Source organism: Lepidochelys kempii, chromosome 17 (genome assembly GCF_965140265.1).
Source record: "Lepidochelys kempii isolate rLepKem1 chromosome 17, rLepKem1.hap2, whole genome shotgun sequence".
Taxonomy (NCBI): Eukaryota; Metazoa; Chordata; order Testudines; family Cheloniidae; genus Lepidochelys; species Lepidochelys kempii.
In genome coordinates this window covers 11,682,230-12,241,335 of record NC_133272.1, presented here as the reverse complement: position 1 = coordinate 12,241,335, position 559,106 = coordinate 11,682,230, and the positions used below count along the sequence as shown (strand labels likewise).

At 42.2% G+C, this 559,106-nt stretch overlaps 7 protein-coding genes and 1 pseudogene across 34 annotated transcripts; 6 read left to right on the top strand and 2 right to left on the bottom strand.

Annotated features, from left to right (window-relative positions):
* Positions 1–3,776: 3,776 nt before the first annotated feature.
* On the top strand, positions 3,777–29,873 carry SLC13A5 (solute carrier family 13 member 5). 7 transcript variants are annotated; one of them, XM_073315282.1, is made up of 13 exons: positions 3,777–4,011; positions 7,435–7,491; positions 7,807–7,935; positions 9,903–10,039; positions 11,984–12,198; positions 14,492–14,663; positions 15,854–15,976; positions 16,674–16,886; positions 18,810–18,931; positions 19,648–19,766; positions 21,795–21,956; positions 25,575–25,712; positions 26,902–29,873. In XM_073315282.1, the coding sequence occupies exons 1-13, from the start codon at positions 3,907–3,909 to the stop codon at positions 27,028–27,030; spliced, it is 1,821 nt and encodes a 606-aa protein (XP_073171383.1). In that variant the 5' UTR covers positions 3,777–3,906; the 3' UTR covers positions 27,031–29,873. The 7 variants fall into 7 exon arrangements, with proteins under 7 accessions (XP_073171383.1, XP_073171377.1, XP_073171379.1 ...); XM_073315276.1 differs by lacking the exon at positions 7,435–7,491 and having other exon boundaries at positions 3,823–4,011; XM_073315278.1 differs by lacking the exon at positions 25,575–25,712 and having other exon boundaries at positions 3,823–4,011.
* Positions 29,874–49,169: 19,296 nt separating this feature from the next.
* Positions 49,170–57,530, top strand: MED31 (mediator complex subunit 31). Of its 2 annotated transcripts, none has more exons than XM_073315778.1 (4): positions 49,170–49,267; positions 51,351–51,428; positions 52,205–52,301; positions 53,557–57,530. In XM_073315778.1, the coding sequence occupies exons 1-4, from the start codon at positions 49,258–49,260 to the stop codon at positions 53,747–53,749; spliced, it is 378 nt and encodes a 125-aa protein (XP_073171879.1). In that variant the 5' UTR covers positions 49,170–49,257; the 3' UTR covers positions 53,750–57,530. The 2 variants fall into 2 exon arrangements, with proteins under 2 accessions (XP_073171879.1, XP_073171878.1); XM_073315777.1 differs by lacking the exon at positions 49,170–49,267 and adding an exon at positions 49,279–50,112.
* On the bottom strand, positions 57,267–60,285 carry TXNDC17 (thioredoxin domain containing 17). Its single transcript, XM_073315776.1, has 4 exons — positions 59,922–60,285; positions 58,824–58,905; positions 58,119–58,194; positions 57,267–57,591 (listed from the first exon to the last, which is right to left on the bottom strand). The coding sequence occupies exons 1-4, from the start codon at positions 60,268–60,270 to the stop codon at positions 57,523–57,525; spliced, it is 576 nt and encodes a 191-aa protein (XP_073171877.1). The 5' UTR covers positions 60,271–60,285; the 3' UTR covers positions 57,267–57,522.
* On the top strand, positions 60,207–96,258 carry KIAA0753 (KIAA0753 ortholog). Of its 7 annotated transcripts, none has more exons than XM_073315773.1 (20): positions 60,207–60,321; positions 61,371–61,413; positions 61,748–61,876; positions 61,980–62,128; positions 62,754–63,351; positions 64,174–64,280; positions 64,566–64,628; positions 66,485–66,700; positions 68,924–69,137; positions 70,529–70,755; positions 72,529–72,698; positions 75,720–75,836; positions 80,534–80,623; positions 80,776–80,863; positions 81,286–81,369; positions 82,343–82,513; positions 83,609–83,690; positions 87,863–87,983; positions 88,170–88,397; positions 95,626–96,258. In XM_073315773.1, exons 4-20 carry the CDS (start codon positions 62,039–62,041, stop codon positions 95,741–95,743), a joined length of 2,784 nt encoding a protein of 927 aa, XP_073171874.1. In that variant the 5' UTR covers positions 60,207–60,321; positions 61,371–61,413; positions 61,748–61,876; positions 61,980–62,038; the 3' UTR covers positions 95,744–96,258. The 7 variants fall into 7 exon arrangements, with proteins under 7 accessions (XP_073171874.1, XP_073171871.1, XP_073171873.1 ...); XM_073315770.1 differs by having other exon boundaries at positions 61,728–61,876; XM_073315772.1 differs by lacking the exon at positions 61,371–61,413.
* A 25,322-nt stretch (positions 96,259–121,580) lies between these two features.
* Positions 121,581–479,238, top strand: PITPNM3 (PITPNM family member 3). Of its 11 annotated transcripts, none has more exons than XR_012155383.1 (22): positions 121,581–122,055; positions 225,160–225,255; positions 271,139–271,246; positions 317,034–317,084; positions 360,656–360,732; positions 365,252–365,487; positions 398,522–398,711; positions 402,868–402,987; positions 415,189–415,370; positions 418,749–418,921; positions 425,927–426,097; positions 436,900–437,094; positions 439,090–439,238; positions 444,555–444,671; positions 446,026–446,142; positions 453,233–453,381; positions 456,286–456,435; positions 457,370–457,553; positions 458,704–458,832; positions 459,677–459,953; positions 460,646–460,782; positions 479,179–479,238. XR_012155383.1 is itself a non-coding variant. In XM_073315264.1 (22 exons), exons 5-22 carry the CDS (start codon positions 271,177–271,179, stop codon positions 459,983–459,985), a joined length of 2,769 nt encoding a protein of 922 aa, XP_073171365.1. In that variant the 5' UTR covers positions 121,581–122,055; positions 198,901–199,060; positions 225,160–225,255; positions 233,752–233,837; positions 271,139–271,176; the 3' UTR covers positions 459,986–460,127. The 11 variants fall into 11 exon arrangements, 10 of the variants coding, with proteins under 10 accessions (XP_073171365.1, XP_073171359.1, XP_073171362.1 ...); XM_073315264.1 differs by lacking the exons at positions 460,646–460,782; positions 479,179–479,238 and adding exons at positions 198,901–199,060; positions 233,752–233,837 and having other exon boundaries at positions 459,677–460,127; XM_073315258.1 differs by lacking the exon at positions 479,179–479,238 and having other exon boundaries at positions 460,646–466,016.
* LOC140899925 (small nucleolar RNA U3) lies at positions 446,272–446,365 on the top strand (annotated as a pseudogene).
* PIMREG (PICALM interacting mitotic regulator) lies at positions 466,493–480,496 on the bottom strand. 5 transcript variants are annotated; one of them, XM_073315273.1, is made up of 6 exons: positions 480,184–480,496; positions 474,807–475,143; positions 472,431–472,786; positions 471,459–471,554; positions 469,828–469,874; positions 468,193–468,281 (listed from the first exon to the last, which is right to left on the bottom strand). In XM_073315273.1, the coding sequence occupies exons 2-5, from the start codon at positions 475,092–475,094 to the stop codon at positions 469,844–469,846; spliced, it is 771 nt and encodes a 256-aa protein (XP_073171374.1). In that variant the 5' UTR covers positions 475,095–475,143; positions 480,184–480,496; the 3' UTR covers positions 468,193–468,281; positions 469,828–469,843. The 5 variants fall into 5 exon arrangements, with proteins under 5 accessions (XP_073171372.1, XP_073171370.1, XP_073171371.1 ...); XM_073315271.1 differs by lacking the exon at positions 469,828–469,874 and having other exon boundaries at positions 466,493–468,281; positions 474,807–475,124; positions 480,184–480,494; XM_073315269.1 differs by lacking the exon at positions 469,828–469,874 and having other exon boundaries at positions 466,493–468,281; positions 480,188–480,494.
* A 5,650-nt stretch (positions 480,497–486,146) lies between these two features.
* LOC140899858 (F-box only protein 39-like) lies at positions 486,147–489,376 on the top strand. The gene is made up of 3 exons (XM_073316026.1): positions 486,147–487,160; positions 488,302–488,478; positions 489,248–489,376. Exons 1-3 carry the CDS (start codon positions 486,147–486,149, stop codon positions 489,374–489,376), a joined length of 1,320 nt encoding a protein of 439 aa, XP_073172127.1.
* The last annotated feature ends 69,730 nt before the right edge of the window (positions 489,377–559,106 follow it).

Below are 559,106 nucleotides of genomic sequence, written 5' to 3'. Positions count from 1 at the left end.
GGGCTTCAGTGAAGTTGGTGGGTGCTCATCACTCCTGCAGGTCAAAGCGTTTAGTGATGTGCCTAACCCCGACTTTGGAGCCTAATTTTAGGCATCTAAGTTTGCAAACACAGGCCTTAGTTCTGCTGTGGGTGCCTGCCTTGTTAGATTGTGTCTCTGGCTGGCTTCTGGCAATACTGCAAACCTGATACTACCTGCCTGTTAAAATGGTATTAAGGCAGATCTGTGTTTTTGTTCTGGCCTGTGGGAGATTGGGTCTGAATTTTATAGCTGGCCCCTCTCTTCCCCCAAATTCAGCGGTGTCTGGACTCAGGAGTTTGGTTCTAAGCTCTCTCTCTCATTCAGCTGCATCTGGTCAGGCAGCAATTCAGCCCCTTCATAAACTCCAAGAGTTCTGGTAAGGTCACATCTTTGCAGGTGAATCCATCTGTCTAGATTACTCTCTGCCAGTTTCTTCTTTTCATCTCTTTTCCTCCTCATCTGTTTCTCCCCACAGGGATGCCACTGCCTCTCTCCTTAATTTTTTCCCCTCTCTGGAACTGCCCAAGACCAACTGCGATCCAACACTGCAGGGCACTTTGTGCTTCCAACATTCCTTCCCTTCCTATCCTGTTAACGACATAACACTCCATTTGCTAGTCAAACCACTTCAGATGAGAGGATCATTCCATTGTCTGTATGTCTCCTTTCGCATATCTTGTACCTCTTGCTCTGATCTTCCATTGGTCAATCAATGAAGAGCCCAAGTCTCAATTACTTGGGATTTTTGATCCTTTTCATGGAATACATGCAGTTAAATTATCTAAGGCATGTTGAAGATGGGTTTGAATGAAGCCTCAACACCCCTCTGAAGTAGATAGGGAAACTGAGGCATGGGTTGGCTAAGTGACTTGCCTAAGGCCATATGAGGACTCAGTGTCAGAACAAGGCATGGGCGCAGCCTCCTCAACCAAGATTTTTCCCTTTTATTGATTTAGCTAGTCCATTAAAAGGCATCTCCCACTGCTTGGTTGATTTTGTCTTTTTATTCTGTGTTTACTGGGTGAGCACAATTGCTGACTCTCCACTGAAGCCACAAACCAATTAACTATGTTTGCATTAGTTACTTGGGTACAGCAAACAGTACAGCTTCTATAAGGAGTTACCTCTTTACAGTTACTTACTTGAGAGCTTCTGACACTTTCATCTGCTGCTGAAACCTGAACACATGAATGCAGGTTTGAGCTGATTCCAGCTCCCTTTCAGCCTCTCCACCTTTGTGGAATCTTTTCTGGGCTCATTATGTTACCCAGAGGAGCTGCTGCTGGGGCTCCAGCCTGCTACTCATTTCCTTTGTGGGCATTCGTGTTAGCCAGCAGAACAGAGCATCTCCTTTTGTGACTCTGAGCCTGGAGTGCCTGGTCACTAGAGGCCAAAACCTGCCAACGGTACCTTAAGTCATCAGCACAGCCCTTACCCAGGTCGTGCAAACCGTTACTCACATGAGCAGCCCCAGTGACTTCACTGGCCCTGCATCACAGTTTGCAGGATCAGATCCACAAGTCCTTGCTCCCCACAGCAATGCACTTCAGCTTGGTTGTTGACACCTGTGTGTGAAGCAGGGAAAATGCCACTCCTCCAGAATTCCCCACTGTCTCACGCCAGTGGCAGTGTTTTAATGCCCACTTTGCCCAGGTGTGATTTACGCGTCAAGGTGCAAAGCAGTGGAGAATCAGACCCCTTGGTCTTCACTTGAGCAACGCTCCGCTCCAAGTGAAGAGGATCTGGCATGGCCCTAGCAGAGGCATGTTTTAGCGCAGTTGAGCCTTGCTCATACTGGAGTAGAGCTCATGCTAACTGGAAACATGTTTAAGCACCGTTCTTGCTTGCAGGATTGTAGCCCAGTTTCCATGAGCAATGTGGAGAAGGTTTTTCTTATAACTGTGTTATAAATGACAGCCCCCGATGAACCAGCAGAGAGCAGCTAGAGAGCATGGCTTTATAACATGAGCTGGGATACACAACGTAACTCCTCTTGTCAGGCCGCTAACAGGGGTAACGTGATTGTACTCCAGAGCTTTCAGTGGGCGGTCGTGCAAGTAGAGAGAGAGAGTTTCTGCCACAAAGACAAGGTGTATGAGCTAATCTCTTTTACTGGACCAACTTCTGTTCTGACCTGAAGAAGAGCTGGGTGTAAACTGGAAAGCTTCTCTCTCTCTCCGCAACAGAAGGCGGCCCAATAAAAGAGATTATCTCACCCACATTGTCTCTCTAATAGCCTGGGACCAACAGGACACCACCACTGCATACAGAGTTTCTGCTGTGCAGCCAGGAGGGGGCCCTGGCTCCTTCTTACCAGTGTCCCTGTAGGGAAGAGAGGCAGGAAAAGTGGAGGGGGGGAGTGGGGAGCCGAGGAAAGGAGAATATGGAGGGGGGGATGCCCGGTTGCAGGAGGAGGAGAGGGCTGGGAAGGGTGGTCAGAACAGAGGATGGGGCTGGTAGGGAGGGGGCTTAGAGTTGCCATGCTGGGCAATCAATGCTTTGTACTAATAACTTGCTCGGAGGAGTTTGATCCCAGTCCCTGATCATTCCCCAGCGGAACATTTAGGAGCGACCAAGACAACTCTGGACTCTTCTCCGCAGGAGCCAGAGGGCAGCCAACCAGCCTGGGCAGAGAGCCCTCTCCCGCCCCAGCAGTCAACCAGCCTGGGCAGAGATTCTCTACCCCCCCCCCCCAGCAGCCACTAGCCTGGGCAGAGATTCTCTACCCCCCCCCCCCCCAGCAGCCACTAGCCTGGGCAGAGATCCCTCCCCCCGCCCCCATTACTGGGCTGGGAAATGAGGCCGGTGCAAGTTTCCTTCATGCAGCACTCTCTGCTGGTGGCTGCATTTCCCCTGCTCCCAAGTCCCACCGCCCCAGGGTTACGGGTGTGTGTGTGGGGGGGGGGGGTAGTGTGTGAAAGCTGGGGCTGGGCGGGGGGAGGCCTGACTCAGGATCCCCGTCCCGTCCTGGGACTGCCAGGGGCACAGGGGGGATGCGTGGGGTAGGGGCTGGCGGGGACTAGCTGGGTGCCTGGTTGGTAGAGTACATGATTCCCCGCCCCACACGCTGCCATTGGCACGGTGGGGGGGTGTGTATGGGGGGGGAGTCTGGCACATGATCCCCGCCCCACGGGCACAGGATGGTGCTGGGCGGGAAGGGGGGAGCTGGGGGCCGTGTTGGCGTTTGACACCTGATCCTGCCACTCCCCCCGGGGGCTGTGAGTGGCCCACAGGGATGGGTGGGGTAGACGGGGGACAAGGGGGGGGAGCTGTGAGTGGCTCACAGGGAGGGTGGTATAGGGGGGCTGTCAATGGCTCGGGGGGGGGGCTGAGAGTGGCTCACGGGGGGTAGAAGGAGGCTGTCTGGCTCACGGGGGGGGGTGGACATGGGGCAGCGGGGGGGAGCTGTGAGTGGCTCGGAGGGGTGGACATGGGGCAGCGGGGGGGGCTGTGAGTGGCTCACGGGGGTGGACATGGGGCAGCGGGGGGGGTAGAGGGAGGCTGTCTGGTTCACGTTGGGGGGGGGCTGGACGTGGGGCAGCGGGGGGGCTGTGAGTGGTGGGGGGTAGAGGGAGGGTGACTGGCTCACGTTGGGGGGGGGCTGGACGTGGGGCAGCGGGGGGGCTGTGAGTGGTGGGGGGTAGAGGGAGGGTGACTGGCTCACGTTGGGGGGGGGGGCTGGACGTGGGGCAGCGGGGGGCTCCCTCTGGTGGCAGCGGCCGCCGGCACTGAGGTCGCCGCGGCGCAGTCCGGCGGGGGGGGGGGCGGCCCGGCCCGGTGTATTTAAACCACCCTCTGCAGCCAGGTCCCTCTCACTCGCTGGCTGCCCGCCGCCTGCCGCCGCCGCCTGCCGCTGCGCTGGGCTCGGACCCCCCCCGCCGGACCATGGCCCCGCCGTGCCTGAGACCCCTGCTGAGGTTCAAGTCCTTCGCCGTCCTCTTCTGCACGCCGCTGCTGCTGCTGGCGCTGCCCCTGCTCGTCCCCACCAAGGTAAGCGGCTGGGGGGGTCCGGATCGCTAGGAGCTGCCGCCTCGGGACCGGCCAGCCCGGGGCGGGGGGGGGGGTTCAATGCACAGATCACTTTTCGCTGCTAGCAAAGCCCAGATTTCTCCGGGTTTCCCTCCGGGAGAGGGACCCCCCCTTCCCCTTTGTTAATTGCACCAGCGATGCCCAAGGGGATGCTGGAGTCTAGGGCTGAACATCTCCTGCTTGCCCCCCCCCATTTCAGCTCGCTAGCGCTATGGGGGCTCCCCCTGTTGCTGCTCCTTGCCCATGCCCGCGGGGCTGGCAGGGACTTCAGACCGAGCCGGGACCACAGCCCGGTTGGGGCCACGTTTTCACAAGCGCCCAGCATCAATCCAGGGGAACAAGCTGCATCCCTTCCACCACCAGATGGGACTTCTGGCCATCTGGCCGGGGGTGTCCTCACTGCGGGCATGCCAGCTCCCAAGTTATCTCCCAGTCCCTGTGTCACTGCAACCTTTCATTCACTGGAAGGACAACGGATGGATTTCTGCCGAGAAATCCGGAGAAGGGTTTGTTTAAATAAATCCAATCAGTTGACTCAAACAGTTCAAATGGTGGGGGGAAAGATTAGTGGTGGTGGTTTTTCACCTTTTACTTCCTGAAATGTAATTCCTCTTTGGGTGATCAGGTTAGTAAATGTAAAGTTTTAAGGACTAGATTAGGATCACTTGCAGGGTAGCCCTCAAACAAACACAAACAAACAAACAAAAATGGTATTTATGTCCCAGGCTATAGCTCAGTCTAGGCAGTAAATGTTACAAAAAGAGCCTCTGAAGTAGAATGAATGCAGACACAAACTGGTTATAAGAAACCCTGCAGTGCCAGGATCTGGCTCACCCACAGACTCAAACATGAAACATGCCATTTTTACCTTTGTTGTCTTACAACTTTGATACCAAGTTTTTGATCCACAAAGACATTGTTTCAAGTTTTGGTCCATGTATGTTGGTTTTTGTCAGAAGCATCCGCCTCCTCTCGTGGTTAGACCTGGCTTTACCGCTGACTTGCTGTGTTGACGCCTCTGTGCCTCAGTTTTCCCATCTGTGAAACGGGCATGACACAGGCATGTTATGAGGTTTGATATTTGTAAAGCGCTTTGAGATCCTCGCATGAAAAGCTATGTAGGTGCACACCATTATTATTAACTTGTGAGAAGTAAAACATTGTGCCCGATGATTCACTGCTGTGTACCCTGGTGTAACTTGATTTCAGTGGAATCGTGCTAGTGGCTTTTATCTTTTTTGTCTTTTTGGTAAAATCTGAAACCCATGTTTGCAGCAAATATTAGAGTCTGGCATAGCTTTTAGGGTCTGGTCTAATTATAATGTGACAACTATTCATTTTTGATTGACCTACATTGCTCGACATATTTTAAACTTCAGAAAAACCTCAGGCATGTTTGTCAACAAAAAATGCCACCCCTTCTGGTTTACCTGTCTAATAACAGCCCTGCCTTTTGGTCAGCTTGAGAGACTCCAGTGGAAGAAAAGGAGGACGTGTGGCACCTTAGAGACTAACAAATTTATTTGAGCATAAGCTTTCGTGAGCTACAGCTCACTCCATCGGATGCAAGTGAGCTGTAGCTCACGAAAGCTTATGCTCAAATAAATTTGTTGGTCTCTAAGGTGCCACACGTCCTCCTTTTCTTTTAGCAGATACAGACTACATGGCTGCTACTCTGAATCCAGTGGAAGAGAAATTCCTATGAGTTGGGGTTGGGGAGGGACTTCACTGATGTGGTTTAAAGATTAAAAGCTCTAGATAGATGGTAAATATTGTAGGATCAATGCCAAAGCTTGTGATAGGGCTGTGGTGTGCAAGAGTAGCAATACAGACTTCAATAAAGAAGTTTGTAATTATAAAATTTATAATTTAATGACAGGTTTAATGAGTGTCTAGTGAGGTATTTTGTATTCCTCTGAAACATGTCATCTTAACAGGAGCTTACAGGATTGCATAACAGTTTACTAGAATTCATCAATGATCACTTTCACAACTGCCCTCCAAGAGGACAGATTGTTATGTTTTCTGTCCCTGTTCAAAGAAGCAAAACCAACATTCTACAGTTATTAGTGGTAATCATGACTATATTTTTCTAACCTTAGCGTTTGCTTTTCAGTTTTCTAAACCGGACTGTGCTTGAATTGGCTGTGTCTAGAAGAGTTAATTTATAAGCATTGTTGTCTTTTTGAACTTTAAGTAAATTATTTACTCCACATTCTAGTGCTTCTATTGTGAAATTTGTTCAAGAGTAGTAATTTCTTTCAGACCCTCACAGCTGTTTCTGTTTTTCACACAGTGGCCAAATGCAATCACATGTGATAAATTCTAACACTTAGCTACTGCTGCAAAACCTAGAATCACATTATAAAGTCCTAGAAACCCTAATTAAGTCTCTTCCCTTGATATCTCTCCTGTACTGTAGCCTATGCAGAATTGTTCTTTACAGAGCATACTCAGTAAATAACCTCCTTCTAACTTGATAAACATTTCCAATTGCTTGTAAATAACATCTTCTGCTCATATAAAGAGCTTCTCAGCAAAAATAAGCAACACATACCTGCTTATAAAAACACCTTATAGCACATTTGTGAATATCAACTTCCTGCCTGTTTGTTTTGCCCCCCCCCCCACAAAAAAATCCTTAAGACCCTACAAACTGTTATTATAAACACAAGCAAATTGTGAACTATGGAGCATTTACACCTGAACCAAAATAATGTTTACAGTCAGTTTATGAATACTTACTTCTCATAAGAAAATTGAATTTACAAACTCTAGCATCACTAGGCTATAAAAATGTCTCAACAACAGTTTAACTGGACATGGTCAGAGATTTCTAATCCAGACAACCCCCATGTTAAGAAAACATTATCATTTCAGAGAAATAATTTAATACCTATAATATAATGACCTTCAGTCAGATGAAGAAAGATTTTTCAAGGGACTACTAGCGATTTTTGGTATCTCAATTGTCAGGCGTCCAACCTGAGACAACTTAAGGAGGCCTTATGTTCAGAAAGGCAGCGTCGGTCCTGTGAAAATCAGGCCCCTTTTAAGTGTCTTAAGATGAGCACCTGAAAACAGAGACATCCAAAATCATGAATCGCTTCTACACATCTTGGCCCGTAGGCATGGAAGCTCCTGCTTGAATCAAATGCCAGTAGGACAGCTGAACATTTAAGTTAGCCATATGTTTGCATTTCTATGGAAATTCTGGTTTTTCCACCCGCTCAGCTTTGGCCTGCAGTCCTTGTGCATTTAAAATGCCCCTAGCTTTGCCCATGCATTGTTTTCCAGGCCAGGCTTTAGGATGTGATGTGAATGTTCACTTAAGCTAGTTTCTGAATAACTGATTGAGCTGTAAAGATCAAATGTCTCTTTCAGGATTTGGCTTCTTGTGGAGATGGCCTGGAGCCAATTAAATCCAATGGGGAATTGCAGGTATTTGGCACCACTCAGGATCAAGCCCAAAATTCACTTCAGGAGTGAAATCCTGGCCCCATTGAAGTCTGTGGCAAAACTTCGATTGAGTACATTTTTGCCTTTACAATTTAGCAGATTGTACCAGCTGGGTGTCTAAGACTATTTTCTTGGAGAAGAAAACAACACTCCTATTAAAAAGCTCTTTTCCCTCCCCTAAGAGACCACTTGATTAGAGCGCTGCCATTTATATCCTGGGATCTACTGGGAGACCCTCTGCATTCAGCTACTCACTTGATTTCCTGTCGCTTAAACCCTTGTTTGCTTGTATTATAGGAGGCCAAGTGTGGCTATGTCATCATCCTTATGGCTGTGTACTGGTGCACAGAGGTCATCCCATTGGCTGTCACAGCTCTCCTGCCTGCTATATTATTTCCGATGTTTGGAATCCTGGAGTCTAAAAAGGTAAGGATTGATTCTAGGTCAGCCTAGGTTTACTCATAAACTTCAGGGGCCCAGACCATCTTAGACCAGCATACTCCAATGCACCAATGTTTCTGTGCTTATCACATTGGCTGAGTTGCTTTTCATCATGAAGGTAGCACTGATAATATCACCTTGTGTGGGTTACACTGCTGCCCCTAAGTTCTGATGCAGGTCAGGATCTGGATAGGTTTCATCTCCGTGCTGGTTTTATTGAGAAGATTTGAGCTGGAGTGAGTCAAATCCTGGAAGCAAGTTTTTAAAACGACATTCTAGCAATCGTATGCAATGTAGCTGTCTCGGTCCCAGGATACTAGAGATACAAGGTGGGTGAAGTAATATCTTTTATTGGACCAGCTTCTGCTGGTGAGAGACAAGCTTGCCAGCCAGACATGTGGCTTGAATGCTTGTCTCTCTCACTGACAGAAGTTGGTCCAATAAAAGATATTACCTCACCCGCCTTGTTGTTCTAGCTATTAACATCCCCTCATCTGTATATATTGGACATAGGATTCTTTTTCACTTCCTACTCTTAATGGTCATGTGGTGTTGCTGTGTGCTGTTAAATGACCACTGTGCTCTACCCTAGAGGTGGCTGCACTTTGTGGTGAGTGAAGGGATTCCTCTGTATATAGTTTGTAAAGTGCTTTGGAATCCTTTGAGATGAAATGTACAACATAAGTCTGATTGCTTTCTTCAAATTATTATTTATATTACAATAGCACCTGAAGGCACCCACCAAATTTGGGGAACCATTGTGCCAGGTGCTGTGTAAACACATGGTAAGTGGTAGCCCTATATCTGAGGGGCTTCCAATCTAAACACACAAGATGGATGGGGAAACAGAAGCACAGAGAGGTGAAGTGACTTGCCCAAGGTCACACAGGCAGTTCCTGGCAGAGCCTAGACCAGAACCCAGGCCTCCTGGGCTGGGACTCAGTGCTCTATCCCCTGGAGACACTGTCTTTTTAGAACAAGCTCTACTGCATTTTGTAAGGAATTGTTGCCTTTCATAGTGAAATAGGTGTGCTGCTGGACACATATTGGACTCTCCCACCTTAACATCCATCCCCTAAAGCTCTTTCACATGCCAACCTCAATACTCAGCAAACAAACTTGATGGTGAAATTCTACAAAAAGATACAAAACCAACTACATGGTGTGGATTGTGTCCTTCTGTAGTAGCTGGTCCAAACATAGGAGAATAACCTACTACTGCTGCCACCCATGGAGTTATTCTTTCAGTGGTAGAGATCTGTGCTTTGGTGCTGAAACTCCTGAGTTCAGACTTCTGAAAAGCCAAGGGATCATTTCAAAAGTGACTCCCGATCAGGGACTCATACTTTGGGAGATCTTAGATGCTTGAGACAAGATACTTTTAGCAGGGGATGTATGTAACATGCTGCCAAAGAGTGTGCTGTGTCCTCCTTTAGTAGCTGATTGACATAGAGGATAACAGCCTACTACTTTTGCCAGCAAATGGGCATACTACTCGAGCTGGAGTGGTGGAAGTCTGTGTTTTGCTTCTGAAAGTGCCGGGTTCAGGACTTGCTGGTGACCTGTTGGGGTAGGATTATGGGGCTGATTTTTAGAGGTACTGAGTGACCTTCTGGGCCTTAACATCTCTGAGAATCAGACAGCATACGTGCAATACTTAAAGCTACTATACTTCTTATAGTACATGTGAGCAGTTATTTATATTTCATTAGCATCTAGTGGCCCCAACCATCAGAGGCCCCTTTGCGGTAGGCACTGTGCAAACCAGATAAGAGACAGCCCCTGCCCAAAGCAGCTCAGCATCTAAATAGACGAATGGAATTGAGAAAATGTACAGGGTTTGCTCCTGCTCCCACTGACGTCAGTGGGAGTGGAAAAAGGGCCAGAATACCTTGGCTGTTGACAAACCCACTTGTGAATCAGACACTGATAGGCAGTTCCTCTCATTGCAGGTGTGTATGCAGTACTTGAAGGACACCAACATGCTGTTTGTTGGGGGGCTGGTTGTGGCAGTAGCCGTGGAACACTGGAATTTGCACAAGCGCATTGCACTGAGGGTCCTGCTGATCGTCGGAGTGAAGCCCCCACTGTAAGAGGCCCTGTTACACCTGCCTTTCTATCTGTCTGTTATCTGGAGCAACCAAGCTTAGCAGAAGCGTCTTCAGATGCCAGGAGACGAGGGGGAGAGCGTGAGAACTGAGTCACACAGAATGAAGGCGACAAAAGCCTCAGTTGTTTCACTTCCAGAGGTTGTGTATGACCGCAGGAATGATGCAATGTTTGAAAGCCCAGGATGGCTGCAAAGGAAGACGCTCATCATTCAGCTTCCATTGAAGTCAATGGGAGTCTTTCTGTTGAATTAATGGGAGCATGGTTCTGTTCTACCCTAATCTGTACAGGTTCTTTTATTACACTCCTCACTCTAGTATCTGCTCAGGCCCTTAGTGCCTTGGTCAGTGTGGGTTTCAAGTGCCCAGTGAAGCTCCTAATGCTAGGTGTTCGCATTTCCCATTTGGGGACACGGTGCCCTTGGATTGGACGTTCGGTTCCTGTTTGAGTTTGACTCTTTGGGGAGCCAGAGTAAAACCACCACAAGCAATAGACTAGAGGTCTCCTGTAGGCCCAACCTGGGCCTGAACCAGACCCAAGCCCACCTTGAGGGGGCTAAGTCATTTTCCGACCTGACCTGACCCTTCCCACGAACCTGAGGCAGTGCCGCCATGGGTCAGCAGGGTGGTAGCTGCATGCACTGGCGACTGCATGCCCTGCTCCTGCCGGCTGCCACCTGAGTAAGAGGTGCTGGACTCCTCCGCTCCTGTGGCAGCTGAGAGGAGCAGGCCGCGCAGCCACCGCCATGCCAGCCCCACAGGCAGGAGGAGAAGAGCTGACCCAAGCCTGAGCGGGTCCAGGAGTTTTCCCACCTGCCCTGCCCCAGATCCGACACTGGTGGTCCGGTCCCTGAGGGTTCAGGTTGTGAAGGGCTCTAGAACAGAGCTTGTAAGTGTGAGGCTGAATGCCCTGATATCCTGTTAAGGCTCAGATCCTGCCCACCTCCCACCCCCTATGGCTCTTAAGTCCCACAGAATTGTTGTGCGTGGGAGGCAGGCAATGGAGAGATCACCCAGGGGGACTGAGCTCAGCCTGTAAGCTGGGGAGCTGCCTTCCAGGGAAGCTCCTTCTTCGTCTGCACAGAGTGAGCAGAGGGCAAATGCATAAGCCCCAGAAGGGGCAAGGACATGCCCAGTGGGACCAGCACAGCATAGGAGGAGTGCAGGGGTAACCGCTGCTGCTACAGCCATGGGCAGTAATAGTGGCTATAAAGTGACTGTGGTGATGCTGCTCAGTCCGGGGGGTTGCGGGGATGGTTTTATTCCCCATGACACCAGCAGAGATCATCAGCGCAAATCCCCTGTGCTCAAGACACCAGGATTTGGCCCCCGTATTTAATCAGCATATCCATGATGCCGAGATCCCTGTCGCCATTTTCATGAATGCCAAAAACCCGCACCCTGCTCCAGCCAATTATTAGCCGAGTGGAAGATGTAAGTGGGCCCGTTCTATGTCTTATTTACCCTGGTGCTGACGTTAGTGAGGGAGCAGCCGACACCACAGCTGTTCCATGTTAGCCAGGATCCACCTCCCAAGTCGAGCTCACAATATCAGAGAGTGCAATTTTCCAGATTTCCAACAGTAATCAGAAGAGAGAAAGGCAACCTTGCTTGTGGTTCGCTATTGTGAAATGGCTGCTTTTACGCTGGCTAAATAAGTGCTTCTCGCTAGGGCTTACATGACAATGGAGTTTCTCACAGGGATCTGCGTGGGGCTAACTACTCTGCTGGAGTGAGTCCAATGAAAGCAATGCAGCTGCACCAGCCAAAAATTGGGCAATGGTTTCCTTTTCTGGAACAGGTAGTACATGCCAGAGTGGGGCCTGCTATACAGGGTTGCATGGAAGTAGATTGCGCTGTCTGAAAAGCCCAGAAAAGCTTTCATGGTTATTTTTCTTTCCTTCCTTCTGTTTCTCCACGTGCAGCCTGATGCTGGGCTTTATGGGAGTCACCGCCTTCTTGTCCATGTGGATAAGCAACACAGCCACTACTGCCATGATGGTCCCTATCGTCCAGGCTGTTTTGGATCAGATGAACAGCACAGAGCAAGACCGGACGATTACGGACCAGCCTAACGGGCAAGTGAATTCAGCAATCGAGCTGGAGGAGAAGAACGTTATGAGCCTGACGTCTGTGCAGGGTAAGGGGCCTCCGAGCGGGCTTAATCAGAGTCTGTTTCAATTGCTGTATAAAAGCCTGATTCAGAGCCTGCTGACACAATGAAAAGTCTCATACCGATGTCACTGGGCTTTGGCCCAGGCCCTAGGAAAGCCAGGAGCGGTATCCAGAAAGAAACCCATTAAATACATTAAGGCCCAAATTTTCAAAAATGGCTCCCAGTTCTGGGTGCCTCCCAGCTTTGGGTGCTCAGCTCTCGACACCTGGGGCTTAATTTTCAACTGTGCCAAACACCCCTTCAACCTCAGTGGGTGTTCAGTGCCTCTGACAATTACAACCAATGGATAACATTTTCAAAAGCACCTAAATGACTTAGGAGCCGAAGTCCCATTTTCAAAAGGGATTTTGGCACTGAGGAACCTAAGTGTCATTGAGAGTCAAGGGGATTTAGGCTATCAAGTCATTGAGGTACATCTGAAAACTTTATCCACTCTCTTTTTGTTTTGTCCTTGATCAGTGGCCGTTTCTTTATGAAGCAAGTTACGGGGGAAATGATTAAATAATGAGAAACTGGTCCAGCGTTGATCGAACAGGAGCTGCAGCTTCTCAGTGAAGCTGAGCTGGTACTTGCACCCCCATGAAATGTATTCTCCCCCCTCATGGGGATTCTTTGCCTCTCCACATTTGACCGTCTCTTTCTTTGTATTTTGGGAATTTGAAACCCTGATCCTGCAATAGGCAGGATTTTTTTCTGCATAGGCAGAACCCTGCACCCTTACTGAGTCCTAATGTCTTCGCAGGCACAGAGGATCACCCATGCAGAGCTCATTATAGGATGAAGACCTAAAGTGCTTTTCAGGGGAGGAAGGACAGTCTACTTTAGGGGGTATGGCAGTAGATTGGGACTCGAGAAACCTGAATTTAATTAATCAGAAAGTGAATCAGCCCCAGATTCTGTCTGACTTTGGGTAAATCACTTTATCTCCCCCGTGCCTCAGTTTCTCATCTGCAAAATGGGGTTAGTACTTCCCTGCCTCCCAGGGGAGTTGGGAGGATAAAATCCATGAATGATTGTGAGGTGCTCAGATACTGTGGTGATGCAGGACATATAAATGCCTACACAGATTTCACTTGGTGCTTTGTAATAATGCTACCCATTTCTAACTTCAGAGCTGTTGTAATGGCAATAGATTTTATTTTTGTATTCAGTGACCCACTATTAATATGGGTGCTTAATAAAAAAAAAAAAAAGTGGGGTCAACTGGTCTCAGTTTCCATGGTGATTTCATGTCCAACAACATAATGTGTGTTTCCAGATTAGGTCCTCATCCACAAGAAGCAACAGGATGGACACAATATTACTAGAGCAAATACAGGCCTGATGTAAGCAGACACAACTCCATTGATCTTAGCGGTTCTGCCAAGACTGAATTGGATCCTATGTTTTCTCTGGATCTATTGGAAGCCTCCAATGTTAGTTGTGGGTTTCTGCCCTGGTATGTGAATAGCACCATCACTGTAATATCTGAGCAGCTCCCAGATATTAATGAATTCACCTCACAACTCCTCTCTATGGTAGGGAAGTGTTGTTACCCTCATTATTCAGAGCAGGAAACTGAGGCACAGAGGGTATGTCTACACTGTATTGTAAACCCAGGTCTGTGTGACCCGGGCTTGTGGACTCAGAGTTTCCAAGCCCATGCTTGAGGGTCCACACTGCATTGTAAACATAGGTTTACAATTGCTGGACCCAGGTCGCACAGCCACACTAACATATCCATTCTCCACTACACAGACCTTTTGACTTGGGTCTGCGGCTTGACCTGTGTCCACACTGTAGAATGGCAGGTCTTGGACCAGCGTCACAGTGGAACTTGGCCTTTGACCTACCCCCACTAGCAGGGTCCTAGGACCTGGGTCTTGAGCACTTGCCGACCCGAGTCAGATTGATTTGTGTGTAGACGGAAGGGGCGTTTGGGCTCAAACCTGAGTCGGAGCCCAGGCTTATCATGCAGTGTAGACATGCCCAGAGAGGCAAAACAACTTTCCTAAGGTCTCACAGAAAGTCTGTGGCAGAGCCAGGAATCGAACCCTAATCTCCAGAGTCCCAGTTCAGTGCCATAGCCACAGGACCATCCTCCCTTCTCTTTGCCATGAGCATTCTTATAAAATGATATGCGGCTATAGTCAACATAGCTTGGCATTAATTAAAATAAGAGGCATAGACAAATTGCAGCACCAAGAACATTGCCCCGGTTCTGAGCGTTGTGTCGCCACTGTTTTACGAAGGGCAAGTTCGTATTTGTTGTTTCCAGCCGTAGGTGGTGGCCACGTTCCTGATGAACCCAAAGCTCTTGGTGATCGGGAAGTGAGGAAACGCATCAGTAAGGGGATGACACTGGGTGTGTGCTATGCTGCTAGTATCGGAGGAACTGCAACGCTCACCGGAACGGGGCCAAACCTGGTTTTGAAAGGCCAGATGAATCAGTAAGTTGTTCTTACCACTTCTCCTTCAGCCTCTTAAATGGTCTCTCTCCGCTTTTTGACCAGCACAGCTGAAAGTCTCAGTTGGTGGCTGCTGATGTTGGTTCTAAGAGTTATCTGTGTGTATGTCATGTGCTTTGCCTCATCATCTTCTGCTCAGGCACAAGTGAGTCGTTTGATATCTAAATCAAAGTGTCCCAGTCTGTCATTGTAGCCCGCTGGGTTTAAGTCTACACTGCATTGTAAACCCAGGTCTGTGGGACCCGGGCTTGTGGACGAGGTGTTTCCAGGCCTGTGCTTGAAGTGTCCCCACTGCATTGTAAAGCTGAGCTCGCAATTCCTGCACCCAGGTCTCTCAGCTGATTTCTGCTGGAGAACCAGTAGCCCCAGCAGTCAGTAGACCACTAGGTTTCAAAAATCCATCTGGCCCAAATGGAACCAGTAGAAAATGTGCAACTGATATTTACAATAGAGTCTCATCCATTACTGACTCTGAATGCAAAATTCCAGGCACAAAGTTAGAGACTGTTTTTAAAAATGTGTCCTAACTCTTTAGAAACTAAGAGACAAACATAGGTCCCATCAAAGTGAATGGAAGTTTTGTTGTTGGTTTCAACAGAAGCAGGATCATGCTTTAAATTCCTGTCTTCTTGAAGATCCCCTTAGTTCTAAAGAGTTAGGGGAAGGGAATGCTGAAAGCATAGGTGGTTGAGCAGATTTGTTGCAAGCAGAATATTGCCCAAGGTTTTTGATAGGGCACCTGTGGGTCTTTAAACTGGGTTTATGTAATACAGGTCCAAAATAGTCAAACCCAAGTTATTTGGGCTCAATAAATGGGTAGCTGGATGAAATGCAATGAGCTATGATATGCATGTATTCAGACTAGATGATCTAATGGTCCCTTGTAGCCTTAAGCTCTATGAATTATGAAAAATAGCAACATGGGCTGCTGTGTGCAATTAATGTAAAACATTCGATAAAGAACAGTGGAAATTTCAGTCATGGCATTTACAGTCTGAAGTCCATGAGAGTCTCTCCACTGACTTCAGTTGGCTTTGGATGAGGCCCTTACGGGTGAGCGATGGATGAGCCCTGAGGCTCTTATAATATTCCAATTAGCGCATGTAGACGGGAGAATATACTCAAACAGTTTGACCTGGGTACAGAAACCATTGTTTGTTTTCTCTCTTCAGACTGTTCCCTGAAAATGGTGATGTCTTGAATTTTGCTTCCTGGTTTGGATTTGCATTTCCAAATATGCTTCTGATGTTGATGTTATCTTGGTTTTGGCTCCAGTTTTCATTCATGGGGTTCAAGTAAGTATAAAAATATAATGTTATGGGCCAGATCCTCAGCAGGTGTAAATCCGCTGTGAATCTGGCCCTCTTGGTTTGTCTTTTTATCATGAGATTACATGATGCCTAGGTCTACAATCTGGAAGCACAGTACTGTATAGACAGGGAATGACATATGTCACATAACATTATATCTTAGTAGAAACTTCACATATGTACAACCGTCTGTGGTGAGATTGAACTGTGCTTGTTACAACCACATTTGTAATTAGTGTTTATTTTCTCGTAGAACCTAGAGTCCACAACTGAGATTGAGGCCCCATTGTGCCAGGCACTGTACACCCACTTAGTGAGAGACCGTCATTACCCCAAAGAGTTTATAATCTAACTAGGGGAGGGAAAAACGAGGCAAAGAGAGATGAAGTGATTTGCCCAAGGTCACACGGTAGATCTGTTGCAGAGCCAAGAAAAAATCTAGCTCTCCTGACTCCTAGTGCAGGGCCTGGCCCCCAGACACACATCTCAGCAAGAGATGGTAACCAGTGGCAGCTATGTGCAAAGGATAAGACAGGGGTTCACTTTATAGCACACTGCAGCTGTAGCCATTCTAGGCGATAGGTAACATGGTTCTGCACCCTACATGGCGAGTGTCAAAGTGGATTCACTGGTAATTTTCTCTTGCAAGCAAATATTTACAACTTTTTTTTTTTTTTTTAAGTTTTAGGGAAATGTGGGGCTGCGGGATGGAAAGAACTGACAAAGAGAAAGCTGCTTTCAATGTGCTCAAGGCAGAGCACCGGAAACTAGGCTCCATCTCCTTTGCTGAATTCAATGTCCTCATGCTCTTCATTCTACTGATTCTCCTGTGGTTTAGCAGAGACCCAGGCTTCATTCCTGGCTGGGCCACCTTCCTCTTCAATAAAGATGAAGAGTAAGTTTGAATCCTGCAGTGTTTTAGCTGACTTAGTTATACTGTATATGGCTCTACTCCCGTTTGATCCTTAGGGGCATTTAATTCAGATCCTGTCTCAAGTCACACATGGAAGTTGTTTGATAGGTCTGATATCTAGTTCTCGTTTGTTGCATAGCACCAAACCACCGGATAATTGACAATCTCTGCTCTGAAGAGGCACACCTAGCAAGCGGGCCACAGCCTAAGACTGGCACAGCCAGTGTGAGGGGAATTCATGCTGTTTGTGTCTCAATCCAATTTGTTTATTCATTTCTATTAGCCCTTCAATTTTATGAGTTAAGATCAGATTGAACATCATTTTAATATGCAGTAAATGTCATGTGCAAAGGAAATCTATCCGGCACCCACAAGAAAATTGACTCAGAGATTTGAAAGGCTTCTCCATCTTCCTCCTATGCTCCTAACCTTGCACCCTAGTTTTAAAGGGAAACATAATTAAGACCATTTCTTGCCATACCCCACCCGTGCTGCAGTGTTTGAATTCATTTGGCTGCCTGTCGAAGTGTCTTTACTCATCTCACATGCACCAGTCTCACTTGTGAGCTGATGTTTATGATGATTTTGTTTATTAAACTGCTTGTTTATTATTGTTTGTTTAAAAATGCACCAACTACACTAAAGAAAATATATGCATAAGTGAGACTCTTTTCTTTGAAATATGAAAGAAACATGTTAAATATCTATGCCCTGGGTGTTGTTTTGAGGACTTGGTATTTGCTAGGGTATAACAGTTTTCAAAAATACATAAGTGACTTTGGAGTCTAAATCCATTTTCAAAAGTGATTTAGGACCTCCCAGCTTAGATGCCTAAGGGTAGGTCTACACTGTAATCGGAGGTGTGATTGCACCATGGGTAGATATACGTGAGTCAACTTTAATCTAACTAGCTTGGGTACCAATAGCAGTGAAGCCAAAATAGCTTGGACTTGGGCATAGCCTAGCTACCTGAGAAAGTACCCATGTACAACATGTGTTTCAGTCACACCTCTGATTGCAGTGTGGATGCACACTAAATCCCATTGACCTTTAGTGAGACTTAGGGCTTGTCTATACTTACCATGGATCGATGCTGCGGCGATCGATCCACCGGGCGTCGATTTAATGGGTCTAGTGAATACTTGCTAAATCGACCGCTGATTGCTCTCCCATCGACTCTGGGAGTCCACCGGAAAAAGAAGCATTAGGTAAGTCGACGGGAGAAACTTGCAATACTCTAGATACTGCAGTAAGTCGACCTAAGCTATGTCAACTCCAGATACATTATTCATGTGGCTGGAGTTGCATAACTTAGGTCGACTTAAACCCGCAGTGTAGACCTTCCCTTAGACTTGTTAGTGCCCAAGTCACTCTTGAAAATGGGACTTCAGCTCCTTAGCCACTTAGTCTGCAAAGGAAATATTTTCAAAGGGCCTAAATCCAAGCAGGGTTCTAGTCCTGGCATTCATTCAACCTTTGACCTTTGGCAAGTTAATTAGCATTCCGTGCCTCAGTTTCCCCTGGATACTAGGAGGATGATAATTCTTCCCTACTTAACAGAAGTGTGGTAGAGAAGACACTTTGAGATCTTTCAATGGAAGGCATGACGGAATTGCAAAGTGATATTAAGTAAGATGATACAAATGTGGAGTTTTGCAAGTCTGGATATCAGAATCTGCAATATCAGGGTACAAAATGTTGCTAAATTCTTAAAGACCGATTAGAGAGATTGTACAGACAAAAGCAAAAAGGACTTACGGGTTACCATGTACTAGGACAATGGTATGGGTGTGTGCTGGATGGATGCCATGTACTGAGACAACAGTACACATGCTGGATGCGTGCCATGTCTTGAGACAATGGTGAACCATATCCTGCTAACCTGCCCTCTGCTTTTTCTTTTAGGTACGTTACTGATGCCAGTGTAGCTCTCTTTGTTGCACTACTACTGTTCATAGTTCCTGCCACTAAACCCAAATTCAGCTGCTGTAGTCAAAACAGCTTTAGCCCTGACCAGAACAGAGAAGGTAATGGAAGGAGAAATTGACAATATTGATGCTTGTCTTGGAGCTTCCCCCCTGGCCAGCCCAGCTTTGTGATTCTGTGGTGAGATCACAACTCACCGTGCTGAGATTGTGAAGCCATTCCTCAGCTCCCGCTGATGGCGCTAGAAGAAGTGCTCCTTTGTGACTTAGGGCTTGTCCGCAGGAACCATGAGCGTACTGCAGACTGGGGTGTAAATCTACCCTAGGCCAGCCTGCCATGTGCTGTCTGTGCAGACCCTGCTGCTGCATGCTAAATGTTCCCTAGTATACACTGTCCTACTCCTGTTTCAAAGCAGGGTAGATCAGAGTGCGCTGCGAAACTTTCAGTGTGTGTCCGCATGGAGCCTGGGGACAGTGAGTGTGCAAAAGACTAGTGCAGGGCAGATTCACACTCCAGCTTGCTGCGAACTAAGTGTTTGTATAGATAAGCCCTTAGTGTGTGCAGTTCCTGGGAGCTAATCCCACTTAGTTACTGCTGGCATTTGACCATAACCCTTGTATATCACTGTTCACCTGAAATGGGCAGTTTTCTCACTAGCATGCCTGTCCTGGGCTATCGCATACACTGTGTGTCATTGGGTTTTAGCGCTTCCTTTGCACTGGGGTGGTAGGAAGTGCACATCCGAGTGGATAGCCTTGGAAAATGTAGGTGTCTTCATCTTCTCACAGCATTCTTGGCTCTGCTTTTATCTTTTTAGTGATGAAAGAGCCCTTTTTCCCAGCCCCGTTGCTAAGCTGGAAGGTGGTTCAGAGGAAGATGCCCTGGAACATCGTGCTGCTGCTAGGAGGAGGATTTGCCTTGGCCAATGGAAGTGATGTATGTCCTCACCTCTAGGCGCCATTGACTCTAAGGGTGACCTTTCTGCTCTGCTTTTTGGTCCCTTGTTAGTAGTAACAGGTCCAAACCAAAGCGGCATCTGAACCAATGCTTAATTTGTGCCAGGGCTGAGCCCCGCCACCTCTGGGCTTCATAGCCCCAGCACCACTGGGCTTGCTGCGTCAGTTATGAATGCAAACAAAATTGCTTGAGAGACGGCATCTCTTTCATTACAAATTAAGCACTGATCTGGACGGTAACTTGAACCATTTAGCAGCTCAGCCCGTTCTCTATTTATTAGCGTAATTGTTCTCTGGTTAGGATGGGTGTGCCTCAGGGATTGAACTCCAGGAGTTCAAGTGCTTCTCCAAAACACCTGAGCCTCCAGAATCTGCAATATTGATAGGAAATCTTCCTTGAGGTTTCCTTAGCACAAATAGCGGGAGAGCGGCCTTCCTTGTTGTCTATTGTCACCCCCAGTTCTACTCCTGGCCAGACAACAGAAGTGCAGCAATGCATCTAAGAGTTTCAGAGCTGTTCTGGATTTGTTTAGAAGAGATGTAAATCTTCATACTTCAGGGCATAAACCAAATACTTACTGAAGGGATTAAGGAAGCCTTTCTCTCTCTAGGGGCAGGTTACTCCATAATCATCCACTAGGGCAGTGGTTCTCAAACTTTAGCAACCTGAGGACCCCCATTTTGATTTACATTTTTCTGGGGACCCCAAAGCCCCCTGCTCAGCCCCAAGGCCTCACTCCTGCCCACCTCTTCCCACCCCCCCACTCACTCCATCCCCCCTCCCTCCATTGCTCGCTCTTCCCCACTCTCTCTCACTTTCACCAGACTGGGGTAGGGGGTTGGGTGCAGGAAGGGGTGTGGGTTCTGGGAGGGAGTTTGGGTGCAGGAGGGAATGAGGGGTGCGGGCTCTGACTGGGAGGGAGTTTGGGTGTGGGAAGGGGTGCGGGCTGTGTGTTCTGGGAGGGAGTTTGGGCGCATGCGGGGTGCGGGCTCTGGGAGGGAGTTTGGGTGCGGGATGCGCTTTCTGGGAGGGAGTTTTGATGTGGGAGTGGGTGTGTGCTCTGGGCTGGAGCTGGGGTGCGGAAGGGGGTGAGGGGTGCAGGCTCCAGCCAGACGGTGCTTATCGTGGACCCCAGTTTGAGAAACGCTGCACAAGGGGGTTTCTTGACCCTTTCTTTGAAGTGTGTGGTAGTGACTGCCATCAGAGAGAGGACACAGGACTCGCTGGGCCACTGCTCTGATCCAATGTTCCAAACTTCAGAAAACATTCAATTCCGCTCTAGAAATAGGCAAGGATTTGCAAGAACCCTGACTCCATGAAACCTGTTCCACGCATCCCTGTTGAGATGGGTCTGATCAGAACCCCAGATCCTCAAACTGCCAAGCTTTGAGGAAGTTCACATACTGATCCCAAACTTTGTGGCTGGGCTGTCCTTAAATGATAGGCCAGACCAAAGCCCTAGATTGGAACATTGCCCAGGCATTGGAACAGGAGGATCCAAAGTATGGTGGTTTTGGACTGCATAGCAGAAAACCTTTGTAAGCCACTGGAGTTAATCTCTGATAGTATTCATGAAGGAAAACACAGTCAATCAATTCAGTGCCTTCAGAAGCCTTAGCAATTCTTTCAGTGATTCCTCTGAGCAATTCATTAAATGTTTGCAGTTGTGTGGCTTCCTTGGTCTCTGGTATAACTCAGTATTGAACTTCTATGTGGCAAAAATGTGAGTACTTTCTGACCAGAATATGAGGGAATAAATCCGACTTAATTTCCAACTGGCAGGGAATCTCTTTCATTATTATTATTATTTTATTATTTAAGAAAGATCACAATACCTGTTCTATAAATGACCTGGTTTGTTTGCTCTTGAATGATCTAACCACTAATGTCAATGGCGTGTTTTCATATGTGTATTTGGATTTGGCAATACATTCCATGCAGTAGGAGCTACTATGGATGGCCTAGAGTTCTGTGTCTTCCTGAAATGCTCCTCTTGATTTTTGTCAGGCTTCTGGTCTGTCGAAATGGCTGGGTGATCAGATGACCCCATTGCATGCTGTCCCACCATGGGCCATTGCAGTGATACTTTCACTTGTTATTGCTGTCTTCACCGAATGCACCAGTAATGTAGCTACGGCCACCCTTTTTCTACCTGTCTTTGCGTCCTTGGTAAGATTTTTTTTCTTATTGGGTTTTCTCACTGCTGATCTGGAAAATTGATTTAAAAATCCAGGAAAAATTGATAAAGTCTTTAAAAATGGAACAATACCACATGTAGTGCCATAAGCCAAGGGACTTTGTATGCAAATAGGGTTACTCCAGAAAGCATCTAGCAAACAACCCATCAGATAGCAAAGCTGGCTCTAGTGCTGGGAAAAAAAAGGCCAGACTTGCAGCTCTGGAGTCCTTTATTTATCCACAGGATAGGTATCAAACAGGCAGCGGCACTGCAAACTTCCCTGGCACTGCCCTGCCACTGTGTATCAACCTTGATGGTCCAACTCTTGGAATGAGAAAGTAATTCAGCCTCCTTGGCCCCTCTCCTGAGATTGCCTATCAGGAGGCCAGTTAATGCCAACTGCAATGGTGGTTTGTGTGATGCGGGCACTTGTCCGCGGGAAAGTGGACTGAGCCACCAACTCATTTAAAATAGCTTACCCAACACCAGTCAGCTGGTGAGGATTTTTGGTCACTCGAGCTGTATTCAACCAGCAGCTTGGAGGTTAAAAGTCCTATCTTGCATCCCCCCCTATGCGCTCGGGAGTCCCCACCAAAAACATTTCACTTCTTTAGTCTTTCTTTCAGGGGCGCATCACTGAAGTCAATAGACCCTAAACACAAGCTTAAAATTAAGCGCGTGTGAAGTACGTAACCGTATGCATATGCTTAAGTGCCATTGAAGCCAATAGGGATAGACTTAAGCATGTGCATAAATGCTTTTCTGCCTTGCCTTAGAGAGGGGCATGTTTAGTAATGAGGGCTTGGTTTTTCCATTGCCTTGCACCTTGTATGCTCATTTACCCCTGTGCAAAGTGAGTATAAAATGTGTGTAAAGCCCCACTATTCTGAGTTTAACACTTTACCCCCACTTTGCACAGGTGTAAATGATGACCCAAGGTGTAGGGCAATGGGGCCTTGAACCTCGACTGTATATAGTTGGTGAAACACTTTAGGATCTCTTGGGATTACAAATGCCATGTACATGTAAAATGTTGTTTTTCTCTGCTGTGACAGTCTTCCTGCAGGGCTCTAGATTTTTTTTTTTCGCCTAGATTTTTGTTCTCCTTTGTTAAAATCCAACACTCTTCATTCATTTCCTTGGATGTTTCAGCCATCTCTGTCTCTTTTGCTAGAGCACTGAAGACAAGAGCATCCTTATAGGGTTCATTGCGCCATTTCTGCAGAACAGAATATTTTTAAACTCTAAGACGACACACAAGGAGAGGAATAAAAATGGTCACAGCCTTTTTTGAGCAGAGTTGGCACCACAGCAAATAGATAGTTTTTTCTTTATTTGTAAAGAGTTTTAGTCTTTTCTTTTAAGTAAAATTATCCTGACCCAGGCTGCTTAGCTGGCAGTGACTTAAATTGACACACAAGTTCTGGGGACTGGAGAATCCCACAAAACAGGCATAATGTTTAAAGTCTTGCTCTGTGAGCCTAGTAATTACAATCAAGTCCCTGTGTCGCTCTGACAAACCCTCTCAAAGTGTTGGTAGAGATCAAACAAAAGAACTCCATGTACATTTGACCAGAACCCCAAATTATACCATGCAGAGGGGGAAAAAAAGCATCAAGTATCTGCATCTGCAGTCAAAAGTGAATTGTGAAGTGAAATAAAGCAGCCATGTAGCAAGTCGCGTTTAGGAGAAAAAATTCCATGTGTGGGAATGTAGAAGTTAATGAAACCTATCCAGTGTTGTCAGCTCTGTAAATACAAAACTGGAGAGAATACCTAGAAGATCCAAGAGGACAGAGCAGAGCTATAACTAGGAATTTCAGCGTCCAGGGCGAGCAAGCATATCTGTGCCCCCCTGGGTTTTTTTCCGGCATTTCTCCACTCCCACAGCTTTGCACCCTGGGCAGCTGCCCTGCTCACCCTGCACTGGTTACAGGCTTGGGACAGGCATTGTATATGTTTTATTTAGAAGAGGTGGACAGTAGTAAAATAAGAATGTAAAGCCAGCATGAGGAATATGATTCATCAAATGCATAAACAGCTTTTTAAAATACAACAGATATTAAATGGTGACGATGGAGATACTTAGTTGAATGCAATTTCAGGACAAGTGAAACCTGCCTTTTCAGAATTCATATAGAGTGCGATTCAGTGTATAGTGAAGGAATAATGAAATTTGGCACTCTTTGGACCAGATCCTCTTCTGGCATAAATTAAAGCAGCTTCACTGAAGTCTGTGAAGTTACACAGATTATACCAGCTGAAGGTCTGGACCTCCGACCTTCTTTCCAAACCTCACAGGGAGGTCGTTGAGGATAAATACATGTTAAGGGCTGTTATAAAGTGAACTGTCACCAATTGTCCTCCATGTTCACTGAAGGTAGGACAAGAAGTAATGGGCTTAATCTGCAGCGAGGGAGATTTAGGTTAGATAGTAGAGAGAACTTTCTGACTGTCAGGGTAGCTATGATCTGGAATAGGGTTGCAAGGGAGGCTGTGGACCCTCCATCATAGGAGGGTTTTAAGAACATGGACAAACACCTGTCAGGGATGTTCTAGGTTTACTTCGTCCTACCTCAGTGCAGGGGGCTGAGACCTTTAAAGGTCCCTTCCAGCCCTACATTCCTAAGATTCTATGACTGTGAGGCTCTCAGATACTATGCTAATGAGGGCCCTATAAGTACCTCAGATACATAGATAGAGCACCTTCAAAGGGCTTTGAAAACGTTATGGAGCCAAATTCTGCCCTCGGATATGCCTGTGCAGTTGCCTTTGGATTGGATGGGGAATTGGGTGCCCCACTAAGGGCAAAATTTATTATTCTTGTAGTGCCTAGGAGCCCCAGTCGTGAACTAGGGCCCCATTGTGGTAGGTGCTGTTAAAACATAGACCAAGAAAATTTAGCCCTAATCCTTTACCTTAAACCTCATAAATACCCCATGAGGTAAATAAGTGTTTGTTTTTACATTTTATAATGGTATCCCCATTTTACAGATAGGGAACTGAGACAGAGTTCTGGAGGGCCTGATTTTTCAAAGGTGCTGAGCACCTAGAGCTCCCATGACTCCAGCTTAAGTGGTGGGTGCTCAGCAGGTCTGAAAATCAGGCCTTCAGGGTGGGATTTTCAGAAGAGATCAGTGCTGGCCTAGAACCACCCCCCTTGAAGTCAGTGGTGAAAAGCCCATTGCCTTCAATGGGAACTGAGCTAGGCCAATGCTGAGCACGTCTTTAAATCCCACGCCAAATGACTTGCCCAAAGACACAAGAGCCTGTGCCAGATCCAGGATTAGACCTGAATACTTCCTATCATCTAGTCTTTCATTCAAACCATTAACCCATGTCCCTCTCTCTGGAAATAGGATGGGAGCCTTGACCCACATCGATAACGTGCAGTGTGCAATACGCAGGTCTGGTTAGAATGACTTTTTTCTGTTTAGTGAAGCAGTCCTTTGCTATGAGAGGAGTCCAGTGCGTCATGAATATACTGTTCAGAAGTGACTCATACGGGGGGATGAACAGACCTGCTGTGTCTGTGGGATCTCACAGGCTTTCTGCCGGCTTCTATTTCTGAACAGCACTAACTCTACGTCTGGTCTGTTTTCCCCCAGTCGCAATCAATCGAGGTCAATCCCTTGTACATCATGATCCCTTGCACTCTCAGTGCCTCTTTTGCCTTCATGCTACCTGTGGCAACACCTCCAAATGCGATAGTGTTTTCCTATGGTCACCTCCGGGTTTTGGACATGGTAAGATGATGACGACGATTCCCTGGTCATTTGCCTAAGCTTTCCATTACCCTCTTCCGTAAATAGCATGGATGTCGCCTAGTTTTATGGTCCTGCATTTCCAAAGTTCCCTTGGCTGTCGAGGGAGACGTGTAAACAACCTCAGCCTCAATGCTACGGCCCCATTTTGTGGTCGCGTTGTAATAGGAACCCGCATGTAAAAAGCCGTGGAGCTTCGCTCCAAGTAATTGCCATGCAGGATAAAATTGCTGATTCTGCAGTCTGTCGTTTCGTCTTTTATACGTACAGGGTAAAACTGTGCTCACTGCAACCTCGCTGCCTTCAATAGGTTTGCATCAGCGTCACAAGGGGCCTGATCCTGTGCCCATTGTGGCCAATAGCAAAACATCCTCCTCCAACGTGAGTAAGATTGATCCTGCAATTGATAGGGTGCAGGCGAACTGCTGCACCATGCAGAGACGTACTGAAGTCAATGGGGCTCTCTGCAGTCCACCCATGTGCACCGATGCAGCTGTGCCACTGTAAGCTCGCTCGTGTAGCCGCTCTACCATTGGCTTCATTCCTCCAGCCCCTGCAAGTGACCGTTGCTATGTCAGTGGGAGAAGCTTGCCCGCTAACATAGCACTGTCCACATCAGCACTGAAATCGGCATAAATTATGTCACTTAGCCAGGGTGGCTAATTCACACCCCTGAGCAACATAACATGTCAACTTAAGCTGTAGCGTAGCCATGGCCTCATTGTGGCAGAATCCGGCCGTTAGCCAATAAAATGCATCTTGTTTGACAACAAGGTGGGTGAGGTAGTATCTTTTGTTGGACCAGCTCCTGTTGGTGAGAGAGAAACAAGTTTCTGAGTTAATCCAGTAAAAGATATGACCTCACCCACCTTGTCTCTCTAATATCCTGGGACCTACGTTGCATACAACAATGGATGCTATCTTGTTTCACAGTTTTTCAAGAGTCCAAACTAATTACAGAGCTAAGAGTTTGCACCGTGTTCCATGGCAGTTCCATTTACGGAAGAACACCAAACAGCCAGCACAATGGTTCTTTCTGCTTTACTAGGATGAAGGGTCTAAGAACACCTTCAAGTTTCTTCATTGTGTTTATGCTCATGAGTTTATGCTCAGGTCTTCTGAGACTCATTTGTGCTGGTGTGTGTTTTTTTTTTTTTATCTTCCCCTCCAGGCTAAATCTGGAATAGTGATGAACATTATTGGAATCCTCTGCATCACTTTGGCCATCAATACCTGGGGACGTCCCATGTTCAGCTTGGACACGTTCCCATCCTGGGCCAATGCCACAGCTGGAAAGTGAGCAGTGAAGAATTTATCAGAAAACCCAAAGGAACCCTAGTACTGTTTCCTCCTTGCCCCACGTCCTGTCTAGAGCCTTATCAGCACCTCGGATGCTGGGTTAGGATGAATGCAACCTTCTGAGGTTTAAATTTCAGGTCAAATGCAAATCAACTCATTCCAGCCGTGACTGAGCCATGAGTGCTGCTTCCAGACAGCAGTCTGAGGAGCTGTGTCCGTGTCATGCCTGTGATCTCTGCGTGCAAGATGGGGATGTAGCTCAAGATTTTACTTAACTTTATTAAATGGAAGAGAGGCTGTGCTGCTAAAAAAAAATGACTCGAACCTCCATGTAACTAGTGTGCATTTGGAAATCATTAGCATCGGATGCCGCGTACAGTCTGAGGCCTGCTGCAGTTCCTTAACGTCCTCCAGTGTCCGCCAGTCCGTAGCCACACCAAGCGTCCCCGGCTGTCGCTGGCAGGCTAATGCAGGAATGGTTCATTTAGACTGGGCTCAGCAGTGCAGTGAGAACTATTCCTTCCACGTACAGAGCCAGCAATGTTCCCTGAGGCCTTGTCATCACTCCCAAATGCTCACAGTGGAGAGTTGGGTTGACTAATACCAGGCTGACTGACCATGACTTGGCATCAGGCAAGGCTGAGTCATGGTCAGCTTCATGTTGGTGCAAGTTGCACTCAGAAGTATGTGTGGTTTCAACAGGGCAAGTACTTTCTTAGACAATGTGGAAGTGATCAAGATGGACAGCAAGACTTCCAGGTGTGGTCAAACCTCCTGGATTAACCCTTTAAGTGCCTACCAGCAGAGTGCTAGTTAACTCTTTAATTCTGGGGTGAAGACAAGGCTGGAAAGACCAGCTTTTAAGTAGGAACACGCTTCCAACTTGTATCAAAGCATAGCAATAACCAGAGAGTGAATTTAAAGCTATTTGTGGACTGAGTCCTGAAATCCTTAAGCATGGATCCCTGTAGGACTGGGCCCAGGGGCTCCAACAGCAGTTTTGTCTGACTAAGGTTCTGTGTATAAAGTGTTTTGTAACACCTGGTTTATAACTGGAATAGCACTATGATTTCTCTCAATTTTTCTGAAGCAGCTGGTGGCAGACAGCTACAGATGTGTCTGGCCATACTTCTGTGCCAGTGTCATGGGGAAGGTTTTAATTTAGTATTTGGAGACTAAATTACTGGAAGCCATGGCCACATGGTCTAGTGGAATGGCCACAGGGCTGGCTGCCAGGCACCTCCTGAGTTCTGCTCCCAGACTCACTATGTGGCCTTGACCACATCACTTCATTGCTCTGTGCCTCAGTTTCCCCAGCTGCACAATGAGGATAATGATACTTACCTACCTCACAGGGGTGTTGTGAGGCTTAAGAGCCCAACTCCTGCAGCCCTGGGAGATCAGCCTGAATAAGGGCTTCAGGATTTGGCCCCTAATGAGTTAATGTATGTAAGATATTAAATGTTGTTGTTGTTTTGACTTTCTTTATAGAACTGGAAAAAATAATTAATTATTGCTTTGTCTTTAAAAACAAGGAAAATATTTATCCACAAAAACCTCCGGTGTGGGAGCAAGAGGCATGTCCTGAAGGGAAAACACTTTAATAATTTAAATTAATTGTCTAAGGGTCTGATCCTTTAAGGTGCTGAGCACCCTTGGCCCCACTGACTGCAGTGAGAGTTGCACATGGCCTCTCCAAAGGACACACTCAGCATCTCAGGTAGGGTTGCCAACCCTCCAAGATTGTCCTGGAGTTTCCAGGAATTAAAGATGAATCTTTAATGAAAGGTTATGTCATGGGATCAAACCTACAGAAATACGTCCAACCAGAATTGGCAACCCTAGGCTTAAAGAGTCTGTAGTGTGGCCATGGGCCCAGTGCAACCTGGGTGGCCCTCTCCCTATAACTGCAGGGTGAGGACAAAGCAGATTATCTGTGGGGTTCTGTGGCTGGTGAACGTCACCAAACAAGCAATATCTGTCAATCTGTTAAGGAAGATCCCAGCCCAAGCAAGAAATATTATGATTGTGGGCATCTGATCAACACTTGTCTAAACAGATACGTAAACTCAATGAAATCAATGGGTGTTTGGCACTTACCTTGCTCAGGTGCTTTTGTAAATCCCACTTTGTACCTGTCTGCATCTTTTGGTGCCTAAATCCCTTTGTAAATCTGGCCCAATGTGCCTGCCCTGAGATGCTGATTGCTCTCAACTCACAGTGACTTCACAGGAGCTGGTCCAAGGACCTTTTTGCTGGAGAGTATTAACTCACAACTCTCATTTTTGACTGGTAGGATGAGAGCTGGGTGAGACTTTCCAGTCAATTTGGTGACACCAAAACTTGAAGCAGATTCATTTCAACATTTTCAAAATGAAGCATTTCAAGTTTTCAGTTTGAAACAACTTTTCCTTTCCAAACTTTCCTTTCTTTTATTTAAAAAAATCAAATAAAATTGGGAAGAGTTTGCAAATGGACAAAATCAAAACAAAACCTTTCCTGTGACCCAGAATATTTTTCATGACTTTTCAAAATTTGCCCATGAGCTGAAAATAATCATTTTATTCATCCTGCTGTAGCTGGGATGTAAAATCTGGTAGCACTAGAATGCTAGGGCTAGTTCTTAGTTTTCCTGTCTAAATTAACTGAATTAAAAACTTTGCTCTGAAATGTAGGTTTCTGGGAAGGGCCTTAACTTAGTCATTCCCCAACTCTGTGTGCGGGAGTGAGCTGCGGGGAATTTTCATAAGAAGAGGAAATGAAGTTGTTACTGGAGCTCTCATGTCAGTCAGGGCATCTTTTTCCTATATTGCTGCAAAGTTGAAATTAAACTTTATTTTCCTATATGGGCATATAAGACTTTTTTTATCCTGGGGGGGGGGGTGAGCAAGGGGCAGGAGGAACATATAGATGTGAAAAGAAAGAACCTGGTTTCAAAGGGTTTGGACCCTTTTTATTGTAATCATGGAGTCCTCTTCATACATGTCATGGTCCTTTTAAATATCCACTCTTTTTCTTTCTAAGGCAACTTAAATGGAAAAGTCACAGGATTTGAACTTGCCAAATAACAAGTGGGTGGACTCCATCTTCTTTCCAGCATGGCTGGTTTTTCTTGTTACCCAACACAGGGCTTGATGACATTGCATTACACTCCATTGCGTTACGCTGTATGTTGTGTCGGGGCACTGAAATCAGTGGAGGTAAATGTGGGCGAGAATCAGCCCCAGGGCTGATGATCTGGTTTGTGGGAAGGGGGGCCAGAAGAGGAATTCCAGGCCTCGCCTGGACTAGGATTTCAAGATGTGGTGTTAGTGTGTTAGCTGACACCTGCTAAAAAGCAGTGTAGACTTCAACACATGCCAAACTGGTCATGTTGAAGCCTAGCCCCAAGATGGGGCTTAAAATGGGAGGAATTGCCTCAGACACATGAGTACCCTTAATTGCTGAATGCAAACCTTACATGAAGGCTTGGCTTACTCTCCGGTACATATGTCAAGGCTGCCCCCTCTTCTCCAGATGGCAAAATTAGTGGCTGATAATCCACATTTATACTGATCTGAGCAGCCATATAGGAAAGGAATTTTTATTTTGTGCCTTTCTGACACCCATATTTGTGTTGAGTAGTACCTTGTTTAACAAGAAATACCATTCATTTCAATGAGATGACCCCATACAGTAAGGTACTATCTAATCCAAGTATAGGTGTCAGAATCTGGCCTTGTACAATGTCTCCAGTGTAATAGGCACAAACAGGCTTTTCTTCAGCCTCAAGCATGCGTATCGTCTTGTTCCAGTGCCTTGAGTAAATATATATTGGCAAAGCAAGGAGAATTGCACTCTGTTTATGTCAGTGCTAGGTTATGTCTGCTGCTAGCATTCCCAGGTACAAATTGTTACAGAAATCCATGTTGGGAACATTTCTTCTTTCTTACAGTGTTAATGCTTTAGATCAAGTGCTGCAATCGGAGTTGATGGCCTGATGTTTCTGGTTGCCGTGCTGGGTACGGAAACCAGCCTTTCCCCAGACAGCCCAAAATGTTTGCCGGTGACCTCAACAGAGGATGTGGAAGGAGCAGCATTCAGACGTGGCAGCCTCAGGGTTTTCAGCCTGACTGGATTGTGCAGACAGAGAGTAGTTCTCTCACCTGGGCTCGAACACCAACCCCAGTTCCTGTTTACACATGCTGACAGAGCCTGATTCTTTGGGGCTCAATGTGATGTCAGATGACCAGCTGGCACACAACTTTTGCTGTTCCTTCTCAGGAGCAAATCCAGTGCTCTGTTGTTTGAAATCCATCTTCTAGTACAGCCTTGGCCCTACCGTACTTTTATGCTCATGGAGCTACAGTAGTTCAAGATTCTTTTTGCTGGACACTGAATAGCTAATATTGCTTCCTACGGTCTAGGAGATCAGTGGGGTTTTTGGTGTGGAACCCCTGAATGGGGGAGGAAGTCTGCAAAAGTCCTAACGGTGCAGGACCATGGTAAATAGCTTGCTCTCATATAGGGCTTGCGCCTGCAAACAGTTCTCTAGGTGAATATGCTTCCCATACAGCCCCACTGACTTCAGTCAGACTCTGTGTGGGAATGACTATAGATGGTATGCAGGATGGAGCCCTTAGTTAGCAAATGAGCATTCAACCCACAGGAGACTCTGTGAAGGAAGAGAAAATGTCTTTCCTGGTTGGCTGGTGGTTGGTTGTTTACAGCTAGGGAAAGGAGTAGGACAGTTTGTCTTTCTCCCTGCAAATAAATCACTGTAGAGGATGCACAAGTGAAGAAAAAAAGCATTCCAGTAGAAACAGATGGGAGTGGAATATGGATTCAGGGCTGAAACTGATTTCCCTCCAGAACAGAGAAGAATTCTTCTTTGACTATTGAGATATCAGATAGGTTTGAGCTTTGGATGAAATTCTAGGGCCTGTGTTATGCAGGAATTCTGACTAAATCATCAGAATGGGCCTTTCTGGTCTTAAAAAGTATGGGCCAGCTCCTCAGCTGGTGTGAATCAGCATAGTACCCTTGAATTCAGAGCAATGCCGATTCACACCAATGAGGATCTGGCCCCAAAAGAATCTATGAATCCAGAGCTGGATCACTCTTGATCAAGTTTTGGCAGTTTCAGATCTTGTGTTCCAGCATAGGCTTATCTCCGCTCTAAAGAGCGAAACCTCAGAATATGGCGAAAGCATTTGCTAAAGATTTTTTGCATCGGGGATGGGGGGTGGGAATCAGTTGCGGGAGGGAAAAGCCTACTGAATTGGCTCAAGAGTCTCATGTAAATGCAAGACCAAGTCCTAAAATCAAACCAGCCAGAGTGTGTCTTTTTTTGTTAAAATAATTGCAGACAAATTGCATCTTTAACAGATTAACTGTTGGTTTTTGAACATTCATGCTCACTATGGAAAGAGGAAAAGGAGTACTTGTGGCACCTTAGAGACTAACCAATTTATTTGAGCATAAGCGTTCGTGAGCTACAGCTCACTTCATAGGATGCATAAAGTGGAAAATACAGTGAGATTTATATAGACACAGACCATGAAAAAATGGGTGTTTATCATACACATTTAAGGAGAGTGATCACTTAAGATGAGCTATTACCAGCAGGAGAGTGGGGTGGGGTGGGGGGAAGAGAAAACCTTTTGAAGTGATCATCAAGGTGGGCCCTTTCCAGGAGTTAACAAGAACGTCTGAGGAACAGTGGGGGTGGGGGAGGAATAAACAAGGGGAAATAGTTTTACTTTGTATAATGACTCAACCACTCCCAGTCTCTATTCAAGCCTAAGTTAATTGTATCCAATTTGCAAATTAATTCCAATTCAGCAGTCTCTCCTGGGAGTCTGTTTTCAAAGTTTTTTTGTTGAAGAATAGTCACTTTTAGATCAGAAATCGAGTGGCCAGAGAGATTGAAATGTTCTCTGACTGGTTTTTGAATGTTAAAATTCTTGACCTCTGATTTGTGTCCATTTTTTCTTTTACGTAGAGACTGTCCAGTTTGGACAATGTACTTGGCAGAGGGGCATTGCTGGCACATGATGGCACATATCACATTATCAGAGGCTCGTTCACCTACGCCTCTACCAGTGTGGCTGATGTGATTGGGCCCTATGATGTTGTCCCCTGAATAGATATGTGGGCACAGTTGGCAACGGGCTTTGTTGCAAAGATAGGTTCCTGGGTTAGTGGTTCTGTTGTGTCATGTGTGGTTGCTGATGAGTATTTGCTTCAGGTTGGGGGGCTGTCTGTAGGCAAGGACTGGCCTGTCTCCCAAGATTTGTGAGAGTGATGGTTCATCCTTCAGGATAGGTTGTAGATCCTTGATAATGCGTTGGAGAGGTTTTAGTTGGGGTCTGAAGGTGACTGATTATCAAGGATCTACAACCTATCCTGAAGGATGACCCATCACTCTCACAAATCTTGGGAGACAGGCCAGTCCTTGCCTACAGACAGCCCCCCAACCTGAAGCAAATACTCACCAGCAACCACACACCACACAACAGAACCACTAACCCAGGAACCTATCCTTGCAACAAAGCCCGTTGCCAACTGTGCCCACATATCTATTCAGGGGACAACATCATAGGGCCCAATCACATCAGCCACACTGGTAGAGGCGTAGGTGAACGAGCCTCTGATAATGTGATATATGCCATCATGTGCCAGCAATGCCCCTCTGCCAAGTACATTGTCCAAACTGGACAGTCTCTACGTAAAAGAAAAAATGGACACAAATCAGAGGTCAAGAATTTTAACATTCAAAAACCAGTCAGAGAACATTTCAATCTCTCTGGCCACTCGATTTCTGATCTAAAAGTGACTATTCTTCAACAAAAAAACTTTGAAAACAGACTCCCAGGAGAGACTGCTGAATTGGAATTAATTTGCAAATTGGATACAATTAACTTAGGCTTGAATAGAGACTGGGAGTGGTTGAGTCATTATACAAAGTAAAACTATTTCCCCTTGTTTATTCCTCCCCCACCCCCACTGTTCCTCAGACGTTCTTGTTAACTCCTGGAAAGGGCCCACCTTGATGATCACTTCAAAAGGTTTTCTCTTCCCCCCACCCCACCCCACTCTCCTGCTGGTAATAGCTCATCTTAAGTGATCACTCTCCTTAAATGTGTATGATAAACACCCATTTTTTCATGGTCTGTGTCTATATAAATCTCACTGTATTTTCCACTTTATGCATCCGATGAAGTGAGCTGTAGCTCACGAAAGCTTATGCTCAAATGTGTTAGTCTCCAACGTACCCCAAGTCCTCCTTTTCTTTTTGCGAATACAGACTAACACAGCTGCTACTCTGAAAACTATGGAAAGAGGCGTGCAGTAGCAAATCCTCTAGGTTAGACCTGCACTGTGGGCCCCCTAAAGGTGGGGGTGGATTGTTTTGTAATGTACTCTAGTGTGTCTCAATAAAATGTGACTTTCCTACATTGTTCAATCTGATCCGTGCCATTGTGGCACCTTGATGTACTAGAACAATCCAATCTCCGGCTCATTACCTGACAACGGCCACTCCTGCAGCAACTGGTATAACACACCAGCAGAGCAATAAGCACCAACGTGCTGGAGAGATTGAAAACTCTCCCAGAGTATCCGTAGCAGCAGCACAGTGTGTGCCTGACGGTTTGGCTGCTTTCCCTGTTCAAAGCATTGTTTGAAGAAGCCCATGCAATGGACCACAGGGCATCATGCAGTGAGAAGGACTGCACAAAATAATTGGGGATTGTGGCCTGCCTCAGTTACATTTTTCCCTACTTCAATTGTATAGTCCTGGAAACTCCACTGCCCTGTTACATAACATTCTAATGGAATCTGATCCTGCTTGGTGTTAAAGTTCCATTTCTAAAGGATTAATGAAGGATTAATAGATTGTTATAGAGCCCAACCAGTCTATAGGTTATAAAACCATAACTTAAAACCACTCCTAACACCTTCTACTGATGTGCTTATAACCACTGATAACACATACTGCTCATGGCTGTAACATGAATATAACGTTAACTGTTTAGTAACCTTTGTATAAGTGGAACCCTAATACACAATCTGACCGAGCCTCTTTCTAATATTCTTTTTGCTGCTTATCATTAATGCAAGGTGCTGTTTACTGATATTGTTTCTTTAAAGTTTAGATTTATATACAAATAAAAATCAGTGACTATATCCAATTACTCTATATTACTTTTATATGGAATCTTTTTATCCAAGACTCTTGAAGTACATTGCAATCCTTAATAAAGCCTCAGGATACCTCTGTGGTAGGTAAGTATTATTATTACCTCTGTTTTACTTGTGAATAGGAGACTGTAGAGAAAGATGAAGTGATTAAGCCAAGGGTATTCGGCAAGTCAGTGGCAGAGCCAAGAATTGAATCCAGGTGTCCTGGCTTCCAATCCACTGTTCTAACCATTTCCACATTGCATTAGGGAGAAACAAAATATTAATGAAAAGTTAAAGTTACTCAGTTAATTTTTTTTCAGTGTCTGGAAATGCAGACGTTAAAAGTCCCTCAGTAACAGTCACTCTACACCTATTCAGGCACTTTATTTTCCAAACTGACTCAAATGACTACTAAAAATTTCCTAAAATGTTTTAGGCAGCCATAAAAGTTTACCACCACTGTGTAAGAAAGTTATAACCACATGAAAATGGGGGAGGCGGGGAAGGAATGATAATGGACATAACACGCCTGATAAAATAAATAAAACTATCCCTAGCAATAATACTGTAATTTTTTTTAAATTTAGTTGGTGATTGTGTCATAATTTCAGTATTAAATCTATTTTTGTTCATCTGGGTTTCTTTGCTGCAATAAGTGAATAGTGGCCATTCATTACTCAATAAGGTCCTTTATATAGATCCTTGTCATAAGCAGCTGACCATTTATTTTACAAGTAAGAAGATGTTATCTTCCCCGTGTCTATTCACTTTATTTAACCATGAAAAATTGTTGCTTGGCCTTCTTTGCAATGTAGCTTTTCAATGAGTCAGACAGCAAGAGGTTTTCAAATAATACCTCATGCCAGAAATGTGACGTGTAGCTTCTAAAGAGCAGTGATTCTGTAGACAACCAGATTCTTGAAAAGTCAGGAGAGACTGAATGTTCCTTATAACAAAACAACCCTCCTGTGCCGAGTATTGAGAAATAATGGGTTTCAGTGACTTAATTAATATTTAGTGAGGCTGGTTGAACGTTTTCTGTCAATTTAAATGTGATGGGAAATTGAGTTTTCAGTCAAGTTATTACTTTGTATTGTTTAGTGTTGTTCTTTTTGGTGTAGAAGGTGACTGTTTTCATTGAACATTTCTGATTATTCATTGGGAACCAAAAGCCATACTGATCTGAGTGAAAACCAAAAAAAGTTTGATTTTTTTTCATCTGGACATATTTTGTTTTTTCCCACTCACAAAAACTTTTAAAAAATGGCTTTCAGGTTTTTGATTAGAAGTCAAAATTTTCAGTAGAAAACAATTATTTTCACTGTGGTTGAAATCTTCCCTCCCTGCATTTTCTAACCAGCTCTAATATTTAAGTCAGAACGAGGGGGGATTTTCAAAATTGTTCATCTTTAGCCTAATCCTGTTCTTACTGAAATCAGTGGCTCATTGACATGAGTTAGGTCAGCGCTGAGTACTTTTGAAAATCTCAGCCTAGAAGACACAACATAGTGATCGAAATTTGGAACTGACTCAAGGTCTTTTGAAGGATGAATGGCCATGTGGCAAGAACAAGTCAAGTAGGCAGATTATCCGGGTGTGATTCTTTGCTCTGTCATTCCTGTGTGACCAAGTTGCAAAGGCCAATATTTTCAAAAGTGGCAACTGATTTTGGATGGCTCCATTTTGACACACCTCTCAAGATCTTGCTGGCACACAGGTGAATTTAAATCTAGCTCTGCAGAACTCCACCACAGGAATGCATCTCTATTTAAAAACTGGCCTGAAATTTTACAGCAGCTAGTGAGGTCTGTGTAGATTGTCACCATTCTCATCTTTTTGAGGAACATACAAAAAGTGGAAATTACAGAAGATTGATGTGAGGAAACCAAACCATAGTTTGAAGTCCCATTGCTACAGAAGGCAAAGTATCGGATGAGGTCCCTAAACAGTATTGGGATACACATGTCAACCACCTTTAGGCCACGCTTATTCGCATTATGTAGATGAGAATCTCTAGGTCCGCTTACTTTTTGTAAACTATTTAGAGAGCATATTTAGTTGGGTCATTCTGTAACTAGCAGATTGCACAGAAATCAACTTTTTTTGGGTCATGACGATGTTTGAATAAAGTCCATCTGCAGAGAGCCTATTACAGCTGAGATAACTGAATCCGGCAAATTGTTAACTCATTAAGATATTAAAAGGATCTGCATGGTGGTGGGGCCTTTTTATGGAGTCTTCACTGCAGCTTGTTTATTATAAACTCACAGCGAGAATGCAGGAACTTCTAGATTGTTGCTTTGACTGCTAGACAACACTGCCCTTCCAGAGTTGGGACTAGAATCCAAGAACTCTGATGCCCAGTCCTGCTGCTTTAACCACCACAACCCATGCGCTTCTCTTTTCTTACCATTTCCCAGTGCAGACATCTGCCCAAAAAAAAATGCATGCACCCAAAATGAAAACTGATCTCATTCTGTATATGGACCTATTCCCTCTACTCTACCTTTCCTAAAATAGACACATTAAAGATTACATTTAGCTGCAACAAAATTATCAGTTTAACATGAATATTGGTTTAAGAACAGTCCCTAATTAGAACCACTCAATCCCACTATCTATGAATTAGAGATGGGAACTGTGCCACAGAGCTGGATGCCCCAGGCTGGTCTAGGAGAGGAGAGAGTGAACTTCATACCTATGTCTCTGCACCCTGAAGTAATTCAGAAAAGTGCTGACCCTGAGGGGAGATGGGGAGAACAGAGTTTGCCCTCTCAGGGGGCTGGGAGAGAGGAGGAATCTGCTCCTTCTTGCTTATTTTAATTCTCTGGATAAGTCTTTTTCTTGTTCTTGTTTCTCCACTTATAATAACCTCCCCCCAGGAGTTAAACCCTCCCCCATGTGAGTGGGTTCATATAGCATCCTTTGCTAATTTCCACCGTTATCTCTGTTGTTAGGAGGGATGGGCCCGAATCAAAAGCCCAGATCCAAATACCCTGAACTTTGTAGATATTGAATATGGATCCAAATTTCCCAGAAGAATAGATTCTCTCCACCTGGCAAAAGGACTGGCTTTTCTCTGCATTTTTTATTTCTGCTGACTGTATTTTTATGTTAAAATTTTGGAAGTAATTAGCAGAACATGGAACATTGGGGCTGTGAAGTTAAAATCCCGCCACTGTCTCCCCCTTAGTCAATGTGGGTAAATGATGTGGTTTGTGGTTTCTTTAGGAGAACTGCCAGCAGCTTATTACTTCAGGAAGAATCAAATTTTGACCGTTTACCGTTGTTGTTAATGATTTTAACCCTGGAATAGGCCTTGATCTCTGATTAATCCCAAGGAAGCAATTGGGCCCTGCCCTCTCTGACATGTAGGAGTGCTGGGAAGAAACTGGACTTTATGTGCTGCTCCCTGTCCTGTGACAGAGGGCTGGTGACAGGGATGGAAGTATTCCCTTAGTCCCACTCCGAAGGTCCTGAGGCAAAGTTTGAGAGAGGGTCAGGAGGGGGTGCTCCAGAGAAGGGATGGGGGAGCCCCCCCCACAAGACAGTGGGAACACAAGGGGGGAGCAAGCGCTGAGTGCTCCCGTTGTCCATTCCTTAAAGGGCAACGTCAGCCTATTCCCTTTCCCGGCTCACAGATCTTATGGCCTTTATTGACAGGACCGGCACCATCACCAGCCCTATCAATGAGATCTCCGCCACCCTGTGAGTGGCTTCAGATCAGGGGCTTGATTGGGTCCCAACTCCTTGCTTGTGCTTCAGGACAGCTCTGGAGTTCCTCTGGTTCCTTGCTGTCCTCAGCTGTTTGCAGGGGCAGCCTGAAGCCATCGGATACGAGAAGCTTGACAGTCATGCTGCCTATAAGTTCCAGAAGGAGCCCGACATGTGCACACTTAAGATGACACTGTCCCCTGTGTTATATGGTCAGGAGGAGGCCTCTGCCACTCAGATGCACCAGCATGCTCTGAACTGGTTCTCTGTGTGCAGGAAGTACTGGCATGTCTCACTAGGCCTCCCTTTTGTAACAGCTCTAGCTGCGTTTCTTCTATACCTCATTCACCAAATACCAACCCTTGTCTCGGCTGCTCGGGCTGTGTGGCTTTAGATAGTTCATTGTATTTTTTGTTCCTAAATCTGATCATTCCAAATGCTGACTGCTCCATCTTCAGTCACAGTCAGACAAGTGTCATGCAGTCGAGTTATTGATTGACTTACTCTCCAGAATCCCCAGGCTCTTTCTCCAGCTCTTTTCAGTTCCATTGCCCTAGCACTCATTGTGAATCGTGTAGCCGGGCTGGTGACTCTGGGTCTGATCCAAAGCCCATTGAAGTAAATGGAAAGGCTCATATTGACGTTAAAGGGCTTTGGATTATGCCCTTAGAGCTGTCAGGTTTGAATGTTAAGACCAAACAAACAAAAAACAACCCACCAAACCACGTGTGCAATTGGAACAATTTTTTTTTTTGCCAGAGTAAAACTACAAGATCAGGCACCTCAGAAATTATAATAACGGTTTCAGATTTCTTTTGGCTGTAGTACTCCATGTTCGACTATTTAAAATAAGTCAACAGCTACTTTTAAAATAAAGTGGTCTAGGAAAAGACAGAGGTTCAAACAGTGATGCGCTATTTTCACTCGCCTAAAAAGTCCAGTAACCAAGGTGAGAGGTGTGTATATTTAGAAATGGTTCCTAAGGATTTCAGAGTTGCCAGCAAGATTATACAGCAATTGAGCAAATAATAAGCACTGACAGGTTAGTTAGATTGCAGTTAAAGAGCGGGTTTATACCTCTTCCCAAATATTTATTTAGGCCTCCATGAAACTGTAACTATTTGTGCATCACCTTTGCAAGGACCAAGAATTAAAGTTATTTTCATCGTATGTGGGTGAGCTTATATATGTTTAGAACCTAACTCACTAACAGGAAATAATCTTATTTAATCTTACTTACTTTATTTACTGGTTACTGTGCATCTCCAGCTGGCACTCTTTCTCTTTACCTATGTGACTGGCCCAACTGTTATTCCCAGAAAGATTAGATGCATCTAGACAAGCTATCTGGTGAATACAGGACTCCACCAGCAAATTTAAACAGTAACAGAGATGTTAAAAATGTAGTGCTTTGCTTTTCCATTTGTCATGATTTGGACTGTGGGATTCTATCTGTTTATACACAATAACCTTGTTCCCAGCATTTGCCAGGACTTCTCCCTTTTCACCAGACTGCAGCTGGGATTCTGTATTGTCCTGTGCTCTTTGTTAATCTAGATTTCAGTCTAACTGGTGTAAATTGTCATATCTGACTTGACTTCAGTTCCTACTCCACTTTAGACCAGCTGAAAAGCTAGCTTAGTATCTTTAGCCAGTTCTGCCTACCAATTAAAACAACTACAATACATATTGTAATCCTCTATTAGTAGCATTATAGTTATGCCTCCAAGACATAGTTGAGGTTGGGGCCCCCATTCATTTTTATTCTTATTATTAATTTGTATTTTACCTAGAGGCCCCAGTTAGATCAGACTTGCAGAAATGCTTTAGATCTGTGCTTGCAGCTCTGGTTCCAGTAGTTTTGCCCATGCTGCATTGTAGGGGTGAACGAGGTGAATGGGATGCTCCTGTTTGTCCACCATCAGCCTTCTTTCACTGGCCCATTTCACCAGTCCTCCTTCTGCATTATAAACCTTCAGGGAAGTTTTGGGGGTTTGGCCGGCTTCACTTGACAAGAACTCATTCACGCTCTGGGCAGTCCTGGAAGCCCTGTATCCCACAGTGCAATAGCAAATGATGTTTTTATTTTTACTCTCTGAAATAGAATGGAAAAAACCAAGGAGGGAGTTAAAAGCTGTGTACAACTACAAGGTTTTTCTCACTAATCCAGTATTGCCAACTCCAAACAGTGGTAACTCCGGCCCTCAAAAATCATGAGATATAAATAAATAAAATAAATAAATAATGGATTTAGGGTCCTTTTTATTCAGCGTTTAGTTTCTGAACCTTGAGGATATAGGGCTGGCTGGTGTCACATTTTCAAGCTTTGCATCCATAAGTGCTGAGAACTTACTTTTTTTGAAGCTGAGAGTCTCATATATTTACTTGACTCCAGAAGCTGGGGCTTTTAAAAAAAAGTTACATTTTTATGAGAGTTGGCAATACTTCTAGTCTGTTGTTATGATGATGATTTCAGCAATAATGCCCTCAGCATAGGGCATATCCCAGCACCTTTGTCAAGCCATTTAGACACAAAATTTAGTTTGTCTCTTTTTATATAACAAAATCTAATATTAATGATGATTATACATGTTCATGTTTTTTAATGTCATTGAAAATGGTTGTTTCAGTTTGAAATGCCCCACATCACTTCTTTACCCAGGCTCTTCAGCTCTGTGCCAGTGTATAAGAACCTGAATGTAACACTGAGTAGAAATTGCCCAGTCCAGTTATACCATCTAGGCTGAGTGCCAAAGAGAGAGTAAAATAATAATCCAGAATATGTGATGAAAAGTAAATTAGGTTTTTCATTGGTTTAGTCTTCATAGTCTTGAGTGTTGTTAATAAACCAGGTAAGGCTTTTTTTTTTTTTTTTTTAATATTACGGCCCAGATTCCTGGCTATGACTGAGAAGTAGCTCAGGAGGGTGGTGGAAAGGTGGCCTTTGCACTTCCCCAGTTCTCAGCTGACTGTGTGCCAAGCCATTCTCCAGTCGTCTCCAGCACCCCACGGGCTAAGCACTTCTGAAACCCTGGCCCCAGGTGTGCTCACTGCGCTCTTTTGAAAATTCTCACCTTAGAGCAGCTTGAAAGCTGTTTGCAACAAGAAAGAATGAGTTCTACTGAGATCTTTACTGTACCTGGAAGGAGCTGTTTCTGCAGAAATTCTTGCAGTGTATCACTCTGAGGGTCAATGAGTATTGCCCCTGGCAGATGGCTGACTTCAAATTCAGCTGCACTCCGGATGTCCTAAGAATAGAACATTGACCAATTTTAACTCATTCAAATAAAACCTACAATATCTGATGACTGTTTAAAATATGCAGCATGATGTTTAATGTCAGATCTATTTATGCTACCTCTTAGTTGTCTGAAACTGGAATGAACTATAGGGACATGTGCTCATGTGACTATGTTCACAAAAAGCCACAAAAACTTGAGTCTTGGGACAGCCAAACTTACGGCTTCATTAAAATTTCATCTGTGTCTAATAAAATCCAGATGAAGATTGTTTCAGCAAAGACTATCACAGGATGGGCTTTGTGAAATGCACATCACCTGCCAGTCCCTTGTCCTCAAAAATAAAACTCAAGCCTTTAATTAAATATGTTCTAACAATCGTTTCAGTCAGCGATAACTATGATCTCGCTGCTATTGAGCTACAATTATAGAGTTGGAGTAAAAAATTGCAGACTTTGTACAGGCTTGTTATAAATATAACATAATGAGCACCCTGTTCTCTATTATTTAACCATATTTGAAACAGGATCTTCTAGAGTCTGCGCAAGTTCTGTCTGACCTACTATGGATACAATTTTTCAAGACCTACTGATGGAGATAGTGACAGGACTGCCTTCTAGGTGGGGAGAGACGTTGAAGGTGCATAGGCTGGAGAAGATGACTTATATGGGCCTAAGCACTGGGTAGGAAATACTAACAATTCTTGGGACCTCTGGTTTGAATCATGGCAGTGTTGCTTTAGCCCATTATAATTCTGAGGTAAATAAACAGATTTAAATACGCTAAGATCTTGTAGATGAGATCTTAAGCAACATACTCTTTCCTCTAGGTAGAATTTGACTATCTAATGGCACTTTGTATAAGAATAAGGTTTTATCCTTGCCCAACGTATCCCTTTTCTCCAGTGTATGCTGGATGATGGGGTGCTGGCTTCACACCCCAGAAGGGGCTGCATTTAGTGGTGCTATAACTATATAGGGCCAGATTCTGTCACCCTTACTGACATTATGTAGTAGTTTACTCCATGAGTAGATCCATTTTCTTCAATGGGATTATTCATAGCGAAGTACAACTCAGCATGAGCAAATTGACAGATAATGTTGTGTATAAACTCCATGAATGAAAGGTCTGAGTGGGAAAAAAAAAAGGGTTTTATAGAATCCTTATTACAAAATTATCCTTATTTTGTTAGTCACAACTACTCTTCTGTGTGAAAAATGGTACAGTTGTCTCATACAGCCTACTTTTATAAAGCTTGTAAGGATGTTATTTCCACCTCTAATTCCTGAAAACTACTGAGAAATTACTTTGAAAAGCGCAAGCACTGTGTAAAGTTGTTTGTGTGATATTCCACTGTTCGCACAGAAAGCACCTTGTTTTTAACATGAAACTTACCCACCGAGTCCTGCAAAGGAACAAGTACCTTATGTAATATCTCAGATTTTAAAGGGAAGCCTTTTCCAATCAACAGAGAGGCTACATAAATAGACAGTATCAACGGAGTCTGAATCCATTTGTGGTGGATGAAATTAGGTGGTGAAATTCTGACCCTGTTGAAGTCAATCACAAAACACCCATTGCCTGGCTTTACGGGAGCTAGGTTTTTACCCTGGCAATATCTCTTGGTACCTGCTATCTTTACGTGTCCCTAAACAGAATAGTTATAATAACATGGTAAGAGCTTAACTTTATTGCCACTTAGGTGTGGTGGTAATTACATATGTAGCAATGTCTCATTTTTACAACACAACTTTCACTTACACAGTTTTTAATTTCTCTATGGCAGGGAACTCATCTTCCTACATTTGTTAATTGCAATCTACACAAATGCAATTTTTCAAAAATAAATAACAATTTAAAGCAAACAGTATTTAGCATATGCCTTCAATGTGCTTTAGAAACAATCAGGATCTATGTCTGCAATCTTTGCTTACATGAGTCGAGCCATTGAACTCACAGGAGTAAAGACTGCATCACTGGATCTCAGCTAATAAACAGCCCTAGGGCTGAGATCAAGTAGGTAAGTCTGTACGATCACTCCTGCTCTATAGATGAAGAAACTGAAGCAGGGAGGTTATTTGCTCAAGGCCAGTGTCAGAGCTGAGAGTTCTGGGCTCATAGTCACAAGTTCAGGCGTCTCCCATACAAACTAACTCGTGTTGGGTTTTTTTTTAATATTTCCCCAGAGAATGTTCCAGGCCTTTATTTCGTATCCTCAATTTTCAATTTGTTCCTGATATTGATGGCCAAGAATTGAGATTCTTGACTTGATTTTGGCAAACCTACATGGTAATTTGATTCCTGTGAGTCAACCTTTCCATAGGATCCTCTCCTCTGAAGTCATATTGGGAGCGAATCGCATTCCAGAATAGAAAAGCAGACACATGGGATCTGTCTGATCTCTCCTCTTAGCCTCAAGTCTGTGTTTACCGGGGAGTGACTTCATACTTTTCAACATGATAATGGTAGTATTCCACAACCACTAAGATCCTGTCTGAAAAAAGCAACCCTATTATATTAACAAAAGCTAAGAACAAGTCGTCTTTAGATGTTTTTATAACCCAATTCCCAGAAAAAAATATCCATGCTGCATGTTAGTTTGTAACAGATACATTTATAGGCGATTCCTAGCTGACATTTTAAAATATTTTAACTTATAAAAATAGCAAACTGCTTACAAAAAAAATCAAATTCCAGGCAAATCTGTACCATTGTTACTGCAATGAAACAACAGCAGGAGCAGTAAAACCTAGCTAGCTTGGCAGCATTAGACCATAGAGGTTTGTTTTAGTCTAGATCTGAAAGGCCAAACTAGGCAGAAATGTAATATTTGGAATAAATATGCAACTTCAGAAACAGAGTTCCTGCCCAGGGTGCTGATGCAACAATGCAGCTCTGCTCTGCTCTTTCAGAGAGTTCCATTTGTTAAGTGCTTTAGCCAGGGCTGACCCTAGACCAAATGGTGCCCCAGGCAAGGGGCATCTTCAGTGCCCCCTTACAGGACCCTGAGCCCAGTGCCCCACAGAGCCAGGCCCTCACCTTGGTCGCCTGTGCCTAAATCCAGCCCGGGGTCTCACTGTGACATAACTTGGATGAATGAAACTTTCCCTGTAGAGCCTGACTGACCTTTATAGTTTGCGTTCCCTTACGAAAAGGCTGAAGAACTTGGCTGGTTTTGAAGTGGGGTTTGCAACTGATTTCAAATTAAAATGTAAACTGCCTGTCTAAGAGGTTAACAGCATAACCTGCCAAAACTATAGTTTCCTTTCTTTGAGAGGCTTGTTGGCACCCCACCTTTTCTCTTCATTCAGTTCCCTCAGTTGGAATCTAGAACTTGGCAACATCTGGTGCGATATGGAGTTATGATGAATCAACGGATTGCAGATACAATTACTAGATATATATACTTCTCACCCCACCAACTGACCTACACAACTGGGGAACCAGAACTAAAACCCCAATCCAAAATACAGGGAAGAGCTCTCTTCCCTGGCAGCCGTTCCTTTCCAGGGGCAGAGTATGCTGCCACTACAACATTCCTTTTTCCTGCACCATCATGTGCTTATACTGGGCATCAGGAAATCTCAGACACTAAAGCTGGCGTGGTGAGCTTCTAGGTTGGGACGGGAGACCTCAGTGGAAAATCCAGGTGTTGCAAAAAAGTGGCGTTAATGATTCCCCAGTGCCAGCAAGGGTAGAAGCACTGACGTAGGGTTAGATAGCACAGTTGCACAAACAACCTCACCCTGGCTACAGCGCCCCTTACACTAGGAGCAGTACCAGTGCTAGATAGGCAGTGTGGAAAGTCCTAGTGTAGGGGCCCATACAGTGGGCTTGAAGGAATAAACTGAGCCTAACATAAGTAAATGGCACTCAGATCCTACCAGAAACACTATAACAATGCCTGTAAATAAATAATGGGACAGGAGATTTTGTTTATTTCTTTTCTTGAAGAATCCCATGTTCAAGGCTGTGGTTTTCAACTTTCCTCCAGATCCTCAGTTGGTGTACATCCGCCACTGACTTCAACAGTGCTACCTCACTTTACTGCAGCTGACGAGCTAACCCTATGAGTAAGCTTGATTATAACTTTCTTTTTATTTAATTTGTCATGGTCATGCACGCATCACAATCAGGTCAAGAAAGAATGATAAAAAGCAACTACATAGAGGACTGAGCCAGGCATGCTTTGAGATCCTTGGGTACGCCGGACTATAAAGAGGCAAAGTGTTATTAGTGTCCGATACTGCACCCTGGCTCTAAGAGGCCCAACTTATGCAATGTGGAAAGGATGAGACGTGAAGGGAGAAGAGAAAAAAGAGAGGTCTGACATAAGATCATAAGTTAAAAAAAAATTCTACCTGAACAGCCAGGTTACACAAAATACTTGTTGAACACAGAAAAATTTTACCCTCTTAAATTGGGTAGTCAGGAGACCAAGACTGATTTTAATTACAGAGTACTTGCTTTAATTCATAGGTAATAAATCACTTACAAGAATGATTAATTCCTCTGGCTTCTCTTCCATCCAGCATTGCAATGTCTCTGTGGTAACCGATTCCACATTTGGAAATGTCTCCTGTACCCACTTTATGGCTAAACTCATCATTTCTTTGGGGTCACTTATATTTAAATTGTCCATCTTCTGCAGAAATTGTGTTGCCATTATCTTGGCGGTTGCAAAGAACTGTGAAGAATATGGTCTCTAAAGACTTCCTACTTCCTTATCTAGGTAGCAGGTCACATGGTTAGTATTCATTTGGTAAATTAACAGAATTTTAACTCTTATAGTCAATTACATTAGTGGCAAAAAAAGGAAAAACTTATAATTTCTTAGGGAACACACTTCAAAAATGTAGACATAAAAAATTCTTATTTGTCCTTATAATTAAGAACTACAAAACAAATGTCTTATATAGCACTGTTTTTCAAAAAGCAAAAGCTCACAGTTTTTTGGCAAGCACCACCTGAAAATGAGTGCAAGTAAATGTCATCAATTGGAAAGGGAGCTTACTGATACAAAACTGAACTTTGAGTCCTTTGATTCTAGAGTTTGTGCTTTAGTTTTCGCAGCCCAGTGCAAACTTTAAAATTATAGGCAGCTATGAGTGAGCAAGGGATATGAGACTAGGTACAAACGGTAGGAAACATTTAACTGCTGTTTTGATTTTTGATTTATTTTTATGTATACAGCTGAATTTGTTATTAAAATACATTAGTATATCTATTTTTCCCCATAACCAACATTGTGGACTATGGACCCAATCCTGCTCCCTGCTGTTGATTTCATTGGGAACAGTATGAAGCCTTTTATCTCCAAAATTTGGGGTTTTTAAAATTTTTTCTGTGTTATTTTTCCCGTGTCATGTTCTACCTTTATTTTCTGTGCTGTTTCTGAAGAGAGATCATTTTCCCTTCTGGGTGCTGTAGTTTTGCCTACTTATTGGAAACTTGTTATTGCCGGCACCCAGTGCCGAGAGGCAAAACAACAGCAAGGTTCGTTGCCCGGTGTGAGTCACCCAATAATCACAACAGGGTGGAAAAGCAGGAAAGTTTATTTGCAGCTGCAAAAAGGTACAGGGAGAATAGAATCTCAAATCCTGCACACAGAGCAGGAAGTTACACAGGCTTTCATACATCCTTTCTTCAGCACACTTATCCAATAGCAAGCTGCCCTAAGTATCCATATAGCCAGCCAATCCAGTTACCAGCTAATTCCCTTGTTTTTTGTATCATTTGTTAAACTATACATAAAGCTGGTTTATTCAGCATTGTTCTTCCATATCTGCCCTGTTTGGCCTTGTTTAGTTTCAGGCAGTCTGACTCTGCAACATATTGTTGCAGATCCTCAGCATAACTGCTGCGAGTGCCTCCAGGCAGGGGGGCCAAGGACACTTGGGCCTAGTGCGAGGGGGCTTCATCGACACTCGTGGTCTTCCATCCCCTCGAGTTACCTAGTGGCCATGCCCCAGTGTCCCCAACATCATGAATAAAAATTATCAACATTTTTTACAAAGGGTTTGTAATTTGAGGTTTTAAAACTAATATTAAGGAGTCCAGTGGAACCTTAAAGAGTACCAGATTTATTTGGGCATAAGCTTTCACGGGTAAAAAAACCCACTTGTTAAACATATACACAATTTGCTTTGAGATCTATGGATGAAAATCACTGTATATGAGATTGATTATCATCATCATCATCATAGTATTATATTAGAGAAGAGAAAGAATTGTTAGGGCATCTGATCTCACTCTTTCGCTGATACTGTAGCACATGTTCGTATGATCCAATTTAAAAAGTCCAGAGCAATGAGGCTTTCACCACTTCCTCTGGGAGACTATTCCACAACCCAGGACATCTCACTGTCAGGAAGTGTTTCCTGATATTCAGCCTAAATTATCCCTCTTAATTTCACCTAATCACTTTCAGTTGTTTCTCTGTGTACCACACTAAATAATTCTTCCTCTTGCTTGGTGTTTGCAAGCTGTAGACAGTTATCATGTCCCATCTTAGTGTCTCGTGCTGCAATGAGTTCCATCCCGGCTGCTCCTAACACATCCTGCATTGTGATGTCACAATGCGGTGTCCTTGATTGTGACGTCAGACACAATGCGGCACCTTCACAACCTGGTATCATGAACAGCATGGCACCGTGGCGTCATGCACACCACAGCACTGCCATGGTGCAGGGTCATGCTCAGTGCAGCATTTCCCCAGTGTGAGGTCATGAACAGGGGGCACCGTACCCCTCCCCCCATTCTGTGATATCATTCAGTTGGTGCACTGTGATGTCATGATCGACGCAGCATTCCTTGGCTTTTATGTCATGAGCAGCCCAGCACGCCCCCGGGTTGTGACGTCATCCACTTGGCGCACTGTGATGTCGTGATACCGCAGCCCTGCTCGGGAGCTGAGTTCTCCCGCACTCAGAACACAAAGGGCCAATCACTGCTCCCCTTCTTGGGCTAACTGGCGTATTCGTTACCCTAGCAACACCCCCACGCTCTGCCGGGCTTCCCAGAATGCACCAGTGCTGCCTTCCGTCCGGCAGGGGGCCGCCGCCATCTTGTGTTCGGGGTGTCTCGGCGCGTGAGCGGGGCCGCCAGCCATGGAGACAGGTGAGAGCCGGGGGCGGCTTCCTCCACTCCCGTGAGCTAGGGGAGCCTCCCCTCGGCTCCTGGCCACCGAGCCCCCGGCTGGCGACCCTGCTCCTCTCCGCTTCGCTGGGAAGGGCTCGGAGCTGTGGCGGGGGGGGAGTGAACGCCCCCTTCTCACCAGCGCCTGCCCAGGAGCATCCGCGTCTCAATCCCACCCTCCCCCTGCTCTTTCCTCGAAGGGGAGCGCTCCTCGCCCCTCCGCATAGCACCCAGCAGGGCCTGGGTGTTATGAGCCCCCCTCTGTGCCCGCTCCTCTGCGGTGTTCCCCACCAAGGCCCCTCAGGGCTGCTGGGGAGGGACCCCTGGGCCTGGCCTTGGGAAGGAGTGCTCTCTAGCGAGGGGAGCAGGGGACAGAGTCCAGACACTGCGGGGAAGGGATGGGTATCTGCGGATTAGAGCTGGCATCTGTTCCCATCTCTTACTCAAGTCTGGGGTCCTGTTCACCTGGGTTTTCTGCTGCTACTACTTGTCTGATATTGGATTAGCATGGCTGAGTGGTTAAGGCGCTCGACTACAATCCTGAAACGGGGGGAGATCCGAGCTGTGCTGCATTTCACACTGAAAGGCCACGAAGCTGCAAACAGGGTGTCTGATCCATTGGGTTGGGGCACTTAGAGGTGGTCGGACCTGATGCGGATCACATCACTCGCTTGCATACCATTGGCTGTGAAACTGATTGACGTGCCTTAACTGTGTCAGCCCCATGAGCCATTGGCTCAGGAGAACTTTGACACTTCTTTACCCTGGTTCTCCATTTTACGGGATACCCATCACCCAAAATCATGGAAAGGCTGATTTGGGATACGGTCAGTAAAAAAGGATAGTCACATAACTCATGACTGTCAATATGGCTTAATTAAGTTTGTTAGGCAAACTTTATATCATGTTTTGGTATGATCATAAATTTGACTGATAGAGAGAACTAATACATGTAGACTTCTGTAAGGCATTTGATTTAATCCTCATCTAACATTTAACCCCCCCCCTTAAAAATATACAAAGTGAATGCACCCATATTAATAATGGATTAAAAGCTTTTTAACTGATAAATCACACAAAAAAAATGTAAATGGGGAATTGTCTGGGGGGTGGGGGGATGAGTGGTTAGTGACGTCCTGCTGGGATGTGTTCCTTGCAAATACTATTCAATTTCTTTGTGATCTGAGAGAAAATATAAAATTATTGCAGGTAAAATTTGCAGATGACAGATTGCTGGGGTAGTAAATAAAGACTGTGTTCAGTTTGGTGTTGGTGCCTCAAAAAGGATGTTAAAAAATTGGAAAGGGTTCAGAAAAGGGCAATAAGAGTGATTCAAGACCTGAAAGACAAGTGAGCTGTAGCTCACAAAAGCTCATGCTCAAATAAATTGGTTAGTCTCTAAGGTGCCACTAGTACTCCTTTTCTTTTTGTGAATACAGACTAACATGCCTGCTACTCTGAAACACTTTATAGTGACAGACTAGGGAAGCTCAATCTATTTAATTTATGTAAGAGAAGATTAAGAGGTGATTTGATTGCAGTCTTTAAGTATCTACACGGGGAAGATATTCCTGATAGTAATGACGTTTTGATGTAGCAGGAAAAGGGATAATGAGATCCAGTGATTGAAACTAGGGAAATCCAAATTAGAAATAAGGTACACATTTTTAACAGTGAAGGTAATTGATTGTTGGTATAACTGACATAGGCATGTGGTAGATTTCCCAAGGCTGGATCTTTCTAAAAGGTAGCCTATTGAAGTTATGGGTTTGGTGCTATAATATTTACTGATGTGCCAAATATTGATTAATTTGACAAAGTATCTCAGGTTTGGAAAGAACTATCTTGCAAAATGAATCAATATTACGATTTGATTGGAGGGATATATTGCTTTATCTCCTACTAACTCCAGATGGAGTGCTTCTGCCTATATGGCTCGGATTGAGAAACAAACCTTCCGTATTCTGTGTATAGCTCAGATCCTTATTAATGTTTTCCTCGCTTTCATTTGCATAGAATGCATGGGGTTTTTTTGTACTGACCTACTTTTCCCTCCCAACATCAGATGATACTGGAAATCGACTTCGGTTCCAACTGGAGTTGGAATTTGTTCAGTGTCTGGCAAACCCCAATTACCTAAACTGTAAGTACTTGAAGTGAAACATCAGGGACCTGAGTAACCAATATTAGTTACCAATATTTACTGTTTCTGGATTGCTAAATATTGAAAAAGGGTCTAATACAATAAGGGGGTTGGATCATTTAAGTTATTGATATATAAAAATTGCTCAGTCTGTAACACTTCTTGTTCGGACAAGCTTTATAGCAGGAATAGCTTTTTTTTTTTTAAGTAATTTCTATTTTGTGTAATTGTTTTCATTGATGAAACTCCTTGGATGCCAATATAAATTCCTAAATAAATAGCAAAAGCAGCTAAAGGGCATATTAAAATATTTTTAAGTTATTTAAAGGGACACCATCAATTTGAAGATTAGGCAATTAAAAACAAAAGAGAATTCAAGTAATTTTAAGGTGCTACCCCTATCCTTGCCCCTCAACCTTTTTGACAATTTTTATGATGTTACAAACACAATATCCTATTTTTAAAAGTCTGTTCTCTGCCTTGTTGCTCTGTGATAGACCTATACAAAAGGGGAAAGGTGACTAAGTTGCTATAAACACAGTGCTATCATATGAAAAATAAACATACTGAAAAAAGGAGGATTTTTCATCTCTCAATTATAGGACTCTTGGGAGTGATTTGTAACAGCTGTTGGTTTAAAACATTTTAAAAATAGAAGTGCTCTTTAATAATATATACTAAGCCACAAAGAAAGAAGCTTTTGTATGTGCTTTTCTAAAGTTTTAAATATCATTTGCTTTCTTGCAAGTGCAGTTGATACTCTTGTTTTGTTTCAGTCCTTGCACAGAGAGGGTACTTCAAAGACAAATCTTTTGTAAATTATCTTAAATATTTACTTTACTGGAAAGAACCTGAATATGCCAAATACCTAAAGTAAGTGTTAAATTATTTTGTGTTCTGCATTGTAATAATGTAATACGGATCTTATATTGTGTGTTATATAACTGTGTACTAGTACTTGATTTGTTTCCAGTCTGCTGATTTGTATTACAAAGTTTGATACATACACAGTCCAGGCCTCATGAGAAGACCTTGTATTTAATTACCTAGATAAGAGGGTGGCACTTAACCTTCCAACAATTATGCAAGTAAATCGTGATTTGGTAGCCTGCACAGAAGCTTCACTGTTTGCTGATAGTAAATATTCTTGAACGCTCTGGTACTACAAAGCCTGAGTCAGGCACAGAAAGAACACTCAGAGTTATTTTGCAACAAAGAAAAGAAATGGTATAAAGTACAGCATGGTTTTGAACACGTCTTAATTTTGCAGACTTGTTTCACATTTTGTGTAAGGAGTTTCTTTCTTTCTTCTGTTTTTCCACATGAGGTTCTGAAACTGATAACTATTACAGCTGATACACAGAAGCTTTAATGGAAATCTGTGACTGACCTCAGAAAAGTCACTCCAAGAGAAGGGTGAGGGGGGTATGGGTGTGTGTTTCTCAGATTGAAATGATCAGCAACATGATTGAGATCATCTGAGTACATTACTGTATATAAGAACGTTTAAATAAGTGGATAATCTAGAGCAATGGTTCCCAGGCTTGTTCCACCGCTTGTGCAGGAAAAGCCCCTGGCAGGCTGGCTGGTTTGTTTACCTGCCGTGTCCGCAGGTTCGGCGGATTGCGGCTCCCTGTGGCTGCGGTTCGCTGCTCCGGGCCAATGGGAGCTGCTGGAAGCAATGGCCAGTATGTCCCTCGGCCCATGCTGCTTACAGCAGCTCCCACTGGCCTGGAGCAGCGAACCATGGCCACTGGGAGCCGCGATCATCCAAACCTGCGGACGTGGCAGGTAAACAAACCAGCCCGGCCCACCAGGGGCTTTCCCTGCACAAGCGGCGGAACAAGTTTGGGAACCACTGATCTAGAGAGCCTCACTTAGATTTTGGGGCTGCTTTCCTTCTCTAATATTGTCCATGTTATCTTAAAGAATGCATTACCATAATTAATTATTTGAATTATAAGTAGCAGAGCTTCTCAAAACATGAATATCTTGCATATAAATATTGTAAAATAATAAACTGTAAGAATATGGGATTTTTAATACAGAAAGTGGCAGTATATTAAATCTAATCTGGGTAAACCCTGTAAAAGTATGTATTAAAATATATTGTTTGGTTTTAATCTAGGTATCCTCAGTGTTTGCACATGTTAGAGCTGCTCCAATATGAACACTTCCGTAAAGAACTGGTAAATGCTCAGTGTGCTAAATTTATTGATGAGCAACAGATCCTTCACTGGCAGCATTATTCACGGAAAAGAATGCGTCTCCAGCAAACACTGGCAGAGCAGCAGCAACAGAACAATACTTCTGTAAAATGAGAGCGTTTGACACAGTGGCAACATTTACTTCATGTCAATACATGTATTTGCAAGGGAAAATTTGACTTATTTTTGTAGCTTTGGCATTAGTGATATACATAACCTCATGTGCTATGTAGACAGAGAACGTTTTTGGTTTATCAAGTGACTGTTTTCCTATCAACAGGTAGTATCCACGTTAACATGATGTAGCTGATGTATACTTTGTTGAACCTTCAGTGATGGTTTTGTTTTTTTCCGAAGAAAGAGTACAGTCTTAAGATCACTTTTGGCTTTCATACATGTATCTATTGTGAAAACTAAATGTGGTTATCTAAGGTCCCTGTTACCTTGGTATCTAACCATGGAGTTACTGAAAGAATTTGTAGTTGAAAAGCCTGTGTTTGAAGGCATATTCTCTGAACTGCAGCGTGTGGAGGACAGTGGCATGGTATAAGGTGACTCTGCAAGCAGGGCTAAGTCCCCATGTGATGCGGAGAGGTATTTGTCACAAGGGCAAGGTATCCACAATTGAAATGAGATCTGTTACAGAAAACCTTAATTGTGCACATAACCATATTGAAGCAGAGCTGTCCTATGGCTGATGCTGCACTTCTGTTTGTCTGTTAACGATTTGTTGTTTACTGCCCTTGCTGTAAACTTAATGCAGATTTGCTGATACCAAAATTTGAGGCATAAACCAAAGTGGTGAGAATAATAGAGGTTGCAGCTGATGAGGGGAGATTAGTACTAACAACTGAGAAGCCCTTTCAGTGGGAAATAACCAGTGCAGACACAAAGCAGGAGAGAGAAACTGTGACAGTTGTACCCATTCAGTTATCTTGTCTCTTTAGCGTCAGCAAGCTTGACCAGTTGCTGCTAGGAAAGCTTAAAGGGAGTAAGTATATTTCAGGTAGTTGTAAATGTTTTTAAGACTTGTATATGAAAGGTCATAGGTAGAGAAGTATTTATCTTTAATATGACTGTTTTTATTACAAGAAGGTGACAACCCTACAGACACCAATTAAAGCCTTAATAAAAAAGAAATAGGTTATTACATAGTTGTTGTAAGTTATCCCTAACTGTAGAAGAAAGGCAGGGATTATACTTTTTCTTCCTGGCCATTAATTGAAGTGAATGTCAGTTGTAAAGAGTACAGTTCTGACACTAGAAGTAGAAAGTGAAGTGGTTTTTATTTTTCATGGACTTTGATGTTACTTTTCAGCAAGACTGTGGCTGTTGTTGAAACTATATTTAATAAAAAATAATAAAGCTTTATCCTGCCTGAAGTTTTAATGGGCTTATGCCCTGTAGAACTAATGTAGCTGTCTTCTAAAAGGGTTAAACTTAGATTGGCTATTTTCCACTGTAGAAGGCAATCTGTAAGCAGTTGGCCAGACTAACACTTATGCTTTTAGATAGAAAAAAAAACTTGGATGTAACAAGCGCCTATAAGAGCACAGCAAATATTGCCAACCAGCTTTTGAATTAGGTATGTAAGCAGAAAGATAGTTGGAAATGTTTCTACAGTATGTGCGCAATATTGCATGTTCCTTCTGTTAAGGACTTCTAGAATAACTTAAGTTGACTTATGAAAAATCAAAACTGATACATCTGAATTTCATCCTCACATCTACAGTGCTTAATTCTACTTCATGTAGCTCTCCCTTTATTCCACACCAGGGAGTATATTCTCCCTATTTAATCTTTCAAAAGATTGGTAAGGTTTAGAGACTGCTGTTGAAGTAGTGACCATACCCTCTAAAAACTGTTGGCCTTTAAGTTAATGTTTAAAATCTGTATACAGTCTGTATATCAGTCCTTCTCTGTGCACACCCTTGAGGAGTGAATGAGAAAGACAAACTTTTTAAAAGATGAGTCAACAGCTGTTAGTAGGCCATGCATCTGCAAAGCACACTATAGCGAGGTGACTGCATTACAGCAGTGAAATGTGAGACAAGAAGAGTAGAGAGAGATTACCATCTTGGCAATTGGTACTGAGTTAAGCATATCCCATTTAATTCTCTACCACATTTTACTTCTGGGGGAATTCTGCCCCACTGCACAATTTTGCAAAAATTAATGGGTTTTGTACAGACTTTCCTTTTCCCACTCCACAGAAATGGGCTGCAATGTTTCTGGCTGCCACAAGGGGCCACTGAACCAGGCAGAGACCAGCTTGCACCTACTGAAGACACAGCCAGGGGGAGGGTTTCTAGCAGCTGCAGTTCCCCACATGCCCTGAAGGAAAGAAGCAGTGGCACATAGGAAAATCCACCCAAGCCTGGGACTAAGCATCAGGCTGTGGATCCCTGGGCTCTGAGGGGTGGGCATTTGGGCAAAGGGGGGGGGCCATGCGGATGAGCTCTGAGTGCAGGTATCCAGGCTGGGTGGCCCCAGAGCTGGGCTCTTTAGGAGAGGGGATACAACTATCTCAGGTGGAGGGCCCAGGGCTAGGTTCTTGAGGATAGGGGTTTCAGGTGTATTGTCCAGAGAGGCCCATGGCTGGGCTCTGGAAGGGAGGAGTTGTGGATGTCTGGCCCCTGAGCTAGGCTGGGCAGAGGGGGAAAGAGAAACAGGAACTGGGCTCTCACAGGAGTTTAACTCTGTTACTGGGGGGATTGTCTGTCTGTCTATTGTTAGACATACTTGCTGACAGGTGTTTTGAAATAAATTACCAGAATAACTGAAACTGGCATGATTATGTAGTGTTGTTTTTGACATAAAATTTTAAAATATTGTGTGCAGCTGTTTTTGGCACAGAATTACCCCAGGTGTAACATTTAGAGAATTTTAGTCAAAATTTACTTATTTTAGTACTGAACCTGTACCTAAATGAAACAGCTATGGCTAAGCTTCAAGTAAAATCTACTAAAGCGTGGAACTAGGACTATAACAGTTTTATATTGTGCCTCTTGCACATAAGTCAATAAATGGACAGTCTCTGGTGGTTCTTCCACTTTTAATTAAAATTTTCAGGTGGGGTAAGTGTTTTAAGTAACAGGACAGTTGAGGGAGGCTGGTACAGTGTCATTCTTGCTAGAGTAAAAAGACTTTCCAAAGGCTGGGTTTGCACTATTTCCCCCTGAGTAGCCTGCTATACATTCTGACTACATGCCTTTATAGAGAGAGAATAAGTCATTCCTATAAGTAGAGAATCAAAAGAGGACATTGTAATGTGGTATATAAGGTAAGTAGTAAAATAATATAGAATTTAACAAACAATCACATAGTGATAGTGGGGTTTATAAAAAACACACACGGAAAGTAGAAATAAGGGCAGACTAAGAAGAGGCCTTTTTACACCACAGTAGTGGGTAGTGTTGAGCTACAACTATGGACCTTTACTTCTACAGGGTAGTTTAGTAAGCTAGTATTTTCTTGCAAGTAGCCTTCAATAAGTTAGATAGCCTTGCCCATCCTGTGGTTGAGTGAGCAACTACATCTTACAGACTCTGCTTGTTTCTTAAACACTTCAGTTCCTCTGTTGATCAATATAGAGGACGTTCAGCCTGTTGAAAAGATTGCTAAAACACAATTTGTTGCAAGCAGGAGTTTAATTCAGCACAAGGGTCAATTATTGTTTTCTAGTGTTGCAAGATCCCTTCCCATGCTCTGTACCAACAGTTTCATGGCATTTATTTTGGCCACTCAGCCAATGCACTTGACAGTTTAAAAAGTCTGAATGGAGATAAGGCAATACATGATGGCTTCTTTAAATGAAAATGACCAGCAGCTTGAAGATATGGGTATCTACTTTCTAGCTAAATGATTGACTAAAGAAGAGAGAAAACTTAATCTTCAGTAAACAACATGTGCACAAGCTCTCTGTTAAGACATTCTTCTTCTACCAATTTCTGAGGCTGAAAGAAAAAAAAGTGGTTTCAAGAAGAGAGTTCAAAGTGTCAAGTCTTTTACAGAGTTCCTTGCTCAGCATAATGGTATTTAACTCTATAAACTAGAGACTAATAAACTAGTTTTCTTTAATTTGTAGGGTTTTTCCAGATGTCATATACAAGTGAAAATGGTGTTTGAAACTGCTGCAGAAATTTATGATGTCCAGTTAAGATTAATTTATTCTACCCTCCCGCACCCCCCCAGCTTTCTTGCTCACCTTTTCCCAAATAGTAGTAAAACAGCGTAAAGTACAAAGGTTAAGAATGCCAAATACTATGCTTTTGTGGTGGTTCCATTTTCAACACACAGCCTCCAATGGTTTGTGTCTTTAGAGTTTCCAGAATGGAATTGCCAGGCTATTGTAGGTCAGGAATAAATTTTCCTGAATACTTCAGTAGAGTAGTGGAGTGCAGGGCACCTGGTTCACTCTGCCAGGCTCAAGCTTGTTTTTCCATCTCACTTTAGCGTATACAAATTCAAATAAAATACTTACTGTTCCATATTTAAGTAGCGTTGGCACTCCAGTTAGTTTCAGATTCTTTCTAAACTCATTGTTGGGGTCTTTCCAGCTGTTTTGAAAGAGTTAGTTATGTTTATGCAAAAGTTCTACATTCTGTTTGGAGGGTAAGATAGCTTTTACTATTTCATGCATAATCAGTACTATTGAAAGCCCAAGGGAAATCTGATTTGTATTCTTAATGCATACAGCTACCACCAAAATAAGTAGAAATATAAATTGCAAGGAATTCTGGATCAAATCAGTATTAACTGCTGCAACATTAGCAGTGAGGTATTCTGCAACTTTCAGGTGGCTAATTCTCTGCATTCTAAATACCACTTGAAGTCCAAACTTTGGATTTAAAGTATTTTGTTTAACAAGCACAAAATGGCTGCATTTAGATAAGGAGGCTTAAATGTTCAGTTCAACTGTTACATTACTGTGATGAGGGATGACCCTAGGCATAAAGGTAACAAGCTTTTATAAGTCCTCTGGATGAGCATAAGGGTAGAGCATAAGAGACTAGACATTTGAGATGGATATGGCTTCCCACTGCCTGGACCAGCTCACTGAGAACAATTTGAACATATGACTTAAGATTTGTTTTATGGGACAGTATGTACATATATTAGAACTAAAAAATTATTTCAACATAAATAGCACAAGAAGCCATTAAAACGTAACTTTTTTAGCACTTACTAGGCTCGGTCTCCTACTTGGCAGTAGATGAATACAGATCCATCAGGCAGGCTATTTAATTCACTCCGCACAACTGGTTCAGCTAAAGAATAGAGTTTTCTAGTTAAGTTTACATAACAGTATTAATATTTTACAGTTGTGGCATCTTATGCTGTCATCTCTGCTGCTCATTCTTCCAGATATTCCTGCTCATTTGTCTGCTTCATGCACTAGTCACTATGCTTTCCTCTACTCAGCCTCCTGTGTATGGTACAACTTACTTGGACTCACTCAGCACCTATTTAAGTTGCTTCTGAAGTCCTGCTACTGCAGAATCACTCAGTGACCAGAGATGACTGAGGTATAAAATTGGCTAGTGTTTTCCCCAAGCCTTTGTCTCCTTGTCTGTATGACCTGGGAATATAAACTCCTCCAAGCAGCAACATACTTAGCTTAGTGAGTACTACCACACATACATACATCACCTGTACATGAATTCATGGGGATGTACGAGTCCATAATTGCCACCGAGCCAGGTCGGTTTTCTACTGCTAAGGACTCCTACTGGAAGTCACTATGTTGCAATGCCTTGGTATATTAGGGCTCAACTAACCGCTCATAAACTGGCATCTGGCCAGTTCAAGTGCCAAGGTAGGCAGCTGAAGTAGCTCACGCTGCAGGGCAAGTTTGCTAACTAAACTCCCATTCACGGGTATGATGTAATGTCAGCAGCAGAGATTCACCATTCAAGTCGAAGATTTGACAAGGGTGTGTGTGACACTGCTGGTAGTAATAACTGGTGGCTGGGGACCAGAGTTGGGGCGCTGATCGGAGGCAGGCACAGGAGAGAAAGAGAGAAGCAGTGTTTTGAACCCCCCCCCCCCCAAGGCAACAACTACAGATCGCCTTAGGAGACCACATCGAGTGAGAAACAGAAAAAGAGGGTCAGCCACCCCCAGGCAGAGTTATTCCACACAGCTGCCAGATACCCGTGGGGGGCGAGGGCGCGGAGCAGGCGCCCCCTCCTCTACACCGGCTCGCTGTAGAGGAGGGGGCAGGACAGCGGGAGCCCCGCCCAGGCCCTAGAAAGCGGGGGGAGGGGGTCCCCTCCGGGCTCACCAGTGACGCAGTCCGGGCACCAGCTCCTGCCCTGGGCATCCTTGTCCCCGCAGAACAAGGCGAAGACGGGCCGGCCGCGGCTCTGCTGCGCCGCCTGCACGAACCCGCCATAGCTCCGCGCCGCCTTCTCCTCCCAGCCCATGGCCCCGCCGCAGCCCCAACGTCCGCTTCCGGCGCGGCAGCCCACCCGCGCACGAAGCGCCAGCTCCCCGGGCGGGGCTTGAAGGGGACAGGCCCCGCCTACGGCGGCCGTGAAAGGACACGCGCGGCTAGGATTGGCCACCCCGGCACCCGTACCTTTGCCTCCATTCCCGGCAGCCCCCGCGGTAGCGGCGGCGGTTGTTGTCATGGGGCGGGTTTGAACCGCAGCGCTTCGCCAAGTCCCCCGCCCCCCTCTGCGGTGGGTGTCCCCCCGCCCCATTGTGAGAAGCCGGGGTCCGGTGCGCCCCGGGCCATCCCGCGCCTGGGCTCGGAGCGGGGCGGCAGGGAGCAAGGGGAGCCCCTGGGTGGCCTCGCTGGCCAACGCCCCGGGACGTCCGCTCCCGCCCTCCCCGCTTTCCTTTCAGGGCCGCGGGTCCCCGGACTCTGTTTCCCCCCTGCCTCCCACAGCACCAGGGCCCCATGTCCTCGCCTTTGCTCTGGGGCAGGGCTCCGGCCCCTCAGCGCCGCCCCCCCCTCCCCCGCGGCCCCTCAGCGCCGCCCCCCCCCCGACGCGCCGTGCGCTCTCACCCCCTTCGCATGGCTGCTCCCCCACTACCAGGATCGCGCCCGGCCGCCCCGAGACTGCGGCCTGCAGCCCCCAGTGGGTCCCGCGCCTTCCACAGCTGAAGTGTGGGCCCTATAGGCGGGACGCTTCCGAGCTCCTGTGGGCCTTCCGGAGTTGTGAGTGGGAGGGGGGCTTGGCAAATCCTAGTTGGGAGGCTCTCCAAGGTGCGAAAGGGCCCCGCGTTGGGAGTGGGTGGAAGGAGGCAGAGAACAATCAGGAGACACTCGAATAGGAAATGGGGACTAGGAGGAGTTGAAATTTAGGAGCTGGACTAGATGACCTCTCCAGCCCAGGATTGCTGTGAAATGGAGCAGGGTGGAATTGTACAGGGCTTTGAAATAGAGAAGGAGGGAAATTGAAGTTGATTCAGAAGTCTCTGTCTTTACTTAGTTTGGTTATAAATGGTAGTAGAGGTAGAGTGGAATTAACTGTTACAGGCAAGAGAGGAATATTTGTTTTCACGTGATAAATGGAGGAATATAAAGATTCAGGTGAGCACAGTAACCCTGGCAGGAGCTGCAGAGGAACTGGCACTTGCTCCAACCGTGGGGAGCACGGTTGGGAGAAAAAGAGAAGAAGTAATGTCCAGAGGAGCTGGGGAACAGAGTGAGGCAGTCTGTGATTTAAACTGGAGAGAAAGCAGCAAAGTCATTATACCTGATCTTGAAATTGTTTGAATTTAGGGGCCCCTCAGGAGCCCTCGGCTCTTGCTGAAATTAATTGCTGGTGAGTTTATATATCAGGGCTTCCTGAGCCATTATTTTTATTTTATTTCCCTTTCCACTGAAGAAATGTAAGAGATCCAGATGTGTGCTCTCCATTGGTCTACCTCCTTCTGATGACAATATATTCTGTACTTTATGCCATTTCTCTCTTGTGGTTAATGATTTGGGGCAAGTTTGAGAAAACAAAGGTTCTTTTTTCCACCCACCTCTTTTCAGTAGACCACAGTTTCCTTGTGCTAGTAATAAGAGCTGCAAAAGTTCTTCCTTAACCCTGTATTCTCCTTATGGCTGGTAACGTGAGCATTCCCTTCACAGTCTGTAATGCTGCTTTACAGCCAGCTGCTTCAGTGTGTGAAAGAAGAATGTAAGCTGTATCTAGTGCATCAGAAAATGTGAATATATCCACCACTTTGCTTCCAGCCTGTACCACTACAAAGAGCATGTTCTCAAAATTACTTCCACAAGTGAGTGTTTTGCCTGTTAAGCTATTACATTTGTTAGGCCTTGTCTTATTTTTAAATACAAAACCCCACACCCAAACATCTTGTCTACGTGTTATAATTTTAGCAGAGGCCAGTTTACAGATGACTGTGGATTTTTAGAATCCTTATATTCCATTCAATGTGATGGGACCAAGCAAACCAGACACGTTGTATGATCCATTTGCATCCAATATCCAAGCAGAAAAGAATGAAGCGAGGACTCTCCAGACACAGGTATTATTTGACTTCTGAAGTGATGACTTCTCAGGGTTGGGTTTGCCATCCTGTTTTATAATATGATAAACTTAACCTACTTCCTGACGCTGGTTCTGTGCACAGCTGTAGTGTCAAGTTTGCCTGCCTTCTTTCATGTGTCACCAGCATCCATTGGCATGATATTTATTCTTCTTTTGTAAAGTGCTTTGAAATGTGCAGATGAAAATGTATAAATGTAAATATCTGTCTTCACCCCTTCCTTCTCACTTGTAAGTACTGCCTGTGATTATTTTGCTTTTATAATGTTTTAAATATTTATTATGACATGGTCCTGTGCCAAAGCTCTTTGGGCTAGATTTTTAAAGGTTTCTTGTTATTTCAGTTGGAACTGGCCACCTAAATGCTTTTGAAAACCTCACTAGGCATTTAGCTGCACCTTTAGGTGTCTAATAACCTTTAAATATCTGGCCCTTTGTTTGAGTGGGAAGGATGCTTTAGGACTAAAATAGCTATCACCTGCGTGGTGATACGATAAATTGTAATGTGAAGGGAATTACATTTGTCCTTCTTATTTTATGTACGAGGTGCATCATTTGTGCAATATGCTATATAATGTGGACTTTTTATTTAATCTGTGGAACAGCTCCAGTTTAATAGGAACGTTCCTGCAGCTCCAGAGAACTTGGCTGTCAGATTCTCCAGCCCTCGTCCAATTATAATAGAAAAGCTGAAGCCACCTGATGGTCAGAGAGATCTAGGTAGTGGTGATGACACCAATTTAAGAAGTTCTGTCACATTTTCAGTCATATCTGAAGAGAAACTAAAACTGGCCATCCAGTTAGCTAAAAGGGATGTAAAACGAAGACACCTGGAAGAACAAGTGAAAGAAGCTGAAAATAAATCAATGTCCCCCCAGACATCGGAGCAGTGTAAGAGTGTAGTATCTGAAAATCCTGCAGAGAGGAGTGCATCAAAGTCTCGGACATGCTTGAAATATCATCAGCAACTTGGTCAACCCTCCAAAATGGAGATTACCAACTCCGGTGCAAAAGTGTATCTCTATACTCCAAATCAGGACAAGTTAAAGCCACCTGTTTCAGATTCTCCGCCCACCCATGATCCAGGACCAGGGCCCAAGCCAAGACTGAAAAAAATTGAAGATAAAAGTACACAGGAAGTCAGACGACTGCAAAAAGAACTGAGATGTTGCATCCAGAAAATTGAAGAAATGGCTAAAAAAGGTGAAAGACACAATAATTATTTTTTATGTAGCATTACTATATCTTGTTTCTCTGTTCTTCTCTCCAATTTTAGGCTTGGACTTGAATTTGTGTTTGTTCCTGTGTGTGTGTGTGTGCGCGTGCATATTTTTTTTAAAGCTTTTTTTTTTTTTTTTAAGACAAAATTAAATGGATGATCCATTCAGGGTATTAGTAAGGTGGTATGGAGCCTTTCACCTTCATAACATGGGTTCAAATCCAAGCCATGTTGATAGTAAACTCTTTTAATGGCTTGTGTGAAATGCATTGGTGATGCTGTTAGTCCTGTTCCTATTGGATAGATCTTCAGATTACAAAAAACAGTATCACAGCTAGAACCATTGTTGGCAGTTACAGGAAAGAGACCAATGGCTGTCAGAACTCTTGCTTGTTAGAAGACACATGAGAGGTGGAGTGGTTAATTTTTTTTAGTTTTGACACTATATTGACTTGTTTGTAATATTTAGCAAGAGGTTTAAAGAGTTATAACTTTCTGTACATTCCTGCCACAACTTTATGATTTGATTTGGGAGATCATAATGGAGCTGGCAAGATTTACCTGATCAATATTGGATAAGAATATGTAGAAACATCCTAAAATGATACAGAATGTGTAGATAAAATAGTTTCTGTATTAGTTCAAGATAATGCCTTGCCAAGGTAAAGGTGCACTGTGAATTGGTCCTGCATGAAGGAAGCTCCCTTGCTAGGTAATCATGCATTTAGCTTAAATCAGGATTTCCTCACATTAACTGGGTTGTCAAGACCTATAACTCTGCATTTTGCAAAAATAACACTTTTTAGAGAGATGTGAAGAAATTTTGGATCCTGATGAAGAGCGACGAGTTCTCATTAGGAGGCAGGAGCAAGCTGCACGGTCTGCTCGGATGCTGTATGTCCTCCAGCAACAGGTAGGAACAGATCATTTTTTAAAAGGGTGTATATAAAATATGATGTATTTTGTATGCAATAGAACTGGCCTGAAACAAAAGCCTTTGAACTTCAGGTAAGTTCTAATCTGGATCTGAATTTCATGGCTGAGCCCTACCATTATAATAGGATGAACCAAAATGCCCTCAAAACACCTCTTAATTGGAAAGTTGGAATCTGAACCTAGACTTTACAACACAGGCCTGTCTTTAATCTATATGTACACACAGCTGGTTCTGACTGATTTTTGTTTTCTGAAAAAACAGGTAAAAGAAATTCAGGAAGACTTGGAGAAGCTGAGTCCTCATAAAATCAAACACACAAAGAAGGTAAGATGTATTGAACTTGGATTGAATCTTTCTGAAAACAAGTTTTTGGGATCTTGAATGAACTTTTGGTTAATTCAGTTTCTAGGTATCCATTACAAAGGCTCCTTAAGTACAACATTATTGGAGAAGTATTCTGAGACTTTAAATGTTCCCATCAACCCTCCGTCTTGGATTTATATCTATAACTCAGCTGCTTTAGTTCAGGCTAGCATAGTATTTGGTATATTGACTGTATAACTTTGATTAATAAAAACTAAAGGCAGATGATGTAATTAATGCAAGTCAACATGGATTTTTGGAAAATATGTCCTGTCAAACTAACTTTCATATAATATATATAATTTTTTTTTTTTTTTTTTTTTTTTGAGATTACAAGCTTGGTTGTAAAGGTAATAGTGTTGACCTAATATACTTAGACTTCTGTAAGGTATTTGACTTGTTGCCACATGACATTGAGATTTAAAAAACTAAAATGATATAAAATTAACAGTGATATGCAGAATTGTTTTAGCCATGTTGGTTCCAGGATATTAGAGAGACAAGGTGGGTGAGTTAATATCTTTTATTGGAACTCGATGTAAGTTCGAAAGCTTGTGTCTCTCTCCAACAGAAGTTGGTCCAATAAAAGATATTACCTCACCCATCTTGTCTGTCTAATAAAATTAACATGGTAGACATTAAATGAATTAAAAACTGGCTAACAGTTCTAAAAATGTAACTGTAAACCAGGAATCATTCTTGAATGGATGTTTCCAGTAGGGTCCTGCAGGGATCAGTTCCTGACCCTATGCTATTAATATCTTTATCAGTGACCTAGAAGAAAATGTAAAATAATCACTGATAAAGTTTGGAGATGACACAAAAAATTAATAATAATGAGGACAGGTCACTGATTCAGAGCAATCTGTATTGCTTGGTAAACTGGGAGCAAACAAACTATATGCATTTTAATACAGCTAAATGTAAATGTACACATCTATGAACAAAGAATATAGGCCAAACTTACAGGATGGGGAACTTTATCCTGGGAAGCAGTGATTCTGGAAAAGATTTGGGTGTGTCAGTGGATAATCCGCTGAACATGAGCTCCCAGTGTGATATTGTGGCCAAAAGAACTAATGTGATCCTAGGATGCATAGCCAGAGGAACCTGGAGTTGGAGTAGAGAGGTTATTTTACTTCTACATTTGGCCCTGGCGGGACTGCTGCTGGAATACTGTGTCCAGTTTTGGTGCCCACAATTCAAGAGAGTTCAGAGAAGAGCCAGAAGAATGATTAAAGGATTAGAAAACATGCCTTTACAGTGATAGACTCAAGGAGCACAATCTATTTAGTTTAACAAAGAGAAGGTTAAGGGCTGACTGATTACCGTGTATCAGGATATGCATGGGGAACAAATATTTAATAATGCTCTCTTCAGTCTAGCAGAGAAATTCAATGGCTGAAAGTTGAAAATTCAGACTGGAAATAAGACATAAATTTTTAACGGTGGGAGTTATTAACCACTGGGACAGTTTACCAAGGATAATGGTGGAGTCTCTGTCACTGACAATTTTTAAATCAAAATTGATATGTTTTAGGAATTATTTTGGAGAGGTTCTATGGCGTGTGTTATACAGGAAGTCAGACTAGATGATCATAGTGGTCCCTTCTAGCCTTAGAATCTATTAATCCTTTCTGCACTGCTTAAGCAGCTGCCAAATTTCATCACAAGGATTGATACGTCTCCATCACAATTAACTGAGGGCAAAATATAGTTACTTAAATGATCAATGAAATTCTTCTACGATTTTCTGAATAACATCACTTGAAAAGTGCTGAATATTTAATCACACATGTCTTTCCTTTGTGCCACAGTCTCGAGCGATGTCCAGAGTGGCAGCTGCCCACAGAGGAGCCATTCGTGCCTTGCAGGTGTTTGCCACACAATTTACTGATCAATCAGAGCAGCAGGTTCCTGCTCATTACAAGGAGTTGGGCAATCTCATTCGACAACTATCTCTCTGTTCTGCCAAATTAGAAATGGATTCTTCTGTTCCTGACATCATCATAGACATTCTGCTACAAATTGAGGTGTGGAAAGTGCTTAATTTTTCTTCGAAGCTGATGTAGAAGAGGCTGGATGAAATATTTAAGTTCTGGGTGCAAACTATATCACGGGGGGATAAAATATTACCAGTAAAAATATGGCTTAATAAGTGCATGTTGCAGTTGCCAGGGTTTGTGGCTATATGGCTTTCAGATGCTGCTGTAATGGTGGTAATATAAGAACCTAGTTTGAAGATAAAGATATAGCTGAAAAATTTACTTCAGCACTATGTTTCATAACCACTTTGGTTGGAGATATTTCTGCCATGTATATGAATATCAAGTAGAAGTTCACTAGGAGTGTGTACGGTGGGAAAAGAGCAGCTCTAAATTTTTTAAATACTTATTTATTCCAGTTGATACAATACAGAAGTTCTCAGAATCAGCCTTACGGTTGTAACCTTTAACCTCAAGTGATTTTTTTTTTTTAAACTGATCAAGATTCTGTGGGCCACGTAAAAAAGTGGATTATTTGTTGTTGTTGCTTATTTTAGGTGTTGGACTGACACTGCAGCCGTGAGAAGATATTTTCAAAAAATCTAACCACCTTAATGTATTATAATGATTACAATGGCTGTAATTTTATTTAAAGTGCTATAGACTGCCTATAGAAAGCAGTGATAGTCGTTGTTGCTTCAGGAGGGGAAAAAACAGTGGGCTACTTATGACATCATGCTGGAAAGTCTTTCTTCCTTCCCTCTGGAAGGAAGGTGAAGGCTTTTAATCTGTTGCCCATGAGTCCACTTTTTAAGAGCGATTTTTAAATCAACTTAACTATAGGGAGATTATTTGTTAGGTAGATTCTAGATGAATATCAAATTGTCTGTGTGAAGGGCCAATTTCAGGACATGCATTTAGCAAGGACATACATTTCAAGTCTGGTTCTGGCAAAAATAATCTATTCCAGAAGTGTAGTGGCCTGGTTATGGGGAATGCATGTTAAAACCACGTCTCCTGATGCCAAGCCTCATCCTGGAATGCCCCTCTGTGGCTTCAGCACAGAAGACTTATGAAGCATGAATTGTAGGTTCTGAGAAAACCAAGAATAAGGCACAAAAGTTTTATCCTGTGATTCCCCTCACAATCATGGATATTTGTTTTTTGCCCATGTTGGATTTGAGGCCAGAGAAGTCTCATTGATACTACCATTTCAGTGCTTATTACAGATGAGTTATGCAAGCAAGAGATATGGTAAGCTAGGAATATACTGTTTATCTATTACTTTATCTGAGTACTTGTACGGCTCCATCACTGTAGTATCTGAACACCAGTAATGTGTCTGTAAATGTCACAGATACTTAACCTGTTGGAGGCTACCTTGTTTATTGATCAGATAAGAAGGATTTTATAACGTTCGAACATTTTGGAATGATTTCTGGACGCTCGAAATAAGAACTGATGATGCCCACCAAAATGGTCAGAGCTGCTTGTTAGGTCAGGTAGTTTTCTTGCTTACCTCCTATCAGAAGCTTTTCAGAGTCCTTCTCAGGTTTGAAGACCCCACTTGGTTGATCTAGCTTCTGAAGGTGATTGGACACAGTCTGAAAATAGGTTTCTCAGTGTTAGTGAAAGGTGCTGGCTTGACCTCCCAGGGGACTTTGTTCTCTCTTCTTTAGCAACAAGATGGGTATAACATGGCAGCAGAAGTACAAGCTTCCCCTGTACTATTCTCCCAAATGGCCCTAAAGGTCTACCTGTAGTAGCAACAGTAATTCAGTCTCCGTGGCCCATTCAGTACTTGCCAACAAAGGTGTCAGTTAATGCCATTTGTGATGGTTTGTTTTTGTGATATGAACTGGTGTCCACGTACTGACCATCAAAAATCGAGTAGTTGTGCTAGGATTATGTATCTGGGCACATTTTATAACAGCAGTTTTTAGGACTTGTCTGCTTTTTAAAATCTGATAAAATACTTTTCTTTTCACAGTGGAGCTCTAATATCTGTTGTGAAAACTAGTTTATATTCTTCAAATGTTTATTACATTTAAATGCTCTTTGAGAGCTTACTTTAGTCAATAAAAAATACGATGTAAATGATACAGGCATTTTTACGTACGATTGTTACACTAATTATAATGACAAAGCTTTTTGAGTGATAATTTAAAAAAAAAATCAGTACCCTTGAGCTTTGGATCTCATCAGTCTGCCAACATTAACAAACCAAGTTTAATGAGAGATTAACTTAAATGAAAAAAAAAATTGTGGCAGGACTTGGATTCTCTGCTGGAGAAGAAACGATCACCCAGAAAAGTGAAGAAATGTCTCTCGGCATCTCAGGGTAAATCTCCAGTGAGCAGTGAGATGTTTCCAACCATCAGAGAGCAGATTGCATCCTCAAAGAAAGAGAAGAAACCACCCATCTCAAAGGTGCGACTTGAACAAGAACAGAAAAAACCTTCGGTAGCTAGGAAACTCCTGACTGGTATGTGTTCTGAATACTTAATTAAAATGATTTCATTGGTTAATGTATAAGCAGCATAGTGATCAGCAATGACGTGTCATAATACATTTTTTATGTCTGAGGTGCAGAATGGCCCATTCATGGTACAAGAGTGTTGTCTTGCTCATCGTGTGCTTGCTAGAACCCTGCAGCTTTGGTACACAATTCCTTCAGTGCTTCACATGAAATGACAACTTGTTGCCATAAGAGGGTCCTCCAGCTTCATGTACCAACTTAAACCTCATTATTTAACTTTCTTTTAAACATGTCTTCGTCATGCTGTTAACTTTTTGCTTTTGGAGCACAGTTACATTTTCATCTAAAGAGACCCTCAAAAGTCTATATTGCAGCATATAGCTGAGGTGGTTCTTTACTAGTTGATTGTAATGATGTATATAAAATACATCTAACTATCTACATAGCTAATTATGAAATACATTCTAGTGGAATATAGGATTACCCACTGTTGGGGAATCTGCACCACAGATGCAGCAATGTCGGTACACAGTTGGATTGAATGAAAGGTGGTGTCAAAGCTTTAGCTCAGAATTTCCTTAGTTTTGTGCAGGTTCTTGGGTTTTTTGCCTTTTTCTCAAAAGCACAAAAACCTATCTCTTAATTCTAAACTGTTTTCCCCTCGCACAGTAATTTTATCCTTTTCCTTCCTCCAAGTTTCAACGCATAGAGAAGAAGCATTGGCTTATGGGTAGAACAGAGGACTGGCAATCTGAAGTTCTGGGATTTATTTCTGTCTTTGCCTCTGGTTTGCTGTGTGACCTTGGGCTAATCATTTAACCTTTCTGTATACAGGCTTAATAACACTTTCTTTCTAATATTGTGAGGTTTCATTAAAACAGTTTGATACATCCTGAAAGCAGTCCAAAGTATAACATTAGTATCATAATGTGTGGTGTCTTCCTCAAAGGGTTGTTTCTTAGAGTAGCATATGCTAACTTCCTTTCCTTTCTTACTGAGAGTATAATCTGTGCGATGATCCTGTTTTTCATGAACTTAACTAGGGACATGCTCTCTCTTTATCTACTGAATTTCATGTCTCCTGCTGCTAGTAGTGTTTGTTGTCGTCTCTTTCTAGTCCTCAGGTGGCCTTGAATATAGGCATATAAACTGCTTTCAAGCATATAACTGCTTACTGAAGCAGAGCAGAGACTCAGCTTGTGTATTATTTGGCAAAGGAAACGTTTGGAGTTTACCAGTATGGTGGTGGTTGTTTGTTTGTAGTGCAGTCGTGCCTAGGAGTCCCAGTCATGGACCGGGACTCCATTGTGCTAGTCTCTGTACAAACACAGGACAGAAAGATAGTCCCTGCTCCAAAGAGCTTCCAATCTAAGGTTTATTTTTAACTATTTATGTAGATGAAGATCAACATGTTGCAAATATTCCATTGGCACAGAAGCTAAGCAGTCATGCTGATCTATCAGATCAAGAATTCCAGCAAGAGCATGACTCTCACACCTCAGACAGAGATGCAGTTTTAAAAACAAGTCAGGATGCATTGATGAGAGCTGGAGCTGTGAAAAAAGTCCCTGTGCTTGAAAGTGGACCTTTGAAGAAGAAAGGTGTATTATTACCTGCCAAACAGGTACAAGTATGACACTTAAAATGTACTCTTTCCTCTTCTCTTATGGGAGCTTTAAATTAATGTAAGGCACTGTTAAATAAACATGAAACCAAGTAACTTTCAAAAACTAAGTTAAAAGTGGTTTCAGACTCTATATCTGCCTCTTGGTGTCGCTGCCAGATTTTCTCTCTTTATAACCACATGTTCCTGTTTTTAAAAATAGTTTTCTCTGTCCTCTGTTCCATGGTTCTTCCACAATGCATGTCGAAAAAGCTAACTGACTGCCAGAAATGTGAAACTGACTATCTACAAAGTATTACCAAATGCTTTTAGTAAATGCATTGGGGAAAACCGAGAATTCTGTTTCATGTTGGCAATAGTAGTAGGTAGCACATTTTCAGACAGAAGCATGGTTGTATTTTTTTCAGTCAGTGGTGTCCCTTTAGCATCCTTAATAAATGTAGTTGATATGGAGGAAAGGGAAGGGCTTTAACATTGCCCTTGAGACAGGTACATTCAATTGAAACTAATTAAAGTCAACTGCTTTCAGCTACACTATTGTAAAGTTCCATTCATTTCAGGGGGAATGGAGAACACTTGGTATGTTTCATGGGGAAGCTGGTTGGAGTCACTGGGAGGCTTTCTGTTAATTTCTGTGGCCATTGGATTAGGTCCTAAATGCTCTCCCTCACTCCAAACACTGAAAAAATGACCTTATTACTCCATGGGACCTGAATGGCCACCCCTGAGTCTGAGTGTTCTGCATTTCCTTGCTTCTTGGTTAGTTCTGCTCTTGTGATCACTTAAAAAAACATATCCCTAAAAAAGCAGCATTACCACCAGTTGGAAATAAATTGCATAACTGGAAATAACATATAACAATTCTGCAGAAAATTAGTGTGCAAGTAAGTGTTTGTACGGTATGCTGTTTTTCATCTTGGACTTAAAGTTGAAATATTTCATCCCGTGACATTAATGATGTATTTATTAAAATAATTATTTGTAATTATATAACCACTTGTGTTTTAGTAAATGCCATTTGCAACCAGCAGATGGCCTCCTTGGTGCAAGAAAACTCATTCATTTTTTTTGCATGTTACTGGCATGTCCTTCTTTAAAAATCTTCTGAAATGCCCAAAAATTGAAAATAGATATTTTTGGATGCATTTATGGATGGATTTTTTTCTCACTCACCTCAGCCTGGAAAATCAGGAGATTTGGTGTAATTATATATATTTGTTTGTGCAATATTAATATCAGTGAGGCCTGTGAACAGCTAGGTTAAGTATTTTAATAATCCATAACATGACTCAGTCCATGTGTTTCAATGAGATGTCAGGATAGTTCATACCTGTGAGTGAAAAGAGGCTTTCAGAATTTACCCGCTGTAGAACAATTGTCTAGTTTCTTAGACTAGTAAATATAAATTTAGCAGTTGTGCCACTCCCTTCTGCAGAAGTCCTAATAAATCTCTAAATAGCTCTGCTCATGAGCAGGCCCAGTACTACAAATATCCCAAATGTAAAAAGCTCTTACTCATGTAAAAAGCCCTTACTCAATACTGCCACTGAAACAATCGGATTGTTTGCATGAGTAAGGGATTCAGGATTGGCCCCACGCTCTATTTGGGTGCAGTCATACTCTCATTAAAGTCAGTATTAAAACCACCATTGGCTCTAGCTCTGCAGAATCAATCCCTTAGACCTGACCCTAAGACAAGAAATTCTGATCCACAGTGTGGAATATGTATTTTTTAAACTCTGAACATCTTTTGAATGTTAACATGTCTTAAAGGGAATCCGTAAGCTTCCAAGATCAAGACCTGTGCAGCCTCAGGCAAAGCATGCCCGGTTTCAAGAGACCACTGTAGCTTTCAGGCTAAAAGAGAGCAAACCACTTGTTAAGGAGAGTAGAATAACTTGGGTACCTCCAAATCCTACATCCCCATCTGCTTCACCTAAACGGTACGTTAACATTCAAGTGGGACAGGCTTTTTATGTTTGTAATGCACAACTATATTGTAATGACAGCTAAATATTGACAAATTTTATAAGTGTTTGTATACAGATACTAGAAGTCTAAATACTAAAATGGCTGAATTTCAGTGCCTGGTATTGAATGAGGATATTGATATAATAGGCATCACAGAAACTTGCTGGAACAATGTTAATCAATGGGACATGGAAATAGCAGGGTACTAAATATATAGGAATAACAGATTAGGTTGTGCTGGTGGGGGAATGGCACTATATGTGAAAGAAAGCATAAAGTCAAATATAGTAAAAAATCTTAAAATGAATCAAACTGTACCATAGAATCTCTATGAATAGGAAATTCCATGCTCAAACAAGAGTATAGCAGTAGGAATATACTATCGACTACCTGACCAGGATGGTGATTGTGAAATAGAGGGGCTACAAAAACAGAAAATCAGTAATAATGGGGTATTTCAGATATGTCTATATGGAATGGGTACATGTCACCTCAGGACGGCATGGAAATAATTTCTAGACACCATTTAATGGCTACTTCTTGTAGGTTCCAGGACTGGCTGCTCCAAGGGGAGAGTCAATTCTGGATTTAATCCTAAATGGAGTACAGGATCTGGTCCACAAGGTGAATATAACTGGACTGCTCAGTAATAGTGACCATAATGTAATTTAAATGTAACATCCTTGTGGGGGGATATATCCAAGAAACCTACCACAGTAGCATTTAACTTCAAAAGGGGAACTACACAAAGATGAGGAAGCTAGTTAAATGGGAATTAAAAAGAACAGTCATGGATGAAATGCCTGCAAGCTTCATGGAAACTATTTAAAAACACCATAATAGAGGCTCAAACTAATTGTATATCCCAAATAAAACAAAACAGTAAGTGGTCCAAAAAAATGCCCCCACGGCTAAATAATAAAGTAAAAGAGGCAGCTAGAGGCAAAAAGACATTCTTTACAATTTGGAAGTCAAATCTTAGTGAAGAAGATAGCAAGGAGCATAAACTGCCAAGTCAAATGTAAAAATATAATTAGGAAAGTCAAAAAAGAATTTGAAGAGCAACTAGCCAAAGGCACACAAACTAAGAGTAAAAATTTAAGTACGTCAGAAGCAGGAAGCCTGCCAAGCAGTCAGGGGGCCACTGAAAGACTGAACTGCTAAAGAAACACACAAGACAAGATCATTGTGAAGAAGCTAAATGAGTTCTTGGTATTAGTCTTCACCGCAGAGGATCTGAGCCGTTCTTTTTAGGTGACAGATCTAAGGAACAGTCCCAGATTGAGATGTCGGTAGAGGATATTTTGGAATAAATTGATTAATTAAACAGTAATAAGACACCAGGACCAGATGATATTCTTCCAAGAGTTCTGAAGGCACTCAGATACGAAATTGTAGAACTACTAACAGTGGTATGTAACCTATCACTTAAATCAGCCTTTCTATCAGAAGACTGGAGGATAGCTAATGTAATTTTTTTTAAAAAAAGGTCCAAAGGCCATCCTTGTAATTGTAGGTCGGTAAATCTAACTTCAGTATCAGGCAGATTGACTGAAACTAGGGTAAAGAACAGAATTATCAGATACATAGATGAACACAATGTGTTGGGAGGGGCGGGGGGCGGGGGAGAGTCCAAAACAGCTTTTGTAAAGGGAAATCATGCTTCACCAATCTACTAGAATTTTATGAAGGGGGTCAAGAAACATGTGGACAAGAGTGATCCAGTGGATATAGTATACTTGGACTTTCATAAAGCTTTTAACAAGGTTCCTCGCCAAAGAGTCTTAAGCAGACTAAGCAGTCATGAGATAAGAGGGAAGGTCCTCTCATGGATCAATAATTGATTACAAGATAGGAAGCAACCCGTGACTGCCAGGAGCAGGGACTGGACAACAAGGAATGGATCACTCGATAATGGCCCTGTTCTTTTCATTCCCTCTGAAGCATCTGGCACCGGTCCCTGTTGGAAGACAGGATACTGGGCTGGATGGACCATTGGTCTGACCCAATATGGCCATTCTCATGTTCTTACACATTACAGATTAACAAGCAATGTTTGTTGATTCATTGCAGGATCCAGGAATAAATGCGTGAATAATTGATTTGATATAGAATTTTTTTTTGAATGCATGTTTTAAATAGTCGTTATATTTTTAATTGATATAAATTTATTTGAGGTTTAATTCAGAATGTGATAACAAAATGAATGAGATAAACTTTTGAAAAAGTAGATCCGAAGATGGCAGGGCAAGTTCTGTCACAACTTAAATGTGGTTCTTTGAATTTATTTCCCTTCTCCACTATTTAAAAAGTGTTAGCTAGACTCTTGTAAACAAGTGATAGCTCCAACACGTTAAAGTAACTAGGACCCTGATCCTGCAGTGGGTTCCATGTGGGCGTAACTCTGCTTCTGCATGGAGCCCATTGCAGGCCCTATGTTGACAAAAGGGAGGAAATTCAAGGTTAATGTTACCAGACTTCTCATGTTAATGTCCATTTTTTTTAACTCCAGTCCGGTCTTGTAAACACTTTCACACATGCTTAAGTTTGAGAGCACGCCTACACCCTTCACTTCAGTGGGATTCACTGGATTTGTGCTGGAAATGGCCCACCTGATGATCACTTTAGATAAGCTATTACCAGCAGGACAGTGGGGTGGGAGGAGGTATTGTTTCATATTCTCTGTGTATATATAAAGTCTGCTGCAGTTTCCACGGTATGCATCCGATGAAGTGAGCTGTAAGTAGCTCACGAAAGCTTATGCTCAAATAAATTGGTTAGTCTCTAAGGTGCCACAAGTACTCCTTTTTCTTTTTGCGAATACAGACTAACACGGCTGTTACTCTGAAACCTGAAGTGAGTAAAGTGAAATGTGTGCAAGTTCTTGCAGGACTGAGGCCTAACTGAGTCAGTTTTTGGTATAATAGTTTTGCCTGCTATGAACAGAAGTGGGAAAGGGATCTCAGTCAAATATATATATTCCTCCTTCACAGTGCTCCTTGGGGATACATGAATGCTAGTCCCAAAGCTTCCAGCAGAGAACAGTCAGCTTTGCAAAAAGAGGGAACTGAAGAAGGAAGATTGAGTGCCATTGAAAAAGAAGCTGTCAGGTTGGCCTGGATATCTTTATCCAGAAACGCAAACAATAATATATTATTTTTCTAAATCTCTCTTTTTCTTTTCACTTTACGGAATTAATTGCATTTTTAGGGTGAAACAGTTAACACTTTTTAGTCAGGCCAAAACTGAATTAAGGCCACTTCGTACAAAGGGCTAAACCACACCACTTTTTTAAACTGTCCTATGAAACCAGGGAGTCATCTTCTTGTGAGGAAATGGGAGGAGCCTCTCTGCTCTCTTTCTCCTGCCACCCCAGGAAGGAATCAAGTTAGGCTTGCAGCTCACTCCCTACCTGACTGATTGTAGGTAAAGGGTCTTACACTCTCATTTGTTCTCCTTTGAGCCCCTCCTGGCTGTCAGGAGACTTTTCATTTTTTTTTCCTTCCTCTTCTCCCACAGGGTAGAGGGAACCTGGTAATTCCTACACAGCACCTCCAGTAGTTGCCCCACTCTGAGGACTGCTCTACAGTTAGCACTAGGCTCACTTTCCCTGAGTACAGGGATACAGAGATAAGCGATGTTGTGTTAAATGGAATATATGTGCCAAAAATGTTAACATAACTCAGTCATTGCCCACCATTAAACAGTGTTAAATAAGGTCCAGAGTTTGGTGAACAGAGACCTCAGCTTGCTTAGTAGCATGGCACAAACACCATTAATCATGTTTTTAACCTGTTCTTAAATATAAAGAAAAGAAGGAAAAATAGTTAAAGCATTTGAAATGTAAAATAGTAAGTAAAGTTTTCACTTTAACAACATTTCTTGTTCCCTTTCCTTATCGCTAGAGAGATTTTAAAAGGAAAAGGGCCCCCTTGTTTGACAGTCTCTTTGATGATATCAAAGATGGTAATAACTGTACTTTTGGGGAAAACAGAAGACACTAATTGAGATGGGCTGGAGCTCCTGTTAAAGTTTGATCCTGTATCTTCCCAGTTGGTGTTTGGGTTTCATCGGGAGCTACATTTACCAGGGGATCCACATGTGGCAATTGATGCACCAGCGGTCGATTTAGCTAAATCGACCGCAGATCGCTTTCTCGTTGACTCCTGTACTCCACTGGATCAAGAAGAGTAGGGGGAGTCGATGGGAGAGTGTCTCCCGTCAACATCGTGTAGTGTGAACCCCGTGATAAGTAGATCTAAGCTACGTCGACTTGAGTTACGCTATTCACGTAACTCAAATTGCCTAGCTTGGATCGACTTTTCCTTGTAGTGTAGACAAGGCCTTGGTCTCTATCTTTGGCCCTGTCTGATCAGGACATCACTTGGGATTAGGACAAAGAGGGTCTGGTGATCCAAGAGATGGTGGGTGGCAGCCATAATGGCGAAGCTTGCTTCAGTAGTCTCAATCTGTTCTTCCATCTTTTCCCCAAAAAGGGAGTGATGCGTTGAATAGCCTGTCCAGTCATTATTTCATTGGCCAATTAGGCCTAATATTTGACACACCAATACTGATTCATTAATTTCCAGATTCACATTTTCTTGCTTACCAAGCATGATCTTAACACAGTCCTTGAGTTACCTCAGTAGGCCTTCTTGTTTGGATTGATTCAGTTTTTCTGTGTCTTTTGTACCTTTTCCCATCAACATTTGTTGTTATAGATTATTGTGACATCTTATGAACTTTCACATACTTTTTACAGTTGAGCTCACAATTAGGGTAAATTTATAGACCTAATTATCAGAACATAACGCTCTCTTTATGAAACAATTCCATCTAGGGTTGGAAGCTTGTTCATAAAATCAGTTACAAAGTTTAAGCATAAAAAAAAAAAAGAAAAGAAAAAGGTGCTTGGTTATAATTTAAGGTTTGCAAATTCCTTATCCCAAAATTGGGATTTACAAACCTTACTTGAGCAGATATTACAAAGATTACAATGTAACCTTTCAGATATTAACCAAGCTTAAGAATTTACAACTCATTTCATTTGTAGCTAAAAGAAAACTTAGAACTGCTGCAATTATGTGTTTGTAAGATGTTTAGAAACAAGCCATCTCTTCTCTTCTTTGGCTGTAGGCCCAGAATGGGTAAGTATGGCAAAACTCCCCCCTCTTTTGCCACTTACACAATTAAAGCTGTTCATTTATACAAACCATGAAAATTTTATGCACTAGTGGTTAAGCTTGCGTACACGGTGGGCGGGAAGTTCAGCCCTGATGGAGTTCTTACCCAGGTGTGTTGCCTCCTTTATAAAAGAAGCAACAAAATTATGTTGTTTTGGAACCACTTTTGCATTCCTGCAACGCTTGCAACACACAAAGGCGTTAAATTCACAGGCATTTTTAGTCTGACAGACGTTGCCCACCTGTTTTACTATTAATATTTGTGAGGACAACATTGCTATTGTGGCAGCTTAACCCATTCTGGGAGTCTAACTTACAACGCTAGCACAGTGCTGTCTTACATGCAGAGAACAACAACAAAAATCGGTGACAAAAACAAAACCACCATAAAAAACTGAAGAAAAAAAGGAAAAACACTTCAAAAACAAAACAGGTGGAAAAACATAAAACAACAACAAAAATCACAGTTTGGTGTTGCAGCAGCCCTTGGCTCTGTTGGTTTGAGATTATATTCATAGTCAATGCAATAGCAGTCCTGAATTAAGCTAGCATTTTGTGAATAAGAGGATTATCTAAAATGTTGTTTCAGTAAATGTCTTCTATAGCAATTTAACCTTCAACAATTTAAAGCACTTAATTTTACCTCTTTTTTGCTTTCTCTTAAAAATACCTTTTCATTAAATCAGCAAAATTATTACCAATCACACAAACTGCAAACCTCATGTCATAACCATACAGCTAAGGGTAGCCTAGAATTCCTCCTTACCTGTACAGGGTTAAGAAGCTCAAATAACCTGGTTGGCGCCTGACCTAAAGGACCAATGGGGAAAGAAGATACTTTCAAATCTGAGAGGGGAGGCTTTGTGTGTGCTTTTTGTTTGTGTGTGTTCTCTGGGGAAGCAGAGAAGCATCAGGTCAGAAAAATCCTCCTCCTAAAATCATCTTAAAATGAGTCTCAGTATCGCAAAAAGAGTAAGTAAATAAGGCAAGGCCCCACCTACATCCGAAGGAAAAACTTAGTGTGGACATCCAAAGTTTTTCCTTGGGATGTAGGGGGGGCCTTGCCTTATTTACTTACTCTTTTTGCGATACTGAGACTCATTTTAAGATGACTTTAGGAGACGGAGTTTTCTGACCTGATGCTTCTCTGCTTCTCCAGAGAACACACAAAAACAAAGAGCATAAACAAAGTCTCCCCCCTGCCCCGATTTGAAAGTATCTTCTTTCCCCATTGGTCCTTTTGGTCAGGTGGCAACCAGTTTATTTGAGCTTCTTAGCCCCTTACAGATCAGGAGGAATTCTAGGCTACCCTTAGCTGTATGGTTATGACACCTCAGAATAAAAGAATAAAAAGAAACCAAAAGCATTTGTTAAAAAGATTATTGAACAATTAAAAACTTAAAAAAGAGCTTAATTGTTTTAAAGCTAAAATATTAATAGTTTGTTTTTCATGCTTACCTCAAAGAAGCGCAACACGTTAAAGAATTTAAAAAAACCTTTTGTTTTAAACTAACTTTGAAATTGCTTGTTTGCCAAGATGCAAGTTTCGGAGCATGTATTAACCCTTGAGGCCCCCACATTGCAGCGCCAAAAATGTTGTATTAGATGGAATATATGGGCCAAAGGTGTTTTTAATATAACCCAGTCACAGTCCAACATTAAACAGTGTTAAAAAAGGTCTGGGGTTTGGTACACAGAGACCGCAGCTTGCTTCGTATCATGGCGCAAACACCATTAAACATCCTTTAAACTTTAAATAAGCATGGAAGAAATCCAGACTGGGTTTTGCAATAACATACCAAGTAGGCTAAAGTAATCTTGAATATGTGAAGGTAGCCCACCACAATAAGGAAATTAAGGTCAAGATTTTCAAATATGCCTAATGATTTTTTTTGGTTGCCCAATATGAGACACCTTAAAAGATTTTCAGGGGGCTGGTATGCAGCACTTTCTGACATTAAGGCTGCTTTTAAGGGGAGTCAACTTTAGCACTCAACAGTTGAGGCACCTAAAATCACTTATCCCTTTTGAAAATCGTAGGATACAAATTTCTAATCTGTTCTTAACATACCTAGTTGGTTGATATGTTGATATGTCAGAATCTTCTGTACCATGTCTACTATAATATTTAATGAGTAGAGTGTGTTAGGAAAGCTGAGGAATTACAGGGTCAAAAGAAGGCCCATCATTGTGTATTTGAAAGTAATAATACCACCTCCCACTTTCATGCCATCATGTTCCACAAATATGAATTGATTAAGGCTCTTAACACTCCTCTGGGGTACATAAATGTTGTTGTTCATCTTTTAGGGTGGACCAGAGCCACAACCGGGGTAATACACTGTCAACGTTAGAGCAGGGTTTAGAATCCAGGTTTCTCAACTTCCACATCTGTGCTGTATCCACTAGACAACTCTGCCTCTGAAATGAAGTTTCACTTAAAGATGTTCTGGGAGACAGAACAAAGATTTTCCTTGCCTTAAATTTAACATATTTATCTTCTCATTGTTGATTCTTTGTGGAGGTTTTCATTTACCTTGAATTTACATCATTTCATTAGCTAGTCTATGCAAACATACGTTTTATTTTCTTAACTTATCTGTCTTGCTATTTCATATCTGAAGACTAGCTTGGCTTGATGCAGAAACTTCAAGAAGAACGAAGGAACTAACGGAATTCAGTAGAGAAGAAATGGAGAAAATACAAAAATTGAGGTAATTATCCAGTTTAAAAGTGTGATGCACAGAAGCAGATTTGGAAGCAGATCTCTCACGGGGCCCTGTTTTCTTAAAGTGGGTTTATGTTCTTTTGTCACATCAGATTTTCACTAAAATGCATCATCACTTTTTTTTGTTTGTTTAAATAGGTCAGAAGGTGCTTCTCCTACACAGCTGGCAGACAAGGTGGAGAAAGCAGTTCGGGAGCGTTTGGAACCTCTCTTGGATAAAGCTCAGGTAATGCAATCAAAGCTTATGCTGACATTTTGAAGAGTCTCTCTTAGATTTATAAAACATTTGTAATGGGGAAAGCAAAGGTTGCCTTAATTTGATTAGCGAAAAACGTCCAAAATTTTTCACCCAATCCAAACAATTTTAGACATTCATTTGCAGAATATTTTTCTTCTCAGCGTGGTCCTTGACTGGAATAAATTTGCCATATCTGCAGTAAATTAATGTTTTTCCTGTTATCTTGTGGCCAAGCAGATAAACTGGAACATAGTTTTGAATAATTATGAGCATTCCATGTTCAATATTACTGGTGTTGCTCAGAGTATATTAGGAATTCATGTTATAGCTTTCCTTAATAACGTAATGAATTTGTGCTAATACAGTATAAAAAGTATTTTATAAACATTAATCTATTTCTGTTTCATTAGAAGGTCAATCTTTCTTTGGAAACAAACACTCGTTTGAAGGGTTCTTCATTTATAAACAAACTGTCATCCCAGGCTGCTGAAAAAGTATGTTCTGTTTGGATATAATGGAGTAAAGCTGTTCAAAATGCATGATGATGTTTTCTCTTGTACGTGACGTGAAAAGGATAGGACATTAGATTTGATTTCCTAAACTGTAGCTTATGTCAGTGGAAACTAAATAGAATGACCTCTTTAATTAGGATGTTGATTATAGAAACGTTTTTGTTGGTTGACGAGCTATCGTGTTTTAAATATATAAAGTGTGAATTCATTAAACATGGAGAAAATAGATATTAAGTATTTTTTTAAAAAAAGCAAAATCATTTTCAGAAAATTAGTATATAAGGCTATTATAGACATCCTTACTATGTATAGTATTTGATCCAAAATATTTCACACTCTAAGGAAATGTTAGAAAAAGTAATTGAAATATAGAAAGGTATAGCTAGGAAAATAGTCCTGTTAGAGCAAAGTTATCCAGCTAAATGGTCAAGCTAAGAAGACATAATTGAGATTTACTTTGGCTCTGATCCTACAAACACACACGAGTAAAGTTAAGCATGTCTGTAAGTGTTTGCATGACTGTGTTTTAGTTCAAGTTCTGTGAATTCCTACGGGATTCCTGAATTTGGGGAGTGAGTGGATCAACTGTCCTAAATTTGAGGGCCTGATCCTTCAACATGCTGAGCTCCCTCAACTCCCATTGGCTTGCGTGATACCCTTTTTATAGGGTCCTGTACATGCTGAATTAATTTTACTAGCTTGGCTTACTATATGTGTGAAAGAAAAGTATTAAGAATGTAATTAGATTTGCATTAAAGGAAGAACTTGAAAGAAATGACAGCCCATTTATCAAAGCTAATAACTGCTTTTAGAAATTTTAATTATAGACATACATTTGAACCGCACACACAAAGCCAGTTCAAATGTATATCTATAATTAAAGTGTGTGTGTGTGTGTGTGTGTGTGTAAGTAATATATATATGTATGTATGTTTTGGGGGTTTTGTATCTGTAGGCTGCATCCAATGCAGATATGCTGAGTGAGAAGTTATTGGATGATCTTTTGGAAGATACAGCTCAGGAACTCTGGAATATGGAGCAACACAAGAAGATGCAAGCTGAGGCTGTAGCCATGCATGACAGTCCTAGTCTGGAAACAATGCTGCAAAGAATGGAAGAAATTGAAGTAAGCATGTGTCTAAGTGTTAGTTGTTTGCAACATTGTCACCTTGTGTATCTGTCCATACCTTACAACCTGAGCCGGTACATTGGTTTTTTTTAAGCAAGGTCTTACTGGGCCAGAACTTGGACGGAAGGCCTTGAAGGCGTGTCTACATGTAGCAGAAAGTAGAACCGTTGATTCTATATGTGACACTTTCCCTCTGAGTCAGTACTGGACCAGTGATCATGGAATAAGAGTAAGGATAGTCCAGTGATTAAGGGGCTAACTTTGGAGTTGGAAGACATGAGTTTCCTGCGTCATCACACTTCCTATGTTTCTGTGCCTCAGTTCCTTATCTGTACAGTGAGGATAATAATTCAGTAATTGTGAGGTCTCAGATACAACGGATACAGGCGCTATCTAACTACATAAGAGAGAGAAAGTCCAAGAATGGTGCTAATGGTGCCCCCTGAGGTGTCTCCTTCAGAATGAGATGACTTATTGAAGTCAATGGAACAACTCTTCTGAGTAACTGCTCACCAGTGAGAGTAAGGGTTTACAAGATGTTCCATAGTGTGTAAGCTAAACTGCTGTATCTCCAACTTATGGTCAATTTCACATAGCAAAGAAAGTAGAAATGAGCCTGGAACCAGAAGCTACTCAAAGCAATTGAAGAAGAATATCTGTAAATATAGCTACATTAAAAATACAGCTATATTACAAGTAAAGGTAAGGGGATTTATAGTCTGGGCATAGGCCCTGATCCTGCAAACACTTATGCACTTGGTAAAATTTAGTGCAGTGAGTAGCCCCATTGATTTCAGTGGGACTATTCATTGTATTAAATGGTTGTAGGATCTGAGCCATAGGATGTACAATCTGCAATCAATCTGCCATACTGGCCGTGTGCTTTTTGAGACTTACAGTGCTGTACTTCAATCATGATATTTTCATAAAGATTATTTTTTCTGTCTCTGTTATATTTAGGAATGGTAGTGGGGGTGGAAGATTTATATCATGATCAAAATGAGTCATTGTTTGCTTCTCCATCAAGCTATCACCAGCACGGTTGAACTGATTAAATATCTGTTGGTTGATTTAATTTTGTAAATTTTTAAGAGATACCAAGATGCAGTTCGCAGGAGATTTAATCAGATTGTCTATGCTGATTCAGAGTTCTGGGCACAGGAAGAGAAAAGTGGTAAGTGTTGGCTTTTTTTTTCTTTTCTTTTTTTAATACAATTTCTTCTTGCTGCAGTCTCTATCTTGAGATGTTAACATCTCCTAAACAAAATTAGTAGATTAGATTTGATAATATTAATCAAATAGCACCCATTTGGACTTAAGTATGTTACAAACACTATATCAAAAGGAATGTTTACAAACTGTTGCTTTAAAAATTAATATCTAAAAGCAGGAGAGGCTTACTGAGAAGCTTGCAAGTTAAAGTACCAGTCCTACAATTCGATTGATTTGAATAGATCTGATTTAAGTCACTGAAGCAGCATTTGGATGCAAGAGTCTGCCTGTATGATCCAGTTGCAGGACTAGGGCTTGAGTCTTAACAGGGGATATTTGATGTTGATTTAAGTGAAGTCTGGTTTCTTCTTTCTTCCAGTTATTCTTTGACAAAATGTAATTGATCTTCTTTTTTTTTTCTTAATAGCACCGATATTCTTTCCCTTTCTTCTTCTGAGTGTGGGTGAAACTTGCAATTTGCCATGCACAAAATCTTAGGAAATGGGTTCCTCCAGTCCTTCCCCAACTCAGCAATAGCAACCACCACCTATGGGCTACAATAGCATGTGTTTTGTCTCAGGTCCTGGCCCTAACACTCTCTTCATTCCAGCCTAATTTGAATGAGAACAGAGCCCATCTCTCCAGTGTGTAAAAGGTGTGGAGATCCCCATTATGTGATGGTTTCTCCAAGCACTCTTTCCCAACCCCTCCTACACCATGTACTATTGTGCTAACATGGCACGGAAGATAGGAATTTACCCTGTTATAGCACAGGGATCGGCAACCTTTGGCATGTGGCCCGGGCCAGTTTGTTTACCTGCCGCATCTGCATTGGCCTGGAGTGGTGAACCGCGGCCGGTGGGAGCTGCAATTGGCTGAACCTGCTGACATGGCAGGTAAACAAACTGGCGCGGCCCTGGCGGGCCGCATGCCAAAGGTTGCCCATCCCTGTTATAGCCCATATCAGTTAAGCTAGGTGGGCGGGGACGAGGTGGCAGCGTGGGGATCAAGATAAGTCTGGTTAGCACTGCTCCATTATGGAGTCGTGATAATGACTTCATAACTGAGGTACTCTTTCCATTCTAAACCTTGGTTTTGACCTCCTTGTAATTTACCAGAAATTCAGTCGGCCTAAAACGTCTCATATTCAGTCCCAAACCAGAGAGAATGTTGTATTTAAATGTTGGTTCTCAACATTTTTGTATGTTCTGTGACCTCATCCCTTCTTTGTAAATGTCAGCCTTGCAGTTTTTCCATTGGATCTCTCCAAAAATAAGATATAGTGGATTTACTGACCACCTTCAACTTTATTTCTCTCTGTCTTTGCTGACTTGTGCTTGCTTATTTCTAATTATTTTCACTTCTTTTCTATTGATCCATGTGTAACTGAGTCTACCTCCCTTTTCTGAAGCTTAATTGGTGGATTTTCTTTTATTCTTTTGGCCTCCTTTTTCATACACCATTGCCAGAAAGGACAAGGAAAAAATGAAAATAACATAGATTCAAGTAAACACACAAGGTTTTTTTAAAAAGAATTAAAAACACAAACCTGGATAAATCACTTTTTCCTCTCTTCTTTCCCCTTTGCTAATCTGTTTCAGAATTCTCAATGATTCACACATTTCAAGGTCAGAAAGGGACCATTATGATCATCTAGTCTCATCTCATGCATAACACAGGCCAAAGAACCTCACCCAATAATTTCTCTCCCATGACTTCTGTGTGAGCTATAGCACTTCACATCGAAAGAGATCCAGTCTTGATTTAAAGACTTCAAGTGATGGAGAATGAGTTGTCGGCACTCTTTTATCAAGTGATGTTTTCTGTGATCCTCCAAGAAGGCAACCTGTCAAATGTTCAAGTTCACATTTCAGCTCAGACGTTCTTAGTCATACTCCAGAAGGATCTAGTTTGCCTTCTCAAAGCATGCTTAACTTCTGAATGCGCCAACACTTGACTTTATTGTTTCAGTAGTTTCAAACATTGGGGAGAAAGAATGAGGATCCTGACCCAGGCCATATATTATGCAACATGCTCTTTGAGTGGATAAACTTTATCTTGAACTTCTCTGAAGCCACCCACTTTGTGAACAAATACAGTTCCTGGCTCTGATTTGGATTAGTTAAAGCCAGTTGGATTCTGACAGGGAAAGGAGTCCACTTCTGAGAGGGCTACACACAAACTAGAGTTGTTTAGAGTGATTTATAGAATAACAGTTCTGTTAGATCCATGTGTAACACCTCTTCCTCTTCAGACTGAGCAATTACTAGAGCTACTTCATTAAACCTCTTTTGACACCTCTCGAAGATCCATCTGTTGCCACTGTGATTGAGAAATCAATTTCAAAGCCTGTAAATCCCCCTGCGCTTTAGAGAACAAAGCCAAAACTGGAGTGAGAGAGAATCCAGTTCCCTCTATATAACCTAGCAATAATCCTTCTCACTCCACTCCAGCATATAAAAGATTATTTCTAGTAGTAGAAAAGTTCAGAGTTCACAGGCTGAGACATTATCTGTAAAACACAGCAAAACACTCTCACTTGATTTATCTAATGAGTTTTCCCTAGGAAAGAACAAATGAATATTTATTATCATATTGGCTCTTTTCTTCCCTCTTTATTTTATTTTAAATTAAGCAATTTAAATGGCGCAGATTCCATAGATCTGTCAGGTATATGTCATGTCCATGCCTCAGTGAACAAGACGATGCATTGGTTGCCAGTGTAGGTTTTCTGTCCACGCAAAGAACACTGTTAAATTTAATCATTAAATGTACAGGTTTTTTGCCCCATTTCTTTTTTCACGTAAATCAAATGATGGAAAAGTTATAAAAACAATGGAGTTAGATTTGTTTAGGAAAAAGGCGAATTTTCAGTTCTTGTCCATAGATCTGTGGTTAGACCCTGAACTCCCTGAATTGCTACGTTTTCTTTACATCAGAGTATTCTGCCCAATGTGCGGCTATCATGAGTTCTTAATCTTGCTTTTAAAAAATATCACCTCGAAGATTTTAATTCAAATTCACAAATATTTTCCTCCTTACTTTTCAGTAATAGAGAGTAAAGAAAAATAATATAATTGCCCAGGCTGATATTGTACAGTAGAACCTCAGAGTTGTGAAAACCTTGGGAATGGATATTGTTTGTAATTCTAAACAAAACGTTATGGTTGTTCTTTCAAAAGTTTACAACTGAGCATTTACTTAATACAGCCTTGAAACTTTACTATGCAGAAGAAAAATGCTGCCTTCATTTATTTTTTTCAGTAGTTTAACACAGCACTGTGCTGTATTTGCTCTTTTTTTTGCTCTGCTGCCTGATTGTGTACTTCCAGTTCCAAATGAGGTGTATAGTTGACTGGTCAGTTCGTAACTCTGAGGTTTTACTGTATCTCTTCAAATCAGAAGAGCTTTTTAACTGGATGAAGAGAGAACCTGAGGGATGTTAGCAGGAAGCTGTTTGCTAAAGAAAGTCAGCTTTCCAGACAACCTCTCCTACTATTTCCCACACACCTTGATCCTGTTGTAGCCCCACTTGCCTCAGCCAAGTGGCAATAGGAAGGAATTTGGTCTGTGATTTCTCTCCCCGCTTTAGTCTCAATATAGGGCCAGGTCTTCAGCTGATGTAAATCTGTGGAGCTATGCCAATTTACACCAGCTAAGCACCTGACCATATAGAGGTTGATCGTGCACCAGTGAAAACAATGGGAGATTTGCCCTTGAATTTTCTGGGGAGGAGGCTCGGGCCCATACTGACTTCATGGGAGCAATGCCATTTTACACCAGGTGAGGATCTGGGCTCAGTTGTTTTAGTTTTATTTCCCTTTTCCTTTTACTGACAATCTCAATAGATTGGTTGCCATAGTAATGTAATGTTTCCTATCACCTCTTTAGAAATACTCAATGAGTTGTACTAAAAGTGACATATTCTAAAGTGCTCGCGTTTGAAACATTTGGTTCTTTTGAAAGTACCCCCTTAAATTTGTAGCTTAGAGGCTCATCACTGGTAACATTTTTCTTCATTTCTCCAAAGGACTTAACTTTGGAAGGGAGCTATGCTTAGAGTGGGGACTTCTCTATATTGTTGGATTTTGGCTCCCAAAGAAACACATTTTAATGTTGTTTTCTTCCTTCTAGAAAGAGAGAGTGCATCAACAGAGAAAAGGCCTGTGTCTCCTCACCCACTCCAAATAACCAAATTGATAGGACACAAAGAGTCACAAGTGGATATTGTATTCGAAAGACCTTTCAGTGGAAAGTGAGTAGAGAATTTGGTCATGAACTAAAATGCTCATGTGCTTTTACTGTGGATATATAATATGTTTTCCATTAAGAGTAAATGCCCGAGTGAGTATTATTTAAAGAGGCTTTGTGGCTTTAGGTCATGTGGAAAAGGACATTAAAACCAAGAAGTTCTGGTTTATTGACTGTTTTGTGCTTCCAGTGCTATTGAAGAAGATGGGGAGGTGGAAGAGAAATTGGAGACTGGAAATGACATTTGGCAGCCCTTGACTCGCAGTATATCTCAGCAGAAGGAGCACTGCATTTTTCTCTCTGTTCCAAAACGCATGCTCCAGGACATCCTTGATTATAACAATAGATATGAGCAGCACCTGAAACTTATTTCTCATGAGGCAGTAGGGCACTTCAATCCATGGCACATTGCTGAGAGGTACGCGAACTATTGTTGTGTTTGATTTTGTGAAGTAAATGTGTCCATTCCAGACCTGTCTGTCTGTTCTTTCTTAGAAACACATGGGAGAAATGGATGGTTTAAATTCCTAATTGAAAGCCAGAAAGCTTAAGACAGTAGCTACTGGGTTGTTTCTCAATGATCCTTGATGCTTGTGGACCTTTTAAAGTGTTCACAGAAAACTAAAGGGAGTGATAGCAGAATATCTTGGAAGAGCAATTATTTTTCATGTCTTTCTATAGCAGGGGCGGGCAAACTTTTTTTGGCCTGAGGACCACATTGGGTTTCGGAAATTATACGGAGGGCCAGTTAGGGGAGTCTGTGCCTCCAGCCCGCCCCTGTTCTCTGACGGCCCTCCACTGCCCCATCCAACCCCCCCTCTTTCCTGACTACCCCCCCTCCCCCCGTTCCCCGCCCTCTGTCCACCCCGACCCCATCCATACCCCTGCCCTCTATCCAACCCCCGCTGCTCCCTGCCCTCTTACCACGCTGGCTGGCGGCGCTACGGTTGCACCGGTGTGTAGTAAATTGCTCTCCGTAACTGCTACCAGTAGCACATTCCTTCACAGAGCAGTTTAATACACTGCACTGGCAGCATGGTGCGCTGAGGCTACAGGGGAGGGGGAACAGCGGGGGAGGAGCTGGGGACTAGTCTCCCGGGCCAGGAGTTCAGGGGCCAGGTGGGAGGGCCGTAGTTTGCCCATCTCTGTTCTATAGCATACAGTGGTACCACAGAGCCAGCTCTGTCATCTGTGTGAAATCTAATTTGGTTTAGACTATCAACAGGAGTCTAAGTCAGAGGGGTGTGGAATTCTCAGTTTCCACTCCACATCGTTTTGTGAAAATCTGCTCTTATTGCTGTAGAAAACTGTATGTGGAAGTTTACACCTTCTGCTTTCCTTATCCACTTCTGTCTTTATGCAAGTTTCAGTGGTAAGGCTGGAGAACCTGCTCTGGAGAGCCTTGATCCATTCAACTGAGACTATTTAACAACATGATTGTCTTTTGCCATTTGATTAAAAAGAAAACATTGCCCGGCTAACTGTAAAAGAACAGCCAGGCCAATAATGGGTGGAAGGAATGAACAAGCTTTTTATAAATTTTATTAATAAAAAGTCAATCAAGGTATTCAAAGTAGCAGAGAACACATTGGCAACCTTTAATTTTCATAAAGCAGGGGCTGGATGTTGCTGTTTTTGGAATAACAACAGAAATACTTTAAAATGGCAGCTGGTCTTGTTGTAAATTTCACTGAACAGGAGATTTGAAAAAGGAAATATTTCTCAGAGTACAGAGCGAGGTATATAAATAGTGTATGGCATAGCTGGGTCACCACTTAGTCCTCTGCAATGCAAACAAGAGAGGTAAAGTAATAAATGTCTATTTGCTGCTCATTCCTTAGCAAAGAAAAAATGTTTGTTTATTTTTTCCCAGTCTGCTAAACGAGGAGGGAGGTGAGGCTGAAAGATTACAATATAAATAAAAAATAGCCATCTCACCAGCAAAGTTTGAATAAGCATTTTTGGTTTGCTAAGTAACAGGTGCAGCAAGTAAACAATGTTATCTGTTATCATTTCCCAAGCGTGGCTCAATGAATGTCCAGCAAAAGGTTCTGCCATTTCTCCCCAGAATTTATTTTCAGTATTTGAATAGCATCATTCAGAAATTAACTACCAAGAAGTCTTGGTGTTGTGGTTAGGGTACTACTCCAGCAAAGCGCGTAAACATGGGATTAACTTTCTAAGCATGTGTGTAGTCTCTATGGCCCTGATCCTACAGACACTTAAGCAAATGCTTCATATTATCTCTACTAGTCCCATTGAAATCAATGGGCTTACTGTAGTAAAATTAAGCATCAACACCGGTGTCTGCCGGATCAGTGCCTTTGATTTTAATAGGACCACTCACGTGCTTAAAGTTCAGATATGCTTCTGTGCTTTGCTGGAGTGGGGCCTATGTGAGCAAGAGCTGAATGACCTTGGACTGGTCACTATAACCCGAGGAAGGTTAGAGTAGACCACTAAAACATCCCTGGGCATGTTTCAGCACTATCCATATAAACTCCAATACAGTGTTCATAATTGGCATTGGTGTGAACCTCAGCAGCTCAAACACTGGCCCCCCTTCATGATTGCCAAAAGGACAAAATGGAAATGAGCCCTTCCTTCTTGCAGCTGAATTGCAGCTCTTCTTATGTATGATATGATACATATGATTTGAAATCAAACTAAAAATGTAATCCAATTCACAGCACTGTTTGGTGAATGTTTTACCATCAGAGGGCCCTATAAAACTTGTCAACCATTACATGTATCAGTAAACATTTAGAAGAAACCGCCTTGCTCTGTATTAGAGACACAGGAAAGTTAATTTTCCTGGTATTGTTGCAGCAAGCATAAGACTCTGAGAAGGAGAAATTTTTAACAGGCCAGCAAAGACCTCAACTTCTCAAATGCTGAAACACTATGAAGTCTCCTGTTGCCCTGAGTTAAAACCTCTGATCCCACTGCTTCCCTGTAAACATCCTTGCTTTCAGAAGGGCCTAATCCAATGACCATTAAAATCAGTGGGAGTCTTTCCATTGACTTCAATGGGTTTTGCATTGGGTCCCGAATACGTTAAATCTTTCTGTACAAAGCAGAATTTATAGATTCATAGATACTAAGGTCAGAAGGGACCATTATGATCATCTAGTCCGACCTTCTGCACAACGCAGGCCACAGAATCTCACCCACCCACTCCTGCGAAAAACCTTTCACCTATGACTGAGCTATTGAAGTCCTCAAATCGTGGTTTAAAGACTTCAAGAGGCAGAGAATCCTCCAGCAAGTGACCTGTGCCCCATGCTACGGAGGAAGGCGAAAAACCTCCAGGGTCTCTTCCAATCTGCCCTGGAGGAAAATTCCTTCCTGACCCCAAATATGACGATCAGCTAAACCCTGAGCATATGGGCAAGATGCACCAGCCAGATACTACAGAAAATTCTTTCTTGGGTAACTCAGATCCCACCCCATCTAACATCCCATCACAGGCCATTAGGCCTATTTAGCATGAATATTTAAAGATCAATTAATTACCAAAACCATGTTATCCCATCATACCATCTCCTCCATAAACTTATCGAGTTAAATCTTAAAGCCAGATAGATCTTTTGCCCCCACTGCTTCCCTTGGAAGGCTATTCCAAAACTTCACTCCTCTGATGGTTAGAAACCTTCGTCTAATTTCAAGTCTAAACTTCCCAATGACCAGTTTATATCCATTTGTTCTTGTGTCCACATTGGTACTCAGCTTAAATAATTCCTCTCCCTCTCCGGTATTTATCCCTCTGATATATTTATAGAGAGCAATCATATCTCCCCTAAACCTTCTTTTAGTTAGGCTAAACAAGCCAAGCTTCTTGAGTCTCCTTTCATAAGACAAGTTTTCCATTCCTCGGATCATCCTAGTAGCCCTTCTCTGTATCTGTTCCAGTTTGAATTCATCCTTCTTAAACATGGGAGACCAGAATTGCACACAGTATTCCAGGTGAGGTCTCACCAGTGTCTTGTATAATGGTACTAAAACCTCCTTATCTCTACTGGAAATACCTCTCCTGATGCATCCCAAGACCACATTAGCTTTTTTCACAGCCATGCCACATTGGCAGCTCATAGTCATCCTATGATCAACCAATATTCCAAGGTCCTTCTCCTCCTCCGTTACTTCTAATTGATGCGTCCCCAGCTTATAACTAAAATTCTTGTTATTAATCCCTAAATGCATGACCTTACGCTTCTCACTATTAAATTTCATCCTATTACTATTACTCCAGTTTACAAGGTCATCCAGATCCTCCTGTATGATGTCCCGGTCCTTCTCTAAATTGGCAATACCTCCCAGCTTTGTATCATCTGCAAACTTTATTAGCACGCTCCCACTTTTTGTGCCGAGGTCAGTGATAAAAAGATTAAATAAGATTGGTCCCAAAACTGATCCTTGAGGAACTCCACTGGTAACCTCCCTCCAGCCTGACAGTTCACCTTTCAGTAGGACCCGTTGTAGTCCCCCTTTAACCAATTCCTTATCCACCTTTCAATTTTCATATTGATCCCCATTTTTTCCAATTTAACTAATATAATTCCCCATGTGGCATGGTATCAAACATCTTACTGAAATCTAGGTAAATTAGATCTTTTAGACTGCATTTCCTTTGTCTAAAAAATCTGTTACTTTCTCAAAGAAGGAGATCAGGTTGGTTTGGCACGATCTACCTTTTGTAAAACCAGGTTGTATTTTGTTCCATTTCCCATTGACTTGAATGTCCTTTTACTTTCTCCTTCAAAATTTTTTCCAAGACTCTGCATGCTACAGATGTCAAACTAACAGGCCCATAGTTACCCAGATCACTTTTTTTCCCTTTCTTAAAAATAGGAACTATGTTAGCAATTCTCCAATCATACAGTACAACCCCTGACTTTACAGATTCATTAAAAATTCTTGCTAAGGGACTTGCAATTTCGGGTGCCAATTCCTTTAATATTCTTGGATGAAGATTATCTGGGCCCCCCGATTTAGTCCCATTAAGCTGTTTGAGTTTTGCTTCTACCTCAGATATGGTAATATCTACCTCCATATCCTCATTCCCATTTGTCATGCTACCATTATCCCTAAGATCCTCTTTAGCCTTATTAAAGACTGAGGCAAAGTATTTGTTTAGATATTGAGCCATGCCTAGATTATCCTTGACCTCCACTCCATCCTCAGTGTTTAGCGGTCCCACTTCTTCTTTCTTTGTTTTCTTCTTATTTATATGGCTATAGAACCTTTTACTATTTGTTTTAATTCCCTTTGCAAGGTCCAACTCTACTTGACTTTTAGCCTGTCTCATTTTATCCCTACATGTTCTGACCTCAATAAGGTAGCTTTCGTTGCTGATCCTTCCCATCTTCTACTCCCTGTATGCTTTCTGCTTTTTCTTAATTACCTCTCTGAGATGCTTGCTCATCCAGTTTGGTCTACAACTCCTGCCTATGAATTTTTTCCCCTTTCTTGGGATGCAGGCTTCCGATAGCTTCTGTAGCTTTGATTTAAAGTAATCCCAGGCCTCCTCTACCTTTAGATCCATAAATTCTTCAGTCCAATCCACTTCCCTAACTAATTTCCTTAATTTTTGAAAGTCAGCCCTTTTGAAATCAAAAACCCTAGTTGCAGATTTATTTTTGTTAATCCTTCCGTTCAGTTTGAACTGAATTAGCTCATGATCACTTGAACCAAGATTATCCCCTACAACTATTTCTTCTATAAGGTCCTCACTACTCACCAAAACCAAATCTAAAATGGCATCCCCTCTAGTCGGTTCAGCAACTACTTGATGAAGGACTCCATCAGCTAACGCATCTAGGAAAATCTGAGCCCTATTATTATTACTAGCACTCGTCCTCCAGTCTATATCTGGGGAGTTAAAGTCTCACGATCACACAGTTTCCATTAGTATTTACTTTATTAAAAACATTAAAAAGGGCTCTATCCATACCCAAATTAGATCCCGGCGGTCTATAGCACACCCCAAGCACTATCCCAGGGGAGGCTCTAATAGTTTTCTTCCCCAGTGTAATTTTTGCCCAGACGGACTCTGTCTGATCCATTCCATCGCTTCTTATTTCTTTACATTCTACCTCATCATTGATAGACAGCGCTACTCCACCACCTTGACCTTTATTTCGGTCTTTCCTAAACAGCACAGACCCTTGAATACCCGTACTCCAGCCGTGACGACTATTCCACCCTGTTTCCGTTCTCCCTAGAATAGCTGGTTTCACTTCCTGCACCAGTAGCTCTAGTTCCTCCATTTTGTTACCCAGGCTCCGCGCACTGGGGTACAAACATCTTCATTTTTGCTGTTTGGCCTCGCTCGCATTCTGTACCCGATTAGGCACGGTCATTCTACAGCCAGTATGACCTATTAGACTGGTGTCCACACTGCCCTTCCTCCTTATATACATTTTCCTACTCATTGCTGTATCCTTTCTTACTTAGTTTTCTTCCCTCTCAATGCTAAAATCCGGCGTGGAGATTACCTGGACATCTCCCCCAAACACCTAGTTTAAAGCTCTCTTAATCAGTTGTGCCAGCCTCCATCCTAGAAGTCGATTTCCTTCGCTACTCAGATGAAGTCCATCCCGAGAGAACTGTCCTCTGTCCATGAATGCCTCCCAGTGGACATACATCCCAAAGCCCTCCTTATAGCACCACTGCCTGAGCCATCTGTTGATAGTCATAATCTTGTCACACCTTTGTTGCCCTTCTCTAGCAACAGGCAGAATCCCACTAAAGATTACCTGAGCCTCGATTTCCTTAAGCGTCTTCCCCAGCCTGGCATAGTCTCCCTTAATACTTTCCAGCGAGAATCTAGCCGTATCATTTGTTCCCACATGAAGGATAATTAGGGGATTCTTTCCTGCTCCCTTTAGGATCCTTTTCAACCTCAGGTCTACATCCCGTATCTTAGCACCTGGAAGACAGCATACCCTTCTATGCTCTGGATCAGCTCTGGTTACAGGCCTGTCTATTCTCAGTAAAGAGTCCCCGATCACAGAGACCTGCCTTTTCCTGGTGACGGTGCTATTCTCCAGTCTATCCCCAGTTCCCTGCAAGTTCTTTCCATTCCTATTCTCCTTTGTAATCCTGTTCAACTCATCCTGTATCCTCCTGGGGCTCATATTTGGTGTAGTCTCCATTGACTCTTCCCCTTTTCCTATAGGACTAGCTGCTCTTTTCTTCCTTGCCCTTCCACCTTCAGTGACTGCCTGCTGAGCCCCTTCTTCATTTTCCAACTCTGCAAACCTGTTCTTGAGCTCTGTTTCTCCTTCACTAGCCTGTTTGCATCTAACATTTTTAAAAAGGAAAAAAATATACCAGTTAACAGAAGGTTGGTCACATTCCCCAATCCTCCGTGGCCACCATATATTCACCACTCTTATCAGAAAGCTGATAGATGCAAAAATTTCAGATGCTCCACAAAACTTAGGCATAAACAGGATGGTTCTGTAGTACAAGAGTTTTCCCCATAGTAAATATATATAATAATGTGAAAAGAAATACAAACATTTCTCTTGAGATCAGAGCTTTGATATAAATGGATGAAATGATTGGTGCATATTTGGGTTTGTTTGTACAAACCCCAGGATTCTATCCTTGGCTTTTAAACTTGCTTTTCTCTCCTTTAGCCTTGCAGAAGAACTGACCGAAGAAGCCTTATGTGATGTGGCAGCAGAACTGCAGGATGTATGTGAGGATTATGCAGAAGCCGTGTTCACTTCTGAGTTCTTGCAGCCCACAGAGTAAACACTTTTAAATCTGTGCCATCAGCTAATGGAATGTCAAATCCCAGCCTACCGAGCATATTGGGTGCTTAGGTTTTCTTCAGTATCTTTGTTCTTACTGAACACATGGAAGAAACTGCTCAATGTGTGGATGAAATTCGGAAGGGATTCATCTTGTGGTTTTTAAAAACCATAATACAGATGCTTTCCTTTTCAGATTTCAGTGTAATAAAGGTGCTGAAAAAGTGTTTGACTATAACAGAAGTAAACACTTAACAGTAAAGTTTACATATGTGTGCAGAGCCATTATCAATCCTTCTCTATATCTGTGATTAGTGTTTCACTCTTTTGTGTGTGATTTAGTGGTACGAGCAAAGCACTGGGAGTTGAGAGTTCTGGATTCCATCCCCAGATCTGTTAATGATTTGGGCAAGTCACTTAACCACTCTGTGCCTTACTTTCCTCCTTTGTAATGCTTCTTACTTACCTCACTGGGGTGTTGTGGGGCTTAATCAATAAATTATTGTTCAGAATGCACTTTGAGCTCCTCTGAAAGGTGCGCTGGAATACAAAGTATTATTTCATATGCGTCTGAAACTCAAATTGAAAATGCTGATGCAAAAGAGTAAACGCTGTTTGATTTGCCTTCAGTGTTTCCAGTATCACACAAGAAAGATACTGTTTATTTTGTCTGACCAACTGCATTAACATTCTTCACAGTCTTGTTAGCTGTGTTTTGGACTAGATGCAGTAATCCAGAGGGGTGATCCTTATGTCACAGCATTAAGTGAGTATTTTGAACAATAGCTAGAAGTGGCTTGCTCTATTGTACTATTGCAATCCCCTTATGGCTGTAACATAGTTTTCTGAATGTTTTACAGCACTATGCGTATCTGCATTACGATTTAACAGTCCAGACAAACAAGACTTTTTTTTTTTCTTTTTTAGAAAAAAGTTACTGGCACAGGTTTTCTCCCCCCTTCCCCCCCCCCTTTTTTTTTTTCAATACTAGCCTAAAACAATACCATTCTTCTAGCACCAGCTCCATTTAAAGACCTAATCCTGCATTCTTTACTCACTTAAAATGCCCATTAAAGTCCATAAGACTTATGGGTGAACAAGGAATGCAGGATTCAGCCCCAAAATTGTGACATCAAACCATCTAGGGCATTCTAACATCTTTCTTACTTTTCAGAGATGTTCTTAGTTTTTTGGGGGTATGGTGTGTATGATATGTACATGAATACTCTAGACTCAGTAGCAGGTTTGGGATGGAATGGGAGACTTGTGAAATGTCATTGATTTTATTGATTTGTGTTGAGACAGTATTGCACAGAATTGTCTTATTGCACAATAAAAATAAATAGAATAACCGACATCCCTGGTTCTTTTATATTGGCCTCATTTGTTAGTTTCAAATAATCAGTGTCCTAGGTTGAGTTTTGCTAATATATGTCCGGAGGACAAACAAGAAAAAATGGTATATGATAAAACTTATGGGCCAAAACATGGGTCCATTCCTTAAATTAGCATTCACATTTCTTTTTATACGTTATTTACTGTGACAAATTCCTTTTGTGCAATAATGTTTAACCCATTATAGCATCATTTTCAGTATATCAAAGTTTTTATTTTCTGTAAGTCAAAACAATTTTTGTAAAAATAAATCAAACAAAAACCCAACCCCCAAATTGTTTTTATTAAAGTTTGTAATTTGTGTTTTCTGATTTGTTTTGATAACATTTATTTATATCAATGTACACTTTATTTGGTGGATTCCGTGTGGTTTTTTAATTTAAAACAAAATACATCAAACTAGTACCTTTTTCAAAATGTATAGAGAGATTTATTTTAAAAAATTCTGGGTTCATTAAAACAGCAATGTATATGTACAACAGTATTTTCAAATATTTGAATTGTTTTCAAATAAACTATATTGATTTTTGAGGATTTTTTTAAATTTAGAATAATTTGGATCTAAATCCCATGTTTATTATAAATAATCAATAAGACCTGTTTGCATTCCCTGCTAAGAAAATGCTCTTCATTTCTGCCATCCTAATCTTTACAGTCAGAAAAAGAGATGCTAATAGAGGGCTGAATCATCCCCTTATGGCCTTATACCACATATAGGAACAGCATTATTACACTACCTCTAGAGCAGCTTGGTCAGGAGATTGTGCCTCCAAGACCAGTCTCCCCTTGTTCCAGAGAAGGAGTCAAGTAGTGCTAGGTCTATATCTGTCGTAACATCTAGGTGCCTTGGGGATGTGGGGCCAAGCCACCTGCACATGGACGCTGCTTCTCCTCTCACACTGCTATCTGTGAGGTGGGTTGCCAGCAGAAGGATTTGAGAGAGTAGCTTGTGCCATCATTATGGCTGGGCCACGATTTGGCCCTTACTAACTTGATGCAGTCTGTCTAAACGTAGCTTCATTTTCTCACTGCACAAATTCCCACTAGGCTTTGTGCCACTAACTGCATCTTTAATTCGATGATGCTTCATTGAGCTCTGATCCTGGATTAAGAGTGCTGCCTTCAACCTGGGACCCACACAGGAGTAAGGCCTTGAAAGGTAGCATCCTCCTGCCTTTCCTCATACAAGAACTGAGGGATGTTACTCTCCATATGATTTTTATTAATATAGTACCGTGCGTGCTAAACATGGTATAGACTCGAGGCCTCTGCTGAGAAACACTTAATCTAAGCCCCTCAACCTGTAGCCACTCTGCATGAGGAAATCCCATTGATGTAAGTGGGTCCTAAATGGTTCCCAGTTCTGCAAAGACTTATGCATGTGCTTCACTTTGTACCTGGTGAGTAGCCCTATTGTTGTCCAGGGGACTATACACGCTACCTTTAAAGCTAAGCATGTACGTAAGTCAGCAGGGGCAGGGCTAGAGACAGAATGCAGGCAAAAGCAAGTGGCAGAGCAGTGGCATTAAGGATATGTGAGAACAGTGCTATTTAAAAAATAAATATCTCAGCACAGGCCTCCCCCGCCAGGGAATTTAGGTAGAAGGAACAGGACTCAGGAAAGGGTTAATGAAAGGAGGAGGGTCTTAATTAGAACAGCTGGGTGACACCTGGCAATGAGAGGGGCGAGTGTGTGGTCTTAATTGGGATTGCTGTGGTACACCTGAGGGGGGTGTGTGTGAGGGCAGGCCTGTACCAAGGAAACCCTCAGGGCTACGAAAGAGTGAGAGCACCAGCCCCGAAGCAGAGAGGCCTGAAGGCGAGGGAGTCCCGAGGCCAGCCCCAGAAGAGAGAGGCCTGAAGGCGAGGGAGTCCCGAGGCCAGCTCCAGAAGAGAGAGGCCTGAAGGCGAGGGAGTCCCACGGCCAGCCCCAGAAGAGAGAGGCCTGAAGGCGAGGGAGTCCCAAGGCCAGCCCCAAAGCAGAGAGGCCTGAAGGTGAGGGAGTCCCGAGGCCAGCCCCAGAAGAGAGAGGCCTGAAGGCGAGGGAGTCCCGAGGCCAGCCCCAGAAGAGAGAGGCCTGAAGGCGAGGGAGTCCCAAGGCCAGCACTGAAGCAGAGAGGCCCAGGTGGTAGGTGGCTGAAGCTCTGGGCTTAGTGGGAAGCCTGTGGGAGGCTGGGAAGCCTACACAACCTGAGGTGACAGGAGGAAAACCTGGAACAGAGCCTGAAAATGAGCCAGCACGGAGCTGAGACGTGCCGTGAGGAGCCTGAAATAAGGGACTAAGAGACTGGAACAGCACTGGGGTGGGGAGTCAGTCAGAGCGGGAAATATCTGCGCTAGTATTGACTGAGTGGTCTGTGTCGCAGGGATCCCCGGGAGAGGGCCAGGAAGGAGGGCCCCACGTCAGTGCGACTGTGGTGGTTGATTTATCCATTTTGGATGTAGGAGTTTGATACCCTGAAGCAGAGGAACCACGGTGCGTGACCTGCCTGGAGGCCTACATCGTCAGAAGAGGAAGGGGACTCCTGGACATCCAGCAGGAGCAACCCAGAGGTAGAAACGCTGCTTCGTCACGCCTGAGTGGTAGGGGGTTCCCTCACCAGTGGGCTGCCCCTTGACACATATTTGTTGTTTAGTTACTATGTGGTTGAGGGAGGACTCAGATTTACAGGCCCTGTCAGAGAAATGGGAACATCAGAGGAGCAACTTGAAGGGAGAGAGGGGCGGTATGGCAGTAGGTTTGCCATCTCTGAGGTACAAAACAAACCCAAGATGTCCAGGATGATCCCGAGTCCATAAAACTGGACAGCTTGCAGTGTGTCCTGAGCCCTCTTAGAGATTGCCTGGGACAGTTATCTCAAAAGAAGGGACAATCCTGGGAAAACCTGGACAGGGGGCAGCCCTAGGCAGAGGGGCGAGAGGGGGAGTTTGCTAGCCGTCATATGGCTTGAAGTGAGCAAAGGGGCTACTCCTGAGAAACCTGGAAAGAGGCCCCCAAAGATGTTACTACTCATTTGTGTTCTCTAAGTGGCTCCTCCACCCCTTGTGAAAATAAATACAATTCACTCTGTAAATATTTATCTGTAGAAATTAAATCAGTGGGCTTCTGGGAGTGAGGTCGCAACTGTGTGTGTTCTGCCCGTGCTTCCCACAGATGCTGGGTCCAGTTCTGTTTCCATTAAAGTCAATAAGGGCATTGCCTTGATGGCTGTGGGAGCAAGATTGGATTCATTGATCTGTCACTGTATTACTCCAGGATCATGCCTTTTTGGACAGCCCACTTCTCTTTCTTTTGCTCCTTTTGATTGCTTTCCTTGAAGTAGTTACTGAATAGTTACATAAATGTTCCTCCCACAAAACCAGCCTTCCTCCCTGCAACCAGTCCTGAGGACTAGATTCCACTTACATTCTAAAATAATGATCTGTTGTGAGAGTATGGGGCTAAAGAAGCAAGTGTGGGGGGGCTGAGATCAGAGGATCTCATTGTTTCCTTGTGCTCCCCTGTTTGTCTGTATCCATCTGTTATCTTACATTCTAAACTCTTTGGGGCTGGGGCTTTTTGTCTTTGTACAGTGCCTAGCACAATAGGACCCTGATTCAGGAGTGGGGCTCTTCTGCACTATGGCAGCACTGTAATAAGGAGCCACCAGCCATCAGGAAGGCTGGCCCATGTTTATCTGTCTTATTTAGCTGGAACTCCTGGGCAAGAGTTGACTCTAAAAGTTTTAAAACATTAAATTTGAAAGGGCAAGTTCTGCTATATATATGTCACAGTTTCAGGGTAACTGCACTTGTATCTCCCCTCCTCCCTCTCAGCTGCCCCGTTGCGTTTTGGCTAACACAGGTCCAGACCTTCAAGGGACTAACTGCGGGTCTGATTTACCCCGTACGCTTTTAAAGCCATAATATCACTCCCCAAAAGCAAAGAATATGAAATATCTGACAACACACCTGTTGGGATTCCCTCCGAGACCTCTTTCCACTTGGCTTTCCAAGAACGCAACTTGTCTTCAGGCTTGGCCACTCAGGTATCTTTATTTGGCATACAGCAGTGCTACCCTGAGCTGATCAGACTTTTACACGGGGGGTGAGGAGTGGATGCAGGGTACACCACTGCTCCAAAGTTATACAAAAACCCTTTCCCTTTAAATACATTACACATTTTATTGCATTTACTATACATTGCATTACACATTTTTGGACTGGTTTTGCAGGAGCCAATCCCCGTGCAGCATATGCTGACCACCGCACTGTCCATGATTTGACTTCCTCTTTACCTCATCTTTCCTTTCTTATTTATCCCTTGTTTATCTAGTTCATTGTAAATATTTCCCTGTGTATTCTCCCTTATCTTAGCTGGCTCAGCCATTCTGTCGTCTTAGCTTGCTGATCTGTTCACTTACCGTATTTAGCACAAACATTTTGTTTTCAACCTAATGATTTATTTCCTCCCCTAATCCTCTCTTCCAAAAAATGAGGCCACGCTCTAGGTGTTAATTACTCACGTCAGGCCCAGGCCTCACCTACCTTCCCCTGCTTTTTATATTAGCATTTGTTTCATTTGCATTATATTTCTGTCTTTCTGTGCTGTCTTTTTCAAGTTTATTACCCAGCAGTGCATTTTCAAGAGCACAGTGGGGGGTTCTCATCTGAACCACTGTTAATATTAGGCTTAAAGCATGAACCAGGTGGTGTAAGCTCACCTCCTCTGATGCAGCCCACCATCGTATTTCTACTGCCTGAACAATATTATCATCAATTGCTTGTTGCTTAGCTATTAGTTGGGCAATGGGCACCAATTGCTCCCTCTTTTCAGGCCAGGCCACAACTACAGCCAGAACCCCTGAGCTTTTCTGTGTAGAAATCTGTGCTGTAGGTAGAGCGAAGGCATCTACACCAGAAACTTTAACTCCAATTTCGCACCTACAGAGCATTTGATGGGGGTTTCACAACATGAGGCTTAACTATAGTCTGAGGAATCCCAGTATCTCTCCAGTCAATGAATGTCTCCTCACTGACTACCACTGGCTCCTCCCACTGGAGTTCTGCTGGATCTGCACCCAGCATGGTGCAGCCGGACATGTGGGCAGTGTTTTGGGGGAACATATTATACCGTCGGCAGGCTGGCTGTGTGACTCCCTCTATGAGGTTGAGGTGCAGCTGATCTTTCCAGCACCGCACTGGGACTGAGTGGGCAAAGTGGCCCTGCTGGTCACGTATGGAACTCCACTTTGCCCCACCTGTCCTGGGGTTTCTTGGAGGTGGCTTCCCTTGCCCCTGGGCACGGGTCTGTGCTTGGGCCCAGTCCCTTTCCCCTGACCCTTTTCCTTCCCTAATAGGTTTTCTATCAAACCCAACCAACCATCTACATAGTGGTCTGCCAATTTCCCAGCCATAACAACATCTCTAGGATCTTTGTATATTAACTGTGATTGTAGGTCAGGGTGGCAGAGTTTATAGAATTTTATTCTAAACTCAGGTTGCCAACAGTCCTTTATTACAAGGGACGTCCCTTAATTTTCACCTCTGTACAACAAGATTGGGAGTTGCTGAGTGCTGTGAAAAGCAACAAGAAATACCCCTGGTGAATGTAGGTGAGTACGGCTTAGTATTATTATTACTGACGACGATGATGATATTGGAAGAAGGGGTGCAATGGGGGTACTAAGAAAATAGTCTCTTGTTTTTGAAATACAGTGTTGGCAACCCTATTCTAAACCCACTAATTTGTAGGCCTCATTGCCTGTGGTAACCTCCCAACCAGTTCTCCATTTTCTTTTGTAACCCCTAATTTGAGTTGAAACCTCAGCATAGGTCATATCCCCATTTTTTCTGAACTCCCCAAAACCTTGCCTTATACACTTCAGGATCAGTTTAAACTTTTGCACCAAAGCTCGTTTGCAGTGCCCATAATCTCTATAGTTCTCTGTCCATTAGAGTAAAAAATGTCTAAGGCTTTTGTCCCTGACAGTAGTGGGGCCAGACACCAGACCATATCCTCCTGCCCCACTTTGTTCAGTTCACACCTCATTTCAAAAGCTTTTAGAAACACACGCATGTCATCCATCTCCTTAAAGTGAAGAAATAATTTGGAGTCTATGTCACCGATTTGGACAGGTATATGGAGTCTGGATCGGCCTTCTGGATTAAGGTTTTGCTGGCACAGATTCCCCATCTTGAACTGATGTTGACGATCCTTATACTTCTTTTCTTTCTTGTGCTGGCTCTCCTGGTCTGCAGGCAGCTGGGTTTCTACATGCAGCCTGTCCCTTTCCAGCGGTATCCACTTTTGGTGTACCTGTAGACCTGTCCGCGATCTCTGTTGCAGTGATGTATTTGGTCTAGACAGAGCATGGATGTTGCCTTTGTCAGCATCTTCCCTGCTTCTCTCTAGGGCACTGGCTCTAAGATTTCCCTCACCTGCTGGACTTTCCCTGAGAACCTGGACCATCAGTTCTCTCCTGGTCATCAGAATACAAGTTGACTAGCTGTGTCTTTGTCCACTCCTCAATGTGCAGCTGCCATTCTCTGCATAGCTCAACTAGCTGACTTCCCATCAACTGTTTATAACTCATTTTCTCCTGTCTCTCATTTCACTATTCCTTTCCCGAAAACGCTATGAGTGTAGAATTAAATTTTTATTTTTATAATTTTGACCAATAATATAGAGGTTTTAAAACTTTTTTTTACTTTTATCCATTTAAATTTTCCCATTTGGAGGAAATTAAGAGGGAGCAGTCAGACAACAGTGGAAATCAGGCAGTAATTATTTAATGACAGTAGATGTGGTGATTCAAAAAGGGAAAGCTTTATAACTGTTAAAACACACATTGTCAACATCACATGTAAAATATATAAGGTAAATATCCTTAAATCAAACTCTAATAAGTTCTCAAGCAGCATTTTTCTGACTTTGCCTCTCTGTGCATTTGGGTTATGATCAGCGGAAATATATTTTTGTCAGTTTGTGTGCCGACAGTGAAATTGCTAGTTACTGACATTTTGTAATAAAACTCTAATGCTTCCAAGCCTAACTATGAGATTTTTCTCTGTGCTTTTCCCCCCTTACGTTACTTGCTTTCACTGCTGTTAGCACTTACGGCAATTCACACTGTCACAGATCCCACGCACGCTGCCACTGTATATGTCACAGTTTCAGGGTAACTGCACCTTTATTCTCCTGTGCTCTGCCAAGGGCATCCCCTTCGGCTCCCAATAACACATCTACTTAATACAAGAAGGTCTTTCAAGGATATTGTAGGAAATTGCCATATTAGTCACTATATATATATATATATATATATATATATATATATATATAGTGTGTGGTGCTCAAAGTTCATGGTCTTCTCAAGTTGATTTCAGTGCAGATAGTTTCTGCCTGGCTGTTGGCAGGAAGATGGTTGCTGCTAAGGAATAAATAATAAACTTAGGCACCTCCACAGTCACAGAGAATTTGACCCTTCAAGGGGTATTTCTGAAGCAATTTGTTAACTTTTTAATATATTGTTTTTTTGCATACTTATTCCCCTGATTCAGCAAGATACTTAAGCATGTCCATAGCTCCAAGCACATGTATAGTCCTGGGAGTACTGATGTACTTGTGGTTAGGCACATGTTTAAGTATCTTGCTGGGACTTAATTTACCTGGTCAATCTTTCATATGCAACACTGGAATTTTCCTTTAACAGTAAAGTTTCAACTGTAACATGTCTACGTTTTTTGTTTTGCTTTTTTAAAAATCCAGTCTTGAAAAGGCAGCTGTCTCTATTTTTGAATGGATCTATAAGATTCCATATTCTCTTAATTCTTTCTGCATTTATGACTATTTGTATCTGTTTCTGCTAGTTCTAGGTGCTGTACAAACACAAGAGATGGGACAGCCCCAGCCCTGAAAAGCTTACAAGCTAAAACCAATGTGTTCAAGAATAACTAAGCCAAGGACTATCCTTGCCAGGATGTTTTTTGTGGGTTTTTTTAGCGTGACTGTCTATTATTTGCAGAAGGTATCAGGGTGTATAAACTCCTATCTAGAGGCTGGCAGGGAGAGGGTTAACTCTCCCCAAGGACTAGAAGGATCACAGCTGCATGCCCTTACTAAAGGAATGGAGCTATCAGTCCATGGGAGATCAGGCTGGGCCCAGCTGGAGTTAATTTATCCCTTTTAAAAGCTTAGTGTGCAGTGGGAGCTAGACTTTTTTTTGTGGAAGAACGTAATCTGGGGGTAAAGCTGCCTTTGTGAATTACCAGTGTGTGGACTTTAAAAAGCCATCCATGGATTGACTTTGTTTGAAGACCTGGGGCCCTTTTTGAATTTTCAGTTTAAACCTTTGTCAATGAGAGCCATTGCTTTCCCTTGTTTGTTTTGGCTGAGATCTGGGAAAGCTGCTTGCTCGCCTGACCTGATACAGAAAACTGGGCATGTGCCAGTTACAGCATACAGTTCTCAGCTCAGGGATTGTTCATAGATATAGTTCACATTTGCTATTCGTGAAGCAGCACTCTGCGACAAGGGCTAGCCCACCAATGGGTGTCCTCGAGTAGTGCGTCTCCAGGTGAGGGGAAAGGCTTGACTAAAAAATGTTTGCAAAATAAATTAAGGGGCCCTGGATGTAAGTGAAGAGACTACAAAAGAAGTGTAATCCAGTGTCAAACCTTCTACAGCCAGCCTATTAGCAGAAAGGGAAGCAGGTCTCTGGGTTTGTGTAATAACTTAGATTAATTTTTCATTAATGACTCTCTGTAAAGCTGATGCTCTGGGAATAACAATCACTGCTAAATACCTGTTGTTAAGGGCCTGATCCTGAAAGACCTGTAACTTTGCTGGTGTAGAGTGTGGGGTGACACTGTGAAAGCTGTCTGTTAGATTTTTGGATTCCCATTAACTTCAGTGGAGATCAAGCATTCAAATCCCCTCAGCACCTTTGAACATCTTGGCCTTGAACACTTTATTCTCCATTTCAAAATAGTCTTTTGTTGTTGTACAGTAACTCCATAGGCTGGTTTCTAGTCAACAGTAGAGCTTGCTACATTGAAGTTGTTTCCAGCTATAAATCTAAGATTCTTTATATGCTTGACAAGACTTCAGGAAGGAGATGTTGTATCTTATAAAAAAAATTCTGCATAAAGGCTTATTCTGGTGTATAGTAACTGGTCAGAATTGCTTTATTCTGGTCCTCCTGTCTTCTAGATTCTAGTGATTGTCTGGCTGAAGAGCATGACTCATGTTTATTCAAGCTGTGTGTGTCCGAGTTAGGAAGCTGGAGTTAGGCTAGGGAATAGTTGCTGCAATAGACAATGCAGGGGTTCTCAACCAGGGATACGCAGAGGTCTTCCAGGGGTACATCAACATCTAGATATTTGCCTAGTTTTACAACAGGCTACATAAAAAGCACTAGCAAAGTCAGTACAAACTAAAACTTTCATATAATTGCTTCTTTATACTGCTCTATATATTATACACTGCAATGCAAGAACAATATTTATATTCCAATTCATTTATTTTATAGTTCTATAGTAAAAATGAGAGAGAGCAATTTTCCAGTAATAGTGTGACACTTTTTTGTATTTTTATGTCTGATTTGTAAGCAAGTACCGGTAGTTTTAAGTGAGGAGACACTTGGGGGTACGCAAGACAAATCAGACTCCTGAATATAGTCTAGAAAGGTTGAGAACCACTGGTCTATGGCTCATCTGCTTGGGAATGAGAAGTAGCGTTCCCTTCCATGCCATTCCTGCTGTCTCCTTGGAGAGGAGGGTATTATGCAGCTTGGGACAGAAGAGCCAACAGTGGCATGTCTCCTTTGGGGACCATGCCGCCTAGGCGGAGGGGGAAGGCTGGGGAGTGCAGCAGAAGATGCCAGGAGATAGAGGCTGGAGCTCCATCTCCCCATGGGATTTGGAGGATGTATTTTCCACCTGCCTTCCTGCCCACAGCCCCCTGCCTTTGCAAGCGCACACCAAGGAATATTGATCAAAAACTTCAGAAAACATCTCCTAGAGTTTCCCAGTCGTCCCTTCTCCTGCCTCAGGAAGCTGAAGTATGGCCCTTGCCATCTCATCAGTGATACTGAACAGGGATCTGGCATGTCAAGAGTAGCCACAGTAGGATGTTTCCTCAGTGTGGAATAGCTGAGCTGAGTGCCAGGCTCCCAGGAGTATTCTGTCAGTGAGAACATAATCCAGTGCCTCTTTAATAAGTGGAGTCAATTCTCTTTCATAAACCTTGGATGACTAAAGCATCAACCCCTATGCTCGGGGAGCATTCAGATGCTGGCTGCATCCTCTGAGTAATCTGCGCAGGCTCTAATGAGGAAATTGAAACTTGCTGCTTGAAGGAGGGAGAACTTTGCCAGACTTAGCCCAAAGAAAGTAGGCAGGTTTGGGCTGATGGTTGTTGAGATCTCCAGCTCCAAGTAAAAGGATTGTGATTGGACAGCAAATGCATACATGGTTTCAGATGGATTCTTAACCCGTACCTGCTATGGTAGCTCTGCTCGCAGGCTGCCCTTGGAATAGGGGAAACTTTGTGTGTTGTTTTGTGTACCTTTGTTGCCCCATTGTGCTAGGCACTGTACAAACACCTAGAAAGAGACAGACTCTTTCCCCAAACTGCTTACAGCCTAAATAGAAAAAGGAGACACTGGGATATCTACGGATGGGGAAACTGAGGCAGAGATTAAAGTGTCCTTGGGCAAGGTCACTCAGGAAGTCTGTGGCAGAGCTAAGAGCTGAACCCAGATCTCCTGAGTCCCAGTCTGCTGCCTCAACCACAAGGCTACTCTCCTTCATTGCTTCTTGACCTTGACGGAGGATCACTTAGAATATTTATAGAGTGCCCTTCATCTGGGCATAGCCAAGTGCTTGACAAACTAATGTTAAGATGCACAACATACCCCAGAGCTGAGTAAGTATTATTGGAGCGGTTTGACAAGATTGGGGAAACTGTGGCAGGCAAACTGAGTGACTTGCCGCCTGCGTTCGACCTTGGGCATCAGCATTAGGAATAGAAACTAGAGAAGCTGCTGCTGCAAAATACAAATCAATACCACTGGCTTCATTAAGAGGTGTAGTATTCTTAAGGCAGGACTCACTGTCCTCTGTTCACTACTTCTTACCTTTGAGGATCCACAGTATTTAGGCTCCTAACTTCCTTTTGATTTAGGAGCCTAAATGCGTTTAAGGATGTGGGCCAATCTTTCTGTACTCAGTAAAACTATGGCGGTACCTGGAGATAAGTCAGGTGCTGTACTTGGCTTAATCTACTCTCCAGTAAACTGCTGCCTGGTTTGTTACTCCCTCAAATACCGTGCTATGTTTAAATCCCAGATGGAAAGTTTTAAAAAAAAAAAGAAACCCTGAAAAGTCTGAAAGAAGAAGTGTTATGGAAAGTCACAGTAGGAATTGGAGGGAAAAACAACTCTCTGCTTTGAAATGTTTTTTAGTGGCTAATGCCTCCAGTAATATGTCCCCAAAATTCTATAATGTGGCTTCTTTTTTGATAGTGTTCTTCAGAAGGTCTGAATCTTGATATGCTAGTTTATGTGGTGAGTGAAGGTTAATCTCAAAGGCTAACAACAATGCATTTGAAGTCCTCTTCCCCAATGAAATGCAGATAGCACTGATCACTTCTCAATTTACTAATATAGCTAAATACCTTTTCTACAAGGCATTGTCTCTATTAGCCTATGTAGCTGGTAAAGTTTACCTGATTAAACTAAACAGTGCATCAGATGCTGTTTTCTCACTTAGTCCCACATATTTATAAGCAGAGACAGAGTTATGAAACACAATTACAACTTAACTTATCGCTTCCACTGTCTTCATTGAAGTTTGGCTCAGGCCCTTAATGACTAAAATAAGAGCCAGAAACATTTTAATAACATCTGGGAACTGGAAATCGAGGAGTTCTGAGTTCCTGCTTGCTTTTGTACTGCATATTCTTTACACTTATTTCTGAATGTATAAACATTCTTTTCCTTCCCCTGGCATTCAATAATGGCACCACACACATGTTTAAGGTTATGTATGAATGTAAGTGGGGGCACTATCAGAGCCTTAGTCACTTGAATACATTCTTGGTGAGGCCCAGCTCCTGTACCTTTACTGGGAATGAAGGGTGCTCAGGACCTTGCAGGTTTGCAAGCCTTGGTTTCTGCCACTCTATGGAGTGGCAGTATAGATAGAAGAAACCAGTTTGGATTTATTTTTGTGATGTGTGAACATAGGCAGTCAGAGCAGTATTAACAATCAAGGTGTTTTCTATGGATTTTATTCACCCCATGTCTCTTGAGCTTATAAAAGCTGCTGAAATCCAGTGACAGAAGTTGCACTTTCCAAATTGCATGTTGTTTCTTTTCCCAATTAAAAGATCTCTTTTGAATAAAGAAATTAACTAGCATCAACTGATTAATACTAAACAGGCTTAATACACTCCCTCCTCTCTCCCTGCCCTGCTGCAACTGACTTGACTATACAGAGCTGAGATGAACACAGCTGATGGAACTAGGGTGGGGCAATGTAACTTTATTTAAAAGAATAACCTTTCCATTTTCTTTAAGACAATGTCTATTGTTAGCATTCCAGACTGCAATTCTAACCATCCCATGGAAGCACATATTACTGTTGACCTTGATTTAGGTCAGCAGGATATGGTGCCAACAATGCTGATTATTAGTAAAACTCTTAAAAATCCATACCCTGATTGGTGTCTTTTTGGTAGTAACTTGCAGTGCAGTCTGCATCCCTTCTAGAGATGACAGAGAGCAAAAATCTGCACTATTAACTAAATAGAATAGCATTAAGATGATGCTGGGAAGGAGAGGAAAATGACTCTGAGCCAAGATTTCTAGACTCAAGGGCAGGGGTCGGCAACCTTTCCGAAGTGGTGTGCAGAGTCGTCCTTTATTCACTCTAATTTAAGGTTTTGCATGCCAGTAATACATATTAACATTTTTAGAAGGTCTCTTTCTATACGTCTATAATATATAACTAAACTATTGTTGTTTGTAAAGTAAATAAGGTTTTTAAAATGTTTAAGAAGCTTCATTTAAAATTAAATTAAAATGCAGAGCCCCCGGGAGCGGTGGCCAGGACCTGGGCAGTGTGAGTGCCACTGAAAGTCAGCTCGCGTGCCGCCTTTCGCTCACTTGCCATAGGTTGCTTACCCCTGCTCTAGGGGAAGGAACTGAGCTGTCCCTTGTCTAATCTGCTTGAGACTTGTGCTGATTCTGATCTTCTCATGTCCTGAAATCTCTTCATAGAGAAGGCCAGACGAAGGAGATGAAAACTCTCCAAAGAACTATGCAAATCATACAAGACGCACAAGCCATTAGCGCACACTTGATTCCTTTGCTAGACTTCACCAGTCACCACTCATGGTGGTAGTGTTCTATCGCAATGCTTATCTGTATGATGGCTCTAGATTGTAAGCTCATGGGGATAGGGATTTTTGTTTTTTTAAACTTTGTTTTCACAAAGCACTTAGCACAGTTAGGCACCAATATAACAAGTCAATAGCTGTAGCTGTCCTGGGCGCCTATCTTAGTATCTAAGCGCTATCTGCAAGAACACCTTGGAACAAGCTATTTGGAATAGAACTGAACCTGGGTCAGAAATTCCAGGAGAACAATCAGAAAATAATTAATGAGGAACTGGGTACTGCTGTAAACTCTCATTGAAGTCAATGGGGGCAGGGGCGAGAGAATGGGTGTTGGGTGTGCATGAAATGCAGGCTCTAAAGGTCCCAGTGAGAGTTGGTGGCTCTTGGCCCCCCGTGGAGGAAGCAGAGAAGAGGAGAGTGGGTATTACTTGAAAACACCCTACAGTTAAGTGACAGCCTCCCAAGGCTTCTGCAGCTAAGAGGGTCCCTACGCCTTGTCCCTTATTCGTCTTTCCGCGGAATTGAGTGACCGATCCTGGCTTGGCACCGCTGGAATCGAGAGATGCAAGGAGGGTAAGAAGCACCCACACCTGATCTCCTATCTTTAGTGTACACATATTTTGAAATAGAGCTCTATACTTTGTTTTCTTTGGGATTGTGGCTTCAGTTTTGTAACTTGTTTGTGTGTGTAACATCTCTACATTTAAATAAGTAGGCACTAGCAATTTTGTAACCACATGATTAGAATCTAGCTTAATAAATTTTGGTAACCATTTGTGCATAAGCCTGACTTGTTTTCTCTGGTTTACTGTAAAGCAGCCAACACAATTAAAGAACCTCAGCCGTTTTGGCTCTAAAGCCTGGCCATTAGGTGAGAGTACTAAGAGCCTAGCGTTGAGTTGTGCCGCCTCCACGGGGCAAACTCTTGGGGCACCTGTCAGTCAATCCTGGCTGCCCGCTGCGAAGGAGCTCTGAGCTCTAGCAGTTAAAGTCACGGGTGTGGAGAGGCTCTTAGTGCTGCCATTGGGGCACCTGTCAGTCAGTATTGACTGCCCGCTGCGAAGGAGCTCTGAGCTCTAGCAGTTAAAGTCACGGGTGGTTAGGACCCTGGGGCATCCGTCAGCCTAGCCCGGGCTGCCCGCCGCGAAGGGACAGTGCGTCCTAGCGGTTAAAGTCACGGATGGTATAAACGGGCAGTTTCCATTATATGCATCTGAGGAAGTGAGCTGTAGCTCACGAAAGCTTATGCTCTAATAAATTGGTTAGTCTCTAAGGTGCCACAAGTACTCCTTTTCTATTTGCAATCAGCAAGCCAAGGCTCTTACAAAAGATCAGCGAGAATAAATTCACAGTACACTGAGCACCCTGACTTGCTCCCTTTGAAGACCATGGCAAAGCTCCCACTGATTTAAGCAAAAATTGGATCAAAGCCTGAGGTACATTGTATAAGAGATTTTCATGCTGCAGTCTTTTGCCATTCATTGTCCTCTAATACAACTTAAATGTTCAAATAGCAGTGGGGCCAGGCCCATTTTGATCAAATCCTCATTTTGGCAATCCCGTATGTATTACTTGAGAACAAATGAACTTGGCTGTCCAGAAGGACATCTGATAAGAGCAATGTGAGAACTGGAGATGCTAGCTATAAGAGATTTTTCTGCACTGTGATGCATAATCCACCTTGGCAGCAGCGCCTGTGCATAATTACCAGTGTAAGACTAGCAAAGGTCTGCCCTCCAATATCAGAGCCAGCATGCTATTGTGGCACAAAGCCTGAGGCAGGCATTTATCAATCAGCACATCTCAGCTGAGTAAGAAGGGTGCAGCAGATTTATTTTTTTCTGTGTGCCCATCATGTCATCTATACATTAAGTGATGGGTTATGCTGCCCACAAGAGAGCACAGATGACATCCCTCTCTACGCTACCCCAACTCACCATAAAAAGCTGTGCAGCAGCCCCCCAAAGTCCAACAAATACTTTGACCAACAGAGTTGCTTTTGGGGCTGAAAGTCAGCAAAAACTGGATTCTGGCAAAGGGCCAGAGACAGAGAACTTCCCAAACTGCCACTTCTGAAAATCCAGTGGCCCCTGCTGGCCGCAGGGCTTGAGAAAAGCATGACAATGTGACCCCTAATGGGTCAAAAACAAGGAGGCACATAACCTCTCCCCTGCCCCCCTGAAATTTTAGTGTGTTTTTTTTTTTTTTTAAATCTCATGAGTTTTAAACTAATCTCATGGCAAGGTTCTGAGCACCCTTCATTCCCAGCAAAGGTACAGGAGCTGGTCCTCACCAAGAACATATTCAAGTGACTAAGACTCTGATTTTACCACCACTTACATTCGTACATAACCTTAAACATGTGTGTGGTGCCATTATTGAATGCAAGGGGAAGGAAAAGAATGTTTATACATTCAGAAATAAGTGTAAAGAATATGCAGTACAAAAGCAAGCAGGAACTCAGAACTCCTTGATTTCCAGTTCCCAGATGTTATTAAAATGTTTCTGGCTCTTATTTTAGTCATTAAGGGCCTGAGCCAAACTTCAGTGGAAGCAATAAGTAAAGTTGTAATTTTGTTTCACAACTCTCTCTGCTTATAAATTTTATGTGGGACTAAGTGAGAAAACAGCATCTGATGCACTATTTGGTTTGATCAGGTAAACTTTACCAGCTACATGGGGGCCTTGCTCGTGATTTTTGAATGTTTGTGGTTGGTAATACTAGTGTGTTAATGTGTGACTTCTTGCCTGTATTATATAGCTGGTTCTAGAACCATCTATCTTTACCATTTAACATTAATCAGTGAAGTGCTTTGGGATCCTTTAAGATAAAATACGCTGGGGGTGAAATTTGCCCATGGGCAGTGGACCAGTATGAGGCTTATGCAACATTATTTTGAGGACTTAAATGATACATAGGCCTTATACTGACAACCTGCTTGGGGCTGAATTTCACCCTGGCTGAATGTGAACTGTCATCCTGTGACCATCTGATATGGATTCTTAATATGCTATTCTACATTTACATCACTATTACTATGCTATTCTACATTCTACATTACTTGCCTTTCTATGTTGCAGAGTGTTCTGAGCACAAGTCTCCTGAATGCCAACCTGACCTTTCACTTCCTTCTGTGGTTTTGGAAAATTATTATTGTAGTGCTGACACAGCTGTCATGGATCAGCATCCCTTTGTGCTAGGTGCTGCACAAAAAGACTCTTAATCTCCCTTCGCCAATTTCCTTATCCGTAAAATGGGAACAGGATTACATTAACTACTCCACAGGCATACAGTGAGGATTAGTTGATGTCTGATGTTGTGCTTTTAGACTTCAAAGCACTTTAAAGTGCTTTTGTCCTTCAGTTATAATGGTTTGATTTTTGCTTTGCTTCTCCATCTTGGCAAATACCCATGAAAACAACTGCTAGCTTGATAGGGTGCCTAACTTGATAGGGTGTTCACTCTTGCTTGGTTTGAAATTTCCTTATGCCTTGCTGAGCAAACAGTGCTGCTGCTTTGGTCACTTTCATCTCCTTCTCAATGGCGCTTCTTGTTATGTGCTTCCTCTTTAATGGGAGTGATGTACTGCTGGCCATGCCCTCTAAGTGGGACAGGCATGTGCATGTCACTCCTAATCTATAGCCTCAACACTGTGGAAGCAGAATGTCATCTCTGGAAGCTAGTGACACTACAAACAATGGTGTCTCGTGAGGAGGCTGAGTCATTAATCATGTCTTAATTGTATCTCTGCAGCACTATTGCATCAGCTTGTTAAACAGACCCTCTAGACAATTTACTTTACAAATTACAGCATATTTAGCCAGAATTCTGCAGCTAGAATGCTAACTTACTCAAAACTCACACAGTCTGTTACATCAGTCTTGGCACCCAGGGAAGTTTTTAATTAAGGGTGAGATTTTTCTCTCCCTTGTGCGGCTCTCTTTGACTGTGCTCATAGCTATGATTTTTTTTTAACTCCCTTCCCAAAGATGAACAGAACGGGTATTGAAATAACCATTAAGCCTAAATACCTCCTGCTAACATGAAAGGAACCAGTGTAAACTGGGAATCAGAGCTGCTTGACAAAAGGATAAATACAGGATGTGTTCTTCCTCCAGTGTGCCTCAGCATATACAAGCGTTACAATGATAATTACCTATTATAGGAGGAGAGTGTGAATGGATTGGGGGGGCGGGACTGTTTCCTAAAGGCTCAAAGTGGGGATCAGATAAACTCTCCTCCTCCAAGAGGAAAAAGTCCTTAGAATATAATAGGGTGAAACCAGGAAGGTTCTATGGAAATTACTGTAAGATCTTGTGGAAATTAATACTACCTGGCTCTTATACATTGGCTTTCATCCTTAGTTGTCCAAGTGCTTTAGTAAGGAGGAAAGTAGCATTATACCCATTTTACAGATGGAAAAACTGAGGCATGAGGTGGTGAAACAACTTACCCAAGTTCACCCAGTAAACCAGTGACAGAGCTGGGAATAGAATCCTGGTCTCCTGAGATCCAATCTGAAGCCATTAGACAATATCCTACCTCCAGAACAGGGAATGAATTTTGAGAACCCTCCTCTTAAATTCTTTACATGGGTGAGAAACCAACATAGTATGAATGGTGAATGTTTGTAACTTGCAAATGATCACCAAACCAAGAATAGTTTGTTAAAGACATTCTACAAATTTGAATGCGCTGAAGAATTTCATCAGGTGTTTGGGGATCACTTACAGGCTGCAAAAACAAAGGTGAAATTCATTGAATGAATAATCCCCTCTGAGCTTATGTCATATGTTCACAATTCATCTGGGGGATGATTTTCAAAACCATTGATTCTCAGTAGACGTGGGCGCTTTGAAAAATCTCAGCCACAACTTTTCTCAGTACATCAATTTTCAAAGACGAAAATAGGCTAATGTATAAAATACCAGGAAGGTCAGACCAACTGATTATTCCTTTGGCACCCATTCTTTCCCTCCTGTAATCAGGCCTGTTAAATATTAACTAGCCTTCTCTGATTTTCTTAAATGACTCTGCATGCACTTATTATGATCTGTTCTATCACTGATCTTTCCCGACATTCCATTTTTATTACGGGGACACAACCCAGCTCCGGAAGGAAGGCTTCCTAGCAACGCTTTTAAGGCACGAAAACAATGTTTTGGAAAATCAGGCTGCCTTCGTAGAAAATAACATTGGGAAGCTGTCAAGCTTTGCCAGGTGGAAAGAAGAGATGCCTTGGGTTCCTTAAGTGAAATCAAGGGGCTCTGCCGTTTATCTTTGTCTTCCTCTCTTTTAATGGAAAAGTCAGAAAGGGCTTGATAAAGCAGAACTAATGGTAGTAATATTGGAGGTTATGATATCCAGGTTATGCTTCATCACAATGGGGAAGGGAAACTGGGGTTCTTCCTTATTGAAAGATGAGGCAATGAGAGACATCAGGCCGGGTGACTGTAAGAGCAAACAAACCTGTAAATTGCTCCAGAGGTTTGGGTCCCTGATTTTTTTTTTTTATATTGGTGTAGAAGGGGATGGATGGATTGATTCTGCTGGATTTTCTATACATCGGCATAATTTAGATCTGTAATCAATGTCTCTTTAGTTTTTTAAACAGTGTTGCCAACCCTCTGGATTTCACAGTGAGGATCTCAGTACTTGGGGTTTATTTTTAATTGTTGTTTATGATCCCAGCTTGGGCTTTCTTGCTTTGAAAATTTCAGCTTTTGTTTAAAAAAAACCAGCAACAACCACCTAGATATTTGGTTTTTGACCCTGGTTAAAAATAAGTGTAATATTTGGGTTAAAAATCCTGAGACTTAAAACAAACAAAAATCTTTTTTTGGTGGGGGGGGGCAGGTGTCCTGATTCATGAATTTTTGAAGGCGTGGGGTTGGAAAGATGGTGTCTATATAACAAAGTTTCTGCAGAGAGTTTTCTCTACAGCGTCCTCCCTTTCATAAGGGCATCCCCAGAATGGGTCTTCCAAGCAGTTTCTTAGCATGTTTAAGTTGCCCTTGCTGTCCTGATCTGAACAGGGGACTGGACCTCTTGCTCTTTAAAATCTGTCTGTGGGACTCCCAAACCTTAAAGGAACATGCACAGAGCTTATGCGTTTATAGTCATGACTTTCTTTTGTGTGGGACAGGTCTGTGGTATGATCCTATTTGTGTCTGCAGACTAGATTTTACCTGAGCTGAGCCTGTTCCTCTCTCTTCTTTAGAGGCTAAGGCTTTTTTTGTTTTACTGAGGTGCATTTGTAAACAATGGGGAGGACAACCACAATCCTGATTAAAATAGAAGGATTCTGCAGCAAACTCGCATGGCAACAAAGGAATTCAAGTGATGATTCACAAGGCCCCACTTAGATCCTTTGATTTCATTATTATTTCAACTCTGCCTTCACCCATTTCTATTACATTTCCAGTCCCCATCTCCCCCTGCAACAGCAGCTGCCGGAGCTGTCTTCTCTCATGTGCTGGGACCAACACCACTACATGAACACCGCAAACAGCATAGAGTTGAAATGACACACATGGCTGACGGGAAATTTTATATGCTGTGTTCTACACTGAACTTGAGCTGTTCAGTGTTAAAATTTCTGTGGTCAGCGAAATCCTAGAACCTCTTAAGACAATGACCTGGCAAATTGGTTACAAAGTAAGAACAGCAGCATATATAGATGAAGTGGGTGGCAGTATGGTCCAGTGGATAGGGACAGGATTGGAAGTCGGGAAACCTGGACTCTGACTCACTGTGTAACCTGGAATGATTCACTGTAGCCTCTTTGCGCACCAGTTTCTCCATCTGCCTTTGAGTTCTACAAATGAAAAGTCCTTATCTAAGTGCAAATTTATTATCGGCAACACATTCACTGCTGTTCAACCAGCACATGATCTTGTGTATGGATTAGGATGGATCTGGGGGAATCCCTTATAGAAAATCAATAGATTTGTGAATTCAGTAATGCCATTAGTATTTTTACCACATATGAGACAGGTCATTTGATGGAACAGTTACATTTAATGTGAGTAAAAATAATTTTGATCTATATTCCTGGGGGTGGAGGGAGAGAAGGCAAAAACTGTTTTGTTTTTCTTTTAAACAAACTTCTTTAAGCCTTCTAAGATTGCTAAGAAAACCTGGCCCATTGCAGGATACTAAATTATCCTCCCCTGTGTATAAAGGACTCAACTAGAGAGAGGCTAGTCTGTTTAAATCCTGATGTTGATGTATAATGAAAAGTTGATGCACAAGTGAATCAAAGGAGAGATTTAAAAAAAAAATACAGGAGAAAACTGAACAATAAAAAGCTGCTGATCATAGAATTAGGGGAGGATCAAAGATTATTCAAGCAGACTAAGGTTTAGCCTGCAGTGGAGACTTCCTCAGACATAAGTCCCAATTTAATCATCAAAACAGGCTTTAAGTGGAGCATATATTTTGTGCTGGCCTTCTGCACAGGGATGAATGCCAGCCAATGAGTTTTTGTGGGTTAAAAGTGGTGGGGTAAAACTAGAAGGCAGTGGGTCAAATTCTGCCTTCGCTTACACCCCTGCTGACTTCAGAGAGGTTGGATGGGCATAAAAGAAGGCAAAGCCTTCCGCTCATGCTTGTTCTTGGTGAAAAGGAGGAAGAGGACGATCGCTGTGGGTCCATATTGTTTTGCATGCTATCTGCCGTCATGATCATCTTTATGATAAATTGACTCTTCCAGTAGACAGATTTGTCATGCATGATTTATCCCTCAGCTGCTTCATGCATTTTCAAGCACTTCTTAAAATCAGCCAGTGTTTACACTTATTTTTGTTCCTTTTTGCCCTGTTTAACTAGTGCTGGTCAAGCACTACCAATTCTGATCAGACGATATCCTAAAGAGCTAGCCTGTCAGTTACTGAAGCCCTCTTCCCTAGGAGGTGGTTTGTTTTAAATTGGTACAAGGGTCACTTGCGTAACTTACAAACCTAGTAGTGGCACAGACCTTGTAGCTAGCTATTTATCTGAATGCCCCTTTCCCCCCCGGTAACACAGCCCCATAGACCCATCTGCTTGTCTAGTCATCTTTTAGAATTCTTTTGGCCTGTGTCATAGTGATGCTGGAACCTCCTCAAGAAATAGTCATTTGGTCAGATCTCTTAACCAGGACTTCATGCAAAACAGCAGGGGGGAAACGGTGGCTTTGGGCCAACTGTCCAGGTGAGCACTATCACCCATCGGTGAATGAAGGTAAATCGTAGGCTTCGCTTAGTCAGGGATTTGGTGTTCAGAATTCCTGGAGTGTGTCTCTTTCCCAGCTCTGCCTTCTGACCTTAGGCAAGTCACTCTACCTCTCTGGGCTTTTAAATATTGATTTCAGTGGCATTTATTGTGACTGACTGTGTGATTGCACACTTCATTTTGCATCTACAGGCTTTGTGCCAAGACTAGCTTGGTCAGTTGCTGGAAGACTTTCCAAACAACTTGCCTGCCTTGGGACTGCCTGTGCCTTTATGTTGTGAGCTCCCTAGGGCAAAGACTCACAATGTTGACCCTCATTCAATTTGTGAGCCACTCTAACTCCCAGATCCTCTTCAGCAGGACTACCGCCTAGCCAGTGATTCCTCACTTTGGAGTTGTGCTTTTGATTTTTTTTCCTTCCTAAGTGTAGTATTTTGCATTTATAGTTATTGAATTTCATCTTGTTGATTTCAGAGCAATTCTCCAATTTCTCAGTTGCTTTGAATTCTAATCTTATCCTCCAAAGTGGTTGCAGCCCCTCTCAGCTTGTTGTCGCCTGCAAATTTTATAAGCATGCTCTTCGCTCTATTATCCAAGTCAATAATGAAAATATTGAATAGTGTCGGACCCAGGACTGATCCCCTGCAGAACCCTACTAGAAACACCATCCCAGTTTGACAGTGAACCATTGATGATTACTCTTTGAGTACCGTCTTTCACCCAGTTATGCACCCACTTTATAGTAATTTCATCTAGAACACATTTCCCTGGTTTGCTTATGAGAACATCCTGTGGGACTGCTAAAAGCCTTAATAAAATCAAGATCTATCACACTTAGTGCTTCTTCCCTATCCACTAGGCCAGTACACTAGCAAGTACATATAAGTGCAGACATCAAGATGCAATGTTTACTAGGGTGCCCATCCTGTCCCAGAAATCACTGGGAGCTGTAGTGGATTAAGGGCAGATCCTTACACTTGGGAGTGGGGCACACATAGGATACACTTGCCCTCACAGCTGCAGGTGAAGAGGTAGGAGGAGCTGCAAGATTTCAAGTGTTGGCTGCAGGCACCTCATCCTCTTGGATCCACAGAGCAATCCTTTACCTGTCACTGAGCCTGCTTCCAGCTCTGGACCTACATCCTCTCCTAATCCCCATTAAGTAGGAGTTCTCCCAGTTGTGGAGTGGGCCCCCTTTTTTACTCCAAAGTATTCAACCCCACATCGCACCCGCAAAAAGCATAATGGGGGGAGGAAAGCAATTTCCTCTTTCTGTGTGTTGGTGTGGCACACGTTAAGCAGAGGAAAATGCATGATTTTTTTCATTCTGCTCTTTGTGGATGCGATGGTCACTCTGTGTGTGGTGTTGTACATTTAAAAAAAACTCAGATTTTATTTATAAGAGAGCTTCATTCCTTTTGTTTGCCTAAATGACTCTGGCATCCTCTTCTTTTGCATGGGCACTGGCTGCCTTTGGAGATCCACATAACCTGAAGACTTTCAATTAAAAGGTGATCAAAGAGGCAATTAGAGGATCTGGCTTATTGGTTTTGTTATATCCTTAACTCTTCCAAAATGCTGCCGCCTCTTTGCTTTGTCACTTCCTCTCAGGGTAGGGTTTTTTTTTTATGCTGCAGCAGAATGAGCTTTAGCTTTGTTCTATTTTTGTTGCTCATAAATACTTGGGCCAAATCCTGCCATCCTTACCAGGGCAAAACTCTCACTGGAAACTCTCACTGGAATCGGAGGGACAGCGTTTAGCCCATGTGGTCTTTTATTTTCTTCAGCAGCTGATCAGTCAGAGCTTCCCAATTCTCTCTTCTGGCCGTTGACGTCAGATTGGAGGAAACTGGCTGAGTCTCTCTATTGGTATTCAAGTGGGGACCTGTGTCATCTTCCCAGAGCAACGGAGGGTCCCTTGCTGGGACTTGGGAACTGTACCATCACCTAGGGACAGCTAGTGATGCGTGTGAATTGAGGAGAGGGGGGAAAAATGTATGGGAGGCTTATGGGGGACGGCGCGGTGGAGGGGATAGCTTGGTCAAACGGAAAGACATTTCAGCCCCAAATAAACCAAAAAGTTCCTACTTCTTGAGTACTCCTGAGGCTCTGCACCAGATCCTCAGGTACATGATCCTCCCCTGAATCATCATGAGGAATAGCACTATTAATTCAGAAAGCTTTTTTTAAAAAGGACCACAAACCACTGGCTGGCTGCTTCCTGTCATTTCTGTGCTATCCATTTGTTGGGAATGAAGAAAAATTACTCGAGGATGGGGGGCTCTTCTGCATCGGCTCCTCCATACAAATCTACTGCCCAGCCACGCTGGGGAGGAGTTGGTGGAGGGGACTAAGGGAATCAAATCCCAATTCGGCGTTGAGCGACTTTTGGGGTGTGTGTGTGGGGTGGGGGGGAGGAATTGCTTATTTCTGACGGGAGTGTGTGGGAAGGGGATCGTCGCAGATCTGCTGAATTCCTTAGGGGAGGAATCGGCTCTGCTTTAAGGAGACGCAGGGGTGAAACCCCTTTGCTGCCCTAATCCGAACTAGGGAGACAGATCACCGTGTCTCGGGGAGGGAAGAGCAGGCTTTACCGGTCTCTCTCCTGTGGAGAGCCTCGTAAAAGCCTCTCTTGGTGAGGAAGGCTCCCGCTCTGTTTCAGTGTGAGACCCTGGCATGATCGCTCTTGGAGGGAGGGCTGGGCCGGGGGGGGGGGAACAGTGTCGCAGCCGCATGCTTCCAAACGCTGTCCTTAGCAATTGCCTTTCCCCAGCCTGTGGGGTGGGACGGGGTGGCTGAGGGGCGCTCCTGAGAGTCCCCTCCGCTGGAGAGGGAAGGCTGGGGTGGGAGAGGGAGTTGTATGTATTTGTCTCTCAGGACCGCAGTTCGTGAGCATCTTGATTTGGCGAGACACACACACACACAGAGTCCCCCGCATCCCAAACTGTCCCAGCCGCTGGGCGAGGGCAGCGCCGGCTGCTAACCTCTCCCTCCCGGGGCAGGAATTGTCCGCTGCGCCTTTAACGGGTGTCGTTACACCGGGGGCTGAGCTGCAGGAAGAAACAGCCACCGCCGCCGCGCTTGGCGCCCTGGCGGCGGCTCCCCTCCGGCTCCCGGCGCTGCAGCCTGAGCCCCGGGAGAGGTGCCGCTAGAGGCAGCCGAAGGAAACCAATGTGGCCAAGGCGCCGCGTCTCCCCTGCGCGCTAGGAGAGCTCCGGCCGCCGGGGCGCAGCGGGCTTGGAGAGCGGCGGCCTCGGGCAGGTGCGGGACTCGCGGCTCGGCGGCAGGAGCCCCGGGGAGATGGCGAAAGCCTCACGCCCAGGTGAGCTGCCCGAGGAGGTGGGGGCGGGTTTGGCCGAGCGGGGAGGCGCAGGTGCTGGCGGGGCGGGGGGGGAAGGAAGCGCCAAACTCGGGGAACGCCCGGGCGCTGCGGGAGGCTGCAGCGCCGGGGCGCTCTGTGCGCCCAAGCGCATGGGGCCGCTGCCCCTTTGGGGGCGCAGAGCGCGCGGTCTGCATGCCAGGGGCCCGCACCTGGGTGGGCGCTCGGGGCCGGGGTGTGTGACTCCGGTGCAGCGCTCCTGCTCGGTCTGGCGCTTGCGGCTGGGGATGGTTTGGGCACATGCCTCCAGGGTGCGAGCTCCTTGTTCGTTCGCCAGACGGCGGGCTCGCTCGAGGGGAGCTTCTGGTTTCTTCTCCTGAAGCGGGCGTCTGAATGCATCGCATTGCTCCCGGCTGTGGGGTGGGGGCAACTGCGTGTCCATTTTCCCCAATGCACGTCTCCAAATTGCGGTGCTCGGCCATCTGATTCCTAGCCGTGGTTTTGCAGGAGTCAGGGCTCCAGGCAGAGTTTTATTGCACGACTAGCTCCCTTTGTAGCATTCCCCCCTCCGGTTTTGCCTTGTCATATTGCCCCACCAGGACAGAAATCTCTTGCAAGTCACGTAGTGTTAACTTGCATGGTTTCTGGTAGCATGCACCTTCTCCTGGGATCTAGCCAGCCATTACTTCCATAGGCAGCTAGCCTGACCATTCTCTTGTATACATAGATAGAGCTATGAAGCCCTTTTCCTAGGTGCAAAGACACACACAAACTTTTCCGTGAATGGAAACGCCGCTTAAGTTGCTCCTGTTTTTCCCAGCAAAGTTTATTTGGACTCCCAAGAGGCTGTTTCCTCTTGATCGGTGCCTTTAGTATTTAGCTGAAAGCCTCGCATGTGGTTTTCATTCATCTTTACACTTCATTGTTGAAAATCTTGAGTATGGCTTCTTTTGGGGGATGGGAGGGGGAAGAATCTGAGAGGGAGTGCAAGGATCAACGGTTATATCGCTTGAGATCCACTTTTTAAATTTAGACTAGCTTCCTAAATGATTTCTGCTCCACTATGACTTCCTTTATTTATTTTCTACCCCCTTGCTGAAAAGGGGGAAAGAGTGAGTGAACTAGAAAGTAGAAGCAGCTTTTTGAAATGGGTTTTTAAGAGATCTGGAAGGAAACCCTGCTTTTTGAGAATAATACCACTTTATACATTTTCTATCCTCAGTGAAACTGGTGCCTCTCCCTACGTAGACTTACTAAGCTAACCCATGTATTCAGAAAAGGCTTGCAGGACAAAGTGCTGATTCTTTATCTGTCGAGGCAAAGAGATGGGGCAGGTGCTGGGGTGGTTTTTTTTTTTTTTTGGTTTTTGTTTTGGTTTATCTTGTAAATTTTATCTTTCTTCCTCCCCCACACATCCCATTGGATTGGATTACCCATCGAATGGATTTAGAAACATGCATGTACCACTAGATTGTGTGTTGCAGGGATCAATTTAGGAATGCTCCACTAGGTATCAGCTGCTGAAAATGCATTGGGAAAGAGCACTGAAATGAGACAAGGCAGGTGGTGCAATGCACTTGATGATGATGCTGCCTTCTAGTGGTTTTTCAGCAGAGAAGATAAGGAACCTATGAGGATTACCAGGAAAAGGTGATTTCTTCTAGCTCCTGTGGAGAGAGGCCTGTGTTTTTGAAGGCAAAAGGCCTGACTTCACTTGGACTAAAAACCAGGCTTGCAGCAATGTCTGTGTGTGCCAGACTTGTCTGGTATTTGTGACCACTGTTGTCTGCAAATGGATTCGTTACAGAGGGGAGGACACCTTTCTCCATCTCAGATTTCAAAGGGACACTGTCATCTTTATAAACAAAAGCAAATGTCTTTAGCTTGCAGGAGAAAAATCACATTGGGCAGATGGCAGCCCCTGAGAAATGATGCCCTTGAAATAGAGAACAGTAATAATCAACCAAAATGCAAACATGCTATTAAACAAAACAAACTTACTAAACCAAAAGGAGATAATTGTTTGAAAGAGTGGAAAAAAAATCCAGTTGACCTTCTCATACATTGATTTGCATTTCTTTCCCCTTTCACAATGAAAATTGGGAAAGTCTTTCACTGATGTTTGGGCTGCATTCACTGCAGGGATTTGCTTATTTGTTTAAACTCAGCTAGGTTTGCACAGAATTTTAAAAGATTATAAATGAAGGTTACATTTTTATTGATCTTGGAGTTTAAACAAAATATAACTTTTATGCCAAATTTAAGAGGCTGGTGCCCCCCCCCTTTTTATTTTAAAGAGGCATTAAAAAAATCAATAACCTATCCATAGGGACTGTTCCAGAGCTACCTGTGTGAGGAGCAATGGAAATGAGCTACATTTTAGAAATCTTGCTGAGCCTATCGGTATGAACAGAAATTATGCAAATGTACCGAAATGTGCGTGTGACTTGCTTGTACCTTACCTGCATGGCAATCGCTGTTTCCTGGTGTCGAGCCATCTCAGATCTGAGACTTCATTGCAAACACAGGGGAAGTGACCTTTCCAAGGCCACTGCTTTCAATTCCTAGCATGGTAGGGGTTCAGGTCCACCCACTCATGCATTTGATCAGAATATCAAACTACATGTGAGATCATGGTGGGAGGGAGAATGAGTTTTGGAGGTGCAGACTCAGTCTGTTGCTTGCCTAGGCTGCATCAGTAAAAGGTGTGACTTGATTTTCTTTTTTTTTTTAAATTGATTGGGAGTTCTGACTTAGGGGTGGGTTCTTCAGATGCTGAGCAATTGGAGTGAGGCCCTAATCCTGCAAATACTCAGGCATGTGTCTCCCCGGGGGCATGTGCTTAAGCATGTGCAGATTGGAGCCTAGGATTTTCAGGATCCGGGCCCATGAGTGTAGATAGCACTACAGCAACTGCAGCATACTTACTACCTGTCGTCTTCCCTTTCTGCATCACTTTCCAGCATGCTGCCGTGACTCCAATGTTCACTCCTACCCAGAAAGCTAAATACAGGTACTTTGTGGTGAAAGCTGGGTACTTTAAAGATGGTGCAGGCAGCCCAACCTGTTGAATATTCTCTGACCTTTTCGTATCTTCTATGGATTTGGGGAGAGAGAGTCGGAGGAGGCGGTGGTGCTGGCTGAGAGGATGGTGAAATGAATTCTACTGTGGGGGAGTCACTGTCTAAGGATTCAAGAAGCAGATCTAGGATATATACCACATTTGAGAGAAACTGTGGAAAAGTTCAGTCTGTGATTCGCAGCTTAGCTTGTCGTCTCTGTCCTCCCTCCCACCCCCTGGTGCCACTAGACACCATAGGGTGCAAGAGCAAAAATGTCAATTGTTGCTTAAAATAGTAGCTCACAGGCAGATGTGGATGTTTTTGTTTTCTATACTTGTTCAGCAAATGTATGCTGGCCTGTTTACACCATCTGCTGCAAAATTGCCAGTCGAAGGAAGTATGGGAGATAGCCAGGGACAAGTCATTGTTGAAATGTTATTAGAGGGAAAACATTGGGTCCAATGGGAAAAGACTGTGATAGCCCAAAATACTGAGGGTGGTGGTGATGAGGAACAGCTGCATCTTGCACTCTTTCGAGCCCTAGGTAGTGTTTTGTCACCGTCCCGCTACATCAGTGGTTCTCAACCAGGGGTACATCAAGATATTTGCTTAGTTTTATGACAGGCTACATAAAAAGCACTGGCAAAGTCTGTACAAACTAAAATTTCATACAGACACTGGCTTGTTTTGTTCTGCTCTATATACTATATGCTGAAATATAAGTACGATATCTTATATTCTAATTGGTTTATTTAATTAATTACATGTAAACATGAGAGAGCATGCAATTTGTCAGTAATAGTGTGCTGTGACACTTGTATGTTACGTCTGATTTTATAAGCAACTAGTTTTTAAGTGAGGTAGAACTTGGGGGTATGCAAAACAAATCAGACTCCTGAAAGGGATACAGTAGTCTGGAAAGGTTGAGAGCCACTGTTCTACAGGGTAGCCCTTCTGGCTGAGTCTGACTATCTTAATTTGTCTTATGCTCTCTACCGCCTTTGACAGAGCCAACCATACTCTTAGCTTCAGCAGCAGTGGGCTCCCCTGGTTCTCCTCTTAGTTTGATGACTTTCTTCAGATGCTGCTGCTCCTCCTCTTCCTCTTCAGTTCCCCTTCCCAATCTGATGGCTGTCAAGGCTTGGTCCTTGATTTTCTTAATCTGCTCCCTTGGCTTCAACTTCTACTTCTGTCCAGAAGATGGTTCCAAAGTCAACTCCTGTCCCTGACATCTCCTCCTCTGTCTGGTATCACATCCCCTGATGTCTCCGTTGTGTGTCCCAAGGCTTTCTTGAGCTCAGTCTTTCAAAAATGGGACTCCTTACTTTTGCCATAACCCCCTCCCCTCTGGTTTCCTTCTCTCTCATTGCTGACAACTCTGCTAGTCTTCTGGACTCGGTGTCCTCTTTGACTCTTCCCTCTTCCCTTCTTCTCCCATCTCCCCAGATATCTAGTCTCTCTTTCCAAACACTGCCTCAGCATCCCCCAAACCCACGCGTCTGTCTTTACACCACCCCTCACCCCCTTGTCTGGACTTTGACCATCTCTTGGCTGGATTACTGTAACTTCCTTCCTGGTTTTCCCTATCTGCCATGGTTATGGTCCACATCCTCTTCTGTCACCGTGGCCATGTCCTCCTCTAATCATCTACCTAAATTTGTCAGTCACTGTGTTGCATACAGGCTCCTTGTCCTAACCTTTAAAGCCTTATGTGATATTGCACAATGGATCCTTTCTGGCTTCCTCCCCTTTCCCCATTCAGCCTTCCCTCACTGCTCCTTTTTGTCTCTTTAATACACTTGGCTTCTTGTCCTTCATTCTGTTGCCTGCTATGCTAGGAACATTCTCCCACCTCTTGTCTGCCAAGCTCCGACTCCCTCTTGTCCTTTTAAAATTTCTTCTTTGTAAACCCCTACTTCCAGGAGATGCTTCCTTCCTTGTGTCCTCCCTTCACCCTTTTATGAACCCCTAATGTTTGACTTGGCCCCTCAGCCTGCAAATCACTGCTCATGGGCACACCTTTGACTTCAGTGGGGTGCAGCCATTGGCTTCCATGCAGTGTATTGCAAGATTGGGACCTTAGACTGTAGGGCTAAAGAGCTGTGCTGACTTACACCTGCTGAGGGACTGGCCTGGAAGAGGTATTTTATACAGTGTCTCATATGATGGGGTCCTAGTCCATGATCGGCAAGCCTGGGTGCTACTGAAATAATATGTTCCCTGTCCCTCCTGAAAAGATTGCTCTGTTTGCGAAGTGCAGTGCAAATTTACAGTATGGCATATACCAATAATGCCATTGGAAATTAATTCCTCTTGTCACCTAGTCCTTGAAGTAAATGAGGCTATTAGTTAGCACTGTTATGGCACAAAACACGGAGAGGAGACAACATATGACTAGGAGGCTGATGAAGAATAAAGTAGGGGAAGAATCTGGTGCAAATTTAAAGCCACCTAGTATAATGGACTGATCCATTGATTTTTCTCTCCTCCCGCCCTGTGATGCTCAGCGGATGACTAGTTAGTCATCACTTTATGATGATGTCTTCATATGCAGCAATCTCAGGAGTTGTCTCATTTTAGAGGGGCAGCTGAAATGCAGGCTTGCCTACAGGAGCACTTATGGGTGAGAGGGCCAGGAATTTAACCCAGGAGTCCTAATGCCCTATCCCCTGCTCTAACTGATCATACTCTGTTACCATAAGGAGAAACCCCAGCAACTCTAGCTGGGTGCTGCCTTGGAGTATTGACTAATATTTTTAAATGGGTCATGTGAATTTTGCACTTGACCACAGAGTGAGATCCTCTAGCCACTGTCCAAGCTTCCCCATGCTAGTGTGCTGAAATCCTGATCTAGCTGCCCCTCCCAAAGGAGGCAAGAAGATAATTCACTGTGCCCATTTTAATCTTTTTGGCCTCTGTCTGCAGAGACTGCCACCAAGATAACCCATTGTGATTGCTTTTTGTCTGGTGGGAACTCATTTTGAAGCAATCTGGTTTTCATTCTTAACTTCAGAAGCCTGGGAACGAGTCATGACTAGCAGATGACCCCCTTGACGCGAAGCAGAAGAGAGTAAACAACTGTTTTGAACCAAGTCTGTTCTTCAGTTAATTTTCTCTTGCTCATGTAGTGTACCAAGTCCAGCTGCTCAGTACCACTTGCTATTCTTTCCAGGTCGATCCCGCTCTCCATGGCAAATCTCCACTGACTTCAAATGTGGGGGAATCAAGTCTGTGATGGGATCTATGGGCCCCACACTGAACCAGGGCAGGGAACAGGGCAAGGGAGGTGCTGCCCCTCAAGGCATGCTCCCAGTGGAGGAACCGATTAAAAAGAAGCTGGTAGCCCAGGAGAAAGGCAATGAGCTGCATGTGGCACCAGAAAGCCAGGCTGAGAGCTGTGCCAAGAAGGTGCAACAGCTTTGTGAAGGTTACTCTAGTAGCAAGGACTTGTATCCTCCCTTCTGCTCCCCACTCCCCCCTGGCCGCCTTTGGGAGTTGAAAGCCCAGAGAGAGTGACGGACCGAACAGGACATTGAGAATCTAAGACAGCAACTGCCCCCCAAACTGAGGCACTCCAGACTGGTAGGAAATGACCCAAGGGAAACATAACTTGGCTGGATGCTCTGATATATGCCTCAGGCCCCGGGTTGGGACCCGGTGCAGTGGGTGGGCCCTGGTTCCCCTACCTTGCCTCCCTGCTTCTTTGTAGTGACCAGTCTCTTGGGGGAGCAATCGGAGCATGAGGGGATGATTGAGGCCACAGCCAGGGCCCCCTGTGGGACGACTAGGCCGGCAGAAATTGTAAGACCGTGAGCTGACCTCTAGGCCAGCTGGTCACCAGACTTTCCTGCTACAAAGCCCTAGTCAAGGATATTGTCCATCACTCTGGAACCTTAATCTTGAGCACAGCAGAGCAGAGAGCAACTGCTGTTGGAACTGTGGTTTTTTATCTAGCACAGGGGTGGCCAACCTGAGCCTGACAAGGAGCCAGAACTTACCAGTGTGCATTGCCAAAGAGCCACAGTAATATGTCAGCAGCCCCCAGTGCCTCCCACCCACCAGCAGCCCTGCTGACCAGCGCCTTCCCCTCCCTCCCCGCACCTCCCGATCAGCTGTTTCGTGGTGTGCAGGAGGCTCGGGGGAGGGGGAGGAGCGAGGGCATGGCAGGCTCAGGGGAGGGGGCGGGAAGGGGTGGAATGGGGGGCAGGGCCTGTGGCAGAGCCAGGGGTTGAGCAGTGAGCACCCCCTGGCACAGTGGAAAGTTGGCGCCTGTAGCTCCAGCCCCGGAGTCGGTGCCTAGACAAGGAGCCGCATATTAACTTCTGAAGAGCCGCATCTGGCTCCGGAGCCACAGGTTGGCCACCCGTGGGCCGGTTGGATCAGACTTTCCAAAGAGCTCCTGGCCAGACTTTCAGGTGCTCAGCAGTCAGCACCCAGAGGTGGGGCCAGATTTTTCCAGAGAGCTCAGCTCCCAATGAAAGCCTGAAATAAAGGCCAGCTTTTTCAGGAGCACTTAGAACTCAGTAGTTCCCATTGTGATACTCAATGCCAGACTTTCTTGCCCAACGTGCTAGAGTCTTTTGAAAGTCTGGCTGCTTACTCTGGTGCCTAAATATAGGAGCTGTGCTCTTTAGAAAATTCTGGTCCTAAAGACTATTCCCTCCCCTTCTCTCACTAACATAACTATAGAGTGGTTTAAAATTTCAGTTCAGTCCTCCCTCTGGGGCTGAGAGCTGCAACCAGTGGAAGATCTGCAGCTGGCTTAGTAAAGATGAGCCATGCCTGTCCCCTGCTTGATGCACAGAGCACCTCAGCTGATTTATTGCTTAACAGCTAAAAGCTGAATCAAATGTCTCTGAGCTGTACAAGACCTTGAGGGTTTTTTTTTTGACAGCAAATAAAACTGTTTGTTCGATGTATCTTATAATTAGTTCCCTTGTGCTCTTCGCCGTGTAGTAGATCTTTTATTACTTAAAAGAGAAAGCTGCTGACATGATATTAAAAACACATGGCAGTGTGTCTGAGCAACCCACAACATACTTTGTGGTAACTTAAGCACAGCCCTGTGCTAGATGAAGCCACACAGGAATCCTTGGGCCCTCTGAGCTGATATGTCTTCACTAGAAATGCCTAGTGAAGACATATCAGTGGTACAGTGTAGTGCTTCAGTGTAGACACTTACTGTAGCGATGGGTTGGGTTCTCCTGTCGTTGTAGTTAATCCAGAGAGGTGGTAGCTTGGTGAGTGGGAGAATTCTTCTGTTGACCTAGCTGCATCTACACCAGTGGTTAGGCTTAACTAAGTTGCTCAGGGGCATGGATTCCCGCCCTTCCCCCATGCCTAAGTGATGTAGGTGGGTTGACCTAACTTTGAAGTGTTGACCTGGCCTCAGAGTTAACTTTTAAGAACATAGATATATTTGTTTATTTCTTTCATCACAATATGTTAGATCAGAGAGATTCTCAAATGAGAAATAAATCCCAACTCCTTAGGTTCGTACGGTGCTACCATTATGGCTGTTGGCCTTGTGACTGGGAGTTGGGAGATCTGGGTTCAATCCCAATCTCTGCCACAGATTTTGTTGTGTGACCTTGGGCAAGTTGTGTAAATCCTTATCCTTCAATGAGGTCTATGTGGCTGGGTCCCACATAGCTGCACTTAAATCAGTAGGTCGACCTGCATGCAGCTCTTTGCAGGACTGAGGCCTTAATCTCTCTCTGTCTGGGTTCCCCATCTGCAAAAAAGGGAGAGAATATTATTTTTTCCCTTTGCTTTATCTAAGCTTTTTGGGGCAGTGACTGTGTCTTACTATATGTTTGAATGGTGCCTTCCTTCATGGGGGTCTTGATCTCAGCTGGGACATCCCAACTGTAAAGGTATATTTTAAAGTGACTATTTAGTATTTATACATGTAATCTGGCAAATTTAAAATGAAGCCACTGGAAAATAACAATGTATTACTTTGGCCTCTAGTAAGATTTAGTAGCATAGCTGCTAAATAGCGCTATGCAGACAGCTCTGTTAGATAACTTAGTGGGTAGTCAGGAAGGCTCTTGTAGCTTTAGAAAAGCCGACTAGAAAAAGAATATTATGTAGCAGCATTCAGTGGCAACTGGCATGGGATAAGAGGGAAGGTCCTCTCATGGATCGGTAACTGCTTAAAAGATAGGAAACAAAGGGTAGGAAGAAATGGTCAGTTTTCAGAATGGAGAGAGGTAAATAGTGGTGTCCCCCAGGGGTCTGTTCTGGACCCAGTCCTATTCAACATATTCATAAATGATCTGGAAAAAGGGGTAAACAGTGAGGTGGCAAAATTTGCAGATGATAAAAAAACTACTCAAGATAGTTAAGTCCCAGGCAGACTGCGAAGAGCTACAAAAGGATCTCACAAAACTGGGTGACTGGGCAAGAAAACGGCAGATGAAATTCAAAGTTGATAAATGCAAAGTAATGCACATTGGGAAACATAATCCCAACTATACATATAAAAATGATGGGGGTCTAATTTAGCTATTTCCACTCCAGGAAGAGATCTTGGAGTCATTGTGGATAGTTCGCTGAAAACATCCTGTCAATATGCAGCGGGGCGGTCAAAAAAGCGAACAGAATTTTGGGAACCCTGAAGAAAGGGATAGATAAGACAGAAAATGTTATATTGCCTCTATATAAATCCATGGTACGCCCACATCTTGAATACGGTATGCAGATATGGTCACCCTATCTCAAAAAAGATATTTTGGAATTAGAAAAGGTTCAGAATAGGGCAACAAAAATTAGGGGTATGGAACGACTGCCATATGAGGAGAGATTAATAAAGCAGGGACGTTTCAGCTTGGAAGAGAGACAAGTAAGGTGGGGGATATGACTGAGGTCTATAAAATCATGACTCGTGTGGAGAAAGTAAATAAGGACGGGGCGGCAGGTTTGTATAATTTTTGGTGGTGCCCAGAACGGGTCCAAGTCCCACCCCCCAGCACACCTAGAATCATGGACTTTAAGGTCAGAAGGGACCTTCTGCACAACGCAGGCAACAGAATCTCTCCCACCCACTTGTCTAAGGCTCTGGGAAGGAGTTTGGGTGCAGGAGGGGCTGCGGGGTGCAGGCTCTGGGCGGGAATTTGGGTGCGGGCTCTAGGCTGGGGCAGGGAGTGGTTGGGGTGCAGGAGAGGGTGAGGGGTGCTACCTTTACCTCAGGTGGCTCCCAAAAGTGACTGGCACACCCCTCTGGTAGTAGCTCCTAGGCAGGGGGGGCCGGGGAGTCTCCGTGCACTGGTACCCGCAGGCATGCCCCCGCAGCTCCCATTGGCCGCAGTTCCCGGCCAATGGGAGCTGAGGAGTCGGTGCTCAGAGCGGGGGCAGTGTGCAGACACACCCTCGCCCCCTGGGGCTGCCGGGATGTGCCGGCCACTTCCGGGAGCGGCACGGAGTGAGACTGGGCAGAAAGCCTACCTTAGCTCTGCTGTGCTGCTGGTGGCAGCTGGGGCCTCCCGGGCCCTTTTAAGGCGGGGCCGGGGGAGAGACCCGGCCCCGAACATTGGTGGAGCCGGGCACCCGGGCCCTGAATATTCCTGGAGCTCAGGCACCACAGGCCCATATAACTTGCTGCCCCGAATAAGGAAATGTTGTTTATTCCTTCTCATAACACAAGAACTAGGGGTCACCAAATGAAATTAAAAAGCAGCAGGTTTGAAACAAATAAAAGGAAGTATTTTTTCACACAATGCACAGTCTACCTGTGGAACTCCTTACCAGAGGATGTTGTGAAGGCCAAGACTAATACAGGGTTAAAAAAACTAGATAAATTCATGGAGGATAGGTCCATCAATGGCTATTAGCCAGGATGGATAGGGATGGTGTCCCTAGCCTCTGTTTGCCGGAAATTGGGAATGGGTGACAGGGGATGGATCACTTGATGATTACCTGTTCTGTTCATTCCCTCTGGGGCACCTGGCATTGGCCACTGTCGGAAGACAGGATACTGGGCTAGATGGACCTTTGGTCTGACCCAGTATGGCCGTTCTTATGTTCTAACTGCAAAGGTCGCTGCTTTCATCCCAAGTCTGTTTCCAAATGAAAAAGCAACTTGCCCTTTTTTTATAGTGGAAAAAGCCTCCTGAATTCAAACTGATCATGGTTTTGTTTGAATTTCTAACAAGGGGAAAGGCTGCAATGGCATCTATTTTCAGTTAATTTCTACTGAGACTAATTCATGCTCTTCAATAATTCTATTAGGAACATGGTAGTATTTTTGGCAGCTTTGGAAACATTGCTAGTTGATTTATCTCCATTATCTAGTTTGGTAAAGAAATAATGTGCCTCACTGCATTTTCTATAATCTTCTCTGTGTGATACAGGTATACATAAGGATCCAGTTCTGCAAACAAAGCCAAGCATAGGGTTTAGTACTGATCCAGAGCCCCTAGAAGTCAATGCAAGTCCCTCTGTTGACTTCGATGCATATTAAATATTCTTAACCGTTCCTCAGTGCAGGGGGCTGGACTAGGTGACCTCTCAAGGTCCCACCCAGCCCTACATTTCGATGATTTAAAATCTAGCCATTGGGGAGCTCCACTGTGGTAAGCCTTATGTTCAGTAGTATGTGCAGATTTTCCCCTAAATGTGTAAGTCCTCTGTGTCATTCTCAAGGTAAGTATAGAATACAAAATAAACAGTCGTGAAAATACTGTGTTCCTTGCACTTCTGTTATGTCAACCTTCATTTCACTTGCCCAATACTGTTGTAACAAACAATCATGATGTACGTTGTTTGAGTAACTCCACTGGAAAGAGCAATTTTTGTAGGAGCTTTTTTTCAGCTGGGCAGGTAGCATCACAGGAGATCTAAAAAGGTTCCACAGCATCTCAGTGGCAGAGTAAGAGCCTGCGTGGGAATATCTGCACTGCTATTTTTAGTGCCATAGTGTGAGCCTGCATCAGTTGACCCGGGCTCTGAGATGTGCTGCTGTGGGGTTTTCCTTATTTGCTTTGTAGATGTACCTTGGTTCTGAGCTTTGAGCACTCCGCCATGCTCTCTTCCCAATTTTTTTTATTTTTTTTGCTATCATATTGTATAAGCCAGCCATTTATTTTACACACATCTGGTGGGCAAAATACAATTTGTGTTAGGGTACATGTGCACCTTGTATTCAAACAAGCCAATGCATGTGACAGAAGCATGTGCCTCTTAAAGAGAAATGCAAAGATGTGTGAGTAAAGCTTTAACAACTTTAGGCACCTGTAGGTCTTTCCTACTACACCAAGTGATTTGCCACAGACATTTCCTTAAGACCTTGTCTTAAAACACCCAGTAATGCCTTTTTGAGGTATATTTCAGCCTCCGATTTGGAGACTGATGATTGAGAGGGGAAGCTTATTGGAGAATTTGACTGAGGTCAAATAACTTGGATTAAGAACAGAAACCTTGCTAGCAAATAATGATTCCCCGCTTTCTATCCATCAATCTCAATGATTCCCCACTTTCTATCCATCGATCTTTACAAAGGAGAGCAAGTATCATCCCATTTTACAGATGGAGGAAAACCGAGGCACGGGGAGGTGAAATGACTTCTCCCACTCCAGTAGCAAAGCCAGAAACAGAACCCAGGTTTGCCTCCCAGTCCAATGCTCCATTCACTAGGCAACATTGCCTCCCCAGGCAAACATGCTTCCTGTTTTGCAGGAAGTATTTTGTGCACCGAACACAAACTTAATACCACCTCAGATTTATTCTTTTTTTAAAAGTGAGGTTCCATCGCTTCTCTCCTCTGTTTATTCTAGTTGGAAGGTAATAGCTTACCTGAGGGGAATGAATTTCATTACTTGAATTAATTTACATCATAAACAAGCTTGCTGCATAACAAGTAACTTATTAAAACAATATTTCTAGGTGTCATTAGCTAAGACCATATAGTTCTTGAATAACAATAGCATGCCATAGTAAATTAGGGCCCTTCAGCGTTAGTGTGGAGGTGAATGTTTGGGGTTGGGTTTTTTGCGGGTGGGCGGGGGGTTGTTTTTAAATTGTGGAGAAAATTGGTTTCATGAAAATGCAGAGAGAGCACAGTTGCAGGTGCGTTGTTTATTGCCTGAAGGTGACTATTTTCTTTTCTTTTAGGAAAACTTGAGCAGAAGTGGTTCTGTTATTTGTGCACAACTTGAGGTAAAGGGGAACATGTCTGATGTTCCAACTGACCTCAAGGGAAGGGCTTGGTCTCTAAGGTACTTGGTTACTTTCACAGCCTCAATCCTTGCCCCCCTTCCAACAAAACAAAACCCTGTAGTTTTTTGGGTGTCTGTTCCCTTAATCCAGAGCAATTTGGCACATTGGACGTGTGCTGGTAGGACTGACATTTAATATATATATATGAGGCTGAGTATCTGTGTACTTGATTTCACAACTTTAATGGTGCATTGTTATTAAATGCCAATTTTTTTTAATGTATGTTAAAAGACAGAGAAAGAAACTGAATTGATGTCCCTTGAAGCCCTGTATCTAGCGTCCCATGCTGCCCTGCCAATGTGGCTCAGCTGTGACCTGGAGAAACCAGATCAAATGCTGCTCTGTAACACAAGTTGCAGCTTCCATTCATGTGGATGGGTGGCGCTCCATTTTTGTGATTTGTAACTGAAAGCAGAATGTGGCCTGCTAGTTTGTGGACGAAAGGGGAATTTAGTCTACCTGGACATTCCAGTCCTCATCTGCTGAGACTGGCAGTGACGTGGACCACCATGGCGGTAACTTTTGTGGGGTTAATACACACAGGAACTGGGCTGAGACCGCAAACTTATTTCATATAAGCAGTTAGGTGAGAGCTATATATGGCCCCCAAATATCTGGGATGAAACTTAGCCCTGGTGTGTGTTCTGTTTGACAGCAGCAGCAGAGTTGTGTCTAATTACACCAGGCCTGGCTTCAAGGGACTGGATCGAGATCTTCAACAGTCCTCTGCCAGCCAGTGCCTTGGAAAGAGAGAGACAAGAATTGTCTTTTTGAGTATGAGAAGGAGATATTCAGATGTTGAGCCAAAAACTTATGGGCCTCCACTGAGTGCAATCTATTGCCTGATCCAACTGCAGGGTGCAACTGTATTCTCCCAGGGACAAGAAGTTTGGAACTGTGTATCCTGGAGCCATGTGAAGCCATTTCGTTGCCAGTGAGTCATGAGAGAATGCAACTGGCTGTGTATGGTGCTCTGCCTTATGGTTATAGGTTATAGACTTCAGCTGTGAAATTAATCATCTTAATGCTAAGGAAATTAAAGTCTAGTATGGGTAAATTGGTTAATGAGCTTATTATACACTGGAAATCTTACTTTAACTGATTTTAACACTGCTCAGGAGTGACTTTCTTTTTAATTACCAGTTTACACTAGGAGAGCAGCCGTGAAGTGTGTGTTTTTTGGGAGAGGGGATGGAGCAACATAATAAATTAGTACACTTAGTAATTACTTTACAATTCTGAAAGACACCTGTTTTCATGAAAGCTGCTAATTGTTATATTTCCTGGTTGCATTGCTTCAGAAAACACAGCAACAAGTAAATCAGATGCTTTATCTAATGCACTTATTATACAGATCATCCATCCTATGATATTCTGGGGTGCAATCCAGACCAGTGAGGGGCTGTCACGCCTGCAGTCGTGGGTGCCTCTCAATGCCTTGCTGGTGTAGTTCCCACCTGGCTGATCACAAACAGCCTGCAAGCATGTAGGTCACATCCTGAACGTCTGTGTGTCACTGCAGCCTTGGTTCAGCAACTCTGACCCCAGCAGCACCCACCAGTCACACCCTGGCCTCCACCAGCCTTGGTTACTGCTTGCAGTGTGATCCCAACACCTTCCCAATCTTGAATTTTCTCCCCCCAAAATGTGTTCTGTACTGTCCAGCCCTCTCCTGGACAGTTCAGATATTTTAGGTGTGTGGTCCCTGTAATGGAACAATATACAAAAAATTGTTTCTTTTAAAGGAGATACCACACAGCCCAGTTTGACCACAACACTGGCTTAGCTTTGATTAAAGACCCAAAATAAGTTTATTTAACAAAAGAAGGTAGGATTTTAAGTGAGTACAGCTATTAAGGAATTAAAGTCAGAAATGGTTACATGAAAAATACAGATAAAATGCTTCCTAGTACTGAACTTATCAAACTAGACTTGGTTCAAGGTGAAATTCTTACCATGGGTTTTCAGCAGCATTGCTGACCAAGTTTCAGGTCAGGATCTGCTCCCAAGGTCTAACAGCTGTTTCTTTTGTCAAGAAAGATGGGAAGGGAGAGATGCCTTGAGGTGTTTTTTGTCCCTCACTTTTATAGCTCAGTCACACTTTGAAAAGCATCTTCCAGAGCATGACCCTTACTTCTTTTCAGCTGAGAGTAAGGGGACCTGGAGCCTGGTGGAGGTAGGAGGTCTTGTGCTGTTTCTTTTCACACGGGTATGCTGAAATGCATATATATTTTTTTTAATCTTCTCTCTTCCCCCTCTTGTTGTCTGAGGACTCTGTTTACCTCTTGTGTGCAAATTGAAGTAAACACACAGTCCTTTGTTTGACAGGTGTGTTTTGACCTACCCAATTGGGGTTACTTGAGTTTGAACATGTGCTTTTCACATCATAACTTATGTTGCTGCATACATGTCACCATACTATTATTGACCAGTGAGTTATTAGTTTTCAAATGATATCTCATAAGGTGTGTTTTGCACAAAGATTACAATAGTACGTAGGATGTGAATACAGGGGTGCATTCGCTAACACATCCCTTGTGTTGTAAATTGTGATATCGTTTCAGTAGCAACAAGAATAAAACAGTCTGGGAAGGTAATGCCCCTATCTCTCCCTTTTTCTATAATTCTGTTAAAAAGTTTCACAATATCTGATCTGATGATATCCAACCTCTTGCCATAGAATTTGTGAAGAGCTCAAGTATCATATTTTTCAGGAGCAGTGCAAGCTGAGAGGAGAGAGAACTTCCTTTCTAGCTTTAATTAGCAGATACAGCATCCTTGTCCAACCACTTTACTCTTGATCTCTTGCAAATTCTAATCAACAGGGCCAAATTCATCTCTAACTACACGATCTGCACAAAGAATCAGGTCATATCTCCCCCCCTCCGAGCCATCTTACATCATTAAGAACTAGGGATCTCTTCCAGTGTTTTGAATCAAACAACTTTAAGATGGGCCCTGTTATGCAAGCCTTGCTCTCGTGAATAGCCTTTATGTGTGTGTGTGTGAGAGACGATTATTACTTTATTATTGGTATTACAGCAATGCTTTGAGGTCCTAACTGAGAACTGGGCCCTGTTATGCTAGGCACTGTGTATGCACCTATTAAGAGACAGTCCCTGCTGTCTAAACAAAGCTGCCTATCTTGTTTATTATCTCAGTCTTACAGATGTGGAATTGAGGCCAGAGAGACTGTGCTATATCTACACTATGGTTTACGTCAGCATAATTTATGTTGCTCAGAGGTGTGAATAAATCACCCTCCTAGGCGACATAAGTTACACTGACATCGTGTTGTCCACACTGTTGCTTATGTCAGTGAGAGAGCTTCTCCCGCTGACATAGCTACCACCACTCGCAAGGGATGGAGGAGTTTAAGCTGATGGGAGAGAGCTTTCCCGTCGGCTTAAAGTGGCTACATTAGAGAGCTTTACAGTGGTGCAGCTGCTAAGCTCTCAAATGTAGCTGTAGCCTGAGTGACTTGCACAAGGTCACACAGAGTCTGACAGAGCTTGGAACTGAATACAGGTCTCCTGACCAGTCCAGTGCCTTAACCACAAAGCCATCCTTTTCGCAAACTGGAGTCAGTAGGACTGGTGATATAATAAGGTTTTGCAGGATTAAGTTAATAAATTGGCAAATATTTTGCAGAAAAATCCTGTTTTTTTTTTTTTAATAGCTTTTGTTGGGAGAGGGAAGCATAATGCCAACCAGCGAGTCTAGGATTGGACAAATATTTGCTGCTTGTAATTGTGAAAATAACTCTGAGTCCTGGTAAACACTTAAAAAATGAGACTGACCAAGTTATGTCACTCAGGGCTGTGAAAAATCTTGTGCCACAAGTGCCGTAGTTAGGTGGACCTAATCCCCTGCTGAAGACATGGCTAGGTTGATGGAGGGATTTTCCCGTTGACCTGTCCACTGCCTCTTGGAGAGGCGAATTTACTGCAGCAATGGGAAAACCCCTTTAACGTCTATGCTATGGTGCTACAGCGGTACAGTTGCAGCAGTTCTAGTAGTGTAGACGTAGCCTGAGGACGATGACCAAAATTAGACCGTTGGATTTTCTTCGTGGCTGCATGAGATTGATAATATTTTAGAAGTACATTTAAATGCTAAGGGATGGGGGAGTCGTCATTATACATTGCTAGTTTAAAATCCTGAATGACACGGTTCATTCATGCTATGTTCAGAAGGATGAAAACTGAAGATAAGCAAGAAATGTAGCCATATTTCACAGGCATGCTAGCTTTATCCTAAGAACTCCATTAATTTACTATGTGGACACTATTATCCAACATATGTAAAGAGAAATAACCTTGCTTGGTTCCTGAATGAGTTGCGTTTGTGCACACATGTGACAATGGGAGTGGCAAAGTGGAGGTAAAAACTGGACTTGCATAAAGGAAATCCAGAGTGTGTTTTTGGGAAATAGCATTTTAACGCTAACAGTACAATGTGTCTGCAGTAGAATCCTAATCGAGCAGCAGCCACGCACGCTTGTGCTTCCCTGTTTTGAAGTGACAACTGAAATTTTGTTAACAGAAGAAAACAGCTGACTGTAATCTTGATTATCATAAAATATTTTAAAGGGCAAAGAAAAGTGCATAAATCTAGTTCTACTGGAGCCCCTCTCTTGCAAATCCATACAAAACAACATAAGGAAAACCTGACATCAGTATTTAACACTTTCTTCTCAAAACACTGCAATATGTAGAGAGAATTTTGTCACTTACAATTTGGTTTCTGTGTAGTTAACTGCTTAAATCTAAGGCCACAAACCTGTGTCTCCTATACAAAGGAGAATTAGTCAGGAGACAGGTATATTCATATGCAGTAGGTTCCATTAGCTGAGCATCAGTAGGACATTTTAATTCTGGTTTGTTTCATTAAAAGGATCCACATTACAATTCTCTCCAAGTAATTTTCTTCTTGCAACTTGGCTTGTTTGTAGATCTTGCTGAGTTCTGAAAATCAAGCCTAGTCAAGACTGAGAACTGCAGCTTAATGTATTTGAGGTTTGCAGAAAGTATATTAGTTCATTATTTTTAATTGTCTAAAAAGACTAGATGTAAGAAGACAGGGACATCGTTAAAATTGAAATTCTAGTCCTAACTTTATATAGTCTCATCCTTGAATTCTTGATTTCATATCTTTAATGTTTCATTAACACTTAGTGTTTTGGGAGGCATGTCGGATTGTCAGTCGAAAAGCGAAACTTTGAGGGCCTGATCTAAAGCTCATAAAAGTGAATAGGAAGACTCCAGTTAACTTAGATGGGCTAGGGATCAGGCCCCCTGTGAACTGGTAAATCTGTCTATAGTAACAAATAGAATATTAATGTTACATGTCATTCCCCCCCCGCCCCCCCCCAAAAAAGCATTAACTAGGATCTTCAGATTTGTAGCTTAGCCTTGGCTTTGCTATTTACAAAGCCTTTACTTTAGGAAGTGTTAGCCTCCAATGTAGGGCCGGTTCTAGGAGTGGCCCTGCATTGCTGTAAGTATCTTCTTCTAGGGGTGCTGTACCACTATTCTGCTTAGCTGTGGGTTTTGGGGTGATTTTTGCTCCTCTCTGGTTGGTTGGCTCTGTTTGTTTGGTTTTTGGCTTGGCCACTCAGGGGAAGAAGGGGGTAACGGGAAAAACATTTTCTGTCATGGCCAACAAAAGGGCTCATAATTCTCCTGCTCTTAGTGCTTCTAAATTCATAAAGCTGATTTGTTTTGAATGTTTAAAAATAATAAACAATACCTAGTTCTTCTAGCACTTTTCATCCATCGATCAAAAAGGGCTTTACAAAGGAGGTGTGAGTATCCTCATTTTGATGTCATCCAAGAATTAGTAAAATTAACTTTTGGTTGAAATGTTGCACTTTTGTTTCTAATTGAAAAGCACAACATAGTCCTTGCGTTATCTCACACAGGGTTGGTCTACGTTGCAGAGTATGTGACTGGAGCATGTGTAGACCTGCTCAATCTAGTTTTCATCTACCAGGCTCATAACAATAACAGTCATGGCAGCATGGGCAGTATGACCCCCTGGGTATGCACTCACGGTGATAGCTTGTACTGCCATGCTTCATAACTATTGTTCAAGCAAGCTTGATCGAAGCTAGCTGTTGTGTGTCTACACATGTTGCAATTTTATTTTTGATTGCAGAGTAGACGTACTCGATGACACTTTTTGCCCCAAGAGCCTCCAAAGTGTGATGTTCTCCTAGCTCTACAAACGGGTGGATGTTGAGCAGATGAAGTAAATTGAAAAGAAGCAGATATTAAGTTCATGCTGAGTCTGGTATAGGCACTTCTGATTGCTGAAAGGAAGGCATGCATCTATCTGTTTGCTTATTTTAACGTACACAGAGATTTCATGGGCTGGTTGGTTGATTTTAATAGTTTCTACTCATGTTAATGAATTTTGTCAGCTTTCCTTGAGAATTTGTATTAAATTTTCAAGCCTTTGGTATCTGTCGTACCTGATAGATGATTTTCAACCCTATTGGATTCAGTAATTGATTCACCAAACATTTGATTGTATCCAACTGAGAGAACAGGGCTGACTCTATATCAAAAGTCTATTGACTGAATTACTTTTGCGTGATAAAATAAACGTTCACTGGCAAAGACCAGAAAATAAATATTTGCGTTCTGCATTGTAAAAGTTTTGTGCTGCAGCAAAAACACTGCATGAGAGCTAGATCCTCAGCTGGTGTAAATCAGTGTGGCTGAATAGAGTTACACTGATTTACATCAACCGAGGACCTGCTCCTGAGAATTTAAATGAAAATGTAGCTTGACTCTGGGTGAACTATTTAAAAGTCAAACCCTACTATTTAATTTCTGAAAGATTAAAGTGCTGGAGAGAGCCAGTGGAACTATAACCTTAACTGTTTAAAGAAATATATGGTAAAACAGGCCCCTTTAGGTTACTTTTCTATGCAAGAAGCAGAGCTGATGCATAATGCAGCAGACTGAGAAATAGCAAGTAATAACAGACCTGAAGAGGAACTGTGTGTCACTCAAAAGCTTGTCTCTTTCACCAATAGAAGTTGATCCGATAAAAGAGATTACCTCGCCCACCTTGTGTGTCAAATATTTTGAAGGTCAGAGGAGCTGTGATGGAAGGAATGGGATCAGCCATCAGATGGGCAATGGTGTAAACAGATGAAGGTGCAGGGAAGTGACTATCATAGATGCAACTTTCATAGGCATAGAACTTTCATAGGCACCATGAATGCAGGCATCCAATAATAATAATAAAAAAGGTCAGACCTATAAAGTTACTGATTCAGTGGTGGACAGATAGCAAGTTCACTTTTGATTTGATTAAATACCAGTAAGTTTTCTTAGACTGCTCTCCTTAGCTGTTTTTTAGCTGGCTATTGTACATAGGTTTTAAAGGCTTTTATTTTCCTTACATTCAACAATCCGTGGCTTTTAAAAAAAACAAAGAAACAATCAATCCTTTTTGAGTCCCTGTTGTGCAATTAGCAGCTATTCAAAAGCATTTGGGAAAATACAAGGCTGAATTGACCTGGGGAGGGTGGGGGTGAAGACACCTATAGATAGGCTCAAATTTTCATAAGTAATTTGTTATTTTGGGTGTCTCAGTTACTAGAGACACTAAGAGGCCTGTTGTGTCCACCACCCCAGCGGGTATATGCTTAGTGCTTTCTTAAGATTGGGGCCTTTCAAAGCATCTCAAAACTGGCTCCAACTGTTGTGGAACCTGAAACCAGTAAAAAGAAAAGGAGGACTTGTGGCACCTTAGAGACTAACAAATTATTTGAGCATAAGCTTTCATGAGATATAGCTCACTTCATCGGATGCATTCAGTGGAAAATACAGTGCGGAGATTTATACACACAGAGAACATGAAACAATGGGTGTTACCATACACACTGTAATGAGAGTGATCGGGTAAGGTGAGCTATTACCAGCAGGAGAGCTGGGGGGCGGGGCGGGGGGGGAAACTTTTCTAGTGATAATCAAGGTGGGCCATTTCCAGCAGTTGACAAGAACGTCTGAGGAACAGTGTGTGTGTGGGGGAATAAACATGGGGAAATAGTTTTACTCTGTGTAATGACCCATCCACTCCCAGTCTTTATTCAAGCCTAAGTTAATTGTATCCAGTTTGCAAATTAATTCCAATTCAGCAGTCTCTCGTTGGAGTCTGTTTTTGAAATTTTTTTGTTGAAGAATTGCCACTATTAGGTCTGTAATCGACTGACCAAAGAGATTGAAGTGTTCTCCGACTGGTTTTTGAATGTTATAATTCTTGATATCTGATTTGTGTCCATTTATTCTTTTACGTAGAGACTGTCCAGTTTCACCAACGTACGTGGCAGAGGGGCATTGCTGGCACATATCACACTGGTAGATATGCAGGTGAACGAGCCTCTGATAGTGTGGCTGATGTGATTAGGCCCTATGATGGTGTCCCCTGAATAGATATGTGGACACGGTTGGCAACGGGCTTTGTTGCAAGGATAGGTTCCTGGGTTAGTGGTTCTGTTGTGTGGTATGTGGTTGCTGGTGAGTATTTGCTTCAGGTTGGGGGGCTGTCTGTAAGCAAGGACTGGCCCAAGATCTGTGAGAGTGATAGGTCGTCCTTCAGGATAGGTTGTAGATCCTTGATGATGTGTTGGAGAGGTTTTAGTTGGGTGCTGAAGGTGATGGCTAGTGGCATTCTGTTATTTTCTTTGTTGGACCTGTTTTGTAGTAGGTAACTTCTGGGTACTGTTCTGGCTCTGTCAATCTGTTTCTTCACTTCAGCAGGTGTAGTCTCTCTTGAAAATCTTTGGGATGTAAAGAATACTTTGAAAATAGAGAGTTACTGTGAAGAAAGAATGATACATACCTCTGAAAGAGGGATTTTTGTTTTTCCACACTTTTAAAATCTAGAGGAGTCTGAAAGCTGATAAACTGCATTTGCCAAAGCTATGCTAATTTGATCTGTGAACTTTTTTTTCATATTTCAGAAATTATTTTTTTTTCTCATTACCTCTCTGCATTCAGCCTATTCCCCCAGTACCTGGGTTTTTGGACCAAATTCAATCATAACTGCTAGTTCTGCCCTCTTACGCCTGGCCTGAAGATGCGTGTGTTTGGGGGTGAGGGGGAGCTTTTTGTTTTATTTTTAACAACACTATGGGCTCATCTTATATTGCTTCCAACAGATGTTGATTTGGCAGGTTCCATTATATCCCTTCTCTCTTCTTTTTCTTCTTTTTTATAACTGGAAAGCAAAGGATGGCTGTACTCTTCTTGTATCTATTCTCCAAGACTGTGGTGACAGAGATCTAAACAACCCCAAACCATTCTAAAGGAGACATACTTCATGAGATACGATTGAAGCCAGTATGTGTGTGGTTTTTTAAATCAAAATCTACAACATATGCCCGTACAATAAGAAAGTAGTACGATGCAATAATGGAAACTGCACACTTTACATGTTTGGAAGGTTGTGAGGACTAAATTAGCAAAAGTACCCCTTCAATCTTCAAAGCGGTTTTTGTGACTCAAAAGCACACAATGCTAAAATAAACTGAATTTTCAATGATCTAGAGACAACCCTTGAACAGAATTTGATCATGAACGGCACCAAGTCAAATCTATTCACACACACAACGGAGCTATCTTCACAACAAAAGAAAGGTTTGGGTTATGGCCTTTGGTGAGATACAGATTAATCTAGCAAGTGTGGGAAGCAAACGTTAAGCTTCTGGCACCATTCAAGAGACTGGAGAGCCTGGGGCGGAGGGGGGAGGGGAATAGCCAAACATTTGCTCATATCTGCTTATTTCCTCCCCAAAACCAAAAGGTCTGTCCCATTAATCCTGTTAGATTGCCCAGTGTGAAGTCAAGCCCATGAAATAATTTATATTTTCTTTATTCACCAAACCACTCAAGGTGCAACCTTCATCAGAAACTTTCAAATAGAGTCTCAAATCTTTAAGTGAACATGTATCCACATGGTCTAATCAATTACAAAATTAAAGAAGCTAAAAGTAGTTCCCAATGCTACACATGCCTTTGAGTCCCTCCCCCCAGCTATGTTTTGTGGTTTGTACAGACATGTTTTCCTATCTGTTCCAAAAAATGTATTTCTGTGCCCTGCAGCTGAGGGAGAGACTTACACAAACAGGGGAAATAGGCTACAGAGGGAGAAACTGACTGGACACATAGTGTGTCAAAAGCACAAAAGTTGGGGAAAAAAATCTGTGAATCTTTCTGTTCTGATGAATGTAGTTTTTTCTTGTAAGAATAAATGTACTGATATATCTGTGTGTTTAATTTTTAGCTAAAGGTGCTAAACTGTGAGACACAATTTTCAGGCCATTTTCCTCCCTGCAAGCTGGCTAACACTCTCCTACCATTAGTACTCTCTGCAAGTGGAACTGTAATTTTCTTAACAAAAGGAAACGAGTTTGGTCGGGTTTTTTTGTTTTGTTTTTTTTGGTTAGTCAAGGGACATGTAAAAACTTGTGCTGAAGTTCCTTCCGAAGTTATTTTAGATCAAATACGCAAGGAATGTCGAACAGCTCAAGGGCTTGATTCAGTAGAAGGTTGAACCAGTTTCACAATGTGGCTGCTCCCTGAGAGGTGATGGGACTTGCCTGGCTCCCAAGCTGTGGAAAATGATGGAGCCGGCATTGGGTGAAGATTGGGAATAGGAAGCTGATGAATAGCCTTCACCCTCAACTTGAATGTTCTTTATTTTTGTGACACAATCCTGCTTCCACTGATGTAAGTGGAACATTTTGCTGTTGACTTAAATGGCATCAAGATGAAGGGGGGAATGGACGTGTTTTCATCTGCCTAGACTTCTATTATTAAACACTTCTCTTCAGGGGTGCATAACAAACCACTGGAAACTTGCCACAGGCTGAACCTTGGTAAACAAATGTCAAGTCAAAAGCTGCTTGTTTTGCCAAATCTCAGTATAATCTTCACGGCTGCAACAACATTCATGTTGCATATTTCAAAGTGCTGTACAAAACCTCACTCATTTAAAGGCAACATTTCTACTGCTCCCACATGAAAAGCACAGTTGCAATGTGCTGGAGGAAGTGGTGTGGGACTCTGTGGGCAGGTACTACCACTCTGTGGAGTGTATTGCAGAAAGCCTCGGTGTATAGTGGAAAGTAGGAGGATGGGTTTTGCACAATATTGACTTGTTTTTCAATATTAATCAGCTTGTATATTATTTGAGTGAAGCCAAAGCTATAACCTAAATGCTGGTTGTCTTATGAATGAATTAGAAAGGAAAGGCAGTTTTGGAGTTATGCCCTGAACATGGGAAATCTGGGTTGTTTCTGGCTCTGCCAACATACTTCCTGTGTGACCTAAGGCAAGCCACTTAATCTGTCTGTGCCTCATTATTCCTATTGTACAGACTGGGAAATAACACTTCCCTGCTGTGATGGGATGTTGGCCCCACAGTGGCCTCTTAGGGGCGAATAGAGCCCTAGGAAGGCTCCACAGGAGGCAGCCAATTAGAGAGGGGCTGAGAGGAGCAGCCAGTCAGGGCCCAGCAGGCCCCTATAAGAAGAGCTGTAGGGCAGAGCAGAGTCAGTTACTCCCTGGAGCTCAAGGAGGGAGGACTGGGTGCCTGGCAGGCAGAAGGAAGCTGGCACCCTGGACAGAACCTTGCTGCTAGCAAGGACTGGGGGAGCTAGAGAGAACTCTTGGCTGTCTGCTAGGATTTGCAGGCTGATGCCCTGAGGTAAGGGCAAAGTGGGGAAGTGGCCCAGGGAGAGATACTGAGGAGTTAAAGGGGATACAGCACATGGCTGCCATCTACAGGATCCCTGGATCGGGTGGCGGAGCAGTGGGCAGGCCAGGTTCTCTTCCCTCCTTTCCCCCATTCACCACTGCGGAAGTGGTGGGATAGTTGGACTGCAACGCTTGCCTCCGGAAGCGGGGATCACAGATTGTGAGATGGCCAGAGGGCTGTGTCATGAAGAGGATGCTGCGGGCCTTGGAGTGACGTGAGTCCAGGAGCAGAAATGATAGCGGGTGAGGCACCCTCAGGAAAGCGCATGCTGACCTGCAGAGCTAATCCCCAAGACAGCCAGCAGGAGGTGCCAGTGTGGTGAGAGGAGCTGCATCACACCTGTCTTCACAGGGGTGATGTGAGGATAAATACATAAGATTGTGAGGCGCTCAAATACTGCCGTAATGGGGGGCCATACAAGTACCTCAGATGGAGTTGGGATGTTGCTTTGGAACTCTTGCTTCCTTGCACTGCAAGAGTCCAGATTTCACTGCCAGGTCACACTGCAATACTCACATCTTTTCCAAAGTATTCCTGGGAGAGTGATGGATAGATGGATGGGATGACTTGGAGTGGGACAGCTGGGTTGGAGGTTTTTGTGTCTGGCCTACTTCTCTCAACCCAGTGTCATTGTACGCTTTAAATGAGTACCAATAAGCTGCACTAGTAATTCCTTTTCATACCTTCAGTAAGGCCCACCATGGGAGCCTGAAACTAATGTGCAATCTCTGCTTACTTGAAATTTTTGGAGGTTTCTTATTAACTGTTAGAAAGGGAATGAAAGCCTCAGTCTGGTCAGTGTGTGTGTGGCAGGGGGAGCTTAAATGTAATATAACTCCAACGTAGAAACAAATGGAAAGAGACTTGGGGTAAAACTTCCAAAAGCTCCTAAGTCCTGTTGACTTTTGATAGGACTTTAGCTCCTAAGTCACTTATGAGCTCTTGAAAATTATACCCTAGAGCTCCAAAGCCAAGCTAGGTCAGTGCATACCATCCTCCGTCTGTTTGCACCGAAAGGCATACATGTTGTGTGATGAAATGAGTCCTGAAGCTGTTTCCCCCGAGACAGAGATCCTTTTGAAATAACAGACGCAGTTGACTCTGTCAGCTCCCAATGCTTTTCTAATCTATTACATGTCAAGTCTGTTCTTCATTCCTTCCTCCCTCTAGCTCCAGCTCAGATTAGCCCGACCAGCGGGAGAGCAGCCCAGTCCTTTCGAAGTGCATCTCTTTTGGCTGCACTTCTTGTGCTGATTCCTGGCTGACAGCACCCTCCCACGCTAGCCCATGTTTCAAACAGTGTGAGGTTGAGAGAGATCCTTTTGTATGCAGTATAGCGAGAGCGATGGATGAGTTATACAGGTAACTAAGGTGTGGCCTTCTGAATAGGCTTTAGATAAGAAAGACTACTGATGCTTTGTCGAGAATGCTTGCGATTGAGTTCTTCGTTTCTTGATGCTTTACTATTGACTGGTGTCTGTTGGATGACTTCAGCTCTTGTTTCCCCGCCTGTTTGAGAAGTTCCATGCATGCAGTGTATTTGTAGCCATGTCGGTTCCGGGATATTAGAGCGACAAAGTGGGTGAGGTAATTCTTATATCTGTGCCAGCAACAGAAGCTGGTCCAACAAAATATATTACCTCACACATCTTGTGTGTCTGAGAAATTTCATGTCTGTTTTCAAGTCAGAGGGGTGTGTGTGTGCGCATAAATTCGAAAATTCTAAATCCAGGGATCAGCCTATGGAACTTTGAGACCATACCTCTGCACTGTTTAAAACCACTCATGGGTTGTCTTCCCGGGAAAGCCGATATCAGCACTTTTATTGACTGCATCAGCAGTTGGCTCAGTCTGGCTCTTCACAGGCTTCTGGAAACTAGCTCACAGGTGGCAAGGATGGAAGCTTAGCACAGGTATAACTATATTTGCTCTGACATTAGCATTAAATGGTGCCATTAGCATAGACACTCCCATGCTGGTAATGTGATGCTTATCATTAAGCATGCACCTAGGCTGAGGTGGTGCAACATAGCACGCCTCAGGAAGCAAAGGGACATGGATGTATATTTAGATGAGCGTGCTGGATTGTCAATGAAGTGATTTAAGTTTCATACTAAATACTGGACTGTAGCATACCAATGTTGTAGCTCTGGCCACTATATATGTAACTGTAGAGAGACCCTACAATCTGAAATTTGATTAAAGAATAGTGACTGGCTATGTCACACTTCCAGTATCTCATGCTTCTGGGGAACTCTGCTTTGAAAGAACGAATAACTAACAATTGTTACCTCCTAGTATGCTCGGAAATGCATCCAGAACTGTTCAAGGAGGTGATATTTTTTCATATCAATAGAACTGTCGTGTCTCTCTTGTCTCACTACAGCTATGCACTAATAGTCGATTTCTTGGGAGCAGAGAGCGAAGTAGACCAGTCTACCAAGTTTGACCCGAATCGGATCTGCTTTAACCTATTAAATTGAGCATGGCCTTATTTAGGAACCTGGCAGGCTATAGTACACAAATTGTTTGATGCACTTTTCATCATACTTTGCAGAAACACTTTCTTGGCCTTTAGAATAAATCTGGTAGTTTTCAGGCCAAATGAATTTTCTATCATGAGATAACTGGCTCTGTGGATATGAGGAAAGCGGTGGACATGATATACCGTGATGTTAGCAGAGCTTTTGATACAGTCTCTCACAGTATTCTTGCCAGCCAGTTAAAGAAGTATGGATTGGCTGAATGGACTATAAGGTGGATAGAAAGCTGGCTAGATCGGGTAGTGATCAAAGGCTCGATACCTAGTTGGCAGCCAGTATCAAGCGGAGTGCCCCAGAGGTTGGTCCTAAGGCTGGTTTTGTTCAACATCTTCATTAATGATCTGGATGATGGGATGGATTGCACCCTCAGCAAGTTTGCGGATGACACTAAGCTCAGGGGAGAGGTAGGGTCCAGAGTGACTTAGACAAATTTGGAGGTTTGGGCCAAAAGAAATCTGATGAGGTTCAACAAGGACAACTGCAGAGTCCTGCTCTTAGGAAAGAAGAATCCCATGCACTGCTACAGGCTGGGGACTGACTGGCTAAGCAGCAGTTCTGCAGAAAAGGATCTGGGGATTACAGTGGACAAGAAGCTGGATATGAGTCAACAGTGTGCCTTCGTTGCCAAGAAGACTAATGGCATATTGGACTGCATTAGTAGGAGCATGGCCAGCAGATCGAGGGAAGTGATTATTCCCCTCTATTTGGCACTGGCGAGGCCACATCTGGAGTATTAGTCCAGTTTTGGGCCCCCCACTACAGGAAGGATGTGGAAAAATTGGAGAGAGTCCAGTGGTGGACAACGAAAATGATTAGGGGGCTAAGGCACATGACTTATGGGAAGAGGCTGTGGGAACTGGGCTTATTTAGTCTGCAGAAGAGTGAGGGGGCATTTGATAGCAGCCTTCAACTACCTGAAGTGGGGTTCCAAAGAGGATGGAGCTCGGCTGTTCTCTGTGGTGGCAGATTACTGAACAAGGAATAATGGTCTCAAGTTGCAGTGGTGGGGAGGTCTAGGTTGGATATTAGGAAAAACTATTTCAGTAGGAGGGTGGTGAAGCACTGGAATGGGTTACCTAGGTAGGTGGTGGAATCTCCATCCTTAAAGGTTTTTAAGGCCTGGATTGACAAAGCCCTGGCTGGGATGATTTAGTTGGGGTTGGACTAGATGACCGCCTGAGGCCTCTTCCAACCCTAATCTTCTATGATTTATAAAGGGAGTTGAGTGAAGTTGTCTCCCTGTAACAAAATCTTGCTGCTCCTGACACAGGAAGGAAACCCCACCCTCAAACAAACAAACAAAAAAGCCCACCCCCCCCAATTGTCTTTTTCAGTCCTTGACTACTTTTATTAAAGTGTCTATTATCTGAGAACCTAATCCTGTATCCAGTGAAGTCAATGGCAAAACTTCCATTGACTTGCAGGGTTCAGCCCAAATAACCAGAAATAGATTAATCTATCACATTAGAAGTTTTTGTATATTATGATGATGATCCTAAATTTAAATTGAATAAAAATTAGGTTTTTTTTAAAAAAAAAAACCCTACTTATTTAAAGTTCACTTACAGAATTATAAGACTAATTACTTTTGAACATGTATATTATGCATTTAAGTCCATTATAATTTCTGTACAACTTACATGCCCCAGTAACTTCTTTTTATTAGACAATCTGTTCATGTTGCTGGAAAGGAAGGAATTTTAGTGTATTCTCTTCTGTAGTTAAGCAAATTTCCTGGTTTTTGCCTGCCATTTATTATAGATCTATTGGAATGCAAGTTTTCAAAATGTAATTTCCCTGCTTGGGTAATCTTAAAAGCGCATGCTAAGATAAATGTCCACCTCCTTGCATTAAGGTATTACCCAGCAGGCGGGAGACTATGACAAATGTTACTGCTTGCACCAAATTATGACAGAAACAGCATCAAATAAAATGGGGTATTATATTGTCGGCTGCTTAAAGATGCTTTTTAAAGGTGTAGCCACCCTGCACATATATATTTACCCAGCCCCTCAGAATTCTCTTCACTGCTGTGGTAATTCCTGCCTCTAGTAGTCAGCAGTCACCTGTTGAGCTGAGGTAGGACATTAAGTTTATATATGTTATGTTGTTGGCCCCAGTCCTGCAAATGCTTATCCCTCACCTAAGTTTGCTCACTGTGGTTGAAGACTGCCATAGTGAAGGCAAGCAAGGGGCTAAATATTTGTAGCATTGAGGACCATAATTAGTACCAGTGCATATCAAACTCTTGATTCTTTCAGAGTCAGTTTGAGGAGTTTTCGTTTTTCAAAAAAGTAAAAAAGAATCCTACTTCCAGCATAACATGCTTTTAAAACTAAACTGCCTCTTTATTAAAGCAACTAGGAACAGAAATGCTGCAGCTAATATTCTAGCCACGTGCACACTCTGAATTTCTGATACCTGCTCCAAACTCATCCCTCCTGCAACCTGCCCTCCTCCCTTCAAATTTTATGTATGTTGGTACAACTCACAACTTCTTTGGAAGGCATTGAGAACTGCATGGCTTTATGCATATTAAGGCGAAGTAGCTCTAATCACCCTAGCAAGTTACCTGGATTTCATCGAGGGTGGATCGAAGGAGTATTTGAATTTCATTTTAATTTGAACTGACCAATCAAACTCTTGTATGATGTAACCTCTACCTCTTCCTCTCTACTTAACCCTGGCATACGTGTGTCTGGTTACTACCAGCTAATTGCTTCGATGACAATGCAAGTTAGATTATTTTTTAAATTAAATTAACCATATTTTTTGTTTTGCAGCCATCCCTTTTAATTGATTGGTTATCTAGTTGTTGTTCTTTGAACTGACTGATTCCTCTTCATTTAAAAATAGATCCAGGATTTCACCACTTGAAAAATGAGGGTAGTAGATTTTTACATCCTTCAGCGTTTTGGAACCTATTCCATATGTGGGATAAGAGAAAAAGGGTATTTAAAAAGACTGTTTTGTGTATTTAAGCTCAATCTTCAAATTGCAAACAAGCTTGTGGCAGTTCCTCAGAAGCTTTTGCATGCTGCTTTAGGAGACCTTTTTGCCATAAATGACCTTTTCATGTTCACTGGTTTCCAATCCTGAACTTCAAGCACCCTCCCCTTCCTAAAATATCATCTGCCCCTTCTAGAACCATTGAGACAGACCCTGGGCTAGTGCAAATCTGTGTAACTCTATTGATGTCAATAGGTCTATGGCAGTTGAGGCTCTAGCCTATTCATTTTAGAGTCCACAGATCTTTCATTTGTCCATTTCTTTTGCTAGGATCCTGGAAATCTTCTGGGCCTTGTCCTGTCATTGCCAATAGTGTAATATTCCTAATGAAATCCACTTAACTTCTGTATGTGGCTGGAACTTTCAAAGGTGCTTAGGCACTTGACTCCTTTATGCCCCTTTGAAAAATCTCAGTATATGTGTATCTGAGATGCATCTGTGCCACCGAGTTTGCATCCAAACTTTGCAAAAGAGCTCAGGTTGGTTTGGCTTTGGGATTTTGGTTCTAGCCTGTGTCCTGGGGTATGTGTGGGAGGCACATTTCAATCATACGCAAATGTCAGCATTTCTCTTTGAGAGACCATGTGAGCCTGCCTTGGGTCAGGTGTTTCCTTTGTAATTCGTTACGGTAAGCAACGTCAGGGTGGTATTTTGTTTTGTAAATGGTAAATTAATTTTCAAATTTGTCTGTTTTTAATAATGGAGTGGAAATAATTGACTTGTGTATTCGCATTTCATGTTAGACTGTTCAATGTTTTCCTCTGACAGAGTTACTCTAAATTATTCAGTGCTAGTGTATTATCTAATCATATTAAGGCTTGTCAAAGTACCTGAAAGTGTTGAGTTTTTTTTTTTTATTTTTTTATTTATTTTTTTTTTGTGGGAAGTGGAGAGATGAGGTGGAAGGGACTCACATCATATGTTTAACTCATTATAGCTTGCAAAATCCAGAATAGAGACAGTGTCTCTGGAATGGCCCAGTGGTTGAAGGCAGAAGTATCACCGTTCATAGACCTGTTGACAGATTCTGGGGTATGGTTCCTGTGCTGTTAAGGCAAATAAGGGTGTATTGAATAGCATTGATTGCAAGTACAGTAACAACACTACTTCAGTAATCAAAATACAACTTTTTTTTGGCGCTCAGACAAATATTTTCAGTTGCTTTGGGAAGGGATTGTAAGAACTTTCTCATGGTTTGCTGCTCTTTCCCTGACTTGGCAGTGAAGATTAAACTGAGATGTTGGTGCCAGTGCCCACCATTGACTTCTATTCCCACACAGAGGACCTTTGTGAGCATCTAGCCAAGGCTGCTAGATGGTATAACCCACCGTCATGCAGAACCTATACTTCAGTTTGCACTGTGGTGGGGCTAGGAACCCCAGTTATTGGTCAGGACCCCATTTTGCTAGGTACTGTACAAACACAGGGCATGAAGGCAGTCCCTGCCCCAAAGAGCTTACGGTCCAAGTAAGAAGCAAGCAGTTAAGACATCCAAAAAGCCGCACCATCACTCCAGTCACTGCTCTCCGTTTCCACTTCATCCCTTCCTCCACCCATTACCTGCATAGCTTCTGTGCACAGCCTTCGCCCGGTTATATGTTCATGTGCTGTGATGATTCAGAGAGGGTTGCTGGGGGCTTGCATACATTTACAGCATCGGTAGCTCTGCCTGGCTTTGCTTAGGTGTGTGTCTGTGACAGGTGGTGTCGGATGACAAATAGTGGCTGTGAGAAGCGTTTTATGGGAAAACCGTGTGACTGGATGAACCATGCTAGTGACTTGATATTAGGTGGTGGTGTGGGGTTTTTTTTTTTTGGGCAGTTTTTAAATTGGCGACATTACAGAATTAATTTCTGCCTGAGTGTGTGCATTGGTGTAGTTCCATGCTTCCTCCCCCATGCCCAGTTTCCTACCTGCCTCCTTCCGTACTTCTGCTTAGCTCTCAGCTACTCTCTACACTGCTTGCCCCGTCCCACTCTATTCGTATATGTGCCACCCTCCATGCAGGAGTTAAATTTAGGAGAGAGTGGAGGTAACTGCAGCTCCCTCATTAATGCCAAGAGCAAGGGCAAGGCCCTATAGTGATGGCTTTAAGTTAGAGGGGGTCCTTTGAGTTGTCTCCGCAGCAGGTGTCCTCACTATCTAAAGGTATGCTTAAAAGTAGATGCTGATTTCCTCAAACCACTTTGTGGAGATGTTTCAGTTTTTGATGACATTCTTGTTGGGATTCTGGTCCAGTGTGGGAAGGAAGGAGGGCGGCTGAGAGAGACACCCCAGAATAGCCAATAACCTGGGGGTTAGAGCACTCGCCAGGCGTGTGGGAGACCCGGATTCAAGTCCCTGGTTCAAATCACGCAGGCGTTTTTCTTTTTTCTTTCCCCATGAAAATGTATTGAAAGGTCTTAGTTTTGTCCTGGTGTGGAACAAAATGAAATTTCGAGCCCTTGAAATCTTTGTTTATAAAACTGATTGTCTTCTGGCCTGCTCGGCTTGAAGTGCCTTTGCAGTGCCTGTCAAGCTGTTCAGTAGACTTGATGCTGCTGCTTTGGAGCCCTCTACCGGAACTCGGACTGAACAGTCTGTGGTGATGGAACAGCTGCCCCATGCAGATTCTGCATCAAGAAAATATGATGCGCTCCTTCACCAGCTGTGAATGGCACATAGAATTGGCATGTAGGCTGCAGCAGAACGACCATGAGTCCTTTTGAGATCGTAGAGCACTGGACTGCCTTTCTTTCTCTGCCATGCAGCGGTAATGTTTGCTTGTTGATGAGGGAATCTAAAGAGATTTTTCTTTCAGAAACTCTCCTCTTTAATTTAAAAATCTGTAAAGACTTTCCAGCTAGGAAATCTACCCCCTGCTCCCGGTGGTTTGCAATACTACTAGCTTAATACATTGTGACAAATTATTTACTTAAGCCTGCAACTTCAAGACCTAATGTGTTACTTCACTTGGCTGCTTGGACTTTTGCTAATAAATGACTGAGCAGAAAGCTTTAATTTGAGCTACGGAGCCATGAAAATAGTAACACGAATAACCCCCCATGCATACAAAAAACCCCAATAGCCTGTCCAGCTTGAATAGTTAAGTGTCTTTGCATTTGTGAAAGCTCTAATTACCCCTCAAATTTCACACATAATCATGTGCAATGTGAGGGACGTGCTTATTTTGTCAACATCACTCAAACTGTACTAGAGATGGATGAAACTAATAGGATTGGAGGGTTTGTAAACTCATGAACTATATATTCCGTAATAGGACCTGATCCTGCAAGCCCTTGTGTGCATGCTTACCTTTACACACCTGAGCCGTCCTGTTGACTTCGGTGGCGCTACTTGTGTGCATAAAGCTATTCCTATGCATGAGGGCTTGTCAGATCAGGGCCACAGTTAGCAGGATTCAGACAGCTCCTCTGAGGTCACAAGCCTGTTTTAAAATGGAATTTAAATCCCCAATTTTATTTAAAAAGACTTTTAAAAAAAATTGTATCGGGGGAGCTACTGTGCTTATAGCCTCCCTATTTATTTGTATGGCAGTAGCACCATTTGAACACCAGGGCCCCATTGGGCCAGCCACTGTACAGACATGCGAGATGGGTTCAAGTGGGTGGATGCCCTCTATGCAGTATTGTGTTTACTAGTTCATTGCAATATTTCTTTCCCTGTTTTGCCTCTGTTTTTCTGTTTGTTTTTCACTGCCCATTCTCTGCTCTCCACCCCCATCTATATTCTTTGCCTCTGCTCCTTCCGTGCCCCCATTTCCCTGTAGTTTCTCCTAAGCAGAATGCAAACCCAGTAAAGTTCAGATCAAACTGGAATTTGTCTGCAGTTAAATGAGATGCATTACACTGGCCTATCCGTACCCTCACAGCTGCTGCTTTTAGGCAGGAAGAAATGAAAAGTAGATTTATTTTTTTCAAAAGCATGGGAGAAATTTTGGCTCCATTGAAGTCCATAACAAAATTCCCATTGACTTCTATGGAGCAGAGATTTCACCCCAGGAATTTTGGGCCTGATTCTGACACAGACCACGCACTCGTACTTCAGTGGGAGTTATGGGCCTTCTTATGTCCAATTTTGAGAGTCTATAGTGTATCAGCAACAGTTTTGCTCTATGAAATTCTGACACATGCTCATAACAGTTGCTAGTGTCACACAGTGATGTGAGATCCAACTATAAAGAGATTGGCACCTACAGGTCATGCTCTGATAATATCCATGTTGGTCATGGTTTTGAATAAATGGAGAGAGACATTAATGTCAGACATGAATTTTGTTGCACAGTTGTTGCCCTAATCTGATTGCTAACTGGTCAGTAAATCTGATAATTTAAAGGAGAGCTCACTGATTTATGAGCAACAGCACATATGATTTCCATGGGGTTTGCCCACGTTTGGGGAAAATCTGGTCTTTTGATCTTGGAAATGAAACGAAAGGAATGAAATAAAATATGAGCCAGTCGACAGCCTAAATTGAATCAGGGAATCCAGGCATCTCCAATGACTAATAGAGCCCTGTTAGGGTGGATAATTCTAGGGTGCCGTAGAATGAAACAAAGGCACTGAGGGGGATGCTAAAAAACTCAGCCAGCAAATAAACCCTGATGTTATGAACTGCTGCAACGAGTTTACAGAGATTTGTTCTGCGGATTGCAACTTTGTTTAAGCTATTTCTAAAACCAGTAGCATTCCTAATGGCATATAATATAAGTGATGGTCCCAAGGGTTTTTTTGGCTGCTGTTCTTATGGAAAAGAAATCCAATATCATCCCGTAGGAATTTCCGCAAGGGGTTTAATGATAACTTTTTCCACCCAGTTCCTGCATCAGAATTCCAATCCTCCTGGACGTGCCAACTCCTTCGTTCTGTGTCAATGTTCTTACTCGTTTCCAGCCCTTCTAATGGCATTGCTTTCCAAGCGAACTATTACTTTGTTTTAGCTGACTTGGTGTTTTACTATTGTCAGAGCACATCTGGAGACTTACTAGCCACAGTAAGAGGTTTGTTCAAAGTTTTTTCAGGCCTCTGTGTAATACTGTCCACATTCCTTTTGTGCCATACTTACAAAGGCTGTTGTATCCAACACAGAGTAAATATGAAATGATCAGTCTTCCTTGTTCTTCCAGTACAGCCCATACATTTTAATCTTTATTAATATTTATGATGGCTTAAATGGAAGCTCTGAACCACCGAACATCTCATTAGTGCTTATGGGTACAAGAGAATATTCTCCCAGGTGGCAAATGATATGTATGCTCTGGCTTGCAAGTCCTTAGACTTGTTGCAGCTGTGGGTTACAGGGTAAGAATTTTCAATGGTGTTTATAATGCTGGTTTTTAAATTGGTGCTACAGCTGGCAACTTCAATCCAATCCTTTTCACATGTTTAAGTGCTTTGCTGAATTGGGTCTTCAAAATTTGGTAGCAAAGAGTCTGAAAGCTCTGTACAAAGCAACTTTCACGTGTGCCTTTATAAGCAGATTTGTAAACATTTTTGTCGAGACTGCAAGGCAAAGCAGTGAATATAATGTGTGTGATCTTCAGGGATTTTTATTGGCAGCCGGTGTTAAACAGCACATGAATTAGAAAGCTGGACCCAATGCATCTTTTATAACTTCCCATGTAAAGCGTCACTGCCCTTTTCCCAAAGCTTTCCTAAAATGTCTCCAGTCTTTTCGGTGTGAACTTTTGCTTCAGGCTGCAGAGTCCGTCGTGCTGATTTTACGTAATGCCAAAATGTGTGACAGCCAGACACGTGGCGTGACAGTCTCGTTAGTCAATTTTACTGTCTGTGAACCACCTGTCTGGACCTTGGTTGCTTTCAATGCTGGTTGTAATAATGTAGTTCTTTTTGCTTTCATTTGTGCAGTCTCATGAATATTTCATGCTCTCCAGACACCTGCCCATTTTGTCTGTTTTTTCTCCAACAATTCCCTAGGTTGGCACTTTTCATAGTTGAGAGAACTTTCTATTGTATAGCCAAGTAAATGGTGCCTCCTCTCTTGTAAGTTTCCAAGGTAGGAATCTCACAATTCACAGAGAACCATTAGTGGGCAAGAAATCATTGAGACTTTAATTTTGTGTTCACACACCTTGGTTGCCATCAGTGCAGCTGACATCTAGGTGGGGGGATTGGGCCCCAGGGGCTGGCTTGGGTGGATGGAAATTACAATGTAGAAACTGGTAAAGCTAATAACTAAACTGAGCCTACCTGCTTGCTTCACTTACTTAGTGCTTTACAAACATGAACTGATTCTCTGGGTAGATGGTAATTTACTTTCAACAACTGCTGACCTCGGCCGGTAGGGGAGAGTCTGAAACTCATTCCTAATTCTCGTGTGCCCTCCAATCTCTTTACTTAATCATCTTCAGGCATAAAATATGTAGCACAATTACACAGAGTTAGTGTATCTGTGTTTTCTTTTATGTAAATGGCATATTATGTAACCATTCAATAAAGCTTCACTACCCTTTGTTACTGCTGCTTCCTGTTATGAGGTTAGTACTGTATATTTGTTCTAATAGCATGGGGGCCAGCAACGCTCTGACTCTTATGACTTCTAGCTGTAATGAGCACTTTCAAAGTTCTAGAACTTTGGGAATCGTCATCCTTCACTGTGATGGCTTCATGCTTTCTAGTTACTGTTTTCCCATCCATTCCTATCCTAGAATTTTTTAATATGGCCTAGTTTGTGGCTTGCTTTTTTTTTTTTCCTTGATGGCAGAGCATTGACTTTTACATAATCCGGATACCTAGGCTACAGTATTACCATCTCCAAATAATGAAAAACCAAGAGTCTGGTCCTCCCCCCGCCCTCAGTCATGAGATGGATTTTAAAAATGAGTTCTTGTTTTTGTTATTTAAGTCACACACTGCATTCTTTCTATTTGTCTGCTTGTTTCTGAGCCTTTACGGTGCACTTGCTTCATGTTTTAAACCATTTCTCTGTAACCACAAGAGCTAGAAACTTACTATTTAAAAAAAATAAAAATGGAGATTGTCATGCAATAGTATGATTCTAGAAGCTGGGACCTTAAGAAAAACACTAAACATGTGAGTTGTCTGTCTGTCTAGATAAAGCAACATTGGGTTTGCATTTTAACTAATTAATTCATAACTGTATAAAATGCTAATTGGCTGAGTAAATGAAGAAATCAAATGGCAAGTCAAGGCTATCAGTCACTCAGTGAGGTGGTACACGTTTGCTTGAATAGGAGTGATAAAGACACAAAGATGTAACTAAAATTCTGGTTGTTTTCAGAGTTTGCATTAAACAATGACTGCATCCTGACTGACAAATGCTGTAACTGGTAGAATGTGGAAACTATTGAAAACAAGTGCTAGAAGTCTAAATGGGTGAACTAGAGTGCCAGGCATTAAGTGAGTATATTGATAAAATAGGCATTATGGAAACTTGGTGGAATAAGGGATGGTCAGTGGAACATGTTAATATGAGGATACAAAATATATAGGAATGACAGAGTAGGTTGCTCTGTTGAGGCGGTGGCACTATATGTGAAAGAGAGGATAGTCAAATGTAGTAAAATATTTAAATCGAACTGTATCATAGATATTCCATGCTTGAACAGAGATTCCATCTATAATGAGTGTAGCAGGAGGAATATACTACTGACCACCTGACCATGGTGGTGACTGTTGTGAAACGCTCAGTGAGATTAGAGAGGCTGCAAAGGCAGAAAACACAATAATAATGGGGGATTTCAATGATCCTCATATTGACTGGGTGTATGTCACCAACGGGAAAGGATGTAAAATTAAAATTCCCAGACACCATGAATGACTGTTTCTTGTATCAGCTTGTCCTGAAACAAACATAGGGAAGTACTTCTTCACACAGTGCACAGTCAACCTGTGGAACTTGTTGCCAGGGGGTGTTGTGAAGGCAAAAGTATAATTGGGCTCAAAAAAGAATTAGATGAGTTCATGGAGGATAGGTCCATCAATGGCTATTAGCTGAGATGGTCAGGGACACAACCCCATGCTCCAGGTGTCCCTAAATCTCCAACTGTCAGAAGCATCTGGTACTGGCCACCATCCGAGACTGGAAACTGGGTTATATGGACCGGTATGGCTCTCCTTGTGTTTTTAAGGCGTAGAAGGGACTATTTCCCCCTGCAGTTGAATGAATAGCCTGGGATTAGGACGGAAGAATCCAATGCACCGCTACAGACTAGGGGCCGAATGGCTAGGCAGCAGTTCTGCGGAAAAGGACCTAGGGGTGACAGTGGATGAGAAGCTGGATATGAGTCAGCAGTGTGCCCTTGTTGCCAAGAAGGCCAATGGCATTTTGGGATGTATAAGTAGGGGCATAGCGAGCAGATCGAGGGACGTGATTGTTCCCCTCTATTTGACATTGGTGAGGCCTCATCTGGAGTACTGTGTCCAGTTTTGGGCCCCACACTACAAGAAGGATGTGGATAAATTGTAGAGAGTCCAGCGAAGGGCAACAAAAATGATTAGGGGTCTAGAACACATGACTTATGAGGAGAGGCTGAGGGAGCTGGGATTGTTTAGTCTGCAGAAGAGAAGAATGAGGGGGGATTTGATAGCTGCTTTCAACTACCTGAAAGGGGGTTCCAAAGAGGATGGCTTTAGACTGTTCTCAATGGTAGCAGATGACAGAACGAGGAGTAATGGTCTCAAGTTGCAGTGGGGGAGGTTTAGATTGGAAATTAGGAAAAACTTTTTCACTATGAGGGTGGTGAAATACTGGAATGCGTTACCTAGGGAGGTGGTAGAATCTCCTTCCTTAGAGGTTTTTAAGGTCAGGCTTGACAAAGCCCTGGCTGGGATGATTTAACTGGGAATTGGTCCTGCTTTGAGCAGGGGGTTGGACTAGATGACCTTCTGGGGTCCCTTCCAACCCTGATATTCTATGATTCTATGATTGTGTGTTTTGTGTATTTCAAAAGTATCTTACACTTGGAAGGTGACAGCTAGGGAGGTGCATATATAATCAGACACTGACTTCTTGTCTACACACAAACTTGTATCAATTTAATTAAACTGGCTTAATAAAATCAGTGCAAACACTCTTGCTTTGATTTTAAGAATAGCTTATTTCAATGTAGTTTAAACTAGGTTCCTAACTGATTTAAGATAAATTGAAATGAGCCTGATTTAAACCAAAATAAGAACTTCCACACAGCATTTTGCACTGGTTTAACTAAATCACATCTTAAGTTATACTGGTGCAGCTTTGCATGTATCTGTACAACACCTAGCAAAATGGGACCTTGATCACAGTTGGACCTGGTTTATTTTAATACACATCAGCATCTGAACTTTTGGGCCCTGTCAAGACTAGGATAAAAGATGTGGTGCTGGCCCATGTTAGCTAACACGTGCCAACAGCAGACTTTATCCTAGTCTAGGCAACACCATAGATGCATGGCTCACTCTAACTCTCAGAAAGTTATTCATCCCTAGTTCCACTGCTGTGGACAGAATGTTATTTCTTAAAACTAAATTTTAAATGCATCAAAATAAATTCAGGAATTTGAACATTCAAAGCATCATCCTGAAGACCAGCAGGTAAAGTATGATATAACAAGGAGGCATCTCGTGGTTCTTATGAAGAAGCTGTTTCTACAGTAGACAGTTATTAACTTGAACATAAATGGGGAGAGACTAGTGTGTTCTTCTTTTTTTGAAGACATAATTACTTTTTTACTAAGAGGAAACACAAAATGGGTTCTACACCTAAAATAATTAAACTTTATTGTGGTATGGATCCAAAAAAGGAGAATGCATGGTTGAGTTCAATTGCTCTTTGGGACTCCTACAGAATATATTGTATTTCCAATTTGCTTTTGAAGGCCAGCTCCTGTTCCCTGCAAATCTTAACATGCACAAGGGTAAGAAGGCAAAGCAAGGCAGGGAGAAGGAGAATGTGAATGAAAATTTTTCATGCTTTTTATGAAGCATAGTAAAACAATGAAGTATTGACCAATGTCTGTGACCTCCCTCTCTGCTATGAGCGTTAAGACTATATTTTAGGGTTGGTAGAATCTTAGAATTTCATGAATGAAAATCTACTTGAGATACATACTCTGCGAGCTGTAATACTGCTGCATCCGTGTGATACACATGGGAACTTACGTTCTGCATGTGGGTAACTTCAGTCTCATGAGTAGTGTCCTTCGGAAGATGCTAGTCACATTTTTTCCCCTGCTGTTTCAAGCAATACCAGAAATAGAAAGCTGAGGGTTTTTTTTAAATTGTGCAATTAGGAAACTCCAGGGGCCAAATTTACAAAGGTATTTAGGTGCCTACGGCTGCAGATTGCTGCCTGGTGGGGTTTTCACAATCCCTTGGTGGGAGTTAGGTGCTTTTGAAAATCCCTCTTTGGCACTTGTCTCCATCTTTAGGCACCTAAATACTTTTAAAAATTTCCAGGGGTGTGCACCTGCTCCTGCTGAAGTCAATTGGGGATTTTTCCACAAATCTAGAAGATGGGCTGCCTTGACGCTTTCTTATAGAACTCTGGTGAAAATAAAACCTGAATGTATATTAGCCTGCATTTGTGGCTTCAGTTACTGGTGTGTACTGCAGTTTGAAAGCTGTTATGGAGTGTATGGCAACTATAGGTCAACATGAATTCTCCGTAGTACTGAATCTGTAGATGTGGCTTGGCCTATGGAAGGTTCATAATTGGGACCAGTTCTGAGTCTATCAAATACCTGAATGTATTATCCCCTTAGTGAATGGATGCAAGCCCCGTACCATCCTCCGTGTGCTCTAAGGTTTTGACCTGGATTAGCCCAGCAGCTCTCTCGTGTTCATGGGATATTCCTTGGAACATTTCAAACACAAACGTACGCTTGTCTCAGATCAGACATGGCAATGGAGAGAACAGGTGCTTAAAATCCTCAGTTTAGCTATGTCTAAGAAATCACTGGTCATAAGACACTGAACGCTTGCCATGCTATTGAGCATATTATAACTTTTTTAGCTGGGAAATAGGCTAAAATGCAAGGTGAAACTGAGAATCTTGATTCAGCTTATTCAAGCAATACTAGGATGTCTAGAAATTGTTGACTGACTTTTTTTTTTTTTTTGGTTAGTGATATGCATGTTAAAGATTCTTTTTTCTCTTTAGCTCTCCAGTGTTTGTTTTTAAAAGTGTCCTTAGCTCAGATGTAACCTGAGTACTGGCCATGGAAATTACATTTCTACTCCTTTCTCCCTGTTTTGGTAACAGCATTTGTGCTACTTTGGGTTTATATTCTAATAAACAGATTCCTTTTTGTTTTGAAGGCAGATAATTGCCATAGTAATGACCTTGCAGCTCTTGTCCACTGTATCGATGAACAGCTAGAGGAACTAGGTTTCATGACTGTGTTGGCCCGGAGCTCTTCATGGACTGATTCAAAGCTCACTGAAGTCAATACACTCTAACTTCAGTGGGCTTTGGCTCAAGCTCCAAGTAGCCAAAGTAGAAAGGCCAGGCAATTTGCAAGGCAGTCACTAGTGTTATTTCAGCAGGAAGATCTGGAGAGAGCAACTTCCAGCTAAGGGAACCTCTGTACAGCTCAGGCTTTCTCTTGGCTCCCGTTGAGTTGCTATCAACGGACAGTGAGGGCCCTGGTTCAACTGTAGCAAAGAACGAAACGCTTGAACAATGAGTCTAGCCACGAAGAGAGGATCTCTGCTGTTGCCCCCAGTTCAGACAAGCACATAAACATCTGCTTCAGAGCTCTGCTGAATAGGGATGGACTTAACTATGTGCTTGGCTGAACCAGGGCATAAGGAACCAACTTTGCCTTCCAGATACACAGATGCATTTCCCATTGTTGCCTATATTAGGCTATTACAGACTAGGAGAAAATCAGCACATATATCACTGTGGCACACAGCCATAGATACAGGCATATTTTCTTCCTGGCTGGATTAATTTACTTTGAGGTTTGCATGATTTAAGAGGCTATTTTATTTAACCATTTTAAAATCTCATTCTTGAGTGTGTTAGGGGAAAAATACCGCCACAATCAAGTCCCAAAAAACCAAGGCTAATAAGATCAGATGAAACACAGACCCACCTCATCACTGCCAAGAAGAAGAGAGGCATCCACAGCGAAATCGAAGGGAAAGGGAAGCTTATCAATGCAGGAAGATGTTGTGCAGACTTAGTATATGCTGTTTACTATTTATAGGCATGGAACCATTTTAAGCTAAGACAGTGAGTTTATGCAACACCATGCAAATAACTTCTTTCTGGTCCATTGGCAGTTCTGCAAAATTGTGGGGGGAGGGGAATCATTTTGGGTCAACCCCAAACCAACATTTTTCTGAATTTTTGGTGTTTAATTTCAATTTCAGGCACTTTTAACTGTTTGCTTGGGGAAAAAGGGCTAGTTTCCCAAGAGGACTTAGGCACCACTCACAAAATGGAGGAGGATGTGATGGTAGTGGTGCCGACCCCTTTACACCTGATAGCCCTTGGTTGGATTACATCTTCCATGAGAGTTCACCATCTCCTCTTTTGGGAGGGGAGGCAATGCCTCATGGGAGTCCTTGGTTGGGGCGCATTATGGGAAATATACTGCTGGGGATCCCAGCCCTGAAAGGAGAATGGGGATGTGAGGTAAATGAAGTAGAGCTTCCAGGGGGCACCCCAGCAGCTTTTCCAAGCTGCAAAATATTTTGCAGCTTAGCTATTTGGGTTGGGGAAGGGGCTATGAAAAATCACAATTTTCTGTGGAAAATTGGCAGTACTGTGTAGAGTTATGGTGAGGGGCATATCATAGAATCATAGAACCTCAGGAGGTCATCTAGTCCAACCCCCTGCTCAAACCCCCCAATTTTTACCCCATATCCTTAAATGGTCCCCTCAAGGATTAAACTGACAACCTTGGGTTTAGCAGGCCAATGCTCAGACCACTGAGCTATCCCTCCCCCCAATATCCAGAGATGGAGGAGTAGAAGGGATGTATTGTTAGGTGGCTTATTTTCTTGGTTCTTTGCTTTTTAGCACAACTGTATTGTGTGTATTTACAATGCAGAGCACAACCCCTGGCTGGGGCCTCTTGATGCTACTGCAATAATAAGAGTGGTAAGACGTTTGCTGCACAAGATGATTGTATTGCTTAAATCTCTTAGTTTTTTGGCTAGGCTAGTGGTTCTCTCACACACTGTTGGCACTGGTACTACTTAGAGGCTCCTTCATTCAATTCTCTCTACAAATTAAAGTTAACTATGTAAATATTTATTCCTGACTAATGTTAATAACTGACTGACTCAAACAGTGCATTATCCTAGCTTTGGAGAAAACAGGGTTCAGAATGTTCTGAGAGGCAAGAGCTAAAACAAGCCATTTCGACATGGAAAGTTACTAATCCGAGGCCAAATTTAGCAAAGCAGTTAAGCACATGCTTAAGTGCTATCTGAATAGGAATGCTTTCTTGAATTAAAATCTAGGTACGTAAGAAAAAAGTCCAACATCTTACAGTCAACTCCCTGTTTAAAAAGGTCAAGATTTAATCCTTAACACCTTTATAATACTCACTCTATCATTTGAATTACCACAACAGCTACCAAGAAAAATAGACCAAATATGGTTGAATATTTTCATTGATCATACGGAGTTTTGTTTTTTAGTTCCCTTCCCAGTTTGAGGATTCTTGAAGCAACAACCAGTGTAATAAAAGCAAACTCTGTTTGTTTTGGCTCATGTATCGAATGACGACCTTTTGTTAAATATATCATACCTACATCTAACTGAACATTGGTGGCAGCTGTTTGAAATGGAACAATTCTATTTCCCAATTATGTTGTTCCCAACAACAAAAGGAGTTCAAGTGAAAAAGGACTTTTTACACTGTGCTTATGGATGAGCGTTGTTAGTGTCCTCAATTAATATCTGCATCAGAGATGAAAGGAAAAAAAATTATCTGATTTTACCATAGGTGAAATGCAACAGAATAGAGACGTATTAAACACAATGATTTCACTTTCCTGTAATTATTTTCTTTTTATAAAGCAGCACGCTTACAAAATATACAAGTTTAAAAAGAAACCTACAACATTTGCCAACAGTTACTGTGCAGTGGGATGTGAAATCAGAGGGTGCTGATTTTTTTGCTTTATTTAAAAGCAGGCCTGATTCTCATTTCTACCTCTCTGGCAGTGTCAAACTGCCATTACATTACATTTCCACCCACATCTAGCCCCCTCCTTACACTTCTAGGGTAACATGAAGTGGTGGTAGGATATATGAGAACTTCTATTGCAGCAGATAGCGGCTTCCAGAGCACATAGAGACACAAGTCATAGTAGTGTTGATCAAAATTGTCCATCCAAAATAGCTTTTCAACTGAAAATTGTACTTTTGATGAAGTTGTTTGAGTCAATTTAAAATTGCAAGAGTTGGCAACATATACACCAGAGTCTTAACTCTTCCCTTCTCATCTGCATTTCTACTCTTGCCCGTTTGCTAAGCTCTCCCTCTTAACAACCTGAAGAAGAGCTCTGTATAAATTTGAAAGCTTGTCTCTCCCCAACAGATTACCTCATCTACCTTGTTTTTTCTAATGTCCTGGGAATAACATGGCTACGACGACACTGCATGCCCCTCCTAACACTGTTAGTTGCATATGTTTGGTGTAGTAGCATTGGTAAGGGGGTTGATTTGAAGACCATGTTTAGTTACCCCCTTTATAACCTACTTTAATCAGTCAGGTTTTGATTTTATGCATTTCCATCACATCCTCTGCAAGCAAAGGTGAAATGTGATGTTCTGCTGATGGAGATTTTGTTCCCTGTTGCTATTATGGAAAATCCAAACCAAATCTCAAAGTCCAGCATAACTCTGAAACAGCAACATTTGGGACCCTTGGAAGAGATCTTTCAAACAGAGGGATGAACTGTATTTTAAGTCCTACATTTAGCAAAAGAAAGCTCTAATTCTATAACTTGTATTAAGAAACCTTTTTTTAATTACTGAGTAACAAGTGCTTGACATAACAGCTACTGTAATTTGAAGTCTTTCAGTGTTCCTTCTATTTGCTGCCGAGTTCTAGAATATTCCTTTATGCCTGTTTTTTCATGGAAACAGAAATGGAAATCAAGGAGGGAACTAAATCTAAAACAATTCCTTAGTGCCACTGGCACAAAGAACCATTGTCACTCAATAGCAACCAATAAAATGGCATATAAGTAGGAAAAGTCTTCAGCAACATTTCTGAAGATAAGGGTAATGATTGACAGCCAGAGATCTGAATTAACACATCTGTATAAATAAAATACATTTTTAAACAGAAGACCAGGGGCCTTGAGGTAAATGAGAATCTTGCGCTGCTTTGTAAAAGGGCCTTTATGGTTAACACCTACTTTACACCCACTGTCAAACTCCCGGAGCTTGATGTGAATGAGAATCAGGCTCCTAGTGTTTGAGTGAAATTGGTATCACCCCAATTTTCTACCAAACTAGTTTATTTTCCTTAGAACAGGCTGGCTAAGCTGCTGTTAATATTACAGTAAAACATTGTTCCCTAGGAACTGTTTTCAGTTTCTTGATGCAAACGTTCCCCCCCCCACCCCCCGGCTCAAGGTAATCTTTCTTCTCTAATACAGGAGAGTTTTGTTGGCAGAAGAAGCATTGCAGTGTGTACCCCTCCACTGTTTTGTTGATGAAATCTGACTTTTTTGTCAACAAAACTAATATAGATAAAGCCTAAGCTGGTCTGTCAGAGGAAGCAGATGTTGGCGTCAAGAGGAAGGTTGGTTTTCAGCTTTGGAGTAGGGAAGCAGCGCACTCTTTGTTCCCATTATTGTTAGTGGGAGTTCGTGCCTAATTTTCCATGTAATGGGTAGAATGTACAACTCTGATTGTTCTCTCCTATATTTAAGCATTTGCCCTGGCCTTTGGTTTTAATATGACAGGACTGCAACTCTGGCTTCCACCCGTGACTTTCCAGACAATGCAGATTGCTTTGTGATTAAGTTTAAGCAGAGTCACGTACTTATTCTTCACTTTTGCCTCCCTATGTGATGGGTTAATCGGCTGGGATATCCTGACAGGCTATGGGTATGTCTGCACTGCAATTAAACACCTGCAACTGGTCTGTGTAGCTGACTTGGGCTCAGGCTGCCAGGCTGTAAAACTGCAATGCGAACGTTCGGGCTCAGGTTAGAGCCTGGGCTCTGAAACTCCATGATGGGGAGGGTCTTAGAGCCTGGGCTTTAGCCCTACCCGGAATGTCTACACTGCAGTTTCATAGCCCTGTAGCCCAAGCCATAGTCAGCTGACTTTGGCCAGCCGTGGGTGTTTAATTGACATACCCCAAGTGCCTTGGAACCTGACATGAGAGCTGCGTGTTAGAGGTTTAAAAACCTAAGAATAAACTGTCAGGAAGTCGAGAAAATGCAGTCTATTTTTAGAGAATACATTCAAAGTGGCAATAAAAGTGAAAAATAGAAATAGATAGGCACAAGGAAATGTTAATGATGCAGTTAGGCAGCTTCACCTTTGAGCAGCCATGTCTTTCTGCTCCTCTGTGGTGCAGTAAATTTTGAAATGGCTTTACTAGCACGTAGGACTCCCCTGCACCAGCACTGTAATAAGCCTGTCTCATTTGTGCGGAAGCCAACGTGACTGAGGAGCTCTCTCTTTCCCCTCAGCCCCATACACCTTTTTGGGCTTTTAAAATGACTTGTCCTTGAGTAAGGTGTTTGGTTCACTGAGAAGTGGAATAGGAACTCTATTCCACTACTGTAGATTGTCAGTCTCCTAACTGGTTCCCGTTATTGTAGGTATTAACCCTTTTGAACTGGAGGCAAAGAAGTTTAATTTACATGCAGATGCTGTCTGGAATCCAGAAGCAGGGATCTGAAGTGTAATGCCTTTCCTGTGAAGGAGGAGTAAATGCTTTCTACCTATCCTATGTACATTTCTTTTCTGGTACCCTGTCTTCACTCTGCATCAGTCTCTTGTGACCTTCCCTGCCCCTTTCTGAGATGGAGCGAAGTTACACGTTCTGCCCCTAAATTAGAGGCAGACGTCATGCAGAAACTTGGCCTGCTTAGAAATGCAGTCCGCTCAATTGCGTCAATAGCAGCTTATTGGCATTCTCTTCTATGCGTTCCCTTGATCAACATGCACCATGTGTCACCTCGGCAAGTATTTTTATCCTTCAAGTTTTAGCAGAATTGTGTCTCCATCGTGATGATTATTTTTTATACCCTCCACTTTTTAAAATACCAGTTGCATTTAGGCTGGACAGTGAGAAAACAAAGGCTGCTGATGAATAATTTTTAATTGGCTCCTGTATTGCGAGCTAAATGGTCAAATTTCCATTGGCAAAAAAGGGCCGTGCAGAGGGGCACTGCAGCTCTGATGCTCTCCACCTTGGATGGAAACAGATGAAATGTATTTTTTAAAACGTGTTGCTGAAATTTAATTAGGATTTACCACAGCTGTCCCTTGTTTTCCTGGAGCTTCCGTGTAGCCTTATAAAGCTAACATAAATCTGCGGTGAACATACGGATTGTTGAGCCAGCAGATCGCTTCAGATTCAGGCTTGATCTTCGTTAATGATCATATTAGTTCATGTCCGTCCTTTCTGCTGCAAAACATTTAGGAGAATTTGCTCTTATTGAAAAGATCAATAACTAGACTGACCAGCTTGTTTTTCTGGTGTTAGGAAGCTGAGTAACAGGTCCTGGGGAGCGTTTCATAGGCTCAGTGAATGTATCAGAAGGCTTGCTACATGTTCCCATTTAGGGCCAAATTTTTCAAAAGAACTCAGTACTTGAAACTGGGGCAACATTTTCAAATGCCTATTGAGGCACCTTAATAAATGGCAATATTTGGCCACAGGCATCACTATGGGAGCTGCTGGGTGCTTCAAAACCTGGCCTTGAGCTCTTTTTTTGAAAAACTGGTCCCATGCATACAGATGAATCCTTGGAGGCGATATAGCATTGATTCCAGGGACGTTACACCATGGAAGAATTTGGTGCCATGAACTCAATTTTTTTAAAATTGCTTGGATTTTTGCTTGGGATAATTCTTCCTAGGGAATATATTCCAAGAAACAGATAAGAAGTAGAGACGTGATTCTCAAATGTCCACAAAGCTGTTCTGAAAGCTTCTAAATATTGACCCTGATTGAAGCAATAGGCCTAAAAGTTCTAGGATTTTGGTTGTGAAGATGAACTGAAGCCCACACTGTCTTTTTATAGCTTGAATTCGCTTTGAGACCCTGGTATAACCTCCTACAGCTTTGTCCTTTTTGGAGTTGCAATTTGCTTCCTCCGGTGCGCTGTAAAAGCAAAGCCTCTGTTAGATGTCATGTTTACTCTAGGGACCCCGTGGAACACCGTGAAATCCAGCCACCAGCTCTGGGCTGAAGCTGCACATTGCAGTGACCTGCTTTTCTCTCCCCCGAAAGCCACCTCTTTTGCAGACGGTTTCGATACCAGCTTCTTGATTTCCCCAATTCCAGATTCATTGCCCCATCCACTGTTAAGGAATTCCCTTATTTCCCCTTCTTGGTTTATCTTCAGATTTCCCAGTAATCTAAAAAGCAGTCCATGCTTTGATAAAGTCAATGAAATGATTAAAGGGTCTCCTCAGAAAGTCATGGTGCCAGGATATATACTGCTGCTTTGTGGTCTTGCTTAGAGCCAGATTCTGACATCCATCACAGAAGCACAAACCTGAAATAACTGAACTGAAGTCTAATGGAGTTTAGTTCTGTCTGCAGCACCAATGCAGAGTCCTTCTCTCTAGTATAGAGATCAGGTGTAGGCAAACTATGGCCCAGGGTCCTCCTCTGGCCCTCCAGAAGTTTTAATCTGGCCCTCGAGCTCCTGCAAGAGAGTGGGGTCCGGAGCTTTCCCTGCTCTGGCGCTCCAGCCAGTGAGCGGGGTCGGGGGCTTGCCCCGCTTCATGTGGCTCCTGGAAGCAGCGGCATGTCCCTCCTCCAGCTCCTACGTGTAGGGGCAGCCAGGGGACTCCGCATGCTGCCCCCACCCCAAGTGCCACCCCCACAGCTCCCATTTGCTGGGAACCATGGCCAATGGGAGCTACAGGGGCAGTGCCTGCAGATGGGGCAGAGCTGCCTAGCCACACCTCTGTGTAGGAGCCAGAGTGGGGATGTACCTCAAGCAGCTCCCAGAAACAGAGGCAAGCACCGTGCGGAGCTTACACCCCTGACCCCCTCTTGCGCCCCAGCCCTGATTCCCCCTCCCTCCCTCCGAACCCCTCGGTCCCAGCCCGGAGCATCCTCCTGCACCCCCAAACCTTCAGCCCCACCCCAGAGCTGCACCCCCAGTTGGAGCTTTCACCCTATCCTGCACCCCAGCCCCCAATTTTGTGAGCATTCATGGCCCGCCATACAATTTCCATACCCAAATGTGGCCCTGGGGCCAAAAAGTTTGCCCACCCTGATATAGATACTGTGGACACAGATCAATTGGGTCTGTGGTGATCAATGTCACTGCAGGCTGGTTTTGGCTTGAGGACACGGGAAGGGAAGGTAAAGGTGATGAGTAGCTAAAACTTGTTAGCTATGTAAACAAGTTCACTTATGCTGCCTATTTGCTATTCTGTCTTGTCTTTTTAGAATGGAAGCTTTTAGAGGCAGGAACTGTCTTGCACCTAAAAATACTATCAGAGTGTGGCCACAGTGGCTTCGGCTAGGTCGCCCAAGTACAATCCTGCCTGACCCTCTGCATATGTACTTGGATGGCTAGCCTGAGCCCCTTCCCGTGCTGCTACAGCTATGCTGTTGTTTTTAGGTGCTATTACAAGCAGAGTTAGAGTGTGTCTCTACCTGAGCTGGGAGTGTCCCCCCCCCCCCAAATTGCAGTAGACATAGCCTATGTGTTTGTCCCTGTTCTCAGCAGGCACCTCTAGGCTATAGAAACAATAAATACAGGTAGTAGTAATCAATTCAGCATGGTATGCTCAGTTTAGTTCTGATTATGATGTTACCTATGTTATAAAACTTAACTGCCTTTTGTTTTCTTTCTTCTATTATTTCTTCCTAGGTGCATGTCCTTGGATTCATGTGGCACTAAGTAGACTGTCCTAGATTCACAGGGTGAATTTTCATAGGTTGGCAACAGATAGAAAAGCCAAAGCAATGGGACCTAATTCAACTTGATACAACTGTTGCTTGCACTTACGTGTCTGTTTTGAAAGTGACAGTTAGCCTTGTGATATGTTGCAAAAGATCTTCACTGAGCATTGTAAAATTGCAAGGCTACGCCTTGTACCTTGGGATGCATTGCAAAGGCATTTGCAAGGTTTGTACTTTAAACCACATTTTTAGATATAGTTCAAACCTTATTGAACGGCAAAGCTATTAGCTAGGGAGTTGGTTTATTTTGAAGGCCGTGGCTTAACTGAAGACAAACAATTGGATGTGTGGTAGCGTAAATATTAGCATGCATTTATTATGGATAACAGCCTCAAGTGGAATTCTGGTCAATACAAAACAAAATCAAGATTTTGCATTAAAACATGCTTTCTAAGATCACTGAACGATAAATTGGCTTCCTTGTAGCAATAGAAGCAATCGGAATGGGAGAGGGAACTTGTCTGAAACAAGCTATTGACGTTGGTTAATTGGTCTTAAAAGTCAGCATTTAATACATGCCACAATTCTAACCTTGGGGATTTAAAATAACTGTGAAGACATTCATCATTTGATTTGAAGATGATTCCTCTGTTATGACTTACTCACTGCTTTTTGTTTGTGTCAAGAATGTGCTTGTACCTTCCCCACTTCCACTTGGTCTTTCCTTTCATTTATTCACTAATGTAAAATATCCAATGCTGGTATCCATTAGAAGGAGCAATTTTGTGCAACACAGTTTCATCTCTTCCTTTCATCTTCAGTGAAGTCTTGTCTACGCTAAGAGGGTTTTGCCAATATAGTTATACTGGTGTAGTTAAACCTGCAAATCCCCCTAGTGTGGATCCAGATATATTGGTATAAAGGTCCTTTATCCTGGTGTAGCTTATGTTGGTTTGAGGAACATAAGAGACACAGGTTTAAACAGTTATACTGGTGTAACTATCCACACTTGGACTTTCACTGGCATAGATATGGTGGTAAAACACATCACCCCCTAACTGCTATAGCATACCTATACCAGTGGAACCATAGACCAGGCCTGAGTCTGCTACCACTTCAGCTACGCACATCTACAATCCCAGCCCCAAACCAGGATCCAGCGAGCTTGTCCAGCCATTTGCATTGAGCCAGAAAACTGCCTACGTCATGTGCTAACCTGGATAAGCCTCCCCTTGGTATGGGTTGTGAAGTCACACAGCAATTCTAGCGCAGCTGTCTGGGGAAAGGGATCTTGTTAACTCCAGCAGGGGCTTTGTGGTTCAATAGGGTGGCCTGTTAGCATCTCCTTGCCATTTTAACTCCATCCTGGTGCTTGCATCCAAGGCCTATCTACAGCTATATCGTCTTGGGGCAGGTGGGAGATCTCATATGACTTACATCGGTTGCAGCCACCACTATCACCCTTAACCACATCCTAGTTAGGGTGACTGGACTATCTGACACGAGGCATCTGCAGAGCTGCCTAGCCATCTGTCAGTTGTGTGTGCCAAATCAGAGGCTTCTCCCATGATTATTTGCGAATGTTCCTTGTTTGGATTGAAGAACTGTCTCTCTACCACTATATGCTAATGAGAAGATCCCAAGCTAGACCAGTGGGACTGGTAGTAAACTCCTTACACAAAATCTAAACCTCCATAGTTTTTTTTCTTAACTCACCACAATTCAAATCTGAAATACCAAGGTCACTACACCGGTATGTGCTTCTTCCCAAGGGCTTCTGTATTCCCACATCACGCACCAGGGTTGCCCAATCCTCTGTCACTTTAAGGAGCCCTCCTCCACAGGAATGTACTAGTGACAGTGTTGCAAACAATGGACTGAGAAACCTATTCTTGTGTGACTTACCGGCCAGTGTTTGCAGACCCCAGGAGATTCAAGTAAGCATCCCAGCTGAACCCCTAAACATTTTTGAGGGCCCCTCCATTGCTGGTGCCTAGTTCACCTTCACCTCTGGCATGCTGATTGGATGTGATAGTGCAATGCCTAGGAAGATAGTGCATTTCTTTTCTGTACCGTGCTCTTTACTGCTTGTAGAGATTTTTTTTTTTAAAAACCTTGTGTTCATTCAGATTTCTGCAAGTTAAACTTTCAATGTAAAGTTGTAAGTACACTGAGGTAAAAATGATTGATTGCGGGGGAAGGAAACTGATTTAGTAAGAGTCCCTAATCTTGTTGCTCTGTAGATTTTTTTTTTTTTTTAAAGCCCTAACCTGAATAGGATGAAGCTGATTGCATTATAAATTCCATCAAGGAAATGCTCACTTTTGCAATTTAAACCTTTTAATATGCTGACTCATCCCTGTGCCTCAGTTTCTTAGCCACTAGGGGATGTATGTGCATGTGAAGTCTAAGGTTACACTAGTCCTTCCATGGAAAAGAGTTTTTAGATGACCAGTGTAATCATATTTTGGTGTGTGTACTTGGAATTTCTGAAAGACCTGCAACCAAGAACTAGCAGTTGAATCTAAAAGCTCTTGATGAGAAGTATGACTGACCCAACCTGGGCTGGGGTTGAACTCAGGATCTTGAGCCTCTATTGCATGAACCAACGGATTAATTCCACTAGCTGTCAGCTGTAGTAGACATTTATCCTCTTACGTGAACCAGGAGGGGGACGACAAAGACCTACCTGTTCCTAATATGATTTACATACGCTTAAAGCATAGCAAAACTATTTCTCCACATGCTGCTCTCAGTAAGATATATGTCAACCTACCTCCACTCAGTTTCTATTTCACTCACCAGTTGCACCGTGCAGATTGACAGTTCCCTGATGCAGGGAACATAATCTTCGTTACTTGTTTTAGCAAAATGGGGCTTGACTGGGGTTCCTACATGCTGTATATAATAATCATATCATAATGGAATCTTAGTCTATTAATTCTAACTTGTGTTCCAAAGAAACTATTTTAAACCTTGCTGTGGTTTTGTTTGGTTTTTGTTTTGTTAAATTATTCTCTTATTATCTCTCTATATGGCGTGTGTGTGTGTGTGTGTACGTGTAAGGGGCACACTAGTAAAGGTAGTGTCTCCAATAAAATTATTAGCTTTTGTGTGTTTAATCTTCACCAGAGATGCAGGAATGAAAACTGGCTGAGGAATTGATTAGAACAGCTCTAATACTTAGAAACATTTAATTTCCATTGTCTTAAGACACCCCCGCCCCCCTAGGTAATGAATCCCAAGTAGTAGTAGGCTAGTAGCATTTTAATGGTTATGAAGTTACAGTGCAATAGTGAGAGCTGATGACACCCTGCATTTACAGAGAACTTCTTAATACCTATCAAAGCGCCTTACGAAGGTATTTCCGTTATCCCCATTCTATACCAGTTGAGACAGAAGCATGTAGAAGTAGAGTGACTTGTCCCAGCTTCTACAGCAAGTATGGTGGTAGAGTTCGGAGTAGAATTCAGGTCTTCTGTCACTCAGACTGGTGCCCTATTAGGTCCAGAGTGAAACATATATTCCAAATAAAAGCCAGCTTTGTAAACAATCCCCATAAGAATGGACCTGAGCCAGAGCAGCAGACCCTCCCTTCCTCAGTTATGATGGTTAGGGAAATTTGGAACAGATCCAGTTTTGATAGTTAGATTTGTAAACTCTTTGGGATAGAGTTTGTCTGCACTTCTGCACCGTGCCTGGCACAGGGGCCCCCGTATCTTTGTTGGTCCCTGTGCACTAATGTAATTAGCATGATTAATAATAATTAAAAAGCCAAATGTGGTTCCTTTTAAGTGGAGGTAGTTTCTCATTTTGTTAACAGCTACATAAGAACGGGCATATTGGGTCAAACCAATAGTCCTTCTAACCCAGTATCCTGTCTTCTGACAGTGGCTAGTGCCAGATGCTTCAGAGGGAATGAACAGAACAGGTAATCAAGTGATCCATCCTGTGTCATTCACGCTCAGCTTCTGACAACAGAAGCTAGGGATGCTCAGGGCATGCAGGTGCTCAGTCACTTGGTTCTCTTGGGTGGGCACATCCAGTCCCAGGGGTTTGTTGGTCTTTAATGTATCCTTTGGCTTGGATCCACTTTTTCTCTTGCAGGTTTCCTGTTTCTGATACCTTTGAAGTATCTTGTTTGTTTGTTTGTTTATATCTTTGTTCCTGTGACCCACAGAGCAGCTGGGACTTGCCCAAGATCACGCAATGAGTCAGAAGCAGAGTCAGGAATGGAATGGTGGTCTACTGACTCCCAGCCCAGTACCCCTGTCTATTGTACGACAGTCTCCTAAAGAACACATGAATCCGGTGCATAATTTGACCTCAGAGTATTAGCATTTAAATGGGTCCACTCTCTAAAAGCAATGAGTCCAAGGAAGTGTTTGCTTTTGAACTGACTCCTTGTGGCCCAGGCGGCATATACTCCTGTTGCTAAATTAAGCACTAGAAAATAAGAACTTCAAGAATCCCAGCTTTAGCATCATCAGTTGCCTGTCTACTGCACTTGGGCAAAGCCTTGTTTTCCAAAACAAATGTAGGCCCTGCTTGACATGACGTGAATGTTGATTTACCTGGGGAAAGGGTCTGTTTCCCTTGATTTTAGTGATTTTTCTACTGTTCTTACAGTTCTCCTTTAGATTCATCCTAATCCAGTTCTGTAGCTTGTGTGAAACTGAGATGATATAGCAACATTAAAGCCTTTTACTAGGGAGAGCTAGCGTTTTAAGTGATGAATAACAAGAGATCTGCATGGTTGCCTAAATAATGAGCCTAACTTAATCTGGTGGAATGATAATTGAATATACAGTGATCAGCTAAATTGTCATTCTCTGTGTGTGGGAAAATAATCCTCCCATGTTTTCAGGGTGGCATAACTTAATAAAATTTCCACCCTTTATGGCTTATCATTGGGCTGATGGTGAAACCAGTCAGGCTTGATCCTGGGCATGAACAAGTTAACCCACTTAGACCAAAAAACAGATTTAAAAGGTGCCATACTAAACATGAATAGTATAGAAAAGAAAGATGCTGTTGTGGGGAAGGCTTGCGAGGTCCGGTTTTGATTCTTGGCTGTGTCACAGACTTGCTGTGTGACCATGGGCAAGTCACTAAGTCTCTCTGGGGATGTCTACGCAGTAGCTGGGAGCAAGCCACCCAGCCTGGGTAGACAGACTCACGCTAGTGGGGGCTTGAGCTTTCAAGCCTAGCAGATCAGGGGGCTTGAGAGCCCAAGCTCCAGCCCAAGTAGCAGCATCGACACATATATTTAGCCCATTAGCTTGAGCCTGGCTAACATGGGTCTGTCTACTCGGGCTGGGAAGCTCAATTCAAGCTGCAGTGTAGACTTACCCTGAGGGTCTCATTTTCCCATCTATAAAATGAGGATAATAATGAGAGCTGTTCAGAAAATGGATTTGTCCATCCTGCAAACAACTGAGGTTTGTTTTTGTTTTTTTGGTCCCTTTTGAAACTTTTCACAAAATGGAATTTCACAAAATTCTAACAAGCTTTGGGTCCATTAAAATGCTTTGTGTTTGTTGATTGCAATCCTTTTTAAATTTCTTCAGTATAAAATAAGTTCCAGGTGTCAGCCACATGGTCTGATGTGGGAAGTGCTGCGTAGAGCTGTGCCAATAATGGAGACTTCTGCCCCATCTGCTACATGGCAAATGCAGCCCAGCCATGCATAAAGGGTCCAATCCTGCTTCCATTGAAGGTGCTGGCAAAACTCCCAATGTCTTCAGTGGAAACAGGAATGGGCTCATTCCTAACTGTCGTGGTTGTTTTAAGTTCCAAGTGTAGTGGGTTGTGTGTGTGTGTTTTAAAGGTGGAAAATCCCTAATGAACGTACTCTTGTTTGTATTGCATTAGTATTGCATCCTAAGAGACCCAGTCATGGACCAAGGTGCTGTACAAACCCTGCCCCAAAGGGCTGACCCCTTTAAGTTAGATGAATAGAAACTTTTTTTTTTTTTAAAAGGCAAACTCAGTGTCAAGTTATTTTTGGCTTTAAACACTTTACAGCCAAAAGCAAGGGGACTGTGGTAGCACAGGAGACTCAGATGGCAAAACTGTTCCATCGAGTTTTATTGCCCCAAGTCAATCCAGTAGCATGAATAGTGAAAAAAATAGCTTGGTAGTTTGAGCACAGGACTGGGAGCCAGGAGCTCCTGGTAGCCAAATCTAGCTCTTCCACAGGCTGCCGGTGTAAGCATGGGCAAGGACTTAACCTTGCTGTGTAATAACATTTTTTTAAATCTGCAGAACGGGATTATGTGACTTAGTTAACTTTGTGACAAGATAACCCTCTCCAGGCTGCAGCACCTTTATCAGACCCTGGCTAGTTGCATGGCTGCTTGAAGCAGAGACTGAAAGGAAAGGGATGTTGGGTCAGAAGGGTGTTGCCTCTCTCTCTTCCTGGCTGGCTGAAGCAGGGAAAGCCGATGGTAATTATTACCTTGTGTGTTCAGTTGATTTGCTTTTGTTTTGTGGATAATAAAACAAGCGCTGAGGAAAAGGCCTTAAAATGAATTCAGGTTTGGAGCTTTATTTCCCTTCTCTGGCCAATGAAACTGCCCGCCCTCTTATGCTTGCACAGATTATAAACTCTTGGGGTCAGGGTCTGTCTGTCTGTCTCCACGCTGCAGCTGGGACAACGCCTTCCCTGTGTGGGTAGACAGTGCGCTAAAAATAGCAGTGTGGCCATGGGTGCCTTAGACTAGCTGCCCAAGGACAAATCTGCCTACCCCCACTCGCCCCCAGTACGTCCTTGGGTAGCTAGCCCAAGCTGCGGCCTGTGCTGCCATAGCCACACTGCTACTTTTAGCACCTGCTAACCCTAGCATGTGTCTGTTTGCCTGTGCTGGGAAGCACCCTCCTAGCAGCTGTGTAGTCATACTCTGTGTGTGTGTACGTACAGCACCTAGCACAATGGATCTACTCCTTGATTTGGGGCTACTGTAGTACAAATAATCCTCTCCGATACTGTAGTGTGAAAACTGCTGCAGGGTGCAGACTTTTTAAATGGTGACCACTAGTGTTGGTACTGCTATTAAAAAACAAAAAATGGAGGGAAACTATAGCTGGCTGGGAAAGGGATACGAGTTTGTTGAAAAACTTTTGTCCCCCATCCTCAGGGATCCTATTCAGGAGGATTTACCTGTTCCAACTGCTGGCCTTGGTGAAACTCTCTTATTTCTGATTTAGGAGGCAGATATGGGGCATGAAACACTAGAGGGCACCAATGTGGGATGCACCAACAGGATGCATGATGCCAAGTTGTTCTGGAGATCTGGTGGTTTCAAATTTGGTCAAGCTGGGACTTTGACATACATATTGGTGAATGGGAACAATGCGGTGTCTGTGCCCACAGTTAGTCTGGGTCTCCTAAAATATGTTACCGCCTTGGCTCATGAAGCTGTATCCTGATATGAGAGCACATGGTAGAAGATGTAATTATGCACCGATCGGTTGCAGGGTGGTGATAGAATAAGCATTTGCCAACTGAAGGGAAGATGGTACTACCTGCAAAGCTATTTAGACACCAGTTTGCCCAATGCCATTTGTGTTATTGGGTCATGTTTCACATTGCACAAATAAGAGAGAGTACTTTGACCGTGAGTGGGTCAATGCCTATTCTGGACCCAGAACAGGCATCCTGACGTTTCATCTCTAATAACTGGGGACTGGTCTTGGAGGGTGAGGGAATTGATGCCTTGAGTGGCCCCATCCTTTGTCTGGAGGAGAATGTGGTTAAAATGGAATAATGTGATTGTGATAATGGATGATTTGAGCATATCTGTGCTCTGTATCCACTAAACTGTGAGATCATGGATTTTATGTATTGTTATCAAAATACCTTATCGAAAGCTTTTGCTTTCAAATTCATCTCTCTCTCACTCTCACTCCCCAAGTACTTCACGCCAAGGGACTGGACAGGAAAAGCAACAGCTGCAAACAAAACCCAAGTGCCAAGAAATCACAACAACAAAAAATAAAGCTAAAGTGCAATGTCCCATGTAATGGAATCGCACAGCGTCAGTGCACCTCTTCTCCTTCCCTTGTGGATGCACAGGGGTAGCGCGCATTGGATCCATCTGCCCACGTGTGCTTCCATTCATGGACTGAATTGATTGGCTCATTCTCCACTGGAATTGTCTAGTGGCTGCAGGATGCAGTAGATTGGAGTGGAGGCCATGGAGCAGGCTGCTCCAGGGCTGAGTCAGGGTCTAGAGTCTGGGCTGGCATGCTCTGCTAGCCATCATGTGGCCCCAACAGTTTCCTCTGCTGCTGGTGGTCCTGGTCCCTCATTGTCCAGCTGTGCGTGATGTAGGCCGCTGCCGTCTTTTTCTTCAGCATGGCATGTGCTGCAGCCGGGTTGTGCTGGTCCTGCTCCAGTGTCTCCCTCTGCACTTTCATGAACTGGTGCCAACTTGCTGGCAAAGTCCTGCACCAGCTCATCCAGGTGCCTCTTTCTTTTCTTCTGGAAGTTCAGGAACTTCTTGCAGAAGGCCCTGAAAAGCAGCGAAATAGCACATTATTCTTCTGTCAAGAGGATGGGAAAAATTTATTCCTTTTAACTTTTTGCCGCACCGCAACTTTGATCTTTTTGACATGCATTCTCCATCTGAAGAAAAGGAGGACTTGTGGCACCTTAGAGACTAACCAATTTATTTGAGCATAAGCTTTCGTGAGCTACAGCTCACTTCATCCATAAGTCCTTCTTTTCTTTTTGCGAATACAGACTAACACGTCTGTTACTCTGAAATCATTCTCCATCTGCTGAATCCCTGGGTTCCTGCCCACCAAGATCATGGCCAGTGCTTATGTATAATATGTCACATTGGACATTTGGGAGTACAGGCCAGGGACCGTTTTTAGTAATGATGGCCTTAATTATTTCAGGCTGCAGTGGCACTGGAATAAGACCCATTCCTTTTGCATACACGGGTCATTCCTTAAGACTTAATGCCTAGGTTGTGACCGTTTTGCTCACTTGCAGGTGCAAACTCACTGACTTAGAGCTTGTGATTTAGCTTTGTTATGTTGTTAGTCTATGGGCCTGCTTGTTTGAATAAGAGGGTCACAATCTGGCATGTATCCTAGCCAGACAGGGCTTGACTCATCTCTCTGGATTCCATTCATTTTACAATCCTGAATACCTTTTAAGCTGAGAGTTTTCAAAATTTCCAAAGGGATTTGAAATTAAAAATTGCAAAATGAAATGAAAAATCTCCACCTGTAAATTTTCTTTGCAATCCTCCCTGAGGAGGCTTCAGCCCAAAGGGGATTTCAGATTTTCAATATGCTAGATCAGCTGAGATTTTTCATTTCATTCAGGGTATGTCTAGGGGGGTGACTTGTATTTGAAGGGCAAGTGGCTTTATAAGACCTTTTGCAAAGGGTAGATTCAGATATCTGAATACTGAGGTGCATAAAGTCCAAAGGGATTAGAAAGTCAGGAGCAAAACAAATTCAAATGGCCTAAGTGAAATCTGCAGTCTCTCCCTGTAAAGCAGCACAACGTGTGAGTAATTATGCAGTACCAGCTTTGAGAAATCCCGGGGTTAAGAGTGTGGATATTTAAAATATTTTGGGAAGCTCTCAGCAGTTTAGTTGATGCACATTGGCTGCATGGTAGGAAGAAGGGTTTTTCAGGCTGCTATAATCTACTTGGATACGGAGCAATGATGGTGTTTCTCCCTCTGTCCCGCCACCTCACCCTGCCCATAGTCAGGACCAGTCTAGCATTTGCTTGTTTGCTTGAAAACTAGCATTGGGACACTGTGTGCAAACATCAGTCATCCTGCTGTAGTTCTTAAGCCTTTCAGTCTTTACAAATGTATGCTGCACATCCAGGTCCATTTTAAGCACATCTGAGCATTCTGTGAACCTGTCTAAGACACACACAGTCTTTCTCTCTTTATGGAGGTTGTGTTCCGCCCCCCGCCCCCCAAAAAAAGCTTTTTCTCTTGCTGCTCTGAAGAGCTTTCCCATTTATACCCTTTCTAGCACTCACAGTTCTACCCTTACTGATGAATCCCTGCAGTTTCCACAGTATGCATCCGATGAAGTGAGCTGTAGCTCACGAAAGCTCATGCTCAAATAAATTGGTTAGTCTCTAAAGTGCCACAAGTACTCCTTTTCTTTTTGCGAATGCAGACTAACACGGCTGTTACTCTGAAACCTTTGTTCAGACAGTAATTCTACTCTCACCCAGGCCCTACACACCTTCGCTGTTCCTAAGCTGAGATCTTCAAAGCGGCCTAGTGGATTTGGATGGCAGTTGGGCATTCAAATCCTTTAGGCATCTTTGAAAATATCCACCATAGAGCTTGAGGCATTTGTTCTAATTACTTAAAATTTCTTTTCTTTCACAACTGCTTTGGTGGCACTAATGAAGCAAAAGCGTTTCTTAAAATCTCTAGTCACTGTATATAACGGTATGGTCACCAACAGTCATCTCCATTCCTTCCTTCATACCAAGCTCTGCACTGGCCTTTCCTTTCACACGTTGAACCATAGCTTCTAGTTCAGTCTCTGTGTTGTGCCAGGAATGCAGGTACTGGTGCGACAGGAGCTCAACAATGTAGGGTTAGAAGGAATGGGTTAGCTGCATATGAAGGCAGCAGGTTTGCACCATGTACCTGCTGCACCATTGCATCGGCTGATGATGTAAGCAGCATTAAGCTGTGCCATTTGATCCTGCCTTGGGCTCTGGCCCAGTGCAGAAGGACATGTGCAAGCCGAGGCTAGCATGGGCCAGAGATGGGTTTGTGCTTCCATTTGTTCTCCCTTAGCCCTGTCTGGGTAATATTATCTTCGCTAATGGGCACAGAATATGCCTAACATTTAAAAGACATGCTTTGCTCTGTGCCAACATGTGGGTCTTTCTGTGATCCCCAGCAGTTTTTCAAAAATATACCACACCTAGTCATGGTAATGGCCTAATTGTTTTTGTATGTGTTTAGCTTTGTATGGAATTTTGCATCTGCCTGTCAAGGCCCTTAATTCTGCTTCTTCACTTGGGGCCAAGGATGTTGGTGCCTAGCTGCAGGAGGTATAAGTTGTCTGAGCAATATGGAAAAGAAAGGATGGCCTTGTGGGTAAGGTGTTGGACTGGTACTCTACTCTAGGATCAGCTCCTAGCTTGACCAGATTCTCTCTGCGACCTTGGACAAGTCACCTCATTTCTTTGTTTCTGAATTCCCCACCTTTGCAATGGAGCGGATAATACTTTCTTGATTCCACCTTTTGTCTATCTTATCTGTTTAGTGTCTGATCCAGAGCCCAGACATTTTGAAGTCAATGGCAAAACTCCCACGGACTTCCCTGGGCTTTGGATCAGTTCTTAATACTTAATGTTAGGTGAAGCACCCAACTCTGCCTGATTCCCAGTCTGGCAAGCTATCCAGGCTGTTACTCTCCCATGCAGTCAGTTCGGGAAGGGCAGAGATCAACCTTCCCCGACCCATGTCTCATGTCTGCCTTTTGGAGAAAGAGGGACGAGAACCCAGCTGTTGTTCGGGGACCGGGCAGAGTCTGAGGAAGAGTTGCTAACGGTAGGTGCTGCTTCTGCAGAACAGCACCATCGAGCAGAGAAGATGCTCTTCTTTTAGCCACTGATCAACACTGCTAGGGGCTTCCTCCTTCCCATGCTGGCAGCTCAGCTCTCAAAACTGCACATGCTCCAGCTGGAGTAGGCGCTGCCAAAGGGAGTTGTCCATTGCTGCTGCTCATGCAAAATACCTGCTGCCTCTTGTGCTGTTCTGTCAAGCTTCCTTCGATAATTAGTGTCTTGGAACATAGCCAAGGGGAATGATGATTAGAAAGACATCCTTCCTCCATGAGATCAGATGTCAGTTCTGCCTTCTGAGAAAAGATCCGTTTCCCCTCTAGTGCACGGGTCAGAAGCCCTTAACACTTAGTAGTTGCGATTTGTTCTTCCCATGACATATGGCGCAACCCTGAAAAGTAGCTTGTTTCAAAACTCTTCGTTGTAATGACTTTGACATTCCTTTTTGAGTGGGGCAAAGGGGTCTTGTTCCTGTAGACCACGTTGGTGAAGAACTGAGTGGAAGCCTGAAGAAGCCAACAATGTGATTTACATTCTGAATGGCTGGAATTTTGTTACATCCCCACGGCTTCAGCAGTCAATCAAAGCTCTGTCAGCTTTCTAGACAAATTTGTAAGAGTTGTGCCTTTCTTCCTTGCCAAAGAGCCTTGAGAATGAAAGGCACGCACGTGTTCCCTGAGTATTCTATCACTTTGATGCGTGCTGGGATGCAGTGTGCATGTCCATTGATGACTCCTGTCAGCTTCCAGACCCTGAGATTTACGGCTTGTGGTCTTATCGGAGACCCATTTAGAATCACACCGTGACTTGTTTCTTATTTGACTCATGTTTGTAAGTTTTGCATGTATAGCTTAAGGATAAGATTTCTCAAAGCTGATGAGGGGATTTAGACACCCTCTTCCCATTTAATGAGACTTGGGCATACAAATCTCTCAGCTGGCTTTGAAAACCTAAGTTTAAGTTGCAGCTTTTCCAGCTACCTGTTTGCATTGCCCATGTATCAGCCTCTCCTTTGTCATGTATTTCCAGGGTGCAGCTTTAAAATGCGTTGTCAGAAAATAACACCCTGTCTCCTCTTGCAATCTGAAAATGAATTGTATCTGTTTCTGATCAGAGGATCAATAACAGGTATCAAAAGTGGAAGGGGGACCTAGGCAACCCACGTCGAGAAACTTTGGTCTACATTTATATGCAGTATCTGATTTCTATCCTTTTGCTTTTTTCAATCAAAATCCTGTTTAACTTTGTCCCAGTGAGCTATTATTGATTACACTGGAGGTAAATATGCTGTAGCTTCCTTATGAGAGAACTGTATGGAAAAGGGAAGGATGATCTTGTGGCTGAGGTGTTACTCGGATCTAGGATCATCAACTCCTAGCTTGACCAGATTGTGCTTGGGACCTTGGACAAGTCCCCTCATTTCTTTGTTCCTGAGTTTCCCATCTGTAAAATGGAGTTGATAATACTTTCTTGCTTCCAGTCTTTTGTCTGCCTTATACGTTTAGTGTCTGAGCCAGAGCCCATTGAAATCAGTGGTAAAACTCCCACTGACTTCCCTGGGCTTTGGATCAGGCCCCTAAACTAGAAGTTGTTTTGGGGAAGGGACTGTATGTACGTATCTTTATAGTGCCTAGCACAATGCGGCCCTGATTTCAGCTGAGACTAGAATATAAATAGTAATGATAGGTGAGTAAAAACACAGTAGGAATGGAGGTGCTTTGAAACCGACTTGTCTGTTTAGCCAAAACCCCATTTTTATACAGACTTAAATATTGTCCAAAGCCGCCTTTTGAAATTGGAGTTGACCTGCATGCACTTTATAGGCCTATAGAAACAGCAGTTGGAATGGATTGAAGTGAAATTCACATTAGAGCATAAACAGTTCAATTACTGGTGGCAGAATAGTTTTGACACTCTAATCTCTTATATCTGCTGTCTTAAAAAGGCTATAATTAGGTGCCCTTTGGATGTAAATTACTGTCTATTTCAGCTTGTGCTGCCCCTCTGTGGGGGCTCAGGTCCAACAAAATATCTAATTTCTTGCATTTTATTTGGGAAGAGAGTCATCCGTTTGAAATGAGTCATAGAGAAAGAAACACTGAAACCATCACCTTTTAAGAGGATTGGTTCACAAATTTCCCTGAGGTTTTAGTTCTTTAGTCTGAGCTAAAGACCTGAGTGTGGGATCCCATAATGATAGAACATGAGAAATGATTCCTTTAAAGAAAAAAAGAAAGAAAAAACTTTAAGATTTGGAGGAAAAATGCTGTGTCTCTGATTTAAAGTAAGGGGGAAGTGTCAGAAAATGTGGCTATCTATCTTATTGACAGTTTGTTTTGGCTACTCAAGACGTATTGGTTACTGATCCTACATAAGAATGGCCATACTGGGCAAGACCAATGGTCCATCTAGCCCAGTATCCTGTCTTCCGACAGTGGCCAGTGCCAGATGCTTCAGAAGGAATGAACTGAACATGGCAATTGTTGTGTGATCCATCCCCGTCGTCTGCTCCCATCGTCTGGCAGTCAGAGCCTTAAGGACACACAGAGCATAGTGTTGCCTCAACGACCTCTTGGCTAATAGTCCTATGTGGACCTATCCTCCATGAAATTATCTAATTCTTTTTTTAACCCTTCAGCCGTCACAGCATACCCTGGCAACAAGTTCCATAGGTTGACTGTGCATTGTGTGAAGAAGTGCTTCCTTATGTATGTTTTTAAACCTGCTGCCTATTAATTTCATTGGGTGGCCCCTGGTTCTTGTGTTATGAGAAGGAGTAAATAACACTTCCTTTTTTACTTTCTCCACACCAGTCATGATTTTATAGACCTCTATCATATCCCCCCGCCCCCCTTAGTCATCTCTTTCCCAAGCTGAGCAGTCCCAGACTTTTTAATCTCTCCTCCTATGGAAGCTGTTCCATTGCCCTAATCATTCTTGTTGCCCTTTTCTGTACCTTTTCCATTTCTAATATATCTTTTTGGAGATGGGTTGACCAGAACTGCATGCAGTATTCAAGTCGTGGGCATACCATGGATTTATATAGCAGCAGTATGATATTTACTGTCTTATTATCTATCCCTTTCTTAGAGGCTTCTAATATTGTTAGCTTTTTTGACTGCCACTGCACATTGAGCAGATGTTTTCAGAGAACCGTAGGACTGGAAGGCACCTCGAGAGGTCATCTAGTCCAGTCCCCTGCACTTATGGAAGGACTAAGTATTATCTAGGCCATCCCTGACAGGTGTTTGTCTAACCTGCTCTTAAAAATCTCCAATTATGGGCATTCCTCAGCCTCCCTAGGCAATTTATTTTGGTCCTTAATTGCCCTGACAGTTAAGTTGGACATTAGGAAAAACTTCCTAACACCCTGCCTTCTCACCCCCCACTGCAATTTAAGCCTATTGCTGTTTGTCCTATCCTCAGAGGTTAAGGAGAACAATTTTTCTCCCTCTTCCTTGTAACAACCTTGAAAACTGTTATCATGGCCCCTCTCACTCTTCTCTTCTCCAGACTAAACAAACCCATTTTTTTTCAAACTTCTCTTCTCCAGACTGAAAAAATTGGGTTTGTTTTAATCTTCCCTCATAGGTCATGTTTTCTAGACTTTTAATCATTTTTGTTGCTCTTCTCTGGACTTTTTCTCCAATTTGTTCACAACTTTCCTGAAATATGGTGCCCAGAACTGGACACAATACTCCAGTTGAGGCCTAATCAGTGTGGAGTAGAGCAGAAGAATTGCATCTTGTATCTTGCTTACAACATTCCTGCTAATACATCCCAGAATGATATCTGACTTCACCAGATGACCTAGGTTTCCCAAATTCACAGGGTCTCTAACTCAGCCCGTTACAGAGGGAGGTCTGAACTGTTTACTTCACTCAGGCTTTGGCTCAAGCTCCTCTCCAGAGGAAAGTGACTTGCATTCTGTCCATCTGTGCCCTGGAGTTGCATCAGTAAGCAGGGCAGAACTTCCCCAGTGACTTTAGTTTGTATGTAATCTTGAAACTGAAGCTATACAGCTTCCTTTCTGGTGGCTCTATCACAAGTGCTTGTGCAAGTCAGAGGTTGTGTTTGTGTCCATTTTCCCGGTTGAGGGTAAGGGCCCATGTGCATCCTGGAGATGAATGCATGCCTTCCTTGACTGAGTTGCTACTCCAGGAATAAGGGCTGCTAGGAAGAGAAGGGGTCCAGCTAACTAAGAAGGCTAGGCTCACCTCCTGTGGAGGTGGGGAGAGGGGAAGAAATACTAGCAGTTAGGAAGTCTTAAGTGCTTTATTTACTGTATCAATGAATCATAGCAAATGAATGATCATCCTAATCAAGAATGAGTCCTCAATGAATCATACTTACTCTATTGGGGTGAATGAATAATTGGGCAATTATTCAAGTGGATGCTCGACAAAATATGGAGGAAAGATTCAGCATCGAGTGAGCAAAGAATTGCACTGATTGAGTAGGGCTTTTTGGCCTATCTAGTTGTCATGGCTTCAAATGCAGCCATCACTTGTGGACTGTAGCACCCTTTTTAGTTCCCTTACCCACCCTCTCTGTGATGAAGGTCCCAATCTCAGAATTATTTTTAAACACTTGACGTAGCACTTACTCATTGATTTCAATTGGTCTGCAGAATTATTGTATATGTGTTTGCTTTGGAGTAGCACCCTGGAGCCCTAATCATGGTCCAGGGCCCTGTTGTGCTAGGTTCTGTACAATCACAGAACAAAAACACAGTCCCTGCCCCAAACATCTTACAATCTAAGTAGTTTCCTCCCCTCCCTAGGGCTTTCATAATGTGAGGATATATTATATAATAGTAATGTCTGCACTTTGGGCTATCAGGTCTTTGAGATGATCACTGTAACCCCAAAACTTAAAGAATGGGGGTGAAGGCAACAAGCCACACTCAGTGGTAGGATTACATTCTTCATGGTAAGTTTCCAAAAATCTGAAATGCATTGTAAGCATATTCTATTTATTTTTGTCTGACTGGTATCATAATGATCAAACTCAATTGCCATTAATTACAATGGAGGAGGAGGATGCACGGGTACTGTATATTCACGAGTGTGTCTCTCAAAGCAGCCGCTTGAGACCATTTTGTTATAAAGTGCCCTTTTCAGCTGATACTCCTCTTCAGTGTATCGCATTTTAACTGGTAAACCATGTCTTCATTTTCTTGATAGACTTCATTATATTTCTTGACTATACTTCATTGTGTTATCTTTAAAGCTGGAAATACCTCTCCCATCATAGTGACACTGACTCAAAAACATGAGGCTTTTAAAATAATTTTAGACGGTTACACAGATTTAAATTGAAAAAAAAATAATGCAAAGAAAGCTCTTTCCTTTGTGCACCATATACACAGAAAAATAGGCAATGGATCAATAACTGACATAAACACTTCCTAAATACCATCACCTCAGTGGCAGGAGCCATATTTCTTGGGCTTTTGCGAGCATGTAGCCTCTCTAATGAGACTCAAACATGACTTCTCTAACAGTGTAGACCCTGCATTATGTGTACCCTGCAGGGATTGAAGTGCAATCATCCGTATTCTATAATTACTCTGAGTGGGGTGGCCTTGGAGCTGTGCGTCATTCAAAGAGGAAGGCTGTTCTCTGCTTTGTGAAGATGAGTACACTTGTAGCATCTAACAAATTTAATAATAGATATCAGCCAGGCAGGCCCTCACTTATGGTAATTTGCAGCTGACTAACGTGGTGCTGTCTAGTCCTGGGGCAGTGGGAAGATGCTAATAAGTCAGTAGAGGTGGGTGAAACAATGCCATCCAAACACACTTCTTGTGACGCTGGTTATGCACTCTAGGATTTTGTAGGGTTCTCTAAAGATTCTTGCATTCACCTTTACAACTAAACATGTTCTTGCTCTGCTTTTTAGCCCCACCTCCCTTTGGTAGAAAGCAGCTCCAGTAATGTGTTGTAGCTCATGATACATATGTCATCAGGAGAAACCTGAATAATGACCATGCTCAGAGAGGCACTTGAGCAAGTGAGGTCTCATCTCCCATGCCTTCCGGCCCAGTGCAGTAAAACACTTTAACCTCTGCTTAACTGTAGGCTTTCAAGTGCAGGGTGTGGATACATGTGTGTTTGAAAACTGGGACCCCCTGTTTAACTGAGACAAGGAGAAGTGGAGTCATTAGGGACACTGAAGTCTTGCACACATGAGAAAATTGTACCAATTTAACTAAGTCTGGTCAGAAGCTTATTTGGTTAAGTTAGCAGTTCTCAAACTGTGGCTTGGGACCCCAGAGTGGGTTGCAACCCTGTTTTAATGGGGTTGCCAGGGCTGGCATTAGAGTGGCTAGGACCTGGGGCCAAAGACTGAGCCCCACAGCCTGCGGATCAGTCTTCAGCTTCAGGTTACAGGCCCTCTGCCTGGAATGAAGCCCTTTGGCTTTGGCCCCCCCCACCCAGGGCAGTGGGGCTCGGGCTCTGGCTTCCCCCCTCCTGGGACAGCGAGGGTCAGGCAGGCTCAGGCTTTGGTCCTTCTTCCTGGGGTCATGTAGTAATCTTTGTTGTCCGAAGGGGGTCACAGTGCAATGAAGTTTGAGAACCCCTGAGTTAAACTGATGCAACCTCCTTGTGTGGACGCTCTCTTATTTCAGTTTGAGTGTCCGCACCAGGGTGCTGCACTGAGGGAAGGAAGGTCTTGTGGTTAAGGCACTGACCTGGGCCGTGGGACACCTGAGTTTACTGCCCTGCTCTGCCACAGATGTTGTGTGACGCTGGGTGGGTCACATGGGGTATGTCTACACTGAAATCAGGAGATGTGATTGCAGAACATGCAGACGTACCTAGGCTAGCTTTAACATAGCTTGATCGTCGCTAGCTCAAGTAACCGTAGCAGTGAAGCTGTGGTGGCATCCCAGGTTTTGATCAAAGCTAGTTTGGGTATGTCTACACATGCTGTAATCACACCTCCTGATTGCGATGTAGACCTACCCTAAGTCTCTCTCTGCCTCAGTTCCTTCGCTGTAAAAATGGGGATAATAGCACTTCATAGCGGTGTTGTGAGGATAAATGCATTGAAGATTGTGAGGGCCATGAAAGAAACTAAGATAGTTTCTGAATAAAAATATTCACAGTTCTCTGAAAACATCTACTTAATGTGCAGTGGTAGTCAAAAAAGCTAACAGAGCGTTAGGAATCAGTAGAAAAGGGATAGATAAGAAGACAGAAAATGTAGTGACACACTAGAAATCCACTGTATGCCCACATATTGTCTACTGCATGCAGTTCTGTTAGCCCATCTCAAAGATATATTAGAAATGGAAAAGGTACAGAAAAGGACAAAAAAAATCATTTGGGGTAATGAATAACTTCTGCAGGAAGAGAGATTAAAAGGACTGGGACTGTTCAGTTGAGAAAAGAGATGACGAAGTGTGGATATGACAGAGGAATATAAAATCATAAATGGTGTGGAGAAAGTGAATAGGGATTTATCCCTTCACATGACACACGAACTAGGGGTCACCCAATGAAATTAATAGGCACAAAAGGAAGTACTCCTTCATACAACACACAGCTAACCTATGGAACTTGGTGCCAGGGGATGTTGTGATGGCCAGGTTCAAAAAAAAGAATTTGATAAGTTCATGGAGGATAGGTCCATCAATGACTATTAGACCAGATGATCGGGATTGCAGTCCCATGGTCTGGGTATCCCTGAACCTCTGACTGAAAGTAGCTGGGGCTGGATGACAGGAGATGGGTCACTTGATAATTGCTCTGCTCTATTCACTCCCTCGGAGGCATCTGTTGCCGGCCACTTCGGAAGACGAGATACTGGGCTAGATGGACCGTTTGTCTGACCCAGTATGGCCATTCTTATGTTCAAAATCTGAATGATGCAGTGGAAAACTGCAAATTATTCTTAGATTTTTTTAAAAAAAGCCCTTTACACCACAGACATGAATAATTTTTCACTGCTCCAGTTGCTAGAATTCCTGTTCCACATTCCATTGAAGGATTTCTAGGAGGGCTGTAACTGAGGATGTACAAAGCTGAATGACTTGTATCCAAGGGAAAAGAAGAGCTTTAGCAAGGTGAGCTGAAAGTAAAATTTGTGAACAGCATCTGTTGCAAAACAATTAACCAGAAAAACTGTTTTTTCCTTTTAGAAAATTGCTATCTGAAAATGCAAATTAGCCCTTGAAATTCTGTTGGAGGCTCCATAATTTGAAAATGTAAATTAACATTTTGTGATATTAGGAGCTATGATGGCAACACAGGGGAGTCTAAAAGAGACAAGCTTAGCGGGGAGAAAAAATAGCATGGTTGCTAATTATATGTAGCATATAATTGCAGGGGTTTTCAGTGCTGAAATCACCATGGTGGCTGTCAGTTTTGATATAATGGGAAAGAAGCGTTTTTGTTTACCAAGGCATTGTGTAAGTGGAGTCCATATTAAATGCAATAGAGATGCACTAATGCTTACTGACTACTGGGAGACACATTGCATTATGGAATTTTGCAAATTAGCCAGTGTGGTGAAATGTATTACAGTCATGCTGTCGTCACATGACTGACTGGATAGGGCACTAGACTGTGAGTTAGAAGACCTGGGGTCTGTTCCTCGCTCTGCCTATTGATTTGGTGTATGATCTTGGTCAGGTCACTTAACCTGTTCCCCTACCTGTCAAATGGAGTTTCCTTCTCCTTTCTAAAGTTCTGAAAAATGCTACCTATTCTTAATGGTCACTAAGATCTCAGTTCTGGAGTTGCTTCATATCAATTGCATTGTGTTATACTGCCATCTACCCAACAGTCCTTTTGATGGCTGTTTCTACTAAGTTTCAATGTAATGCTTTCTTGTGCACAGGAATCATGATTAAATTTCCCTTTTAGTACAGTATCACTGTATCTTAGGGCTGCTCCTAAGCCCATAGGAGTCAATGGACCTCTTTCCACTGACTCTAATGGGCTTTAGATCAGGTTCTTCATATTTTTCATTCCTTGCAACAGGAGAACAACTCTCAGGCCACTACTGATAAATATGTGATCCTGGCACCATCAGTCCCCAAAGCCTCTACCCTGGTTGGGGATGGATGCTTGACCTCACAGACTTGATGGGAATATGTCGTTCCTGAGGTAGAAAGTTCACCCATGGTGTCCTTAGTCTGAATAAGAAGGATAGAACTAAGAACTGGTGTCTGTACAGTAGACTTTGGTTTGCATGTTGGTAATGTACTTCAGCTTTGACCAGGTAGAATCCTCAGTAGGATTTGAGAGTATAAGAGAGGCAAAATGGGCAAACTGAGTGTGGTGGCCACCATCGGGAATTGAACCAACGGCCCCAGGGCTAGATGCATGAGTCTCTACAATATAAGCTAAAGAACTAGACCGTGTAGCTAGAAGCTGTAATGGACGCTTATTCTCTGTGGGTCAGGCACAGAGTGAGATATGTAATACATGCTGACCAGTGTATTTGCAGGAGTATACAGAACCTGATCCTGAGTGGGCCCAAATGTCCTCAACTCCCAGTGAAGCCTATGGACATTCAGAGGAGCATACAGTGTCTTGTAGAATTGGGTCCTGGCTGCTCATTCCTCATTTACAGAGCTCTTAAATTAATCTGGAATCATGATTCCGTAAAGCAAGGTACTTCCCGGCAGACATTACAAATAGACCTTCTCTCTAGTGTAACTCCATTGTGTTTGGTAGAGTTACAACAGGGATGCATTTTACTAGACTAGTCTGTCTTCATGAAAATGAAGTGTGTTTGAAAGTGGTCTACAAAACAGACCTCTATTTTGATCTCTAGACGATAGATAGATCGATGCCAATAGATGGTGCTCAAGATTATGCACTGGCGTTCCTGGGTAGAGCTCCGTGAAATTTTTTGGCTGAAACACGTTTTTCTGTAAAAAAAATGCACATGTGGTGACACTTAAACATTTTGTGAATTCAGGATGATATTTTTTCCCAAATTGTTCACTTCAGAGGAGGGGGAAAGCCTGAAAAACTGAAATGTGTTTTTAATTTTGACATTTTCAAAACAAAGTGTTTTCAGTTTTTTCAGGTTGAAATGACTTCTTGCTTCAAAATTTCCTTTAATTTAATTTTTAAAAAGAATCCAAAACCATTTAAAAAAGAATCTAAACCCACATAACCTGATGCACCTCACTCATTGTATGCATGACCATTCCTTTTGAAGACTGATTGTGTAAAGTTGTGTGTCTAAAGCAGGTACCAATCAGACAAAGTAAACATGGGCTCTGGAATATGTAGCCTGTGATATCATTACTGCGGCAGTTTACACAACTGAAGGGACTTTGTCAACTAGTTTAAGGCCAAATGTTTAGATTTGGTTTAACAAAAACTATTGGAACATGATTAGAAATATTGTGGTGTGCGTGTGTAGGTGTGATTTGATAAGTACAATAACTTTAAATAGATATTTCCATAAAATTTTGTGAACCCATACTATATTATGTTAGTGCCCAGGAACTGGGAAATGAAACCTGCTAGAAAACCAAATGTCTAACTGATTGGACAGCATTAGTTGTTGCTGAAGTTTTTTGCCTGAAAAATTTTACAGTGAAAAATATAGTTCCACTGAAATTCTATTCAGCTGAAACAGCTTTGGTTTTCATGAAATTTTTCAATTTCAATTTTTCAACAAAACTGAAATGAAACTAAATGATTTTTTAAATCCATTTCATTTTTTTAATGAAAAAATGGTCATCAATTTTTTTCTTTAAATGTTTGTATTCCTTTATCTACCCGCTCTCGTTTTTCCTGCCCACTTCTTTTTCTGTGGGGAAAAGTGAGTAAAAGTGGTGGGGAAAACAGATTATTTCCCTCCCTTATACACTTATTTTAAAAAAAAAAAATGTAACTTTTTTGGTTGGGGACAGCATTCTTATTTTTTTTTGCCATATCAGCTCTACTAGAGATGAGTGAAATGCAGAAATATAAACAAGCAAAGGGAGTGGGAATAAATGAAAGTGTATGGATCTTAAAATTCAATAATTTTTATTCTTTTAAAATGTTTAATACATTTGAATGTACTAAAAAAGATGGATTCCACCCAGTGCAGAAGGCCAGCTTAAGTTATATGCATCACAGCTGAAGTGGAGCCGAGACCGTGTACTGTTCCACTGCACAGTGAGGAATTTCACCCTTAGTGGGTGACTATCAGTTTCTTTGTGGGATCAGAACGCCCCAAGTGGAATTGTAATGACACCTGGGAGAACTTTCCCTTTTATCATAAGGAGAGAAAATCCTTTAGGTATGAAAATCATGCCTCCAAGTTCAGGTAGGGAGTCAGACTTACCATCCTAAGTTCTTTGGGACAGCAAAACCCCATGGGCTATCTAATTTCTAGTGAACCCTAGTGATAAGCTTGGCAGTATCTAGAATAATTGCAAGTGAAGTGAAGGTGAGTCGCTGAGCCAAGAGAGTTGAGAAACAGCAGGAAACCGATGATTTAATTGTTTTGCGAATCCGAATTAGGTTACTGCAGTGCTTGGAAGAAAGAAATGACGTGACTAGTTAAGATAGATGAGCAAGAGTAATGCCTCCGTGTCCTTGTCTATCCATCCCAGCAGGTGTTTTATGGCCTCCAGAGTAAGGAAGCAAGGGAACTTTGATGAATAATTCAAAGGGCAAACATGGTTTTGCATTAATTAGAAGCGACCTGCTTTTTTTAAGAAAACTAAAATTGAAAGAGTATTCTGAAGATTTGAAAGATGCTTTTTGTTGTTTCTGGCTCTTCTTAGATTGTTGCAATCTGACCAAGACAAGGATCATAAAATGAGATGATCTGTATTCATGCTGACCATTCAAGATCCAGAAGGCAGTAGTCAATGAAGATGTGTAGTTTGACTACAGAGCTCCTTAGATTTCATGGCTTGAACAAGAGTAGAGTTGGTGTGGAGAGGGCTAGGAACATCAGACAAACCAAATGCCTGCCCCTGCCTACAGGTTTCTGGCAAGCTGAGATACTAAGAATACATTTTTATTTTCACCCTTTTGCTGTTGAAGGTCTGAAGCTTTGAAAGGCTTCTTGTGTGAAGATCAAAATCCTGCTTCTTGCAGTCTGTTGTTGTGATGGCAGCCATTCCCTAGGTACTGTGTGGCAGAATTTACCAGAATTCCTAGGGGGAATGCATGGGAAGGAGCAAACTCCTTATGCTTTGAGAATAAACTTAGTGGGTCAGTTTTATTTATTTTTGTTTTAAATTGGATTTTACACTCAGCAATCTGTTGAGCATTGCTTGATCTTTTCTAAGAGGCAAAGGGCCAAGTTTTCATCTGGCATAAACTGGCCTAGTTCCACCGAAGTCACTGACTTATATCAGCTGAGGAGATAACCCATGCTGTTTGACACTAACTCACTGGTGAGATGCAAACAGTAGTGAAGACTGCTTTAAGGAACTACTGCTGTGAGGCTAGGTTGGACAAATGTCCCTTCTGATTAGTGACCGTCTGGTAATTGCTGACTGTTTTCCTGATTCATTTCAAAGCCAGAAAAAAATCTGAGGCATCGCCATAGGGACAGCTGAAACCAATTCGCAAAAAGAAAAGGAGTACTTGTGGCACCTTAGAGACTAACCAATTTATTTGAGCATAAGCTTTCGTGCATGCATCCGATGAAGTGAGCTGTAGCATGTCCCTGGGGAAGGGGTCTCTGTGCGCTGCTGCCCCGCCCTGAGCACCGATGGGAGCTGTGGGGGTGATGCCTGCGGTGCCCCAGGCCCCCCCACCTAGGAGCCACTGCCAGAGGGGTGTGCCGGTTGCTTTCAGGAGCTGCCTGAAGTAAGTGCTGATCCCCCTCCTGGACCCCTGCCCCAGCCCAGAGCCCGCACCTCTCCCGCACCCAAACTCCATCCCAGAGCCTGCACCCCCTCCTGAACCCCAATCCCCTGCCCCAGCCTGGTGAAAGTGAGTGAAGGTGGGGGACAGCGAGCAATGCGCGGGATGGGAGAAGGGACGGACGTGGTCTCAGGGAAGGGGTAGAGCAAAGGTCTTTGGATTTGCACGATTAGACAGTTGGCAGCCCTACCGGGGGGCATGTGTAAGCCCTAGCCCGTGCCGGAAGAGTGTGCCCAGCAGCTCACTGGGCACCAGCCAGCGCAGCATCACCCAGGTGGACCATGGGCGTGGCTTGTGCATGCGTGGGGGCCCATTGACTGTTCTGTCCCGGGGCCCAGAATTGCTCTCAGTGGGCCCGATCCTGTCCATCCACTTTGCTAGACTCTGAATTGGGCCCTGAATGCTTCTTGTAATGGCAACAATAATGCATCTTTCTTGGGGAAAATGACACCGTTTTTTGACCAGCTTGGCCGCTAGAAGTCTGGCAAATGGGTGTTTCTGTGTTGCTCCTGGCAGCTGACACAACTCATAGAGAGCAAGGCAGCTAAGTAAATGCCAGATGGCGTCCCCTTTTCCTTTTTCCCTCTGCAGCATGATAGCACGAGATTGCAGCTGCAGCTGCTGAATTATCTCCAGTAAAGATTACAGCAGAAATCAATCAGTGGAGGGGCTTCCCGTTTGAAAGCTTATGCCCACTAGTTCTGTTTGCCTTTTAATCCGCAACTTTCCTTGGTTTGTATCAATTCCTCCCTACCACCTTGAGCCTGATGAAAGCTGTATGTTTTCCGTGCTTAATCGGTTCTTTAACAATTAGTGTCTTCCTTCACCCCACCCCAAATATTCTTTCTGTTATGCTAAGCCTCTCTGGCCTGTTGCTCTGATACAGTCTGATGGCTACGCTCCCCTTGGCTCTCGAAATCCCTCCATTCTGCCATGTGAACCTCTGGTCCTTGTGTTCTGCCACATAGATCTGCCTCTCCTCCTTGCACAGAGCTGCTCAGAATGAAGAATTTTAATCTGGGCACTCAGGAATTTTTTCTTAATATATCCTCCTTTGGGGGCTTCCCCATCCCTTCTCTGGACGGTTCTTCACCATTTTCCTCTTTCTTCCATGCCCATTTAAATGGTTTGCTTTAATGCCCCTTGGCCTCTTTCCCGCCATCCTCTCCTATTTCTTTGGACTTTTAAAAATAAATATTGCCCTCCCTTTTCTCTCTCAGGTATTCCCAGTGAAATGGTTTCTCCAGTTTAATTAAAATCAGAGTCTGTTTCTTCGGTCTCTCTCTTTTTTTTAAAAGGTCTTTTGCAGCTGATTAATTTCCATGAATTAATAGGCAGTGGCGGATGTGTGTTTTGGTGCTTGGAAATGATGCCAGCCTGTGTTCTGTGTGATTAAAAAAAATAATCTGTCAATTTGCCATTGTTTATAACTTTATGAATGTAAACATCATATTTTGCCTTAAATTTTTATTGAATATCTGCAACAGATGAATGAAATCACCCTTTCTCCTCCCCTGCCCCGGTGCCTCCTTAATAATTAGAAAATAGTGAAACCTCCTTGACAGAATGCATCACTGATTGATGCTTTTGTCCGCCTCAGAATATTTAATATAATTGCCATGACTAGGAGTTGAAAGGGCCAGTTATCAGCAGTAAAATGGATGCTGTACGCGACTTGTTCTCATTCTATCTACAGACCTGTATCTCACCAGCAATATCTGCCAGCCAGCAGACTGTAACTTTTTTTTTTTTTTTTTTTTGGCAGGAGACATTACTCAGCACAGGACCTGTTTCACAGCTGCAAGTCATATATTTAAGATAGTACAATCAATCTAAAAACCTGGATGAATTAAATGTATTAAAAACAATACCAGGAATTTTCTGGCTTGGATTGATCATTTCAATGTGAAAGCCTAAGACAACAGGTAAAAATTTTAAAGGTGCCTAAGTACCATGGGGCTTAGGCTTCTGAGTCACATAGGTGCTCTTGAAAATTCTGCCCTAAATCTTAAACATTTTAAATATAGTTTGAGGCAGAGTGGTTTAGTGGATAGAGCGCTACACTGGGACTGACTTCTGTTCTACATTCCTGTTGGGTGACCTTCAACAAATCGCTTGAACTCTCTCTGTCTCATTTCCCACATCTGTTAAGTGAGGAGAGTGACGCTACCTCTCTCCTTTTGTGACCGTGCTTTAAGATCTCCTTATGAAAAGTGCTGTATGAGAGCTAGGTGGTGGCATTATTAAGTTCATTTCCAGATGAGTGGTTCTCCAAGCATAGGGCACTGATTTAGGAAGATGAAAAATTGATCATGTTCCAGAGGAATAAAGAATGCAAGTGCATGAAGAACAGGTCATGAACCTCCTGCTGCATCCCATCTCTGGCTCTTTTTTGATTTTTGCTATTTAATTCCTGAATGCTATGGCCTATATGTGTTGTTTTTTTTCCCCCCTTCCTAAAAGCGATTAGGAATTGTGGATGTTCAAGTTTATGTGTATCTAATTTGGTGACGCCATAAAAGAGGCCTGATTTTCAGGACTTGAGTGCTCAGCATGTTCTGAAAATGGGACACCTTTTTAAGATGGGCACCCAACACCATGGCACTTTTAAGAACGTATACCTGTGTATCTTTTTAGTTTACCTGTTGCTAAATATAGATATAACCTGAAATACCGCCTTGCTTGCTGCCTCCATAGTCTCTCACTTTATTACCTACATTTTAATTATCTGTTTGCAGATCAGTGTGATTTTCATTGGTTGCACCACCACTTCTGTCTGAGCTGATTTTTGACTATTGATTTTCCATCATTCAATTATCACCCATGGAGTGCCACAAAGGCACAGGGGGGACTGTGATAGCTCTTTCCTTGCCATCCTTAACTACTGTTTTCAGTGCAGCGACACAGCCCCAGCAAAGATGGAAGAGCTATTCCATTGAAAAACTGTTCCTGTGCGGGTTTCTTTCCAGTATTGACATTTTTGAGTGCTGTAATTAGATAGCAGCGCATACTGCAGATTATTGATTTGGTATAAAACTGTTCCCAACGATCATTGTTGAACTTTAGATACTAAAAGCAATAACACATTAACCTTCATCTGTCAAATACCTTTATTTCTATGTAGAACGCTTTAGTTAATTGGTTTGCTCTTGTTCCTTAACTAACGCTCCTCTATAAACAATATAAGAAAAAAACATTTTCCTAAAGAGAAACAATTGTGGGGTTTTTTTGTTTTTTGTTTTTAAACTAGGAAAAGCTATGGTTCTTTACTGCTTATGGTGGTCAGTTTTCAAGCAGAGGAAGGATGGTCCAGTGGTTAGGCACTAGCCTCAGATTTGGAAGACTTGGGCTCAAGTCCCTGCTCTTGTGTGCTTGGGCAATCCACTTAGACTCTCTGTGCCTTAGTTTCACATCTGTAAAATGGGGCTATTAGCGCTACTCTGCCTCAGGATTGTGTGGATAAATCCATTCAAGATGTATGGCTCATATATGCAGCTCGCATTGCCATAAGATGTTGCTGGTACTGAACTGTAGGTCTGATGTATGTATTTCAATGGGAGAAGCTTGTCTCACAAGCAGATATAGCAAACTACCCAGGCAGCTAATATTTTAAATGATCACTTGGACTCTAAGGCCCTGGATGTTTTGCAGGATATTGTGTTTCAGTGCAAAATTGCTAGGCTGGATTCAGTGTTTTAGAAAAGGCCATTGGCAGCTGGTAGTGACTTTTGGCTTCCTTCATACAAGTCCGATCATTTCTGCGAACAGCACCGAGTGATTTCTTGAATGGAACATTGATTTCGTTGTGTTGCCAGGAGGCTTCATTGAGAAACATATTCTATATTTAGCTCAGTTCAGTTAGGCTTTCCTTTTGCACAAAGAGCAAAGCTGTGTAGTTCTCAGTCTTGGACGACTTTTCATTTCAGATTCAGAAAACAACAGAAGAAGAACCAGCACAGAATTTCCAGGAAAGTGGCAGGGATGCAGAGCGGCATTCTGCTGCTGAACTGACGGACCAGACTCCCCATTCCTTGTGCCAGTGCAGTTACACTAGCTGCACTGGCAAAAAGGAACAGAGCATCAGGCCCTCAATTTAACGGCGTTTCACCAGTGGGAAAGAGATGCTAAATAGGACCCTCCTGCAGATATCTGCTGCCTCTCATACAGGATGTGGGACAACTCCTACATTTTAAGGTGAAGTACACCGAAAACAGACTCTCTTCTGTTTTCAGTTTCATAGCTGCCCCTTGAAGTCCATACTCAAGTAGAGTTGGCCAGCCTTCTCACTGGGGACACTCAGCTGTCAGGTGAGAATCAATTAAAACAGTCTGAGTCGTTGCCCCAATCTGGGCTGTTCTTGCCCTTTTGATTTGCTGTTCATACTGGAAGATAATATTTTGTTAGACTATTATAGCTTTTAAGCAGCGAGACATTTTCTGTAGGCATAGAGAGGATGTTAAAAGTTCAGCACTTGCAGGCTCAGGTTCCTATGGGTGCTTCTGTACTGGGAACTCGGAGCCTCAGTCACAGTGGAGAGATCTATAATGGGCCTGGATTTCCACTCTCAGAGGTATAAATAGGGAGTAACTCCACTGGCATCAGTAAAACTGTTGTAATGAAGTGGAAGATCAGGTCTGCTGTTTTTAATGTCACCTTCTGTGTTTGTAGTAAGGGTTAGAATTTTGGAGAAATGTTCTTGTGGTTGTCCGATATGGAGCAAGCAACTAACGAGTTGGTAGTGGCTGTACACTTGAGCAGAACAAGCAAGGCAGCCTAAGGCTAGGTTGGTGCTGCAATGGAGGGTGTAATTGCAGCTTCTGTAGATGATGATGTACTTGAGTTAACTTTAGCCTAGCTAGCTCGGGTGCTGATAGAAGTGAAGCTGCAGCAGCTGTGAACTTCAGCATGGGTTCGCCGCTCAAGTAACTACCCAGGGTTCCAGGCTGCCTTGTGGCCTATACAGCCTGCACTGCCATAGCCTCACTGCTGTCAGCATCCCAGCTAGCTAGATTTAAAGCTGCCCTGAAGATCTTACAGTTTAAGCAGATGAGGGGTGGGAGGGCATTCAAGCAGAGTGAACAGAGTGCAAATGTCATTAGTGCCATGATTTTAAAAAAAAATTCTTTAAGGTGGGGATTGGTAGGAGGGGATTTGCTAAATGGAAAGACAAGGGAATGTAGTGTGAAGGGTGGGGGGAAGTGGGAAGGTAGAAAGGAGTACTTGATGTGTGGATATGCCACTTGCTTCAATTCTTGGACTGTTTTACTGAACAATTAAGAATCCCAATGGTAGCAGTTACTAGCATTGGACAAATCCATTGGCGATATAACAACTGGCTGAGGCCATCCTATCATATTGGTCTTGACTAATATAATTAAAAATGGTGAGTCCATTAGGATGTCATGATAGATCTTTTCCTTGGTTATGTGGAAAGAAATTGCTTCTGGCCAAAATAAGGGATTAACAAGCATGTCCCCAAAATACTACTTTTTAAAAAATAAAATAAAACAAAACAATGCTGTTTGTTTTGTTATCTACTGTACCATAATCTTCAAACACAAGCTGGTCTTAAACCTTCTTCCCTTGATGCTGGAATTTAAGGCTGAGATTAAAAAACAATAAGAACTGAAATCTATCCTCTGAAGTACATATGTAGGCTCGTAAGTGAGTAGCTTGATTTTCTTTTCCCCCAAAATGCCAAGCACTCAGTAGCTCCTACTGACCTACGTTTTCTAAAATGTCGTGTGACTTTGGATACCTCAGTATTCTAATGCCGAACTGTAGACCTATGTAAAGTGGCCTTTTCAGAAGTGCTGAAAATTTGGCACCGCCAAGGCATCTCAAAATTAGATACCCAAAATTGCTAGTCTCTTTTGAAAATGTAGGCCATTGGCTTTTCTAGTACTTTACAATGCTCAACACTTCTGAAAATCAGACTCCTTTAGGGTTGCCACCCGTCCAGGTTTTACCCAGACGTTCCGGTTTTTGGATTCTGTGTCTGAGTGCCATTACATAGTCTTAAGTCCATAGTTAAGTGCCTAACTTTAAGCACCTGTGTTTGAAAATCTTGACTGAGACTTCTAAGTGTGAAATGCATTTGTGCTAAATGTGGGAACTTCTGAATCCCCAGGCCCCCAAAGCTACAAGGGGGTGTATGACAGCCTGTTTGCAAAATGTCAGTGTGCTAACAACAAAGCCTGTCAGTTTGAATACGACAGCTTTTTTATGAATAGCCATAGCACAAACATTCAGCTTCCATCAGTTATTTGATTACCAGGGCAGCTGAACCATGGACTGCTGCTCACTATGAGGAAACCTACAGAAAACCCTGGAGATTGTCTGGGCTGAGTCCTTGGCCTTCTTATGACGTTTCTCTCTGATCTCATATGCTCCTATGAGTTGAGCTGTCACCTACCACACTAAATATACCTCCCCACTCCTTTTACCCTTTCACTCTGCCTATTCATAGATTGTGAAGGCCAGAAGCGACCATTTCGAACCTCTAGTTTGCATAACACGGACCAGAGAATTCTACGCAGTAATTCCTGCATCAAATCTAATAGCATAATTGCATCATGTTTTTTCCCCTCTGCTCTTCTCTGTCTCATCACCATCTCCAAATGTGGGGCAGATTCCGCCCCCCACCCACCTTTTGGAAAGATGGCTCGGCTGTTACCAAAGGCAAAATTTGTCATATGTCCCAAATCAACTTTATCCCTTCTCCTCTTCTGTCATGATTGAAAATTCTATTATCCTTCCCATTCTTCAAGCTTACAGCTTGGAATATACCTCCTTAAAAATTCCTGGTCTCCTCCCCTCTGATCCAGGTCCTTGCCATATGCTGACCCTGCTTTTCCCACATTATTAGCAACATTTTCTCTCCTCCACTGGTGTGATAACTCTTAGATGTGGGTGGGTATTTGGGGAGATACCCCAGTCATTGGCAAAAAATTCCAAGCCTGACCAATTCCGTCCAGTTTGCAATTCCCTCTCATTAGCTTGACGTGCTAATAAATGTAATGATCTCTGGGCATATTTTGCTAGAAGCATAAATTTCCCTTGATGCTTTCATAATACACACTGTACTGCAGTAATGAACAATGACTCCTTGATAACCAGTACATCTGTGTTTTTTTTAAAAAGCTGAACTTTCTGCTGTATAGCCCACTAAAATCTGCTTCCTCTTTCTACCTCTCATTCATGTTGGTTTTTTGTTTCATCGATAAATAACATGAAAGAAGAACAAAAGGATGTTGGGATTTTTCTCCCCAGGATACTGCAAGTTCTTTCTGAATGATCCTTATATTATTAGTGAAGACAGGATGCTCTTGTGGCCTGGGACTCAGAAGATCTGGGTTAAATTTCCAGTTTCCCTTTGTGACACTTCATCTCTGTGTCTTAGTTCCCCATCTGTAAAAAGGAGATGATGATAATACTCCTCCCTTTGTCTTGCCTATTTAGATTTAACAGCGGTTCTCAAATTGTGGGTCGGGACCCCAAAGCAGGTAGTGACCCCATTTTAACGGGGTCAGCAGGACTGGCGTTCGACTTGCTGGGGGCCGGGGCCAAAGCCCGAGCCCCACCGCTCAGGGCCAAAGCCCAAGGCCTTCGGCCCTGGATAGTGGGGCTTGGGCTTTGGCCCCCCTGCCTGGGGTGGTGGGGCTCATGTGGGCTCAGGCTTCAGGCCCCCCTCCTGGGGTCATGCAATAATTTTTGTTGTCAGAAGAAGGTCTTGGAGCAATTTGTTTGAGAACCTCTCTCTTGCCTATAAAATACTTTGCACAATGGAGCTCAATCTTTAAGGACTAGGGTGACTAGGTGTCCAGGTTTCAACTGGAACACCTGGTGGCAAAGGGACCCTGGCGGCTCCGGCCAGCACGGCTGACTGGGCCGTTAAAAGTCTGGGCAGCGGCGCTGCGGGTCTAAGGAAGGCTAGTCCCTTCCTGTGCTGGCACCGTGCTGTGCCCTGGAAGTGGCCAGCAGTTCTGGCTCCTAGGTTGTGGGGAGGAGGCCACGGGGCTCCGCATGCTGTCCCCACCCCATGCACCGGCTCCAAACTCCCATTGGCCGGGAACTGCTGGCTACTTCTGGGGTGCAGCATGGTGCCACGATAGGCAGGGAGCCTGCCTTAGCCATGTTGTGCTGCTAACTGGGAGCTGCCCGAGGTAAGCCCGTACCCCAACCCCGAGCCCCAGCCCTGAGCCCGCCCAACCTGGAACCCCCTCCGGTACCCTAAACCCCTCATCCCTGGCCCTACCCCAGAGCCTGCACCCCCAGCCCACAGCCTATACCCCCTCCTGCACCCCAACCCCCTGCCTCACCCTGCAGCCCCATCCTGCATTCCAAATCCGTTGGCCTCATCCCCAGAGCCTGCACTCCCAGTTGGAGCCCTCACCCTCTCCTGCACCCCAAACCCCTGTCCCAGCCCAGTGAAAGTGAGTGAGGGTGGGGGAGAGTGAGCCACTGAGGGAGGGGGAAACGTAGCGAGCGGGGGGCGGGGCCTTGGGGAAGGGGAGGAGCTAGGGTGTTGGGTTTTGTGCGATTAGGAAGTTGAGAACCCTATTAGGGACTGTAGGCACTATTGTAATACAAATAATTAACAGTAATGCTTTCTTTATCTCATATGGGGCTTGATCCAAAGCTAAGCTATCAAAGTCATTTGAGAATCTTTCCTGTGGCTTCAATAGACTTAGGAGCAGTCCCAAAATGCCATAGAATGCTTCAGGGTGTTGTTTTCTTAGGCCTTGTCTACACAAGAAAAATCATACTGATTAAATTAAATCAGTTCAGTTACGTTAGTCAAGGTGCTTGTGTGGACTTCCTTGAAGAGAAATAAGAGTGCAAGGGGTTTGCACCTGATTTAGTTAAATCAGTTTCTGTACTGATTTAATTGGTACAATTTTCTCAAATTAGACAAAGCCTTGGAAATCATGGAAATAGGGTTAATTACCTAATTCCAGCACCTTCTTTTAAAAAATTAAGCTTTGTTCAAGTATATATGGTACTTAGAGCCTGATTCTGCCACCTTTACTCACACTGAGTAATGCACACTATGGGAGTGGTTCAATTGGATTAATGCAAAATTGCATCCTACCTGAAATCAGTGGGACTCTTTGTGGAGTGAGGCGCTTCTTGTGAGTAATTGGTGGTGACAGAATCTGCTCATTCAAGATAAAGCAATAGTTGAAAAGCAGAGGATAGCTGGCCTCAAGTGCACTCCTGTTCCATTTCAAAGAGCTGATATTGGATTTGTCTGAAGACTTATGCAGGCAAGTTAAACAAAAGTTTGTCCTTGAGAAGCACATTAAAAGTCATGTAAAACTACAGATATGTGGGGACAGAATGGCAGCCAAGTTTAGACAGGTTCTGTCCTTCATAAAGAATTTATATATTTGGCTCCAAGTTATGAGGTAACTTAGCACATTCAAGGTCAGGAAGTTTTATGCCTTTGGCCATGTCTACACTTACCGGTGATCCACGTTGCTGCGATTGATTCAGCAGGGGTTGATTTAGCGGGTCTAGTAAAGACCCACTAAATCGACCGCAGAGTGCTCTCTGATCGACTCTGGTACTCCACTGGAATGAGAGGAGTAAGGTAAGTCGACGGGAGAGCATCTCCCATCGACACAGTAAAGTTGACACCACAGTAAAGTTGACCTAAGCTACATATAGCTTAGTTCACATAGCTGGAGTAGCATAATTTAGATCGACTTACTTACCCCGCTAGTGTTGACAAGACCTTAGAGTTGTCAAAGGTTCTGGGCTGTGAATTGTTAGCCTAATATGAAAGGCTTGTAGACCGTCATTGTGAAAACAGATGGGGACATTCAAAATAACATGAGAAAGGAGTGTTATTTTTTCTATTTTGAATTATTGGTCACTGATTTGAAATAAACATTTACCTTGTATGGCCTTGGATTCTGAGGTGCCTGGAAGTATAGCAGCACTAGTCGATAATTACTAAGTGAGTAATTATCTCAGAATGGATGTTGAAGGAAGTGTAGGAATCTGAGTAAAAACAAGTTTAGGGCTGGGGGGAACACTTGAGTTTTAAGATACATTATGAGCTTTTTAGATGTTTCCCCATGTTATCTTCCTAAAATAAAGCAAAATAAGTTGTAGATCATCACCACTTGTTCAATGGAAAACTATTTTTATTTAAAATATTAGTCCTTGGTTTGATCTGATGTTTAAGAAAATCATTTATCTCAAGTGATTAATGCAACTGTTGGGCCTGATCCCCACCTGGTGTATATCTGTGTGGCTCCATTGACTTCAACAGAGCTATGCTGATGTACACTAGCTGAGGATCTGGCCCATTGATTCTACATTTCTCTACAGAGTTTCTTCCAGTAGAATCCCAAAGATCACAAGCCACATATAGGAATAACTTTGCCTGCCACCAAGATGCAGTCTCTTCTGTGTCAAGATGTGGCACTTCAGGGAAGAGAAGATTGAGATGATATGAGCATGGTCTATAAGTACTTACACTGGTAGATGACTGGAGGGACTACATTCTGGAATGCAGTAATTCTGAAAAGGACTTTGGTGTTGTGTTAGGTAACCAGTGAACATGAGCGTGCAGTGCAGTTCCCTCTTGCTAAGAGGGCCGATGTGATCCGTGGCCATCTAAGGAGGGGAATGTCAAGTAGAAGTAGGGAAATGGAGTTACCACCGAATACAGTGCACTGCTAGAGAGACCATTGTTGGCTACTGTGTCCGGTTCTCGTGATGTACAAATGACTGAGTGAGGTTCTATGGCCAGTGTTACGCAGGAAGTGAAACTAGATTATTAGAATGGTCCCTTCTGGCCTTAAAATCTATGATATTTAATATTAGAGAGTTATTTAAATTAACAAATAAAGAGCCTTGGTTTCTAGGTGAAGTGGCTTGTTCCATGGTTCTTGTAGTTAAAATCCATGTATACAGAACGTCACTTTTTCCACTGAGAAATGCTAGACAATGAAGCTATTGAATTTGACAATTGAAGATGCTATGAAGTCCATATTTGCTAATAACTTACACTCTTCACAGTGTGCATTCTTAATATCAAAATGGATGAATGGAGGCTGCAGCTTTTGATTTCTCTCTCCGTGATGAAACTTTCTGGGTCATTTAATAAATGATAGAATTGGGTAAGAAAATCCAAATGGGTGCTTGTGGTCAGTAACTAGATAACCAGTACTACTATAAGCATTTTGGCTAATGTAGGTTGCCAGTGCGGTTCTTTATTTCTGACCTGGCATCTTCATCTGATGGACTTTCAGTTACTGCCAAAGGCTTGTGGCTTGATATTGTGAACAATGGTTTTGTTTTAGGGTTCCCCCCTCCTGTTCAAGAAGCGATGATCACCCCATTACAGGAAGCTGCAATTTTTCAAATTTTGTTTGATCTTACTATGTGAGCACTAAGAATGCAGTTAAAATATATTCAGGGATCATACAAGTGTATGAGGATGATCCTAGTTTACGTTTGTAATCTTCTTTATTTTGAAGGACGCCAAAGAGCTTTACAAAGTACATACAGAAAATTATCTCTTTACCTCTTGCTGGAATACAGACACCTCTAGAACTGACCTTAGCTGTTGAATAATGAACAGTGACACCACAGAATGACTTAGGACAGGAAGTGGGGGGAAAAGAATATTGTATTCAACTGAAACTGCAGGGAAATTTAGGTAGACTAGGATGGGACTGGGGCTCTGACAGGGACTGTAGCTAATATTTTGGTTCTTATAAAAGTAGATGAGGCAGCTTCAATAAATGCAAGAGGTCAGGATCTGTTTTACATTTCATTCAACGGATTGCACCTGCAGCAGCGCTGTGCTCATGAGCACCATGCTGGGGCACAGTTTCAGTACTGGTTTCAATATTGACTCCCAAGGACGAGCACTGTCTACTGAATTGCCAGCATAGTTACTTGAGGCATCTGGGTTTCCTCTCCCCAAAACTGGCCCTGTTTAGATTCCATTTAAACAAATGTTCCCTCTCAGAGGTATTCTTAATGAAACTTAAGTCATCCACAGACATAACTGTGATCCTAGAAGTTATTTTGTATGAAGAGTTCATTGGAATATAGTTTATGCCTACTTGTCTCCTTTTGCTGTGATTGCTGGTCATCTTTCTGGGAACAGTTGGCTTGCTGTAGTGTCTGACTCCAAGTGATTTTTGGAAGCCTTTAAATTTGACACTGATGTGTGAGTTGTTGCCTTATTTTGACATGCTCCTTCTAAATGCACCAAAAGTCTGTGGGCTAAATTGTTCTGGGATACGGAAAGCCATGCAGAAAGTCATTAAATTAATGACTCTCTCTCTCAAGAGGAGAGTTTCTGAGCTCATTATATTTCTCAACAATTGAAATCTGATGCACTACTTGGATGGTATGCAAGAGCCCTTTCTGATTTTTTAGGAGCCAGGGCAAGATTTCTGGATGGATAGCCATTTGGCAAGAAATATGATGACTCTTATAGGTACAGCTGCTGGTAATATCTATAGTAAAGTTTACTTGCCTGTCTCTTCTGATAGTGTGTGTGTGTATGTGTGTATATGTATAATATTTCATTGTTTGTTCCTCAGATTTAAACAATATAAAAGTTAATTAAAAGCATTAACTCTTAATTAATCTGCCAGTAAAAGCATTTTAAGTACATGCTTAACTTTGACTGAGTCAATCTAGAATCTCCCATTTGAAGTCAATGGGACTAAGCACATGCTTAACTTTAAATAAGCACTTTACTGAATCAGGGTCATAATGATAACCCAGCCAGCAGCATTCAGTACTCATATATATTTAACAAATTAACGCAGCCAGCCAGGAAATCAAAGCAACAGAAAGGCCCTTCCCTCCCCTTGGCTTCAGCAACATACCCTCCACCCTGTCCCATTAAGAGAGTGAGTGAGTGTGAGTGGAGGGGGATACACAATGTACATAGAGAGTTATTGTTAATAGGTCTCTAAACAATACATTTTATCATTTTTTATATTAGATGGAGACTTCATCTCTAATGATGGCCTGAATTCAATGGCTGAGTCCGCTATAAAATCTTCTGCCAGTTAGAACAGCAAGATCTCAAAGCCGACGTAGTCCTTCTGCAGACCGTGCAAGTTACCATTGATAGTATGTTGTAGGATAGCTTGAATCGTGACCTGAAGAGTATTATGTTGTCTTGGTTCTCTCAGATCAGAGGGGGCTTGATGTTGGCTTAGTACAGACCTCGCTGTTCCTTACTGAGGCTGAGATCAAAAGCAAGGAAGAAAGCAATTTGTCATATCAGAAAATGTAGCATTTCTGCAAGAGAGAGGAAGTGACAGCCATTAATCATCTGTGTAACTTGTATGTTCTGCCTGTCATTTGTCCAGTGGAGAATTGATATTAAGACCACAGAATAAATAATGATACTTATTTTGACCAGTCATGCACTGTGTTTAGAAAGGGTGTGTACTGTGTTCAGTGTACATACATTTTCTATGAATAATTAGGAACACAGGAATTGCTGCACAATGGTTTATCTAGTGAGGTGACCTGTCTCGTCTCTGACAATGACCAATACCAGAGGCTCAGAGAACAGTGCAGGAAATCCTATAATAGACAACTGTGGAATATCCTTCCCAAAGCTAAATTTCTTCCGATCCCAATTAGATACTGATTGGTTTATGCCCTGAATCCTAATGGCATACTCTTATCAGTTATCATCCTGTATTATGTAGCTGTGGATGTTCTCGTTACTCATCTAAATGTCTAACCTGGTCTGAATCCTGCTAAGCTCTTGGCTTCAGCGGTACCTAGTGTATTTAAAAACTAGGCCCATAAGTGGCATTCTTAACAAAGAGGCTGTAAATACTGGGGTGTGTGTGTAGCCATCAGTGATTTGCTCAATCTGTTGTTGAGCTGGGACCATTTGAATGAGGGAGATTGCTGAAACCAGAGTGAGATTTTAAATCTCATTGCAAAATGTGCACAGCAGAATCTTTCAGTGCAAGGGGGAGATTTTTACTACTTAAGGCATGTTTTAAAATCTTTAACGTTTTAAAAGGAGAGCATTTCCTTCCTTCCAAGTGTGTGACACCTGGCAGCTGAACACATGTGACTGGTCATGTGAGTTAATGAAGTAAAAGGCATGCACTGCCTCCAGAACTGAACTGTTGGGAAAGGGATGGGAGAAGTGATGGATGGTTGTTTCATGTCCCTTGTGGTCTGCTCTTACTCCATCTGCTGCTGTAGTTCAGTCTTGGAACAGCCTGTGGTGGAGCCAGAAATTACAATCTTTTTAAAGCAGCATTTTCAAGACTCTGGGACATGCCAGGTTCTTTAGAATAGCACTTTTTGTATTGATGCATACTCCAGCCTTCCTACCTCAATCCATTATGAGTTTATCTTATAATTTTGAACATGTGGGGCTAGAAGGAGGTTCCGGACTGACACCCCGGCAAAGTGAAGGCCAGATCCTTAGCTGGTGTAAATTGGCATAGCTCCACTGAAGTCAGCTGATTTTATGCCTGCTGAGGATTTGGCCCAGAACTCCTCCGTGGGATAGGTTTAGTACAGCTAGCAGTAGTAAGTGTAAGCTTTTCTTATATCGCCCTGTCAACATGCCTCTGGAAAGAGCATCTGTATGGGCTAAAAGGGAGTTCTGCCTTCAAGGGCCATTCATAGTCTTTTTGCATTTTGCCAGCCAGTGCTAACTGAGGGTGGTGGTTTAGGGATAGAGACAATCACCAGTTTGTTTCAGCAACTCTCTTGAGAATTGCTAGTCTGTAGCAGATCTGAAGTGGTGACCTAGATGTGAATGCCTCCACAGTGCATTTTTCCAGCTTCATTAGTTCTCTCCATAAGGGCCTTATCTGCCAGGTGCTGAACGCCCTGAATTCTGTGGCCTCACTGGGATTCGGAGACAAGTGCAGAAGACTCCGCAATGCTGCAGGATTGTTCCTTACGTTTGAATTTAGCCTGAATACCAGCGACATGTCAATCACCACTGTTTTTTTTTAATGTATTGTTGATCAAAAGAGAGCGCATCTTTAAATATAAAACTTTTTGCACCATATGTATTTTATGTAATGTTTCTAAACAGGAGCTTATTATATAATTTGCTGCTAGACTGCACCCGTTGTTGGGGGTGTGCAGTAGAGTTGTAAACATGCCACTTTAAAAAAAAAAAAAAAAAAAAAGAAGAAGAAGAAAAAAAGAAAGTCAGCTTGCATGTGTTTTTTTTCAGCAACGTGCAGACAAAATGAACAAGCAGCTGTTGCCTGAATTGATGTCTCTGCAGTCAGATTTGCTCTCTCCTGTTGATTAGCACAACTTAATTGCTAACTCTTCAGCAATCTCTTGGTGCTGGTGTTCAGTTCCTTGGCTCTTAAATGTAAGGCCAGTCAAAAAAGGTTGGATTGAAACTGATTTTGACCCCCACCCCACAAAAATCAATTGTTCTCTCTCTTTTTTTGAGAGAACACACTTTAGTCTAAAATTGAGTCAGCTTCTTATGGAAATTGTTGACTTTTTTTCATTTAAAAAAATGCGTGTGAAAATTTTGATTTGGACATCTCCCTGCAGCGCTTCATGGGAGCTGGGATTTGCTTTCCTCATGTTTCCATTCTTCTCTTGGGGCTGCACCGCGTCTCCTGTGATGAAACACAGCCAGGGATTCTCAGGATGAAAACACCTCCCATCACAATGAGGGAACACAGTGGTTCATCATAGATGATGTAATTCAGCCAAGGCGTCCAACCTATAGAGGAGAAAGGGAGTATGAGGCACCCAAACTACAACTCCTGTGAGGCACTGTAGCAACATTTCTTAATTGGAATATTTCAGTGGTTTTTTTTTTTTTTTTAAAATCTTGAATTTTTCAGTGGCAATTTTTTTGTCAAAATTTTCATCGGGGGTTGGGGGAATAGCCCGTTTTCCAGTAAGCTCCACTTAAATACCTTGGCAAACTTTTTGTTTCTTTCAATAGACTGAATTGTTCTACAGATGTGCAAGATCCAGACTCTTAAATCTTTAAACTGAATCTTTAGCAACTGGACCTAATCTTCCAAGTGGTCCGAATCAAAATCCTGAATTCCAAACACGCTTGAAATTTAGGATGTTCAGAAATCTGGACCTGAATTTTTCCTGCTTAGGTCCATCTTAGTGTCACCCTAGAATCATTTATTGTCCCTATCCTCTGGGATTGCCGTTTGTGAGCAATACAGCACTGCAGTTTTTGGGAGAAGAAGCAGTGCTGTAACAGCTCTTATAAGGAGATTCCCTTATAATTGAAGGTATTTTGCCTGTCTTCCCATAAGAACTGAAAATTAACACTTGTCTTTCTATTGTAATTTTGTGCCTATTGGTGCCTATTGATTTGGCCCAGATCTCTCTCCGTGCAAAGCAGAAACAAAGAGAACGGTCATCTAGCTTACAATACACTGCATTTTTACATTGATTGGTGTCACTACGTAGAAAAAAGCTGAAATTGAGCAAAGTTTTCCTCTGTGCTCTTAAAGGAGAGACTTAATCAAATCTTTTCTTTCTAATTTTCCCTTAAAAGCTAGACAAAAGGAATAAATTAGAGGTGGGACCAAAGCTGCAAATTCTGGATCTGCAGTCAAATGCCTCCCCTTTCCTCTCCTCCTACCCCTCCTATGGGGCTTGGGATGAGTTCAGAGCCAGAGCGTTGCTTCCGGTTTATTTCTAGAATTAATTGTAATGACAGTGGACTTCTATTTACATGAAATGTGCACACCTGCAAACATTTCATTTAGGAAGTGAATGTAAATTCTAAAAGCTTGTATTGTATTAGAAAAAAGAACAGGAGGACTTGTGGCACCTTAGAGACTAACAAATTTATTAGAGTTGCTGAGGTGCCACAAGTACTCCTGTTCTTTTTGCGGATACAAACTAACACGGCTGCTACTCTGAAACCTATCAGATTAGAGAAGTTAGTTACAAAAGGACCTCCCCATAGCCATAATTAATATTTGGTTCATTTACAAAATTACTTAGGTTTGCTAAATTATTCTAGATGGGACATTTGGATGGAAAGATTATTTTCCATGATTGTTAATGGAAGCCAAAGCAGAAAGAGACTTTATCAGGAGAATTCTATTAATTGGTATTAGCTATAATGTAGGGGCAAGCTGATATTCTTCAATATGAAACTAGGAAAAAGGAGCCACCACTTGTTAAGAATTACTGCACAGTGTGTTTGAGATACCATATTTCCACTCATCGCCCCCTCCTTCCTCCCCACGCATACCAGTAACTATGGAAACCTGTGGTGGGCAAGTGCTGACTTTTTACTAGTGATCATTATATTTACTACAGCAAGTAATCCATATTCAGGCAATTTAAATTGGGCCACCAGCACTGATCCTGTTGGAGCTCCAAGTAATCCGAATGACATAGTGGGAAGGAGGGGATAGCTTTCAGAATAAGGACGGAAAATAAGAAACAGGCAGTGTTTACTGACAACCTGTTAATTCATATTGAAAATTTGCGCTTTGCTGCTGGGATAAAAACATTGATATTAATCCTCTTTAGCCCATTTCAAAAGCAGGAGAGAGTGCTGGTATTGGAAAGAACCCCAAGAGGGTTAAAGACAGAAATCAGATTTTCAGCCAGGTCTGTATCTGTAAACAATACAGTAGCAATGAAAGTGACTAACTGCTGCTTTACCGTATGAGCCATTGATTATATCCCAGGCTTTCGCCTCTGGTCCCACACTTGTCACACTGTCCTCCTATTTATAGTAGGAGAAAGGGTTATCACTGCATGCTGTTAATGCTGATGAGCTAGATGGGTGGCTCTGACAGCAATTAACAGGATGAATTGCAGAAATGCACAGATACTGAAAAGAAAGGGAGGGAAAAAAATCTGTCTTGCTTCCATTTCTGAGTGGCTGAGCAGACATCTAATTATACTTTGGGGCTTGTGTCTGTGTGAATGAAAAGACACCAACCACTTTATGATTGTGCAAAGGCTGGGGTTTGAGAAATAGACTATTTTGGTTCATGATTCCAGCTGAGTACTTTTATGTTGGTAAACACTTTTGCTCTAAAGCAGCGGTTCTCAGACTGTGGGTTGGGACCCCAAAGTGGGTCGTGACCCTGTTTTAATGGGGTTGCTAGGGCTGTTGTTAGACTTACTGGGGTTCGGAGCTGAAGCCCGAGGGCTTCATCCCTGGCTGGTGGGGCTCAGGTTACAGGCCCCCTGCCTGGGGCTGCAGCCTTTGAGCTTCAGTTTTGGCCCCGCCATCCGGGGTGGTGGGACTCGGGCAGGTTCAGGCTTCGGTCCCCCCTCCTGGGGTCATGTAGTAATTTTTGTTGTCAGAAGGGGGTCGCGGTGCAATGAAATTTGAGAACCCCTGCTCTAAAGCCAGGATAATAAAGGAAAATGTTGAAAGAGGCTGCGGTGGTATTTAATGAGTTGACAAGATACTGGGCTTGGATAGTTTTTAATTTTTCACTTGTATTAAAAGCAAGGTACTGTTCTTCTCTGATGCAGTGTTACCCTGCAATGCAAGAGCCTAACGTAAGTAAAATGAATGGCCACAATCTCAGTACAGCCCCATCAATTTACAGAGCTCTTGACCTAGAGCCTAATCCTGATAAACCTAAGGCCTGATCTTGCAAGCACTTACAACCTGATGTTGGGTCCAATCGTCTCCTAGGGTAAATTGGTGCAGCGCCACTGACTTCATTGGAGCTGTTTGCCAATATAGATCAGCAGAGAATTTGACACAATATTGATTACTACTTACTAATTGTAGTCTTATTCTTTTAAATGATTCTATTACATGCTAGCACATGGCAGTAGGCGTTTGCAGGATTGGACCCCTCGATGCAGGTGTAATACCTCTCTAAGGAGCTGAGGATATGCTAGACAAGATGAAATGTAGGACAATAGTTCAGGAAAAGGAAGGGTGTGTAGGGTTTAGCTGAGAGCAGATTAGAGAGTTTACAGTGATGCAGCTGTAAGCTCTCTAATGTAGCCGATCTAAACGGAAGGGAGAGAGGTCTCTTGTCAGTTTAACTCCTCCTGCTCCTGCTAGTGGTGGCAGCTATGTCATCAGGAGAAGCTCTCCCACCGACATAGCGCTGTCCACACCGGCGTTTATGTCAGTGTAACTTTTATCGCTCCAGAGGGTGATTTATTTACCCCTCTGATTGACATAAATTATGCCGAGATAAACTATAGTCTGGACATAACCTGAGAAGAAGTTGGGAAACGTTCCTAGAAGGAATAAGTTAAAAGGAAGGATTTGAAGGATGTTGCTTGGTGGAGAAGTGGGAGGCTGGGTGGGTACAGGATGTGCAGGGGATATAGGCGGTCTGGGTTTAGTGAACTCCTGGTTTGTGTTGAATGGTGGGGGAGGGATGGAATATGGAGAATGGACAGGAACTTTCCATCAGTGTCCTTTTCAATAGGACACTGTGCAGTTTCCATAATTAAAACTTTCTGTGGTGAAAAATTTCAATATGCCAAAGTATTTCACTTTTTCTGTTTGGGGGAAAAATTTAAGCTTCTGAGCTTGTTAGTCTCTCTCACTAACCAGAAGTTGGTCCAATAAAAGATAGTGCCTCACCTACCTTGTGTCTCTGATTTCGTTGTGCATCAGTTTGGCATTAATCTGTGTTGGCCTGAGCTTCCATGGTAGCTCATGGGAATTATAGTTTGGGAGTCTCTTTCCCTCCCCCCACTGCCTTCTCCTGTATGGACCGGGCTCTGTGGCTGGACTACATCTCCCAAGAAGCAATGTAGGTTTCCTTCTTGTTGAATTCATGTGATGTGTCATGGGAGGCATGTGACCGTGGTCCATCATGGGAAATGTAGTTGGTCAAGAGAGCCCAGCTCATGAAGTTGTAGGTGTGTTGCTTCAAGGCCCTATCAGATTCCTATAAAGTGCTGCGGCAGCTCAGGAAGATGGAGATTCATGTTAAACCGAGCCAAAATGAAATATTTCAATTAGTTCAATAAACGAAACAAGATATTTAAATTTGGAAATGCTGAAATGTTTCAACTGGAAATGTGCAAAGTGTTTCTGCCTTCTTTTTTTGAATTTTCTGTTCTGTGCTATATTTTGACTTCTCATCCCAGTTTGGAACGTTTTTTTAAATCGGAATTTCCTATGGGATGGAAATTCCCTTTTTGAAGCAGTTATGGTTTAGGGGGTCGCTGAAAAGAAGTGTAATGTGAAGATTCAAATTTTGGGCATGGTCGGTCTCCGACAGGCTCAGGATTAGCTCATTGCTTATGTGTTTCTTAAATCAACATGTAACATCCCATTTAGGTAATAAAATAAACTGCAGCAGTGATGTTAGAGATTCTGGTGTCTGAATTAATTATAACAACTTTCACATTTTAAATGTAAAGGCTTTAAACAGTCCTTACCCTAAAATGAGATGGAAAATAATTTGTCCTTCAGGCATCTTGCTATATGCAGCAGAGGGAGTCAAAGCAAGTCATAAACATTTTTACTAATCAGATGCAGCACTCAATTAACTCCTGCTTTGGAGGTTTTCCAGTTTAAATTAAAGGGAGCACTGGGAGTTTGGGAGCACTTCAGCATAAGTGGGTGCTATTTAATAGGAAACAACATTAGTATTCCTTGTGTTCATGCGTATTAGTCTACATTATCAAGGTGTTACTCCATGGGTGCCATTTTCATTAGCAATAATGGGACACAATACGTTTATGCACATTACATTAAGAACACCGCCTGTTGTGTCAGATGGGATTGATTAAAGTAATAGTAGTACTGTGACCAGTGACAGACTGAATATTGTTTAGCTACAAGGTTAAATTTGCCTTTACCATTAATTAATCACTGTTTTCCCCCCGACATCGACAAGGTGAATCATAGGAAATATGTTGGTCTCTTCCATGACTAATTTTTGTGATTCTGTTAGATCATCCATTCCTCCGAGATCTGCACTTCCGTGGAGGTTTTTTCTCCTTCTTTGTTAGAGGGTAGCAGACTTAGAATCATAGAATATCAGGGTTGGAAGGGACCCCAGAAGGTCATCTAGTCCAACCCCCTGCTCAAAGCAGGACCAATTCCCAGTTAAATCATCCCAGCCAGGGCTTTGTCAAGCCTGACCTTAAAAACCTCTAAGGAAGGAGATTCTACCACCTCCCTAGGTGGCTTGGCTGAAGGAGTCTGGAGTCTGGAGAGCACCCTCTCATTATGGGTTTGCTGTAAAACACCGTATTTTTAGGGTCATAGTGGTCCAGGACATTTTTAGGGTGTTGAAAGTATCCTTGCCTGGTACAAACAGCCTTATATTTTTTCATGCTCTGAAGGAAAAGTGACTGTTTCGAAGTATGATATTACTTTGATATCGTAGCCAAGGTTCGCAAAAAGAAAAGGAGTACTTGTGGCACCTTAGAGACTAACCAATTTATTTGAGCATAAGCTTTCGTGAGCTACAGCTCACTTCATCGGATGCATACTGTGGAAACTGCAGAAGACATTATATACACAGAGACCATGAAACAATACCTCCTCCCACCCCACTCTCCTGCTGGTAATAGCTTATCTAAAGTGATCACTCTCCTTACAATGTGTATGATAATCAAGTTGGGCAATTTCCAGCACAAATCCAGGTTTTCTCACCCTCCGCCCCAGCACACACAAACTCACTCTCCTGCTGGTAATAGCCCATCCAAAGTGAACCTTAAAAACTAAGGGCTACGTCCTCAGCAGAACCCAAATGCCAACAGCCAGGGACTGTTAGGTTGTAGGGATACCTCTTTTCCCCAGACATTGCCACTAGAGAGGAGGATAGGTGGGATGTCATAGGAACTGCTATGATTGTTCTGGGCTACAGGAGGATTCCCTATGCAGGATTCCCCTTCAAGTAGCCTGGCGCCTGGAGTCTGGCACAAAGCAGCCTGAACTTGAACAGACCTAAAAGCTATACGCTGTCAAGGAGCTGGAGACTCCCTTAGTCTAAATAAAAATATGTTGGCAGCTCTCTTACATATAGTATAAACTTGAGTTTAAAAAATAAATAGGAGTAAAAAAGTGTCAGTGAGAACAGTTATAAGTCTGTACAATTTATATGCAGGTATGTGTGTTTTGAGAGGTTGGCAGAGTATTTAAACTTAAAGGGTAAAGGTGTGGTGGAGTAAGGATTTCTTTGCTTTAGACTGTAATAATATTTTTGATGCCCCACAACTCCTGGGATCATGATCTGGGGGTCGTGACCCACTGGTTGAGAAACACTGCCCTGTATGCAACGTAGGTTTAGTTGGTTCAGACCTGAGACAAAGAATCCCAGTCCCCTGTAGGCTTGTCCTGAAAGGGCTGTCTACAATAGCAAAATTTTACTTTGCTTCTTGATATTTTTCACAGATTAACATGTTTTCGCAAAATTCTCATCAGTGGGAAAAGTAAATGACTTCACTCAGCTGTAAAACCAAACATACACTGTTTCAGCTGTGTGAAAGCCCTCTGGGGTCATAATAAATATCATCCTGTACAACTCTACCACCCCTTCCATTTTATATTTTCATTGTAGTTGTGGATCCAAGCCCAGTTGTACTGAGCAATGTATGAATGCATTATACAAAGACAGTCCCTGCCCCAGAGAACTTGCAGTCTAGGATTCATTAATCTGTGCTGTGTTGTCTAAAGGAGGAAAATGGAATGATAGAGTCATATGTGGTTACTTAACTTGGCAATCACAGGTGTTTTCCAGACTCAGCAAAATGTACATTAAAACCTTTGTTCTGGTGCAAAAGCCAGGCTGATATTTTTGAAATTCAAGTCCAAAAAACCCCTCTTTTGCCAAGATTCAGCCCAGAGAGACTTGTTACAGCCAAGATATAAACCCCCTGTAGATAAAGGCTTACAATGGGAGTGCTGACACAACCAGGTGCGAATGAACTACTGTAATAAACGTTGTCATTTAAAGCAAATCTTTTAGCACTCCTAATCCCTTTGTGGACCTCAATGAGAGGTTTACACAGCTATTAGGCAGCTCCTTAATGAAAGAGCAGTTCAGATAACATCAGCACATTCCCTTGGTACAGACATGTTTTTTTCCCTTTGGGGAAGGAAGACTTGCCACTTTCTAGTAAAATCATTACAGTATCTCTTCCAATTCAGCCTTCTCTATGTGAGATAAACAGGAAACCAGAAGGTAAAACATCTTTAGAGCTCTCCTTGTCATACCAGATTCTGCAATCTGAGCATCAATGTACATGGGGAGCTCCTTTGTTTAAATAGGGGGTGGTCAGGTCAAATATTAGGGCCAGATTCTACTACTTTCTCCACAAGCAATAGTGTTGAAACCAATGGGTTTACCTGTGCAGTCAAGTGCTTCTGAGTAGAACTGGGCAAATAGTTGATTTTCCAGTTTGCTGGCAGTTCTGAAAAATAAAAATCAGTTTGACTCAAACCAAAATTTAAAAAAATTCAGAATTTTTAACAAATTCAAAAAGCCAACAAAAATTTCATTTCAGGTCAAATGAAACATTTTGATCCAAAAGAAAATTTTTATTTCTGGGCATTTTAATCTTTTTATAAATAAAAGTAAATGGAAATGAGCAGGCAGTGTCCCCCTTTTACCCGTTAGCCCAGTGGTTAGCACACTCACCTGGGATGTGGGAGACCGAGGTTCAGATCCTTGCTCCAGAGCAGGGATTTGAAACTGGGTCTTCCCCAATGCAGGTGGGTGCCCTAAGCACTGAGCTATCTGTATATTAAGAGTCCAGGAATGTCACACTGTGTGTCACTCTTAAGTCTACAGTTTCTGTTGAGTCAATGTGAAGCACAGGAAGCAGCTGAAAGCACAGTGAGAGATCTTTGTTCAGAATATCACCAGGCTGAATCATCACTGGGTTTCATGGTCAGTTACCATCCAATTTTTTAAGTTCTGAGCCATTTTTGGCTTTTTTACATACGATTTTACAAATTACACCCAGGAGACAGCATAGGCTTTCAGATATGAGGATATCACCATCTCCTCCTCCTTCCTTTCTGTGGATGGCACTTGAGTCCCCTTGTAAATTTAACCTGAAAAGGGGCGGGGGGGGGGGAGGAGGTTGTTTGAAACGATTTCGTGAATTCATGTCAAATTTGTGGATTGTTTCAGTCCACCTGAAACTGTGTTTTTCAACAAATAAAGTTATTTAACTGAAAAGTTTTGCCCAGCTCTACTACTCGGCATGGATAAGGGAATAAGGATCTAGCCCTTTGGTTTCACAAAACAAGTTTGTCTAAAGCCAAAGCCTTTTAGAAATGTTTGAATCATTTATTTTTATTCCACTGGGAAAACTAGTTTTAAAAACAAATAAACATTCTCCCTCAGTGATGATAACCATAGCCTTGGGCTACTTCACCAGTGCGCTCCTTGTTTGTCTATTTCCCTTTCCCAACTTTATAGAGATACAAAAATAACTACAGATGGCATATATAGCATGAAGTACCCTCATATCCACGTTTGGTGATCTAAGGCAGTGTTTCTCAATAGGTAAGTTGCAACCCCCCGGGAGTGTCATTAAAGATAATTGGAGATTGTGAGGTGCTGAAAATCTTATTACAAGCTAAAGCAAAGAAAATCTCACTTCCCATAGTCCCCGTCCTTCAAGGTCAAGTATTCTCTGTCAATCTCTTGAAACACACAATTACATTGTATAGGTTTATCATTTTTATCACTGATACTTTTTTATTCTTATCTTTATAGTAAATGTAAGGGAGGGTGGGTCATGAAGATTTTTGACTTCAAATTAAGGCATCACCAATCTAGAAAGGTTAAAAAACATTGATCTTAGGTGCTGGGTCTGAACTCTCCTTCCTGCTCCTGGCCTTTTGGCACAATTCAGATTCATGTCTGGATCAGAACTTCAGCACAGGCCCTTCTCTCCAGTTATTAGTAAGGTGGGTAAGGGTGTCTTCATTGTTGGCAGTGGACTACATCTCCCATGATGCACCGTGACCAAAGACTCCCATGATGCAACTGCCTCACATCACTGTCTTGCATCATGGGAAATGTAGTCAGAACAGGGAGCTCTGCCTATAGAATAGAATAGGAGCATAAACCACTTGAACTACAGCTCCCGTGAGGCACTATGACAGCATTTCCAAATTGAAACTATTTGTTTTTTGGCCCAAATGTGTGTGAGGGGAGGGGGTTTGGCCAAAAACTTTTCCGTTATAAAAATAAACCAAAAAATCTTCTTGTTGAAATTTTCTATGCGGGTGGAGGCAGGAAGGGATTCTGTCTTCTGGCCAGCTCAAATGATTTTTAACTTGATAGTGTCCCTTGTAATAGGGTGGTTGCCTGGCACGGCACTTTAACTATCACTGAAGGAAGGGAGGTTTGTATGCAGGTGAGAGAGATTGAGACTAGCATCTCTGGAATGGAGTATTGCTGCACAACTCCTCTGATAGCTGAAGCATTTGTGTTAATTGTGACTTATTCACTGACTGAGGGCAGGTTTACACTACAAGTTTACATTGGCGCAGCTGCATGCCACTGTAGCGTATCTGGTGAAGACACTCTAAGCAGGTAGGAGGTGGTAACTATGTTGTTGGGAGAAGCTCTTCTGCCGATAACCTCCTGTGTAGACAGCGCTATAAGGTCAATATAACAACGTTGTTCAGGGGTGTGCATTTTTCACATCCCTGAGTGATGTAGTTATACCGAAGTAAGTATGTAGTGTATACAAAACCTAAGTGTGATTGAAAAGTTGCTGTTGAATGACAACTTCCCTAAAAGGGATGGAGGGAACTATTAAGGCTATGAGGTGCACTGTCTTCAAAAAGATAGTTGATGAAGAACAAGTTCTCATCCTTGCACATCCCAATGAATTGGAAATTGTTTCGCAGTGGTTTGAAGGACACTGAGAAAGTGACGCAGTGCAGCGTACTGCTACTTTTGCACTGTATCTACTGTAATTTTGACATGTTCAATTGTATGAGCTTTTCAATTTTTATGAACCCCTCAGTCCTGTTAATTTGTAAAATATGGGTTCTACTCTGTGTGTGAGTGAAGAAAAGGGGGGGGGTTAAAATAGGTACTAATATAAATTCCTTCAAACCATTCATAAAGTAAACTTCCCGCAAACGTCCTGCAGTGAGGCTACAGCACTGAATCATTCCTCTTGCTTTGAAACACTTCTGTTGGTCAGTGGCAGTGATGTTACTGACGTATATTAAAGTGAAATGGACAAAGGCTTTTTCTGGGAGGGTTTGATTACAGCACGGTGCATTATTGATTCTGGCCACATAGAAATGAAGATTGCTAAAAAGCTTACCATGCTTGCTTGTTGCCTAGGTATTTGCTAAGTGGGTAGCTCTGCACTTACATTATCATACAATGAAATCATATATCTTGGTGACTGTGGATTTCTCTGAGGAGTCCAAAACCTTCCGCATTAACAAGGTACATCAGTTGTCACTAATGAGTACCAGAAAGGTGATGTCAACTAGAAGATGGACAGAGTTCAGATCAAAAGCCAAATGCTGTGGTTGGCCCAATCTCTTTATCAAGGACCATACCAAAATGCTAGATGGGGAAAAGGTTTGGTTTGGCTATTAAATCCCCACCATGTTAGTTAATGCCAGGATGGTGTCTCCTCTTCTCTGTGGCACTCTGAGTTGGGTGGGGGTGGGGGGAACAGCCAGGGAGAGAGAGAGGGTTATAAAGATTGAGAGGCAGCATGGTCCATTGGACAGGGTGCTCGACTAGGACTTGGAGAAAGGTGGGTTCTTTTCCCAGCTCTGACACTGGGTGACCTTGGATGAGTTGATTCACCAATCGGTGCCTCCATTTTGCTATTTGTAAAAATGGGGGTTGTGATCCTGACCTCCTTTGTAACACACTTTGAGGTCTAAGCATGAAGAGCCCTATTACAAGAGTGAAATATTATTACTAGGTAATCATAAGGTTTGCCAGAAGGCCCTCAAATTAAGATGGGCCAATTGGGCCATCGTAGTTTGAATCCACCTCTTCTCAGGGCTCATTAAGTGACTAAAACTTAGGGGGCTGTTTTGATATGGCAAGTAGATGCTCATGAAAAGATTAATTTAGTTCTAAAATGTTAATGATGGACCTTTTCCCCTTGGCCTTCCCATTGGCTTGAAGCGGGGTTGCAAGTGTACATGTCTTGTGATATAGCCTCTCATTTGCAGAAATAAAATACAGCCTGTGTATATGAATGCACTAAATGGAATGAAAACTGTGGCAATATTAGCCCAGGAGAATGCTGGCCAAATTCTAGCTTTCTCCCTAGTTATGTATCTCTCTGAATGGTTCAGTTCTTACAGACATTTTTTACATCCTATCTGAAAGTGTGGCGTAGTCCTGTCATACATAGGTACCACACACCATCACATATGAGGAATGGATGATGCAAACTGCGCAGATAGCTTCATGTTTTCATATCAGTGTAAGGTTATATAATGTGTCTGAGCTATATTAATGTGACATGGTTATTTAGCTCTCCCAAAATGCTTTGGCCTTCTTATCTTCAAATGTCAAGCTTCTGTCAAAAGCTACAGGAACATTTATGTTAACAATAAAGAAAACCAAAGCTCTTTGATGTTCATTTGAGGAAATTCAGTAGTGTGCATGCAAATCTGCAAGCCAAACAGAAGGGTGCATCTTCATAAGAGCTATGGAAGAAATTCAGTTCTAATGTGAGCTGCTCCGCTGTCCCTAAGAAATGCTTCTTTCTGCCTTTAGACGTATTTGCACAGCTTGAAGGCGAGCTTGGAATGTAATGGTCTGACAAGTTCAAATGAATGGAATTTTTCTTTGTCTCTTAAGTCACTCCATTTGGGGAGAGCATTGCACACTGAACCTGAATAAAGGGTTTGCTTTAATCATTCTAACTCAGATTTTGCAGAAGGTATAATTTTTGCTGTCATCCCACATGTTCTTAGTGGCCCTCTCATTAGGTTAAAAAACATGAATTGGACAAAATGAGCATCTCACACAATTTATGAGGACTTAATTAGACTTTTTCTTTTGTAGCTTGGCGAGCAGATCATCATTTCATTTTGTTAATGTAAGTCTGTCTTTACTTCCAGCTGGTTCGCGCAGATTCAGTGGCACTCAGTGGCACATGCAGAACATAATTAATGATTCTGTGGAGAGCTCAGACGATGAATTCTTTGATGCCCGAGGTATGTACAGTTTTTTTTTTTCTTCCCTTCAGAATTTTACGGCAGTAACATAAGTAACTACATTTGGATTTGCTTTTTAATCTTCTACCTGCCAGGTCAAGTTTTATAGACTTTAGGCCCTCTCTCCTGCAAAGTCTTATGCATGTGCTTAAATTGCACACTGCATATATTCCCATTGGCATCAGTGAGGCCACTCAGTGTGTAAAGTGAAGCATACATGTGAATCTTTGCAGGATTGGAACCTAAAAGCCAAATCCTGAGGAACCTGATTATTTAGCCTATCAACTAATCATCCCTTCATATGTCACCCATCCCCAGAGCATCGGAAGTAGTTTGCACACACAGCTCCTAATGAAATCCATGGGAGTTGCAAGTGCTCAGCACCTTTGAAAATCAGACCCTCCAGCTTTACTCTGGCAAAACTTCCACTGACGTTGATTAGAGTTTTGTGGATGAGTGAAAACTGCATAAATAGTTTCCGGAGATGAGCCATAATGAATGTACTCAACTGGTTAATCTGAAGGGCTAACTTCCTCCTGTAACCTCCTGGGGCACTTAGACAGACCATGAACAACTTTTACTATGGAATACTGGGTTTTCTTCTGTAACATACTGGGGAGTTTTTGGATTGGGACCAATGTGGTTTTGTCTACAGGAAATTAAAAATGTGAACAGATAAACTGCAGGCTTCCCTTGGGCCTTTTCCCACAGGAGATGACAGAGTCTGTCAGTGTTGAGAAATCTACTTGTAACAAGAAAAGAAGTACTTGTGGCCCCTTAGAGACTAACCAATTTATTTGAGCATGAGCTTTCGTGAGCTACAGCTTCACTTCACTCCGATGAAGTGAGCTGTATCTCACGAAAGCTCAGGCTCAAATAAATTGGTTAGTCTCTAAGGGGCCACAAGTACTCCTTTTCTTTTTGCGAAGACAGACTAACACGGCTGTTACTTTGAAACCTACTTGTAACAGTTTTGTAACGTGGGCTGTTGAGGTGGAATAAGATTCTTTTACAGACCAATAGATGATGCAACCTCAAGTTGCACTGGTGCCTGAATTCCAGGAGTTAAGAGGAGTAGAAAAAGGGTTCAGTGAGCTTACTGGATTTTTAGCACTTGATAATTTTAAAGGGCAGAGCAATCTGTCTGGTCAGAAGCAAGAGGATTTCCCCCCCCCCCCCAAGTCGGTTGATTATAGCGTGTGTACGCACATGTGTGCGTGTGTGTTTGAAATAATGAAGAAACAACCACCCCACAGGCCAAAGCTAAAATGTCCAGGTGCTGGTTTGAAAACACATGCAATTTTTTCCATGTGATTGTTTTGGGTAATGGCATATTCAGCAGGTTTCTTCTGACGACTACTTGAAAAAAAACATTCAATGCTTAACAAAGAAGATGGATATTTTATTTCTAATGGTTGAGATTGTTAAATTTCCGCATCTGTCGATATTTATAGTACAAGAGCTGACATTTTCCAAATGTTTCCACTCTCCATTTGAACGTGGCTTCTCTTCAGCAGATAGAATTAATTTTCTGAACTTTCTAGGTTCTTGCCTCATTATTGTGTGTCTGTTGGATGTCTGGGGGATGTCTGATGGTGCTACAAAAGGTAATTGGTGTTTTTAGGTAGTATCCAGGCATGCATGTTTGACTACTTTGTCTGCTGTCTTGCAATAAAAGTTCATAGCTTAAAATGGTTTTTCTTTTCCGTTGGTGGGATTATTGGAGAACCAGCCTGCGTTCATTAGAGAACCACCTGGTGGGTTTTCACATTGACATATGTTTGAGTTGAAAGTCAGTATGAACGAGACATTTGGTCAGGTTTTTTTGGTTGCTTGCAAAATGTAAGGGAGGGGGAGAAGATGAAAAAGCTGCTGCAAAGAAGATGACAGTGCAAATATGAAAATCTGCCATAAACATGAGTAAAGTAGTGTAATGGGGTAGGCAGTTTGGCAAATGTAGGAAGAGGAAAATCCAAGCACTTTTTGTTTGTATGATCAGTAGCGTAACTTCAGAGGAGACACAGCCACTGCTTTAGATTCTGGCTCCAGGTCCACAGGCGTTAAATCCAGAATAGCTGAACTGACCTCAGTGCAGCTATTCTGATCTCAATTACGTGAACATAAATCAGAAATATCTTTCCCCCTAACACTGGCTGTTTCATTATATATGTATGATTAGTACAGCTGACATATTACCTGGGGAGAAGTGTGGTCTGAGCACAGGCGTGAGAGCCAGGAACTTTTGAATTCTCTCCCTGGCTCTGACATTGGCTCCCTCTATGGCTTTGAACAAATTGCTTAGCTTCTCCCTTTCCATTTTGCTCTCTGTGAATCACTTACGGTAGCTGTAAAATTAATGCCAACTTGATACTTGGAAGACAAGGTGCCTGCCTAAGACCTATATTTATTCCAGGGTTGAATGGCAAACCCTTGGTTTCTAAATCAAATAAATTAAAAATGGGTTTAAAATAAAATTTCATAGTGAAATTTGGGACAAAATTTGATTCTTGTTTGGACGCTTGCTATCCATGGAGTATGTGGGGCAGCAGAGGGCTGCAAAGGAGTTTGCAAGGGTATTTGAATGGATGTCTTTCTGTGCAGTGCTGTAGCTGTGTTTGGTCCCAGGATATTAGAGAGACAGGGTGGGTGAGGTAATATCTTTTATTAGACCAACTTCTGTTGGTGCAAGAGACAAGCTTTCGAGCTTACATAGAGTTCTTCTTCAGGATGCCTTTCTGGAAGATGTGTGTTAACTAAATATAAGTTATTGGGCTGAATGAAATTGGCCTGGGAATCTGTTTCCATGACTCTCAAATGAAACTTGCTCACATCATATGGAATCACAGAAGATAGAAATGGGCTCCCAGTAAAGTTACAGCTATAGCTCAGACAAGGTTTTGATAATGTTCTCTGCAATTTCATCCAGAGGAACACGTCTATGTCCTCCCCCTTCATTTATTTGTAAGCGCAGTCTATAGAACAAAATTTTCTTATCCCTGGTCTCTGCATAGTATTAGTATTATGTAGTGCTAATGAGAGCACTCTGTTTAGGGTCTTTCCTGACTCCCAGAAAAGTACATGGTGTTGCAGGTTTCTTCTGTGCTTCTGTAAATTAGACTTAAAATATTTACTTGGCTGTTTTATAGGGCCTTCCATCTGCAAATCTTCAAGTAGTTTACAAATAATTAATGGATTATGTCCCACAACACCCCTGAAAGGTAGATAAATATTATTTACCCCCTTTTATATATGGGTAAACTGAGGCACAGAGTGATGTGTGACTTGCCTGAGGTCACACAGCACATCGCTGCCAAGAGCTGGGGATAGAATTCAGATCTCCTGTCATAGAGCTGTGCTTTAGTTGCACAACTATTAAAGAGAAATCTGAGGGTTATTAATCAAGAACTGGTTTTTGCATTTTTCAGAAGATAAATGGCTTGACAAACAGATTGCAGTTGAAAGAGCACGCAGTTGCTTTTTCCTCATGGGTGGTGGTGATGATTATTATGCATTGGGTGGGTTAGTGCCACTGGATATAAATCTGAGAGAATATTTAATATACATGGACATCAGTTGCCTAATGAACTTGTGTACCTCAGCGTTATTCCCCTCCCTCTTTTTCCTGGTTTAATACCAGTACTTAGGCACAAAAGGATGGCTATGAGAGGAGTTTCAGCCTTTAGTCTATATGATACAACTAGAAATTTAGACCGAGCCTGTAAGCATGGCAGCTCAGCCGCTCACTCTGTTTGTTTTTTTAAAATGTGAAAACAAACCTTAAGATATTTGAATCACCCCATTGGGCACCTCTTTAAAATCCGCTGTGTATGTCTGGAGACTCCCTGGTAACTCATAAACAGTAAATTAGTTGAAATCTCTATTTTACAAAAAAGCATTTGCATTTTGCCGTTTAGGTTACCGGACTTGAGCTCGCTTGGCTCCTCAGGTGGAATGTTTTCTGTAAGGAAGAGCCCTGCATGGTTGTAGTATTTTGTACAGAGGTTGACTACAAGATCTCAGCTGCTGCAGTGGGACATTTTACAGAGCAGGTCACTGCTAGCATATGAAAAACCAACTCAAGTGACTAAAACATTCCTCAGCGTAATAGCTGCATGAGGTGGGACCAAAGCAATTTGCATTGTGCAAAGCAGTAGGAACGCTATATGTTAGGCAGAATAGATGATTTCTCTTATGGCTCACTGTGATACATTCCCTCTTTTCCCATGTTTTGTCCAGTGACAAACAAGAGTGGCAGGGTTAGCTAAAAAGCTACAGCCAAGTTGACAGAAATTTGCATGCACACTTCCACACAATCCACTTTGGGCCTGACTCCGAGCCCGTTAAAATCAATTGAAGTTCGTGATTTCAGTCTTCAATGGGCTTTGGATCATGCCCTTAGCTACTGAAGTTGAGGTATGTTCATACATGAAACTTTGTACCCATGCCAACCTGACCTGCATGGTGGTTGGTATGCGTCTACCCAAGCTGCGTTATGCATGTTTGAATATTTGGCCCTAAAAGCATGAAAGATCTTGGTGCTTCTTGGAAGTGGCATGTTTTCTTAGCCAGAGTGATTTTGCTAACTTGGAAAAACATTTTTCCAACTAGAGTGATGACTTGCTGCTTTCATGAGTATATGCGGCTGACTTTTTGGCACTATACGAGTAATGTTGTGGATCAGAGCTGTACCAGCAACAATCATGTTTAAACAAGGTTGTTGCTAGAAAAATATTAGCCATAAAATCCCTGTACATATTTGTCAGGGAAACCATGCTAACAGTTGTGTTAGAACATGATTAAAAGAGTGCTGCAGTGTACTTGAGTGGGTGGCTTGTATAGCTCAGGCTGTTAAGGATGGATTTTAGAAGGAATAATTCCTGACTAATACAGATTTCAGAGCAGGGAAAGTCTTGTCCCATAAGGAAATGGAAAACAATCAAAATGTGTATCTCAAACTTTTCTCAAATATATATTTGAGATATATTTTCTCAAATCTCTCTTCCCACGAGCTAACTAATGCAAAGAAGGAGTTATTTCTTGGGACAGAGTGATGTGGCTGAAAGAGATGTAGGAAGAGGAGGATTCTGAATGTTCAGTGGAAGTGTAGGGCCAGATCTTCCGCTGATGTATATCAGCATAGTTCTGTTGATGTAAATGATGATATGCCAATTCAAACCAGCTGAGGGACCTGACCTATGTTGTTTAACTGTGTGTATTTTTTTCAGTTATAGGTGAGGAGAGTGTAAAAATACACATTTAACTGTCAAAAGAGTGAGCCTGATTTACTACTTACATTGGCACCACTGTAGCGTTTTAAGTGTAGACGAGCCCTAAGAGAAGAATCGCCAGGCTTCCTGCATAGCTTTTAGCAGTTGAAAATGACTTATTGACTTTCCTGAATGTGCTATTTTCACCTAGCACATTTTTGCGGCGATAGGTTTTCCCTTAGTAGGTCTTTCCTTTTAGTGCACCGAAAACGCATGGTTTATTTTTCAGTGGTTTCATTTTAAGTCTAAATAGGCTCAGCCGAGGAATGTGATACCAATTAAGTAGAAGATAAATCACAGGAGTGATGCTCAGTCCATGTAGCAATGGATGTGGACATCTGAGATTTGAATTTGAGACCCAGTCTCACTATGCTTCCATAATCCATATCTATTAAGCACCATTAACCTAAGGAAGAGCAAGGCTGTCTGGAGGTGCAGTTGTATTTTCAGAATAAAAGTAACAGAGACTGGCACATCCAAGAAGAAGTTTCAGTGCTACTGTGTTGGAGCCAGCTGCACCGGCATAAAAGGATAGGAGGAAATAGGATAGTTATTTAGTGCTAGAAATAAGGGGAAAGCACTTTTTTAAGAGGTGTCAAGAACTTATTTGACTTTCCCTGGAAATAAATAATCTTATACGAAATATACATGTACAGTTGCGTTTAAAAGTTCTATTTCAATGTTTGGATTTTAAAAACCCATGACAAGGGAGCATACTTTTTTGTGTGTGCATGAGATCTTTGATTTCCAGGGAAATCAAATAAGTTCTCTTTAAAAATTCTTCCCTTTTTGCTGGCACTAAATAGGATATGTTATTTCCTCCTACCATTTTATGCTGATGCAACTGGCCCTAATACAGTGGTACTGCTGCTTTTTCCCTGTGTGCCAGTCTTGGATAATTTTACTCTGCAAATACAACTACAACTCCAGGTAGCCTTGCTCTTCCTTAGGTTCATGGTGCAGAAGCTAATCTCCATATGAGAGATTTTCTGTATAGCATTCTGTAATGGTTGGGTAACCCATCCTTAGTGTGACTCTCTGTCTCCTCAAGTGGAAGGGCCATCTGAAGCTTTAAGAGGCAGTTACGGCCTTTGAGCTCACACATGTGGGACTTTTAGCTTGGGCAGTAGACGCTCATCGTTTTAGACCCCGAAGTCACTGGTTCATTGCCTGCTGCTGACAACCTCCACAGGGGTGTCATGTTATGCTTGCTTCATGCTCCTTAGGTCTGTGGCTGTAACAGTCTTTGCACAGAATCGGTAGCCGCACTTTCTCCATGCCTGTATGAACATGGAGGCTGGCAGAGACACGATCTCGTCTCTCTGCTTCGAGGTCAGCAGTCAGTGCATCATGCAGCAACTGTCTCAAGATGGGGCATTTCAATATACCTTTTAAAATAAACCTATTTGTAAATACTTGGCAGATACTTAGACACTGATGTGATGGGGCCATACGAGCACCTAGATGCTCAGTTTGGCTTAGCTACAGTTACTTTTCATTGTCAATTTGAGAGGAGACCGAGGCTATGTTTATACTGCAGTCAGGGACTGTAACTGCAGCATGTGTAAACATACCCCAGCCCAGCAGCCTTTAACCCAGCTTGGGTACCAGAGCAGTGCAGCCATGGCAGTCCAGGCTTCCAAACGGGCAGTACAAATCTTCCTGCATCCTTTGATAATTGTTCGATCAGCTAGCCTGCACTGAAGTCCATGGTGTCGTGGCTTCGCTGCTGTTGGTACCCGAGCTGGATACCGTAAGCTAGCACGAGTATGTCGACATGTTCTGCAATCGCACTCCCGGTTGCAGTGCAGTCAAATCTACAGTTAAACACACATGTGCCTAGATGACTATTCCTGGAAAGCAACTGCTAGATTGACACACTTGCCTCAGTTACAGAATCTGGCAAGATGACCTGGATTCACAGCATGGTAGAAGCTTACAACCAGTGTGACAGGCTTCTGAGAGAGGAGCCCATAGAGAAATTGTATTGCAGTCCTCTCGTTTCCTTACAAAAACCTCCCTCTTTCAGTTGGAAACCTCTGTCTTTGGAGAAGAGGGGAGGGGGGACATCACTGGTGTGAGATCCTGTTCCTTAACCCTGCATAGCTTCTTTGATTTTGCTTATGACACCCGTTCAGCTAAATGATGTCTCTTCCTGTTATACACATCTCCTATGAACAGATGCATTCATTTCCCCCACAGCTTGCGTACAGGTCCCATTAGCTGGTCTTTTGTGAAGTTAACGACTCTGTACAATACTTTGATTAGTAGTACATTACCATGAAAATGGAAGCAGTATGCAGCCTAAAGACAAGGAAATATATATTTTTTGAGAAGTATGGATTCAGAATACCAAAGATGAAAATCACTGGTATCCTATAGCAGGTGCAATTCATACCAGGCAGTCTGGGCATAGGGTCATTACACATATTGAATCTATTTCCCCAAGTTAAGTATCCTCACACCTTCTTGTCAACTGTCTAAATGGGCCATCTTGATTATCACTACAAAAGTTTTTTTCTCTTACTGATAATAGCTCATCTTAATTAATTAGCCTCTCACAGTTTGTATGGCAACTTCCACCTTCTCTGTATGTATACATATATCTTCTTACTATATGTTCCATTCTATGCATCCAATGAAGTGGGCTGTAGCCCACGAAAGCTTATGCTCTAATAAATGTGTTAGTCTCTAAGGTGCCACGAGTACTCCTGTTCTTTTTGCGGATACACACTAACACGGCTGCTACTCTGAAACCTGGGCATAGGGTCATAGGGCTACAGACAGATTTTGAGTGCACAGCTTGAGGTGCCTGATCATGAGAAGGTGGGAACCCAGCATTGCCAGAAAATCAGGCCTTTCTAAGGGGTGTTAGGGCATAGGACACCCAAATACAAACACATCCAAAAAATCACTAGCCACCTTTGAAAAGCTTGGACCGCATCCTTAAAGTTGTATGGTGTTTATATATAGGTATGACAGCCACCATCTTGGCTGACACCAGGGATTCAACCGTGGACCTCTCGTGCTAAAAGCAAGAGTCTCAAGAGCCTGAGCTAAAGAATCAGCCTCTGTAGCTGTGGCTGTAACAGACTCTCATCTTCTGTGGAGTGGATACGCAGGGGGACATGTAACACAAACTGACTAGTCGCTGCATAGGTAACCCGTAGCCAACAGGTCTCCTAGGCAGCTATGAAAATCTTAACCAATATCCTTTTGTAACTGGCAGGTGTCGCTGATAGTTGAACTGAAACAAAGAAGGCCCAGGTTGGTGGATTCAGATGGCATCAAACAGGGTTTTGTAATCAACTAAAGGTGAAATCATTTTATACCAATGTACAAAGCTCTAATTGGACCCAGCACAGGACATACTGTTCAGTTTGGGATAGCTTACAAGATAAAGCAGGGTGTGCATATCCTGGGGAAGGTCCAGAGCAGGACCACCAAACTGATTAAAGATAGAGGGTCTTGAGTAAGTTGGTGATAACTGAATTGTGTAACTATAATGGTGCCATACACTGTAGATACTGCAGTGGCTGATACCCTATAAATAAACGAGAGAGAGAGGTGGAATTTAGATAGGTCATCTCATCCAAGGACACCCAAGCTCTAGAATGGAGAAGAGGAAAACTATGTGAGTGGGAGGTCTCATTGTCATACAGAAATGCCAAGACGGGCTCATAGAAACATATGTAAGGATCTTTTTGAACTAAGCAGCAACAGGGTTGGAGAGTGGGGACCGAGGGAGAAGCATGCGGACACTATGAAAATGTAATAAGAATGAACATCCAGCTCTTAGGATTGGGTGGGCATATCCCATGATATCCATCCCCTGCAGTTGCCATAGGTTTGGCGATGGGAAGACCTCTGTCCTTGTGATCAGCTTCTGTTTCTGATAGATGTCATTGATGTGCTAGAATTCAGGTTATGCAACCTGAAAAAAACATTTCAAATCTGTCACCGTTCCAGTTCAAACCACTCTCTCCAGAGCTGATGGAAAGAGGTCCAGACTGCCACACACTGCGAGGGCTACTGGCTTGTCTCCTTCAGCCCAGGAAAGACTAACCCCAGGCCCAAAGTCTGTTCAGGCCCTTCCTTCAGGGCACTGGTCTTCTAACACAATAAAACAGTTCCACATATAAACCTGGGCTCTCCTCCTGACTTGGGGTCTTCTGCAGGGGCACAGTGGTCTTTCCCCTGGTGTGTCTTTCTGTTGTGTCGGGTCCTGGCACCGGATCCATTTAACTTTCTGCAGCTCTTGGGTAAGTGAACTCTTTCAGGCCTTGATAAGAATCATCTGATCCTTTCCCAGCTGGGTCTGAATGCGTCTTCCAGGCTTAAATGCTTGTTTGGGGAAGGGGGAAGGCTCTCCCTCCAAACTGGGTTGGCTGCAGGCCCCCCCAGTCTTAAAGGGACAGAACACTCTCTGTTACACAAGGCCACAGCCTCAGAGCAGTTTCACTTATTGTGTCAAACCTTTGAATGGGTTGTTTCTGCTGTTCGTAGTAGAGACAGGCGCTTCATTATACTTGTTGTTTAAAATTGCTTTTGGTTAAGCCTACGGCCAAAGTTGAAAAGGAGAGGGGGTTCTGATGGTGCACTGGAAAGAGAATACCTCGAGTGATGTTAATGAATCGGGAGCTAGGTATTGGTTCTGAATACATATACAACTGGTGTTTCATTCCCTAAAAGCTAAAGGCCTTTGGTTGGGCATCATTTCTACTATGAGCTTCGATAACTTTATATGATTAGAAGGATAGTAATGAATTTTTTTAAAAAGTCCTTGAATGTCTCGAATTTCTGCTTTTGAGTCATCCTCAAAAGGTTACTATTAGTGTTCTGTGCCCTTAGCGCTTCTTGCAGTAACATCAGCTGCTGATAGATTCTTTTAGAGAGTTGACAAAGGAATAAGTTGAAGTGAGATTGAAGTATCTAGAGGGTGAGAGAAGTAGTTAGAATTTCTCGTGTATAGAACATACCCTTTTAGCTGGGAGCAGCACTCAGGCTCATTTATCATGGCCGGGGGAAGCAGAAACATATTTTTCAATCTCCTGGCCTTGGTACAGTATACAGAGCCACAGAATAGTGAATAAATGAAGTGTCCTTTCAAACACTATTGTGACACAGCTAAAGCAAGTGTGTGTGTGTGTGTGTATGGAAAGGTTGTAGAAACAGCAAAAACATATTTTGCAGCTTAAATGAAAGCTATTCACTGGTGGTTGCCTTTCATTTCCACACACACATTCTGGTGAGTAAAAAGAAACGGTGATTGCTATTGGTACTGCGGTAGTAACTAAGGACTCTGTTATACACCAGTCTGGCATTGTGTTAGGCCCTGTATAAACACCATAGCGAAGAGGTAGACGGTTCCTACCCCAAGGAGCTTACAATCTAAGGTGATACAAACGATGAATCCGGCATATAGATGGGGAGCACAAGATACTGATGAAACTCAAGTGGTCAGCGTGAAATGTAGTGGTCACACTTTGCTGTGAACTTTCCAAAACAGAGCGTGTGTGTGTGTATGCGTGCTTACGTACGCACATGGGGAGTGGGGTAGGGTAGGGTCGGGGGGAGATCTTCAAAAGCACAAATGGGAGTTAGTCACCCAACTCCCGTTGGCTCTCCGTTGGCATTGGGTGCCTTAGTGCCTGTGTAAATTCCCCTGGTGTGTATTACCAGCACGTGTACAGAAAGAACTTGTGGTTTTTTTTTTCTTTTGCACAGCTCTAATCAGCAACTGACCTCAGGGTGGCAAGGGTAAGTACAGTGATCTATGGCTGCTGTTACACCCCTGCCTCATCTTCATCGGCTGCAGTGAGGCAGGAGAGCAACCTTCATGGGGCTGTTACTCCCTGTCCTGCATGGGTGGTGGGTAGAACCATGGCTCCACCTCTCCCAGTGCACTTGTTAGCATAGTTATCGTGCTGGTGCAGGTTGCTTCTTTCCCATTGGAGCAAGGGGGAGCCAGAGGCCAGAGTGTAATTCCGATACATGCTGATTCCTGGTCTGCTACTGGGGCCAGCACCTCTCTACAGGTTGCTTCTTACTCAGAGCTTGTGGCAAGTCAGGGGAGCAGGAATTGGCATGGTCTGTTCATAGAATAAGTGGAAAGTAACTGTGAACCAGATTTTTAAAGGTACTTGGGCACATAAAAGTGTAGATAAGCACCCAGTGGGATTTTCAAAAGCACCTTCGTGCAGTGCGAGTTAGGCATGTCTGAAAATCCCATTAGGCACTTATCTGCATCTGTAGGTGCCCAAATACTTCTAAACTTCTGGGGCTACATGCCTTGGTCACAGAGGGTGAAATTTTCTTCTGTGCACAGAGCCAGCTCAGGTCCTATGTACCACTGATGTCCCATGTAAAGTAGAAGATTGAAATAGTATGGCTATCTTAGGGAACTTCTGGACATTCCCCTCAAAAACACCAAGATTTGAAGGATAATTTCAAGGCTCTTGTACTGTTCTCTTAGCTAATGAGGTGATGCCAACTAAACCCCACCCTCTACTCCCACAAACACATGCACTCTTTTAATTCAGATATTTTTTTAACCAAGTAAATCTATATTTAGATCTTCCCAATGCAATACAGAATTTTAGATGCAAACTCGTCCAGAAGCCTATGATCTTGGCAGAGTGGCTTCAAACTAGATAGTTATAGACAAATATCTTGGGAGCTAAAGGTATTGATGCAGAGAGAGGCTAAAAAATGTTAGCGTGACCTGCATATTGAATAATCTTGTTCTCTTTCTGCCTTTCCCTCCCACTCTGGGATTTTTCACTGAAGTAGAGTAGTTATTTTAGGATAATTATAGCTTGGGCAGCCACAACAAGCAAAGGTGCAGTGGATAAATTATATTTAATGCCTATCAGTAGCAACAACTGAAGGGAATCATGAAGGACAAATGTCCATTTACTGTTCATAATTTGCCATTGTTTAAAGCGCTCGTAAAGTTCCTTGGTGCTCTACTACTTTGGGCTTGGTGCACGATTGTGCTTTGAGTTCTGCACAAGTGAATGGTTCTACATTACCAATTTCCTCATTCATCATGGCTTGGAAAAACTACATTGAGCCGTGGTTGGATGGCAAGGGGAGAACTCGAGCTTCTGAAGAACGCTGCTAAACCAGGAGCTGTCTGGCACTTGCTGCTCAGTGCCACAACGAAGCATATAAATGGAATGCTGTTTTTGCCTTTGGGCAGCCCCATAAGTCATTCTGCCTCAAGTTGTTCTGTTAAAAGAACCAAATGGCTTATATAAACTAAGCAGCAACACACAGCAAAAATGGAAGAGAACAATTATTGTGCTATTCACCCATTTTTCCTGGTGTGTTTTATTAGCGGGACGAAGACTGTATTGAGTTTGAAATCCTTTAATAGGTTACTTGGGCCTCAGTTATAAGGCCTGTGACATTTAGGGGAGTATTAACCCTGCATGAGCTATCCATGTTGCCAGAGCCTGTGTGGGGTGGAGAGCAACCACCAACCTCTTATGGGTGGAGAACAGGTAGGCAAGGGCGGGGTTTGGCAGAGTGCAGAGTGGTCAGTAAGGTGTGGTGAGATTTAGGAAAGCACTTAGGAATGGGTTTAAGCACATTCCTACTTGGGAAAGCACTTCAGTGTGTGCTGAAGTCCCACTGATATCACATATTCCTAAGTAGAAATGGGCTTAAGCATATGCTTAAGTGCTTTACTGAATGGGGCTGTGATGGCACTTGCCACAAAAATGATCATATGATAACAAACTGTGCAGTCAAACACCTAGGGTTATGACTTTCCTACAGGAATAGATGGAAACAGGAGCTGGTCTGGGAGGAAGCACCTATACGCTATTGTAATCCTCTGAAATAGGGAGATCTGAGAACAAAATAATTTAAGATGTGAGAATAAACACTGTGTGACAGATGTGTAGTCACATTGCTTAATATACTACTGGAAAGCACTGAGATACTACAGTCATGAGCATGGGATAAGAACCTACATAGAGTAGAATAGAATACACAATGTTTCTTTAATGAACATGCTTTACTAGGATGCCTTTAATCCTAGAAACCCTCTTTAGATGATAGTCGTCATTGTGATTCTTCTTTCCTATAGATTCATAGATATTTAGGTCAGAAGGGACCATTATGATCATCTAGTCTGACCTGCACAATGCAGGCCACAGAATTTCACCCACCACTCCTGCAAAAAACCTCTCACCTATGTCTGTGCTATTGAAGTCCTCAAATCGTGGTTTAAAGACTTCAAGGAGCAGAGAATCCTCCAGCAAGTGACCCATGCCCCATGCTACGAGGAAGGCGAAAAACCTCCAGGGCCTCTTCCAATCTGCCTTGGAGGAAAATTCCTTCCCGACTCCAAATATGGCGATCAGCTAAACCCTGAGCATATGGGCAAGATTCATCAGCCAGATACTACAGAAAATTCTTTCCTGGGTAACTCAGATCCCACCCCATCTAATATCCCATCACAGGCCATTGGGCCTATTTACCATGAATATTTAATTACCAAAACCATGTTATCCCATCATACCATCTCCTCCATAAACTTATCGAGTTTAATCTTAAAGCCAGATAGATCTTTTGCTCCCACTGCTTCCCTTGGAAGGCTGTTCCAAAACTTCACTCCTCTGATGGTTAGAAACCTTCGTCTAATTTCTAGTCTAAATTTCCTGGTGGCCAGTTTATATCCATTTGTTCTTGTGTCCACATTGGTACTGAGCTTAACTAATTCCTCTCCCTCGCTGGTATTTACTGATATTTACTGGTATTAGCTGATAACTAATCACATAGAGCATTAGGTATCCTGGAATGATGAGTGCAATAATAATGAATGTTATACAAATCCCATGACGACTGGTGATCTTTGCCATTAGAACATATTGATTAAAATGTGGCATGTTTATCGCTCTAAATTTTGTATGGTTTATAATACAGTCAGATGAAATCATACCTAAAGCATAATTTGACCTTTTTAGCAGGGGATCAAACCATTGTCATGATAGAAAATTGGTCAACACAGTACCCCGGAGTTGCTTCTGAAATAAATAATTATGGAAGTTGCTAGAGCTCTTTGTATACAAGAAATAAGCTTGATGTGGAAAGGAGCATGTGAATTATGAACATGAACATGAACCTGGGAATTAACATCTAGACTTGTTTACACACTAGGAGTTCTCTGACCTTGCCAGCTCTGACTATGAAGTGCCCATTGAAATCAGTGTGAGTTCATCTGAAGGGATCTGACAGGATCAGGCCCAGTACATTACTTCATACTATCATTGTGACAGCAGTATAGATGGCACTAAAATTATTTTTTAACAGGAGATGCTTCAGAGCAAGTGATTTTATGCAAACCTTTTAAAGTAATATTTTGTTGTTAAATTTCAAAGAGAACCCACAAAATGACAGAACAAAGGGATATATGTGCAGTTAATTATTCCATTGAGCACATACCAGTAATGCTATATTGTCATCATACTTTTATAGAAGCTGATTAAATTACTTTCAGAATCTTATTTGACACAGACTGTTTAGGGTCTTTTTTTTTTTTTCCTTTCTTCCCTGCTGCAAAATCATCCTCGTTAGTTGGAAATCAAGCTGTGTAATTTAGAAAACAAGAAAAGCCTTTTACGGAAGGGTATAATTCAGTTTGTTTCAGTTTTCAAGCTGTACCTTAGGCAATTAGTTACAGATCTCCAAAAGAATAAATTCATTTTCAAGTACCTTGAAATATTTAGAACACTTGTAGAATTTGTTGACAATACAGTGGCTTGCTCCAGTGTCCCTGGATATTTTAAAATAGAAATATGTATCCCCAAGCAAGCTGTGTTGAAAACAAAACAAAAAAAGCATAGTTTGACAATCCTGTGAAAACTTGGTGAGGAATCGTGTTTTATAATGGGAAAGCGCAGATATAAGAGAAGGACAATGCGTCAGCTCACAATCTCAGTATGTAGAGGATGGTAAGCCAGGGTATGATTTGTGCTGGCTGCACAGTAATGTTCCATGTGGACCGTGCTGTAGCTGCTCTCCACAACTTTCAGTGTGCTGTAGCAATGTCCACCTGAGACACTGTGACCCCCAATCTCTTTTCAGGGTTACCGCTTCCCAGGATTCAGTCCCCCATCCTATTTAATGTTCTTTGTTCCTAGAAGTGTGACTTGACTTGACCATATTGAAATGCATATAATTTGCTTGTGCTCAGCTTACCAAACGATGCCGGGATAACTCTGTATCTGTGACCTGTCTACTTCGTTATTTACCACTCCTCCAGTCTTTGTGTTGCCGGGAAACTACCAGTAATGATTTTGTTTTCTTCCAGGTCATTGATAGAAATGTTAAATAGTGTAGGACCCACTAGAAACATACCTGCTCGATCATGATTCCTCATTTACAACTACATTTTGAGACCTATGAGTTCCCCAGTTTTTAATCTATTTAATGTGTGCCATATTGATTTTGGATCATTCTAGTTCACTAATCAAGGTGTCATGTAGTTTGATAAGATCTATTTTCTATAAACCCATGTTGATGGCATAAGGTATTAGTCCTCTTTCATTCTTTTTTTAATTGAGTCCCCTATCAGTGTTCCATTATTTTGCCCTGGATTATTGATAGGCTGACAGACCTGTAATTACCTGAGTCATCCCATTTTTACCCTTTTAAAAATATTAGCACAACATTAGCTTTCTTCCAGTCCTCTGGCACTTCCATGATGTTCCCAGACTTACTGAAAATCAATGTCAACAGTTGCAGGAATCCTCCAAAATTACCTGTAGAGCTGGTGGGAAACTTTCCAGTTGAACTTTTTTCCATCAGAAAATGCCAGTTTGTCAAAAGCAACATTTTTTGCAGAAACATGTAGATTTTGATTAAAAATCTTAGTTTTGATAGAAAAGTTGGGGGAAAAGAAGTGTTTCAATAAAGTTGAAACAAAACATTTCAATTTTTCATTTTGACACAACTTTTCACTTCAATTTAAAAAAAATTATTATACAATATAATAAAGTCAAAACTGGAAGGAAACATTTTGATTTCATACAAATGAAATGTTTCAATCCACCCAAAATGAAATTTAAGTGTTTAGTGGGAATCTTCCATTTTTTTGCTTTCGTTTGGTTTCAGAATGGAATCTTTTTTTTCAGACCTGTGGCATTCCCCACAAAACGGAAAATCCAGTTCTTCCCCAGCTCTAATGCCCTATTTTCACAAGATGTTTAGTTTCTTGACCCCAAACCCACTGCCTTCCATTGGCTGCTTTTGAGTGGAAGAGGTAACTTCCATCTGGTAATCACAGAGCCCTTATTGATTTTTCTTGACACTTTATGGTATGTCCCTTCAATAGCTTCTTTTCCATTAATATACAGTACTGTATCAGTGGCCTGATGGCTCTGTATGGTAATATCTCAAGTTGCACACATAATTTTTACCTCTTTAGTACCAGCCGGAAGCTATAGACTCTGAACCAAACTTAGTTGTCTGATGTGCAAGCACGGATCCCATTGAAGAAAAAGTGGAATTGTATGCACATAACTGAGGGTAGAACTGGGCTCCAGGTCCCATCTCGGCTTCTTAGTTTCCTTGGTTACACATCTTAATGTATATGCTCCTTTTGTCTAGAGCGTTTCCATACTGGTGTGCATTTGTGGCCTGAGCCAAAGTCATTAAGTCAATGGAAAGATTCCCACTGACTTCAAAGGGCTTTGGTTTGGGGCATTAGGTGAGAAAATTATGTACTGTATATACTCGTTCATAAGCTGAATATTTTTGGTAAAAAAAAGTGACGCATCAAAGAGCGGGGGGTCAGCTTATAAACTGGTCTACCCAAAATTTTATGATTTTAAACTCTATGGAATCATTGAATTGAATATCTAATATATTGTTGTTTTGTTTACCTGGAGCATCTGCAGGCACGGAGCCCCTCAGTTGTGTGTGGCCGCAGTTTGCCGTTCCCAGCCAATGGGAGCGGCGGGAAGTGGCGCCATTTCCCGCAGCTCCCACTGGCTGTGAATGGTAAACCGCGGCCACTGTGAGCAGAGGGGCTCCGTGCCTGTGAACGCTTCAGGTAAACAAAACATCCAGGCCTGCTAGCGGCTTACCCTAACGGGCCAGGAGCCAAAGTTTGCCAACCCCTGAAATATAGGATCGACTTATGAAAGGGTCATACAGTTTTTGCTATTTTTACCTAACCATCTTCGGAGATCGGCTTATAAACAAACAGGCTAATTAACGAGTATATATGGTACTTCAAAATGTTATTGATATTGAGACAATAAATTGGGTGGAAATTACCATTTTTCTGTGCCATTACAAAGGCTGAAACAAGGATTTCCAAAGCAGTCTAAAGGCAGTTAAGCTCCTTTGAAAATCGTAACCTAGATTCTTGAACAACTGGGTTATTTTTATGTCAGTATAAGAAGCTGCATTAATATGAGACATCACACCATATTCAGTTTTCAGAGTAACAGCCGTGTTAATCTGTATTCACAAAAAGAAAAGGAATACTTGTGGCACCTTAGAGACTAACCAATTTATTTGAGCATAAGCTTTCGTGAGCTGAGCTGTAGCTCACGAAAGCTTATGCTCAAATAAATTGGTTAGTCTCTAAGGTGCCACAAGTACTCCTTTTCTTTTTACCATATTCAGTAACGTCATCTTCTTTATGCAGCATAGTGAATATACAAGGTCCTGTGTACCAGTCTACATATGTTTTTATATTCACAACAGAAAAAATTCTTAGGACTTCTAAAGTTGCTGGTCTGCTTGCTTTTCTGGGCTTCTGTCTCTGGGTAAACTGTCTGCTTTCCAGGCCTTTGTCTCATCTTCTAAGGAACTTTTTCTGTCTCTGTGTTTAGACTCCCATTTTCATACACGGAGGATTGACTTCTCTCCCATGCAGAGATGTTTCTACGTCCCAAAATAACTTTGGGGCTGACATTGCATCATCCTCTTGTCTCTCACAGCAGTGCCTCAAAGTGATCCAACAGTGGCTCCGAATCTTGGCTGCATAATCTCACGGCAGAGATCCATGTTGCCTGGGGAGTTAGTTCTTTGCTGCAGTCATTGTCTCTCTTAGTTATAATTCAAAAGTCCCAGCTCTGTGTTTCCTCCCCATAGCTACCAGGTACTTGTCTCCTCTTCAACCCTTTCCCATAGTTATATGCTTTTCTCTCTCTGCTCCAGACCCTCTTCTAATCTTGCTGCTAGACCTGCTATGTGAGTCACCTTTTGCCACTGCCATCATATATAGTTCCTACTGAGGTGCTGCGTGTGCACCCCCTGGCTTGAAGTAGTAATAACCACATATATGCTTGCCACTTTTAGCACCCTCCCTCCCCGCCCCCCATAAAAATTGTTCAACTCCCCTGCTTCCTTCAAATACTCCCAACAGATCCTGGATGTGAATCCCTCTTCCGTGGGTGGTGGGTGAACCCCCTCTCCCCTTCGGGGAGGCTATCCTTCCAGCTCTGTCCCTTCTGCCTGAGGGTCTCCCCTTCCCCCGGTAGCCAGAGCAAGACTCTCTCCACCGCAGGCCGCCAGGTGGCCCGAGCCACTCCTGGCTGCCGGTGGCCGAGCTTCAGGCTGCCAGCTGGAGTTGAGCCCCTGCTGGCTTCAGGGTAGAGGGGGAGCAAGGGAGGGGCCTCGGGGCAGAATGTGGGTGGGGCCATGGCCTGGGCTAGGCCTCCCTTGGCCTCTGATGCACAGGCCCTGTTCCCCTTTTGTTTCACTTCTTGAGCAAAGAGCTGATTTACTCATGGTAACTGCTTCTTCAAAATGTCTCTGTCACCATGGGTCACAACTGAGAATACCAAATTCAGGACAAACCCCTGAGAAATAGGACAGACACACCCCAAAACTGGTGGTTATTCTCCCATAAGATATACCAAACCAGCAACAAAAATAAACTTCTGTTTCACCACACTGGCTAGCAAGAAGTCAGAAAAGTAGTTTCCTTAGGTATTCCAGTCCTTGTATCACCACCAAAAACACTAGACTTAAAGATGAGTGTTTTTTTTAAAACCAGTTTAATCAAATAAAATGTTCTTCTGATCCCAAAGGACCAGCCACACACCCAGGTCAATATACAACTCAGATCGTATCCAATAATCACACTGTTGCCAATTTTTTAGTATCTAAAATCTAAAGGTTCATTTATAAAAAGAAAGAAAGGTGAGAGTTAAAAATTGGTTAAAGGAATCAAATATGTACAACAATAGCAAAGTTCTTGGTTCAGGCTTGTAGCAGTGATGGAATAAACTGCTGGCTTGTTAAGTCTCTGGTTGCTTCCAAATCATTGGAAGGTCCTCAGTCCTTTGGTTAGAATGCTCCCATTAGTACAAGTTCCTCATAGTCCAGAGGTTTGAGCAGGAAAGAGGCAAAATGCAGATGTTTCCAGAGCCTTTTATAGCTTCTGCCATGTGGAGGGAAATCCATTGTTTCAAACAAAGCCCTCAGCACAGCTAGTGAAAAATTACAGGTAGCAAGATGGTGTTTGGAGTCACATGGGCAAGTCCCATATCCATGCATGATTTCAATTAGTCACAGGAGAGGCTATTACCTATACTTTAGCTGTAATGTTCACAGGAAAGTTCATTCAGTGTAGATGGGCGCCTTCCGTTGTGATCTAAGTATTCTTTTGATGGGCCACTTGAATAGTCCCTTCAAGATATGCAGGCAAAATACCTTGTGGGTGTTACCACAGGAGCAAACATATTTGAAATACAAGGATACAGCCAATTCTCATAACTACAAATAACATAATCATATTCAGCAAATCATAACCTTTCCGTAGACACCTTACTTGACATCATTTGTACAAGATTTGTTGCAATTATATAACAGTGGTAGCAACAATGATCTACATGGTCATATTTAATCCGGTAACTTCCCAGTCTCCTGGCAAGCCTTAAAGAGACAGCACTTGGGACACTTGTCACACATAAGAATCTCAGCCTATTATGTTGAAGTGGGTGTGACATTTGCCCCAAAAGCTCTTCTCCTTGGGGGCACTGCTCCTTTCATTAACATTTCAGGTTGACAACTTTCACATTTTTCATGAACCTCAGTTAGTGTTCCAGAAGGTGGTTTTAGGAGCAAGATGATTCTTCTTTGTATTATCGTAATGCTTAAAGGCACCAACTGAAATCCAGGTCCAGGATACCATCTATGTTTTGATTGTTGGTTGCGGGGACAGAATCACCTTACCGCCTTTCCTCTAATTTTTAGGTAACTCCGTGTTTGTGTTTTTAAGGTAGAGGTGGAAGGGGTAAACTGATACCAGTCCCAGTATGGATCCTGCCATGTATGTAAATGGCATTCGCTTTAATTAGACTTTTCCTGAAATGTTGATAGGTTATGTTGCAGTGATGCTGCATGAGTCTCTTAATGCCAAGGGATAAATCTTCGCCATCCTGGAGGATGATTATTTTTTCCAGATAATGAGTTACTTTGTATTATTGGAACCAATTTCTATAATACAACATTTTTGTTTCATTTTACATGTTAGTTCTTGAGTCTTAAGAAAGAGGAAAATGGTAAAACTCCCAATGTATGTTTATCGCACAATTACAGACAGCACATGCCACATGAGGATTTGTGTTTATCAGGTGCAGTCTGGTCTCCCATAGTTAGCTATATAAATGAAAGTCAGTACAGCATCTTTCATCAGACGGTGGCTTTAACACTGGAGTTGAGCTGCTCCATAGCAACTAAAATACACCGTGACAATAACAGTTTCAATATTTTGATGCTAAAAGATCTAAAATTAAAAATATTTTTACAGTTCATCAGTGAGCAGCGCAGTGAGTTTACACAGACAATAGTCACTTTATCTATTCTTGGATGGTATCACACACACATCCCGTTCAAGGTGGTTGGCATGGGTGGTTGTGTGGCTAAAGTACAAGACTAGGATGTCTGGGTGCTGTTTCCAAATTTGCTACAGATTTTTATGGAACCTTGAAAGTTCTAAGTGGTGGTGGTGCTCATGTTGTGTATTTATACAACCTTTTAGAGAAAAAATAGCTTATTGTTGGGTTACCTCAGAATTCTGTACTGTTCTGCATAATCAATAGGAAAAATAATGTAGAGGACTATGTATATTTGGTCTTCGGGCAGTATCTGTTGCTTTTGTGTGAAGAACTACCCTGATTATAATTTAAATTTCAGTGTTTGGGATTTTAATTTGTGGGTGGGTGGGTGGCAGGTGTTCTGATTTTTTTTTTTAATTCTCCCATATTATTCCATTGTGATAGAACCACAGTTGGCTTGAGTAACTGATACAAGAATAGTGTAAATCGAAGACTAAAATTGCAGATGTTTATATATAGACTAGACCTCATATCACTGTATAAAAGTGGGTTATAAACATTACCCTCTCCTTTTTGTTTTGTTTGTACAACCCCTACCACAATGGGGTTCTGGGTTCTAGTCCCAGATCTGCCACTGATGTTCTGAATAAGTAAAGGAAAACAGGGAACTTTAATATCTATGTGACTATTCTTGGAGTTCCTACATTGGCAAAATTCCTATTGACATTAGTGGGCGTTTTGCCTGTGTTATGACTGAAGGAACTGATCCATAATTTCATTCAAGATTAACGGTGGTTTCAAATAAAGGTGTATAATAATTGGCAGTAAAACACATAAGCAAATTTTATTTTAAAAACCCTGCTGGCTGCTACTTGGATTTTTCTGCTGGCTTTGAGAACCAACATCAGGTGGTTTTTTAACACCAACAGAGTTTCTGCCATTGGCTCCATCAGGGCTGCAATTTTGTCCTTTTGGTATGTATAACCAACCTAAACCTCAGAGCTAAAGCAGATCATAAGATGCCTAAAAGTATGTGTGCATCCATCTAAAAGAAGAAGGAAATACAAGTCATGCATCGATGAGTATAACTCTAATAAAAATATTTTATTGAACTCTTGAAAATTCTTGTACCCTAAATAATACAGAATCTGGCCAGGATTGCTAATAGCACATGTTTCTCTAGCATTTATTGCTTTCTCTGTATTCTCTGTCGGTAGTATCGACCCAGTTTTGTCTCATCTGCCTAGTCATTTTCTTTCTTGATGCCCATAGCTATAGTACCAGAGCAACTGTTGTTAGTGAGCCCACTGAAGTCAATGGAAAGACCTCAAAAACCTTTAAATCTCAGGCCCTATATTAGTACGGGTACATCTACACCTAAAATGCTAAAACTGTCTGTTCCTCTCTAAGCACTTCAGTGTAGACACTCACTGCTGCAATGGGAGGGATTTTCTCATCGCAAGAATTCTTCGGTTGACTTACCACTGTCTACACTGGGCGTGAAGTCCACATAGCTAGGTCTAGGTGTGGATCTTTCACACTCAAGATATAGCTATACTCATGTAAGTTTTCAGTGTGGAGCATCAATATTTGCTCCTGTTAGATTAATACATAGAATCTTATCTTGTAACTGAGAGGGTTTCTATAAACTTGCAGTAAATGCTAATTTTTTTTTTAATTTAAGTTGCTAAATTACTTTGAGATGTAGGTTTCTTCTATGATATTTAGGTTGAACAACATAGGTGAAATCCTGACCGCCACTGAAATTAAAATGAGTATCAAAGTGGCTGTTCTATGCCTATGTAAAGGCCCTTATTTCTCGAGTTAGCAAATCCAGCATCTTTCATAAGCACTGAATTAACATGAAGAACAGGAGTACTTGTGGCACTTTAGAAACTAACAAATTTATTAGAGCATAAGCTTTCGTGGGCTACAGCCTGCTTCATCGGATGCATAGATGAAGTGGGCTGTAGCCCACGAAAGTTTATGCTCTAATAAATTTGTTAGTCTCTAAGGTGCCACAAGTACTCCTGTTCTTTTTGCGGATACAGACTAACACGGCTGCTACTCTGAAACCTGAATTAACATGAGAAATTTTAAATAATCGGGAGATGAGTACGTGTTTTGCATAACTATATATTAAATATAATTGAGAGAAATTCCATAATACACCCAACTATTGCATGCTGACAACTATATGTCGGATGCATTGCTTTTACATAGCATTTATTCAATAGTTACTTTTTAATAATCCATTGTTTAATATTGGGATTAGTCTGCTTTAGGTACGTCTACTGAAAGAGATGCCTCTAATAGCAAGTTCTTTTTCATAATCTGTTGTGGTACATAGATAATTGATGACATCTGTCGCGTAATTGTTAATCCTTTAATAATAGGCTTGTAATAAGAGATTATAATTTAATTAATGTTTAGTAAACTGCTTCTAAGAATCAAAATTAAATGAGATATTTTAGGCTGGAATTTTCCAAGGAGCCTATAGGCATTAGGTCCTGAACCTCTATTGAAATTTAATGGGAATTCATCGCCTAACTTCTATAGGGTCCTTTGAAATCTCAACCTTCATTGAGGGGGGTATTTTCAGAAGGAATAAATGGACGTTAGGAGCCGAAGTCCCACTGATTTTTTTTTTCCACCTGCTTGCCCCCTTTGTGCCTTTGAAAATGTCTCCCTTGTGTGTTTGAAACCACTGTCTTGCCACTGGTGTCTTGAGGTACTCAGCAATGTTTCCAAATTTTGAATAAAGTTTGAATTTTCACTCCTCTTATTAAAACGAAATCTCCATCTAAAAGAGGATTAAAAAGGACTTGGTGATTCCAGCATGTGGATGAGGTAGTTTCTGTGAAAGGCAGTGTGTTATTATTAGACACCCACTTTGGGAATATGACCATGAACTGTATTTAACTAGGGAATACGCCTGTGCTCTGACTGAGTTTACTGTGCAAAGAACACTTTAAAGGTCAGCCTAGCAACTGGTTTTTTTCAAGCTGTCAAGACATTCATCATAAAGCAAGGAGAGGAGAAACTGTGTTCGGAGACAATTGAATGTGATCTTGGTATTTAAGGCTAAAGTGGTAAAGAAACCAACATAACATTACAGGCTGTAAAAGACTAAAATGTTGGGAAGGGGATTAATACACCAGAATGGTTTGTTGGTGTGAAACCGTTGCAGCTAGCTTTCAAAACTGCTTCTTTACTCTACTTTACTCAGTCATTTCTACAGAAGGTTCCACTGCTCCTTTTAAATAAAAACGTTGGCCAACATTCTTCAGCTTTAGGTACGATGGTCTTAATTATTTGTACAATAGTTGCACCTGGAGGCTCAAACCAAGATCAGGGTCTCATGACACTAGGCTCTGTATATACACATAATAAGAGATGAGACAGTCTCAGCACTTCAGACCTTACAGACAATTGGACAAAGGGTGCAAAAAACAGGCACAGAGGTGAAGTAACTTGCCCAAGGTCACCTAGCACGTCAGTGGCAGAGCTAGGAATAGCACCTAGATCTCCTCAATTCCAGTCCAGTTCTCCATCCACTTGATCGTGTTGCATCCCAGGGATAATTTTGACCAATTCTCATTCTAAACAGAACACTACATAAACTTCTAGGGTCTGATTCTAAAATGGCAATGGAGTAGCCGTATCCCTAGAAAGAGACATGGCAGGTGGGTATGTATTTAATATAGACTGGTGGACTGTTAGGAATAGATGTAGTCCAGGGGGCCTGCACGTATGAGCTGTTAACCCACGCAAGGACCCACATGATGATCTTTTTGATCCAGGGCATAACCTTTCTTAAAGCATGATGGAAGCTTTTATGTGCATTGGATAGAATGGGATGACTGAAACCAGATGTTCTTAAATCTAGTTTCTTTTCTGCTCTCACTAGACAGCTCTCCCTTGCCACTTCACTTTACTTTAATGATTCTAATTTATTTGTGTATTTATGGACAATGTTAAACATACAAAGACCTCTTTTCATTCAACTACGTTTGAACAACCTACATTAATTATTGTTTGAGTTCCCCAGGCAAAGATCTAATCCTGGATGAAATCTTCACTCACTTTGTAAATAATTCTGTAAGAAAGCTGTGTACATATCTCAGGGGTAGAGCAGGTTGGAAGTTTTCTGATGGAATGTTTTTCCATCTGAAAATGTGTGTTTGTTGGGAGCAAAATGTTTCCTGGAAGCGTGTAGATTTCAAAAATATTGATTCAAGGTATGGGAGTAGGGGAATGAAAAAAGTGCCGTGAAAGGGTTGAAATGTTCTATTTTGACATTTTTAGAATAAGGTGGTTTTTATTTTTTTAAAGACCTTTTGTTTAGATTTTTTTATATTATCAATTTTATTATTTTTTAAAATGCCATTGAAATGGAAACAAAATGTTTTGATCTGAAATGTATTTTTTAAAAAGAATTTTTGTTTCATGGGAAATTTCAAAACATCTTGATTTTTATTCCATTTTTGGAATGGAAATTTTTTTTGAAACGATGGAATTTCCCATGAAATAGGAAAACCTCATTCCTGCCCAGCTCCACTCTGATATCCACTTGGATATATAGTGTCTGATTTTTCTTGGACAAAGTATGGGCTCCGTGCATGCCTACTCTCATCCTGGCCACGATTCTGTTAAGCTCTTCAGTGTGTATGGAGCCAATGCAATCATCTGGAATTGAAACAAAGGGGAATAACAGACCAAAATCAGTCCCTAGGTAGAAAACACCTATTAAAGTCCTGTTGAAATGAATGGGAGATGAGCTTTGTCACAGGCTAGTTCTTAGGGTATTAATGGCCCAAAGGTAAAGCCTCAGACTATCCTCTCTCCCAGTCAGTGATTTAATCCCCAGGAAATTCCCTGTGGCATGGCTATTATTGCTTTATTCACATGGCAGATTCATTGTGAGATTCGATAACATTAAGGTGTCACCCCCCGCCCTCAAAGAAGAAAAAGAAATGAGAGCAAAATAATTCATTTACAATCCAGCCATAGATGAAGAGCCTGGATGCATTCAGTCTGGCTCAGTTCCTGAAGGATTGAAGTGATCTGGTATTTTATCTAGAGCCTTGGTAGTCAAACAATTGATGACTTGGCAGGTGCAGCATGTTGAAAAATGGTCCTGTTTGATATGTTGCCCTATCTTGCTTCCAGACAAGCTTCATAGGTAACATGCACTATTCTGCATTTAGGGTGTCAATTTGGACCTACTGGCTTATAAACCTCAGTAATTAAGGTTTGCACAGCAAACTAGATGGGGCAGGGGAGAGAATTCATCCCCAAAGGAACTGTAGAAAGCTATTCCCCTGACCAGCACAGAGTGCAGGGGCCCAGAGGCGTTTCATGTCTACACTGCAATTAGACACCCATGGCTGGCATGTGCCAGGTGGCTCCGGCTAAGGGGCTGTTTAATTGCGGTGTAGGCGCTCAGGCTGCAGTCTCACCTTTAGGACCCTATTGGTGGCCCATGGGATTCTGTTGCAGCCCCTTTGATGCTGCTCTTCCAGGATATGGGGGGAACACCCAGGCTGTGCTATTCTCTAGACTATGTCATTGTGTAGGCTGCTTTGGAGTGGACAGCTGCTGTACATCTGTACTCCCTGTAAAAGGATCCTGGGCCACCTAGTTTGATTGGGATTTTCAAGAAGGCTGCAAGTATGTGTCCTATAAGAATGAAGAAGTGAAAGGGGGCCTCTGAAGGGGTCTGTTGGTCTGCCTGAGTTTTTGTGAAGTGATTATTTAATGCTGCCAGGATTTCATTTGTTGTGGTGTTAATGCTATTTGGTGTCTAAAGCCTTGGATAGGCATCTCTTCTATTTTAAAAATCTAAATAAGCGACAATCCCATGCGCTCTCCTCCTTTCACGACTCTACTCTGGTACTAATACACTCGCTTCACACTGAGCTAGTTTGAGCCGGCACAGAGACCTTCTCTGCAGCATGGAAAGCACTTTGGACCAGGGACCATGTCGTGGTATAGCCATGTCATAATGTGTATTTATACAGCACTAAGCACACAGTCGGCTCTCACTCTATGATTAATATCAACAGCATTAGATCTTCTTTTTCAGAACTCAGTGTCAGGGTGGATTTGATTTAAATCGGGAAGACTATTTAATCCTAGATTTCTACAAAAAAATGCATTTTGGAATGTGCTGCTCCAACAGTTTCACTTTTGTTTCTACTGCCTGTCCCTCCCTTCTCATATTTATCTCCAGACTTCTTCTCCTTGTCCAGATCTATTCCGCCCCAACAATCTTCTTATTCATTGAACTTTTTGAAACTTTGCACTTTTAGAGAGAGGTAAGGGATTGATTCTGTGTACACAAATTTGCAGAGGGTCGGTAGGGTTGAGGTCTGTTATTTCTCACCTCTATATATTATTTATTTATTTTAAAACATTTTTTTGCTGTTAGCAAGCATGTTATCTCTGGAGAAACAAATCCACAGTTTGAGAGCTGCAAAACTAAGCATCTCTGATGGTATCTTCTAGACTGAGCACTGAGTCCCATGGGGTAGAAAGAAAGATTAACCTAAATAATCTATACAGAAGCCCCTGGAACCCCATAAAATTGGGTTCCTAATCCATAAACTGTTGGAACTCATTTACAAAACTTTTCTTAAACATGACATGAATATATTTGTCTCATACTATAGAATTAGAATTTATAATCCCTATTCCATGATGAGATATCTTTGAGCTATAATGAATCTTAATTAAAACTATCTTTAGATAGGTTTTTGAGAGGAAAAAACCTATTTTATCAAAAAAATCTGATTTCAATAAAACAATTTGATTTTTTTTTAAATCATTGATTTTTATCCACCTTGCTCTGTGTCCTGTATTGGTAATAATCTTATGGGACATCAAGAAAAAAGCACATGCTTATTTGAAAGTGGAAGGGTGAAAAGGACAATATTACCCTGCCTCTTCATTAATTAATATCCTCTGCTCATAAAAACTGGTCACTGGAGCCAACAAATGATCCGTAAGCTGCCTTTGCACTTCTTACTGAAGAGAGCCTGAAAAAATTAAGTGATGCATAGATCTATGTGCTGGACTCCTGTACAGGGATAAATTTCACCCATATGCAACAGTCCTTTTGAAGCCAAGATAGAGTCCCAGTGGTCAATCTAGCTGCAAGTCTGTTGACAAAGTTCAGAATCTGCAAAATGTTTGAAAGGGAAGATGATGCATAGCCTGGAATTTTTGATTAATTTTTTTTGGAAGGGATATAAATCCTCATGCTTCAGGACATAAGACAATCCCTGACTATTAGGGGTCAGGAGGAAACTTTCCCATAACTGCCTACTGCATGGTTTCTTGCACCTTCCTCTGAAGCCATAATGTGATACTTGGCTAGATGTACCAGTGGTCTGAGTGATAGAAAGCCTGCATTTTCATTTAGAGGTGAGAACCACCATTCAAGCAAACCTAATTGGCTCATTAGCCAATGGAAAGAACTACAGATGTCAGGGAAGACCTATCCTGGGGTCTGAAAAGTTTGCAATGAGCAGTTTTGCAATTCCACCCCCAAAATACCGGTCATTGCCTGACTCTATCCCTTCGAGTTCAGCAACCAACTCCTTTGTTTTCTGTAACCCACTTCTTACCTGTGTCTCCCACGCATTTTCCAGCATGTGTTTGGAGCATCTCTTCTGTCCTGTTGTGGCACTCTTGTGGCTGGAAGGACCCTGCTTAGTGTAGCATCCTATATGGTACATCTGCCCCTGTCTAATTTAACCATGCGAGGTTTAATCTGAACAAGGAGGCAGTAGACACAATTAAATCTTAACAGTGGTGAGCTACCTGTGCTTTCTGAAAAACAGCTGATGGCAAACCTCACCTGCTCAACTAATCCAGTTTCCCAGTGATTACCTAGTCAACACAAAGTCATCCACCTGTGTTTTGGATAGAAACAGCTGTACGTGTATTGGCTACTGATCTATCTGCCCTTGCCAGCTGCTTGGTTTAGGGAAATCTGCAGAAAAAAATGGAGAGGTTATTCTTTTTTTTTTTTTTTTTCCTTCTCACTGATCTCTTTTGGTCCCTCCTGTATGTTACGCTTCCCTTCCTTCTCTGAAAGTGATACTGAATACTACAGACACTCAATTCTCAGTCCTTCGCAGGGTTTCAGGTTGGGATGATGCTTCTTATATGTTAGAAATTTTTGGATTAATTTTTCTTTACCCCAAGGCCAGTAGACAGTCTCCTAAACAAATTATTTATCATTGTTACTGTTACTACTGTTAGTAAAAACATCTGTAGCTCAGTAATCTACAGATGCTGAGATCAGCACCCCCATTGAATTAGATGCTCTGTGTACACCATAGTAAGAGGCAGTCCTTGCCCCAAAGAGCTTGCAGTCTCTAAAGAGATAAGAGATGAGAGAGAGGTCTGAGCGTTCCTGTTTGACAGATGGGGAACTGAAGCACAGAGAAATGAATTAACTTGTCCAAGATCACAAAGGTAACCGGGGGCAGAGCTAGGAATTGAATCCTGGTCTCTTGATTCCCAATCCAGTGCCTTAAACATAACACTACCCTTTCTCTCAGTAATGCTCTTAATGTGACAGGATGGAGGAATCTCTACAGCTAGAGGATGACTCTCTCATTACTTGAGTATTTTGGGACAATTTAAATTCATCGCTACCTCTTTATAAGACACTGTCTCTGTGTTTTCATCACCAATAAGCTTTCATCTTCCCTTACAACTGATACGCTTGTATGTGTTCAGTGTGGGTTATGCATTCTGCTCCAGTGGTTGGTCCACAGAGGATACAGGTCTGCTAGTATCTCCCAGCCAGAAGACTTAGTCCTTCTCTTCAAACTGGAGAGGATCATGTTTTAGATCTGGAAATCCAGTATGCAATCCATGGCGACCAACCAGGCAATGGTCCTTATGCATGCCGCCCCCCAGCTTCAGGAAAGGAGTGTAGATGCATCTAAACCACCTTCTCAGTAGAGTTATGTGACAGTGGTGTGGGGTGAGTCCAAAGTTCCTTCCTAAGGATGGTCATGAGGCCAGGCTGGTCACTCCAAGAGTAAGTGCAGCAGCTAGGAATCTACTTGCCCTCCTGTAGTCACTGTCTACCTCCTAGAATCTTTCTCTTTCTTTTTCCTTTGAGCTGATTATTTGTTGCATTCTTGGCAAACCATCTTTTTGGTTGTTCTCTTGATACTACTACTCCTGGTCTGAAGCCCACATTAACAGCTTCCCAACTGAATTGAACCAGTGCTGTTAGAAAGGTTGTATTAAAATGGAGACATACCGTAGCTTGCATTTTCTTTCCTTATCTCCTAGTTACTGAGCTTCAACCCAACATGCTTTAGTGGCCTAAGCATGGGAATGAGAACCACAAAGCACTAATTCTGGCCTTGCTGTTGATTCCTCGAGCAAGTCACTTAATTTCACAGGATCAAATTTAGCCCTGCCTGGGGCTGTAACAGACTCCTATCCTCTGCAGATTGGGAATGGAGGGGGGGCTGTTACACAAATTCACTGGTGAGTTATGCAGCCACAAACTCCCAGTGCTGAGAAATACCCCTGCTAATGGTACTGGTAGAGATGAGTTTGACCCTCTATGTTAATTTCCCCAATCTGGAGTGGGACTAATAGAACTGGACCCATCTTGCAGGGATGTTGTGAGGCTTAATTGATATTTGTAAAGTGACTTGAAAAATAAGCAACATAGTGATTTGAAAAACACTACACAGAAGCAAAGGGCCAGATTTTGCCACCCTTCCTGTCATTGAGTAGTGTGTTACTCTGTGAGTAGTCCCACTGTTTTCAGCATGGACTACTTGCAGAGTGAAGGACTAGTCAATATGAGTAAGGTTGTATAGAATCAGGCATCCTAGTACTATCTGAATGTCATCATCACTTGGTGGTGGTGTCTTGTACTCAAACATCCCAGTCAATTGCAGGCTAATTGTACTAACTATTCGGCAAAAATGCTAGCGTTTACTGTAAAGTAAAACAAAGCAAGCAGTGTTGTTCATTAGTTAAAATTCATTTGATTTGATTTAAAATCCCCCCTTTAACCTTTTCTAAACATTTAAATGTAAAGTGCAAATCAATATTCATGAGGCAGACAAGTCCATGATAACTGCGCCAAAAAAAAAAAAAATCAATCCTCAGTGTCTTCCGAATTTGGAAAATCACATATTTATATTCTGAGCACATAAAAATGATGCATATTTTACTTTGCATGGAGACAAATTACACTTGAACAATGGAACAGAATTTGAGTTACGTTTTTCAGTCTGGTGAACAGCAGCTCCTTGGTAATCATGAGTGTATAAAACTATCCTTCTGCTAAACGGCTCCCCTCCCTGAAATTGTAATTCCTATGCTCACGTCGCGGTCCAGATTGTCTGGTGTTGTAAACTAATGCATTTCAATATCAATATCGATGATACTCTATGCATTTATTGTTTTAAACCCATATTATTTTTCATCTGATTTTTACCTTACTATATAATTATTTTCTTGTGCATGCAACTTTCGTTTATATTTTTTTAAATCTGGTCTTGCTGGCTGGCTTTAGATATCTCCATGTCATCTTGAAATGCTTTCTGTGACCATTTTAATTGGTTGGCTGTTCTGAATGCTTTGTGAGGACTGAACTGATTGAACTCAGCGAGTTGCCTAGGATTTATCCTTTCCTGAACCAAAGGAACCTTTATAAAGATTTTATTGCCCCTGGGTAAACCTGGCAGGGTTTCAAGATACTTTTGCTTTGTGATTTTTCATACAGAAATGAAAGCCATTTTTTAAAATGACCTGCCTGTCCTGTAAACTATAATGAATTTTTATTTTGCTAATATAAATAGAGCTGGGTGAAATGTTTTGACTGAAACTTTTTTCAACAAAAAATGCAGGTTCAGGTTGACCGAAACATTTTGTGAATTTGTATTGAATTTGCTGGAATCTTTCTCTCAAGAAACAAAACAAAACACCCCAACAAAACTGTGGAAAAAATCCAAACATCTTGTTTTGATATTTTCGAAACAAAATTTTGAATTTTCTATTTGAAAAGACTTTTCATTTCTAATTTTACTTCAATTTTAATTTTAAAAAGGTAAAAACAAAAAATCCAAATCCAAACCCTCAAAAAATAAAGCTAAATATTTCATTTGACCAAAACTAAGTTTTTTAAAAACCGTTTTAAGTTTGTCCAAAATTTGAACCAACAATTTTTTCTTTGGTTCAGCCAGCAAACTGAAAATTCAGTTCTTCTCATAGCTCTAATAATAAATGCTATGACAATGTTTCCCAAAGTGTAGGACACTCATCCCAAGGGAGTAAGAAGGGCTAGATGAGAATGCATAGACAGAACTCCTAGTTGTATTTCAGAGCTTTCAGTTTATGCGTTTAAAAATAAAAACGGAATAAGCCTCCAGTTGTTCTAGACACAAAGAAAACCTTGGAATCCTGACATGAGTTTAACCAATGCAGCAGAATATGCCTGAGTTTGAAAAGAGCCTGAAACAATAACTCTGAGAGATGAAGACTCTTGCAAGACGAAAGCATCACAGCTCCAAATGGTAGCCATTTTGTTAGGCCAGACCATAGGTTGTTTTTTGTTGTTGTTGTTGCAGCAATGATGGACTTACAAAATTAAGACACCAAATGTTATTTTTGCCTGATCACATGCCCATTGAAGTCAATGGGAGAATCTTTTTATTGACTTCAAGCATTGGATTTAAGCCCATTATTGGCAATAATCTGAGGTCAGTAGCTGTTTTTGCTGCCCTGAAGAACTCTGTGTATTGTATTTGGAACACATGAGGTGAGGGAAGCTAGATTCCACATCAAGCCAGGGCAGCATTGAACAAGTTGATGCTGAAAGCCTCTGTAGCGCATCATCGTTTTATCTTAATTAGTTTTATTTTTAATCCATTTTGCACACAATGTATAACAGTGACCTTGACTTTGATAAGAATATACTATTTGCCAACTAAAGAGGTGTGTTTTAAAGTAAAGCCAGAAGAGAATTGCTTTTTGTTCAATTGGCTTTTTATCTGTTCTAACCTCAGCTGGATGCATTATATGCAATTTTGTGGTTTCATTGGTTTCCTTTTGGTGTCTCCTCTGGTTATGGGGTGGAACTAGAGCTGTACAAATGATGGATTTTTCACTTTGTTGGCAATTCCGAAAAAGTGTTTGGGGTAGAACAAAACATTTTGGCTTTGGCCATTTAAAATGGTTTTTGGTTGTTTTTAATGATTAATTAAAGGAAATTCTGACATAAAAAGTTCTTTTGACTGAAAAATTGTTTCATTTTGAAGTGTCAAAATGAAGTATTTTACATTTTAAGGGTTTTTTTCTTAACTAAAACAATTTGGCAAAAGCGAAACACAAATTGCCAAATCTGTAACTTTCTCTGAAAATCTTCTGCCTGAAAAAGGTTACTCAGCTTTAGGTGGAATGCTAGCACCGGCTGTATAAGCATGACATTTAAATCCATGTCCTTTAAAAGGCTGTTTGAAATTTTTGCATCAACATATTTTTTTAAAGTTAAAAGCTGCTTTTTGAACTACAGCGGTCATTTTTCTAATATTTTTCATGTAGTTTGAAACTTTATTTTCAATGAAAAATTTGAAGTGAAACTATTCCCATATGGCAGTTTGGGGAAAATGCAGTTTAATACTGAACTGACTCAAAATGAAGTGTTTTGGGTCAGTTCAATCAACTGATATGAAATATTGCAATTTTAGGAATCTTGAAATGTTTCTATTAAAAAATATTGAAACAAAACATTTTGACATTTCTGGAATTACCATTCCATGAACATTTTCAAATTTTAATGTTTTGTCCTGATTTGGGGCAAAAACAAATGATGAAATGTTTATCGTAGGAAATTCCAAGGTGGAAATTCCAAATTTTGCTCATCTCCACCTTGAATCCACTGTACTATCGGCCTCTAAAGAAATAGGGCTCTTGTTTTCTCATAGTTCCCCTTTAGCTTTATTCTACTATACATCAAATCTAAATTATGGACAGATTCCTGTCACTCTGTCCCAGGAACAGAAAGCAAGCAGGCAGCTGTACAAATTGCCTTTTTCAAACAAAGGCAAGGCTGTAATTCTCAAAGGAGGAGACAGCAGACAGTTAGAGATCAGCTAGTCCACCTTTCCACTTCCACAATTTATTTTTAGCACGTTGATTGCTTTCTGAAATACACTGTGAAATGTTGTAAGGTAGAAAAGAGTATTTAATGGATTGTTGCAGAGAGTTGGAGCACTGTGCTGTATAAGGTTGAACTGGGCTGCGTTTATTTATAAAATAGATATCTCTCAGTTTGCATTGTCTCCTTTCTTTTATGTCAGGCTATGCCATCAATGTACTGCTCACTGAAATATCCAGTAGTTTTCAGTGTTCCTTTACAGTTATATGGGTTGAGTGCAGTACTCTTTGAAAAGCGGGGGGGAACGATGAAAATTATGAAAGGAAACCGGAAATATTTAGGCTGCATAGTAATTTTCATTCCTATTCTATTGAGATCTTCGTTTGATCTCCTTTGATGTAATTTGATTTTTGACTATAAAACGTTGAACCTCACTTTTGCAAAGTTGGGAATAGTTACCAAAATCCTAATTTGATAGCATAGTGTAGTAGAGAAGTCTCAAGTTACTGAGGAATGTCTATGTTGCAATTATGGGCTATGATGGCAGCTCGTGTGGACGTATCTCTCCTGAGCTAGCTTTAGTCTAGCTAGCTCGGATACCGATAGCAGTGAAGCCGTGGCAACACGGGTCTCAGAGTGGACTACGTGGCTGAGTAATTACCCAGGGTTCCAGGCAGAATCAGCTTCACTGTTACCAGTACCTGAGCTAGCTAGATCAGAGCTAGGTCGGACATGTGTACATGAGCTCCAGTGTTCATATACCCTGAGACTTCATCATTACTACAAAATCATGGCTGTACTATGAAGAATCAAAAAGGAATCTGAACTAAACTTGTCAGGTGAACAATGTCCATTTTGTGGTATGGTAACCTTTTATTTTTTTTTGTTGATAATTCACAAAATTCTTTAATCCTTACAGAGGTTACATATCATGAGCACAATTAAATGAGTGAGACTATATTGTATCCAGTGTTTTCATACCTTGTGTCTTAATTGTGAGTTTCATGATAGCTGGTATTTTTCTTAAAGCCTGTGCACTTGAACTCTCATGATTAGAAGAGAATCTCAGCTTTAATTTTTTTAAAAAGTAAGTTTCCTTCCCTTCTGAATCCAGAGAAAAGCTTCAAAACGTGACCCAAGTGCATCTTAAATAGAGCTGGGTGAAATTTTTTGATCAAAACTCTTTTCTGGAGACACGTGAAGATTTGGTGACACCTCAATGTTATGTTAATTTGAGTCAGTTTTGCTGCTTTGTTTGTCCTGGGAAAAAATGAGGGGAAAAAAAATCAAAATATTTAATTTTTGGTTCAAAATAACCTTTTGTTTTGAAATTTCTTTTAATTTTATTTTTCAAAAATAAAAACCACAACAGATGCTTGACGTCAAAATGGAATGTTTAATTTGACCCCAAACTACTTTCTTTTCCAGCTTTCCGATCTACTGAAAATCTCAAACTTTTTTTGTCCAACCTGAAACACTTTTCCCCTATTTTTCAAAATTTCCAAGGAATCAAAAAGCAGTTATTCACCCAGTTCTAGAAGACCGATAGAAACTAGAAGACAGATTAAAACAAGCCCCAAACGTATTTTTTAAAAACCTCATGATTTTGAGGCCTGACTCGTGATTTTTTTTAACAACCGGAGTTTGGAATACTGTGTATTACATCTTTGAACTCTCTTTATTATCTCCCTATTTTCAAGTCCCTATGAATGCTACAGAACTGATCCCAGGAGGTGCAGAGACAAATCACTAAAGCCAGTAGAAATTTTGTGTGACCTGCACCTATCGGATGAGTGCTGATAGCTGTAGTATCTAACCACCTGCAAATGTAACACATTCACCAAAGAGATTAAATTCATTTTTAATCACTGTTGTTTCTGCAGCCATTGTTTTCTGCTTACAGAATCTGAAATGTTTTTGTGTCTGTTTATTCTGCTGTTCTAGATGTCTCAGAGTGCAGGAAACTATTATGTAGATTTCCATTGTTGTCGGGCACTTTCCAAATATATGTTCAGTTACTGATGTTCCACTTCCTGGATATTCCTTGACTCAAAATATATAATCTATATCATTGCCAGTTTAGTCCTTCATATAGCTGTGTACTGCGGAGTTGCCTCAAGTGAAGCTGTTCAGATATAAACAGAGCGGTGTTCAAAACCTAGCTGGCAGAAGCCAGTTGCAAAAGCAAGAGTTTTCTGTCTAGCAACCTCTGATCTGAACAGCCCTATGCCTGCAAGCACATAATCAGGCGTGCAGTCTCGTTGACTTCAGTGAGACTGCTTGTGTAAGCAAATCTATACTTATGCTTATGTATTTACAGGTTTGGGCCTAACTGGTTTACTTTTGGAACTGTTCCCATCCTACCCCAAAACAAAATGTAATGCATAATGCTTAAGAACATAAGAACAGCCATACTGGATCAGACCAAAGGTCCATCTAGCTTCCTTGAGAGCCATAGACATTGCAAGATGAGGGGTTGGATGTTTTCAGAGAACTATCCACAATGACTCCCAGATCTTTCTTGAGTGGTAACAGCTAATTTAGACCCCATCATTTTATATGTATAGTGGGGATTTATGTTTTCCAATGTGCATTACTTTGCATTTATCAACATTGAATTTTATCTGCCATTTTGTTGCCCAGTCACCCAGTTTTCGCAGTCTGCCTGGGACTTAACTATCTCGAGTAGTTTTGTATCTTCTGCAAATTTTGCCACCTCTCTGTTGACCCCTTTTTCCAGTATTTATGAATATGTTGAATAGGACTGGTTCCAGTACAGACCCCTGGGAGATACCACTATTTAGCTCTCTATTCTGAAAACTGACCATTTATTCTTACCCTTTGTTTCCTATCTTTTAACTAGTTAACAATCCGTGGGAGGAACTTCCCTCTTATCCCATGACAGCAAAACATTTAAGCCTGTGCTTTTGTCCATCCCTATTCAGAAAAGCAGCATGTGCCTAACATTTTAAGCATATGGTAAAGTGCTTTGCTGCATAGGGATGGACTTCTGACCTGGGGCCCGAGTTTGGACCCTAACTGTAGCCAGTAACATGTCCTAGGATATGTGTTTTTCTTTTGTATTCTTGATGTTGCATTCAAGTCAGGTCATCCTGACGTATTCTTTTCACACTGTGTGAAATGATATCACAGCTCATTGGGATGGAACACAAAGGGGTAGCTATAGTCTATTTTCATGTCTCATTTTGAAATGATAACTTTGTGTAACTATCTTGTTTGTATCCACTTTGTTCACATATGGAGTATCCTTTCCATATAGATGTCTATTTGGATGAGTCTTTTCATACATGTATCATTAAACTCCAGTCCCTGAACCTGCAATGAGCTCCTTATATACAGCTAATTGTACATAACATCAGAAAAGTGCATAGCCATCTGCTGCTACATCCCTACTGTGGATCATGGAGAAAGTTTGTCACGAAAGAATGAATGTTCAAGGAATCTGAGAAGCTGTTGGAAGAAACAATAAAAGCGAAAGGACAAATTGAATCTTATGGAAGGGGCAGAGCTGCTTTATATCGTTGTTCATGTCCTGTCATATAAATTCCCCCAGGACCGACTGCACATAGTTCATTGGCTGGGGAAGTGGTTCTAAACAGCAAGCTCCTACGCAGTGAAACAAAATCAGTGTTGTAAATTAGGTTGTCCTTCACGCAGTTCCAAGTTTTATTTGGAACAATGGAGAAGAGAGTATATCTCGGTATTTCTGCAGTGAGCAGCACTCGGCCACCTTTGGAAAATCTCCACCTTAAATGCCTTTTGGTCTAAAGTGCAAAGAGAAGGTAAGGGGGAAAGAGGAGTGGTTTGGTTTTCGGAAGTGCCAGCCACCCACAGCTCCACTGACACTGGTGGACATTGTAGTTGCTGAGTAACCTTTGGAAACGGGGCCAAAGCCTCTTTGGGTAGGCGTACGCTGCAGTCTGAGTTGTATTTGCAGCTTGGACTGATATACTTGCACTAGCTTTACCTATGCTAGCGTTGCTAAAACCAGCAGTGTAGACAGAGTGGCACAAGCTTCAGCACATGCTAGTGATGTGAGTGTGTCTCTAGGGTCCCCGGTGTGCATGTACAGCCCATGTGAAGCCTGCGCTGACCGATCAATCTAGCTATTTTTAGTAATGCTAGTTTGGGTGAAGCTGGCCAGGATGTGTTTACCCAAGGTGCAGTCACACCTTGATTTGCAGCATAGGCGTATCCTTTGACATGGGGCTTCTCTAAATCACCTTGCAAGTCTTCATTCTCTGTGGACAATTTTAATATTCTCATGATGGTGCTACATACTCTTGCTACGGAGTGTGAAGCGTGCCCTTTGTTGCTATTCAGCTTGTACAAACAGCAAAGGCCTGACTTTTCTCTCTCACTTGTGCCAGTGGGTGTATCTACACTTGGATTCCCAGGTCAAGGAGACATACCCCTGCTAGCTTTGATCGAGCTAGCATGCTAAAAATAGGTTGTAGCCATGTAGTATAAGAGCCAGGCAGGGCGAGCTGCCCAGAGTGCATGCCTAGTTCTTGGAGGGGTGTGTTACTCAGGCTGACTGGTCCCTTGTGCTGCCGTGGATACGCTTTATACCAAAGGTATGTCGTCTTGAGCTGGGAATTACGCCCCAGCTCAAAGCGTGAATGGGAGATAGATAACTCTGTCAGTGGAATTGCTGTCGTATAAAGCTGATGTGAGGTGGAGAATCAGGTCCATAGACTTGTTGAAATTGTGGCTATAGAGAATGTTCGCTTTCTTTCCCTCCCCCGTGCTTGTCCCCTCTCTGTTCTCTGTGATATTGTTCATCTAGTAAATGGGATGAAAAGAACTGAGTTAAAGAGTTGAGTCATGACTGAAATGTGTCCCAGACCAGGGAATTTTCCACTCTCAATGTGCAAAATCTTCCAGTGGAGTAGCAGGGCCATCAGGACTCCGGGTTGGAAAAAGTAAATCCAATATTTATATTGGGATTTCACATTTAACCAGTTCATGAACTTTCAGCCTGGGGCTTGGAAATATCTTTCAGGGTGCATGCCTCCCCCTTTCCTTTACAGTTAGATAGGAGTCAGGATCCCAACACTTATGGGAAGGGCATGTGTCTCAAAACTACTTTGTGCTGTGATATAGGGTCACAGTATGGCTCATGTTGAGAGCCAGTGCATCTTGTTAAATTCCATCATATTCCAGACTGCAATAAATGCTTTCTGTCCATTGCAAAATCCAATAAAAATAAGTATGAAAGTCTGTGACCGCTTCATCTTACTTTATCTCAATATTAAACATTAGGGCCATCTGGAATGGTTGGCTTAGTGGATTACGTAACAGGAAGAATGATAAAATAATATTAGCTCTAATGCTCAAATAATTTTACAACTCTCTATTTTCTCTTCAGCACACTGCTTCTTAGCATCTTTCTGACACATTCGTGAAATGATAATGCCACACCACAGTTCAGGCAGTGCAAAGAAGGATTTAAACCCATCTTAAAGAGATACTTGCAGATTGACCCAATAAAGGGAATTCCTCAGGTGGCATAGAGTTCCTATAGTGATTTCTATGCAACCCCACCAACTTTTGACCCCCAACCACAAGGGGTGTGGCTTGGACATCCATCCCTAGACATTTCCAGCTACTCAAAGCCTAACCTAAGGATTGGGAGGGATGGTGTCCCTAGCCTCTGTTTGCCAGAAGCTGGGAATAAGGGATGGATCACTTGCTGATTGCCTGTTCTGTTCGTTCTGTCTGCAGCACCTGGGATTTGCCACTGTTGGAAGACAGGGTACTGGGCTAGGTGGTCTTTGGTCTGACCCAACATGACCGTTTTTATGTTCTTAAGAATCTGAAGTTTTTGATTCAGATAGTTCTAGTCAGCCTAAGGGCAATCCACCAAGACAAACTTTCAAGCTTACACAGAGTAAGCTGTGTCAACTCAAAAGCTTGTCTTTTTCACGAATAGAAGTTGGTCCAAAAAAAGATATTCCCTCACTCACCTTGTCTCTGGGACCGACGCATCTAACACCACAATACTGCAAACTCACAATGTCCTACATGTCCTGGGACCAACACATCTACAGCAACAACAGCCCCTTCTACCCAACCCCCCCCCCCAACCAATGCCTCCCACCCTAAACTCCCCCAACCAAACAACTAAAGACAAACTCCCGAAACAAAGCAACCTTTAGAGAAAAGGGTAAATTTAATAAAACTAAAACCCAACAAAAGCTAGCCCAAGTAGAATTTTTACCCGCGAAAGAGTGCCAGAGATTTCATGAAGTCTACTAAAGACACCATGATTAGTATCAGTTCTGCTGATGTTTGAAGGCTGACCATCAGTATGTACAAAGAGGTTAGGTCTGGGTGACCTCTTGGTCAGTAGGAGATCAGATACTATGGTGATGAATGACTCTGGTGATGAAACCTTAATAGATGGATTTTTTTTCTTCAGTACTCCACAAAAAAATTTTTTAAAATGCTTTTCTTCCAAATAGACCTACCACTATCAAACAGACCAGCTACAAGATACTATCTGTGTTTGCGTTTGTAGAGCCAGGGAATGAGTTTCCTTTTAAAAATGTTTGAAATGTGAAGCTGAAGTTGGTTTACATTTAGATTGTGTATCCTGGAATCTCCTGGCCCAATTCTGCTCTGGTTACTCTTGCTGACCCTTTATTTGTAATCCACAGTACTACCCAGGGCCCATTATCTGAATCATCATCTTGACAAAGAAAGAACTCCCAATCCTCCATTTTACATTTGCATTCTCCTGTACTCATACTAAGCACATAGTCTACATTGGCAGCCTGTATAAATCCACAGTGAAATGCTTTTAAATAAGTTTGTTCAGATGGGACTAATACACCCCACTTCCTCAACAGCTGGTAAACCGAATGGAAATGTTTTCCTAAAGATTTCTAAGCCTATTAAAGGAGAACATCTGCAACATTCCATTTTTGTCTGTGCTTCCCAGCACCCTTTTGAGATGAGCTCCTGATAAAAGAACAAATCTTCTAACGGAACTCATTCGCTGTGCGGCAGGGCTGTGCGATTCCATAATCTCTTCTGTGCTGTCAGATAAAAGTTTAATAGCTCATGTAGCACAGATGGTTTTTGATGAAAGGATAAAACATGCTTGAAATTTGTATGAGAACTAGTCTGGTGGGCCCATTTCCTCCCCCCCAACACACCTTTTTTTTTTTTTTTCCAGAAATTAATGTTCTAACATCAAAATTCCAGAACAGTGAAATCTGAAGTACAGTTTCTATGTTTTTTTAGCATTGAAATGCCTGAATTTTCATGCTGGGTTAAAAACTTTAGAAAGAGAATTTTACTTAGGATTTTTCTACACTAGAAAAGTTTATACCTGGGTATAATATCCATTAGTGGCATAACAAAATCATACCAGTATAAGCCCTAGTGTGGATTCAGATATACCCGAATAAAGGGTATTATACCAATATAGCTTATTTTCTTTCCTGAACTGGAATAAGTTTATACTGGTAAAAGCATTTTATACTATAAATAGTAGTAATATACCAGTATAACTGCATCCTCACTGGGGGCTGTGTTCTGCTTTACCCGTGCCAGTGTAGTTAAAGCAGCAAAACTTTCTAGCATAGCCCTTAATGTGTTAACATGTGTTTAACTAGTACACCTGTTGTATATTCAAGTATACTGGTGATTATATAATTTGAAGAATGGTCTTGTAGTTAAGGCACTTAATTAGGTCTTGAAAAATCTGCTTTCAGTGTGTGGCTTTTCCACAGTCTTTGTGTGACCTTTGGCAGGTTACTTAATCTCTCTGTGTCTCATTTTCCCATCTGTAAAATGGGATTAAACTTCACAAGGGTGTTTTGTAAGAATAAATGTATATGTAAGATGCTACATTAATTGGGGTTAAAAAAAAAAGAACCTAGATAGAGAATTCAGAGTCAGGCAGGGAACATAACCGGAGTTAGACTGGTGTAAATCCAGCTGACTTCAGTGGAATTATCCCAGATTTACAGTGGTGGAACCAAGAGCAGAACCTGACCACAGTCTTCATATAAAATAACTGAAGAGCACTTAAATCTCTCATTAATTACTGACAACTTTGTCAAAGGAGGGAGCCATTCAAAGGTTAATGTCAGTTGGAACAGGGAAAAGTTCACAACACACACATCCTTTCTGTGTCCCAGGACTTAAACCTTGAGGGCATCTTCTCTTCTCCCTTCTCATCCAGGCCGTTGCCAAATCCCCCCTTTTCTTCCTGTAAAATGTCTGCAGAATTCATCCATTCCAGTTGCAAAGTGGGGATAATCATACTTGCAATGGCCTACCTCACAGGGCTATTATGAGGATTAACTAATGTCTGTGAAGCACTTTGTAAATCTCCAATGCTGTAATATGGATACAGAACAAAAACCCTTACTAACAGCACTTTAGTCCAGGCTCTAGTCCTCTCCTCCCTAGACTTTTACACCTTCTTACTCTAGGGCTTGTCTACACTATGGGGGCTACTGGCTATAGTTGCCCATCTACAGCGCTATGCCACTGTAACCCTGTAGTATAGATATAAACTACAATGATGGAAGGGTTTTTTCATTGCTGTAGCAACTCCACTTCCTCAAGTGGTGATAGCTAAGCTCATGGAAGCATTCTTCCATTGACCTAGCCATGTCTACACTGGGGGGGTTAGGTCGGCATAGTAATAGTGCTCAGGGATGTGAATTCTTCACATCCCTGATTGCCATAGCTATGGCAAACCTTAGTTTTTAAGTGTAGACTGAGCTTGAGATCTCCCCTCTTCTTTCTTGTCTGTCCTCTATTCCAGCCAGGATGATGATCGTCTTGTACCACAACTCCACCCAGGTCTGGCTTCTCCTTCCCCTCGCCACACCCCAAATCCTTGCACTGCATCCCCCTCTTACTTCATAACGTCCAAGATTCTGTTTAGTTTCAAGGCTCTCTGAATGATTCATTTTACACACACACACCCCCACTCCTGCAGGTCTGAACAAACCTCTATCCTGATTGCCTCCTATCGCTCACCTACATGTACTCCTTCAGGACTCTCCTTGTTCTTGGCTAGGCTTGCAGCTCCTCCTCTTTTCAAGGAGCTTCTGAAAACCCATTTCAGCTACAATGACTAGACACTTTCTGTAAGGCTCTTTTACATGGTCTGTTCCCATTCCTATCATTAGCCAGTGCTCTCCTTGGAGCAGGGATTATGTTCTTTTGTATAAGCATGAAGAGCAACTACAAAACACTGTTTAAAAAAAAAAAAGAGGAGGAGCCCTTGTGGCAACTTAGAGACTAACAAATTTATTTGGGCATAAGATTTCATGGGCTAGAACCCACTTCATCAGATGTATGAAGTAAAAGATACAGGAACAGGTATAAATACATGAAAAGATGTGGGTTGCTTTACCAAGTGTTAGGTCGGTCTAATGAGATAAAACACTATGGCACACGTTATGGACCTAGATAAATTATTTCCATTATTGCTTATGTGACATCATAATTTTACATGGCCCTTTACAAATCTAGAATAAAAAACACATTGCCTGCCCAAAGGAGTACAATTAAATCTCGTCAAGCCATCAAAGTTGAGTAAAAAAGGCTGCCAAGGAGTGCATCATGGTCTACAGCAGCAGTTCTCAAACTGTGGGTTGGGACCCCAAAGTGGGTTGCCAGGGCTGGCTTAGAGTTGCTGGGACTCAGAGCCGAAGCCCAAGCCCAATCTCCCGGGGCCGTAGCCCAAGGGCTTCAACTCTGGGCAGCAGGGCTAGGTTACAGGCCCCCTGCCTGGGGCTGAAGCCCTTGGACTTTGGACCCCCCACCCCATCTGGGACGATGGGGCTCAGGCTTTGGTCACCCCTTCAGGGGTCATGTAGTAATTTTTCTTGTCAGAAGGGGGTCACGGTGCAATGAGGTTTGAGAAACCCTAGTCTCTGGCTCACCGACAGGGGAAGGGGGAGCAATTGCTCAGGGGCCTGGGTGATTTAAAAGGGCCCAGGGCCCCCCCACCCTGCCACATTCATTACATTTGTGACTCTACTCCTTGGGGGAGAATTGTATGTCTCCTGTTCTGTTTTACCTGCATTCTGCCATATATTTCGTGTCACAGCAGTCTCAGATGATGACTCAGCACATGTTCGTTTTAAGAATACTTTCACAGCAGATTTGACAAAAACACAAAGAAGGTACCAATGTGAGATTTCTAAAAATAGCTGCAGCACTTGACCCAAGGTTTAAGAATCTGAAGTGCCTTCCAAAATCTGAGAGGGATGTGGTGTGGAGCATGCTTTAAGAAGACTTAAAAGAGCAACACTCAGATACGGAAACTACAGAACCCGAACCACCAAAAAAGAAAATCAACCTTCTGCTGGTGGCATCAGACTCAGATGATGAAAATGAACATGCATCGGTCCGCTCTGCTTTGGGTCATTATTGAGCAGAACCCGTCATCAGCATGGATGCATGTCCTCTGGAATGGTGGTTGAAGCATGAAGGGACATATGAATCTTTAGCGCATCTGGCACATAAATATCTTGCGACCCAGCTACAACAGTGCCATGTGAATGCCTTTTCTCACTTTCAGGTGACACTGTAAACAAGAAGTGGACAGCATTATCTCCTGCAAATTGTAACCAAACTTGTTTGTCTGAGCGATTGGCTGAAGTAGGACTGAGAGGACTAGCAGGCTCTAAAATTTTACATTGTTTTATTTTTGAATGCATTTTTTTGTACATAATTCTACATTTGTAAGTTCAACTTTCATGGTAAAGAGATTGCACTTCAGTACTTTGTATTAGGTGTATTGAAAAATACTATTTATTTTGATTTTTTTACAGTGCAAATATTTGTAATCAAAAATAAATATAAATTGAGCACTGTACACTTTATATTCTGTGTTGTAATTGAAATAAATATATTTGAAAATGTAGAAAACATCAAAAAATTGAAATAAATGGTATTCTATTATTGTTTAACAGTGTGATTAATTGTGATTAATTTTTTTAATAGCTTGACAGCCCTAATTCCTAATGAACTGTTTCATGGGGGAGGGAAAATATTTCCAATCAGATCTGTTAATTAGATAATCAGTGTGAATTAGTCAATCAATATTTATAAAGGGCTTTGCACATATAAAGTGCCAAGTGGTTTCCACCTCTTATGAATATTTATTTCAGTCAGCTATCAGAGTAACAGCCATGTTAGTCTGTATTCGCAAAAAGAAAAGGAGTACTTGTGGCACCTTAGAGACTAACCAATTTATTTGAGCATGAGCTTTCGTGAGCATCCGATGAAGTGAGCTGTAGCTCACGAAAGCTCATGCTCAAATAAATTGGTTAGTCTCTAAGGTGCCACAAGTACTCCTTTTCTTTTTTCAGTCAGCTAATAATTCTGCAGAAGTAAGCAGCAAAGATTTGCTAAATTCCCTTTCCCTCTGTGGTTTTCCAGTATGCAATGAATTTGGCATGCAAACACAAACTGCTGTGGACGTGTAAGCAGAAAGCCTTCTCAGAGAATCCTGTGTATGCTATGTGCTGTGTATTCCCTTTAGGGATCGTAATGAGCTGCATATTTCTCTGACAGTTGGTAACAAGGTAATCCTGTCTTTATTCTCCAGCCTGTGGCTGCAGTTTACCCTCTTCTCTGTTTTCTTGCTGCAGAGGAGGTGGTGGAAGGGAAAAGTGCCATCCTGATAGGAATGAGCCAGTGGAACTCCAATGACTTGGTAGAGCAGATCGAAACAATTGGGAAGCTGGAAGAAAATCAAGGTAAAATTTAGCTTGCTATATGTATATATTTAGGTTAACAAGGAAACTTAAGCTGACACTTAAGCTGTCTGATTTTGTTGAGACTCCTGATACAAATGGCATTTACAATGTCACAAAGCATAACTGGTATTACAATTAACATTGTTATACATCTATTCGCTATTTCCCTGTATTAAAATAATTCAGGCCCTATTTCTGCAAGATGCACCCTGTGGGTAGACGGTATACTCAGACCTGGGGCTCTGCTTGGGTACAAGAGTCCATCCACACACAATAGCTTGCATGACCAAGGCCTATGGTTGTATATCTGTCATGGCCATGACACACATTAAGGGCTTTAGGGTCACTGTCTCCCAGGCCAGGTCGCTACTCAGGGCCTGACTCTGGTATCTTTGCTACAGGTAAGTAGCACTGTACTCTACAAGTAGTTCTGCAGAAGTCAGTGGAACCATTTGTGTAGTAAGTGTGTGATATTTTTTTTTCAAAGGGACATAAAGGTGCTAAGCCTCCATGCTAAAATTTTCAAGTGCCTAAGTAACTTAGGAGCCTTGAATTTCAGTGAGACTTAGGCTCCCAAATACACAGCTTTTTCAAAAAGGTTACCCCTGAACTCCCACTGACTTTAAACAGGAGTTACCTTCGTCAGGCAATATCCATAAGATACGATTCAGTGTAGGTAATGGTGTCAGTCTTTAAGTAACTTGGTAAATTTGTCCAATGAAGTATGGGGGTTTTCAGATGATTAGTTGAATGTTATCAAGTGGTTTAAAGCATTTTTATTGTTAGTTAAATGGTATTTATTTGGTTTTTCTCTGGTTCCCCCTGACAAAGACAATTTATTTAATGTATTCTGAGCCATGAGTGTTTGTGTTTTTAGGCTGCTTGTTTTAAAAAGACTTTCCCCGTTTCTTACTACAAATAGCTGTCCTGAAAGATCAGTATGGACTGGAGTGTGTTCATCTGTAGGAAAAGAAAGGGATATTTCTCTATAGCTATACATATTTTCAGCAATCGCTTGTGGAAGGAATTAATTTATTAATTATCTTTGTTTAGTGACTCTCTTCTCTTCTCTTTATATTCTGGGTGTTTCCTTTGCTAGTGGTTAAGTAGCATGTTGACCAACCAATCCAAATGGCATGTTGTTAAAGATTATTAAGTGGATAATTAGAGAGGGAAGAAGTTTGTCTTACATCTGCCCTTGACAGTGGCATACAGTGCTCCTTCATGTTGCTTGGCAATTTATTTCAGTTGGAGTCAGGGATTCAATGGGGATTTGTAGGAGATGCTTACTGAATTGTAAATGTGCCTCCTCTCTCTGCTGTTAGACTATTGAGAGAAATTGATCCAATGTTGCACCACAACTAAGATAACTTTTTTTTTAATGACCACATAAAGGCAGGTTACTCTGGACTATTTGCCACTATTCCTGGACTTTCTTCACTGACTGCAAAGTTTTAATATATTTACTTCAATATTATGATGTTAGATTTTGTGTCTTATTGTTTTGATAGTTTCCAGAGGTTCCCACTAAGATCATGGCACCATTGTTTTAGGCACAAACAAACAAACAAAAAAAAAAGCAAGGGATGGTCCCTGCCCCTAAGAGCTTTCAATCTAAGGAGGGAAGACAGATAAATGGAGGGTTATTATTCTCTCCATTTTACAGATGGGGAACAAAGACCCAGAGAGCATAAGTGCCCTACCCAAGGCCACGCAGAAAGGCTGTGGTACAAAGCCAGGAGTTGAACCCCAGTCCAGCATCTTAACCATGAGACCTTCCCTCCCTTATTTCAGTGGTGTCCTATCTTTTTTGTTTTGTTTTGTGGACTACTTTGTAAGACAGCAAACCACCATGGTTACCTCTCCTTCTTAGCCCTCTTGTCTCACTGCTTGGTGCTCACCTTGCTTTCTTCTGGAGAATACTAGGTAGGGCTTAGAGGATTACTGGTCTACTTGGACCATAGTTTGAGAGCAGGCCTACTTATAACATCTAGTTATATTTTAATGGCTTTTCACAACACGGTAGCCTGCTTCAAGTCAATGTTCACTGTGCTGGGGTATATGACTTTGCACACTATGGGTCTATTTTCAGAGGTGCTGAGCAACTGTAACTTCGGCTGAAGTCAATAGGAGCTGTGGGCAATAAGCACCTCTGAAAATCAGACCTTACGGTATGTCCACACAAGGCAGCTCACGCCAGAATGAGATTTCGTATTTTGTTATATCAATAATGTAAAAAAAAAACTAGAGCAACAGCTGTAATGCATGCTGCCAGTTAGGTGTTTCACTAGGTTGGCCCCCTGCTAAATTCATCTGATTAAACTAGGCCACACATCTCAATGCCTCTTCTCCTCTTGAACTCCACCACATTATACTGCAAGGTTCAGTTCTATTGATTAGGTACCTATTGATATTTCTCTGCTGTGAAATTACCTGCCAAATGCATATAGATCCTATTGTTGTGTGTTTACTGCAGCGAATTATGCAGGGCTTCTGTTGGAGAATGAATCGTGTTCGGGAATTTTAGAACTCCACTCTGTGATTGGCAATTGCAAAACACAAATAATGAAGGCGAAGAGCATGCAAGATCTATTTGATGGGGAACTATATTATTTTCTGAAATAGCTGCAGTAAAAAGCATTTAAATGTTAATGCAACCATTTACATTCAAAGCTTTACCCCAAAAAAGCTGGCAAAATTTTTTAACGGAATCATTTCAGCTGTAAAAATAGAGGGCTGGATTCTGATACCTTTATTCAGAGTGAACAAGTAGTCCCACTGAAGTCAGTGGAACTACTTTTGGAGTAAGGTGCTACTAAACTGTGGAATCAGGCCCATTGTTACCACTTAAACCCTTTTAAACAGCTGCATTGATTTATTACCTTTTCAGAGACTATTTGGAGAACTCATCAGTGTTTGCCAAAATAAGGTTGCATTTTTAAAGCCCATGTGTCTTCATTAAAGACATGCCCTGAGGGGGCTGGATAGTTCATAGCTCGCCTCCAGATTTTCTCTGTTAACTCCAGCCCTGGTGTGTAGCCTTTACCATTTGAGAGCCGTACTGTGGTTTGTGAGAAATGAATAGCTGATCTCAGGCTAGTACCTGTATGACACAAACTAGAACTGTGACTGGCATCTTGTCTAATCATATCCTCTTGGCTGACAATGTGTACAAACTACCCTTATGGTTGAAACCCACTGGCTAATGGCCTGATTATGGATCGCTGAATGACGGCCTGTTCTGTTCATTCCCTCGGAAGCATTCAGCACTGTTGGAAGACAGGAAACTGGGCTAGGTGGCTCATTGGGTTGACCCAGTATTGCTGTTCTTATGATCCAGTACCTATTGAAGTCAATGGCTCTCTTTCCACTGACATTGATGGATGCAAGGTTATTCCCTAAATTATGATTTTCAGAGGAGCCTAAGGGAGTAAGGTGAATTTTACTGGGACCTGGATGCACAAATCCCCTAGGCGCTTCTGAAAATCCCAGCTCAAATGTGCCATGTGCCCTTCTAATGGATTGTTCCCATAAAAGATGAGGGTCTAGTATATATTGGCTCTTTTTAGCTCAAGTGATAGAGGCTTGTGGGTTGGTTCTGAAGGTCTCTGATTCAGTCCCTTTCCGACGCCTCTTGTTGGTAGTGAGGGTGTCATTTCATTCCCTTTGTGGTTGTACCCTTCAACACAGGATCAGAAAACAGTGGGAATGCTGGGGGGCAGCGCGCAGTGCTGTTGCCTCTGGTGCACCTGTTTTTTGGGTCTAAATCAAGGGTTGTCATCTTTGTTTAGTGCTATCAGTCCAGCTGCTTTCATGAACACTCATATTTGCACTGGGTCTTTAAAAATACAGGACCAACTCCTCCAGGCATTAAGTGCAGAAAACTCCTGTTGACTGACCAAACCACAGAATCTGACCCATGGTTATGAACGACACATTCAGCTGAGAAGGAAGTGGCTATGTTGCACTTTGTTGTAGTTAAACCAGCTTCCAGGACCAGTGATGCTGCTAGTTGCCTTTGCAGCAATTTTGAAGTTTGTGTGCATTGTTTTTTTTTTTAAATGGTTTAATAGATTGACTAGTAAAGCACACAATTAAGAGCTCTTTCAACAAATGAAGATGTATGGGAAGCTGCAGTATGCTCGGGGCAGAATTAAAGGCACACTGGGCACTCACTACAACTTTAAGAAACAGCATAGCCACAATTCCACTGAAAGAGAGACAAGCTTATTAGCACCCTTTTAAATAGTAGGTATATAAATTAATTCAGTCGCTGTTTCTCAGTAAGTAGACGTGAGAGCACTTGACCAATACAAACTTCCCCATCAATGCAAGAAATACTTCTTCAGGGGAAAATCTGGGAATCCAGTAATGCCGACTTAATATAGTTAAACAGAGAATAACACAAACAGCGATCAAGCTGAATTAAAAACCTGTAGAGCTGCATAAAGTATCTTGATGGGGAGCTGCTTTTCCTGTGGCAGAATCAAAGCACTGTATTAAATATATTCTCAAGGCCAAATTCATGACTGGTGCTAAGCAGATACCTATGGTATCAATGGAATTGCACCTGCTTGATACCAAGAATTAATTTGGCTTATTAGATTTTATTTTTTTCTGTTCCTCCACCCCCCTACCTTTGGTCCTGATCCTGCAAGCACTTAAAGCACATGCTTAAGCTACTATGTAAGTGTTTGTAAGATCAGGGTCTTTGTTTGTGTTTTAGTTTTGGGGCTTGTCTACACAGTACTGCAGTGCAGACTACAGGGTGTGTGAACTGCTGGCATGAACGAAAAGGTTTGAAAGAGGACTAAGTTAACACAAACTATGTACCTGTTAGTTCACGCCTGAGGCATCCACATGAGACAGATAAGAGTGCAGCTCTTTGGTGTGGTCTGCAACACACACACTCAGTCTGTACTGTGGCTCAGTGTAGACATACTCTTGATGAGATATAGTAAAATAAAATCTTTGACCCCTAACAGTATTGTGTCCAGATACTTTTATTTCCAATGCAATTATAATGTCTATACATACATACTTGATTTGTAATTTGATTTGTTTACTATAGATAAATGCACAGTATTCTCATTTTTAACTTTATAGCTAACTGAAGAATTTTTATAAAAAGTATCTGCCCTTCTCCAGATTTACCAGTGGGACATCACAGATTTAAGGATGTCTCTACATTTCAGTCCTATTGATTAGGACAGATATCCTCCAAGACATCAAAATATATGTCTTGTCATAGAAACCTACTGATGACTTGGGCTACACTGTGTGATGAAAAGCAGTGCTAGTTAGTGGATAGGGCCCTGGCCTAGGAGTCAGTGACCTGTTTCTTTTCGTGGTTCTGCCACTGACCTGCTGTGTGTTTCCCCCTCCCACCCTTTGTCTGTCTTGTCTGTTTAGACTGTAAGCTTTTCAGAACAGAGACTCTCTTGCTACAGATTTGTACTGCACCTAGCACAATGGGGCCCTGTTTCATTGGGCCTGCCATCACACTAATAAACAAAAATAAGAACGTTCACCAACAAGAATTTCATAGGTAGCTTCATGCTGTCAAGTGCAACCCGCAAAGACACTTACCCTGGCTATCTACTTTGCCATTACCCCTGCCCTCCTTTCTTCTGAAATGTAGCATGTTTATTAAGTTGGCCAGTAATTACCAAGCTTAAAGAAAATAAGGCTATTTTCCCTTAGAAAAGCTGTCTTCTCTCTTATCTTTATATGGGACCAGCTGCCCCGAGAAGACAATATTGAAAATGTGTTTACAGTGTTTACTATACATAAAGATGAGAGTACCATGAATGTAACAATCTAGAATGAGCATGGGTTTGTGGCACGTGTTAAGCAGTGTGTCATAGTATGTAGAGCATTGGACTGGGACTTAGGAGACCTGGGTCTGATTCCGGTCTCTGCCGGTGACCTGCTAGGTGGCCTTCAGCATGCCACTTCACCTCTTTTTGCCTCAGTTTCCCAATCTGTAAAATAGATATAATGATGATGACCTCCTTTGTAAGTATTATTACTTATTATTTATTTATTATAACATTATTACTTTTATGTTTCTGAAGTTTGTGTGCACAATTTTCTGTAAACGCTGTAGTAAAATGAAACTTTTAAAAAGTGAAAATCAAAGCACCTACTACCCATATTGTCATATATTTGTCAGCTTAATAGTGGTGACACTGATGTCATTAATATTTTTGAAAAACCATTGCAACCAAGATGTCACGTTTTTGCTTGGAGCAAATTATTTCCCTTCTTTTTTTTTTTTTTTTTTTTTTAAGTTGGGATTTTCAAAGCTGCCTAAGGAATTTGGATACCCGGCTCCCATTATTAAAATCAACATAGATATTGTCACTGGAAAATATGGATACTCCCTGTACTGTAATGAGTGACATACATGTGATACCATAACCACAGGCTGTTCACCATGCCTGTGCTAGAAAGTATGATGACAGAAATTGCAGGGGTATTTTTGTGGTTGTTTTGAACACAAAATACACTGTATATCCATAACATTACTGTTCACTTACTACCTAGAGGTAAATGAAACTCTGCTTTGTGAGAAGCTTTGGAAAAAGACATTTACTTAAGTTAGATGACAGTGCAGCTACTATGCTTAGCTTTTGGGGTGAGACAGCAGTAAATCTATGCCCCTTGCAGTGAGCACGGAGATTCAGAATGTGAAACCTTGTAAATTGTGCCACCAAGGTAAGTATTTGTTTGCCTGTTGACTCCCACCTAGACTTCTCAGCTGGAAAGAAACTACTTTTCTTTGTGCTTTACATGGCAGGTAGGGTGTATAAACAATAGCCTCTCGGGGCAGACCATTGTTTAGCTTGCATGGTGAAACTGTCAAAAGTAATTTCAGAAGAACAGTGGTTTGTGCAATAGGCAGCTGTGGGTCCAAATGTGCTGTCAAGGTTCCTTCCCCACTCTGAACTCTAGGGTACAGATGTGGGGACCTGCATGAAAGACCCCCTAAGCTTATTCTTACCAGCTTAGGTTAAAAACTTCCCCAAGATACAAACTTTGCCTTGACCTTGAACGCTATGCTGCCACCACCAAGCGTGTTAAACAAAGAACAGGGAAAGAGCCCACTTGGAGATGTCTTCCCCCAGAATATCCCCCCAAGCCCTACAACCCCTTTCCTGGGGATGTCTTGATAAAAATCCTCACCAATTTGTACAAGTGAACACAGACCCAAACCCTTAGATCTTAAGAACAATGAAAAATCAATCAGGTTCTTAGAAGAAGAATTTTAATTAAAGAAAAGGTAAAAGAATCACCTCTGTAAAATCAGGATGGTAAATACCTTACAGGGTAATCCGATTCAAAACAAAGAGAATCCCTCTAGGCAAAACCTTAAGTTACAAAAAGACACAAAAACAGGAATATACATTCCCTCCAGCACAGCTTATTTTACCAGCCATTAAACAAAAGGAAATCTAATGCATTTCTAGCTAGATTACTTACTAACAGAAGTTCTGAGACTGCATTCCTGATCTGTTCCCAGCAGAAGCATCACACAGACAGACAGACCCTTTGTTCCCCCCCCTCCAGCTTTGAAAGTATCTTGTCTCCTCATTGGTCATTTTGGTCAGGTGCCAGCGAGGTTATCTTAGCTTCTTAACCCTTTACAGGTGAAAGGGTTTTTCCTCTGGCCAGGAGGGATTTTCGAGCACTGTATACAGAAAGGTGGTTACCCTTCCCTTTATTTTTATGACGTGTTTCTATAGAAAAGTGGCAGAACAGGGAGGGAAAAAACTCGGCACACGTAAACCATGGTCTTTTGGAACCTGACCTCTTGTGAGCAGAACTTCACACCTGGCTCAAAGTCTGTAATTAGTGCTGAAAGTAAAATATGATTTTGTGAACCCACATATTTTCTGAAGGTTTCAGATGCTGTTTTGAATTGAGATAGTGCTTAGGATCTGTAGTTATGGACCGGGAACTGATTGCGCTAGGCTGTACAAACACAGAGCAAAAACACAGTCCCTGCCCCAAAAGAGCTGACAAGCTAAGTCCTTTTTTAATCCTCCCCAGGGCTGTCACAGTGTTGGAGTTTATCTATAATAATGGCTATACTTCTGGACTTCCAGGTCTTGGCAAGACCCGAAAACCAGCAATTTAAAGAATGCAGGTGAAAACAATGAGCCATATTCAATAGAGGGTTGTGCTAACTGCACAGAAGCATTTTCCCATTGGTAAAAACAGTGCCAAAACTTCAGCAAAATTTACCCTCTATTCTTCACTCATTCATCTTGCTTATGTTTTGACCAGGTGAAAATAGCTTCAGATTTGTATTTAGCAACAACTGCACCTCTAACACCAACTACACAAGCTGGTCACAAGCTGCAGAGACTTTGTCTCTTTAGTTCTGAATGTCCTGCGTGAAGTCCCCAGTGTGTTGGCTAAGATGCTGGTTGTCCTGCTGGTACCCAGCTAGAGTAAGCAGGCAGAAGGGAGCCCCGATGCATAATTTTTAAAGGCTTGGGGTTGGCAATAGTAGTAAGTACATGCAGGATCAGGGCCTTGGTTTAATAAATAATAATAATTAATAATACCTAGCTCTTATCTAGTGCTTTCATCAGCGTATCTGTGTGCTGTATAAAGGAGGGATCATTATCCCTATTTTCCAAGTGGGAAAACTGAGGTACAGAGAGGGCAAATGAACTTCAATTTTATATTCAGATATCTATAGGAACACACACCATTTTATCTCTTCTGCTAGTTCTGCCTTAGTCTGAGCTGTGGTGGATAATTTCTCATTCCACCCACAAGTGACAGAGATGGATGACACAGTGAAACAGAAACAATTTTTCCCCCTTTTTTAATATTTTATGCAGTGTAATGTCGCGCCCATTATCTCAATTTTTGGGCCATGGGATTATCACACAATTATGCAATGCCATCACCATTAAAATGGTTTCTTATCAAACTCTGCAAGAAACTTAACTGCTGTCAGACTTGTCTATCAGGTTCTTTTCAGGTTTGATCAATCCGAAGGTGAAGCTGAACTAAAATGTCAGGGAATGACTCAAATCATGATAGATATTTCATGTGACTCTCAACTTGTCTTGAATAGTTTAGTTATCATGAAGTCAAAGAGCAGCTAGTTTAAGCTGTCTGCAGAGCATGGTTCATCTATTCAGCTTTTGCCTTGAGATGCCAAGTGAACATGACTGTCTAATATAATATATATCTGGAGCAGAGAGATTTAAGAATTAGGAACAAGCCAGACTTTATTGTTGCAAATCCTGAACTGCATTCCTGGAGCAACCAGCTTGGCCAAACTAGGAATCTGTTTACTGCCAGGAAAACTGACAAGCTTATTGCCCCACTACCCTAAATATTTATAAGTCCAGGACAGCAGGTCCAGTACCGTTGCACTGATGGTAGCCAATACGCAGTACTTCAGAAGAAAGTATAATGTTTTTAACCCTTCTCACCTAATGCATTTACCTTTGCAGTGCTCTATCATGGTTGGAAAATTTTCCTGGCTGTGGCTTGGGATTGGCTAATGTTGGAGGCATGTGGAATCTCAGCCCTTGTACAGTATAAACAGGCCTCCTTCTCCCTATTGATTTGCACTCCTTGTAATTTTAATTTGGGAATGACCGTTTCCTCACTTCATAGGAGAATCCCAAAAGTCTGAGTTGGAAGAGACCTGGTAGATCATCCAGTCCATCTCCCAGCCAGTGCAGGACTATGGCCCTACAAAACATTTGCTGCCTTTTTAAAACTAGAATGGAGAAAATGTTCTACATATTGGGGCTTACAGTGGATAGCTTGATGGTCAGGTTTTCTCTGATACTGAGTCTATTTGTTCCTCTCATGCTGTTTCTAGTTATGCTTCCGTGCATCTTGCTAAATAATCCCTCCCCGTTCTTGGTGCTAACGTTCTTCTTAGCAAAAATGTAACATTAGAGTCCTGTAGTGAGCTCTCCTATTCACTTCATTCATTAATTCTCCTACTCATAGAGTATAGAGTGAAAACTTTGGATCATCCACATCCAGAAAGCTCGGTCTCCAGTCAATATTGAGTCCTGCTCTATATTAAGGCTGAGGCAGCTGGGTCAAAAGCCACAACATCCTGACAGTGTGTTTGAGGCAGTCCGAGAGGTCTTCTCCAACCAGCTTTTGTTGAATCAAAGCTGGTATGGACTCTGGTACATGGAACACATGGCCAAACCAGCTGAGAGGGTGTTGAGTCCCTCAGAAAACACTGAAAGCTGGTTGGTCTGATGCCTAATCACCTAATTCGAAACATAAAGTAACCACCATATACCTTCAATAAGCCGTTGCTGTTTCATGTCAAAGAGTCCAGCTGGCACATTTGCATCTCTGGGTTGGCCCAGGTTTCAGAGCCATACAAAAGGACAGAAACCACTGCTGCTTAATAGACACCCATCTTGGTCTAAGTTATGAAGCATTGGCACCACAAAGCCTTCCAAAGACTGTGCATAAGACTATAGACTGGTTGATTTGATGTTTCATGTCAGCAAGGCAACCTTCCTCCTGGGTGACAGCAGAGCCAAGGTACTGAAATGAGTTGATGATTATGATGGGTGGGGGCAGAGATTCATAAGCCACTTATATCAGTTTGAGCTTCTTCCAGTTGACTTGAAAAGCAAGCTTACTGCTTTTTCCACAAACATATTCAGGTCATTGATGACATTAGTTTGTGAGGACGTGAGTACGGTCTTGTCATCTGCATATTGCAGGTCAGTTATGCAGAAATCATGAATCACCATCCCGGGTATGTGGCTAGTGACAGCTTCTATAATTCGCTCGGTAATAGAGCAGAATAGATCAGGAGCAGCCATGCACCCTAGATAGATGCCACTGTTGTACTCAGGCCGGTTTGACATCCTAGTACTTAAGTGGACACAGTTCTCACTTTAGTGAAGCATTTCTATGAGACAGTAGAGGAGCTTGTCAGGCACACCAGCTGCTTGCAAGCTGAGGCAAAGGGAGCAACTATCAACAGAGTCAAAGGCAGCTTTTAAATCAATAAAGGCTTTATACACCTCATCCTTCCTGTGTTGAAACTCTTGAGCTTTTTCAGTAATTTGTCTAATGGCAAAAATCTGCTCCATGGTTGATTAGGCATAAACCTGGCTTGCTCTCCTGCTGCTCAGACTTAATTATTTTTCCAAACACTTCACGAGGACATGGTGAGTTATTATATTATTGAAATGTAACTATCCTTGTCAAAGTGAGTGTCATCAAATCGCATTTCACTCAGTCTTCACTTTTCTTTTAAAATGGTTCACGTAGGATCCGTGGAGTCAAATGACGAACTCCCATTGGCTTCAATAGGAGCAGGATACTGGGTCCCTCCTTGCTAATGAGCAATAGGTCTCCCAGTAACCAATGCATATTAGCAAGGCTCTGCTGTAAATAGTGGGCCAGATATGTATGTGTAGGTTTGTATAGCTGCAGATCTGGCTTGGTTGTTAATAGCACCTTCTATGGAAGCTCCCCCAAAGAGCAAGCATTTTCTTGTCCAGCTATTTAAATTAGGCAGTCATTAGTGAGAAGCTCTATATTAAATGTGTACTCGCAAGCTGGAAAGCATAACGGGAGAGCTTAACATGGCATTACTTCCCTCTCCCTCTGATGCCCAAATTAAAGTAGCAAGGACTCTAGAAACATCTGGAGCTGGATAAAGAGAAACAGAGCTTCGTGGGGAGATAATAAATACTTGCCATTGCATTTAGAGATTAGCAGTCATGCTGGGATTCAGGCTCCGCAGGGGATGGAGCTCCTTGCTCTGGGTTTTGGAAACACCTTTTTAATTTTTCCAAGAGTGAGAAACCCTGGAGTCTCAGAACTCCACCATCCAGTGCAAAATCCCCTGGTTAAGGGGAAATGACTGGCCTGCACAATTTACCCCAGCATCACTCATTGTTGCTAGCTAACTGTATATGACACAGAGCCATGAGCCTGAACAAGTTTCACCCACATCAAACTGCAAAAATTAAAGGGTTATGATAGCTCAGTGGTTTGAGCATTGGCCTGCTAAACCCAGGGTTGTGAGTTCAATCCTTGAGGGGGCCATTTAGGGATCTGGAGCAAAAATTGGGGATTGGTCCTGCTTTGAGCAGGGGGTTGGACTAGATGATCTCCTGAGGTCCCTTCCAACCCTGATATTCTATGATTCTATGATATTCCCATTGCACTTCAACCCTTTTAGACCAAACAACCCCTACCTGGCTGGCTCTTCTGCTATTTATCCTTCAGGTATGCCTCTTCATCCCCCTGCTGGTTGGTAGGCAGTGCTAGCCAGCAATAGTTGCCGTTTCATCCATAGATACAGGCAGGGGCTAACTTTGTCCATCTAGGTCTTGATCTTGGGCATAGATCCAGCAAAGCATGTAAGCACAGGCATAGCATTAAGCTGGAGAATACTCCCCATTAGCAGTACCTTCATACTTCAACTTACACATGGTGTAAGTGCTTTGCTGGATTATGACCTTGGTTTCCTTATATTGTCTCTGTCATTTCGTTCCTCTTGTCCGCCTGTTGCTGCTTCACGAATACTCCACAATCCAGCCAACTTCTCCCCAGAGTAACCTTCCCCCTGCAACCTCAAAAAGGCTGTTCTTTGTGTGCCCCCCCCCCCCCCACTCTGTTCCTCCTCCCTATATATTTTGAAAATAATTCAGGCGTTAATGTTTATAGCTGCCGCAGAGACCGCTGACACCCTTCCCATCAGGTTGGCAAGATGTAGGCTGTTGTGAACAGAACACACTTTGGACTGAGTTCAGGAAGTATTTATTCAGACTGATCCAACTGTTCTGGAAAGACTAGGGTCAGCCAAATGCTGTGGCTTGATCTTATTTTTTCCAGCAAGTAAATATACCAAATACGGTACTTAGGATAACGTGCACAAAAAGAGGTTAGAGCTGTGCAAAGAACTGAATTTTTTTTAATGGTTTGGTGGTTGAACCAGGCAAACAAAAATTTTAAATTGTTTCAGTTCAGCATGAAACACTTTTTTAAATTTTTTCCAGCAAACTGAAAAAGTAAAACAAAATAAAATAAAACTAAACATTTTGTTTGACCCAAAACAAAAATTGGGGGGGGGTTGTTAAATTTTTTAAAATGGGAATCAGTTTCAAAAATGACCAGTTGTTTTGAATCAAAATTGAAACATTTCATTTAGAATATGTCAAAATGAAACATATTGTATTTTTTCTGTGTGTTTTTTGGGGAGCGGGGGGAATATTTTGATCAAAACAGTTTGGCAAATTCAACCCAAGTTTGTGAAATGTTTCAGATGACCTGAATCTGTAATCTTCAGTGAAAAAAGCCTTCATCTGCATACTTCCATCCAGCTCTAGTTATGAACTAGATTCTCTGCTGTGCTGAGTTTCTGCTTTGGTTAAGGGTCCCCAATATTCTGCTTGTCCCCATCTTCAGCGCAGGTTAGAACAGCCTGGGTGCTGTTCTAATCTGTGCTAGCTAGCAAAAGTGGCTCTGGAGGGGGGGTATGTCTAGACACTGCCCTGTGTCACAGATCCTAGCAAGCATCCCTATCTGGCCACTCACTAGGATGGCTGTTAGGAGAATCCAAGCCTTTGTGCTATGGATCCCTTGGGGTGTGTGTTAAGCTTCTAGAGCCTAAATGGACTCCAACCACTGCCCCAATCTCGGGATCCCTAGGCACACTCTCTGGGCACGGGCCTTCTATCTGGCATCCTCCTTGAATGTCAGAACATACTGACCTGCTGCCTAGCCCCTCTGGGTGCAGTGTGCTCTTCAAGACCCCCTTCTCAGTACTTGAACACACTGCTCTCCCAGGACTCCATCCAAATGGCATGAAGGTCCTGATTGACCGTTTGTCTTTCAGGGGCATGTAGTAATTGTGAAGTGGTCCACACACACGTTGCCCAGTCTAACAATCATAGAATCATAGAATATCAGGGTTGGAAGGGACCTCAGGAGGTCATCTAGTCCAACCCCCTGCTCAAAGCAGGACCAATCCCCAATTTTTGCCCCAGATCCCTAAATGGCCCCCTCAGCAATGTTCTGTTCTTTTACAGTTAGCCATGTAAAGCACAACAGAGTACAGATCAGACAAAACCATAGAACGTGCAGTGTCCCTCTCTAGCTCATCCTTCCCTTGAAGATCATCTGCATTCTGTCAGTCAGGCAGGGTCCTCCATCCTTCTTGCCTGCCCTACCCTTTCAGCAGCCTCCCTCATCTTAATCTTCTGTAAAATGGATCCCCATCTCCTCACCCTTTTCCCCCTCCCATGAGTCCATTTAAAAATTCCTGCTGGGTCACCTGCTTCTTTTGTTCTGCCCTGATAATTTTCCATTATATTCCAAGCTTCCCTTCAGATAGGAGGAAGTGTCTCCTCCCAGCTACAGCAAACCCATTTTCCCAAGGTGGTGGTCTTTGAATAAACCATCGTTGAGAGCTGATCACTTTGGTCTGGCAGAGACATGACTCACAACTCTGGGTGGATCCATTACAGGTACAATAATTTCATGATACAATTTCATAAAATCATCTGCATTTCAGAAGACTGAACCCACAATTTGTCACTCCCTGTTCTTCAAGAGCCCAGCACAGCTACCTCCCTTGAACAGGGCTGGCTGATCACACCAGGACAAAAGAGAAGCAGATGTGTTTTGTCGTGTGAAATGTCCTCGGTTTATTCTCACCAAAACAAAACTCTTCTGAACTTTGAAGGAATTCCCTTGCAGGCTCTGAATGGATTAGGATGCATTATCTCTACATGTTGCAGTTAATTGGTAGAGATTTTCTATTTGCCAAACTCTACAGTACCCTCTTACTACTCATAGTGTGTCTTCTGCAACCAAGCATGAAAAGTGTGCGTACGTGCCAAATTAAAGGATAGCTTTATAGAAAGAAATTACTGTCACTTCAACGGGAGTTATCAAAAACAAATTTCAAGGACTTCGCAGTTTTGTTACTTGCTTACAGAAGTCATCGTACAAATATAATCTTTAAACCACTGTCCTCATTACCCTTTCAATGGCTTATTCTGGCTACTTGTTCTCACAATTATCTGCACTCCATCAGGAAAATAGTTTTCCTTTTGAATAAGGCTTATTGCAGTGTTACCAACTCTCAGGATTTTGTCATGAGTCTCATGATAATTGTTCCGCTTAAAGCTCCAGTTCCTGGAGTCTTGGAGGATATGTGATGATTTCAGTCTTCATTCTTAAAGAAAAAGTAAGCTTCTAGGCTGTGGCTGTGGAGAGAGCTTCAAAATGTGACCCTAGTTCACCCTAAAGGCTCAAAAAAGCAAAAGGCAAATAAAAAGAATACCAAATCTATTATTTTTAAATAATCTCATGATTGAACATTTGGGGTTGACAGTACTGTTACTCACTTGCTTTTAATTACATAACTGCCCCTTCCTCCCTTACATTAAGGTTGCAAAGTCAAGTACTGAAGAGTTAGGAAATACCAGACTTCTAGGTACCTGGGCAAACCTACTTCAGTCCCCTTGTGTGTGTGTGCATTATGATACACTCTTTAATTACACAATCACATAGTATTATTCCCCCACAGGGCCTCATTCAGTACACAGTTACCACCCCTGCTTCTAATATTGGACATAAAGAGCCTGATTCAGCAAAGCACTTAAACACATGCTTGACTTTAAGCGTCTGGGCAGTCCCACTGAAGTCAATAAGACTGCTCACATATATAAACTTAAAGTGCTTAAGCACTTTGCTGAATCAGGACCAGAGTAGGCCAGTAAGGGCAACCTTTGTAGTATTCATATCAAGGATCATTTAACTATCTAAGTACCTTATGTACATACAAGATCCAAATATAGAACGGTGAACTGATTATTAATCCAGTATCATTCAGTGTTCCTAGAAACAAATTCATACACACAAGCGCTGAAGTCAATGGAAAGACTGCCTTTGACTTCAGTGGTCTTCCTTAGGGAAAACTTGCATTGGATTTAAAGGTTGATATTTTGGGCTCATACCGTTTAACAGTTTTTCCCTGTGAGAATATAAATGTGGCCTTTGTAATGCTGTGAGGATTAGAGAGACCTTAAGGTGATCACCAGAAAGAGAGAGAGAGAGACTGAGAACAGGTTTAGGGCAGCTTTATTGTAGATTATACGAACCAAACAGAATACAGAGGTGACATGAATTCCTGGAACAGTTACTGGGCAATAACTAGCTGTGGCGATCATGTCTTGACGTTGTTTCCTATGGAAACGGTTTCTCTTTTATGTGAATCCTTGTCAGATGTACAAAGAAACTGGCATCTCAGGAAGGCTACGAACCATTTCTACAGGTTTAATGTGTTTATTTGAGCCGGCTGCCCCCTCTTTCATTTCTCCTGCTCCTCGTGAACACAAGTACATTTTTTTTCTGGTGTATGTTTTATCCAAAGATGCACTAAATTTGAACGGGAGGAAGGTGCTTTTGTGTATTATCTTAATGTGGATTAAAGTGGCAATAGGTGACTTTTTTTTTCTCATTCTGAACTTCCCAAAGGTATATTATTATTGCAGGGAGATAATGAAAGTGTTTACCCACATTACTTGGGAGCAAAAGAAATAAATCTTGACGTCAGTGTGGCACACACAAGAAAAGGAATCTGTTTTTGTGCTCTTGTCTCAAAGGGCCATGTTCTGTGACAGACGGTGCATTGACCTCTGCCTGTTTAAATAGCAGAAGATAATTAATAGCTTATATAGAAAGCATTCAAGTTAATGCCTTATTCTTGTTTGCAAAGAACGTACTGGAGTACATGGAAGAATTTGCTCACTAATGGGGCTCCATTGCAGCTTGAGATGAAAATGTTTTTTATTTAATGATACCCAAGGTGCCTGGATAGTTCAGAGGATTGGTAATGCGGTGCAGAGAATTTAACCTCTAGATCGCCAGTTCAAAAGTAGACCACGTGAGTTTTGACAGCCATTGATGTCTGAGTCTGTTCAGAGATCTGTGAGAAACTGACCGGTGGCCTGTCTGGTGGAATTGCTAGTGGAGAAGTCTTCACGTTACCAAAAATAAACCAACCCTTAAACAACTCACCTCCTTTGGCACTAATTGGCTCCTTATTGGGTGTCTTAGCAGATAGACTAAAGACTCAATGGCTTGTGGAGTCTAAGCTGCCCTTCCACCTTTAGTGGCAGTCTCTATAGGCCCAAGTGGACGTTGTTGGGGCTAATGGGAAAGCTGGCACTGTGGCTGCCCATGCCGCACTTGTGCATGAGTGTGTTTTAAGGACTCTGGTAGAGCAGTATGGCCCATCAGTTTTCTGTTCCCATGGCAATCCCCAGGTGCTGGTTTAACAGTGGGTCAGATCCTGCTCTTGGTTACCTTATGGGACCCAAATGAGGTCACTGGGGCATATGAGTGGTTATAAGGACAGAATATCCGTCCTTGCCTTTTGATTTAATTGTGTTGAGGTAAAGCACTTACAGGTCCTCCTCAACATGGTGTGTCATCTATTACAGGATCTGAGAGCAAAGTGGACAGTGACTGACAAACCAGGTTACTCTGGCTGTTGTTATTTTATTTTATTTTATTTATGCTGGATATAATGCTTCTGTTCATTTGACATGACTCACAAATGTGGTAATTACCGCGTCGGCAAAAGTGTAACAAAAGTGCATTATTTTCCATCTTAAAACAGGGCTTAATTGAAGACCTAATGAAAATTAGATGACTACTTGGTTTCTTTTCTCTGAGTTTTTTAAATTAAGCTTCCTTTTTTTTGCTCTGGTACAGTGTTGTTAATGGCACATCATCTTTATTTGATGTTCTTCATTCTTGTATAGACGCCTGGTTGTCAGATCACTTGTATGTGGGTTTTTCTACTATAGAAGGTGAATGAGACATGAACATCTATATACCTGGGGGAGGGTTTTGAAGTAGTTAGGACAAGAAACTACGAGTCAGGAATTCTGGGTTTTCTTCGCAAACTTGCTGTGGTCTCTTAAGCAACTCAGATATTCCAAAGTTCCACCTTATTTTGAGTGGCCAACTTTAGACATCCAAATCCTGATTTTCAGTTATTCTGAAAATAATTGGATGCTTCTGAAACTTGTTTTAACTTTTCTGTGCCTCACATGTGAGTATTTATTCATCAGTGATTTGTGAAGCACTTTAAGGGCTTTGGATGTAAGGAATTTTTTTAAGGCCAAAGTATTGTTTTGGTCTTTGAGGTTGGGATTTTCAAAGAAGCCTGACAGGAATTTGAATTCAAAGGGAGTTGGTTGCCTGCTTCCTTTAAAGGCTCTTTGAAAATCCCAGCATAAAGATGAAACCCCGCCCCTACCTAGCAAAGCCTAATAGGACAACGGACAAGGATTTGTAGTACAAAAATGTCACACACCTGGTGAGACAACACGGGGTGGGGAAGGAAGTGATACTCTAGATTATTATTATTTGTATTACCATAGCTCATAGAAGTCCTAGTCATGGAATAGGACCCCATTGTGCTCGGCGCTGTATAAAACCAAACAAAAAGATAGTCCCTGTACCAAAGAGCTCACAATCTAAGAATAAGACTGGAGATAAATGATGAATACAGACAGATGGAAGAGTACAAGGAAACACTGACACAATATTATTCAGCATGATGGGCTGTCATCTTAGCACACCAGCTGTGTAACTGTTATAAAGGGTTTTTTTTTGTAGGCACCTTGGTAACAGAGTTCTAAGGGTTTTGAAGGTTTATAATGAGCTCAGTTTGCAGATGTTTATCCGGAGCGTCTCAAAAGCATGAGTGAAAGTATGGGAGAAAGCATGAAGATGCTGGTTTGAAAACAGATGCTATGGGATTATTTTCCTGATTAGATTATGCTCTTCTTAGAGTGATGGTCCCTATATGGATTCCAAACATGGGCGCACATATGCACTGGAGCTAGATCATTTCCATCCTGATAGACCACCAGTGGAATGATATCAAGGGATACACTGGCCCTACAGCAGAGACTTGAACTGGTAATTCCAGCTCTTCTCAAAATTCATATGAACAAATAGTGAAGACTCAGGGAGCTCAATCGGTTTAATTAATCAAAGAGAAGGTTCAGGGGTGACTGATCACAGTCTATAAGAACTAATGTGGGAAACGGAAATCTGTGCTCTTCAATAGAGGGCTCTTCAGTCTAGTAGATAAATCTAGTAAACAAGACCAGTCTACCAAGATGTCATGGCTGGAAGTTGAAGCTAGACAAATCAGAAATGAAATATGATGAAACTTTTTAATAGTGAGGACAGTTGTGCATTGGAATAATTTACCAAGTGTTCTCAGTGATGAAGAATACAACACCACAATTTAAAAATCAATATTGGATGTTTTTCTGAAAGATATTCTCTAGTTCAAATTGGAATTAATTCAGTCAAGTCCTATGGCCTCTGTTATACAGGAGGTCAGACTGAATGACCACAATGACCCTTTCTGTCTTTCTAATCTATGAATCTCTGAATTTGCATTTTCCATGTAATTATTTGAGTGCTTTACAAATGTAAATGAATTAAGCATCAAAGCCCTCCTGAGAGTTATGTATATATTAGTATCCCCATTTTAGAGATGTGGAAAGTATGCTATGGAGCAAGGAATACCCAGATCTCCTGACTCGCAGTGCTGTGTTGTAATCACAAGACAGTAATTCCTTTCCTTCCAACGTGCACCTCCGTGCACGCTTGAACAGATGGTGCTGTTCCTTCAATTAGAGTCCTTAAATACAGTCAGAATCTGTAGAGACTTGCTCCATAAATTTTAAGTTGTTGTGAAGAGAAGCTCAAACACTTAATGGGAAGAGGAATGGGCCCACTTCTTTTTTTAAAGGTGCCTTTTCCTTTTTTGGTGCCTTTTTCATAGTAGCACTTCTCTTCCTGTGGCCCTGTGTATACAGTTTGCACTGATGCCATCTGTTTTTTTAAGCTGTTGGCTTTAGTAAATCAGCCCAAGCCCAGAGCTGGGCAGAAGAAAACTATGTTGGAAGGGTTCCCATCCAAAGAAATCTAATTTTAAAACAAGCGGGAGCAGTTTCCAATTCAACTTAACAATGGGAATCAATCTGTAGGCAACAAAACGGTTATTGAGACTATTGGCTTCCAAAGCAAACACATTTTGCAACGGATTTGACCTAACATATTAAGAACCAGGCTAGTAAAATTTAATGTATGGATGCAGGAATTGCTTTGCACAAACCTGTTTGGAAGTAAAACCCAGAGCCAGGGTTCAGTAAAATAGTTGTTCTTAGTCTGATCTTGCTCGGTATTGAGCAATGCTCTCAGCTATGACTTTGATAGGATGCTACTGAGGCTGGTCGAACCTCCTGTAGGAGGAACTCCTCAGTAGTCTGGAGGTTCAGTCCCATGGAACCCAAGACCCTACTTGGAATGAGACTGACCCTCAACGCAGCATGGTGAACCTTTTCTCTTTCTCCAAACCAGCCTTTCAAGACAACTCTTCTGTTTTGAATGGCCCTGGCACCTTTTAACCTTGTAACTTTACCTAGAGCTGATGAAAGGTTTTATATGTATACTTATGGGCAGATTTTCAAAAGACCTCTGCAAGATCTCTACAATTGGGGCCAGATTCTCAGAGTGTAGGATGTTTGATGCTGAGCTGTTTGGAAAATGTGGGCACAATGGGTATGTGTACTCTGCAGTTAAAGACCTGTGGCATAGCTGCAGCTGGCCCAGGTCAGCTGGCTTGGGCTGTGGGGCTAAAAATTGCAGTGTAGGTGTTCAGGCTTGGGCTGGAGCCCAGCTTCTGAAACCCCGTGATAAGGGGGAGAGTCTCAGAGCCTGGGCTCCTGTCCAAGTTCAAATGCCTACACTGCATTTTTAGCTCAGCAGTCTGAGTCGTGCAAACCTGAGTTAATTGACCCGGGCTTTGAGACTCGGTGAAGCTGGCTTTTTATTGCAGTGTAGATGTAAGCAATAAGAGCTGCAGGGTGCTGAGTGTGCAGAAACCTGGCTCATGAGATTTTTCAATAGTTGGGCCTTGTGTGAACCCCTTTCTTCCCCCCCACCCACGCATGATCATTTCTACTGAATAGTTACAATTCCATTGATTTAACTCACTGTTCCAGGTTTCAGAGTAACAGCCATGTTAGTTTGTATTCGCAAAAAGAAAAGGAGGACTTGTGGCACCTTAGCGACTAACCAATTTATTTGAGCATAAGCTTTCGTGAGCTACAGCTCACTTCATCAGATGCATACTGTGGAAAGTGTAGAAGATCTTTTTATACACACAAAGCATGAAAAAATACCTCCCCCACAAACCCACTCTCCTGTTGGTAATAGCTTATCTACAGTGATCACTCTCCTTACAGTGTGTATGATAATCAAGGTGGGCCATTTCCAGCACAAATCCAGGGTTTAACAAGAACGTCTGGGGGGGGGGGTGTAGGAAAAAACAAGGGGAAATAGGTTACCTTGCATAATGACTTAGCCACTTCCAGTCTCTATTCAAGCCTAAGTTAATTGTATCCAATTTGCAAATAAATTCCAATTCAGCAGTCTCTCCTGGGAGTCTGTTTTCAAAGTTTTTTTGTTGAAGAATAGTCACTTTTAGATCAGAAATCGAGTGGCCAGAGAGATTGAAATGTTCTCTGACTGGTTTTTGAATGTTAAAATTCTTGACCTCTGATTTGTGTCCATTTATTCTTTTACATAGAGATTGTCCAGTTTGACCAATGTACATGGCAGAGGGGCATTGCTGGCACATGATGGCATATATCACATTGGTGGATGTGCAGGTGAACGAGCCTCTGATAGTGTGGTAGTGTGATAGACGAGCCTCTGATCAGCCACACTATCAGAGACTCGTTCACCTGCGCATCCACCAATGTGATATATGCCATCATGTGCCAGCAATGCCCCTCTGCCATGTACATTGGTCAAACTGGACAGTCTCTATGTAAAAGAATAAATGGACACAAATCAGATGTCAAGAATTATAACATTCATAAACCAGTCGGAGAACACTTCAATCTCTCTGGTCACGCGATTACAGACATGAAAGTTGCGATATTACAACAAAAAAACTTCAAAACCAGACTCCAGCGAGAGACTGTTGAATTGGAATTCATTTGCAAATTGGATACAATTAACTTAGGCTTGAATAGAGACTGGAAGTGGCTAAGTCATTATGCAAGGTAACCTATTTCCCCTTGTTTTTTCCTACACCCCCCCCCAGACGTTCTTGTTAAACCCTGGATTTGTGCTGGAAATGGCCCACTGTAAGGAGAGTGATCACTTTAGATAAGCTATTACCAACAGGAGAGTGGGTTTGTGGGGGAGGTATTTTTTCATGCTTTGTGTGTATAAAAAGATCTTCTACACTTTCCACAGTATGCATCCGATGAAGTGAGCTGTAGCTCACGAAAGCTTATGCTCAAATAAATTGGTTAGTCTCTAAGGTGCCACAAGTACTCCTTTTCTTTTCACTGTTCCAGGTAATACATTCATCTTTCAGTGCATAATAGACTTAGCTGCTGTTAGTTAAATACCTCCATTTACTTACCCTCCTCTGACTCATTCTGTGCTGTTTTCGTTCTCTCACTTACACTTCTAAATCTTACTTTCTGAAATGTCAAACACACTTTTGTAAATTTCATTTCACTCTGGCATTTAATTGCATTCAACTTTGCATCCTTTCCAGTGAAGGTAATGAGTTTGTCTTAAATGCATTCCTTGTTTGAAGATACAGTTTCCCAGATTGGGTGATAATTAACTCCACTTTTAAATAATCTCTTCTCAATTAAGTTTTCTCTGGGTTACATAGGCCCAGTCTAGTTTCTTAGTCATAACGCATTTTTAGCGGCAAAGGATAATCTGAAGTATATGACAATCATCAATTGATATTTCAAGATCACATCAAATGTAACCAAGTTTGGTTCCTTGAAAACAGTGGCGCTGCAATTCATCAGTGGCTGATTAGGTCTCTGTCTAGACACACATTATGTTTGGATGGATTTCTGCCATGCTAGGTCAGGAAACTGCCATTTAGTCTATTTATCATTGTAGTCCTTTTAGTACGATATTTTCTTTCCAGACTTCTCTGGCTCAGAAAAATGAATCTGGAGTCCTCTGTAATTATAGCCTTGATGCTTCTTGTGCTCAGTTTAATCACTTACTATGATTTCTTTGCTCTGACCGCTTCATTTTAAAAATTATTTTTAGGTTTTTATGTGTAACTAAAATCAGGTTTGTTAAGACTTTTTAAAAGTATCGACTGGCATTTTTAAAGAGTCCAAAGGGTGTTAGGTATACATCTCCCATTGACAGTGGGAGATAGGTACCTACATTCTTGAAAATTCCAACCTTAATTACAGTCTCTTTATACTTTAAGACCATTCTAATTCACCTTGAATGGGAGCTAGGTGCCTAACTCCCTTAGTCCATTAAAATATTTCAGAGTAAATATATTTTGCAATTAACAGGTTTTCTGGCTTCTAGTCCACTGCTTTGTCTACTAGACCATACTGCCTCCTGTTGCTTCACTTTAATAAAATTTTCAGTTGCGACTCTGTGCTTTCAAATTTTAAGCCTAGCTAGAGGCGGAGGGGTGAATTCCATCTCATTCGGCCTCTGCTTAGTTCTCCAAGCAAATCTTGATCACAGGCTAAGATTTTCAAAAGTGGCTAACAATCATGGGTGCCCATTTTTGGGTGTCCTGGCACATCTTAAAGGGGCTTGCTTGATTTTTCAAAAGGTGCTAAGCATCATCCCTGTGAAAATAAGGCTCCTTTAAGGTGTCTCAGGTTGAGTGTGCAAAATCACTAGTCACTTTTGGAAAATCTTGGTCATAGAACATAATGTAACTGCAGCTAAGGTCCTCTGTTCACAGCTTCCCCTGTCTTCTACATGAGTGATTACCCAATTATAACTTACCTTTATAACAAAGTATGTTTGGCTGGATGGTGCTTTGGTGGGGTGTGTGTGTGTGTGAGAGAGACAACTTTGAAGGAAACAAGCTTATTCATTTTGGGGTTGGATTTTTTTTATGATGATTTTGTGGGTGTGAGAATTGGTGATGCAGGCTGAAGGTGTTGGGCTCACATCTCTAAAGAGTGAACTGATTTGCAGAAGCAGGGCATTGGGCTGTACAACCCCACCCATGTACCTCATCTGGATCAGCCACCTCTAGGAGTAAAAGAAATTCATTCTCCAAAGCCCATTCACTCCTTGTCTTCTCAGCTGAGATTGCGAATAAGGCAGCCAGTTAATGCTAAATGCAGTGGTGTGTTTGTAATGAGGAGCAGATTCAGACCACTATCTCATTTTAATGTAGGCTTCTAAATATCCACTAAAAGCTAATAATTTTGGGTCGCTATTGACATGAGCTGGATTGGAACTATCACCCCAGGGGGCTGTGCATTCCATTACCCAAATCCCTCAGCCATCCGTTGTTTTGAGGATACAATCCCCACGTTCTGCCCATGACTCTTTTCTAAGCCATTTATCTAGCTGAAGCAGAGTTCTACTGCTTTACGATAGTCCCTTCTGATTCCTTAGCAGAACAACATTAGAGACTTGATAGGGTTGGGGTTTTCAATATGCTTCCCATGCTCATAAGCCACAAAGGCAATAAATTCTAAAGGCCACAGCATACCATGGGACTGCAACCTAATCATTGTTACTATATGAAGTCTCAAAATAGAGGCCAGCATTTATTATTCTTTTTGCAGTACAAAAAGTAAACAGGCAAACAAACAAATGGCAATTTGATTTCTGCAGTGCAGCCTGTCACGGAGGTTGCCTATTGATTCAATACACCCTAATTAAATTTGAAGAGCCATTAGTCAATTTTGCCAGCAATACACTAAAGTTTTACTCTGAATATTGCAGCTAATTCAATTAACATTCTGCAGAGGATGATGAATTCTCAGCTAGGTAATTGACGACAAAATGTAATTATTAGTAATTTAAAATATAACTGACTGTAAAAGGCCTGTGAAATTCACCTTTTCTGTGCTCCGTATGCCACAAATGCAGACTGATGTGTTGTCTTTCCAATGACCCGTAAGACACACTGAGGTGTCCAGCTGTTGCTCCTGGGAATTTTCACACCATCTGAGCGAAGCATTTGGACTTGTCTCACTGCACCAGCTGATTTATTCCAGATCAGCTCCGACTTCTTTAAATTGCAGCCACACATCATGTCCACCGAAACATATAGCAAAGTTTTAGCACATTAAGGAAGGATGAGTTTGTCTGACTGCCGGATTTAAAAAAAAACTCCCAATAACTGTATCGGGCTAAAAAATAGTTTAAAATGCTGAGGCTGAGTACCCTGGGCTAGGATCGGACCATCTGTCCCTGGAAGCTTTGCTGTTTGAGTCGTTCTAAGACACTGATGCCTTTAACAACATCATGGACGTCTCAAACGCTTTTCAGGCTTTGGCACATCGCAAGTTTTGTTGCACTGGTGGGGCTAGATTTTTGACAGAGCTCAGAACTGCATTGTTCTGTGCTCAGAGCCCAAACCTGCAGGTAGATTTCAAAAAAGTGCTCAGCACCCAATGCAGTGAGCTTCTTTGAAAATCTGGCCTTGATTATGGGTGCTCAGGCAAAACTACTCCTGACTGCTGGGGAGGTTTTGCCTGTATCAGGACTGAGCCCAAAGTCTCTGCATGATCAGGGAAAAAATGGAGACATGCGATAGACTGTTGGAGTCCACTGATAAATGTGGTGTGGGTGATATATACTGGAATTATCCCTTTTGACATCTCCTCTTGTGGTCATTATGGTCAACGATAACTAGAAGTGAAGCCGTGAAAATAGAAGCAAAATCTCCATCTTGCCACGACAGCAAATTATACGTTAGGCATTTAATACAAAGGCAGGTTGGCTAAATCACGCTTAGCTGTAATTGGCACTTGCACAACCGGTAACACACTGTACCTGCAGCTGAGCGTTGTTCAAGCAAAAACATCATTTTTCTGCTTTCCCTTTTCTTTCAAATTATATGGAATCCAGTCTTCACAATTACAGGTTTCAGAGTAGCAGCCGTGTTAGTCTGCATTCGCAATAAGAAAAGGAGGACTTGTGGCACCTTAGAGACTAACCAATTTATTTGAGCATAAGCTTTTGTGAGCTTCAGCTCACTTCATCGGATGCATAGTGTGGAAAGTGTAGAAGATCTTTTTATATACACACAAAGCATGAAAAAATACCTCCTCCCACCCCACTCTCCTGCTGGTAATAGCTTATCTAAAGTGATCACTCTCCTTATGGGGAGCCTCACTGAGTGCTACAGGCAAGGGACAGAAATCTCATCAAGCTCCAGTAATATGTTTTCCTAATGCCACTTTTTGCTTTCTATTTCTTCTTCTTCTTGCATTCTCTTCCAATTTTCCTTCCTCAGTGGCTCTTCCACCCTACTGACCAGAAAGCTACATGATGCTTTGGCACAGAGAAAATAGAATACTATGTACTTTCAGAGACAGACAGACAGACACACACACCCCCCATGCGATTTACACCGTCCTCTGAAGTGTCTTGTATTAGCCACTCTTGGACACAGGATGCTGGGGGTTAGAGATGGCTCAATCTCATGTGGTTATTTCTGTGAGAACAGAGAGGGAAGAAGAAAGGTTTCTGAGGGGCTAGCCACTGCTTTATTCCCTGTGTTTATGCCATGTTCAGCGGGAGAGAGATCCTGGGTCCTGCATCTTTCTTCACTTCCTTTATTGCTCTCCTCTGCCTCCCACTCTTGATAAACCTGGTGCCTGCCCGTCCCTGTCTCCCTATTGGTGGGAAATACTGTCTTAGGCCATCCATTCAGCGTTCTCCTTCTGGGATAGCCAAGGACTTTTAGCCCAGTATTTACGCTAAGGCTCGGTCTACACTACAAAGTTTTGCTGGCATAGCTATGTCAAGCAGGAGTGCGGAGGAAAACAAATCGCATGCCCTAGCTGATAGTTATGCTGGCAAAGCCCCTGGTGTAAATGCAGCTATGCTGACAGAAGAGGGCTTTTGTCAGTATAGTTGCTGTCGTTCAGGGAGATGGCGTAGCTATACCAGCAGAGCTATTCCTTTTGCCAGCATACACTGTGGCTATAACTACACTAGCGAGTTAGTGCAGATGCTCTAAGCCAATGGGAGAGAGCTCTCCCGTCGACTTAATTAATCCATCCCCAATGAGCGGCAGTAGCTATGTCAATGGGAGAAGCTTGCCTGCCAACATAGCACTGTGCATGCTGGCACTTAGGTCGGTGTAACTTAAATCACTCGGGGTGGCTTATTCACACCCCTGAGCGACATAAGTTACTGTCACATTGTCTGATATGTGGTTCACAACGGAGAGTGCCGAAAACAGGGCTGACAGCTCTGCTGAGCAGCATCACAGTTATATCGACTTGAGCTGTATTGTGTGTCTCCACTAGGAGGCTGAGCTGGCATAGTTATATCAGCAAAAGTTCTGTAGGTAGACAAACTGTCAGACATTAGACCAAAGTCTTTGACTAAAGTTGTTCCTTCTCTAGTGACCTTCAAAGGGGATTCAGGCACTGCAGGCCGTTCAGTAGCTGCATCGTACAAGAAAGGCATTGGAATATGTTAACGATACCGTAAAACCCCTGGTGTCTAGCTGGCTTGAGGGTGAGTTTTATGTTGCACCCAGGCTTAGATCATCTTCTTTACTGTGTGTGGTTGTTATCTATTAATCCTTTGGGCTTTATATTAGTTGTCTGGTGGTTGGGGTTTTTTTTTTTTTTTTTTGAAATATGGCTGAGCAATACCTCAAGATTAAATTGTGAAAATTCGTCATTCTAAATTTTCACAATGATTTTATCATGACTGTTTTTTTGAAAAGTCAATGGAACTAATTTATATTTTTAGCTTGAAGGTCTCATTTTCAATTTTCCCCCAAGGCAGATTGGCAGAGGCCCAGGGGGTTTTTCACCTTCCTCTGCAGCGTGGGGCATGGGTCACTTGCTGGAGGATTCTCTACACCTTGAAGTCTTTAAACCATGATTTGAGGACTTCAGTAGCTCAGACATAAGTTAGGGGCTTGTTACAGGAGTTGGTGGGTGAGATTCTGTGGCCTGCGCTGTGCAGGAGGTCAGACTAGATGATCATAATTTCTGACCTTAAAGTCTATGATGCTATGATTTAAGGAATACTTACATGCAGTCTGTATGTGTGAGCTTCATTAACCTGTCACCTCCCTAGGTGCCTATTAATTGAGACATCTGTCATTCTGTTAGCTTTGGGTCAAGACCACTTAAAGACTATCTACCTATCATCCTGAAGGTTTTTTCCCCACCATGAATACCGAGGCAGAACTCCCAACTTTGGGTTTTCTGGGCTAGTAGATTTGAAATAGCATGAAACAAAACTGGCTGTACTGGAGAAGAAACTAGACAAGGATATACAATGAATCATGCTGGAATCCTAAGTCTTAATGCCTCATGGAATCTTCTGGAGAGAGTATTTTGTATACTGAGAAAAAGCATGATCAGGCTTCACTCCATTCATTTACAGCATTACTGAAACTGCAATAAGCAATTGGCGGAGTCTGATCAGGTAATTAATTGTACTCTTGAACAGTATATCTAGCTTTTTTTATGTGCCCATCTCCGTGGTATCGGAGCACCAGTGTATTTACACACCGTCACTCTGAAAGATATGGTCTTGGCTGCTTCCTTGAACAATGCTGTCAGTGGAAGGCTGGTCTTGTGGTTGAGGCACTGGACTGGGATTCAGGAGGTCTGGTTCAATTGGTGTCTCTGCCACAGACTTCCTTTGTCACCTTGGGCAAGTCCATTAGACCTTGTCTACGCTGCCCAGCAGCTCAGACAATGGGTAGGAATACCACCGTGCACAGAAGTGCAGTGCTGTAACTCCCACCATGTGGACACTGTGGGCGTGAGCTCAGGCTATGTCTTCGTGCGGCTACGTTAGAGAGTTTACCACGGTGCAGCTGTGCTGCTGTAAATTCTCTAGTGTAGCCGTAACCTAAAAGGCTCCTGGTTCTCATTAATGGAGTCCTCTTCAAACAGGATTACATGATGTGAACTAGAAACCCTGTCGTTCTCCCAGGCAACATCCAGACAGGGGAGGTGCGCGCTGCTATTCACCCGCCACAGTCCAAACTGTGGGGCAGTGAGGACATAGCCTGAATCTCTCCGAGCCTTTCTTCCCTATCTGTAAAATGATGAGATTCCCTTCTCTGTACCCTTTGCATATCTTGTCTATTGAGATTAAACTCTCATGAAGGGAGGGATTGTCCTTAAGGTTTGCACAAAGCCTCGGGCAATGGGTTCCTGACTTCATCTGAGGCCTGTAGGTGCTACCATAATGCAATAGGGTGGGGCTGGGGTTAGTGGGCTCTGTTTCGCATATTTGTCATTACAGTTGCACGTCTGATGTTCCGGTTTCTACAGCGATGGGAAAACTCCTTATGTCACTCTAGGAAGTGTCTACAGAACAGTGCCATGGGTACTGTACTACAGCAGCCTAGATGTGCCACCATGGCACTCGTATTGTAAACGTAGCCTCAGTTATGCAATTCCCACTGACCTTTTATAGAACAAATTCCATTATGCTCTTTTAAATAAAACGCAGAGGGATTGCTCTCCAAAAACGGGATTACGGCAGGTGGAGAATAAAATTGTGCCGAATCCCTGCCATATGCTGTGATTTTAAAAAAGGGTGATCTTTGTAACTCCCTCCCTCTGCCCTTTTTTTGCATGCTTTTTGATCAAAGGTATGATGGTTCCATTGAGCTGTGATTTCTTCCCCTCCATTGTCCTATCTTCGGATCTCAGTTTTTTCCCACCACTGTATAAAAAGAGCCTGTTTTATGTGTGGACTGGTGCAGTTATAAGTGATGACAGGGACAATTTCCAATTGACTCTCCAAGCTGCCACATCTGGTTCCCTGCCAGGGATGATATCTGCAAGGCACTGAATAAAATCAGAAGACTAAGGTAATTTTTCTTGAACGAGATTGATTTTGAATTGCATCTGTGGAGTGAGCTAATTAGACTTTTTTCTATTTCCCTCCAGTTCAAAACAAGCCTGTTTTATATACGCCTCCAGGAAAAGCAATCTGCTTGCAATTGCAGCACATAATCAGTGGGTCCTCACTCTCACCACCAGCGGGGAAAATTCTGGTTTTTGTTGCAACAGTGCAAATTTGGAGTTGCTCCATTGAAGTCACTGGATTTACAGCAGTGTGACTGAGAGTGGAATCTGGCCTAGTCACTTCAGTAGAGTTGCACAGGGTGTAAACCAAGGCAGAATCTGGGACTCTGGATTCTGTGGAAGTGAAAATACATTCAGTACACTTACAAAAGGGTAACATTCATGAGCTCCTATTCAGTACTTAAATTGCAACCTAACAGCACCGGGATTTAGGATGGTGTTTGTTGTAATGCTTGGAATTCCTGTTGTCAATAGTGTTGTGTGTGCACATAGCACATTACAGACAGAATAAAGAAACTGGGAACAAGTTTTCCAAAAGTCACTAGAGATTTTAGACGCTACAGCTTTTGGGTGCCCATCTGGAGATGTATTTCAAGGCCCTGGTTTTTCAGACCACCCAGAAAAATTAGGCCCCTTTGAGTTGTCTCGTGTTGGGTGTCCAAAATCACTAGTCATTTTAAAAGATTTTTTGCCACAACTCTCTGCCCCAGATTAGGATTTTAGTTTTCTATTATGTGACATGATGCAGGGAGAAATGACATCAGGCAAGGAGGGAAAATATGCTACAAAATAAATGATTGAGGTGTTAACGTATTCACTGTAGATGAAGGTTCAGAAGTGGATGCACAAGACAGAATATTCAATATTTGGTTTTTAATAGAACATCAGCACTTTTTAACTGTCTACTGGGTGGCAATTTTGCTTTAGCTTTCCACCAATTTAAGAGCCTATCCAATTAAGTGTTCTGAAAAGAATAAGAGAGTAGGAAGTGAAAGGCTACAGGAGAACTTTGAATACTGGCCTTTCTAGGTGTTTCTCAACTTTTCAACTAGATTGCTGTTAAATATGAATCTTAAGTATAGCACAAGAGATGTTTATATAAAATACAGGTTTCAGAGTAGCAGCCGTGTTAGTCTGTATTCGCAAAAAGAAAAGGAGTACTTGTGGCACCTTAGAGACTAACAAATTTATTTGAGCATAAGCTTTCATGAGCTAAAGACTGACTGAGCTAAAGACAAAGAGGAAGCTCCTTTTAACAATTAAACCTTCTATTGTGTCTCTTGGGGTGAAATTCACCTGTACTTAAGGGCCAGAATAAGGCCCACATACTTTTTCATTCCTACTTAAGCACTCCTTTTAAGGGTTTCAGTGGTGCATCAGGGTAGTGCTTGCCCTTTGTACAGAGGTGAATTATACCTTGATGAGGAAAATCCCCAATGAGCTGACAGGCAGCAATTTGTTAATTGCAAAGTACAGTAGCACAGTAGAACCATATTTAGGGCCAGATTTTCTAACAAGCTCATCATCTTGAGTGTATATTTTCTCCGCCTCTCTCATTTTGCAGTCAATTTCTACTAGTGTATGAAATCTGTCCGAGTTAGGCCATTAGTTGTTTCTCACAGCAGGTCAAATAAATGATTATTACAGGAGTGTTTATTTTCCAGGAAATATTTCCAGTGAGTTTGGAGTTGAGTCAGTTCCAGCCCTGTATAGCCAGGCACTTCAGCAAGGCTCCTAAGCACATGGTGAATTGGAAGCCTTAGGTTATGTCTACTATCCTGTCTCATAGTTCGGACTACGAGGGTGTGAATAGCAGCATATGCCGCCAGCTAGGAACCTTTTGATTTGTGGCTGCAGTGTCCCCACGGCGGAATTACAACACATCACTGCTATTTAAACTCCCCTCCTCCCCCCAGTAGAAAGGGTGGGGCAGCATGTAGACAAAGCCTTCTGTAAAAAGAGAAAAGGAGGACTTGTGGCACCTTAGAGACTAACAAATGTATTTGAGCATAAGCTTTCATGAGCTACAGCTCACTTCATCGGATGCCACACAAGCCTTCTGTGTTTATGAAAACTGTTGGACTGACAGATCTGGAAACTAGTGAGCAAACAGAAAAGGTTAAAGCTGTAACATAGACCTGCTAGGATTAACTGGGTGTATCTCACTTAATCCTTTGCCTGCCATTGCAGGGGGCCTCGAGCACTGATGCACCTTGGTCCCTCCTATTCTCCGCCTGTGGCTCATGACAGTCTAGTCTCCTGTGGGCTGTAATACTTTGATATCATTTGGTGGTTGCCTATCAGCTCTACCTCCCCCCAGCACCTCCCGTCCTCCAGCAGGCCCTGCAGATCAGCGCCTCCACCTCCCTGCCCACACCTCCCGCGATCAGCTGTTTTGCGGTGTTCAGGAGGCTCTGGGGGCCAGTGGGGAGTACGTGGCCCGCTCTGGGGAGAGGGCAGAACTGGGCAGGAAGAGGTGGGGCGGGAAGAGGCGGGGCAGGGGTGGAACTTCGGGGGAAGGGATGGAGTGGGGTCGGGGCCTGGGGCCGAACTGGGGGTCGAGCACCCCCTGGCACTTTGGAAAGTTGGCACCTGTGGTTCTGGGTGATATTGGTGGCCTGTGATACAGAGGGGGTCAGACTAGATGATCTATTTGGCGGTCCCTTCTGGCTAGAAACTCTATGATTCTGTGCTTCCTCCCTACTTAATTGTCACATTAGCAATGTAACCTCTCTGGAGGGATCACTTCTAGGGGCGAGTAACTCAGTCCATAGCCCCTCTGCGAAGACAGGTGCCAGTTGCAATACTAGCCCGGCAGGACCCGAAGCCAAACCGCCATCTCATTTCACATAGGCCAGAGGGAAGCTATTTGATGCCAATTAATTTTGGTCACTACCCATTCTACGATTCATTGGAGCCACTGAGGGCCGGTCTGCACTACAGCCTAAGTCAATATAACTTACGTCACTCAGGGGTGTGAAAAGGCACCTCCTGAGCCTTGCAGGTTTTGCACTGTCCACACTGGCACTGTATTGGCGGGAGACGGTCTCCCGCCAACATATTGTTCTGCTTCTCACAGAGGTGGAGTAATTATACGGACGGGGGAGCGCGCCCGCATCGGCATTGTGTGTCTTCATCAGATGCGCTTCAGCGGTGCCGCTGTGACAGAGACGCTGCGCTGAGGTAGCGTTGTCGTGTAGACTTGCCCTCCGTTCCTGAGGCAGATCACTTAAAACAAACACCTTTCCCCCCAGTGTTATGGCTCACGCCCCAGTGTTTTTCTGCAGCTCTGCTGTGCAAAGACTTGCTTTTGCAAACTTGTGTCACCTCTCTTGCTGTGTCTGTCAGTGCATTAAGAATTCTTCAGTGGCTTGTGAGCTTCTCCCGTCAGTGTAGTTAGGTGCTCGCTCTTGCAGAGGTGGATTATGTCGACGGGAGAAGCTGTCCCATCAACATAGCGCTGTTTACACCAGGGGTTAGGTCGATGTAACTACTTTGCTCAGGGCTTTTACACCCTGAGCAACGTAGTTATACTGATGTATGTTTATGGTATAGAAGCCTTATGGCACTTTATTTTTAACACAATGGCTTTTGCTTATTTCTCCCTTTCCCCACATGCCCCCTGTTTCCCTCTTCATATTAATTGTGCCTACAGTGAATCAGTATTTGGTATAAAAAAGCCCCTTGATTTTTTTTTTCTTCAGGTGGTATGTGACTCTCCCCCACTCCCCTTATCTTTTTCCCAGAGTCAGATAATTAAAGGGTGTTTGTATATAACTGACGGTGCAGTTTATGCTGCTATTAATTTTATTGACATAGCATCTGCTGTTGCCAAATGATGTGAAGAACAGCAAACAGAATATTTGGCTTAGTGCAGCAAGTAGGGAAGGGAGAGGACAGATACATTTTGGAATGCTACTGCCTATTAAATTATCAGATGGCTGATGTAAACAACAGACTTACTTATACCAGCAGGTTCTAGAGATAAATAATGAATTAGATTCCTGCTGTTCTTTACGTGCAGATCATAATTGACGGCAGCTTACCTCAGTGCAGGTTACTGGTGCTGTTCTGCAACTGCTATCTTCTTATATTTTTAAATATTGTTTTATTTATGTTCTAAAGTAGAGATCAGCAAATGCATAGGAAATGTAAAAAGCTTAACTTGATTGGCACGTGAGAAAATGTTACATCTTATGATTTTGAAAATGGTCCCTGAGGCCCTGACCCTGCCATGAATCCCTCAGCTGGTTCCCCTCTTCTTTTTGCGCAGTTCAAGGCTAATTCAGCACCCACTGAAATCAGTTCCATATAGGATTTTTCATCGGTAGAGATCAAAAGGCTTTACAAAGGAAAGTCAGTATTATTATCCTGATATCACAGATGGGGAAATGGAAGCACACAAATAACTTGCCCAAGGTCACATAACACATCATTGGCAGAGCTTGGAATAGAATCTGGGTTTACTGACTCCCAGCCCAGTTTCCTATCTCCTTGGACCATGCTGCCTCCACACTTAGGTTCTTTTGCCTCTTCTCCTTCAAGCTTTGATGCAATTCTATTCCTATCAGTTTAACATTTGTCATGGACAGATGAGAAAACAAAACTTAGACCTTAAAAACAAAGTTTAAATTAATCTCTAATCTAACCACAACTTCTCTCAGTATTCTTACCAGGAGGGAAAAAACCTGAATTCTGAAATGCAAAATAAATAGTTTTACCCCAATTTTATTTTGATTTAAAATGTAAACTAGAGTCAGATCACTAGCACAAACGGACTGCAAAACTGATTGTCACCCCAGAAGCTGATGTCCCGAGGCCAGAAAAAGTCTGTTGTTTGACCCTCAATTCTGAGGCTTTTCATACTCTGCTCTGTCCTTTGAAGCTACTCACAAGACTCATGTAATCTCAGGGAATAGCAAAATGTAAGCACAAGAGACCAGAGTACAGAGTCCTGGAGTACGGTTTCTGCAAAGGTTGCTGCATGCATAATGACTACATATTAAAATGTAACTCTGCTCTGAAAAGTGACTATGTAAAAATTGCACCCTTCCCCTGTGTATTTTCTGAGTCCTATCTGCTTACTTAAGTGACTAAATAGGCTTTACCTCTGCTAGCGCTGCAGAGCCAATGCAGTGCTGGGAGAGTGAGATAGATGTATTGTAAGTTTTGACTGCAGAATCTCTGTGGTTGATGATGTGACCCAGAAAGATTCCAGCTCGTCTTTTCAGATGCAGAGCTGGGTAGGCAGCACCAGCAGACAACATGTGGAAATTATTGCCAAAGAAATAAACATGGGAACCCAGGATGCTATTTTTAGTTACTTTTCAGAGCATAAATCTCAGTGGCCTTTGATTTGGGAAAGTACTTAAGCATGTGCCAAATTTTCACCAAGTGAGCAGTCCTGTTGACTTTAGTGAGATTACTTATATGCTAAAGTAGCTTCCAGAATCAGGCTCTTTAAATGTAGCATAAATTTCAGTCACTTCACTAGTCTAGTCTTTGTCACAGATCTGAAGAAGCGCATCTTGCTGACCATGCACTAGGATGTCTCTGAGGGGAATCCAAGCCTCTGTGTGTGTTACGCTTCCTAGAGCCTCAGCAGGGTGCAGCACTGGTTTCTCCCATAGCACTCTCTGGACATTTCCTCAGCACCAGCTACCTCTTCTCAGAAATGGGGCTCCTCCGCTCACCTGCCCCCACACACACCCTAACACCTTTGTGCTTCTTTGTACTTGAGCTTGTAAAGCACAGGAGAGTACAGATCATACAAAACAATAAATACTAAATTAATGTCCCTGCCACAGGGGAATTCTTTGGGCTGGTGTCTGAGTCCCTTGGGTTGTCCAGAGTCCTTGGATCCATCTGGGCTCAGGAAAGTGGGCCACCAGATCATCTAGTCTGACTTCCTGTGTATCACAGGCTGCCAACACTTCCCAGCACCCATGCACTAAATCTAACAACCAAAATTGGACCAAAGTATTATAGCCCTTAAGACATTAAACGGTTATGTGCCAGAGGCAGAGAATAGGAGGAACTGAGGTGCACCAGTGTCAAAGGCCCCTGCAATGGCAGGCAAATGATTAAGTGAGATATACCCGAATAATCCTGGCAAGTGACCTGCACCATGGTTGCTACCGTTCTAATGGCTGGTAACTGGACTCCTGAGGCCCCGCTCTCTGCTCTGCCTCTTCCTCCAGCTCTGCCCCTACTCCGTGTCTCCGCGTCGAGGCCCCATCCCCTTCTCCACCTTTTCCCCCCACAATAAAAAAAATATGGACATCAGGACTTGTCAAATAGCACTCGGGCACAGAGGCTAAAACCTGAACTGTCCAGGTGAAAACTGGATGGGTGGCAGACCCTACCTGCATCCCTCCACTGCAGAGGAAGGAGCCACTGCCAATCTGCCCTGGGGGGAAATTCCTTCTTGACACCACATATGGTGATTGGTTAGACCCTCAGCACCTGAGCAAGAACCAGCCAGCCAAGCACCTGAGAGAGACTGCTCGGTGCCACCTCGAGACTCTGGCCCTCCCTGTCCAGCGTCCCATCTCCAGCTGTGGCCATCTCTAATGCTTCAGAGGAAGGAGGGGAAAAAATTCCCTAAACAAACACACAAACAAAAAACCCAACCCACCACCACCTCAGAATACCCTGGAGAAAAAAAAAATCCATTCTTAACTCCTGCAAGTGACCAGCTGAAGCCCTGAGGCATGAGATTCTAGGAACATAAGATGTAAACCAGAAAGGACTCCAAAGGGATTTTCCTTGAACTCTTTGAAATGAGATGGTGGGGGAAGGACTATGTGACCTCGTAGTTTTTGGAGTCTCTGTGGACTACATTGTGCAACCTGGATTCATGTTGTTGAACACTGCGCTCAAGTGTATAGTCCCTTGCGCATGGGTTATACAGTCTACCCCTGTGAATCCATGACTGACCAGATCTGATTGAGCCTATGTGTCACTTTCTTGCAAAGCATCCCCCAGCAGCGCTCTGGGTAAGAAGGTAACTACGGTAGCACCAGGTTTCAGTTGTAAGACTTTTAAGACTTTTTTTATGTTGTCACATCCTTTTGGGCAACAAACTTTACGTGGAGGATAAAATTTCCAGCTCTGTTGTGCAACCGAATGATGTTTTTGAGACCTATAAATCTGTTAGGAACATCTAGACTTTCACAGCTGCCTTAGGTTACTTTATAATCACAGTAAAGCAGAGTAATGGTAGCTTTCTGTGATATAACTGAACCTTAAGGAGTTGTGAACAATTGGCTGTACTTTTATGCCTCATGATTTTAAGTGCTTTCCAGTCTCGAGCTAACTGGGGCCTTGTCTTCAACTTCATGCTAGCCACAAGGTAAGACACCATGGGTCAGTCAACCTGCGGTAGTCTGGCCCACAAGAGCACAACCACGCTTACTGTGCTGTCACTCCCTGCGTCTTTGCTGGTCTTGTGTCAGGCTGGGACCAGCATTACAGCTATCTGGGAGCGTATGCCAAGATTCATAGTACAACAACTCACTGAATAGCTGTCACAGGGTGGCTGGCCCCTGTGATTAAAGCAAGTCCAGCTCCCTGGTGCCAGGGACATAGCACCGCTGTGGACAGGCAGAGTAGGTAGTGAAGACGCTACCTAGGCCAACGGGAGAGCTTCTCCCATCAGCGTAGGTACTCCATCTCCTGAGAGGTGGTAATTATGTCAGTGGGAGAAGCCCTCCTGTCAACCATTGTACTGTCTACACCAGGAGTTTGATCGGTACAACTGTGTCACTCACCGTGTCACTCACTGAGAGTAATCTGCAAATGGGTGGAAGGAGGGAAGAAGACTTGGTGTGCAGGGTCTGAAATCTACAGGGTATGTCTATGTGGCAAGCGAAGGTGTAATTGTAACATGGGTAGGCATACCTGTGAGTTTCACTGTGGGCATTGTTCTGCTGTATCAAACACAGGAGATATAGGAGGCTGAAGAAACTTCAAGCAGACAAACTCAAGAGTGCAGGTAGGTGCTGAGCAGAGACTGATTGAATAATCTACTTCCAGTCAGGGGTCTGAGCACAGGTAGATGGCAAGATAGTATGCAGGAATGGGTGCCCAGGGGGTTAAGAGGAAAGGATTTGGAGGACCATTGCATCTAGATTGTTGTGATTGCCAGTGGCTGCATGTTTTCAGTTCAGCTAACTTGGGGTCTGCACTGTAGCCACACTGCACAGCACGGACAGAGGTGTGTGCATGTGTGAACATGGAGAGCGTTAATGGGAAATCTGTGGTTAAATCTTCAGTGAAGACAAGACCTGCGGTCCCATTCCAAAGGGCTAAAGATAAGAATCCCATTGATTTAAGTAGGTTTTGGATTGGACCCTAAATCTCTAGGACCAAATTTTCAGAAGAGCACTGGGCCAGATTTGTAAGAGCTCCGCACCCATAATCAGGGGCCAGGTTTTCAAAAGATCCCAGCTCCCTTGTAGGCTTCTGAATATGGGCCAGAATTTCAAAAGCATTCAGCCCCCAGCAACCCCCATTTTAGCAGTTCAGCCCAGGGGAAAACGAACGGTGCTCAGCATGCGTTGCCCAGTAGCAAATTTGTGCATGGCCAGTTATCTTCATTCTAATACATGTCTGTGTCCCCCCCCCCCCCCATGTGAACTGACATGAGCTTTTAGAATTTTAAACAGACCCCATCAGCATAAAATTACATTCCTTGAACCACCATGAAGTCAAGCCTGTTGTGTGGATTATTTTTGTATGTAAATGTAATTATTTTTAAATTAGATTTATAAATTATGTAGATCTTTGATCAAAGGCTGTGAAGTGAAATGAAAGGACGCAGTTAAATATGCCATTTCTCCTAACTTCCTTTGGTGGAAATAGAATTGTACTTCCAATAAGAGAACTCCCTTCTCTCTCTCTCTCACCTTTATGTGCACATGTAACCTGCTGGTGAGTGTGTTACAAGTCAGCATCAGGGATGCTTTATGTTTATTATAGATCATTGCTGCTAGAATGTGTGACTCCATCAATATCTCTCTGCTCTGTGGAGTAGTTTGCTATAAATGAGAAAATTACAGTGCTGCTTAAAAATATTCATAGCCCGGATGAAAGCGTGATAGGCTTCTCATTCAGAACTCTTCTCACCTCTCCTCCCCCTACGAAAGGATTAAACATCAAGGATGTGTCTGGAATCTGTATTAGAGCAGGCACTGACTGGAACTTTGGGAGTGGAAGGTATAACGGGATGACACATTCTTAGCATTTGTCTTCATTGCAGATGATACTGTAGCCTGAGGCAAGGTTAGTGGCTCCTGAGAAAATGTCTTTTTGTAAAAAGAAAAATTAGTTTAGATCCCAGGAAATGACTTCGCGTTCAGATTGTAGCTTCATCCCAGCTCTGCTGGCTAAATACAATTTTCCTACCATTCTCTATTTTCTTTTCATTTGTGGTGTTCCATTGTTATACACACTAAGCTGACAAAGTGCTTTTCATTCACAATTTCATACTTTTTTACGTAAATGCATGGAGGACTCTCCTGTCAAGAAATAACACTGAGTGGAAACATGATGCAGGTTTTGAGTTGACTAAATCTAGTGACTTGAGAGTGAGCCACAGGTGCTGGAACTAGGGGTGATGATGGTGCTTCTGCACCCCCTGGCTTGAAGTGGTTTCCATTATATACAGGGTTTACAGTTTGGTTCAATGGCTCTTGGCACCCCCACTGTACAAATTGTTTCAGCGCCCTTGGAGTGAGCAGCCAATGTTTAGTCTGTTTTTCAGTTTTCAATTTGTAATCCCGCCCCCCTTTTTCCTTTTCTCTCCCCTCCCCCTAGTTCATTGGCAAAATTGATATAGTTTTTAAAAAGGCAGGCGAAAGGAAAACAAAAGCATTGGTTTAAAAAAAAAGTTTTCAAAAGTGAAAATTTTTTATACAAAATTTTGAATTAAAAAAAAAAGTTCCTTTTTGAAAGCTGCAGAACAAAAATGAGCTTGAAAGCCTTTGTGAAAGCTATTTTCTATTGTTCATCCAGCTCTCTTGTTCAGGGTTGGACAACTTCTTATATGCAGTGTAATTTTAAGGCATCTTTATCCTCCCTCCATGATTAATATTTAGTAAACCAGTATTTGGGAATATAAGAACCTGGTGAGCAGAGTTACACACACCGTGAGCTATAGCTGTTAGAGGAAAGTTCTGTTCCTGAATTCCTTTGTTGTTTAATGGACATCTTGTATTTTTGTACGCAGTGTTGTTGTAGCCGTGTTGGAGTCGGGTCCCAGGATATTAGAGAGACAAGTGGGTGAAGTAATACCTTTTACTGATCCAACTTCACAAGCTTGTTTCTCTCACCCACAGAAGCTGGTCCAATAAAAGATATTAATCTCACCCATCTTGCCTCTCTAATATCCTGGGACCAACACGGCTACAACAACACTGCATACAACATTATTGTATGAGTTGGTAAGAGAGACAAGCTTGGGAAGCTGGTCCATTAAACAATAGTACCTCACCTCCTTCTGCCTCATGTATTTTTGGTGCATTTTGGACTCAAGTGATTTGAAACATTTCACTTTGCTCACGATATGGAGCCTCAGTCCTTGTTGGCTGAGCTTTTGAAGGCCTTACGCTCAACATGACTCAATTTCTGTCTCCATAATGTGATAACTTTTGAACACTGCATCTGATCGATTTCAAAATTTCAGAAAATGTTCTAGACAGCAATGGCCAGAACCCTATTGATTTCTGGGAAAGTTGGGGAACTGCAAAGCAGGGGGGAGTGGAACCCATTAAGCCTCTGCCAGCTCTTTAGGACAGCCTCAGCCTCGAACACCTCTTCAGTTGTCTGTAGATCAAACTGGGTGATGGCATCCATTAATGCCTTCCTGCATAACAATATCCCATCTCATATCTGCCTGTTCTCCTAGAGTTTAACATATTGGCATCTTGAACGACTTAACTCCCAGACAGAAAAATAAGGTGGCAGGAGGAGAAAGGTAGTGAAATGGGGGGCAAACACACAACCTCTGGCATGGGATGGGGTGGGGAATGGGGGAGCCTGCTATGGGGGAAGGAGTGAATAGAGTGTACATAACCCCTGGTTGAGGGAAGAATTGGGGGATGCTGGTGGGGGCTCTGTGTGTCCCCCTCCCCTTAAGTCATGGTGGGGGGAGATGAGAAAGGGGAGCAGACACGACCCTGCTGTGTGTGTGTGGACGGGGGTAGGAGATAAAACCCCTGCCATGGTGGAAGGGACGTGAGGAATCCTGGTGAAGGGGACCTGGAGGCCGGGGGATCAGAGAACACATAGAGCCCTTGCTGTGGGGGGAATGAGGGCATGGGGGAAGTAGGGGTGGTATGCACACAGAGCCATTAGTATGGGATGGAGAATGGGCGGGGGTGCACAGAACCCTGGGCGGGGGTGCACAGAACCCTGGGCGGGGGGATAGCTGGGGAGAGTTGCAGGGAGTCCCCGAAATACAGGGGGATGGGAGCATGGCACACAGAGCTTGTGAGAGGGAATGGAGTTATTCAAGGAGCCCCTGGTGTGAATAACAAGCATGGCCTACGCAAGCCACAAAGTGAATGATGACCTAGTTTTTTAACAGTCACGTTCCTGAAGACTTCAGAAGCCCTTCCACAGATAGTGACGGATGGCTCACCTTAACCATTACTCCTCTGTCTACGAGCTACTGCAGATAGCACTTTCTCCCCAATAAGCTAAAAATAGATAACATTTACAACCAAGCTCTTTGGCGGTGCTGCAATCCGCCAAATGCCCCGACGAGGTGCTGATAAGTGAAAGAGATTGAATATGAAGATTGAAAAGAGGTTAATTCAAACAGTTTTCTTGCCTCAAATGTCAGATGCCAAGAGACTTTCATTGCTTGCTATTTCAGCATGAAAAATGCAGAGTGGCAGCTTTTTGTTGCTGTAAATTAGAGAGCCTGGCACTTGTTCTTTGTAGCATGCTCCATGCTGCAGGGCTATTTAAAAGCTGAGGTGCTGGCTGTGGTAACTTGAGGACCTGTGACAAAAAAGAAAGCTGTGACTGAGTTTGCTGTCCTCAATTGGTCCATCCATCAGTGGTAAAAGGCATGGATTCCTTTTCGTTATGGGGCTGATCCTCAAGGTTTTCACTCTCTCCGCTCTCTAATTATGTTAGTGTAACAGCAAAATCTATTTAAAATATGTTAGCTGAAGAAGAGTACCTGCTGGGAGCTAACTCAGCACCTTGTCAGTCAATGCCCCACCAGTTTATATTAATTGAGCTCTCATTGAAAGACAGGCAGTCAGCAGAGGAGGCCAATTAACTGAATGGAGATAAAGCTGAGGGGCTAATTGAGTAGCATTATCCCTAGCAGCCAAGACCCTATAAGCAAACAAGAAGGAAGGGCTGGAGGAGAGTAGGGAGCCTGAAGGAAGGCAGAAGTAGGTAGGTCTGATGCTGATACTACCCTGCCCTTCTCTAGAAGCATGTGGGGAAGCTGGTTTGTGTTTGGAAATATCATTGTAATATAAGAGGGACTCCTTCTCATTATGTATGTATGTATGTATTTCAACTGGATCTCTAAGCATTACTACAGTACAAACAATAAATAGTAATTATTAGAGCTGGTCAGAATTTTTTGAAATCCCAATTGAAATTTTTTTGTAGCATTGTCAAAAGTTTTCAAAAAGTCATAATTCTGACAAAAGAAAAATTTTCAAACTGCTTCTTGAAATTATAATGTGCAGTTGACAGCTGTTCCAGAAATGGCTCTTTCCCTTCTACAGGCTATAGAATACTAGGTCTGCCAAATGGGTAATCACCAAAAAGTCTATAGGTCCTAGGAAAAAGTACCAGATTATGTAAAAGAGAAACTGTAATTGCTCTTGTCTCTGGGATCTCATCCACGATTTTCCACTAGCTTTAGATGCAAGATGTGGTTTATATCGCTGACATATATTTTTCTTGGCTTGTGACGGTTAAAATATTTATCTGTAATTGATGCTTGTTGGGTGTTGGTACTCATAATTATTTTTGGTTGGTTTGATGCTTGATAAATTAGCAGTTTTTGATAGTGGAGGTCACCTTGGTAGTTAAAGACCGGATAAAGCAGACTGGTGAAGCATTTAATCTGTACTAAACTGAAAAAGTGATAGGGTGATAAACCAGCTGGAGTCGATCAGCAGGATTTAAATTTGAGACAGTGAGATTTGAAGGGCTTCATAGTAGTTCATGCTCTATGGTTCCATGTTAGATCTGGTGTCACCTCCCTACTGGTCTGGATTCAGTATACTCACTGCTGCAGCACAGGATCAGTTCTTGGTCAGGGAAGCTATGAATCAAATTACCAACTCTGCTAATCCTGACACTCAGGAAATTTCAGCTAGAGATTTTCTTATCTTAGGCCCTGATCGAACTCCCAGCAAAGTCAACAGGAATCTTTCCATTAGCTTCATTGGGGCAGGTCTATGCTGCACAGTTGTACTGTACTTTTAACAGGTGCTCCGGGTATGCCTATACTCGTGGACTTTAGTGATGTGTATTTAGTAACTTTCTCAAGTCAGACAGACACAGAGGAGCATTAATTAGACCCTAGACTGACAAGATGACGGCACAAGTAACCAAATTCAGGAATATACATTCCTGGCCCTTCAAAAGCTTTTGCTACTACATGATGAATAATTCCATTGAGTAAGACTGAGTTTCTTTTAAAACAAACAAATAAATAATCCATTCCCATTCTGAAGGATAAAAGGAATATGAAAGATTCAGGTATTCTTGAAGGTCCACTCACAGTTTTTGTATTGATACAACTATGTTAGTTAAGGTGTGATTTTTTTTTTTTTCAAACTGGTAGGGCTTATGCTGGTATGCGCCCTATCATGAACAGAATTGTACCATGATAAGGATGCCTTCTACCAATATAGCTTATTCTATACTGCTTCGACTATACCAGTATGCAGATAAGGTCAAAGAACTTTGTCACTTATTGAAGAGTGAATTTGTTTCTGCCACATGCAGCTATTTAAACGATGGATTTTTCTTTTAAAATGCTATTTAACAGGTCCATATACGATGATCCTGTCTCTGACTGAAGCCAGGTCTGTCTCTCCAGAGTAGTGCCTACAGCTATTATTTAAAAAAAAAAAAAAAAAAAAAAAGTTGTGTATATCCATAAGTTGACATTTGCTTTGACTCTTCAAACAGGGGGTTTTATAAAGGTATAAAACGGTGAGAAATCCAGTGTGCAGAATCCATAAGTTGAATCAAGCAGAAAAGTGTCCAGTAAATGCCCAAAAAACTGTAGACTGTAAAATGCTGCAAAAACAAAAACTGCATAGAAGTACTCTGCAGTGGTCAGTTTTATTTGCAAATATTTATTGTTACCACAAAGTGGTAGCTGAGACACTGAAGTTATTGTGGAAACAAGGACTTCTTATGTGAGCGAGACTTTGCAACTTCAATTATGATCAGAATGGCTGGAAGGGTTTTGGTTCGTTGGCTATTTTTCTTCAAAGGATCATAGAAGTTAGAGATAGAAAAGACACCTAGACTGAGTCCATCTTTGTTCAAGAGCATGTTGTTGTCCCCTGGTAAAGGTTGTACTAGATATAAACTGAGACTATGCTTGAAGTTCATATATAACAGGAAATGGAAATGACCCCTGACATTACGAGGATATTAGAGTTTCCAGGGACATAGGCCTGTGTGGTTTATTATTTCCAGAAGACTATTTGAAACATTAAAAACTATATATTGCATTGTACACAGCACTGAGGTTAGGTTTACTAATGTGTGTGTGTGTGTCTTACTTAGAAAGGTTAATACAATGAGGCAGTATGGTTCATAGGGACTGTGGGGCAGGGATGGGAGACCCGAGTTCTAGTCCTAACCATGGACAAGTCAGTTCCCCTCTTTGTGCCTTAAGGTACATCTACCATGGAGCTGCAGGATGTAATGTCCAGCTTGGGTAGATATACATGCACTGTAGCGTAGCCATGGTGGCACAGGCTAGTTGCATGAGCCTACCTAGTGTCTTGGACAGGACCTGTCCTCTGGTGGCTAACCCACACCACCGCCCATGCTGCCCCAGCTACAATGTTATTTTTAGTCCACTAGCTCGATCAAAGCTAGTGCCTGTACGTCTACCCAAGAGGGAAATTGCACCTTCAGCTGCAGTGTAGACATTCCTTTAGTTGTTCTTAGTGGTAAAATGGTGATGATGATACTGTTTTTCCTTTGTGAAGTGCTTTGAGATCCATGGATGCAAAGTGTCTCATAATGCCCCAATCCTGCAATGAAAACTACATATGTGGACCCCTCCCCCGAAATGGAGCCCCACTAAAGTCAATGCAAAGCACCAGTTAAATCAGTGGGGCTCTTGTGGGGTCAGGGGTCTGTCTATGTGGAAGCAGTTGCAGTACTGGAGCCTAGCAGATTATTGCTGTCATTAATATTTCCATGTCCCATCTTTGCACCATTTAGACTTAAAGGAAAAAAGCCTTTGTCTACAACTTTCAGCCTGTAAATGGAGATTGATGGTTTATAATATCACTAAATTGGTTACAATTAGTGTGGCAGATAGAAAGCAAAAATCCTAGGGGGTGATGTTACAAACAAACTAAATAAACTGCTGGGTAGGAAAGCTACCTGTGATCCCTTTTTTTTTTTTTTTTTTGTAAAATCGGGCGAGGAGCATTTGATGAAAAGCTAGTCATTTCCCAGCATCATTCTGCATGCTGAGCTATCCCCATTGAAGTCAGTGGGAACTGTGTAAACCAGTGGCAAATTGTGGCCCATTGTGTTATGCACACCACAGTATCTGAGAAAAAGTTAAAGACCTTGACTCATGTAAACGAGGCTCATTTCACTTTATCTTATTTTCTTAGCAGGTGAAGAGTCTGCGGTTTGCTCATCTGGCTTTCTCCAGGAAAAGCAACGTGAGTCAAGGTTCTTTCCTTTTTTTTGTATTCCATGCTGTACAGGAAACTAGAGATACAGAAAACCGGGCTACATTAAATGTTGACCAGTTTTAAGTCTATTTTTATGCTCTGTTGAAATGTTAGGTCTGGGAAAATCGGAGTTGTTTTTGTCTGACATTTAATTAGAATGATAAATTTTATCAATCAAGTTACTGCAGCTTTTAATTTTTTCATGTGTTAAGCAATGTTTTGTAGCCATGGTTAGATTTGTGGGGCTCTAGAGTAATTGGAAAGTTGGGGTGTTGCCATGTTTCAAGGCATGTCTTTGTTGGGACAACACAGCTTGATTCTGTTCAGAATAATCATACAGTTCAGAATGATCCCTATTAAGTATTCCAGGCTCTGCTGACTCTTATATCTTATAGAGATGCAAGACATGTTGCTGTTCTAGATGTGGGTTCCTGCTGGAGACAGGGGTGGGTCAGACAATGGTGCCAAACCTGCAATTGAGAGGCATCTTCATTTCATAGTGCCCCACCCCACCAGGGATAGGTTTAAATACCAGCCTGGTGTTTATTGCTCATCCTCTGGTGGTGCTAGCTGTGAAGAGTGAGTTATGATGGAGAGCTCTGAGTTCCTTGGAGAATTGGGATGGTCTGACCTTCTGTCAGAGCCCTGGCTGGGAAATGTTGTAGGTTTTCCCCTCTTTCTGTTCACTAGGAAATCTCTCTAACTCTGTCCACCAATGCACACTGCAGATCTGGACATATTAACTAACCCTGCCACCTTGACAGTAGTATCTCACCCAGCATAGGTGTCTGGGGCTGGTACCAGTGGAGAAGGCTGCTCACAGAAAACCAGAATCTGGGCATTGCTCCATCTGCTGTAGTCCACACTGGTAGCATATAGGGTCTGTAAGGAAGCTTCAGTGGCACTTGAGAGAATTCTTCTGATTCAGGGAGCAACATAGAGCTGGTATGGTGCAGCCCTACTCTGCCAGCCCTTGAAGTTTCCAACAAAGGATCTGGTCCATTTTGTTTCATTTTTTTCCCCTAAACATTGCAGTCTGTGAGAATCTCCAGTATATTAAAATATTCTTTACATTGGTTAATAGAAAACATATGTCATCGGCTTTATGTGAACATATTTCTCTTGACAGATTTGTTGTTATAAACAGCTAGTAACAGTGCAGCAGATGGCAAAGAACCGCATGATTTCTTATGGGAGTGTGGCAATGGAAATACAGTTTTCTTAGGGATTGAGACCATCTTACACTTTTTTTTATGTATAGTTAGTTTTCTCTGTGACAGTTTTACTCTAAATTTCTCTTGAATAAATGTATCAAGAAATTAGGGGTGGTCTGGATAAAATAGGAACTGACCTAAATTTTGATCCAAACTTGAACTGAATCTGAACTTTAAGGAGCTAAGGAACAGCTAAGTTATTTTTCCCCCTTATGGGTTATTTATTTATTTTATTTAATTATGTTAAGAATTGAGCTGGTACTTTCAAAGCTGCCTGTGGGATTTGGATGCCCCGTTCCCCAAATTCCTGAAATGGCTTTGAAAATCTTGACCTTGCTGTGTAAATGCTTGTTCTATTTCCCATTCAGATCCTTCTTTTTACTACAGTGTCATCTTCCAATCTGATGCACTTTGAGTGCAGTGATCAGTTTGGCTGTATCCCCAGCCTGACCATGAAACTCCTCAGAAACAGCTTTCTCAGAGACCTTTGTAAACCACTGGTGAATGTATTACAAATCCCTCTCTGTCCCCAAGCCACAGAGGATACGAATCTGTTACAGCGTCATCAAGAGAGCCTGATTCCTCTTAGCTCCAGCTGTAGAGGCTCCTGCTCTTATCTTTGGACGTCCCTAGTCAACCCCCAGTGTGTTGGTCAAGATGGCAGCCATCAAGCCTTGATATTGACTGTTAGGCTACAATGTATAATAGTTTCTTAACAGTTAATTTATCATGTCACATTTGATGTTCTTCTGTGAGTTGGCAACTTCATAATTTGCCAATTCCTTTTCTCAGCCATGGATAACCATTTGATACTTTTGTGTCAACCCTACTTCATTTTAATTGTTGTTGGTCTTGAATTTTGCTAACAATTGCAGAAGTATTAGCATAGGTTTTAATGAACTGGTGCGCAGTCCAGCAGTTGTCCTGCCAAATGGTGCTTATTAGTTCCTGCTAATTTTTATAATGAGACCTTATATCTTTTAAACAAGAAAATCTTTTTATCTTAAGATGGATTGAACTTCTTTTAATTTGCTGCTGTTAATACAATTATCTGACCTACATTCAGCAAGCTATTTAAATCTCAGCCAAGGGATCTATTCTGAATTGGTGCTGTACACCTTATTCTACCTTTAGAAACTATGGAAGGCCACAATCCTGCAAAGACATGTGATTAACTTTTATGTATGTGTGTAGTCCTACTTATCATTCAAGTCATTGCAGAATTAGGGCCTGAATATGTATAACCTCTATTCCTCCATAGGATGCTGACCATGGATATAGGGTGGTAGCACTCTACTACTGCTGTTAACTAATAGAGTTACTTCTTGAGCTCAAGTGGTAAAATCTTTTCTGAATGGCTACAGTTCAAATGCTGCTAATGACCTATGCGGGAAGTCTTTCACTGTTCCGCAAATACACTGATCATTAACATCTGCTTACAAAGCAGAAACAACTAATTTTACCAAAGTCTAGCTAAGATCCCATGATATTTGCAGCTTGAAATCAGCTTGATTTTACCAGTGCAGACTGACTCCAAAGCAGCAACCGCAATTCCTGCATCGATCTTTAAAACGTAGTTATTGCCACAAGTTCATAGAAAAGAGTAAGAATCCTCCTGTGACTTGCCTTTTTTTATTAAACTTAATTTTCTGGATAATCTGTGACTATAATCTTCATATTTAAGATGATGGCGCTGATTCTCCACTTGGTATCAGTCAGGAAGCAAATGGATGTAAAACCAGTGTAAACGACAGGCGAATAAAAAGCCATAGTGTTGATGAGAAGGGGCAATGAACACATTGGTCAAAAGTTGTGAATCTTAAACTTGGAATAAACAGAGTTGTTGAAAGTAAAATAAAACAACCCCCCAAAATACTGAACATGCAGGTCTTGGCAAAGTTTTTTTTTTTCTTTCACATTAAAGTTTTTTAATTGAATTGCTTTGCTGTTCCAGGATAGAGCGCACTCCACTTACTCGGGAAATCTGCTTAACTGAGAAGTCTCCCAGGGAGCTGATTTAAGCCAGTGACTGTTAATAGCAATGTCTGCTGCTTAAGCAGATGGTAATTCTGCCTAATTGGGGTTCCTTTTGGTGACTCAGTGGTTCTCAGACCTTTTGTGCATGTCGGTGTCATGCTGGTTCTGTCTGATTGCTCCTCCAACTGCAGCTTTCAGTCCTCCATTGCTGTGATAGTGTGAATAGCTTCACTGTCGCTAGTTTTTGGTTATTTTGCTTCTTCTAGTCCGTATAAATGGACTTGGTCCCTCCCAGGTGCCACTGCTGCTGGCACTGGACAGATAGCAGGCTCAGGCTCTATCCATAGATCGAATCTGATCCAGTGTCCCAATCAAGTCGATGACAGTCTGTCCATTGACTTTAGTTGGCACCTTGATGCTTTCCCTGTACTCCATGGGACTGGTCTCATAACTTGATGGGCTTGTAGCATTTCCACATCTCCTTGAATAGCAGTAGTACTACCCACCTGCAGTTCCGCTAAATGGAAATGAAAAGGTATGGGCACTAGGGCATCTGAAATAAGAGGATGCTGCAGCACTGTGGGTGATACACAGTGGTCATAATTACTCCTGAATCTCTGATGAGTAAGTCCAGTGCCACTCACCATATGCCTTATAACATAAGATTGTTAACCATCTACTTTGTTTCTCTGTTGATAGCAATCTTGCCTCTGATCCAGAAGGTCCAAGACCCTAAATCCAGATCTAACAGTGGCCCTGTACATTAGTCTGTGTGTGCTGGAGTTTCAGCAGAGTGTACTGGAAAGTGCCATCCTTTTTGATGAGATGCAGCACCAAGGGCCCTTCTCCTCATCTGTTTTGTCTATCCAAATTTTAAAATCCATGGCACACTTTAAGGGGAATAATGGGAATAATCCTGTGTCCCAGTCGCTACTTCAGCTTTGCAACAGCCCTTTGAATTAGATAAGTATAATTGTCCTCCTTTTTCTGATTGGGAAGCAGAGGCCAGAAAGCTACAACGCTTGGATTACAGATCCAGAATAGAGCTGGTTTGAAAAAAAATCTAATTTCAAAATTTTTCCGTTCGGCAAAAAGGAAAAAAAATGTTTCATGAATGTTTTCATGAAAAAAAAATTCCATTTTTCAAACAGCCCTACTCCAGAGGTCTTGGCTGTACAGTCCTGTGCTCACACTGCAGAGCTAAACTGTTCAATGCTATATATCAGGCTGTTGTTGCTCAGTGCATCAAGGGTGGTTCTGTTTCTCTATAGTCCCGACACTCAATGTAATTACCTGAATTCATCACCAAGGTCTTCAGTGAAGCTGCACCAGTGGATCCGAGAGCAGAATTTGTCCTCATTGTCCCCAACACGAAAAGGAGTACAAGCTTTCGTGAGCTACAGCTCACTTCGGATGAAGTGAGCTGTAGCTCACGAAAGCTTATGCTCAAATAAATTGGTTAGTCTCTAAGGTGCCACAAGTACTCCTTTTCTTTTTGCGAATACAGACTAACACGGCTGTTACTCTGAAACCTGTCCCCAACACGTATCTTTCAATAGTTCTGTTGGTAATGAAGCAGAGATCAGGAGCTAAGCTTTGCACATTTGTGGCTGGGAGAATAAACAAGAATATATGGCCGCTGAAAGTGGCACATTAGCTGTGTTTCTAACCAGTTTTACTAGCCAGGCACAAGTTAAACATGCAAACTGGTGACACTTTATAAAGCTAAATGGTAATGATCTTGGCATGCATAGTCATTATTGTAGCACGTGGTAATGTTACTTGGTACTAAACTGAGTTTATGCAATATATTAAGTTTTAAGGACCTATCTACATTAGGAAAAAAGGTGCTCTGAGAAAACATGCCTTATAGTGATAGCTCAAAAAACTTTTTTTTTTTTAGCTTAATAAAAAGAGGTTAAGTGGTCACTCGATTACAGTGTATAAGTATATACATGGGGGAATAAATGTTTAATAATGGGCTCTTCGGTCTGGCAGAGAAATGTACAACACAATTCAATGGCTGGAATTGGAAGCTAGATGAATTCAGACTGGAAATAAGGCCAGTATTTTTAACAGTGAGGGTAATTAACCATTGGAACAATTTACCAAGGGTTACGGTGGATTCTCCATCACTGACCATTTTTAAATCAAGATTGGCTGTTTCTCTAAAAGATACGCTCTAGGAATTATTTGAGGGAAGTTGTATAGCCTGTTTATACAGGAGGTCAGACTAGATGAGCACAATGGTCCCTTGTGGCCATGGAATCAATGGACCTCGACCAGCTAATATGTATTAAAGGTGCAGTTTCCCCTGTCTAGGCTAGGATTGTAAAATGTGTTACAATGCATCTTTTCCCCCGAGTATATTCATACCCTAACAAGACAATGAAAAAAGTTATCAAGCCCTGAGCACACTTGACATTCCAGCATTGCAGATGATATGAGAAACGTACAGAATTGTGTAATAGCTGGTATCTGCTGTCCTGCCCACTTATTTTTTATTTCTGCTTATTGGTCTGCTATTGATCCTTTGCTTGGTATGGGATTCTAGCACACAGATTGGAAATTGGCAGCTTGAAACAGCTGGAGCCATCTCTCAAGGCTATTTAAAAACCCTGATGATAATTATCAGATCAGATCTTCTATAAGACAGGCCTAGATAGGTTTACTGGCCTTATTCCACATGGCAGATCAGATCTGAGATGGCTGGGGCATCTGTGCAGCCAGACAGGTCTTTTCTGGCAAGTATACAAGTGTCATGTGGTTCAGTGATGCGGTATCATCCACAGTAATGATTTGGGGGGCTTTTATTTTGGTACTGTTACTTGAGTTCGTGGACATTTCTTAGGGCTAGTGGAAAAAGGGGATGCTTTGAGAACTCGTAATTTTTTTGTTGATGTTGATAAAGAAATCAATTCTTCACATTGTTTTCTGTAATAGGCAATGGACTGTTGTTTTTAGTCAACAGGGTACTAGCCTGCAGCAGTATTCTTTCCCAGTAATATGAAGCTCTCCAGAGAAAAGACTGTAACATTGGAACAAAAACAGGCAGAAAAATCATCTCTGAAACTAAGAAATAAGGAAGTGGTCAGAAGAACTGCTGATTTTTACCTTCACTCATTCACACTTAAGTGCCATTAAAGAGGGAGTAAAAGGACTATTTCTGTTTTGGCTTACATTTTAAAAAGTGATGGAAAATAATTAATATTTGTTCAACAAAGTCAGTTGCAAAAAAAAAATCCCCCAGTAACACATGTAACATTTATAAAAGCTGGCCATATTTTATTTCTCTGAATCCCCAGCTTTGATTGAGTCAAGCTGTAGATGTTGTTGATGCAAAACTGCCTAAATACTAATGAAAATTCCCTTTCCTCTGTTTTAGGAGTTCCCTATTAGCATCAAGTGAAATAACACGAGCCTACTGACTCATTGTCTGTTAAAAGAAAAGGAGTACTTGTGGCACCTTAGAGACTAACCAATTTATTTGAGCATAAGCTTTCGTGAGCTGCAGCTCACTTCATTGGATGCATATTGTGGAAACTGCAGAAGACATTATATACACAGAGACCATGAAACAATACCTCTTCCCACCCCACTCTCCTGCTGGTAATAGCTTATCTAAAGTGATCACTCTCCTTACAATGTGTATGATGATCAAGTTGGGCCATTTCCAGCACAAATCCAGGTTTTCTCACCCTCCATCCCTGCCCCCACAAACTCACTCTCCTGTTGGTAATAGCCCATCCAAAGTGACCACTCTCTTTACAATGTGTATGATAATCAAGGTGGGCCATTTCCAGCACAAATCCAGGTTTTCTCACCCCCTCACCCCCCTTTTCCAAAAACCACACACACAAACTCACTCTCCTGCTGGTAATAGCTTATCCAAAGTGACCACTCTCCTTACAATGTGTATGAAAATCAAGGTGGGCCATTTCCAGCACAAATCCAGGTTTGCATGAAAAAACCTGTCATTGTCTGTTGGGGAAGCTGCAAGGACTGATGACCTGTCATGACCATGCTGTCTATAGAGTCAAAGCTGGTTATGAATTTTTCACCAATATTTTTGAATGATGTAATAGCAACTTTTGCCCCCCCCCTCCGCCCCCCCCCCCCCCCCAAATAAAGACCGGGTTTTAGCTGCTGAACACTGAGGGGGAGGGGAATTAGCTTCTTTTTTTGACAAAAATGTGAAAAAAATCAAAGAAAGATAATAACAAAACTGAACAAAAAAAACTGTTGTGGAGAAAAGAGAAAATATATTTCGCAACCAGCTCGATAGAAGTCAGAATTTGAGTAAGTTCATGAGGCTCTGGTGTCAGGCAGGGTTTTTTTGCCATTCTTTGCAGCTAGAGCATGACAAAACAATCTGCCCTGAGTGAGCAAGCGGCAGAGCATAGCTACAACCCCTGAGGAACTAGGCCAGAGAATTAATTACATCTCTGAGAGTCAGAATTTGTTCCCTGGTTCTTTCCATTCCTCATCTTGCTGCCAGTAGCAGATCATGTCCTCTTCTATTATACCCATATTTAAGATGTGAAAATGTAGCAAGACTCTCACTGAAAATGATCAGGAGACTTAAGTTCCTGGGCAAATCATCTGTTAACTGCCTGTTTGCCAACTCCTCTGGTCACAATTTATATCCATGTTATCACTGATGGGCAACAATTGCCCCTATCCTGAAGAGGTTGCTGAATATGCATAACTTTTCTCATAGGAATAGTCCCATTAATGATTCAGGTTGTACAATGGCCCTTTTAAAAGTTGCTGATTGCCTTACATAATTAACATTCCCTTCAGTAAGTATTCCCTATTCTGGATTTATGGGGAATACAGAGGTAAATGCATCTATATAAGGCACAGTTGGCAAGATTTTAAGGTGACCTTTGTAAATCTATCTTCTGTAGGAGTTTTAGCTTGTTTAATTGAGGTGACCCATCTCACATTGTGTATTGGTGAGACACGGTAGGGAGGTAATATCTATTATTGGACCAGCTTCTGTTGGAGAGAGAAATAAGCTTTTGAGATTAGACAGAGTCTAAGTCCTATTTTCCCCCACTTTCCTTGCTGTATTATACATAAGTGTGATGGGATCTGTGGCCCTGTTTTGTGTCCATTTGAAGTACTTAGATGGCCCCCATCACCTTGGCATCCAAGATTATCACAGTCTTTAATGCATTTATCGCAACACCACCCTGTGAGGTAGGGCAGTGCTATTGTCTCCATTTTAAAGATGGGGAACCGAGGCACGGAGAGACTTGCCCAAAATCACACGGGAAGTCTGATCACAATTGTCCCTTCTGACCTGAAAGTCTATGGTAGAGCAGGAATGGACTGTGGGTCTCCCACAGCCTAGACCAGCACCCTAACTGCTGGATACTCCTCTTTATTAGATTAATGAGGTGGTCAGTACTTCCCACTGAAGTCCAGAGGAGTGGATGAACTCAGCTCCTTGCCAGGACCAATATGTTACGTTATCTATGTTATGTCTCAGCAGTTTTCAAGTGAAAACTCTCGAGTGGAACATACATAAACATCCCAAGCAAATGGGATTCTTGGTGCTTCTGGCATTTTGCTGCTTTAGACTAAAGCATACTAGCAGCGTTACAACAATAATGTTGTATGCGGTGTTTTTGTACGCATGTCGGTCCCGGGATATTAGAGAGGCAAGATGGGTGAGATAATATCTTTTATTGGACCAACTTCTGTTGGTGAGAGAGATGAGCTTTCAAGTTTACCACAGAGCTCTTCTTCCGGTTTGGAATTACAATAATGCAGTAAATCACCACTTTGGATTTGCTGTACTGCAGAAATGGCTTTGTGCATAGCACAGATAATGCACCTTTCAGATACTTCACAAACCAGGAACAGTATGACCTATGGACTCAGTAGTTTCTTTACACAGCTTGGAATGAAAATCGTTGAGTTAAATGTTAGATTTGCAAGTTTAGAAAGCTACATTTTTATCCTGTTATGAAAGGATGCATTGATATTCCATTTTAAATTTCTTATTTAAGGGCACTTAAAACCAAACAACCCCCTAAGGATTATTAAACCTACAAAAAGAGAGAAATAGGGAGCACTTGACTGAGCTGTTTAAAATCATGAAATCTATGATGAAAAATGACCACTTCTTCATCATAATAAATTCTAAAAGACACCCCTCAGCCCCAAACTGTTGCTTGATTAAAATTACAAAGCAGTAAGTTTAGAACTAATAAAAGGAAATGAAGTGTTGCACAACTTAGTAACAACTGGTGGGAATCACTGCTGCATGCCTTGAGGCTGTATGGGATGTATTCTCTCAGTATAGAAAAAGTTGGCCTGTAACTGATACTTGACTTGGATGAAAGATGGCTTGATCCCTTTTGGGAGACTATGCATAGAAAATGCACATGAGCTAATGATTAAAAGGGAGGATGGTTCAATCACTAAGGTACTCTTCTGGCACTCAGAAGAGCTGGATTTAGTTCCCTGCTCAGCCATAAACTTCCTGTGTGACAGTGGACAAGTTACTTACAGTGCATCTTTACTAGGAAAGGAGGGTGTGTGTTTAACACGTGGTGACTAACATGAGCTAAAATCCTAGTGGAGACAAGGCAGTTCGTCATTTTCACACGTTAGCTGGTTGAGGTAAACACTAGGCTCCTCCAATAAACTTTACCTTCCCCTACTAACTCATGTTAAAACTATAAATTGCTTTGTCTTCACTAAGATTGTACCTCATGTTAGTTACCACATGCTAGGTAACATGAATTAAGAACACACCTTTTCCCCCTCCCTCCCAGTGAAAACAAGGTCTTAGTCAGTCAGTGCCTTAGTTCCCTACTTGTAAACTGGGGATAATAGCACTGCCGTACCTCATAGGAGTTTTGTGAGGGTAAATACATTAGAAGATTGTGAGGTGCTTAGGTACTGTGATAATGGGGAGCCATTAGGGTACCTAACATAGGTAAAATCAAAGTAACAGTTATTTTCTTTGGAGAAATATATGGCCTGGAGTTTTTATATATATATATATATATATATATATATATATATATATATATAAAAACTCCAGCCCAATAATTGACAGATTCAAACTTTTGGTGTTGTTAAACAAAAAAGAAAGTGTGATTTTGCTGCCTTACAAGCATACTTTATTCTTTCATAAAGGCCCCCATTCTGTTGTTGAGCTGCATCTGACGTGCTTTTACAGATATGATATTACACCCAGTTGCCGTCTTAGCTGCTGGTGGCAGACAATACCTATTTATATTTAGGTCATCCTTGAATAGAGTCAGCTGGAGACTAAATCCAAAGTATATCACTTCTCTGGAAAGCTGCTATTGAAAGCTTTTACTAGATAGTTGTTTAGACAGTTTGACTGTCTTTCCTTCCCTTGAAAGGCTGTACATTTTTCAGATCTTCATAATCTTTCGCTTTCATCTTTTTCCAAGAATGCCTTTTTGTCCCTTTGTCATTTTCCCCTAGCATGGTTCCCCCAATCCAAACAGCATTTCAATACAAATTGCCTCGCTAATAATTGCCCCAAAGAATTTTCTCCACCTATCCTTCCCTTTGTAAGTTTCTCTGAGATAAAACAATTCATCTTCTCCTTAATCATAACGGACTTCTACAGTGGCAACATGAGATCTTTGCATAACAATCCAAGGATAGTGTCATAGCAGTAGCATGGATTGTCAGGTAGTTGCTGCAGTTTGCAGAGGAGCATAACAGACATTCTGAGCCCTGGTCTACACTACAGAATTACTTCTTTATAACTACATCGCTCAGAGGTGTGAAAATCCGCATCTCTGAATGACATAGTTAAATTGACCTAATCCCCCCGTGAGAGAGCTTATCCCACCGACATAGCTAGTGCTTATCAGGGAGATATGCCAATGGGAGAGCCGATGCAGTGTTTTAAGGGTAGATGTGCCCTCAGAAGGAATTTCGTTGAAATCAGTAGTTACACAGTTCTATACAATATGAGATCAGCATTGGGCCCAGTATCCGTGAAAGCACAGAATTCATGTGCAGCTGATAGTAAAACTCTAGAAAACGTTTTTCTTTAGAAACCATTCTGGTTTTATAACTTTCTGCAACTCCTTTCCCTCGTTCCTTATTATCATGAAGTCCATTGGATGAGCTTCAGTAAATTCCACATTACTGCAACGATCCTCTGAGCTGGAGTTAGGGAGTCACCTTGGTAAAGGGTTGGCAGTGTTTCCTCTGCCATCATCTCTAGTGGTTTCCACTGGGGAGAGGACATAGCAGCTTTAACTGCTGCCATGGTTCTTCCAAAGGAGATGCTAAACTGCCTCACTCCCAGGTTGCTCTGACAGAGCCATTTCCCCTGTCAGTGTTGGTCCTTTGCTTACAAGGAGAAGCCGCAGCCGCTTGGTTGCACTGTAATTTGCCTCCCACATGGAAAGCCCTTCCCATACAGCAATCATAACCCATTCTCCTTGTTCAGACCCTTCTGAGTGATCTTAAGCTGCCCTTACTTGGCAAGTTTGTTCTCTTGGCTTTAATTGCCATGCTAATTCCTATAAAAAGTTCCCTGTTTCTTAATGAGTTTGTTTTATCAATACTTTAAAAGGAGAAATTTAAAGTTCTTTGTCTGTGTTTTTAATCAGCAGAACTCATGCAACATGATTAATAAATAATATCTAAGTGGCTTATTGTGTGAGATTTTTGTTAGTTTCTCATAGATACCTGACAAGCTAACTTTCTATCAGCCTTATGTATTAAAGCTTTGAAATCTCCAGAGTAGCAGTAATTTAGTCTGCACCTTAGAACGTTGTGGTCATTAGTAAGTCGTTGCTAAAGTGGGTTTTGTGTTTTCCCCCCCAGCCTCATTTCATAAAAATATTTTGATTGGGACAACACTGTAAATTCCACAACTCCATTCTTAATAATTAGAATTTGCTTTATGATTTCAATCACTTGCAGAAAAAATGAAGTGTGTTAAATCTGATAGTTGCAATCTGTCACCTGTTCTTCCTCTGATTCCCCTAGTGCATTATTATCTCTGCCTGTTTTCCTTCACAATATATAAAAGTATGGTTTATTGATGCAGAAATACTGGGGTGTGTGTGTATGTGTTAGTTAAACAGCTTCATCAGGCTCAATGCAGGAGGGCCTTTTGAGTGATGAGAGATTAAAAGGCAACACTGTTGTCTTTTGGCATAAACAACATAGGTTGAATTCACGTTGGCAATGTGTGCCATTTCCGATAAAATGAAGCTGACACATCACTCTTATGTATCAGTCGGTGTATTAGAAACAACTTGACGCTGGCTGCATGGAATTCAAAATTAGGTCTGCCATTTCAGATTAACAGAGTAATCGCAGTTCAATAGAAGGCTGCTCAATGTATCCATTTATTTTCCTGATGGTTAATGACAGATGAGTTGAACGACTGAGGCCAGGAGGTCTTACCCTTGTCATTCAAGCAATTGTGGTGTAGATGAACTACTCCGTCCTGTTCAGAGATACCTGTAGAAGGCCGGATCATCGACTGGTGTAAATTTGCTTAGCTCCATTGACTTCAGTAGAGTTAGAATGATTTACACGAGATGAGGACCTGGCTTTATGTATGTGTGTTTCATTGAGAGACAGTACACAGGACTATTTGGAATGCTATTCTTGGCTGAATGTGGTGCATTTTCTTCTTTTAATACCTCCCTTTTTAATATACAGATCCCTTCATTCTAATGCAAAATGGATACAATGCCCATGAAATTCAGTGGGAATCCTTCCATTAATTTCCAGGAGCACTGAATCAGGTTCATTATCACCAATACAATGTGTTACCTGACATCCAGGAATCTGGAAAGAGATTTTGGAAATATGCGTATCTGTTTAATGATGTTTGTAATACATCAGTCTGCTTTACTGGACTATGGGTGACTCAGTTCTGGGAAGTAAAGTATTTAGAAATTACACAAAGAGGATTTGTAGTGTTGTTGTAGTTGTCGGTCCCAGGATGTTAGAGAGACAAGGTGGGTGAGATAGTATCTTTTATTGGACTGACTTCTGTTGGTGAGAGAGACAAGCTTACAAGATATTGCCTCACTCACCTTGTCTCACAAAGAGGATAGAAATACTGTAATTCCCATCTATCAGTTTCCTTTAAAAATAACATAATTGTATTTAACTACTTATTGATTTTGATTTGTGCACTCATTCCACACAGAGGAGCACCTGTCCTTTGCTTTAAATGCTTCTAATGCTGTATAAAAATAGTTACAAAAATAGGCTCCCCCACTAACCTCCTTTGACAAAACATTAACCTACGTAGTAACCTAGACAAAACTATGTGTAACATTTCTCATTAAAGTAGTCCTAATCCCTCACAGTAAGGGAGGAAAACAGAGCTTGCTTCGTAACTGGAGGTCAATCAATTAGGACTATTGTGGAATGGGAATGTGCAGGGGCAAAATGGAGGGTGAAGAGGCAATGCGATCAAGTTGGTGGAGCACTGGACTGGGACTCAGGAGTCATGGGTTCTACTCCCAGGTCTGCCACAGGCCTACTGGGTGAGCTTGAGCAAGTCACTTTGCCTCTCTGTGCCTCAGTTTCTCCCTCTGTAAAGTGGGAATAATGATAGTGATGTCCTTTGTAAAGCATTTCAAGACCTACTGGTGAAAAGTGCTATATGTTGTTATATAATTAATTTGGTGTCTCTGAATAAACTAGGATGAATGACGTGAATACACTTGATGCAATGAGTTCAGCTCTTGAGAAATAGAGTTGCTCTTGGGAGTTGAAAAGAACTAAATTAACTGAATCAAATTAATTCTAAAATGGGAAATAAATAGTTTCTGTCCTGATTTTATTTTTACCTAAGTGGTTTCTACCTGTTGATAACCCCAAACACTCACTTTTGTGGAAGGTCTTTCAGACAGCTAAGGTGCATTATTTTCAGAAATAGTGTCCAAGTGGTCTAGTGCTCAAAGCAGGGGACTTGGAAGGATAATCTTGTGGTTAAGGCACTGGACTGTGACTCTGTAGATCTGTGTTTAATTTTTGGCTTTTCCACACATTCTTGTGTGACTTTGGGCCAGTCACTTTCTGCCTCAGTTCATGTCTCTAAATCAGAGAGGACAGTGCTCATCAGCTCCTACCTCACAGGGGTATTGAGGGGCAAAAATTATTAATGTTTCTGAGGTACTTGTGGTCCTCAATTCTGCCCCAGAGTCATGCATTCTGCAGTCATTTCCACCCCTGTAAGTTGGCTGCTTGGAAGTTGAACAGAACAGTTTCAAAGCAAAAGTGGTTCAACTGAAGTGGCTCATGAGCAACAAGAAACAGTCAACTTCACACTTCTGCTTCTGCCTTTGAAAGCTCTTGGTTAGATATTGTACCACCAGAAACACCATTCCTTTGCTGCACAATCCAGAATATTTTGGACTTTCTACTATTGAGATGTAAGAAGAGCATTGATGTCAGTATGCTTAAGGTAGAAGGTATGCTACTTCTACAATCCAAGGAGAATATGGGGGTTGGGATATTTAGAGCAGTGGTTCTCAACCAGGAGTACACATACCCCTGGGGGTATGCAGAGGTCTTCCATGAGGTACATCAATTCATCTAGATATTTGCGTAGATTTACAACAGGCTACATGAAAAGCTAAATCAGTACAAACTAAAACTTCATACGAACAAAGGCATTTTTATACTGCTCTATATACTGTATGCTGAACTGTAAGTACAATATTTATATTCCAATTGATTTATTTTGTAATTGTATGGTAAAAATGAGAAAGTAAGTAATTTTTCAGTGATGGTGTGCTGTGACACTTTTTTGTATTTTATGTCTGATTTTTTTTAAGCAAGTTGTTTTAAGTGAGGTGAAACTTGGGGGTATGCAAGACCAATCACACTCCTGAAAGGGGTACAGAAGTCTGGAAAGGTTGAGAGCCCCTGATTTAGAGAACCCCTAAATCAAGAGGTTCTTTTGTTAATCTCTATTGCTGAGGTCTGCTATTCGTTAGACAGTCCCACAGTAGGCTCTATCCTTCACTCTTCAGGTCCTAATGTGACCTTCCTTCATGACTCTTTACAACTGGCTGTAGAATGTCCGTGCCTAATCGGGTACAGAATGTGAGCGAGGCCAAACAGCAAAAATGAAGATGTTTCTACACCAATACGCGGAGCCTGGGTAACAAAATGGAGGAACTAGACTACTGGTGCAGGAAGTGAAACCAGATATTCTAGGGAGAACGGAAACAGGGTGGAATAGTCGTCACGGCTGGAGTACGGGTATTCAAGGGTCTGTGCTGTTTAGGAAAGACCGAAATAAAGGTCAAGGTGGTGGAGTAGCACTGTCTATCAATGATGAGGTAGAATGTAAAGAAATAAGAAGCGATGGAATGGATATGACTGAGTCCGTCTGGGCAAAAATTAAATGGGGGAAGAAAACTATTAGAGCCTCCCCTGGGATAGTGCTTGGGGCGTGCTATAGACCGCCGGGATCCAATTTGGGTATGGATAGAGCCCTTTTTAATGTTTTTAATAAAGTAAATACTAATGGAAACTGTGTGATCGTGAGACTTTAACTCCCCAGATATAGACTGGAGGACGAGTGCTAGTAATAATAATAGGGCTCAGATTTTCCTAGATGCGTTAGCTGATGGAGTCCTTCATCAAGTAGTTGCTGAACCGACTAGAGGGGATGCCATTTTAGATTTGGTTTTGGTGAATAGTGAGGACCTCATAGAAGAAATGTTGTAGGGGATAATCTTGGCTCAAGTGATCATGAGCTAATTCAGTTCAAACTGAACGGAAGGATTAATAAAAATAAATCTGCAACTAGGGTTTTTGATTTCAAAAGGGCTGACTTTCAAAAATTAAGGAAATTAGTTAGGGAAGTGGATTGGACTGAAGAATTTATGGATCTAAAGGTAGAGGAGGCCTGGGATTATTTTAAATCAAAGCTGCAGAAGCTGTCGGAAGCCTGCATCCCAAGTAAGGGGAAAAAAATCATAGGCAGGAGTTGTAGACCAAGCTAGATGAGCAAGCATCTCAGAGAGGTGATTAAGAAAAAGCAGAAAGCATATAGGGAGTGGAAGAAGGGAGGGATCAGCAAGGAAAGCTACCTTATTGAGGTCAGAACATGTAGGGATAAAGTGAGACAGGCTAAAAGTCAAGTAGAGTTGGACCTTGCAAAGGGAATTAAAACAAATAGTAAAAGTTTCTATAGCCATATAAATAGGAAGAAAACAAAGAAAGAAGAAGTGGGACCGCTAAACACTGAGGATGGAGTGGAGGTCAAGGATAATCTAGGCATGGCTCAATATCTAAACAAATACTTTGCCTCAGTCTTTAATAAGACTAAAGAGGATCTTAGGGATAATGGTAGCATGACAAAGGGGAATGAGGATATGGACTTAGATATTACCATATCTGAGGTAGAAGTGAAACTCAAACAGCTTAATGGGACTAAATCGAGGAAGGTTACCAGTGGAGTTCCTCAAGGATTGGTTTTGGGACCAATCTTATTTAATCTTTTTATTACTGACCTTGGCACAAAAAGTGGGAGCGTGCTAATAAAATTTGCAGATGATATAAAGCTGGGAGGTATTGCCAATTTAGAGAAGGACCGGGACATCATACAGGAAGATCTGGATGACCTTGTAAACTGGAGTAATAGTAATAGGATGAAATTTAATAGTGAGAAGTGTAAGGTCATGCATTTAGGGATTAATAACAAGAATTTTAGTTATAAGCTAGGGACGCATCAATTAGAAGTAACGGAGGAGGAAAAGGACCTTGGAGTATTGGTTGATCATAGGATGACTATGAGCCGCCAAAGTGATATGGCTGTGAAAAAAGCTAATGCGGTCTTGGGATGCATTAGGAGAGGTATTTCCAGTAGGGATAAGGAGGTTTTAGTACCGTTATACAAGGCACTGGTGAGATCTCACCTGGAATACTGTGTGCAGTTCTGATCTCCCATGTTTAAGAAGGATGAATTCAAACTGGAACAGGTACAGAGAAGGGTTACTAGGATGATCCAAGGAATGGAAAACTTGTCTTATGAAAGGAGACTCAAGGAGCTTCGCTTGTTTAGCCTAACTAAAAGAAGGTTTAGGGGAGATATGATTGCTCTCTATAAATATATCAGAGTGATAAATACCAGAGAGGGAGAGGAATTATTTAAGCTCAGTACCAATGTGGACACAAGAAGAAATGGATATAAACTGGCCACCAGGAAATTTAGACTAGAAATTAGACAAAGGTTTTTAACCATCAGAGGAGTGAAGTTTTGGAATAGCCTTCCAAGGGAAGCAGTGGGGGCAAAAGATCTATCTGGCTTTAGGATTAAACTCGATAAGTTTATGGAGGAGATGGTATGATGGGATAACATGGTTTTGGTAATTAAATATTCATAAATAGGCCCAATGGCCTGTGATGGGCTATTAGATGGGGTGAGATCCGAGTTACCCAGGAAAGAATTTTCTGTAGTATCTGGCTGATGAATCTTGCCCATATGCTCAGGGTTTAGCTGATCGCCATATTTGGGGTCAGGAAGGAATTTTCCTCCAGGGCAGATTGGAAGAGGCCCTGGAGGTTTTTCACCTTCCTCTGTAGCATGGGGCATGGGTCACTTGCTGGAGGATTCTCTGCTCCTTGAAGTCTTTAAACTACAATTTGAGGACTTCAATAGCACAGGTCTGAGGGTTTTTTTTGTAGGAGTGGTGGGTGAGATTCTGTGGCCTGCGTTGTACAGGAGGTCAGACTAGATGATCAGAATGGTCCCTTCTGACCTAAATATCTATGAATCTATGAAAACTGCTTTCTTCTAAAAGAGCATTCCCAGCTGCCATCATTTTTGTTAGGAGGGTTGGTTACATAAGTTCTCTAGCATTTCTTCACCACCCTCTATATTTTTTCCTTGAGAAGTTAGCTTTGCGTCCCTCTCTGGACACAATTCTCAAGATGATCACAGTGTCTCATCTCCATGAGACCGCTGTTCTATTTACATTTTGCTCTAGCCTGATATACCCCCAGCATAAGAAGTTTTGACATTTTAGCTGCATTACTCTCTAGGGTTTAGGAAAACAAACACTAGTTTATCTTCACTGCAACTCTCAAAACAGATAAAGAGGAATCAAAGACTACCATGGCTAGCTGGCTACCCACTTGTATCCTTGTAGTTTACAGTAAAGCTGATGAATAGCTGTGCTGATAAGGCAGGAGTTTCACTCTATGGGTAGCGAAGACGAAGGCATACATCTCTGTAAGTGTAAGATAATGGCCTGGTCATCTCCTACCACCTTTATACATATTACTGGCTGGACTTTTCTGCATCTTAGGATGCCTTCTTTGGGCACAGAGTCCTTCCAGCAAGAGAACTTCCAGGGGAATTTGCTACATATGGTCACTGTCCAAGCTGCCTTCAGAGGATGGGAGAAGAGAGAAGTATAACAAGGGAACTTTACTCACTTGTAATTGTACTCTGTAAACCTGCCCATTTTACTTCTGAGACAGGGTGGCACTGCTATCCTGTTCTTCCTTTTGCTCTCAACCTTATTTGTTAGTCTCTAAGGTGCCACAAGTCCTCCTTTTCTTTTTACTTCTCTGTATGTAGCTCTGCAACTGGAGGGAAGAGGGGACCATCTAGTTTTCTACAGATAATGGTGCAGAGATGACGCATACCTACCAATAGTAGGGAGGGGGGACAGAAGAAGGGCAGTACAAGCCAAGCAGCAAATCGGGAGCAGGCGGGGGGGATGAGATTCCCCCACACACCTTGCATCACCTCCGTAGGGGTGCAGCTTTTTTGTCTCTTTGCCTCCTAAAGCTACTCCAAATGCCCATCATAGAATGAGAGGAGGTGATGACAATCAGAATACTGAAGTATTGATGACGATTGTTTGAGGCAGTTATGTCCTAGCATTAAAATCCTGTTGTTTTTGTTGTGTTCTTCACTGTCTCCCAGCAGTTGGCTTTGTGCTTCTGTATGTCATATACACACCCAGCTGCAGCATGCTTGCTGACATTCACAGTAAACAACAGGTTCATTGACCAATGAAGCATTTCTGGTTCAGCGTTAAATTTTAAAGCAAAGCATGGATGAGTTTCTGGATACACTCTGGCTCAAATGGCATGAAAAATTCAGAGCATTGGGTATGGAGTTTCTATTTCATTTACATTTTTATTAACAGTGCTGCTTTATCTGTTGTTCCCCATTATCAAACCATGAATTTCAGTTACATAAAAGCTAGTGTCATCCCACCCTCTTTGTCAGCAAGGTTTCTTCTCAGACTCCATTATACAGCAATTTATAGTCCAAAGGACTGGGAGATGTATAATGCCTTCTTATTTTCTATGTCTACTGCAGGCTGTTCTTCACTAAATCCAATTCTATGGAATAAATATGTTTTTAATTTTAAAATGGCTTGGATTCTGGATTATTGGTGAATAGCTGGGCTGTTGGGAACAGAGACAAGATGATTCCAGCTTCAGAACTGATGACCATTTTACTCAAGAGAGAAATGCAATGCTATAAAAATCCCTTTCAGTTTTTCAGGTCACTTAAAATATTGTGAAAGAAATGAACATAGCAATTCTGGGTGGGATTTCCAAAGCTGCCTACAGGAATTTGGACACCCACTTCCCATTCATTTCTATCCGGGCATCTAAAATTTGTAAGGTCTGTTCTACACACACAAATTTCACCATTGTAATCATAGTTAAACTGGTACAACTGCCTTTTATTGCAGATGCAGTTGTACCAGTCTAAACGAGTTTATGCATAGTTTATTCCTGTACAGGAAGGTGTACAGAATCATAGAATATCAGGGTTGGAAGGGACCTCAGGAGAACATAGAGTCCAACCCCCTGCTCAAAGCAGGGCCAATCCCCAATTTTTGCCCCAGATCCCTAAATGGCCCCCTCAAGGATTGAACTCTCAACCCTGGGTTTAGCAGGCCAATGCTCAAACCACTGAGTTATCCCTCCCACAAGCTATACCAACATAAGTACTTTTCAACTGGTATAACTGTGTCCACGTTACGGGTGGTAGTGGTCTAATTATTTCAGTTAAAAAAAAATCACACCTGGTACAAAAACTATATGTAGCCCAGGCCTTGGACAGCTTTGAAAAGCTCACCCTATGTTACTAATGTTGATGTTGGCTGGAAGCTGGGTTTTTTCCTATGCCAACTTTCTGCTCCTTCTTACGCAATCACCTCCAGCAGGCCATAATTTCAGGTGTTCACTTGCAGCTGAGATTACGAGAGAGATATTGTCTCCCTTCAGTGTGTTGTTTTGTACAAAGGATGTGACCGGCTCGCTCATTTATAACAATTTTCGTTAGAAGATGAGCTCTGAGATCTGCTCCTTTTGCTTAGCACAAAGAGTAGCCAAATATGTAGAGGTCAGGTTCTGATGGCTCATCTTTTTATGATGTGTGTAGCTGGTGATGACTGTGGCATGTGTGTACACAGTAACAACGCCAGAGATTGCTATCTTAGGCCCTGACTACACTGGCAACAGTGTAGCTATGTACTGCAGTGAAAAGCAGGGCACCTGAAATGTTTGTTTGACTGGAGAGGATGGGGGAGAGACCATTTTTCTCTTCAGAAGTGTATTCCTTGAATCAGGATATCTTAACAATAGAAAACTTTCCTCACAAAACCAGTGCCTAATCATCAAAGAAAAGCCCCCCAAATGACTAGTGCAGTTGTGGCTTATTGATCTGGGACATAAAAATGTTTTTTCAACTGAAAATTTGGCTAAGCACTTTACATTGTTACTGTGAATGGAAAAAATCCATTTCTGTCAGGTACATGTGTGTTGTTTTATCCTGCAGTCCAGTTATGTTGGGACCATGTGATTAAAATCTCAACTGACATGATCAGAAGTCACCAAAAATACCTGCTCTTCATGGAAGAGAGAAATATCCGCATTGTTGCGGAACCAGTGTGTACTGTTCACTCTCTACCCGAGTGATCTTTAGGTGGATTGGCAGAGCTCAGAGACTGTCTGTCTGAACCCATTTGCCCAGCTAGTTTCTCCGCTGCACACCATCCTATATTTTTATTATCAAAAAAGTATTTTTCTATAGCATTGATACCTTAAAACTCTAAAGTCATACCATGTGTGTGTGGGGCGACGTGTAATTCCATTTTTCCCCTCCCCTAATCCTTGCTCAGGTAAAACCCCAATGAGAGTTTTGTGTAAGATCTTCATGATTTGGCCTGTTGTTCTGAAGAGTTCCAGGATTTGTGGTAAATTTTTTCAAAAGTGATTTCAATGGAGGTCCGGCACCTAAATACCTTTGAGGATCTGGGTCAAAGTGACTTGAGCTCCTAAGTGCCTAAGTCACTTTTGGAAATACGCTCCTAAGTCCCATTGAGTTCAAGTGAGAGCTAGGTGTGATGCTGGCAGACCAGCTACCAGCTCATTCCAAGGTCCCTAAGCCTCACTGAACACAGTCAAATGCATAGCTGGAAACCAGTCAGACTCACCTGCATGTTAGTCTTGTTAAAATAGATATTAAATTTATAGAGATGTGTGTTAATGTTTGGACTTCATGATTAATCACTGGAATAAATTTGTTCAGGGAGGTTGTGGACTCTCTATCATTGGAGATTAAGAGCAGGTTAGACAAACACCTGTCAGGGATGGTCTAGATAATACTTAGTCTTGCCATGGGTGCAGGAGACTAGACTAGATGACCTCTCAAGGTCCCTTCCAGTTCTATGATTCTATGATGATGAAGGCTACGTTTTAGTCGCAGGTATTTTTAGTAAAAGTTATGGACAGGTCACGAGCAGTAAACAAAAATTCATGGCTGGGACCTATCCATGACTTTTACTATATACCCCTGACTAAATCTTGGGTGCGCTAGGGCATGGGGTGGCCCAGCAGCGCACAGGCTGGCAGCGTGGGCCCTCTGCTGCTGATGGGGAGGAGTTGGCAGGGCTGGCAGGCTCCCTGTCTGGTTCTGTGTGGCTCCCTGGAAGCAGAGACATGTCCCTCGGCTCCTAGGTGGAGGTACAGCCAGGGAGGCTCCACGTGCTGCCCCACCCTAAGTGCCGGCTCTGCAATGGCCACCTGGCCATGCCTCCATCTAGGAGCTGAGGAACATATCACCACTTCTGAGGAGCCCTCCGAGGTAAGCACCGCCTTGAGCTCTCACCCCCTTCCGTGCCCCAACCCCCTGCCCTATCCCTGAGCCCCCTCCTGCACCCAAACTCCTGCTGCTGCTTGCGGGGGAGGGGCATGGTGGCCAGAGACTGGTGCAGTTGGCCCAGGGGCTTCCCAAGCTGCTCAGGTGGCCCCCGGGCCAGCTGCAGTGGCTATTGCAGAAGTCCTGGAGGTCCTGGAAAGTCACGGAATCCGTGACTCCCATGATCTCTGTGATAGACTCGCAGCCTTACTGATAATATCTGTATCACATGTTATGAGGTAATATTGAAGTGTTTGCTTTGTAACTGGAAACCCCCACAGTCAGGAAAGAAGCATCACCAAATGTGAAATGTTAGTTTGCCACAAGAGGCATCATCTCTTGCCCAACAGAAGAAGGCCTATCGACTGCAGACGAATATCAGTGGACAAAAGTCTTTGTTGATTGTTTCCGCAACATCTGTGAAGAGGGGATGGGGATGGGCACAAACCCTCGTCCCATCACAGTTTGAATGCTGGGGGAAGGGAATAAAAATGCCTGACCAGAAGGAACTGCATTACTGTGCTGCTTGGAATTTGGAGAGGGCAATATTTCTAAGCATAAGCAAGGGACACCCAAGATGCATAGCTTGGGTTAGCCCTAAAGGAAATTACAGCAGCTTTTATTACTTTTTGAAACCTAAGACTGTAACTCATTTGTGCGTATATGTTAACTTTGGAAAAGGAAATGAGTTATTTACTAGTTAATAAACCTTTAGTTACTTCAATATAGGATTGACTATGAGGGTTATCTTTGGTGAGAGACCTAAGGTACAATTAACCTGGGATAAGTGACTTGTCCTTTGGGAGAGAGAGTGACCTGAATATTATTGACTAACAAATTTATTTGAGCATAAGCTTTCGTGAGCTCCAACTCACTTCATCGGATGCATTCAGCGGAAAATACAGTGTGTATGGTAACACCCATTGTTCCATGTTCTCTATGTATATAAATCTCCCCACTGTATTTTCCACTGAATGCATCCGATGAAGTGAGCTGTAGCTCACGAAAGCTTATGCTCAAATAAATTTGTTAGTCTCTAAGGTGCCACAAATCCTCCTTTTCTTTTTGCGAATACAGACTAACACGGCTGCTAATCTGAAACCTGAATATTATTGTGATTTTTTGGGGGGTAAAGGATCATCTATCACAAAGGCAGGTTTGCCTGGGTGGCAAAGTAGACTGAGTACCCAAGGGGATTGTATGTGACTCCATGGTTAGGCTATTGTAGTGCTTGAGAAGTTCACACTTGATACTTTGGTTGGAGAAATCTAAGCATAGAACTCACAACCAGTTTGTGCCCTGCTTTGTGACAGTCTGCCCTGAGGTTGGCACTCATGGTCATGAGTCACTCCAGACAGCTTGACACTAGACTCCGAAGTCATTTTTGAAAATGTCCCTCTTGGTGCAAGAGATTTACTGTGTAAATATTCAGTGCTCTACTGTGTGTTTTTATTATTTGAATGAACACACTAAAACATACAGGTCCAAAAAGTGTTTGCGGATAAACTCTTCTGATGTCTGCTTTTGAATACATGCAGGAAAACCAAGTAGTGGATAGAAAAAATGATGTATTCAGAAAAGCATTTATACAGTCGCTGTGGGCAAATACATAAAAAGCATTTTGGCTGAGACCAAATTAACAAGAGCCGCTGTCTCAGACAATACACTCTTTTACTTGAAGACCTAAAAATCTACATTCCTTTCTGTAAGATGCCACTGAGCCTTATTAAAGAGCAACTAGTATTGATTAAACATCAATCTCTGTTGGTTAAACAACCTGGCTGTTTCCTCAAGGTGTCTGTGTCCTTTGCACTCTGGTCTCAAGAATCCTCATCCCGCTTCCAAGCAATTCAGAAAGCTGAAGGCCAGGATATTACTGATTAGCCAGCCTTGTTGCTTTATTATTTTGGCAGGTGACCTTTCCACTAGTCTAGAAAGTCTCAGAGAGGAGGACGTAACTGCTTCAAAGGGGAGTTGTTACTTCATCACAAGCACGGGGGTATGCTCGCTAGTCTCTTATGTTGGCAATAAAAGAAACAGCCTGTTAAGAAAAAACAATCCTTTGTTGGTAAATATTCAACACAAATATCTGTTCTTAAGTAACTGTCAGTTCTTAACTGGTCTACATGAGGGATCACCTCTCACCCCGTGTCGCACTGCTAAAGCTGCAGTCAGCAGGGATGCGTGAGTTGAATCCTCCTCATTATAAAAGAGAGGAGGTGGCCAGCAGGGCTTTCTCTGCGATGCTCCAAGACTCTGGGACTTGCTCTCTGTTTTGGTTCACTGTACTCCCGATTTGGTGTGGACACGCTGCAATAGGGTTTTTGGAGAGGGCTAAGGGTATGTTTCCTAAACAGCGAAGAGGGTGGAAAGGAGTTTTACTAGACAACTGGCTGGCTCAGCATCTGATGATTTTATTGGTGCAGCAAATTTACATTGTATCGTTAATGATGTGATAGGGCACCTAAAGCTTTGGATAATCATCTTTTTAGTCATTATTTAAATTGAAATTAATAAATCGATCCAGGTTAAAAACTTTTAACATATTAGTGGCATGGAGAGTCGGGGGGCTGGGGGAGAATGTCCGATTCACTGCTGCTGTAAATTGATGTAACGCTGTTTAAATGACCAGATGAGTGCCTCTACTTATGCCCTTGACCTCTCCTGCAAATGTCAGTAGCTGGAAGAAGTGACAGGAAATTGGAGGAGAAGTGAAGTCTCCAGGATTGCCATAACGTTTTCATTCTGTGACAGTGCTGGGGTGGGCAGCCTTTGAGAAAGCAGGAGCAGAATGTTCTGTCGGTCAGATGATGAGACCCCTTCTAATGAAAGTAAACAAAATAGAAGGTTTGTTATAAGTGTTTTTTTAAAAAAAGTTGTTTACTGAAAAGAAAATGGACCTCAAATATCTTAAATTTGGGTTAACGCTTTTGAACATCTCATCAGATAAAATAGAAGAGGCTGATGCGCTCCCACTGGATTCATAGATCCTAAGGCCAGAAGGAAACAGTGTGGTCATCTAGTCTGACCTCCTGCATAACACAGGCTGGAGAACTTCTCAGAAATAACTCGTTAGAACTAGAGCAGATCTTCTGGAAAAGCATCCAATCTCAGTTTAAAAATTGCAATGATTAATTACCCTCACTGGAAAAAATGTATGCTCTATTTCCAGTCTGAGTTTGGCTTTCTTTCTTTGTTTCTCTTACTCAGTCTCTAGTGGAGATTTTAAGACCTTGATCCAGCCAAGTACTTAAATGCTTAACTTGTAGGACCTGAGTAGTTCGGGTGACTTTTTACTGAAGTGTCTTTTGTCTTGTTACCTCTGAAACAGTTATATACTTCTCAAATACATTATAGACTAGTGAAAGGTCACTCATGGAACTGCTCAGGTGTTTAAAATAGAGCACATGCTTAAGTACTTTACTGGATTAGGGTTATGCTGTGATTTGGGTTTTTAAAATTTTTCTGTTTTTCATTATTTCCTTCAGTAACTGTTAAGCGGATGCGGCTTGGTCATGCTTTTTTGTTGGCTTTGCCCTATTGAGTTCCTATTGTTCCTGCAAGGGTCCTTATGGATCTTATAGGCTGAGACTTTCAAAGCTACTTAGGGGATTTAGGCACCAAATTCCCTTTCATTTCAATGAGTATTAAGATTGTTTAAATGGGGTTGACAATCTCAGCCATGTAATGTTATGTTACTGGAATATTCTTTATGGGTTCATTGATTTATTTTCCATATTGCACTTCTGTGAATTACTGTATTGATTCTTAAAAAAAATAATAGAATAAATTACCAGCAAGATGAATACGCTGAATTATTGCTAGAGTTTGGAAGATAGGGTGTGTTTTGAGACATCTTTTGTTGTCTGTTTCGATAGGCCTCCTTTTGTGATTCTGTTGCTGCAAGTGAAACTGATCTGGAAATGTGTAATTCAGTAATTGTGGTAACCCGCATCTTTCCTTTTCAGACATGTACCCTCTTCAGTGTTGTCTATGCAGAGATTTCCAGGCTAGTGCCATGGAGGCTCAGGAAAACATTTTGAGAGAGCCAGATTTATGTGAAAAGAGAAAACAGTTGTTTAGTTCACAAGCCTTGAGAATTTTTTATTTAAAGGAAAGACATACATATGGAGAGGGGAAACCATAGCCTGTTTAAGGCTGACCATACACTTAAGAGCTCTGAGATTATTTCACGTCAGAGTAGTGGGTTGTGAGCATTACCAACACAAAGAAAGGATAAGTCTCAGATTTTTCTACCCCTACTTCTCTTTTCAGAATGAGAACAGGACTGAGATCTAGACATGATGCCTATGAAATTCAGAATGCAGCATTCTTTTATTTGTTTATTTTATAAAAGCATATCTCTTACTATTTTAAAAAATGTTATTGAAGCCATGCTTTTCAAGAGCAGCTAGTTGTTTTGGTTTCAGAGTAACAGCCGTGTTAGTCTGTATTCGCAAAAAGAAAAGGAGTACTTGTGGCACCTTAGAGACTAACCAATTTATTTGAGCATAAGCTTTCGTGAGCTACAGCTCACTTCATCGGATGCATACTGTGGAAACTGCAGAAAACATTATATACACAGAGACCATGAAACAATACCTCCTCCCACCCCACTCTCCTGCTGGTAATAGCTTATCTAAAGTGATCACTCTCCTTACAATGTGTATGATAATCAAGTTGGGCCATTTCCAGCACAAATCCAGGTTTTCTCACCCCCCCCCCCAAACTCACTGTCCTGCTGGTAATAGCCCATCCAAAGTGACCACTCTCCTTACAATGTGTATGAAAATCAAGGTGGGCCATTTCCAGCACAAATCCAGGTTTTCTATTACCAGCAGGAGAGTGAGTTTGTGTGTGTGTGTTTTGGGGGGGAGAGGGGTGAGAGAACCTGGATTTGTGCTGGAAATGGCCCACCTTGATTTTCATACACATTGTAAGGAGAGTGATCACTTTAGATAAGCTATTACCAGCAGGAGAGTGGGGTGGGAGGAGGTATTGTTTCATGGTCTCTGTGTATATAATGTCTTCTGCAGTTTCCACAGTATGCATCCGATGAAGTGAGCTGTAGCTAACGAAAGCTTATGCTCAGATAAATTGGTTAGTCTCTAAGGTGCCACAAGTCCTCCTTTTCTTTTAGTTATTTTGGGTGCCTCAGTTTGGGTTCCAACTGGAGACACCTTAAAGAGGACTGATTTTTTCAGAAAATGATGAGCACCAACTCTTTGAAAATCAGACCCCTTTTTAAGCATCTCAGGAATACCAAATCACTAGTTTCTATTGAAAATCTTGCATTTTGAAAAAAAAAGGTTAAGGGCATTCTACTTAGTCTCAATTTGCTTGTTTTATGGAAAGATGGAGGAAGTGCAAAGATAAAGGCTCTGACGTTGACGTGTTAATAATGATTTGTATTGTATGGTGGTGTCAGCTCAGGTTAATGACCATAGGAAGAACTTTTATTGAAGTTGGAGAAAACAACTTCAGGATTGGACCCAAAGAATAGACATTTAGTTCAATGCTTACTCTTAAAGTAGATGTGCATCTGAGCTGTTGAGTTCAGACCCCAAAGTTTCCCCAAACCACGGTGATGGTTGGATTCGGGATCTTGAGTCGGGGCCATCTATAACTTGTAGCATAACCTAGAGCAGCAGTTCCCAAAGTGTGGTCCATGGAGCACTTGCTGATAATCTGTGGAGAGCAGGCTGGTCACAGGTTATTGGCTCTCCTCTTCATTCCCAACTGCTAAACTGCATTATAAAGAAATGGAAAGAAAAGGGAAACTGGGAATGGGCACCAGGGGTGGATCACTTGATAATTTCCTGTTGTGTTCGTTCCCTCTGAAGCACCTGGCATTGGCCGCTGATGGAAAACAGAATACTGGACTAGATGGACCTTTAGTCTGACCCAGTGTGGCCATTCTTATGTTCTTATGGAAAATACAGTAAATACTTCCTTCACATTTCTTGCTTATGTACACAATTGCTAACGTTGCCAGAGGGATGCTATTTGATTGTGAAAGGAAATTGAGGTGGTTCGTGAAATAATAAAAGAAAAGGGAAAGAGTCTGAGACAATCTCTCATCCACTCTTCGGAAAAAGTTTGATAGCTGTGACACGGAGCATCATGAGAATTTTAAAGATGTTTGAAGAAAATGTAATTGACCTTAAAGCTTTGAATGACCGTTTAACTTTAGGAGACATGACACCCTTTGATTATGTGTAAGGAAAATGGAAGGCACAATTAATGTATGTTAAAAAGAAACTTTAAGAATTGTTTAGTAGGTATGAAATTGACATTATGTTAAGATTGACATCTTATAAGGGTTCTCTTTTTCTGAAGGGTTAGTGTAGTGTTTGGCCATGTGAATGTGCAGCTTGAAGAAATTAAAGTTGGGGGGAGACAAAACTATTTGAACTAGTGCTATGGAGAGGATGAAAGTTCTATTTTGTGAAGGGGTTAAAGATTTTGAATTTTGACTTCATTCCAAATGAACAAAAACTGAACGTTTCAAACTTCTTGGAAGGAAATTTTTTTTAAAAAATGTTTTGGGTAGTTTGAAACATTTTTATTTTGACTTCTTTATTTTGTACTATAATATATATTATTATTATAATATGTATTAATAGATAATACAAAATAAAAAAACTTTGAAACAAAAGATAATTTCAAATGAAAAATGGAAACCGTTCATTCTGAAAATGTCAAAATGTTAGGTTTTGAAGTGGTTGGAACTTTTTTCTTCTGGTTTTCTTCCAAAATGAAATTCTGGTAAATTAACCCGATTTTGTGAAGTGTTTCACTTTTGATGGAACTGCATATTCTAATGGAAAATGGTTCTATCAAAATGTCTCTGACCAATTCTTATTTGAACTAATGTTGGCTTGAATGACTTGCCATGGAAGAAGTTTCTTTAAAGAAAAAAATAACTTTAAAAGCCTAAAATAAAACAAAGGTGGAGGGAGGTTGTGGAACAATATTTCACATCAAAAGAAGATAAACCAGCAGATATTTACAATTCCCTTGTGTCCTAGGAATCTAATAATGGTGTTGCTCTCTTAGTTCTGATCCAGTGAAGCACTTAAGCATGTATTTAACATGAAGCATAAGAGCAGTCACTTCAATAGGCTTATTCACATGCTTAAAGTTAAGCCATGCTTAAGTTCTTCAGGGCCTTAATTCTCTGAGAGGTTGTAAACTATTGCAAAAGGCGAAGGTTTGCCTCTAATGCAGGGTGGGAAGATGGCTAAGGACCAAATTAAAGCTGCTACGGTTTGGGCTACAATGGGGTTGAGGGAGGGTGCCCTACCTGTCTGGCAGTAGCTGTCTGAAGAGGAAAGGAGCAGACATAATGACACCTGAGGAAAATTCTACAAAAGCATTCCTTCCCACAATAGCACCAGCCTCTAAGAGCTTACTGGAGCATGGTGAGTAGGAGCAGCCATGGCCGCCCTGCAATATATAATTTTTGGCCCCCATAACACTACCAGTAGTGTTAGTGGCCTTCCAAACCTGTGATCTAGGAGCATATACAGCACCATTATGACTGCCTCCAGCATTGGAGCGTTAGCAGACGGGACGTGAGCTTCAGTTACCATTTCTTCTCCAAGCATTCATTGTAAAGGCTTCATAACTTGTACCCTAAAAGTTTCCAGACTGTCTCAACTCTGATAGATCCTTAAGTGCCCAGTGCTCTGCTTTCTGAAAACAGCACTTAAAACTGATTTATTCTCAGTGGTCTTTACCCATGAAGGAAATTGGATCAGCAGAGACTATTGTGAGTCAAGCTAGTAGCTGGCGTGAAATATGGGGTCTTTCCAAGATATTTTAGAAGGAAACTAATTCATGTTATTAATCCCGTTTTCTCTCTTTATCTTAGAGTTCACCTAGATGGGAGGCATGAAATGAATGTGACAGCACTGATGTCATTAAGGTTATGTTAAGCAATCAAAGAATAACCCTGTTATACAGCGGTTTTGAGAACTTGCATGTTGTGGGCAGTACACGCTTTTTAAAGCTCACTTATGTGCTTCTTTAAAGAGCAAAGGAATAGCTGGAGAAGGTAACACACAACTCAAGCTACAAACTGTGAATTTTTGTCCTGGCAAAACTGTATTAACTTGTGGGTTAGGGTTTCCATAGCTGTGCTCCTGCCAAATAAACTAGTATTCTGCCTCTACTTTCCTGAGCATATGAGTGTGTCTGTGCATCTTGGGCCAAATTAGCTCTGGGGTGACTCACATTACATTCTGTGGAATCTGTCCCTTGTTGGCTTCTACATGGCTTGTTCTGTCTTTCTAATCCAATCCAGGTTTCCTAGCCATTTATGCACAGGACCAGCACAATGACTGAGATTAACATGATATGATAAATTCACTGAAACTGCAGACTTGAAACCACTTTGCTGACAGGGCTGAGCAGAACATCATACACACAGATATTGGTTATCTAAGTGAAACTAAGTATGTCTGTACATATGACCAGAAAGAATGTACTTATTTAGTACTAATATAAAACTTGCCACTGTTTTGTTATATCCTATATGACTGTTTCAATCACAAATGGGAATATAGTGAAGCAATACTGCTGTATATACCTTATCAGTTACAGATATTTTATCAGCATTTTTCAGGTTGTCTTGCAGCACTTCATGGTCTGCATCATGCTTCTCAGTGAAGCAAAAGGCATAGCATAAGTTGTCTCTGGGGCGGTGACATGCCAAAATTGACCAACTAAAATATGACAGGCCATTCACTTGACAAAGCTGATCCAAGCATCACAAAATGGTGAAGTCTCCTCATTCTTTTCTAAGTAATTTGTTTTACTGTTTTCTATCAGGCAATATGATGGGAAAACAGTTAAATGCAATGGAGACTATTTCTAATCTGCATTAGTAATTTTCATTGAATTTACTGAATTAGGCCAGGTAGAATGTTAATATTACATTTATAGAGATGGAAAAAGTGTGTGTGTGAGTGGGTGAGAGAGAGAGAGACAAAACCATGTAATAAATTATGGGATTGTATGATAAATTGCAGAGCCATGTGATAATTTGTCATACACTTTTGACTGTCTTATCACCTCTCTGCCCACTAATCCATCATGTCTGGCACTTACTCTGACATTTTAAACCCTTGTGCCCCTCAGAGTTGGCAGCAACAAGGGCCGGGTTCAGTGTCTAGGGGTTTCTTTTCAATAACACAGCGCAAAACCAGCTCGAGCCCCCACCCAGTGACCTGGGACAATTACATACCACCCCCCGGGACGCCTCTAAGGGGCAATACTTCCCCTCTCACAGAGAGTCCGAGTGTAGCAAAAGCCTTTTAATAAAGGAGGGAAACAATGCGGCATTATGTGGGGAAACACCACCAACAGGATTCACAGCACAAACCATGGGCAAAAGACCCACCCCCAAGTAAGTTGGGCAGTGTCCTTTTCCCCTCAGGGTCTTAAGTCCAGCAACCCAACAGTCACCCCCCCCCCACCATGGTTTCTGTCCTTGGTCAGTGCAGCCCCGGGGCGGTGCTGGAGTCCAGCAACCCAAAAGTCACCGCTCCCACAGTTTCTGTCCTTGGCCAGCGCGGCCCCAGAGTTCAGAAGCTCATTTGCAGAGTTTACCTCCCAGCCTGAGTGGAAGAGGGGAAGACATGAGGCCACCTTACATGCGCCGCTGCTCGAGTCAACGGCCAATTGCTACACCTGTCCGTGGGATTCTGCTGCAGCCTTCACCACCAGCTGCGCCTCTCTGCCAGTTTCAAACAAAACAGTTTCAAACAAAACTGCATCTTTCTTTCTTTCGAAAACTTTCCTCCTCTCAAGTGTGGAAAGTCCCCACTTTTATCCCCCACAGGGCCACAGGATGAGTGGCATGCAGCCATATGCCCGATACAGCTTTTCTAGGCACGTTTCACAGCTGTAAACTCTGATATATCACAGCCCTGCAGAAAAACAAATGAGCTTTCTGCCACTGAAAAATGGGTTGGTCCCGTCTTTATAACCAGACCCAGTACTCATTTGTAACTCTGGAAGGGACCAAGAAATGACTTTACTCTCCAGTTGTGACATTTTCAGGGGAAGAAAAGTTTCTTGGGGCATTTTTAGACATTCATATTGTCTTTTTAACCTGTACAGTTGGTAGTAAAGGCACCTGGTTTTACATGTGGGGGAGAGCTAGATATAGATATCTCATATCACTCGCAAACAGAGTATAATATGTTTTTAGAGTACTCCTAGTCTCCCAAGTATATGATTTATTTCATGACAATCTTAATCTATACTTAGATTATTAATTCTTTGGGGCAGAGACTAACTGGGTTCTGTGATGGGCCCCTGGAAGCCATCATAATAAATAATATTACAAATCCACTTGAAGAGTTTGTGCTGATTCTTACTATTACAGCATGTGAGTTTAACAATTGCTATATCAGAATAGATTAATGGTCCACATAGTCCAATATGTTCTCTAGCTGGATGCTACAGAGGAAGACATACAATTCTTTTAAATATACCAAATTGGACTATCGGGAACATTTTTTTTTCTGACCTCTGATCTCTATCTTGGCTGAAAAAATGTACAAAATTTCAGGAAGGCATTTAAACTCTCTATTGACTTCCCATCTGAGGAGGCTCCTATGTGCTGTTTATTCCAGAAATATCCTGATATTAATGAATCATGGCACAGCTTGCCTTTGTTTGACTGGAGTATATAAATTACTGACATGTAGAACTAAAACCTCCTACTGTTTCATTATCCATGTTCTGTATGGATTGGGGAGGGAATATTGGATCATAAGTGTGTTAAACATGCAGCTAACATGTCTCTGGAATCACATTAGCACCTGTTATGCATAGTTTGTTCTTTACAGGGCTATGCCAATTAAATTGAGCCCTTGGTCTTATGTTAATTCTGTTAGTATTTGCTATCTTGGCGATGTCGCTCCAAAACCAAGACACTTGTTCTAATCTAATATAGTGGATGGGTGAGATTGGTGATTGTTGTTGATGTCTGTAATCTAGGCTGGAAATGGGCCTATTTGAGGGTAGGTTACATCATAACTGATTATTAATGTTGAATAAACTAGAGACTACCCCAAAGTGCCACGCTAAATCTGATTACTTCTGAACTTTGGTAAGTGTCCAAAACCTAAACCTGGATTTGAAATTTGCAAATGGACTCCTACCCTTTACAATGGACTGAATACGCTCAGTTTCTTTCAAATTGTGTAGTGCTCAAAGGTGGTGGCTTTTTTTTTGTTTAAGTGTTGATGTACTGGACTTTTGATATCTCTCATGGCGCTGATAGACGTAAGTTTGAGGCACACTGAAGTGTATCCATATTAGATCCAGCGGATCACAATTAGAGAAACATTGGTAGAAAAACACTCATGATGACACAGGCTCCAAGAGTGCTTGTGTATATCCTCTTACCTCTGCTGGACTGGACTAACAGTGATTGCACTTAGAATTTGATACAATGGACCAAATTCTCTGCTGGTTATTGAATGTAGTTCAGTAATACTACGTACTTATTGCTTTTAGAGGATCAGATTGCAGCAAAGGGAATACAACAGCCTGCAAGATAACCTGGTTCATGCTTTACTGAATAATGCATTTTTTAACGTTTGATTTTATTTGGTATATATTAAATTCATGTGTGAGTGGTGAAGGGGAGAACAGGTTTCTGTCAGTGAGATGAGTACAGGAGGCATACCGTGTCAAAGACTGTATAGGTGGTCTGAAATCTTTGTTTGAAATGTGAGCTTTAAAAAAAACAAGATATTTCCACTCTTTAAATTGCTTCTGACCTAGATGTTGTAAGCTCGTTAATCCCACATACTTCATAATATGCATAAAAATGTCAGCTCTTTCCCAGCTACTCAGCAAAGATTCCATAGCTAGTGCTGTAGTGAGACGCATACGAGTTGTTACTAGCAAATGCGCTGTAGGGTAATCCTGAAAAATAGTGGAGAATTATTAGAAATATTTATTCATCTACAGTTTGCAGAATAAGTGACCAGGTCCATTTTTATACTGCTTTTATTTTTGCTCTTTTTATTACGTGTTCTCTTCTTTACTGATTCTCAGAATTCAGTGATTCACAATGGGTTTTGAAGTGTTTCTGTGGCCTGCATAATGCATAGTATCTGAGAGCCTCACAGTCTTATTATGTATTTATTATCACCACACCCCCGTGAGGTATGGCAGTGCTATCATACCCATTTTACTCATGGGGAACTGAAGCACAGAGACAGTGAGTGACTTGCCCCGTGTCACACAGTGTCTGTGGTAGAACAGGAACTTGAACCCAGGTGCCCCAAGAGAGTTCCCTAACCACTTGTCCATCCTTCTTTCTCTATCATTATTCTATTCTATATAGATTCTTATATAACCCTCATTTCCATTGTATGTGAGCCTCTTCCAATAGTGCATTAAGTGACATGACTAACATCTGTTATGAGGATTGTTTTTGTTTTCATGCTCTGCAGGAGAACATTATGTGCATGTTGTAATGTTTTGTTGTGGTAGGACTTTGTTTTTATAAATGTCCAGGCTGTTCTATATTTGTTAGAGAAGGCAGGTTGAAGAAGGCAGAAGGTGCTGAGGCTTGTGATGGTCTTTTCTTGCTGTGGGAGTTGGTTCCACACTCTGACCCGACCCCTAGAAAGCTCTGTCTGCTGTACAAATGAGCTTTACCGTATGGTAGAAAGTTCCATTGTGCCTGAGGAGTTCTTGACCTTGGCCCTGGTGCTTCAGGTTGTCTTTTAGATATCTTGGGTGTGCCTTGAAGATGAGGACATAGATTTTGAACTTGATTGGATATTCCATGGGAAGCCACTTGCAGAGAGTGGAGGACAAGGTGTCTCATTGTTATGAAGTAGGGTCTGATCCAACACCCGCTGAAGTCAGTGGGAGACTTTCCATTGACTTCACCAGGCATTGGGCCAGGTGAGTGGATCAGACTTTCAAAAGGCTCAGCACCCATAGCTGGGGCCATATTTTCAAGAGCACAGCTCCCATTTAGGCACCAAAATCCATAGCCACGTTTTCAAAAGAGCTCAGCATGTTCCATGCATGTTAGGTGCTGAAGGGTCACATTGGTAACTGCTGGCTACTGATCTCTTGAAAAATCTGGCCACTCTTATAGATGTCAAAATAGGAGCTGAGATTTCTTGAAAATCTAGTATTCAGGGTCTTCTCCCATCCTTGTGACTTCTCTGCTTGTTCCAAGATTTGAGAGACCTAGGGCAGTCTGTAGCTAGTTCATTTTCAGGTTTAAATTTAAAAAAAAACATTGTTAATGTAATCTCATCTCTAACCTTCCCCCATCACTTGCAATTAGAATGTAAGCCATTACAGTCCATTGGTTTCTGCCTCTGTATGGGATCTGATTATCTTTTTTGTTACTATAATTTACATAATGATGTAATTAGCATAAATTGCTATAATGATAGTATAAATAAAGACTGCCAGAAAAAAATCTGTGACACGTTGATATCTCATCAGAGAGGTTCAGTCCTGCTAAGCCTTGTTATTATTTTACCTCATTAAAACGCTTTCAGTAAATAATAAAACACACAATTTCCCCGTAATCAGCTTCATTTCAATGGCTAATGAAATTTCTCTGGCATTTTCTCTAGTAGGTCATGCTGTACAATCCTCTCTCCCACAGAGCTGTAACTCTTCAGTAGTACTATTGTGTTATATTGCCATCATGACAAAGAAGGCCTCCAATTATGTAAGCCTCCATAATTTAGCCTGTACAATAAAGCCTGTGTGGTCCTGAGATCTGTTGCTCGTTTAGAACTCAGGAACAAAAAGTCCCTTCTGATGAGCCAGATTTTTAAACCCTTTCTTTCTATACTTTTCTGTAGGTATGTTTGGATTCAGAAGAGTTTATTTACTTGTTTGGGTAGCAAAATGTGAAATATTTATCTGCTAAAACTAGAGCTGAATGAATAATTGATTTTTATTTTATTTTTTTCCAGTTCAGGGACCCAACTTGAAGCCTCTCAAAAGATTTAGTTTTAGGTCAAACAAAATGTCTCAGTGGACCAAAACAAACTTATGTTGTTGTTTTTTCTTTTTGTTTTGGATCACTTTCAGGTGTGTTTTATTCCATGGGGGAGAGAGGAGCTTAAAATAAAAAAAATAGCTAAATTTCTCAATGAACTGTCATGAAAAGTTGAAATGTTTCATTTAATGTTCAACTTTTTCAAGAAAAAATTTCCTTCACTCCTCCCGCCCAAAAAAACCCAATTAACTGAATTCTATGCAAATTCGTGAAGAGTTTGAAAAAAAAATGCATTTTCCAGCAAAATTACTGTTTGGAAAAAATAAAAAAATAAAAAAATTCCACACAGCTCCATCTAAAATCATTCATCAGTGCTGCAAACAAGCATCTTCCATGCCATTAAAACACAGTATTTTGTTGTCTGGGTTTTCAAAAGAACACTGCACCCAGCAGCTTCTATTAAAGAATCAAAGATGCAATTGAATCCAGAGCTTGAATAAAACTCTGCCCCTATATAAACCTCTGTTAATTTATCAGTAATATTTTATGACTAGGAGGGGCAGGGAGAGAAAGGAGGTTGTTTTTTGTAAAGCACATACACCCAGAAAATGGGTATGCACCTCATAGCAGGATACTGAGCCTTGGGCACATGTGTACCTCTTAGTGTCCCGTTATGGTCCTTGCTCCCTTCCAGACTGGGAGCTGTAGTTGCAAGTCACATGCTTTCTCCTAGTCTGATGCCCAATAGGAAGTTGCATTTTGAGCTTCCTGCCTCCTTAGCTGGAAAGCAGATGAGAGAGTTAGGGCCAAGGGAGGTTCTGTGCATTGGTCAGGCAGAAGGCCTGAATGGGTACAGCTACACTGCAGGGGGAAAAACTGCAACCCACAGCAGCGAGTCTAAGAGCCTGGGTTAACTGACTCGGGCGCACACTATGGGTCTAAAAATAATACCCGTGTAGACGTTTGCCTCTTGGGCTGGATCCTGGGCTCTGAAACCCAGTGAGGGGGTGTGTTTCCAAGCCCAGAATCCAGCCCAACTGGGCATGTTTACATTGCTATTTTGAGACCTGCAGCATGAGCCCCACGAACCAGGGTCTGTTGATCCAGGCTCTGAGACTTGCTGCTGCAGTGTGGGGTTGTTGGTTTTTGTTTTGTTTGTTTTTTGCAGTGTCGATATACCCAGAGGGGCACACCTGCAGATGGAGGGCTGTAGAACCTGGAGACAACAGCTAAGACAAGACCCTGAGGGGACAGGGAGGTGGTTTGGGTGGTGTTTTCAATCTTTGTTAGTAAAGAAAATCCTGGAGCAAAGGAACTAAAATAACACAGTTGTTTGGAGTGTGATTTCCCCCTCCCCACCTAGTGGATGTTGACCACTTTATACATCTCCTCCCAGAACAGAGGATGGAACCCTAAAGACACTGAATAGGACTATTCAAATACAGTAGCTAAGCTGAGATCTCACAGGCCATGCGTGGAAAAGCAGCCTAGGATACTTGATGACCTGGTTTAAGGGGAGGGAGATCTCCCAGGAATTGAACTATGGACAAAGATATACCTTGTGAATATATTTATGGATTATCCCCTGAGAAACACTGGGATAGCAGGAAGAGTGGTCTACTTAAGATGACTATGTCAAAGTGGGGGGGGAGGGGGTTGGATGCTGGGATTTTGACAAGGGAATCAAACCCCAGAGTTAGCTCTCTGAAGCATGCATGCTTCCTTTTGTGAAACTTAGTGAGAATGCCTTCTCTAGTTTAACTTTTTGCTAAAACTAGGTATGTCGAGACAACCATTTACTGTAGTTTTAAATCCTTTTCTCTCTACCTTTTAATAAATCTTGTGTTATAAAGAGTCCAGCTGTTCAGTAGGATTTTCATGCTCTGAGGAGAAGAAACATTCAGACAGTCTCCTAGAGAGTGACCCTATAGGGTAAAGTGTTCTGAAACCATTTAACACTCCTGTCAAACAGCCTGTATAGACCCCAGTGAAATGTGATGCTATGATTGACTAGTGTCGAAGGGGGAGATGTTGAAAGATCAAACAGGAGACAGAGGTGGAGATGGGTTTGATGGTGACACACCTTGAAGAAAAATTATTTCATACTAATTATCCAAGCACTATAGTGTGAATAATTAGGCTATCATACAGTAATAGTAGGAATTGACAGGAATGGGAGAATTCTTCAGATTGACCGTAATCCTGCCAAATGCTGATCGCTCCCAATTCCCATCGAAGCCAACTGGTGTTACTGTGCTAGAGAAAGGTGAAACGTAAACCCAAGACCTTGTCCAGTTATCAGTAAAGATTCCACAGCTCCTTGCCCCTGGCATGGTCTAACCCATTGTTTTCCTGTTCCAGTTTTAGGTTTAAGATAAAATTAAATAGATACTGAGCTAAAATTTATCCTACATGTCTAGTGCCCTTCTATAATCCTTTTTGGTTTGCACACCGCTCACATTCATGCAGTAGTTGGCTTCGTTAGGAGTTTAGCCAGTTTTTGAAATCCATGGCTGCTTTTTATGTTGTTAGGGTTTCCAGAAAGCACTTATATTTAGCTAAAATTGACAAGTTTTTAAAGTGCTTATATACCAATGCTAGAAGTCTAAATAATAAGATGGGTGAACTAGAGTGCCTCGTATTAAATGAGGATATTGATATAATAGTCATCCCAGAAACTTGGTGGAATGAGAATAATCAATGGGACACATTAATACCAGGGTACAAAATATATCGGAAAGACAGAACGGGTAGTGCTGGGGAGGGGTAGTGGCACTATATGTGGAAAAAAAGTGTAGAATCAAATGAAGTAAAAATCTTAAATGAGCCAAACTGCACCATTGAATCTCTGTGGGTAGTAATTCCATGCTTGAATAATAAGGATATAGCAGTAGGGATATATTACGGACCACCTGACCAGGATGGTGATAGTGACTGTGAAATGCTCAGGGAGATTAGAGAGGCTATTAAAATAAAAAACTCAATAATAAAGTGTGACCTTAGCTCAGTGGTTTGAGCATTGGCCTGCTAAACCCAGGGTTGCCAGTTCAATCCTTGAGGGGGCCATTTAGGGATCTGGGGCAAAAATTGGGGATTGGCCCTGCTTTTGAGTGGGGGGGTTGGACTAGATGACCTCCTGAGGTCCCTTCCAACCCTGATATTCTATGACCTTGCAAATTTGTATTTGCGGAGAGGGATAGCTCAGTGGTTTGAGCATTGGCCTGCTAAGCCCAGGGTTGTGAGTTCAATCCTTGAAGGGGCCATTTAGAGATCTGGGGCAAAAATTGAGGATTGGTCCTGCTTTGAGCAGGGGGTTAGACTAGATATTCTATGATTCTATGCTTTGAACTATCCCCATATTGTCCTGAGGTGATATGTGCCCAGTCAGGACACAGAGATAAAGTTCCTTGACACCTTAAATGACTGCTTCTTGGAGCAGCTAGTCCTGGGAATGGGCAACAGGGGATGGATCACTTGATGATTACCTGTTCTGTTCATTCCCTCTGGGGCAGCTGGCATTGGCCACTGTCAGAAGACAGGATACCGGGCTAGACAGGATACTGGGACCTTTGGTATGACCCAGTCTGGCCGTTCTTATGTTCTAAGTGTGCTGGATGTTTCAGGGTTGCTGGGTTTTTTTGTTTTGTTTTTGTGGGGGCAGAGGGGTTTTGGTACAAACATTAATTGGCTAATCCTGACAACAACCCTAGAAAGAAGGCAAGCATAATTACCCCATTTTTATATATAAAGAAACTGAGATACAGAGAATAAATGTCTTTGATTTGCCAGTGGCCGCTCAGCATGGCAATGGCATAATCTGGAAATGGATTAGCGGTGTGCTGTCATACCGATGGGTATAAAGAGTGCAGAGACCCATGTGTGGTTCTGGCAAGGGGAACAGATCATTTGTGCTACTTCCGGGTGAAGGTGAGACCTACAGTTAATTCTTTCAGTGTCTGTCAGTCCTTTATTGGTGGTCTAGTTTCTAGTCCAATACCAGTTCACAAGAGCATTCTATGTGTGTTATGTATGCGCTTGCTTTTATATACACACGAAAACAAGCCTTGTGCTTGAGGCATTATGTGATGCGTTCATTCTCTGTCGTCATGCTGAGAGAGATCAGAGGAAATGTTTGCTGTTTAGAATTGGCAAGTTACATTTCCCCTTTGCTCTCATAGCCACTTAAAACTCTCCAAAAACAGTAGAACAACCACCAGAAACCCGCAGCAGCAGCAGAAAATGAGAACCTACCTTAAACACCAAATACCACCCTACAACTGTTTCCTAGGTAACCAACACACATAGCTAGAGCAAAGGTGCGGAACACTGTGCGTGGACACCAGAGAGTGCCTTGCTAGATCTACTTTTAAATGCTTTTAAGAATACTGCAGAAAAGCAGCCCCCAAAATGGACAATGTGATATTCCATTGACCCTTACTGGGTTTGCTCGTGGGGAAGGAATTCTTAATGTGAGACACTCTCTTTTCACGTAGGCTTGAGGGGTTTGTTTCCCCTAGGCTTACCAGGAGAGACCCATTCATGTCCACCGACTGTTACTGTCACATCCCTAGTATGTGTAAGTTCTGCCATCCTTAGTATATTGCTACCCAGGCAACCTGTTTTGCTAGAGCCAGCCATCCTTCAGGAGGTGAGGATGAATGTAATACTCATTGAGGCCCTTGGTATATATTTGTCTGTCTTTTCTCTCCTTTTCCTCCTTCCATTGTGGTTGCTAGATGGAAAGACATTTCTTGATGCTCTGAGCGGTGTGAGAGATTTTTTTTTTCTCTTCCTCAGCAAGGCTTCACAATCTGGTTGTCTCCCCCCACACCCCCTGAAATGTTCAGACTGGAGAATCTCGCCCTTTCCTTAGCCATAGGGACAGTGGGAACAGTTTCTCCAATCCATGATGTGAAGCTGAAGGGTGTCTTCAGATTTGTGTCCTGCTTGCCTGACCACCAAAATAGATAGGTTCCTTTCCTTTGAGAACATGCATTTGGGGCTCCTCTAAAAATGGAAAATTGAGCAGATTTAAATTTAGGTTGAGTCAATAATATGTAGAAAGCCGCATTTCTATAGACTTTTGTGCTCTCAATTAATTTGATTAAAGCACAGGGTCTGTTAATGTAGCTTATGAGATCTGTTTCTTAACCTGAAGCGTTTTATTAAGCTAAGAAAGAAATTGATTTGTACATGATCAGCAAGGATTTCCTCTATTACAGAGGAGAAAAAATGAAGAATAAGTTTAGATTTACCCATACCAATGTCATAATCTACCTGGCTGCAGTAGAGAGAGATGACAGGATCATTACAGGAAACCCATCTAATACTACCAAGTTACATTTTCTGAGAATCTGTTTTGATCCTGGAGATTTACAAGTTTCATCCCTCAATTTCTGAGAAGAGAAGATGAACAGAAATAGTGCAACTTTGCTGCAAAACTTCAGCACCATTTGAATAATAATTTCAGCACATCTGCAGCAGACACGGTCATTAGGGCATGGATGGAGGATATATTGCATAATGCAGCTTACCTACTGGTCTGTCACTTGTGGAATGTATGAACAAAAGTGTTGCTGTATAAGATCGCACCAATGGTCCATCTAGTGTTCTCTCTCTTTGAAAGCGGTAAGTATATAGAGGAAGCTACAAGAAATCCAGTAATTGACATTTATGGAATAACTTGCCACAAGGGAAGTTTCTTCCTGACCACAGCAAGTTAGTGATTGGCTTATGCATAAAGGTTTACACTGAAAACAAACCAGAAAACTTTGAAATTTCATTTTTTTATAAATTGGATGGTGAATAAATATTTAGATAAATGTCTATTGTTAAACCTCTAGGGTCCTAATCACATTCAGATACGTTTATATATTGTGTCAAAAAGTACGTTAAATTGATGGTTTTCCCTTTGTGATTGGATGGTTTTTTGATATCTAACTCTGAGACTAGACTATAACTGGATTCACTGCTCTTCTGTTGTTTGTTATGTAGTGAGTGTTAAAGCTGTATATTTATGCAAATTAGGGGAACAAATATTCCAGGGATGTTGTATCCAGACCTCAACCCCTTTGCTAACAAATGTAACAAGTGCTTTTAGTATAAATAATTGTCTTTATCCCTGTAGGTTAAATAAGACATGAGAGAAACCATCGTCTATAAAACATGGCATGGTTGCTATCAATAATCTGTGCTTGTTGAAATTAGTGGCACTATGAGCCTATTCTGAAGCCAGAGGAGAGGCTTCCCATTATTATTGTTTACAACACAGTAGTGCCTAGGTAGTTCTCCAACAGAATTCAGGGCCCTACTGGGCTAGGTGCTATAGAAACACACAATGAGAGACAGTCCCTTCCCTATGAAGCTTACAAGCTGAATTGACAAGAGACAAACAAGGTGGGAGAAAGGCAGTAATATTACATGGGAAACTGAGGCACGGAAAGATTACGTCACTTGCCCAAGGTCAAACGGGGTGGGGGTCTAGTGGGCTCTTTAGTCTAGCAGAGAAAAGTATAACACAATCCAATGGCTGGAATTTAAAGCTAGTCACATTCAGACTGAAAATAAAGTGTACATTTTTAATAGTGACAGTAATAAACCATTAGAACAACTTACCAAGTGTCATGGAGGATTCTACATCATTGAAAATTTTTAAACCAAGATTGGCTGTTCTAAAAGGTCTTATTTAGAAATTATTGTGGGGATGTTTATGGCCTGTGTTAAAAAGGAGATCAGCCTACTTGATCACAATGGTCCATTCCGGCCTTGGCATCTCTGAAATCTATGGCACAGTCTGGAACCAAACCCAGCTCTCCTGAGTCCTAATCCAGTGCCTTAACCAAAAGATCATCCTTTCTCTCTGACTTCAGAGAGTATTGGATCATGCCCTAAATGAGAGCTAAGCGTTCTTATAAGAATGAAAGATTCTGTTGCATGTGGAACTGCAAGACACCTAGTCCATGCTCCTGGTTGATCACAGGATTCCCAACAGAAATGTTTCTAATTTAAAACCAGACTAAATGTCTTGTCTACACATGGAGCTACTGAGGAATAGCTATTACACTTTAAATCTGAATTAACTTGTAAGTGTAGACAAGCTCTTAGTGACTCATCTCTACAGATCTCTTTAAACAATCAGATAGCCAAATGCTAAAGTGCTAAGTTTCTATTTTTTTCTCCCTTTCAGGTGAATTGTATAGAGCCTCTTTGAGAAAACAAAGATTCCCTGCACAAGGCAGCATTGAAATACATGAAGACAATGAGGTGAGATTCTTTCCTGCAATAAATAGCTTTGCTGATTTCCTGAATCTGAAGACTAGATGCGGAAATAAGTGTTGATTATAAAAGTTTAGCTAACCCAGTTACATCAATACTTTTATCTGAATGTTCCTGAGAACCGTATTCTATTTCAGCTGTTTTATTTGTTTATTACACTTTATACATTCATTAACAATTGCCTCTCCACACCCTTTAGGTGCTTTTGGCACAAATATAAAATCCATCAGAATCTCCAAATGGTGCCACCTGTACCCATCCCACAACTTACTATACCAACTAAAATCAATCTTTCCCACAAACATTGACACGTCACACTTTCTTCCCCAAAAGTCTGTCTGCTTTGCAACATGCCATGAAAGTCAACATGTCCAGGTTATTTGGGGACAAAAGGGAGTGAGTGTCAAAGGTGAGGGACCCTGCTGGAAAATGGCCTGCCGGATGGTCTTGTAAACCAAGGGTGGTCCAGAGCACATGCTTCTGCTCTTGCAGGTATGAGACAATCAAATGAGGGGAGGGAGTCTCTCATGAAGGCAGGTCCCTAGGTCTGCCAAGACTTTGTCAAGGTGATATAATGCTGTCTTTATATCCAGATGAATTTTGGGAGTAGAAAATCGGAGTATAACAGCATCAGTGTGTTGAGCAGTACCTGGGTCAAACTCTGCCACCTCTACTTAATACTAGGTAGCTCTTCATTCTACGAGTGGCCTTGCTGATATTGGGTCTGCTTGCAAAAATCAAGTACCACCTAACATAGTAAAAGTATCAGAATCTAGCCCCTTGTAATTCTAGGATTCTGCTAATTGCAACAGCTCATCTTTCTATCGCCATGACTCCATTTTCAAAGCACTTTGTCCAAACCTGCCCCAAAGTTCCAAATTGTCTGAGCTCTGAGAATATATTGATGGAATTATAAGCGCTTTTGATGGCTCAGTGCATCCTTTCCCCTGTCTAATAGGTGCATGTGCAGTCACTGGAAATGATTAGTGGCCTTTCAGAGATGTTGCATAATTAGTTTGGCTGAAAAAAACCCACATTTTCCAAAGAGAGATTACCATGTCTATTTAGTGCCACATTGTAAAGACCTATGTTGAAATGCAGATTTAGTAAAAGTCTCAGTAGCAGTAATAGAAAATAAATTTGGTTTCTAGAAGAAAGAACAGAAACCGAGCAAATGCACAACTCTCCCTAGCAGTTTTTAGCTAGCCAGAGTCTGTCCATTCACACAGTAGTTATAGTACAGGTGTCAACAGTGCAAGCTTTCACACTCTTACCCAGCCTGGTCCAAAGCTCACTGAAGTCAGTCATTCCGCTGACTTCAGTGTGTTTTTGTTGTCTCTCTGTAACTTTAGAAGGACCACCTCTAGGCATGAATGAAGCTCATTCTGAGACTGCCAAGAAGTATGCCAGTTTAAATTGACTTGTAAGTTGCTTTTGTGATGATAGAAATAGGACTGAGTCCATTAACTCGCTTCCCATATTCCATCTGATGACAGTGACTTTCTGTCCCTACTAATTTTAACTGATAACCTAGATGCTGCAACCGATTCCTTGAGCCTTCCAATCCCCCAAACAGCCTTCTGCAGTGCCAGCTGATCAAAGAGAGAGAATTTAGTGTTGGGTGTGGAAGGAGGTAACCCTGTCCTTTGAGCAAAATTGAGTTTCTATATTAGTAAATCACGTAAAGAACATTTGGGGAGGGGGGCGGGAAACCTGTGAATTAGAAAAAGAATAGAACCTTATTAAAGTTTACTTTGCTGATCAGCAAATTCTTACGACAAACATGGCAGTAATTGCTCTACTTCTCAGCGAAGATTCTGCAGCAGAGCATTTAGTGGGTCTGTCATTACTAAAATCTCATTTCTTTTAAAAAAATATACTGTACTCCATTTAAGTAGAGGTGATCCCGGCAATTACAGGCTGGTAAACCTGACTTCAGTATCGGGCAAACTGGTTGAAACAATAGTAAATAATAAAATTGTCAGACGCCTAGATGAACATAATTTGTTGGGTTTTGTAAAGGGAAATCATGCCTCCCCAATCTACTAGGATTCTTTGAGGGGGTCAACAAACATGCAGACAAGGAGGATTCAGTGGATATAGCGTACTTAGATTTTCAGAAAGCCTTTGACAAGCAAAGTAAGCTGTCATGGGATAAAGGGGAAGGTCCTCTTATGAATCGGTAACTGGTTAAAAGATAGGAAACAAAGGATTGGAAGAAATGGTCAGTTTTCAGAATGGAGAGAGGTAAATAGTGGTGTCTCCCAGGGGTCTGTACTGGGACCAGTCCTATTCAATATATTCATAAGTGATCTGGAAAAAGGGGTAAACAGTGAGGTGGTAAAATTTGCAGATGATACAAAACTACTCAAGATAGGTAAGTCCCAGGCGGACTGCAAGAGGATCTCTCAAAACTGGGTGACTGGGAAACAAAATAGCAGATGAAATTCAATGTTGATGAATGCAAAGTAATGCATATTGGGAAACATAATCCCAACTATACATAGCTAATTTAGACCCCATCATTTTATGTTACCACTCAAAAAGAGATCTTGGAGTCATTGTGGATAGTTCTCTGAAAACATTCACTCAATGTGCAGGGGCAGTCAAAAAAGCAAACAGGATGTTGGGAATCATTAGGAAAGGGATAGATAATTAGACAGAAAATATCATTGCCTCTATATAAGCATGAAGGGGCATACAAATGTTTAGTATATCTGGCATGTACATACCTTGCAATGCTGGCTACAAAACTGCCATGCGAATGCCTGTTTTCACTTTCAGTTGACATTGTAAGTAAGAAGCGGACAGCATTATCTCCGTTAAATGTAAACAAACTTATTTCTCTTAGCGATTGGCTGAACAAGAAGTAGGACTGAGTGGGCTTGTAAGCTGTAAAGTTTTACATTATTTTGTTTTTGAATGCAGTTATGTAACAAAAATCTACATTTGTAAATTGCACTTTCACGATAGAGATTGCACTACAGTATCTGTATGAGGTGAATTGAAAAATACTATTTCTTTATCATTTTTACAGTGCAAATACTTGTAATAAAAATAATATAAAGTGAGCACTATACATTTCGTATTCTGTGTTGTAGTTGAAATAATTATATTTGAAAATGTAGAAAAAAACATCCAAAATATTTAATAAATTTCAATTGGTATTCTATTGTTTAACAGTGTGATTAAAACTGTGATTAATCGTGATTACTTTTTTAATCACGATTAATTTTTTTGTGTTAATCATGTGTGTTAACTGCGATTAATCGATAGCCCTAATTGGAATCGCAAAAGGTTCAGAAAAGGGCAACAAAATTATTAGGGGTATGGAACAGCTGCCATATGTGGAGAGATTAATAAGACTGGGACTTTTCAGTTTGGAAAAGAGACAACTAAGGGTGAACGTGATAGAGGTCTATGAAATCATGCCTGGTGTAGAGAAAATAAATAAGGAAGTGTTATTTACTCCTTCTCATAATATAAGAACTAGGGGTCACCAAATTAAATTAATGGGCAGTAGGTTTAAAACAAACAAAAGAGTATTTTTTCACACAACGCACAGTCAACCTGCGGAACTCCTTGCCAGAGGATGCTGTGGAGGCCAAGACTATAACAGGTTTCAAAAAAAGAACTAGATAATTTCATGGAGGACAGATCCATCAATGGCTATTAGCCAGGATGGGCAGGGATGATGATGATGTCCCTAGCCTCTGTTTGCCAGAAGCTAGGAATGGGTGATGGGATGGATCACTTGCTGATTACATGTTGGCTGTTCATTCCCTCTGGGGCAGCTGGCACTGGCCACTGTTGGAAGACAGGATACTGGGCTAGACGGACCTTTGTTCTGACCCAGTATGGCCGTTCTAAGGCAAAACATTCTCTGTCAGCTTCTCAAAGCAGACACGTCAACGTATGGGTCTATTGCTGTTTCACTGATAGTTTTTTCATTCCTTTCCAGTCAATGGAAGCGTGTCATTAATGTTTTTGACTTTGAACAAGAGGTCCCCGACCTAAAAAGGTTGAGAAAGACTGCACTCTAACCCCTGCTGACGTAGAATGTTGCTGACACAGAATTATTTTTCTTTTCTAGAAAATGTGAGGGTTTCAGTTTAAATCTTTCTGACAGATCCAACAAAATGAGATTAGTTTAGCTCTTGATACTAGACATTTAGGCTGCCTCAAGATTTTGGATATCGTCCCATCTGGATACACTGCCAATAGCATTTGTTGTGCATAAAACCATTCATAATCTTCTTTGGATCTGACTTCTACATCTAAGCCTCAGGCATAAAAGCTTCCACGCTAGAGTATAGTGTGCTGTATCTAATTCAGGGATACTTGAATGAAATTGATTTTTTTTCAAAGTAAAATATACAGAAGATCACTCTGAGCCTGAAAATACATCACTAATTATCTGTGGAGATTGACACCCAGTGCACCGACATTGCTGTTGCAAAGCCTGTTCTAACAAAAGCCTATTCAAATGACTATTTCTTTTCTTCAGGAAGGAACTCCGCACAGGAACTGTAAAACTCATGTCCTTATTCTTGTCCTACATGGGGGCAACATCTTAGATACAGGAGGAGGGGACCAGAACTGCAAGATGGCTGACATCAACACCTTCAGTTCCGTGTTCGAGAAGGTGACCCGAGCCCATTTCCCTGCTGCACTGGGCCACATCTTAATCAGGCTTGTCCACTGCCCAGCCATTTGTTTGGAGGCTTTCTCTCTTGTTTCCAAGTAAGTTAATTTGCATTCTAAGGCACAGCTTTGTCAAGTGTGGCCCTCCAGGGTCTGTGCTATTCGCAAGCTTTTTGATATGGTTATAGTGCTTTAATTGGCCAGGCATGGACTTCTGCAAGTCCACCTTACCCTCTTGCCCATTTCTTGCCCATTTCATTAGTAAGGACAGGGTCCTGTCCTTTTCTGGATGGATGCAACAGTAGAAACGAGGGTTATACGGTGACTCTGCCTTCCCATTCAGCACTCAGTGATGACTGCAGCTTTGTGCTAGGCTTTCCACTGGTGCCGAAATACTGTGGCTCCCATGGGAGGGTGCACACTGCTGGCTCAAGAAGTTGGTCAGGTCCTTGGTCTAGTACATGGACTGTGATGTGCAGGTACCATTAGGTACACCTAACGTATGTTGTCTCCACACCCCTTGGCTGCCCACATCCATCCTACGTTGGGTTGGTAAGATAATTCCAATGACTGATGTGTCCCCAGCTCCCACCCTCAATAGTTGTTCAGCTCCTGGGGATTTAAATAGGGATTCAGCTTATACTGTGTGACTAGCAGTTATGATGTAAACAATGGGTTATTGCTTGCTGTGTTTACACTTGAGTGTGGATTATATCATGACCAGTTTCAGACCCACAGAGCCCAATCCCAAAGTCTTTCCTTAAGGAGGCTCAAAAAGTAACTCCAAAGCCATGTAACTGCTCTGTAGCTATAATATCTATCAGTGTGGGCAGGGAAAACTTGAAATCATGTAAGCAATTAAGGTGCACAAATACCATTGACTTTTAACAGGTATTGTGCTCCTAAATCCCTTGGCTTTTAAAATCTACTTTATGGTCAATAATATCAGTAAAAAATCTTTACCAGCATCTATGTCCAGAAATATAATATTACCCATACATCCTTTGACACTTAAAAGAAATTTAAGATGTACAAATTGCTTTTAAAAATAAACTTCCACATCCCATAAGTGGGGAAGAAAACAGGCTGGATGAGCATTGATGTTCCTTTTCTCTAATATCTGACAACTGCTGTGAATAATCCGCAGTCACCATTTATCTTGCTTTAAAAGCTATGACAGCTAGATCTGCATGCCAGTGTCCCAGCTGGCACTGACAAATCTAACCTTGCATGCTCGTTGTTTAGATGTTGCAGTGCTGGACACGATAGAAGAATTTGGTAGATAATTTTCATTGTTTAAACAACTAAGATGGTTTATTGGTTTAGGAATAAAGTGGAAAGAGAATTCTGAGGAGTTAAAACAGAAATTATGATTAGTTTTGATGAACTCTCCTTAGCACTGGAAAAGCAGGAAGGAAGAAGCCTTTAACATGTATTAGTGGCTTGTGATCAGCCTTGTTGCTGGGGTAGAATTTAAATCTGAACATTTTTTTTTAACTCTCTAACACAACTAAAATGCACAAGCATTATAGTGTCTATTCACCTGCTAATGGCAGTTAATGTAACCTCAAAATGCTGTAGTGTTTTGCAGTACAGCATTCATTTATCATAATTAACTTTTGAGAATGCAAGATAAAGCAAGGGTTTGAATGAGCTATTAAGATGCTTTTTAGAACACCTATTGACTTTGGATGATGAAGGTACTGGCCTTACAAAGGAGGATTTGGTAGCATGAGAGGAACATTGGGTCTGACAGATTTTTCTTAACAGATGCTCTTGCTAGAGGATATAAATGGATATGGTGCTTTGTGCCTGTATTTATATTAGAGAGGGTGCTTCTCATGTTGATCGCTTCTTGGTGTATATAGCTATGAATCTGCGGTAAGTGGTTTCTGATTCCTGATTATGAATATGAAGGTCAACTCTTAGGCCAATAAAGTTAACCTTTGAACATCATGGGAATAGATTATAAAGTCACTTAATTGTTTATAGAACAAACATTTGCTTTTGATATCTATTTCTTCCTTGTTTGGGTATAGTCCTGATGGAGTGGTGTGATGGAAATACCACAGTCCAGGAGGGTTTAGACTTTTTCAGTGGATTATTTCCTTGTTGTGAAAGGAATTAGTGTGCTGAAATGAAGGATGTTCTTTCCTAGTCTATTTTTAGTTAATGGAATGCATGTAAAGCCTAATCCAGCACTTGTTGAGAATAATAGCAAAAGACTCTGACTGATTTCAATGGATACTGGATCCGGCCCATAGCTCCAATGAATTCATTGAACTAGAATGGACTAATCAGCAACAACAAGGTAGCAAAGCTTCCATTGACACAGCAATAGGGTATTCAAATATTGTGGCCATGAGCACAGTATGCTGGAATCTTGAGCTGGTTTATTTCTTTGACCAGCGGGAATGCCTAACTACTTTGCAAAACTCCATTCCAAACACATTAAAATGGCTTTGCTATGCAAGAACACGTGGGCTGGCGTCTTGGTCTCATGGATGGCTGTTGCGCTGTCCTAATCCTGGCCATCTGTTCACTCTGCCCTCTGCGTAGGGGGCGTGTTGGAGGTGATAAGGGGAATGGGCATGTCAAGGAGAGGCTAGCATGATTGCTGCAACTAGAGAAGTTTCAATCAGGAATTAGGTTATCTCTACTCTAGGGAATGATGGATAGATAGATTAACCAGTTTCACTTTTGTATCTAGTCACTTTGAGGTTCTTTTTTCATTGTTTATGTTGAGAAAAACACAAAAGATAAACAAAAAGCCCAAGTAGAGAAAAGCAATTTTGTTCTTTAAAAATCAATTTTGTTAACCAAATGTTGTTAGTAACATAGATTAGGAAACGCATGTCTTAAAAATAGATAATTTTTAGTTCAACTCCATCCTTGGAAGTATGCCACACAGTCGTCTGTCAGTGTAAACTTGTTTGTGAACATTGCATGACATAAAGTAGCGTCCATTTTAAAGATTGGGTGTAAAGCAGAGAGCATTTTGTTATTCCCCTTATATTTCTAGCTGCTAGGTCCAGTCTGAGGCACTGTTCTAAAGGAGAACTCCATTACTTTGTATAGTTAGCAATGACAGTGCTTTCAGTTTATAAAGTGACTGAAATAAAACATTAGTTCATATTTTTTCAAAAGAATCTTTCACAAAGATAGTTTAGTTCCTGCCCATCTTTCTGCAGGGCAATATATTATGCCTGGTTTGTACATCTAATCTATCAGATCATATTGTCGTTAAAGCCAGTAGCTTTCTGAGATTTCTTGTGGGAATTCTTCTGGACAGTGAAAATTGTTGTGCTATAAAACACACGCATAATATTTCAGAAGAAAAACAAGTCACCATGAAAAATTAAATGCAACTTTCAGTGAGATGATATTTAGCAATTACACCTCAGAGACAGGCTTAGTTCAATATTTACTGCACTCTTAAAGCAAAAACCAATCTTCATAACTTTAAGCTGCTAACTAGACATTAAAAATGGACACATCCTAAAGTGCCTATTCTGTGTGCTCATATAAAAATGTCTTCCCCTTGAATTAGTTTATCATGACTATTAACTTCAGCATTTATCATCATTGTAGTAGTAATAATTCCAGATGTGAGTTCCTTTCAGCACAGCTGTATGATGTGAGAGATGACATCCTGCAGCTCCTTCTGGAGAGGAAAGCTGGCGTTTGTAGTTAAGGCACTGGCCTGGGATCAGATGATCTGGGTTCAATTCCTGGATCTGCCACAGACTCCCTGTAGCGCCTCGGGCAAGTCAGTTCATCTCTTTGTGCCTCATTTCCCCACAAATTTGATTAACAGCGACATAAAGCAACTGCATTAGAAAAGGAACTCTTCTACTACTAACTTACCTGTTACAAAGCCTATAGAAATCAACAGAAAGACTTCAATGGACTTCAGGTCCTAACCTTAGGCCCTGATTCTGCAAAGGGAAGTTAATGGGACTTGGTGAAGGAGTAACAATCCCCTTGTAGGACTGGGGCTCTAATAGCAACCATGTAACAGATTTGATTTCCCTCTCTGCCAAAACCATCCTCCCACGTGGCATGCCCACACCAAGGAAACTAAGGCAAAGGGGGCCGATCCTGCCTCCTTAGCATCTGGTAGAAAAATTGCCGTTGACTTTAGTAAGGTTGGCTCTCCTATCATTGTAATGGTAGTTGATTTTCTCCCCAATTATATTCATATAATTCTGTTTGCCTGTGACATTAGACCAGGCAGCATTCCAAAAAGTAGGCTAGCTGTGTAAATATAGAATGTTCAGTAATGGGTTTAATTAAACCTCCTCCCTGTTTTCTCATGGTTGGGTGAAATGAATTCAGAAATAAATGATGTGGCTTTTCTTTGGTTTCATCCACAAAATTGCTTTGCAGTTATTGGCCTGGGACTCATGTCAAAACATATCCACTTCCCTAATTGCCCTTTTTTTGCTCATTATTTTTGCAGCACTGGAATTCCTTTATTAAATGACAGAAACTTTTCAAGTAAATAATTAGATTTTTCCTTATGTTTTTCCTTTTTCCCTCTTCTGTGCTTATAGCTTTTTTATTCAGTAAACAATATTTTCTAGGCCAATTTGACTCTAAACACTGAGAACCATGCTCTGTTCCCTTTAAGAAAAGAAAATTTGTGTTTGATGCAAGACAAAAGGAATGCAAATTTGCGGGGGGACCTGGCCTTTTTGATAGGTTAATCCAGTATCAGTAGAAGGCAGAGGGGAAGTAGATAGTATAGGAAATACCCCACTAATACTATTAAATCAGAGGTGCAAACCATGGGCCAAATTTTTTATTCTGCTATGGTCCTTTTGTGTCACTCTGCAAACACAATGGCTAGAAACCCAGCGTAGGAGGCCAGCTGGGAAATTCCACCATAAAGGGGGACTCCCTGGGTGAAATATAGTTGGCATAAATTGGCACTTCTGAGGTATAAAAAAAATGGAACATCCAAGATGATCCTGGGCCCATGTAACTGGACAGCTGGCAGTGTGTACTGAAAATCCTTACAGATTTCATGGGACAGCAACCTCAATAAAGGGATGATCCTGGGAAAATTTGGGCAGGTGGCAACCTTGGCAGCTGGGATATTAGCTTTATACCACCTGGCCTCACAGGCCCTACTGTGGGGGCCGGGCTGAAATTCTGTTCACCAATGCTGGAAGAACCCTTGGGACCATAGGCAAGGGTGCCAGGTAGAATTGCTCCTGAGTCTGCTCTAACTTACAGTGGAGGTCAGACTGGCTGACCTCCGAATCAGAGAGTAGTAAGAGTGGCAGAAAGCCCTCTTTGGCGAAGCACAGATTGGCCAAACCTAAGAATAAGGCTATTTTAAAAAGGCATATGATGTAATGATTTACCTGCGGTAAACAGACGCCGTTTCTATATAACTTACACATACAGCAAGGAGATACTAGAATCTTGATTCTTTAACCCTCAAAACACTGACTACTACCACTTAAGTCACAGGAGATTTCTTTTTGTAGCTGCTGGTATTTGGTCTCTTACCCATGATGTTAGCTAGCCACCAGAGGACATAGTCATTCATAGCCACAAAGCCAGTGCTGCTGAGTGTCTTGCAACTATTTAAGCTCTTATGCTGTCCTGCCTGAATCCCTGACACTTATGCAGTTGTATCAACGGGATCCAAAAGTCCAGAAACTTACCTGTCAACCTTTAGCAACTAAAGGGCTGATCCAACGCCCTTTTGTAGTCAGTAGAAAAACTCCAACTTACTTCAATGGGCATTAGACTGTAAAAAAACGAAATGTAATTATTTAAATATTTCCTTTTAGAGTTTGTTTCTGATTATTGCCATACTCTAAGTCAGTAATCAACATAATGGATGGACCATTTTCTATCCATACAAGATAATCAGTGTCACAGCAGTTTATACAATAAATGCTATAAATGAGCAAAGGGATAAAGATGCATTTTTTATAGTTGACTTGTATTGAAAACAGAGATATTTAGCTTGCCAGAACTGTTCATTATTTATTCAGCTGATAGCATATTGGAACCTGTTCTTGAAATGTTAATTTTATTTTTAATGAACTTAAAGTAATAATTTTGAGATGGTTCTGTTGTGGAAGATATATTTTCCTCATAAGTTATTGGGGGGAGGAGCATCGCTCTGGGAAACAATTAATATATTGTGGATGAAAATGGTATCTTATAGAACTCTGTATGGAGGGGCTAGATTGGTATTAAAGACTTGTGCCAGTGTCATTTTAAGAATAAAGGGAGAGCCAATAGGAGTTGGATGCCAAGATGTCATTTGTGCCTTTGAAAATCTGTTGTCCCTAAATGAGGAGTAGTTATCTAATTGAACCACCTGTAAATCCAGGTTTAGGCTTCCATCCTGCAAAAATACACAAGCATATGATTAGCTTTCTGCGTACAACTATGCTTGAAATTGGTGTGACTGCTTGCGTGCACAAAGTCAAGGGCATACTCTGTGCCTGATCAAGGCATTAATGCCTACAGACCTTTGTTTGAATAGATGCTGGTGACTAGTTAGCAACCCACTATGTATAACTGTCCTGTAGTGTTGTAAGCAGATCATGAGAGTCCCATTGTTCCTTGGAAAAGATGAAATGGGAACTAGAGCTGATTGGACAGTGGAATTTCCATCCTATGGGAAATTCTGACATGTAAAAACTGGTTTTCACTATGAATTGGAATGAAAAGGCAAAATTTCTTGTGGAACAGAAGCTCCCAAAATTGCTGATTCAGAAACATCACAATGTTTTGTTTTGGTAATGTCAAAACATTATCATATAGTATAAAATAATAAATATAAATGTAAGTCAAAATGGAATGTTTCAAACCTATCAAAGCAAAATGTTTCCTTTTGACACTTCTCCATTGAAAATTTTACCAGAATCGATACATCCCCACAATAAATTTCAATTTTGACAAAAGCAGATTTTTTCCAGTAGAAAACTGTTCCACCGAGAAATTTTCAACTAACTCTAAATGGAAGTGAGTTGAAGTGGGTAGTGTATGCCAGTATCTCTTTGATATTGAGCTATGTTCTTACTTTGTAAAAACCTTCCCTGTTGAAAACCAGAATCCTAACAGAATGGTACCACAGTAGAGAGATTCCACTAAAAATTAATTTCAATTGTACTCAATAAAGCTGAGGAAGGTTTTTGACAAGACTTTCTCCCCTCTAAGGAGCTTACAGTCTAAGTATAATACAAGAGACAACAGATGGATACAGACACCGAAGTATCTGAATGAATAAAGGTTGTCAGTGTTGGATGGGAAAAAATGGCTTGTTCTTATGTTCCGGAAGATGCTAAACCATGATGGAATAAGTTTAGATGAAGGGAAGCAAGTAGAAGGTTGGTAGTGCTGTATATTTCATTCTGGCTTGCTTTCACATTCTAATCTCCCATTCAAATGCTTCCTCTGATATTCGAAAGAAGACACTCTGTGTAAGTCCGAAAGCTTGTTTCTCTCACCAACAGAAGTCAATCCAATAAAAGATACTACGTCACCCACCTTGTCTCTCTCATAGCCTGGGATTAACACACTTATAACAACACATCTTCTCATAGTCTGCATTTTTATTTTAAGTGCAGCATTATCAACCCATTTCTGAAGCCTGAATTATGTGACATGCTTCAGTCTTATTGCTCTGATAGGAGTGAGTATTAAAATGTAACAGTGTAAGTAAAGTATATTCTCGTTTCCACCGAACTGCCACAAATTGATCCCTATGCATTGCATCACTGCTTGCAAATTCTTACTATTTTCCTATATTGAGTGCTTTTCCCCAGTCTTTGTGGTCTTGTAGAGATAGGGCTAGACTGTGTCCTTGTCTTTCTTGGCCCTGCAGGAAAGTAAAGATGCCCACCAACTTCTTTACTCTATTAGATCCATTGCGAAGCACAGTCCCTACTCTTCAGTTTCTCCCTCCTGTGAGCAAGAGGGTGGAGAAAGGAGGGAGAAACAGAATAACTGGCCAGACATGAGGAATATAGAAAACGGAACCCTTTCAAGATGCAGAGTAAGATTCTGAGTCATAATTCCTCCCCAGAGCTGCCCCTGGTTTAAAGCACTTATACTCCGCCCACTGTTCAAGGCTAGGGTTGCCAGGCATCCGGTTTTCAGTCGGAATGCCCATTCGAAAAAAGGGACCGTGGAGGCTCCGGTCAGTACTGCTGACTGGGCCCTTAAAAGTCCGCTTGGCTAAGGCAGGCTCACTCTGGCTCCCAGAAGCAGCCGGCATGTCCACACGGCCCCTAGGCACAGGGGCAGCCAGGGAGGTTCTGCATGCTGCCCCCACCCAAGTGTTGGCTCCGCAGCTCTCATTGGCCGGGAACCTGGGTCAATGGGAACTGTGGGAGCGGCGCAGAGCCACCTGGCCACGGCTCCACCTAGGGGACGCAGAAACATACCAGCCACTTCTGGGAGCTGCCAAAGATAAGTGATGCCCAGAGCCCGCACCCCCTCCTGCATGCTGAACCTCTCGGCCCCAGCTCGGAGCACCCTCCTGTACTCCAAACTCCTCAGCCCGGGGCCCCCACCACCTCCCACACCCCAACCCCCTGCACCCAAACTCCCTCCCAAAGCCTGCATCCCACACCCCCTACTGAATCCCAACCCCCTAGCCCATCCCAAAGCCCCTCCCACATTCTGAACCCCTTGGGCCCCACCTCCTCCCAGAGCCCTCTCCTGCACCCCACACCCTTCATCCCCAAAGCCCACAACCCCAGTCAGAGCCCTCACCCCCTTCCACACCCCAACCCCCAGCTTGGTGAAAGTGAGCAAGGGTTGGGGAGAGAAGGGGCAGGACAAGGGTGTTTGGTTTTCTGCAATCAGAAAGTTGGCAACCTTATTCAAGGCTAAGCCTCCAGGGACAATTCTAGTCCATAGATACTTAAGCACTATGGGGGCTGATTCTTATTTGTGCTGCATCTTGCGTGTGTTGCTCACACCAGTGCAAAGTGGGTGTAAAAATGCTACCATATTGGATAGCTAGCATTCCATACTCTCTTTGTACAGGTGCAAATGACTGAACAAGGACAGTGGTGAATCAGACTCTATAGATCTCTTAACAGATTGTGGAAAACATTCATTTATTGGTGGTCTTTGCAAAGCACAGCTTCTGGCCCAAACATTAGATCTGTATATTCATAGATGAAGGCCAGAGGGGGACCACTATGATCATCTAGTCCGACCACCCATAGAATTTTCCCCAGAATCTGGATTAAAGCGTATCTTTTACTAATGCACAGAGTGGAATTCTGTAGTGCTGGAAAAAGCCCATAGAATGATATGGCCTGGTGATTTTAAATGCCTTTTATGGCACCCTTAAGTGTCTTTTCTAAGCCAGCATTTCTGAGCAGCTAACCAGCCAGATGCTATCTTTGATGCATCTCAATGGACTCACAAAGGACTTGGGTTCTGGATGATGGAACAGTGTTGTGAATATATTGAAAGGACAGGACATCCATACATGTAACCACGTTGGGCTCCGTTTGGTTCTGTAAGATCTCCACAGAGAATGTGAAATTGAATGGAATCTGATAGAAAGCACCTAGAACTTCTGGGCTCAGTTGTTTCTTCCACCAAAGAGTAAAAACAGTGGAGGGTTTTCGAGCATGCCTGTATACATGAGACTAATCCAGATGAAAAGGCTGATCATAACATTACAGTTTAGTAGATATTGGCTATGTCTCCATGGCCCTGCAGTCTGCATCATGAGGATGAGAGTTGTAGAGCACGCTGGCTGCTGTGCTTTCTAACTCCCTTGCGCAGATGTTGCTGATATGAGTGTAGTTTGTGGTTAGTGTGAACTAGCTGCCTTTTAGTTCACGCTAGCAGTATCCACATTCCGGGGGCGAGGGGGGTTACAGCATAGCACGCTGCAGTTCACACCCTCATAGTCGGAACTGCAGGGCCCTGGAGACAAGCCCTTCAATGTGTATAAACATAATACTGTGTAAAATGCACAAGGAAAAGTGAAAATGGTTTCTGTTTTAATTTATACCTCATTGTTCTGAACAATAATGACATACTTAATATGGCAATCACAACTGGAAAGGAATGAGGCCCAGTGCTTAGGGCACTAGTTTGGGACTGAGGGGACCCATCTTCAATTTACTCCTCTGCCACAGGCTGCTGTTTGACCTTGGGCAAGCTATTTAGTTTCTCTTCTCTATGCCTCAGTTCCCATCTGTACAATGGGGATAATAGCATCTCCCTACCTCACAGGGGGTCATGAGAATAAATACTGTAAATATGGCGAGTTGCTCAGATACTATGGTAATGGGGAACATATAACTAACTACCTGAAATAATAAGATATGACTAAATTTTCAGAAATTAGCTTTTCTAATCATAAAATGAAAACCAGTTGATTTAAATGTAAGTTGTCCAGTACAGATATTCATAATAAACTGGTGTATACGTCAATTTAACAGAGTCGTGGGAAAATTTACTTATAAGTTACAAAGCAATCCACAGAGTGTATGCCAAAATAATGGACTAATGGAATTGTTTCAATGAAACCCTTGTAAAAATGAATCTTGCACTCTTTAGATGTATCCACTCATCTTGACAAATTTCTTCAATGGATTCAAAGGCAGCTTCTATTGTCCCTTTTTATTTCTGCTATGAGCCCATATTGTTTTCTCCGCCCCCCCCCCACCTCCCAAATTTCCAGAAGAATGAGTGCAAATTATAGAAGGATTAATCATCCTGGTGCTGAAAAGACAAAAGGAACTTATTCCAAAAGATAGTAAAAAATGGTTCATTGGCACAGTTAAAATTACAAATCTCTTGTCATCCCAAAACCTAGTTATTTGCCGGCTTTCCTTACAATGAAAGATGTAAACCACTCACTTGCATTGACAGCACATTTCTACTTTAAGACATATATGATGGCAAAATACCAAAGAATACCTAACGGTAATCAATAGCTCGAGAACAGGTCCGCCATCAATATTCCCATACCTCTCCTCTGCTTCATTTTTCTCAGTTTTCTGTTAGTTTAGTCAGTTATAGTCCTTCTACCTAATCCAAGACTCGAAAAAGCAGTTAGCTTTTACAGAATAGAAAGGTTTCAGAGTAGCAGCCGTGTTAGTCTGTATCCGCAAAAAGAAAAGGAGTACTTGTGGCACCTTAGAGACTAACCAATTTATTTGAGCATAAGCTTTCGTGAGCTACAGCTCCACATACAGTTTCCACTGAATGCATCCGATGAAGTGAGCTGTAGCTGATCATCTTTTGCATATGGTTGCTCATTTGTAGAAACGACAGATTAGTTTTCCTTTTGTTTGTCTAAAACTCAGGAGTTATTTCCTGAGAGCACTTCATAATCCTGCCTTTCCATTGTCCCCCATTTGAAGGGACGATACTCATTTTAACTCCCAAAGTTATCAGTGTGCCATGCACATTTGACGTCCTTTCAGTTTTATGACTGAAACTTATTTACATCAAAAGTAAAGAATCGTGAAACTGAGGCTACAGAAAGGATCGTTTAAACTAAAGCAATAGATCCCACAGCATCTTAAGTTTCCTGCATGACTCGATTTTTTGTGTCCCTTGTTTTGGGTCTTTGTCAAACATGGCATCCGCATTTGGGCCTTGGCAAGTTGAGAAGTATATTTGTACTTACTGTCATGGTGGTATGATGCCATGGTGGGACTGGAAAAAGGAGGTCAGGTTTCAGGATGGACCTTGTTAGGTGTGACAGGTGGAGCTCAGGAACGTGAGCTGGTGGCCAAGCGCAGGCTACAACCAGCCAAACCCAGGTCTCCCGGCACGTTCAGTAAAGATCTCTTTCCTGAAATTCTGCCTGCTGCCTTCTGCATCGCTTATCGCCGACGGACTAAGCATGAAGTCTTGGAATTCTAGAAATTTTCCCTACAGTGCAGGAATTGCTTTATTGGTCAGCAGAATTTTAAGATGATGCCTCAACCTGTGTAATTTATCTGGAAAGCCAAAATTTGACACACCACTTTATTCATATGGTGAACACTACATTGAAAAGTTGGAAATGCACTCTGAAATGCAGGGACTAGCTTTCAGAGTGTCTATCACATGGCAGGACCCGCGCTTTGTCCTGCAAATATGCATGCCCTCCATGCCCTGCAAATATGGCTGCAGTCCTGTGAGACAGTGCCATTAATAAAACTCAGGAGAAACCATATGAGAAGCAGAGAGAAAGCTTTCTTGGTTGAGAGGGCTCCAGAGAAGAATAGATTAGAGTGATCCAGCATCTAGCCATTTTAAGCTAGCTGCAGGCCCCATTCTTTAATAAAGATTCCCCACCATAACTGGAATGATTAAAAAAGAGAGAGAAGAGCCCAATATTCTATGAAGTCCACCATGGAGTTCACTCTGCAGAGGTAATTTACTTGTGCTGCACTTACATGCTACAATGATGGGTCCTAAAAATAAAACCCTAAGGTTTGATTTATATTTTTAAAAGCACTTTGAGGTCCTCTAATGAGTGCTCTGCACTCAAGCACATTAGTGTTTAATGTGAACTCTTTTCTCTAGGAGTCCAGTGCCCTGAGTTATCCTCCCTGTTAGAAGGGTGACCCAAACAACAGGCACAATGCAAACTGCATCCAGCAGGTGGTATACATTCAAAAAAGCCACAAATCCAGTGATTACAGTGCAAGTACATTGTAGCTCAGTGAAGTACAAGGTTGAATGCCACGATCCATGATGTGTGTTAATAACTTCAAATTACTAACTCTCATTAGTTTCAAGACATTTCTTTCCTCTTTCAACCAAATAAAGGAGGTGTTTGATTTTTCCCCATCCCCCATGTGAAAGATTTCCCATCTTCCCATTGAGTGCTAGATTTCCACCCCCCCACACACACACACTGTCCTAATTTATTCTCTTTAATAAGATATAGACTTTCTTGTAGATGGCAAATGGATGTAAGCTCCATTATGTCTTTTTTTTTCATGCCTTGTAAAAGTTCTCTGACGTTTATTATGAGGATAAAATTTTTAATATGCTCTTAGTTGAGGAGCGTGCTTTGTCAGCACAGCAGCCAGTAATGCAATAAAGAGAGATGAGATATTTCAAGCCCTTAACTGCATTGCAAGGAGTAATATTCTTCTGCATGGTGATAGGATGCTTTTTATAAATAACTACAGTTCTGGCATTCCAGAGCAATGCTGCAATCTGTATCCCAAGTTGTCGCAGGTCGTTGTAGCTCAAACACTCGCAGCTGGTCTGCTAAGAAGGCTGTAGCCACGTTACACCCTATTAAAGCGATACCCAATAAAAATGGAAAGGCATCATTTTGCAATATACTGTAACATGATCTAAACAAACAATACAACAACAATCATTTTGCAAAACAATGGCCCATTTGATTCCCTCATGCATTTAAGGTAAACTCTACATTGGTAAATAGGACTCCTGCCATTACATACAGTTAACCTGAATAAGAGCTCTGTGTAGGCTCAAAAGCTTGTCTCTCTCACCAGTAGATGCTGGTCCAATAAAATATATTACCTCATGCACCTTGTCTCTCTAATATCCTGGGAGAAATGCAACCACATTACTGCATATTCTCGACAGTGAGCAGATAGTTGGTAACTACTCAGCCATATCATAGGACATACCCTCAGGAAATGATAAACCTTCCCAAGATCTTTGCCCTGTTTTCAAGGGACACTACCAAGGATCTACACTGGGTAGGAGTTTTCAGATATTGCAATCCATTGATGCTGAATTGTCATGGTTATTGTTTGATACCAAGCAGGCCAATTTAGGATAGTTCCAGTACATGCAATCAGAGATCTGATATAATGCTATGTTTCAATGGTGCCTTTCAAACAAAAAGTGTTTCATGTTGCTTTCTAGCCAGTTAGTTTTCTCCTGTAAATCAATCAATCTAAACTCTCTGGGGCAGGGATCATCTCTGGGGGCAGGGATCATCTTTTTGTTCTGTGTTTCTATAGCACCTAGCACAAGGGGATCCTGGTCCGTGACTGGGTTTCTAGGTGGTATGGTATTACAAATACATTAATTAATTAATTAATAGCAAGGCTCTAGCCCTTTGTGACTAAGTTGATATAAATAGGCATAACTCTGTTGAAATCATTAGAGCTACACTGCTTTACATCAGCTGAATATATTGCCCAGCCTCTATTGTATTAAACTTCTATGCATCTAGCTCCAGCTAACCTAACCCAAACACACTTGTGAAATTTTAGATGAGGAAGTATGGGCATTTATGGCTATATCAGTGGTCTGTGTTTGGTCTAAGACATCTAAGACCTAGAGGTATAATGGCCTACCTAAAAGATAGACTTGTTTTCTAATGCTCAGTATTTTCATGGTTTAAAATATCTGTAAGCCTTTTAAATTACCAACAGTGAGAGAAAGTGACAAAGGAATTGAGAACACCTGTTCTTACTTGTCAATCAATAGCCCTTAGCCTTGCTTTAAATTCAGTAGAGGGGATATTATGTAATACACTATTCCCACAGTGTTGTTACTGCCATCATAATGTATCACATGAATTCTCTGAGCCTGAAGATGTGAGCTAATATGTACTTTTAAATGAAAGGTGCAAATAAGATTCATGTAACAAAGCACCTAATGACTTGTGCTACTATTGCCTTCTGCAAACCGACTATTTTTATGGCAGTTCCATTTCCAGCTAAAGATCAGTCATCAGATTTTCTTTTCCTGTAGCTCTCAAGTACACACTGTGACCCAGTTGTACATGGTGGCTAGGGTGACCAGACAGCAAGTGTAAAAAATCAGGACGGGGGTGGGGGGTTAATAGGAACCTATATAAGAAAAAGCCCCAAATATCGGGACATCTGGTCATCCTAATGGTGGCTATCATAAAGTTAAGCACAGTCTACCAAGGGAATCTCTCTAATTAACTAGCTACTAGCATATATGATGGCATCCTTAGTCTTCGAATTCAGTCCTCTGAATTCAGACAAGCAGTGAAGTCCAGGGGTGGCTCATGTATAGAGGGTATTGAGGCAGTACCCCACCTAAGTGTGTGTGAGAGAGACTAACTACATACCACAAATACAGCAAAGCTGTAGCAGGAAGCTATAGATTTGCTGTGCTGCAATTTGTGTTTAGTAGCAGGGCGTTCGCCACAGCCCCATGTGTAGACCACGAAGTCAAGGTCTGACAGGAAACAAAGCCACAGCGATCTTCAATGGGGCTCAGGGCACTGGACGTACTGCCCAAGCTACAGGGTACAGTGACTGTAGAAATAGAGTGCTCCCCTAGGGCGGGTCAGGGAAGTGGCAGGCAGTACGACCGGGTTGGGCAGCAGGCTCTCGCTCCCTCTCTGGGACTCCGCTGGCTATGGCTGTGTGACGGCAGCAGAGCTGCTGGACAAGGCCTCGCCAGGCGGGGCAGGAGGAAGAGGCAGAGAGAGCGAACGCCATAGCGGAAGAAGAGGAGGATCCTGGGAAGGTGGTCTAGACCCAGGACTGGCCAAGGTAACGAAGGACCCTGGGTGGCATAGGAGGGTCTCGTTCCTAGGGCAGATCCTCCCTTCTCCATGTTTGCAGGTGGTGCCATGGCCACGAGTGGGCATGGTTGTTTTGTTTTGTTTTCTGCTATGCCCCACTTTCCCCGATGTCCATGGTTTGTCTCACTGTAAGAGTGAGTTCCACAGTCTGTTGGAAAAAAGGGAGGGAATTCCTCTCTCTCCTGGGTGCTTCACGTTGCTTATGGGTGGTTTTAATATATATTGAGAGCTGTAGGAGCTGGAGCTCCTTTCACATATAATTCAATTCAGCATGCATTTAAACCTATGGAAAGCCTCCTGTCGACTTCAGTGGGAGTTGAATTAAGCCCTTACCTAGCACTTTTCAACCATATTATTATGTATTGTTTTGTTAGGAAGAGATGAGTCTTGAGATTTAGGATTTTGGATGAAAGTGGCTGATCTGTGAGGACTTTCTCAGCTGGTTTGTTGGGGGAAGCTTGTTTTCCAGGGTAGTGTTAGTGGTGATCAAAAGCTGCTTCAGCAAAATATTGTCATATTGTATTAAGTCCCGATTCTGCAAGCCCTTATGCCCATATGTTTGCAGGATTGGACCCTAGGTTTGTATAATAGGAATTGAATTTTTAAAAAGGGAAGAGTCAGTCTTCTTTGAGTAGTGTCCCTGTGGGTGCTCTGCTTCAGGTGTGCATGTCTTCAATTGGAGATTTTTGTCAGCAGTGTCTGTTTGGGCTGCGCATGCACCGAAGGTATCCTGATGCCCCCCAAGTGGTAAAGATATACAGGGTTGGAACAGACAAATCTCCTCAGTTCATTCTCGACTGCCTCAGCCAGAGATGGAGTGTACAGCTGCATTCGCTTGCAGTTGTACTTTGACTAGTTTGTCGCCCATTTTGTTCTTTTATAGTTTATACTTTTTGTGTCTTTAATTAGTTAGTGCAGAGCCTTTTGGGGGGAGGGTTTCCATTAGTTGAGGCTTTCGCCTTCTGCTCCCCCACCCCTCATTTCAGGGCGATACTTGAAGTCTGCATTGCTATTGGGGTATGCTGAAGTCCCATGCTTCAAACATCGACTCACTTGCCAGGAGTCCTTCCCAGTTAATGACGGCCATATATCCACTATATCCCCTGCCTTGGGGATAGACACATGGCCAGATCTACACAAGTTTCAAAAGCCACTTGAGGAGCGACAGGGAGCTAAAACTTTGTCTTCTAATGATGGAACACTCCCTCTTCCCAGCTTCAGATCCTTCCCCAGAGATTCCTCCCTCCTATACCACGGGCTCAGAGTGCCCTGTTGTCCTCCACAGCTTGCTCACCCTCCAGACATGAAGCGGTTACAGACTTGGAAGACTTCATCCAGGAGATGCATCAAATCTCCTCAGGGAGAACTTTCTTCTAGCAGACCTACCACACCAGAGAACCCCATACCCTTGGAAGGTTTCCACGGAGGCTTGGAGATCAAAGTCCTCTAGTGTATCAAAGTCGCAGGGTTCCCATCGCTCAGTACCAAAGCACCCCTCCCCCCAGTACCATCAAAACATGAGCAGAATACTAGAGGTAAGGACCCTGCACCTAAGAAGTCAGTACCACCCGCGTTGACAATTCATCTGATGTTGATGCCACTCTTGGTACTGCAGCCTTCTTCCTCTGGAGCTCACCAGGTCTAGGCATGAGCCCACCCAGTACCACAGGAGTTCAGATTCTCCAGGGACCTATTATTTGTCTCTGATGAGCCAGAGTCTCCTCTACTGAGTTCAGTTAGACTCCCAGTACCACAGCCTTCATTAGCACTGGCACTGCATGGTTCCCCAGTACCCACACGGCCTGATAGGCAGATCCAACATCTGCTCCACCATTATTCTACATGGATGAGAGCTCTTCAGACTCTCCTGAAATTATTCAGCCCACGAACTCTTTGCGACCTCCACGACCTTGATGAGTTCAACATCCTCCCTGTTATGGCCAATCTTGGATGCCTCCCCTGTTTTCTTATGGGCCACCTCAATGGGACCCTTGGGCATTATATCATCAGCAATTTCCCAAGGCATCTAGCACTCCTGTGGAACACCAGAGATAGCGCTCCTAGGCTTCAAAGATTGCCTCTGTAAATACACAACTTGGCACTTGGAAACAGAGCTCTTGAGAGAATCCAACTGAGAAGTCGGCTTTCTTCTTGTACGAAGTGAGTTGTTTGGGGCCACAAACCACTTTTAATTAAAATAACTCTTCCTCCAACACCAAACACTGGGTTCTTCTGGTTCATGTCTTCAGATTGTTGTTACATCTTCAACTGCATGGGCTGCAAACTTCATCATTGGCAGCATTAATGAGAAATTAGCAAAGCATCAAAGGCCATGATAGACTCCTGCACAACAGAGTTACTTCAGTATTATCCCTTTCCTCTCTAGAGACTGGCTTTGGTTAATGAAATCATCCTCCCTTGCTGAGTGAGCATATGTTTGCCTTTCCCTATTCTAAATTTCAATTGCAGGCTGTCTCTGCAGAGACAGGGCGATAGCCATTCTATTCTTACTTAGTAGTAAGCATTTATTTTTCTCTTTCACTGTTTCATCCCTGATATGAATATTTTAAACAATAGTGCAGTAATGTATTTAAGATTGCGGGAGGGTGGAAGATGGATACATGCTATGGGCCTGATTCCCCTCCACTCCATGCATCTGATGAAGTGGGTTCTAGCCCATGAAAGCTCATGCCCAAATACATTTGTTAGTCTCTAAGGTGCCACAAGGGCTCCTCGTTGTTTTTGCTGATACAGATTAACACGGCTACCCCTCTGAAACCTGTCACTTCTGTGTAAATCTGGAATAACTACATTGAATTCAATGGAGGCGTAGTCTACACTGGGGGAGGGTGGGATCGATCTAAGTTACGCAACTTCAGCTACGTGAGTAACATAGCTGAAGTCGATGTACTTAGACCTACTCACTGCAGTGTCTTCACCGCAGTGAGTCGACTGCTGCTGCTCCCCCATCGACTCTGCCTGAGCCTTTCGTGGCTCTGGAGTGCAGGAGTCGACGGGAGAGCTCTTGGGGGACGATTTATCATGTCTAGACTAGACACGCTAAATTGACCCCTGCTAGATTGATCACTGCTTGCCGATCCAGCAGGTAGTATAGACATACCTGGAGTTACACTGGTGATAGTGAGAGGAGAATCAAACTTTATGTTGGGTTTCTTTCTTTCTTCTGTTTCTGAGCAAAGTTTGAGAACTCATTTTTGTTGGTTTCCTCCAGCACTTCGATTTAAGAAATGGTTGCTTTTACAGCATGCCACAGATTTGGTCTCTTTGTAAAAAGTAATACAGTATGTTGCTCCAAACTATGCATTTAAGTATGATGGAGGACAGGATTAAAATTCCAAATGATCTGGACAAACTGGCGAAATGGTCTGAAGTAAATAGGATGAAATTAAATAAGGACAAATGCAAAGTACTCCACTTAGGAAGGAACAATCAGTTGTGCACACACAAAATGGGAAATGACTGCCTAGGAAGGAATGCTGTGAAAAGGGATCTGGGGATAATATTGGATCACAAGCTAAATATGAGTCAACAGTGTAACACTGTTGGCAAAAAAAGCGAACATCATTCAGGGATGTATTATTAGGAGTGTTGTGAGCAGGACATGAAGTAATTCTTCTGCTCTATTCTGCACTAATTAGGTCTTAACTGGAGTATTGTGCCCAGTTCTGGGCACCACATTTCATGAAAGATGTGGACCAATTGGAGAAAGTCCAGAGAAGAGCAACAAAAATGATCAATGGTCTAGAAAACAAGATCTATGAGGGAAAATTGAAAAAATTGGGTTTCTTTAGTCTGGAAAAGAGAAGGCTGAAGGGGTACTTAAGTTTTCAAGTACCTAAAGTTGTTACAAGGAGGAGGGAGAAAATTTGGTCTCTTTAACCTCTGAGAATAGGACAAGAAGCAATGGGCTTAAATTGCAGCTAGGAAGGTTTAGGTTGGACATTAGGAAAAAATTCCTAACTGTCAGGGTGGTCAAGCACTGGAATAAATTGCCTATGGAGGTTGTGGACTCTCAGTCATCTGAGATTTTTAATAGCAGGTTAGACAAACACCTGTCAGGGATGGTCTAGATAATACATAGTCCTGCCTTGAGTGCAGGGACTGGACTAGAAGACCTCTCGAGGTCCCTTCTGGTCCTATACTTCTATGATTCTATAATCTATCCATATTGGCAGTCTTCGCTTGTGTTTGTGTGAAAACATATTGTAGGCATAGAAGGAGTCTGATGACAATAATAATACCGCCAAGCTCTTACATAGTGTTTTTGATCTATAGATCCTGTAGCTCCTTACATGGAGATCATATTCTCCATTTTACAGATGGGGAAATGAAGGCACAGAGAGGTGAAGTGACTTGCCCAAGGTCACTCTGTCAGGAGTCAGGCATTCGAATCCAGGTCTCTGGAGTCCAGTGTTCTGTTCGCTGGAATATGGTGCCTCCTCATAATCTGTTTTCATGGAATGGTTGTGACTTCCTATTGCCACATCATTTAGAAGCATTCCCTTGATTTGCATCCAGTTGATCATCCCAATGTCCTTTCCAAAGAGGTACGTCACCTTCTGATTCTGAGGCACTATATAACGGGGCTAGCTAGGCCCTTAAAAATAACAAAAGAGGAGAATGGGAACAAATTAGTGATTTAAACAAAGGTATTTGACCTGCAGTCTAATCTCAGCCATTATGCTGAATCCCTATGTGGTCTTGGTAGGTTTTCTTTGCCTGAGTTTCCCCACTTGTCAAATGGAGATAATCCATCCCTCTCCAGGTTAATCTAGACTAGGAAAAGTAGCTGAGGTCAGGTTTACTAACATTTTACCTAACCTGACCTAATCTGGATCTTTCCCCTAGATTAGATAAAGGTTTAACACCTTTTACCTCAATTTAGCCCTCCAGGTGGGACTGCTAAGTCTATCTAGGTAAATGACATTAACCTGTGCCTACAGTAGGGAGAAGGTCAGGGTTAACTAGCCTTTTCGTAGACTAGAAAAACCCACAGGATGGTTGTAAGGATTGGCAGTTGTTTGTAAAGTGCTTGGATATCGAATAATCAACACTTTGCTCTTATGGAGAGAACTCTTTCATCTATCAATATCGAAGTATTTTACAAAAGCAGGAAGGTATTGTAATCCTTATTTTGTTGATGGGGAAACTGAGGCACATACAACTGGGGAAACTTGTCTGGAGTCACATAGTAGGTCACTGGCAGAGGTGGGAGTAAAACCCAGGTCTCCTGACTCCCAGTTCAGTGCTCTTCCCACTGGACCACACTGCCACCAACAAAACATTACAAATTCATGTTGAGAGAATACATGCTGATGTGGGTGGTACATAGGTTGAGTTTGGAATAGTCACATTGTTCATGAATGGGGTAAGCCTGACCGCATGCATGGACTTATCACCAGAGCAGAAAACCCTAGATGAGATGAGGTCTTTGCATGCTTCTCCCTCTGTGTTGAGCGAGTGAGCAGACTGAGCCTTCTGCTATAAAGTGCCTGTCTCCAGGCCCATCATCTGGTAAGATGAGGTTGAAGCAGAGGGAGGGGAGACATGACATTTCTGGGAGGTGATCTGGACTCTAGCTGTATGATGGCTATGGGAAAGGAGGTTAGGGCTTTGCAGGTGGGAGTGGTGGCTGGCTATGTGTGTGGGGGAGAGGTGTGTTATGGAGTTGGCAGGCAAGAGTGTGTGTGAACAACGTGGTGCTGTGCTGGGGAAGCGGATTGCTGGTGGAAGTTGGGGAGGAATCGACAATTGATCAAAGGAGTTGCTTGCTTATTTTGCCCGCTGCTTGCTCATTTTGTCTGGTTAGTCACACATGCAATCCAGCAGCATGTGCACTAAGCATGGGATACCACGGCCCATTCCTCTTTCTCTCTAGCTGTGCCCTGATGTCTGATCCATGCTCAGCCATCTGGAAGGGTAAAGGAAAAGCCATGCTAGTGGCTGCAGGGAAGACCAGTAAATTGGCAGTGGAAGTAAGATGCAAATAAGCTAAGCTCCTGCAGTTTCCTGTTTTGCCTTCCCTTAACCAAAGCAGACGGCACCAGAAGTGTTTAGCCATATCAAAAGGAGCTGAACTAGAAGTTTGAATGACTTCCTGCAGCTAATTTCTGCATCTGGCGTGATACCAGCACTGCCTTGATGCTTTGTAGCGTGGAGTAGCCTGTCATGTGCACATTTGGGACTGTCAGACAGATTTTTTTTTGAATTTGTGAGGCTTTGCACCTGGAACATTCAGGGCTTAGAACTCCAGGATGCAATTAAGCAGCATAACTTGTGGATAAACATCTTATTTAGTAAATTGTAGGGGAAGGAGGTGTGTTTTGATTACCACAGTATTCCAGCCATGAGGTGCCAGATGACTGCTCTACCAGCAGCGTTAAATCTGATTTTAAATACTGTTATCTTGCATTTTCTGAATGTGGAGGAATAATTAGTGGTCAGGTAAGCAGAAGAATTGTCCTACCATATTGTCAATGGAATCAGAAGAGGTCTTGTCTTGTATGCACATATGCTGTGTATATGCACTTGAAGGAATTATACTTTGGTATTCATTTTTAACACACACACACAGTTCTCATCCTGCAGTCCCTTGCTTGCTCAGTTAGACCACTGGAAGTCAGTGTGGCTGCTGATACAAGGGCAGGGAACTGGGAATTTACATTGCAAAGTTTCACAAGCTGTTAAATGCTCAAGGTTGTTTAGAATAGTCTGCTTCCGTTTACATGACTCTCTTAAAGTTCCCCACACTTGTCATAAATCAGAAAGTGGCTGCATATATATACACATGTATTTGTTACCTTCGTGTATTTGTAATGCATGACTGATCTCCTGTGACATTCACCTCCAACCTTCACTGCTGAGGAGAGACAAGGATAACACACACTTACCCTAGCTATGCTACTTGTGGCTAATCTCTCTCATTCTCAGGAAGACTGTCAGAATGTAGATCAGCCATCATGTTTTTGATAGATTAATTTCAGGAATGTACATTTATACACACATCAGTACAAGGGTCCCAATCTCAGACTAGAATTTCAAGTAGACAGGCTGTTGTGTAAACTGGAAAATATTTATTACAAGTAAATAATGGTTGTTAATTTTAGAAGACAGTTGCGCAATTATTGTACTGCAGTGATTGGAGCTTAGTATGAAGTGATTTCTGGTTGCTGTTCAGGAAGCTGGTTTTGAATTCTAAGACCTTGATTCTGCAGAGCACTTAAGCATGTTCTTAAGTCCAGCCCTATTCAGTAAAGCATCTTGAGCATGTTCTTAAGTCTCATTGAAATCAATGGAATTTAAGCATGTGTGTAAAGTTAAGCATGTGCTGACGTGCTTTGCTGAACTGGGACCAGTATTCTGACGCAATTTGAGGCCTGCTTGCATTAGGATCATCTCCACTTTGTAATACAGTGGCAATGATGACCAGTGTTGGCATTCGAGTGCACTGTGTCCTGGTTTAAGCATAGGTGGGTTAGTGGCCAGGTTATTTTATGGGAAGAGACATTGACTTTAGAGTTGGTTTCCTTCCTTGGTCTATCAGAGTCCAAATCCAGTTGTTTTGCAAAGGCCTGTCTGTTCTCCCAGGCTTTTGAGAAGAGGGTAGGTTGATGAGACTGTGAGTGGGCTCCAGGGGGGTGGCATTTATTACTTGTAATTGGCTGTTAAGATTCAGCCACTTTATTAGTTTGTCTGTAAAATCTGTTCTGCTTTCAAATGCACAGATGTCTATCGAGCAAAAACCCCAAGTAGTGACAACGTTGTTTGAACGTACATTGACACACTCAGTCTCGAATGGTTTTCCAGGTGTGTTTTATAGTAGAAATAGAAATCTCTCCCCCTGTGGCCATAGGCATTGTCTCCGTGCGGGTATTTCTAAATTGCAAATTAGAGTTATTTGAACCTGTTTATAAAGACTCACCGTGTAATGAATTTCAAAAGGATTGAAGTTCTCTTCCTTTGTCTGGTACTTATGTGGCCCTCATCACAGTAATATCTGAGCGCTTGATCTTTGCAACATCTCTGTGAAGCAGAAAAGAGCTATCATCCCAGTTTTACAGATGGGGGAGCTGAGGCATAGAAAGGTTAAGTGAGTTTCCCAAGGTCAGACAGGAAGCCTGTGGCAGAACAGGGATTGAACCCTGGTCTCCTAGTCCTAACCACTGGATCATCCTGCCTCTCCACCCTTCCTACAGCCTAAACATCCCATTTAGCCTAGAAACTTTAAAAGAGAACTGGATAAATTCATGGAGGCTAAGTACATTAATGACTATTAGCCAGGATGGGTAAGGAATGGTGTCCCTAGCCTCTGTTTGTCAGAGGGTGGAGATGGATGGCAGGAGAGAGATCACTTGATCATTACCTGTTAGATTCACTCCTTCTGGGGCACCTGGCATTGGCCACTGTTGGTAGACAGGATACTGGGCTGGATGGTCCTTTGGTCTGACCCAGTATGGCCATTCTTATGTTGTTATGTTCTAAACTCAAATGATAGTTTGCAGTCTATGTGGAGCTCTGCATTGTTTTTGTCTGAAACCATAGTTGGCTGATGCCACTATTTTATAAAGAGGTTTAATTTTTTGTATATCAAAGCAGAATGAGGCTCTGCAGGGATCTGGAAACTGAACAAAATTACTGATGGGATATTGCTACCAACTTTGAAGCCTGCCCTTTCCCTATATCTTGCGGCGTTTAGAGAATGAATAGGAGAAAAGCCTTTTCTGACTGAGGTGAAAGAGTCTCTGCTTCTCATTTGGCTCTAATGTTTTATCCTTCCATCATTATGCTTTTTGCGCTACTATTTCCACCAATGGCCTTCATGTTCTTTTTGTATCACACAGTGTTTGAAGTAAGATGCCTGCAGAACTGAAGGGGAGAACATCCTGTGTTTCTTCCTTTATAAAACTATAATAGATTGTTTGTGGGAGGGGGAATTGAACGACTAGCCGATACTAATGCTGACATATTTCACAGGTACAAAGTACAGACCAGCTCGAATGATGCCAAATAATCCAGGATTCTACTGTACAATCTAATTGCATAGCAGAGGCTATAAGACAACTGTACAGGGATATGTCCTTGCCAATTACCCAGGGTCCAGTTCTGATTTCAGTAGAGCTGTGGGTGGAATAAGATACTACTCTCTGTTCTATGGCATAAGGAAAAGGAGATTAACCCTCCGCAGGCACACTTTGATACCCACCATCATCACCTGACATCAAAAACTTTCTCACTCGGAGACCTGGCCTGCTGATGGGACATTGCAGTTCATGACATAGTTGGATTGTGATTTTTATGGCCTATTGGTATCAATGCAATCCTAACTCCTGGGCTGCAATGTTGCCCTGATAAGGATGGTCTTGCAAATCTCAGAAGAGGCTGCAATCTTCAAGGGGTTATAAGGCACAAACAAATGCTAAGCATGCATCAGCTCTGAAAATTGTGTACTAAAATTAATAAAACTTCTTATTTTTAAGCAAATAAAAACCTCCTGATGAGGCCTGTGGCAAAACCTCCATTGTCTCCAGTGTTGCAGAATCCAGCCCTTATGGAATTGGTCGCATTGGTTTATTCACATAGCTAAGGACTGCAGGACATTGTCTATGGGAAATTTTTAAAATGCTATTAGGTTCAGTGTCTGATACTACTCATCTAGTGAGTGATGTGCAGAAAAGCCTCCTAGATTTTCGATGTTTAACCCAGAGTCCTTAGCAGCATTGATTTAAGTGACAAGCCAGTTCAAGATGAAGTACTCCATTAAAATGTAATGCCTGACAAGTATGAACTGCTTTGAGGTTTACTTATGAAAATAATTACTGAAATGGATGGGATGCTGTCCAAATTAACCTTGGTAAAAGGGGCCCACAGTTCTTGAGAAACAAAGTTCTTGAGAGGTTTCAGAGTAACAACCGTGTTAGTCTGTATTCGCAAAAAGAAAAGGAGTACTTGTGGCACCTTAGAGACTAACCAATTTATTTGAGCATAAGCTTTCGTGAGCTACAGCTCGCTTCATTGGATGCATACTGTGGAAAGTGTAGAATATCTTTTTATATACACACAAAGCAAGAAAAAATACCTCCTCCCACCCCACTCTCCTGCTGGTAATAGCTTATCTAAAGTGATCACTCTCCTTACAATGACAGGTTTCAGAGTAACAGCCGTGTTAGTCTGTATTCGCAAAAAGAAAAGGAGTACTTGTGGCACCTTAGAGACTAACCAATTTATTAGAGCATAAGCTTTCGTGAGCTACAGCTCACTTCATCAGATGCATATCGTGGAAACTGCAGCAGGCTTTATATATACACAGAGAATATGAAACAATACCTATTCCCACCCCACTGTCCTGCTGGTAATAGCTTATCTAAAGTGATCATCAGGTGGGCCATTTCCAGCACAAATCCAGGTTTTCTCCCCCTCCACCCCCCCACACAAATTCACTCTCCTGCTGGTGATAGCCCATCCAAAGTGACAACTCTTTACACAATGTGCATGACAATCAAGTTGGGCTATTTCCTGCACAAATCCAGGTTTTCTCACATCCCCCCCACCCCCATACACACACAAACTCACTCTCCTGCTGGTAATAGCTCCTTACCATGTGTATGATAATCTCCTTACAATGTGTATGATAATCAAGTTGGGCCATTTCCAGCACAAATCCAGGTTTTAAACAGGATTAGCAGCAGGAGAGTGGGGTGGGAGGAGGTATTTTTTCTTGCTTTGTGTGTATATAAAGTTCTTGAGAAAAGCAAAAGTGGGGAGGGGAAGCATACCATAGCACTTAGTGAAATGACAATGTGTCTAATGGACCACATCTGACATTCTGAAGGAGCCATAGATGTTAAGTAATGAATTTAATTTTCAGAGTATCTAGGATGTATTTTCTCATTTCCCCCCTTTTCTCTAGAAAATACCAAATGACAAAAGGTACTATTTCTTTTCTAACCATCAATCTAAAGGTCCTCTGAGACCAATCTCTCTCTCTCTCAGGATGAAAAGCTGATGCTTTATTTCATATACTGAAGGCTAGACCTTCAGCTGGTGTAAATGGACATAGCTCATTTACATCAGCTGAGATTTGGTCCTATGACTGACACACAAAAAATAGTTCCATTGCGTTTAATGGCACCAGTTTCCAACAGGCTTGTGAGTTTCCCTAGTTATGTGGTTGTAGGCAGTGGTACTGAATTGCATATTTTCAGCACTCTTGGTGGAAGTTTACAATCCTCTTACTTCCTAATTTTACCTAAGAAAGCCCCCAAACATCTATGGACAAATTCATTTGTGTGTTGCCTGGAGGTTGACCGGTTGGGAGTTTAGAATGGGGTTACAGTAAAAAAAAAAAAAAAAAAAGACTGTTAAAAATGCTATCCTCTTACTGCTCTTTGCTTCCTAAGTTTCTTATGCATCACATCCATTTAGTTTACTGATTTAAAAACAAATGTTTCCTGCACTCCTCTATGGAGTGCTAATGTTGCTGGGGAAGCCACTGTGAAGTGTCTGCATTAGGAAGAACATAGCTTTACTTTCAGGTACTTGGCTGAACTTGGGTCAGATCAGTGTAGCTGCATCATTTTACACCAGCTGAGGATCTGGGTCCTCTATTGGAACTGTAATCTAATGGCCTGATTCTCCTCTCTTTAGGCCTGGTCTATATTACAGAGTTTGGTTGATGTAAGGCATCTTACATCGACCTAACTCTGTAAGCATCTACACTACAAAGTTGCTCCCACCAAAGTAATTTGCCCACTTCATCAACCTAATAACTCCAGCTCTGTGAGAGGTGTAGCACTTAGGTCGACGTAGTTAGGGCAACGCAGTGTCTGTTACTTACATTGTCTGTTGGCTGTCAGCTCCATGTAGGGCTGACAGCTTGGGGTGGGAGGGGGGACACAAGTCTGATGAGGAGACACACCACTCACAGAAGCGCTTCTGGTGAGAAGACACCCCACTGACAGAAGGAGGGTAATGTGGACATGAAAAACTGCAATAATCACTGTGGTGGCTGTACAGCGATCTACCTGAGGTTGACTTAATTTTGTAGCGCAGACAAGACCTTACTGGTCTTTCCTCTTTTTTTTTTTTTTTTTTTTTTACTGTTTTACTTATGCAGCTTCCCTCTCTCAAAGAGAAACGCTGTTAGTTTCCTCTAGTGTCAGGGCTCAATCCTGGAAGGTGCTAAGCACTCTCTGGCCCTGATCCAGCAATGCACTTTCAGAATGTAAGTTGTCCCATTTCGCTGTCCATGTGCTTTGCTGGATCAGAGTCAGGGCGGTCAGCGCTTTGCACAACTGATTCTTAAAGGAAGAGGGGATCCTCTTTCTAGACCTGTTTTACCGCTGAGGTAGGGAGCACCCACAGCCTGCACTGACAGCAGCACCACACAGGATTGGGCCCCAACATGCGTAACTTGGAAGTTAACATGAGTTCTTGGGTTCATAATCCATTTTAAAACTAATTTTAAAATTACACTATCCAGCACACGTAAAGCTCTAGTATTCATGGCTCGCGATCGGTCCCTCACCCTCCTTCCCGCTAGAAAGGGAACTCGACACACACACGGCTTGGATTTTGAAACCAACCTCAACTCCCTAATGAAGCCAGTGGGAGCTGCAGGCCACTTCTACAAGCAAATCAGACCCTAAACTTCTAATTTTCCCACATGCAACAATAACTTGAGGGAAGCTCTAGCAGGCAGGTTAGCACAAGCATTGGCGCATAAATTGGTCCCTCTGCCTTTTCCTTTCCCAAGTGTTAAGCCTCAAGCACCCTGCCCCAAAGAAGTCAGTCAGAAGGGACCAGCATGGGGTTGTGATCTGCATCAGCTAGTGTTTGAAAACTATTTTGCTAATCCCCTGCGTTGGATGTTGAATATTCTCTCTCTCTCAGCCCCCATTATACAATCTGTTACCCCTGCAAGCACCTGGCTCTGTGACATGGTGGCATCTGTTGACTGGGCACAAATGATACAAACACCTAGCTCTCCAGGGTCCTGGATCTGTTTTGGATACAGCGCCGGCAATGAAGGGGATACTGTCTGCATCTGCAACATTATTACAATTAATGGATTCACCTGCCCCCTGGTGATTTCCTCTCCTCCTCACCCCACCACTTTGTGAATGCAGCACTTCCAAACTGGTGCATGTTAGGGCTCCTGCAGTGGTCTGTCAAGGCACCAAGCTAACAAGGCTTTGTGTTTGTCTCTGACATCCTGCCTATCTCTTGTGATAAAGAGCTTCCTCTTTTCCAGGGTGTCCTTTTCAAGTGCTGCTTTTTCGTTTTCATTGTGTTTATGATAACAACAAAAATCTCCCCTTCCGTGACCTTTGCAATAAAAGAAAAATAAACTGTTCTTTCCCAACCAAGTAATTATTTGTAATTAATTTAGCAGGAATTAATTGCTGAACTGCAGCTTGATCCTGATTTCTTTGCTCACTCATGAGAAATGTTGCTGGCTATTAATTTTTTTTGCCCTCTGCTTCTGTGTATTTCTCTTCTGGATTTCCTTTTGTATCTTGCTTTTATTATGTAGATGTGATCTTTTTTCTCTTTTGAAAATTCCCATTCTAAATGATTATTTTTGTTTTTTAAGTGGGAGTTATATAGCTAGGGAGGCCTTTTTATTTTATATTTTTAAAGTTTGTTTTTATTTTATTTTATTTTGGCACTGGTATTCAGCAGTCTGTCTGCTTTGCATTTGGATGGTCTGATCCGCTGGCAGAGTGAAGTTATGTTAATTGGTAAATTGATGCTACCTGACAGAGCAGCTGAGCTCCGGGTCTTTAAAAATTTTGAACTTCTTAAGATGTAAAATATCTGTCACTTGAGTGCTTTAGCACAGGCTAAACATGGAAATTTGCATGAGGCTTAAAGGAAAATACAGACCAACCACAGCATTTCAGAGCTGTAAGTAGTTTTGTTTTTTTTAAATTGGTATCGTCTGTGGTGGTGATAATAGTTCCATAGATCTAATCCCATCTCAAATGGCACACTGTTTAATATTGTTATAGCACAGAGGTTCCTGTCAGAATCTGGAACCCATTGTACTAAGTCCAGGGCAAGCACATAGTTACAGGGAGTCCCTGCCCTGAGGAGAATATATTCTAAAAAAGAGAAGGGACAGACAAAGAAAAGGGGTGCTACATACAGCCAAGTGGACAGATGGTGATATGCATGTGTCTGGCTAGTTCATTTTTGTGTGTGGTGTTGGGGGTTTTTGCCCCCCAGGATGAGTAACAGAAGAAAGGTATGGGGAGAGAAACATAAAGAAAATACAGTATTATGTACCTGTGATGTATTTGCATTTCAGAAACAGAACATACAACCTACTAATCACTTCAGCTGTAAACTCTTTGAAGCAGGAACAGTCTCTTTGTTATCTGTACGGTGCCTAGCACAATGAGGTCCCGGACGATTGCTGTGGCTCCTAGGCACTGATGCAATAAAAAATAAATAATAACAGCTAAATAAAACCCGATGTTGGCTACCCCCCATTTCATCTGAAAAGTTTGTGTTGGCTTAAGGCTGAGCAAAGGATTTCAACCCAGGACTTCTGGGTTCTATGACTGACTCAGCGACTGCCTCACTATTTGAGTTTGGAGGCAAGTCATTTACCATATCTGAGTGAAATTTACTTCACCTTCACTCCCCTCCTCCCCCACAAAACCTTACTCTTTGGGCTTTGTGCAGTGCGGTAGATCCAGCCCCACAAATCTCAAACAGAGGCCAAGGTACAAAGTGATAAAGCGAAATATTTTTTCACACAATGGGTAATTGGGCTGTTGAACTCATTGCTGTAGGAGGTCATTGAGGTTAAGAATTTAGGAAGAGTCAAAAAAGGGTTTGGACATTTATATGAATCACAAGAAAATGCAGAATTAAAATAGATTATGCTAACAGAAGCTTTGAAGGGATAGTGAAGCTCATGCTTCAGGGTTTAAACTAATCTCTTACTATGAGAGATTAGGTGGAGACCAACTGCAGCAAATCATCCCACATCTGCCTGCTGTAGGGTTCTTATACTTTCTCCCAAAGAATCTAGTCCTGGCAACGGTCAGAGAAAGGATATTGGACTAGAGGGACCTTGAGTCTGATCCAGTTTGGCAATTCCTATGCTCCTGTTCCTGTACAACTGACCCACTCCAGCATTCATTTGTTCAGCCTACAGGATCCTCTGCAGCATTTCCATGCATTGTTAGCCCATAAGGTCATGTTTCTGTGTTGCTGGCAGCTCTCTCCAGCTGTCTAAGCTGTGGCATTTATGCGATGTGCAGGCCTCCCCCCCTGACCCCCTCCGGCCACCAGGGTGAATACGATTCTGCGTTCAAGTGGCTAAAATGGGCTAAAATTGAATATGCAACGCATGATTAATGGGGGTAAGCACTTTGAGATCTGCAGGTGTAAGGGTATGTACTGCTGCAGAAGTGTGATGGTATTATAAGTGTATCTTATAAAGAATTACATAGGTCAACCCAACCTGAGAGAGAACTACTAGAGAGCGAAAGAGTTTTTTGTAGGATTGAATGGTTGAAGTTTCCAAAATAGTCTAGGAGATTTACACACACATCTGCCACTTACAATTAATAGAAGATGCATGTCTAAAGCCCTTAGGCTGCTTTGAAAATTTCAGCCTCATTTCATTTCAAGGGGTCATTTAAGGTGAAGTTGTCCATTAACACCCCTCTGGTCATAGTGGGGGAAAGTGCGGGCGACGGAGAGGATGGAACGCATCGGTTGCGGGGGGGGGGGGGTTGGGGTTGCTAGTTGGCCACTTCACCTTGAATGGTCCCTTGAAATACGTGTTAATAACTTACGCTAAACAATCTGTTCCACCTTGTATTTAGCTGGGACACTCAGAGTACCTTTCCCAGACCTGAAGAACTCTGTGTAAGCTTGAAACTTGTCTCGCTCCCCAACAGAAGTTGGTGCAATAAAAGATATTACCTCATCCACCTTGTCTCTCTTATACCCTGACTGTGACATGGCTACAACAACACTGCATTATTAATGGTGTCACTTAAAGTTTATACAGGAAATCGCTAGGGTTGTTTGATGTTTTTGGTTTTTTGGTTTTTGGTTTTGCTATCTTTCCCTGATTTAGACATACTCAGCAGTCCAAAAATTATTATCCTGAAGGAACCCCAGTAATCTTGGCCAGTTAGTGTTTTATACTTTCTTTGGTTATTGGAAAAGACTGCAGGTAACTTTAAGAAATATCTTCTCCATATCTTTCTACTCTGAGATCTGGTTGCTTTTTTCTCTCTGATTACCAGATGTAGATTACCCAACCACTGTAGCCTTCTGTTTCTCAGGTGCGGGGCTTCTTTTGTTCCCTTCCTCTTAGTTGTTTGTTCATTAATCATAGCAAACTTCAGAGATTGACCATCTAGATTGCAAATACTGTTTGTTTTTAATGTCTAAACTCATTCACTTCAAAATCTGACCCTACACGTCTCTGTGCTTGTTTCCCCATGTGTGAAATGGTGATGCTTACCTGCCTTGTTGTGAGGTTTAATGAAAGTGCTCTGAGGTCTTTGGAGTATTTTGCACTCCAACTACTATTATTTATGAAGTCTTTGTTTTCTACCTCTGCAGTCTTGGCTGAAATCCAGCCTAATTTTCAAAGTACTTCTGACCTTATCTTAGTCTCAAAAGGTACATAAATATATTCTGAGAACCTGGCATGAGGTGATATGGCTTGCAATTTCTGCTCTCTGGAAATTGTTTTTCCCCTTCACTTTTAAAGATCATCCAAAGCATGACTGACAGGTTGGTATGGGGAAACGTGCAGAGCTAAAATCTAGACTAGACATAGAGTGTTTAAAACCGTACTACGTTAAAGTGTACTAAGGAACCTTTAGTGCATTCCAGCAGGTTCTACACAGACCAATTAATACACAGTATGTTTGTGTGCTTTAGAAATCAAACCCCTGTAGAGCACATTACCTCACCATGTAGACAAGCCCTCAGATAAAACTGGTATCCTAGTAAATCTAAACATCAGTTTTCAAGCCAGTCACATTCTTTTGTATAATGCTAATAGATGAATGTTTACATGTTGTTTTGGGGCATACTTTTATGTAATTGATCAGATAATAGGCTGATCTTGTTCTGCCTTTTGGAAGGAATATTGTCAAGTCAGATTTTCTCCAAAATTTATACAAACTTTTACAAAATCTCATTGACAGAAATGTTTCTGTATTTTTTAAAAAAATTTCAATGCGAGCCATTCATTTGGAAGGCTATCATATTCCAGTGCAGCAGCTGCATCCTATCAACCATTGTATTGTGCTAATGTATGAAAACCAGAAACTGAATCTGTTTCCTTCTTGCATTTGTCTTGGCTTCTTTAGTAAAAATAAGGAGCATAAATGGTGAAGAATAAATCAGATTTATAAAAACTCCTTCCACTCTAACAATCTAAAGCAGTGTCAATAACACAGATCCGGAAAGCCTAGCTTTTAAAGAGATGATTTTTTAAGGTGATGGTGTTTTGTACCAAACCTGACTAGCCCAGGATCATTTCAGTTTAATACACTGACAGAAGGGCTGTAATATTGTGCGCTTCCTTTTGTTGCATTTTCCTGATGACAGTATCTTCTTCTTCAGCCTGAATCCCTACAGCTATGATGAGAACTGCCTCAGCAGTAGTGAAGACCACATCCCACTGGCTGCCTTGCCCTTGCTGGCCATTTCCTCCCCTCAGTACCAGGATGCAGTTGCCATGGTGATTAGCAGAGCCAACCAAGTTTACAATGAATTTCTCAAGTCTCCAGATGGGACTGGTTTTAATGGACAGGTAAGACTGTTTCCTCTTACATCAAAGAAAAATGCTTTGGGCAAGGCTGAGTTTCCATTATTTTAAGCCATTGTGTTGAGTGTATCAAGTTACTAGTATAGGGATGACACAGCAAATAAGATGAAGCAGTGTTAGCATGGGAGTGCAAAATGTCTGTTAAGCCTCTGTGTACCTTTCCCAGACCTGAAGAAGAGCTCTGTGTAAGCTCAAAAGCTCTCTTTCGCCAACAGAAGTTGGTTCAATAAAAGTTCCTCACCCACACTCTCTCTCTGTTAACCCTCTGAGCATGTCCAGGGTGAACTAGAAGCTTCCTGAAACCTGAGCAGTGTCAGTCTGAGCTGGTAACTCCATGCAGTTAATAGAAAGACTGGACCAAAAGGTGTGAGAATATTGGAATTTTTGGTTCATTGGCAATTTTAAAAAGTTTAAAATCAATATTTGAGGTCAGACCAAAAACTAAAATCTGGAAATTTGTCAGCAAATTGAAAAGCTGAAGAAAATTTTTGTTGTGGGTTGAACAAAATTTGAAACACTTCATGTTGCAAATGTCAAAACAAAACGTTTTGGTTTTTTTTTTCTGACTTGTTCCCTCCCCCCTCCACCACCACTCCAAAGTGAACAATTAATCGAAACCAACACACATTCATGAAATGTTTTGGTGTGGTTGAATCTGCAATTCTCACTGGAAAAAGTTTCAGCTGAAAAATTTACTCCACTCTAGCTGTACCTTCTCTCCCAGACAGTCCAGTTCCCAAGTTTGTATAACCCCGTTGCAGATGATGGGAGTTGAGGGACCTCAGCACGTCTCTGATTAGGCCATAGGGAATCGAACACTTAAGTACTGGTGTCAAGGTTCCTCCCCCACTCTGAACTCTAGGGTACAGATGTGGGGACCTGCATGAAAAACCTCCTAAGCTTATCTTTACCAGCTTAGGTCAAAACTTCCCCAAGGTACAAAATATTCCACCCTTTGTCCTTGGATTGGCCGCTACCACCACCAAACTAATACTGGTTACTGGGGAAGAGCTGTTTGGACGCGTCTTTCCCCCCAAAATACTTCCCAAAACCTTGCACCCCACTTCCTGGACAAGGTTTGGTAAAAAGCCTCACCAATTTGCCTAGGTGACTACAGACCCAGACCCTTGGATCTTAAGAACAATGAACAATCCTCCCAACACTTGCACCCCCCCTTTCCTGGGAAATGTTGGATAAAAAGCCTCACCAATTTGCATAGGTGACCACAGACCCAAACCCTTGGATCTGAGAACAATGAAAAAGCATTCAGTTTTCTTACAAGAAGACTTTTAATAAAAATAGAAGTAAATAGAAATAAAGAAATCCCCCCTGTAAAATCAGGATGGTAGATACCTTACAGGGTAATTAGATTCAAAAACATAGAGAACCCCTCTAGGCAAAACCTTAAGTTACAAAAAAGACACACAGACAGAAATAGTTATTCTATTCAGCACAATTCTTTTCTCAGCCATTTAAAGAAATCATAATCTAACACATACCTAGCTAGATTACTTACTAAAAGTTCTAAGACTCCATTCCTGGTCTATCCCCGGCAGAAACCAGCATATAGACAGACACACAGACCCTTTGTTTCTTTCCCTCCTCCCAGCTTTTGAAAGTATCTTGTCTCCTCATTGGTCATTTTGGTCAGGTGCCAGTGAGGTTACCTTTAGCTTCTTAACCCTTTACAGGTGAGAGGAGCTTTCCCCTGGCCAGGAGGGATTTCAAAGGGGTTTACCCTTCCCTTTATATTTATGACAACTGGTATCCCCCTCTCTTGTCACAGTGTCAGTAAAACACCGGGAGGAAGCATGATCTTATGCTTGAGGACTGGGGAGATCTGGGTTCAGATTTTGGCTCTGCCACACATTCCCTTGTGTGACCATGGGCAAATCACTCAGTATCACTGGGCCCGATACAAATCCCAATTAAATCAGCTGAAAGACTTGCATGGAATATATTGGGTTTGGGATCACCATTCTCCTGTAGCTACCTGGTCTCTAAATGGGGTTACTAATACTTCTCTACCTTATTTGAAGATACATTTATTACTGAGTGTGAAGTGCTTATAAACACTTGTGTGGGGGAGCCTTTAAAGGTCTAGATAGATACAGTTGTTTTAAGTACAGTGAGGTTTCAAAGGCTCTGAAAGAAGAAAAGATTTTTAATCTGAGAGTACAGTGTAATCTTCTGAGGAAAGCATGAGTTTTATTACACAAACAAATTGGGTTTTTTTTTCATAACAATAATAGGATTATGCTGTGGCATATCAGTTTTTTTAAGCTAAAATTTGGTTTGGAGCCAGTTTAATATCCATAGTAAAAATGTTCTTGCTTGGAGCTTTTAAAAAAAAAAACCCCGGCTACTATGACAGAACATTATGAAAGGTGAGATTATGCAAAGAAAAATTATACCAATTACAGAGATAATTATAAAACAGAGCTCTTCCAGTAGAAATTGAATGTTAAGAGGTTTGTTTTTCTTTAGGCCAAAGCTACAAAAAAGGCTCTTTTTGAAAAACGTCTATTGGAAATTCACCTGGGAGGGTGTAAACAATCTCAGTATATTTTGCATGTTTCCACCACACAGGAGAAGTGCTGATATCATTAGAACGAAAATGTGATGTCATTCTCTGTATTGTTCATGGTCCTCCATTTTGGCAACTGGATAAAAGCATCCAATTCACCTCTAAATATATAGATCTCTAGTTATAAAATACGTACAGTATAATTAAGTGAAAGTGGACTGGGAGTCCGGCCTTCAGTTCTATTCCCAGGTCTGCCACTGACCTGCTGTTTGACCTGAGCAAGTCACTTCATGTGTCTGTGCCTCAGTTTCCTCTCCCACCCTTTCCTCTCTTGTTTACTTACTTTACAAAATCTTCGGGGCAAAGGACTGCCTTGCTCTTACAGCAGGAGGGGCTAGCTGTCCAGACTATGTGCCCATCTCAGACTACAGGCATGTCTCAGGGTGGCTAGCCCCACCTGCCACTGTAGTGACATTCTATTTGTAGCACACTAGCTGTCATTGAGGTAATGCAGGTATGTCTCTTTGAGGTGGGAATCACATCCTGCTACTCTAACACTCATAATCATCATTATTAAAATGAGAGTTGTCATGGTAAGTGCAATGAGATGCCATTAATCCCTCACAAAACGTGCCGTTCATGTAGTGTTACAGGTTCTGTGTAGCCAGGTGGATTTTCAGTTCGTTGTGGGGTGCATTGGAGGGGGTACTATTATTAAATTAAAAACTCACCTGAGATGTGGGAGAACCCTGTGTTGCTTGGTTCAGAGCAGTGACTTGAATCTGAGGCCTTGTCTACACTGGCAAGTTTCTGCGCAGTAAAGCATCTTTCTGCGGTGTAACTCCCGAGGCGTACACACTGCCAAGCCACTAAGTGCGCAGTAGCAGCGCTGTAAAAAACCCACCTCGATGAGAGGCCTAGAGCTTTCTGCGCCGGGGTACAGTGCCATGGTGCCAGTGTAGACACCCTGGTCGATTACAGCGCTGAGATTGGCCTCAAGGAGGTGTCCCACAATGCCTGTTCTTGCCTCTGGTCATGAATTCTACTGCCCTGCCCTCAGGTGACCAACCGTCAGCCCCACCTCTTAAATTTCTTGGGAATTTTGAAGGTCCCCTTCCTGTTTTCTCGGTGACACGGGCAGTGGGTCTCAGCGCATCTTTCCAGGTGACCATGCCAGCTCCACGCACCAGGCGATCCCCCGTTTGGGGCAATGTCGAGCCGCTGGACCGCATCAGCATCTGGGGAGAGGAGGGCTGTGCAGCCCCAGCTGTGCTCCAGCCATAGGAATTACAATACCTATGGACAGATTTCATGATGCATGACAAAACAAACAAAACTAATTCCCTTCTGGTGTAAAGCTGATGGAGGCAGCCCCTGTGCCACCCTTTGGCATAGGGAGCATGTTGGTGGGGAGAGGAGGAGTGGCAAAGTGGCTATAATGAGATCCACCAGAAACTTTGCAACCCTTGGCTGCTGCAGACTAGTCCCCAGGATCAGGGAGCTGTTATCAGGCTTCGTGATGCCACCCCCCTTTGCCTCCTCTTTTGAGTCAGTGACTCTGGCTGGATAAATATCACTATGTAGGACTCACATGAAATCTCTTATTCTGGGCAGGTGTGCCTCATCGGTGACTGTGTTGGAGGAATTTTGGGGTTTGATGCCATCTGCTACAGTGCTGGCCCTGCGGGTGAGAGTCAGAACAGTAGCAGGAGAGGGAGCCTCGGCAGCATGCAGGTAAAACTCCTATGGGTTAATTCCCTGTATGGAAGCCAACTGGCACTATGAAGCAGCTGTCTGCGAGAACAAATACAAAGCGTTGGTAAATTGCAGTAGTGCTGAATATTTCAGCTGTTGTTTTCAAGTAAAAAGTCATTGATGTATAGGAAAACTTTCCAACTTCGGGTTTATGATGCTTGCAAGTCGTTAACAAATGCTTTTTTGGCAAATCCATGGGGTGAGGTCATGGAGTGCCTTTCAGTGTATCCCTATTTGTGATTTTAAGGCACCCTCTCCCAATAATCTGTCAGCTCCTGTCTATTGCTAGAATCTACTGTTTTTCATTTTCCCCATAGAGTCTGGAATTCTTAATGCTGCTGCTAGAGGCTAATGTCGCATTAAGACATGCTTTAATGGCTCATGGAAAGCATGCCTTGGTTACACTGGGGAATGCCAGTCAGCTGAGGGTCTTGTGAATGGAGCACTAAGCACACTCCGGAGTCTCTAAATGAATCCTATTCTAATGAGAAACTCTAAATTCAGATAATTTTTGAGACATAAATGTGCTTTAGAAAGTAGTTTGTGATAGAAAAAAGCAGAATTAGGTTTTTTATTACTATTATGTTAATATTTACGTTGCATTATTGATGTACCATTTCAGAAAAAAAGATCAAAGATAAATTTAACTAATCTTATGTAGTCTGAACAAAGTTTCTCAGGCCTTGAGAGGCAGTGGGTATGTCTTCACTGCACACTGAGCCTGGGTTGTCATTCTGGTTTAAGCCCAAGCTCCCCCTTTTGTCCACATGCAAATCAGTCTGATTCGGGTCAGCAAGCACTCAGGCCCTGGATGCTAGGACCCTGCTAGTGGGGTTGGTCAGGGCCCAAGTCATAGTGTGACTTGGATCCAAGCCATGTTGTTTTGTCATGTGGACACAGCTCAAGCCCCAGACTCAAGTTGGAAGGTCTGCATAGTGCAATATGGACGTGCTAGCATGGCTGTGAGGCCTGATCCAGCAATTGTAAACCCAGGTTTACAAAGCAGTGTGGACACTCAAGTGCAGGCTTGAAAATACCGAGTCCACAAGCCCAGGTCTCACAGACCCTGGTTTACAATGCAGCGTAGACGTGACCAGTTGACAAGGTAGTGGACTAGGTAGGGTTCAAGAGCTGGGGGTTTTATTCCTGGCTCTGCCATGGGCCTATTATGAGACTCTGAGCCAGATACTTCATCTTTTGACTCCTCAGTTTCCCTATCTCTACAACGTGGATAACGTTTCTGACTTCTTTTGTTCAGCACTCTGAGATCTATGGATGAAAAGTGCAATATAAAAGCTAAATGGTATTTTTATTAAGAAAAAAAGACTGCCTCCTAATACTTGTAGGAAAGGAAATATTCCTAAAACAAATTACCCCATAGCTACATTGCTGAAATTTCTCTGCAGCTAGCCATTCTAGCACTGAACATTGTCGTGTCACTCAACACCGTTAAGAATTGAAAATCATAGGTCCCTATCCTGCAGTTGGATGCCCAAGAGCTTCAGTGGGATTCCGCAGGGACCATCATGAATCCTACTGCAGGATTGGATCTTGGAAGTGCAAGTTATTGATACTTTTTTAAAAAACTGACATATTTTCAGCATAACAATCACCCTTTTGGCTTGGCCATGTAGCTTGACTCTCATCGTTCCCTTCACTGTGTTCCCTTCTTCCTCCTCCTCTCCTCCTTTATTTCCCTTTTCTCTTCTCTGTATTTACTTCTTGTCATGATCCCCACTTTCCTCTCCCCCTGCCCACACTTTTTTCTTTTTATTCCCCCTTTCCTTTTCATCCTCTCTCACCACACCTATTCATCTATTTCCCCCCCACAGCAGGAAATATTAAACAAACAAACAAAACAAAACACTTGGATGAAATCCTGGCCCTATTGAAGTCAAAGGCAGTTTCATCCTTGGTATATCATCATCATCGATTGGAATTTGTGCCTGGTCTATACATCTATCCAGTCTTTATGGGTGGCTTGGGGTGCTTTGAACTTTTCCCTTCTCTTACACAGACAGATTGAGAGCGCTTAACTAGGAGACCAATTTGTTTCCTGGAGTAGAAGGTCAAAGCGACTTCGCTGAGTGCAGAGTACAGTTGAGCAAAACAGTCAGCCTACAGGCAGGGGGACATGGCATTTGTCTGAATTTTGGCAATCTGAGCAGTGCTGGTAGGAGCAGAATGTCCTTATGTGAGAGGAAAAGATGCTAGTTTATCTGTGCAGCATTTATTTTTATTATATTTCACCTACAAAGCAGACTTGTGTAAGATCAACTGAAAGCAATTGTAAGGAACCTTTCAAGCTTATTCAGTTGAATTTAGCACTTGGTACCGAAAGATGCTCAGAAGCTGTTGCCAGGTGCTTTAGTGCCTCTCAGGACTGGGGCATGTGAGGAGGAGATAGTTGTAAATGATATCTCTGTTGCTTGTGACCGAAAGTTGGTACTGATGTTGGTTTGCTGGCCTGGGCAGAATATGAGTTTAGTGGCCCTTAATCTACATCAGGGGTCTCCAAACTTTGAGATGAGGGCCATATTAATTTTTGAAGGGGTTTCGCGGGCCGAAGCAACTGTGAAAGAAATTAAATACGTGAAAATATATGTAAAATATATGCAAAATTGTTAAAAAAAAAACAAAAAAACCCCTACTCTTCTACATCATAAAAGCAGCCATTAACATTCATACCAACTGGTACCCTTGTTGGGAGGCCTAGCCCAGAGTGGAGAGAAGAGGCCAAGGATCAAATAGGTGTGGATTCTGGTGGAGAGGAGATGATTTTTGTTTTTATAAGATCTCCAGGAGAGGGGTTGTCTCGTCTGTTTGTATTGCACTCAGCTCCCCATCCCACTAAGACCTTTGGGTGTTACCTTTCTATAAATGTTTTTTGATGATAATGCCTGTGTTTTTACCTCTTCTTGGGATAAATAGAAGAAGTCAGTTTCCCGGGTTCTCAGTGCTTGCAAAAGGTATCATAACAAGTTTACATAATTATTCGTACTGTGGCAGTCCTCACAATGTGTTAGGTGCCTTCCAAACACAAAACAGGACACAGTCTTTGCCCCAGGATCTTACAGTCTAATCAGACAGTTAGGTAGAGAAGATGAAATACGAATTCCAGATATTCTTCCTTTGAATAACTATCTGCTACCCTCAGCTGCCCCTGCCTAGCAATTAACTGGAGTTTCAGTAGAAATGGACCTTAAGGAGAAGTTTGCTGGGGGGGGATTTGTTTGTTTTGTCAATCCCAAGGGTATTTGTGAAATGAAATTAATTGGGTATGGGAATCCTCTGTTCTGAATCGTAACCAGGGAAGAATTTTATGGTCTGATTATGAACCCTGAAAATAGCATAAAATTAGGTTTATATAGCTCCCTTCATACTCCGGTTATTCCAAAGTGCCTTATAACAATAAGTTAGAGAAAGGGTACTGCAGAGACCGTTATGTTCTCTGAGTAGCGCACAGCCTTAAGTATTAGAAACTTGTACTATAGAAGGGTATGTTAATATGTTACAGCAATGTAAGTAGGGGATTATAATAGAAATACCAATCAAAATTCACCTGCAGAGGCATTGGAATATGCCACTGTAATTTCTCGGCTGTATTTTGGGTTCCAATATGCCCAGAATAACCAGTGGAGAATTACAGTATGAGTTCTCATCATACACAAAGAAAAATATGTATTCCCATTGCCTATCATGTATAAGCCTCACTAGATAAGTGTTTAAGGAGTTCACTATACGTTCTAAGGGAGTATAGGGAAATAAATACATTCTGCTTTGACCGGATTAATAGTAGTAATAATACCTAGCTCTTGTACAGCAGTGTACATCTGTAAATATCAAGGTGCTTTACAAAGGAGGTCTGTATCATTATTCCCATTTTACAGTTGGGGAAACTGAAGCTCAGACCGGGGAAGTGATTCAGACCAATGGCAGAACTGGGAATACAGCTCGGTTATCCAGAGTCCCATGCCAGGACCCTCCCCCACTAGAACACACTGTCTCTTAGAAGAGGAGAATTTTGTTCTCTCTTGCTGATGCTGTTAAAATATCATTCAAGATCTTATTGAAAGACGTTTGTTTGACAGGATTTTAAAGGGAGGCTCAGGGTTTGCTTACAGTAGCAATAAAGGGGTGGAAAGGAGTTTTTGTAGGTGGCTGGTTCAGCTTCTGTTGAATTGATTATTTTAATGCTGCTGAGATTTAATTGTATTACTGGCATGTTAGGACGCCTAGAGCTTTGGAGAGTGGTGTTTTAATTATTAATTAAGTTGAAATAACTAAATAGTCTTTTCAGCAATCATCTCAGCTTTCTTTTAACAGAGAATGTTTGGTGATTTTTCCCCTCTCCCCCCCAACAATAGTTTAATTTGTTTCTCAGAATAGTTTCCAAGTACAGTTAAAATAAATGTATCAATGTGACACAATGTTCCCATGCAGTGTAGGAGAGACAAATGGCTATGAATCTGACCCCAAGTAATTAAACTAATGAGATTTGAACTCCAGCAAATCTTTTCAGATAATCTTTGGAGGTGTGAATTTATGTTGTTTTAAATTTAAAAAGAAAACAACCCATGTATTAGAATGGGATTAAATGTAACAAGTCATCTTTGCCTTAGCCTCAGTGTGTTTAGGCATTTTGGCACAACATAGAGTCTCTAAATACTGGTGATGTTACATGTTTCTGCCCTTCTTGACAAATGGATGGAGATATTGTGGCACAAATGATACAGAACACAGTTACAACTGCAAATGACTGGATGGCTTAAGTGGATCCATTCCAGAGTAACAGAACCTGTAGGTTACCAGTTAATATCTAGCTTGGGTCAGTAGTACCAAAAAGCCTTTCCTGTCTAATGGCTGTTTAGTAACATACATGAACTGAATTTGGTCCCAGTTCAAATCCCATTGGGCAGGTTGTCCACATGATGAAAGCCAACCTTCTAATGGGTATTACCGGGCTCCCTTGCTTGCCTATCTCAGCAGAAGGGCCAGTTATTGAATGCACACGTTGACAAAGCTGCCCTCTTAGCGGTCCCTCCAGGACAGAGTTGAAGTCTCTCTTTTTGAGAGTGTGGGCAAGTTTACAATGAAGCTAACCATGTGGTATATGTTCTGGGGATAAACAGGAGTTCACTGCAGGGTTGTGCATCTGGCATAATTCACCCGCAATGGATTCACATACAGATTTGAAACAATAATAGGCCTATCCACATGCTTGCTGAAAAGCATTTTCCTTGTGGCATATAATGGCCTCAGCTTTGTGGTCCATTTTGGCTGCACTGCCTTGTCAGAGAGGTTTTGACTTCAGTGCTATGAACTCCTTAACTCAAAATTTCTTTCTCTTTGTGGTTCAAGAAATTTAGAGGCAAATTCCCAGTTCTGCCACAGACATTGTGGCAAGTCTCTTAGGATATGTCTACACTACGAAATTAGGTCAATTTTACAGAAGTCGATTTTTAGAAATCGATTTTATACAGTCAGTTGTGTATGTCCTCACATTAAGTCGGTGGAGTGCATCCTCAATAGTGTGGCTAGCATCGACTTATGGAGTGGTGCACTGTGGGTAGCTATCCCAGAGTTCCCGCAGTTTCCACTGCCCATTGGAATTCTGGGTTAAGCTCCCAATGCCTGATGAGGCAAAAACATTATTGAGGGTGGTTTTGGGGACGTGTCGTCAGTCACCCCTCCCTCCCTCTGTCTGTGAAAGCAATGGCAGACAATCGTTTTGCACCTTTTTTCCTGGGTTATCCATGCATACGCCATACTACGGCAAGCATGGAGCCCGCTCAGCTCACCAGCTGCTGTTGTGAGCGTTGTGAACACCTCACTTATGATCCTGGAGTATGCAGAGAACCAGGCTAAGAGACGCCAACATGAGGACGATTGTGATGAGGACACGGACACAGACGTTCCTGAAAACACGGGCTCTGGCAATTGGGACGTCATGGCAGCAGTGGGGCTGGTTGATACAGTGGAACGCCAATTCTTGGCACGGCAAACAAGCACAGACTGGTGGGACCGCATAGTGTTGCAGGTTTGGGATGATTTACAGTAGCTGCGAAACTTTTGCATGCGTAAGGCCACTTTACTTGAATTTTGTGAGTTGCTTCCCCCACCCTGAAGCGCAGGAATTCCAAGATGGGAGCTGCCCTGACAGTTGAGAAGCGAGTGGTGATAGCTCTGTGGAAGCTTGCAATGCCTGACTGCTACCAGTCAGTCGGGAATCAATTTGGAATGGGCAAGTCTACTGTGGGGACTGCTGTGATCCAAGTAGCCAATGCAATCACTGACGTTCTGCTATCAAGGGTAGTGATTCTGAGAAATGTGTAGGTCATACCGGATGGTTTTGTTGCAATGGGATTCCCTAACTGTGGTGGGGCGATAGACGGAACACATATCCCTATCTTGGCACTGAACCACCTTGCCAACCAGTATATAAACTGCAAGGGGTACTTCTCAATGGGGCTGCAAGCACTGGTGGATCACAAGGCATGTTTCACTGACATCAACGTGGGGTGGCCAGGAAAGGTGCATGACGCTCGCATCTTTAGGAACTCTGGGCTGTTCAAGCAGTTGCAAGAAGGGACTTACTTCCCAGACCAGAAAATTACCATTGGGGATGTTGAAATGCCAATAGTTATCCTTGGGGACCCAGCCTACCCCTTGCTCCCATGGCTTATGAAGCCATACACAGGCAGCCTGGACAGTAGTAAGGAGCAGTTCAACTATAGGCTGAAGATGTGCAGAATGGTGGTAGAATGTGCCTTTGGACGTTTAAAAGCTCACTGGTGCTGTTTGTGGACTAGGTTAGACCTCAGCACAACCAATATTCCGATTGTTATTGCTGCTTGCTCCATAATATCTGTGAGAGTAAGGGGGAGACGTTTATGGTGGGGTGGGAGGTTGAGGCAAATCGTCTGGCAACTGATTTTGAGCAGCCAGATACCAGGGCAATTAGAAGAGCACAGCTGGGTGCGCTGCACATCAGAGAGGCTTTGAAAACCAGTTTCATGACTGGCCAGGCTATAGTGTGACAGCTGTGTGTGTTTCTCCTTGCTGCAAACCTGTCCCCTTTGTTGATTTTAATTCCCTGTAAGCCAACCACTCTCTCCCCTTTGATCACAGTTGGCAAAGGAAATAAAGTAACTATTGTTTTGAAACCATGCATTCTTTCTTTCTTAATTACAAAAAAAAAAGTGAGATAACTGACAAGGTAGCCCGGGTGGGGTGGGGTGGGGTGGGGTTTGGGAGGAGGGAATGACAAGGCCACATTGCTTATTGTAGCCACACTACAAATCAAAACAGTTTGAATGACAGCCTTCTGTTGCTTGGGCCATCCTCTGGAGTGGAGTGGCTGCGTGCCCGGAGCCTCCCCTCCCCACCCCCCCTGCATTCTTGGGCATCTGGGTAAGGAGGATATGGAACTTGGGGAGGAGGGCAGGCGGTTATGCAATGGATGCAGCGGGGGGGTGGGGGGAGTGGGCGCTGTGCTCTTGTTGGCTTTCCTGCAACTCCAACAGATGCTTCATCATGTCCATTTGCTCCTGCATTAGCCTCAGCATTGCCTCCTGCCTCTGCTCTTCACACTCACTTAATGCTTTCCTGGCCTCTGCCACTGAATGCCTTCATGCAATAAGCTGTGCCCTATCAGTGCAGGAGGACTGCATGAGCCCGGAAAACATGTCATCGTGAGTGCGGTTTTTTTCATCTTCTAATCTGCAATAACCTCAGGGACGGAGATGATAGGGGGAGCATAGAAACATTTGCACCTGGGGGAGATAAAAGGGAGAGTAAAATTTAGGATGATGCATTTCTGAGAACAAAAGTGAATTTCACAGTGAATTTCACAGTGAATCAAGCAATTCACAGCAGACAGCACATGTGCTTTAGGTACAAGGTCGCATTTTGCCTTTTATGGTGAGTGCCTGCCGGTATGGTGATACATCACACACAGCTGGGCAACAGAATTTGGTTTCCAGGCTGCCATGGTCAGCCTTTTGGTATGCGGGGTTGGCTTCTTCCGCCTTCATAACATGTGGGAATGATTTCAAACTCCAGCACCGTCCTTTCCCATAGCAAGCAATGCCGGTTGGGTTTCACATTTAAAAGGAGGAGCTGCGGTTTTCGGGTGGATGTGCAGCACACACCTCCCCATACCCCACCGCATGGCTATTCTCTGGGATGAGCCCTTCACCCTTCCCACCACTGCATGGCTATTCTCTGGTGTGAACCCTTTTAGCCAAGCGCAAACAACCCAGCATGAACGGGGTCCTTTTATTGTTCCCTTATAATTCATGGTCACCTGGTTGAAATGGGAGAATTTTTGTATCACTCTCCTGAGGCTAACACAGAAGGATAAAGACCGAATGTTGCTTGAATGTGACCAAGACCCAGGACCATTCGCTGCCATGCTTGTGCTGCAATGATTCCAGACTACTTGCTACTGGCTTGGCGTGGTAACAGGGCCTACTGTGGAGGATGAAATAAGGCAGCCCGCCCCAGAAACCTTCTGCAAAGGCTTTCAGAGTACCTCTAGGAGAGCTTCATGGAGATGTCCCTGGAGGATTCCCGCTCCATCCCCAGACACGTCAACAGACTTTTCCAGTAGCTGTACTGGCCACGAATGCATCCCAATTCTTCAGGGCAAATCAAACATTAAACACTATTGCTTTTAAACCCTCTACTGTAGTTACAAATGTGCACTCACCAGAGCTGCCTTCTTCGGCTTCAGGGTCAGGGATCCCGCCTTGGGAGGGTATTGGCTGCAGGGTGATGAAAAGGTCCTGGCTGCCGGGGAGAACGGATTCACCGCTTGCCTGCTGTGCATTCTCCTCCTCCTCCTTCCTCATCCACAAAATCTTCCCTGTTGCATGAGACTCCCCCCTTGCAAATGTCCACAGACAGTGATGAGGTAGTGGTAGGGTCCCCCCCTAGAATGCCATGCAGCTGATCATAGAAGCGGCATGTATGGGGCTCTGACCCGGAGCAACCGTTTGCCTCATTTGTCTTTTGATAGGCTTGCCTGAGCTCCTTAACTGTCACGCGGCACTGCTGTGTGTCCTGGTGTAGCCTCTCTCCACCATGCCCTGTGCGATTTTGGCATATATATTAGCATTTCTTCTTTTTGATCGGCATTCGTCCTGCACAGATTCTTCTCCCCATACAGCAGATCCAGTGTCTCCCTTTCGGTCCATGCTGGAGCTCGTTTGCGATTCTGGGGGAACTGCATGGTCACCTGTGCTGCTGAGCTCGCCACGCTGACCAAACAGGAAATGAAATCCAAAATCTCCCTGGGCTTTTCCTGTGTACCTGGCTAGTGCATCGGAGTTCAAACCGCTGTCCAGAGCAGTCAGATTGGAGCACTCTGGGATAGCTCCCAGAGGCCAATACTCTCAGATTGCATCTGCACTACCCCAAATTCGACCTAGCAATGTCGATTTTAGCGCTACTCCCCTCGCCGGAGAGGAGTACAGAAGTCTATTTTAAGAGCCCTTTAGGTCGACGGAATGGGCTGGGTTGTGTAGACGCATTCTTTTTAAAATTCCACCTAACGCGGCTAAATTCGACCTAACCCCGTAGTTTAGACCAGGGGTTAATCTCTCTGAGCCTCAGTTCTGCATCTGGAAAACAGAGCTGGTAGCACTTCCTCTCTCCCACCTCTTGTCTATTTAGATTGTAAATGCTTTGCAGAGGGACTACTGTCATTGCGTTAGTACAGCACCCGGCACAATGTAGCCTTGATCTCAGCAGGGGCCTCCACTGTAATAAACCGTAAACAATGATTCTGAAAACATTTCAACATTATCCCGTTATGTTCCCAGGAAGACCTTGAGGGGAACAGTGTGACAGAGAACGGAAATCAGGGGCAGGGGACAGTTGTGTAGAGACGGGGTAGGATTGTGCCCTCAATGAGGTCACTCTTAAAAACTTCACTGACTTGTGGAAGATAAGAGAGAAGAAAGTTACTAAGTAGTTAATCCCTTCTCCATCCAGACTTGTTCATTCCTTCCATACAACCCCCTCCCTCCTCAAAACCTCATCTGAAGTGCCTGGGCTTTGGCAGCTACATACAATGTAATCCAAAAACTAGGTGATCTGGGGTTTTTCCTCCTAATCTGTAGAGTAACAAAAACAAACAAAAAACAAAAATTGCAGTACCCTGTTGATTTAGATTAGTTTTTGTCACTAAAGAAAACAGCTACCACATCTGAACAGGATCCAGCTCAAACAGCAGCATGATATCCAGTAAATAAACACACACATGGAAATGCCAACTTAACCAGGGTGGTGGCAGCCCTGCAGCAGGAGTTTGGATGTTTTTCCACTCAGTATTGTTCTAAGATCATCAAACTGTGCCATTAGTAATCTCACAGTGGTTGCCTTGTGACCCAGCGGAAGAAACCTGGACACAGGTGTTAATGATGCTCCGTGGGCAACCGTGAACTGCTGCCAATTTCCTACAGACTGAAGAGACCCGTAACTTCCAGTGCCACTGGTCATTCTTTTATTGAACATTCTGTTGACCTAGTTCAGTGGTAGCACAAGGCAGTGTCTAAATATTGCTGAGAACCAGGCCAGCAAAACAGATGTGGGATTAAATAGAAATAAGTGCGTTTGTGTTGCAGTGTTGCCAACTCCATGTATTCAAAAATTGAGTCTAGCCCTTAAGAAAAAAATGTGATATTGGCATAAAAATAAGGAGATTTTAAAAAATTGGATTGATTGGCCTTCTGGCTTTTTTTTTTAAATTAATTTAGCTATTTTGGAGATTTTAGGCTGCACGTTTTCAAGCCTCTCTGCACCCAGGAGGACTAGAAACTTTATTTTTAAACAAACAAAATTTGAGATTTTTGTATATTCACATGACTCTAGGGTCTTGGGCTTTAACACAAAATATTACAAGGCTCATGATAAAATTTTGAAAGTTGGCAACCTGATATTCTCTAATGATATTCACAGTGCTTAGATAATGTGACAATGAGAATTATTAAAAAGCTTATTATTCAATCAGATGTTTTAAGTGCTTTATCCAAAACTTGTTGAAGTTAATGAATTGCAGGAGGTATAAATGATTTTGCTGTGTGTGTGTGTATGTGTGTGTGTGTGCACGCACTGTGCCCTCAACACCTTTTGTGTGTGGTAGCCATAAACATTCTTATAAATTAATTTACAGGAAGGAACATTTAATCAAAGCAAAGATTGCAACATATTTGTGGAAAGCAAATTTCAAATTATTATATCACAAATACGTTGTCTATTCACAACTCGGTTGCTTGTAGACAAGGTACAGCGCAAGATCTCTTCATAGAAGTTATTAGTCAAATAATTTTGAATAACTAATCAATTTGAGATAATCGTGGTCTGTTCACAAAAATCTTATGAACAGGAATAGGAGAGATTCACGGAGTACTCAGGAGCTATCCACAGCAATAATTCCTTTGCTGTTCAGAATTGCTGCTTTGTTAAAAAGTGCTGCAAAAGGGACCTGTAAAAGAAATCCAGCCAGGAAGCATTTTGGCAAAAGGCATTTTGACTTTGAGAAGTTCACTGTTTTTCTGTTAAGATTGTTAATAATTCTTATGAAACTGAGAGTTTCACTGTAAGATTGTATGTTGATTTGCAATGCAGATAAGAGATTCAAAGGCAAATTTAAAAATAGGATGAGTTGCGTAATAAGAATTGAGCGGAGACCCTATTGTTCTCCACATTAACACACAAAAAGCTCATGTTAAGCAAATAAGTTTTTATTTTAACTTTACATCTACCTATCGCATCCATGGGGCATGAAGGCCTATTCCGTTAATGTATTTCAATGCATTCTGTACACTTGGATCAAGGCTGCTTATGTCTGTCTGTTATTTAAAGGGCACTCAAAGGACCACTGAAGTCAATGGGATCTGGACTTTGGATAGGGCCCCAAACCCAGAAGGGAGTTACCAGGGTTAAAGTTGTCATACAAGTGACCCTCCCCCCAGTTTGCATGACACACAGCTAAGACAGACATCAGGTCGTTTCTCAGCCTCCTTATTCTTACCTTTGTAGAGATGACAGCTAACAATTCCACCCTCTGTTGGTTAATACAAGACAACTATACAAATAGAACTGCTTCATATTAGCTGTGTTTTATTTTGGTCGCTTTTTTAACCTCCCTTTTGCTTTGTTCATTCTTTAAAGGATAATCCCCTTTTAGCAGAGGATTCCAGTCTGGGTGGCAGCAAACGCCTAAGCAAAAGTAATATTGACATTTCGGGAATCATGGAGGATGAGGCACCAAGGCAACCATTGCCAAGGAAACAGAGCGACTCGTCCACTTATGACTGTGACACTATTTCCCAACACCATGCTTTTCTGTCGAGGTAACTAGTCCTTAATTCAGTAAAAGCAATAGGATTACAATTGAATGTGGAGTATTAATACAGGCAATGTGAGAGTAATGGCATCATTTATATAACCCACATAATATGTTGCTGCAGACTTAGTTTAAGCCTTTGCAAGCTACTCCGGAAAAATGTAGATATTTAATTTTTGGGGTGTGGGGCATTGATCTGGACCCACTCAGCGTATTTTTTAATTCAACTTTTGTTGACTCGTGTGAATTTTGAATGCAGAAACTGAATGCAAAAAATCCCAGTTTTTATAATGCACCTCTCACAAGTCAAATCAAATAGACTTGGCATTTTTTTGGAAGTTTTTTTTTTATTACTATTATTTAGCCCCATCTGACTTTCATTAGAGGCTTTGCATGATTCTCCAGAGAATTAGGAAATTGATTTTTGGTGCTCTCAGCTGTCTACAAACTATTCAGGCTTTTTTGAAAACCTCCATAAATCTTCAATTTAAATTAATAAAAAGTAATCTTTTTAAAGGAAACTTACTTAGCTTCCCTAAATCCTAAAAAAGAAACCTTTTAACAATATATCTAGCATGGGAGGTTCATCATTTCCTTTGTCTGTCTCTCTCTCTGTCTTTACCTACCTAGTTTGACTGCTTGCTTTAGTATCTGTATCCTTTGTGCTTTATTTTTTCTTTCTGTTTGTTCTTTCTTCCTTTATTTCATTGGGGGTGATGCCAATAGAGAGAAAAGCCCCATTGTGTGCTCCCAAGTTTCAGTTCTGTGAGAGCTCAGGTACAATGCAGACTTGCCACAGTGCTGTACTCCAGCCTGCCTGTTTTGTCAGTAATAGCTCAAGGTAATTTTATTCTATCTCTTTGGCTGCAGTCAATGCATTCTTTGCTTTGGTTTTCTTGATTATTCTGTTTGGTTTTCACATCAATGTGCTGCTGTTCCTTTTTGGATACCAGGTCCTTACATTTTAAAGTACCTTCCTGCTTCAAGAAAACAATGTGTCTTTTTCCATTTGTCTGTGTCAGAGAATTTGTCAAGAATTCTAGTCCATCACTTTTAGCTCCCTGTGTAGCAGCAAGAAACTCCCAGGCTATCTAATCTGAACTCTCCATTCAACCCATTTATTATACAATCTGGCTCAACTGAACTAATTCATCAGGTTTTGGCGTCTGATCTCTCTTGCTTACAAATTGACACATCAAAATATTGGCACTCTTCTTTTCCTAATACTGATAGACTATAGGTGCATGTTAGTTGCAAAATAAATATATAAAAGAAAATCCCCCTCACCCCCCAAAGTACATTATTTATGTTTTCACAAAAGAAAAAAAAGCCCATCTTTTTATTTTTAAAAAAATCAAGATAGAAATAACAGTGTATGCCTGTGTTCTAATGACAAGCATTTGAACTTCAATCTTTGTTCATCAAAAGCAGACAGTGCTACACTCCTAGAGATTTATTAGTTCAGAGAAATAGGAAAGGGAACATAATAGAGTTTGAAATGTGAAGACAGAGACTCATTTGATTAGCATTAATAATGTTAAGTGAGCAAGTAGTTCTGAATGATCCTTTTTTATAATTTTTGCCTAATCTGGTTGATTTAAATAGTAGAATCTGGATTTTTTTTAGCTTGGATGGAGAGGTGGGTATTGGCAGAAGTGTAGTAAAGAGAAAGGTTCTTAAGAGAAATGTATTTCATACTCATGGGGAAAACAAGATAATAAAAAAAGCAGCACAACAACCCTCCTTAAACCTTCCGCGTTTCAGTTTCTAGGTATTTACAATTGTTTTAAACTGAAAACTGCTACACTTACAAGTACATTTTTGCCTATGCTTAACCTCCCCCTGAAAATTTTACACCCCACTCAGATTTCTGACTCTTCAAGCACCAGGTTTGCACAAATCTATTGCAAGGTAGCATGGAAATAGCTGGAAATGCACAGATTGAGGATGAAAAATATTCTGAGATCTGTGTTCCCCAGCATGTACAGCAATTTAAAAAGTTTCAGTTTTTTACATATCAGTTCCATGTAGGATTATTAACAATTGTTGTTGTTTTTTAATTTAGAGATCTTATCCCATTTTGGATAATGATATGACTACGATACCTCCTAAGCATGGAAACTTGTTCTGTATACTTTGACATGTTTGTCTTGGCTACTTTGTGCTAGCTTCTCTTATCTTGTAGTGTAGCAATGACGCGACATGGGGCCAATAATGCAACGTAGGGATGGAGTGGTAACTCTGCAGTGCCCAAGCAGAAGATGAGTTTGACTCCTGGATTCATTCTATTCTGCATGACTGTAAACTCGGGGGCACTGTAGGGGCTAAACTCTGTCCCTAGTGGTTTGGGTTCAAAGTGTCTTATATCGTCTAAGTGAGAAGATCAGGTACAACATTGAAGGGCTCAAGACGGTACCATTAAGTTCTCAGGTTGTCAGAAAGGCCTGGTCTTTTACTCTGAACACAGGACAGTGAGCCCGGGACTCCTGACTTCTAATCCTGGCTGAGCCTCTGACATGGTGTGAGGTCTATGGTAAATAATTTGAGGCCTGATTTTCAAAAGTTGATAAGCACCCAGAACTTCATTGGAATTCAGAATGTCCTGCATCTCTTAAAATTAAACTCTTCACTTCTCTGGGCCTGGCACACCACCATTCTGATTTGGGAGCATTTTACACCAGCTTTGCACAGACGTGAATAGTGAAGTAAGATGCTAGTCAGTAGAGAATCCATTTTCTCTAAAAAAGGGGATAACGATACTTACCTACCTCAACTGTTGGTGGTTTGAGGGTTAATATAAAGTTTGTAAATCACTTTGCAATGCAGATGAGAAGCTAGACTGCTGCTTATTATTAAGTAGATAGCTGCAAAGTGGGGGTGAAAAGTCAGAGAAACCCTCATGGACATGAAGATCCTTGTAACACCAAAAACTCTCATGTACAATGACATTGTTGAGTCATATTCTTACACAACTTGGGTCCATTACAATTTGCAGCAAACACTTTTTCAGTGAATTCCTGCTCTAATTATCATTTTCGGGGGGGGGGGGGTAGTCCTGAGTCATACAATGCCCACACAGCTGTCTCCTATGCCAAGTATTTTAACTGCAGGGAATTACTGATCTTTAACGGTAGCAAATTTATTATGTATCTGCATCAGAAAATAAAATATTCCAGATGACTGTAACAGAGAGAATGGGAAGCCATTATGGTTAGGGCTTGGCTCTGCTGTATGAGTGTCTCATTATTAAAGCAGAAAGTTTGGACCTACAGACCGAGACTGGAGTTTTCTAAGCAGCCCCTCTTTGAAGTAGAGCCTTTGCATAGCAAGATGGAAAGGGACCCCTGGTTTATTGTTGTTAAGTCAATCCATTTTCCTTGTTCAGTATCCATGCGAGTGTTATGAAGAACGATGCAGACTTTCCTCCTATGAGCAGCTCCAGTCTCTCGGAAGTAAACCTGGGACGGTTTGAATTTGAAGTTTCAGATTTCTTCCTGTTTGGATCACCGCTTGGCTTAGTACTGGCCATGAGGAGTACTGTTCTGCCTGGACTGGATGGTAAGTGCTCTTCGAGGTTAGAATACTGGCTGCTTAATGCCCAATACGGGCAAAGAGAGGTACGCACTGTTCCATTAAGCAAAATTAGAGATGAGACAGCTGATGAATTCCTACCTGTAATGGACCAGCATGCTAAAGGTTCCAATTCAGCAGTGATGTAAATGTAGGGTTGCCAATTTTGGTTGGACGTATTTCTGGAGGTTTCATCACATGACATAATTTTAAATTAAAGATTAATTTTTAATTCCTGGAGACCCCAGGACAATCCTGGAGGCTTGGCAACCTTGTGTAAATGCCGTCTTAAGCAGTGAAACTTGCACTGTTTTGGTATACAGTATGTGTAACCAATGGTCCATATGCTGCTCTACTATATACCAATGTAAATTCAGAGTAATTTTAATGAACCCAGTGCAACTAAGCAGAATGTGGCTTTAAAATATAACTAACATCATTTTAGCTTTCCATGGGGAGCAAATTCAGCCCCTGGTATAAGTGAGCTCAAACTGACTGGGCCCAGAAGTGCTGAGAAATGGTGCAAGTATAAATTGTAGCCACCTTGCTTAATCTTACACCCTCCTCTCGATTTGCTTTTTGGACTGTACACACCTGTTTTTGTTTTCTTGGCATGTAAGCTGCACTCATTTTGTACAACTGGGCCATGTTAGGGTACTATACCATTTACACCTGTTTTCTGACCCATTCACACCTCATGTGTAACTCATATCACTGCTGGCTATGCATTTCAATGTCATACTGCTACAAGCATGTACATAAGTATAATTGTAGGAACAGTCCCTGAAAAAGTGCCCAAAAAAATCACCTCTGAATTTGGCCCAGAGACTTCCATGTGATTTGTACCCATTATTCCAGGTGGCATTTGGATGAATCTGGGTCTTTTTTTTAACAGTCAAAAACCTCTTTTTCCTCTTTAGTGATGGCTTAATGCCCAGTAAAGTAAAAAAAAAAAACAAAAACAAAAAAAACCACAATTTTTTTTAATGCACACTGGGATATTTATACTATTTCTGGTGACTCACCCCATTTTCTTAAAAGACAAGTTGTATCCTTTGAATCTTCGTGCTGTGTCAGGTTCTGTTAGTATAACACCTCTGTGCTGTGATGTGGGAAATAATGTGTCCGAGCTCTGTGGCAGGTGACAAATGTGAGAACATGCAGTAATATGTGGTAGATGAATGTATAGCTAGATGGTCTTCAGGGTTAATTTCTGGTTTGTTTAAACCTACAACAAATAGCTGAGATACATAAAAGAAGCTCCTATTGACTGTCCATTACAGCTGCTCAAAAAGTTTCCAATTGAACCTTTTGCCATCAAAAACTGTAGTTTCAGCCACAGTGAAATGTTTTGCAGTAATGTGTAATTTAAAATGAAAATTTCATTGGGAAAGTTTCTCGGGTGAAAGATGGAATTTAGAGAAAGATTTCAGAGTAACGGCTGTGTTAGTCTGTATTCACAAAAAGAAAAGGAGTACATGTGGCACCTTAGAGACTAACCAATTTATTTGAGCATAAGCTTTCGGGAGCTACAGCTTATGCTTATGTGCAAATAAATTGGTTAGTCTCTAAGGTGCCACAAGTACTCCTTTTCTTTTTTTAGAGAGAGAGAGAGAGCACATGCTACATTCCAAGTCAGTGCCTTGACTATCCGGCTATTGGCTACTCTGGGGTGGGCCTCGCCCTCTCTTTCTCTTTTTGTGTTTTTTTCACAACAGTTTTCCAAAGGTCTTGGTTTTGTTCTTCATCAGAATGAAAACAAATTTCAAAACCTCCATGTTTCATGAAATGGAGTTGTTTTCTGGCCACCCATACTACCTACCGAGCTATTGCAGTAGCAAAATATAGAAACCACAAAGATCTTTCTATTGCAACCTGCGTGTTTACTACCAATCTGATATTTGTACTTTCAATGCCCCAGTTTTTATTGGTGAAGGCCCAATCCAGCAATGTACTTAAGATGCTGCTTAACTTGAAGCCCGTGAGTCGTCCTATTGTCTTCAGTGGGGCTACACGGGTGCTTAGATGCTTTTCTGGATCGGGGGCATAGTCTTCTAATCTCTCTTGCCTTCAGTCATTCTCTCCTCACTATCCGAGTACAATGCTGGAACAGTGCAACCTTCATCGCTTCAGGCACTCTGCGATACTGAGCAGCAACATGCTGCTAAATTAACAGCATTCTGAACTATTATAAATTATTTCTTCCCATTAGCCCTCACTTCCGTCCTCCCTCAAATATCCTGCAGGGAGCTGCTTTTGAGAGCAACCTTTCTGACCAGTATTTCAAAGACATTTCCAGCACGAGCAGTCTATGTGCAACGTGAAGTGTTGTCAGTCCTCAGAGGGAGGTTCTGGTTAGGAGAATTCCATAAGGGGGCAAAAAAATTGAATCGTGCTGCCAAAAGGAAAATGTGTGACCAGAAGGCTCCTGTCATACATATGACTGAAATTAGTAAGGTGGTGGAGTCAGTCACTCCTCATTGAGATGAGAGGTAGAGAGCAGAAAACGTGATAAATATAAGGCTAGACGTCCTTTTGTTTTTGATTTAAAGTTTTATTTTGTGTTTTTACTAATTACTAAAATGAAACGTTTTATGAGTCCACAGGCAAAGGAAAATTTGCCCAATGGATTGTGTGTTTCCTGCTGCAAATAGGACCGCATGGTGTAATGGGATGCTGTATAATGTAGACATACAGAATATATATAACATCTGTCATATGCTTAGGCATCATAGCTTTGAATGTTGATTTTTCTTCTGTGGTAGCAGGAATCTAGCTAAAAAGTGAACCTAGGTTCCATATTTTGCTGTCCTTTCTAGGGGTATTCTATTTTCCCCCTCATCCAACATTCCCCTGACACTCCATGGCAATTTTTAATGTCCTCTCCTGCAGTTCTTTCTTTGCTCTTCCAGTTGTCTAGTCACAATTCTCGTCCTATAAATCACTAATCATTTACAGCTCAATTTCATACTCTTCCACCTTCTATGTTCCTCATTCATGGTTTTCTAGTCCATCAAAGCTTTCCCAACGTTTGATATTCTCTAGCACTCACACTCTTCTGAGCATGCAGACCCTGGCCTCAGAGCTTTATGGGTAACTTTTTTCATCTAAACCTGACCAATTATTTTAGCTAGTTAAGTATTCGGAACTCAGTCCACAGAACTGCTGAAATGGATACATCTCATGGTCTTCCCAAAATAATGCCAGTGACCAGAAACTCAGTAGGGACTAGCACAGTTTACTACTGGATCCTCTATTTGAAGCACTCCAGACAATCTCTTAAGAACAGTGAAAGCTTTGCAGTGAGTTTTAGCTTTGAAAATGTTCAAAGAACTACAATTTTTTAAAAAAAGACCCAAAAATGGCAATTATAGAAACACAGCAGCCATTTTATAAGTACTTATTAGTCCTTACAATCCAGTTATACGCCCTTAAACGTTCACACAGGGGGCACAAAAAATGGACAGAGGAAACAGACCTAGAACATATCAGTTAAGGTTACAAATTCAGTTACATTTTAGTAATATAGGCAAATGATATGCAATGAATAATACATAAAACACCGGATAGGCTAATGAGTAGCCCATATTCAGGTGCTAATGGGAAGGGAGAAAGAGTATCTGAAGCAAACACTCTGATTATCTCCTCCCACCCCCCAATTGTTTGATGCTCAGATAACTTCCTGCTAGAATAAACAACATGCAGCAGACATCAGAGCAGGTTTTGGACTCCCCATACCTGGGAAACATGGCATTAGACACAGATCATAAACCAGACAGGTCACAAAGTGGGCCCGGGAAGGGCCAAAGTTTGACTGAAAGACCCCAAAGAAGACTTTTAATGACAATTAAATGACAAGAAACCACCTGAATGAAACAAATGTTCCACCACCCCCAGAGTGAGTCAGTGAATGTGGAATGTGATGCATAATGCAATTCACAGTGACAGAAAAGATCCCAGCTTGCCAGACCTTGATCAAACATTGAGGGAAGGATAGTCCCAGAGCACAGTATCTGCATCTCCATGACATACAACTCAGGAGAATAGGGTTTTATCCTCTAGATGAACTAGAGAGGTCATTAAAAGAAAGGAGTGATCTTAAAGCCGACACTGTATTTTAGAAATTTGTCAATGAATCCATGAGCTACTACTCCTTGCACCCAACACTCTCACTCATGGAGATGCCTGTCTGGGGCAAATTTGTTAGTAGTGGCCATTGCCTGCTGGCTTCTGCCCATGCAGTGGATTCACCTATAAAGTAGATGCCTACCCATTTCTGTGAATTCCAAATGTAGAGGCAGCCATAGGGTGGTGGCCACCTACCTGACTTGCATGCCCAACCCCATAGGCTGAATATGTGCCTGCCTTTTAGGGCTGCAGTCAACTGCATCTGTCTAACCAGAGGCTAACTGGAAAGGCGATGCTTTGATGGCTAATTTGAGGTCACGTGGTTTGGCTGTTTACAGAACAGAAATCTGGTTTACATTGAATGTGGTCTAATTTAGGAAGTACAGTTGATCGGTGCTGGTTGCAGTTTAGACATAGTTTCAGCACTTGGGCCCCAGCTCCGGGAGGTCAATGCCTAACAGCGGACATGCTTTTCCTTAGACACCTTTGTGAACTGAAACCTTCATGAGTGATCATTTTTAACAGCCCGTTCTTGGCAAGAACACTGAAAAATGTATTTTCTCATTACCCTGGGAACTGATGGGGAGCCCACTGAGTATGTCTGAACATTCTGCCTTTCTGTTCCTGGCACAACATCCTGCCTGTATAAAGTGAATATTACTATAAGCTATTGCTACAGTCTGCCTGGGGCAGTGCCATCATATTGATAGTCATGGGGATTCTTGAAGGGTCAGATCATGGCACCATTGTCTTCACTGGTACCATCATTTGGCCCTAAGTGCCAATTAGACTTGCAGCTTATATGGCATGGATTTTCAAAGCCACATATCAGCAAGGGGGCTTACAAAGCCTGTCAAGCTTCAGTGTTTTCCAACTTAACTCTTCCATTCCTCTCCCAAAGAGCACACATGGCTGAGGAATATGCAGTGCCTGAACCAAAGTACATCACGTTTTATCCAGCGGCTGGCTGAACATGTCAGCTGTCACCATATGAAACTGTGGAGAATGACAATGAACCCATGTGTTGTTTTTATTTCCTTCTTTAATTTGAGCCTGTTGTCCTGAGGAGAGGGCTCCTAAGACCAACTCCATCAGAAAACCCTGCAACACAGAGTAATTGAGTTTAAGTGGATTCTGTCAGAGTAGTTCTCAAGTTAATAATCACTCTGGCATATGGGTTTCCCCCTCCAGGTAAAAGCAGCCTAACACCTATTTCTGAAACATGGGGCCAGCTTCTCAGCCCTAATTTCATTCTTTTTCTGGAAGATGTGTCCCAGACTGGGGGGGTGAGGGAAACAATATTCTGCTGTAAGATGGAGTCACAGTTCAGAGAAGGTTGAAAACCACTGCCCTGTTTCATTGGGAATCCTTTCAGAAGGAAGGGGGAGTGTGGGAATCTTTCATCTTGACTATTGAGGTGAGGTGAGGTGAGGTGAGATGGTCCAGTGATCAGGATGCTAGCCTGGGATTTGGGGACCTGGGTTTAAGTACCAACTCCATTACAGACTCCTTGTGTGACCTAGGGAAAGTCACTGAGGGAGTTAAGGGCCTGAATACCTTTGAGGATCTGGGTCTTTGCCTCTGTGCTTCAGTTCCCCATGTATCCAATGGAGATAATGGCACTTCCCTGCCTCCCAAGTGTGTTGTGACAATACATACATTAAAGATGATGGGTGATGGAGTGCCCCAAAACAATTCCCCCCCCCCATGGTGTTTACAATACCAGCACTTAGATGATGATCAAGAATAATGTTGCACAAACAACTGAGCTTTAAAGAAAAGCACCATGCAGGTTATCAGTTTTATAGGATCAGTGCAAGAGAACAGTAATAAACTGTAATAGAAAAGATTTGAGAGATTATTATATTGCACAGCAGTTTGGAAAACATTAAGGGACTGATCCTGCTCATATGGAGTTCAATGGGAGCAGGCATAATATTCCCAAACATCTGTTTATAAGTACTTTAATCAGTTCTTTACTCCTACAGTTAATGAATTGACTGTTGTAACATATTTGTGCTGCTGTAATATACTAAGTCTATTAGCATAATTAGCCCATAATGGATTGATCTGCTAACACTGGAGAGATTCACAGTGATCCAAACGCAGTTTGGTTAGCTGGGAAGTGACTGCACCTGCTGGTTTACAGACCCCAGCAGCCTTCTATGATCACCCATTTGAGTACAAGAGATGTCTCTATCTCAGTGCTGTATATCAGATTGAAAGAGTGCCTCATTAGCTGAGCGAGCGGGTGATTTTCAAACATCCCTTTACAATTGCTGTCTGAATTTCTCATTAGCTGCCTCTCTCTAGCAAATATTACAAGCCATGCTCTCCTGTTTTAATGTGTGCAGTTTCATTTTATGCATTAACTTCAAGAAATTGACTTCTGAAGCTGCCTTGCTTCACATACCCACTCCAGCTTTCATCTCCATTTCAATCCTCCTGATTTAATGTTCCCATCAAATAGTTTTGCCGTCAGACATTCCAAGCAGAGGATGCCTCATGCTTTTGTAGGTGCAATGTTCGATAATATATTTAGAAGGTTTTAAAACTTTATTGACTTTCTGGCTTCCATTGATTTCAAAGGCTGGCCTTAGCCTCAGCAGGTTGCCTATTTCTCACTGTTATCCCTTTGCAAAATTATCTTACTGCAAAGCTCATTTTGTCATCAAGGGAGCATGAAACAATGTAGTTGAAGAATCTCCTGCCTTTTGACTGTGTGTGTAGTTTGGGCTATTGTTTGTTTGTAGAAGTTGAAGGGACTGTATATTTAATCACACCCCCACCTAGACCTCTCGAAAGATACGTGAGCAACCCATAAAGATGCAATGCTGATCTCTCTCTCTCTCTCTTTCATTCCAGTTTGCCAAGTCCGTCCAGCTTGCAGCCAAGTGTACAGTTTCTTTCACTCTGCTGATCCCTCTGCCTCCAGGCTTGAGCCGCTGTTGGAGAAAAAATTCCACCTCTTGCCTCCATTTAACGTCCCAAGGTACCAGAGATTTCCACTGGGAGATGGAAGATCACACCAATTAGGTATGATAAAGATTTCATATTGTATTGCTTGGATTTCACCGCTCCTACCCCATTAATCTCTTGAGCTCTTCAGCTACGCTGTTCAAGAGGATTTTAGATACCAATACAACCAGCATACTGATAGTCAGATAACTTTAGGGCAGGAGGGGTATTGCTTTACTCTGTAGTTATAAGCCCAAAGGGATGCAATGAAAGACATAAGGTTCCTAAGTGTATGCTTTTCTGCGGTCTTTGTGCCACTTCACAGCCCCCTCTTTCATATACTCTTACGGCAACTTAGGTGTCTGCCTACTTCAGTATTTCTAATAGTGTGGAAAGTGCTGACAAAAAAATGAAAAAAAAATACTAAAACTAAACATTTTGGGGATTTTGATGAAAAAATCAATTTTTGAGTAGATGCAACAGTTTTTGTTTCTTTTTGTTAAAATCCCAATTTTGCATCAGGGAAAATATTTGGACTGAACGTTTTTGACCAGACCTCCTCTCTAACTCTCATGGCTACAGTAAATATAACAGAGATTCAGATTCATCGTAGGAGGAATGTGGTGTGAATTAACACCTAGGTTCACTTATAGCATGTGAACAATGCCTCGTTTACTATGAAAGAGTCCTCCAAAGCCAGTTTTATAAAATAGTTAGGTTGGCTATAGAAAACAGAGCAAAATCCTTTTTAAAAACACTAATCCTATGTAGGTAGAACAGTTAAGTACATTTCCAGTAAACACTTACCTAAATGTACATGGGTATTTCAGATGTCATTGTGCTATATTATTTGTGGCTGACTCATCCCACATACCTCCTAAGAGATTGTCTGTCTATTTTCCATCTCTTCTCTAAACCAAAAAAAAAAAAAAGTGTAAATTTGTGCAATTGCTCTTTTCCTAGATAGCTTGCCATGATCTAGCCAGGGTGGATAGAATGCATCTCCTGTGTGTGTGTGTCTGAATCCAGAGGAAAATAAAAGTGGAGAGCAGGGATTGTGCCATATTTTACTTTGTGAAAATTTTATATGGAAAATAAGGTTGGAAAAAGTCACACAGAGATGAAGCATTCTAACTGATAACATGGTGCAAAAACTCTATTAATTGCCCACAACTTATTCTCTCTCTTTTTTTTTTTTTGGTTACAAATCCCCAGACATAAATTCAAGCCTCAGCAGGATATTTCAAAAGCCATTTGCGACTCAGAGCTTGGAAGGTAAAGGAGTGAAATGGCAGAGTTTTGTATCTGTTGGATTCATGAGAACACAAATCAGTGCAAACCTGTTTTCCTCATTCAGTAACATAGCTATAAATCCAACATCAGTCTTGTTTGCTAAACCATGTGCTGGGCCCAACGTGTAAATAAACTGTGGTAGATTTGATGCTGATTAACTTCATGTTTAAGAAGTTACAGCAAATCTGAAATTATGCCATTTCACAATGAAAACAATCATATGTTTAACAGAACTTCAGATGAACTGAATTCCATCTATTAACCCAAAATAACAGTACTAATACAGGGCACTACCATTTATCCATTATTAGTTATTTAATGTACACAATGACTTAAATGGATAACACAGAGGTTAATGCTTAAATCTAGTATCAGTCAAGTGTTACTAGATTTAATGTCAACCTTTTTATAGTAGCTAAAATACTGATTCTCTTAACATTACTTAATATGTAGCTTTGACAAACTGCTTAATGTCCATTTCAGTAATTTCATGGAGAAACACAGTTAAACCATGACAGGGTTTTTTCATTTGAAATTATAGATTTCTTTTCCCCAACAGGGTCAAACTGGGCCATGTTTTTCATTACAGTTAAATGATGCCTACATAAGTGTAGTCAGGGATAAAGGAATTATAACAAGAAACCAAATGGAATAATTTTACCACTTGGAACAAGACTAATAATTGAGGTCCATCCACCATGACTCTATTGTGTATTTTTATTCAACCCCCTAACTATGCTGGTCAGATGGAAATAAGATAGCAAAGGTCAGGTATAGAGCTGGTCAAAGTGTTTAAAACAAAAAACAGATTCCCAAATACTTTGCATGTAGAAATTAATTTCTCTATAGTAGATCGTCCTTCCATGGTTGTGCTCTGTACTTAGACAATCATTGGCAATCCCAAAGCTAGGGAACATATATCCCCCGAACGGCATGAAATCATATATCCCATCATGCTTCTCTAAGGACATAAGAATGGCCATACTGGGTTAGACCAAAGGTCCGCCTAGCCCAGTATCCTGTCTTCTGACAGTTGCCAATGCCAGGTGCCCCAGAGGGAATGAACAGAGCAGGTGATCATCAAGTGATCCATCCCCTGTCGCCCATTCCCAGCTTCTGGCAAACAGAGGCTAGGGACATCATCCCTGCCCATTCTGGCTAATAGCCATTGATGGACCTATCCTCCATGAACTTATCTATTTCTTTTTTGAACCCTGTTATAGCCTTGGCCTTCACAACATCTTCAGGCAAGGAATTCCACAGGTATACTGCACGTTGTGCAAAAAAATACTTCCTTTTGTTTGTTTTAAACCTCCTGCCTATTAATTTCATTTGGTGACCCCTATTTTTTGTGTTATGAGGTGTAAATAACACTTTCTTCACACCAGTCATGATTTTATAGACCTCAATCATATCCTCCCTTAGTCATCTCTTTTCCAAGCTGAAAAATCCCAGCCTTATTAATCTCTCCTCATACGGAAGCCGTTCCATACCCCTAATCATTTTCGTTGCTCTTTTCTGAACCTTTTCCAAGTCCAATATAGCTTTTTTGAGATGGGGCGATCCATCTGCACACAGAATTCAAGGTGTGGGCGTACATGGATTTATATAGAGGCAATATGATATTTTCTATCGTATTTTCAATCCCTTTCTTAAGGATTCCCAACATTCTGTTTGCTTTTTTGACTGCCGCTGCACATGGAGTGGATGTTTTCAGAGAACTATCCACAATGACTCCAAGATCTTTTTCTTGAGTGGGAACAGCTAATTTAGACCCCATCATTTTATATGTATAGTTGGGATTATGTTTTCCAATGTGCATTACTTTTGATTTATCAACATTGAATTTCATCTGCCACTCAATTGCCCAGTCACCCAGTTTTGTGAGATCCTTTTGTAGCTCTTCACAGTCTGCCTGGGCCTTAACGATCTTGAGTAGTTTTGTACCATCTGCACATTTTGCCACCTCAGCGTTTACCCCCTTTTTTCCAGATCGTTTTCTGTGTGCCTCAGAATTTTTTTAAAGTCTGTTGTATGTGCTTCCTAGGATATGTGTGATGTGTTTGCTTGGGTTTTTGGCAGTCTGTGTTATCCAACTGTTGTCTCTCTCCGGTATAAAACGGAACACGAATTGGATCTACATTTTGTAAAGCATTCCTATGCTCAGTGGGCAAGATTATGAATTATGCAGCAGCCTGACTGAGAGGCCTTTCAGTGACTATCGGTTCAGCTGCAGACACTTCCCCACTGTGAGCAGTTGGCTTTATTTCACTACTTACTGCAGAAGACTCCAAGTAGTTTGAGTTGCTGTTTAATATTGTCTCACCCATCCAGTTCCCTTTTCAAAGGCGCATCTCTCTTCATTTTTATTTATTATTTATCTCTTCATCTATCTTAAGATCCTTTGCACTTCCCCGGAAGCTGCTCTGGATTTGTCTAGTGTAGCTACAGCCTGTAGGTGCTAACTCCAAAGTACGAGTGCTTATTCCCAGGCTAATACATAGGGCCGGATTCTCAGTGCAGACTCCTTCTTACAGGCATGTTTCTGCACCAACCCTGAACAGTATCTGCAAATGCTATCATTTAGGCACCTTTCTACATAAATGTCCTAGCAAATCAGGTATCTAGACATCTAAATGGCAGGACCTCTGCCTTCCAATAAAGGAGACCGGGTCAGGATCCCTTTAAATATCTGGCCCATAGAATACTTCCATAGGACTGGTAGCAAAGATATAGAATATTGCATTAGTGCAAACTTGCTGTCTTTCGTGGTGGTCCCATCTGCTCTTTCAAGCTAAACAGATTCAGATAGTGAATGCTTGGAAGGGAGACCTTGCAGGTGCTGCACTACGTGGTGTTGCTGCTTTAGTAGTAGCAGATCTTCTTCTTTCTGGGATCATCTTGACCCCACATCCCAGAACGTTCTTACAAGGCCAGTGTGCAGCTGGAGGTGCTGTCTGTTGCATGAGTTGTAAAACAGAGTCTCTGAACTCTGGTGATTATAACAGATTCCATGGAACTTTTTGCATTAATCCCAGAATAATTGGAAACGCCAACTTAAACTCCTGGCTTTAAATCTAGGTAGACTTAAGTTGTTGCCATGTTTTACCCCAAAGTGAGCTGTAATGAAATGAAATCCTCTCATTTAATTTAAACAAAATAAAAGTGCTTTGTCATCATCTTTTGGAATGAAAGGTGCTATATGAAGATGGGATTCGTTCTGTTGATTACATGGATTTTTCTTCCTGTGGCAGACCAGCTTGCAATATCCTTTATGTAAAGTGCAAGTCTTAAAACTGAAAGATTTCAAGGCCCTTATGGAAAAGCCTAATCCCATGCATTTCATGATGTTTATACTGCTGTCCAAAACTTCCTTTCCTGATAACCCTTCATATTAGAAAAAAGAAAAGGAGTACTTGTGGCACCTTAGAGAATAACAAATTATTTGTTAGTTCTCTAAGGTGCCACAAGTACTTTTCTTTTTGCGAATACAGACTAACATGGCTGCTACTCTGAAACCTGTCCTATTAGAAAAGAGACTCTTCTTCAGATCCTCTGTTTCAGAAGAGTTGAAACATAGTTAAAAATGAGAATGGTTCTATTGTAGGTGGGCTTAGCATTCTTAACTGGTGCCTTTATGTGAAAAGATAATGAATCTGGAAACCCAGTTGAAGTGACCAGAAAAGGAACTTCATGATGTGACTCACAGGAAGGATGTAGCTAAATCAAGCTGGAGAACATGGTGAAAACTGAGTTTACTATAGCTACCTTCCAATTCTTCCTAACTGGATGACTATAAAGACTTAATGTCCACTGCACTGTGTGTAGAATTTAGCTTGAAGCTTTCAGACCTATTGATTTGATTTATTTTTTCCATTTAGATTAAGATAACATGAAAGGAAAAGTGGTCCAGGTTTATGCAGATGATCTCCCGTTCTCTTCAGTAGGCAACAGCATCCATCTCTAAGTCCACTCAAAGGGTCATTCAATTCATTTTACAATGTTAATTTATGGCATCACTTATGTGCATATCAAATCTCTGCCCGCATTGATCTGTTCCTAGTGTCTGTTATTATTCCAGTGAGCCACCATGGTTTCACAAACAGCATGCAAAGAACATGTTTTAATGACCTGGTCCCTACTGGGATACATAGAGAGACTGGGGGAGGGATAGCTCAGTGGTTTGAGCATTGGCCTGCTAAACCCAGAGTTGTGAGTTCAATCCTTGAGGGGGCCATTTAGGGATCTGGGGCAAAAATTGGGGATTGGTCCTGCTTTGAGGGGTCCTCTTGAGGTCCCTTCCCACCCTGATATTCTATTCTATGATTCTATGTTAAGAGTTTCAGTAAAGCAAAGTTGTCTCCTTGCATTTAATTGTGATCAAGACTGACCTTTGTCAGATGAATTTTTGACCGTCACAGGGACTTGGCTAGCCTTGAGAACTATTCTTTTTCTTGATGATTACTCACCTGACTGCAACTACCAATACAGTTGCTAATGTAGATGTGATTACCTTGTTAGGCTGTTGATTTATCAAGAGAAATTTCAGTAAGAAAAGGAATGGAGATACTTGAAATGTATGGGACAATGGTAGGGAAACATGAGATTCATGATATATAAAAAGGTAGGAGAATAAATGTAGAATCAGTTTAATATCTGCTAGGGTGGATAAAAATCAATGATTTAAAAAAAACAAAGAAATCGGATTTTTTTTTAAATCAGATTTTTTTGATAAAATGCGTTTTAAGGAAAAAACCTATCTAAAGATTGTTTTAATTAAGATACATTATAGCTCAAAGATATCTCATCATGGAGTAGGGATTACAAATTCTAATTCTATGGTATGAGACAATATATTTATGTAATGATTAAGAAAAGTTTTGTAAATGAGTTCCAATAGTTCATGGATTAGGGACCCAATTTTATGGGGTTCCAGGGGCTTCTGTATAGATTATTTAGGTTAATCTTTCTTTCTACCCAATGGGACTCAGTACTCAGTCTAGAAGATACCATCAGAGATGCTTAGTTTTGCAGTTCTCAAACTGTGGATTTGTGTTTCCAGAGATAATGTGCTAGTTAACAGCAAAAATGTTTTTAAATAAATAATATATAGAAGTGAGAAATAGCAGACCTCAACCCTATTGTCCCTCTGCATGTTTCTGTACACAGAGTCAATCCCTTACCTCTCTCTAAAAGTGCAAAGTTTCAAAAAGTTCAATGAGTAGAAGATTGTTGGGGGCGGAATAGATCTGGACATGGAGAAGAAGTCTGGAGATAAATGTAGAAGGGAGGGACAGGTGGTAGAAACAAAAGTGAAACTGTTTGGACAGCATATTCCAGAAGTCTGAAGGTCTTTCTGAGTGTAGCCTTCATTGATCTGAGATCTACCATACCATTCTCTCATGAGAAGGGAAAACCTATAATGGCAGCAGGCCATAAAAGAGACCCAGTTTGGGAATATTTTAATGAAGTTCCTTTACCTATGAAGAATATGTATTAAGGTTATAACAACCAACAAGAATACACTTTTATGTAGAAAACCATGATTAAATCAAATCTACCCTGATATCTGCTATATCCTCCACCAGTGGACTACGTCCCAAGTGCAGGTGGATAGATCAAGCCCAGTAAGCCTTCCTATCCCTATCGAAATCCAACTATTATCCTAAAAGGTCTACAGCTAGATCCAAAAAGGGACTTTGTTGGACTTAGGCACCTAAAGTGCCTATGTGGTAAAGATATTATCTCATCCATCTTGTTTCTCTAATGTCTTGGGACCAACACAGCTACAGCTACGCTGCATAAAGTAATGTTTGTAGTTTTCTTGTGAGATCCTTTTATAGAGGCATTCTGTTAGAAGTCACACTTTATAGCCAGTTCACCAGGATGGCTTACTGGGACAGTAACAGCAAGAAAGTTATTAATCTTTTAGCATTCTCTAGCCTTCCCTTAGCCACACACAGATTGTCCTGCCCTTCTGCTTTAGCAGGATTCTTTTGTAAGAAGGTTTTCAGAGTGGTTTGAGGAAACTCAAAACACTGTGTGTTCCCATGGAAACCACAATTCAGCATATTCTCTCCAAATCTCATCTTCCATTATTTGGCGCTAGACTTTAATTGCTTTCCCTGGCTCAATTGTAATAGGGTTCAGTTGCTGTCTCTTCCAGTTGAGATGTTCGGGCTGAAATCAAAATAAGCCAGGCTCTCTCAAATGGCTTCAGTGTGTGTTCACAGGAAACCCATTATGCCGTGTTTCTGTCAAGTTTTAGCAGTTCCAATAATGTACAGAAAATTTAAGTTTCAGATGCATTTTTTTTTTACAGGGAGGTTTTATTATGGCCTTAAAAACTGGGACTTATCATGACTGCATGGGCAGGCCCCATTGCGCTCCCCTCTGTGTGACTGTGATGTGATGAAATAGTTGTGCTGTTCAGTGCAATGGAAGGTGGTGACACCCAGATGTGGGAAGGCAAACCCAGCACATCAGTGTTATTTCTATGACAATAATGAGATTAGGGCCCCACCGTGCTAGAGACTCTACAAACACATGGTAAAAGAAAATCTGAATAGACAAGACAGAGTGGGAGGAGAAGTAACGTGCCCAAGGTGTCACAACATGTCAGAGACAGGAACAAAACTCGGGTCTCCTGAATCCCTGTCAAGTTCCCTTTTGCAATAGATCAGTGGTTCTCAACCCGCAGCCCGGGGGCCATTTGCGACCCAATCAGCACAAAGCTGCAGTCATACAGATAGTGTATATATTGCATGGATACAGCCCACGTAACACATATGCAGCCCGCAATGGTAAATAGGTTGAGAACCTCTGCAATAGACCATTCTGTTTCTATTGCTCTGTTCTCTAGATCGAGTCCCATTTTTCTACTCTTGCCAATATCACTAGGGGTTTTGTGAGATCCATTGAAAAACAAGGCAGGTTCTGCCCACCTTGTCTGCTCTTGATCAGTGTTCCTCCCTTACCATACATCCCATCCAACTGATTACCAGTTGTGCTTTAATACTTTGCAACTGGTACTGTAAACACCTTAAGATGCCTGCCCTTCATATGTGAATTCAAGATGGACAAGCCACTTTAAAGAAAGTGTTATTGGTCACGCTTTATATTAATGGCACATTTATAAATGGTTGATAAATGTTATGCACATGTTACAGACCTGGGTAGTATGTGTTATAGATGGTTACAAGAACATCACTAGAAGGTGTTGTACAAGGTTATAAGCCATTGTGATAAGCAATCTATTGGCTTGTTGGACTTAACTATCCTTGACACATGATTAGTAGATGTTTTCATAAATTTTGTCTTTATAAGCTACTTATAAATGTATTCTTAATTTAAAGTGTGACTGTTATCACTTATTTGTATTCTGCTAATGTCCACAATATTAAGCACTGCCCACATAGAGGGAAAAATGTTATCTGCCCCAAACAGCTTACAATCTAAGAAGACAATCAGCATATGAAGGATGGGGGAGATGCACCATCAGAGTTGGTTTATTTTTTTATATTTCATATTTGTGGGGTAGGGATGGTGGGGGAGGAAGTTGGTCTATTTTATTAAATAAATACACATTAACCATACTCGGCTGTGCTGCAAACTGTCCATTGGTAGTTGGTCAGTCCTTTTACAGGAGTTACAAAGAAGCAAGAATTCGGTATGTAGAAGACATGCCTACAGTCCACTCTCTCTAAAGCATCACTGTCACACCGTTACAGAATTGGTTTGATAGTATCAGGGGGAATAAAGAAATCAACATCACAGGAATAATGTCAGTCTCCTACACCTTGATCTTCCACGTATTGGTACTGCCTAGATAATCTGAGGGTGAAACTCCCATTGACTTCAGTAGGGCCCGGAAAGCTAACATATTTCGTCATTTTCAAAGCAGTCCTATTTTGCTGTCCGTATTTAGTCCTGTAATAATTTGCGGAAAAACTTGTCTGTATGCACAGACTTGTACAAATTGGGGAGGCAGATGTCTAATAGATTTCACCACATTTTGGCTATTACGTATTTAGCTTCCCAACTGGGACTATTAGGATGCACACTATACAGCAATCAAACAGAGCAATTAAAGTAGTGAAATATGTAGAACGAAACCTGTTTCTTCTTTTATTTAAGGGTAACGATTTTGGTATCAGACATTTTAGTATTATTGTATAGGCTGCAAATGTAACTTCATCTACTTCTCAGTTGGAATAGGTCAGCAGTAAAACCCCTTGCTCATGATCTTTTATTGGACCCAGAGAGGATTCCTTAAACCTGTTTACTTCAGTCGCACTTCCTTTTATTTGCAATAATTTATTTTTGGTGGAAAAGCAGGCAGGATTTGGGCAAACCTAATGGACGTTAATGCAATAAGTTGGAGCATATGAGATGAGTCAGAAAATTCAATCTCTAAGAAAGATGCTCACATGAATCTTTCACAGTCAATGAATGACTATCAGGATTCCATTAATTTAATAACAAGGGTTTCATTTTTTCCATTGGAAAAAGGCGTCTTTGTGATTTAATAAACTTTAAATCTAAAATTGGAGTGGAAAACGGGTGGGAAGGAAACCCAAAATCCACTGAGTGTGAGAATGTTACTATCTTCCTGAACTACAAGGAATCATGTATAGCAATGCAAATAATAATAATGTACTATTGTGTAAGTGGCATGTAACACTTACACTGATTAACTATGTGCCATATCCAACAGGGTGAAATTCACCCCTGTGGAATGGGCCAGCCTGAGGCCTATGCACCATATGACTCACTTCAGTCTTATTTTAAGGAATTAGGCAAGGTTTTGCAAAAGGAGCCTAAGGGAATTAAGCCAAGACATTCAGATCTGACTAGTGGTTTTTGGATGCCTCAATTTTTGGTGCCCAGTCTGAGATGCCTGAAAGAAATGGTTCTCACCCAGAGGTCCAGGGTCCCTGGGGGGCTGTGAGCAGGTTTCAGGGAGTCCAGCAAAAATAAACCAGAGAGCAGGGCCGGCGTTAAACTCACTACGGCCGAGGGCAAAAAGCCGAATCCCAAGCCCCACTGCCTGGGGCTGAAGCTGAAGCCTGAGCAACTTAGCTTTGTGGGGCCCTCTGTGGCGGGGGGCATTGGGCAATTGCTTGGCTTGCTACCTTCTAATGCCAGCCCTGGGTTTTCATCTACTGAAAAACAGTTGTTGGGGAACAGGTGGGCCCTGGAATTTTTATAGCATGTTGGTGCGGAGGGGAGGGCTCAGAAGGAAAAAGCTTGGGAAACCCCTGCCTTAGAGAAGGCAGATTTTCTAAAAGCTAAGCACCCACTGTCTGAAAATCAGGCCTCTTTAAGACGTAGCTGGTCATAAAAATTGCAGCACCCAAAATCACTTAGTCACTTTTGAAAATCTAGGCCTAAGACAACCAATTCTCATAGAATTTCCATGGGAGTTGGTAGCTTCCTTCATATAGGCTCCTTAGCTGGCACTGGCTCTGGCTGTCTCCAGAGTGAACCTCACGCATAATCTTTATTCAGGCAAACTCCCACTGTCCTCAGTGAAATTGTTAGAAAACCATGCTCTTCTCTTTGATTTTCATGTTTCAAATATGCAGCTGACACTCTCCACAACCAGAGCGCCCTGCTTCTTGAGAACATCTCCAGGGTCATACCCTCCTCTCCAGAGACTCCAGAATCTCCAGACATGCTGAGTCAGTCACAAGGAAGGACAAGGAGGACAAGCTTGGTCAGCATGAACAGTGAAACCTCTGGGTCGACAGAGAGCTTGCCATCAACAAACATCTCCAATAGTGAGTGAGGCTTTGGGATGTTTATTTCTGATACAGTGTCAATCGTTCCATTTGCCTCAGGCCTATGGAGGTTTATTTTGAAAAGGAAATCTTCCCTTTCCAGGAATACTAGTAGTGCTTTTAAGAGCTTAAGCAGCTAGAATTTTAATTAACCCAGGTTAGTGTCCTCCATTTATATCGTTGGGTTTTTTTTTGCATTTTGTTCAGATAAGGTAATAAAATTAGGGTCATGCTTTTTATTAAGTCATTTATAAGGAGTAAATTTTAACAGGTATTATGAGCATGTTCCAGTCATGACTACTGTTGCCCCTTTTTTGACCCAAGCAACTAGTCAAAGTTCAGGTCCCTGTGGGTGTCCCATTTGGGAGTAGAATTTGGTGATAGGTGTTTCTTTGATACAGTTTTGTTTATTTACAAAGAATGTACAAAAGTCCTGTGTCTTCAAGTGCTGTAGATAGTTATAAGCAGTGATGAGCTGCCAAAATCTTAACAACCGGTTCCCTCCTCACCCCACGAGGGGGTCGTGACCCACCCCTGTCCCCTGGGAGTCCTGCCCCATCCAATCCCCCCGCATTCCTTGACGTCCCGCCCCCCAGGACCCCTGCCCCATCCACCCCACTCCCCTGTCCCCTGAGTGCTCCCCAGAACCGGGCAGGAGGGTCTCATGGGCCACTGTAGTGGGTGACCACCCCGCCCCTAAGAGCCAGAGGGATCTGCTGGGGGGCGAGGTGGGGAGTCCCAGCGGCGCTTACCTGGGGCAGCTCCCAGGAAGCATCCGGCAGGTCCTTCTGGCTCCTGGGGCGGGGTAGCATAGCTGGGGGGAAGCAGGGGGGAGCCCACTGATCACATCAAAAGTGGAGCCTTAGGCACTGACTCCCTGGGTGCTCCGGGGCTGGAGCACCCACGGGGAAAATTTGGTGGGTGCTCGGCAGCTCCCTGCCCCCAGCTCACCTCCGCTCCACCTCCTTCCCTGAATGCGCCGCCCCCCCTCTGCTTCTCCACCCCCCCAGCTTCCCACAAATCAGCTGTTAGCGTGGGAGTTGATTCCCCTGTCGTCGTCCCTCCCCCCCGCCCCCGGTTTACCTGCTGCGGCGCGGGCGGCCCTCCTCATGCCCCCCCACCCCAGCTCACCTCCGCCTCCCTGGGCCTGAGTGTGAAGCCGCCGCCTGCTTCTCAGCCCTCCCAGGCTTCCCGCACTAACAGCTGATTCGCAGGAAACCGTGGGGGTGGAGAAGCAGAGCTGGGTGGTGTGTTCAGGGGAGGAGGCGGAGCAGAGGTGACCTGGGGCTAGGCGCGGGGTGGGAAGCTGACGGTGAGTGCTCTGCACCTACCAAATTTTCCCTGTGGGTGCTCCAGCCCCGGAACACCCACGGAGTTGGCGCCTAAGGTGCCACTTTTGGCCGGTTGTTAAATTTAGAAGCCCTTTTAGAACCGGTTGTCCCGAGGTGTGAACCGGCTCCAGCTCACCACTGGTTATAAGCAACCTATTGGCCTGTTGGACAAAACTAATCTATAATTGATTAATTTACCCTTTTTGAGAACATCTGTTGTTCAGAGATGATTAACCCTTTAAGAGCTATTTGTAAATGAATTCTTAATATAAAGTGATACACAATGAAACTGACTAGTTTAATTTTATGGTGTTAAGACATTATAATTTATCATCATTTATGTGATGGTAGCATGCAAAGGCCTCAGTTAGAATCAAGGTCCCATCATGCTGGGAGCTGTGAAGATGCTCCCTGCCCCAAGCAGCATAGTATTAACCGTACAATTTGCATTGAAAACACTCGAGCAATTGTTTGAAACTAAATGATAGACTGTTTTTGGTTCATGAAAGCATTACAATTAACGTTAGGCTTTATAATGTCTTTTACAGGAACCAAAATTTTGGGAGAATCCTTTTAAACAAGTTGCCTAAACCAAAAAGATAGAGATTATTAACAGGGTATCTGTTAGAAACATGGTGCCATACTGCTTGTTTGTTATTTGCAGTTACTGCCAAATGGTGGGGAACAAAGCGAATAGATTATTCCCTGTACTGTCCTGATGTTCTAACTGCATTCCCAACAGTGGCCTTGCCACATCTCTTCCACGCCAGCTACTGGGAATCAACTGACGTCGTGGCATTCATTTTAAGACAGGTAATTTTATCTTGATCTCTCTCTAAAGGAAAATTCAGTATGAATCAGTAATAATCTGTATCAGACCCTTTTGAATGTTAAGCTATACAGCAACTTTAGTCTGGTGAAAAGTTATTCATCCTTTCTGAGAAACAGTGTCTAGGCACTTGGCCGGGAGTCATGAATATCTGCTTTCCAGTCCCTCCTCTGCCACTGTTCCCAGCGGCATCTCACATTTGTTCTGTTTTGTTTTCAGTTTTGCTATTAACTCAGGTGGAGGTCACCTCTTTAGAGTCCAGTGAGGTACGTTTGTTATATACGATAAGAGAAGGATGCTTTCATAGCTAGAGCACAGGATTGGAAGTGAGAAGATGTGGGTTACAGTCTCAGTTTTGTCATATCCTCCTTGATCTTTGAGAAGGCATTTGCCCTTTCTGCTTGGCTTCCCTAGGGTACCGCCCAACAAATGAGGAGGGGAAATAATACGAAACAAGCGGCTGAGAGAGTTGAATAGTTATCTACAAATCTCTTTGATGAAAAGCACTATATTAAATGAAGAAGAGATGAATTCTCATAAGCTGGCATCTAAAAATAGGTACATAGGATAAAAATAATAACGTAATGTGCAAGTTACTGGGCTTTAATCAAGGTTATATTTTTGGATCAGATGTGTCTCTGCATAGTCAAAATGGCACTGTAATCGCTAATCTTTGGTAACAGAATAGGCTGTTGATATCAGGCAGCACTGATGTACTTTGGATGAAATAGGTTGGTCTAATTGGATACTGTGTTTATATGGAGGGCATGGAGGAGTCTGACATTTGACTCCTGATAAAATAGGCTGTGAGTGAGCAAGACATTAGTCTGATCCCATGATTAGTATGTGTGTGTTTCACCTTTATTTGACAAGAGTAATTTGACTTCAGTTTACCCAGGAGAGGATTTTCTAAGGAGTGTAAATGAGGAGTAGGGGCTCTTTGCATGGTGATTAGCACAGTATAAATACAAGAGCTGGTCGAAATTTTTCTGATGGAGGAGTACTGCATCTGAAAAATGCTGATTTGATGGAACCAAAATGTTCCGTGTCAATTCAGCTGATGCAGATGTAACACACACAGTCCTGGCTGTGGTGTTCTGTCTCATTTAGTGGCAATGAGACCACTTAGAGATATTAATGAGTTTGCTCTACAGCCTTAGCTAACAGGCATATGGCTTTTAGCCCATGCAGTTGAGGCTCACGCATATAGCTCCAGAGGTCCCAGGTTCGATCCCGCTTGCCGACGACCGGGGTCTGTCGACGTTACGCAGAGTCTGCCTGTCTGGTTTCCTGCCAGCCCATCTGGCTCGCTGGACTGCCCAGCTCCCCACCTAGTGGACTGCTAGCAGCTCCCTGGCTAATCTACCTTCTCAGCTCTCTGGATCCCCACCCTATACCGGAAACCTACTGACCGCTATACTGACCTACATGCCTCCAGCTTCCATCCAGGACACACCACACGATCCATTGTCTACAGCCAAGCTCTAAAATACAACCGCATTTGCTCCAATCCCTCAGACAGAGACAAACATCTGCAAGATCTCTACCAAGCATTCTTAAAACTACAATACCCACCAGAGCCAGAAGAGTACCCAGAAGTCACCTACTTCAAGACAGGCCCAACAAAGAAAATAACAGAACACCACTAGCCATCACCTTCAGCCCCCAATGAAAACCTTTCCAACGCATCATCAAAGATCTACAACCTATCCTGAAAAATGATCCCTCACTCTCACAGATCTTGGGAGACAGACCAGTCCTCGGTTACAGACAGCCCCCCAACCTGAAGCAAATACTCACCAACAACCACACAACAAAAACACTAACCCAGGAACCTGTCCTTGCAACAAAGCCCGATGCCAACTCTGTCCACATCTATTCAAGTGACTCCATCGTAGGACCTAATCACATCAGCCACGCTATCAGAGGCTCATTCACCTGCACATCCACCAATGTGATATATGCCATCACATGCCAGCAATGCCCCTCTGCCATGTACATTGGCCAAACCGGACAGTCTCTATGCAAAAGAATAAATGGACACAGATCTGACATCAGGAATCATAACATTCAAAAACTGGTAAGAGAACACTTCAACCTCTCTGGCCACTCAGTAAAAGACTTAAGGGTTGCAATTCTGCAACAGAAAAGCTTCAAAAACAGACTCCAAGGAGAAACTGCAGATCTTGAATTAATATGCAAACTAGATACCATTACTTGGGTTTGACTAGAGACTGGGAGTGGCTGGGTCATTACACATGTTGAATCTGTTTCCCCATGTTAAGTACCCCCACACCTTGTCAACTGTCTAAATGGGCCATCATGATTATCACTACAAAAGTTTTTTTTTCTCCTGCTGATAATAGCTCATCTTAATTAATTAGCCTCTTACAGTTTGTATGGCAACTTCCACCTTCTCTGTATGTGTATATATATATCTTCTTACTATATGTTCCATTCTATGCATCCAATGAAGTGGGCTGTAGCCCACGAAAGCTTATGCTCTAATAAATTTGTTAGTCTCTAAGGTGCCACAGGTACTCCTGTTCTTAACTCCACAGGCTATCTCCCTTCTTTTCCTGCTCCAAGCTGGTGTCACTGGAGTCTCCTCAGCCAGCTGAATCTCCCTAGTCTGACCTACCAGGCAGCATGTGTGCTATCCACAGCTCCTGAGAATAGAGTCTCAATGGCTGACCCTCCCTCCTGCCCATCCTGCTGCCTGGAGAGGCAACAGACCCCAGTGCTGGGTGGACAGTGATGCGAGTTAGCCAGAGAAAAGGGCTGAAAGCCAGCTGGGCAGTTCTATCCAGTCTCCACTCCTCAGAGGTCAGTCTGCATCTGTGGATTTTACTACAGGCCATGGCTTGAAACTAGGTAACTCACAAAACCATCCATCACCCTTTGCGCTTAAGATCAGGAGCTTAGATCCAGTGTTCATAACTTACCCATGGTGAATGGGATTTGTGCTAGTGAATAAATTACCTGTCTAAACTAAAACCCCAGAGTCCTCTATACCTGTTAGACAGTCACTTGCATAGAGTAAAGCCAATCATGGGTTACCTAGGTCTGCTTGTACTTTGCTTTAGAAATGTATTTATCTTTCCATTAGCAAATTTGGTTTTCCTGTTCGTTTTCCCCATAAGATTTTTTGCAAGTTAAGACAACAAATAGCACAGATGTAAACTTCAGGTGAAAGGCTTCCCAAGCCAAATCAGGCCTGTCTTGACTCATACAAGTAGTCCCTGGAACACCAGTAGGCATATCCATGTGGGGAAAGTCAGCAAGACTTGGCTGTCTTTATCTGGAGAAAATCATTGTGGGACTGAACGTTGCCATGTCATTTTCTATGAAAAGATTTTCCTTCCTCTCATGCCTCTAAATATTAAAGGAGAAACATCCCTCATCCTCTGACCCCACCTTTGCAATGCCCTTCTCTCTGCTCACGACACATTATATTTTATAAATATCAAGACTGAATGCTCTTCAATGGTTCCATTAAAGCCCTATCCTGAGAGGCAGATAGCAAAGTTGATCAGTACCATTCCTGAAGAAGAGCTCTGTGTGAGCTCGAAAGCTTCTCTCTCATCAGCAGAAGTTGGTCCAATAAAAGATATTACCTCACCCACCTTGTCTCTCCAGTTCTGTTCCTGTCACTTCTCAAAATAACCCCTCTGTCCGTGAAGCAGGTGAAGTAAAAAAAGAGTGGACAATTAATTGGTTAGTCAGTTGTTCCAATAACGATAGATGGTTTTTCAGGTGATCCTGCTGAGAGTGTTGATGTACTTTGACACAGGCAAGGAACCAAGCCATTGGAACAACTGTCTCAGAAACACAGCATTACAAATAAATAGCTGCTTAGCCTGGATTGGAAAGGAATGCTGGCTTTGTGGTAACACTGAATTGGAGTCTCGGAGACCTAGGTCTAATTCCTGTTCCTGTCACAGATGTCCTGTGTGATTTTAAACAAATCACTTAAGGGCAGATTTACACTGGTATTTAGGTGCGTAAAGTTGCAGATAGGCACCTAACCTGCTTTGGTGCTTTTGTAAATGTGTTAGGCACCCTAATTCCAGTTGAAAGTCATGGGGCTGTATATAGCAGGCTTTTATTAAGAGGACATTTCTTTGAGACAGCAGGGGCTGCACTGGCAGGTCTGTGGGTCTTACTAACTTGCATGTAAATATATATTTAAAGCAAAAGCAAGGCTGAGGTTTTCAAAACTGCCTAAGCAAGTTGGGCACCCATCTATTTGAGGCAGCTGGGACGTCTCAGTATCAACAGGCACTTTTCCATTTCAGTGTGAACCAGGCTAGGGACGTCAGATTGGCCTAAAACGGTCTGGGTTTGGCTCCTCTTTATTAAATGCCCATCAAGAGGGAATCTTGGACACCAAGTTGAAGGAGTGTTAATGATATTCATAGAGAGGCTGAAATAGGCAACAGCAGCCATTTCAGATTAGCTTGTGGAGGAGGCTGAACTGAAGGTTTACGCTTGGTGAGTCAGTTGCTCATTTACACTGAAGTAACCTCATGCTATCCATGGTCCATCAGTCGCCAGTCAGAGTACAAACCTCCTCTTGTTTAAGTTTGTAGACTGTTCCTTTAGAACCACAGAGAGAGCACAATAGCTCCCTGTTGGGGGCTGACATTTAGATCATATGGGAATGCAGCTAGACTTGTATTTTGATCAAGCTTTGCATGCTCAACCACAAGACTGAATTGGTGCTGGCATCTTTGTCGTTATGCTACTGCATGTGGACCTAATACGTGGAACCACTCGCATGGGGGATAGGTGCGGAAAGCCAGTGCAAGTGGGGTCAGGGAGCTGGCCACCAGGCCCATCAAGGAAAGGGGAAGGTCGCAGCAAATGCTACTATGGTCCATGAGCAATCATACGACTGCTTTGAGGATGGCTTCACAGCCCAGGAGAAGAGGATGCAACTGTCCTCAATCCTTATGTAACACTCCCACTGTTTACTCTGGCTTTTGTGGGTTTTGAGGATTTGAGTCTGAAGCAGGAATAAATTTGCTTCATTGGGAATGGAAAACAACACAATAAGCTGCTGACATGCATTGTGCAGATACAATAACATCCTCTGCTTGCTTGACACTTAAGGTGAATTATATGCAGGTACATGAATATTCCTGATCCGATTACCCATTTCTTTAGCGTATTCTTACCATGATCTGGGGAATGCAACTAAACTGTTGCAGCACCGTGCTTCCTCCTCTCGCACCAAGCATAGCTACGATGAATCTGGTGGCCGCCCATCATTTATTGTAACATTAATCTCATTTCAGGTGATGAGGTATGAAAATGTGAATGTCAAGGAAAATGACAGCTTGGACCCTGCAACACTAAGCCCCTCCAATCCACGAGAGAAATGGCTACGCAAGAGGACACACGTCAAGCTCAGAGTACGTATCCTGTACCATCCCAGAGCAGATACAGATCTATGTCTTTCCTTGCAACAATTTCAATGGAATGCAGTTCCCTCACCTGAAGTGTGATTGTTGCATAACTGCAGATTAGTAAAGAATTGAAAAGCATTAAGTATCGCTTCGGGGAAGGAGGGAGTGTGTGTGTGTGTATATCCTACTGACTGCGAGAGTACAGAAGTGAGAACTAAAAGAACAGAATCCTGAGGCTTCAGCAACAAAAACTTGCGTGCTATAGAACAAGAAAAATGGTGTTAAAATTAAAGCAACATTATTCCAAACACAATAGGTTGATCTGTAGACTGAAAGCATCTTCAGGTGAATAGTGGATATTGGTTACATAATATTTTGCCCTTGTCTAGCTTCTTAATTCTCAAACACAGAGATTCCCAAGTCAGAGCTCTCTAACACAGGTGTGAGGTAGGTCATCTGCCCTGCTTTTCAGCATGAGCGAACAGAAAGGTAAAGTGACCAGTGCATACTTGGCAGAGTTGAGTATAGGAGTCAGGACATTCAGGTTCTTTCTTCTGTGGCTAAGGCACGGAACTATCCCTCCCCTGTGCTATTAAATCAGAGAACACGGGGACTGTGATTTCTAGTCCTCCATCATCATCTTACTATAAGAGCAATGGGGTCCAATGGTGAGATTCGGGAGAATTGGGAATTGTGACAGCTGGGTTTGATTCTCCGCTCTCCAAGGGCAAATGCCTACCGTGGTTCATGTGCCTTATCCTAGCCCTCTGTAAGGGTCGGGGCAGAATTTCAACCCCAGGGAGTAGTGTTAATGTTGAATTGTTGTCTGGATCTGTGCAGCACCCGGCATGCTGAGGCCTCAGGGTGCTATTATAATACTAATAAACAATATTAGAACATTAGAGAGGAAGGGTGGCCCAGTGATTCAGCTGCTGCACTGAGACTCAGGAGAGATGGGTTCTGTTCTTGGCTCTGCCAGACTCCTTGTGTGACCTTGAACAATTTCCTTAGATGCTTTTGAAAAATGCCACCCTAAGTCGCCTAAGAAGAGCACATGTCCCGCTGATTTTTTCAGTGCGACTTGGGCTCCTCCTAAGTAATTCATGTGTTTTTGAAAAATCCCAATCTTCATCTGTTGGTGCCTCAGTTCCTCATCTGTAAAATGGGGATAATATTCCCTTCCTCCTACCCTTTGTCTGCCTCATCTATTTAGATTATAATCACTCTCTTTGGGACAGAGACTACCACTTAATCTCTGACCTTGACGGGGCATAGGCACTAATATAATACAAACAACCCAATGCAAAGCCTACCAAAAGCATAAAAACGTGGAAATACTAACCTTTTTCTTTCATTTCAGAACGTAACTGCCAATCACAGAGCAAACGATGTCATTGCAGCCGAAGACGGTCCTCAGATACTGGTTGGGCGGTTTATGTATGGCCCCCTGGATATGGTCGCTTTAACGGGTGAAAAGGTAAAGCTAGACCTTTTGTGGATCATTTCCCCCAAATTAACGCTAGTGGTTACATGAGTTGAGCACAGTCACACACTTAACTGTCCGTGTTACCATAGATGGCTCCACAGTGATGGGGATTATGTTTAGTAGACTTGACTTTCAGGGATCATTTCTATAGTTTGTAACTAGAGAAGTGTAGCCGAAAGTGTCTGATCTCCTGTCACGCTGGCAAAAATGTGCTAAAATTGAGCCCTCCTGATATCTGACCTTTTTCTACCGATCACCTTTCTTATGCGCTCCTGGCCATCTGAGCAGCTTGATGCTGAGCATCAGGGGTGAAGTGATTACTAAGCATTCCATCCTATCACACCACCTACTGGAGACTGAATTAACTTACTAAACAAGAATTAAAAGAAATCATTCTGTAGCAGTGGCAAATCATGGAAGAAAAATTGATATACCCCAGATGAGACATTCAGATAAAAGAATTGGGACTCGGGGGCGGGGGGGTTTCACATTGTTGTTGTTTCTCTTAAACAAGGAAGCCTGAAGATGAATTTTAGCACCAGAGTAGTAATGTGACGCAGCTGGGGCCATTGCTGTTCTAAAAGTCTCATACAATAGAAGTGTTTAAAGCTAATAAAGCCAAGCGTTAAGCTACAATATACCAGTTAGTGTGTATGGCCTGGAGGGGCAGAGCATTGGAGGGGCACAGATTCATTGCAAACTGTAATGGTGAATTTTTTTGTGCTTCAGTAGAGTCGCCCAACAGTACAGTGGCTCTGTCATATTTAGATTTCATGATCAGTGCAGTTTTATTTAGTAACAAATGCCTGTAACCACAAATAATTACACGGTCCAACATTGCTACACTTACACCATCAGCCTGTATAAACAAAAATGTGTCCCCTCTAGATGTGTGTAGCTTAATACCATGAAAATAGCCTTAAAAGAATGACTTGCAGTTGTTTCCTTAAATGAGTTATCAGCGTTCATTTACAATCTGCGATGGCATAAATATCACTGTTTTGTCAGAGGAAAATGAAGCTGGTGGTGGTGGTAGCTGAATTATTGAAAAGCAACAGATAGCATCCCTAGCCCTGCCATTGCCAGCAGGGTTGTGACACAGCTGAGCTGAATGTAATCACAGGCTAGAAATGAAATAATGGGTTCTGTGCACGACCTACTGTTTGTACTCTTAACCTCAGGCATCTTGCTCTTGAAACCATCTGCACTTAAATAATCACTCTTAATAACTGGTTTACATAAAGGAAGCTTGCTTTGTGCTCTCACTGCTCACACCTCAGCTACCAGGAAATCCATGCTCCTTCTTTGTTTCATGGAATGTAGCCATTGAGCAGATTTCATTTTTCCTTCACCTGATGCAGTACAATCCCTTGCACTACATATGCTAAACTGGGGAAAGTGAGCTGAAGAAGCCAACCGTGACTAATGATCGGGCATAAGCCCTAATCAGTCCATATTATGACTTCCTCATGGCACAGTGAGAATCTTACTACAGTACAAAAGAACAAAAAAGTACACTTGCCTGGAGTGCCAGTCCCCTGAAACAGCCATTATTGCATGTGGCCTTGGATAGGAAATTGGTCACAGCAGCAGTTTTCAATGTGAGGGTCACAACTGGCTGTCAGACTGCCTTGCCTTTCTCAGCTTGCTAGATGGGAAGGTGGTGGGGATCCTGGTATGAAAAAGGCTAAGAACCTCTGTGCTTACTGGTACCTTGGTTCCAGTAGCCTGGCTGTGACAAATGTGTATAAAATGCTGGCAGTCACATAACTGTAGTGAAGATGGGGGCACTCCCTGCATGTACCAGGGCTATTTAATTTAGTCACTGTGTCACTCCCCTTTGGTAGCATTTCTGATGCACTTTAAGACATGGGCTCCCCCCCTCCAATGCCGTGAGCTGGAAGTGGTTCCTTTTCCCTTGTAAGTATTTGGATTCCCACCCTATAGAATTCAAAAGCACAACTGGCCACCTTCTTGAAAACCTAGCAGACAGGCTAAGGCTTGCTTGGTGCCAGATATCCATATCTAAAGGTTGTCCCCTCAGAAATTAGGACCATTGCAGGGGTGGGAGGGCGAAGCTTGAATTTCTGCTGCCATTGCTGGACTGGTTCCTTGGTTGCATAGTGAACTTTGGTTAATATAGTGCTCGTTAAAGGTGAAATGTCTGGAGAGTGAATTATTAAAATGCATTTAATTTCAAGAGGTGTGCAGATCCTGTAGTCAAACCCCCTCAAATACAGCAATCTTTATTGTCTGGGGTGGTGGCAGATGGCAGGTACGTTTCCAAAAGAAAATTGTGTGTGCGTGCCCACACGCCGATGGCTTCTTAAAGCAAGTTCGTTCCCCATTCCACTGCATTTGGAAACACAATTTGGGGAACCTCATTGCATCTCTGCCTTTAACGTAATAGCAAAGTCCCTCCCAACTGACTTACTGCAAAAGGCAAAAATTGTATGGCTTTTCCTAACACAGCCATAGAGACCTCTTGGTTGAGTGACATGGTGGAAGCTGAGTAAATTTATCCTGGAAGTAACTCCATTAAAATCAATTAAACTACAGCAGGGGATGAATTTGCCTCCTTATGTTGACTCCAAACCCAGTAGAGTGCATGTAACAGTATTTCTCTGTCCTAAACAGGGCTTGGTTGTTCTGCTCTACAATTCCTAAGAATGTGCTGCAGCTACCATCTCTCTGCAGAATTCAGCCTTTCCCGTGCCCACATAAATTTAATTGTCAAAGTGGGGTGAGGTCACATTTAGTTAAGATTGTTGTTTTAATCTGGTCTCTTGGTTTGTAAGAACTCTAAAACAGCCCTATTACTTGAGATGACATAGGGGATAAGATCACAGATTTGCTCAAACTTTATTGCAGATTTTTATCATAGCCCTTTTATTAGATTTTCAACCACTCTTTATTCTGATCACGTTTTATGTATATATATAAAATAAAAGAGAAGATTCTTTTGGTAGTGATGAATAGGAAGCTGGGAGGGGGCATCAGTACTGGCATTATGAGAAACACATAAGTTATATTGCTCCAGAACTTGATTACTACTTATGCATACCATTCCTCAAATGTAGAATTAATTGACATTTTGAACCTATGTGGATATGAGTGAGCAGTGTAGTCTCAGAGTATATTTGCTTGGTATTAAAAGGTTTCAGTTATGCATTCAGGAAGACTACAACTCCCAGCCACTCAAGAAGTAACCCCCCTCCACATCATTTTTTATTTATATTACAGTAGCGTCTAGAGCCCCAGGTTAGACAGGGGCGCCATTGTGCTAGGTGCTGTACAAACAGAGACAATCCATGTCCCAAGGATCTTAAAAGTCTAAATAGGCAAGACGGTGACAGGGTGGGAGAGAAAAGGAAGCAGAGAAGTGAAGTGACTTGCCCAGCACTACATAGCAAGTCAGATCCAGGAATAGAATGCAGGTCTCCTGAGTCCCACTCAGGTGCCCCATCCATTGGACCACTCGGCCTTTCGAGCTGCTGAAGGACTAGATTGTGGCATTTGCACTCACGCTCATGTTTCCAGGTGGAGGATGTGTGCCGCCCAGGTGGCATTCTGCCTGCACAGTGCTGAGGCAGGCAGGTAGCATTTTCAGGAGCAGGAAATAATATATGCTTTAAAATGATGCGGCATGTGTTCCCTTAGTGCCACTGGCTGTGCTGGGAGGGTGAGACGCTGGCTCCGGCACCTTTCACGTGTGGAGTGCCTGAGGTTCCTTTGCTTGTGCTTAGAGAACTGAATCACTGACACGCTGTCTGCTCTCTGTGCCATCTACTCCCCCTTCCTGGTGCACTTTTGCAGCAGCAGTTAGTCTAGCCGAAGTGTGTGTTCTGCCCTCTCTTCCTGCGCCTAACTCAGGAGTTGGGATTCTTCTGCTAGCAATGCAAGAGAACAAAGCAGACGGTGTCCAAACCGAAATGATGCAGAGATACTATTGTGGCAAATCCACCCTCTCCTCTTAATGGCTCATAGCTGGGGGAAGCAGAGGATGCAAGATCACTTGAAATCCATACTGATTTTGATTATAGAGGCACGAGAAGGAGCCGTGGGGGGGAGGACAACTCTTAAATTAGCTGGATCCTGTGCTGATTTGAGCACTCCATAAGCATCACTTTATACATGATTTGGGAGTCGGATGTAGTTAGTGTCACTTTAGGTTGCTCTCATCGTTAAGCAGAAAAATTCTCCTTGAGCTATGATTGCTTTCAGCCTCTTGTGTAAAAATACACTAGAGGATCAGTGCTGGATGCTAGTAAGGGGAGGCCTCCCAGTTAGAGCACAGAACTGGGAGACAAAGAGGCTAAACTTGGCTCTGCCATTGGCTCAGTGCCATGCCACCTTGGGGGCAAGTCATGCAATGGCTCTATGCCTCGGTTTCCCCATCTGTAAAATGGGGATGGATATTTACTGACCTCACACTGAGGTTGAGATGCTTGAAAAGGGTAAGAATATCTTTGCTGCTGTCAGGCACAGTGCTGTAACTTACACGTATATTCCATTTTCCAAGGGAATTCTTCAAGAGAGTCCATTTAGGATTTCTACAGACTGCTCATTTGTATTCCCATTGACTTTCTGTCATCTCAGTAACAGTGTACACATTTGGCTTCTAACAGGTACAAGTATGAAACTAACTAGATTGAAAACGCATTCCAGTTTATTCCTCCTTCAGACTGCAGACCCACTACCGCCATTTAAATGTATGTCTCTGGTATAACCCAAAATTCAGTGGTGGGAGGACATAAAAAGACTAACTTGGAGAGAGATTACTTATTAAGCTATAAAGATGTGTATGGAAACAAACTCATGCAGGGATGATGAGTGAGGGATAAGGTAGTGCAGTTAAACGAAATGCTGTTCTGATCACAGTGAGATGCTTAATTTGGATGGTTGAAAGGCATTTCACATGCTTTATAAATATTTTGTTTGTTTACAGTGTCTCTTTCATTATGCATTTTTCTGCATGCTCAGTGTTCTATAGGGAAGTGCACTGTAACATAAATAGTTTCAGACTGGCCACACAACATATAACTGTTTTTGGGTAACGTTGAGAGTTTGTCCTTCCATTAAATGTAACCCCAAATCCCATTATTTTCTCCTGCAAGGGAGACTCCAGGATTTCAGCCATGAAATGCAATCCTATTAAGGTCAATTTAACCCCAGTTCCGAGGAAGATAAGTGGAGTTCCATGTCTGTTCTGTCGAAGCTGGGGGTTCCCAGAGTGCCCATCACCATAGTATCCAATGCCCGAATGCAGCAGAGCTCTTTTAAGCATATGTTTAAGTGCTTTGCTGAATCAGGGCTTAAGCCCTTAATTCATGCCACCATAGTATCTGAGCCCCATGTTGCACTTTCAAATGAAAACTTTAGAAACAGAATCCCCAGCTGCTCCCTTGAAAGCTCAGCCAGATTCTCAGCCGGTGTAAATCAGCCTATTGACTTTGGCAGAGGTATGCCGATTTACACCAGCAGAGGTTAGGCCCAGTGTTTATTATTTTATGGATTTTTTTCCCTGTAAGGGCTTTAATGAGTCTGGGGCTTTGTACTTTGACAATACTTCCCTCCCCCACATTGCGCTGTGTGCCCATGGTCTGCCTTGCTGCTGTGTTCATGTCCCAGAAAGGGCTGCATTTCAGCAATGGGGAAAGCAAAGCGTGTGTTAGGGTGTAATAAAATCCTGTTGTTAGTAAAGGAAGGTCCTTAGAATCTTGTGGCTTTGATGGTGCAAAAGAAGTGTTTGGCATTCAGACTCCCTTGAAGAATTCATTTGGGCTGTGGAATTTTCACTCGTGCAAGTGTAGTTAATGTTCTAATTTGGGGGGCTGTCAAATCTCACAGTGGAAAAAGTACCACTCTTCACTTATACATAACACCTTTCATTTAAGGGTCTCAAAGCACTTTGCAGAGGGCAAGCATCATTGTCTCCATTTTATATGGGAAAACTGAGGCACAGTGACAAGAAATAGCAATCAGTAGCATTTTATGTTCTCTCCATAAAGTCCTTGATCTGGAATGGATATGACTGAGGAGACTTGTTTGAGTGTGCTTGATGCAAACCGAACAGTTTGAGTGTTTGCTTTTTCTGTGAAATTGCTTTTTACTTTAACACCACAGAAGATTTTTTCCCCCATCCTTATAAAAGAGAAAGGGAAGAACTGAATGGTTGAATAAAAGAAGGTTCAAGCTGTAATTCACTAAAGAAAATACATTTCTTCTTTCTTTATAGATCTACTACTCCTTTGAAGATTGTCTGTAGAGAAATGATTCTTCTCACTTTACTGTTAGCAAAACTTTCTCATGTTTTCCCCATTCCTTCCTTGTGCTAAGCGGGTACTTGAAAGATTCAGATACAGAATCCACTTAGGGTACAAAATGAACAATAGAAAGTTTCAGAACTTAGAAAAACAAAATCCTGCTGCGTGCCTATATAAGAACTGTGACTTCACACTGAAGTCTAAAAGCAGCCGGAGGAGGGTGTGGGGGTGGGGTGGGGGTGTGTGGGGGGGTGTAAATGCATTGGTAGATTTTGGTAACACTTCTGTTGTAAGCTTTCAAAAGGTTTTTAGTATTTAATTGTATTCAGACCTCATTGCCACAAGGCATCATTTAGGCCAAGAGAACTGGACATTTATAGGGATAACAGGAATATATGAAGCTGGGGACTTGATTCTGCAAGATGCTGAGCACTCTGGTCCCAATCCTGCACAGCATTTAAGCACACTCAGTGTAGGAAGTGCTGTGCAAGATGGAGTCCAGAGTACTCTGTATGTTGCAAGATTGAGCCCAGTAATTTAAAAAAGTCGTAAATAATAGACCTTCATGCTTCAGGACATAAATCACCCTCTAACTATAGAGGGGTTAGTAGGAAACTGTCCAGTGGGAAGATTATCCCATAACCATTTACTGTAGGATTTCTTGCCCCTTTCTCTGAGGTATTTGGTACTGGCCCTTGTCAGAGACAGGATATGAAACTACTTAGACCACTGGTCTGAGACAGTCTGGCATGTCCTATGAGCTGATGTGTGTTGTTGTCTAACAAATTTAATAGATTTTTTTTTTACTTTTACAGGTTGATATCCTTATTATGACTGAACCCTCTTCGGGGAGGTGGGTGTATTTCGACACAGAGATCACCAATAGCAGTGGCAGGATATCCTACAACATACCCAAACAGAAGAGGCTTAGAGTTGGCGTGTATCCCATCAAAATGGTGGTTAGGTAATGTTTTCAGATTTGAATGCTGGATAATTAAGGTGTGGGATTCCCTAGTACAAAGAGAGTTATGCCATAAAAAAACAAACAAACAACCTGCATTTAGCATGAGTGCCATTCTTCAAACGGAGCAAAGGCACTCATTGTTTGTCCACAACGCTGAGCAAAGTTATTGCTCTGGAGACGTTTATTCCACCATCGTGGGCTCAATATGCAGAAAAAGAGACAGTGCTTTTAGACAATACGGGCCAAATGATGGCCCTTGTCTGGATGGAGAGGGCATTCAGAGCTCGGCCACATATCTGTTCCAGCTGTGGAAATGGGTGCTGCTGTGTGGATAGACAGAGGGAATGGGGGAAAATATCAGTTAAAGGGGTTGACTGTGGGGCTATGATCAGGATATCTACACTGGGAGGTGGGACCTCTTGGCAAATCCCCACTGAACAGATGTGTTAATTTGATGTACTCAGGGGCGGCAGTTCTGAAGATGAGCAAGGCAGTCAGCTGCGCTGGCTCTAGTGAGGATGGGCGGAAGCAGAGGAAAGGGGGTTACTTAGGTTGCAAGCTCCTTGGGGCAGGAATTGCTGCCTTGCTGTGTTTTGTACAGCATGTAGAGTAGCGGGGTCCGTGACTGGGGCTCCTAGGTGCTACTGCAGTACAAGTAATAACTGGCAACACACTACACATGTGATCGCTAGCTGCCATCTCAAACCATGTTTTTTTAATTAATGCACATAAGGGGGATGATGTGCTTTTAGAGGGATGAGTCTCCTGTTAATTTTGCTTTCTAGACCGAAGGCAGACTTGGTTAATTGCTAAGAGTAAAACTAGTCAAAGTGCTTTATGGTATCACAAAGCCCTCACTAGCAGGGAAGCCTCCCCTGGGCTTCGTAATGGTCATTCACATCACGTGAGTCATCACTACAGATTTGAATAAGATACTGGAGAAAGGATGGTTTTGTGGCCACGGTAGTTCTGCCACAGACTTCCTCTGCAACCTTGGAAAAGTCACTTCATCTCATTTTGTGTCCATTTCCCAGTGCTTCCTTTCCCCAACCCTTTGTATGCTTTGCCTATTTTTATATTAAACATTTTGGGGTAGTGAGTCTCATACAATGCCCAGCCCAATGGGGCCCTGATCTCGGCTGCAATGTATAGACACAGCAGTAATACAAATAATAACAGCCAGTAAGACTCCACTAACTAGAGTTTAGTCTGGTAAATGCAGGGGATCAGGTCCATCTGAAGCAAAGGTGTAGCTTGGGTAATCCAGAGCCTGCTTGTGGGTGAGGCTGGGGTGAAGGGATGATCTGTATCCCTCTGGGTGGTGACCAGTTTCTCCTGTTGAAATGGATAGTGAAGGTATTGCCTTGTTCCAAGTCTGCAGTTCAGTTCATCTGTTGATGTCAGTCTGACTGAAGGAATCACTTTAATTCTGGAATCAGTGCCATGCTTATTTTAAATTGAAAAACACAAGCCTTAAAGCAACAATTCAGTGAAGTGAAATCAATTGACTCTCTCTTAGCTCTCAAGAGTTTCATGAAAAGCCCTCTGCTGAGTCAAGCATAAAGAGGAAAAATGTGTGAAATAAAATTAATCTGCCTAAGTGCATGGATGGGGGCAGCTGTGCTTCTAAAGCTTTTTATGTTTAGTCAGAAAACTGCTAAATGCTTTGACATAAAGTTTTAATTTAATACTCCACTTTGGAATTAAACTTCATGCCCACTTGGGAAATAACTTGCAGATTCCACTAAACGTCTCCTCTAAAAGAAAAATGGAATTAAAGGTGTCCTCGCAGCTAATCAAATGGAAGATCGCTTTCCAATTCCACATATATATTCTCTTAATTAATAATAATTCCATTGTAGAATAGCAGGCAATCAATTTGAGAAGATAGGGCCGCTTAAAAACAAATTAACGTCTCTTCTGGGAAGTCTGCAGTTTAAAACGTTGCAACTGACTCAGGAGCCAGTCTCCTGCTTCCCTGGGCCTTAGATTGCAGGTTTAGTATGCTTCACGCTAGAATGAAAGTAGTTATTACTTCCTCACCCTTAAATGGTCATGCCTGGACCTGACATGTGATGCGGGCACATTTCCAAGCAGAAATCCATCCTGCAAGATGTTGCCAGTAACACCAGATATAATTTCCCCTATAGCTGTAACATTCACTGTGACAAAGTTGGGCAGGGCTTGGGTCAGAGCTGCAGAGCAACACGATTCATATGGCAGGAAAAGGTAAGGGAATTGTGGGATCTCTGCCCCTGCCTTTTGCGGGTGTCCTGAGAGCTGCGCTCCCGTGAAAGAATACTCGATGAGTAGAAGCTTGCAGATGCCAGAGCTCTACATGAGAAAAGCCACGTAGGGAAGTAGGCACCTCGTGTTTGAGTTCTCCCCTTTTGTGAATTTGTTACTCTTCTGGGCCAGCATTTTCAGCACAAGAAACCGGGATAGAGGGATGGTCAATTCCTGTCCATTTCTGTTGCACAGTAAGGTTGACTTTTTGCAAGTATGCACAGTGAGAGAAGTGTACATCGCTTCTCCCCATACACTTGTGGCTGCCCGATATTTTTATGTTGCTTTAAAAAACCCAGGGTAATTTTTATTTCTAATGTTGCACAAAAGGGACAAAGCCTAGAGGGCTTTATTGTATTGTCAGTGATTTTTTTTTGCCTTGCACTGCTTTAATTAGATTTATGCAAGTCTCACTGTTTTAGCCCAGTGGACTTGGAAAATTAGCTTCTTAAAGGGTCTCAACACCTTTACTTTGTGGTTCAAACTGGAAACAGGATAGTAAGTCCCATTAGGCTTGTGGAGCCCTGAATGCCTTGCTCCAGACAGACATCATTTCTGGTTTTCATTGTAATTCACAGAGTTTGAGTTCTGATGCTTCGCTTTGTTTTTCTTCTCCAGGGGTGACCAGAGCAATGCAATGAGTTACCTGACTGTGCTTCCCCCGGGAATGGAGTGTGTGGTGTTTAGCATTGATGGCTCCTTTGCAGCGAGTGTCTCAATCATGGGTAGTGACCCTAAAGTTCGAGCTGGGGCTGTAGACGTTGTCCGGTAAGGGACACATACACATTAGTGTTTTTGGAGTCCCTGCCTCATCCCTTTTTAACAAAGGGGATCAAACTGGAAGCAAGAAATAATAGATTGTTCATAAAGCCCAGACTTCTTTGCAGATACATTTTTGTACCATTCAGACATCTAGCTATACCTGATTTGCACAGAAATTTACACATTTTATAGCACTTAGATGTTTGGTGCAATTTACCGTGCAAATCGTAAGTTAAAGTTAAAAGGCTGCCCCTAGGAAACCGGGCCTAAAAGTGTATGGAGTCAATAGATAATTTTCCATTTATTACTCTGATTATCAAAAAGGGTGGTGAGTTATTGAAGGATTTTATGCTATAATGAATTTTAATCCTGAGTCCTGCTGTACCTTCCGGATGTAAAGTACTGTGAGAATAAGTTCTAAGAACCACTTAATTCCTTCACTTAAGAAGTCAGTTAATGCTGCACTGGGCGAAGAATTGGTGTCTATCATTTTAAACTCAGAGCCCCTTGAGCCCTCCTGAAAATGGAGTGATGAGCATCACAGCTTCCCAGGCTGTAATATTGCTCTTGTTGAGGTCAAAGGCAAAATTTCCATCCGTTTCAAGGACAGCAGGACTGAATCCACAGGGTGCAGAATATTGAAGATAAAATACATTTGGAAATATCCCCGGTGTTTTATACAACAGTATTTGCACAAGTCTACCTATTGCTCTTCCCCGTTCCTCTTGAGGCATACAAATTATTGCATGAACGCACCAGGATGTTAGCTATTAAAATCAGAAACCTGACCCCATCCCAGCTAGCCTTTTACCTAGTGAGAGATTATGCCTGGCTTTTCTTAAATTGTCACCATGTTCAGCAAAGATGTTCGTTAAGACTAAAGTGGATAGTGACTTCTCCCCCGTTTTCCACTCTCCCACGCCACTTTTGCTTCTGACAGACACTGGCAGGATCTGGGATACCTGATCATCTATATCACTGGCCGTCCTGATATGCAAAAGCAGAGAGTGGTCTCGTGGTTATCTCAGCACAACTTTCCTCAAGGGATGATTTTCTTCTCGGATGGGCTTGTTCATGACCCACTACGACAAAAAACTATTTTCCTCCGGAATCTAATGCAAGAGGTAACAGAGGCTGTTTTGCACATATTGAATCAAATGAACAGTTGCTGGAAAGTCAGATCTCTATTGTCATTGCCAAAGGGGAGGGTCTCTCCCCCTTGGAAGGAAAAGACCATTGTCCATTACAAAGTATTTTGTTGTATCTTGGTTTCCTTCCTAAGATTCAGATGCAAAGAAGGCTGCTCTGCCTTCTGAGGGTCTTGGATCAAGGCTATTCATTTTGATGATGCATATAAATAAATCCAGTAGCTATGTACAGTACAAGGTCAAATGTGTGTAGCCAAGCTATTGTTCTGATTTAAGAGAATCCAGCCATCATGATGTCTGATAATTGCTGCACCCTTCCATTTGCTAAAAGTATTAATTATGAAGAATCAGGAAAAATCCAGGCTGAGTTTGATAAGCTTCTGGTCCCTCAGGGTCATGGTTGAAGCACGTTGGAGGAGTGACGGAAGGGTTAAATTTGCTATGTAGCTACCTCTGCCTCATAATTTTCAGTTACCTGAATCTGGCAACAAAACCTTCACTTTTATAAGACAAATATGGAGGTCTTTTGATTCACACTAAATTCCATTCCTAGTGCTGTGATTGCATAAAATCCCCCAAAACTAAGGATCTTAGTTGCTACAGGAAATTATGCTGATTTCTCAGTAGGGAGCAGATATGAGGACAGACTAGGGTTATGTTGCTTTTGAGAACCTGGTCAGTCATGTTTATGGTTTGGATTCACATCCAATGGGAAAATGTGGCTCATTTTCACTCGTATAAATTATGGCTGTTTATCACCTCTGAAGATCAAACTTCCCAAGTACCCCCTGCTCATACAGACCTTCCGAATGGAAACATTATTTTTATTGCAATTCTTGTTCAGCTTCTAGAAATAAAGGGAGGGTTATTCTAAAAGGCCTGTGGGAGTTAAGCACCCAACTCCTATTGGCTTTCACACTAATCCCAGCAATTACTTAAAAACACAGTCATCTTACCACTTTTACTGGCAAGAATTCTGCTGTGTTTTTTTTTAACAACGGCAAGTTTATAAATTTGGGTCAGTAACATGAGTTTATCATCACAAATAAAATGCCTGCTATAAGATTTATGGGTCAGCCATTCAGAGCATGTGCAATTAAAACAATATTTGCCTTGGTTCTTTCAGTGCTACATCAAAATTTCTGCTGCGTATGGCTCAATGAAGGATATTTCTGTGTACAATGTTTTGGGTCTGTCGCCTTCCCAGATCTACATAGTTGGACGTCCGACAAAGAAATACCAGACTCAATGTCAGGTATGTAACTCTTGCTAAAGAGTCAGTGTCTTTTGGGACATGCACAGCAGATGAAAAGTGAAGATAAATCTTGACTGTGGCCAGGGCAGCACAAGTCCTAGAGAGGGCATTTTCACTTAGGAGAATGGGTCAAAAGGCTTTTAGCATCTCAGGAGTGCCGGTTGCTTGGCAGATGCACATACAATATATGGCCAAATGGAAAGAGCAAGTTAAGATACACAGCTATAATGTCTTCAATATTGGCATCTTCTAGCCTAGTGGTCCAAAATTAATCATCCATGTGTTTTCATCAGGAGTGTAGTCACTCTAAAGAGGGGGAAGGGGGTCTCAGTTTTCTTTTTACCCTTGCTCTGATTCTCATGCAGCTCTGCTGCTGAACTCATGGGGAAAGAATGTTACCCATTTGGGCCCTTCTTGTGCTTTAGTATGAAAGGACAGCTCCCAGAGAGGAGCAGGATCCCGCCCTCATTAGAGTAGAGTACTACAAACGAAGTATGAGGAGATAAGTGCAAGTGGTAGAAAGGCCATTTTGTTCCCTCCATCTCAGAGAGTCTGGCCTCTCATGACCTTGACTTAACTAGTTACACTGAAGTTGGAAACATCACTCCAGAAAGGAGGCTGTTGTGAAGGAACCACATAGCTGTGCCTAGTCAATACACAATACTTGTCCATTAGCTGGCATGAAAGCAGCACATGCTGAATGCTTCACCCCCACCCCCAAGATCATGTTTGCTGGGAGTCTGTCTGGCCACCATTCCAACCAGGCAGATTGCTCATTGATGGGAAGCCTGCTTACATGAATCATTAATGTATAGTGTTTTTCTCTTTCCCTCCCCGATTCCAGTTCCTCAGTGAAGGTTATGCGGCGCACTTAGCCTTGCTGGAGTTCAGTCTCCATTCACGGCCCAAGAAGAACAACTCCCGGATGATCTTGAGGAAAGGAAGCTTTGGCCTGCACTCCCAGCCCGAGTTTCTACGGAAAAGGACTCACCTTCGCAGGACTATGTCTGTGCAGCAGCCTGACCCACCTTCGTCGAACCCCAAACCAGAGCGTGCCCAGAGCCAGCCTGAATCCGATAAAGATCACGACAGGCACCTGCCCCCCATAGCCTGGGTTCGAGGTGGGGTCCATAAATTTGAGTCTGCACCTTAGGAAGCATTGAGATATAAGTCTTGGGTGCCGGCCAATCAACCTGTAGGCATGGGGTGGGACACAACCAGAGGCTTCCTTGCTCTGGAATCTGCCTTCTTAAACCAAGTAGGGAACTTTGTTTGTTCCTCTTAACATACCTGTTTTAAAATCCCAGATCTAAAACTATCGCAAGTGCTTAACATCAAAACTGCAAAAATATGTCTTAGAATTTTTTTTTTACAATACACATTATAAAATGTGCAATAAGAGAAAAGCGGTAACAGGTTGATTTTACTCAATGGAAGATGCTTAAAGGAGTGACATCAGTTAACTAGTAGTACCTTTAAAAAAAGCATAAGCAGGTAAAATGAGTGAAAGAGAAGGCTTACGTTTTAAAACCCTAATGGCAGTATCAATTCCTGCTATACTCCTGAGAAAGTGTTATACACAGAAGGGAAGTGCAGGTGGAGTGGAATGTGGAAGGCAAACTCTTTGGGTGCCTTAAACCCAAGAAAATTTCCTTTGGCTTATGGTGTTGATGCATGTGCATCAGCTCAAGTTCTGATCTATACATCTTATAAGTGAGGTAGCTAGACTTAAAATACCTACTGGAGAAATCTACTTAAGAACCAAATCATAAACACTTGATGTTTTAAAAAAAAAAAAGTCTCTTTTCTGCAGTCTGAAGCACTGATGGTGTTGCTGTATACAAAGATCACACATTTTTCGTGGAGATTGGTGACTGTACGAATGTTTGAATTGCTCCAAGCACCAAGATGGGTTTGATGCTTTCGATATAAGACATGGATCCTTCTTAGGTAAGCTAAAAAACGCCTCTTCTGTAGTGTCTCCAGAATTTTACAATGGATGAAAATGAGTGATAAAATCATCACCAATTTTATATTGGTAATTTTTCCCTTGCCACTGCTGTTTAAAGAAACTATATGCTATGAAATTGTAGATGCAGTTTCTGGTAACAAAATCTTATTGCATTTAAAATACCCACATTTAAGCTTCATAGGAACTAGATGCTATGAAATTGCAGGTGCCAGTTGAAGTACTCATTTTCTAATTATCGAAAAATTCCGTTTAGATGTTCTCAGCTTAGTTAGAAGGATCTACTGGAGGCAACTGTGTGGGAATCGCCCTAAATGTTCACATTTCAGAGGTAAATATTGTAGTCATTTTAGGATAGAAGCAAAGAGCCAGATCCTGCAAATTCTTACTCAGTGATAACTCCTACTGAGCTGAATTCAGTAGAACTACTAAAACTTTTCAGGATTAGGCCCTAACATAAGCATGTTTTCCAATCTGCATCAGTGTTGTAAGTGCTCAGGAAAACCACCTCTTTAAGCATTAAAAACTGGTTTATGAGCCTGGGAGAGTTTAGATAAAGTTACCCATTTTTCAAGTCATCTCCATCTTGAATGCAGGCCAGATGCAGGCTCAAATGAGCCTATTAGTTATTGAGATATAGTATGTAGAAGGAATGCTCTGGGGAAATGACAATGAGGCAGTAGAGGGAAAATCTAAACGTGCATTATTTGAAGACCCCAAACTGCCAGAGAGGTTCTGATGGCTGATTCCTACCCAAGAAAGCAGCAAATCAGCTCTACTAATGAAGCACCTTAGGTACATTTCTGTATTTTATTCTGTGGGAGGAATGCCAAAGTTACCTGCTCTTTTGTATTACACTTATAATCAGTCCACATGCAAAAATTTAGCTTCATATTTCCTGAAAGATCTCATAGCATTTCACAATAAAATGAATTTTTCTCTTATCCCTGTTAAATTAAACTGGAGTTTTGAAGTTAAAGTTAAGACACTAAATGTTTTGCAAGCTCACACTACTTAGGATCGGGTACTTAAAGGTAACTGTTTTATTTATGTCCTTTGCTCAGTGTTTCCTTGGTGCAAGGTCATTTGGATATAAAAGCTAAATGTAAGATCTCCAAGAGCAACACTTAAAATAGTTTTTAGGTTTACAAATGTCTTTTTATGAGTAATGTCACAAGTCCTCTAACACACAGCACTTTAAACGGTTATTAAGTGTTCTGTCTTTAGCCTCTGTGTTCCTCTCTTCCACCCTCTGCAACCAGACTGAAATCACACCGGCTGCAGGGCAGGGCAGAAACTAGCTCCCTGCCCTAAACTGACTACTAGTATCGGCATGCATGGCTCCACAGACTTTAGTGGAGTCATGGCTGCTTATTCTCAGTGATGAATTTGGCTCCCTGTTGCTGCTCTAGGGGAAAGCAAAAGTAAGTAATGAAGATGGGTGGTTGGTGCTCAATCCCTATCTGATGCATCTCTTCTAACAGGTACTAACAAAATAATGCCCTCAGAACATACAGTAAAAAGCTTGCTCCAGTGATCTACATCTGACCACTAATGGTTTATAGATTCACTGCTTTATTGTCCTTGGAGCAGTTTTATTTGCTTGAGGCTGTGGTGATTGGCCTAATTGTTTTAGGCTCTCTTCACTGCAAAACCTCAGTGATACAGTATTTTTCAGCTTACTCCAAGTTTAATCGGGTAAGAGAGCATAAGACTTTTCAGATTTGTCTATTGAATTCCTAACAGTCATCCATCCGATGGGCAGAGCTAAAGAGGACATTGATTGTTTAGCTCAAAATTCCATTTTTTAAAGCAGCTGTGTGTTACGGCATGTACACTGCTGGTAATTATTGTGCCTGCTTTGCAATTCAAAGCTATTGTTGCTTTAGCTAACGTCTACCTCTATCAGCCACGAGGCTCCAAAACCAATTATCCTATACATTTATCTAATTCTCCTATTATATATATTTCTTTCCAGAATGAGATCTAGTTGGAATTGTGGGTCCATCATTAAGGGAAATGAGCCTGAAAGTTCTAACCATGTGTTTTTTTAACTTGAATTTTTCCATTAATACCTGGGTCTCTTGACTAGAAGCCATTATGCTGGCTTCTCCTAACAGTATAATAATTTAAGCAGTGAAATAAGTGCTAGTCTGTGTACATGATTACAATGTCAGCATTTTAAATGTTACTACATAGTGTTAGAATTCAGCTGAGAATAATTTAACTCCCCTACTTGGTTTCATGAGATACTGGAACTCATGTGGCCTTAGAATAATTCCAATATTGCTTATTGCTCAGGGATTGAATGTTTTACCCTCTGCTCACTGGTCCTCCAACTAAGCACCTTTGCAAACAATCCCACAACATATTCAGGTTAGAGGTTAATATTTCATACCAGCTGGAAACTGGGGTTCCAAAATTTCAGATTTAAAGCAATTGGGTTTTTTTCTGCTCTAGATTATTAGTCACTAAAATGGTGTCATCATTTCAGTGGGGCTGAGAGTATCAGTATGGTAAGAAGAATGAACTACCTAGGCCTACAAACAAATTATTATGTAATTGGAAATTTGGGAACCCAGCTGTATATTAAAACTCATACCTAACTTATGCTGTGTCCAGGTAGCTCTTTTGTGGAGGCTGACCTAGGCCCAATTATGTTAAATTGTCAATCCCTGTTATCTCCTAAAGCATTTGCTTCTTGCCAAATTGTTTACATGCTATGATTCATAGGTGCAGACTTTCCTAATTCAGAGCCTATTGAGTAAAGTGGAATTTCAAAATCAATTTAAGTCTTTGTTCAGTTTTGCTTAAACTTTCACCCAGGGGATTAGCAGTGCTTTTTAAAATCTCATTCATTAGCAGATTGGGTGTGAGTATGTATCAAGTTACTACCAGATGTCCTTGCACACACAAAACTATCTTGGTTGTGAATTAAGACATCAGTGGAAGTTTTGGATGCTCACAGAACACAGCTTGAGCACATAAATAATTTCTGCACCTTAGTGCCTCCTGACTGCTTAATATGGAAAAGCACAGTCTTCTGCCCAGGTAAACTGAGAGAGTAATTGGAAATGTAAAATATTTTAGTGAGGAGTCATAGCAGTCAAAGTTAAATGCACAAGTAAGGTAGGCTGTGACTAGGAACACTTATTTCTCTGCCAAGTTTATGGACCCAGTTTATTACTGTAAAAAAAAATCTGATTAACTAGCAGTGGTGGACTTATCTGAGCTATTGTGAAAAGACACCGTCATAGCTGTGGTGTTTGTTGTGCGTGTATGTATATTTACTGACTTAATAACAACCTTATGTGAAGTTTTGGTAAAGCTTTCACAGCAAATTTGTAACTAATATGCATTTTTTACAATGGCTGTTTGGTCTATTTTGTTGTCCTGTTAGGTAAGTTTTGGGGAAAAAGTAGCATTGTAAAGAGTGCAGAATATTCCACAGACATGCATAGTAATGGTAATCCAAATTTGATGAGTATGTCAGTAAGAAATGTTCAAGTACATGTTTGCCTACACTAGTGCTGTTGGAACAAAAATCTTCTTGCTTGACCAAAGTATTCTTGTTTATTCTGTGGCATGTTTTATATCTATCCAGCATACTATTTTGTTAGGTGTGGGAACTACACAGCATCCACTGTCCCTCTCTCTCTCACTGGGGTTCAAGAGTTAGCTGCCATTTTGATATGGTTAGATGAGAAGAAAAGCATTAAATTATGTTCCATTCTCCACTATTTAGTGCACAAAGCAGCCTTTTTTACACTAGAGAGTTCAGACTTTAGAAGATGGTATTAGTGAAGATACAGGGCCCCCCTCGTCTTATTTGCTACTGCTTTCAAAGTAGCTAGGACATATTTCAGGAGCTGTGGGGAGACAGAACAAGCCATATGCTAAGAAAGCTTAATTTGTTTCATTAAGCAGTATTAGCCACAATGGTGACACTGCTGTTAAACTCTCACACTCTTGGGGGCACAGGATGCCCTGCTTCCACTTTGCAAAAGTTTTGTGCCTATGCATCTCTTTAAACAAATCCAGTTGTGTGCTTTTAAAGCCAGATTATATGAAATAGCAAGAGCACTTTTCCTTATAAATAAATTCCCAAGTAGAAAAAAAGTTTGAGCACAAGACTAAATATAAAACAACTGGTAAAGAACAAGATTTCCCTGTAGTACAGCACTAAAAGCAAAAATGAGAAAGTAAAGTGACTGATACCTATAAAATCAACTCGCTGCTATTATGTTTAGTAATAGAGGTAAAGAAAAGTGTTTACATTATGTAGGATCATCTCCTCCACTGGCTTTTTCCTATTTAAGGGACTGAAAACTCTGAATATGGAGTCACAGAATTTCCATTTAGGTAGTGGAGAAATTAGGCATGTGGCCTCTTTTCACCCTGCCACCATAGCTGTTCCACAGGAGATTGGAGGGTGGGAGTGAGTTCTAAATACAGACTAGGGTGAGTATGATAACTTACTCATTTCCCAGGCTACACAGCAGCCAGAGATCCTGCTTGGAACACAGTGGAAGGGAGCTCCCAAGGTGGGGGGGTGGTGGTTAGGGTTAAAATGACAACACAGCTAACACTCCCCTTTTGGCTCAGATCCATGGGAAGGGGATGATGATCTGGCCTGTAATTATTTTAAAATTTGACAGTATTCCTTTAAAACTAGGCCTGCTTTTGGGACAGGTGGAAAAATTTGAGTTAGCCTCTCCTTACCCAGAAAAGCACTGGACCAGTAGTCAAGCTCTTGGAGCGTATTGACTGCTAAGTACAGGCAGGTTTACATGCAGAATGGAACAGGGCAGGTTTAAATATCGAAAGATACTTCTGGGTCTAGAAGGGTCAGGAATGGCAGTCTCATAGCAGAACCCCAACCCCAATGCACACTTATTTTTCTATTTATGTGGGAAAACAAAATGTCTACTTATAACTGAATCCTTGTAAGGAGACTTGAAATTGTACATGGTCTTTGAGTCTACAGTTTTACTAAGTGTATACTTTTAAATAGTGTGTCAGTGGGAAGGTTCTATCTATGGTGACAAATGTTTATATTTCTTATGGCTGCCTTGTAAAAATTTAAAAAAAATGTACAATAATGAATTTCTTAATATATTATGAACTAAGGAGTAAGATTTTTACAATTGGTCTAGATTTTGATGTGAGCTGGTTTTTAAAAATCTTATAAAAAGCTAGTCACTTAAATAAAAACCTTCTTTGCCTTTAAGTGGACAGCATTGTGGGTTTTTCTTTACATTGGTGTGGGAAAGTTCCTCAGGCATTATGCACCTGATCAACCTGTGCAGAATGGGTACACTTCCAAGACATACCGAAAGGTAGTTAGATACAGCTGCTCAAAACTACCCTGCACTTAATCAAAATAGAGAACTCTAGCTCCTCACCTGCTGTAAGGCAGCATTGCCAGCTGAGCTTCAAGAAGAACAAGGAGAGGGGCAGGATTTGACCCTATATTCCAAAATGTGGGATCTTTGTCCCTTAGTTACACACCCTGGGCAGTCCCCTTGATTTTAATTAATTAGTCAAAACCTATAATCAATACTCAATGCACATAAAGCATTTGTAAGGAATAGCAAGAACAAACATTTCTCCCACTTACGAGGTGAATGGTGGTTGAGGTTTTTCTTAAAGGGGAAGGGAGTCTCAAAATAGAATTCAGCAAGACATCACTAGAATGAAAAGTCTATTTTGTCAAGGATCAGTACATACAAGTAAAACTTCAAATAAAAACCCTCCCCTGGTTTAAAACAATAAACCTTATCTACTTTTTAAATCCAAATAGGAAGGGGTTCCACCCCATTGTTAAAGTTTTACCTTTTCAACAGTCTGGTTTGTCAACAGGCAAAAAAAGAGTTAATCTCAATTTAAATATAGATGGGGCAGCATTCGTGCAGGATTGCTTACAAAAGTTGGACTTCGATACCAATAGAATATTTTAGGGAGAATGAAGCAGGACAGTGATAGATTTCAGATGGCTACAATATTAAGTGGCAACAGAATTCACACAGTCAAAGTTTAAAAATTCTAAATGTCAATATTTTGTAGTGGCACACTGACAGATTAAGTAAACAAGGGGGGTGTCTTTAAAGCATTCTCTTTAGAAAAAAGCTATCGGTCAAGGAACAGCATTGGTGCTGAGTTCTAGAGGTTTATGGAAAACACACCTCCTTTGCTTTGTTGAAATGTTAGAGAATTAATATTTTTGCTAAACTAAGATTACCTCTCTTATAGAGCCTGACCTTCTTTTGCTATAAAAATGTTAAAGCTATTAGAAACACTTAACTAGTGCCACTGCACAAAATTATAATGTTAAGCAACAAGTGTTACTTCCAACTTTAGTATATTAATTGTTAGTGTCTTCAGTTGTGTGTACATGTTCCAAGGGCAATATTTACCTCAGCTGTTGATGTCTTATAGCAGTAGCATGAAAGACAAATGAAGCCCTAACTGCTAACAGTTAAAATGGAATAGTTACATTAGTCAATCAAACCCTGTGAACTGTATGGGGTCACACATTCTGACTTCAATCACCTAGGATTTATCTACACAGGCACATTCAGGAAAGCTAATCTGAATAAACAAAGGCATGGACTAGTTAGATTCCTGTGTGGTCACGCTCATTCAGAATTAAAGTTGCCTTGATTCTATTTATCTTAATTCACTTTGGCAGTAATTTCTTTAATTCCAGTGTCACTCTGGAGTAACTACAGAATTCCGATGTCAACCCACAGTAACTGAAGTCAGAGCCTGACACCACTTTGTATACTATGGTTTTGGCGCACAGCATAAAGTCTTCAAAGGCCATTAAATCCCACTGAAATTCATGCACTTTGGAAAAGCATAAGCTTTGGTGTTTTTTCAGTTTTCAAAACTCTGTAGAAATTTAAGTCCTCAACATCTCCTGGGGGAGGTATAGGAAGCAATTATTCCAATTTCACAGATCAGGTGTCAGACACAGATGCTATTGTCTTTCCTTAAAATCATTCAGTAGTATTTAATCTAGCCCTAAAGTTCAATTCAAATTAGACAGGCATCGTCTAGTGTAAGTACTGGTTAACTGAGTTCAGTTTACTGTTCCATTGTTGGGCAATACCATAGGGGTTTTCATGTGATATACTTTTTAATATCATCCCTGCACCATTGGCAGAAGTCCATAGAAGGAAAGACCTGAGCTGAATTTAAAGGTAGTATTTTAAAAAGTTAATGGCTTATTCAAAGCACAGTCAAAAAGACTTAAATCCAAAAAGAAAATACACCCCTCCAACTCCCATAGATAGTTAATCCTTCATTTGCTCACACATTGTTAATACTGTTTAAGGCCATCTCCGTCCAAGTGCTGACTGCATGCTGGAGCCTCCTTGCACGCCGTCTGAAAGCAGATTGGGAGAGTTTCCGAGACCGATGCACAGATCGCAAGTTTTGTGCCATTAGATGCTGATAATTTGATATCATTTGTTCTCTGTGGAGAATAAAGGAGTGCAATTAATACAACAGAGTAAATGGCAAGGTTAAGTAATTGGTAATTCAGTATATATATAAGCTGCTGGAAAGTGGGCAGAAGTCAGAAAACTGTGCCTGGTATATTGAGCAGATTTTATGAAGGCCATTAAAAAAAAATTCTCACTTCAGTCATATTTTATCCGCTATGATGTGTGGTCAGCAATAGCAGCAGACAGATTAAGCAGCATTATAGATTAGGAAAAAAGAACATTAATGGGGATGGTCTAATTTTGCTTAAATGTTTAACAAATGTTATATAAACAAGGGAGTGTCTAACGTAGCTTTTACATCAGTGGTTGTTTTGTGAAGGGTGAGGGAAAGTTTAAACAAACAAAACAGACTTTGTCTAAGTAAATTTATCTGAACAGGGCCTATTTGGAGGAAAAACTCCAGACTCCTACTCATGGCTATTGGAGATCAGAAGGTAGAATTAGTCTCTATCTTAGAGTTGCTAAGTATGGTACCCTCTTACCAACATATTAAATTATAAAAGTAATGGGCTTTTCCCAACAGAAAGAGAAGATTTTCAAGCCAGCAAGTGAAGGTGTGTAAGTATGCAGTAAAGTGAATTGAATTGCTAGTGTGAAAGTAGCATGCATTACCATGGGAAGTAACATGCTGAATCAACTTGTCATTTAGCAGTCACAGTCCCCACACTTTCTACCATGCCATGCTACGGGCATTCACTCCCCAGAGTGTTCTTGTTTGCGTATTTGTTCCTAATTAAAACACCTACAGCAACTCATTGCCCCTTTCTCATTAAATAAAAAAAATCCCACATACAAAGCCTTCAACACAACGGTGTAAATATTTAAAGATGTCATAGTGCAGCTTGAAGTGAAGATAATTTAAGCATTTAAGGAATTCCCATAGCCAATCTGTTAATGGGGAGGTTCGGAGAAGTGATGCTGAAGACAGAATGTTCAGAAATTTACAGTGGAGAACCTTGCTTGTTCCAGAGCCACTTATATGCAATTGCGGTATTTAAACAAGATGTCAACTGCTGCTACTAAAGCAGCATTGTCTTAACAGTTAGACATTAAGAATGGTAAAACATACACATAATTATGCAAGTCATAGGAACACTTTTCTGACATGCTTTACGTTGTTAGTGAGTAACTAGTGAGAACTGAAGTGACAAAACATTAGATGTTTTCTGGTCCGGGGTGAGAAAAACAGCTATTTGCACAGAAGTCAAACTATTTTTTCAGTGCAAACCCACATGGGGCTCTGTGACCTATAATCCACCAACTGAAGCTGGGTTTCATGGCTGCACTGCATTACAACTGCAGTTAAGAGAGGCATACACAACACTGGTGACTTTGAGAAAGCAGCCTGTGGTTCTGTACATTAATTAGTAAGTTTTGTTTTTGTTTTGTTTTTTTTAAAAAGGTGCTCAAAGTTTTGTATGTATTCGTTCCCTTGAAAACAGCAGTTTTTCTCCATTCAGCCACATGCAAGTGAAGTAAGTACATTCAAAGCAAGCTTAAGAACAACAACTTTACCTCGTTGGTACTATCTTCAGTTACGAATGAGAGAAACTGTCATATCGCTAACAGATGGAAGAATGAATATTAGGAGTGAGTTACGATCATTTAATTGACACATGGCTCTTTTAGGATTTTGGCAACTTACGTCCACACCTGATCAGCTAAAAATGTGACCGATATGAAAAAATACAATTGGGGTAGAGAGAAATAGTTGGAATTCTGCAGGGATTCCACAAGCCTTTTTCTGGGGCAAGTTATCTGGGACAGTTGTTCTCAACCAGGAGGCTGCAAGCAGCTTTCGGGGGCCAACCAAGCATGGCTGGCATTAGACTTGCTGGGGCCCAGGGCAGAAAGCCAGGGCCCCCCGCCCTGCTTGCTACCCCCCTAACACTGGGCCTGGCTTTTATATGAAGAAAACCAGAGGTGGGCCATGGAAGTTGTTTTTTGGGGTTTTTTTTTGGGGGGGGGGGAGGGGGATACAGAAAAAGGTTGAGAACCCCTGATCTAGAAGATCTGTAGTGCTAAGCTACATGCAGATGCTTTTGTTATCTGCAAGACAGGGCCCTGTAGTCTAGATATAGTCCCCTGATTATGCAGAATTTGTAACCAGATCCAAGTAGAATTAAGCTGCAAGATTTAGGCTTAATTCTAAGAGTTCTTTAAGCAGAACTTGTGAAGGTTTAGGAGATTACTGTGGCATCAAACTTTTTAATTTGAAAACTCTTACCACACTGCACTTTGAAGATGCTGATTCTAAAGGAGGTAATTATTACAAAAACACAGCAATCTCCCACATTTCAAAAGCTTCTCACATTAGGAACTAAAATTCTTGCACAGTAATTCTCTTACAAAAGAAACGTTCCCAGTAAAAAATCTTGATGTGGGGGATGGACAATAATAATTACAGAATAACTTTATCTTGTTACCATTTTGATGATCTCTGTGAAACGAATTTGACCCTCAACACTTCAAGCCTTTCAACCTGAAATCTAGTTAATTTCAAAGTGAGTTAGGAACAGCTTCAGTGAATACACCTGCTCCCAGGTCATCCTGCCACTTTAAGTTATTTTCCTTTTTTGATAGGGTTTTTCTTTCCCACAATTGTGTGTGGAAGACCCTCAACTAGAAGAGAAGATTGTGATAATAACTATACACACTTGTCAAACGCACAAGCCAAACTAATCCTAGGTGTTACTTGGATCTGAATCAAGTTTTCAGGCAACATTCAAAGAACTTTATTGACATGAAAGTCAAGTGCCTATACAATAAGATTCTAAAAAGCCTCTATTGGCCCCATTCTCGGCTATTAACCCACCTAGAACTGCTGCAAGGAGTTACCATGCAAGATACAGTATCAGAGAACCGAGTGTGGTGAGGAGGATTCTGATTTTTACAGCAAGCAGCATGTAATCAAGGAGAATGTTTGTTACAGGCTTCGGTGGAGCTGCGAGCTGGTCTTCAGATGTCTGTACAGAGTCTTAAAGCAGAGAGGCTGCATTACAGTTAAGGCGTTTCTATTGCTCTCACTCATCTTGATTATGAGCTGCAGTGATCATTGACTCAGGATTGGAGAGGTGAATCTTTGGTGATACAGGTAGCATTAGAGAGGGGAAACAAACATCTCCCCCAATCTCAATATTGCTTACCTCTCCTCTCTCACAATGACATCATCAAACACCTGAGAAAGACGTTTCAGGCGGCGAATTCCCATAGAGACTGATTCTAACTCGCAGTCAAACTCTCTGAAGGGAGAAAGCAGCATGCAATTAGAGGATTCAAATGTTACATAGGTGATCTAGCCCAGCTCCCTACCACTTCAGAAGCATCTTTACAGTATATACCCTAGTGCTTGGTTCGGTTAATTTTTAAGCCTCTAGCCACAGGGTTCTATCTCCCCATCCCAACGTTCAGCCTTAATCATGCCTTAACTCCATTCACATCGCATCTAGAAAAGATGGTCTCATAGCTAAGGCACTGGACGGGGATCCAGGAGGCATAAGTGGAACTTCCAACTCTGTCTTCACCTGATACCTTGGGCAAGGCACGATCTCCAGGCTTCATGAAATAATACTTTTTCTCCCCACAACCCTTTGTCCACTCTCCACGGCAGGGGGCCATATTTCTGTTTGTACAGCACCTAGCGCCACAGGAGCCCCAGTTCTGGGCCAAGACTCTAGATACCACCACAATACAAAATAAATAATCTTGGGGAAAAGCAGAGCAGAGTAGGATGAATCGATAGCTAAGTGATTTATCAGACAAATAGCATCAATGCAGAGTTTAGAAGGTTAACATTTCTTTAACTCAAGCCAGACTTGAGCTGGCATAATTACAGGATATAAACTTAACCTCACCCTCCCACTGGATGGGGATGGTGCAGGAGCGCTCATTGACCCGTCATCATGCAAAATTAAGTTTCCATGGCCTAATTTTATGCCGCGCTCTCTCTCTGTGTAAATAGGGGCACATAACAACTTTATTACCTTCCTAACCATAATAACAGCACATTGTTTCAGTGGGAAAGATTAGTAGTGCTCAGCTGCTGTCTCTCAGGTAGCCAGACACTCTAGTCACAATAATAAAACAGCAATAGGAATTTACAAATGATGGCAGCTTGCCTCTTTCTGCTGGCAAGCATAGGTGATGAGTACGGGCTCTTTAGAGCAGCTGCTCTCCTTGATCTCCGGAGAGGGACAGCTTCTTTTCCAAGCCAGTAAGAGAAACTCCTCCATTCTTTCCCCACCAAGCTCTTTGCAGATCTGGATGAAAGAGAGGCTCTCTTGCTGGACCTGGGGCTGCAACTGGGACCAGACAATGGGGTGGTCATGGTGGCCAGCCTATTCTTCCGACTAGGAGTTCGAGGTGAAGTGCTTCTCTTCTTGGCAGAGCTAATGTTGCCACTTCTCCTTGCAGGGGCTTTAGCTGGAGAGATGACTAGAGACTGCGTGCGATTTTGGCAGGACCTCTGTATTTTCTGCAAGGCAGACATATTTGGGATTATGAATTGCTGTCTACAATATGCCAGCCCAACAAAATCCAGCACGTGAACGATCGCTCTCAACCCCAGCTACAGTTCTTAGAGCCAGGCTTAGGCTAGGGTGGATGCACGTCTCTCATTGCTGCTAAAGCCTCTTCCCTCGGATAGCACTGAAATAGAGCAGCGTGCTTCATTTGACCCATTAGTCTTTGGGATTGATCCTGCTCCCACAGGAGCCCTGGACAAAGTTCTCATTGATTTCATGTGGAGCAGGATCAGGCCCCTGCCTTTAGAACCAGTTAAAGATTCCTTTAAAACTGAAGGCCTTCATTTAGAGAAAGAAAAGCAGCACAAACAAGCTTCCCTTTGCTGCCCTGCTAACATACCTCAACCTGCAGGACTGTCCCCTGGCCTTCAAGTCTACTTGCAAACTATGAGTCATAGCAGCAAGCCGGTTGTGCTCCTGGCTAGCAGCATTTCCTAAAATAGCTTGTGCAACCTAGCATAGGCTGCATGAAAAATTCAGCAAAACTCCCCACTGCTACAACTCCAATATTGCTGGTCCCATGAGACAAGTGCCCAGGCCTGATTGGCAGCCTTTACACAAGCAAAAACTCCTTGCTGCCAGTGCTTGGCATTTCATCTGCAAAATAAGCTTAGAGTTAGCAGGAAACACTTATTCCAGGTTCTTCCCCCTATGTGCATGCCACTATAGAAACAATTCATAGTTAGCAAGAATACCAAGGTCTTGCCATCTGCTTAACATATGGGGGCTAGTGTTTTGCTATTTCTAAAGCTATTCCCAGGATTTCCACGGCTTCTCTTTGCCTCAGTGAATTTAAAAGGGTACAAAGACTGTATGTTGCAAGAGAGCTGCTGGAGAAGTCTTCTTGATCTAGGTCAAATGGAGGTGAAGAACTGAGACTTTACAGATCAAAGGATTAAATTCCAGCAGGATCTTCAGGGATGCTATTTGATATTTTCCCCTTCCCACTCCAAACTAGAGCCCTGAAACCTGACCTGAACCCAAAGGGACATGTGTCTGAGTCAGGTCAGAAAACAACCTAGCTCTCTCCGGGTCAAGTCTGCCCATAGGTAGTTGTGTGCCCTGTTCCCACTGACCACCGCTGTCTCTCAGCACCATGTAATGCGGACCCAGGTGCTGACGAGTTGCAGGGTCCTTCACTCTGAGCACAGAGTGTAATGAGGCTGTGGCAGCCGGCAGGAGAGGGGCATGCAGCCACTGCCATGCTGACCCAACAGGCAGGAGGCGGACGGAGCGTGAAGCCCCCCGCCAGGCTGAGCTCCAAGGACAAAACGCTGGTGCACGTTCATGGTTGGGTCAGAAAACGACAAGACACTTGGACTTGGGTCAGCAATTGGCTAATCGGTTTTAGATCAGGCTTTAAAAATTAGACCTCTTCTCCATGTGCAGTCTAAATAAGGCTGTACATTTTTAACAGCCCTGAGCTTTAGGAGTTTCCATAAGGTAGGTCTTTGTGAAACCAGTCAGTCCAAATTCAGACTATATATAAGTGGGCGATATTCTACGGCATCTCCTCCCTCTGCCTCCAAATACAGTATAACTAAAGTCCCACATTTCCCTCACCCCTGAGCTCCAAGGTTTCCATAAAGCATGTTCTTTTGAGAGCCCAGCAAATCCATTAGTTTAAAAATAGTAAATGGAGGAGTCCTGGTAAAGTGTTTCTCTATGGATGTCCCATGTCATGCAGAGTCTGGGAGAGGGAAAGCGGTTTTACAGTTGCTGGAGATTTTGCTCAAAACAACATGACCAAGACTTTTTTTTTTTAATGACACTTTCCCTTTTTGCTATGGCAACCAGCAAGCTCGATATTATAAAGCATTTACTAGTTATAAAATACAGCTACTATGTCCGGCAATAAAGCACTATGGCTGAAGAGTGCTGTATAAAAAGAGCTAGGTATTATTAGTCCTGAAACAGGACACCAGGCTATGAACTGAATTGCCATCCATAGTACATTACAAGGGTAATTACCTGGGACACTGTTCCAAAGGCATTTTTTGCTGTTCTTGTGATAGCCCGGAGGGTTTGTCGCTTCTCTTTCGCTTCCAGACTTTCCCAAGTTGGATTCTCACTGAGGTTTACCTCTACTTGCTTTAAGGGCATTCGCTTTCTCAGAGACATGCGGAGGGTATTGAGAGAGCTTGAAGAAGGCTTCTTTCTAAATTTGTCAGGCACTGGGCTCTCATTCTCAAAGTCAGCCAGTAGCTGGTGGCTCCTCCAGCCAACTGTAGCCCCGACACTTTGGAACACAGATGCCATCACTCTTCACTTCTTGGAGTAGTCTTGCTTCTAAGGGGATCAGACAAAGCTGTGGAAAAATAATGCACCAAATGAGAACACAGCCCCAACACAAGTCAATCCAGATGATAAAGGATAAACATATTGCACAGCACAGTCAACAGGTTGTTGAAAAGGACCCACCCTCATTTCCCAAATCCCCTCCAAAACATGAGACCAGCAAAAAGTACCAGGCTGAGCATCCTTGATTGGTTTAACAGGAAACTGTGTCCATTTCTGTAACTCCCCATGGTTTTGTGTGTGTGTCGGGGGGGGGGGGGGGAGAAAGATGTAAACAGGAACTTTTCCCCAGGTGTTCTGTACAAGACTGAAATTGGAGGAGGAAACTGGTTAAAGCTCTGACAGCTTGAATAGAAGTGATTCATTACTAGTCAAACAGTATTTTGGGCTTCTATTTCTATTCGGTGAAGTTTCCAGTCTTTCACACCACTCTGATTTTACATTGTCCCCCACAGGCCCATTATCCCTCTACTTTGCATTGCCAGCTACTGACATCAGCCCCAGTGAATCATAAGACCGAAGCTTACTATAAAAGACTAAAGATATGAATACCCTATAATGGCAAGAGTTTGTTATGTCCGTCATATTGAGATTACGTCCTACATGTGGAATTTGGGCTGATTAGATCACTCCCTTTTGAGGTACCAGCTCATGCTTAAGTCACAACTGCAGTAGCGTGCACACACAATGGAGCGGGAATGGTGTTACCAGCAAAAGAGATCTGCTACAGGTTATAGTTAACCATGCATTCCTGATTTCTGTACAGTAGCTTGCTCAAAATTATTTGGGAAATAATCTTTAAAATTACTTTTACGCTTGCTAATAAGCAAGCCACCCATGGTGACTTAATGAACTGTGTCAATTCATAAACACAGTTTAGAAAAGCCAGGCGATTGCATCCAAATGTGATCGGAGATAAAACTGAACTAGCTTTCTCAACACCTCACTGCGTATTAATAAATGCACTGTAGTGCGTAAGCATGATGTCTTAATGTAGGAGTTCTCCATTTTTTAAAAACATGCTGCACATCTTAGAGTTTCTTGCAGATACTTTCCCACCCATACAGTGTCTTCTGGACCCCATCCCCTCCAGCTAACATGCCCTCATCAACTGCAGCACTTGGTTACGTGAAACAGGAATAGCAGAAAAGCATTTAATATTTTTAGCTTCTTTCAATGCAGTTTTGCACATTGGAATGAGGACTTACCAGCACCATGTGATCAATCAGCTCTCCAGAAAGCTGTTTGATAACCCGTGCCTTACTTAGAGACCTCACTTCAGCAAGCCATTAAATCTTTGCTGAGAAGCGGTGATAGACCAATTTATTGTGTGCACTCACACAGTGGAGTGCGAAGATGAATGAAGTGCAAATCAAAGGGCCTCTCCTGTTATATTCTGATTCTCAAGAAGGATAGAAGAGTCATTGTCCCAATGGGTATTGCATGTTATTGTCTTTGCACAGTAGCTGGAGAGTGTAGCAAGTTCAGTTATAACCTGCTACTAATAAAGTGTAATCAGCTTCTAAAAGGTGCAGTGTCTGGGTGTTAAAAAAAACAACAGACAGTTTCAAATCACTTGATAAAATTTAACTTCGATTTTCCGACAGTAGCTTTATATACACCTCTGTTAAGTTCATGACCTACTCTCTTCCAGGATACACACTTCTGTACCCAGTGCTGTTGTCAAGGATCCTTCCCCACTCTGAACTCTAGGGTACAGATGTGAGGACCTGCATGAAAACCTCCTAAGCTTACTTTTACCAGCTAAGGTTAAAACTTCCCCAAGGTACAAAATTATTTTACCCTTGGATTTCCACTGCCACCACCAAACTTTATCTGGGTTTACCGGGAAACGTAGTTTGGACACGTCTTTCCCCCCAAAATTCTCCCAACCCTTGCACCCCACTTCCTGGGGAAGGTTTGGTAAAAATCCTCACCGATTTGCATAGGTAACCACAGACCCAAACCCTTGGATCTTAGGGCAATGAAAAAACATTCAGTTTTCTTACAAGAAGACTTTTAATAGAAGTAAAGGAATCACCTCTGTAAAATCAGGATGGTAGATACCTTACAGGGTAATTAGATTCAAAACATAGAGAATCCCTCTAGGCAAAATCTTAAGTTACAAAAAAGACACACAGACAGGAATAGTCATTCTATTCAGCACAGCTCTTTTCTCAACCATTTAAAGAAATCATAATCTAACATATACCTAGCTAGATTACTTACTAAAAGTTCTAAGACTCCATTCCTGTTCTGTCCCCGGCAAAAGCAGCATACAGACAGACACAGACCCTTTGTTTTTCTCCCTCCTCCCAGCTTTTGAAAGTATCTTGTCTCCTCATTGGTCATTTTGGTCAGGTGCCAGCGAGGTTACCTTTAGCTTCTTAACCCTTTACAGGTGAGAGGATTTTTCCTCTGGCCAGGAGGGATTTTAAAGGGGTTTACCCTTCCCTTTATATTTATGACAGCTGTCTAATACAGCTGTGGCCCTGTGTATCAATCCTTCTGTTATTGTTCACTGAGTGTCTTGCAACAAACACCAGAAGAGTAGTGAATATAAGTGGTGCAAATGCACATCTCTGACTGGGGTTCTCTTACCCTATATGATCACCACTGGATGTGGGCAACAAATAACCCCACAGCTTCTTCCTCTGCACTCACACAAGTTCAGTCTCTCCATAATTTCAGTTATTTACTGTTTATGTTACAATAGTAAAAAGAAAAAAAAAATCTTAGAGGCCCACTGTCACAGTTTTAGGCCAAAAGGGACCCGCAGATTATCTACTCTGATCTCCCATGTATCACAGGCCACCAGCACCCGCCCATTAAACCCAACAACTGAAATTAGACCAAAATATGACAACCTACAGGAGACTAGATTTATGCCACAGGGACCTAGGGAAATGATTAAATGAGATATTCCCAGATAATCTTGGCAACTGACCCGCACCCACATGATGCAGAGGAAGGCAAAAAAAAATAAAACATCCTGATGTCACTGCCACTCTGACCTGGGGAGAATTCCTTGCTGGCCCCACATCTGGTGATCAGTTAGACCCTGAGCATGCAAGCAAGAACCAGGCAGCCAAGCGCCTGAGAGAGAGAATGCTCAGTGTCACCTCAGAGCCTTGTCCAATGTCCTATCTCCAGCTGTGGCCATCTCTGAGGCTTCAGAGGAAGGAGATCAAAACCCACTCCTCCATAATGCATTATGTGGGGCAATGAGGCGGGGGATGGAGAGAATCCGTTCCTGACTCCTGCAAATGGCTGGCTGAATCCCTGGTCCCAAAAACCCATCCTTGAGGAACTCCATGACTAACCTCTCTCCAATCCAATTCACCTTTCTCCAAAACCTATAGCTTTCTCCCTTTTACCCAGTTCCTTATCCACCTCACAATTTTTGTACTAATCCCCAATAGTACCTAATTTAACTAATTAGTTCTCATGTGGTACTGTGTCAAATGCTTTACTGAAGTCCAAGTGTATTATATCTATTGCACTTTCCTTACAAAAAAGTCAGCTATTTTCTCAAAGAAGGAAATCAGGTTAGTCTGGCATGCTCTGCCTCTGGTTAACCCATGTTACATTACACCATTTACAGCAGAGCCTCAGACTTACAAACACCAGAGTTACAAACTGACAGGTCAACCATACACCTCACTTGAAACTGGAAGTATGCAATCAGGCAGCAGCAGAGACCAAACAAAAACAAAAAGCAGGAAATGTAGTACAGTACTGCGTTAGACAAACTACTAAAAAATTAACGGAAAGTTTAAAAAAAAGATTTGACAAGGTAAGGAAACTGTTTCTGTGCTTGTTTCTTTTAAATTAAGATGGTTAAAAGCAGCATTTTTCTTCCGCACAGTAAAGTTTCAAAGCTGCATTAAGTCAATGTTCAGTTGTAAACCTTTGAAAGAACAACAATAACGTTTTGTTCAGAGTTACAAACATTTCGGAGTTAAGAACAACCTCCATGCCTGAGGCATTTTTAAATTCTGAGGTTCTACAGGACCTTCATAAACTCTCTCTCAATTTGTTCTAGACCCTGAACAGACACACAAAATCTGGAAGAGCTCGCAATAGAGGATCAAAAGCAGACAGGGCAAGTAATCTGTAATCAACTCACAGATTACACCACAGCTTCCTCGCTTTTATAGAGTACTTTGATATCTACAGATAAAAGGTAGGTCTGTATCATTATTCCACATTTTATAGATAGGGAAACTGAGGCACAGAGTGGGACATCACCCACAGTCATCCAGATGCAGGAACAGAACCCAGCATAGGTGCTAGAACTAGGGGTGCTCCCGCACCCCCTGGCTTGAAGTGGTTTCTATCATACACAGAGTTTACAGTTTGGGTCAATGGCTCTCAGCACCCCCCCCCCACATTGTTCTGGAACCCAGCTCTCCTGAGCCCCAGGCCAGGTCTCTACCCACTCCACATGAGCAGTGGTCAGCAAATGCATTGTTCTACCTATTAGCAGGGACAGTGGCAGTGGGGCGGGCCAGGGGGAAAGCAAGGGATGGGGATGCTGACAAGGGAGGGATAGCTCAGTGGTTTGAGCATTGGCCTGCTAAACCCAGGGTTGTGAGTTCAATCCTCCAGGGGGCCATTTAGGGATCAGGGCCAAAAATTGGCCCTGCTTTTGAGCAGGGGGTTGGACTAGATGCCCTCCTGTGGTCCCTTCCGAACCCCTGAGATCCTATGATTCTAAGGGCAGGAGGAAGGGGCAGAGAGGGAGCAAACAGCCCACCAGCAAATCTGCGGCAGGCAGGGCACGCTGCAGAGGCTGATGACATGGCTGGGGCCCAGGGGGCATGTGTGGGGCCCATGCCCCCCACCTCTCCCTGGGCCAGAAGCGTTGCCGCGGAAGACCACGGGTGAGGCGCCTGCTCGTGCCCAGCCCGGCCCTGCCTTTGTTCCTGGAAGGCCCCGGGCTTGCAACACTGTAGCCGCTTCAGCTTCCTCCCCCGAGCCCCCCAAGCAGCCCCCCCCCCGCGAGCCGCTGCCCACCCAAGGCTGCCCCCCGCTGCAGCAGACTCACCCACCGCTCCCAGCCCGGCCCCGCTCGCACCAGCAGCTGCCCAGCGCCTCTTCAGTCGCCTTTGGGTTTAAATTGCGCGCGGTCTCCTTCCTCCTCCAGGATTGGCTCGCTCCCGTGCAATGGGGGAAAAAGCCACCCCCACCGCTGGCCTGCCCCCCGAAGAGGAGGGAGCCCGTACGCCCCATGCGATCGGCTGCGGCGGGGGCGGCGCGCCGCGGGGGAGGGCGGCTGGGATGCGGCCCTGCAGCCCTGTCTGCAAGCGCTACCCGGCCTGGAGCCCGTCCGGGTGGGTTTGGGTTTGCAAGCACTGCGATTAGAAGAGCCCAAGAGGGGACTGTTTTGTGCAATGATCATGCCACGCCTTGTAAGCCTCCTCCCCACTCACTGCTTAATACAAGGGGCAAGCCTTGCAAGTAAAAAGACACAGGAAAACGTGTGTGTGAGTGAGTGTAAGAAATCCCACCCCTGTGCCCAGGTTTCCCCTCCAGGCTGTTGGTATGGGCCCCTGGTGCTGGACCTTAGTAGGAGACAAGAGGAACATTGGTTCCTTGAAGAAAAGGAGGACTTGTGGCACCTTAGAGACTAACCAATTTATTTGGCAGATTGTATTCGGTCCTGCTTTGAGCAGGGGGTTGGACTAGATGACCTCCTGAGGTCCCTTCCAACCCTGATATTCTCTGATTCTATAGCAGGGTGGCCTATTGCCTGCTTTCACTGAGTGGGGAATGGCATCTGTCTTTTTCAAATGGCACTAGCCACTACTGATCCCTTGTGCACCCGCTCTGTAGCTCAAAACACTGGTTAACGGATGGATTCCCCCACTGTACAGACACAAGTTCCCATTATCTGCAGGGTCCAGTTATGAATAATTAAAGACAACCATGAACGGTTACAGTCTGCTTTCTGCGCCTCACCTATTTAGATCAGAACTGGTGGGGGGGTGGGGTGGAGGACATATTTTGAACAAAAGCTGGCATAAATACTCAGTTCCTAAATGCAGGGATCATGAAATTCTCCCCCCGCCCCCCTTTACAAGGGCAGGATTATTAACACCAGTGTCCTGGCCAAACTCCAGTTTAGCTTGTTCTACTTCATACCTAAACTCCCACTGCTCTTTCAATTAGGGAAGATGTTCTTTTCTTACCCATGAAACAGAGCCAACCCACAGAATCGATGTAAAACAAAAAGCTGTCTCTTACCGAGAGAAGACCAGGCATTAACCAGCTTTCACAGAAAGGCTACATCCTTACTCAAGCTACAAACACTGCAACACTCATATGACCAGACTACTACCAGCTTGCACCAGACCTCCTAATTAGGCCACCAGCTCCCCACTCATTAGCCACCCTTCTACACCTGCAGAAGACTTGAACAGTGAATTAACTCTTTGCCTGCTGGCCCCTCTGCACCCTCTCATACCTTTTGTGCAGCATTGCTGTGCACCGTTAAATACTTGCTCTGTTTCACCCCTGAGGAAGCTATGTTTTAGAGATGCGATCCCCGTATGCAGCTTGCAAAGCACACTGGTATCCATCAGGCTGAAAGCTGTTTGAATAACGTGTAAAACCACAGCCATCTTCATCTGCCCCTTCCCCAAACCTCCTCTATGCAGAGATTTGTTCTGTTTCAGACAAGAGTTGCATCTGACCTGTGCTTGAGATACGAGGGAGGTGGGGTGGCATTTGGTGTCATTTACCTGCATTCTGGGCAGTTTGGGCACAAGGCAGGGGGACAGGAGCAACAGTTACAGAAATGATGCAGTGGGAGCAGTGAGACACAAACCAAATTTACACATCTGCAACTCAGTTGCTGTGAGGATGCTATAACTTTTTAGCAATTTAAACCCACAGATGTGGTTTGGTGGTTGACAGTGACCTAACCCAGTGGTAGGTTTGTGCACACTTTGAATAATAAAGTGTCCACAATTTAACCACAAGCAGCACCTCTGGCCCAACTCAAGTATTTGGCTCCAAGACTGACACACAAGCTGGGACCCCGAGGGAGTTAGGCATATAGATGCCACTGCAATTCAGTGGGGGTTGGGTGCCTAACCACCTTAGGTTGCCATTTGAAAACCCCAGCCACAGTTGTTATTGCTAACACTCAGGGCCAAATCCTGTATCTCTTCCTCAGAGAGCATTCCCCTTGGCTTCATAACAGCATTGTAGAGTAAGAACAGCTGGATTTGGTGTTCAAAATGAGTTTTAATCCATGTGGCTATTGAACATTATAATGAACAGAAGGGGAAAAACATCCCATTTTAACATCATATTCCACAACTGGCAAGGCTTTGAATCAAAATCAGATACAGTACAGTACGTGCTGTATATCAGGGCTTAATGCACAGAAAACACAGGTGCAGAGAATCAGGCTGTTTATGCTGCTGCAGAGGAAAATAATTCAAGTACTCACTGCTAAGCCATTTCCCCACAAGGTATTTTTTTGAACTTTATCCTCCTTTTGAAAAATGAAGGTGGGTTGTGGTGCGAAGCTGTCTATTAATCCCCCCCGCACACCACACACACGCTGTGAACTCCATTTTGCATTGCTTCTCTCTTCACCAAACTCAATGCTGACATCTAGTGATGCTATACAACACCGCACCACCACCACAGAAGAATCTATAGCTTAAGAAGTGAGTGCGATGAGTTCTGAACCACAGAAGTCAGAAATGGAAAAGCCCTGTCTCCTTGCCCATGCAAGGATTGGGCTGCACAGAAATTTTCTAGTGTTTTGTGTGCTCTGATTTTAAAAGTCTGAAGTGATGGCGCTTCAGCCACTTCCAATCAGAAGACTGATCTGATAGTCCAATACATCTCTGTTCATAAAGGTGCATAAATATTTCCTTTAATATCATCCCGATTCCCATCACTCCCAGCAAAACCCGCACATGCATTATTTCAAACTCCTCTCTGTCCTTTTGTGCACCTTAGCTTCAGATTTCTACAGACTGATTTCCACCCTTTTCTCTACAGGAAAGAGAAAGGGGACCTGGATCTGCCTTGCTTCAATCAGCTTTTGAGTGCTACATCTCTCTATCTACAGAATCCTCGAGATACAGATGTGCATTCAAGTCTCCCTATCTGAAGGCAGAATTTGGTCCTTTATCTGACTGCCCTCTATGCAAGTGATCGTTCTGAGTGTAATAAGGACAGCTGTTAAAAAACAAAAACAAACAACAAATGATGGGTTCAGGCTACAATCAGATCTGTATTTGGAATTCCCCAACAATAATGGGTGTTCTCCTCTCATCTGCTCTGGGGTTTTGGCTCAGTTCTATTGATATTAAAAACAAAATGCCAACCTGCATTTCAAAGCCTGTTTGTGAAATGAAAGTCTCAAGTGTCTAGCCTTTATGGCTGCAGATAAAAGTCTTTAAAATGTAGCTTGGAGACCTGAAAATGGCTCCCATTCATGTAGTTTTGTTAACTGTGACAATAAAAAGCAGGAAAGAAGAGAGATGGTCATAGTAGGAAGATCTGCACAACCTGCTTGAGAGTAGCATCTTATTTTGGTGTCACAAGTGTGTGGGGCTTGGGTTTTAGGTGGAGTTTGGAGAAATAATCACTTCCCCCCCCCCATCTGTTGCTCTCCTGGAAGCATGTTAATCATCTTAGCTAATCACTTTCTAAGACTTGTAGGTTGTGAGGCTGCTTTGGGTAGAAGCACATTTATTCTCCAGATCTGCTTCTCTGCAAACTTACTAACAGAGCACGGGATTCTCCATACACCTTTGTCTTGAGTGGAGAGAAGTTAGATCCTGGTCTATTAAAGTTCTGATGAAAGCAAGGCCTTATCTCATCACCAGTGGGAACCAGTCTGTATTGCATGCACGATGTCATGACCCCCTACTGCACAATCACCCAGCTGCTGGTTTTGGGTCCCACCACACTAGGATTGCCCTGGAGTCTCCAGGAATTAAAGATAATGTCCTGTGATGAAATCTCCAGGAATTCATCCTCCCCCCCCCCCCCCCCAAAAGAAAAAACAAAACTGGCAACCCTACACCACACTAGACCTATGTGCTCATCAGCTTCCCTTGCTCTGGGTGGGTTCAAGCACCATCTTTTACTTTGGCTTCTCTGGCTCACATTCGACCACAGAAGGGAAGTCACAGCGCAGCTGCCACAGGCCCCCAGGATCAAAGCTGATCCCTTCCCCGCAAAGACAGGTCTGTTGCGTAAGTACATCCTTTCCCAGAGCTCCAGCCTTGTGGGCAGTCTGGGTTAGAGTTTACCTCTTCAGGGATAACGAACAGGCTTTTTCAAAGTTTGTAACACAGTTATTCCTGACTTAAGCTAGCACAAGAAATGTACAGATTTAAACAAAATAATAAAGACCTATGCCCCGCTCCCTTCCTGCCTCAGTTTCCTCACCAGTCTTGATTTGGCCAGAGTCCTCTGGGACATCCAAGTACCCCCCATCCTTCAGAAGGCTTTCCCCCTGATTCACAGGATATTTTTCCCTGCAGCCAGCTTCCTTCTTATTTAGATGGCCCCTCGGTAAAAAAGGATCCTTCTGCCACAGAAACATGCCCAACTCTTTCCCCAAGCCTCCTTGAGTCCCTCTCAGTTTTTAATTGCCCTGCTTCTCAGGAAATTCCATTCCTTCAAACTCGAGCACCCCCTACAGAGAAGTTAGAGGAAATTTTATCTAGAATATAGTTACTTTATTCTTCCCAGGCAAGAGCTATTCAGGGGCTGATAGTCTTGACCAACCTATTCATAGACAGACAAGCAGATACCACTCTTCGGTCTCCTTAGCACAAGGAGCATGCGGCAGAACACAGAAAGAGACAGTCTAAGATATAAGAACACAGAAAGCTCATAAAATCCAACTAGAGTAAGTTGTACATAGATTCCCCAAATCATTACACAGGAGGCTTGCAGTTCCTAGGTCAGAAGTTGTAGCAAGCACTACTTTCTGCCTTTATTGTTTGCCACTTAGCTTCCAGATACATCACCTGTTGGGGGTGAGGGAGGGAGAAGTATGTACTGCAGCCAGCCCTGAGATTCCCTTTTCACACTGAACCCCCAAAGAATAAATCTTTCCCTCCCCTTGACTTTGCAGTATGTAACACTGCTCAGCAGGCTGCACTGCTCCCGCTTGCAATGAAGTCAAGTCAGTGCCCATGACATCACAAAGGCTACCTCTTGCTCCCTGACAATGGCTGAGCTCGCTATGGTGGGGGAGCAGGCCAGGTGATCATTGAACCCTGCAGGGAGCAAGGCTGCTGGGGTCTGAATGCCTCCTAAGCAGAACGGGTAACTAACCTCTTCTTGCATCCCAAGCATTTCTTGTCTCTTATTTTCACCACTCTCCATCAGATCTTATGCCTCCCAGAGCTAATCCCAGAGCTAGACCAGTTTCAAAAATGTTTTAAAAATCTTCCACAGGTTTTTAAAGGGCCACCTGAAATAGGCTGTGATGTTAACCCAGAAAAGCTAAGATCAGCAGATGTAGACAGTTCATTTAGATAGTCAGTGCTGTTAATCTTTGCAGTGCAAAGGAAAGCAACTCTTTGTACAGCTCCAAGCACATAGCATGCTTCAAGAAAGAACTGATCCCCCACAAGAGATGTCTTCAGTTTTATTGGTATTTTCTAGGAACTTCTAGGGTTTGCAGAGACAAAAAATGTAGCAGATTGATACTGAAACCTCTATATCATTTTACCGTGTGATGTTTAAGCTTTATCGAGGCCAAAGAACTGAAGTTGTACACTGTGCTGTTGGTGTGATTGTACTCTTCTCATTGCTTTGCTCTTTTTATTTAGGTTAGATCTCAGGTTAGACCCAAGAGCTCATGTGGTCACCAGCATTTGGATGTAAAGAGGCAGGAGTTTTGCTATTCACTTGGAAGTGTTTGATCTGTCAAGTAACATTAAACAAACTAGCCACAGCCTTCCTGATCTAGAGACCATCTAAGCTTTGGTTTGCACCCAACAGGAACTGACTGTCTCCTTGATGGAGAATGACAGTGAACCTGAGCAGAGTTGCTGGGCTTATTTGCCCAACGTCTGCCTGAGCCATGTCTTCTGGTGGCTAGATGACAGGGACAGATCTCGGGCTGCTTTAGTCTGTAAGAGATGGAATCAAGCCATGTACTCAGGCTCTCTCTGGAGAACCAGAACAATCACCTTCAGTGGACGGCCATCTAGGTCAAACATATCCGAGTTTGAATCCACTCTATGGTACGTCAAGAGATTTGGCAAGTACTTGGAACACCTAGAGATCAAGTTCCTGAATCCTTACAATGCTGTCTTGACCCGAAAATTTCAAGTGACTATGAGGGGGCTTCTCTCGCGCTTGGGCAAATGTAATAGCCGTCTGGTATCCCTGACTATTCAGCACCTGGAGTTGGACCGATTGGTCTGGAGAAACATAATTAGGAACCAGTTTATCAAGAACTTAATTATTTTCCTGAAAAGAATGGGCATACATCTTGTTCATCTCAGCTTGAAAGGAGCAAGAGTGACGCTGGAAGAAGGCTGTGAGCTTTTGAGCTCTTTGAGCTACTTGAAAAACAAAAGTTTTGCCTCTGAAATCAACATAGAAGACTTCTTCAGCCACTATCTTTCTATCTACAGCAGCCCCTTATTCCATCAGACTATGTCCACGTTCCGCAACCTGGTCATCCTGACTCTCAATTACAACTGCATCTCCAATGAATTGCTGGAAATCCTGTGCAAGCACAACGCCCATTCTCTCTGGACAATAAACATCAAGTGCCACATCCATGACCCTCACGGGCAGGTGGTTTGGGGGATGTCCTGGGCCAACCTAGCCAAGAGAGCACCCAAACTGAAAGTGAACTTCTTCTTTGAAAGAGTCATGAAGCACGACAGTCTAGCCAGGATACTCTTAGCAGAGATCCCACTCAGGAGCATCAGTCTACGGAGCTGCTATTTCAGTGACCCGGACTGGTCGATGAGGCCGACCCTCACCAATCTCTTACCAGCCTACAAACACATTCTGCAGGTATGGTGGGAACAGCAACGTTTTACTGTTTTGTCACTAATCTAACCAGGTGGCCGTGTGGGCATTGTACCAAACTGTCAGTGTAAAAGTGAAACCCTGACCCATGAGGTCATTAGGGCTCCACAAGGCAGTTTTTCCACAAGAGATGTGAACACCAACTTCCCAACCAAGGTTCAGTTTAGCTAATTATATTCTTCCCATCTAAATTCCTCCATCTGCTTCAGTTGGACACATAATATCTACTTCCTCTTAATTATTAAGTGTACTGAGCTAGCACCTAGAGATCCCAATCGGGCCCACTGAACTATGTATTGTACACACACACAAAGAAAACATGGTCCCAGCCATGAACAGATTACTTCCTCTCCATAAACTGCTGCGCCCTCTTAAAAAGTCGCAACCTTGTACCACAGAAGTGGCTGTGGTTTAGTGGAGGGAGGAAGACATCGTGTTCCTTTCAAACAATTTGGATATGAGATTGTAAAGAGCTTTGAGATCTTCCTAGGCATAAGTATATGCACCAGTGTAAGTTATTACTTTATAATCTTGCATCTTCTATACTAGGTTTAATATGTAAATCAATCTATAGGAAGATAAAAAATGATGTCTAGTATGTCCCTTGACAGACATTCTTTGTGGCTAACGATAGAAAATGGTCATTTGCATCTGCGAGTAGTGATTGCTGTTAACTTTCTCTGGTGCATCAACCACTGTCACAATGTTCCTTTAATTTACATTCAGCCCTCCGAATTATAATTATTCCCCCACACACAAATGTTTTGGGGGATCAAAATAAACTCTCCAGAATTGATCTCTAGAAATCCATGTAAGAACCTCATATAATGACACATTACAGGGACTCTGAGCATTATTTAATGCATTTTCCTTCTCTATGGGAAGTTCTTTGTGGAAGGGGCTATCTACATACAGTGACTAGCACAACAGGGCTCAATTCTGATTGGGGCCTTTGGGTGCTATTATGCTAGAACTATAAGTTACATAAGCTCCAAGATACAAAAAATGACCTGCCTCTAAGTCAACCCTATCATCAGCGCAAGGAAAGGCTTGCTGATTGAATCCCATGGCAACTGTAACACCCCCCCGCCCATTGATATAGATATTTACTATTTGTCTTTTCTAGAAATTAACGCTTGAATTCAACAACAGCCACGAATCACTGGATGAGGAGCTGCTGCAGCTTGTGTTATCATGCAAGAAACTGTTCTTCCTAAAAATCTGGGCCTTCCTCCGTGTCGCATTTGTGGAGAGGCTGTTACAAAATCAAGCAGAAGGGAAATGCACCTTGAGGACCATGAAGGTAAAATCATGTGTTTCAAAAGTTGCATTTCACCCAAAGAAACCCAAGTAGAAGCACAGATTTATAAACAGGGTAATGCAACCCCCTCCTCTGAATGTTGGTTTAAGATTACTGTTAACACACAGGAGGACAGGATTGCGAGAAAGTGCAAGAACCATACATGTATTTCCAAGATCCACTTGAGAGAGGACCATTCAGGCATGGATCTCCCTGGAGCGGACCAGGTCCACGAAGCAGATTCCAAAATAACACAGCCCTGATCTTACCTCTTTCACAATGGCTAGGGAGCCCCATGCAAAGCACAGTCCTGTGACAAACTGCAGCCAGAGGAAGCAGTGTTCACACTGGTCTAAATGAGCTATGCTACCTGGGAGCCAGCAGGGTCCTAGGAGGAGCAGAACTGCTTGTGCCTCTATAGATCCCCCAAGATATGTGCAGGTCCCAGGAATCTATGGCACCTGGAGAAGCCCTCTTCAGCCTACTGAGTCTTTCCTTCCCCATTATCGCCTACCATTGAAATACCCCAAGGTGGGATTGGTGAGTCTCTTCATTTTCACTCAGCATTTCATGAGGCACAACTTTCACTGGCAGGCCTGGGAGTCTTGCCTGAGCAAAAACTGAGCAAGGGCTTCAAGATTTGACTCAGTGATGACCTATCTTATTAGATATTAGGCTTATCTAGAAACCTCAGTAGCCCTGTGGGCTTTGGAGCTTAATTTTGGCCAGTTAATGCGCTTCTTACAGATATGATTTTGCTTCATCCGCACAGGTGAGGATTTACACAAATCGGTACGAAACCATTGAAGAAGATCGAATGTTGCGAGATATTTTCAGGAGATACCGAGACCTGATTGACTCAGAGCTTAATTATTTTGTCATCGCCTACCCGATGATGTGAGAGGCATGTGATCTGTGAGGTGAAAGAATAAAATAATAATAATAATAATAAAAAAATACCCAGTCACATCTGGAAATGCCTGAATTCATCCTTTGGGGGAAGTCTAAAGGGGATCTGAATGTCATTAGCAGTGTTCCTGAAAGGTAAAGTCAACTAAAACTCAAACACGAGGCAGTGTGGCCCAACAGATAGGAAACTGGAGTGGGATTCAGGAGACCTGATCCTAGGGTCTAATTCCTGGGCAAGGCACCACCTCTCTCTGTGACTTTGTCCCCTCCCACCCTTTGTCTTGTTTATGTAGGCTGCCAGCTCTTGGAGGTAGGAATTGTGTCTCCAAGGATGTGTTTGAGCCAGGCACAACGGGGTCCTGATCTCAGATAGAGCCTCAGGGCACAACAATAATAATCATTAGGTCACCAAGTGTCAGCATTGGAGCCCCAGGGGCAAGCAGAGACTTAAACACACCAGGCAGTATTACAGTCACTGAATTGGAAGTGCTTTAGAGAAGAAGCTGGGATTGTATGGGATCTGACAATTGTCATGGACTGAATGGTGCAGGCTAACAGGCTGGCCATAGTTGTAGAAAAGAAAACAAACAAGATTATGGTAATTGATATTACCAGACCAGCAGACAGAAACAAACAAGAAAGCGGAAGAGAAAACAATGAAGTAGAAAGAACTCTGCCACAAAGTGGAAGAATTCTGGAAAGCTAGAACAAAGGTGATCCCAGTGGTGACAGGAGCACTTGGAGTGATTCCCAAGGATATGAAAGAGCCGCTCAAGACGTCGTTAGGAATTCAAGACATTGTGATCAGTGACCTCCAGAAGACAGCGCTCCTAGACACTCTGAGAATTTTAAGGAAAGTCGAAGCAGAGCGAGTGCATTTGAGCACTTAAAATGCAGGAATTCCATGGAGGGTTTAATAAAACTCCTGACTACCTAGACCTATGGAGTCAGTTTGTGGTCAGGCTTTATTAGTAACTCCTGGGGAAAATTTTAGACAGTAGCTTTTTCCCTGTTTTTATGTTTAAAGATCTGGTATCTTTTGAAGGCTATTTGTTTATAAACACAAACCAAGCACCAAAATAACCTTCCCCAGAATGTAATACTGAGGAATAATGGTAATACAAGGGGGAGCAATATTAGAGCCCCAAGTGATTTTAAAATTCTGTGATTTGCACCTGGCCCTGTGTGTCTCGTCTTTGCTATTTTGTTTGGTCTCTGCATTTAGGCCCCCCCATCAATGGCCACGAAGGAAGCAGAGAGCTTTATTCTGCCAGGACAGGCAGTTATCTTATTACAGTCGCTTAATGTCTGGCTCAAGCATGTTCTCTAGCCAGTTCTCAAGTGCCACACATCTACAACACAAAGATCACAGGCATGACTGGCCCTGACTGGCACCACTGCCATCTGTCTGTAAGGACAGAAACTTAGGACTCAACGCACCCCGTGACTGACCTATTTCACCTCTGAAGCTGGTCGCTCCCTCCAGGTCACTACTGAGTCCCGCTGAACCAGTGATGGGAAGCTTTCCCTGCCTCTAGTCCTGTCAAATTTGTTTAACAGATAAACAGAAGAATTTAGACACCAGGATGGTCAAAGCAACACCATCCACAACCATTGCATCCTACCCAAAGACGTACAAAAAAAGAGAGAGGAAAGTCTGGTTGAAGTGGTGAGATAGGCTGGATCTTCATGCATTTAGGTATCCCAGAGAACACCCAGTAAACTGACAAGGGGAAGCTAAACCTGGTTTAAAAGTGTATTTAGTATTTGTATAATAATCCATGTCTAGGAGACCCAGTTATGCTAGGTGCTGGCTTGTGACCCATTATGCTAGGTGCTGTATAAATGCAGAGCAAAAAGATTGATTCAGCCCCAGACAGTTGACAATCAAAGTATAAGAAAAACAACATTTAATACCGCAACATCTCATCTCCCATCCAATAGATTTGTTACCTGTGGGCATAATCATCCTTAGTACAGCTCCAGTACAGGAGAGGAGGTCTCCCATCACTGGGATAGATCTATAATTTATTTTTGCCAGAGAATGATTAACAGCTCAGCTGATAAGCAGACATCTTGACCAGATATTTAATATTTCTGTTTTCACTGGCCATTTCTAGTGGCTATGGCATTCCTTAGGCTGCAGATTTGGTCCTACCAGTCTTCATATGACTTGAATTCACTATACAGTATAATCACTGGGCCCAATGGCTCCTTATGAATAAATCTGGTGTGAAATACTGAAGTGCGAAGTAAAAAAGAAAGAGACTACGTTAAAGGGAGTTGTGAAACTGTTCAAAAAGTGGAATTAATATTGAGCTCAAGAACACATTAGTTCTCACCAAAACCAGGGGGGGTAATACCCAGATTTCCCCAATGGATGACCTTCATTACCAAATGTAAAAGTGATTAATTGTATAGTAACTTCTTTACTAGCCCATATAAATCTGTCACAATGAAAAATAGTGATGTGGATGGCACTAGATAACGGGAGAGTTTAGCCTGCTTGAATAAAAAAAATTCATGTCTTTATTGTTAAATGGAAAGCTTACAAAGAAGACCTGTAGCAGACATTGTTGAGGCCTTTAAGTCAGTTTTAATTAATACACACTAGGCCCATTTCAGCTCTGAGGCTGAAAATCTGTAGCTGCCTGGTTAATTGCAGTGAAGTTAGTTCAGTTTTGCACAAGTGTGTGTCAGAGCACAATGGAGCCCTGAATATCACATGCTGTCTCTGAGATCAGGACAGAGAATCAGTTTGTTTATCCTACTGCAGAGGGAAAAAATAATGGATTCAAAAAGTTCAATCTTGTGGCTAGAAATAAAATAGTTCTCCTATAAAATAACTATTTTAACCTTGTTCTGCTTTGGAGAAATCAGCCTGACAAAGGCAGGTTTCTTCTGCTGAGTTAAATTTGGCAGGGTTTATTTCAATACATTTATGTTTGTCAGGTTTCAGAGTAACAGCCGTGTTAGTCTGTATTCGCAAAAAGAAAAGGAGGACTTGTGGCACCTTAGAGACTAACCAATTTATTTGAGCATAAGCTTTCGTGAGCTACAGCTTACTTCATCGGATGCATACTGTGGAAACTGTATCTTCTGCAGTTTCCACAGTATGCATCCGATGAAGTGAGCTGTAGCTCACGAAAGCTTATGCTCAAATAAATTGGTTAGTTTCTAAGGTGCCACAAGTACTCCTTTTCTATTTATGTTTGTGGTGTTGTTGTAGCCATGTTGGCTACAGGATATAGAGACAAGGTGGGTGAGGCAATATCTCTTATGGGACCAACCTCTGTTGGTGGAAAAGACATGCTTGTCTCTTTCACAAGTAGAAATTGGTCCCCTAAAAGATATTCCCTCAAACCCACCTTGTCTTTTCAGTACATTTGTATGGTGCTGCTATCATGTGGCTGTAGGTGGCATTGCAATGCCATCATTGAGAGGAATCTGGATTAACTGGGTACATAGAATATATGAACGAAGTTAGAGAGATGGAGAAGAGCTGTTACATCTTCCAGTCTATCTCCCTCCTAGTACAGGGCTAGGTCCTACAGAATGTTTTCTTGTGTTTTTTCCAGGCAGTATGGTTAGGGTGACCAGATGTTCCTATTTTATAGGGACAGTCCCAATATTCGGGGCTTTTTCCTATATAGGCGCGTATTACTCCCCACCCCCTGTTCCAATTTTTCACACTTGCTGTCTGGTCACCCTAAGTATGGCAGCCATGCACTATATATACACACTATGGTATTTATGGGATAACTTCTTGCTCTCAAGGTTTTACCATCAAAGTAAATAAGCTCAGGCCTTCACCTTAACTAAGACAACATTCATGTAGACCAACCACTAACAAAATGCTAGAATACGGAAAGTAGGCACAGCTAGAACAGCCTTATCCGTGACAGGTTGCAATGAGACAGATTTGCGGCTTTCTCTGTGCAGACTGAGCCAACTACAGAAAGAGTGACGCAAACTGAAACCAGGGTGACTTGTGAGTCCTCCTCCTGGGGAACAGAGGCTACAGGGGACAGCCAACCTGGGGAAACCGGGGCTCAAGGGGTGCTTGCATGCCCCCCACCTGCTCTCACTCAACGTTTTGACCAGCTCTACCCCATAGCTTGAGAGAGCCTTGCACAGCTGATATTTGAGTATAACCACCTAATTATGGGTGTGGTTAGCCCCACAAGCATCTAATGAACTACCTTCCCAGCCGCAGCACTGACTTCTCAAGAAAGGAATAAAAGGTAGAACAAAAAAACCAAAACAAACAAACAAAAAAACCCCCCTTCCTACTAAAATATTCTGTCAGCTCCCACGAGAATGCTTGGCATCATCCACACACACAGAGAGTCCCTGCCCTCCGAGAGCTCATCAGAACTGTTCCAGCAGACATCAGACATTTGCTAAATAACCTTCTTCTCTGTGTTTCTCCTAATTGCCATGAATATTAATTAACGCAGAAGTATCTTGTTCATTCAAGTGAAGAGGCACAAATGACTGATGCCCGAGCACTTTAGCTTTGCTTAGCGCAGACATCCCCCTCTCCTTCCCCTCGTGCAGCTACATTCACCAGGGCACAATGAGGCTGCATTCTCAACAGCACAGGGGAAGTCTGTGACAGCAGCAGACATGTTTGTATTAATGGTGCAGTGACTGCAGCTAATGGCATTTACTCAATTGTTCAGACAATGTTAACTGTGCACTAGATTAATCTTGGTAGTTACATGCTGAACCAATGTGGTCTTTGAACGCACCTGCTCATGGCAAAGTGACTTATGTCACTGTGAATCTTTTATGTGGAAGCAGGCAGGTGTGTAATAACTTCCACCAAATTCTGCCATACGAGATTAAACCAACAGTCCATTCTCAGCCAGTATCCTGCCTTGCTAATGCCAGTTGCTTCAGAAGACCCGTCTTCCTAGCCCTAAATGAATACTGGGGGTGGAGGGAAAACTGAGAATTTTCTGATTGCATTTTCCATTTTCGAGAAAAAATTTGACTAGCGCTAAATCTGATCTGAAAACCGTAATATTTTTTGCTAGAATTTTCCCAACAAATAATGTTCCATTTTCCATCAGAATTTAATGAAAAAGTATTCTTGGCTTGACATATTCCACCTTATAAATTCAGACAGAGGTAATGTCCTCAGCAAAGCCCCCAACAACCCAGGAAAATAATTATATAAATCAAAGGATAGAATTAAATATTATTTTGTTAATCTAATGAAAAGCACTAAAACTAGAGCATAGTGTCAGTGTGTCCACCTGATTCCAGTTACTTTGGAAGACAGCAACTCGGAATAATGCAGAATGAGTGAGAAAAGCGTTAAAGCTACCAGCGAGATTTGGATGAAGTTACACGTAACAAAAATGATTCCCCTTAACAACTGTAGCAGTTGCTAGCACTACTGTCATAAATGTAATACATGGGGCCTGATTCTACGTGGAACTCCCCTTGTGAGGAAAGGAAAATCTTTTAAGACCTCCACATTCACTTGCTTTCAATATTTTCTAAAAATATCATTTCAGCTGAAATTTTAAATGCTTGGTCTCAGCCAAATACTGGTTTTGTCTGTGCACACGCAAGTTTGAGCATAATCCATGGCACCATTTTCGAGTTATATGAGCAGGGGAATAAAGCTGTGTCTTTAAATGAAAAAAAGCACGTTCAGCTTTTTTTGTACTCAAACAGTTCATGTATACAACTTCCAGCTTAGCCTATGGCTCGTTCACAAGGAGGAATACTAGGGTTATTATAGGGTCCATCAATAAGTTTGAAAAAAAAAAAAAAGTTAAGTGCTTTCAGGTTTTGTTGAAAGTAACATGCACATTAATACAACCAAATTACTGTAGAAGCACGAAGCATACTGCAGTACTGGCCTCAGTCCTACACATTTGTGGACAGCCATGCAGAAACAGACTCCATATGTAAACACACCAAAATGAAGGCCACCCTTACATTTACCTCACAGCTGTATATATTCTTCATCTTGCTCATCTGATCTGGATCTTTCAAAAAAATCTCTGGTATTTAAAAACCTAAGAATCTTCTTTATTATTGACACACAATTTTTGCCGCAGAATTTGATCAAGATCAAAGCCAAATACAGTTCTCCTCCTCCAGTGGTAGAATCTACCTGCTGCCTCTTTATCTTTCACCATGAATTTACTTAACATCTTTTCTGAGGAAATGGAAAATGCTTTGCTGTCTCTTTACATCATACATTAAGAACACCCTGAGCAAGTGTCAGTGTTGCTAACCGCAGAAACTTCTAAGCGGATCCAAAGCTGTTCATTGCCACAGGCATCACAATGACTAAGAACCAGTGAGAATTGTGCCAATTCTAATGACAGGTACTGTTGAAAGGTGAGCAATCCCTGCTTTTGTACAAATTAAAGTTTGTACATGGCAATGGAGGCAGATGGTTTCAAATCCCAGGTCACATCCCTGTGTTTAAGTGGAAGGAAAGGCAAGAAAATATGTACATCCATTGTTTGACCCCTTCAAAATTATAATGTGTGATTTGGAAGTTGATGAAAAGTCTATTCCAGGCAAAGGGTGCGAAACAGGCTAACAGCTATCCGTGCAACCATTGCACTGTGTCACCATAATGGATGTCAACTAATATCATGGCATCTCTGCACCAGATAGTTCAGTTTTCAAACTAGCCCTGCTGTAAATATAGACAAAAATGTGTCCTCAAAACTCGATAAAGAGCCTCATCTCTGGGCCACTAGTTCACAAAGCTGGAAACATTTCTCAACCTTTTAACAGCACCATGTGGAACACAGACACTGCAAAACAGATGGTGGACCACAGAAATCCCTGCCCCCAACTGCCACTGGAAACATCCCCATTCTCCAATACTGGGAAGTCTTCTGAGAGTCACAGGTGGTGGGCATACAAGCCCCATTGCACTGTTGTTGGTGCTAATGGTAGAGAGGGAGGCATGAGGAAACTGCTAGCCAGGCTTACCCCACTCTGGGATTTCCTATGGTGAGTGGGATAGGCCGGATCAGGACCTGTTGATCTTACAGGTGAACATGCATTAGCCAGCTAGTGGGGGAGAACAAATGTGTATAAATAATGGACACCCTCCTTGGGAAAGCATTCTGAGATCTAGTGATTAAAGAAAGCAATATAATATTTACTACAACTTTTGAAAAGGCTAGCACGACTATATTTACAAGTTCTGTAGGAACTGGGGATTATCTTTCAGCTCAGTTCCTGTGGCTATTTTGATGCAAAATTATCACCAGTTGTGTTTGGTGATTTTAACTGATAATTTTTGAACAGATATTCCTGAATGATAAGAACTGGTTCCACTGGCAAGCATACACATTAGCATACACGAATTTTTATGGCAATAATTCTGGGCAATTTTGCTCACATTTGCCAGATTTAAATTGTTTCCTGACTCATTTGCAACCACAAATCATTAATTTTTGTTAAAAAAAAATGAGCCTTCAATAAACAGTCTTTTATCCATCACTTGTCCTCATGGAAATAAGACTATCGCTGGAGAAATCAGGCCATCTATTGCTACAGCAATCATTTGCTATTGCCAAATGTGATTATGGAACATGATCTGCTGACAATAAAGAAAATCGGTCCCATATAAAGGAAGCCGTAAGTATATTGAGAGGCAGCATGTTCCAGTGGATATAGCATTGAGAGTCAGGACACCTCAGTTCTAGTTCTGGCTTTGACATTGATTTACCATGTGACCTTCGCAAGTCATTTCACCTGGTTTTGCTTCCAACTTTTGTTCCTTTTGATTATTTAGATAAGATCTTTCGGGTGGGCACTCTCTTACTACGTGTAAGACGGGACCGTGGGACAGTCATTTCCGTCCTGCCTGAGCTCTCAGCTGGCGAAGCTCCCCTGAGAACTTTTACTCACTCAGCGGCACTCTGGGCCTTCAGCGACAGGTCCTTCAGTCACTCCGGGCCTTCAGTGGCACTTCGGCGGCAGGTCCTTCAGTGCCGCCGAAGACCCAGAGTGACTGAAGGAACCGGTTCTTCAAGGGCCGGTGCAAGGTTTCACGCCTTAGGCGAAACTTCCACCTTTAAATAAGTCTTGAAAGAAAAGCTCCTGGTAACAGTAACAAGAATTCTGAAACTTCTTTATCTGGGGAAAAAGAGGGGAAAGCAAGGTACAAAAAGTATTTTCTGCTGTGTCAGAGAAATAACGATCCCCTAACAATTGCAGTCTATAAATGAAAGAACTGTAAACCCTGAAAGAAAGGAAAATATTAAAGTTTGTATAGCGTAGCATAAGAAATAATTCAATAATTTGTATTTAGAGTGTACATTGTTAGTTCATGGTCCTTTACAGACAAGTAATCGGGAGCAAAAAGTTGGTGTTGTGGTGAAGGTACAGTACTAGGACTCAGGCATTCTGGATTCAACTCCTGACACTGCCAGAAACGTGGTGTGACACGTTAATTAATCTGTGTGTCTATTTTGTATAGTGACGTTACTGTACACAGCACTGAACAACTAATAAACACAATTCCCCTTTTGCCCCACAAAGCCCTGCCCTAAAGAATTTATATTGTAGCAGCGAGAAAGCCACTTTTATCATTGTTATTTGTATTACCCTCGCACTCAGGAGTCCAGGTCATAGACCAGGATCCCACTGCACTAGGGGCTGTACAAACACTGAACAAAAAGATGGTCCCTACACCAACAGGTTTACAATCTAATCAAGGATGTAATGTTCCCAAATCACAAGTTTTATCAATTCATTATTGTAACACTGACAGACCAGGAGCCAGCTCATGCCAAGGGGCATAAGAAATTCATGCTGGACACCAGTCTGGCTCACCTGTGTGTTAGCATTGTTAAAACACAGGCTAAGTTGATAAAAATGTGTTCAGTGTTTAGACTTGATGAAAAGCTTGTAGGATTCTATGTGTGTTGATCTCACTCAGAACATCTGTAGCCCATATTATAAAGTTATATTGAACATTTGCAGTGTAAACCTCTGTAATTGTGCAACTCACCAAACAGGAAAGCAATATTAATTAGTTAGGGTTGCCATCTTTCTAATAGCAGAAAAACGAACACCTTTGCCCTGCTCCCTCCCCCATCCCTTCTCCGAGGCCCTGCCCCGCACACTCCATCCCCACTCCCTCTGTCGCTCGCGCTCCCCCACCCTCACTCACTTGCTCAGTTTCACCGGGCTGGGGCAGGGGCTTGGGGTGCAGGAGGGGGTGACAACTCTGGCTGGGGGTGTGACCGGGGATGAGGGGTTTGGGGTGCAGGAGGGGGCTTTGGGCTGGGGGGTTCGGAGTGTGGGAGGCGGCTCTGAGCTGGGGTGAGGGATTGGGGTGTGGGAGAGGGTGAGGGCTCTGGGTTGGGGCCAGGGATGAGGGGTTTGGGGTTTGGGGGGGCTCCAGGCTGGGGCTGAGGAGTTTGGAGTGCGGGAGGGGGGCTCTGGGCTGGGGCAGGAGGTTGTGGGGTGCAGACTCCGGGAGGGGGCTCCAGGCTGGGGCAGGGCATTGGGGTGTGGCAGGGGCTCCGGGGTGCAGACTCTGGGTGGCACTGACCTTAAGTGGCTCCTGGGAAGCGGTGACATGTCCCTGCAGTTCCTAGGTGGAGGGGAGGCCAGGGGGCTCTGTGTGCTACCCCCACCCACGGGGGCAGCCAACGCAGCTCCCATTGGCCATGGTTCCCAGTCAATGGGAACTGTGGAACTGGCACTCGGGGAGAGGGCAGCGCATGGAGCCTCCGTGGCAACCCCTGAGCTGGAGGGATATGCCAGCCGCTTTCTGGAAGCCGCGCAGGGAGCCTGACAGTCCTGCTGCACCACCAACTCAACTTTTAATGGCCTGGTCAGCAGTGCTGATCGGAGCCACTAGGGTCCCTTTTCGACCAGGTGTTCCAGTCGAAAACCAGACATCTAGGAACCCTATGATTAGTGCAAAGCGCTGGTTATGCCCACAAAGGCCCACTGAAACCAAATGAGCTATTGTGAAACATCAAAGGATAAAGATTTTGTTGATTGCCTGCCCTCCCCGCCACGCCCTGAAGAGGAGACAGGTACTAACACCTGCTCCATCCGTTTGAACACTGGGGGAAGGGAATAAAAATGTCTGACAGAAGGAACTGCATCACTATGCTGCTTGGAATTTGGAGAGGACAGTATTTCTAAGCATAAGCAAGGGATCCCCAAGCTGCTTACCTTGGGTTAGCCCTAAAGGATATACAGAGCTTACATATTACAGCAGTTTCTATTACCTTTTGAAACCAAAGACTAACTCATTTGTGTGTGTGTATCTTTACCTACTTTAACCTTGTAAATAACTCATTTCTTTCTCCTAGCTAATAAATGTTTAGTTATTTTAATATAGGATTAGCTAGATGCTTTATCTTTGGTGAAAGATGTAAGGTACATTTGTCCTGGGGTATGTAACTGGTCTTTTGTGATGAGGGGTAACCTGATTATTATTGCATTCAGTGTTCTTTTGGGTCAAGTCACAAGTATACATGATAATAAAGACCAAACTTCGGACCCTCAGAGTTAACACAGTGGTAACAACCACATCCTCTTTCCTGCTAACCATACCCTGGGGAATCAGAGTCTCAGGGCCCATTTCTCCATATGAAGTTAAATATTGTGCCATTTACAACCAAAGAAGTTATATTTTATTAAGTGAAAGCCAGCATCAAGCAAATCAGTCAGAACATTTGTTCTGCATAGAATACTGTACACAACAGCAGACCAGTGCATGTATACAATTGACAGGGAAGTGGATCCAGAGTGAGAACACGCTCATCCTACAGATACATTGATGGAGACTAAGGATATGTCTATACTGACTGCACAGCTTGTGCTGCTAAAGTTTTACTGCTGTAAGGCACGCAGTGTAGCCGCTCTTTGTCAGTGGGAGAGAAACCACCCACAACAGGAGGCTTTTCATCGGTAAAACTTTTGTCGGTCAGGGGTGTGTTTTTTCACACCCCTGAACGACAAAAGTTTTACCGATGAAAGTGCAGTGTAGATATAGCCTAAGAGGATAGCAGAATATTAAGGATGGCAGGCAAGTTCCCCTCCTTCCTCCTCTTGGGAGTTGCAACCTATATTGCGGAGAAGTTTTCTGATTAGAAATCCACATTGGCATGGGTGAGAAATATCTTTTAGTCACTAGATGGAGCTAAGAACCAGTAAAATCACCACAGCTCTGCCCGAAAAGTTAAATGATTGGCTTAGATTCACCTAAGAAAGAAAAGCCAGGAGATTTAAAAAATGATGAAATTAAGTTGTCACTTGTCCTGCTTTGTAATAGGTGCTTATATTACTAGGTTATTGTCCCAGTCTTAAAAACAGGACTGGTGGTAATTTCCTAAAAGTGGAAAATCATTGCTTAACTAAAATGAATAGAAAGGACAAAGGATAGAACTCAGTCTCACAGATCTACACAGCAGATATAGAATCTGACATTCTACGGTCCCTGCAGGTCCATGCTGGAATTCTAGAATTAGCCTAAGACTTTAGCGTGTACCTTAATTCTTCAGTTTGATCTGGAGACACTAAGTTATTTCATTAACCCCTGACAAATCTTGCTAGCCCCATTAACTTTTTTTTTGAAATTAGAATCAGTGTTTTTTATGAAAATAGCATAAACCTTAACACAGAGAGGTAAAATACCAGAATGCTACACGTATGAATTTGTCCAGATTTATGCTTACTGTGTCTTAAAGGTCAGTCTCCCATGCTACAAAGAATGCTATGTGTCACCATCTTAACTTTGTCTGAAGGTTCATCTTTTTTGAAGACAGATGATCTGTGCCTACAGTGAATTACGAAGCCAGGTGCATGTTTGCTACGGCCTACTGTTCCATTTAGACACAGAGACAGTCCTAGAGAAAGCAGTGTTATCAAATGTGGGAGGAATTAAGATGAGATGGGTTGGGGAGAGGAGAGGAGAGGAGAGGAGTAGTTGAATGACCCACTTTTATAAGTGGATCAAAAGTAAGTTCTGCTTTATGATGGTTCTGCTGTTGCACCCAAATGCCGGGGCAATTTAGGATCACAACTTTTGTCTTCGTAGTTTAACTACCAGTCCTTTGATGTGGAAATTATAAAACACAAAAAGAGTGAAATTTACTCCAGTGCAGAGAGGCAGCAAAAGGTCTGTGTACCATTTAAGCATGTTAAAGAATGAAGTAAGAAACACACATTCTTTACAAAAATGTACCCAGTTCTCTATAACGTGGTATGTGCAACCTTATGATTAATGGTCAGCAGTTTGGTATTTCAGGGGAATGCCTGTTTTAAAGTCACATCGAATTAAACTTGGCATAAGGATGAGCCCTGCTGCAAATCTGATTCTAAAAATAGTGTAAGTGAATTAAGAGGGAGTTTGTGTGACTGTATTTATGTTTCAGATCATATAAACATGTCACTATTCTCAGACAATGATTGGATCCATGGGACTGAGGGCACTGCAAACCTGATCCTATGTCAATTAAAGTGTCTCCTATAAGGCACAATTCCCACCCCCCGTGAAGAACTTAACTGACCACCTTGTAAACAAAATGGATTCCAGATGAACTGCATAAAAAAGAAACAAAAAAGAGATGTTTCATGGTTATAAATGTACACAGCTGATGGTTACTGATGATTTTAGAGACATTTCCTCGATTCAAGAAGGCATTTTTACTCACAGTTCCTTTCAAGAGTCAGTTTGGTCCCTGGGCCTATTGTTGACTTGGTCTAGTTCTGTGGCGTAACTCCACAATTTCTTGGATGTCAAGAGTTTGCACTATCGGGACAGCAGAACATGTTAAAAATGCTACTGGTATTTACATTTGCACACACTTACATCATGCCATTTAGCTTTTGAAACTTTGCTGACACATTCCTTTACAGACCTAATAAGAGCTATTTAATGAAGGTCCCTGACAAGGCTGTAGTGGGTAAGCAGATTCATAAATATTCTAGTCACTGATGCTAGCAGCTCAGTTAAAAAAAAAAAATTCAATAACACACTTTCCTTGGCTTTGCAAAAAGGTGACATTTCATTTCCGCACCATGAAGTGCGATGACGACCAAATGGTGATTGATGATAGCAAAAGGGTTGGCAGGCCCAGGGAGATCTTTATTGGAAACATGTTTGAACTGGAAGTCTGGGAAATGGGGCTTGCATCCATAAGAATAAGACAGGCAGCGGGAGTTTTGGCGTGATGTCATCATTCTGGAGTTACTGATCTTTGCTCTCCCTACAGCATTTTCCATTTGAAGATCTCAGAGCATTTTACAAATATTAAGTCTCACTACAGCCCTAAGAGATTGATATCATGGCCCACATCCTGCAAAAAGAACTGTGCAGGTGGATTGCTGAACCCAGATGGAGCCCCGCTGACTTCAGTAGCGCACAGATTCACGCACACGCAACAAGTTGAAGGATCAGGGTCTGACCTATCCATTTGTTGAAAATCATGCTTGTGTTGTATCTACAGCATTGTCAGGGCAAGCTTCCTTGGCAATGCTTGTTACTGGTGTTCCAGTAGCACAACCCACAACATGCTAGGTGCTGTTCACGCACATGGGATTACAACAGTCCCTGCCCTCAAGAGGAAATCAGTGAATTCATCTGATCAATGGGGGTTCAATAGATAATGGCAAGACATTCATTTCTCCTTTATATATGCCACAATGCTTTTTTAAAAACTGCTGAATGCTGGTCTCTCATGAGTAGCTTTTCTGTACAGTTAAGTGATATAATACAAGAGTCTTGAGTTGTGATAGAATAAAAAACAATCTTCAATGTCTACCCAGTGAATGCATGGGTTTGTTTGTTTTCTCCCATAATACACAAGTGGGAAACTGTGCATGACAAATATTTTACACCTGGGAGCTCTTAATCTCAATCCTCTTTTGTGTTCACTCATTCTGAGGTTCAGCGTTGAGAAGTCTTAACTGAAACACATTGCCTAGAGGTAAAGAGGACATAGACAAAATGTGACTTATTAAGTATAAATGAAGGATACTGAACTGTGTCTGGTAAGAGGTTTGCATTGAACACTTTAGGTTCCTTTGATATCCTTCTCACCAGGAAAGGATCATGCAAATTGCATTGTCCAGTATATTGCCTGCCATTTAACTGACAAAAGGACTTGTATTATCTTTCAACACAGTGTTAACTTGCATTTTGTTTTAGCCTTATAGAATTAGGCACTCAACTGAGGAATTAGTTGAAATCGTAGGATCCTAGTCTAGAACTTACGGCTGCTGTGTACCTCACATATAACTTAAGGGATGTAGGTTTTGTCAGCTTTCAACATTTATTCGTATTATTCATTTATTTGCCGTAGTGCCCACTACATGCAAGCTCTTTCCCAACACTTGAGGAGAAGTTCCTTCTCAGAGGGGCTCGCAATCTAAGCACAGAGGTCAGGAGAAAGGGAACAACAGGCAACTTAGAGACAATTTATATACAAACCAACGTGGTTCTCTATAGGCAGCAAGGTAGAAACAGGTTAAGAGGGACTTGCAGATGAGCTCAGGATCAGGGAAGTTATATCATGCATAGGGCGCTGCACAGAGAATCTGATCATTTTCATGGCACTGGAACATAGAATCATGTCAGAGCGAAGGACCACATGTTACTGAAGAGTATAGACAGAGTATATTAATTTATTTTTTACCTTCTTAACTAAACATACATGAGTCATTTATTTTATTAGACCTCTGAGAACATGCTACAGCTGTGGGTGGAATTCTGAAATAGTGCTGTAGAACATGCGGTGCAGAAAGTCTTTTCTAGACTAAACTGTTTACAATCAGGCATGATGCTCAGGTAGGAAAGGCTCACATAGTTACAGCACTCCTGATGAGCCCAGCTTTAATGCCATTTTTTGAAAAAGAGATGCAATTCTATTTAAGGCAATGAAACAGCTGACCAGGAGGTCATGTGGTTCACGGTATTACACTAGCTTCAATACAATTCATTTTAATCAGTGTAATGTTAATAATCTGATTTCATGCCTCCGTGAAGAGGTCACACGTTGGAAGAATTACAGAACAGGTACTAAATTCTTAGAGCACTGCCTTGTTGGATTTAGTCAACCTGAACAGTTATTCCAACACAGAAAGTGTGCCTAGGAAAATGAAAACAACCTTTTGCATTCTGTGACAAAAATAAGAAACTATGTTGCTATACAGTTAACAGTAAATTAGGTAAAGCACATCAGTGGTTTCAGATCGTTATACCTCCATGTCCTCCTAGACTAACCAATACTAACAATTCAATACTCTGGGATCTTTTGAGAATTACTTTCTACAAACAGTTGAGGAACTTAATTTTACCCTTCCAAATGCTCTCAGGAACCCAGTTCCAAACTACGTGCCCGAGCATTCATGGGAGGTGAATTATAAACTGACACACATGGGTTTGTGGACTGGATATGCTTAATCAGTCCTCTTTACTGAGCTTCCTTTTTGGTAATCCAATCAGGACACCTAAACACTACCCTGTGACTAGCATGACCAATCAGCTAACCAAAACCAGCTTGAATGCAGACTTGCAGCAAGCTATTTGTGATCAGTCCAGAGAGTGAAAATATATTTGCAAGGGGAAAAAAGGCAGATACTCTGAAACAAGTTCCTCAAGTGTAACAGCCGTGTTAGTCTGTATTTGCAAAAAGAAAAGGAGCACTTGTGGCACCTTCATCGTATGCATCCGATGAAGTGAGCTGTAGCTCACGAAAGCTTATGCTCAAATAAATTGGTTAGTCTCTAAGGTGCCACAAGTACTCCTTTTCTTTTTGGGGAACTTGGAATGTTCTGGATATTCCAGAATCAGGAAAAGAGATTCTTGTAGCTTCACTGCTGAGCACTGAGATGGTTAAAAATGGCATCCACTCAACATGCAACCAGCATTTTAAACCAGTTTACTGGGTTCTCCATCATGTGTCCCTCTAGGCCAGCAGCTAAAGTCAGCATTAGTACCCCCACATGATGACCAATCACACACAGCAAATGCCACCATTTGGGTAAATGGCACAAATTAAACCCCAAATGATGACAGGGCTCTTGGGGAAGAGGCAGGGGACAGCTGACCTGCAATAGATGCTTAATATGCAATAGAGGACTTTAAATGCTGCTGAGGTATGTTTTTTTAAACAGCATCATACGGAAAGTCCGTTAAAATAGTAGGACTCTCCCAGCTGATTGCTAAGCAAGATGCCAAAGAAGAGGAGCTGCATTTGAAGGATTTTCATTTTGTAAAGCTTAAAAGGAACTTAAAGAAAAATCTTTACGGAGCAGCACATGCTCCCTGCAGAATAGCTTTGAGTTACAATTGAGTGAAAAGGCGGCCAGTATATTACAAGCTATTGAACAGGATTGTTAAGTTTTACAAACTTAAAAGAGCAATCCGTATATTCCTTCTGCTGCCCTTTTTAGGATTGCTAGATATTTTACTATAGGATCTGTGCAAATTCTGCACCATATTCCTTTGACTGTGGACATATCTCCATCCCTACCCTTTGTTTGTATCTTTAGACTGTAAACCCTTCAGGGCAGATATTATCTCTCATCTATGTTTGTACAACACCCAGAACAGAAGCCCCAGGCTGGACACTATTATGATACACAAATGTACTACTTCTACAAATAGAGGGACTAGTTAAATGGGCAAAGAGGTTTTTGAGGACAGTCGCAACTGGCATTTAAAATACTACCTCCATTTTGTATAATGCTAGTCAAGTCTTTTTTTAATCAGCTTTTCCATATGGGAGGTGAGTCTATGAGCAGGGGTTCAGTTTCCTTCATGCTGAAATGAAGCCAGTGACTATATGGGATCAGCAGCTGACAGTAACCGGTGGATTAGCCATTAGTGGATTCTCCCCATTTATTATTGTTATTTAACTTAAGAGGCAAATTTGTGTTCTTTGCAAAAGCCCAAGTCGAACAGACTTGGTGTAGGAAACCCACAGAAGAGTTATTGGGGGTGAGGTGGAGGGAAGGTTGGAATTTTCCCTTCCTTAATTTCAGTCCAGGGTACCAAACAGCTGCTTCTGCAGCACTCCCTATATGTGGGCTTGGTCAGCAGCCATATGGTTCACAGATGCATTAGTCATGCCACAATCCTGCCTAAGAACTGCCAGAGGGTGTTACCATAGACTAGTATTCTGAAGCACATGACTCTGGATTCTCATAGCATGGCCAGTCTATGACAGTTCCTTTGCATTTCAGGCCTTGTACACACACGTGGGAGGGGTAAGCCGGATTGCCTTTGTGATAATGTGTTGGGTGTTAGGAAAGATTTGTCACTTCTGTTTTGTCCAAGTTATTATTTCCAAAGTCTGACCCCTTGGGGGTGGGGAGGAAGATGTGTCATACCAAGTGTACAAAATAGTATGTGGATTATTAAAGAAATGCCTATTAATGTAGATTCTGCCCCTTCCTACATGTCATGCCATTGAGACAGAAGACTGGGTTTATTTAGATTTTATATATTATATATATATATATACACACACACACACACACCATTTCATTAAAAATGTTTATTTCTTGTTCCTGGCAAGCATCTTAAATATATTGATAGTATGGCACAGTCCTTCAACTTGTGCAATAGAGGAATACTTTCTTGGGAAAATTCCTTGCTGTTTAGTGTAATTTATTCCATTAAATAGGCAATTTGCTCTTTAAAAAAAAAGTTTAAGAGCCTCAAGGATGCGTCATTTTTGGCAGGTAAAGATAGGCTGAACTCCCTCAGAATGAGGGAAATCATCTCAATCTTTATTCCAGTTTGGTAGTAGAATTTCAACACAGGGCTCCTAGCACATCATTGTGTTGTTACCAGCAAGTTCATTCACTTTCTTTTATGTCCCCCTTTGCAGAGAAACCTAGAAGTACTCAGGGATCAGTCATCCGGTCACAATGTGCTACTTTTGTTTATTCTATTATAATGTAACTCCTCTCCTGCATGATCTTTGGTCAGTTCCAAGGCATGAGACCTTTCCCTGCCTCTAGCAATGTTTAAATGCCACTTGATATTTTGTTGACCCCTGGGGGGGGGGGAAGTGTGTCATATCAAGTGTACAAAATAGTGTGTGGATTATTAAAGAAATGCCTATTAATGTAGATTCTGCCCCTTCCCACATGTCATGCCATTGAGACAGAAGACTGCGTTTATTTAGATTCATGTAGTCATTAGACAATGCCTTTTGCAATTATGGGACACGTATTCTCCCATTCTGCACCCAGTGGGAGTTTTGTTATTAACTCCAATAGATCATCCCCCTTCCCACCACATTGGTGCTGGAACTAGGGGTGCTGCCACACACCCCTGCCTTGAAGTGGTTTCCATCCATTACAGTTCGGTTCAATGACTCTCAGTACCTCCCATTATACAAATTGTTACAGTATCCCTGCTCCACCATGGTCCACACCTGATTTTATGGCAAAATTCTGCAGCTGGTGAATGATGAAATAAGTAGCTTCCGCTAGCTACAGCCTCTGGTTTAATGTCTCAGCAGCTTGTAATTTTTTTTCCCCACCATGACGTGCCATTGGACTTAACTGAATTGATGCAAATTGCAAAAATTTACTACTGTTTTTATAATCCCATTTCCACACAAACCTCATACATAACCCTATCTCCCCACCAGTGGGCTTGTTCTCCAGCAGAGGAATTCTAGAATTACACTCATACTTGAAGGCGGCTTGACAATAGATTCAGGTAATTACAACTCATCTACTCCTGCCTGTAGCTTCAAAGATCACTGAAAAAGCTGTACCTCTGACTAACTTCACAGCTAACCCACACATTAATAGGATTCAGCTAGGACAGCCTGCAATAACAACAAGCTCTACAATGGAAGACAACGAAACATTCTGGGATTTCAGCTCACTGGGACTCCAGTTTTCTGGGATATTTTAAACCCCACCAGCTCTAACCCACTCTCCACCAATTACATGAAAACATTTCTCTTTCTTCTCTTAGAAAATGTATTCATTCGACACTCGCACCTAAATGTCAAAGAGTGCTTTACCACAGCGTCTCCCTTTTCAGAGTCCCATTTGCTCTGCAAAGCAAGGCAACTGGCTCTCTACAGTGAGAGCAAACACATGTAAAGTCATTTACCGTGTTAACCCCATCCCTTCCAGATACTCTATAGGGTTGACACTGTCCATTGCATTTTCCCTAAATGTCTGCAACATGTTTATTGAACAAAATCTTGACATTGTAAAGATCTGTTAAGTACAAAAAAGCCTTACGATTATTTTTATGTGATGTCTTTTAAGCCTTTAGCTCTGTTGCCTCTGCAGTCCAGTTCATCTTTTCAGAGTACTTGAGTCTTTGGTTGCCTTCATAATCAAATGGGTTGAGATTTTCAAAGCATGCCAGGGCATGGAGACATATACCATCTATGAATGTTTCTCAGTTCCCCACGCTGCTATGAAGAGCTCGCCCACAGAGCGGATCAGATATATATTATACTTCAAAACAATATTATTCATTTTTTTCTTTTTTTTAAGAGAGGACGCAGTTGCGATATTAAAAATGTGAAGAAGTTATAGATAATGGGAAAAGAGCTCAGAATTTAATAGAGATAATTATTTAAGGCCGAGGTTAAAGGGATCTCAGATTTCAGGGAAAGGAAAAAGTTAGCTATAGAGAGTCTCCTGTCTTAAATTAAATCTTCTCCTATTTAAAGGAAAACTGTCAAGGTTGGCAAATTTGACCTATTTTCCCCATTATATCTGTAATATCCATAAACTTATGTTAAAGAGCATTATTAAGGTTGCAAAATCAAGCACTCAGAAGTTAGGAAATGACAAAATTAAGGTTGCCCATCACCGTACAACCTTAATTCAGTCCTCTTTTCTGTAAGCATTATTATACAGTTTCTAATTACATGATCACATACTGTTTTTCCCCACAGGACCTCTGCCTCATTCAGTGCACAGAAAAGATGGTGCTCCCTTAGTGACAAGTGTATCCTCAGTGCAGAACAGCACTAGAGGGGGAGCAGATATTTTGCCAATGGGTTCCCCAGAAATTTGCTGAAAGCAGAGGAATGGTGAGACTTGGTTAATCTTGGTTTCCACTCCAGGCTCTGGAGGAGAAGAGCGCTCTAGGTGCAGAGACTCTTCTGCCCATTTTCCCCAATCTTGACCCTTCCCCTCTAAGCTGTCCCACTTTCCTAGGTCTTCCCACCCCGACCCCTCATCTAACCAATCCCACTCTCCATTCCTCAGGCTTCTTATCTCAGTTCCTGTCTCCTTGCCCAGTCAGTCTAAGTCTCCCCTCCACAACTCCCAGTCACAGTCCTCCTGCCCCAGCTCCTAGTCCCCAGTCTCCTTGCTCAGCCATTCCCAGTTCTCCGCCTGTCGCCTTGTGCAACCTCTCTCTCCATCCGCACTAGCTTCCTGTCACACTATACCTCTAGATCCCATCTCCACTGGCTCCCAATCCCAGGCTCCCTGTCTCTGTCCAGGCTCCTTGTCCAATCCCAGTGTGCTCCCTTCCCCTGGATCCTTTTCCAATTTCTTTGCCCAGCCTTTCCCAGGTCTCTGCATCACAGCTCCCTGGTCTCAGTCCTGGTGCCTGGATGCAGAGCTTACACAGCCAGGAACTGCAATTGCAGAAAAAGTCCTTCTCGGTCCTCTTCAGCCCCAGCTGGAGCATGCGAAAAAGTGATTTTTTTCAAAGGCTTAACATTTGACTGAATTTGGGCAGACTTTCACAGTGATGGAAAAAGGCGCATCCCTGAGATGAAAAAGCCACCCCCTGCAAAATTTTATATCCCTGCATCTCTGTACTTTGGCACTAGAACTCCTCAAAGAAGAGGTCACCAGAATTGAACATGGGCTAGCCTGTGTATTTTTCTCTAGCCTCCATCTTGGACATGGCCGAACCTTTTTGACTGAAATTTTCAAAAACAAACAAACAAACAAACCCCAAAAAACAAAACAAAACAAAAAAACCCCAACCCTCCCCCACACCTGAGCCAGAGACCTAGCATGGAAAATTTCAGACCAAATGGTTAAAGTTTGCAAAGTTATAAGCAGCTGAAAACAACGTCTTAAATGGCCAACCTTAATGAAAGGCGGTGCTCCCAGCCCTGCCTACAATAATCTTACATACACACCATAGGTTATTAAAAAAAAAAACAACGAAGGAAAAAATTAAAGCCCCAACCTGCAATGGTAAAGTATTAAAGAGAACGTTGCTTCCTTTAACACTGAACAAAGAACCATATTAGAACAAGGCAAACAGTGTTGTTCCCGCAGCTACTCTTTCCTCAGTCTCTTTCCGCTTGACTGCAAAACTTCTGCTTAGATTCACCTCACCCAGGCCTACCTCTTGCCTCGCTTCCTTGTTTAGATTAAAGAAACAGCAGACCTCTCATCTTCACAAATCGCCAAGCACGGCTACTTGAGGAAAAAGCCTTACTTCTAAAAGGTTGACAGCACTGTCTATAGCTGGGCTGAGCTGAGCTTTCTCTGGTATTAGTTGTGCAGGGCTTTTTGTTGGAAAATTCTCTTAGCGATCTGTACTGGTCTCTCCTCCAGCCTGTTCCCCTGTGGAGGTAGAGACTGGAAATAACGTGCTTGAAGTCATCTCATACCCCCAAAGATTTGGCACACTGTGGCCTCGTCAGTGACTCTTTCTCCCAGATTGCCAAAATGAGAAAACGATGCCTGTGAACTTTCCTATCACCTAGTAATTTATGAGTCTAGTTAGTAGTTGAGTTTCTGGGAAGCTACATAAAAGGCTATCAGTAGGTACAGTTGGTGCAGTTAAAAAGGATATTTTGGCTCTAGAGACATTCCCGGTTCCAGCAATATTCCATATACTTCAAGTGAGGAATTCTGGTATAGCTGTAATATCTCTGGAGCTAAAATGAACACTTTAGGGCCCACAGTGTAGAAAAGCAAAGCACGCAAGCACGTACCTAACTCTAAGCATTGAAGGCAACGGGACTATTCACAGTATGTAAAGTTAAGATCATATGCATAAGGTGTCAATGTATTCATGGTACATTTTCTTCCTTCACACAGGCCTAGTCTTTTGGGAAAGAAAAAGCAGTAACAGGTAAGGCTTACACACCATATGTTATTTATAATATCTCATAGGTTTGAGACATTCTTTGAGATGCATCTTCCTACTCGTTCTGTAAAGATTCACATGATTCCACCTTCCCTTTTTATATCGTTGCTGAGGAAATTATTATTTTGACCTTTATATACTTTTGTTGTAAATATTACTGAGAAGCAATGTTAAATGTGGGTGGGCAGTGTAAATCGGGGGGGGGGGGGGGGGCGATACTAAGTGATAAAGGATTACACAGTGGTAGGGAAATGGTTGGATCATTTGCCTATTCATTTCCAGATTTTCTAGCATATGGGGTTTTAGAATGTGGGGAAGGATGGTCCAGTGGTTATGGCATTAGACTACGACTTGGGAAACGGGGTTCAAGTCTCCACCCTGTGGCAGATGTGTAGTGTGAACCTTGGGCAGGTCACTTAGCCTCTCTAAGCCTCACTTCCCCCTCTGTAAGTGAGGGTAATAGCACTGCCCTGCCTCACCAAGGTGTTGTGAAGATAATACCCTGACTGTGAACCGCCCAGATAGAACAGTGATGGGGGGCCATAGAAAGTACCATTGCTAGGTTGCTGAACTTAATGGTGCTGATTTTAGCTAGAGAAAGTGTTGTATTGTTTGTTGGGTGTTAGTTGGAGTCAGTTGAAACACACTTTCAGCCTGGCCACTGAACTGGATGAAGCCAAACCATCTCCCCACACCCAAAAATGGATTTCAGGAGCATCATTATTCCTTTTTAATTTTTAAAAAGAAACATGCTGACAGCTGTTGATGCCTAAAGCAGCAATATGGTCAGCTGTTATTCTAGAAGTGGCACATGCACAAGACATTGCATAGAGGACCTATATTACACACACACACACAGAGTCATCTGACACTGCTCCCATTTTTTGCTTTGCGTTTGTTAAAGAGATGAGGCACGCTCCAGATTGCTGGTAACTCCAGATGCCTTTTGCTTTATTCTGTTGAAAGTAATGGTGTAGATCTGCTCAAACCATTACTGTTAGCTGATCTACAAATCATTAGTTTCTCGCAATCATTCCACCAAGTCCTATTCTCAATATAGCAACTTAGCGCTGCCATATGCTTCTTTTATTTAAAAGAGAAACAAGAAAATTTAGGTGCCATTCATTTCGATCACCATTAAACTCTCAGATAATTTATATAAAAATGTCTCCTGGCTCCCTCTCAGTTTCTCATGTTTCCCTTGGTTTACTGCGGTTCTATGAGTGATGGCTTACGTACGAAACCTCAATTATATGTAAAGCTTCTGGAATTTGTCTGCATCTTTTCTTTCCAAAGAGCTATTATGTTTCTTTTTAAAAAAACTCACAGCTTATTTCTCTAGCATTTAGGTTTGCAGCCGATTGCTTCAAAAGCCCTGTGCTGCTTTGCAGAATGGAAAGATCCACAGGCACAACTTTGACCTGGCTAATATACTACTCCCTATCATAGGGTGGCAGTGTGAGCTAGTGGATAGAGCCCTGGATTCTGTTCCTGGTTCTGCTAGGTGAGCTTGAGCAAGTCACTTTGCATCTTTATTTCCTCTCCCACTCTTTGTCTATCTTGTCCATTTAGGGTATGACTACACTGAAAAAAACAAAACAAAAAACCCCTCAGCAGCAACTCTCACACCCTGGGCAAACTGACTTGGGCTTGCAGTACATGGCTAAAAATAGCCATGTAGAGGTTCCTGCCTGGGCTGAAGCCTGGGTTCTAAGACTCTTCTGCACTGCCAGGTTTCAGAGTCCAGGCTCCAGCCCAAGTGGGCATGTCTACACTGCTATTTTTAGCCCCATCGCATGAGCCCCAGTCAGTTGACCTGGGCTCTGAGTCTCGCTGCTGTGGAGCTTTATTTCTCCTAATAGACATACCCTTAGACTGTAAGAAATTTTGGGAACAGGGACTCTCTCCAGTATTTGTATGTTGCTTAGTACTATGGGATACCAATCTCAATTATGGCCTCTGGATGATATTATAGTACTGAAAATGATGGACATAATTGATTCGGAGAACCTGTGTGAACAGCAAAGGAAACTCTACCTTTCACACTAACTCTTAAAGTGAAGATAGATGGCAAACCCCTATTTTTATACAACAGCTAGAACTGGTCTGAAATGTGTTCTCCTTGCAGAAATTTTCACCATTTCAAGAATTTTAAAAGGTTTTGGCTGAGAACTCTGTTTTCGACCCAAATCTTTCAGTTTTTGGCTGAAATATTTAGCTTAAAAAACAAACAAACCCAAAATTTCCACAGAAAGCAGACACCTCTCGTGAAAGATTTTATTTCATCGAAAACCCAGATTTCCCACTGAAATTCAGTTTTGATGGAAATTTTTCAATCAGTCCTAATAGAGACTTTCTTCCTGAAGGGCTACTCAAGGCTTTACAAAGCATTGGCCATATCAGGGTCTCCATTTTTAACCACTTTGTCTGCTCCAGTAGACCTGTGCTCCTGAGGATTCCTTTGGTCAAGGGGGTCTCAGCACCTGTATAAGCTCCTAAGCATACATACCTATCAACCTCCAGCTTAGGAGATGTGGTAGGTAGAAAAAGAGAGTATGGTTGAGGAACCAGTGGATCTGCCCAATCTTAGGTTGTCCTACTGGCCCTTTAGGAGCTGTTACAAGCTGGCACAACTTTGAGCAGCCATGAGGCTTGGTACCCATCAGCCCCTGGGTACCAAGCAATAAACAGCATAAAGCAATACTACAAAATAGCACAGGTATGTCGTATTTGAAGATAAAAACATCAGATGTAGATGTTGTCAGGAGCATTATGGATAGAAAGACAGATTATTAAACCAACTAAATGTGTAATTGCACACCCAATTTGTACATGTCATTACATCACTTGTGCAGATAGATAATTAGGCTAATTTACATGTGCCATTACCTGATCTGGGCAAGCAATAATTAATGTTGTGCACACATCAGGCACTCAATTGCATATGCATTCTACATTTGCAGGGATGTTCCTAACTTGTTTAAAAAGCTAGACCACATTATTTAGGAAGTATGAAGAAACTAAAAGGGGGACTTAAGCATCCCAGTTGTCAACTTTCACACAGTAAACAGGCACCCCGACTTTCACAATAAGCCACAAATCAAGCTACTCCCATTTTAAAACAAGGCCAAAACAAGCCAATCCCTAAGAACCCCAACACTCTATGTGACTAGATCCCCCTGGCATGCAGTCTGGGACTGTGGTGGGCCTGCTATGCACCCCTGACTCTCTCCCACCCTTGCCTCCATTTGCCCTTTGCCCCTGCTTGCCGAGCACTGATTAAAAAAAAAAAAAAAAGACGCAACAAGCCAAAAACTAGCCAACAAGCAACTCACAAGCCAATTATGCCAAAAAGAAGCCCAATTTCTGCATTTTTTCCCCATGGGTTTGGCATGTCTATTAAGCATGCTTTTGTATAAGAGTTATTGTTACAAAACAGGAGTCTCAACATTAAAATCAATTCAGATAGCTGGAGTCTGAATGCTGCATTCAGCTTCTACCACATACCAACCTTTTTGCTCAGAGCCAGTATGGTTTTTTGTGACCTGTTCATTCAGCCAAAAAGTTCTTTCTTCAGTCTTTAAATAAACGCCAAGCTAGCTGTTAAAACCACTTGCAAAAGCACCAGCTCTGGAATAGTAAAAAGCAGACATCTGCAACAGTCAAGAAATCCTAATAACTAAATACCACTGGAATTATCCATGCCATAGCAATCTACCTATGATGAATCAGACTTTTGAATGAAAAGCCTAGCTGTGCTGCTGGGGGATAATGCAAAGGGAATATCAGCAGAGAAGAATTGATGGTATTTTTTGCAAAATGCTCTGGTCTTTAATCTGGGGAAAAAACAACATTAATATAAAGTTTCACTGTTTTATTGGAGTAGAAGCCTTACTGGTAGTCAAGTGCGCTCTAAATGGCTATTTCAAAAGCCATGCAATTTCCTCTGCTTTCTTCATCTGGTTCTTAGAATTCCCCAAGCCTCAATGAACAGAGTTTTGTCTTTCCTTATAACACTAACTGTAATCAGCTAGGTATTCTGTATCTCAGCTTACTGCCATGCTGAGGTACCAGTGCAGAATTTCAGTGAGTGATGCGATGCCTACAGTAGGGACCGAAGTCTTCTGTTCTTCATACTTATAGCATAGAATGTTAATAGCATCCCTTGTCCAGAAAAAGACACCTTTCAGAAAGGGATGTTTGAGTAATTGGGCACTGGGCTTGCTTATTTAGATGGTCTTACATGCCAAGTAGACCAAAGTCTGCTTGTCAAGTAGGCCAAAGATTCTCCATCACAGATATTCAGAAATTGGTTACATAAGGGGTTAGCAGAGGGTCAGAGTGGATGAAACAAATGGTCTGAATCACCATATTCTAGTGCCTTTGGAAAACAGATTGGTAGTGCACTAAATCCCATTCACCTGACTATTTCTCGGTTAGGTGTGTTGACTGAAGTTGAAGTGGAAGTTCACATCACAGAGGCTGCACAGTTTTGAAGTCACAGTCTCTCTCTCTCTCTCATTCATTATATATATATATATATATATATATATATATAAATAAAATAAAAACACAAATCAGACTTATTTAACTGACTTTTTTCTTGATCATTCATACATGATGAAAATACATAAAACCCCCTCCCTTTCTTATTTATCAAAACCTCCAGGCGTGTATTTCCTGTTTGGAGAGCGTAATGAAATGTGGCAAAATAGGATTTTTAACTGAAAAGCCTGCAAATTGTTTCTTGCAATACAAAGCGGATATGTGTAAATACACCTCATAACACATAAAAATGAATCCCATACTGAATATTTCATTGAAGAAGCAATAAACTGCACTAAAAACCAGATGCAGGGCAAATATATTATTATTTAAACATTTACTTTTTTGTCATAAACAAATAGAAATATATATGGAGGCATGCAAATAAATTTGCCAGGGCATTAAACTCAAATGAATAATATCAAGTTGTTGGCCCTGCATGGAGATTTTATGCTTTAATATTGTGTACAATATTAAAACACATATAATATGGGCAACAGAAGTACACGGTAAACAGATTTAATTCTTCAGAAGCCTGAGCTTTCATTCCACTTCCCTAGTGACAGCATGAACTTTTTATGCATCAAAATAAATCCATATTAAGATGTTTTTCTCTGTGACCCACCTTCTGCTTTCACTGTTCCTTATGTATTTAATTTTTAAAACTGTAGTTGGAGCATCCCTATACTTTCTTTAAACAGCTCCATAGAAAGGGACAAAAAAACTAGATAAATAGTACAAGGTAGAACTTGGTGTTATATTTGGAACAACAAAACCCTCAAAGGAGCTACACTTTTACCTAAGTATGATTAGTTCCCCAAGGAAGGATTTTGAATGCTTCTCACTGTGGGCTACCTTTAGTACAATCTCAGTAACTGGTGAAACTGGTTGGACACTGGAATTCCTGTTCCACGGGATATTCCAAAATTTCAACAAAAACAAACTCAATCAGAACCAGAATGAAAAAAAAAAAAGTTGAAATTTGGGAATTCTGAAATTTCATTAAAAAAAATTGAACCATTTTGCTTAGATTGTTTTAAAACACTTTCGAGGCTTCCTGAGCTGCCTAGACCTCTCACAGCCCATCAGATGGGGAGATGGGCTGCTTGGGAAACCTGAGAGTGGAGTTTCCCAGGGCACGCAGGCTGCCAAGAGGCGAGAAGCAGTCTGCCAGGTGGGCTGCCAAGCAATGGGGGAGCTGTGGAGCTGAGAACAATTTTCTAATAGAAAAAAAATCAAACAATTCTTCAGCAAAATCAGGGTGAAAATTTCAATTTTGCAGAAAGTTAGTTTTCTGTCAGAAAGTCATTTCAACAGAAAATTTCTAACCAGCTCTACTAATTGGTACTTTGCCAATCTACATGTCCCACAATTTGCATGCATGTACATACATACAGACTAATGGTGGTTTCTACCCATGGTTCGATCTTGGCATTTTTCAATGAAAAAATTTATGTCAGCTTTTGTCCCAAATGATGAGTGCAACTAGCAGATAAGCTGCAGAAGATAGACTTCCCAAGGTCCCATTTAGTTTCTTGCCAATCTATGCAAGTAACTGTACCATCAACATTAAGGTTGATATATAGGCCTCTCACGATTACATTTGTTCTTAGAACTATAGGGGCAGATCCTCAGTTCACATAAGTTGTCATTGCTCCATTGACTTTAAGGGAGCTAACACAGATCACATCAGCTCAAGGTCTGCCTCATGTATCTGAGAAAGTTTATTTCCCATATATTTTTGAAAGGTTCTCTCACAGCTGTATGTCCTCTCATCTAGGTCGTGTGAAAAGCATATTACATTCAGGTCAAAGCCTGCTGATAGGTATAGATGGATGTCAAAGGAAAAGTACATCTTCAGAAAGACATTGAGCTGGATGCTGGCATGAGCCAAGAAGAATAAAAGGAACTGAGAATCCCTGAGAGCAGCATTCAAGAAAAGAATGAAGAGGAAAAATTCAGATACAAACATAGGCTTCATTAATAGATGGCAACAGAAGGTTTAAGTGGTTCATGCTTCAAGCATACTTTTAATTTATCCTTAGTAAATGATTTCATGTTAAAATATTTGTGTACAAGAAACTATGGTATTTCTGGTATCTTTTATTAATTAGCAGATGTTTAAATGTGTTAGTAAACAATTTGGTGGTGACTTTCATTTATTTATTGCACTAGAAAGACAGCAATTTGTTCAATAGTCAAAGACAGTAGTTTGTTATGTAAATTAACCAAAACCCAAAAGAGCCCTTAACATTTTATGCTATATAAAGTGTTGTGTTGAAAATAAACTATCCATAAATAATTTATATTACTGTGTTCATTTTCAGTGCTCAAACTTTCATGAAATGTCAAAAATAAAAGAAGGAATATGTGCCATGGAAACAACCTGAAGATAAATGTTCATATTTGGATGACTGATTCTAAACCTGCATACAGTGTAACGAACTGGTTCATGTGCAGCAGATGTACTGCTGTCCTCCGTTGGATGGAACGGGAACTGCTCAGCTCTATTTCACAGGACCTCTCTTGCTAACCGAGATTAGCTCAAGTAGCCCATGTCTGTGTGCAGCATAGTCTCAGTTGTAAAGTCCTCGCAGACCATAGCTTAGTTACAATATTAAAAGATCTAGGGCCAGACTCTCCACGGTTGTAAAGCAATGTAGCTCTATTAAACTCAATTAGGCCAATTTACACCAGCTAAGAATCTTGCCCATACTGTAACACTTGCAGTTCCAACTGCACATATTCATTATAGAGGCGGTCCACAATGAACCAAAGTTTCAGTTTTCAAATGGACTTCAACCCATTATTTAAAAATTGTACCTACAGGTTTTTGTGCATAAAATCTGTGAATTGTAATTATGCACATGAATCTGGGTAGTGAGTCCTCTGCCTGCTGTTTTCCATACACAGCTGCACTCTTGTACATGCAAGAACCAGAATGCAAAAAAATGCAGCCATACTTTTAAGGGTTACTTTTGAAACTATTGGCTTCAAATTTCTTCCTTGGTTGGGACCTCTGTTTCAGTTGTTCCAAAATCTTGGCCAGGAACAAAGTTCAATTTCCCAGGAAGGGAACCTTTTAGGACATTAATCTTTACAAGCATTATTAACTGATCACCTGCTGCTGATGAGGCAGAATTCCTGGAAACACAGTCTTGTGGTAACAATATTGAGCCAAATCCTACTCCCCTTACTCAAATAGATTTCATTGGAAAGATAAGCCAGATTTGGCCCTCTAATTATTTCTTCATTATCTGCACAATGCAGAGGCAGGATGGAGGTCTGTGCTTCCCCATACTGCTACAAAGGAGTACGGGAATTTGGGTGGTTGTCACATTTTAGTTGACTCTTTGTTTGGCACTCATGAAGCCTGATTCACCACTCTGACACTCCAGTTTTACGCTGGTAATAACCACTAGTTTAATTAAAACTGGAGTATTGCGGAGATGAATTAGACCTATGGTTGGCATGCAGTTCACAAGTTCTGGGCACATGAAATGTTTACAATGAAAGGGTGAAACGAATAGAAATATTAAGCATTTTCTATGTCCATTTTATTGGGGGGGGGAATGGCCCCCTTAGCCCACTAGGGTTAAGCCTATTTCCAAGCACAAAGGGCCTAGTCCAGGAGTGGGCAAACTTTGTGGCCTGAGGGACCACATCTGGGTATGTAAATTGTATGGTGGGCCGGGATGAGGGCTCCGGTTAGGGGTGCAGGCTGTGGGGTGGGGCTGGGGATGAGGGGTTTGGGGTGCAAGAGGGTGCTCCAGGCTGGGACTGAGCGGTTTGGAGGGGAATCAGGGCTGGGTCAGGGGTGCCAGAGGGGGGCAGAGGTGCAGGCTCTGGGCAGCGCTTACTTCAAGCAGTTCCCAGAAGCAGCAGCATGCCCCCACTCTGGCTCCTACGGGAAGGTGTGGCGCCAGACAGGTGGCTCTACCCTCTGTCCCATCCGCAGGTGCCGCCCCTGCAGCTCCCATTGGCTGCAGTTCTTGGCCAACGGGAGCTGCAGGGGCAGCACCTGGAGCGGGGCAGCGTGCAGAGCCGCCTAGCTGCCCCTATGCATAAGAGCTGAACTGGGGACATGCCACTGCTTCTGGGAGCCACAACATGTGCGGAATGGGGCAAGCCTATAATCCCGCTCCCCAGATGGAGTTCGAGGGGTAAATTAAAATGTCTGACAGGCTGGACGCAGCGCGTGGGCCGCAGTTTGCCCACCCCAGCTAGATCATGTGAGAGCCAGCTTCAAAATCTGAGCTTCAGAGTGTGTGTGTGTGTGTGTGTGTGTGTGTGTGTGTGTTTTCAACATGAAAATACTAGTGTTGTCAAATAGCATTTGAGGGGTATGAAATTAACTGGAATGAAATGGCAAAACACACACTTTTCGGTGTGATATTTCACCAGTTTTGCACACCTCTGCTTCTGGCTCCCTCTCTCTTCTCTGTAATCCCGTTCTCCACCCCCACAATTCCCTGCCCTGCTAATACATGCTCATTTGGAACTCACGCTCCTACAAAGCAGAAACACCAGACACCTCCTACCTCAATGCCAGCTGTGGTGGATTCCGCCAGAACTCTGCTCTGCATGCACAGCAAAGGGGTGGTACTAATTAGTTCAGCATCCCAGGTTTAACGTGCATACAGAAAAATCAGCCAGGGATCACTGCAATCCTCTTTGCTGCTGTACTCAGCTTACTGAAGGGTGCACCAAATCATTCGCTGTTATTTAATTCCCATAAATAATTCTGCAGGGAGGACACATTTCTGGCAATGGTCTGGCTCCCCTCACTCTGTCAGATTTCCTACTTCTCCTCCATTACTCATGCAATCAACTCTTTTAGTGCAAGCATTTCACAATGGCATCAGAAACATATCAGTCCAGGAGCTGTTTGGAAAGTGACAAACACCTGCCTACCCTAGAAAGTTCCAGACAGTCTGCTGTTTTTCACTCCAGGCATTCAGATACTTTAAATCCTGGTGGCTTGTCTCTTCAGTCGATGTGATGCTCATTGACATAGCAGCAAGCATTAAGACCCCGATTCAGGAAAACACTTCAGTAGGTGCTTAAGTCTAGGACTATTCAGAACAGCATTTTAGCATGTGCTTAAAATTAAGCACGTGCTTAAGTGCTGTTCTGAGAAAAAAATATGTTCCTGAATCAGGGCCTAACTAAACTAGTTAACATTGAACTAGTTTCAGCAGCTCAGTGGTCTAAGATTGTGGCACTTGATTAAGTCGCACATTGCTCTATATTTCTCTGTACATGGAAGTACGTACATTCATTGACCATGAAAATGTCCTCTCCTTTAAAGGGCCAGGAGAGGGCAGCAGAAAACAAGCCTTCAGTGACTTGGCTTTTCCCTCCTCACTTATGCAGGTTAATCCTCTGTTCACATGTGTTTTATATTAGCAAAGTTCATGCTGTTTCAAGATTGCACAGAACTGGTGCTATAATGGTTTTGACACCCAAGGGGAAGAATTTTTTTTTCTAGCACCACTCCTATGTTTTCCTAAAGTAGCTCCCATCCTTGTCCCTCTCCCAGCACAGTCTTCTGGCTGCTCTTTTTGCAGTATGTACTCTGGATTTGCAAGCTCTCCAAGGCAGATATTGTCTTTGTATCCATTTGTGCACCTCACCAAGCACACTGGGGCCCTGATCTTCTATGCAGAATTTGGGTACTATCATTAAGGCTGCACATTTGTCACAGAGGTCATCAAAATCACAGATTTGTGACTTTCCGTGACCACCATTGCACTGGCCACTGGGGCCACTGCCCCCCACCCTCAGGAGTTTGGGTGTGGAAAGGGGCAGGGGCACGGGTCGTGGTGAGGCAGGCTCTGGGCAGGCTCTGGGCGGCGCTTACCTTGGGGGGCTCCCCAGAAGCATTGACGTACCCCTCGCTCCACTCCTAGGCGGAGGCATGGCCAGGCAGCTCTGCGCACAGCCTCTGCCTGCAGGCACCGCCCCTGCATCTCCCATTGTCTGCAGTTGCCGGCCAATGGGAGCTGCGGAGCTGGCGCTCAGGAAGGAGGCAGCGCGCAGAACTGCACGGCCGCGCCTCTGCCTAGGAGCTGAGGAATGTCGCTGCTTCCGGGGGGGCATGGAGCCAGGTAGGGAGCCTACTAGCCCTGCCAACTCCACCTCCAGCACCTGCGGAGCCCCCGGGCGGCCCCTCCCACCCCCAAGATTTAGTTGGGGTATATAGTACAAGTCATAGACAGGTCACGGGCTGTGAATTTTTGTTTACTGCCACTGACCTGTCCATGACTTTTACTAAAAATACCCATGACAAAAACGTAGCCTTAACTATCATCAATGATAATTGTACTGTACTGAAAACTCTGGTTAAAATTGTGAACTTTCACTTTAAATTCTCAGGGGTCTTCCTGGTCCTGTTTGCAGGCTAGGAGGCTCTGTAGGGAAGGGTGCCATCTGGGTCTTTCAGCATTCAGTCTTCAAAGAGCCACCCTGCAGGAAGGTGGGGTGAGTTGTGCCACTCTGCTTTAGGGAGAAGCTTGCATGCTCACACTCAAGTGATTTAGGAACCTAGTCGCATTGACTTTCAATGAGAAGTGCTCATGCTGGCTTTTTACATAGGAGTGAATTTCACCCTCTGTTGGGTGCACTTCTGGCAACATTTATGCAATAGTTTAAAATCCTTACACCCAGAACCGTTTCACCCAAAACATTGGGAAGACGTATTTGATGCTTCCTTGTTACCTCTTACTCATATCTTTCCTGGTTATGTTTGGGAACGAGTGTATCTCCTGCTAATCCTATAGGGCCAAACTGTGGTACCCCTTCTCACACTGAACAGTAAGTACCTAGTGAAGGCAATAGGACTGCTAGTGGAGTAAGGTACTACTCAGGGTGAGTAAGGCCATCGCAAGCTGGCCCAGAATTACTAATCATGGCACAAAACACACACAAACTGTCTGTGAAGTGAAACATCCTAGGAGTGAAATGGCACATCTTTAAACTTGAGAACTTCAAGTGTTTGCAACCTGTTAAGACAAACTCAGGAGGAAAAACATAATATTTGCGATCTAAAAATGAGCCACTATGAGTGAATAATCAGCCTGAAGTAGTTAGATGAACACACTGAAAGCAGACTGAAAAAAGTCTAATGATGTAAAAATATTTCTCTGGGGCTGCTCTTTGTTCTTTGGTACACTTGATTAACCCACTCTAGACACAATTTGACAACTGACTGCCCCTGCACTTTAGATGAATTATTTTAGGCCAGGGATACCATTTATTTGCAGATTCAACTTACCACAATAAGCTATGTTCCCAATGTTGCCAATTCAGTAAGAGCTAAATTGAGAGTAAAAGACAAAGAAAATCTGAGCAAGTCTTATTGAAAAGGCAACTGCATTACATATTACAGCACTGCTTTTAAAGGGACGCTGTCAAATTAAAAGTCATATGTACACATATGCAGAAATTCCGTATACGCCTTCTGAATGCTAAAGAGATGCTAAGTCATATATATATATTAATACACAGATATATGAACAGTTCAAGTAACCAGGCCCCCAGGTGTGGTACAAACACAGAACAAAAGGATGATTCATGCCTGTGCTTACAATCTCAGTAGCAGTAACTGAGGAGATTCATGGACTGGTTTTCCCAGCTCAGGAGACTTCAATGATTTCAATGAAAGTTACTTGTATCTACCAACGGGAGAGTAGAGCACAAGAAAAATGCAGAGCATGCTTTCCCGTGGACTAAACAGGAGCTGGGGGCACTCAGTACCTTCCAGAACTGAGCCCTATATTACTAAGAAGGAAAAAAAGTCACCATTTATGCTGATTTTAAAAGTTTTCTTATTATTTATTCCTTAAACTTCATGACCAGGAAGAATGAATGTACATTTTTAATGACTTCCCTCTCCACCGTGGGATTATTAGCTGGCCTTGAAATCAGGACTTTCCCTAGAACAAAATAGGCCTCTGTCATTTGAAGTGATAACTCCAGTAGCTGATAGCAGTAGGAAGCAGTTATCCTCAATGTGAGCCAGCCAGTAAAATGGGACATAGTAAATTTAGTTAGTGTGTTACACAAGCAAAGAAACAATACACCTAAAAGCTGTGTGATAGGTGTTTTGGCTTGGGCACACAGAACCTATTTTCAAAGCTATGCACATCGAACAACTCTAAGACCCAGCTTATATTCATTTGGTGAAACCTATTAGATTCAGTACAGAATCTAGCTTCTCAAGTCTGAGGTTTCAAATTATTTATCAGACACATTTTCTTGTTACTTCTGTATGAGACAGGATTAATTTCCCAAATGCCACTGGTTATCACTCTGTCACTGAAAGGTAATGTTCCAGCTAGTCAGTTTCTTAGCATTCAAAAGATCTATGCAGAATTTCTGAATCGGAGAAACAATGAATAATTTTTACACGGTAGGCTTCTTGAGGGAACTTATAAACCTTCTCGGATTGATCAACCATAGCCAAGTGCAAAGGACTCCCCCAGAGAAATGCTTACACAGTCTGAAAGGCTCAGTCAAATAACATTATATCCCCTTTATATTACTGTCGCCTGCTCTGTGGCTAGAATGTGTTGCCAGTACATACATACACAGTGTATATGTTAGGCTGTATATGATAATTATTCATTTATATTGCTTAACTTAACCAAAGTATTCTCAAATGAACTTTTTCTTGTGGTCCATACTCTTATGTAAATACAGGAATGGTTAACACACCTATAGGGAAAAATGATGCCCATTATTGTATATTAATATTATTCTTCAGATTGCAGTAGTGCTTAAAATCTAATAGGTACTTTCCAGTCCCAAGGAATACATGGTCCCTGGCCCAAAGAGCATAGGGGATGAAATTCACCTTCATGCACAATTTAAGGGAAGTCCCCTGTAAGCCCTGCTTTAAGGGCTTAACTGGAACATAAATGTTGCTTAGACCTAATGCTAGCCCTCTGCACAGGGATGAATTTCACCCATAGTCTAATTCTAATTTTTATTCCCTACTGCCTGAAAACTTCCCAAGCTACTGTTGTGGTAAATAAATGAAGAGTCATACTTTGTACCACCTATATAGCAGTTTTGATCCATAGATCACAGAGCTCTGCACAAAGATGGACAAGTATCATTATCCCCACTTTAGAGATGACACAGGAGAGTGATTCTTTTACCCAAATTCCATCACAGAAGAAAAATTTGAGTATGGGTTATGAGATAGTTCACATGACCTTTAACCTGTTTTGAGGTGTCCAATGCTTTACATGGGTGATGGAGAGAACTCCGGTGATGCTTAGGTGTAAATGCAGAATGAGTCCATAAAGCTGGGGGAAAATTTAATATATTTTTTGTTCTGCAACAGAGAATTCCAGGGATAAAAGTATTGATATATTCTCTGTCCAGGGAAAAGGACTTACTCCTCGGTCAGAACAATTGTTTAGACTCCCAGGCTTTGGAATGAGGTCCCTTATAGCCTTAAATTTTGTGTTTACAGTATTTCCTTCTAAAATCTCATTTTTATGTATCTAGAGATCTAAAACATTTTCATAGCCTCCATCACCAAAGTATCGGAGTACATCACAAGCTTAATGTATTTATTTTTACATAATCCCTGTGAGATAGGGTGGTGCTATTACCTCTATTTTACAGGTGGCCAACTGCGCCAGAGAGAGACTTAATGACTTGCCCAAGGTTACAGAGGAAGTCTGTAGCAGGGTAGGGAATTGAACCCAGATCTCTAGATTCCTGAGCTGGACCACACTTCCTAGGGAGGGTTGGGTGGGGAGATTCTATTGATTTCTGAGCTGCTACCTGTCCACATAGGCCCAGATTCATAGCTCAATTGAAGTCAGTGGTAATACTCCAATGGACTTTGAGGAGAATTCCCCCTTAGGGGCCTGATCCAAAGACATACAAATTGTTGAGAGCACCCATTGATAGCTGTTCTTTACTCATGCAGTTAAAAGTGAGATATCCCTTGACAAACATTTCTGCTTAATGACAACCACCACATTGTATCTCAACTTTCCAGTACACAGAAAACATAATGCACCATAGTCAGCATAGAGAGACATTGTTTTGCATTGAATTCAGCCAGAAGCAATCAGATGACATATTAAATTGTTTAACATTTGGAAGGTGCAGGGGATATTCCAGCGGGCTGGTAAATTAGATACTTCAATGTATACTAAACTGCTGCAACCGAAACTGTCACTCTCATTGTCTTCCAACACACCCTCACTTTTTCCTCTCAGAGTATTTTTTTAAAATACATAACAAAAACCAGTTTTAGGATTTTGCTTATTATCATAAAATAATCACGTCCCTGGGGATTACAGACCAAGTCCAGGGTTGTAATTATTTCACAATAAGAACATTCCTCCTTCATGTCTTCTCGCTTGACTAAGCATACTCCAAGCCAGAGATGAATGCCTGCATTGTTTATTTTAGAGCGAATTAACCACAAGGAATAATGCCTCAGACAAAAAGAGCTTGGGAAGAAACAGCTGACATTTCCTGTTTGGACAAGAGAACTTTAAAAATATCCCTGGCTGTGCTGACAGTGTCAGACAGCATAATATTGTGTTTTATCATCAGCAATTACTGGTCCAAAAAGACAAACATTAATGCACTATTTCTGCCTACCTCAGAACAGGGAAAGAATCATCACTAGAATTCATAGATTTTTACAGCCAGAAGGGACCTTTGTGATCATCTAGTCTGACCTCCTGCATTACAAAGGCCCAAGAACCTCACCCAGGAATTTCAAGCCCATAACGTCACCTTGAGCTACAGCATAGCTTCTGGAAAGAGATCAAGTTTTGACTAAGACTGCAAGTGATAGAAAATCCACCCTCTGGAAGAAGTGTCAGAGGATGCGACAAGAGGCCCAGGACGGTGGGGATATGCCCTGATTGTGTGATTAGGCAAGGACCCATCAGAGAGGCCTTCCAACCAAACGGCTTCTAGGAGTCTCAGAAAAGACCCTATGTACTGTGAGTAGCAAAAAAAAAACAAAAAAAAACAAAAACACCCAACATGGGAGGGAAACCTCAAATGGAATCAGAATTGGAAAAAATACTGGCTCCCTGACACATTCCTTCCTCCTCCTGGAGGTCTTTGAAGCCTTCTATACCAACCCCAGGAGGTTATGATCTGCAGAATTGTGGGCAGATGCATTGAATCCAGGATGGGAACTACACTTCTTGGCATGGCATGTTCCAGCAGGAATACCATTGGAAAGAAGAGAAAGAGTTAATGCTGTTAGAAGCACATATCTATTAATACAATTACTCACATGCTTAAAATTAGGCATGTGTTTAAGTGTTTTGCTGGATTGGGGCCTTAAGGAACCAAGTAAAATAATGTGATTGAATAACATTTTGTCTGGCATTTATTTTTTATCATGTGTTGATCTTTTTGTTCTTCTCTGTCCACTCTGCAAGACAACAATTCGTCAGTATTAAATGTCCACCTCACTCAGTCTAAAATGCAAAGTATACTGGGTTTGTTTTCATTAACTTTTAACACTGATTTAAAGTAGCTCCAGACATCTTACATCCATCTGACAAATACTCCTTGGACACTGTGGAATCAAAGGAAAGCTACTCCTCTGCATTGTCAAGGTTCCCTAGCAAGGATAATGCAGATTGAACATGACATTTCCTCTCTTTCATTTTCCTTCATCATATAGTATCTGAAAAGTAAGAAAGAACTCATTTGGCACTTCATATTGTTAGAGTAGATTCTTTCCCACCTCTTTGCACATCCAGTTTTTAATAGAGGCGCAATATAAAACACCAGCAACTCTTCCTAACCAACTAATCTGAGCATAGAAATTTGACACCCAATTCTAATTTACACCAATGACGGAACTGGCCAGTCTTTGTCTATGAGGAATAGGACTCTTTTGTTTAATATTAGAACTACAATATGGGATTGCACACACACTAGCAGACACACACTCTCATTGCAGTGATCTGTACAGCTGTATTTGCTAAAGCTGTGCAGTGAATTATGAGGATGCCAGTTAGATAGAGTGAACTAAATGAGTCATAACCAAGAACCCTACAAGGCACCACAGAAACCATGTCACAGGAGAAGTTACTGAGGCATCAACATAAATAATACACGCTTGAGAGTTTGGAGAGATTGAAACTGCTGCAGAGCTTTGTCCAGATATCCAATGTAATTATTTGTTATAAAAATATCATTTCCCTAAATTAACCAAACAGGCAACTATTTTATTTATTCAAATAAATCTGCATGCAATTTGTGTCTTGAGAGAAACTTTCACACTGGTACACTTGAAAAAAATAAATGGTTCTGGAATAAACATTACCCCTCCCCCCAGTAATTTCCTATATGGGTCAGGTTGTTATTGAATTAGTTTGTGTTTAAAAAAGATTTTCTTTTTAGCACCCACCCTCTGAATATCAGGACTGTTTGAGCTCGAAGAGGAAGGATGGTCCAGTGGCTAGGCACTAACCAGGCACCTGAGAAACCTTTCAGTTCCCTGTTCTTCCACATATTTCCTCTGTGACCTTGGGCAAGTCACTGTGTCTCTTGATGCCTCCATTCCCCATCTTTAAAATGTGGATGGATAATAGCACTTTGTTACCTCAGAGGGCTGTTGGGTGGAGAAATACATTAAAGATTGTGAGTGTGGTGTATTGAAAACTGTGTTAAAATTACAAGTGATCACATTAAGTGTAAGGGGTTTTCTGGTCCTGTTTGTAGGCTAGGGGGCTCTGTAGGGAAGCGTGCAAATTGAGTCTTTAGCAGTCAGTCTGCAAACAGCCACCCTAGAGCAAGATGGGTTGATTTGTTCCTCACTGCCTTAGGGAGCCGCCTGCTTTGTCTATCTCTGTTTTCTGGATTCTAAGAAATAAAGCAGTGTTACTTTGCAACCTTCCAGAAAGAGTATTTTATGTTTTTAGGTCACTTCTTTGTGTGTATGCCAAGAACATAACAGTGAGGTGCTCAAACGCTACAGTATAAGGGGCCATATAGGTACCACAAAATTAAGTTGTCTCAAGTTGATTACCCCAAAAATCACTAGTTGCTTCTAAGCATCTAGACCTTAATCTTTCTCTAAAGCAAGATTTCATGGGAAAGGTCAGACTATTAAAGTGCGTCCACACTAAGTTTAGTCCTCACCAAACAAATCCAGTTAGATGAGGGAAGATGTTTAGATCAGTTGCTTTGGAATATTCCCTTTTTTGCCTTGAGACATGATGGCAATGAGAGCCTTCTGAAGGAACACTGAAGCAGAGCTGTGATATTTCTAAAGAGAACTTCCCTGTAGCTATTCTGAGGACTGACAGAAAGCTGAGGGACTGTGCATCATTCAGACATTTCACAAGATAGCATTGGAACAGAAAAGGGGATGTTTCAAAACCAGGTAACCTATGATTTAAATTAATCTCTCCATAAACTAGAAAGCTCGGAGATCTTTTTATTTTTAAAGAGTCTGTTCCCGAGGCAGGAGGAACAGCTCATACAGTTCTAGAGCCAAATGTTCTTCACGGGAGATGTGTCCATTTATGTGAGGGTTGCATTTGGCCCCTATTATTCAAAGGGGAAGTTAATCAAGCCAGCTTGTTTTCCTTTCTTCTCTAGCATGTAAACAGAGTATTAGCCTTAATTACAATTGGGTGATTTCTAGACAGCAGAACACCATTGTGGGAGCTGAGAGCTCTCCATGCTCATAGACTATTGTAGCGGAGATAAGCAGAAGAAAGATTTCTTGATGTTTTCTTCACAGTTGACAAAAAAAAACAAACAAAAAAAAACACCACAACTTCTGCTGCTGGCTAGAGAGAGACATAGAAATAGATTCTAACACTGCCTGAGGCTCACTGCATCAGCTGTTTTAAAAAGAGGAATTGCTGCCATTCTTGCAGCCTGAATGCCTGAGATGAACTTTCTGGAACAACTACATTATTCTGCATGTCATACATGAGTTACAAGAAAGATGTGATTGTGTTACCTTAAACTGAGGTTCAAGAGCTAGAATATATTAAAAAGTTATTGTTTTTATTAAATTAATTATGGTTAGGGCCCTATCAAATTCGCGGCCATGAAAAATGTGTCACAGACTATGAAATCTGGTCTCCTCCCGTGAAATTTGATCTTGTGTGTGCTTTTACCCTATACTACACAGACTTCACAGGGGAGACCGGCGTTTCTCATATTGGGGGTCCTGACCCAACAGGGAGTTGCAAGGGGGTCACAGGGTTATTTTAGGGGGGTCATAGTATTGCCACCCTTACTTCTGTGCTGCCTTCAGAGCTGGACAGCCACAGACTGGCAACTGTTGGCCGGGCGCCCAGCTCGGAAGGCAGCGCCCTACCAGCAGCAGGGCAGAAGTAAGGGTGCCAATACCATATCAGTTCATCCTCACTTCTGTGCTGCTGCTGGTGGGTCCCAGCTCTGAAGGCAGAGCTGCCATCCCGGCCAGCAGCCGCCGCTCTCCATCAGCAGCACAGAAGTAAGGGTAGCAGTACCGCAACCCCTCCTACAATAACTCTGTGGCCCCTTCCCCCCCTCCTTTTTGGGTCAGCACCCCTACAATTACAACACCCTGAAATTTCAGATTTAAATAGCTGAAATAATGAAATTTACTATTTAAAAAACCCCATGACCGTGAAATTGACCAAAATGGACCGTGAATTTGGTAGGGCCCTAATCATGGTAATGCCTAGCAGCCCCAGTCACGGACAAGGACATCATTGTGCTAGGCACTGTCCAAACACAGAACAAAAAGACAGTCCCTGCCCCAACAAGTTTACAATCTAGAGTTCGACAATTACAAGTGCATTGTCATCCTACCTTTATTGTTAGTGGTGGCATTATGGTAGCAGCTAGTAGGCCCCATTGTGCTTGGTGCTGTACAAACACATAATAAGAGACAGTTCCAAAAGCGCTTACCATGTAAATAGACACGACAGACAAAGGGTGGGAGGGAAACGGGCAGAGAGAGATGAAGTAACTTGCTCAAAAGTCACACAGCAAATCCGCTGCAGAGCTGAGAATAGAACCCAGCTCTTCTGACTCCTAGTTCAGAGTCCAATCCCACAGAATCCTTCCGTGTCTAGTATAGAAATTTCTGTTTGCATTTTCCATCATTCAGATGGCTTCTCTACAAATCCGCTGCTTCCAACTAATTTACTCCAAACTGATCAAAGTGTTGTTTTGCATGACCTCCATGATATTCAGACAGTCTCATGAGCGATACAATCAAATGGCCAAATTCTGAATTGCTTACACAGTCCTTAGGGAAAAACTCCCACTGATTCTCAAGAGAATTTGATTTGAGGAAGAACAGATCAAGGGTTAAATATGGACTCATGAATTGGTCCAAAATCTGGGTGGTTCTTTCATCAACAGAAGATTATTATGGAAAGCTCAGATAGCTCAACTAATTATCTAATAAGAGACCTTATTGCTCTAATAAGGTCAATGATTTGAGAACACCTTCATTAGCTTGACAGTTTTTTAAACCACTTAGATACTGAGTGAAATTCATGTGTGTGCAAAGAGAACACCACAAGGTCTATTTGCCATTTAAAATCCCACTTTAGACTATAAAAATAGGGCTTAAGTGGTGCACAGGCCTTGTGCTAACTCTCTGCACAGGGATGATCATCATCCACATGGCTATTCTTTGTATCATCTATTGTTGCAGTATCTTTGGGGCAGAGTTCCACTTTGTAGCAACATTCCCAGTCAGATGTTCATTGGAGAATGAGGGAACAGCATTGAATATACTCAGCATCTAGATGAGATCCTTTCCATACCCATCATTTTCCCTTTTACAGCTACAAGCTTCACACAACGTGCAAAACAGTCAACAGATGTAAACCCATGGTCACTAAGCACTTTTAAACCATGAGTATCTTTGACAGAGAGACAGCCATTTCCCACTCCCTGTGAAGCACCACCAACTGCTGCAGGAAGTTTTTCCAATTATTTTCAGGCAGAGGATCATGTTTTCAGAAGTGCTTTGCTGTTTCTAATGGAGGACCAGGAGAAAGAGTAGCGACAGCCATGTACTGTAATAAAGTGTCTGATTGCCTGTCCAAGTCCACAATGCTGTGGACATGTATTAAATGCTCAGTGTCCCTCTTCCAGGGATCTGACTGCCAGATACTTATCAAGACATATACAGTTTAGTTATTTTCAAACAAGAAAAAAAGATCAGATAGGAAATTATACTGTCCCTTTGCCCTGTTCAATTAAAGACTTCCTGGGAATCAACTTTTTTCACTAAGAACAACCAAAGAAGGTCTACAGCTATTATTCCAGTTTGGTTTTTTTTACACATTGCTTTAAAACTGATGTAAGGAAGAGGAGAATCCGTCCCCGTAAGTCTGAGAGGAGAGCTGACAAAGATGCTGTCTTTCTAGTACTTATTGCAGTGCTTACAGTTTCGGTTTGGGCAAGCTGCCTGTTGGAAGTGCGTAGCCTATGGTGACCAGACAGCAAGTGTGAAAAATCGGGACGGAGGTGGGAGGGTAATAGGAGTCTATATAAGAAAAAGACCCAAAAACCGGGACTGTCCCTATAAAATCGGGACATCTGGTCACCCTAGCATAGCCCTACATTTTAGAATGTTGATTTCAGCGTCAGCCACATGCAACAAAGGAAGCAACACTCACAGAAGTATTAGTGATGACATTAATAGTCCACCTTTGTTTGCAATGCTACCTAGTCTGTGGTTTTTGCGGGTGGTTTTCACTCAGATTGAGTTAATTGGTGTTAGTGGAAGGAGTCATGGTTGAGAGCTCCTTACATAATGAGAGAGAGCAATTGCATCTAATGGATAGAACCTGAGAGACTTTCCAGGGGCCTGGTTTTCAGAAGACAGGAGCTCAGCGCTTTCTGAGAATCAGGCTCCTTTTTAAAGTGTCAGATTGAGCACTCTGAAAAACTGGAGGCACGCAAAAATCACAAGTCACTTTGAAATTCCTGGCCACTGTCCCCCGCAATGTTAATTTAACAACACTGCCACTTAGCTCTTACATTGCACTTTTCAACCACAGATCTTGAAGCACTTAACAAAAGAGGTCAGTTGCATTATCCCCTTTTTACAGATGGGAAAACCGAGGCGCAGAGGCAAAATAAATTGCCCATGGTCACCCAGCAAGCCAGTTGCAGAGCCAGGACTAGAACCCAAGTCTTCCACAACCCAGTACAGTCCTCTATCCACTAGATCACACTGTTTCAAAATAATAATTTTCTTTACATTTTGTAATGAGCTAAGTAGTAGAGACTTAAAATAGAGCTAGTCATTTACAACAGGAAAGTGCTTTTAACATAGGAAAGTGAGTATCATGCTTTCAGGCCAAAATTCACTCCTGGACAGAGGGCCAGAAAAAAGGACTATGGGTCACCTTAAGAGAGGACTTAAGTAGGATTTAGGAGGCACTGGCCTTCTACTGACCCTCTGCTGGGGGGTGAGTTTCACTGATAATAAATCTCAATCTGTGGTATGGCAATGGATGACGTTCTTGACCTTTCTTTTAGGACTGTAACTGCCACTAAATGGAGACAGGGTGTTTCCATTATCAATTTTGAGATAACAGAATAAAGGTGAATAAATTACAGTTTTGAGACATCTGTATTACTGACATATTGGTTGACATTTTCATACCCTTTGTTTAAAAGTAAATATGCCCACAGATACATTTGGATGAATGACTTTACAGCTGTAGAGCTGACAAATCTCAACACCGTCAGGAGAAAACAACAATAAAATATCCTATTGTTATGAAACCTAGTGTTCACCAGCCCTGACTTTGCCAAGAGAGGAAATTAAGAAGCAGCTGTTTATCCAGGTCTTTTCAGCTGTCACTCCACTGAATCACCAACCCTACACGTCACCTGTGGGTGTCATCTTACCAGACTATTTTAATATTTTAAGATCACCATGATAAGCCCTCACCATGATACAGCGCCTGTTTAGAATGTTATGCAAAGAAAGTGATTAATTTTTTTCCCCAGCTTTAACCATTGCAGGGCTATTGAAGATACCACAACCGAAGAGCAAAATCTACTGCCAGTTGCTTCCCCTAAGCACGAGGCCCAAGTCAGCAAAGCATTTAAATGCATGTTTAAATCCATCCTTATTCAGCAAAGCACTGAAGCACATGCTGAACTTTAAACACGTCCCTTGAAGTAAGTGGGATTTACGCATGTGTTTTGAGTTGTTCACATGCTTAAATGCTTTGCTGAATAGGGAATGGAGTGAAAGACGACCCTGGCGTGCCCCCTTCACGGTGCTGATATTCCAGTGGAATGCTGGCATTCAGAAGACTATTGCAGCTAAGCCACTACAGTGGACACGGGCAGCGAAGGGGGAACACGCACAGCTTGTTAACTGCAGCTCCAGATTCAGGAAAAGCAGAGTGGCTGGAGTGAACCACTGAGAGAGAAGATGGGAAGGGTCAGCGTTTTATTGATGCCCATCCTCTTATGGCTACAGAAAATTCACCTTGTGGGAGACGCCCAACTGATTCTCATTTACTAGCCCTTCTCTTTCCTCCTAAAAGGCGTGGAAAGTGGTCTGTGTTTGGAAACTCAGCACCTAGATAAAATGGGGATTGAAAGGAGATAAATCCCTCAGTGTTTCCCAAACTGTGGGTACAGACCCCGAGGGCAGTTGATCCATTTGACCATGTAGAAAAGTTAGCCGGACAAGTATTGGGACATCTTACCAGTTTCTCTCTTTACCCATTCTCCCGCTGAAGTCAGGATCAGCAGGAACTTCCAAACACCTAACTAGCTTATAATAATTTACCTTAAAGAAAAAAAAAGAGGAAGAAAAGAAATGTAATTGCAGACACACAAATCCCCTAAATTGGCAAGGAAACATCACGTTCCTGTAGATTTTTATTTTTCTTGTTAATAACAATTCCATGGCTTTATCTTTCGCTTTCTTCTCAAGTGGTATTTCTTTTTGCTTCCCCATAATAATTAATTTATAAGCTGAGAAGTGACAGGTAACGTTTATTACGGAGATGACTCCCTCGAAAAAGCTCCCTGAAATAACCTCTACGGATTTCTAAGGAACCTTACATTTGGAAATTAATTATGCAACCCTACTTTTAACCTATCTGTAGGTAATCAGAACAAAAGAAGACAATTGTCTTTATTAATTATCATTAAAATTTACTTATGAATATTGTAATTGTGCACTTTGCTGCATCTGCTGTCACCCATGGGCGGAATAGCTTTAGGCAGCATTATTTTCCGCCCCATTGTCAGTGTAACAAAGGGCTAGTGAAAGGAGGGGAGCTGAAATTGGAAGCTCTGAAGTTTCATTTCGGATTATGTCATTCTTCTTCTAACTTTCAATGGTGTGGAGTTGTTTTAGGAAGCAGAACAGTCTGCCCTTCTGTCAGCACCACTTAAAAGCTAAAAGACCTTGCATGGATCAAGGAAACACTTCACTGCATCTACTTCAGACAGAATGTTTTCATTACCCCTCCCCCCAAAAGAAAAAATGAAGGGAAGGATGGCTCAGAGGATTGTTAATCGCTTTCTTAGTATCTCACCTCTAGGTTATGGGTTCAACTGGCCTCAAATCAGTAATGCCTAAAAACTGATAGTAATTACCTGATGCCTGTTTATTGACTCTGTGATGGGATGCTCACCCCACATTAGCGTGGAAAGGGTCAATTAACCAGACAGGCCAATCCTCAGGGGAATTAGATGGTCAAAGCAACCACTGATGGATGATGGAGTCCAGCTGAGAAGAAACAAGCTGGGCTAGTATAAAGCCAGGAAGTTGACTACAGAAAAGGACTGCAGGGAGGAAGCCTGCAGTCACTCTCTAGGCATTGGAGAGGGAAAGGAGGAAACCTTGGGGCCCCAGGCCCTGAAGGAAGAGTTTATGACAAAGAGTGGTGGAGCAGAAGCCTGAGTGTGTCAGAGTAGGAAAAGGCTCAGGAGCTAGATGGGATGTTGCAGACCTTGGCTGTTGAGTAGAAGATTCCTGAGCTGGAACCGTGAGTAGAGGGTAGGCCCAGGTTACCCTACTAGCCCCTGGGGAAGTGGCCCAGTCTGGGCAGTGAATGGGAAGACTACCTGAGACAGTGGGGATAGAAAGACTTTGATACCTCAGAACAGGGAAAATACATGGTGAGCTGGCTGGAGGCCAAGACACAATGAGGGTGCAACTGAGTCATGAAGAGGAAGTGTGCAAAATCCCAGGGAGTGAGAGAAGCCATGATGAAAGCAGTGCAAAGGAAGGGTGTGTTGGACTTGGAAGGAGCTAGTCCCTATAGCAGCAAAGAGGAGATGCTGTAGGAATGGGAGCCCAGTGACAGGGTTACATGAAAGATTGTGGTGGTCCTCAGTAATTCCTTCTAGACCAGAGTCTAGAGGACACAACAAGCTGAGGCCAATTGGGAGGCCTAGCAGAGAGGCCAAAGGTTAAAACTGGGATTTTCAAAGGAGCCTAAGAGTTAGGTGCCAACTTCCATTCATGTTCAAAGGGAGGTAGGTGCTTAACTCACATACGCAACTTTAAAAGTGAGCCAACTACCCTCTCCTTTTCAGAGGTGGTCTCTCCAGAATGAGGTAAAGAAATATTGAAGGGGCAATGGCCCTGATTCTGGTCTCTGTTTTTTACACCAGGATAATTCTATTCACTTTAGTGGAGTTACTCAAGATTCACACCATATTCAATTAGATCAGTATTTGGCCAATGTGCAGGAGGTTGCACAGCTGCTCTGTCAGGCTGTGCCTGTCCTGTGGATGAGCAGAGAACACCAGTCTCCAGGGTTGTCAAACCATAGCCTTCCATGAGCACTTCCATTTGCTTTTGGAATTTTTCATCTTGAAGACAAATAGGGGCAAATGCTCTGCTGGCATAAATGGACAACAGTCCCCTGAAGTCTGTGATGTCGCATCCATTTAGACCAGCCGAAGATTTGGCTACTAAGCTTTAGCACAGTGTCTTTCATAGGCCAATTTTCTTAAAGTAGTCAGGAGTGTCAAGAAATTGTAATTTTGTCTAGGCTTGGATAGCTGGCAAAGCATGACAAAATTAATTGGGGATAGACTATAACATAGATGCAAAAAAAGCTAAGTGCCTTGCCTTTCTGTGAAAACAGAAGCTTTACTGGAGCAGGTCAGCTCAACCTTTAGCCCTCATTTCTTCCCTGGAGTATATCAGATATAGGGAAATTGCCAATTAAATTAATTAAAGGAAGTTTAAAAGTACATTTTACAATTGTTCCTTTTAGCACAGAGCATGCCTTAGAATTTCAGTATCTTACCACTCACCAGAGGTCAATAACTTTAAAAAAAAAAAATCTATGACTGATATATAATACTGCAAGTGCTACACAGAGAGAAGAGTTGATTACTGAAGTGCTAAGTACCCACAACTGGAGTTGAAGTCAACGGGAGAGGCCGGCTGAATGGAAATGCAGGGGGCTTGGGTACTGTTTTAGTGGAGCTGTATTTGTGTGGAGAGAAGCAGCAAACCCCCAGAGGAGCTGACAGAAAAGCCAGCCAGAACAAGCACTTTGAGTGTGTCCCTATGAAAAAGCCTAAAGAAAGAGCCTTCTGGGTAGAATGGTGGCTGAAACAAGCTTGGAACATTGAGCAAAGATACTGTCCCATGCTGATTAATTTTTACTGTGTTCAGGTAAACTGAACTTTATGTGCATTCATTGTTAATAAACAGGATTGTACCAAAGCAATTCCTGACTCATCACATTTTCTCCTCCTAATGGAAACAACATGTAAGACCCCAACTATTGGCTAACCACGCCATAACAATATTAATCCGAGTGACCAAGATGCCTTTGTCACGGAAATGTTTGCTCTTCTCCATGGTGGTCCCAATTTGCATTAAGGTAGCAAAATACAATGGCAAAACATTTATGATGGGAGTTAGGCCCTCTGAAATAATTAAAAAATCCATATCTAAAACTACAGTACTATACACTATGATAAAGATGGGAAAGAATCATGGGCAAGATCTGGCCTAAATGAGAGTAGCATCCCTGTGTGATGTAAATTGGGGTAGCTCTGTTGATTTTATTAGGACTACCCTGCTTTACACCAACTGAGGATCTGAATCCATATACCTAATTTCAAATATATCCTTAGCCAAGTCTGAGCAGAGAATAAATGGTAAGAGACAGTCCTTGCACCCCTGATATTTATTTAACCTAACAAATCAATAAGCAGAAATCTTGTAATTTTCTGTTTTATCTTCAAGGCTTCTTATTTTGGGTTAATTTAATTACAACTGCCTAAAATATGACCAAATTTAGGCCATCTTGTAGAAACCAGCTTCTCCTTGCTGTTGCTAAAAACTGTAGTAACCCCTCCCAACCACCCCGCTATCTCATGGGACATATTACTTCTGACACTAATCTGTGAATGTCATCTCGAGGGACACTAACAGCCTGCTGAGTTTCACAAGCTGGCAAATACATGAAAAATGACTGCAACCCCAACCTTTAGTAGCCAACCCATCTCAGTTCTTTCCCATAATAACCAGAGCTGAAACAGCAAAATCAACTGGGCTCCTTGCAATCGTTAAGCAAATGTAAAGTGAATTATTCACGATGGGTTGCAACCCATGAACATCCGCTGTGGAGCGGTGCACATCAGGGACTGCAGCCTGCATTTCATGTGCACTCAGAACTCCCACTGAAATCTTGCATTTCTTATATAATATTGATTTAAGTACAGCTAAAAATATGACCTACTTCGGGCATCTTGAAGGAACCAGCTTCTCCTCATTGTTGCTAAAAATTGTGCAGCTGGATTTTATTTTATGACATTCTCATGCATCACATTACCTCTGCTCACTCAAAAACGTCCCCTGGCTTTTCTCGGTGCACAAGGAATGCAAGATTGAATCCTCACTGAGTTATGAGTGTGTGTCAGTTAAAGCTCTGGTTCACTTATAGGGTATACAGTAAATTCAAACTCTGGGCTTTATATTTCTTAGCGATAGCTGACTTTTACTAGCAAGGGACCCAAAATGATTTCACCATATACAAGAACGAATACAGGCCTGATCCAGAGTACTGGTAATTCCACTGATGGCAGCATGAGTTATGGATGCTCAGCATTTCTCAGGGCATTGTCCTTATATTTGAGGTGGCTGAACTGCAAGTCAGTTGCCCTTAAGCCAGGCCTCAAACACATTCTTGAAGAGCAGTTTCATCACTATCTATCTTCACTTAGGGCGACAGTTTAGTTGTGTTCTAATTCACAAGGCCCCGATGGTTTGTGGTGAATGAGTGCCCTTATAGTCCTGCTCAACCTCTGCCTGAGCTATAACTCCCTTGATTAAACTCCAAAATGCCTGAAGTGAATTCAGCAAACAGGATGGAGAAATAACAGCAGAATGAAATAAGAGCACTATGTTTGTTTTCCAGTGTTATTTAGATTCAGACATGAAAGCATGCTTCCTTTTGCTGTTGCTTTTGAAGCTTTCTGCTCCCCTCTCAACCTCCTCTTCCCAAAATGGGATCTTTGCTTTGAACCAAACTGGACCAAAAAGTCATTGCTGGCTATCTGAACTCAGAATTCAAACCTCTGGAGAAGAGTGCACTAGCTCACAAAAATTTGCACTTGAGGTTAATAATAAAATAATAATAATAAATAATAAAAAGGATACCCACTCAAACCCTGAGAATCAGAGAGAAGGACATGATGACTTGTAGAAGTGCAAGAGCCAACACTATTATATTTGTAGATTTCTGAACTTACAGTACATAACCCTGGTGATTTAACTAAATCTGATTTGCAGATCTACAGTACATCACTGGACTGCCATACAACTAGAATCTACAACCCTGAGGCAATTTTAGCTTTGCAGTTTGCCCCTTTAATTTTGCCCGTTGCTATGGTAGCAGCAACTGATTGCAATCACTACCGTTTATGTTGAAAGCTAAGTTGCATCAGTACAGGTTTTGGAAACTGAACAATAAAAATTGGAGTTAAGCGCACACTGCATTCATTGTTTTTCATAATACGTTGTTCCTGATAATCAAGATTCATCAAAATCCTTTGTTCCTGAAGTAAACTATAAATGATTTTCAAAAAACTAGAGAGTTTTCAGAGGATTATTTGGTTTCAACACACTTTCAATCACAGCTTTTCATAGAATTGGACAATACATATTTGGTTGAACTGTTTTCTTGATAATTATGAAAGCTGTGGAAACAATTGCGATGAAGTACCTATTCTAATTTTTTTAAACACCACACTAATCACTGCAGTATCTGAGAGACTACACATAAGCCTAAAGTACCAAATCTGTAAAGGGGAATACAGTATTTTCTCCCACACTTCTGTTCAGATACTATTAACTCTTTTGCCATGTATAAAGCGGCCCCTACTCACAACTAGAGTGCCTCTTTCTGGCTTCATCTGAGCATAAGCCCTGCCAGCCTGATGCCCTGTTTTCGCTTTTCCTTGGCCCAGCATCTTGTTCTGCAGCCCCTCTTTTGCTCATCAAAAGCGGACACACCTTGTCTCCATGGCTTAGCCCTCCAACCAACTCACAACAGTCCTTCCCTTCCGGGGTACTATCAAAGTCTTCCACACCATCCCAGGCAGTCCTTAAATCCACTGCCCTGGCTGCACCACTTCATCAGCGAGTAGGACATAGTGTCCTGGACAGTCTTCAAGTTCACTGCCCAGATTTGCCACTTATTCAGTGACCGGTAGGAGAACCCAGGCCTACTCCCTACAATGGGTTCCAGCCCAGGGGCCCTACCTCCAGAGGCTAAGGTCTGTACTACCACAGACCTTCTGCCATTCCCTGGACTACTTCCTGCCTTGCCAATCCAAGCTCACATTCTCCACCCTTCTAGACAAACCCTTCCTCTTCAGCCCAAATCTCTTTATCTCCCTTGTCCCTGGGAAAGTGATTGCAGCCTTCCTTCCTGCTACCAGCTCCCTGGCTATATAGAAACCCCACCTGCTCCTGCACGAGTTTCCCTTGATGAGGGTTTTCTTCTCAACCTATATGTACCCTTGTTTGCAGCTTAATACATTAATTGTCCCATCTGGTCTAGGTTAACCCTTTCAGGGCAAGTTTGGGGAGCAGACCCCATCACAAAAGCCTAGTACAATGGGGCCTGTAGAAGCTGTAAAATTAATAAAATAAATAATAATAATACTAACGTCCAGTTCTAGTTTAGAACTTGAACTCCTGAAGGTTTGGGAAGTTCAGAGTCATACTGTGGATTATGGTTGCCAACCCTCCAGGATTGTCCGGGAGTCTCCAGGAATTAAAGATTAATCTTTAATTAAATATTATATCATGTAATGAAACCTCCAGGAATACATCCAGCCAAAATTGGCAACCCTATCCAAACTCTGCCGTATTTTAGAAATGAGGGGTGCAATCCTAGTCCCCTTGAAATCCTGTTGATTTTACCCATAATTCTTTAACCAGCAAGATTTTTTCCCCTGCTCTGTCCTCTTAGAACAGACTATCAGTAAAAAAAAAAAAAAATCACAAATGCGCAACATGCAACTCCCACATGTTGACCGCAGACTATTATTGAATTGCTGTTTACATAAAGTAATCTATATTAAAATGTTAGGGACAGAACCTGCACCTCTGTTCACATGGAGGAATATCTTATTGCACAAGAAGCCTCACTGAGATCATTTATAGTAGAGAGCACTGACATATGAGGTCTGTCATACTCCAATAATGGACTGTGGGATGCATAAAGGCAAGACATTGAAATAACCCGTTTTACAGTCTGCAGTTGGAATTGATCCAAGCACAGACCAAACCCAAATTAATCTTTTTTTTAAGATCAAAAACTGAGATCTCTTTTGTTCATCTTATTATCTCTTGTCTTTGCATTTCTTGTGTTCTACTGGAACAGGACATGAGCATTGAAGTTCTGCAATAAATTATGATCTCTTAAAGTGGAATTTTCAGCAGCGCTCAGCATTGGCCTAACTGCTCCCATTAAAGTCAATGAAAGTTTTACCATTGGCTTCTGTGGGAGAAGAGCTAGGCCAACAGCAACAGAACCTTTTAAAAGGTGGACATTTTCAAACTGTTGTTGTTAACAAATAAGAATAAATCACTAAATAAATTGGTTAGTCTCTAAGGTGCCACAAGTCCTCCTTTTCTTTTTGCGAATACAGACTAACACGGCTGTTACTCTGAAACCTGTCACTAATAATAAGTACCGATGATATGGAAAGTAGCTTGTAAATTCAGTAACTTCCAGCCCAGTTAGAACCAGAAAGCACCAGAAATACTTCAAGTCAGTCCGTTCTCATGAGAACTGCAGCCTTTATTTCAGGCCAAAGAAATTAAATTAAGCTTCAAATCAATCTGAGCCTTCAAAACTTTGGAAGTTCTCCAATCGCTGTTGATTAGGGTTCACTCCTCTGGATCTTACATTAAGGGTAAAACTCTTTCACATCCATACAGCAGCCTTCCCTTTATAAAAAAAAATAAAATAAAAATCTACAGCTATTGCCCAGTTCACTATAGTATTGCTATTATAAAATGTGGGCCCTGATTGTTCCCTGCAAGCTGGCTGATTTATAGAGCTCGTATATAAGGAGAATCCATAGGTGGTATAGAGCAAGTATAGCAGCTCTATGCTTCTATGTTCTTGGCCCCCCAATATAGGAAGCATATCTATATAGGGGAAAGAGGGCATTGCCAGACCACACTGGGTACTGTGGAGAGTTGGCTCAACCTTTTTTTTGGCAGGAAAAAAAAAAAAAAGCACTTTCGGTGATACCAAAATGTTTTGCAAATTAATGTCTGTTTCACCAATTTGTTTCAGTCAACTTCTCCTCACCCCGTCCACGTTAAGCCCCTCCATTTAAAAAAACAAAACAAAACAACCCTCTAAGAAAATAAAACTATTTTGTCTGGGTTTTTTCCAATTCAAAATGACTTCATTTTAATATTTCCTTTGATTTTTTTAAAAAATAAAATGGTTTTTAAAATGTTCAAAACAACATATTTCATTTGACCTACGATTTTTTTTTACTTTTCAATTAATTGAAAATTTCATAACGCTTCATTTTTGGTTTGACCCAAACTAGTTTTCTCTTCCAATTTTTCAGAATTGCCAACAAACTGAAAAATCTGTCATTCACATAACTCCCCACTCCATCTAATCCACAGGTGGGCCAGGACAGAGAACATATCCTGTAATGATTTGAAACATTACTGTAAAATTTATTTCCTATATGGGTCAACTCCAGTAACCTGCTCTTCCTTCATACACAGATTTTCCATGGCCTTCACTTGGAGACAAAGATCACAATGACGGGACTTGAGGTCCTCTGTGAGCACTGGAGAAGAGAATTTTGCCTTCAGCACTGAGACACGTGTATTGTAAGATGCTTCTTTTCTTATGGAAAGTTGAATCCAGAATGTCTAAATAGGAGGCCAGTAAGGCAATTTACTGTTTAAATGACCCAATGCACATTGGGCATATTGAAGAAAAAACCATTTCCTAGTGACTAAATCTCATTAAAAAAGCAATTTTCTAATCAATTACAATGCAATTTAGCTGCTAACTGTTTAATTATATAAAAAAAGCTATTTTGTTCTATTCCTATATTTATGAGCCATGCTTTAAAATCTCATCTTCAGAGTGGCTGTTTGAAACAAGATGACTGGTCTATTGGTGCAATTACATTGAAGTTAAATTTTTCAATTCAATATATTCTATTAGTCCAAGGAAATATTGTTTGTACAGAGGCATTTGAAGTGGGATAGATTCACTGATTTCTACAAGAGCTTAAATCTTTATCATTACTGCCACGCACTATGAAAAGTGTATTTTTATGTAGGTTTATTAGAAGAACATTATTTCTATAATTTTTTTAAATCCCATACAGGAATTAACTTCCTGGAAACATCTTTGGAAAAAGGAGCATGCATACTTGTGACAAGGAGACTTTTGTCTCCAAAGAGACTGGAACACAGAAAAGGCTAAAATGCAGTGTCAAAGTTTGACTCAGACTCACAATTTATCAGACCACTCTGTTTTATTAGCAAAGCTGCTCTGCTAATACATTTAGAAGTGAGCCCCCCGAGTGGGGCTTGTGTCTCTTAATTTATACAGGTTTCAGAGTAACAGCCGTGTTAGTCTGTATTCGCAAAAAGAAAAGGAGTACTTGTGGCACCTTAGTCTCTAAAGTGCCACAAGTACTCCTTTTCTTTTTTTAATTTATACAGTTTTTGGAGAACAAGTTACAGAGAAGTTACAGACAAAAGAAGAAAAAAGATTTTAGTCACCACCCTTCGAGATCCCTGAGACCAGTCACGTATCTTCAATTACCTGCCACCCTTAACAATCTCCTTTAACAGCTTCCAGTTAACTAATTGCCCTTCACACCTTCCATTCTGATGCCTGCTTCTTAGAGGTGCTGGCTCTATCTTAATTGCTTCTCCATTCAAAAGCTAACTGTCCCTACATGTGCTCCCTCAGATACTTTGTAACATGTTTTGGCATGCCCTCTCATATACAATGTATCCAGCATGTCCCCTTATACAAGGCTATACTTATACAATGTTATACTTCCACAGAAGGGATGATTTATAAGAGCTTAGAAGCTAGTGTTTGACTGTGACTGCCTGTCTAAAGGATGAGTAGCATCATGGACGTTGCACTGAATTCTCAGGGAAGAAAAAATACCACAACCCCAAAAGATATTAAGGACTAGTGATGCCAGCTCTTGCCATTTTAAATTAAGAATATTGTGATGGTTGGTGTTTTTTCCTCAAAGTCCCAGCTCCTGGAGTCATGTGATTATACAAGACTCACTTTTTAAAAAACAAAACAAAAATAAAGCTATTTCTAGCCCTCATGGTAGCCGATGACAGCTTGAAAATGTGAACCCTACAGCTTCTGACATTAGAAGGCAAATAAAAATACCAAATCTATTATTTTAAAAAATGTCATGATTTTTTAAGCCAGTTTCCTGACTGGAGGGAGGGAGTGTGATTCATAATTATTGAGCAACTGGGGGTTATACTGAGGGGTTTTTGTTCCCCCCCCCTTTTAAGAAAAGCTTTGTTCCCATTTAGGTAGCTAAACAAGGTCCAGTTTTTCATAAGGGCTCAGCACCACACAGCTCCCACTATGACACTTAGGGCCAGATCTTCAAAAGACCTCAGCATCCAACATGCATCTGACATGCTGAGCTCTTTTGAAAATGTGGCCACTTATTCATGTGCCTAAATAGCTCTTGAGTTCTTAGGAAAGCTGGCCCCAATTGTGATGGTTGATACATTTATAGAGCTTAGCATCTACAATTCTGCCCTTGCCCATTTCCCCAAAATCATCCAGTGACTCCCCACAACCTGGTACTAGTTCTCTCCCCTAAACTCCTTAATTCACTGTCCCCTCCTTTCTCACTGCAGTTGTCCCAGTTTTTCCCCTTTACATTGAAGCGACCAGATTTTCATTCAGTGACAATTATAACCTCTCAGTTCTTTCTGTAAAATGGGTAAGCGTTTTATGCAAGGTCACATGATGAATCAGTGGCAGAGCCAGTGTTAGAACTTAGGAGTCCTGGCAATTGGTATCCCTCTGCTCTAACTATTAGTCAAAACTCTGTCCCAGAAGTCTACAGAATCATAGAAGTGTAGGGCTGGAAGGGACCTCAATAGGTCACCTAGTCCAGTCCCCTGCACTCAAGGCAACACTAAATAATAACTAGATCACTCCTGATAGGTATTTGTCTCACCTGTTCTTAAAAATCTCCAAAGATGGCAATTCCACAACCTCCTTAGGTAATTTGTTCCAAAGTTTAACCACCCTGACAGTTAGGAAGTTTTTCCTAATGTCCAACCTAAACCTCCCTTGCTGCAATCTGAGCCCATTGCTTCTTGTTTTATCCTCAGAAGTTAACAAGAACAAATTTTCTCCCTCCTCCTTGAAACAACCTTTTACGTACTTGAAACCTGTTATGTCCCCCCCTCATTTTTCTCTTCTCCAGAAAAACCAATCCAATTTTTTCTATCTTCCCTCATAGGTCAAGTTTTCTAGACCTTTAATCATTTTTGTTGGTCTTCTCTGGACTTTCTCCAGTTTGTCAACATCCTTCCTGAAATGTGGCACCCAGAACTGGATACAATACTCCATTGAGGCCTAATCAGTACAAAGTACAGCAAAATTACTTCTAATCTCTTGCTTACAACACTCCAGCTAATACATCCCAGAATGATGTTTGCATTTTTTGCAACAGTGTTACATTGTTGATTCATATTTAGCTTGTGATCCACTATGATCCCCAGATCCCTTTCCGCAGAACTCCTTCTTAGGCAGTCATTTCCCATTTTCTGTGTGTGCAACTGACTGTTCCTTCTTAAGTGAAGTACTTTGCATTTGTCCTTATTAAATTTCACCCTGTTTACTTCAGATCATTTCTCTGGTATATCCAGATAATTCTGAATTTTAATCCTATCCTCCAAAGCACTTGCAACTCCTCCCAGCTTGATATCATCTGCAAACTTTATAAGTGATCTCTCTATGCTGTTATCTAAATCATTTATGAAGATATTGAACAGAACTGGACCCAGGACTGATCCCCGAGGGACCCCACTCGATGGGCCCTCACAGCTTGACTGTGAGCCACTGATAACTACTCTCTGGGAACAGTTTTCCAACTAGTTATGCACCCATCTTATAGTAACTCCATCAATGCTGCAGGGCACTGATGCGCCAATCTTTAAAGCACACATCTAGGTTTCAATGAGCAGCAAGGTTCTGTGACTCAACTCCAGAGAGGGCAGCAAAGATGACAGCACATTTCCCACAGCCAGTGACAACCATTGAATGAGCCCTGGCCCAGCCCCCAGCACTCACTGAAGCCCTGAGAGAGGGCCCCTTACCTTTCTCCTCTTGCTGCTTTGCTTATGACTGTATCACATACCACTTCTACCTTGGGTGGTTGTTGCCTTGCTTCATTCCTCTTCCTCAGCTGCTATCCACCTCCACTTCCCAACATAGCAGCTGAGAGTGAGTGAAATTAAACATGGGGACTGATGCTGCATGCTGAGGGGTGGGGCCAAACCCAGCTCTGTGCCCTTCCCATTACTTACTAGTGGGGAAATGAGACCAGGAAGCCCTACCATCTGATCTTGCTAGTACAAACCTCCTTAATTGTCACAGGAATGCTCTCCATTGTGGATTAACAAGACTCCATTATATTCAACACTGAGGCAAGTCTTTGTGGTAAATGAAATACCCTGGTTATAGCTCCCTTTTAAATAGCAGTTTTGCTGCTCTGTAAATAGTTTCCAGCATTCAGCTTTTTGAGAGCCCAGGAGGTGTCCCCAGCCTTTTGCAGGAAGCCTTTGAGATTACACAAGCAAACCTACTTCCAAGCCTTTATTGGGCATTTTTCCATTGTTTTGCATTCAGGAAACTAGAGATGGAAAAGGCCCATCACATTACTGACTCCCTTCTTTCACAGGTGCAGAACACAACCCACCAGTGTAAGCTTTTAAGTGGATAGTGGTTTGATATAATATGGTAAATTGAAGTTCACAGCCAGTTCTCAAAAAGAGCCAAGTGGTCACTTGGCGAAAAATCATATGTCAAAATTTGTTCTTTGAAGTATATGGCCCCCATCACTTTAGTATCTGAATACATGAGCCCCAATTCTGTGTTTTCCCAATCCTGAATAGAGTGGATGTGGTGGTGGGTAATTTAAAATCCTTTGTATTCCTTGTTTTGAGGGACCTGACCAGCTGCTGCGAACTTTCAGCAAACAGCTCTGGGGCTACTCTAACTTACACTCTGCTTCACCTTGAATGACAGTTAGAGAATATCTGTAGCCCAATAGGCAATGCCCCAAGATCATTCCCACATGTTTCCTACGACAGGTGGTTTTGAGCAGTGATGGCATAGAACTACTCTGGCCGTTTTCTGGAGGCAGGGGAGTTTTCTTCTGCAGGGGATGTTTCACAGGCTCAGTTTCCACTTCTTACTGGCTACTACTAGAGCAGTGTAAATGGACTGCAATGCAACAGAGAATTGGTCCTGTTATCTTCTTACCTCGGTCATTACATGCAGGCCTGGAAAATTAGGAGCTAAAGAGACACGACTGGTTAGAGTTACAGGAAGAGATGATGATTTGACCCTTCCCCCACCCCTGAAATTAGCAAACACCAGTAATGACTCTTAGCTCATCTGACAAAAGAACTTGCAAGTTCTCCATGACATCTTAGCAGCCACAGAGTATACGCCTCTTCTGGGGGAATCAGTAATCCAAACATGCTCATCCTAGTTACAGCAACATTTCAGAATACAGGGAGCCTGTGAAGCATATCCAGGTCCATCCATCTCTTATTGGAGCTTGTGCTGTGCTTTCCCTTTAAATGCTTGTCTCTTGGTTTGAATATGTTCAATGCTGTAGCTTCTGTTGCTGCCTCTGATTGTCTGCACATTAATTATCCTCTGCCTTTGATTACGTTGTGCCTTCAAAGTATAAAGAACTGCTGGGGTGAGCTGATGGTTCAATGTTTCTACTAATAAAGACTGTGTACGTTTTATCTGAGAATCTCAAAACTCATTACCTATACTATTTAATTAATGCTATTTTATTGCTCATTTTATTCAGTGTGGATTTTGTCATTCACTCCAACAGGAAGACTCTGGGGCGCTTATGTTTAGTATCAACCTGGTGAGGGTTGCACACATACAAAAAATCTGTTGCACACATACAAAATGGGAAATGACTGCCAAGGAAGGAGTACTGCAGAAAGGGATCTGGGGGGTCACAGTGGATCCTAAACTAAATATGAAACAACGATGTAACACTATTGCAAAAAAAAAAAAAAAAAAAAAAAAGAAGCAAACATCATTCAGGGATGTATTAGCAGGAGTGTTGTAACCAAGACATGAGAAGTGATTCTTCTGCTCTACTCCGCACTGATTAGGCCTCAGTTATGGGCACCCCATTTCAATTAAGATGTAGACAAATTGGAGAAAGTCCAGAGAAGAACAACAAAAATTATTAAAGGTCTAGAAAACATGATGTATGGGGGAAGATTGGGGAAAAAACATTGGTTTGTTTAACCTGGAGAAGAGAAGAGTGAGAGGGCATGTGGTAACAGTTTTCAAGTACATTAGTTGTTACAGGGAGGAGGGAGAAAAATTGTTCTTGTTAATCTCTGAGGATAAGACAAGAAGCAATGGGCTTAAATTGTAGCAAGGAAGTTTTAGGTTGGACATTAGGGGAAAAACTTCCTAACTATCAGGGTAGTTAAACACTGGAATAAATTGCCTAGGGAGGTTGTGGAATCTCCACCATTGGAGATTTTTTAGAGCAGGTTAGACAAATACCTGTCAGGGATGGTCTAGATAATACTTAGTCCTGCCAGGAGTGCAGAGGACTGGACTAGGTGGCCTCTCAAGGTCCCTTCTAGTCCTATGAGTCTATGATTATTCTGCCTGTTCCACATAACCTTCCCAGGCCCCACTTTGTTTTTAAGGGACTTGACCCAGGTCACACAGTGCATCAGTGGCAGAGTTGGGAGCAGAATTTCGGAGTCCAGACTTCCAGTCCCCTGCTCTAATGATTGGATATACTGTGTCCCTTTGTCTTTTACTGAAGGAATTTACTTATTCAGTGGCTTGTCCAGAAGTTCTTCCAGTGCCACGTGAATTCTTTTCCCCAGAAAATTTTGCAGCCCTGTAAGTGCATGAAATGAGCCCATCTTTCCTGAGTATAAAGGGAAAATTGCTCAGTTACACCTCTAGCACCTCAACCTCTCTAGAAGGGTTATTCTGTCAATGGCAGGTCACCCGTTTCCATTCTCTCTTTTACCCACACAAAAACAAAGCCCCATATTTTAGGGTCTTAGCACTTCTGACATTCCTGCCTCAGGTTTCTAAAGCTAGGCACTAGTACACCAAAGCATCCAAAATCAGAGGCTGCTTTAAAAAAAAAAAAAAAAAATTGGCCTGGTATGATCGTTCTACTACTGCTTCATGTATGATCATTCTTAAAAATAACCTCATCTGCTCTTTTAAAAAATATATTATGGATTTAATGGGATTTTTCAAAAACCTCTCACTGGGTTAGGAGTACAAATCAATTTGCAATTCATTTGGGTACTTTTGAAAATGCCACCATTAACACGGCCAACAAATACAATGTTCGTACTACATCGCTGGTTTTGCTCTTTTGTGTGTGTATTTAGTTATTGTTAGTTTCCCATGCGTCTAGGTTTGGAAATCTCTGTTTATGAGCACAGCAGTATAATATGTATAATTATTTATTGATTTATCTCAGATGATTAATGGCTCAGCTTTAACAGGCCTGTTTTATTGCCATGCATAAACAATATTGAGGTAATTAACATGATTCGATTTCTTCGTGAATAAGGTGAAGCTTGAAACATCCATGAATGCTGTAATATCGTCCCACGGATGGCATGCAAGAAAAAGGTCACTCATTACATATTAGTTACCAGAGAAACAGCACACTTATTGCAGTTTTATGAGTTAGTTTTAAAAGAGACCGATGTGCATGCCTTTTATGGGGGAGTTTTCTCAGCCAGTTTCATAATAAAATAAACTAATAAAATAAATAAATAAAATAAAACTACTGTAGTTTGCTGAAGGCAAGAACGACTTTGGCCCTGATATTGCAACCACTGATGCTCATGTTTGAATTTCAGCATGTGAGTCATCCCACCAGCTTGAGTGTGACCACTCATATGTTTAAAGTTATGTAAGTACTTGCAGGATCAAGGCCTTAGTGATTGAAGCAACTTGCCTGAATTATCTAGACAGAAAGGAGTCAGTTCCATGTGCCAACCCAGTTACTTCAATGGGAGTACACCCATTTTTAAGGCAGGACAGAATTTTGGACTGCAGTTTCAAATCCTGGCAAGGCTGATTCACCCAGATCCTCAGTGGTACTCAGGTGTCTTACACCCACTGAAATCAAAGTTAGTTGAAATCAATGGATGGTAAGTACTTAAATATCTTTGAGGATCGGGGCCACTGAGCCCCTCATCCTTCTAGTATGGCTAAACTGAGCAGTATGGCTATTTAGGGCCAGATTGTAACTGGCCCTTGAATGTTTGTGAAAAGGAAGGGTGAGGGCACAAGAAGTTAGGTACAGTTGCAGCCCTGTACTACCCCAAGTGAAGGAACAGAGTCCTCCTAATATCCACTGGGGCAAGATTCATTGCAATGCTCCTCCCTGCCACACACTGACTAGCTGCTGGGAGGGGAGCTGCATCCTAAGAGATAGTGCAATGTGACCTCTTCTGTAGAAGTTGCGGCTGGATTTTCAGTGGTGCATGAATAGCATCATAAAACCCTGATGGGTAATAGGCTTTTATGTGCTAACAGAAACCTTTTGAGGAGGCTTTCATTAATTAACAATATCATTCTGTACAACATGGTATTCGAGACCGAGGCGGAGAAGACCTTTGTTGGATACTATATTAGGGTAACTGAAAAAAGGAACATTTACTATAACAGGTGCTCAGCAAAATTCTGCAAAGTAAGAATCAGCCCCAGGGCTAGATACCACCTATAATCATTCAGGGAGTTATAATTCAACTTGAAATTTGCTCCAGGAAAAACTTTGTAAACAAGTTCTTGAGCTTGGAAACATTCCCCCTCTTTTTCACCAAGTTTTCAAACATCGGCCCAAGCAAGTCCCCTGACTCAGCAGAAATAGAACCTAGGTCATCTCACTCTCCAGCCAGTGCCCAGTCCACTGGTCCAGACTGCCTTTTTAGAGTACACCAGGTAGAAATAACATTTATCCTAAATAATAACAACAACTGCAGAGTGTAACTGCTTCAAATACATCCCTTGCCCCCAGATAGCTAAGGGACAGATCCTGCCACTAGAATTGCATGTGCACAGGGTCCATCTGCATGGAGTTCCTTGTAGGATTGAGGCCTTTGGGCTTGTCTACACATGGAGCGATTCCTGAATAACTTGAAGAAGAGCTCTGTGTAGCTCAAAAGCTTGTCTCTCTCAGCAACTGAAGTTGGTCCAATAAAAGATATTACCTCACCCACCCTGTCTCTCTAATATCCAGGGAACAACATGGCTACAACAACACTGCATACCACTGGGAAAGGTATTCTGGACTTTCACAAGAAGCAGAGAATCCTACACATTCAGAGTATATATGTAAGAGGAAAACATGCATGATGTGCTGGGTGACTCAGGGAAGTATTAAGGGGCTACAGACCATTTCCTTTCTAAATTATGAGCTCAATTCCAGCCCAGGTGACACAACAGAAAGGCATGCCATTTGATAGCTAGTCAATGCCCTGTCTGAAATGAGTTAGAGGTCTCAGTCCAGTTCCCAATGGACAGCTGTCCTTATCACAGAAATCCAAAGTCATAAATATCGCCTTTGCTAGAAATCTCATAGCACATCCAGAGATTAAATGGGTGTGGTGGACACAGCACGAGTGCCAAGAAGGGGTGCCTCCATGTCAGGCTGTCAATGATCACTGGGCAGTCTGTGGGCTGCTGTAACAGTTTGGTGGCTAAATAGAGAACTTTGGGGCTGATTTCTCAGTGTAAATGAGGGTAGCTCTGTTGATTTCAACAAAGCTATGCCAATTTGCATATCTTGAAAGCTGTCAGTCCCGGCTATTTCAGAACACAATGACATTGCTGAAAAACATAAAACAGTGAGTGGAAAACTTAACCTAGATAGCCTGTGACTTATTTCCTAGGGGACAGATGGATTTAATTTGTACTGTATCCTCCTTTGGTGGAGGGTGACACTTTGACACAAAACACTAAGTTATCTCTAAACAGAGATGTAAAAAAAATAATAATTTTAAAAAATCCCATAACAGTACATGGTTTTTTCACGTGGGTGAAAATTTAAATTCTTCCCATAACCAGAGCTGACATGATTTGAGAAGCATAGTTTATTCACCATTCATTGCATTTTAGTTTGACTACTGAGAGGTGCTATTTGGAAAATACCAGGGTGTAATTATAAAGCTTTATGGCTTGATCGCGCTTTGTAAAGACAGACTTGGGAATCAATCAGCACAGCGGGGATGTGACATATAGAACACTCAAGGTATCATACCAGCCTAGGGTCGCAACAGGAAAGCAGCCTATTAGACCAGCAGGGAAGCAATACTTGACAAATAAGCATCTCTAGAGTGTCTTCCAGATGTGAACATCTTCAAGCCCAGAACTCTATTGCCATAGTGTTCCAGAGAGACAGGCTTTTCTGCCCTGAAGGAGGATAGTGTCATAGGGCGGCAGCCTATTATCCCAGCAGAAAGCAATAAAGGCTTTGAAGGAGCTTTCAGGATGCAGCAGCCTGTTGGCCCAGGGGGGACACAGTGTTTAACAGAAAGCAGCCTATTAGCCTGGCATGGGAGGAGTGTTTTTAAAAGAGGGACAGCGTTTCAGGGAGGTGACCTGTTGGTCTTACTGGGAACAGGCTCCTCCACAGTGCAAAAAGGTGCTTGCTGTAAGAAGGGCCTGAGACGCAGGTGTGCTGGGGAGAGACTGGGATTTTGGCTAGCCATTTGTATCGTCCTTTCCGTGCCCCTACTGGAATGTACTCTTGATCTCTAATGACTCTGGGCTAGCCTCATGGGAGGATTTCACCCTCTCCTGGTCCTCTGCAGTGCTGCTTGCCTCTGTGAAAATCTGAACGTACAACACCCCATTGAGGAACTCGGTGAGTTCTGTGTCATGCTGATATTTCAGCCATAGACAAATGGGGTAGCCCTGGCCCAGCTGGTTTTATTTTGCATATAATAGTCTATATATAAAACCACCCCGGAAAATGGATGGTGAAGTCCAGTCCTTTGAGGTCCAGTCACACAATAAGAACCACCAGGCATGTCTACAGCCAGGCTCTAAGATACAACCGCATTTGCTCCAACCCCTCAGACAGAAACAAACACCGACAAGATCTCTATCAAGCGTTATTAAAACTACAATACCCACCTGCTGAAGTGAAGAAACAGATTGACAGAGCCAGAAGAGTACTCACAAGTTACCTACTACAGGACAGGACCAACAAAGAAAATAACAGAACGCCACTAGCCGTCACCTTCAGCCCCCAACTAAAACCTGTCCAGCGCATCATCAAGGATCTACAACCTATCCTGAAGGACGATCCCTCACTCTCACAGATCTTGGGAGACAGGCCAGTCCTTGCTTACAGACAGCCCTCCAACCTAAAGCAAATACTCACCAGCAACCACACACCACACAACAAAAACACTAACCCAGGAACCTATCCTTGCAACAAAGCCTGTTGCCAACTCTGTCCACATATCTATCATGAAAGCTTATGCTCAGATAAATTTGTTAGTCTCTAAGGTGCCACAAGTACTCCTTTTCTTTTTGCAAATACAGACTAATATGGCTGCTACTCTGAAACATCTATTCAGGGGACACTATCATAGGACCTAATCACATCAGACAGACTGTCAGAGGCTTGTTCATCTGCACATCTACCGATGTGATATGTGCCATCATGTGCCAGCAATGCCTCTCTGCCATGTACATTGGCCAAACCGGACAGTCTCTACGCAAAAGAATAAATGGACACAAATCAGACGTCAAGAATTATAGCGTTAAAAAACCAGTCAGAGAACACTTCAAACTCCCTGGTCACTCGATTACAGACATAAAAGTGGCAATACTACAACAAAAAAACTTCAGAAACAGACTCCAAAGAGAAACTACTGAATTGGAATTGATTTGCAAACTGGACACCATTAAATTAGGCTTGAATAAAGACTGGGAGTGGATGGATCATTACACAAAGTAAAACTATTTCCCCATGCTTATTTTCCCCCCTACTGTTACACACACACCTTCTTGTCAACTGTTGGAAATGAAAGGGCCATCCTGATTATCACTACAAAAGGTTTTTTTTTCTCCTGCTGATAATTGCTCACCTTAACTGATCACTCTTGTTGTAGTGGGTCTGGCAACACCCATTTTTTCATGCTCGCTCTCTCTCTCTCTCTCTCTCTCTCTCTCTCTCTCTCTCTCTGTATGTGTATATATATATCAATCTATATATCTTCCTACTGTATTTTCTACTGCATGCATCCGATGAAGTGGGTTTTAGCCCATGAAAGCTTATGCTCAATTAAAATTGTTAGTCTCTAAGGTGCCACAAGTTCTCCTCATTCTTCAGGCTATGGCTGAGATTTTCCCATTAAAATGAGTGGGGGACATTTGGCTAAATCTTCTAGTTGCCTTTGAAATTCTCTATATATGACTATGTTATGTGTAATTGCACTGACTATTTGTTCCAGCCATTAGACTGGGGCATAGGGAATGCTCTGCTGGCTTAGGGATTGTCTACACTTAAAATGCTGCTGCTCCAGAATTCTTCTATCAACCTAGCGCTGTCTGCGCTGGGGCATAGATTGGCTTAACTACATCTCTGAGGGGTGTGATTTTTTTTTCCCCACAGCCCTGAGTGATGTAGTTAGGTCAACCTAAGCTTTAGGATTAGCCTGGCCTTATAAATAGGGCCGTGAGTTTGTCATTGGAGTTGTGGATTCTGTGACTTCCAACTTTTTTGTTTAGGATATTCATGAGCTCATGGTGTCAAGGGCCTACCCTATAATGGGACCTATGTGTGTGTGTGTGTATGAAGAGGAACTGTCACTCTGAGGACAATTCCTGCTGGAAGAAGAGAAGCTGTATGTGAGGCGTGGGATGAAGCTGTGTGCCAAAAAACCCAATGGTGAGTCATACACCGTGATTCAAATCTGTGAATTGATCAGATATTTGCCCTTATTTCAGCTGTGACATTATGAAAATTTTTCTGCGACAAACTCTGCCCTGACTACAACCATCCCTTATAGTGGAGCTGAAGGGTGCAAAACATCTTGTGCTCTACGACTGTCTTTTTGTTCTGTGCTTGTGCTAGGCCCTGTACAATAGGGTCCCAGTCCATGTCTGGGGCTGTTAGATGCTTTGATAATACAAATATTCAATAATAATAGTGATTCTCCTAGACTCTGTTGTAAATGATGTTTGATTGCAGCACATCATGATGTGTATGTGCATGCTATCTAACGCACCCCATACACCACCAGATTAATTAATGCCATAAATGGGTTTCGATTTGAGGTATTGGTTTTGTAAAAGCGCCTTTATGATGTGGGTATTTCAGAGACAGACTCTCTGAGATCAGATAAAACGCTTAAGCTCACAGTCATGAGTTATGTTTGTCCGGGGATATTTCTAAGTGGGCTTCGCAACTTGTTTCACATCCTTTCACAAAGCCCGAGTTTCTTGACTTTCAAGACATGCAGCACAGAGTTTTTTCCTTCTGATTTTTTCTTATGCATTGGGCTGAGTGGTAGACATCAGTCTTATTCTCTTTTCAGTGGGAATGGTGGGTGAGTTATATTTATTATATGGGGGGAGGGATTTATGTGCCAGTTGTTAATGCCCTTGTGGCCTGATTCTGTTTCCATTAAAGTGAGTTGCAAGACTCTCATCGATTGCATTAATTCAGGATTGGGCCCTTAGAAGACCGGATAGGCAAAATAAGGGAATAAGAGCTTCTTCCCCAAGTGTCATAAGTGAGACACCAAAGCATTAATTCATTATTTATTGGTATCCAAAGGGACTTTGCTTACAGCAGCTTACCATTCCAAGCATTTTCAACAGGAAGGCTCACTGTGCAGAAGGGGCATGGAGCTGGAAGAGGCTAGGCTGATTAATATTTGGTGACTGTACATCAGGGCAGCATCTCCAACACCAAAGCATGCCGTGAATTTGAAACTCATAGCTGTGGGCATGCACAGAGCCTTGTCTGTATTAATAACTACATAATGCACCATAACAGATTGGCATTAATAAGTGCAGCTCAAAGATATATCTTGGGAGATCATCTGTTATGCTATTAGATGCCAATAACAAAATGTTGTGCTCCCTCATTGCACTATGCAAATATAGTCTGCTCCTGACAATTAAATAGCATCTTTCCCTTCTAAAACTGCTTTTTACGCATGCCAGTAAACTTTATTTATCATTACACTGAAAATATGCTCTGTGAAGAGACTTCATTGTTTCAAATAAGCAGTTATTTCAAGAAAATTGGCTGTAACATTTGTAGTCCTCATTGCAAAAAGGAAGTTGCTGGGAGACTGGATAGCTCAGAGGACTAAAAGAAGACAGCTGGGTGAGGCAGTCTGGTCTCATGGATCAGCCACTGGACTGTGAGTCAGGAGCTCTGAGTTCTAGTCCCGCCGTATGATGTGGTGCAAGTCTTTGGGCTTCTGTTTCTTCTCCTCTCCTTTGTCTAGGCTGCCAATTGTTTGAGGGCAGGGACTGTGTCCTACTATATGTGTTGTGTTGTGCAGTACACAGCAGGGACTTGGTATGGATGGGGGTTTACAGGTGAGACTGTAATACAATCGCTCCCCTCTAATTTACCAATTTGAATCCAGCTACGGTTAAGAGTGATTCAGAGGGGATACACCTTGCAAGAGTGATGGCCTAATCTTGATCGCTCTCAGCACACCTCAGTGAGCCACTGTCCATCTCACAAAACGGGCACTGCAGCCAATGCCCATTCTGGCATTGTCAATGGAGAAGCCACGGTATGAAAGGACACAGAACAAACCCGCTTCTCTTCAGAGGTGGTCCCTCCATTGATGCATAGTGGCGGGATGTTTTGGGGAAGCTTGCACTCTAGATCCCTATGCAGAATTTCTTTGTGGATACACACAAAACTTCAGTCACCAGGGCAGTTAGCATGGTACATTTCCGAGCATTAAGGACCTGATCCAGCTCCCACAAAAGACAATGGGAAGACTCCCATTGACTTCAGTGGAGCTGGGTCAGTGCTCTAAAATATAATAAATCATAAGAAGAAGAAATAGAATTGTATATAAATATATTTAACATTTATCAGAACCTTGGAGTGAATCACCCTGTAACATTACCTTGGAGTGAATTACCATGGACCATTTTTTGTTCCCAGGGAACAAAAAATAGCCAATAAGTGTTTCTTTATTAGGATATTTTCTGAATTCTTTTTTTTTCTCAAATAGTACAGACAGGTACAAGTCTTCCAACAGCTTGAATGATTCATGTGAAGCCAGTGCGACACTTGCAAGCACATACCTTCAGAATGAAGGCTATGATAATAGTGATAACAATCCCCACTCCTTATTGAGCTAGCAACCAAAAATGGTGTCAGAGGAAGGCAAACTATTGTCCCAGCAGGATTTACTTGTGACTGAATAAAGTCTCTATGGGGCAGATCCCCAGGTCCAGCCAAGCTATCATAGTGATCCATGTACACAGCGTGGAAGGGCGGACCGACACATAAATGTAGAATATTTAAAATGTGTGTGCGCATGCAATACCCTTTTAGACAAGTTTGAGTTGAGAATTCCCTATGGCTTTATAATGAGATTTCCCAAAGGAGCCTAAAGGAAGTCAGCACCCAACTCTCCTTGAAATTCAGTGGGTGCTTACCACTGAATTTCCATCCTCAGTGTATGGTAACAGGGCTGCTTCAAAATACTGACAATATAGGGGGAGATTTTCAAAGGCGTGAAGGTGCCTAACTCCCATTTACTTGCTATCGGAGTTGGGCATCTCATTGGCATGTGTGCTTTTATGAATCTCCCTCCCAATTTCTTTACCTTTCAAAGCTTGTTAATTCTAGAAGTTGAGTGTTCTCATTGGACTGAGTATAAAGAAAAACAAAGGATAAAAGAAAACATGTAAATATCCTGTTGCAAAGAGTCTTTCTTCTGGATCTCACAATGAAATGAAATAACCATTTTCAAGCAAATCAAACGTTTGCCAGAATTTCACTGAAACAGAATTCTGCTCAAGGGAGTAATGCGGCAAATGTTATTTGTGCTAATGGAATACCCTGAGCTAGACTTATAGTAAGACAAGATATTCTCTTAAATGTAGTTTAGCTGACTTTGATAAATTTGGTCACTTGCACTATCAATTTAGATAAGACAACAGTCATTTGTTTATGAAAATTATCATACATAAACAATGAAAAAAGATTTATAGATTTATGGCTTAATGTTGTAATTGGGTTTTCACTAAAGGAAAACAAAAATCTTTTGAGAGTCAGCTTA

What these genes read in the sequence shown, in the direction of transcription:
- SLC13A5 (XM_073315282.1), top strand. Translation starts at nt 3,907, where the DNA reads ATGGCCCCGCCGTGCCTGAGACCCCTGCTGAGGTTCAAGTCCTTCGCC. An exon ending in CCTTGGCCAATGGAAGTGAT is followed by an intron (nt 19,767 to 21,794) that starts GTATGTCCTCAC and finishes GATTTTTGTCAG; the next exon opens with GCTTCTGGTCTGTCGAAATG. An exon ending in ACCTCCGGGTTTTGGACATG is followed by an intron (nt 25,713 to 26,901) that starts GTAAGATGATGA and finishes CTTCCCCTCCAG; the next exon opens with GCTAAATCTGGAATAGTGAT.
- MED31 (XM_073315777.1), top strand. Translation starts at nt 50,010, where the DNA reads ATGAGCCATTGGCTCAGGAGAACTTTGACACTTCTTTACCCTGGTTCT. An exon ending in AAAGGCTGATTTGGGATACG is followed by an intron (nt 50,113 to 51,350) that starts GTCAGTAAAAAA and finishes TCCCAACATCAG; the next exon opens with ATGATACTGGAAATCGACTT. An exon ending in AAACCCCAATTACCTAAACT is followed by an intron (nt 51,429 to 52,204) that starts GTAAGTACTTGA and finishes GTTTTGTTTCAG; the next exon opens with TCCTTGCACAGAGAGGGTAC.
- TXNDC17 (XM_073315776.1), bottom strand. Translation starts at nt 60,270, where the DNA reads ATGACAACAACCGCCGCCGCTACCGCGGGGGCTGCCGGGAATGGAGGC. An exon ending in CAAGTAGGAGACCGAGCCTA is followed by an intron (nt 58,195 to 58,823) that starts GTAAGTGCTAAA and finishes CTTTCAAAACAG; the next exon opens with CTGGAAAGACCCCAACAATG. An exon ending in CGCTACTTAAATATGGAACA is followed by an intron (nt 57,592 to 58,118) that starts GTAAGTATTTTA and finishes TTTTTCTTTCAG; the next exon opens with CCTCAGAAATTGGTAGAAGA.
- KIAA0753 (XM_073315772.1), top strand. Translation starts at nt 62,039, where the DNA reads ATGGGACCAAGCAAACCAGACACGTTGTATGATCCATTTGCATCCAAT. An exon ending in GAGAAAATACAAAAATTGAG is followed by an intron (nt 80,624 to 80,775) that starts GTAATTATCCAG and finishes TTGTTTAAATAG; the next exon opens with GTCAGAAGGTGCTTCTCCTA. An exon ending in GAAAGACCTTTCAGTGGAAA is followed by an intron (nt 87,984 to 88,169) that starts GTGAGTAGAGAA and finishes TTGTGCTTCCAG; the next exon opens with TGCTATTGAAGAAGATGGGG.
- PITPNM3 (XM_073315257.1), top strand. Translation starts at nt 122,034, where the DNA reads ATGGCGAAAGCCTCACGCCCAG. An exon ending in GGAGCCTCGGCAGCATGCAG is followed by an intron (nt 402,988 to 415,188) that starts GTAAAACTCCTA and finishes CATTCTTTAAAG; the next exon opens with GATAATCCCCTTTTAGCAGA. An exon ending in TGGCATTCATTTTAAGACAG is followed by an intron (nt 439,239 to 444,554) that starts GTAATTTTATCT and finishes ATCTCATTTCAG; the next exon opens with GTGATGAGGTATGAAAATGT.
- PIMREG (XM_073315271.1), bottom strand. Translation starts at nt 475,094, where the DNA reads ATGGCATCTGTGTTCCAAAGTGTCGGGGCTACAGTTGGCTGGAGGAGC. An exon ending in CCTTTGGAACAGTGTCCCAG is followed by an intron (nt 472,787 to 474,806) that starts GTAATTACCCTT and finishes TCTGCCTTGCAG; the next exon opens with AAAATACAGAGGTCCTGCCA. An exon ending in GTCATTGTGAGAGAGGAGAG is followed by an intron (nt 468,282 to 471,458) that starts GTAAGCAATATT and finishes TATTCTCCACAG; the next exon opens with AGAACAAATGATATCAAATT.
- LOC140899858 (XM_073316026.1), top strand. Translation starts at nt 486,147, where the DNA reads ATGGAGAATGACAGTGAACCTGAGCAGAGTTGCTGGGCTTATTTGCCC. An exon ending in CCTACAAACACATTCTGCAG is followed by an intron (nt 487,161 to 488,301) that starts GTATGGTGGGAA and finishes TGTCTTTTCTAG; the next exon opens with AAATTAACGCTTGAATTCAA. An exon ending in GCACCTTGAGGACCATGAAG is followed by an intron (nt 488,479 to 489,247) that starts GTAAAATCATGT and finishes TCATCCGCACAG; the next exon opens with GTGAGGATTTACACAAATCG.